Here is a 576716-nt window from a genome sequence, read left to right as displayed (position 1 = left end):
TGCAGAGAGGAACACAGAGTCCACAAGCCCGGCTGACTTGAGCAGAGCATTCAGAAGAGCCTGGCTCCGTCTAGTCAACGAGAGAATCTTTGTCATGAGCATTACGATCAGGAAGATTAGTGGTGGAAAAGATAAAGCACAGAATCAGACAAGGCAGTGAAAGTGCTGAGAGAACTCCTGGACCAAAGAGGATCGACGTGTGGATGCAGGCGGGAGGTCAGCAGAGGCTGCTTGGAGCGAGCAGAGGATGCAGGTAGCTGGGTGACAGCAGGACAGCATTGGACGCGGTCTGGTGGGGACAGTGTGAGGATGGGGCAGAGCCTGGGTACCCACCACATGGAAAAACGGTGAGGGGCAGGGGTGGTCACCACATTTGTCCAAAGGTAGTAGGCAGGTCACGTTGGGAGTGTCACGCACATCCCTGATCACTCTTGGCCTTGGCCTCTCACTCCTCCCAGTGAGGCGAAGCCATTGGGTTTCCTTGCTCGCTGGATGGAGCTCGGTGAAGATCCCAGGATCTGGACGGAGGGGTGGGGGATGGAGGAAAGGGAATCCCAGCCAGCTCCCCAGCCCATCGGATGAGAGCCGTCCGTCCAGCGTCAACCCTACTGGTGATGAGGATTAGATGTTGGTCTTTATTTGTGGAACTCCTGCGTTCATGCTTCAATTGGTTTTGAACCGAAGCTTCAATTTCCTTCTGTGTAGAGGAAGAGCCTGGTATCTTGAGGAATGGACCAGGAGTGAATTTGGAAGCCAGAATAACCACACACTCACGACCGATCAGCTGCATCTGTAGGGGACGAGCTCTGGGGAGAAGCCAGTGGTGGTTTTGTGCAGTCAGGGTTGCAGGCACGACTGTCACAAACAGTCATGGTCAGGAGCATAAGTAAACAGCCACTCAGCTGAGCAATGCCAGGACAGAGCCTTGTCTCTAAAGAGCTCGGTATTCACAGTGCAGCAGTTTTTGCAACTGCTCCTGTGTCTCCTACCCAGGAAACACAGCGCTTACACCTCAAAGGAAGTGTATTTGCATCCGCTCCACGTCTGACCTTAAGTAGAAAGCAGCCAGGGGAAAATGACACATTGCACAGCGGAAGGGTGACTCAAAAGGCTGTGGAATTTCTCCCTAGAAACTCCCCTAAGACAGTGCAGCTGTAAAGCATTAAAAGAGAAAAACTGCCAACCAAGAATTTCATATCCAGCAAAAATACCCATCGGGGAAAAACACAAAGCAATCATACTTCCAGATGAAGGAAAACAGAGAATTTGTCACCAGCAAACATGGCACACCAGAAGCATTCCTGGAAGTTGTTCAGAGTGGAAAGGGTGCCAGGAGGAGACCCAGATCTTCAGGAACAAAGAAAGAGAAGCAGAATTGGTAAATATCAGGGCAAATACGAGAGACATTTTTTTCTTTAGTTATGTACAGTTCGTGTGAGTGTGTAAAGCAGGATGCATAACGCGCCTGTGGTTTTCAGTGTGTGCAGGTGTAAGGCGCACGTCTAGGCACGGAGTCTGCTGGGAGGACAGCAGCGCTGCAAGTGTCCGCTCGCTGCATGAAGCGGTTACTGTTAATTCTAAGCAAACTAAAAGATGGCATATGTACCTTGTAACCATTAGAGCAGATGCTAGAAAATGACGCAAAGAGGTTTAGCAAATGCCAAAACAGATTAATATGAAATACTAATATGTAAATCCAAAAGAAAACAGAAAAAAGAAAACAAAAACTGAACAGACACACATGAAAAAAAAAAAAAAAACAGATTGATAATTTGTAAACCCAACCATATCAGAGATGACCTTATATTTTAATGGCTTAAATACTCCAATTAAAAAGAGGTTGAGTGAAAAAGAAAAAGAGACAGAAAGGAAAGGTCCTCCTACTACACACTGTTTCTAAGAGGCACACGTTAAATTTAAAGACATGCCACACAGACACTGAACACTGAAGGACGGCGTGGCGATTTTAATACCAGACCAAACAGATTCAATACAAATAGTATCACCAGGGATAAAGAGGAACAATTATTATTACGTAACGCAAGTATCTGTGGAATTAAGGGGAGTAGACTTCAGAAAGCAGAGTTTAATTCCTCTCTCTGATTTGATTCAATTTTCTGTCCTCTCAGCATATTAGTTATGCTTGTTTTTAATTTCTTAAGTTTTTATCCTAGCATTTGCAATATAAATTTACATCTAATCTAAATGTAACGTCTCTCAGCACTGTGCTGCTTCATGGATAGTGCAGGTATCGTCTCTCAGCAATTGATAGAATACCTAGATTTAAAATAAAAAGACATAGATGCTCTTTAGATACTACTAATTTCCATGCTTTCATTGGCATTTATGGAGCTCTGCCCCAGCAAGTGCACAACACACACCCTTCTCAAGAGAAGGCCCTTGAGGTTCCATGCTGTGGGGGAGAGGAGGGGACAGGAGTGTGGCTGGGGTGAGGCGGCCATGCCTGTGAGTGGTGTCCAGCGAGGCAGGGTTGGAATGAGAGAAGCTTCCTTCCCTGGAATGGGGACCTCAGCCGTGGAGCAGAGTCAGCAGCCCTTGCGCCTGAGAAGCGGTTGGAGGTGGGGCTGCTCTTACATAGTGTTATGAACCTTCCCCTCTCCCTTACTGGACATGAACTAGGGAGGGGTGAGACCCCCTCAACTAGTCCACCTCTCGACTCCCCTTCCTGCAGCTGAAAGCGCCGCCATGCGAAGGCAGCGTCTCCAAGGACAGAGGCAGGGAGACAGGGAGGCCCCGCGTGATTCCCAGGAAGGTATCCCCATGCACACCTGCTCGGCTTTCACTTGCAGGATCACGGCATGCCCGGGGGCCGAGAGCTTCCTTGTGCTGGGAAAGACCTGATGTGGGTGTCTGGGTTATACCTGCCAATGATCGTCCTAAATCAAACCCTAACTGTCGTGTTTCAACCAGACTGGGGTGGGGTATTTTAGATCAGTGTTTCTCAAACTTTATCATGCTTAGAAATATCTGCAGATCTTAAAAAAGGGCAGGTTCGGATGCAAGGAGTCTGCGGTGGAGCCTGAGATTCTGCTCCACCAAGTGCCGGGCATTCCCCTGCGCTGGCTCTGATCACAGAGTGAGGAAGGGTAGATGATAACAATCGTTAATATTTACATGCTAAGTAGGGGCTAGAACCCATGCTAAGAGCTTCTCACATGAGGTCGCCCCCCCTTATCCTTGGGGGACACGTTCCAAGACCCCCACGGGATGCCTGCAGGCGTGGCCAGCACTGAGCCCTGTGTATACCACACTTTTTCTAAACAGTAACGGGTGAGTAGTGTGCACAGTGTGGGTACGCTGGGCAGGAGGTGACTCACGTCCCAGGTGTGATGGACCAAGACAGCACCACATGCCATCAGTCACTCAGAAGGAAGGCAACTTAAAGCTTATGAACTGTTTACTTCTGGATTTTCCATTTAATGCTTCTGACCCCCGTTGATTGCAGTCAGCTAAAGCCAAGGAAATGGAAACCTCACATAAGCGGGACTACACTGCTGTCTCATCCAGGATTTTCTACAGCCTTTGGGATACAGCCTTTCTTGCACAGTTTCCAAATGAGGAATCTAGCTGAGAGATCTGAACACTTGCCCAAGTCCACAGCGCTTGGGGGACACAGGTGTCCCCTCCATCTGCCCTGATGGTTGACAAGGAGCTTTGCACACCCCCCACCCCCATGTCATGCTCGTAGTGATGCTTCCCCACCTGCCCATGAGCTGCAGGCAATGCAGATGGGTTTTCAGTCTGCGTCTCAGGCAGGCGGTATGCACAGGCCCCTCACCCTGCTCTGGGGCCCATCGTGTGCATGTACCCCCAGGACACTGTCCAGTGATGACATGTAGGGAGCAGAGCCATGCTGTCTAGGATAACGTAGCATGAATGGGGAAGCATCTGGGTTGCAGGGGACAGATGGGAACCCAAGAAACCTAACTCAAAAGGGAAAGGAGCTCCCTGGGTCATGTCATGCACAGCTCCCGGGACGGTGTAAACTACAGCTGGGGGCAGGTGTGCAAGGTTTGTCTGTAGGCTCAAGTGCTCTCTCCCACCCCACCCCAACGTTTGCCGACATCTTTTCGGTCTCTCCCAGTCTCCCCCCACCCGCCCCACCTCCCCTGCATCTCTCTGTCTCCTCCTCTTTCCTTCCAGCTGTCTTCCTGTTGGTTTCACCTCCTGCATGAGGTCCTGTCCATGAGTCCTCTCCCGGGAGACCCACTTCTGCATTAATCTTAGAGCCAGCAGTCCCAGGAGGTCTTCTCTGCCCTTAAACCCCCTCTCGACCCCTAAAGTCCTGGTAAAGACCTGATGGAGTACTCTTTTCCAGAGGTGCAGGGTGGGGTGGACATCCCCACCACAGCTAGTTGGATGAGAACAGAGGAGGTGGCCCCAAAGGAGGCAGAGGAGCAGGCACCAGGAAGGGCGGGGCTGGAGCCAGGCAGGTGGGACCCCGGGAGTGTCAGACACTCCTGCTGTGCTGCACACCAGACCTGGGGTCACTTTGGCCCAGTGTGGGTCAGTGTTTGCCCTTCACAGCCAGTGTTAGCCTAGCCCTCTGCCACCTCCTCACTACTTATGTGTCTTGTGCTTGCCCATGATGGCACCTTCCAGCGGCTGCCAGGCACCGACCTCCCACATATGTGTCCTGGAATGGCTGTACTCTTGAACCTGAGCACAGTTCCCGCACGTGGGAGGTGCCAAACTTGTGTCTGTGGAGTAAATGAAGTAACGGGATCATTCCTCACCCCGCCGCTGACCAGCTGTCATTCTTCCTGCCAAGGGAGCGTCAGACACATGCCCACCAGCCGGTCCTTGGTCTTGATTGTTGCTTCTCAGCTGAAGTGTGTGAAAATGTGAGCAACTTCATTCCATCCCCTGGAATAGAGCTTCCTAATGAGGCCCAAGGGAGTGAACGAGCCAATGGGATTTAGAAATGTGTGTCTGTGTCTTTGCGTGGGTGTAAGCATGTGTGTGTGTGTGTGTGTATGTGTATATGTGCATCTGTGCATGTCTGTGTCTGTATGTGTGTCTGCATGTATGTCCATACCTGTGTGTGTGTATCTGTGTGTATCTGTCTGTGTGTCTACATGTGTGTCTGTACCTGTGTGTCTGTGTATGTCTGTGTGTCTGCACAGACAGACAGATCTAGATTCCTGAGTGAGGTCTAACAAGATGAAGGTGTTGGACAAAAGACCTTGGATCAATTCACTCATCCAAATGTTCCTGAGCACCTTTCTTTTTACTGCCAACACCTGTGGCCTGGCTAAAGCCCACGAGGGGCCCACGGAGGAATTCCCTGTCTTTGGGATCATAATGAGCAAGAGCTCTGCAGGGGAAGCTCTTCCGGGTGCCTTGTGCATTCAGGACCTGCGGTGTCCTGTCAGACACTCTGTCCCGGCACGGGTTCTCGTTTTGCTGACTGAGACCTCGGACAAAATGAGAGTTGCTGTAACCACCATCTGTGGACATTTTGAGCATGTCAGATTACCCTGTTGTTCAGCCTGGCTATAATTTACTTTCCTGACAGTGAAAATACCGAGAGCAAGTGCGCCTTCTTCCTGAGGACGTAGCTTATTTGGACCACTGAAGCAGAGCTTTGCGTTTACACAGGTCATGAGTCCTCTTAAACGACACCCGAGTGAACGGTCAGGGCCTGCACTGCATCCGGCACATGGAAGGTGATAGATTGATGGAAGCTGCTGTCCTGGATGTCCCCAACCATGCTTTGACCATTAGCTTTGGAGAAATATCCAGGAAACACTAGACTCATATGACCAGGCGTGTTTCCCTGACATGCCGGTGCTTCCTGTTTGCTCTTGTAAGTTGTGAGGTGTCGTCACATTGAGTCTAGAGAGGAACTCGGCACCGCTGCTATTTGAAAGGACCATGGTTGTTGCTCAGCTCTCTTTGTTGGGGACCCACCACGTGGAGTAATGTTTCATGCTCTGGCACGAGAACTTAGCAGACAATGTCTCACCATCAATACGCAGATCAGTCACACTGGGGTTTGGTGTGTGCAACTTACTTTCTTCCTTAAGACTGGGTTCTAACTTTTTAAAAATGCCTTATGTTCACATTTCCCTGCTGGTATCAACAGTGGTGTTACCCTCAGGAAGGAGGTGGACATGGAGATCTTGCCATCATGAGAAAACTTGGAGACACCAACACAGCAGAGCCCCGGGGCAGGGAGAGGCAAGGGCTCTCGAGGCTGGGGCCATGCAGCCCCGCAGCTCCCGATGGGCTGATTTCCCAGAATAGTCTGGAAGGATCAGCACAAAGGTCGGGAACACAATTCACTTGCTGCAGCTGACAGGCCTGACTGTGGGCTCCACTCCAGCCTCCTGCTCGCTGCGCAACACCCAGTACATTACTTGACCTCTCTGAACTTTGGTTACATCCTCTGCAGAACTAGGATAACAATCTCTATGTCTAGGATTATTTTCAGAATTCAGTGAAGTTTTCGTGGAATAGCATGATTTCCAGTGAGTCAAGCTGTTGTTCTGGCCGTCACCACCACCCCCACTGTTTTGGATGCTCGCACGTTTCCCTGCCCTGCTTTCACCTGTGCATGCAGGTGCCTGCTGGGCCTCCTCACCACAGGGGAGAAAACCACAGGGTGAAAGCAGAAGAATACTGCTCTTCTCATTTTTATTTGTGTGCCTTTGATTTTCCAAAAGCCCAAATCCTTATGAGAATTTAGAATTTTAGGTGGAGGTAAAAGACAGAAGAGGAAGGGGGCTGGGTGAGAAGCAGACGTGTTTGAAGAAATATGAGCATCTGGTAAAGGAGGGGAGGGCTCTGTGGTCCAGGGGGCGGAGGGAGCTGTGCAGTTCCTGAGCACCCGGAGCCCATCGGCGTGAGCTTCCGAAATCTCCGGCAGGGCCCAGGGCAGCTGGAGCTGGGGTCGCAGGGGCAGGTGGAGATCTGTCACTGACTCACGCCGTTCCTCTCCCCTACTCCTCGCACTGGATGAAATCCTGGGCATCCGGTGTGACCTGAGGGAGGAGGATCTGCGATGACCAGGAAGGGGTTTCCTGCTCATGCAGAGGGCACTGTTGATTTATGGTAAATAAGGATAAATGTTAGTTCTAGCACACTGACCCTTGCGGATTGAAATCCAGGCCTTGTACATTTTTAATTACATTCTATTCTTAATATTATCCTCCTAACCCAATGTCATTCCAATGACTCCCACTTCTCCCGTCCCTGTGGTATGTGACCACTGCTTGGTCGTTTTGAGTGCTCATCTCTCATTCCACACCCTCCGGCCTCCTCTCCTGACACCTCTCTAGACTTCGTGCTCCAGACCCCTCTCTGCTCTGCTGCCCTAATTTTCACCTTACAAAGCCAAACAAATTATGCAGTTTTTCTGCTTTGAGTCTGCTGAGCTCAGAACTTGAGTCCGGGGAGAATGGCAGCGTGACTCAGACCCCGCTCCAGCCCAGTCATTCGCCTCCATGCTATTTCCTGAGGCCTCCAGGACCTTCCCCACGTGGCCATCTTTGCCTGGTATGTCCCCTATCATGCCCCCATATTCAGGGGACAAAACCTTGTCCATCATGCAAGACCCCACTCCAGGATCAAGTGTTCTGCAGAGCCTTGCCTGGCTCCCCAAACTGGAGAGGCCGCAGCATTCCTGGGTGAACACAAAACTTTCCCCTTTCTCTAAAGACACCTGGCGGAGTCCCCATGTTTCCAGGGTGGTGTCCAGGAAGAAGGAAGGACACACACATGCACTGGGGGATCTCGCCTGCCATACTGTGCGCTGGACAGTTATATGCACATCCATAGTTATTTTAAGTACATATTTGCATATACACATGTTTATTCAAGTGTATGTAAGATACATTAGTAGATATATGTTCACATGTAGTAGACACATCTGTCTGTGCACACTTACGTGTACCATCCAAACCTCAAGACACACTACAGCGGGTATGCAGCACCTCTGCAACAACAAGGGTCCCTGAGCGCATTGGGGTGGAGCACTCTGAAGGGAGACCATGCTGGGGCAGAGTCGCGGGTCCTCGGGGAGCATCTGGATGGAAGTCGGGCAAGAAGGGTGCGGGAGGACAGCTCGTGTGTATTTGTGGTCTGTTCCCCACCCTGGTAAACAAATGACTACGCCTGCCTCTCAGGTCTCCTGTGGGGCCACAGCTCCGCCCTATGACAGCTGAGGAAGGTCATGGCAAATCCACCACAGTTTGAGCTTTGGACTCAGCACGCCTGATGGCATCCAGCTCAGGAACACAAGCCCAGTGACATCACCACAGATGTGAGCTGTGTGGGTCCCCGCACGGCTGTGGTCTGCAGGCTGATGAACTGCGTTTTCTCTGGGGAGTGATCTTCCCCATCTGGGGAGAATATTTGCCACTCAGGAGCCTTCTCCCTGATTGGTCCTTCAACAGATGTTGCTGATTCTCTGAATGAGGTGACAGGGTACAGCCTTAGTCACACCAGCAGCTCTTAAAGGGTAGTTCCCAAGAACTTGTGAGAAATGCAGGTGGTCAGGCCACCCTAACCTACTGAACAGGAACTCTGGATGGGAGGCTGCAGTGGATTGAATTATGTCCCCCCATAACTCACGGGAGCTTGAATTCAGTCCCCCTAGTTTTATGTATTGGAAACTGAGCCCTCACTGTGACTGTTAAAAGCGTGGGAAATCCTGTTATGGTAATTGAAAGGTGGAGCGTTGAAGAGGTGATTGGATTGTAGGACTGTGCAGTAGTGAATGGATTAAAAGTGGTGGTCAGGGGCGTGGTTCTGAGGGCTTTAAAAGAAGAGCAGAGTCTGTCTTTCTGTCTTTCTGCTCTCTCTGCTTCTACCATCATGCAATGTGAGACCCCTGGGTCGCTGTTGCCACCACCAGATGGACTTTGGACTTCCCAGTCTCAGAAACTGTAAGGAATAAATTTCATTTTCTTTATAAATCACCCAGTTCAGTGTACTTTGTTATAAGCAACAAAAATGGACTAATACAGAAAATTGGGACTGAGGAGTGGGGTGTTGCTTAAAACAGATACTTGAAAATGTGGAATCGGCTTTGGAACTGGGTATTGAAGAGAGGTTGAAGGAGTTTGGAGGATTCAGAAGAAGACAAAAAGACAAGGGAAAGTTTGGAATGTCTTAGAGACTGGTTACATGGTGGCGAGCAGCATGCTGATAGAAATATGGACTGTAAAGACCATTCTAAGAAGGTCTCGGCTAGAAATAAGAAGGAATTTACTGGAAACTGGAGCAAAGATTCAACCTTGGTAGGAACTGGCAAGGAACTTGGCTGTGTTGTGTTCATGCCCTACGACTTTGTGGAAGTTGGAACTTAGGAGCTGTGAACCAGAGCATCTGGTGGAAGAAGTTTCTAAGCAGCAAAGCATTAAGGAAGCTGCATGGCTACTTGTAACAGCCTATATTGAGTTATGGTGGCACATGCATGACGGAAAGCCAGAATCTAAAAGGGAAGCAGAGCATAAAGATTTAGAAAATTTGCAGCCTGGCCATGTGGGAGAGAAGCAGAGAGCATGCAATGGTGCAGCCCAGCGACCATTAGCTAAGAAGATTAGTACAAAGGAAAGTGATTATCAAGAGAAGGAGAAAAAGGCCCTGATGGCATTGCAGAGGCCTATGGGGCAACCCTTCCATTTCAGGCCCAAAGGCTGAGGGAGACAGAATGGTCTTGGGGAACAGGTCTGAGGCACCTTCCACGGGCTCACTGCCCAGGACCACCACTGGAAGCTGCTTCCAGCACCAGCACCCCAGCTGCTCTGGCTGCTCCAGCTGTGGCTAAATTGGCCCCGAGTGTGGCTGGACACACAGCAAGCTGGAAGCGTTGGCGGTTTCCATGTGGTGTTAGGTCTGCAGGCTCACAGAATGCCAGAGCTGGGAAGGCTTAGGAGCCTCCACCCAGATTTTAAAGGATATATGGAAAAGTCTGGTAGCCCAGGAAGAGATCTGTCACAGAGATGGAGGCACTGCAGACAGACCTCGCTAGAGCTATGCCAAGTGGAAACGTGGGGTCGGAGTTGCTGCAGAGAAACCCCATCAGCACAATGCCTAGTGGAGCCATGAGAGTGGGACCGCCATGGAGACCCCAGACCTGGGTAGCTACCAGCGTGCAGCACCAGCCCGAGAGAGCTGAAGCATCACCTGAGACCAGGAAAGCCACAGGAGTGGAGCTGCCCAAGGACTTGGGGATCCACCCCCCACATCAGTGTGCAGAGTAGGTGGAACACAGAGTCGAGGTACATGATTCACCAGCTCTGAGATTTAATGCCTGCCCTGCTGGGTTTTGGACTGTTTGGGACATGAGATACCTTTCTTTTGGCCTTTCTCTCCCTTTTGGAATGGGAATATGTACCCTGTGCTTGTCCCATCATTGTTATCTTATAAGTAGACAACTTGTATTGATTTCACAGATGGGACTTTGAACTTTGGACTTTTGAACTGAAACAAGTTAAGACTTTGGCGATGAAATGAATGTATCTGCATGTGAAAAGGACGCGAGTTCTGGGGGACAAGGGGTGGAATGTAGTGGATTGAATTATGTCCCCCCAAAACTCCCAGGAGCTTGAATTGTGTCCCCCTAGTTTTATGTATTAGAAACTTAGCCCTCGCTGTGACTGTTAAGAGGGTGGGAAATCTTACTATGGTAATTGGAAGGTGGAGCCTTGAAGAGGTGACTGGATTGTGAGAGTGTGCAGTAGTGAATGGATTAAAAGTGGTGGTCGGGGCATGGTTCTGAGGGCTTTAAAAGAAGAGCAGAGTCTTTCTCTCTCTCTGCTTCCACCATCATGCAACGTGAGACTCCTGGGTCACTGTCGCCACCACCAGATGGACTTTGGACTTCCCAGCCTCAGAAACTGTAAGCAATCAATTTCATTTTTTTTATAATCACCCAATTCAGTGTACTTTGTTATAAGCAACAAAAGCGGACTAATACAGAGGCCCTTCGACATGTGACGGACAAGCAAGATTCTGATGTACTTTGAATTTGCACAAATTGATGTTTACTTTTATTGACTCGATGTAGACAAGAATACTTAAGAAGGGAAACTTGCATTTAGAGATATTATATCATTTTGCATAGATTGTGATCTCTTCAAATACCTTGACTTATTGAATTACGAATCATCCATAAGCATTGTAGCCACAGGTGCCAATTTTAGGGAAAACGCTCTACTGGACAATGCTTTAGGCCAGAAGTTGCAAACTGCTGGATTTGACTAGCACAGACTGTCATAAAAACCAGAAAACTCCATGTAAAAATTCAGATCTCCGGTTTCTCTTAGAAGATCTTGCAGCACAGGACACCCTCAGCCGGTGGCCAGTGGGGCATATAACCAGGACACTGAGGGGTAAGGCAGGATCGCCCTTCCCTGAGCCCCCTGCATGTCCTGCCACCCCGGACCTGGACCGGGCAGCATCACAGACCTCCACCGTGCATTCTCATGTGCTGGGCCCCCTTCCTCTCCTTCCCATCATCCCTCAGTGACTTTGTTTTCTCCTTATAAGATTTTCTCCTTTCCCTCGGGTCACATCAGCAATAACAAGGACACAACTCACAGGACCTGCTCTGGAGGGACATCCCCTGCCAGCCTCCGGGTAAGGTGGAGGAGGCAGGTGCTTCTCTTCTGGATAAAACAGAACCTGGGCCTGATTCCCCAGGAAATCCTTGGCTCATTGTTGTCAAATTCTGGGAACAGGCTGGGAATGGGTCATCAAGTTTTGCTTCCAAGAGGGGTTGGTGGAGGGCCCGTCTGCAGGAGAGAGGAGAGGACTGAGTTTACAGCTCCGCCGAGGACACTGGTCACCATGAGCATCGCGAGTCCACACCTCGCAGTGAGAGCAGGGCCAGTCCATCCACACACCGGTGCTTTGAGAGTTGGCTTCCATCCCCGGTGCCCAGTGCAGTCCTGACACAGGAGTGAGTCAATCGACACGTGCCAGACCGTGTGTTCATCAGACACACGCGCATTTGCCAGGCACCATTCTCGGTGCTGGCGATACCTCACCCCAGTGAGCACAACCAAGGCCCTTGCCCCATGCAGCTTCCCTTGCAGTTAGGGTGGGGCTTGGAGGTGGAAGGACAATATAAATCAGCACATTGTATGAATGTGAGAAAAGGATGCTTGCTATGGAACAGACTAGACAAGGTACAGGGTCAGGATCAGGGGCGTGAAGGTGGGCAGGTGTCTGTGCAGCACATTCTTACCAGGCCCAGGGTCAGGCTTGCATAGACCTGGGAAGGAGCATGCCTGGCAGGGGAGGAAGAGCCAGTGCAAAGGCCCTGGGGTAATGAGGTCCAGGAGCCCAGAGCTGGGTGGGCAGGGGAGGAATGGGCTGAGGGAGGATCAGGGCATGGCACAGTCAGGCTTCTCAGGGCTTGCAGGCCCTCGTAGAGACACTGGACTTTCCTCTGGGCTATTTTGATCCTGGGGTGAAACACTCTGGCTCACGTTTGTTGAGCTGTGTGTATAACGAAGCACAGACACCAGGGCCATGGTACGGAGCAGAACTGTCAGGAGAGCCATGAGCCCTCACTTGGTGTGCCCGAAAATAGTCTCATCCCGGGAAGGGCTACAGTTAAGCTTGCTTGTGATGTGAGGATTCACTGTTATTCCTGGTTCTCACAATGACCAATGGTCCCACATCTTTGCCAGGTGACTTGGAAGTATCCCCCCCCCAAAGAGCAGACAGTGTGGACCCCTCTGGCTGTGAGATGCTGCCCATGACCATGTGGGATGACAGGGAGGCCAGGGTTGCCTCTGTTCCCTAAATGACCCTTGTCAGGTTCTTCTTTTATAGGAATCCTGTTGCTTAGCCCACACCCTAAAATGCTGTGGGACTTGGCTCTGAACAGCATCCCCAGCAGGAGGCGACCTGGGGGAGGCCCCCCTGCACCTGCGTGACAGGTTACAGTTGCTGCAGAAGCCCCAGGGAGAAAGAGGCTCTGGGCCAGGTGGTGGCAGTGAGATGGTGAGAGTGAAACTCTATGTATCTGCAGTAGAGTCAGCACAACTCCGAATGGGTGAGGTGTTTCAGAGAAAGAGAGGGATCAGGGATGACACCAAGGCATTTGGCCTGAGCAACTGGAGTGATGGACTCACCCACAATCGAGACAGAGAAGGCTATGAGCGGGGGATGGCGCAGACACCCTGTGAGATGAAGCATCAGGAGTTGAGTCCTGTGAATATGGCGTGTCATATCTTGTGCACTGTTGAATGTGGGGTTTGTGTGTTGGGCTATACAATGTGAGGTGTTGTGTGTTGGGTGCTGTTGAATGTGGGATGTCACTATACATCTCAGTGAGGCCTCCAGGTGGGATTTGAACCTAGGAGTATGGTTCTGGGGAAGGAGGTCTTAGCTTGAGATCTACATTTGGGTGAAATAAGCACTCAACAGAAATTTAGTCATGAGATGAGATGAATTCAATAAGGAGGAGGGGTTTAAGGACTAAACTCTGTGCATTCTAACATTGAAAGCTCCTGGAGAAGATGAAGGATCACCAGAAGATTGAGAACATACAACTAATGAGGTGGGAGAACCAGCAGTAGGTGGTGCCAGGAAACCAAGTGAAGGGGAAAGTGTATGGTCAGCTTTGCTAGTGCAGGTGTACAACCCTACAACCAAGACAGCCTACACCCCCACAACCAAGACAGCCTACATCCCTATACCAAGACAGCCTACACCCACACAACCAAGACAGCATACACCCCTATAACCAAGACAGCCTACACCCACACAACCAAGACAGCCTACATCCCTATAGCCTACACCCACACAACCAAGACAGCCTACAAACCCACAACCACGACAGCCTACACCCCTATAACCAAGACAGCCTACACCCAAACAACCAAGACAGCCTACATCCCTATACCAAGACAGCCTACACCCCCACAACCAAGACAGCCTACAAACCCACAACCAAGACAGCCTACATCCCTATACCAAGACAGCCTACACCCCCACAACCAAGACAGCCTACAGCCCTGAAACTAAGACAGCCTACACCCCCACAATCAAGACAGCCTACATCCCTATACCAAGACAGCCTACACCCACACAACCAAGACAGCCTACACCCCTATAACCAAGACAGCCTACACCCAAAAAACCAAGACAGCCTACATCCCTACACCTAACAGAGCCTACATCCTACAACCAAGACAGCCTACACTCCCACAACCAAGACAACCTACAGCCCTGAAACCAAGACCATCTACACCCCCACCACCAAGACAGCCTACACCCCCTCAACCAAGACAGCCTACACCCCTATAACAAAGACAGATTACACCCAAACAACCAAGATAGCCTATGTCCCTACACCTAACAGAGCCTACATCCTGCAACCAAGACAGCCTATACCCCACAACCAAGACAGCCTACAACCAATACAGCCCATACCCTTACACCCAATACAGCCCACACCCCTACAACCAACACAGCCTACACGTCCCTACAACCAACTCAGTCTACTACTCTCCTGCAATCACCACAGCCTACACTGCCCACAATCAACAAGCCTATACCCCCCCCCCCAACCAACACAGGCTACGCCTCTCTACAACCAACATAGCCTACATCCCCCTACAACCAACACAACCTATACCCTCCCTAAAACCAACATAGTCTATACCACCACACCCAACACAGCCTACTTCCCCCTCCCTACAATCAACCCAGCCTAAAGCTGCACCTAAGAGGAGAGAAAGACTTTGGGGTAAAAATTGTATCTGGAATTTTCTTTATCCTTATCCTGCTCCAGAGAAATTGATGGCTATTTTCTTAGATAAAATTATTCTTAATTTTGGAAAATGCTAAAAATTCTTTTAAATTATGTCTCCAGTTGCTCCAGATACAACAATTCCGATGATATAAGTCTGGTCTCACGCTGAATCTGATTTTAAATAATAAGTAGATTCAGAAGTCCATAAGCAAGATGATTTGACAGCAGAGCCAGGACTGATTCTTTTATATGATGTCCTTACTATCTTTGTGGCCTTGAATTCTCAGCCATAGGTTGCGACATCTGTAGAATGGGTATACTAGTAGCTGATCATTTGTCTTTGAATTTTGAGGATCAAATAAATAGACAAAGCTCTGAAAAATTCCAATTATTTTACAGACATGTTATTTTAAAATAACATATAAAATTTTAAATATCATAATAAACGTTGATATATTTAAATAATGGTAATAAAAGCTGGCATCTGGGTTGTGACAGACGGGACAGAAAACATATCCAATGTACTGAAGTCAGGCCTGGAACTGTGTTCAGAATAGCAAGGCACAGCACACCATCTCTGGCTTAGGATGTGGGGGTTAGGGGTTTGGAACACAAATGTTTTGTCAGGTTTGTAGAGAGATTTTTTTTCTTACCTTTCTTGATAATTTTAAACACCATAGAGTTGTATAAATGAAAGAGATCTAAATGTTGACCTTGCCCCTTTCCAGTGAAGAGGCTGACATTTGGACAAGTCTGTGGGCCTCTGCCAAGGTTTCTGCCCCCTAACCAGCACAACACAACCCACAGAAGCATTGTATGAGCAAGAGCACTGTCTCCTTCTGTGAAATAATGGGGTCCCAGGAGCCATTTGCTGGGGTTCCAAAGCCTCCTCGCCACATCCAGAGGGACCCTGATGCACTCTGGTTAGATCGTGGCCTCATACAGTTAGGAAAGAGAGCCTGAGGCAGGTGCAGTCCCAATCTTGGATCTTAGCCCTGTCACAGCCAGCCTGGCAGATGCTTTGACCCCCACAAGACCTTCCCCTAACTCTGAGCAAGTCGCATTGAGTTGATGGGCTCTATGAACTCAGAAATATGAGGATATCTGATTGTAGTCAACACATTTGAGAATGATCCTCACTATCAAGAGATTCTGAGATTCATTCTGCCTAAAATAATTTCCTGAGGTCACAGAGCAAGGCTGGTTCTTAATAAGCTCACAGCCCAGCCCTGCCGTGTCACAAACAGGTCAATGCAGCCATGGGTACTGGATGTGGCTTCCTGGGATGTGCCTGGGCCAGACTGGGGGCATCCAGGAGGTTTGGGGGCCCAGGCACAGCTTCCACACCAGAAGCTTCTCACGGCCTGGGCAGCTCAGGCGTCCACGGGCCAGGGTGGCCAGTGCCTGCTGCAGCACTGGAGATACTGTGTCACCCAATTCCTGCCTGCCTACCTCTGCTTGTCACCCTGGCTGTGTTGCCAATGTTGGGAGTTCCCAGGGTGTTCTGCACTGTCACAGCTGCCCACGCCTCCCTCCCTGGGCTGTGAATTAGCAATCTTACGTTTTCTCCAGCACATATTTTCCACTTTCCTGCAGGGGCAGCCCCTCCTTGCAGCCGCCTCCTAGGGCTGGGAACCCAGCCTATTTCCCAGCTGCAGAGCACATGCTCTGGACCCCTGCGTGGAAGCCCTTTAAGCTGGGGCTGCTATCCTGTGCAAGCTGTGCATTCTGTCCCCCTGAAGAAACTCACAAATAGTTGGAATTTAAACACACTCCTAAATAACTAATAAGTGAAGAAAAAAAGATAAGAGAAGTGAGAAAATATTTTTAGATAAATGTAAATGGAAACACAACATTCAAAACTATGGGATAAAGCCAAAGCAGTGCCTAGAGGGAAATTTATCGATATAAACAGCTATATTAAAAAAGATTATCTTAAAAGAGAACTTAAATCAATAACCGAAACTTCCACCGTAAGAAACTAGAAAAAGAACAAACTAAGCCCAAAGCAAGCTGAAGGAAGGAAATAATAAAGATCACAGTAGAAAATAAATGAGTATAGAAAAATAGAGAAAATCAATGACAGTACCCAAATTACTAAAGTCCCATGCAAGAATCCACAACAAAATATGAGCAAATCAAATCTAAGAACAATACAAAATATATACATCATGATCAAATGGGATTTACCCCAGCAGTACCTGGTGGAAAGTGTCAGGGTCTCTCCGGGGTCCCTTTTATCAGGGCACTGATCCCACTCGTGAGGGCTCCACCCCATGACCTCATCACTCCCAAGACCGCACCTCCTAACACCGTCACCCCCGGTGAGTCAGGCCTCAACACATGAATTTGGGGGGACACATTCGACCATAGCATCTCCTTGGTATTTTAAGGTTTATTACATTTATAAATCACACATGCATTTTTAACCATCTTTACAGCAAAGTTGTAACAGTATGTGACATTCATCTGTTATTGAAATAACTAACCAGTCATTTAGATTTCATTCATTTACTAAGTTCGTTTACCCTCCATCCTTTTTATTTTTAAATCTTCTACTGCATTAAACATGACGTGTATTTCTTAGGCAATACTTAGTGAATCTTGTGAAACTCAAAAGTGTTTCCTCCAGATTCACCGAAAGACCACTCCATAGAAATCTAATTTCATGGAATTATTACTGGTACGTTTGATGGACAAACACTAATGATGTGAATTGTCTGTAAACTCGAGTGATGTCTTTGGTGCTGTCGAGTTTTTCTGGAATCTTCCAGCCGTGCCAGTTGGGACTGGGGATCCGGCTGTCCGGAGGCCAGTGTGTCTCAGCACCTGAGTCCCTGGAAGTGCTTCTTGTGTCTGGGGACAGCTGGGGCAGTTCACGCGTGAGTTAATCCTGGGTCCACCATGCCTGCTGCTCGGGCCAACTCCTTCTAGGTGCTTTTACACCTTATCAGAGAGTTTCCTTCCTGCTGATAAGTTTCTGGTCGATCGTGCTTTCCCAGCCTTGGGTCCATTCATGTGTCACAAGACAGCAGGGATTTCTGCCACCAGCTGGGACCCAGAGCCACTGGGAACCAACCCAGAGCCGCTTCCCAGCCTGGGGTGAGCAGTGCTGTGAGCTCAGCGGTCGGGTTTGCACAGACCGTCCGCTGACGCCGAGTCTCAGCCGCCCTGTGCAGCTGTCGGGACGTCCTGCAGTTCCAGAGGCCACGAGGCCCTGACGGCGCCGTGGGAAAACCAGCGATGCAGACGGGAGCTCTGGCCCCGGGGGTTGTCCAGGACGCGCTTTCCTCATTAGAGCAAGGGTACGCGGGTGCATAGGTGCCTGCGTCCCGGCAGCGCAGCCAGGCTGGCCGTGCCCCAGGGCGAACGTCGCTGGGCTTCCCCTGACGTCTCCACTTGGAGGCCCGACGCTGTGTCTGAGCCCCCAGGCCTCCCACAGGGTCCCCTCCGCAGTCCCCGTGTCAGACGCTGCAGCTGGTGACGGCCTCCCCGTGGAGTCATTAGTGAGGCCGCTGCGTGGCGGGGTGAAGCTTTGCCGGCTGCCGCGGCGCGTGAACCACAGCCTCCCGTGCAGAGATGTCACCCCAGTGCCATCGAGCCGGGCGCTCCACGGGAGGCGCTCCTCCGCGTCGTTCCTGGGGACCCAGGCAGCCCGGGTGGGGCTGGCCTCCCGAGCGCGGGCATCTCCTGCACGGGCTCAGCGCCGGCTGGCACAGGAGCTGCTGCTCGGCCCACGTGCGACCTGCCCAGGACGAGCGCAGGGCGGGCCGCGCGGGAGGGACGTGCACCCGGGGACCGCGACACTGACCGAGCCTCCACGGGAGGGACGTGCACCCGGGGACCGCGACACGGGCGGAGCCTCCACGGGAGGGACGTGCACCCGGGGACCGCGACACGGGCCGAGCCTCCGTGGGAGGGACGTGCACCCGGGGACCGCGACACGGGCCGAGCCTCCGTGGGAGGGACGTGCACCCGGGGCCCGCGACACCGACCGAGCCTCCGCGGGAGTGATGTGCACCCGGGGACCGCGACACTGACCGAGCCTCCGTGGGAGTGATGTGCACCCGGGGCCCGCGACACCGACCGAGCCTCCGCGGGAGTGACGTGCACCCGGGGACCGCGACACGGGCCGAGCCTCCGTGGGAGGGACGTGCACCCCGGGCCCGCGACACTGACCGAGTCTCCGTGGGAGGGACGTGCACCCCGGGCCCGCGACACTGACCGAGTCTCCGTGGGAGGGACGTGCACCCGGGGCCCGCGACACTGACCGAGTCTCCGTGGGAGGGACGTGCACCCGGGGCCCGCGACACTGACCGAGCCTCCGTGGGAGGGACGTGCACCCGGGGCCCGCGACACTGACCGAGCCTCCGTGGGAGGGACGTGCACCCGGGGCCCGCGACACTGACCGAGCCTCCGCGGGAGTGATGTGCACCCGGGGACCGCGACACGGGCCGAGCCTCCGTGGGAGGGACGTGCACCCCGGGCCCGCGACACTGACCGAGTCTCCGTGGGAGGGACGTGCACCCCGGGCCCGCGACACTGACCGAGTCTCCGTGGGAGGGACGTGCACCCGGGGCCCGCGACACGGGCCGAGCCTCCGTGGGAGGGACGTGCACCCGGGGACCGCGACACCGACCGAGCCTCCGCGGGAGGGACGTGCGCCCGGGGCCCGCGACACCGACCGAGCCTCCGTGGCCCTCGCAGCTTTTCCGCTCATGTACCGCCCTCCGCATTCGATATGCGTCAAGTTCGGCCAGGCTTTCCTCCAAACGCCTCTCGAATCTATCCGCGTCTGCCTCTATTCCCTGTCCCCACCTGGGCCACCAACGCCTCCACCTCTTTCCTGGTTCCCTCTGGCCTCTGCTCATTCATGGGACCGCCGGCGCAGACTGACCCTGGCCCTTGTGTGGTCGTGTCTCGGTGGAGAACCCCTGGATTGTCTTAGTTTCCCTTAAAGCCCTCCAATGGCTTCCCATTATTTAAATGATAAAATCCAAGATATTTTCCATGATCCACCAGCCCCTCTGGAACCTTATCTGAGACCCCTCCCCTCCCGCAGGAAGCCCCACAGGGCATCTTCCTCAGCAGGACGAGCTGCTAGAGGTTTGCTGCTGCGCCTGCATGGACAGGTTACTGTGGCTGAATCTTTACCAGCCTGCACGTCTCAGCTCCACAGCCTCCTCCTTAGGTGGCCCTTTTCTTGACCTTCTCATCCAGATGCCTTCCTCCTGCTGCTGTGTCTTGTCTCCCACTAATTTCCTTTATAGCATTTACGCCAGGCTGAAATCATCACCCTGATCTATTTGTTTACTTGGTGCACTTGTGATTGAGCTCAGCTGCTGAATTCCCAAATAAAGGTGGGTTATTAAAGCCCGAGTGAGAGTAACTTTCAGAAGACAGGAGTGTTTTTCTCTCATACTCCAGACATCTGGCAGGAGGCACAGAAGCTCTGCCTTTCTGCTCCACTGTCCCTATGGTGGGGCCGTGTAGTCCTGTGCTAATGGTGGCTGCTGGGGCTCCTGCCATTGATTATTTGTTCCGAGCAGCAGTAAGAGACAAGAGCCAAGAGCAAATGGGTACCTGCCAGTTTGTTTGGATTGTCCCCCTTTTAAGAGATTCTATAGAAATCCCACCCCAAAACTTCCACTTGTTTCTTGCCAGAAATGTAGAACATGGCCACTCCTGTCTGCAAGAGGGGCTAAGAAATACAAGTTTTCAGATGGGAAAATTGCTGCCTGGTAAATTGCAAATGCAGATCCTATTAGTAAGAAAAAAAGAAAATCTTTTTTTCTTTTTTACAGATTGCTTTTTGTCTGTATTTTTGTCTAAGAAATGAGAGTCTGTATTTTAATTCCTAAACCTCTGGCACTTAGCACAGTGTCTGGAACACAGCAAATTCTCAATAAGCCTTTGTTAGAGTGGAAAGTAGATTTCTCAACAACCCCTGTGTTTTTTTCACTCAAGACTCAGGCATGACCTTAAACTTCTCTGCGCACAGGGCAGTCAGACTTGGCATTAGGGATTGAGACTTATTTCACCATATACATGCTTTTGGTAGTTGTTTAAAAAGCAAACCTGGGGCAGTGAAGAGGCACTAAGAAGACTCCCAGTCACTATGAGCTGCTAAGGCCTTGCGAGTGCAGGTTGGAGACCTGCCCTGCATATTCACACCAGTAGGAGGTGTGATAAGGTTGGCTGGTACTGGAGTGCCCCACTGGACAGCATTCAGCACCATCTCATGGCAAGTGTGTGTCCTCCATGTGACTGGGGCTCAGGTGCCCTGGTCCTACTGTTCTGCATGTGGTTGCAGGTTGGTTCAGTTTAATGCTCTGCTTTGGGCAGAGGCCTTGCCTAGCTGTCCCTCAAAAGGGCTCTCGGCACTCATGTGGACTGAGCTTCAGCCCGCCCCTCTGAACAGGGGCCAAGGCCAGGCCTTAGGACACCCATGGCCTGAGCCCTCCTGCAGGACACATCTGAGTCTTGCCACTTTACATCATGTCACCCCAGCAGTTGCCGTCCACACAGGGTGTCAGAATGGGACCCTGAGCACCTGCTCCTGGCCAGCTTGGCCTGTCTGCTCCCTGGGGTATGTGGGGTCCACCCTGCCCTCGGGCAGTCCTTCTGGTAGAATTTGTCCTGTGTCACTTGGGGTCCAGTTTCTAGCTGAGGACGTGGGAAGCAAAATGTGAGGAATGTTGGGAATCACCATGGTGACACCAGCCCATGGAACCTGCTTCATTCCATTCAACAGTGATATGGAATAATTTTCCTGAGGAATGTGGGATTTCAGTCCTGTTACAAATGACTTTGTCCCCTGGGTTTTTTCCTCCACATGGGCCTAGACTTCACGGAGTGTCGTGAAGAGACAGAGAGACAAGCTGTGGCTGTGACCTTCGCAGCAGCAGTTGCAGCCTGGAGTGACCTCTCCAGGCAGTGGCGCTGGAGCAGAGGCTTTGCAGTGTGACCCAGCTCTGCTGCCCACCTCCAGCTCCTCAGGCTCCTGCGCACGGCTGGTCCAGCCCAGGCCACGCAGCCTTGAAGTCAATATTTAAAATGACAGGTTTATTTGTCTGCTGGAGCTGCCATAACAAAGTACCACAGACTGGGCGGCTCCAACAACAGGAATTTATTCCCTCACAGCTGGAAGTCAGAGACAGAGAGACCAGCAAGGTCGTTTCTCCTGAGGCCTCTCTCCTGGGCTCCTCCACGCTGACTTTGTGCTGTGACCTAGTATGGTGTCCTTGTGTCTGTGTGTGTCCATGTCCCAGTCACCTCTTCTGAGGACACCAGTCAGATTGAATCAGGGCCCACCGCAATGATTTCATTTAACCTTAATCACTCTTTAAGGACTGTGTCTCCAAATGCAGTCGCACTCTGAGGTCCTGGGGTCTTGAGACTGAACACAGTTCAGTTCATAGACATGTGCAAAGCTGGAGCAGAAGACACTTGAGACAAAGGCCGAGTTTACCTTCTGTGCTTGACAGGGGAAGAGGAACTCTTCGCCTGGAGCGAGCCCTGCACCCCAGATCCGGCCACCCCTTCACGCTGCCTGCGGCTATCAGGTGAGATTTTCAGCCTCTCCTCAGCCCCTGTTGTGTAGGAGGTGCTGGAGGGGTCGGGGTGGAATCAAGGAAAACTGGGGCTTGACTTTCTTTTCTTGACCGTGGTTTCCCACCTGTCAGCCGGGTGAGCAAGGCATCCTCAAGGGCCTCCTGGGGGGGTGGGGGGCCCTGCCACACTCTTGTGTTCATGGGAGCTCAGCTGAGCCCAGAGTGGCTTTGGCAACTTTTAGGCACCGGCCAGTGTGGGGTGGAAGGTGGCACTTCCCAGGACCAGGGTTGCGTGGCTTTGGAGGGCAGGCTGCAGGAGGAATGCTGGTCCAGGGTTCTGAGGCTGGGGGAGAACTGAGCTCCCTTTTGGGAAGTGGGGTCCTGCCCTGACCCAGAGCTGGGCTCACCCCAAGTTCCTGTGAGAAAACCCATGTGTGCAGTGACACAGCCTTGTGGGCAGAGGACTAAGGGACAGGCATTGTCCATGACTGGCCTCCTGAGCTCGGGGAGGGGTGTGCCTCAGTGTGTGCAGGAGCCGAGCCCCGAGTGATAAGAGCTGCTCTTACAGAACAGCTCTGTGCCTCCTGGGGGTGACATCTGCAGGCCGCGACTCCCTCTCCCACCCCCGTTCTCCACCGTGCTGCTTCCCGCGAGGCCCTGAGCTTGCGGGGGGGGGGGGGGGGGGGCGTGCTGGGCCTGGCCCAAACCCTAGGCCGCGTGGGAACCGTGAGGCCGGGCAGCCCCGTTGCCTGCTGGGTGGTGATGACCACAGCACGGGCGCGGCCTCACTGTCTGCCAAGCTCCTCTTCCACAAAAGGCCCTTGTTTTCCACTCTGAGCCCCTGGGAGCTGTTTCAGGGTTGGCTGGCCAAGACCTCAGCTGTGTTGGCTTTCCAGGGAGAAGGGGCAGCCAGAAGAGGCGGACGCCCCTGGGGTGGCAGATGTCACACAAAAGTGAGGTGTCTGAGGAATAAGGGGTGGGTGTGGGGAGGAACTGGGTGTTAGCTCGGGGGACCCGGTATGCCTTGTCTAAAACTTGCCAGTGAAGCTAATCAAATGTGCCACTTCGTGGACCCCCTGCGCTGCAGGCCAGGAGGCAGAAATAGATCCACGACAGGCGTGGGCCTGTGTGCCGGCCTTCACGTTCGTGGGGATAAGGGCTCCTCTTCCTCCCGGGCAGCCAGGCTCATCGTAGCACTCGGGACCACCTCCCCATTGCACAGGGCCTGGACCAGAGAGGGACGCCCTTAGCCCCGTCTCTGTGCAGCTGCTGAGGTCTGGACAGTTCCTCCTAAGACATGGTCTCGGCCACCTGATGAAGCCAGAGAGGCACAGGCATCAGGCAAGGCTCGCTCATGAGGAGCAGCCCATGGGTGAATGTAGCTCACGGAGGCCCCACACAGAGAGCCCCAGGTGACAGCCTCTCCCCCCACCTGAAAGGCGGGGAAGCACAGTCTGTACCTCAGTATTGTTCTGGCAGCTTCAGGTGTCCAGGGCTCTCTGCATGACCCATCCATGGGCAGAGCATCCCTGTGAAGCTGTGGCCCAGGAAAACTTGGGAGGATAAAGCAGCGGTGGGCCCTGACGTCCTCCCGAGAGGGCATCTGGCCTCAGCTTCAACGCTCTGGTGACAGGAAGCTCACTCCCTTATTCCTCTGTGGTCAGCTGTAACCACTTGAATGTTCATTCTATATTGGTCCAAACATAAAATTTCATTCATTCTTTGATGGCCTCAGCTGTTTTCCATAGGATGCACACAAGCACTTCAGGGTCTGGAATGTGGCTGTCGTTTGCGGGTCCCCAGCCTGCATGTGAGATGCTTGCACACATTTTTCTGAGAAGGGCTCCCACGACCACACGTGGGCTCTCAGCGACCCTTGACCTCAGACCCGGCCGTGGAGAGGAGCAGCTGTGAGGAGCCTCACCGCGTCCCTCAAGCGGCTCACCCCGCCTGGGCTAACGCTCTCAGGCCTCCTCACTGACTTCTCTTCAGGCCCCAGTCTCACTCGGTTTCCCCACCACGGACCCTCCTCCTGACCTGGGCTTTCTGTCTGGGAGGTGGTCACGTCAGGGAATGTGAAGCCCCCAGGGTCAGGAAGCACCGTCGGGCTCTGTGAGGCAGGAGTCCCCATCAGGAAAGATGTTTCCCAAGGTTTGCCCAAAAAGAGCACAGGAGGTGACGCTGGGAACCAGGGCATGGCTTTCAAGGCATCTGCAGAACCGGCTTTGAAAAGGAAATATTCACTGGGGTGTGAGATTGACAGCCTGGGGCAAAAATAACTTAGGGTTCAGCCTAGCAAAATTGGGATCCACCTGAGGCCAAAAATCACTTGGGAGCATCCTGCAGTCCAGCCACACCCTCAGAGGAGGTGAAGCCCAGGCTGACCAGCCAGGCCAGAAGCTTCTGGAAGCATGGGGGCAGCTTGGAAGTCTCTTCTTAGAGTGATGTCTCTTTAGCACGAAGCTTGTTGTTGGAAGGCGAGCATTCGGCTGCACCTGCCCACTAACTTCACCATTGCACGCTTTGTGCCAGGTGCTGGCAGACCCAGGGACACAGACACGATGGAGTGCGTGTCCTGCACGAGAGAGTCAGGGGAGAAAGCAGAGCGCGAATGGGAGCTACGTGGAGGGGGTGAAGGCCCAGCCACCGTCACGAAGGCTCCCTGCTGGGGCAAAGTGGGCACAGGCTTCACCCAGGAGGGGTGTGTGGAAGGTCTTCACAAGGCAGGCTGGTGAGGAGGGGGCTGCAGCACAGGACACACTTAGGGGCCCACGGGTGTGCAGGAGGGCGGCCCTGAGGCCGGTGGAGAAGGCCCACGGCTCAGAGGCTCCGGCCTCCTCCTGCCCTGTGCCACAGCCTCCCAGGGCCCCTCAGAGGTCCCTGCCCTCCCCAGGGGTCCCTGTGGATCTCCGCACCGCAGAGCCTTTCCTCAGCCACCACCTGCAAAGGGAGCGGTAGGGAGTCGTGGTGAAGGTGAGAGGGGAGGACGATGGAAGAGAGAGATTTGGGGCTGGTTGGTTATTTTCCCTGTTTTCAGGGCAATGTCTGGGGGCACACCAACCATGTCTGTTCCTGGCCTTTCCCCGACCCCGTGCAAGTGGGCCTTGCACCCGTGGTCTGCGGGAGCCACCTCTCCATCCTGCTCCTCTCTTCCACCTCTGCTCAGCAAGGCCTGCTGGTGGCGGGCACTGGCAGTGGGGGGGGACCCACACCCACAACGTGGAAGCTGCAGGCGCTGCAGACCAAGGCTGCTGCTGTCACCTGCACACTGTGCCGAACTCTACAGGACATGGGAACCTGGGGAGGTCACCGGCCCTTCCTGGGAGGGGTGGCAGTGGTGGGCTTTGCATTGTTTATGAGGAAAGAAAGCAGCTCCTGAGAGAGTTCCACTGGTGGCTGCAGGGGAAAGCAAGGGAACGGAAGGTGGCTCTGGGCAGATCCTGTCCTGGTAGGGAGGGGGCATCACGCCCTGGCAGCCAGTCCCCACTCCTGAGCAGCTTCCACCTGAGCTCCTCACCTGGCACCTCCAGGGAGGGGAGAGAGGGGGGAGCAGAGTTCCAGCTGAGGAGGAAAAAGGAAAGGTCTTTGAGGGAGACAGGACATAAGTCGATGGTTTCCATACGTTTGTTCTGTGGGGATGATGCAGCGGTGGGCTGCACGTGGGTGGGCGGCAGGCGGGGGACCCGGGGGTGGGGGCCTGCCTGCTGGCCTGCCAGGCCTCCCACACACTCAGGGCTCCTCCGTGGAGATTAGAGATGGAGTAAATGAAGTACCCCTAGTTCAGGGCCCAATCAGTACTCGGCAGGCCCCGAAGAAACCGTGGTTGTTACGGAAGGACAGACGGAAGGGAAGGAGGCCGGGGGAGTTTGCGTCCCTGAACAGGTGCAGGGTGTGCAGAGATCCCGACCTCTCCCTCTACTCTGGGAGGCTCCGGTTTCAGACCCTGCCACTCCAGAGGCGTGGTGGGCTCTGACAAGTGACATGTTCTGCTTTTACCTCAGTTTTCACACCTACAGCACTGGGTAAACTGTCTTCCCCTCCAACCTGCAGAAGCAAGAGAACCTACCTGTGGAGGCATGTCCAGAATGGGAGACACCTGTGGGGGCGTGTCCAGAACAGGAGACAACTGTGGAGGCATGTCCAGAATGGGGACACCTGTGGAGGTGTGTCCAGAACAGGAACTCACCTGTGGAGCTATGTCCAGAACTGGACAGACTTTACACTCTCTCAGGTCAGATCCTAGTGGAGTCTTGTTGACTTTCCAGGTGCAGTGCACCTCGAGAGGCGCTGAGAACCCCTGGGAAACTGCCTGAATGCTCAGATTCTTGACCTTGTCATGTGAAAAATGACAGCCGAGACAAAATACCCGGCAATGGGAGAAAAGAAAACAGAAAACAGTCAGTGGGTATTTGAGTGGCCTTCCACCCCATCGCCGTTGGCCCTGCTTCCAGCCAGGCATGGCCCGAGGTGCTGGTGACACAGAGCTGAGTGGAACGGGCACGGTGCTTGCAGTCGGGGCAGGCAGAAGGACACATCGTGGTAGGCACATGCCCAGAGGCTTTCACAGCAGTTTTCCTTAGAACAACAAGGTGACCTGCTTCCAAAGCGTCCCTGGCTTTATGCTGAGACTCGAAGGATGAGTGGCTGATTCCTGCACAGCCCATCCCCGAGGAGGATTCAGAATCTGGAAATCCAGAAGGGACGTGGGAGCTTCTTATTAAAATAGCTCCTTTAGCCTTTGCTTGTAGACCCATCCTTGACATGGAAGCTCGATGGCTTTTGGTGGTGTTGACACACTGAAGCCACCACCCCTCACTCAGGAGGCGGAATATTGGCACACCGCACCTTCCCCCGTAAGGTGACCCTGCTTGCGTGTCGGTTGCCACAGATTAGTTCTGCCTAGTTTTGAACTTTATACAAATAAAACCACACAGTATGCGTTCTTTTGTGTCTTTCACTGACTATCACGTCTGCTATTCCTTCAGGTGATTTTGCGTATCTGTGCCTTGTTTTCTGTCATTGCTGAATAATATTTCATGTTGATGCATCATGGCTTATTTAACCACTCCAGTAATGGTGGATTTCATTTGTTTGTTTTTGGCTATTATGAATAATATGGATATGAAAAAAAAAAAGTCTTTTGGTGCACATGCACCTGCATTTCAGTTTGGTTTCTACTTAGAAGTGGAATTGCCAGGTGTCATAAAGAACATGTAGGCTCACCTTTGTAAGAAATTGCCAAAATGTTTTCCAAACCGGTTTTACCAATTTACATTCCCACCAGCAATGGATGAGTTTCAGGGGCTCCTCATTGTTTCCGGTGTTGAATTTCCAGCTTTAAAATGTAGCCATTCCAGGAGTAAGTGGTGGGATTTCACTGTGACTTTAATCTGCATTCACTGAGGTCGAGTGCCTTTGGGTATGCATATTGGTCATTTAAATGTCTTCTTTTGTAAAGTGCTTGCTTGAGTCTTTCTCACTTAAAATAGTAGGTTTCTGTCACTTTGTTATTGATTTGTAGTGGTTTTTTATGTATTCTCATTGAGTCCTTTTCCAGACGTATCTGTCACAAATACCTTCTCTCACCTTGTGCTTTTCATTCTCTTAGTGTTATCTTTTGTTGAACAGAAGCTCTTAATTTTAATCGAGTTCTGCTTATCTTTTCCTTTATGGACTTTTTGTGTTCTGTTTGAGAAATATTAATAAACACTAAAATGTTCTCCTGTGTAATCCTCTAGACATTCGGTAATTTCATCTTTCACATTTAGTTCTATGCTGTACTTGGAAAGGATTTTTAAATACAGTGTGTTGTAGGGATGAAGGCTCATGCTTCCCCCGTACATATTCAGCTGACCTGGCAGGACATATTTCAAACACCCTCTTTTCACCACCGCCCTGCAGGGTCACCTCTGTCATAACTGAGTTGTTGTACTTGTGTGGGTCTGTTTCTGGACTTTCTACTCTGTGTAGTTTATCCCGCACCAACATCACTCTGTTTTAATTGCTATTGGCTTATAAAATTTTCTTAATGTCTGGTAATGTGAATGCTTCAACTTTGTTCCTCTTCAAGACTGTCTTTGCTGTCCTTGTCCCTGTGCCTTACGATATGCATTTTAGGATCTGCTCGTCAATTTACACCAGAAAAAGAAAAAAAGCCTGATGGAATTTTGATTGTTCTTGTATTCAATCTATAAATCAATTTGGGTTCAATTGGCAATTTTAACAACACTTAATCCCCTAAATCATGAGCATGATATATTCCTACATTTATGGATGACTTCTTTAATAGGGTTCAGTAATGCTTTGTAGTCTTTTATAAAGACTACACATTTTGTTAGATTTATTTCTTGGTATTGATATTTTCATGTTACTGTAAATGTTATTTTTTAAAATCATACTTTCTACATGTGTGGTGCTAGTATATAGAAATGCAGTTGAATTCTTGATATCGACCTTATGTCCAGCAATCTTAGTAAATTCACTTATTCTAATAGTTTTTATAATTTTTAAAAACTTTCTACATACACATTTTGTTCGTAAATAATGAAAGTTTCACTTTTTTATCTCCACCCCTATGTTTTTCATTTTTTTCTTACCTCATCACCGCAGTTAGCACTTCTTGTAGAGTGTTGAAGGAGGTGGGGGTGGTGGGGAATGTTGCCCCATTCCCAGTTTCATTGGTGGTGCCATCGTGTTCTACCACTGAGTAGACGTAGGTATTTTTGTAGATACCAATTATTATATTTGGGAAATATCCTTCTGTTTATGGTCAAGTGAGTTTTTTTTAAATTGTTGTCCTTGTATGTTTAAATCATGAATGGAGGTTGAATTTAATTGCATGATATTTCTGCAGTTATTGATATTATCATATGTTTTTATCCTTTATTCCATTAATAAATTGCATTACTGTCATTGATTTTAAATATTAAGCCAACTTCCATTAGTCAAATGAACTGCACTTGGTATATTATTCTTTTTACGTAGTATTGTATTTATTTTTTTCTACTTCGGTAAGAATTTTTTGTCTGTATTCATGAGAGCTTGACTTGTAAGTTTTGTTCTGTTTTTCTTTTTCTTTTCTTGTGATAAAGTTGTGTTGGCTCCATAAGATGAGTTGGGCGTGTTCTTCACCTGTTCTCTGGAAGAGCTTGTGTGAGATTGGCATTATTTCCTCATTAAATGTTTAGAAGAACTTGCCCATTAAGTTATCCAGTTCTTTGTGGGAAAGTTTGAACTTATAGATCCAATGTCTTTAATGGATGTAAGTCTATTAAGAATTTCCATCTCTTACGACTTCAGTTCTAAGTAGAATTTTTAAGGATGTTGTCTTTTTCACCATTTTTAAATAAATGTTTTTCCCGTAAAATTGTTTATAATACTCTCTTATGATCTTTTTTTGTAACTGTAGAATAGGTAGTAATGTTCCCCTTTTTTATTCCACATATTGGTAATTTGTGTCTTTTCTCTTTCTCTCTCCTTTGTTTCCCTCACTCAATCAGTCTGGCTAGACGTTTACCGATTTTATTAATTTTTTTCAAATAGCATTTCCTTAGTTGAATTTCTCTCATTTTTTCATATCACTGGTTTATGCTCTTATGTTTATGGCTTCCTTCATTTTTTTCTGAGATTAGGCTGCTTTTCTCAGCTCTGGAGATGAATACATAATATTGACTTTCATTCTTATGTTTTTAAAACTTTGTATGAAGGTTCATCAAAAATTTCATATTACTTTCTAATTCTTTTTTTTTAACAAAGTTTTTGTAATACCCTCATATTTATGGTTATATATTTCTCTCCAAATACTTCTCTAGGATATTCCACTAGTTTTATATTTCATGATTTTATTATCATTTAGTGAAAAATGTTTCTAATTGACATCTTAATTTGTTCTTTGGCCTTTGGGACATTCAGAAACATGTTTCTTAATTTTCAAATATTTGGAGATTATTCTAGTGATCTTTTATTATGAGTCTTAAGCTTAATTCTACTTTTGATAAAGAACATACTCTGTATTTGTTCAGAACCTTGAAATTTGTTGGTATTGACTTTATGGCCAAGCATGATGTCTATTTTAATAAATTTTCCACATGAACTTACAAGGAATCATCTCTGCAGTTGTTGATACATGTTCTATTTACACTAATTAGATTAAATTTGTTAATTACATTGTTCAAATCTTCTAAATTTTTCTCTCTTTTATTTATCAACTACTGAGAGATATATTTTAGAATTTCTAACAATAGTTGTGAATTTGTCTCTTTCTCTTTGCAGATCCATTAGTCTTTCTACGTTTGAGCCTATTTTACTGTATTCAAACATGTTTAGCATTGCTATAGCTTTCTCTCAAGTTGAACCCCTTATTTTTATGAAATATTTCCCTTTATCTTCAGTAATACTTAAGGCTTTAAAGTCTATCTCTTCTATTCATTAGTTACATCAGTTTTTAGAATTTTGTTTGTTCTGTGTAGAACTTTGTGGTACATCTTGTCCAATTCTTTCACTTTTATTCTTACTTGTGCTGATATCGAAAGTAGCTGTCCTATAAGCAGGATATAGAGAGATCACTTACTCTATCCAGAGAGATAATCTATGTTTTTTCAGTTTGTATATTTAGTTCATTTGTATTTAATTTTGTTACTAAGGTATTTGACTTTAAATCCACCGCCTCATCATTTCTTTCTATTTGCACGTGAGCTTTTCGTTTTCTCTTTCTCCTTAACTTATGTTTTCTAAGAATTAATCAAAGTTTTTATTATTCTATTTCTCCCTTATTGCTTATTATTATACATTTATACTATTCTTTTCTTTTTTTTTTTTTTTTTTTTTAATTTTATTTTGTCGATATACATTGTAGCTGATTAATGCTCCCCATCACCAAAACCTCCCTCCCTTCTCCCTCCCCCCCTCCCCCCCAACCATGTCCTTTCTGTTTGTTTGTTGTATCAACTTCAAATAATTATGGTTGTTATATCTTCTTCCCCCCCCCCCCCCCGGTTTGTGTGTGTATGTGTGTATGTGTGTGTGTGAATTTATATATTAATTTTTAGCTCCCACCAATAAGTGAGAACATGTGGTATTTCTCTTTCTGTGCCTGACTTGTTTCACTTAATATAATTCTCTCGAGGTCCATCCATGTTGTTGCAAATGGCAGTATTTCATTCGTTTTTATAGCTGAGTAGTATTCCATTGTGTAGATGTACCACATTTTCCGTATCCACTCATCTGATGATGGGCATTTGGGCTGGTTCCAACTCTTGGCTATTGTAAAGAGTGCTGCGATGAACATTGGGGAACAGGTATACCTTCGACTTGATGATTTCCATTCCTCTGGGTATATTCCCAACAGTGGGATGGCTGGGTCGTATGGTAGATCTATTTGCAATTGTTGAAGGAACCTCCATACCATTTTCCATAGAGGCTGCACCATTTTGCAGTCCCACCAACAATGTATGAGAGTTCCTTTTTCTCCGCAGCCTCGCCAGCATTTATCGTTCATAGTCTTTTGGATTTTAGCCATCCTAACTGGGGTTAGATGGTATCTCAATGTGGTTTTGATTTGCATTTCCCGGATGCTGAGTGATGTTGAGCATTTTTTCATATGTCTGTTGGCCATTTGGATATCTTCCTTAGAGAAATGCCTACTTAGCTCTTTTGCCCATTTTTTAATTGGGTTGCTTGTTTTCTTCTTGTAAAGTTGTTTGAGTTCCTTATATATTCTGGATATTAATCCTTTGTCAGATGTATATTTTGCAAATATTTTCTCCCACTCTGTTGGTTGTCTTTTAACTCTTTTAATTGTTTCTTTTGCTGTGCAGAAGCTTTTTAGTTTGATATAATCCCATTTGTTTATTTTTCCTTTGGTTGCCCGTGCTTTTGGGGTCGTATTCATGAAGTCTGTGCCCAGTCCTATTTCCTGAAGTGTTTCCCCTATATTTTCTTTAAGAAGTTTTATTGTCTCAGGGTGTATATTTAAGTCCTTAATCCATTTTGAGTTGATTTTAGTATACGGTGAGAGGTATGGATCTAGTTTCATTCTCCTGCATATCGATATCCAGTTATCCCAGCACCACTTGCTGAAGAGGCAGTCCCTTCCCCAGTGAATAGGCTTGGTGCCTTTGTCAAAGATCAGATGGCAGTAAGTGTGAGGGTTGATTTCTGGATTCTCTATTCTATTCCATTGGTCAGTGTGTCTGTTTTTATGCCAGTACCATACTGTTTTGGTTATTATAGCTTTGTAGTATAGCTTAAAGTCAGGTAGTGTTATGCCTCCAGCTTTATTTTTTTTGCTGAGCATTGCTTTGGCTATTCGTGGTCTTTTATTGTTCCATATAAATGTCTGAATAGTTTTTTCCATTTCTGAGAAAAATGTCTTTGGAATTTTGATGGGGATTGCATTGAATTTGTATATCACTTTGGGTAGTATGGACATTTTCACTATGTTGATTCTTCCAATCCAAGAGCATGGAATATCTTTCCATCTTCTTGTATCCTCTCTAATTTCTCTCAGCAGTGGTTTGTAGTTCTCATTATAGAGATTTTTCACCTCCTTGGTTAACTCAATTCCTAAGTATTTTATTTTTTTGGTGGCTATTGTAAATGGGCAGGCTTTCTTGATTTCTCCTTCTGCATGTTCACTATTGGAGAAAAGAAATGCTACTGATTTTTGTGTGTTGATTTTGTATCCTGCTACTGTGCTGAAATCATTAATCAATTCCAACAGTTTTTTTGTAGAGGTTTTAGGCTGTTCGATGTATAGGATCATGTCATCTGCAAACAGGGACAGTTTGACTTCATCTTTTCCAATCTGGATGCCCTTTATTTCCTTCTCTTCTCTGATTGCTCTGGCTAGTACTTCCAACACTATGTTGAATAGGAGTGGTGAGAGTGGGCATCCTTGTCTAGTGCCTGTTCTTAAAGGAAAAGCTTTCAGCTTTTCCCCATTCAGGATGATATTGGCAGTGGGTTTGGCATATATGGCTTTAATTATGTTGAGATACTTTCCCTCTATACCTAACTTATAGAGGGTCTTTGTCATGAATGAGTGCTGAACTTTATCAAATGCTTTTTCAGCATCTATAGAGATGATCATATGGTCCTTGTGTTTGAGTTTATTAATATGGTGTATCACATTTATTGATTTGCGTATGTTGAACCAACCTTGCATCCCTGGGATGAATCCCACTTGATCGTGATGAATAATTTTTCGTATGTGTTGCTGTATTCTGTTTGCTAGTATTTTAGTGAGGATTTTTGCATCTATATTCATCAAGGATATAGGCCTGTAGTTTTCTTTTTTGGTTATATCTTTACCTGGTTTTGGTATCAGGATGATGTTTGCTTCATAGAATGAGTTTGGGAGATTTGCGTCCGTTTCAATCTTTTGGAATAGTTTGTAAAGAATCGGTGTCAATTCCTCTTTGAATGTTTGGTAAAATTCTGCTGTGAATCCATCTGGTCCTGGGCTTTTCTTTGTTGGGAGCCTTCTGATAACAGCTTCAATCTCCTTTATTGTTATTGGTCTGTTCAAATTTTCTACGTCTTCACGGTTCAGTTTTGGGAGCTTGTGTGTGTCCAGAAATTTATCCATTTCCTCCAGATTTTCAAATTTGTTGGCGTATAGTTGTTTATAGTAGTCTCGAATGATTCCTTGTATTTCAGATGAATCAGTTGTAATATCGCCTTTTTCATTTCTAATTTTTGTTATTTGAGTCTTCTCTCTTCTTTTTTTTGTTAGCCATGCTAATGGTTTGTCAATTTTATTTATCTTTTCAAAAAACCAACTTTTTGATTCGTTGATCTTTTGAATTGTTTTTTGGTTTTCAATTTCATTCAGTTCTGCTCTGATCTTAATGATTTCTTTCCGTCTGCTAACTTTAGGATTGGATTGTTCTTGTTTTTCTAGTTCTTTAAGGTGAAGTGTTAGGTTGTTCACTTGCCAGCTTTCCATTCTTCTGAAGTGAGCGTTTAATGCAATAAATTTTCCCCTCAATACTGCTTTTGCAGTATCCCACAGGTTTTGGTATGATGTATCATTGTTTTCATTAGTTTCAATAAACTTTTTGATTTCCTGCTTGATTTCTTCTTGGACCCATATGTCATTAAGTAGAATGCTGTTTAATTTCCATGTGTTTGTATAGTTTCCAGAGTTTTGTTTGTTATTAATTTCTAGTTTTAATCCATTGTGGTCTGAGAAGATACATGGGATAATTCCAATTTTTTTGAATTTATTGAGACTTGATTTGTGACCTAATATGTGATCTATCTTGGAGAATGATCCATGTGCTGATGAGAAGAATGAATATTCTGAGGTTGTTGGGTGGAATGTTCTGTAGATATCTGCCAATTCCAATTGGTCTAGAGTCTTGTTTAGATCTTGTGTTTCTCTACTGATTCTTTGCCTAGATGATCTGTCTAATATTGACAGTGGAGTGTTCAGGTCCCCTGCTATTATGGTATTAGTGTCTATTTCCTTCTTTAGGTCTAATAGAGTTTGTTTTATAAATCTGGCTGCTCCAACATTGGGTGCGTACATATTTATGATTGTTATGTCTTCTTGTTGGATCAGTCCTTTTATCATTAAGTAGTGTCCCTCATTGTCTCTTTTTATGGTTTTTAGTTTAAAGTCTATTTTGTCAGATATAAGAATAGCCACTCCAGCTCGTTTTTCTTTTCTGTTTGCATGGTAAATCTTTTTCCATCCTTTCACTCTTAGTCTGTGTGAATCTTTATGGGTGAGGTGGGTCTCTTGTAGGCAGCATATAGTTGGGTCCTGCTTTTTGATCCAGTCAGCCAGTCTGTGTCTTTTAATTGGGGAATTTAAGCCTTTAACATTAAGAGTTGTTATTGAAAGGTGTTGATTTATTCTTAGCATTTTATTGGTTGTTTGGTTGTCTTAGGTGTCTTTTGTTCCTTGCTTTCTGATTTACTGTTTGGTTTCTTTGTTTGTTGGTTCCTTAGGTTGTAGATAGTGTTTTTGTTAGCTTGTTTTCTCTTCATGAATGTCATTTTTATTGTACTAGCGGGTTTAGATTTTTCTTAGGTTTTTATGGCAGTGGTAGTTATTTTTCAGGAACCAAACCCAGTACTCCCTTGAGGATTTCTTGTAAGGGTGGTCTTGTGGTAGTGAACTCCCGCAGTTTTTGTTTATCTGAGAAATATACTATTTGCCCCTCATTTCGGAAGGATAGCCTTGCAGGGTAGAGTATTCTTGGCTGGCAATCTTTGTCTTTTAGTATTTTGAAAATATCATCCCATTCCTTTCTAGCTTTTAGGGTTTGTGATGAAAAGTCTGATGTTAACCTGATTGGGGCTCCCTTATAGGTGATTTGATGCTTCTCTCTTGCAGCTTTTAAGATTCTCTCTTTGTCTCTGAGTTTTGCCAATTTGACTATGACATGTCTTGGAGAAGGCCTTTTTGGGTTGAATACGTTTGGAGTTCGTTGAGCTTCCTGGATCTGAAGATCTGTGATTTTTCCTATACCTGGGAAGTTTTCTGCCACTATTTTGTTGAATATGTTTTCAATGGAATCTCCATTTTCCTCCCCTTCTGGAATACCCATGACTCGGATATTTGAGCGCTTGAGGTTGTCTGATATCTCTCTCAGATTTTCTTCCATGTCCTTGATTCTTTTTTCTTTCTTTTTGTCTGCTTGTGTTATTTCAAACAGCCCATCTTCAAGTTCAGAGGTTCTCTCTTCAACTTCGACAAGCCTGCTGGTTAAACTCTCCGTTGTGTTTTTTATTTCGCTGAATAACTTCTTCAGTTCAGCAAGTTCTGCTACATTTTTTTTCAGGACATTGATTTCCTTGTATATTTCCTCTTTCAGATCCTGTATACTTTTCCTCATTTCATCATGATGTCTAGCTGAGTTTTCTTGTATCTCATTCAGTTTCCTTAGAATTATCACTCGAAATTCCTTGTCAGTTATTTCAAGGGCTTCTTGTTCTATAGGATCTAGAGTATGAGATTTATTAACTTTTGGTGGTGTACTTTCTTGATTTTTTGTATTTCTGGTGTCTTTTTTTTGGTGTTTATTCATTGTGGCAGGGGGTTTCACAGTCCACCGGTTTAAGACTAATGACTAACTAGGATGTTGCTGTGGTTGCCAATTTGGTATGGCTCCCGCCGTGACTGCTCAGTTGGCCTCTAGTGTCTTGTGTGTGTGGTTGCCTCGGGTCTTGGGCTTCTCCGGGGATCCACCTTTCTGGTCAGCTTGTACTCTGCTGGGCTGGTGGGTCACGTACCACAGGGTGTGTGATCTCTGTTGAGCTTTCACTTTCTGTACAGGACTTCTCCCCGTTCCGTGTGCTCTGGCCCAGGCTGTTAGATCGTGCAGTGGCCTATACTATTCTTTTCTTGAAGCATGATTTATTACACATATTTGTGAGGTACAAAGTTGACTATCACTAGTTGTGTTCAATGTGTGATGGTCAAATCAAGATAATTAGCTTATTCATTGTTACAATATGTAATCATTCTTTGTGTCCATTAACCAATTTCTCACTAACCCCTCTCCCGGTTTCCCACCTCTTGTAACTGCAATTCTGTTCTCACCTTCTAAAGGCTCAACGTATCATTGTGATTGTTGTCTGTCTCCCTCTCTCTCTCTCTCTCTCTCTCTCTCCCTCTCTCTCTCTCTCTCTCTCCCTCTCTCTCTCTCTTTCTCTCTCTCTCTCTTTCTCTCTTTCTCTCTCTTTCTCTCTCTCTCACTCTCTCTCTCTCTCTCTTTCGTTTATATGTTTATTTATTAATTCAGCTCCCACTTATGAGTGAGAACATGTGGTATTTTTCTTTTTGTGCCTGGATTTTTTAACTTCTAATATTCTCCAGGCTCATCCATGTTGCTGCAAGTGACAGAATTTCATTCTTTTTTATGGCTGAGTACTTTTCCATTGTGTATATAACCACAGTTTTCTTGTCTATTCATCCGTTGATGGACATTTAGGTTGGTTCCATAGTTTGGCTATTGTAAATAGAGCTACAATGAATATGGGAGTGCAGGTATCCCTTTGAAATGATGATTTCCATTTATTTGGATATATACCCAATAATGGGATTGCTGGATCATATGGTAGTTCTATCTGTAGTTGTTTGAGGAAACTCCACACTGTTTCCCATAATGGCTGTGCTGGTTTACAGTCCCACCAACAGTGCAGAAGAGTCGCCCCTTCTCCACATCCTCACCGGCATTTGTTATTCTCAGTCTTTTTAATAATGGCCAGTCTAACTGGGGTGAGATAATATCTCATTGTGGTTTTGATTTGCATTTCCCTGATGCTTAGTGATGCTGAGCATTTTTTTCATTCACCTGTTGGCCACTTGTACATCCTTCTCAGAGAGATGTCTGTTCAGGTCCTTTGCCCATTTTTACATTTATTAGTTGTAGTAAATATATGTGTGTATATACATACATTTTACTATAACGTTCTTTGAGTTCCTTGAATATTCTGGATATTAATCCCTTGTCAGATTTATAGTTTGCAAATATCTTCTCCCATTCTGTAGGTTGCCTTTTCACTCTGTTGATTGTTTCCTTTGCTGTGCAGAAGCTTTTTAGTTTGATGTAATCCCATTTATTTTTTCTATTGGTGTCTTTGCTTTTGGGGTCTTATTCATAAAGTCTTTGCCCAGCTCTGCATCCTGGAATGCTTCCCCTATGTTTTCTTCAAGGAGTTTTAAAGTTTCAGGTCTTACATTTAAGTCTGTAATCCATTTTGGGTTGATTTTGGTATACAGTGAGAAGTCTGGATCTAGTTCCATTCGTCTTCATATGGATGTCCAGTTTCCCCAGCACCATTTATTGAAGAGGCTGTCCTTTCCCCACTGTATGTTTTTGGTGCTCTTTTTGCAGATCAGTTGTCTGTAAACATGTGGGTTGATTTCTGGGTTCTTTATTCTATTCCTTTGGTCTGAGTGTCTCTTTTTATGTCAGTGTCATGCTATTTTGGTTACTATAGCTTTATAATATAATTTGAAATTGGATAGTGTTCTGCCTCTGGCTTTACCTTTTTGGCTCAGGATTGCTTTGGCAATTCATGGTCTTTTGTTCCATATGAATGTTAGGATTGTTTTTCCTATTTCTGTGAAGAATGTCATTGGTATTTTGATGGGGATTGTGTTGAAACTGTAGGTGGCTTTGGGTAGTATGGACATCTTCATTATGTTGATTCTTCTAGTCTATGAACAAGGAATGTCTTTCCATCTTCCCCCCCCCCCCTTTAATTTCTTTCAGCAGTGATTTGTAGTTCTCATTGTAGTGATCTTTCATCTCTTTGGTTAAATTTATTGCTAGGTATTTCATTTTTTGGTGACTACTGTCAATGGCTTGCTTTCTTGTTTTCTTTTTCTACTAGTTCATTGGTGGAGTATAAAAATGCTACTGATTTTTGTATATTGATTTTACATCCTGCAACATTATGAATTCAACTCTTACAGATTTTTGGTAGAGTCTCTTAGGTTTTCTATATATAGGATCATGTCATTTACAAACAAGGACAATTTGACTTTGTCTTTTCCAATTTGGATGCTCTTTATTTCTTCCTTTTGTTTAATTGCTCTTACTAGTACTTCCAGTACTATGTTAAACAGGAGTGGAGAGAGTGGGAAACCTTGTCCTATTCTTATTCTTAAAGGAAAAGCTTTCAGCTCTTCCCTATTCAGGATGATATTGGCTGTTGATTTGTCATATATGGTTGTTATCGTGTTGAGATACTTCCCTTCTATGCTCAATTTGTTGAGTCTTTATCATGAAGAGATGTTGAATTTTGTCAAATGCTTTTTCTGTGTTTATTGAGATGACCATGTAGCTTTTGTTCCTGATTTTGTTGATGTGGTGTATCACATTTATTGATTTGCATATGTTGAACCATCCGTGCATCCCTGGGATGAATCCCACTTGATTATGATCTACAATCTTTTTGATGTGCTGTTGTACTCTGTTTGCTAATATTTCATTGAGGATGTCTGTGTGCATCAAGGATATTGGTCTGTAGTTTTTTGTGTGTGTTGTTGTTGTATCTTTGATTTTGATGCCAGTGTGATGCTGGAGTCACAGAATGAGTTTGTGAGAATAGCTTCCATTTCAATTTTTCGGAATAGTTTGAAAATAATTGGAATTTTCCTTTTTAAAGTTTTCGTAGAATTTGGCAGTGAAGCCCTTCTATCCTGGGCTTTTCTTCATTGGTAGACTGCTGTTACTGCTTCAATATGGTTGCTCATTACTGGTCTGTTTTGTTGTTTTATTTCTTCTCATTTCAGTCTCTGGAGTCTGTACGTGTCCAGAAATTTATCCATTTCCTCCATGTTTTCAAATTTGTTGGTGAACATTTCTTCATCATAGTCTCTAATGATTCTTTATATTTCTATGGCATCAGTTGTGATGTCTCCATTTGCATTTCTGATTTTTGTTATTTGGGAATTCTTTCCTTTTTTAGTTAGTCTTGATAATGCTTTGTTTATTTTTTATCTTCTTAAAAAATGAACTTTTTGTTTCATTGATTTTTTGGCGTCACATATTTGGTCTCTATTCATTTAGTTCTGCTCTAATTTTAGTTATTTCTTTCCATCTACTAATCTTGGGATTGGATTGTTCTTGTTTTTCTATTTCTTTGAGGTATAGCATTAGGTTGTTTAGTTGAAGTCTTTCTATTTTTTCAATGTAAGAATTTATTGCAATAAACATTCCTCTTAGTACTGCTTTTGCAGTATCCAATATGTTTTGGTATGATGTGTTGTTATTTTCACGAGTTTCAAGAAATTATTTGATTTCCTGTTTAATTTTTTCTTTGACCCATAGGTCATTCAGGAGCATGCTTTGTAATTTCCGTGTATGTGTATGGTTTCCAAAGTTTCACTTGTTCTTGATTTCTAGTTTTAATCCATTGTGATCTGAAAAGATGTTTGAAATGATTTCAATTTTTAAAAATTAGTTGAAACTTGATTTGTGACCTGATATTTGGTCTGTCTTGGAGAACATTCTAAGTGCTGATGAGAATAATGTAAATCTCTAGTTGTTGGGTAAATTGTTCTGCATGTGTCCACCAAGTCCAATTGGTCTAAAGTGTAGTTTAAATCCTGTGTTTCTCTGTTGATTTGGTGCCTATATGATTTGCCCAATGCTGAGAGAGTGGTGTTCTGGTCCCCAACTATTACTGTATTTGAGTCTGTCACTCTCTTTAGGTGTAATAATGTTTGTTTTATATATTAGGGTGCACCAATGTTTGGAATATGTGTGTGTGTGTGTGTGTGTGTGTGTGTATATATATATATATATATATATGTATATATATGTATATGTATGTCTGTTATGTCTTCTGATGGATAGATCCCTTTATAATTATATAATGACCTTCTTTGTCTTTTTTTGTAATTTTTGGTTTAAAGTCTATTTTATCTGATATGCGAATAGCTACCCCTGCTGGTTTTGGGTTTCCATTTGCATGGTATATCTTTCTCCATTCTTTCAATATTAGTCTGTGTGATTGTTTACAGGTGAGGTGCTTTCCTGTAGTCCACATATACTTGGGTCTAGTTTTTTAATCCATCAGCCACTCTATGTCTTTTGAGTGGGGAATTCAATACATTTACATTTTGAGATGTTATTGAAAGGTATTGTATAACACCTGTCTGTCATTTAATTGTCTTTGGTTGGTTGTTTTAAATATCTTTTGTTCCTTTCTTTCCCTGTTGTTTGTCTCTGGAGTTCATTTATCTTTTCAGATGGTATTTTATAGCTTTGTTTTTGTATTTTTTGTTTTTGCCTATGTGCTCTGCTGGTGGGATTTGTTCTTTCTTGTGTATTCATAGTGGTGATTATTGTTTTTAGGAATCTAGTCACAGGACTCCTTTGAGAATTTCTTGTAGGGCTGGTTGTGTGGTGCTGAATTCCCACAGCTTTTGTTTGTCTGGGAAATACATTATTTCTCCTTCATATCTGAAGGATAGTAGCCTTTCTGAGTATCATATTCATGGCAGACAGTTTTTTTGTTTGTTTGTTTGTTTTCCTTTTAGAAGCTTAAGTATATTGTTGCATTCTCCTCTGGCCTGCTATTAGTCTGATAGGGACTCCCTTGCAGGTGACTTGACATTTTTTCTCTCTCTGTTTTAGGATTTTCTCTTTGTCTTTGACTTTTGCCAGTTTGACTACAATGTGTATTGGAGAGGACCTTTTTGGATTGAATCTGTTTGGAGATCTTTGAGCCTCATGAATCTGGAAGTCCATCTCTCTACCAATACCTGGGATCTTTTCTTCTATTATTTCATTGGGTAGGTTTTCAATGCCTTTTGCTTTTTCCTGCTCTTCCGGGATACCCAGGATTTGGATGTTTGTGCACTTGAGGTTGTCTAACAGCTCTTAAAAATTTTCTTCATTTTTAAAATTCTTTTTGGTCTGCTTGGGTTATTTTGAAAACACTGTCTTCAGGATCAGAAATTCTTTATTCTGTTTGCTCTAGTCTGCTGCTTATGTTCTCAAATGTAGTTTTTATTTCATTTAATGAGTATATCAGTTCCAAGAGTTCTGCTATACTTTTTTTTTATAGCATTTATCTCTTTGTTGATTTCTTCCTTCATGTCTTGGATTGTTGATTTTCTCATTTTGTTTTGTTGGCTCTCATTTTGTATATGATTGCTCTTGTATTTTGCTGAATTTCCTTAAGATTGTTGCTTGGAATTCTTTTTCAAACATTTCAAGGGATTCTTGTAGTTTGGTGTTCAGTATTTAAGAATTATTGTATTCCTTTAGGGGTGTCATATTTTCTTGCTTTTTCATATTTCTAGTATCCCTACATTGATTTCTGGCCATCTGGTGGAATAGTTGCTTCTTCAGTTACTCAAGTGTCTTTTGAGGAGCAAAACTCCCCCTGCAGATTTGTTTTATGTTGCCTGTTGTGTGGGATGTTTTTGTTTTGGTTTCAGGTAGACTCTATACTCTCAGTAGTTTCAGGTAGACTCAGCAGCAGTCCAGGGGCACTGATGGATGTAGCTGCAGCTGAGGGCAACTGGGGCCATGCAGCATGGGGCTCTGGGTCTGTGGCCAGGTGGTGCTAGGCTCTGGTAGTGGAAGCCATGAGGGGCAGAAGTTCTGGAGGCTATGGCCTGGTGGTACAGGGTTCTTGTTGTGTAGCTACATGGGACAGGTCTACATAAGGTGTGACTGTGTGGAAGCCATGTGGGATCAGGTTACAGAGGCTGTTGCCTGGCAGCTCAAGTCTCCTGCATTGGAAGACACGCAGAGCAAGGCTCTGGGAGCCACTGCCAGTCAGATCAAGGGTCCCATGGTGGAAGTCACAAGGGGCAGGACTCCAGGGGCTGCAGCTGGGTGGTGCAGTACTCTGGTGTTTGGGGCCAGAGGTAGTGGCTGGGGCCAGGTTTGCCTGGTGTGTGGCTCCTGAGGCTGGGGCTGTGGCTGTTGTCAGCATGGGCTGCAGGGTGTATGGGTCGCCACTGTGGGGAAACAGGAAGAATTCCTGTGGGGTGTGATGGACCCCGGCCCTGGGGCCAGGCAATGGCACTGGTGACCTCAGCAGTGGTGAGGGCAGGCTGGGACAGGAGCAAGAGGGGGTTACCTATGGGAAGGGCTCATGGCCAAGTAGACTCTTCTCATCACAAGGGAGCTCCTTCTACTTTCCCAGATGTCCATTCCTTGCTCTGGACCCCTTCTGAAAGAGGACTGCGCATTGGGCACTTCTAGTCTGCCATCTTAACTGGAACCTCTATACTATTCCTTTAATGGGTACTCCAGACTAAATATTCACCACTGACTTAGAGGCTATCCTAAATGATTGCATTCTCATTTTACTTACTAAAATCATTTTGCTTTTTTATGCTATCTTTGTCCTACATTTTGTCTTATGTTTTAAATGCATAAAGTATTGCTTAAATGTTTGACATTTGTTTGGGCTTACTTTAAACATCTACACTCTCCCGTGTTCTTCATGGCTCTCAGCATTTCTGCTCTTCCAAGCATGTCCTGCCTCCTCCTCTTGATGCTGGATTGTTTTGGGTCATCTTTACTCCCACCTTCACTTTAGAATTCCACCTTTGCTGGGTACAGAATTCTAGATTGGTAGATATGTGCTATAAATGCTTTAAGGCTGTCATTACACATCTTATGGTTTCTATACGTTGAAAAGTTGGCTGGCACTTTAAGTGTGGCTCTTTGAAGGTATCCTGTTATTTCACGCTTTTAAGATTGATCTCTCTGTCTTTGGTTTTCAGCATTTTTACTATGCTGTGTCTAGCATCAAAAACTGAAACTGAAAAGTCTGGGATTTTCCTCTACTTGTTCCCCAAGTCCTACGTGAGTGTTACATGAGTTTGTGTCTTGCTAAGGAACTTGTACTTGGGTGCCTGGGAGATCTCATGGTCAGGAAGCCTGGCTGACCTCTACCCAGAGGGAGACATCATCTGTATTACACTGGACGGTGCACAAACCTACCCTTTCCTCTCGGGAGGGAAACACTTTGTCTGTCTTCCAAGGCAACTCACGAATCTAACACGCTTGAAAAGAGTGTGGAGCCAGGAGGCTTCAGGCCTCTGCTCACAGGACCTACAGAAACATCAGGATCCTGAGCACAACTGTCTCCACAACACACAGCCTTGTTTCTATGCTGTGTTCACTTCTGGCAAATTTTCCCATGAGTGCATCCACTGCTGTGACTAACCTGACAGAGGCTGAAGACACATCTGGTCACTCTGTCTCACACTGTGGTGAATGAGGCCACTGTCCACAGCAAGCCCAGTCTGGGGCAGCTGGGATGGTGCTGAGGGAGCCCAGGAGGTTTGTTGTTCCCATTATCATGTTCATAATTGTCCTTTATCTCTATGTCCACTGCCAGCTCTCGGTCAGCATTTGTGACTATTTGTTTAGCACTTTCTTTCTTTCACTTTAACTCAAATGCTCTCTCTTCCAATTCATTCGTAGGCCGTCATGACCTAATTAACTGGAAAACTCCTTTCTAGAGAAATAAATACTGAAATTTTCTAGGGAAACGTGTGTGTGAAAACACTGATGTCCTTTTGCTCCAGACTCGCAGTTTCTTCACCTGATTCCTGTGACGTTAGTCCCTTCCAGGTGCACAGCACCCACCTTACGAAAGGTTACATCGCTGTGGTCTGAGGATTTGTGTCCTCTCAGAAAGTGTATGTTGAAACCTAATCCCAAATGTGATGGTGCTGAAGCTGGGCCTTTGGGAGGTGATTCGTGATTAGGAGGTTTGGGGTTAACATCCTTACCTCAGTGGACTGAATCACGTCCCCCACAAACTTCCTGAAGCTTGAATTGTGTCCTCCTAGTTTTATGTATTGGAAACTGAGCCCCCACTGTGACTGTTAAGAGGGTGGGAAACCCTGTTATGGTGATTGAAAGGTGGAGCCTTGAAGAGGTGATTGGATTATAGGACCATGCAGTAGTGAATGGATTAAAAACGGTGATGGTCAGGGGTGTGGTGATGAGGGCTTTAAAAGAAGAGCAGAGTCTGTCTTTCTCTCTCTCTGCACTCTCTGCTTCCACCATCTTGCAATGTGAGACCCCTGGGTCACTGTCGCCACCACCAGATGGACTTTGGCCTCCCCAGCCTCAGAAACTGCAAGCAATAAATTTCGTTTTCTTTATAAATCACCCAGTTTCAAGTATTTTGCTATAAGCAATGGAAAATTACTAATATACTTACAAAAGAGGCTCTGGGGAGCTTCCTCACCCCTTTACCTCGTGAGGACACCACGAGAGGCATTTTCTACAGACCAGGAATCAACCCCTTGCCAGACACTGGAACTTCCAGCACTTTGATCTTGAACTTCCAGCCTCCAGAACCGTGAGAGACAGAATCGTCTTGCTCACAAGCCACCTGGTGCATGGCATTTTGTTGCAGCCACTGGAACAGACTAAGACATTTGTATTTGTCCATTGTCCACTCCCTTGCTTTCCTCTTTCTGTTGATGACACTGCTGTCACCCCACAGGTGACCCTCCTGACTCAGTCCTTGTGCCCACCTTGTTTCCACCTGCTGCAGGTCCTTCCTCCACAGAGGGCCGTCTGGACTTTCTCCTCTGCCGCCCCTCCCTGGCTCAGCTCTCTCCTTTGCATGTGGGGTTCATGTCCCCACCCCGTCTCCCCTCTGAGCCTGCCCAGCAGGCGGCTCTGTACTTCTGTCCTCTCCGTCCTGTTCAGCCTTCCCATGACCTCTGCTGGATGAAGGACGGCCTCCCCATGCCTGGCAGGTGCTTCCAGGCCTGGTTCCGCTCGGCTGTTCCTTAGCGTGCCTGTTGCTCTTCCTACTAAACTGCCGAGTAACGCACAGCCTTGTTCCCTTTCCTGGCAACGTGTGGGGCTGCCTTGCCTGCAGTTCTCCTTGCTTGGTGATCTTGGCCCTTCAGATACCGGCTGCCTGGTCGTCGTGAACTTTGTTTTTGTCACCTTCATGCCTTATGCTGCCTCACACCTAGGTATGCAGACCTGTCCTCCTCCTCCCAGGAGCTCCTTTCTGGTTTCTGTCTATTCACATTCTGTTCATCTTTTCAGAGTCAGTTTGAATGTCCTCGTTTCCTTCAAAACTTCTCCGTCCCCACGGAGATGATTTCTCCATTCTCTATGCTCCCTTCCCAATCATGCACTACCTTTTATTTATCTGAAAGGTTCTGCTTTTGGTAATTTCAGAAAACGTTTTTTGTATTGGCATCTTACTTCCCAACTGTCCTTAGGGCCAGGGAATCTCTTGTGTGTTTGTCATGCGTCAGGCTCATAGTTTGCCCCTTACTTGATTATGGTTGGTGCTCAATAATATTTTGCGCTTGTATTGAATATTTTTAATCTAAATACTAAACCTGGGATTATTTTCCTGCCTTCTTATTACCTTTTACACATATTTTCTTTGCAATGTATAATTGCACAAAATTTCATGGTTCTGAGTATCTTAAGTTCACAAATATCCTTTCATCACGTCAAGTGCTGACCATGGAAGTCTGGAGCATATGCATGATTTCCACTGCATTGACAATGACTGTCTTTGTAATACCAGTGTTTAGTGTGAGCATGCTTGTTAATTTCACTTATGTGACAGAGTGTCCTACGCTTTTTAACCACACTTTTTTTGCAAATATGCCATAATCTCCTTTAATCCACGCCTTTCAAAGCATTCCCAGCTCAGGAAGGGGTGGGAGGTTGAGAGCACGAGGCTGGGACTGTCTGAGCATGTGCTCGGGCCTGGCACCATGCTGAGAGGCTTGCTGCTCTATCTCATTTATTCCTATCTGGCAGTTCACACTATTTTGAATCTGTCTTGACATATTCGGTATTTCGCTTTGATGATCTCAGAAGGCAGATTGTGAAGGGATCTTCCTCGGACAGAGGGGCAGTTTCATAGTGTGGTTTTTCCTGCTGGGGGCCAGGACAGGGACCCTCATCAGACTTGTTTTGTTCTGTCTTGTTTCTACATTCAGCCCTGCTCTTCTGGAGATAGAGGGTGTCTGAGTCACTGGGCAGTCTCAAATCTAAACACGTGCAGAGTGTTTACCATCCTCAGCAGACCTCAAGGGTTGAAGGAATGACTTGCAAAGTGGTCTATTTTCCCAGCAAGGAAATCCACTGGGGCCAGGCGTGGGCTGGAGTGGGTGGAGGAATGACTCCTCTCCCCAGGAACGAGATTCTTTAAGTCTGAATTGCTTGAATTGTTCCGTTCAGCTTTTTGTCCCTGAAAACGCAATTATGAAATAATTCCATCCATGTTGCTGCAAATGGCAGAATTTCATACTTTTTTGTTGCAGCAACATGGATGAACCTGGAGAAAATTATCTTAAGTGAAATAAGCCAGACAAAGAAAGAGAAATACCACATGTCCTCACTCATAACTGATGCTAAGAAAGAAGGAAGGAAAAGAAAGGAAAGAAAAGACCACAACACTACATAGAACTTTCAGAAGCAGAGAGCAAACCTATGGATACTAGAGGTGGGGGCAGGGGGGTTGGGGAGTGATATAGTGGGCATGGGGAAAGACTACAATTTGTAATGATGAATATATTAATAATTAAAAAAATAATAAAAACACGCGAAAGCAAGAGCAACACACTGTGGTGACTCCAGGCAGGGCCTTCCGGCTTTGACCGTCTGTAGGGCCGAGTCTACACTGGAGATGGAGAGTGAATCAGGGCTCAGAGTCAAAGTGCTCTGAGCCGCCAAGAGGAGCTCACAGTTGCGACACTGGCTGGAATCCACCAGGCTCTGTCAGGGCAGAATGAGCCGAACTATTTGTAAATTTAGGCTAAATGTTAGAGAAACACTGATACCCGCGCCTCAAAATAATTAACATAATACTTATTTATTATTTACTGTAACTTATCATGATGGGTGACTGTAGGACAGCTCTGTGGCTTTCACTCACTGTCGTTTGTTTTAGTTTTTTCAATCTTTCTCTGATGTCCTCCACTGAAGTGGGTGTCTACTGTCTGTGAGGTGCTGTCCACAGCTGTCACGTTGTGTGCACATACATGGCTGCACACACACACATGTGTGATGTAGGTGTACCCATGCCAGGGCTGCCTCCAGAACTGCCTGTCACTGAAACTGTGAGCTGACTTAGTTTATGTGGGAAACAATATTCATTGGTGAAATGAGTGGTGATTAAGCAGATGGATTGCTGTAGAAATGCCATGCACATCCCCCGGCATGAACAGGGGTCTAAGAATCTCGTAGCTAATGCCCCTAAACCCCGGGTGGAGGCCCAGCCCTGCTTCATCCTGGAGTCCCCATTCCCAAACCCGCTAGCTGAACTCGCAGGTGGCAAGCTGCTGCTGCTGCTGCTGCTAAACGTGCCCGCACCTGTCTCGGGGGTGCCTTTCTTGTGAGATCAGCTCATAGCACACTCTCCGACATGCTGCAGACTTAAGGTTTAAGAGAGGAGCCTAGGAGGAGGGCCACGTGAGGGAGGGGGGACGCACGTGCAGCAGGTGGGATGGCCCAGCAGGCAGCCCACCTTGCAGAGACAGTGTCCCTAGGGAGAGTCCCCTGGAGATGAGCTCTGTGCACTTGAGAGTGTATGCTGAGGCCTCACCTCTGCAGGCCACTTCTCCTGGGAGTGGGAAGTCCATGCAGAGGTCTCTTTTGTTGGACATTTGTTATGGACTGAAATGTCCACCAGAATTCCCTAATGTGACTGTACTTGGAGATAGGGCTCTAAAGAGGTAATTAAGTTTCAATGAAGTTGTAGGGGTGGGATCCTGGTCTAATAGGGCTGGTGTCCTTATAAGGAGAGGAGGGAACACCAGAGCATGCTCGTGCTCTCTCTCCCTCTCCACCACATGAGGACACAGCCAGAAGGTGGCCTTCTGCCAGCCAAGAAGAGAGCCCTCAGCAGACACAGAGCCTGCCAGCACCGGGGCGGCAGGGATCCTAGCATCCAGAACTCCGAGAGCTAGACTTCTGTGGTTTAAGCTGCCAGTCTGTGGTATTTGCACGGCAGTCTGAGCTGAGTCATCATAGAAGGAAGACGATGAAGGAAACACCACTTAGGGAGATGACCATTGTAAACTCACAGAGCTCCTGGGACATCAAACTGCACTCATGTTAGGATCTTTCTGGCCGCCACACTCCACAGATCAGTCCGTTCTTTTGGTTGAGAGCATTTGCTGACGCCTGCTGGGGCCGGCCTGGGCCAGGTGGTGCAGAGCGCTCATGCCGCTCCCGACCCCACTGGCTCAGCTGCAGCCCAGGTGAGGATGCTTCTCCAGGTTTGCACAGGGACCTGTGCTTCCCATCGGGCTGGGACTCCAGCACATTCTCAGGACCCATCACGTGCAACACCTTGGCCATGAGGTTTCCTCAAATCTGCTCATGTTTAGGGTTTTTCTTCTTGCCAGCCTCATTCTGTTTTTGTTTGATTGTTTTTATTTCTCATTCTGTTGCAATGATGAAACTTCCAAGGTTACCAAACTACTCTCAATAACAGCTGACGGTCTGTCCCCATGAAATCCTCTCCCTCCTCAAAACCCTCAATGACTCCCTGTCACTATAGCAGGAGGGAAAATTGGTTTCCTCTCCTCTGCCAAGCTGTGGGATTAGAAGCAACCGCCAGAGGCCATGCCAGGAAGGATTCTGAAAGGGGCTCCAGGAGCAGCAGGAGCAGCCCCCTGCTGACTCGGATTCTGTTGTGGTGGTCGGTTTGCTGATGTACTGGTCAGTTTGGAGCAGTGGTTATTTTGCGGGTGTAGAGGTTGGTGTACTGGTGTAGTGCTTGGTTTGGTGTAGTGGTTGTTTTTCTGGTGTGGTTGTTTTGCTGGTATACTGGGTGGTTCGCTGGTATAGTGGGTGGTTCGCTGGCGTAGTGGGTGGTTCGCTGGCGTTGTGGGTGGTTCGCTGGTGTCGTGGTTGTTTTGCTGGTGTCGTGGTTGTTTTGCTGGTGAGTGGGTGGTTTGGTGTAGTGAGAAACACCCTTTCTGGCTACGTCACCCACTGATGTGCATTCCAATGGCATTTGTTGTCTGCATGCTTTGCTTCAACAGACTGACCAATACTTGGAGACGCCTGTGCATAAGGTTTGATGGCACAGTCTTCCCCTTGCTTTCCTTACCTCCTGTCTCAGAATAGAAAAACACGTATCAAGCATCTCTAGGGTGTCAGTCATTGCTCCGTTAAATCCCAGGTGTTTATATCAGTTATCACAATGTAATCCAGGCTCGTTCCTTACTTTTATTGGGAAGGTAAAAGTATAATCCCAGTACTCAGAGATAACCTTGGAATGGCTTAGTGTCTCCTTTTAGGTGGAGTCCTAGAAATGTCTGTAGTTACTGCGTTTCCATGAATGACTTCCTAATTTCCATTGAGCAGTGATGTTGCCTTCAGACGGGTGCCCGAGCCATTCAGACAGGTGTTCAAGCCCTTCAGACAGGTGTCCGAGCTGTTCCTCTAGGTGCAAACATCAGGTAGGAAGTAACATGGAAGGGAGGTCGCTCCTCTGGTTGGAGCAGGGCCTCCTTGCCTTCTTATCCTAGTTGAGTTAGGATTTCTTGGAGTTTTAAAATTCTTAGGCATTATGTATCTTTTATTTTGAAGATCATTTATAACATTTGCACTATCTTTACCATATTTTAATCATATTTATCAGAAAATTGAGTCTGGATTTTGGGCATAAAGGATAGTGCTAATTGTCAGCTCTTTCATGTTATAGCTTCTCTAATGCTGGGTTAGTTAATTGGTTCACATAAAATGCATCTTTCAGTATTTTGTTTCCCTGGAAGTATATGTTTGTTATGCACATTTGAGAATATCATTGAAATTTTGTTCACACCAAACAATGGTAAGTCTCGTGTAGATTTCCTGTGTCGTGGCATTTTTCCTTTAAGATTCTATAGATGTGACGACATTGCTGCTGGAGTTTGGGGGTGTGTGAGATAGCAGAGACTGGATTGCTTTGTTTCTTTTATTTTTAAATTTTTTATTTATCTATTATTTGCCGGTTTTTTGAACTTTATGTAAACAGACTCATATGTGGTCTTTTGTGCCTGGCATCTTCCACTCAGCACTGTTAATGAGATTAGTTTATCTGGCTGCATGTAGGGACAGCTTTCTTGTTTTCATTGCTGTATAGTGTTCCACTGAATGACTGTGCCGTTGTGGACTTTCCCATTTTACTCTAGGTGGATGCTTGGATATTTCCAGTTTTGGGCTATTATGCGTACAATGGTAATAAACAATTTTGACTGTGCTTTTTCGTGTTAATCAAATCTGAACCTAGAGTGAAGTGGCGAGGTCCAAGGGTGGGCATTTCTTTGTCTTTAGTAGGGGATGTCTGTTTTTTTTCTGTTTGGGAGCCTGTTTGGTGTTGTTCACCCATCCATGGGACTTTTGATGATTCTGCAAACTTGCAATTAAAAATTGTCACCTAGGATATGTCTACTTTTTGTTTCATTAATTTGGCTGCAGCGAACACTGACCTTGATGTGGAGATTCCCGCCTCCCGTTAGTACATCTTACTTGATTGAATTTCAATTTGGAATTCGATCTGTCCATTTGTCTTGGCCCTTACTCGAGACCAGCTGCACTGAGCTGGGCTGTCGCTCTGTGCCCCGTGGCCCCTGCATCTTCCCACTGTCCTGCTTTCATTCCTTCTTCCCACTGCCTGCTACATTCAGGGAGCTTTTCAAGTCTCTCTTCCTCAGTACTGGCTCGTGTTTCCGTGATGCCAATCATGCTTTTCCTGATCTTCCTTCCATTTCGGTTTTATTTTATTTTTTCCTTCCATTTTTAAATGTCCTGTGCCATTCTGTTCCTCTGTCACCTCCACTCCCTCCTGAGCCAGCAAACCTCCACTTCAGCCTCTGCTGGTGATCGCAACTGGAATCTCACATTTCACAGCCTTACAGTCCCCCCAATTTTATAGTAAATGTCGTTTAAATTTAACCTGTGTTCCTCAAAGCAAGTCAAAAGTGAATGCCTTTTAAACCTCTGTAGAGCCATGCTTCTCTTCCCACGGGGCAAACTTTCTTCATACACTGTGTTTTCCTTTAATTATGAATCTGCGGATAAAACAAGGAAAGAAGCAGTTCCCGGCGGCCCAGACTTGGGAAGGTTCCTCCTGGATCTCCTCAGTACCTTCCTTATCCCCTCTGAGACTGAAGTGGGAACAAGTCGATTTCCAGTGTAGGGACCTAGCAGTGGCCAGGCCAGCGTGGGGAGGGGAGGGGTGGAGGCAGAGGCCCCCTGGGAAGGGGACGGGACCCTCTGCATGGGGAGGCCCTCTCTCTGAGGCAGTGGCTGAGCTGGAGTGGGGCTCTTGGTGGGCCAGCCTGTGTGCGGTGCTGCTTCCTGCCACGTCAGGTGAGCCCTGCTGCAGCTGTGACAGGTGAGAGTGATGCTGTCCTCTGCCCCCTGAGTGTGCTGCTTCCCAACAGCGTGGGCTCCTGTGAGTGTAGCCCACCCCACGGTGACACAGAGAGCCCTCGTCTCCCACATGTGCGGGTGTCGGGAATGCCAGACGCTACTCTGCCTTTCGTAGGAGGGCAAGCTCTTCCACATGGCAGGTGTGTGGAATGCACGCCACACCCAGGCTTTCCCCTAGTTTGTCTTGCTTTGCTTCTTTGTAGAGAACTTAAAGAACCTCCATCCAACTGCCGTTGTACATCACATCCTTGTAATGCAACAATACTAGACAGTTCATTTCCCCCAAAGTCTAAGCTTTTCCCTGGCACGGTCCACGCCATGGCAGGATGGTAAAGGCGTCAGCTTGGGCTGCCCTCTCCGAGTTGGCAGGACTGCCGGAGGGAGAGCTGTTGGCAAGGCCACAGCTACAAGCACTTGCTACAAACATAAGGGCTCCTGCCTCAGCTTCGTGGTACTGCTTTTGCTTTCTCTTTTGATATTTTGGTTAGCGTGGCAGTTCTCTGAATTCCCAAAAGATTATAAAAATAACACAAATGATTATGTAGTCATTGAACTAAACATTCGCACAGAGGCTCCGAGTAAATTGGACAATTTAAAATTATCCCCTTATGATAAATTGACCACACCAACATATGTTCCAAAAGCACCGCTCATGACTAAATATGAGCTGCAGCCTAATGTAAGTTGGCAAACATCATTTACTGGAGATTATATTAATGGCAAGAAAATGGTTGGTATTAATGGGAAATTATATGATTGGGATAAATTAAGTACATGGGAATGAAACCATAGAATTCCCTTTACTTGATGATGTCCAGTTTTAAATAAATCATTAAGAATCAGGTGTTGGGATAAAAATATATGCTGTAAAATCATTAAACCTGCAAAATTAGATCTTAGAAGAATAAGAGAGTACACCTAGTTTTGTGAGGGATGGTGTTGTGCACAATGACACTTTGACATTTAGATCAAGATTACAGGGCCACAGCCAATGCATAACCTTAAAATATGCATGATAATGCTGCTCAAATATCCACTGTTCTTTTTCCATATGAACAGTAGGTTCATTCCATTAGAACATAAAATCATTAGTCCTCCCATTAGAATTTAAATGTTAACATTTTTCCTTTTAGCAAAGTTGTATTTAACCAAAATAGCTGCTACCCTGTTAATAGGGTGGATATTAACCACAGCTTGCTAACAGACAAAGGTCACAAGATAACTTCAAGACAATGAAGGGATGGCCGATCTGATAACCTGATTCCAGGGAAAAGAAACACGAGTTGATCACCTGAGACATGCTGACAAAAAGGACTGGCTGACCTCTAAAAAATTTTCCTCCCTGCTTTTTGGACTATTGATTTAAGCTTGCTGATACAATAAAAATAGTACCCAAACCCCCCCGCAGAGAAAAATCTAAATAAAAGGCATCGTCTCATGCTCTACTGTGCTCCAGCTGCAACATGCTGACAGCCCGCAGAGAGAGAACGTGCATATTGATGCATCGAGGTCTCCGTCTGTGTTTGTTATTTTCGCCGACTCTCTCTCCCTTTTCAGGTACCCACCCCTCGCAGAAGCTGGACTGCGGCATTTCCCACCCTTAGTATTAGAATCATTGAGTTTTGGCAGGTGGTTGGCCACCTGGAGTAAAGGCTGTGGGTTTTACACCCCCTGGAACCTTTTGTGACCACATGACTATCCAATGTGCCTAAAAGTGAAGTGTCATGTGCTACTTATGTGATGAATCCTTAAAGTAAGGAAGCATTCCCTTCTTTGGACTCTTCTTGTTGTGACTGGGAAGCAGAAGTGATAACTGGAGCTTAAGCAGCTGCTTTGGACCACGAGGAAGGAGCCACATGAGAAGGAAAAAGCCTCAGCTCCTGCTGACTGTGGGGATGCCACACCAGCCCTGGAATTCTCACATCTAAGCTGTCTAGGAGGAAAAGAGATGTAAAGGTGTTTCCTAAAATGTTACAGCCCTGTCCTTCCTCCCATGAGTCTTTATGTACCAGAACTACTCCAATACCTGAGGAAGCACCTTCATTTTATCATTTAAAACACCCATTAGTGTAATGGGTAAAGGAGGGAAAAAAACAGACAAGAGGTCCCTGTGAGCATGTCATCAGCAGCCAACATCTCTCTGGGTGTGGGCAGCCCGGGCTCCCTCCACCTGGCTGTGTGATGGGGCGAGGGGAGGAGGCATCTACTGGGCACCCACTCATGCACCATATTCGGCCCCTTCAGTTAGCACAGAAGTTGGTCATTATTGTGCCCATTTTACAGCTGAGAAAACTGAGGGTCAGAGCGATGAATTGAGCTCACACTTTCAGAGCTTCTGGGTGGTGGAGCCAGTCTTCCAAGGCCTGGCATGGCCTCACGGTCCCTGCCCCAATGTGGGGTTGGGGCAACTGTGTGCTGAGTGTGGCTTAGTCGTGGAAGACCAGACCTTTTCCTTCTCTGTAAAGATATTTCCCCTCTTCGACAGAACAAGTGGAAACTAGAGCTTTAGATTATTTCTTTATTTTTCAGTCCTGAGAAATAACATCTCATTTGAAGACAGCAGTGGCCTCTTTCTCAGTAAGCCTCTCTCTGCAAGTAGGAATTACGGCAGACGTCAGGCTGGGGTGCACCTGGTTTTCCATCCACTTGCAGAGTCACCTGGGCCCAGTCTCCCCTTGGGGCATGATGAGAATGCCTCACTGCGAGGGCTTGGGTCAACACGTCTCTGGCCGGTGCTCAGCCCATGTGGACATTCCAATCTGAGCTCCACGGGGCGGGGAGTCAGCAGAGCCAAGGCAGAGAGCTGCCAGCCAGGGCTGAGTACCGGGAGCAAGGCCTGGGGTCCTGGGAAGGCAGAGCAGGCAAGAGAACAGTGTGGCCGGCTTGTCCCAGGAGGAAGACTCTCAGGGTCAGGAGTCAAGGCCTGGGGTGAGAAATGCACACAATGGGGAGGGGGGGGGGGCAGGGCAGGCTGGGAAGCCAAGTTCCAGAAAGGTTTTTCTTTGCAATGCTTGGGGGACTGGCCAAGGGGGATCTTTCGTCTACACCTCCAGAGCCTCCCATCCAGGATCCCTCATCAGGGTGAATGAAGCCCGGTTGGAATCTCCACGGCTCTCTCTCGACCCCTCTGGTGCAAAGAACCTTCCTGCTGCCCTCATGCTGGCGTTTAGCACAGGAGATCTTCTCCAAGACTGAGGAGTGAACTGGGAGTTGTCTAAAGAAAAACCCAAGCAAATAAACAAAAATAGCCCACACTGGCTTTAGTGCTTTTACTAACCTGAAATCATGCAGAGAAATGATGTTACTTAAATATGAGATAATCAATTATGAATTAAAGAAATTTTTTCTATTTAAAATACTTAAAATATAAAAGAGTGAGAAAACAGTTTAACATATAAAGTAAATTAAAATATTATAACATAAGGTGTTAGAAAAATTGTTTAAATAGTTTATATTTTTAACTGTAGCATGTAATTTTTTAATGAAAGAGTCAAAAAAATCCATCATAACAGAACAGAGAAAAAATAGAAAAGAAAAATCAGAATACCTCGCATACAGTCAAAACTGTAATTCAATTAAATCCCTTTGCAGCTTTACGTGTGTGTGGGTGGGTGTGTGCATGTATGTGTGAGTGTGTGTGCCTGTGCACGCATGTCAGTGTGCATGTGAGTGTCCACATGTGTATGAATGAGTGCGCATGTGCACACACGTGAGTATGTGCATGTGTCTGTGCATACATGTGCACATGTGTCTGCGTGTACTGGGCCATGATATAAAATGGTCTCTTACTGTAGAAGGCACTTGAAGAAGTTAAAGCTAGCATCTTAGAAAACCCTTAATTTATGTAAATATACATGAACATCCTCTGAAGAATTACTTTAATTTTAACTTTTTTTTGGTGGGCCCTTGTAGCCACTTGCTAGCAGCTAGCCTGTTTATAAGAACATTTATTTTCTGTAGGCGACGAGGCTGGTAAAGTTAACTGATCAATGATGACCATTTTTTATAGAAAAGGTTTAGCCAACATATATCAGCAATTTGAAAACTACCTTGCAGGCAAAATCTGCTCTGGCAGGGAGTTGCACAGGGAGCTAGGCTGGGTCACCCTCGGGGGAGAGCACGGGTGGCTGCCTGGCCCAGGGTAGGAGCTGTGGGCTGCAGCCTGAATCACAGGGGTGGACCCACTGCCACCACGCATGGTCTACGGCCTCAGCATGTTGTCTCACACTTTCAGGGTGGTTCTTCATCTGCAAAACGACCGGCAACCTCCTTTAGGCTGTCGTGCAGAACGCGCCCAGCGCGCATCTGGGCCCTGGTGGGGCTTGCCGTGTGCTGGCGAGGAGCGAGGCTCTCTCGGGGTGAGTGGCGGGGGTTGGGCGGGACCAGCGTGCCCCCGGCAGACCCTTGCAGGGTCCCTGCTCACTCGGGCCCAGCCCTGCTCAGGTCGCCAAGAACGTCAGTGTCCACCTCCTCGGGACTCCCCTTCGCAGGACACCACAGATTTTGGAGAAGCCATTGTGTGTCCTCTCCCCTCTGGACATGTTGGTTTCTTCAATGCCCCCATGAAGTGAGGCTGCAGGACTGCCATCCTCCCAGCGTTCAGCATGTTCTGTGTGGTGGTCCCCACTGCCACCAGGCCCTGGACGGACACACCTCTTGTGCCATTCCACGTGAGCCTGTTGTCACCTCCGTTCCTAGATCCTTAGTCACAGCACAGAAGTGCCGTCCGTCCATGTGCTTGGTCTGTCCGTGCGCTTGGTCTGTCCGTCCGCTCTCCACGAGTCTGACCCACAAAACTGGATGCTGCTCCAGGCTCTGTGCGTCCCTGGGGGGCGGTGCCTGGCTGTGGCCTGGGTGGTCGTGCAGAGCCCACGTGTCAACCCCACCACAGCCCCGCGCTCGGGACAGCCAGGCCTGCAGGTCCTCCCACCGCCGAGGGCCCACCTGGGGACCCTTTCCCCTCAGGCCCCAGGAGCCTGCTCTGCCCTCTGCACCCCTACGGGCCAGTCTCCTTTCCTCTGACCAGCTCTCTCCACCTCCTGTACGTCTGCAACGCTTCTCTGAGGGAACCTGTGTCTTGTCACCATGCCAGTCCTGTGGCCTGTGGTTCCTCCCCCTCCTGACCCTTCTCCCCACCTGGCCTGGACCCTACCAGGGTCATCACTTCAAGGAGTTTCTCAACAAGACCCTCGATTTTTGACCCCTTGTCTTTCATATGCACCAACCTGAGATTCTCCAAATTTACATCAACCCTTCTCCCTTCTGGGGATGTCAGTTGGCATTTCCTTCCTTTTTAAGGCTGAATAAGGTTCCATTGCACGCATACATCATGTTTGTTTATTCGTTAACTCATTGGTGGACGTGGGGCTGCTCCATTTCTTGGCTGCTGTGAATAACGCTGCTGGGAACAGGGCACACAGCATCTGCTCGAGCCCCTGCTCCCAAGTCTTCCATGTTCATACCCAGAAGTGGAGTTGCTGGATCATGTGGTACTTCTAGGTTTAACCTTTGGAGAAACCTCCACACTGTTCTCCACAGCGGCTGCACCATTTTACATGACAACCGTGCATGAGGGTTCCAGTTTCTCCATGTTCTTGCCAACACCTGCTATTGTCCAGGTTTTTGGATAATAGCCGTCCCAATGGGTGTGAAGTGGTGTTTCATTGTGGTTTTATTTGTTTTTATTTTGTTTCCTGAAGTACTAATTTATCTATTTTTATTTTAACATTTCTTTGTACGTATTTGTGGGGCACAGTGTGTTGCTTCAATTGGTGCATGTGCTGCACAATGGTTCCCTAAGGGTACACAGCATGGTTTTGTACCCATTAGTCCACCCCTTCCCCTCTCTGCCCAGCCTCTGGTGACCTTTATTCTACTCTCAATTTCAGTGAGAGCCACTTTTTTGTTTGTTTGTTTGTTTTCACATATGAGTGAGATCATGCAGTATTTGTCTTTCTGTGTCATTATGGTTTTCATGTGCAAAAATCTCTAATAATTTCTACACAAGAGTCCCTGTGTTTTTGCTTTACTCTTGCTTACATAGCCAATCTTGCGGGACCGAGTTGGACACCACCACTGGGCTCTCCATGGGTCCACACTGGCTGCTGTGTAGCCTTCCTGGGCCTGTGACACTTGTGTGGGTCTTCTCTGTCTGCAGCCCTCCTGTCCCCCAACACCCCGGGTCTGTTCTCCTGCTCCCCTGCTCTGCAGTCCAAGCCCCACTCCCCAATCCTTGCTGATGGGAGGTGAAGCTTCTCCTTGTCCCAGTTTTGCTGGGCCACGGAAGACCCAAGGGGGTTTAGCACAACCCTGCTGACCTCGAAGAAGATGAGGCCGACCATGAAAAGCATAAGATTTATTGAGCCAATGTGACAACTGCAACTGGAACAATAGGTCAGGTCACCCTGAGAGATGTGCTCTGAAGAGCTCAGCATTTCACAGTCCCGAGAAGGGGGAAAGGTCAAAGCAGAGATAGAAGACAGCCCTCCCGTCACTCCATCAGGCTTTCTCTAGGCTGTACATGACATGTGGATTTGGGATGGGTTCCAGGTTACATCTTGCATTCAGGGATCTAGGGTAAGAGTCACAGGAAGTAGTCTAGATTATTTTATGGCTTTCTGGTGCCATTATGTCTGCTTATAAGTAAAAATGGCCATATGATAACATGACTAATGACTTATCCCAGATCTCCCAAGGCACCATAATTAGCTGACCTGGTCAGAGCAGGTTTTTTTTGGTTATCAACTTATTGGAGGAGAAAGTACTATTTACACCCTGATAATTAATACTAGTCTCCTGTCAACTTAAAAAAGCATAAATATACACAGCTTGGAGCACAGAGGGGTCCCAGGGAAGGCCCAGGCCTTCTAGGGGGAAGGGATGAGCTGGAAGGAAGGCTCCCTGGGCTGGATTTGAGCTTCAGTAAAGGCTGTGAGTTGAGGGAGGGGTGGGTGAGAAGGTGGGAGAGAAGCACACAGGCTGGGAGTGGGCTCAGGACAATTGGACCAGGGAAAATTGGAAGTCATAGGCCTGTCATTGTTGATTGAATGTGTCAGAATTTTAGGATGGAAGGATTTTAGGAGGCCTGTGCTATATTCTGGAAGAGGATGGCTTGGTCCCTCTTGGAAAACCAGGCATGGTCTGTGAGGCTGGGCCCCGCGCACGTCGTGGCCACACTGCTCAGAGGTACCACTGGGGCTTTAACACAGTGGGCCTCTAGGAAGGCAGGATGGTGCAGTGGGTGCTATTCAGAAGGGGTCTGGGTCTGAGACACACCAAGGATGGTTGCATCACTGTGGGGTGGGGTCCAGGCCTCCTCCCCTCCTGGAGCCAGGCTGTGCGGTAAGAACAGGGAGTCAGAGGCAGACGGTGCGAGAGACCCCTGCCTCCCGACTCGGCACACACAGGAACAGGCCAATGCATGCTGCATCCAATGGCGACCTGTGCTCTGCAGAGAGGCAGGCATGTGAGTGTGTGCAGTCAGAGGAGGCGATGTCTGAGAAGGAGCAGGCACGTGGATTGATGTGAGGTGGGCTGGGGTGGAGGCGTTTGGTTAAGTCTGGGAAGCTCACTCCACAGCCATGGAGATGGTAGAGTGGCCACAGCATGGACCGAGGACAGAGCTGACCACTGCTCTGGTGGAGAGGATGTTAAGCCATGAGGTGGGATGGGGTTGCCTGCCAGTGTAGACCACAGGACAAAGGTGTGGACAGAGCTACATCTTGCTGAAATGCTGCAGGGAGCTCTCCCAACAACCAAGTCCTTTGATCTTGAAAGTGGGGGGCATTGGGCAGCTGTCCCATGGAGGACTGGGCTCTGCATCCAGGACAGCAGTGGGACTCGCCTCCTGTGGAGAAGCATCACTAACCTTCATCAACACCTGCCCAGGTGGCTTCCTGGGGAAGAGCAGGCTGAGGGAGTGAGTTGTGCAGATCTGGAGGGACAGTCCTGGAGGTCACATGTGGCTAGAGAGGACGGAAAGTAGGGGCTGTCGCTGCAAGTGTTGCCTGGAAGTCACCTCATGGATGTGTCCCCTCCCCGCACCCTGACACCCCCGGTCGGGCACATACCGTCATTCTCAATTTACAGAGGGGACAGCGAAGGTCCGAGAGGTCAGGGACCCACACGGCAAAGCCAGAGGGAGGTGGAATGGCCACCGTGCACACTCTTGTTAGCTCTGCCATTGGGTGTCCCCAAGGTTCCAACTGGGCAGGCCGGGGTGGAGCTCAGCATCTGTGTTTCTGGCTCTTTCCCGGTGACCCGATGCTGCTGGGAGCCCTGCCTGGTGGTGGGTGACTTTCCTGCAGTTTGTTTTAAATTTATGTGGAGGGCTGAAGGCTGGCTGGGAAGATAACAGGAGCATCCAACATCAAACACAACCCACATTTCTGCTTCAGAACTCGAGAATCAGACTCTCAGGGACTGTATTTTTAATCTTTTTCAAAATTTTCAAAAACGTGTGCCAATTTTTCTTCTCAGCCTTAATTCCGTCAAATCAAAGTTCATAGAATTAAATCAGTTTGGGGATTGTATAAGTCAAGCTCTTAGGAGCAGGCCGTGAGGACTTGGAGAACTTGTGGTCATGCTGCACCTCTAACGGGGAGGGCTCAGTTCGAGAGAGAACGCTGTCACAGCCCCGCATCGCACGTCAGGGACGCCGGTTCATCTGCCCAGAATCTGAGTGTGGAAAGTGGACATTTCTTTTTCTTTTTGATGCGTGACGTCTCTGTGTCCTGTCTCTCTGACCCTCCCAATCTACCACTCGCACCTTTTCTGAGCTCCCATCTGGAGTGTCTGCTTATGCGGCTGCACTGCAGGTCTGGGTGTCATCAAGCCAGGACAGCCTTGCTCACTGAGGGCTGGGTGCCCCTGGCTTGCCACAGTGCCCACGGGCTTGGTGTGACCTGCTTCCCAGCCCATGGGAGCGTCCCCACACCTTTGTGGTTGGCAGCACACCACACTTCACCTCACAGCAGGGACACCGTGTTCATTCATGGTCCTTGTCTTCTACAAAGTCTAAAGTCCCTGTGAACTCTGAACCCTTGCCCCAGGGGAAATGCAGGGATAGGTTCCTGCGAGCCTCTGGTCACAACATTTCTGACAACCAATCAACACACAACTTTGTTTAATTAGTGTTTCTATTTCAAGACTACATATTTAATGTATGGTGTTGAGGTGTGAACATTGAATGCATGGCCAACAGAGCTGTCGCTCAGCCTGTGCAAAGCTCACCGAGCCCGCGTATTTTCTGCATAAGGCACACCTCAGCCTCCTGCACTTAGGAACACTCAACAGCACTTTGGTAGTACACTTGGGAGCCACCTTAAAGTTACCAACAAAAAGTAAGAAAATGTAAAAAACCCGGCAGCACGTAGACTGGAGAAGAACACTTGCTGACAGCCTGAGCTGATCCTGTCCACCTCAGCTGGGGACGGGCACGTGGGAAACTCAAGTTTTCCGCTGCTGGCACACGCCTGTGGATGGCCGTGAAGGCACGGAGCATTTATTTTGGGACTGCAAACAGATTTAGCAAGTGGGCAGATTCACACATGCTGAACATGCCAATGGCATCCGCTGTGCTGTCCAGCAGCATCCCTCCTCCTAAACGCCCTACGGCTCAACTGGACACGTGCATTCCCAGAGAGAGGCTCCCTTGTCCAGCCTACCTGGGGCACCTCGTGACCCTGAGACTAGCTCTGGACAATGAGATGTTTTTATGCCATTCCATGACATGCCCTTAAAGATGACCACGCTTGCAGCCCCCACCCTTCCCAGGGGTGAGTGGCCCTTGCTCTCTGAGGATTCCTATTCTGGGGACGGCAGCACATCCTCCCGGGCCGTGGCCCCTGTAGTGGGCAGGCGAGTGAGGCAGATCAGGCCAGCAGGGGCCTGCTACCCCACGGATGGGCGGAAGCTCTGCTGCCAGGAAGCTGAGGTCATCACCACCACTGCCACGGTTTACCAAGCACCCACAGGCCAGGCGTGCGCTGTGGGGCTGTCTGAGGTATCTCCTCCTTCATAACCATCTTGCACAATGGCCAGCTGGTGTCACCCCCATTTCCCTGTTTTGCTGATAAGAGAGAGGCTCAGAGCATCAAATTACTTGCTCAGGATGATCAGCTACTTAGTTTGGAAATGGCAGGAGAGTCCTGGTTACTCTCCCCTCCCCTCCTCTCTTCTTTTTCTCTTCACAACGTGTGCCAGTTACGGGCCCCAGGGAACCGCTAAGTGTCACCTTATTTGGAAAAGGAGTCTTTGCAGGTGTGACTAACTGAAGGATTTTGAGATGGGGAGATGTTTTTGTACCATCAGGCGGTCCCTAAATGAAACCACCAGAGTCCTTATCAGAGGGGGCAGAGGGAGGTTCCAGGAGAAGAGAAGAAGGTGACGTGAGCACAAGGCAGATCTTGGAGTGACACAGCCACAAGCCACGGAATGCCAGCAGCACCAGGAGCTGGGCAGGTGGGCAGGATTTTCCCCTAGAGCCTCTGGAGGAAGAAACCTGCAGACGCCTTGATTTGGGGGCAGTGATACTGACTTCGGACTCCTGGCCTGCAGCACTGTGAGGAGTTGTTTAGGCCACTGACTTTGTGGTGATTTGTTATTGCAGCCACAGGAAGGTCCTACAACCAGCTGTTGATCTGCTGCATCTCAGCAACAAGTCCACCCTTGGTTCCCGCTTCATGAAAGCAGATCCGGGCCCTATGTAGCTCTTTCCCTTGCAGAGGTGTGACATTAAGGCCTGTCAGTAGGTGGCATTGGAGAGACACTACGGGAGCTAGGGGGTCTTCCTTTCTGGTTCTGGAAGCTTCTCTAGATTCCTGGAGAATACACTATTTTCTTCCACTGCTCAGCCAGGCTTTTCCAGAGGTAGGTGCGTGCAGGTTCAGCCTCTTCCAGCCACTGCCTATGTGCTCTTTCTGGCTCTTGACTCAGGCAATGCTGGCATAGCTGGGAGCCAGGAGAATGTAGCCTGTGCCAGGATCAGGTCCCTAGCCTCTGCAGCCCCTTCAGCTCCTGCAGCCCCTCAGCCCCATAAAGAACAGTCAGGGCTTTAATTTTCAGCACAGCCTATGAAGGAGAAAGGATGCTAGGAGCCGTGGAGGATTCCTGTTCTACATAGTTTCCTTTGTGTAGTTGAGAAAACGGAGGCCCAGACATTAAGTAAGGGGATTGGGTCACACAGCTACTGAGTGGCAGAGCCCAATGCCCAGTTAAGGGCCGTGAGTGTCACCCCATATCCTACAGCCAATCCACATGAGCACAAGCAAGGCAGGAAGACTTGGCTGTGAGCTGCAGAGCAGAGCTGGGTGGGGACCTGTCCCCGCTGGCACAGTTGTGGCAAGCCTGGAGCAGGTGCAGGCCAGGGCAGCACTGGGGGAGGAGCCTGCATCAGGACAGCCACACCCAGCCTTGCCCAGGCCGCATCTAGGCCATGCTCAGGCCACTCCGGTCCTGGGCAGGTTGCAACAGGGACCTCTCCCATGAGACCCCTGTGTGCTCAGCCTGGTCCTCTATTCTCTTTTAACCAAACTTATATTCTATATTTTTCAATGCAAAAGTGTCTTTCTGTCTCCAGCGTAAAACACTTGGTCTAAAAATACAAACCACAGAAAAGTATTCACAAACACAACAGACGGCACCAATCCCACCAGCCCATCACCAACATGGAGGTTTTGGTGTGAGAAGGACACCTCTCGGTGGTGCCCCACTGTGCTGGGTGAGGAAGCTCAGTGGTCATGTGGGGATGGGGTCACAAGGAGGAAGGTGAGGCTGGCCCCCGCATGCCTGTGGCTTGGTGGGCCTTGGCCAAGCACTAGGTCAGTGCTGGAGGACTCCCTGTTTCTCTGGTGGGCTGCAGGAGGCGAGGTAGACTCCCCTCTCAGCCTCGTAAGCCACGGTCTTCCTTCAGCACATGTAGTTACCCAAGATCCCTGCTTCATTTTTGTGGGAGCTGCAGTTCTTGGGCCTCCTGAGTTTCTGATCACGGCTCACCGACCCATGCCCAGCCTGGGCGGGCGGTGGCCGTGTCTTCAGCACACAAGACATTGACTCGGGCGTGGCATGGCCCTGTGCTCAGTAGTGACTGTGGTGGGGACGGTGCATCCTCGGGAGATGGGAGCTGCCAGCACGTGGCTGAAGCTTTGACCCACAGGAAATCCCGAGCCTGGCCCTCCTGGACACCTGGGGATGAACATCCTCTCCCGACCACCCAGCTCACCACGTCTGAGCAGGAAACACTGTCCTGGCTGCAGAGGACCAAGGCCAGGTCCAGCCCAGGCACACCCGGAAGGACCCCCTCCAAGAAACCCCAGCCTCTGGGGGTGTGTTCTCCCTGACCATGGCAGCCAAAGCATTTTCAGATGAAAACTGTTCTTCCTGTCTGGGGGTCGGGGAGGGTGGATTTAAATGCTGCCAGGCAGAAACACATGGCAGGTTGGTGCAGCTGTTTTCTTTGCAGCACAGAGCCTATTCTTGGAGTGGGTTTGAATGAGCTTGTGTGCGACATCTGCGCTTTTGTGGTGCTAAGAAGTGAGACATCATTACAAGTCCACCAGGGCACTGGGTCCACCTACAGTGAGAACATCGTGCTAGGACGTCTGTTGTTCTAGTGCTGATGTTACTAGTATCGTTACCTCATTTCCACATTAAATCAGGAGGAATGGCAGGTGGTTGGAGGGCTGCAGTGTTTGAAGCCACTTGGAGGACCTCCCTAATCCCAATCAGAGAAGGCCGGTGACTGGATCGGAACTCTGAGCCATCCCTTCAAAGGGAGGCCCAGGCAAGTGACCATCCGCTCCACTCCTCCACCTTCCAACTATGTTCTGGAAACGCCCTTGCTTGCTCTTCCACCCCACCGTCCGGATGCAGACTCCACACAGCCTCCCTTCTAGCAGCCAAGGCGTCCTTCCAAGGCATCAGCCGGATTCCCTGCTTTTCTTCTCAGGACCTCCCAGAGGTCTCTGAATCATGTGGGATGAAATGCCGAGTTCTCCCCAAACTTCACAAGGTGAGGCTAGCTCCCCAGCCCCAGCAGCCAGGACGCCTCTGCGAGGAATGTGTGTCCTCAGGAGCCAGCTATGTGAACCCAGCGTTCTTACAGACCCCGTGCAAATGGCCCTCTCACTGCACACATGGCCCACGGTTTCTGTACCCCCTGCCTTCACGTGCGTCTGCACTCTGCCAGTGCCCAGCGCCCTGGGCTACACCTGACGCTGGCATGTTAGCAAAAGACACTCAAATATTTGTTGAACGAGTAACTTACAGGAAGCTATCTGCTTGATTAAAGGCAGTTCTTTCTAGAATGTTATCTCTGCAGGCATGCACTGTATGTGCCACGTGGAAGCACATTGTTAAGCATGCACTCGTGTTCTAAAGTGAATCGGGGTCTGGGAAATGTAAAAATGTAATGGGATGTTTCCTTTGCTCTCAAGAAGTTGTAAAAGAAAAGAAAAAAGAAAAATTAAAAAAAAAAAAAACAAAAAACCAGGATCTCTTGAAAACTGCCATCTGTCCTTTGACTTGAGCACTTGAGGTTTCTGGAACACCCACAGCTACCCTGGCACTGCAGGTGAGGGGCCCTTGGAGAGGTGCAGTCCCTTCTACCCAGGCACAGTGATGGGGGACTGAGGGTGAGGGACTTTTCCTGTGATGTTGGGGGACAGGGCCCCTCTGACGATGCTGTGATAGTTGTAAACCCTCTTTCCAGAAAAACAAATGCACATGCGTGATTTTCATTCAATCCTAGGCTGTGAAGGCCTCTCGGAGCCCACGTGTGGACCAAAGACAGCCTAGCACGTGAGTGTGGAGGCCGCCCCACATGAGCCGGTGCCTCTCCCCAGCCACTGAGGCTGCAGGACTCTCTGCACGTGGACTTCAGCTGACGGTGATGCCTGTTTCCTGGCTTTCTTGGGAGCAGCGTGTGAGCAAGTACTGAGATGCTGAGCGTGATGCTGGCGCATCCTGGCTGCATCTACCACTGCACTGTGGACCAGCCCGCTGCTCCTGCTTAGCACCGGGGGCCGCACATGGGGACAAGAGGCCGGAGCCCTGTGTTCCTTCCCATCGGGCCTTTTGGTCTCTGAGGCCTGTGCTGGGAAGCTGGTGTAATTTTGAGAATGTGGCTGCTGTTTCTCAAATACTTGGTGAACGCCACTTGTATGCTGGGCGCCTGGGATACAGGGAGGGATAAAGTAGGTGGCTCCTGCCAAGGGACACTGGGCAAGTGAGGAATCTGCGAGGCTCTGCCAGACAAGGACGGAACAGGAGAGGGCCTTGCAGTGAAGGACAGAGGCAGCCCCTCTCTCTATGCCTGAGTTGCTGCTGGAGCCCAGGCCAGGCTCCCTGGGTTCTGCCCACGCCTCCAAGTGCACGGGCATGTGCTGAACCTGCAGCTGACCTCCGTTGTTGACGCTCCTTTTGTGCTGACACAGCGAGGAGTGGCATCTGCAGAGGGGAGCTGTGTGCGGGGAGGGCTGGAACGTGGTTGTGTTGAATCGCGCTCACTCGGGCTGGCTCACACGCAGGAGGAGGCTCTCTGGTGGCCCTGTGTGGGGGAGTCAGGGAGATGTGGTCTCATGGAGAGGAAGGGCAGGCCCCGCTGCACCAGGAGGACACTCAAGGCAGCTTGAGCAAAGGCGCCCTGAGGGCTTGAGCATCCTTGTTCCAAGACAAGCCCCTTCCTCCAAATGAGCAGAACCCTGGGCTGGGTGCAGAGGGCAGCAGCCGCTCAGACCCACGTCGTTAAGAAGCTCAGCCTCCAAATCCGCGGTCAGCATTGAAGAGATACGCTCTGCTTGAACTTCAGGACAACCACCGCGTGTGCACTAACCAGTAAGAGCAGGAGCAAAAGAGGAATGAAAACGAAGTGTCCTGGGGAGATGGCTGGTCACGCCTAGCGCCGCAGCTAGTGTTTCTGAGCGCGCATGGGCTCGCGGGTTTAATTCATGATGCTGAGTGCTTATGTCTTTTTTTTTTTTTAGTTCTGTTTGTCTGATGGAATTAAACACGGGAACGCCATGAGATGTTCAGAAAGGAGCAGCGTGACTTCTGGCTGCCCCGGGCACAGGGTGGGAGCGTGGGGTGAGGACCCTCTGGTGGTTCAGCTGGAGAAACGTAGCCAGAAGGGAGAGGTGATGTCTTCTTGCTCTCACGGTTCTGCCTCTGAAGTCCCTGTCTCTTCTTTTTGGGCGATATTATGCTGCTGAGACTGAGAAGGACAGCAGGTTTCTTCAGTGTGTTCAGAACTGATTCCTCATGGAAATACGCTTTCCCTGGCATTGAGCTTGGGTGGAGGGAGAGAAGGAAATTGGTGAGAACTGGCTGGGAGGTGGGCTGGCACAGCCGGCGCTGGGTGGAGAAGTCAGGGCCATGCATGCATGTAGAGAGCTCCATAGCATATGAAACTCATTCTCTCCAGTACAGCAGGAGGGGCGTGCAGAAAACTGAGACTCATCACGTGTTAGCACGCCCCCACCGAGGATCACCTGATACCCACGAGCTGCACAGAGCCACGCGCAGCCCCGGGTGTGCTCAGAGGTCTCTGGGTTCCTCCAGGGCTCCCACCAGCCAGCCATGGCCCAGGACTCTGTGTGCGCTCAGTGCTGCTGTGCCCGGGAGCTCCACCCTGCAGAATCAGAAGGCAGGTGGGCCACGTACTGACCATGAGTGATGTGGGCAGGGACACACGTGGGCTGAGGTGGATCACAGGACACTCAACTACGGATCCTCTTGAGGGGAACATTCTGGGACTTCCACCAACTGCTGAGTGTTCAGATTCCAACATAGCATATAATTTTCCTCATAAAATCCAATAACATATAACTGAAAAATGTTAAGTGACCCATTCAGACCCTTAATGGTCCTGTAAAACAAGACTAAAGTCATTTATAAAGCTATAAAAATAAATTCTGCCCAGAGCGCCCGATGAAACCTTTTCACAGTCACTCTTTCTTTCTGTCACAGAGATGAGCCGTCGCCAGACTCAGCATTCTACCCTCATTATCACCCAAAACATTTGTTTTCTGGCTACAAATCATTACTGTCTTAACCCACTTCACATTCTTTAATTTCTATGGGCAGCACTAGCAGTAGGCTTTTTTTAAGGAACATTTTTTTCACAAATAATCATTTTTCCCTATTGATTAGCTACCCAAATGCACATTGATTTAAATTCACGCTTCTGCAAGATTGCGAGCAGGACTTGCTGTCCAGTACGGGACGTGGCTGAGGTTAAACCGGCGAGTGCTGCTGTGGTCAGAGAGAGCCCAGCCAAGGCCGCAGGGCATGACCGAGGCCACAGACAGAGGCTGGTGTGGGTGGAGTGTGAGGCCCTGTCACGGCACGAGCAGGAGAGGCCGATGCCGCTAGTGTCTGTGTGCTGGCCAGGAGTGCCCAGGAGGGTCTGCGTGGCACGCGGCTAGAGGAGAAGCAGCCTGCATGCCAGGAGCCTCCTCATCCATGGCAGAGAAGATGCGATCGCCTGTATCAGGTGGAATTTGGAACATCCCTCCTGTCCCCGTGTTTCTCTGTGACCATGTCAAGAGGCAGCTGGGAGTGTGTGTGGGGACAAGCTGTGGCCTCTGACCGTGTCCCCAGCTGCTCAGCACGGGCTGGGCCTGGGTGAGGAGGCTTCAGCTGGACGCGACCCGTTCCCGTTTGTAGAGCGTCCCGTCCGCGGCCTGCAGGGACCCACCCTCCCCTCTGTGAAGCTGTCTGCACAGAGAGGGTGTCCAGGCCGCACTCCAGCAACGAGCTCGGGAACAAACCACACCAGCTTTCTGGCCTGCCTCAAAACGAGTTCCAGAAACGGGAAGGAACTGATTTCCTTAGGACGATGGAAAAATCTCGTGGTGCTTTCCCCACCCTCTAAGAAAAATAGGTTTCCCGACTTAGGTTTCTGTGTGTTCAGCAGAGCCAATTTTTTAAAGGTTTCAAGTTACCCACCAGACGAGTCTGTGGTGCGTCTAAGGTAATAATGGCAGTACTAGTTAAGGCTCATTGGACACACTATCATGCCTGTGTTAAATGCTTACATACATTACTCTGCACCTCGCAGACAACGCTGTAACCGGGGAGCAAACCACTCTCAGGAAAGCTCAGCATCCTGCCCAAAGTCTCTGGGTGGTGGCCCTCCCCACGGAAGTGGTGTGCTGGCTCCCAGCGTGGGTGGTCCCGACGTGTCACACCTGCTGATTGCTGTGGTGTTGATACTCCCCGTGGCTGATTTTGGGCTATAAACCAGACATCAACCAGCTCACAAATTTCCTGAGAATTTTGTGGTCGGTGACATTGACGGAAGCAGCTCTAGCACCCCACTGCCTAGGCTGTCTCAGAGCCTTCAGCCCTTCCTTTTAGGGCCTGTGTTATCCTGGCTCAGATGGAAAGAGAAATAGCCACCAGACTGTGGAAACTGGGTTAAGTAGGCAGCACACTCGTGTCGATGTGATCGTGGTTTTTCTTCGTGCCGCTGTCCCCTCTCTTTGCAGAGTTCCCACGTCACCTTTCCACCTCTCCCCTCTGCATTGCTGCACGTTCATGTTCTTCCCAGCCCACATCGGCTCTGTGTCCTCCGTGGTTGCAGGTGCCTGGGCATTAGGAGATGACATAACAACTGTTTCCTCACTGAGTGCACATGCTGTCCTTACTGCTGAGCATGCCCTCAGTCCTGAAGCCTCCATCATAAAGCATTGCTGTGAACATCTGGAGAGAACTCAGTAACTCATCCTAAGTCTGCACGGCCAAGGCTATGCGTCCCCAAGCCTGCTGCACCCTCTTCCATCCATGCTGAGAGAGGCACTGGAGGGAAGTGGGTGAGAGGCATCCTCTGGGCCTTACACCGGGAAAGCGGGTCTATGCCACCTCTTGTGTGTTTCCTCCTGCTCTGGGTGCATGGCAGGCTTTTTCCCAAAAGTGGCTGCAGTGCTCCCAGGATGGTGCCACTCTCTGGGAGGAGGTGGGTCCCTCACCCTCCCCTTGAGCCTGATCTCTGCTGCTGGGCCAGGCCCTGGGACAGGACGGCTTCTGCCTGGCACCCATGTGCTGGGGCTGGTCACCCTGTGGATCAGCTGCAGTTCTGGGAGAAGCCCAAGCCCTCCACGAGGGCAGGATCCACCATGGGGAGGAACAGGAGTCCTCAGGGACAATGAGCCTCATGCCTCCACACGATCCCATCCCCAGTCCTCAGGGGTCCCAGCAGGGCCAGGCCCCCCACACCACCCATGTGGGTTCTAACCTAGAGAACTCGTGGACACAGTGAATGGCTATTTTGTGCCATGCTAGTGGCCTGAGCCACTAGTGTGGAGTGAATGTTGTCTCACCCAGAAGCAGGGGCTGGACGCTGTGAGCCTATTCCCTCCCGAGGGTTGCAGCTGCTGGAGGTCAGAGGGTCTGGTGGTTAGGAAAGCGGGGAGTGCGTGGGGGGTGTGGTCAGGAGGGAGTTGGCCCCCGGCCAGAACGCCACGCTTCAGCTCATCCCGAAAGCCCCACAGATGGGTGTGCAAGAGGAGCAGCCAGCACACAGTGGCGGGGAACCTGCTCAGGGCCCACGTCACTTATGCTTCACCCAAGTAGCCAAGAATCATGTGCAGGACCCTGGGGACCCAGGTCAGGCGGCCGTCCACGTCCTGGAGGGGCTCACAAGCTAGAGAAGAAGGGAGGCATGTGAATCACTGCGTGCTTTGTGGAGGACACAGACTTAGCATTTCTAGAAAACAGAGACGGAGCTATGGGAGATCCAGAGACGAGATGGTGGGATGTGATCGGACTGTCCCCTCCAGGTAGAGGGGACAGTATGGAAAACGATCTCACAGTGAACAGCCAGGGAAGCTGCTCTAGCCCGGGGAGGGCGCCTCGGTGCACCTGTGTCCACCCTTGATGTAATGGGTGTTGTCTTTCTCCTGCAACAGGAACATTCCCATTGCTGAGCCTGGGTACGGTACAGCCCCCAGGGCGGCCGGTGAACAGGCTCAGGATCTGTGGGCCGTGCAGTGAGGAGAGGCTGCGCAGCAGCAATGCGTGTTTGTGTGCAGTGTGGTGAAAAAGCAGGTCAGCTGATAAACGGCACCTCTAATGAACTTAGAGCGATGGAAAACTGTGCCTGGGGGTTTTCTTTTGGTGAGAAAGCAGTCTCCTCAGCAGAGGCCAGCTTGGGACGAGGACATCCTGGTGCACGGAGGAAAACCTGCCCAGCCGCAATCCGCACAGCCATCGTGCTCAGGCAAAGGGAGTCCACCAGCTCCAGGGTTGCCCACTCTTGGCCGAGGATGACCTGGACGCAGCCGTCGACGTCAGGTGTGGGCAAGCATTTTCTGTAATGGATTTCACCGGCTGGACTACAGCTGCGTAGAGCTCTCACTGCCTGCTGTGCACTGTGTTATCCTCGGTTCATTCTTCCCTCCTCATTAAATCTGGATTAAATCTTAATCTCAGTGCATTTACATTGGTCCATATATCCATCCACAAGGGGTGGGCCTCAGTTTGCTGCAGAACCTTCCGGAGCAGAGGTAAAGTGTACAGAGCTTCTCTGCAGCTCATGAGCTTTTGTTCTGTCTTCTCCACTTTTCACCTCTAAGATTTTGGGAAAGTTACTTAATCGCCTGTGCCTCAGTTTCCTCAACTGCAAAACCGCCTATTTTTATACTTAACTTATTGTCCTAAGAATGAAATGACTTAAACTTCCTGAAGTCCCCTTGTATTATGGAAATATTTGTACTGACTTTTAATTCTGTTTTTCCATGGATTTTTGGAAGTGCTCTCCTATGCATAAAGCCCACAGGGAGAGAGCACATCCCCCTCAGCCCCCGCCGCCATCATCACCGTTACTGCAGTTGACATCACGGGGATGGCAGGAGCTCTCTGCGGCTGCAGACTAGGGTGCGTGAGGGGTAAGAAAGTCTGGAGAGGCAGCTTGGAGCCCTGGAGGAGGGCTGTGATGAGAGCCGACCCCTCCTCCCACTTGTCTGGTCCCTGACTCACTGTCTGCGCATCCTCCAGCCCTAAGGAGAAAGGGCTTCCCCAACTGCATTCCAGAAGGAGCCTGGTGTTTGTACCAACGCCCCAGGGCGCTTGCTGTCTGAAGACCTGCCAGGATCGAAGGCTCCAGTGTGAGAGATTTGGCATCACAGCCCCAAATACCAAGTCATTCAAAATGCAGAAAGGACTTTAAGCCAGCACTTCCTCTGTGCTGGTGAATGCAAAACACACGCTCAGTAGGTCATCGGCCTCTCCGGTCCAGTCTCTCGTGCTCTTCCTCTCCTTCTGCAGCTGATGAGCAGCGAGGCGCTCCCTTTCCGAGAACAGAACTCCCAGGCTTTGGCGAGTGGGTGCTGTAGGGAAAGTGAAGGAAAATGGTCAGGGCCCCTCAGATGTTCAGAATCTTGCAGAGCATTCGATGTAAATATGCACGTGCGCCCAGGTGTTCTGGGTTATAGACTTAAGTATAAAGGATGAGTGGCTCTGATCCACAGTGCTCCCAGGATGCCCTGAGAGGCCACAGTCACTGCTGCTTCTGCTGCTGCTACTGAGGACTGAGCTTGTGTTGTCTGCCAGTGGCTCCCAGGATCTTTCCCAATTACCTAGTGGGACCTGTGTGTGAGGGGTTTATGACCCAGCCTGGCATGAGAGGGGTCTGGTGATCCGGCCTGGCATATGAGGGGCCTGGTGACCTAGCCAGGTATGTACGGGCTTTGTGACCCAGTCTGTACAGTGGGCTTAAAGGGTCTGTGAACCCTAAGTCCTAGCCTGACAAGTGGGAATAGTATTCTTAAGCACTTTGCAAGGTCTGCAGTCCGTAGTCAGTGAAAGCACGCTGCTCTGGCGCTGCACCCGGGGCTGGGCTGCAGCCACGCAAAGCTCCTCGTGTGGCCTTTTCTTTATCACTCCCTGGTAAAGGCGTCAGCCCTCATCGGCGCTGCTTTTGAGGAGGGGGTCCGGCAGGTGCGGCTCATGGCAGGGTACGGCCCAGCCTTCCCACCCACCCACCGTCAGGAAGAGACTACTGAGCTGCAGGGACTTGCGGCAGCAGAAGACGTGGCCTCAACGGTCTCCACCTGGAGCCTTGGGGGTGGACAGGGGAGGGGCGCCAGGGCTTTCCCAGGAAAGCTGATGCGTGCGTGCCCCAGGATTTTGGAGGAACCGCAGAATCCTCCATCATCTGAGAAACTTCAGCGCGTAGAAGAAAACCGAAGAGGCCCAAGAGGCCAGAGCGTTTCCTTACTTTTCTTCCTGTGTTTTTATTATACAAGTATTAGAAATCCGCAGCTGGAAGGACCCTAGAGGCAACCCAGTCCAGCCTTCCTGGCTGAGAGAGAAGTGGCGGGCTGCAGGGGAGCTGTGCCAGTCTCCCTGAGAGCTCCTCCCTGGGCGTCCGCTGAGAGACCCAGGTCCCATCTGCATGGGGCGTGCACGGCTCAGTGGGAGGAAGTGTTTGGGGCACATGGAGGGAGACTGCCAGGACCTGGTGCAGGCAGGGAAGGGGAGCTGCCGGCCTCATGGGCCAGCGTGTGGCCACTGAGGTCCAGACAGAGAGAAGCCTCTGTCTGATCCTCAGATGTCGGGAGGGTTTTGAGGTTTGTCATCTTGAGCCTGACTTGGTCTCATGTGATATAGCAGAGACTAAACCAAAGCCCTCACCTCCTCCCCAGCCCCTGTGCACGGCCCTGGGAGGCCACAATGGCCACCGTCAGCAGACGCTTGGAGACCTCAGTCCAGACCTGGGGAGGCGAGGCTGTGCTCCCACCTGACACGTGCAGTGACAACAGTGTGGGCCTCACCTGGGCTGGAGTCCCATGAGGCTCTACCATAGAGGGCTTCGGGCACTGTGCACTCGGGGCCCATCACAATTCCTCAGGCCCACACGGTGGCTCTGCGGTCACCATCAACACAGAAGCAATGTCCACCGAGGGCTCCCGCAGCCGGGCCGGGCGCTGATGGTCACTCCTCATCCTCGCATGGAGTCGGGTGTTCCCATTAGACAGATGTGGACAGCCTGGGGCTTGTGCAGCACTGTCCAGCTCACAAGTGATCTGAGTCGCCAGAACTCATCAAGGGGGACTATGAGCAGGGTCTGAATTATTTGGGGGCCACCTCAATTAGCTGGCAAGACTTGGGAATGTGGCTTGTTCTGTGGAAACTGCCGCCTCGCAGGCCATTTGCACCAGTGGAGGTCAGGAAGGGCTGCCCCGGGCCCACCTCTCTCCACCTCTCATCCCCATGACGCACACAGAGCAGAAGACAGAGCAGGGCGTGAAAGGTGCTGTGACATTCTCATGCTTTTCTTGTCATAGTGAGAAACTCCGCGAGATTTGTGCTTGTTGCATTTCTTCTAGAAGTCAGAGGCAGCCTGCCTGGCAGTGTCTCACATAGGAGACAGTCGTCACCCATGTTGTTGGTGCCTCTCCTGCAGTGAGGGTCCATGGCTGTTCTGACACCTTGTGGGTCGAGAGCTCTACATAGCTAGAACTTCTGAAGTAAAAGGAAGAAACTTTGCCAGTGGAGGCTGAGAAACATGTAATTAATATAGTTATTAACAGAATTATTTAGCATATAAGAGGACTTTACTGAGTAACACTTTCTGCTGACGACAGCTCTCTCTGGGAAAGCTGCTTCCTTCCCTTGTTGCTAAGAGAAAAGAGACGCTTAGTGGAGAGAAGAGTCCCCTTTTCCAGCTGGTGTATTCTGTTCAGTTTCATGCTCTCACGGTTAAGTAGAAATACTCTTGGGTTTGAAACCTTCCGGTAAAATATTTGTAAGATGTGGCTGTTGTTCTAACTTTATACTTTTGCCTGCAGTGACTTATGAATTAGTTACATGAGTTATTACTATCAACGACTCAAACTTAGTAAAGCCCAGCGCAAATATCACCTGCCAGCTGAAATTGCCCTTCATCTCCCCAGCTGACATCAATTTAGCAAATATTTACTGAGCACCTAGTCGACGCCAGCCTTGCCCAGGCTCTGGTGCTCAGTTGAGCATGCCACGGCTGAAGCTTGCAGCTGGGGCTTCCATAGGACAGCGCAGGTCCACTTGCCACAGAATCACCCCGCCAGGACGTAGACCCGAGCTACTTGTGCACACGCGTGTCTTTGCCCTGGAGTGTACCTTCCTAAGTCTCTTAGAGGGCCTGACACATGTGTCACATATCCCGGTCATCTGGGCCTCGGAGGGCTCGGTGGCTTTGTGACCTCCGTCCTTTCCTGCCATTGGGTTGGGGCCCTGGACCAACCTGCCATGTCAGCCTCCACCCAAACCTGAAGTGGCTTTGTTTTGCTGACCTGATGGAGACCCAGTCCTCTGCAGGCTCCCCAGACCCTCACGGACCCCATTTCCCATACGCCTTCTCTGCACCCCCATCCACCAGAGCCTCCTGCGCTGAGCACATTGGGTGGGAGTGGTGTAGTGCAAAGTGTTTCTTACAGGTGCTTGCTTTAACTGCTGTTTCCTGCACTGCACCTGGCTCTGGGCTCATGGCTAGCCGTCAGCATAGAGGTGCCTCCCGTCGTTCAGATACGTCTCATGCAGCTCCCACAGCAATCCACCTGGTACACAGAAGACTTTAAAAAGTGTACTGGATAGCACACACCTTCTAATTTTGAAGACAATAAACATTGTGATGCCAACAAAATGCTGAATTTTAAAAGGGAATTAGAAGTCACTGTGGAGGCTCCTGGTCTCATTTTTCTTGCATACGGAATGGACCTGTGGGCCACGCAGGTGTCGAAATCTCCTGCGCTGAAGCAAATGGTGCAGAGGCCCCGTGTCGGGCTCTTCGGGGAGGTTCATTGGGATTACAAACTTCCATCCACCTCTATTTGTGAAGGGGATTTTAAGGAGGCAGTTGCAGGGAGGAGGAGGGGGAAGAGGGATAGGTCTACAAGGCTTCAGAGAAAGTGATGCTCATGATATTTCACGATTTCATTTTCTTTCCAAATCTTAAAGAAAAATGGGTTCTGAAATTTATTACTGATTGTAAAAATACAGAAAGTGTTTAACAGTAAAATAAATTATCCGAGAATTCCCTGGGAATGTTCCACGAGAATACGTTCATTCCATTCTAAACAGTGTGATTTTTCTGATGTTTGGGGCAGTCACTTCCCAGCTGGACGTGTGTGGCTGATGGAGCCACTGCACACGCCAGCGCCCCCTCGTGGCGGAAACAGCCCCGCCGCGCTGCTGCGGGTTCTGGACGGGGAGGCGGTGAGGACAGGGACTCAGCATCCAGGCAGGATTTCTGGAGTCCGCCTGTGGGGGTGGAGAGGAACAGAGGACAGAGGCGCTCGGAGAACCGAGAACTGGCTCTAGCAGCTGAGGACGCAGCTGGAAGGGGCGTGGGGTCTGCTCTGAGACTGCAGGAGAAGCTGTGGAGTTTGGAGGGCAGGTCCCTCTGTCCCTCCCCAGAGCAGCCTGAAGGGGACAGCCTCGCCTCGCTGTGGGGTATGCTTCAGGCTCTGCAGGAGAACGCTCTGCCTAGCACCACTGCCAGGAAGCCCACCTGGGCCTGCTGCCGGCCTCTCTGCCCTCTCCCACCCTCGGCTGCCAGAGCAGGTCCTGATACACAGACCCTCAGGACGGGTGCAGCCTGTGGCCGTGAGGGCTCTGCGACACCCTGCACAAGCAGTAGGGCTGCAGTTGGAAGACCAGGACCCCTTCCCTCATAGCAGGGGTGAAAGAAGCACCACTGGAGAGACATGGGGGCTGGAGCCCTGGGACCAGTCGGGTGCTGACAGGCACCACAAAGCCCATTGTCTGCACCAGGGTGCAGAGCCAGTCTTTTGCTGGTCCCGCTGCGGACATTTAAGGGAACCCTTCTAGGAATGGACTGCCTCAGCCTCCACCAGAATTCAGTGTACATTCTCTCTGGGGAGGGATGGTGGGTCGGTTTTGCAAAAGCAGCGGCCCCTTCTCCATGCTCACTGGAGAGACGGCTGCCCACGTGGAATAACAGCAGGACATTGGGAGGCCTGGGATGCACCTGCTCCTGGGGATGGCCCAGGCTGGTCCCCTTCAAGACCCTGCACTGCTCATGGCAGCTGGAAGGCAGCCTTCAAAGCCCCCCATGCCGGGTGAGGCCTGCATCCCCCTTCTGTCCCCAAACACCCCTGTTTCACTGCAGTGGCCTGAGGCCCAGTCCCCATGAGGAGGCTGCCCATGGACTGGCTGTCCTCCCTAGGAAAGTACCAGGACTGACCCCAGCCCTGGGCCCACGCCCCATAGACATCCTGCTGTGGGCTCCACGCCCTGGGTTGCCTGGACCCTGGCCTTGCCAGGGCCCTCTTTCCCGTAGCTCCGTCAGCTCCTCTGGGGAGCCCCTGTGTCGCTGGAAGCCCTGCTCTCCAGGAAGCTGCAGTCATTTCAGACCCAGGTGCTGCCTGAGCACAGCTCCGCAGATGCCCCCCGAGCACTTGGGTCCAGAGTGTGCTGGCATGTTCTCTGCTCCCTGCTCTTTCTTCCAAGTTCATTCCTCCACTTTACTGAAAAACCAAAACTAGGATGAAGTGACAGCACTTTTGCAGGCCCGCTGTCATCCTCTCATGCAGGCTGCGGCCCATCCTCCCTGCCACACCCCTCCAGACACCCCCGACAGGGGCGCCTCACAGAGACCCTCCAGCCCAAGCCTCCCACTTTTGCAGGAACCCACCCTGGGGCAGATCAAGATCGTCATCCCCAGGAGCCGAAAGGAAACCTCAGCTCTGAGCCTGTCAATTTCGGATGCATCTTGTGCCTCCAGCCCCTTCCTTGGATGTCAAACCTGCGCCACCAGGGCTGCTCCCTCAGGATCCCAGCTTCTGCCCTGACCACCTCAGTGGAGAGTCAGCTGCCCATCCCTGTGCTCCCAGCAGCCCACAGCCACCTGCCCTTGGTGAAGCTGCTCTTGCTCCCAGGCTGTCCCAGCTGAGACTAAGGACAGCCCCGCGGTGGCCTTGCTCTCAGTGCAGGGATGGTGACCCATGGGGGGCTCGTGCTGTGGGGCTGCCGACTATAGCCCACCCCAATGAACAAGATCCTGCTGTCTGCAGTCCTTCCCCGTCCTCTCAAGTGTGCATGTGAGTGTGAGGGTGTGTGTGTGTTGTGGTCGTGTCTGAGAATGTGTGGTGTATGGTGTGTGTCAGGAGCACGTGGTGTGTGGTATGATTATGCGTGATGTATAGTTTGTAGTGTGTAGTGTATGTGTGTAGTGCATGTGTTGTGTGGTGTAGTGTGTGTGTTGTGGTGTGCGGCTCCAGCAGGAAGGTGGCCTGGTGGACTTCCTGAGAGAGTGCTGGGGTGGGTGACACGAGATGGGAGGGGGTGTCCAGGAGCACCTGTGGATTCCCGGCTGGAGCGATGGGTGGAGAGGGGTCACTTAGGGGATGGTGACCATGGGCTGTTTTTGTGGGTGGGATGAAATGCTGCTTGGTCACTTCTGTGAGACAGCAGGCGGAGGACTCAAGGGGCACGAAGATGAGGGAAGGAAGTCTGAGCAGGGATTCTTAATTTGAGATCAACTGGTGTTTAAGCTACAGACGTGGTAAGACTGCCCAAGGAAATGGGAGGGTCGGGAAGAGGAGGGTGCAGGAGGCGGGGAGTCAGGACGTGGAGTTGGGACGTGGAGTCGGGACGTGGAGTCGGGACGTGGAGTCAGGCAGATGAGAGGGAGGGACCAGGGCAGCACGGCTTGTCCCGAGCTTGGGGCTGAGCAGGCTGCACGTGGTCTCCACCTCCTGAATATTCTCTTCCTCCCCCTTTGCTTGAATTTCCCTCATCCCTCAGGTCTCGGCTCAACCTCAGTCCTCTGTGAAAATAGAGTCCCGTCCTCTCAGGGTCACAGTGGGGTCTCCCGCAGGCTCGGGGGGCTATGGGTCCTGTGCATTCCTCTCCTGCCCGGCTGAGTGCGTGTCTGCACCTGGGCCTCGTGCAACTGCTGAGTTCTTGTGAGCGTCTGTGCGGTCAGGGCCTCCCCCTCAGTCTTCCATGTGTACTGAATCCCTGGCTATGTGGGTCTGTTGGGAGGGGACTGCTGGAGGGAGCAAGGCGTTGGTAGTAGGGGACAGCCCCGCAGGTGTCGGGAAGAATGGGGACAGGAGAAGGATCCTGCCTGGCTGTGCTGGCCGAGTTGAGCGATTCTGAAGCTTGTGGTGGGAAAAGCCTCCGATCATCCAGCCGAGAGCCATGCGGTGGGAGCTGGCTCCTGGAGGGAAAGTCCTCCCAGGAAAGGGCTCTTAGAAATCCCGGAGAGGAGGGGGAGAGAGGAGCTTGATGTCATGGCCACAAAACAAAGAGAGTCTCGTCTTCCAGACACAGTACTTGGTCCCCCCTAGTGAGAGCCCAGGAAATGGGGGTGGCTCCTTTTCAGGAATTGGACAAATGCTTCTCAGCATGTCCTGGAAAGCTTCCTGGGGGAAGGGCAGGAGGTCCCTCACCCAAGGGTCTGTAGTTCTGAGGGAAACCGTGCACACAGGGGACCTCCCTGCAAACTACCAAAGGGCCCCTCTGAGGGCTGAGCCACCAGAGGCCCCTCCTTGGGCTGGAGTATGCCCAGCCCAGTCCAGGCTGAGACTGCACCCTCACTCCCCAACTGCACATGCTCCAGAGGGGACGGGCCTGGGCCCAGGCAGGTGTTTTTCTGCTGAGCTGGCTCATTCCAGGGCTGAGAAAACACGGTACTTTTAAGGACTCTGCTGGAGAAGTTGCAGAGCAGAGTTTTGGGGATCCCAGGATCAGCAGCCTCTGCCTCATGGTGAAATGCCATCACCTCCCATCTCCTGCATCCTCTGGGTCCCCAGGGGCCCTAGGTGGCAGCACTGGCCAGGCCGGCTGGGGTTCCTGCTGGGTGTCGGGCTGGCTCTGGCATGGCCTCGGTCTCTGGCTCCTATTACTTCTGTCCTTTCACTTCGTACAGGACAGCTGTGGAGCAGGGTCCTCATGGACAGACCCCACCTCAGCATCTCATGTTGGGACGCAGTCGGCAGAGTGCATGTGGGTTTGGAACCGTCTCACTCAGCTGTGTGGCCTTGGGAGGTGTGCTGTGCTGTCTCTGCGACTCGGTTTCTTCACCCGTAAAGTGAGGAGGATATGGGCGCTTGTGAGGATTAGGTGGGATGCTCACTGAGACCCCACAGAGTTCTTTCTGTGGTCAGGAAACAGGCTTTTCCTCTCATGGCTTGTGTCCCACTGGGCCCACATGTGACAGCAGAAGTTCTCTTTCAAAGGACAAGCTGACTCGGATCACCAACAAGAGCCCTGGGGAACACGAGTCTCCAAGTACTGTCCTTCATTCCCCCTTTCCACGACTGTTTCTGAGACAGGAGGTGCTTAGTTTCCATGGGTTTGGGTTTCAGGACACACCTGTAGGTTTCAGGCCATTCCGCCAGGTCTCAGGCCCCTCCGCTGGACCCTCCCGTAGAGAAGACTTACTTTTGCTTGTTAGACCTATTTTCAGCACCAACATGGGGAGATTGAGACCACAGGGGCTGCTTATGCAAATCCAGTGGCTGGACATGCTCAGTAGAGAGGGGCTACATAATCTTGGTAGCTGAATGACCTTCCACTAGGGTGCTCGAGAGCACAGAATATTCCTGAATACGTCTAGTGCCTGTGATAGTATTTGAGCAACAAACATTCCCTGAAAGGAGACAAACTGAGCACATGCAAGACTATGTTACCTGACAGGGAGCCGCCCCCTCAGTTGAATATTCATTAGACAGCATGAATATGTATCAGACAGTGGAACTATAGAAGCCGAGTTCCGGCAGAAGGCGGCTTGTTGCTCAGTCTCCCAGGGCCGCCCTGCAGTTTGCCAGCTGGGCTGTGTGTGCTCTTCTTTTATGTTAAATTTACTTTCACTTACACTCTCTTGAGCCAGCCTGCACTCTGTGCTAAACTTTAAGTGTGTGTTTCTTACCGTTTTACTAAACCTGATGTGGGCGCTGTTTAGTCTCTGGAGCGAGGCCACACGCTCTCCGTGGAACCTGCATTTCTTATCTGTTACATTAAACTTGTTCTCACTGTCTACTGTGACTCTGCTCTTGAATTCTTTCCTGTGGTGTAGTCAAAAAACTGGTAAGACGATGGGTTGGGTTGAAGATGACTATCGGGTCCTCGGACCCTTCCTCCGGCATCATTTCTGGGAATCTTGACGTCCCCTGGCATTCAGCGCAGGAACTGAAGCTTGACTCCCAGTGGCTCCTCCTTCCTGAGCCACAGCTCTGTGGTCCAGTCCTCAGGAGCTCTCTGTCCCGGAGACTGGCTCTGCAGGATGCACACGGGTTTCAGTGAGGCTTTGCTGCTAATCCCCATTGGGTCATACAGAAACAACCCTGAGTCTCTGAAGTCCAGCTTCTGGTGGTGCTTGGGAACCAAAGTCCCTGCACTACAGCTTCTGACCCTCTCATGGGCAGCTTGGAGACACCCCATGTCCCTGGCAGGATCACTGGGGTGGGTCAAGTTGCCCTTCTGTGGGTTTAGGGCCTGCCTGCCTCTTCTCCTTTGAAGGCCTTTACATAGCAGGACAGTCGTTTCAGCAGCAAACACATCCAGATCCCACCAGTGATAAACGTAAAACTCAAACCATTGCTTGCCTCCGGGACACCATAGAGAAAGGGCTGGAAGACTACGTCCTTCAGGCCAAATCCAGCTGCACCTGTTCTTGTGAATAAAGTTTTATTGGCATGTGCTCATTTGTCCATGGCTGCTTTCAACAGCAGAATTGAGAGGTTGAGACAAGAGACAAACATGTATGATCTGGCCCTTTACAGAGAAATGATATTAGTGATTAAAACATGTCCCAACAAGGCTAGACAAACACAGGAGTCCTGAAAATCCATTTCTGTGACAGGAGCTCTTGTCAGATGGTTGGGGTGTGGGGAACACACAGACTCCATAAAGTGAGAATGTCCTTAGAATTCAATTCTGATCACAGCAAGTTCTCATTTTCGGCCTTATTCGTATATCTTAAAATTTGTTTGAACTCTTTTTCGTAACTGACTGTAAAATTTTCATGAGAAAATTAGGGGTGTCTTGTCAAGGTTGTTTTTATATTCTATGTGAAGGAAATTGGTTTTTAATATAATGCAATACAATGGATTCAAAAGTTTGTTTTTTATTTATATGTTGTTTCAGGGAGGATGATCAGAGCTTTTATAAAATAGTCAAAAAGGTTTATGACTCCTAAAATGATGGTTTTTAAAGAAATCACTGGGTTCAATGGAATTTCAAGGCTTCCTGTTAACGTTATCCGCTCATACCGCCTGACACAGAGGCTTGCTGCGGGTCCTTTCCCCGGTGGAGTTCAGAGGTGGTCGCTGCCGGGTGAGGAGAAGGGGGCATGAGTCCTCTGGCTCCTTTGAGAAGACTGCACAAGCCTACTGTTCTGCCACCTCAGACCAAGGTCACCCTGTAGTCTGTCGTCCTTGGAAGAGACGAGCTTAAGCCTGTCGACAACCCACTGTTAATTATCACCCACATGGCGTTCAAGGTGAGATTCGAGAAATGGCTCCAAATACTCCTTGGTTCAAAAAGATAAGAACTTGAAACCAAACCTCGTTAATTTTCATCTCACAATTCATTCTGCTTTTTTACAGTGTGTCCCCCTGGAACGTGCTGTTTCCCTGGCTATTGAATGAAACCTACAGTACAGGAGTCAGAATATGGTCTTCTTACCATGTCCTGCTCCCTTGGAAACTCCCACGAGTCTCAGTGGCCTTTTGGGTAAATATTTTCCTACATGGTCAAGGCCAAGAAGTCTCCCAAGGCTTTGAGAGGGACAAGTAATGTTGTCCAGGAAGCCCCGTGGTTCTCTCCTGATGTGGCCCTCGTGCCCCCCAAGAGAGGTGAATCCTCAGCAAGCCTGCTTCTGTGACCCCCAAACTCATCCCCCCGTCGTCCTGTTTCTCCCATCATAACTTATTCCAAGGCAAAGAAACACTGTCAGTAGTTTACTCTTCAGTGAGAATTTAGCACTGAAATTTTGAGCCAGGTGTTTCCTCTGACCCCATTACAGCGAGTCCTTTGTGGTGCCACTTCAGTACACTGAGATGAATTTTACAGCTAATATGACTTTCCTGCCCATATGATTTTTTAAAAATCAATACAATGCCTTAAGTGTAAGGTAAAAAGAAATATACTGACAGCCATTTACAGCACAAAACGTGCTTTAGTATGTGAATGATCGTCCACAAGTGCCTCGCAGCCTTACAAACTGCATCAAGCCCCAACTGAGGTAATTAAACTGAGAAGTGACACAGTGTCCCCCGGACACGCTCAGTGCTTGCCATTTCCAGCTCAGTGTGAGTGAGTCACTAAGGCACCACGAGCTGGTTTCGGAAGGTGAAATGAGCTTCTGGAAATGGTGGAGGACTGTCGGTAGCGTTCTGAAGACACACGATGGCGCTTCACGTGGTGACGGCATCCCTTGAAAATCCGGCACAATTAAAATTATGCAAAAAACATTTTGAGTTTCAGTGTGCATTAAAACCACGGGAAAAAAAACAGTTATGGGTATAAATTATTTCTTTCCCCTGATTTTCAGTGTCCAGTGGGATGGTCACAGTTACTGCAGGAGGGGCCAGGCCTCCATGCATCGGTCCACCCTGTGCCAGTCAGGACTCTGCCCATTAAACCATCTATGTTTTTGATGTTTTCCCAGTTATGGCAAGTCAATCCCCACAAACATTCCAAATGCCACAGGGTGGTGGCAGTATCCTCATAAGGGACACAGGGCTAGTGCTTCTTTCTAAGTGGAATCTGACGTCCTGTCACCGCACAGACATTCTGGTCCTGAGGACGCAGGTGGGCACAGGATGGTAGGAGTCTCCTCAGACACAACCCCCTGCCGTCCAGTTGTCCAGTTCACACCCATGGGCTGTCACCGACAGATTTTGGATCCCTGGGGGTGGGAACTTTGTAGTTGTATGGGATCATTGCACTGAAAACCGAGATGGCTGTTCCATGTTGAAAGCTGCATAATCACAAGTCGCTCTTAGGAGCTGGAAGGTCCTTAAAGACTCTGGACCCTCCAACCTCATTGTTACACAGATGGGGAGCCTCTGGCCCCAGAGTGATATGAATGAACCAAATATTCACAGAGATTAAAGAATAATCAAGGATCCCTGGCTGGTACCCCCCCCCTCGCTTAGGGGTCCTACAGCGCGTGGGCAGTTCACTGCTCTGGGGCGGCACCAGAGATGACCACCAACCTCAGGCAGCAGCAGAGAGTCTCCAGGGTTACGAGGCTCGGCTGAGCCACAGCAGCCCAGGTGCCACGAGCCCTCTGCAGCCCTTGCTGGGAGCCGCATCACCACTGTCACCAAATGTCCCACAGCTGCAGCTGCTGCAGCATCAGATGCTCAGAGCTGCTCTGCCAGACAGATCCTCTTATCCCTCAGCAGAGATGATGAAACTCAGAGAGGTCAGGGACAGGATAAACCTAACACTCAGTGGCATGCAAAAGTCAGGTGGGCAGAGTTACAGAGCCCCTGCTGTCAGCAGCCTGCGGCTGCATTCCAGGTGTTCACTTACTTTTGAAGTCTGTGCCATGGTGGAAGCGAGCCTCGAAGACTCTCCTCTTGGGTCTTCAGCATAATCTAGATTAAGTAATTGGGGCTAACACATCCCTCCTGAGGAGTCATTCCTTGGATTCTGAAAGGGAGACAGGGAACAGGATGGCAGGACTTGATCCAGTTTTTGGGAACTTGGTCTGCCTGGCATGAGCTGCGTGGACTTGTTAGGTCTGTGCCAGGTGGGGCTGCAGTCCAATCCTAACAGTCACCAAACTCAAGTTCTTTGCCTCCTTCACATGCATCTGAGCCCACCTTGGCTCCTGGGCACTGGCCAGATGAGAGGCTGGAAGTGGTGGCCACTGCAGCAGAGGGGCCACGCCCCATCACTTGTGTGCCCACCTGGGGAATGCCAGTGCATGGGTACAGTGCAGTAGGAGATTACAGACATGATGCTGGGAGGTCTGTCACTCAACAGGTATCATATCCCAAACTCAAGTGCACTGAGGCCTAGTGTGGGGGTGGGCAATAAGGTGGCCCCTCAACCCTCTTCTGAGTTTGTGCCTTCATCTGCACCCCTCCTAAATGTGGGCTGGGAATATGAAGTGGCAAAGGTGAGGGGGTCACTCTCAGGATCACGTCACGCTGTGTGTAAGACCCTGTCTTCTAGCGGATTCACTGTTCCATTCCCACTGGGTTGGAGAAGCCTCTTGTGTGAGCCGCCTTGGAGAGGCCTGTGGCAGGACCACCTTCAGCCTGTAGGAGCAGTGGGCATCCTTGGCTGGCAACCAAAAAACAAAGCCAAAATTGATAAACAGAAAACAAAAACACAGACAGTCAACCCAAAGCTCTTTAGTTCTACAGCTGCAAGCAGCAAATTCTCTGACAGCCTTGATGAGCTGGGGAGTGGATTCTCTGCGGCTGCGTCTCCAGACGAGCGCTCAGCTCGGCCAAGTCCTTGGTGTGACCTTGCGGTGCCTGGAAGCAGAGACCCGTCACACCATGCATGGTCTCTTGACCCACAGAAACTGCGAGGTAACCAATGTGTGGTCTTTTAAGTCTCTAGTAATTCATTACACTTCATAAAGGAACTAATATGCATTAATTATAAGAGTGGGGTTTGAACGCACGTGAGCACAGATGAAGGTGAAGATTTTCCACCTCTCAATTTGCACGAAGACTAAGTGAGGCCCTCTGTGGCCATCAAAGTCTAGGCATGAGGTTTGTGTCAGCAGATGGCTGTGCCTGTTTTGTTTGCCCCGGAGGGGCCTCATGTGTCCCCACAGTGCCTGGCATCCTGAGCAGAGGCAGCTGTCTTGAGACAAAGTCAGACTCACCAGCTCAGACCCGGGACCTGACTGAAGTTTCAGGACAAAGGCTGAGTCTGCCCCGAGGACCAAGGCCTGTGCTAACGTGGAGGCTTCCACCCCTCTGGGAAGCCTCGCTCTGGACGGCCCAAACCCACTCTGACTCTGAAGCAGATTCCGTCTCCTGGCTGCTGTTTATGGACACGTGTCACATCCATTGGGGCTGGAAACAATGAAACAGAGCAAAACAGCATCGCTCGAGCCTTAGTGTCTCATTGGTCACAAGAGCAGTTGCAAGGGACAACCCTGGGGGCATGCAGCAGTCTGGTGGGAATCACAGTATGGTGCGTCCTCACGTGATCAGCAGAAGCACAGACCATGCATCACAGGCTGTACTTACAAAGAGGCATCCTGCTCAGAGACAGCACAGAGACCAGCAAGCCTAGGGCCACAGGACTGTGGCCCGGCTCCACCCAGAGGCACATTAGTGACTGTGTGGCACCTCTTTCCCCCCTCCTGCTGAGTCCTTCATGGGGTGGCCCTTGAAATCCCCCAGAGTCCATGGACAGAGCCTCTTTGGATGCGGCACATAGGCTGATGGCCGGGAAAAAGCGAGGCCCGGAATGTTCCTGGGTGTGTCCACTGACTCCTTATTCAGAAGTAGGCTGGGGGCAAGGTGGCACCAGATCGGTGGTTGTCCCTCTCCTCTCATGACAGATGTACAACCCACACGGGGGGCCGGTGCAAAAGAAGGAGGCAGGAAAGGAGAACGCCAGCTCCAAGATCTGCTGAAGATTCCAAAATGTGGAAAAGGGTGAAGGTGTCCCAGGTTTTCCAAGTGCAGGAGAAAGCTGACAGAGCACTGCCCCCCTTGCGCAGGGCTGGGTGGGTGGACCCCACTGCTGCAAGTGACGAGACGTGGCTGTTTTATGACATCAGCAGCTCAGCAGGAGGAGAGGCGGCTGTTCCTCCTAATGGCTTGTGCACTGAAGATGACCGCGAGGCTTGTCAACTGTCCCTCACTGCAGAGTGACCGATACAGGCAACTGTTCGAACCCTATTAACTTCCTGAACCAGCCAGTGTCTTCAGACACTCTAGGAAATCAAGGAGGGAAATTTCCATGAATATCCTTTTTGTCTTCTGAGAACTCTGTCCCGAAAGCATCATTCACTGTTTCAAACCACATTCAGAGTAACATGCTCTGGACCAGGCCCTGCTCAGTGCTGGGGTCACAGACACCCATCGGCAGGTCTCTGCCCTGCATGGAAGACGAGCCCCTTGGCAGTGTTGGGAGGAGCCGACTCCTTCTCAGGCTGCACTTGGAGAGAGGTGTGGGGACCACCAGGTGGCACTGCGTGGCTGTTCAGATTCACGAGCTGTGAGTGCTCCTGCATTTGGGATCTGCCCACAGGGAACCAGGCTTCCTGAGTCCTGTCCCAGCAGTGTCACTTTGCACAAAACGCAGGAATCCTGCATCCCAAGTGCACAGACCCAGGGCCCCGATTGCACCAACAGTTAAAGAGCATCATTTGAATAATTGAGCCCATCTCGCCCTATTTAAAAATCAAGCCAAAATCTTATGAGAAATGACAATCTTGTGAAAGTAGAAAAGGAGTCGATCTGGTTGAACTGAGAGTAAAGCACATGACCCTTTGTCCATTGACCTAAATCTGACCCCCCTTCTGCCCTTCCACTTCTCAGGCACATTTTTGGGGATCGTGAAGTTTGAAGAAAGGACAAAGAAACAGTGTGTAGGTCACGTGCTCCATGATCTCTAAGATCCCAACCTGAAGCACGAAACCCCCTCGGCCTAGAGCAGCTCTCTCTTCCTCTATCCTGCTCTTCCTGTGCCATTTTCCTTCTTTTCTTCCTTTCCAGCACAGGTCATTTGTTAGCCGTGCAATGCTGGCACAGGCCTCTATCCCCATACTGTGCATGATAATCCTACAGCAATGTTGTGGAGCGGGTCAGCTGAGAAAACAGAACCTACTCAAAGTCACCAGCCAATGGGTCTCTGCCCAGAGCTCAAGTGCCCAGCAACAGGAGCTCAGCTCTGAGCAGGACCAACAGTGCCATGTGGGACAGGATGAGGCCAGTGACCCAGGACAGGGGCTGATGGAGGCCCCAGAGAGCACGCAGGAAGTCACCAGTCACTCAGAGGTTAGCTTTGGTCTGGAAGGGACAGGATGATGGGGAGGGCGAGGGGTGCAGGGCAGGCAAGTGCTCTTTCCACAAACCTCTACTCTTTGCAGCTTAGGGTCAGGATACAAAACGAAACTGATGGCCTGAAGAGTTAGATCCAGTCTGGAGAATCAGAACCCACCCTGCATACCTGGTTCTGTCTTCTGCCTCTCTCAGGACCCAGACCCACCTGCCTTTCCCAGACTAGACTCCAAATTCCCTACATTATCAGCCTCATGAATGTCAGTTGAAATGATTATGTAAAATACATCCACCTATTGCTTTGCCTCCCACGGATGTGTTACCCCCTTTCCCTTGGGTGATGGAGCCGACAAAGATTACTCAAAGCCCATCTCTTCTGAGCAGTGAGAAGCCTCAAAAAGGGGTTAACGTCCCAGAATCCTCAAGAGCAGGCATCCTTCCATTTGGGAAATTAACCACGAATTGGGGTTTTCTTCCTGCATTTGTTCTCTAGACCAAGAAGTTACAGGAAGAGACATAGGTGGGGTTTTGTTAAGTACAGTTTAACAAGTTTAACAATAGAAGCTGGTAACGTTCAGTAAGTCAAGCAAGGTGACCTTCTGTAATGCAATTTGCAACAAAGGCTTGATTTCAGCAAACATTCTCTTCTTACCACAATTTCCCAGGATCTTTACATATCAATCAGTAACTTGTCTGTCTTTAAACCAGCAACCTTGCTGTGTTACCATTCTTATCTTGCAACAGAGACTTTATAGCCTGAGGAAAATTTCCTGTCCTTTGCAAGGTCAATATTTGAAACTCCAAGGCTTTGGAAAACCAGTCCCTGTGAGGTACATTTGCTTTATGAATCCTCTACATCCACCCTCCACAACTGGCTCTTTCTTTTACCCATCTCAGGGCCCAGGCCCACCAGCCTTGCCCTGCCCAATTTCCAAATTTCCTTCATTCTCAACCTACTGAATATCTATTAGATCCAACGTTAATAATGTGAACCCACCCCCATTCCTACCTCTACCTTCTTGCATCGTTCAGGTCTTAGGCCCACCTAACCTTCCTTGCCCACATTCCAAATTTCCTAAATTCTCGGCCTAGTGAATGTCAATTAGATGCAGCCTAGAGAATTAGCACCCACCTTCCAGCCTTGATTCTGCCGTCTGCCTCTCTAAATGCCCAGGCTCCAAACTGACTATTCTTAGTCTCGTAATTTACGGACAGATCCGGTATGGAGAATGTTCATCCACCCTCCATCCCTGGCTCTGCCTACTGCCTCTCTCAGGGCCCAGGCGCCCCTGCCCTCCCCTGCCCTCGCCTGCCAGCCTCCAAATTTTGTCTGTTCTCAGCCTTCTGACTGTCAAGTATATCCAGTCTAGTGAATGTGCACCCTCTCTCCATCCCTGTCTATGCCTTCTGCCTCTCTCAGGGCCCAGGCCCACCTGCCTTTCCCTGCCTATTCTCCAAATTTCCTCCATCTTCAACCTAGTGAATGTCAATTAGATCCAGTACTGAAAATGTGCGCCCAGCCTGCATCCCAGTCTCTGCCTTCTGCTTCTCTCAGGGCCCAGGCCCACATGCCCTTCCTTGCACAGCCTCCAGATTTCCTCCATTCTCAGCCTTGTGAGTGTCAATTAGAACCTTCTGGAAATCTGCACCCACCCTGGCTCCCTGGCCCTGGCTTCTGCCTTCTCAGGGCCCAGGCCCACCTGCCTTTCCCTGTCCAGCCTCCCAATGTCCTCCATTCTCAGCCTCGTGATTGTCAACCTGGCTCCAATGAGGGGGAACTAGAATTTGTTGATATGCTGGCATCATGGTGACTTATTTGCTTTCATGTGATCATTGTGCTCCTCTATTTAAAGCCACTTGTGAAATCTTGAGCTGTCGCCATCATCTTGAATTTTTAGGATGGAAATATTTGCCTCTTGGTGTTGCAGGGGAGGCATTTTTCACTGTTAAAGCAATGGGAGTCTGCAGGTGAACAGAGGAGAGACTGTAACGGGTGGAGGGAGTGGACAGGGTGCATAGAGAGGGGGACAAGCCTGGGGCTGAAAGAGAAGGAGAAAGGAGGAAGGGAAGGAGGAAGGGAATAAAGAATGGATCGAGGAAGGGGCACAGGGAGGGAGTCAAGAGGGAGTGAGAGGAAGACTGAGGAAGAAAAGAAGAAACAGGTTAACCAGGGTAAGGTGGAGAGCATCAGCCTGGAAGGTGTTTTCTTGAACAGTAAGATCAAGTACATATTCACTTCATTACAGCACTGAGGATGTCTCTAAGTCCCAGCTAACACTGAAGGTTTGGGGAAAAAACAACTTATGAGTAAATTTTTTTCCTTACTACCCAAGGTCAGATCAGAGCATTTCTAGCAAAACCTGATCCTTTGCTTTTCTCTTGGCACTGGTTACTTTTGAACCCTCTCTAGAGCTCCTGTTGAGCATGGATGATTGTTCTCAGGTAACCTCCTAGCCACACTTCATCCAGAAGAGCAGACGAGCATGTCTCTGGACTCTGCTGCTTCAGGATTCAGTTCATTACTGGGATTGGCAGCTGGAGGCTGTCCACCTGACAACTGCTTGCTTGAGTACTGAAGGCTGCAAGTATGTGTGTGCTTGGCGTCCTAGAAGATGTGCCTTCCTGGTTTCCATGAAGCCAGGTGAGAGCAGGTGGGGCTGGCAGAGCAGAGCCCTCTCTCTTTAACGCTGCCATTTCTCAGGATGCTGTAACCTTGAAGGTGTTGCCTGGAGGGGAGCTGCTCTGTTAGAACAAAGATCTGAAATGAGTGTTTTAACACCCCAGGCTTAGCTACTGAATCACAGAAACCTAACTGCATAGGAAAAAAACCTGAGAGTGGTCTTTAGCTCATACACAGAGAGGCCACCAGGATCAGGTAGGCTAATTACCTGCCACATCTGTGGGCACAGTGGTTCTCAGAGAGAGGAAAGGTCCGCAGTGCTGGACGATTTGGTACCTGGTGCACATGGTCATTCAGGACATAGATTCCCCCATCCAGCCCCGATCGCACTGTGACTGCTGCGTGAATTACACACCCACCCCACCCATGCATCAGAAACAACAATGAAAATCCAGCAAGTCACTTCATTTTGGCTAGACTTTCAGAAATAGGTCCACAATATTATGACATGATATTTTCCTATTTTTTTGGAAAATATACATTAATAAAATTATCTATACATTTCAAAAATTAAAACCTACATAAAAACAATCATTAGAAAGATGAAGCACAATTTTTCCACAATCATATTTTGTAAAAACAATCCATGTTACATTGGTCTATTTTTACCTTTTAATCTTTTTCAGTGTTGCATTTTATACAGTTATACCAATTGCACAAGTAAAAATCATATCCTAATTTTCACTTAATGTTACACAATTTATATTTTTCTATTTGTTAGTTTTGAGCTTTATTAGAATTATTTTTGCTCATTTATGCTCCTTTATTCTGCTTAGATAACCAGCTTTACGTAACCGAATGCCAACTTATTTACAAAGACATCTCTTCCTCCTTACAAACAGGAACAGACAATGTATGCTTCTGTACAACATGTTTTATTCTCTTGACAATATATTCTTTGGCTTTTCTCCTAGGTAATAGGTAAAAGTCCAACCCATTCTTTTTTTTTTTTTTCACTTTTAAAAATTTCAAAGTATAATATACATATTAAAAATGCTAAAAGCACTTATGCGTAGTGTATTGAATAGTTTTTTAAAAAAATAGATGTGTAGTTACCTGCGTTCCAGGCAGGAGGGCATGGGTGTTAGTGTAGGAGGAACTTCATTAAACTGGTGTACGTCTTCGGTGTTCTCCAGTGGTTACTGAGGAACAAACCATCTTTTGTGTTTTTTTCTTCAAATCCCTGAGTAACTGGTTGTAGGAAAACTTCCCCAGTACGGTCGTCCTTCCATATCCATGGGGGATTAGTTCCAGGACTCCCATGGGTACCAAAACCCACAGATCCTAAAGTCCCTTACGTAAGATGCCCTAGTGTTTGTGCATGACCTATGCGCACTCTTCTGTATACTTTAAATCATCACTAGATACCTAATGCATGCAAATGCTATGAAAATAGTTGTCATACTGTAATTTTTATTTCTATTATTTTTATTGTTGTATTGTTGTTTTTTATTGTTTTTTTCTAAATATTTTTGATCTACAGTTGGTTGAGCTCATGCATGCAAAATCCATGGATGATCGTGCTGATAAACACATCAATATGAGCAGGTCCCCTCTGCCACAGAAGGTCACTGTGTGTCATTTATATTGTTTCACCAAAGGTCCACTTAGGAATGACTGGGTCAGTTTAAGATGTTTAATTAGATCTTAAATATCTCTACCCTATGGAACCAGATTTTTTCTGAAAGTTCTTGAAGTTTGCTGAATTTTTAGCCCCCAAAACACAAAAGTCTCTGTGGGCATCAGCTGTGACAAGGAAATCCTTCAGACGCTCAGTTCTTTGTCAAATGCCTGTGCCTGTAAAAGTAGGTTGAACTTAAAATAATAATACTTTCAATATTGAAGTTGCCTTTGTTGAAATCTCACTGAGGACTCATGATATTTTGCATTTCTTCAGCTCTGCTGAGAGGCTAAGCCCCGACTCTGACACATTGCAGTTATCTGAGGCGACGGGAGGGTTGTGCAGTTCACTGTTTTTTTCCACCTTGCTATTGCATGGGACCTACCCAAGCAGACACAAGACGCAAGGGCAAATGCTCTTGCTGAATTTTCACACTCCTCCAACACTATTAACTGAAATCAATACAAAGTCAGTTGTGGAAAATATAGAACATGCAAAAGCATTTCCGTTGGTCTCTCAGAACTATGGTTTAAGTGCATTTTCTTCTACCAAAAGTCATTACAAAGTGAAATTAACAGAAATTAAAACTGTCAAAATGTACTTAGTTATTGTGAAAAAAAAACAACCCCTAAATTATACAATTTTTTTTATAGGGCCTTTATTTTTATTCCTGACAATGTTTGTCATGGCATTGACAGATGCAGAATGTTCTTTCTCCAAACTAAAAACAAATTAAAAACTATTTAAGGAATACTCCATTACAAGAACATCCATCAGTTCCTAAAAGTTGACTGTAAAAAAGTAGAAGATGTGAAATCTATCTACAACTTTGCTAAAGCTAAGTTACAGCAGAGACCTTTCTATTTTCCCGTATTTTAAATGTTTTGTGGATTGATGGTAGCCTTGCTTTAGACTTAACATTTTAACTCTGCCTGTATACAACAGTATTCTTTCACCCAAAAGCAGGCCATTTGGCTATTAACATCCCGTGATGACACAGTCAGCTCCTTTCCTCTTTTGCAGGTGCAGGAAAGCGGCTCCACTGCTTGCTCCTCTGGGCTGTTTCCCAATGGCAGTGCGGCTGTCTCTGCATCTCAGTCATTCACCTAAGAGGTGCAGTTATCATACATACATGAGTGTGTACATGTCCACATATGTACACGTATATACACATATGCGTCTATCCATCAGCATCGGTTATCTACCTGTGATCTATCATCTGTCCATCTATCTATATCATCTATTTGTTATCTGTCTATAATCTGTCCATCCATATATCTATCACCTATATATCTATCATCTAGTCATCCTTCTATCTCTAATCTATCTATAATCTGTTATCAGCTATAGTCTATCTATCATCTGTACATCCATCTATCTGTCCTTCTGTCTTTTGCTGTCTCTCCGTGGGGGCTGCTGACTGGCAGCTCGGCTAATCTCACTGGCCCTGGGGCCTGAGCTTTCCCTCAGCCCTGCCAGGATGTGGTTCTCCCCTCAGTGCTGCTGCCACTGACAGCCCATGCCAGCCCCACCTCCATGTTGTCCAAGGTCTGCAGGGGGTGGACGAGAGAGCCATGTGCCCTCCTGGGCCCCCGCCAGCTCCCACCCCGCCCCAATGGACACTCTTTTCCTGAAGGGAACCACTGCCTAGGAAAACAAAGGCTCAGGCAATTCATTCATGCCCTGTCCTGCCCTGCCCTGCCCTGCCCTGCCCTGTCCTGCCCTGCACTGCCCTAGGGAGCACACAGCCCAGCAGCCCTTTGGTGGTCCCCAGTCTGCTGGGTTTGTCCACCCGGCCCTTCCACAGGGGGTGACGGTGCCAGGGCTTCTCTCAAACTCCTGCGAGGGACAGGCTCGTTCTCCCGAGTGAAGGTTCACGCTGGCTTCGCATCTTCTGAGTGTCTCCAGTGGTGACAGTTCTGGGCTCTCATTCTAGATCACCCAAATCCCAACCAACCATCCAAAACAACCAAGCAGGGAAAAAGCCCTGGCCAGCTCTGAGCATTGTTCCCTGTGCCCCAGGAAGGAAGGGCACCAGTCTCGGTTCGAATGCCTCTGCTTCCCCCTTGCCCACTAGAGACGTGTGGGGGAGGGGTAGGAGAGGGGGAGGGGAGGGGAGCGGGTGTCCAACGCAGCTCTGGAGAGAGAAACGTTTCCACCTCTGGTGTCAGAGCGGGCACGTGGGGGGAAGAAGTGATGCCTCTGCTCACCCACCATGAGGTCCCCGTGACACCCTCATAAAACAGACAGATTAGCAGGAGAAGAGCATGACCATTATTGAGCCAAAGTTTCACATGATGTGGGAGCCTTCAGAAGTGCAGACCCAAAGGCCCAGGGAGACTGTATTTTGATGCTAAGTCGGATGAAGAATGTCGATACTTGTGGGAGAAACATGAGAGGACAAAAAGGTGTGATCTGAGGGTCGTAAACTGGGGGCTTCAGCAAGGCCTGTCTGCTCAGAGTCTCTCCTGAGTCTCTGTGACGTCCTCCCCTGGGAGTGGGCAGGACACCTGTAGTGTGAGGACTGCGGGGTTCAGGCAGAGGTTAGAGGGAGGCCTGCCCAGGTTTTATGGCTTGCTGTAAGGGAGAGGAGTTCTAGCTTCTATGACTCCCTTCGGGGGAGAAAGGAAGGCAGGAGACCCTCAGATGGCCGTCTTGCGTCTGTCGCTGGTCAGTCTCCACCCACTGAGTACAGTCGGGACACCCAGGTGCCGTGTTGTGGGGTGTCATGCTGTGCGTGCTGACAGGTGGACTGGACAATGCACGTGGAATTGCCTCCAAGAATGTCGGCATCGTAAAAAGTGCACTCAAGTTTTTTAATGGTCAAAGAAAAAGACGCGGGTGTCCTGACCCCCGTTCCTTTTACCCCTGTACCTTCCTTTCCTTTAAGGGTCCCAAGGGGGCTAGGCTGCCTCATTCATATTCTAAATGAACCATCTAATGCTACCTTCTGATGTCACGTTTGGGTCTGTGACTCTTGAGTCAGCAACTGCAGAGCTGCTGCTGACAGTGGAGGTTGTGAATTCTCTGAGCTTAGTCCAGAGCTCAGAAAGCCCACAGGAAACAATGTTCTTAAATCTCACAGCTGAGGGAGAGACGAAAAACCAACAGGTGAAACAAGAAGTCTCCTGGTGTGGGCACACCTCAGGCAAGCTGGGTCAAACAGACATGAGTTATTAGCAGAGCAAAGACTCTGCATCAGAAAGCAGTGATTTTGTTGTTTCCCTCTTTACCCAGAAGGTGGTGCCCTCTGCTAACAGAAACGCGTGGCATTTGCTAAGATAAAGTTTCCCTTTTTCTTTTTCACTAAGGAAACGCCAGTTCACTAAGAAATTACATCCCTAGTGAGATTGTTATGACTTGTAGGAGTCAGTAAATTCAGAATCCCAGCTCCCAGGTGACTGCTCGATTGATGAGTTCGTGTGTGTGTAATACCTACAAGAGATGGGCAGCATAAGGCCAAGACATGGGGTGGTTCTGATGAATCTGGACAGAACTGTGAATGAACAGCAGCAGGGTTAATGAGAAAGAAGCGGCAACTCTGATAGCTCATGCAATTTTGGAACATCTGGATTTGGACGTGATGGGGTGTGGTAGTTCCACTAAGCATTGACTGCGACTGTGTCTTCATCCTTCTTGAACTTTAGTTTGCTGTGTGACTGTAAGCAATTTACTTCTCATGCCTGGGACTCAGCTGTGTGCCCTGTAAAACACAGAGCTGCACAAAGTGATCTTTGGGGTGCCTGCCAGTGCTGACATCAAGTGATGCAGATTATCCCGATGACAGGACAAACCCACTGCCAGTTTTCATGGCGATCTCCCATGCACAGCCCGACAGAAATAACAAAAGTGAACTGATGGTGTGACAGACACAGGGCAGCCTGGAATGGCAGTTAATGAACCGCCTTGGTACCTAGCCAGGCACAAACAGTCTTCTAATTCAGATTTTCAAATAGATCAAGACTTGGCAAAATTACTACAAATCCTGGCAGCAGATCAGGCAGGATAATTATACCGGGAAATTAACTAATACCTGAAAATAACCTGATTCCAGGGAGTGCGAGGACTGTAGTGCTGACAAGACAGCGTGCACGTGCTAAGGCCGGTCATGTTGGCAGATAGAGATTGCCCTGGCTGTGAGCCATCAATACTTAATTATTCTGAGACTTTTATACTACGTGTACTAGTAAGGGTTCTCCATAAATACAGAACCAGTTGGATACATACACAGCTTATAGATATATAAGAGAGAATTCCTTACAGCAATTGGCTCCCATAATTATGGAGACTGAGAAGTCCCAGGACAGGCCAGCTGCAAGCTGGTGAACCAGGGAGGCCAATGGCATGGCTTAGTCCAAGTCCACAGGCATCAGAATCGGGGAAGCCAGTGGTTAATTCTCAGCCAAGGCCAAAGGCCTGAGAACCTGAGGGCTGCTGGTGCAAATCCTGATTCCAAAGGCCAGAGATCCTGGAGTTCCAATGTTCAAAGGCAGGAGAAAAAGGCTGTCCCAGTTCCAGGAAGGAGAGAGAGTTGGCCTTTCCTCTGCCTTTCTGTTCTCTCTGGACTCCAGCCCACTGGGTGGTGACCGCTCACACCTAGGACAAATCTTCCCCACTCAGACCACCGACCCACATGCCAGGCTGCTCAGAAACAGCATCACAGACACACCCAGAAATAATGCTTTACCAGCTAGCTAGGTGCCCCTTAATCCAGTCAACCTGACACCTAAAATGAACCACCAGAGGATGGCGCCATTGATTCCAGCTGATCAACTGTTCATGAGCACTGCTGGTGCGGCACTGAGCAGGCGCTCAGGAGTCCAAGACCTGCAAGAACAAACTCCTGGAGGGCAAAGGTGGTGCAGGGAGTAGAGTCACGGCAGGGGACCATTTCCTGGTTGTTGACATCTGCTAGGGGCTCAGAGGGAAGGAAGGTGGAACAACTCTCCAGACAATGCTGTTCCATCCCTCCGCCTCCTCAGCAGGAATTATTCAGAGATGCCAAGGCTGTCACACTGCCTTTGCTGGAGCCGGGCAGCAAGGAGTCGTGGAATGTTTGTTAATTCTCTCTCTCTCTCCCCTAGTCTTCTGATGGGACATCTTGGCAGCTTCTGTCCAGAAGGGCATGATGGCAAGTGTAATCAGTGAGCTTTGCCAGGACATCTTTAATATCAACTTAATTATTAGACCATTAATGGGTCTATATTAATAATAACAAGAGTTCAGGAACACAGAATAAGATGGCTCAACACCTGTGAGAAACAATCCAGTGTTTTTAGACTGCAAAATGCAAAACATGACTTCTCTACATAATACTACAGTTACATAGAACACCTCCTGCAGCAAAATACAGGTTTCTGGTGCCGTGGTTCTTCATCGGTGCAGATCATTGCATTGCTTTGATGTCATATTTTTGTCCAGGAATTAGTAACCACTGTACGCTCTTAGTGCGAGATAGAATCTGGGGCATCCACGTCTGCCTGGGTTTGCCTGTAATGCAGAAGGAAGATTTAGCATTTCCTTGGGGGAGGAGGTGGGGCAGCAAGTGCCCCACATGGCAGGGTGAGCGCTGGGGGCGGAAGGCCTCAGTCCTGAGTCTGATGTTGTCATTAAGCCCTTGGATGACAAGACAAGTCTCTTCAGTGCTTGCTCCTTGAGGTTCTGGCCTTCCCCTCAGAATCACAACCCTCCTCCTCCCAGCCATGCAGGAAACTGTGGGTTTTATTTCAGGAAGAGGAGAAAAAAGAGGAGACACGGGGCACACGTGGAGCTGGTGCCAGCCGTGAGGGTCAGGAGAAGTGGCCGGTGGGTGACAGTCCTTGGGGGAAAAGGGAGTGCAGGAGAAGGGGCAAAATTAGAGAACAGTTCCAGTGTTATCAAGGACAAAATCCCTACATATGATTATGGTAAGAATACTGTTTCTAAGGTTTGTAAATATGTATAACAGGTGAATACATTTTTATGGCAACGCCCCCAGGAGAAACAAACCAGGTGATGTTTACAAGAAAGGGTGAGACAAAGGTAAGTTTGTAACAGTTACTTGTCTGTGCTTTATAGTAACTACGACGTGATGCTCGATTTGTCTTCATTAGGAAAACAGTCTTGCTGGAGATTTATGAAGCACAAAACTGTCTTGAAGCATTTAGTGTCCGTGGCAGTTTGTCCTAATCAGGCCAGGAGACAGCTTGAACATCCCAGAACGTTCCCTGTGTCCACCCTCCTGGGAAGACAGGAACAAACGTGGACAGCGTGTGACTGCTGCAGGAGCAGCACACACTTCGCGGGAGAGGAAGCGCATGCAGTGGGTGCTATTGTCACAGAGGACTGCTGGTGAGATCTGCCACCCGTCTTTCTTGCTGTGCAGGCAGGGACGTGTCTGACTCCAAGATGTGCCATCTGAAGCAGCTGAGGACCCGCCCTTGAGAATGCCGGTGTCCGGGCGGAGCAGCGGCTCCTACTCGCAGGGAAGGGCTTGGGTCCACTGGAGATCCTATGGGGAGAAGTCGTGTTGAACACACGCGTTCCTACTGCTCCCGGGTGAACAGAATACCCTCCATGCTCTTGGGCGTCAGTCAGGCTAATTAGGCGCCGAGTGGAAACACTGCCCTTAGTGTGTCTGGAAAGGTGTAGTTTGTACATTTAAATTGGCAAAGGGCCTCACTTCCAGGTTGGGGTGTCTTCTGTTCTGTGCTTGGGAGGCAGGTGCAGGACTAATTCTGCTTGCGACACATGCCCACGGGGCTGCTCCTCTCCAGGACAGGGTCACTTGGCTCTGCCTTAGCACCGAAGGTTGGAGGGAACTGATCTTTTCGGATAGGCCTCTCTGCATACAAGTGATTTTTAAGATTTAAATCTCTATTTTTTTATTGACAAATAATTTTATATACAAGGGCACTTCAAAAAGTTCATGGAAAAATAGAATTAAAAGATATTAGGAATCCTTCCATTCACTTTTTGAAGTACCCTTATATTTATGTTGTAAAACCTGACATTTTGATATATGTTTACATTGTAGAATGATTATATCAAGCTAATTAATGTATCCATCACTTCACATACTTATCACTTTTTTACAGTGAGAACATTTAAAATCTATCCTTTTAGCAATTTTGAAATGTACAGCCCATCATCATTAACTGTGGTCACCAGCTGGGTAACCGATCTCAAAACTTGCTCCTCCTGTCCCACCGAAACTTTGCGTCCTTTGACTCACATCTCTCCAGCCCCTGGAAACCACCCTTCTACTCTCTGCTTCTGTAAGTTCAAAAGTCTAACTGAGGCAAGTGACTTTTTATTGTGACATCACTCAGGGTCCTGCGTACAGGGTAAAAATGGTAAAAACTAAATTTAAACTGATATTTTTCCACACTGATTATAATTATTCTACTAAAAAAGGGAATCTTAAGAGTCAACGTTTTCTTTCAGCTTCTCGTTAATTTCCTGTCAATCTTCCAGCCAGTAATCAGATAATGTTGAAGCAAATGCCTTAAAAGCCCTTAGGTTTAAAGTTGGTTTGCACAAATGAAAGATATTTTCATTCCTCTCACTCTGGTTTACTAATTCTAATTTACCTATACCTTTTTAAAAGTAGGTTACGATTTCGACTAAGTATCAATCTGTTATAAATGCAATTTGTATGAGAAAAAACATCCAGGAGGAAGACTCAGGACAGAACGGGGGTCACGTAGTAAAGGCAGCTAAACTAGAATATTTCTTATTGACTTCCTGGATCTTTACTGGAAATATTTGGCATGTTGTAAGCCTAAGTAAGATCAGAAGGGAACCCACCTGTTCTGTGTCCTGAGCTGCAGAGTTACTCTGGGAAATCCATTTCCTGATGTTTCCCACATGCCAGCTGGGAAGTTACTTTTCCATCTGTCCCTGTGATCAGCAGGATGGATTTAGTACCAGAGTGTGTCGTGTGGATAGACACACACTGAGTCACTACTATCAATAGTAGCTCAGAAGAACCCGCAAGTGCCTGTCAAATGCTCTCCTGTTACCCCTGTAATTGGAAGAGAATTGGGGAGCAGCAGGGGGCCCTCTGCGATTTGTATCAGGAAAGTCACTCAGGTGACTGGGGAGTCTCAGCCTCAAGGGTCTTCACTCTGATCGTTCTCTGGAAAGGTTATGATTTTAGCTGGTCGACTTTTAGTAGGGCGTCTAATTTTCATCAGTGTCAGATGAAAATAGTGGCAGAGGCCACGTGAGCGGGATTTAGTGATCGGAAACACCCACGACAGCATCTATAAGCCTGCACCGACCAACCCGTGCAACCCTAACCTTGCCTCACTTATCCAATTTAATCATACTTTCAGTTATGAAAGAAATATGTCCATCAAATCACAACGGCTCTGAGGCAGTTAAATAATGAAACACAAGCACACAACTCAAATTCACTGTAGCGTGGTTCTCATGTTCACTGCAGATGCAGCCTCACTGAACTTAGTCATCACAGATGGCCCTTCTGGGCCCTTCCATCACTGGATCCATCTTACTGGTGCCCTCTGCCTGCAGGTGCGTTCCAGCAGCTGCCTTATTCTCCACCGAGTAGGTCATAGCAGTCAGTCCTTCCTCCTCGCAGGACCCTGCACTGCTACCGTCTACGTGCTGGTGGATCATGACCCTCTCTTTGTGCACATGATACTTTTTTCTCTGGTTGTACGTTCCTGGCACCGAGAAGTCAAACAAAACACACGACACACACGAGAGCTTTCCTAGCTTCCCAGAAGAGCTCCTCTCACTCAGGGCGCCGCCAGTTATGAACATGCTTCTCAACTACCTCCTCAGCACTGTTTCTATCACGGAAACATCACTGTTTTTAATGTTGTTATTGTGCTTTTTAACTCAACAAGTTTCAATGTTATCTTAGGATTGGTTCAATGTGCTTTTCCTTGATTACTAACAAGGATAAAGTCTTGAAGACCTCACTTTAGACCATCGGGTTTTAGAACTAATACTCTATGTGTCTCTGGTATTCAAAATTTTTGAGTTTTATAGCAGCCACGGGCAGTTTCCTTGTATTTAACAGCAAAGTGGGGTACCTACAAACTCTGGGTGGCACATTTTTTTACATCTTCTGGTTTACCAAGATATAAGGAAATTTTTGCATTTGTTCAAATTTAAAATTTGTATTTCCCCAAATTGATGTATAGACTTGTTTCTTTAAACATTTGAAAGCTAAAAATATATATCCAGAGCATCCCAGAGCTTCAAATTATATCTCATTACCACTGTCATTAACTTTGGCTGATAGCATCAACGCTTTATATTTCTCTCTTGTTTTTCATTAATTAGGATTAAATAGAATAAAATGATCAAACCCCATACAAGCCCTATGTTTCAGACAAACACAGAGGTGCCACCAAACTGAATAGTTGACTGAAAGAACTGTCACAAGCAATGATTTGCTATATACTTTTTAAGTAGCAAGGGGATCAAAGTGTTTATTTTGAATATTTTCATACACAAAAATATCATACCCATAGGGTATGCTACAGAAACTTAGATAGATTAAATCATATACAAAACCCAACCCAATTCTGGCAAAGCAATTATTATTCAGAAGTGCATTTTAGGAAAGATAACACATATCCTATTTGTTAAGAAATGTCCCCCAAATCGGACATCTCCATATGATCTTTTGCACAGATATTTGCACACTTTACTGCTTATGCACACTTTTATTTTTCCAATCTTCTATTTCCTGAAAGTAGATGAGTTTGCTTTTTCAGCCAGTGGTCACCAACACTACACTATCATGACCTTAGGGGACGAGGATGTGGTATTAACGTGAGCGCAGGCTGCCAACGTGGCTGCTTTGGTGGGAACTCCAGCTCACATTCATTTCATACTTTAGTCAATCAGCTGTAATTTAATATATTTCAGCAAAAGTAGCATTACTCTCTCATAGATGAAAATGCTTTTAGCAGTTTACAACAGAGAGGACACCTGTCTTCACATGGCCAAGCTGCAGTTTTCTTACACACAACTGCACTTAGACAGGGGCTGCAATGATGCACGCAGACACAGGCTGCAACGAGGGTTTTTCTGCCTTGTTTGACATTAAGTTGTTCCTGGGTCAATATGTCATCCCTGTGCAGGCAAGAGATCCCACCCTATCTTCAACCTAACCCTTAAATCCCCAGCTCAGACCTGGAGGCAAGGGGGAGGCGTGGAGGGATGGGGATGGCCTGGGAAAGACGCTTGTATGGAAGCCTTTGTTATGGAAGGGAAGAGCATGTTATGCAAAATTTCATCAGAAGAAATGATGGGATGTAACTTATAAGTACGGAAAAGCTTTTCCATCAGCACTTAATGACTACTGTATTTTCCAGCTGTTTGCCTTGACTCTAGATTTCTACCTGGCCCATTTCTAATCCTCCAGATACTGAGCCACCAGACAGCCTCCCATCCTGGAGCAGTTATTCACCCCTCACCCCTGCCTGGCATCACTGGTCACGGGGTCCTGCCTGCTCACAGGTGTGATGCCCCATGTACTACCTACCTGAAGAGGACTCACAGTCCTCTAGGTGGCTTCCCGTGACAATGCACCAGGGTGGAAGTGACAGAAAATACTTTAAATGCATAGAAACAATCACCAAACTCCTACCAGGGAGCGTGGTCACATTGCCCTAGCAAATCCTGTGGCACTGCCCATTCCAATAGCAACAGTGAAAATATCAAATGTAAAAGGCACTTGCACCCTGGAAAAGGAAGAGGTGGGCTTTGTTATGCAAATGACCAGGTTTGCAAACCCTGGCATCAGGTGTGGGTGGAGGACGACCCTCCCCTCAGATTGCTGCATCTCCACTAGCTGGTGGGGAGAGTCTGATCCGCCCTTACACAGTGCAGGCCACCAGCTGTCCTTGGTGTTTTGACACTTGTCATGATGTCATTAGAAACAAGTGACTTTTAGTTGTAGCCTGCAGCCTGAGCATTACAAAGGCTCCAGAGGGCCTGTGGGTCAGTGGACACCTTTGGGTGAGCACAGAGCCTGCTGGCCAACCCCTTAGGTGGTGGCACCCTCCCCTCTAGACAGGCCCCTGCTGGCTCACCAGGGGCATTCCTGGGCCGGGCAGCTGCGTCTTTGTGGTCAGCGGCCTCCCTTCAGCGTGCCGTGGGAGACCCTGCAGTCGTGCTCTGTGTGTGCTCTGGCTCATCTTCTAGCTTGCCCGGTCCTCTCCCAGGTTGTCATCGTCTTTTCCTTGTCTTCCCTGGTGACCTCTACTCCTGCCTCTCCCCTGTCTGTTCTTCCTCCCAAGCACAGTTTTCAAGGTCAGATCTGGGATTCCCTGTCTTGTTGCTCATTGTCTCTCCGACGTCTTCCAAGGTGGGAGATTCATATCCACGTGAGCTTCCTGCACGCCATAGTTCATGCCACATCCTGTGGAAGAGCTCCTTGGGATTCATGCAGCTGTGTTTTCTCCTGGTGATCCCAGACAAGGGTGCGCTGGGCTGGTCTGTCTGTTCACCAGCTTTCTTCAAAGCCAGCAGTGTTTTATCCTCTTCATCTTTGTCAATACATTATTTGCCGTCAAAATCTGTGGAACAATCTCTTGGCAAATAGCGTTTTTCCATTTCATCATGGTAATCAGTGCCGCCCTCCCTGGTCCACCAGCTCAGCCACATTTACCACCTACTGGAGCTCAGGTGAAGCGAGCCTCACAGTGCCACTGTAGGGCTGGGAGCCTGTGGCAGTCTGTGGACATTACCCTCTGCACACTGAGCCTGCCTTCCACACCCCGAGAAGCTGTCTGTCCCCATCACGCCTTTAGCCAGATCAGACCAAATGCAAATCAGTGGATGTACAGCATGCTCACCGGCTTTCAGACCCCAAAACTGGCACCTCTGGGTTCTGGGTAATCTTAACCGCACTTAAAAAGGAAAACAAACACAAATACTTGACGTGTTAAAATATAAGAAAGCAGGTATTAACTTCAGTTTTTGAATGAACTTCTTACCATTTACAAATCCATGCATTTGTAGAAAATAGGTTCCTTACATTTTTAATGTAAAGATTGAAATAGGATTACACGTAGAATATTTTGTTGTTATTCCCTTAAGTGGCACTTAATGTGCGCCAGCAACGGAGGTGTTTTCCCAAGAGTCACAGCTTCTGCGTTGACACGGTATTCGAAATATGCCTTTACAACTTCCATCTTTTAAAATAGTCTTCGGGAACAACGAGGTTAACCTGGTAAAATTGCTCAGGTGATTAAATACATTGTAAAATCAGGATTTTATGATGTTCTTTGGCTTTTCCCTTTTGCAGTGTGTTTTCTTGACAATGGGGAGACCTGCAAGCACAAAAAGCACCCGAGAAAGGCGGCCGTCTGGCCGTTGTGTGTCCCCTGATGATTCAAGGGCAAAACTGTGTCTGAGATCCCACGTGAGGGCCGGCAAACGCCGATGGGTTCTACCATGTTTGTCCTGGTAAGTTTATGGAAATGGTCCACATGCAAACTATCAGGAACTGAAGCCCAGTAGGAAGATCTTATAGGCGGGAAGTTACCTGAGGAATGCAGGGAATACGTGCGTCGGCGCTGAACAAAAGAGGTGCAGGGAGAGACCGCGGGTCTGACTCACCTGGGCTCCTCTTGGGAGGGAGGCTCAGGAGCACCTGCCACCCTCCTCACCTGAGTGGGTGCCATCGACGTCCCTTGTCATGCAGGCATGATTTCCCACTCCGCTCCAGTGCTCCAGGGAAGCTCTGGCTATGCTATGAAGGGGCTGGGATGATTCAGTCCACGGTGACTCCTTGCTTACACGTCCCTTGTCCAGTGGAACCTCCAGGGGGTCTCCATCAGGTTGGCGTGTTTATATGCAGATATACATGCCGACACATACATACAAGCACACATGCATACACGTGTGCACACACACACATGCGTGCAGCACAAACATGCATACCAGCACACACACATACATGCACACAAGCATGCATACATATGTGTATAAAACACCGAGCAACACTGGCAGGATCCCACAGGCTGCTTATAAGAATGACTGTGGGTCACTGGCCTTTCTTGGCTATGTTTTTTTTTTCTTCCATTGAGCCTAGAGGTCTTTGGTATTTTTATAAGCAAAATTCTATCATTATTAAGTCTAAAATAACATGAGAAATAACGTGCATTTTGAGATTCCTTGGTTAATATATTTCTTTTCCAGTAATGGAGAATGAAAAACAGCATTTAGATGTAAGGAATATCTTAACATAAGTAAAATAATATAATTTATTTTTGAAAAGTTGTTACTGAAATAGCAATTTGATCCTTAGAAAGGGTCCCTGGACAAATACAAAGGGTACAAAGGAGAGGCAGGGAGTTAGCGGGTAGCAGGTGAGTAGAGAACAACTTCCAGGAACAGAGAGAGACGTGGTGTCTCCCACCTTAGCCTCCGCAGTGACTGCGGTCATGTGCCTAGTGGGCATGGGTCGGCCTGACCCCTTTGTTGTCCCCTCACCCACAGGTAGCCTGGGCCTTAGAGGGAGGCCAATCTTGGTTCAAATTCTAGGGGTGTGACTTGGAGCTGGTTGTCATCTTTGAGCCCATGTCCCCATCTGTCAATTGGTATAACAGACTTTACCGGGGGGCTATGCTGGAGACTAAATGGGGTCTGGAATCCACCTGGCAGAGACCAGGCAGGGAGAGTTTCTCTCTTTCTTATCACTTTTATACTGATGACTCTCAAGCTGATATCCTGTCTCTGACCTCGCCCTGAAACTCTATGTCTAGGATTGCGACTGCTGACCCTGTGCCAGCTGCACCTGCACAGCCCCCGGTCCCCTTCCCAATGCGCACGTCCACCGTGGAGCACGAAGCAGCCCCGTGCTCTCCGTGACGCAGCTTTCTGTCTGAACATCACGGACGCTCTGTTCCTTGGGGTCCTCAACTTGGGGCACCGTGTAGCTAGTGGGGGAGACGGTCAGACGGACACTTGTGGGACCAGGCAGGCTCCGTGGGGGGCCAGGCGTGGGTGCCCAATGCAGGACCACACGTGCATGGAGAAGTGGACATTCAACAAAAGAGAATCCCCAGGGCCCCAGAATAAGTGACTGGACGGCGGCTACCTGAGCCAGGGTCTTGGTCCTCATGTTCACTGTTGCCTCAAGGGGCTGCTATGAGGGTCCCCCAGAAGGGACCTTGCCAGGCCGTGTCAACTGGCATTCTTCTCTACAGAAAAACAAGGAAAGGACAGGCAGGTGCTCACTAAATACAAAGCGGGGAAGAGAGTCTGGCCCCATCGTGGGCCTGTGTGGTCTGGTGGCTTCCGCGTCCCTGAGGGAAGTGAGGGAGGTGGCCTCTCATGGAGCCTGGGTGTGAGGCTGCTGTGACTCCTGGGAGGGGACCTGGACCTTGCACACTGCTTCCCCTTGTCGGAGGGAGGGGATGTGTCCTCAGAGTTGTGGGTGGGTCGTCGGCATCTGCACGCTAAGTTTCAATCTCTCCAGGAGCCAGTAATCCTCACTGCCCACCATGTGGCTCTGGGAAGCCCCTGCCTCACTCTTTTCTTACTTCTGTAGTGTTTATGCCTTTACAAACCCATCATACGTGACAATTAACCCCCAACAGGTGACAGCTGTGACTATAATCTCATTAGGAAAAGGTCCTGGAGAGCTGCCCAGGCCAGCCCCCTCCACCACAAGGCCCCTCGAGAGTCCTGCTGTCCCTGAGTACTTCCAGTGACATGGAACTGACTTCTACATTTCAGTGGTGCCTTCCCTCACACAGAGCTGGAATCACCATCCTGTGGCTTTGCTTTTGGTCTCAGTTAACCACAGAGGCCACCAGGAGACGTTGAACTTCACGTCCGCACACACCTGGAGACAGCTGCCCGCGTATTTCACAACTGCTTTGCCCCCAGTTTTCTCTTAACCATTTGAGAAGTGCCCAATTCTTTCTGTTGTCCGTCCTCATCTGGCACAGTTCTGGGGTCTTCATGGTCATGGAGGCCCTCTCAGGTAGACGCTGGTCATCAGTTCTGAGTGGACGCGGGGCTCCGAGCGTGGTGAGGCAACCCCTCCCAGGCTGAGGTACCCTACTTCATTAACTCAGCCAGGACCCTACGGCCTCTTTTTTTCTTTTCAGTAATTGCCAACTTAGTGACAATTGGTTAAAAACCTCTGAGTCTTTTTCACAGATGTCTCCTCTAGCCAACAGAACTCACATTTTATATTTGGAAGGAGGAAGGTGTTGGCAAAAATAGATATGGTGCTGTAAGTGCCACTTCATAGAGGCTGCTCCTTGCGTGCCCTGGGCATCTAGTTTTGCAATAATTTTTCCTCCTTCCTAGTGTCTAATCCTCCTATTCTGTGCAGTAATACAGCACACAGACAACTTGCAGAGTGTCTTGAACAGCTCTTGAGTGCAATTATGTTTACCAGGACTGTCAATGTTTGCTAAATCTGGCTTTCCAACTCTCATGGCAATGAATTTATTTGAGAGCCCTTAAAATGGCCGAAAATCTCACCTGGTTGCCAGTTGTTTTCCCTCCTCCTGATGAAGCATCTCTAGGTTCTGTGATTGTCTCTCAAAATATCTCATGACGTTGAGGGTGCTCCTGGGCTCAGATGGCCTCTGGGTGATAAAGCTCCTCTGAGGAGCCAGAGTTCAGGAAAATCTGATTAATACAGGAGACACAGGACACAAAACCACAGCCTGGCCTCAGCACACACCCTCCTGCTGTTTGAAATGCAGACCCTAGAGCTGGAACATCCCGAAGGAGCCTCGGCCTTTGCAACCTGGACCTGTTGCTTTATAATGTCCAAGGCATTCTTACTGCATCTCCCTTGCTCAATTCATGCCTGCTGGACTATCATCCCTTCCAAGAGGCTTCTTCTGCAAGGTGCATGTCATGTCAGCATCTCCGTATTCTCTGTGGATGAGCTGGAAGGACCATCAGGAGCAAAGATGAGCTGCAGAGGTGCCCGGATCTGTGTGCACGAGAGCTCGGCGGGTAGCTGGGCTTCTCTGTCGCGAGTAGCATCTGGAATAACTCATTTTCCCACACTTCCCGACATAATCGCTAGTAAAGCAAAAAGGTTCTGAACTAAGTAACAGCAGCTGATTTAAGACGGCTTCCCAAAACATCATGAAAAATAATCCCAGGTGGCTGGGGCATTTCCTGGTCTCCTGGGAGGAAGGAAGCGGGAGGCCTGCGAGTGAGGGCATGGGGCTTGGCCCACAGGCCACAGGGCTGCGCGTCTGGAGCCCGGGACCACCCGCCTGTCCGGCTGTCTGTCCTGGCCCCTTGCTGAAGTCTGACCCCAGCAAGGGGAGCTGGTGGGTTCCACTGTGCCAGTGTCAGCCCCTTCCACCCACCAGCGCAGCCTGGCAGGATCTCGGGCACCACCGGCCCAGGCTGCCTGCCCATGGCAGCTCCTCTGCAGGGGCTTGTTTCTCATGAACCCACAGCCTGGGCACAGAAGCCGCTGATATTCTCCTCATAGTCCTGGAGGCTGGTCCAGGACCAGGTGCCCAGAGACTCCTCCTCCCAGTTCACAGATGGCACCTTCTCACCTGCGTGGCAGGAAAAGTCATCTCTATCCAGCCTCTTCTCTTCAGGGCACCAACCCATGCATGGGGCTCCACCTCACAACCTCATCCCCTCCCAAAGGCCCCACCACCTAACACCATCTCCCGGGGGGTGTGTAGAGCTGGGGCTGGGTCTGAGCTCACAGACCCCTCGAGCCCATTCACAAACCCTTCACACGCAGGTCTGTGAGCCAGGTAACCAGCAAAAAGGTCCTTGGAGCCTTGGTTGAAGAAAGAATAGTCTTTATTCAGCATACTCATGTCTAAGAGCTAAACAGTCCAAAGAGAAACTCAGAAACTCAACTGCTACCTGCAAAGTCCAAGGAAAAACTGAGCAGCTGCCAACAGAGTAAACATGCTCTATTTTTCGACTGGAGCTCTGCTGGCCAGCCTGCTTCACAAACTGCAGAGCACACAATAGCAGCAAAACTAAAAAGATACATTGGTGCACATGTGCACTAACTCCACCCACACACAACTTGTTTACAAGAATTAAGATTGTGCTGCTCGACCCCTCAACTGGACCTGAGCCAAGGGATCCTGATCAAATTATCTTATTTTCCCCATGGGGTGAGGACTTGGCATTGGAGTCTGGGGTCACAATTCAGACCATGACAGTGCAGGGGCTTCTGTGTGAGGTCTGTGATGGCTGTGCCACTTTCTCTATGTCTCCAAACTGAGACAGAAAGCAGGTGGCATGCTTCCCTTCCCACCTGGAATGCTCCGAGAGAAACACCTGCAGCCACTGCTTTCTGATAAGCCATTGAAGATGCCAACCTTGTAACTTCAGGCGACTGGAGAATAAGACGTGGTTGGACGTGGAGGGCTTAAGGGAAAGAGAAGCCACTTCTTCAGGGACTGTGCCCCGAGGGCCCCGCTGTTGGGGCTTCAGAATGTCTTCCCGCTGGTTAAGGGACTACGTGACTTTGCTAAGGCATTATTCAACACCTTGCACAATTACTGGATTTATCTTTTCACCCCATATTATAAAATTGTAAGGGAAAAAATATTTTAATAACATTTATATAACTTGGTAATTTTTATCTTCCTTGCAATGGAATTTAAAATCTAAAATATTAGAACATGGAGTTCAAGGAGGTGCTTGTCCCAGGTGTTCACCAGCAGATCCTGTGACACTCTGAGGACAGCCCGACAGGCAGACTCATAACTCTGCGGATATCATCATCTTAGTCATTTCCCTAGTGATGCGTCACATGCGTAACCCTCAGATTGTGGTTGTCATATATATTGGTGTTTCATCTCAGATTCCCTTCTTCAACGTCTGAACACCAGTAACAGTTTTGAGTTCATCCTTTAAAACCCAATCACATTTTTTAAACACTATAATCATTTTAGCTAATTGAATAATTTACTGTTGCCCAAATCCCATTATATCACATATACTAACTTTGCGCAGAAGTCTTATATGCAAGGGGAAAAAAAACGCACATTTCTGCCACTTGTTGGATCTATGAATAAAGATATTCAGATGATTTATAGATTAAACTGAACATGGAGTGAATCTGCCCGACATCACAATTTGCAGTGTCGACATTTCATATCCGGAGTCATTTGCTGTGAGGTCCCCCCTTTCTGTGTGTCTGGACACAAGGACGGGTGTCCTCTCTCGTTTCCCCACCGGACGTGGAGGGCAGGTGCCTCACAGCAGGAAGAGAGTCCCCAGAGTCAGGTCACTTGCTCTGCTGAGAACAGCTTACTAGTTTAAAGGTGAGTAACATCACAGCTTCAAATTTATCAATCAAAAGTCCAAGATCAGGCAAGTCTGGGAAGTGCTTGGGAGATTTCCACGCACACGGCTTTTAATGGTTTCTCAGCCTTCACCTCATGAAGGGGAGAGTCGTGGGGAGGGGCAGAGGGAAATTAGCACAAAGAGGATGTGGTCTAAAAATGGAAAAAAACTGGGGCAGCTGAGTTCCAGGACCTTTGAAGGACAAGACATAGGGATAAAGTGTGTGTCTCACCCTTCTGGAGCCTGGAGGCCAGCAGGTCCTGCCTGTGGTCACACACGGCCCCAGTGTGGCCACACAGGACATGCACGCTGTCTGCCGAGGCCTGCAGGAACCAGGTCCTCCACGTGCCACACCTGACCCTTCCAGCACCCCTCAGACGGTGCCGTCCCATCTCCCTTTGGTTTGCTTACAATGCCAGGGGCAGTCCAGGGACTGGTCCCCTCCCACCCTCAGCCAGTTCCCAGCGCCACGACACGGAGGCTGGGCCGGGCTCCTGGCAGAGGATGGGGCTCGCCGTGTTCCGAGGGAAGCTGACGTGCTTTTGACCAAGGAATGTCCCAGACATCCCACCCCAGGCCTTGATGGGTCCTGGAAGCTTAGGTTTCCTCCCTCGACAAACGTGGCTCCTTTTCTTTCACTGGCTTCATGAGCCAGACAGTATCAGTGAGGTGTTTCATTCCTCATAGAACCATTCCCATCGCTCTCTACTGGGTCTGACTCAGCTTACCTCCATGAACCACCACCACTCGTTCCTTTACACATACGTCCCAGCACTGCGCAGGCCCGACGTGACTGCACACAGTGGCTCTGCACACCTCGGCCTTCTCGCTCACGCAGCGGGACAGAGCAGCTTCCCAGAGGGTGGGGGGACCGCGTGTCATCTCAGCACAAGCCTGGGGTGTGTAAGCGTTCGGTGAGCGTCAGGGTGTCTGCACCGTGTGGACGTGCGCGAAGTCCTTATTCACGCTCTGCTCAGTGCTCACGTGGATCTCCTTGATAATTACTCCAGGTGCCTGGCCTGATTTCAGTGCTTCCCACTTTGCAAGTGAGAAAAGCGAGGTGCAGAGAGGTGTCCACATCAAACTCAAGTTACGCCATGCACTGTTCTGTCCAATATGGATAAATAAATGAAGGACGCTTGTTTACTGGGTTAAATTGAGTCAGACCAAATGTAGAGAGAAATATTAATGGTTTTATGCAGAATAAAATATGGTGTTTGAGATTTTTTCCCTCTATTATTTCAGACAATTACATTGCTGCCTAATAAAACGTTGTGATTGTTCCACAATGTAGAGACCCTCTGGATGTGATTCTCTATCTAGGGAGTCAAAGTTTATCTGCAAGAAACAAATAAAAAAATTCTAAGAGGTATCACAGAGAACTGCATTAAACATGGCAAACTACTAAAATGTAACAGCGCTGTTCACAATAGCCAGACGGTGGAAGCAACCCAAGTGCCCATGGTGGATGGATGGATGGATGGATGGATGGATGGATGGATGGATGGGTGGATGGATGGGTAAGCAAAATGTGGTGTATGATAACATGTTGAACTTTCAGGAGGAGAGAACAGAACTGAGGCCACCAGAGGCAGGAAAGGGGGAGGGTGGGGCTAGCAAGAAATTGCTAAGGGGCCGCAAAAATTGATTACATTGTGTAAAGTTGGATAATAATCCTGATTTGAGCATCACATGTGTCACACAGGTATTGATATTCAACGCTGCATGCCACAACATATGCACAATCAACTATGTTTCAATAAAAAGTGTGGTATCTACGTACAACAGGATATTACTCAGTCTGGGAAAGTAAGGAAATTCTGACACCCTCTACAGTGGGAATAGAGGGGTGGTGACTGGTGTTGGCCGCCTTCTTTTTAGCACACCCTGAAATCCTCCCATTCTGCCAGCTCTAGGGTCAGCCACGACTGGTGTAAGCTTGTCATGATAATAAGAGCTTGCATTTATTGAGCATTTACTGTGTACTGTGGAGACACTAAATGCTTTCTATGTATTATCTGTGATCTTTAAAGCAACCGTGCAAGGTAGATGTGATTGTCCTTATTTATTAATGGAACCGTGGTGCTCAGAAAGCTTGCAGAGCATGGCCAAAGCTGTGTGCACCAGCAGGTAGGAGAGCAGAGAAGGACCCACGTCCTGACTTCACAGGCCATCTACACCAGCTCTGTCCCTCTGCAAAGCTGAAGAAGTTCTCAGAGATTCAAATAAACAGCTTGGTTTAGAAAACAAATCTGAAAACTCTGTACGGTGCAGTTGGGAAGCAGAAGTTTGCCTCCTGTTGGGTATTTAATGAGATTTGATATCATATCACTCAGTGCCTAATTTTTATCACCTCTCTGTACATGAACGGTGGAGTCAGCAACTGAGGGCATTCAGTTAAGTGGGTTTGATTCTAGTATTTCTAAGACACCATCTAATACTGAGATATTGGATACTTTTCAAAACATGTCTAAAGATGTAAGGACGCCTACACTTAAAATACACCATATTGACCTTGACTTTTATAAGGCTACATGTTCTCTGAAAATGCAATTTAACAAAAGTGGAAATATTTTCAGAAAAAGCACAGAGGATTTTGCCTCTCAGCATCTTACAGTGGTGAGCTTTTCCTTTTTCATGCAATTTTTAAAATCATATAATTATGATACAAATACTCTCCATAAAGAGTAAACAATAGTATTTTTAGTGGTCTTGTGAAGTTTTAAAATACAGCACTCCTTTCCCTCTAAGTCTCCTTATTTTCCAAAGTGAGAGGCACCTGGCAATGAGATTTGGGGTTGTGGTGATTTGCACACTCAGAGAAAGTAACGAACAGAATTGTTTGGTCCTGAGACGTGACTGTAGAGGGAGTTACAGGAGGGATTCTAGGCAGGCGAGGAGAAGGGATGAACAGGGCTTGGTGACAGTGGGTTATGCAGAAGGAAGGAAAGATCAGATGATAAAGCCTGGAATGTTTTATGTTCAACTTCCTCAACCCATTTGACTATGGGTTAGCCTAGGCTGGTGGGTACAGGGAGTTTAACTTCAGTGTGGTCAGATAAGCGTCCTGTTGAAGGGAAGCATACTGGGACAGAAGAGGGACACAAACTGGGACTGAGCAGGACGGGAGCTTCTCTCCAGAATGGAGCTGTGTGGTCACCGGGCAGCATTTCATTCCCAGCGGCTGTGGACCCCGCACTGACAGGAGGAAGGAAAGGCTACCGGTTCCACACCACTACCTTAGCCAGGGTGGCCAATGTTTTTATTTTGTTTTATTTTTTATGTATCCATCAAGGATCTGAATATTGTACAAACATTTAAAACAATGCTTGACAAATAATTCTGAGTTTTCTGAACAACTGTATGTATGGTTATCTCACCAATTGAGTTCACTTTTCCCCATAAACACTTCAAAACAGGAATAGGGTACGCTCATGCCTCTGAATTCAACTCTCTCTACTTTGTATAACGTAGGAACAATTTGTTGATATGACAAATATTTATTGCATGCTTACTAATTACAAGATGCTTCAATGCACAGGAAACAGTAGAGATTCACCAGGAGAGGATCTATTTCCTGCCGTCGGGATTCTGGAAGGCTGCATGCAGGTGGTAGCGCTTGAGTAGGGCCATGAAGATGGGTCAGCTTTGAGCACATGAGGGTTGGGTTCAGATGATGAAGGAAGACTGGGAAAGATTAGGGCATGAACAACAGACAAGAACTGGGAAGGCCTTACACATGAACAGGGGCACATTGTAGAGACCACGAAGGGCATGGTGGCTGCATGGACCACATGTTCCCACCGGGGATGCTGCTGGGAGAGGTATGTTCCCACCGGGGATGCTGCTGGGTGGGGGATGCAGGTGAGACCAGCAGTGTGAGAGACTGGTCCTGTGTTCTGGATGGAGAAACTGGGTGATGTTTCCACAGGGGGCTTTAGGAGGCGGGAGGCTGTAATGACCCGAGCTGAACTGTGGCTAGTGTGAGAGCATCTCCCGCCACTTGCAGGGCAGAACTGAGCTTCTCTAACGACCGTAAGTAATTCCCAGGCCCACAGGCCCTGTGTGGGTCACAGACATCATCTCAACACCTAGGGGCATCGGCTGCCTGAATCCTGCACCGCCATCACAGCAGGCTAGACATCCCCTCATGCTGAGTAGCCCGTGCTAACGAGTTCTGTTCTGTGCTAACGAGGTCACCCAGCAGGGGCAGTTCGCTCAGGAACAGGCCATGAGTAGGATACAGGTCATTTGGACTAGAGTCCTCTGTCACTTAACTGAGAGTCCACTTCTTTCAAAGTTTTTATTGTTCTCATATCATTGACCTAAAAAATATGCAGTTACGAGCTTCCAACCAAAGTAGTTACAGGTAAAAGATGACAAGGTCTTTCTTTTGTAAATGGATCCTGGTTAGTTAAGATAACATTTCACAGCTTTCTCATATAGGCAGTGGTGGAACCGAAATCCCCCCAGTCACAGTGACCGACCCCGAATTCCCATGTTACCTCCTTCTCTTGTATCTCATCTCCCTCTTCCTCTTGCCACATCAGAAACCCAAGGAGCAGCTGTGGAAATGATCAGAGGCCGGGCCAGGAGGAATCAATAGCAGAGATTTTAAGCTGATTGAACAAAGGGTGGAGTGCGGGCTGGGGGTGGGGGGTCCCTGCCTTTAGCTCCGGTTCTTCAGGCACTTCCTTCCTTCAATGCATAAGCGTGACTCTAAGTTTTACTTAAGCAGAAATCGATAAATAGTGAAACTGAGGAACAACAGTAACACGGATGTTCAGATTTCGCTGTGTGGTCTACACCACTGAACAGTGCCAGGAAAAAACACTGTAATATTCACAGTGGCAGCCCCAGGCCCTCAGGCCCCCATGCAGTGGAGCAGGGAAGGGGAAGCTACCCAGCAGGCCTCTCTGCTACTCTGCAGGGTGTAGGTGGAATCAGACTGACACCCCGTTTCCTGCTCCACCCAGAGGTCCCAAGCCCTCTCAGTGGCACAGGTGCCTGCAGGTGGGACGGCCGCCGCAGCTGCTCCTGAGCACGGCTGCTGCCAAGCTGTATGAGGTCTTCTGCACCACGTGTCCCCTGTGACCACCAGCCCTGGGCTAGGGTGAGGAGCCCACCTCTGGGCGGGCAGGTATCTTCAGGGAGGCTGCACACCCGCTGCTCAGCTTGCCTGACTGGGCAAAAGCAACTTCTTAGTAGTAAAAATAGAATTGGCTTTGTCAATTTCAACAAAAGAAAGGACAGAATTTGGTGTTTGTAAATGAGAAGACAAAGACAGGGCGCACCACACCGCAGGGCCTATCAGAGGGCATTTGGGAGAGTCCATCAGAAGCAGCCCAGCGTGGAGGGCAGGACCAGCACTGCTGCAGGAGGCTGAAGATGCCACCCCCCCATCCTACCTCTGCCTCGATTTACACCGTCGTCATCTGGAGTTACCTCAATTAGAAGTGATGAGAATGACAGTGACCCAGTTTCTGGCCAAGAACTGCTGGAGGCAGACAGATGAGTCCTCATTATGAAGCTGCCTGGACCCTGGCCTTGCACTGGTGGAGCTGACCTTGGAAAAGGATGACTTTGGGAAGCGTAAGGAGAAGGCTGCACTCCTTGGGGGAGCTCTTGCATGGAGATGTCAGCAGGGCTTCCTGCAGAATTTATTATGCTTCCAAGTATTGGACTTTTCCATAAAACTTTGAGAAGAATGAGGATGGCTTAAGTGGCCTGTAGAGAGAGCCATGAAACCACCGCTCACAGGCATTGGGAGTCCCTCCTGCAGCCAGACCTGCCCTGCACAGAAGCACAAGCCATCAGAACAGCAGCCTGTCCCAGCTCCAGGCAGGACTGGGGGGCAGGGGGAGCACAGTGGCTCTGCAAGGGGGCAGTGGCAGATGGAGGGAGCCAAGAAAGGCCAAGGGGCTCAGAGTCCTCAACAGTGTGGCTGGAGGAGAGCTCAGGGCCCTGTTGGCCAGGGTACAGGTGACATGGGGATGGGGAGGGAGCAGGGCCTGAGCAAGGGACAGATCTGGCCAGCTCAGGTCTGTGTGTGGTCCTGGCCGGGTGGCAGGCCAAGGTGGCCCCTCTGCAGAGATGGCCTGGAAGGACCTTGGAGGGTGCATGGGGCCTAACCATGCAAAATGGCTAAAAGGCCATTGTGACCCGAACAAGCAGTGGTGAGACCCCAAAACAGCATGGATCAGGGTAGAAGGGTGGTCACTTACCTCATTGTTTAAGATAAAACAATCAGGAGGCTCTGTAATCTATTTTCAATTCCTCTGTTGAGTATTTCCTTTCTGCTTTCATACGTGTGTGCACATGTGTATGTAGACAGTTGTGTACATATAAGCACATGAACATACATTCTAAGCATGTGTACACACGCATGTGCATAAGTGTATAAACAAACATGAATACACATTCTAAGCATGAGCACACGCACATATATGTGCGTGTACATGCATACTATGCATGTGTGCATGCACATGTGCATACATGTATAGAGACACACATGCACGTGCATGTACATAATTCTAAGTATGTGTGTATGCACAAATATGTGCATGTGTGTATACCTAGAGAGACACACATGTATGTACCTGAAATACATTCTAAGCATTGCTTTCTCACATAGAAGTCTGTTCTTATTTTATGGGTGCTTGTCTTTTCAGGAGGTTACTAATCATCAGTTTTTAAAACATTTTTTATTACTTGTGATTTGTTTCTGGAGAATATGCTTCACCAAAACAAGGGAGTAAACTAATGAAGAGAAATTTTTGGCATCAAAAGATCAGGAGAGCCCACATGGGGGAGAGGAGGGTGCTCAGGCTGGCAGGATGGCAGCGGGGAGGCCTGGGACCGGCTTCTCGGGTCTGATTGTGACTGAGTCCTGGAGACGTCTGAGTATCTCCAGGGCGATGGAGATCACTGGGTGGACACAGGAGTTTCCCCATGGCTTAGCTGGAGAATCTTTACACGATCGGACTGGTGGAGCACCAAGCGCAGATCTAACCAAAGCTGTGGTGTGCCTGTCCTGTGAGGCTGGGGAGAGGCAGTGACATGCAGATGGTTTAAGGCCACAGAGGAGCATCCCCCAAACCAGCCATGAGGCACAAATCAGCTGAAGGACGGGCTTGGGGACAGCTGCTTCTTATAGTAATCAGATAAAATCACCTGCTCCCTATGCTGTGTGCTTGTGGGGGTAACCCTGGCACAAGTGAGTGCCTAATCAACACCGGCCTGAAATAACACGGCGTCCCCAGCCCCACGTAGCTCCCTGGCCCTGGCACGGCTTGGGGTCCCACCTGGAAACAGCCCCAGCCCCAAAGGACATGGGTGGGGTTGAGACACTGGAGGCTGCATCCGCAGCTCAGAGCACACAGAGGCCACCTCCTTCGGGGAGATGTCAAACTGCCAGGTGACCCCACACCTGTCCCTGCACTGACAGCACCCAGGCTGGGCAGGGAGTGATCCTCACACGCAAGCACGTGCACACACTCACACACTCGCAGGCTCCACCCAACTTCCTTTCCCCAATTCTCCTCCATCTCCCCACATGCTCACACTTGCGTCCCAACACCCGGCACAGCCCTGACACCTGTGGGCACCTAGAAAGTCTTTGAGGAACAAGTAAAGACCGAAGGGTCTGTGTCTCCTCCTGCCACCACGGCCACGGGGTGTTGGGACATCCAGGCTGGAGGATGGACGTTGGGGGCAGAGCCAAGGGAAATGACCCCCAAGTGGCCTCCTTCAACACCAGACACAGGCCTCTGTCTGGCCTGGCTCCAAAGAAGACAGCACTTAGATCTTCTCAGTACAATCAATGACTATTCACCAACCTTGCTGATAGTAACTCTGCACTTTCCCTTTGGGTGGTGCTGGTGCAACCACGGGCCCCAGGATCCAGTGGCCCTGGGGAATCTGGAGTTGGCGCTGGTGGCACCTGCACGGTATGCAGGACACTAGTCTCTAGCCAGCCGGAGCACAAGACTCCCTGGACAGAGGAGCAAGGCGGAAGGATGTTCCTCCTGCGGCTGGTTTGCATGCTCCGGGGCAGAGTGATACTTATTTTAAGAAAAAACACAGTGGCCAAAAACACAACTTGCTGAGAACTCTCAGAATTTTTTCAAGCCAAGAAAAGCCCAAGAGGGGCCTCATGCAGGGGCTCTCACTTCTGACTGCCCCATCCCTGCCAGGGGCTCTTAGCACGTGAAAGAAAACACTGGACCTAGTACTTAGAATGCGTTGACTCCAGCACTAGGTGATCCTGCAAATCACTTAACCTCTCTCCAGAAAACATGGGCCGTAACAAAAATATTTTAATCCACTAAATCAGCTGACAAGTGTTCCCGCGTCCCCACTATGCTCCAGGACCTCCACTAAGGCGACCGCAGGCAAGGGGAGCAGAAGCCGATGACTGCGTGATCTGATTACTGAGTAGTCTTAACCAGGGGGTGGGTGTCTACAGGGATCCCTTTCTCCGATCACTGCCTTCAAGGCAATGTGACAAATGTTCCATAATGAAGTCCCTGCAGACCCACTGGCTGGATTCAACCCCTGTCATTAACACGATTTAGACAGTGAGAAGCCTGGTCTCTGGCTGGACCCGGGCGGCCTCCAGTCCTGGGGCAGGTGAGGGCTGCGGGGCGGAGGGGCTGTCCCGCTGCCCACCGTCGTGTGGTTGTGGCTGTCCCTTGGGCCACCTCGGGCTGGCCTCAGTCCATGAAGTATGTCAATCCAATAATAAAGAAAGGAGGAGAGAGAGAAGCCTCCCAGGCTGCGGCTGGAGTTGGGGCATCTGATCAATCTCCTAGACAGAGGAGAACCTGGCTGGCTGAGGGACGCCGCCACTCAGTCTTCTGGAGTTGCTGGAAATAAGTGCAAATCATCCATCCTTTTTCTAATTCATAATGCACACTACAAATAGGAATAATCAATACAAAATTCAACTGGGAACAGCAAAAAGTCACAGGGTATAGTTTATTACAAAGAAAAACTGAAAAATTACATTACAGAAACTCCCAAACTGAAAATGATGGTGAAAAATTAGGGTTGGTACAAATAATAAAGGGCAGATGGACAAGAGTGTACCTGCACCTGCTAACATGTTCTGCTGGCTAATAATAATCAATAGGTAAATAAAATTGTGATGAAATTGAGATTGTAAATGCTGACCTACAAAATGCAGATTTGAAGAAATAACGGCACAGAGGAGAACTCACCATGGCAGAAGGTCTGATTGGCAAAACTGATACAGACCAAAGAACTAATCAGTGAATCACTTTTTTGGACCAAAAGTTGCATTGAAAGAATTCAACTTGGTCAAAAGAAATTTCAATTTAAAAAATGTAAAAAAAATTGGGTGTATTTTAATAGTATAAGGAAGTTGGTTTAACAGAGTTAATTCTGGATCATAGTTTCTATATGAAAATACATTAATGCTGATATATTTGTGATGGAAGTGTTTATGTTAATAATCATTGACCCAAAACTGCAGTCTTAGACCCAAACTATCAGGGTAGGTAGAAATAAGCAGAGAGGCGGGTGGAGAGAAGCAAAACACCTTTGTCTGACAGAGGATGAAAATTACTGTTTATTGAGCATCTACTATGTGCCAGGTACAGCGTTAGGTTCTCTCCTCTCTCTCTCCCTCTCTCTCTCTCTCTTTCCTCTCTCTCTCTCTCTTTCTCTCTCTGTCTCTCTCTCTCTCCCCCTCTCTCTTTCTCCCTCTCTCTCTGCACCCCCTCTCCCTCTCTCTCTTTCTCCCTCTCTCTCTCTCCCCCCCCTCTTTCTCCCTCTCTCTCTCTCCCCCTCTCTCTTTCTCTCTCTCTCTCTCCCCCTCTCTCCCTTTCTCTCTCTCTCTCTCTCCCCCTCTCTCTTTCTCTCTCTCTCCCTCTCTCTCTCCCCCTCTCTCTCCCCCTCTCTCTCCCCCTCTCTCTCCCCCTCTCTCTCTTTCTCTCTCTCTCCCTCTCTCTCTTTCCTCTCTCTCTCTCTCTGTCTCTGTCTCTCTCTCTTTCTCTCTCTCTTTCTCCCTCTCTCTCTCTCTCCCCCTACCTCTTTCTCCCTCTCTCTCTCTCTCCCCCCCCTCTCTCTCTCTCTCTCTCTCTCCCTCCTCCCCGTCCCCACCCCAATCCAATCCTCACCACACAATTCCCTAAGTTGGAAATAATATCATATATTTAGAGCTAAAGAATGAGACACAGAGAGATGCAGGCTGCTTGTTGGTTAAAGTCACTGGAACAGCAGGAGGGAGCATCGTGTGGCAGGTGCTAAGATGACATTTGTTGAACAAGTGACCTTTACTTTCCAGGCTCATTTAGTCATGGGTCTGGGGACCCTGTGCTTTGTGGTGCGATGCTGTTCCCTTTGAGTCTGAGCGTGTTCCCCCCACCCCCCATGGTCTCTTAGGAAAGAGCCCCTCCCCACCTCCTTCCCTGCCTCCCTTCCCCAGGATGATTCACAGGTTGACATCGGCCTTTCTATGTCACTCAGGTAAGTAGTATTTTGCAGACTAAATTGGTACTTGTTACATTTTTAGGCTCCAGAGTCTGAAGTCAGGTATAGAAGAACATTTCCCTCCCAAGTGTCCTCAGAAAGGTATTCATTTATTCTATGGCTGTCCATCTGAAAGAAAACAGCTATTTTTCTGGTGACTGAGGGCAAGAGACAGTAACATTTTTATAATGGTAAGGTGATAGATGTTTGTAGAGAGGTTTGCAAATATAAAATTGTATATGAATACTAGATTATAGTTATATCAGTTTTTCACTATATAAACACTTGGTAGATATAATTGCAAAACCCAGCTAACTTGAGGTTGTTTTTCTATAGCCTACTTAGTTTTTATTGTTTAGACTATTTTATGCTTAGCAAAGGATTTTAATTATTAGTAATGTCTAAGATGATAAGATCGATTCTTAAAACATAGGAAATATTTCCTGCCACCACCCCATCTAAAACTAAAAATACTGTTTAAAGGTTAGTTTAACTAATCTCTCCCCAAAACAGATAAACAATAGCATCGTGAGGAGAAAGCAGTATAAAATAGTCAATGATTATTCCAAATAATAGCCCCCGACTGTCGGATGTGATCACGCTCGCCTGATGGGGTCAGGTTTGCAGAGGCAGCGTGGCCGACGGCGTGACTGTCAGAGCAGACAGACCTGGGGGAAGAATCCACTCTTTGCTTCTTTCTCAGCAGTGGGCACATAACAGAATCTCCCTTGGCCTTAGTATGATGAACTGAAAGTGGACATAACAGTAGTGCTTTATTAGTTTCCAAGGGCAGCTACAGCAGTGTTCCATAGACCAGGTGGCCTAAACAGCAGAAACGTACTGTCTCATGGCTCTGAGGCCAGAAGTCCGAGGTCAGGTGTCGGCAGGGTGGGCTCCTTCTGAGGTGGTGAGGAAGGACCAGCCCAGGCCCCCAGCTTCTGGTGGACGCAGGCCAGCACGGGTGTCCCTCGGCTTATGGAAGCTTTGCCCATCTCTGTTTTGTCTTCACATGGCACTCTTCTGCTGTGCATGCCTGTGTTGAAATTTCTTCTTTTTATAAGGACACCAGTCTTATTGGATTCGGGGCTACCTTACTCCAGGCTGATTACATCTTAACTGATTACATCTGCAAAAACCTTATTTCCAAAGAAGTCACGTCCTGAGGTTCTGGGGGTCAGGACATCAACACACGAATGGCAGAGGGGCACAATTATAACCACAACCAGGACCTGCCTCACATGACTGATTGGAAGATCAAATGAGATAGTGACTAGAAATTAGTTAGCATTGGATCTGACACGTACCTTCTAGCTATGACTTAGCCCTCCTCCTTGAAGGAATTCCTCACAGTTATTACCTGAATTACAGCACATGTTATTTCTGTTAGAATCTATGAATCTTCTAGAAAATGCATCACTTAAATATCACATACCAGATAGTTCATAAACTCATGTGTCAAATGACAAAGTCTGGCTCAATGACACAGTTGGCAGAGGTGGTCTTGCAGGACAACAGAAACGGGGAACTGGCCATACTACACCATATCTCAGCAACCGGAGACACAAGACAAAGAGCAGATCCTGATAAGCCCTTCAGGAAGCAATAATGACTTTGGGAGACCTTTGATTGCTAAGATTCTGAATTTTGTTATTTAAAAACCAGTTCCTGTAAGATGTACAAAGACATATAAAGAAATTCCTTCCTACGTCGAGCATTAGGCATTCTCTACTGTGCCAAGAAGTCAATAGAAATATGATGGTTGCTAACATGTTGTTATCCTGTTGTTGGGAAGATGAGATGCACACTAGGGAAGCCCAGAGCGATGGGCGTAGTCTGTAATCAACTGATAGGATGTGTGCTGTGAAAAAGACAGGACAGCAGGTGGACAGACTTGTGGCAAGTCTGTCCTGAGAGAGCTGGCTCCAGAGACAAGGAGCATGTGCTGCATCAGGCTGGGGCTAGCAGCGGGAGAGGACCAGGCAGACGTGAGCGCAGCATGTGTCTGCAGGGGTGGGGTTGTGGGCAGGGTCCTGGGGCCAGACTCAGGCAGCAGTGACCTCTCATGACTCATGATGCTGTTTGTCCTAATGCTTTCTACTTAAAATAAACAACTGTGCATTAAAGAATTGAGCAATGGTCAAAGGAACCTGAGCCTCCCCTGCTGGGATGGGGCACAGAGTGGCCACACACCCGAGAAACCCTCCCATCTCTGCAGAGACGCTCTCAAGGGCTGAAACTCTTAGATGTGGTGTCTGAACATTTCAAGAGCAGTGCAGTTTTCAACATAAAAGTTCAACTTTCAGAGTCTGCCTTTGAGGGAGGAGATATAACTAAACAGTAAAACTTGCATCCACAGATGACCTTTTTTCTCTGAGAAACCTTTGTAAGAATCTTTTCTCCTAACAAGATAGTATTTCAATGCAAGCACTTAATGTACCAAAGTATTCATTATTGCCAAGTCTCCATCTGCGGACGCCTGACACCACCTAAGGTGTAGGAATGAATGATCATTCCACTTTCATTATTTAAAATACATCAAAGAGCCAGAAAGTCTAATACGTCGTACAAAGTAGCTCTGAGGTCAATGCCTTCAGGATTCCCAAAATCCACACCAGTTTCAGCAAAATAAAGCAGATTCAGGGCCGAGCCCGTGGCGCACTCGGGAGAGTGCGGCGCTGGGAGCGCAGCGACGCTCCTGCCGCGGGTTCGGATCCTATATGGGAATGGCTGGTGCACTCACTGGCTGAGTGCCAGTCACGAAAAAGACAAAAAAAAAAAGAAAACAAAAAAGCAGATTCATTACTTCAGCTGTGCCCAAAGAAGGGGGAATTGCCTTGTGCTAAGCAGCAGCTGAAGAACGTGGACTTACCACCTGCAGATCACTGTCCAGGTGAGGCCCGCCAAGCCACCGAGCAGCAGGGCACCCAGTGCGATGGAGACCCACGACGCCCGCGGGAGCCTCCCGGAGTCTGGGGAGCAGAGGGAGACGGGTTAGCGGAGATCACCAGGCTGGGCGGGCAGACGCATCCCACCTGACCCTAGGCCCATGCCCTGTACTGCAGGGAGGGTCATTTATCTGCCTGGAAAAAAATTGTTTAAATGGTATGTCCAGACCCAAATGTGGGGTGTGTGCAGAGGGCAAGCCAGGGACACAGGTGTTTATCTCTGAGAGACACGGGCTGCCGCACTGGTCATTGGCATCAAAACCATCCCACAGGGACAGGAAACATCGATTTATGTGCAAAGCAGGGAGGGCACCTCGTACCCCCTGAGTGAGCCCTGCTGCAGAGATCCTGGGGACCCTGAAAGGACTCGGCAGGGCAGGAAGTGGGTACAAAGGGGCTTGAGTGAGAGTAGCATGCTGCCCGGAGCTCCGCCCTTGGTCGCACTTTGTTTTGGTTTTCATAAGAACAACATGAAGCTTCAACCCTGGCCGAGGGATGGCAGTCCGAGTCCCGCAGACAGATGGCAGCAGACTTCCCAGCGCAGGCTCAGCTGTGGCTGCTCATTCCATAAGGAAACTAAGTAGGTTTGACGGTACCAGACAGGAGATCCAGAGCGGTGGGTGGGGCAGAGAGAGGCTGTCCAGAAGTCCGCAGCCTGTGCTGCTCTCCCGTCCTCATCCTGAAATGATGCGGCTGCAGAGGTGGTTTCCAGGCTCCTGCCAGCCCCTTGTTCCTGTGGTTTCTGGAGGAGATGTCATCTGGGACAGGAGTGGCTTTGAGCTCAAGGTCCGTCTGGTCATAGTTTTGCCACTGACTTTTTTGTTGATTATTTTTTATTCTGCCACCTCTGTTTTGCAGCATCATGCACAGATGGAACTTTCCATGCCCAACCCCAGCTGGCTCCTTTCCTCATGTTCTTTCTCACATGGCACACGCTGCACCTGAATCACTCTGGGCATAGAAGCCCAACCCATGGGCACACACCCCTCCCCATGCCCGGGCTTTGAGGTCACGCACTGCCCAGAGGTGCATACTGAGAAGCTCTGTTTCCACACTACAGCAACCCAGCTCACTCCACCTCTGTCTGAAGAGGGACCATCACCATGTCTCTGCCCAGACTCACTCTGCTAGACCAGTGCAGGTCTCCTGCTCTTTGAGGCTGGGCTTGGGTCCCCAGCAGGTGTCTGTGGCACCACCACCCCCTTTCCACGCTGGGCCCATTGACAGATTTGTCCCATCCCCAGCCCAGACCATTAGTCCCACACCTCAGGGTCTCATCCATGCCATCTGCCTAGCACAGCTCCTGGACATGCAGCAAATACTGGTTGGATACACAGATGTATGAATACGTCCTTCCTGTATATCCTGACTGTTCCTCTGGAACTACTCTGCCCTTTTACCCTGTGCACCTCGTGACTTTTCCTCCTGGGCTCCTGTATCCATCTCCACACCTCCAGAGTTTCCTTCATTCCACTCTCTCACAGCCACTGGGGAGTCCACAGTGCAATGAGACCATGCCAGTCTTTGCTGAAAGAGCCCCTTGCTTGCCACCTGGCCCTCATTCATCCTGCTTCCGCGAGACGCCAGGTTTATGCTTTCAATGAACAAATGCTTGATCTCAGTCCCTGTGGCCATGGTGGGGCTCACTTGGGCAGCCCAGGTGGCAGGTGGCCCGGCTGAGCCAATCAGAATGGGGATATGATTGGCCCAGGTGGGCACAGACCCAGGTCCAAGCAGTGAGGGCTGCGCAGCCCATGGAAATTCATTCTGGAACGTTAGACATTCCAGGGAGGTGGACCCTTCCTTTCCTGCCAGGTTTGATTCTGAGAAAACTGATGAAGCTGGAGGATTTTAGGGTCACCTGTGGAGCCAAACATGTGACAGCAGGGACATTGGGGAAGAGGGAACCCAAATCCTGGACAGTGGTGAGCCTCTGACTTAAGCCCACTTTAAACTAGTGAAAGACAGACCATCACCAGAGAAGCAGGCGACTCCACACTTCACCAGACACGTGCAAACGGCCCGGCAGGCAGGACAGGGAGCGCTCAGCAGCAGACTCATGCAATGTGTGCTCCGCTCCTGTTTTCTCTTTCCTGAGACTTTCAGCTGCAAGAGCCAATACAGTCGTCTGGCGCCAGGCTCAAGGCCACTTGCCACTGGGTATTCCCTGACAGAGACCAGACCTTCAAGCCCCTCCGCGTCCTGCGGTACCACCCCGAAGCTCAGCAGCGGCTGCTGGGTGCCGGCTCCTCCAGCCTCTCCACCTTGACGCCAGGCAGCCCTGAGTTCTCTAGGGTGGGGTGCACATGGGGGTGCTCACTTGGAGTGGATGGGCGGGGCAGGACCTCCTGGGGCTGAGGGAAGGGTCAGTGAGGGCACTGGGAATGGAGGGACACTGGCCCGCCTGCCTCGACTGTCAGCGTTCATCGTTCAGGGCACGGGGAAGGTGCTCATGGCTGCCAAGGTAGGAGGGCGGGCGTTTCAGCAGGATGCGAGGTCTCAGTGACACCGCAGTTACGCCTGGGCATCAGGGACACCTAAAGGCAGAACTGTGCCCGACATCCTCACTGTCCACGGAAGTTCCTGCGGGGCGGCTGTGTGTGGTAGGAGCCTCAGTGTTGGGGGCGGGCGGGTCTGAGTTGCAGCCAGTGTCCCAAGCCTGCTGACCTCTCCACTCACCAGGTGTCCAGCGAGGATCTTCCCCTCCACCGTCCCTTCCTCAGGGAGAAAACGTCAGTGCCCAGCATCAAGCCTAGTCCAGTGGCCAGGTCCAGCGCCAACAGAGGGCCTGGGGCCAACAGGAGAGGCCGAGAAGGGAGCAGCCAGTGGCCAGAAATTGTCCTAGGGCCATGAGCCCTGACTCCTCCTGAAGCTGCCTGTGATGCCGGGGCGGGGACACGCAGGGTGTGAGCTGTGCTTCCTCGTGAGGATGGGAGGACGCTGCTGGCTCTACACAAGCTTGTCCCTGCCCAGCTCACAGGGGACCTGACCAGCGAACATCCTTGAGGGGCCAGGGCTTGGAGAGGTGAGGGGATAGTCCTCCAGGCAAGGAGAGTTCCCGAGCAAGGGTGTAGCACTGGGAGAGTAGATTTCTATCCAAGAGACAAGAGCAGATTTAGGGTGTATAGAAAAAAATCTTTGAGATGTAAGAAATGAAGGAATTTATGTTATAATTGTTCTCAAGAAAAACATTTAAATGAGGTTTGAAGCAAAATATTGGAAATCAGTTTATGCAGTTTGTACTCCTGTATATGGGCTTCTCGTGGAGTTTTATTTTGAAGATTAAAACATGGCGTCATGGACCCCAGTACATGTTATGGGCTGGATTTCGTCCCTGTAAATTCACACGGTGAAGCCCTGATCCCCAGTGCATCAGAATGTGAGGGTATTTGGAGATGGGGACTTTAAAGAGGTGACTCAAGTAAAATGGGGTCATTAGGGTGGGCCCTGATCCAGTCTGACTGGTGTTCTCATAAGAAGAGGTGATCAGGACACAAAGGGATGACCCTGTGAGGTCACAGGGAGGAGGTGGCATCTGCAAGCCCAGGAGGGGGGTCTCGGGACAAAGTGGCCCTGATCCTGGACTCCAGCCCCCCAGGACAGTGAGGAAGTAAATGTCTGCTGTGTGAGCCGCCCAGTCCACAGTCCTTCTTTATGGCAGCCCCAGGAAAGTAATGCAGTTGCTTTCAAAACGGTGTTAAAAAGAAAACAAAATGGAACGGAAAGCAGAGCTCACTTACTAAGCACTGACCCCTGTCCGGCCGCTGCTCCAGGAGCTTGTCCTGGCTGCCACCTGGTCTCCCCCACTGCACTTGAGAAGGACAGAAGCAAAACCCGTCTCGGATGGGATGTCATTAAATTAGTAGTCGTGCAGAGAAACACACGGCTGTCCTTGTCCCGCAACATGGGTTTGTCAGAAGGGGAGCACAATTATTGCTCTGATTACAAAGCAGCCCACCTCTCCCATTATTATCTGAGTCTCAGGAAATTAAGCCCATTAGTTTAAGTCGTAGACTCAACAGCTTGTCGTGATGGTGGGACTGAGCAGACAGAGGTGCGATGTCCCTGGGGAAGGAACATTCACCCTCCGCTCTCCTCAAAAGCCCCGTGTTTCCCGACCGGCCCGCCCAGCCTGGAGAAAGAAGTTGGGATTTTCAAACAGCTCAAATAAGAGTCCGTTCACTTCAAAAAATAATTTTTCGACCTCTACTGAAAACATATGTGCCATTTTTTTGGAATGCATTTTGTATGATACACTATTATTTTTCTGGGGTCTCTATTTAGCATTTGGAGAGGCCTTACCTCTGGACGAGCAGAGGGGTGATGCTTTTTAGTTTGATAAGAGCAGAAGTTTTCTTCTGGGGCTTCTTAGAGCCATTGAATGGGATGAAATCATGTCAGGAAAAATACAGCAAGTATTTCTGGGGCTACAGTGACAGCAAAATTAGAATGTTGACTTAAGTGCCCTAATCAGTCCACCTCCTTAGGCTTCCAAAGCAGCTTCCTGGGGTTTATGACAATCCATGCAGAATGCAGCCCTGATCTCCTCTCTGTGGATGTGTAAGCATTGTCACATTTGGCCAATTTGCATCTGAATGGCTGTTTCAGACATTTTATTTAAAACCTGAATGTAAGAGCTTCTGTTTTCTACAGTTCTCCATGATCAGGAATGCTCTGGTTTCCAATCAAGTGAGGATACATTTCCAAACAGAGAAACAATGTGAATAAACCAAGGCTGATTAAAACAGTGGGTTTGAGAGAGAGGACAGGCCGTGCAGGGAGAGAAAGTGCTCGCCACAGGAGAGGGCACAACAGACCCGGGAACAAGTCACAGGGAACAAGTCATTAAAACAGAAGAAGTAGCTGGAGGAAACTAGAAAGGGCACCCCCGGCCACGGGCAGAGCAGGACGCACACAGGATGACACGGACAGGGTCGCCCCTGCAGGGCTCTGGTGCCAGGGAGCCTGGGGGGCTGCAAGGGGCTGGCTGGTTGCTTTGGGCAACCTGCTCATCCTGAAGCCCACCCTGGGAGCCAGGTGGAGGGGCTCACGCTGGGTCCAGACATGAAGAGGGAGGAGGATGTGAGGATGTGAGGACGGGGCTCCTCCCCCTTGTCCTCCTACTAGTTACCTGATCTTGGGCCAGGACAAGTGAGCGTCGGAAAATGTTCTTTTCAGGTTGTCGAGTGAACGTGCCCTACCTGTGCCTAGGCTGCGGAGGGACTGATCAGGAGCAGACAGAAGCTGCTTGTGCCGAGCTGCTGGTCTCTTTCTTCCTGTCATCCAGCTGCTCTTTCCAGACTTGGAAAGTCAGTGAAACGGCACGTCCAGGTCGACTGTCCTCACAGGGACACCTGAACTGACACGTCCGGGTCGACCGTCCTCATGGGGATGCTTGACCTGACACATCCAGGTCGACTGTCCTTACAGAGATGCCTGACCTGACACGTCCAGGTCCTGTCCTCACAGAGATGACTGCAGTGACACGTTCAGGTCGACCATCCTCAAAAAGATGCCTGACCTGGCACATCCAGTTTGACTGTCCTCACAGAGACACCTCACCTGACATGTCCAGGTCAACTCCATCACAGAGATGCCTTCACCACTGCATTTAGGTCAACTCTCTTTGAACTGTCTTTTTAACTAGACCTTGACTGTGGTCTTCTGTCTCCTTGACCTTAGCATTCCAGTTTTATCAAGAATCCTTTAGTTTAGTTTATCAAGAATTCCCGTAATTAAGTTGAGGTCTAATCAGTTCCTCCAAGTTTGTCCCATTCATGGACCATTCACTCTGTCCTTGGCCATAAGTCCTTGGCCATAAGTCCCCGGCTGTCTTTGCTGTAATTGGAACTGAGCTCAGCCCTATAGGAGTCTATTTTTCAAACTACATCACCTCAAATAAAATATTTCTTTCATTCCCATCTGGTTCACAATTATTCTTTTCCAAGATCAAGAAGCCAAGTTACAAATCCCAGACATGTAGCTGAGTGGCCGTGTGATCTGGAGCAAGTCCCTCCCCCTCTGTCCCTCCATGTCTTCTTCTGTAAGGTGGGGATTCAAAATAGTACTTACCTCCTAGACATCACTCACTGGGGGATTCAGTTAGTTGGATGTTTGAAACGGTGCCTAGTGCCTGTCAGGCCCTTGCCCAGCTGTGGTGGGCACGAGGAACACTCCTGATCCAGAGCACAGAGCCTGTCCAGCACTGTGGGGGACAAGGGTTAGCAGAGGGACAGGCAGAGGAGCCACCTAGGCCACCGCAGGATGTACAGGGGAGTGTGTTTGAAGGGGCCCGGGAGTAAGAGAGGTAACTGGTGAATCTCTTCAGTGTTGGGCTTTCAGGACAGTTTCGTGTCCTTGGGTGTAATCTGGGCTACGATTGTACCTTGTGAACATCCTCTGAAAGTCACTGTCAGGTTCCCACCCAGCAGCAGGGCCAGGCAGGGTGTCCATGCAGATAGACTGGCATAAGCCCAGCATCCGGCAGTGGCACAGCTCCACTGCCCCGCGACCCGACCTCTGCCCTCCCCACCAGGACGGAGACTGGTGTCGACCACCCCGAGCCCATTCTTCCTCCGAACGCCAGCACAAGGACACGGGGCAGAGAGGGGAGCAGGCTCACCAACGCAGGTCCTCGCGTCCTCTCCCAGCTCGTATGGGTCGGTGCAGATGCAGCGAAAGCCCCCCAGGGTGTTCCTGCACCGCGCAGAGGGGTGGCAGGGTGTGTGCACGGGGTCTCCGCACTCGTTGACATCTGCAAGCAACACCAGGGAGCCGCGTGTGAGGCCAGTGCAGCTCTCCCCACCCCGCAGACAGCTGCTCCTGGGCCGAAGTCCCCATGCCCAGGCAGAGCAAGGGTGCCACCTCCATGTGCCACCTCCATGTTGCGGCTGCTGCTGTTCCCCGCAGCCCCCACAGGTGGCGGTGGCCAGTGTCCTCTCAGGAGGCGGCTCCAGTGAGGCCCCTGCTACCACAAGGCCCCACGTCCTCCCCACCCATCTCCTGAATCTGAGGCCCCCGCAGCTAATGCTGGACTCGCCCGGCCCGCACGCAGGGCCTGCCAGACTGGAGGAAAGCAGGCACTGCCCGGGGAGGCACCTGGCAGGTGCAGGGTATGGAGGGGGTGGCAAGGAGGATGGGGTAGAAGTGGGGACAAGGTCAGCACGTCCAAGCAGATGATTTCTCAGCTGGCCAGCAAAATCCCTGAGAGCAAGAGCTTGGGGCTGGGACCCTCCACACCTCCTCAAGGAATGTTTTCATTGCTCCTGTGGTGCAGAGGCTCCTGTAATGCCTGGATGCACAGGTAGACGTCAAGCAGGGGTCGGTGACTTGATTTTTAATCTTGGCAGCATTGGTGCCATGCATGTCACTGTCACTGTTGGGGGTCTCCATGCCCTCCACTGCAAATGAGGGACATGCATCTGAAATCTATAACCTATTACTTGATTTCCTGGGCTCATGTTTCCGAACAACTTGCTCTATAACTTTTTCTCCAAATAATGTTTCTTTTCTGGCCAATTCCAGGAAACAAGCAGTAGGATGTCAAAAATGTACTATCTGTTACTAAGCACATGTTCTACAAGTAAAACATATTAGTAGACTCTATGTGTGCGTGTCCTTAGAGGGGTCCTCTGGCAGGATGGAATGAAAATGGCCTTGGCCTCAGCCTCCACCAAGGGCCAGGCCTGGTGGCTGCAAACCCTCCCTCCAGTCCAGGTACTCTGCGCCGACAATGGGCAAGACAAAGGTGCAAACTTGGAGGAGGGTGGAGGGGCATGCTCAGGGTGACCACACGTAAGCCACCTGTGGAGCCCCACAGGCCAGCGGGCTGGGTTCCTCAGGCTAGGTGCATGGGCTCGGTCGGAGGGGGTTGGGGTTTGATCAGGCCACTGACGCCAAATGCAGGTCCAGGGTGACAGCCTGACCCCAGCAGCTGACTTTTATCTCTTGTAAAGTGAGTGTAAATATGCAGACTGTGAAGGATGCCAGGGGATTAATGACGACGCACAAGGGATGAACCTAGCAGCGTGTCTGGGATGAGACAGGCCCTCAGGATGCTGTGACTGTTAGCAATAAAATTCATGATACTGGCAATAGTGACGTGACAGTAGGATAAGGGAGTAGGTGATCTAAAAGACTTGGAGCTGTGTGACTATGAGTTATTGTTAATTGCCTTTTTATTGTTGATGTTATTAAAAATGCTTTACTTACCTTTGGCCATGCCATGGACTTTTAACATGTAACACCTTTCTTGGATGAAACTGACCTGGAACCAGCCCTGTCTGCATCCCGCAGTGCCGTGCTATGAAGTGCTGGTGTCCTGTGAAGATACCTGTGGCCTCACCTGGGGCTCAGGCTTACCCCCTATGGCCAAGTTTCCTGCAGCTGCCATGACAAATCACCACAAACTGGGGGCTTAAAACAACACAAATTTGTTCTGTCACATCCCAGGTCTGGAGGCCAGAAGTCGGAAGCAATCGTCAGTGGGGCTGTGCTCCCTTCAGACTCTGTGGGAGGCTCCGTCCTTGTCTCTTCCATCTTCTGGTGGTCTCTGGCAATCCTCAGCCTTCCTTGGCCTGTGGCTGTGTCTCTACAATTAGCCTTCACACCACCGTCGTCCCTGTGTCTCTTCTCATAAGATTACCAGGCATGGGATTATGGCCCACCCTAATGACCTCATTTTAACTTGATGAAATCTACAAAGACCTTGTTTCCAAACAAGGTCACATACTGAGGTACTGGGGGTGAGGACGTGAACATATCTTTTTTGGGACATGGTTCAGCCCATAACACTCAACATATGACCAGTTTATCCTAATCTAGGTCTCCTCGTCCGAGGATTACACTGAGGAATGCGTCACATATCTACCCCGCTTGGACAATGGTGCTCCTTACACCAGGGAAGGAGCAATGGCGTCAGGCCTGCAGGGTTCCCCGATTTCTGCACCAATCTGCACAAAAGCCCAGGCTTCGCAGATCTGCCCACTTTACCTTCTTTTTTCAAGAGGAGCACCAGGCGGCATCCGCAAATCTCCACATGCAGCTAGCGCTCAAACATCTGGACAGATGTTTCCGTTTCTTGTAAGCAAATTTGTGCTGATGGCAAATCTTACTTCCCATAATAGACACAAAACACTTACTTGGATTCATTTATTGCATAACCTTTTGACAATAACTACTGCAAAAAGCCACATAGCTCTTTATCTATTTGGAATTCACAACTTTAAAGCATTCGAACAAGGCTTATTGCAATTTACTTGCTAGGATTTTTTTTCTATCACATTTCTGTGTGGACGGATTTTAGTGGGTAAGTAGGATTTGAATAGAGAAAAGAGCAGCAAATCTCATTCGGTTCTCTATATCAAATATTCAATTAACCTGTAGCTTTTTTATCTGCAGCCATAGATATGTTGATAAGTGGATTGCATTGAGGATCAGACTGAAAATTTATGTTCATATCGACTTACCATAAAAGTGAAGAGTTCCCTCTCTGGCATGTCTAGGAGTCTATTGTTATCTTGTAATTCTTGATTTAGAATCTTCTAGTTTAGGGAATAGATGTGGTGAAAATATTTGCATATATAAATGAGTGTGTTTATGCCACGTGTTTTTTTCTTATTGAGCTGTTTGTAATTTGCTTATTTTTTTAAGATATTATACTTTAATTATAAATGCAGTAGGACAAAAACATAGAGTAATGTAACTAAGAAGTGCATAACCTCTCCTCCGTCTTCACAGCTCACTCTGCTGGGTAGCCAATACCAGCGAGCTCTTGTGGACGGCCACCGCTTCGCATTCACAGGTGTGACACACACACATATGCTTCACTGCTTTCTAAAAATCTAAATGATTCTCAATAAACACATTTCACTGTAACTTGCATTTTTACTTAGCGATAAGTGTCCCAAGTCAATAGTCATACTGCTAATTTATTCAGTGTGATAGTTGATGGTGTGGATGTAACATAAGTTAGACCACAGCTTTCAGCACTTACTAGGTTGATAACGATAGGTCTGTGCCTGGTTCTTTGTATGGTGCGTTTATTAACTAATTGAAGTTGACAGCCAATGAGGTAGACCTTTTACCATCCTCATTTCAAATTTGACAACATAAAAGCACACAGAGGCCAAGCTATTTCAGGGAGACATTAGATAACTGCTGGAATGGCCCAGGCCAGAAGGCCTAGTCGGCACACTACAGAACAAGGTCAATGGTGAGGGCTGGGCAATGGGCATCTCAGACGTTCATAGACTCAGTCTAATAGGGTCTCTTGAGGATGTGGATTCCGACTCAGGAGCTGGGGACAGGGTGGCCCGAGATGCTGCAGATCTAATGAGCTCTGGGTGACACTGCCTCTGCTGGCACAGAGCCCACCTGGGCACCCACTCTGCAGTGCATGGGCCATGCTGGGAAACCCTCCTGCACCCCCAGAGCACCCAGACTGGACCAGAGACAGAGCGACATTCAGTGTTAATCCTGAGTCCCTGCTAGCCATGGTGCAGTACAAACAACTGGTCCTAACTGTAGGGAGACACGCCTTGATGCAGTGAAAAATCAAGGGAGAAAAAGGATGGCAGGGGATAGTGGAGTGAGATGATTTTAGTAAGAGAAGCGAGATTTTGATGGCATTCGTAAATTTGCCAAGAGGAGGCAGGGAGGACATGTCACACTGAGGAGATAAGATGAACAAAGTCATGAGACTGGAAAGTCAGAGAATGCTTCCAACATGGCAGGCAGGATGCACGTAACGTCCCTTTACTTGTCCGTTTCTAGGCTTTAGCTCTTCCTCTATTTGTATGCCACAGATCCTTGTAAATAGAGCTTTGGGATCACAAATACCTAAAACAAATAGCCAAAATGGGTGTACAAAATATCCATATGCTTAAGCAACAAGAGACGGAGGGCACGCAGGTGAGGTGTGCACCAGGCAGGTTGGTCGGGCACAGTGTGCCTGCTGTGCTAACCCTGAAGCCCGCACCATGGTCTCCTGGACCGTGTCACTGACGTGGAGAGCCAAGAACCTGGGGCAAAGTGGGAATTGCAGTTTTGCTCAGGTACTAGGCCAAAACAACACGGGAGACTCCCAGATTGTTATACTGTTGCCGCTGGAGGGTGAGCCACAGAGCACAATGGTCAGGAGTGATGGACGTGGTAGGTGGCAGCTATGACAAATGCACGCTGCAGTCACCATGCCGCACATCCCCAACGTGTTCTCTGGAGAGTTGTTCTGGTCCACTGTCTTGCATCTGCCTTGGGTCTCGAATGACCACTTCCTCCTGGGGCAACTCCAGGAGTGTGAAATTGTTTTAACAGTTCAGACAAAGGTTCTCCAGTCCAGGCCAGCGATTTTGGCAATAACGTCTCTCATCTACCTCGCAGGCTTCTGAGCTATTTCTTCCGTATCAGCTCCATGTTGCATTCACACTTCTCAAGGTTGTTTCTTAGACATCATTCCCAGCCAGCTTTGTCTCTTTGCTCCCTCATCCGCCTCTCTCAACTTTAAGCTCCTACCTGAGGGTGCCTGCGACAACAGACGTGGTGGGCAGCCTGCACTCTTCATCTGACAGATGCTGTGGGCCTGGGTCTTGGAGAGTCTTGGGTGCTCACCGACTCAGTCGTGTCTTTTCTCTTTAGGGTCTAAAGCAGTTGGCTATAGCAACCCTTCAAGGACAAAACACCTTGGACTTCCAAATTTGAAATGGAAATGTTTGTTATTGTGGTAAATCATACATAACACAAATTTACCATCCTAGCCATTTTCATGTGTACGGTTCAGTGGCTTTAGCACTGTCACACTGTCACGCAGCCATGACTACCATCCACCTCCAGAACGTTTTCATCCTCCCAAACCGAAACTCTGAAAAAACTAAAAAATTTGGATTTTGTTTTTATGTGTGCTTGCAAAGCAGCCACACTCCTTCACGAGTCACCCCCTCCTTCTGATACCCTGCTAACTGCAGCTCTGACAAGGAGCCCACCGAGGCTGACTCCAATGCCAGCCTCACCCCAAAACAGCCTCGGTAGGTGACCTGCTTCCTTCCAGACTCCTGCAGTCCTTCATCCATCAAATGCAGGCTACTCACGTGTCTGCCCACATTGCCACCACCTGTTCACCGGCCAGAGCCAGCACTTTGACTCTTGTTTTGGGGCACTTTGGAATTAGTGGACACTGGTTGTTCTGACAATGAATCCCTGTAGGGGACATGCACAAGGCTCGTTGTCCTACAGGTTCTGCAGGCTTTGCTGTCTGATCTGAGGACTCAGGCTCTCTTGCTCGAGGCTCTGCCACCTAACGCACCTGCTACCCAGGTACTCGAATCCCATGGTGGTGGGTCAAGGGTTTCTTAAGTGTGGCCTGAAGTGTGGCCTCCCACTTAGGTGCCCCTGTAGTGGCTGGAAGGCTGTGCCTGTCACGTCTTGATGTGAGGACGGTCAGGAGCGGAGCCAATGTGCATTAGGAGGAGGACATGGGCTGGAAGTCACCGATGTGGGTGTGGTGCAGGGTCCAATTCTGTGGCTTCCCAGAGTGGAAACTTTTCCGATGTGTTTCTTTTGAGAATCGGCTATGTGAGCTCTTTACCACAAATCGCCTGTGATGTACTGATGCCTTTTTTCTCTGTCCTTGTCTGGGTCATGATGTGATGTGATCGTGCTGATGCTTCACTATCCTGAAAGGTGTCGACTGGGAACATGGTCACCTTACGGGGACCTTTATTTCCACACCAGAATAGTTTCTGGGAATATAATTATGCCTGACCATCTTTTGGTAAAGGACTAGCATTTATTCTTAATGTACATTTGAAATATACAGACCTTTGTGTAATTATTGTTAAAAACCACCTGCCCTGTTCGATGACTGACCTTTGCAAGTTGGGGGTGGGACGTCCCATCCTTGCTGGGTGCAGGTGGCTTGTTCTTGCCCCTGCAGCTCGTATCCGTGGTGACAGGAGAACACCAGCACGTGCTTCCCAGATTCCTCGCAGTGCACAAAGTCCCCATTCTCCACTCTGTCTGGGAGGCCACACATGTCATCTGCACAATGTTGAAGGGTCGAAATACAGTCAAACTATGAGGAAATAAAGCTACAGAACAATGTACCTGTTATGGGCTGAATTGTGTCCCCCCAGATTCATGTGTTTACATACCAACCCCCAGTAGCTCAGAATGTGACAATATTTGGAGATAAGGCCTTAAAGAGGGGATTTCCTTACTGTCTTCTGTTTCTGCAGTGTAAGTTCTGTGAAGGAATGTGTGTGTGTGGTATACATGTGTGTGTCTTTGTCTACATGTGTCTGTGTGGGGTGTGTGTGTGCTGTGTCTGTATATGTATGTGTGTATTTATTTCTACAAATGGGTCCTGAGCTCCTGGAGAAGTGCCTGTCCTACTGGAGGCACCAATAGCTAATTCTCAAGCTCCTGCTTGGAGCCCAGTCCTGCACAACACGAGCTGGTGTACACCATAACAGAATGAGTGTTTCATGCTGATTGAGGTTTGTGAGATATAATTGATCTGGCCATACCCATGTACAGAACAAAATCTAAAGTCAGAACATCTACTTGCTAAGCTAAATCCCAGGAACCTCCACGTTCCTGATAAGACTACATCTCTATATAGCCAACATGGTCACTATTTGCTCTTAGAAATGTGCCATCTCATCTGCTGCATTTCCAGGGGCGGGTGTGCCCACAGGACACGTGACAGTCCTGCACTCGTCTACTGTAACTGTAGATCCGTGACTTCCTGGGCTCCAGCAGGTGGAGGCTGGGGTGGGGACGCTGCTGGACACTGCACCGAGTGCAGCCTACACCCTGCAGACCCCACCGCAGAGATCAGCCCCGGAGGTGCTGATGCGGACGCTGAGGACCCTGGCTCCACTCCCTCGCTGAGCATTACAGGACAGCACGCACACAGCATGTTTTCCCAGGGAGGGCCTGTGCTGGTCAACTCTGTCCAGACCTTCCTCACCTGAGGAGGACACAACCACACGGCATGAGCCACCGTGAAGTGGGGGGCAGGTGTCATTGCTGTCACCTAACGTGCAGACTTGAGATCAGCTTCTTGGAGAAGCTGTGCTTTCTTTGATGAAACCCACACACTGTAACAATGTGAAAAGGGGTGAAGAGCCACCTTGAGGAAAGGTCTCCTTCCACACTGCCAGGTTCATGCCGGGAATGTTCTCACACGCCTCCAAGTCCTGGGGGTATCTCGCGACATGGAAGGTGTCGATGGGCACGTGGGTGAGGCCGGTATTGTCACAGATGACCCGAGATAAGGAATGCTTCTGCAGTTCATGCCGCTGAGCCTCAGTGAAGACAAGGCTGTCCTCCCACCAGAACCTGCCCGGAAGGAGAGCACGTGTGAGAGCCACTGGGTGGACAGCTCGCTGGGGTGGCTGACATTTATGGCACACACTAAATGTCATCCCATCACTGCTTGTGCCCAGCAAAAGGGTGACCGCGGTGGACCCAGGGCTGGGGACACCGGGGAGGGAATGAGGAGGGGGCTCCCCAGCGCTGATGTGGGGTGACTATCTGAAGAAACAGCGTCAGACAGAAAGGTCTTTAAAGCCACTCTTCCTGTTTCTTACGTCGCCCGCTTTGCTGCACTGATTTCTCCTGGGCTGGAGCGCTGTTTTAAAAACAAGAACGACAGCAGCGCATTCAGCTTTTAGCAACTGCTGCCGTCCAGGCGAAAGCCAGAGTGCTGCGTGATGCCCTCCACCTGCAGTCTCCGCCTGCAAGCCCTGACTAGTCAGGGAGAGCGACACAGCAGGAAAGGAAGTCTCGCTTTCCTCTCCAAACACTAAAGTAGTTGACAAACCCCTGCAGTGCCTGACCATAATGCCACAAAGCATTTATTTCTCTTTGTCATGTAAAGCTTTTCTCCCTTTCTTTACAGGAAAGAATTCCTCCTAAAACATGAGGAAGAGGCCTCATTCTACAGAAATTGGTTGGTCAGTTTCTGAAGGTGGGAGAGGCTCCACTCTGAGTGCCAGGATGAGAAAGGCATGCTGCCACTCGGGGACCCAGAGGTCCTGGGACCCACACGTGGGGCACATCGAGGACCTGCCCTCCTCTCTGAATCAGCGGCTCCCACGTACCAGAGTGTTCCAAACCACACAGTTTTGAGGGAGACAAATTCCCCTAATTGTTTCCGCCCCCATCTTATGTACTCGAAATGCTCTATCTCATAAATTAATGGTAAAAGTTATGCTGGGGAGGAAAGGAGGCCTAGCGTTCGGCTGACGTACTCTTGTGAAAGAGTCTGACTTAGGCACAGTAGCTTCTGGGACAGCGAGGGAGAGAGGGAGAGAACTGGATGTTCAGGGATTATTTAAAAAGGAAAAGGAAACACTTCCCCACTGTTCTGTCTGCATTTTCCCAAATTCTAATTCATCGTGTGTGTCAGCGTCTCCTGCTGCACATGGCGATCAGAGCATTAGACAGGCAGGAGGAGCCTCTCCTCTGACTCTCTCCTGCTATGCAACATTCAGAGTTCCAGGCTCAAATCAAGGAGGAAACAGGAATGTGTAAGGCAGGGAATGGGCCCGCTGCCTGCCCCTGTGAGCACAGCTCCGCTTGGGCTGGAGGGGACGGCAGCACGTGGGCAGAACTCGCAGGCCTTCAGACCTTGGCACCTGCCAGCCTCCACCTCTGCAGTTTCAAAAGATGTTGTCCCAGGATGTCTGAAGACGGTGCACTTGCAGGGTTGTCGTGAAACACAATTGCTTTTCACTAGATGCCTGCTTAGCCGTGCGATTAGATACGTGGAAAATGAACAGAAGTTCACGTGTGTAAGTGTTGAGATATGCTGTGTGCTCTGCCCTTATTTTGTCTCTATAATGACCCTGTTTCTCAGTTGCGGACGTCGCCTGCCCAGCTCACCTGAGCACTGAACGGCAGAGCCAGTGTTTGCACCAGACCTGCCTAGCTTCAAATGTCACCAACACGGACATGTGTGTAGAATACAGAAGAGGCGCAGCGTAGGCCCCTACCTGTCACCATCCCTCAGGGCTTTCATCTGTTTCCCAATGATACAGGCGAACAGGGGACCGGTTCGGGCCCCGGGGAAGAAGTTTTCAGCTAAGCCACCCAGCCAGACGTCGATGTTGTCAGGGTGCTTGTACAGGTCCATTATCCCGTCGACCACACTGCTGCTGCCTATGGCCGTGCTCAAGTCGGCAGGCGTCTCCAGTCGGCGCAGGCCACAGAACTCCCTCCATGCATTGTAACCTGCACGGGAAGAGGGGCTGAGGCTTCTCAACAGAGATCTGATGGCTGCCTCAGTCTACCTCACCAGGCTGGGGTCCCTAGAAGCTGTAATTGCAGCCAGCGAGAGTCCTGTCATAATCCCCAGCTACAGAGTAGCCACCTCCTCACCCTCTACTCTTCAGAGTTCGACGTGCTAGAATATTCCGGCACAGACCTCAGGGCTCTTACTGAAGCGTTTGTTCACAGGTGAGCTGGATAGACAGCGTGACAGTGCTGAGTTTACGTGGACCGTGCTACTCAGCCTGTGCTCCTCATCTGTGCAGAGCAACCAAGGCAGCCTCACCCTCTGAGCTTTACATTCCATAAGGACACCAGGGGTGTGCAGACAATGCCAGCTCACCCTCGCTGTCTCCCTACCTCTGTCTCTCCCACACACAGGGAAAATGATGCACACGGACATCTTATTTGCCTGACCCACTATCTCATGTACTGGGCATCTTCTGTGTCTCCCCCACTGCCTTAGGGCTGTCTTCTCAGCATGCAGGAGCCAACTGCCAGGGGGACTGTCACACTCACACCAGGGACCAGACTGGAGCAGCTGGTTAGTGACAGTCCTGAAGGCAGCAGGATCATCCCTGTTGGCCCCAGGACAGTGTGATGGGGCTGGGAGGGAGTGAGGGAAGCTCCTCCCCTCTTCCAGGACTTGCTGCCTCTCAAGGCCTCATCTCATGAGCAAAGGAGGCTCAGGATCCTCTGTGTGCGTTTCTACTGTCTAAAAAAATCTGCAAGCAGCCTCTTCAGTTGAATGAGCTAGAGCACCTCAAAAGCCCATTGCTTACAAGTTGCCAGTAGATTTGCAGATACATCTTACTTTAAATAGGTCTCTCAAAAAACAGGCTACTAATGCGGCAAATCATACAGCATGTGTGTGAGGTAAGCAGACCTGGCAGGCCGTGGTCCCGACCCCTCTGCAGGTTCAGTGATGCCAGATCCATGGTTCCCGAATTTGATATCACGAAGAGCCTTTCTGTCAGCTCCGTGTTCATCAGCTGATCTTGCACCTGCAGTTTGGCTGGTCTTGCAAGAAGGCCTCTTAAGAGTGGGTCCACACCACCTGGGGAATATCATGCCAAAAGGCAACAAGAGTTCTCTGCTAAGTTCTGATGAAACAGAATATTATCTCAACCATAAAATGCATCTATTCTTAGCAAATACCTCTGAGCAAATTCATGAGTTCACCTTAAGAGAGCCAAATTTTCCTCAGGATACTGCCCCTGTTGATGGATTAAACTGGGCTGGCCCTGACCATGTGCTATGCAGAGGACAGAACTGAAGGGCTCCTCAAGATGGGACCCATCCGCTACTGAACTTTTTCATGTTTCTTTTCAGCAGAAGGAACATTGCAATCAAAGGAAGCATCTGCTGAATTCCACTGTCTAGAACAGTGAAAGGAAGACTTGGCTTGACTAAGGGAGCAGTCTGGGGACCTGGCAGCCCTGCTCCCATCACCTCCAAAAGTGCAGGGTAGCCCCCTATGGAAAACAGATCCAATTGCCCCAGGCTTCCTCCATCCCAGTGGCATGTGAATCTACCATTACGTGCAAAAGCATCTTTTAACAGGTAAGTTTGGCCTCCTACAGCCCCCAAAAGTACAATAAGAATCACAATGTGCTCTGGCCTGTGTGGGATGACCTGGTCACCATCAGATCTCGGGCCACTGGTGAAGGCCACGCTGACCCCGTGACCTCTCCACTGCTTTGCTGAAAGCAGCTTGTTTGGACAGGGATAAAGGGGCACACCGGCAGGGACTCCGTCTCCCCCACTCTCCATGCCACCTCATCCACTTGGAGTCCACCAATTTTGATATAGTTCAGAAGCTTCCAGACAAAAGCAAAGAACACCAGAAAAAGAAACAGAAAGAAAGGATGAGGAGAAATGTAAAAATGGCCCATCTGAAAAACTAATGAGGCAACAAAAATGTTTTCTTCTGAGGGATCCACTTGCAAGACAACTCAACTACTAACATGCTAAAGCCACGTGGTGTTGATCATGACCAAAGAACAAATAAAACGTTTGACAATAAAGGAATAATGACATTACGTGTAACGTGCAGTTGTAGACATTTCTACTTCAGCATTTTTGAAATAACGGGTGGAGGGCTCACCTGCACCTGGAATAGTTTATCCTGACAATTCTGAACAGCAGAGAGAGTTGAGCCTTTAAAAAATCTCTGCACAAATTTATCTCTCCTGTAACATTGATAACTTGGACAGCATCAGCCAAACGTGCCGCAGGGAAGTGAACGCTGGCACTGCGGTCAGTTACGAGAGAGACGGGAGACATCCTGACGACCTGCGCAAGGACAGCCACGCACCTCCCTGGATGAGCCTCCAGGGGCTGAAGAAGACGTCATGCAGGGGCAGGCCGGGGAGGCCGGGGTGCTCCTGGAAGCGGGCGTCCAGCCGCCTCTCCAGCGGGTGGACCGTGGCGTGGCCGAAGCGGAAGGCAGCCGTGGAGAACACATTCGACACCGTGGGGTTCACAGTGGAGTCATAGCCTTCGTAGGGACCCACATACTGCTCAAAGGCCTCGGGGCCCAGGATCTTGGGGACGTAATCCCGCAAGGTGATGATCTGCACAGAAAGGAAAACGGGAGCGTCTGAGCGGGGACAGATTTGCAGCTAAGCCCAGGGAACCAGATGAGGGTTAGCATCAGAGCAACAGGGAAAAAGGACATCTTCCTGGTCATCCTGGGCATCACGGGGGACACCTGGTGAAGAGAACAGGGCAGCGGGTGCAGGAGCTCCAGCCATTCCAGAGAAGTCCTGACATCTCTCCACCATTGTGGGATCCGGCAGGCCTGTCAGAGTCGTCCTCCAAACATGCCCCAGGACAGCCCGCGTAGAGCTTGGCCGACCTGCAGGCGTGTGGACCAGTAAAGAGGGCGACCAGCTGCGCCCTTCAGAAATGTGAAGTATTCCCACTGCAAACCTCTGCTCCCCTTCACCTCCCACTTCCCCCACGAGCAGTCCCTGAACCCACACATGAGACGTAAATCAGAACTCCGATCACTTCATGGAATCGCAGCCCCAGAGGCTCAGGATTTAGACAAACAGGAATTATAATCTTATCCCCACACTTCTTTGCTGTGTGACTCGGATAAGTTTGCTAAACCTTTCTGAGCCTGTTTCCTTAAGTGGAAGAGCCCTCTTCATAGAGTTGTTTGTGAGAATTTAAAAAGTGGCTTTGTATATAGAGAACATCGTACAGGATCACATGTAGATGTAAGACACAGTGTGTTTACATATATACACAAGGTAGATCAATACATGTTAGTTAATTCCCCTCCCCCAAAGTTTAAAGGAAATGATACACAATTTAAATATTATATGTGATGGGTGGCTCTCATAAATTAAAGTTTAAGCAGGGACTAGTTACTTTTTGGGTTAGTTAGCTGTGAGTTTGTTTTCTTTTTCCCCTTCTGAATTGTCACTAGCAGCTGTTTGCTGGTTCTTTGTAAGAGTCACAGAACCGCACTGGCAGGGGTTTCATAGAAACTGAATGTGTACTCTAGGTTTTGTGCCCGAGTCCAAATTCCGACTTTTTGCTTCACCTTGTGACGACGCATTGCATTGTCTGAAGTGAGAGGATGAACGCAGGTACATGGAGAGCCCGGAGGTTCCTGTCGTGACCAGGCCACAGCACGGAAAGGCAGGGCTCTGTTTGCTGACTTCATTAGGTCTGTGTGAACGAAGTTCCCCTGCCCAGTGATGAAGATTCAAACTGAACTGCCCAGAAAAGTTCTGTTGTCTTTTTCATGGATATTTAGGAAGTGCGCTTACAAGACCGGCTACAGAGTGTCCTTCCCAGGATGGGATGGAGCTGCTGGTGCTTGAGTACCACCTCAGAGGGAACGTGGGGTCAGCCTGGTGCCCACAATGGGCAGAGGCCCTGGCGGGGGCAGATCTGCTCCTAGTGGGGTGATTTGCAGCTGAAAGCAGTTTCCTGTTCTGTAAAACAGCAAAAGTAATTCCTAATTCCCAGAGCTCTGCAAGGATTTGATCAAAGCACACTGCATGCATGTCACAGTGCTTGTCAATGGCAAATTATGGTGCTGTCACAGTGTCCTGAAATACTGTTGACACTTGGTCTCAGGAATGTATAAGGATACTACTTTTAGGTTTCACAATATATTTTTCAGTTATAAAAATGAGTGTCGGGCCGGCCCTGTGGCGCACTCGGGAGAGTGTGGCACTTGAGAGCGCAGCAGTGCTCCCGCCGCAGTTTGGATCCTATATAGGAATGGCCGATGCACTCACTGGCTGAACGCGGTGCGGGCGACACCAAGCCAAGGGTTGCGATCCCCTTACTGGTCACCAAAAAAGACAAAAAAAAAAAAAAAAATGAGTGTCAAATTGTTCTGGTATTTAAGGAGGATACTTTGGTCAATAACTTGCATCTGAATGGAGTATAAACCTATAGGAAAGATTCTATTCTAGAATATATTTTAGCTTATCTGTTTAGGAAGGAAGGCAGATTGTTTGAACAATAACAAATATTGTTTTCGTTCTTGTAACACCTGCCTTCCAAATGACAATATGTGTTTCCTAAACACACAACATGGTGCTTTACCGGAGACCACAGTGAGCTGTGAGTTTTGTGGTGAGGCCTTCTGCCTTTAGCTGAGGGACCAGGTCCTGCTCCAGAGCGACTGCGTGTTCACCCCTACACCTGACACAGGAAGGAGCGGCTCGGTCCCAGGGCTTCCAAACTGTGATTCATCCCTGGGCTGGCTCATCAATCAGGTCTAAGTAAGTCAGCACTGCAGAGAGTGCCTACGATTTTACGGTGCCAGTCAGCCTCTCCACCGCAGGTGCAATTTATGCCAGCAAAGTGTTTGGACAGTTGTATTAGTCCGTTTTGTGTTGCTATAATAGAAATACCTGAGACTGGGTAATTTATAAGGAAAAGAAGTTTATTTGGCTTACAATTTTGGGACAGCTGCATCTCGCCCGGGCCTCAGGCTGCCTCTACTCATGGCGGAAAGTGGCAGGCAGCCAGCAAGAGGCTCTCACATGGCGAGAGGAAGCAAGAGAGAGAGAGAGAGGATGTGCCAGGGTCTTTTTAAGCAACAAGCTCTCGTGGGAACTAATAGAGCGAGAACTCATTCATTAATTCCCCGTCCCCCAGGGAGAGCATTAATCCATTCATGAGGGATCCGTCCCCATGATTCAATCAGTTTCCAACACTGCCACATTAAGGATCAAATTTCCACATGAGTTTTGGGAGGGACAACACATCCAAACTCCATCAAAAGCGTATATGTCCCAGGGCCTTTCCGGATGCCCCAGTAAGGTGACGTGCTTTTCTCGCTCGAAACACGTGCAGAAATCCTGTCCCCAGCAACATCCCTCCCTGTTTCTCCCCACTTCAGTAGAAACGGCCTCTCTCTTCTCAGCCCAGGGAAGTGAGCAGACTAGAAATTCAAATGCAAACCATCTTGGTGACACCTGTTTTCTTTCTCCCTGACCTAAGTTTGCCTTGTGACTCCCAAGGATCGCAGCAGGCCCATTATGTGGAAGAAATCCCCAAAACCTTGTCCCCACCCAGCCACTTACAAACAGCACGACTTTCAGCCGACTGCTTGGAGGGACCCTGCATCTTCAGTGCCTGACCTTGTCAGAGGCCTGCAGCATGTTCCTCCTCCTCGCTGCCACCTTCTGGTCTCACGAACTGTCCACTGCAGGTGAATGTGCTCAGACACCCGGAACTCGCCCCAGGCAGCTGCTGCAGCTGGGCAGAAGCACCATCTGTTCTTACCAAGGGGGCCTTAAACTCTGAGTCCTGCAGGCCGCTCTGAGGGGTTTTCATGGTGTTTCTTCTGAAAAGCCTTCTGGTAGTTCCTTACCTGGGCCGTGTGGGGGAAGGGGTGAGTTTGAGCTGCTGGGGCTGGGACAGGGTCCCCCGGTCAGGCCTGGGCCACTCGGCCTCTCTCCCCACCTCTGTGGGAGGGTTTCATGGAGCCTCTTCCTCCCTGAGCAGCAGGAAGGATGGGCAAGCACTGTGCCTAGGAAACCGACCATAGCCAGGTGGGTAGGAAGCCAGGGCCATGGCCAAGGAGACACTAGGACAGAGAGGCCTGCAGACACATCACTGTAAGCAATGCAGCCAAGAACAGCCCCGCAGCTGAATGCTCTGGCCCGTCAATGACAACCCTGCTGCACAGGAAAGTGCTGGGCACATGCTTAACAATGCCCTGCTAGCCTGAGGAGGGGCTGCTCCTCTGCCCACCTCCAGAGACGGGACACCCACAGGCTCACTGAGGATGAGCTCCTCAGGACTTTGCTTTTGTTCCATCCCTAGGGCAACTCTGGAGCATGGGCCACACCTGGATTTGGTCCACCTGGAGGCAGAGGGCCTGGCCAGTCCCTGCAGAGGTCACCTGGGAGGGCTGTAACTTCCACAGCTATCTCTGGAGAGGAGCAGCCATGAGATGTTGTCTGTCAACATTCCAGGCTGCCAGGGGAGGGTCTGGGTGGGGCAGTGACAGCACCCCCCACAGGGACTGGCCTTTCTTGGATCTCTCCAGCCTGAGGAAAGGAGCATGTCTCTATCCGTCACATTCTGTCTCTTCAGGAAGACTAGATGAGCTGTAAAATGACTCCTCAGCTGCAGCTAAGACCAATGTCAATCCTCCCTGAGGACGCAGACCCTCTGTGAGGAATTCCACCTCCTTCAGACAGGAATGCCCAGGGAAGGTCTCTGTCATCTAAAGGAAGTTTTGTTGGTCCCTGGAGATCTGGAGAGAGTAAGGCTGTTCTCTAGAACCTGGTCTGCTGTTTGATGGATGAGGAATATAAAACACCCACACTACATGTCCAGATGGCTTCACCCTTCACCTGCAGCCCACACCCCACGCTGCCAGACACAGAGGGTCTTGCGAAAACGAGCACCCATTTCCGCGTTCTTGTTTTACGACACCCCGTGGAGTGATACAGGGGCTTCTGCAAAGGTGAGGGTTCCGATCCCACGTGGCAGGAGCCAGGCTTGTGCAACCGGGGCTCTGCAGGATCTCAAGCCCGCATGGGCGTGTTTTACAGGTCCTTTCAATGTACGGGTCTCCTGAGACAATGCCACTCCAAGGACTAGCACAGAAGGAGGCCCGAGGAGACTCCTACAAAGGTCAGCAGCAGAAGGCCTGTCTGGGACTGAGGGAGGGTACGTCCCCCCATCAGCTCTCTGCAGAAGAATCCAGAAGAGCCAAAGTCATCCTGGAGGGTTGAGTGGGTTGGACCCCAAAAGCTTAGAGTGGGATGGGGTGGACAGACGCAGAGAAGGGAAGTGAGTTTCTTGCCCTGAGTCCAGCTTCTTGCTGACGTCTGTGTAGCCGCCCTGGCTGGCTCATGTGCGTGTCTGTGGGCGTGGGAGAGGGGGACACTATTTCTCCTTTTTAAACTTGCCCTGATATTTCTTTTCATCTTCTAATGTTTTTCAGGAGGAGAGAAATTCAGATCATAAAGTGACCAGTCTATGGGTCACTAAGACCAGGGAGGGAGGAACGGGTCTTCCAGGCCCCTGGGATCCTTCAAGTTCAACTCCAAGTCTCAGCTGTGGCTCTGTCCACACACTGCTTATCACCTTACGGCTTCAAAGGTATTTGAAAAAAGCACTAAAGAGGAACTATTGACACACACACACACACACACACACACACACACACACACACACACACAAGGAAGCTCAAAAGTAACATGTAAAGCCAAGAAGAGAATGCTCACGTTTTAAGGAAAAGAAGTGCACAGAGGTTTGGTTGCGGAGGGCAGACACACACAGGGACTGCTTGTTGCCGGTGTCGTTATTTCACTTACTGACAAGAATAGGCAACCAGATGTCAGTATTTCCAGGTCAGCTGGGATTCTCAGAAATCCAGAATTAAACTCTAATCCACAACTACAGAGCCCAGTATAGTGGCATAGTGTGTAGTTCGCTCCCCTAAATAATCCCAGGACTCTGCTGAGAAGAGATGAGGGGACCCCAGCCCGGCTCTTCTCCTTTGGTGTGAGCAGTTGCTGCAACTCTGCCATGTGGCTGCCCTTCCAGGGGCTCCCTGAGCTGAGTCAGGTTTGCATCCAGTTAAAGGAGGTTTAAACACATCCCCGCTTGAAGAGATGCAGAGGGCCGGACTCCTGGGATTTCCTGGATTTCTACTTCATTCATAAATTCAACACGTATTTATGAAGCACCCACTTGGTGCCAGGCATATTGTAGGTGCTGGGAGAGCAGAATTAAACAAGCAGACAAGAATCTCTGCCGTCCTTGAGCAGCTGACATTCAGGAAAGCAGACACAGATGAAACATCAGAAAGAAAAGGGCGTGGTGGGTCAGGGGTGATGATCAGGGGAAGAGAACAATCACCCGGGATCCACCTTGCCAAGACAGGTGCCCAGCAGCAATGCCTCATAAAGCAGGCGAGTGTCTACTTCCCAGAGGGTCACGGGGAGGACTGGAGACATGATGTCAGCTGCGTCACACCGGCCTGGCACAAGATGCACAGCAGCTCCTGATGACACTGAACAACTGGCTCCTACCTCCTGACGACCCAGAGAACAGTCACGTCGGTAACTGTGTTCAAAAGGCGCAAGTAACTTTCTCCAATGTTACACAGTTAATAAATGGCCACATTGACTCTCTGATTCAGTCTTGAAAATAGTCACAAAACAAAGAAAGAATTAAAATAAACTCTTAGTTTAACTTGATAATTCAGAAATCTCCCACAGAATCATTAAGTTGTTCTTTTTCTCCGTTGTTTTCCAAAGTACAAAGATATCAGAAATCATGGGTCTCCACCCACCTCAAAGGGTTGTCAAGAGGGTTGCTGAATGGGTTAAAATCTGTAAAGCACCAGGAAAGCACTGGATGAACGGGGCCTGTTACTGTTGCATACCTGTGGTTGCTGCTGGGATCTTGGTGGATAATCCTGCTTAGCCCTAAAGGGAATCAGGAAAGCTGGGATGAAGGAGCCCTGGGAGTTCTTCAGCACCCGGGGTTAACTCCCACCTCCTGGGGCAAGGTGCTCACTAGGACTTTGCCAGCACCCACACAGGGCACCCCCAGAGACTCTCTGCATCCATACAGGGCACCCTCAGAAACTGCATGTACACAAGGCACCCACGAAGGCTCTCTGCACCCTCACAAGGCACCCCCGGTGACTCTCTGCACCCACACGGGGTGCCCACCACCTTGTGCACACCCATTTGGGGTGCCCATGATGACTTTGCAGGCACCTGGTGTAGGGCAACCATGATTTTGTGCCCACACGTAACAGGACACCTGGGATGACTCTGTGCACCTGTTTAGGGTGCCCACAGTGACCTTGCCCACAGCCACACAGGGATGTCTTGGCACGCACCTGGTGCAGGGCACCCACAACCTTGCGTGCCTCCTGGTAAGCAGCGTCTGCACTCCAGTGTGGGTTGAGGGCTTTGAGTGCAGTGGCCAAGCGGTTGTGCTCACGCAGCCACAGTGTGTGCATGGCAGCCAGGGAGGGGACCTCACTGGCACGGCCATCCCCGGCCAGGAAGCAGGGGGCATGGGCAGCGTGGGTGCCGGGCTTGGGTGTGCAGGCCGAGGGTGCATGCGGTGGCACAAAGGGCAGGTAGGCACGGCCAGCATCCCAGTGGCGAGTGTTAACCCGGAGAAGCCCCTCGGCGCTGGTCCAGTTCCGCAGCTGTTTCTCCAAGGCTGGGGAGCTTCCATACACGGTGGATGCGTCCAGGAAAGAGGTCAACCCGTTCATCTGTTGTCGTGGGTTTGCCTGGGAGAGGTTGCCAAAGAACGCACCTTGGTCACCGGTGCCGCAGGTGGCAGACGAGCGGTAAAAGGGCAAACACGTGGTGCCTGCCATCTGCGAGGAGTTCCTGGGGAGCTGCAAGCAGAGTGAGATCAAGGTCACCCAGGGTTCCTGGGCATGTTTCTGAAGACATCAGAAGCCCTCGGCCCGGGTTGTTTTGCGGTCCAGTCTGTCCCCTCTCTCTCCAGCCAGCCCAGCCCCTCCTTGCCTCCTCACTTGCCTGGGAGAGGCCGAACCCCGTGGCTGGAGTCCCCATCCGAGGAGCCAGTCTATCCTCATAGTTCAGGTCCCCTTGGCCTAACCAAGTCTCTTACTTCCTGGGGCCTGCCCTGGCAGCTCATGGGATCCCCACATCTGTGGTCTACTTTCTGCCTTTTGGAGGAGCTGACATCTTCTCTTTCCGAAGGATATGGGCTTCCTTCAGGATTACGATGGGCAAAGAGTTACAGAGTTTTGTGGGCATCACCATTTGGTGGAAAGACCATTGTAAGGGTGGTGGGAGGCCCCTGGTTCTGGCTCTAGCTCTGCCATAATTTACACTTTCAGTTTTTTCATCTGCAACCTGGAGATCTGAAACATGCTTTGCTACATTTACAGGTGTCTTGGGAAGAGCCAGGCCGAGTGCTGGATGTGACAATCTTGGTGAACTGCTGAGAGTCTATGCCTGTCCAAGGGCGGCTCTTCCTTCTGTGAACGAGCTGTAGCACTGGGGTTGCCTCTGGACTCCATGTCCACATAGGGACATGGACATTGCCATTAGTGTGTCTGAGGCCTAGAGAGGGTAACAGCTCGCCCAAAGTTACAGGTCACAGTGGCTGGACAGACTCTGCAAGAAGGGCTTTGACTTACTAAAAATCACTGTCTTCCCATAAGGATTCATTATTATTAAAAGTGAAAATAGGTAAAAAGCCCCTCTACAGGCGAAGCCCTGGGCCAGGCACTGTGAGGAGCAGTGAAGAGCAGAGGACCTCGGGCCAAGTAGGTGGACACAGGCACTGCTGGGCAGAGGTGGCTCGCCCCTGTTAGACTCCACAGCTGCAGAGCTGATGATGGACTCAATCAAACCTGATGCAATGGAAAGGACGAGGGTCAAGGAGGGAGTCTGCCCTGCAATAAAGAAGCAGGGCAGATGCCCTCAGCACCCCACAGGCTGGGTTAGCACCGCTGTGGCCATGCAAGTTGAGGCTGATGGGAAGGCCCTGGTCCTCGCCCAGCCCTGCCTTGGGAGTGGGCAGCATGTCCACTGTTGTGCATTGAAATAAGTGTTTCCCCTGAAAGCCCCCAGGGAGCACTGCTGAGGCTGGGGGCTGGGGTCAGAGCAGGAGGGGTGTGGAACATGAGGGGCCCCAGGAAACTGCAGCCAGGAGCCTAGAATCAAGTCAGCTAAAATAGAGAAAAATGACTAGAAAAGCCAAGAGAGCCTGGACGGAGGAGACTTCAGTAGAGTCCTTCAGAGTAAACCAACCCAGTAGCCCCAAGATGAGAAAAGAAACAGAGGAATTACATTGAAACATGCAGATAATAAAACTACACACAAATAATAAAATGGCCATAAAAATTATCCTAGATAATCACTGGTTCAAAGACAAATTTAAAAAGAAATTAGATCTCTCTAGAAATCAATGAAAGATTCAATTGCCTGTTAAGAAAATCCAAGTGCAATAGCAAAGATTTCCTCGGAAGAAAATCTAGTCCTTAAATTGCCTTTATTAAAACAACAGCAGCAACAACAACAACAATGGAGCTAAGTGGTCACCTTAGTGGTCTAGTCAAAAAACAAAGAGATAAACCAAAAGTAAGTAAGAAAGGTAAATTAACAAATATAAGAGTTAAAATTAATTAATTATGAAAAAAGAAGAAATAATAGAAATGAAACATAACACAGACTGCAAAGCACAATGAAAGGAACAGAAGCAAGGGCACACAATGAGCCATGATTTGGAATGAGGAAGCGTCAGGAGTACAGAGACTGAAGGATTCTATGTGATTATTGTATGCAATTCCTTGATGACATAATTGAAATAGAAGAGCAAATGGATGGCTCTGTGGCAAAATATAAATAACCAAAATTGCTCCAAGAAGAAATGGAAAACTCAGTGGACAATTACCACAGAAGACATTGGCAAGGTGACCAGAATTACAACACTGATGGGAGCTCAGGCTCAGATGGCATTTATAGCTGACAGTTACCGAATCCCTAAAGGACAGGTAATCCCTGTGTTGCTTAAACTCTTTCAGCCTTAGAAAAGATGGAAAGTGCCCCACCTCATTTTAATGAGTCAGTGAAACTTTAATATTAGCCTCTGACAAAAACAGCACAAGGACAGAACATACAAATCAACAGCCTTCAAATAAAGTAACAGGAACTGAAAAAGAATGAAATTCTCCCATTCGCAACAATATGGATGAGCTTAGAGAAACTCAGGTTGAGTGAACTAAGCCAGGCCCAGAGGGACAAATACCTCATGTCCTCACTCATAAGTGGGAGCTGAGAGAGAAAAAAGGAAGGAAAGAAAGACCACAGTGGTGCGTTGGACTTGCAGAGAGAGAGAACATACCTGGGCATGCAAAGCAGAGTGGAGGAAAGGGAGAGGGGGAGGGAGGTCAGGAATGATTGGATATGGGACACAGTATAATCACAATTCATGGTAATGAGCATGCTGCCAGTATGGATCTGGCCACCACATCTTGAGCACGAGTGGTGACAATCAGCTTTGTACCCCAGGAATATTCATGACTAATAAAAATAAAAATAATAAAAATAATAAAGTAACAGGACCTGAATAGGGCAGTGAGTCAAAAGAGCAACAGGGTTTATTCCCCGAATGGTTCAGTGCTAGAGGATAGATTCATATTACCCACAGCATCAACAAATTAAAGGACAAAGATTAAGATCAGTAGGTACTTAAAATGCAATGATAACATTCACTACTATTTACCATTCCTGATTAAATAGAAGTAAAGTAAAATAGAGTGAAATTACTTAAATATGATGTAGAAGCAATAGCAAATATTATCACAAACTGTGAAATAAAACTTTTTCATTTAAAATTAAGAACTAGGACAGATAGCAGGAGAGCATCTGGAGACATCAAGAGCCAAGGGCAGCTCCCACTGCTGCCATAGACACTGCTGCCACGCAGGTAGTCCACCACAGCCACCACTACAGCCACTGCCACTGAGAGGGCAGCTAGACATCACTGCAGGAGCCACTGCCACTGTGCAGGTGTTCCCCTGACCATGTGACTGCAATGACACAAGAAGAGTCACCAACGAGCCAAGAGAAAGAGGTGAGCAGGTGGAGACCCATGACCTAGTGCCCAAACTACGGGGGGTATTACACTGCCACAGGAGTAGTGCAGCTGGGGGTGGGGGTTATGTGCACAACTAATGCTACTACCTAGAACTGGGTAGAGGCACTTGTGGAACCCTCTGAGAGTGCAGAAACCAGGATACATAAATAGAATAAGGAAGAAAATTCCCAATCACCACCAACCTATCCTCCAACTGGGGAAGCAGAAACTCAGGAAGAGTCTCTGTCTGTAGGAAAGACAAAAGAGAAACTTCACCCAAGATAACTGATTCAAACTGAGGTGATCCATTATACTCCAGTACACCCATCAAGGTCATGAGATGTCAGGTGGGGTGCCAAAAAGTCAGCCAAGGGTCACTCAACCCAGCCAAAGGGCAACAGGACCTCCAGGGGCTTCTCCCAAGGGCTTGAAAGCTTGACCCTGTCCTTGATGAACCAGCACAGTGTCATTAACCTCAGCAAGGAATCACTAACACCCCCGGTGTCAAGGCCACAGAGGAATTCATATGCAATTCCAACACTGACTATGGCCAAAGTAGTCACACAAAGACTACATAACTGCATCTACCCAGAACCAATACTAAAATACCCTACTCGATGTTCAATATAAAACACATCTAGAGAGGAAAGTCACTCTCCTCAAAGTTCACTCGAGAGTAATAGAAGAATCAACTGCCCTACCAGATGGCCAGACATTGATGAAGAGATACTAGGAATATGACAAAAACAAGAAAATATGACACAACCAAAAGAATACAATAATTCTCAAGTATCAGACCCCACAGAGCATGAAACCCTTGAAATAACTGACAAAGAGTTCCAAGCAACAATCTTAGGGAAACTCAATGAGATAAAAGAAGATTAGTTAGACAACACAATGAAATAAGAAAAACTATCCTGGATATGAAGGAAAAAACTTATTAAGAGATTAATGCCATAAAAAAGAAGGTAGCAAAAGAACTCCCAGAACTGAAGGATTTAATCACAGAAAAACAAAACAAAGCAAACAAACAAAGAATGAAACAAGAGCTTAAGCAGCAGCTAAGGCAAGCAGAAGAAAGAATTTTTGTTCTTAAAAATGGTCTTTTCAAAATAACATAGGCCATGTGGAGGGCATGGGGAATGATTACAATGTGTAATGCTGACTAGCTAATAATAATAATGATGATGATGATGATAAAAGAAGCACAAGGGGGATTCTTCAGATACAAAAATAAATAAATAAACAAATAACACAGGCAAACAAAAACATTTTTAAAAAGGAAAAACTAATTTTAAAAATGAATAAAATGGTACAGGGAGCCAGCAAGAACCTTAAGTGCACAGACATTGCATCATGGGTGTTCTGGAAGGGGAGGAGAAAGGTAAAGCCATTGAAAACTTCTTCAATGAAATAATAGAAGAAAGATTATTACCTCACAAATACAGGGAGAGATGCAGACCTTTGGATCCAGGAGGCTCAAAGATCCCCAATTGATTCAAAATGATGATGATGATGATAAAAGAAGCACAAGGGGGATTCTTCAGATACAAAAATAAATAAATAAACAAATAACACAGGCAAACAAAAACATTTTTAAAAACGAAAAACTAATTTTAAAAATGAATAAAATGGTACAGGGAGCCAGCAAGAACCTTAAGTGCACAGACATTGCATCATGGGTGTTCTGGAAGGGGAGGAGAAAGGTAAAGCCATTGAAAACTTCTTCAATGAAATAATAGAAGAAAGATTATTACCTCACAAATACAGGGAGAGATGCAGACCTTTGAATCCAGGAGGCTCAAAGATCCCCAACTGATTCATTCCATAAAAATCTTCTCCAACATATATTATAGTCAAACTGGGAAAGCTCAAAGACAAAGAGAAAATCTTAAAAACAGCAAGAGAAAGGTGTCAAGTCACCTACAAGGGAGTCCCCATCAGACAAACAGAAGAAACTACAGAGTTTCTCAACAGAAACTCTATAGGCCAGAAGAGAATGGGGTGATGTATTCAAAATACTAAAAGAAAAAAGCTTCCAGCCAAGAATACTATACTCAACAAGGCTATCTGTCAGAAATGAGGGAGAAATAGTTTCTTTCCCAGATAAACAAAAACTGCAGGAGTTCACTACCATATGCCAAGCCCTAAAGGAAATCTTCAAGGGAGTCCTGCATCTGGAATCCAAAAAATGATAATCACTACCATGAATACACAAGTAAGAACAAAACTAACTAGTAGAACAAATATTCAAATGAAAGAGAGAAAGAAACTATATCTTACCTCCTCAGAAAAACCAACAAACACCAAAGACAAACAATAAAAGGGAAAGAAACAAACAAAAGATATTTAACACTTCCAATTGAAATGTCAGCAAAATTCTCGGAGTAAAACAATACCTTTTGATAACAACCCTAAATGTGAATGGATTAAATTCCCCACTTAAAAGACATAGAATGATTGATTGCATTAACAAGCTAGACCCGACTATACATGCTGTCTACAAGAGACTTGTTTCACCTGTAAAGACACACACAGACTAATACTGAAAGAATGGAAAAAGATATACCACAGAAATGGAAAAACAAAAGGGAGCAGGAATAGATATTCTCATATTGAATAAAACAGACTTTAAACCAAAAACCATAAAAAGAGATAAAGAAGGACATTACATAATGATGAAGGGATCTATCCTTCAAGAAGACATAACCATCATAAATATGATTATGATTACCCAACACTAGACCACTCCAATATGTAAAGCAAACACTATTAAGCCCTAAAGAAAGAGATAGACCCTAATATGATAACAGTAGGGATAATCCCTCTCTCAGGATTGGACAGATTATGCAGGCAGCAATAAAGAAACACAGGATTTACACTTCATTTTTAACCAATTGGCATGGCAGATGCCTACAGAACACTTTATTCAACAACTATACAAAATATATTCTTCTCATCAGCACATGGAATGTTCTCCAGCATAGACCACATATTAGATAACAAATCAAGTCTCACCAAATTATAAAAAAATTGAAATCATTTCAAATATCTTTTCAGACCATAGTGGATTAAAACTAGAAATTGATTACATGTGAAACTCTGGAAACTATAAAAATACATGGAAATTAAACAACATGCTCTTTATCAACCTAAGGTTCCAAAAAGAAATTAAGCAGGAAATCAAAAAACTTCATGGAACTAATGAAAATAAAGATGTATCATACAAAACCAATGGGACACTGCAATAGTAATACTAAGAGGGAAGTTTATTGCAATAATCACCTGCATCTAAGGAATAGAAAGATTGCAAATAAACAACCTAGTGTTACAAATCAAAGAACTAGAAAAACAAGAAAAATCCAATCCAAAATTTGTATATGAAGAGAAATTATTAAGATCAGATTAAAACTAAATGAAATGGAACCCAAAAAACAATACAAAAGATCAATGAAACCAAAAAAGTTGTTTTTTGGAGAAGATGAACAAAATAGACAAACTATTAGCAAGGCGATCTAAAAAGAGAAGAGGGAAGACACAAATAATAAAAATCAGAAGTGAAAAAGAAGCCATTACAACTGATACCAACGAAATACAAAGAATCATTAGACACTATTATAAACAAGTCTATGAAAATAAATTTGAAAACCTGTAGAAAATGTGTAAAGTCTGCACACATACAAACCACCCAGACTGAATCAAGAAGAATTAGAAAACCTGAGCAGACCAATAACAAGCTACAAAATTCAAGCAGAAATCAACATTTTCCCAACAAAGAAAAGCCCAGGACAAGATGCCTTTACTACTGAATTCTTCCAGACATTTTAAGAGGAACTAATTTCAGTTCCCTTCACACTGTTCCAAAAAATTGATACAGAGGCCATTCTCCCAGACTCATTCTATGAGGGCAGCATCACCCTGATACTAAAACCAGACAACGATATAGCAAAAAATTAAAACTACAGGCCAATATCTCTGATGAATATAGACACAAAAATTCTCAATAAAATATTAGCAAATAGCATACAGCAACACATCAAAAAAATTATACACCATGATGAAGTGGAATTCATCCTAAATATTCAAGGATGGTTCAATATATGTGAGTCAATAAATGTGATACACCACATCGACAACATGAAGAGCAAAACCATATGGTTATCTCAATAGATGTAGAAAAAGCTTTGGACAAAATTCAACATCCTTCATGATAAAGACTGTCAGCATATGAGGTACAGAGGGAAAATATCTGAACACAACAAACAAGACCAAAAACAAGGATGCCCACTCTTCCCACTCCTATTTTACATATTATTAGAAGTACTAGCAGAGCAATCAAGCAAGAGAAAGAAATGAAGGGCGTATAAATTGGAAAAAACAAAGTCAAATTGTCCCTGTTTGCAGATGGCATCATCTTATTTACAGAAAAACCTAACAACTGCACAAAAAAACTCTTACAGCTGATAAGCAAGTTCAGTAAAATTTCAGGATACAAAATCAGTAAACAAAGATCGGTAGCATTATTATACTCCAATAATGAACTAGCAGAAAAAGATAGAAAGAAAGAAAGCCCATTTATGATAGTCACCCCAAAATAAAATACCTAGGAATAAATATGAGCAAGGGGGTGAAAGATCTCTACAATGAGTACTACAAATCAGTGCTGAAAGAAATTAAAGACAACACACAATAAATAGGAAGACATTTCATGTTCTTGGATTGGAAGAATTAACATTGTGAAATGACCAAAGTGATCCAAAGATTCAATTCTATGCCCACCAAAATACAAATGACACTCTTCACAGAAATAGAAAAAGGAATCTTAACACTCATGTGGAACAACAAAAGACCCTGAATAGCCAAAGATTTCTGAACAAAGCATAAATAAATAAAGCTAGAAACATTACACTATCTGATGTCAAATTATACTACAAAACCATAGTAACCAAAGCTGCTTGGTACTGGCATAAAAAAAAACACACAGACCAATGGAACATGACAGAGAACCTGGATATCAACGCACATACTTACAGGTAACTTGTCTTTGACAAGGACAACAAGAACAAATTGGGAATAAGACTGTCTCCTCAAGAAATTGTGCTGGAAAAATTCAACAACCATAGGTAGAAGAATGAAACTAGATGGGCACCTCTTGCCATATGCCAAAAATTAACTCAAAATGGATTAAAGACTTAAATATAAGTCCTGAAATTATAAAACTCCAAAAAGAAAACACAGGGGAAACACTTCAGGTAGTAGGACTGGGCAAAGACTTTATGAATAAGACTCCAAAAGCACAGGCAATAAAAGAAAAAAAAAAATAGACAAATAGGATTATATCAAACTAGAAAGCTCTGGCACAGCAAAAGAAACAATTAACAAAGTGAAATGACAACCTACAGAATGGGAGAAAATATTTGCAAACTATACATCCTATAAGGGATTAATATCCAGAATATACAAGGAACTCCAACAACTTAATGATAGAAAGAAAAACCAAAACAAGTAACCCAATTTGAAAAATGCTCAAAGAACTAAATATATATTTCTGAAAGGAAGATAAGTGAAATAAGCCAGGCATGGAAGGAAGAATACTGCATGTCCTCTCTCAAAAGTGTTAACTAAAAAAACCCAAATAAATAGAAATAGGAAGAAAGATACAACAATCACAATAATTCATTGACTTTTCAAAAGGAAGGTAACAGAAATGAGGCCACCAGAGGTGGGGAAGTGAGAGGAAGACGGGACTTTAGAGAGAAATTGTTAGAGAACCATGAAAAAATGATTATACTGTGTAATGCTGAATATGCTAATTATCCTGATTTGAGCATCACGGATTGTGCACAGGTATTGATATGCAAGACTGTGCCCCACACAGATATATATACAATAAATTATGTTTCAATAAAAAATAATAAATTAAATACAATTATATTAAGAAATTTACAGATACCCACAATTACTATTGCTACTCAATATAATTTCAGAAAATTTAATAATTCATTTAGAGCAAAGTCCAGGAAATAAAGAACTGGTAAAAGTACTAGAAGAAAAAATAAAATTAAAAATTAATAAAATTATCTCTTTTACTTGATGATATGTTAGATGCCTAGAACATCTAAAATACTAGAAAATTAATAAAAATTCTGAAAATAACTTAATTTCATGGAAAAATAAGAATTTATTTTACTTTTCTTTTTTTTCTTTTTTCTTTTATGTTCTTTAGCAAAGTACTCAAAATGGTAACAGAGAAAAAATTCCTTTCATGACAACAAAAAATTATCAAAGTTACATGTGTAAATTTAACAAAAAAGTTAAATAATCTTCAAGAAGAAAATTATAAAACATTATTAAAAATACAAAGAAAATCCAATGAGAAGTAATTTATTTTCAAATGAATGTACAAATTAATTGCAATTCTAGTTAGCATCATATTAGCACTTTTTTCTGTTTGAAACATATAAATAAGTCTTCAAGTTCATGTAAACAAATACATTTCTTAACTCATTTATTTCTTAATAAACTATGGAAGAGTGTTGAAGCTATTGACTTAACAGGTAGTAGAATATACAACAATGGCCTTGTGATCACATCAGCACAGTATTCTTGAAGGAATGAATACAACTATCACTGAAATAATACAGAGAAGCCAGAACCCGATCCCAGTTATTCTGTGACAAAGTGTTATTTAGACGCATGGCGAGAAGGAAGGCAGAACCAGCTGGCTCTCCATCTGGATGGGAGGAAAAACACACTCTCGTTTTATACCGTATGAGATGAATGAAAATCTATTCTGCAGTGTTACTGAGGAGACGACATTTACAACTTGGGAGCAAAAGACATTTCTGAACCAAGACTGCGTCCAAAAGTCATCACACACAGATAGACCTGGCCTCATAAATATTAAAAATGCTTCATGGTGAAAGTTGCTACATTGATGGAACTATAGTAAAATATTTGTAAAGAAAGTGACAGGCAAAGAATTCAAATCTACAGCATACTAAGAGCAGTTAAAATCGAGCTCAGTCAAATAAAGGAGAAAGAACTGAGTGGATAATACAGAGAAGGACAGATGCAAGTAGCCAAAAATGAAGAAACAGTTTTAAATTCACCAACATCGAGGGAAAACAAATAAAGTAACAATGAGATATCACTGTATGCCACACTGGCAGAAAAAGTAAGAAAAAAACAATCACGTCTACTGCTAGTGTGGATGTGCAGAAAGGGTATTCTCAGTCGTGGCTGTGACATGTCACCGCAGTTTTAGCAAGCAATGCGGCAGCCCTGAAAACTGCCTTCCATCTGGAAATTCCGAAGCTGGGGAGCTAAGCTGGGATTAAAGCGGTGGCACCCAGGGCATGTCAGGCTCCCTCTGCAAGGGTGAGGCAGAGCCACCGTAATTACCCAGAGCGAGAACCGTCACCAGCAGTGACCAGGAAGGGCCGGAGCTCCATCAGACGGGGAGAACCTCCAGGAGGCTTTATCCCCAGGTGAATTAAAGATGCAGAGAACATGCATCACATAATCCTGCTTTTGTTAACAACATTCCAAAGAAAATACCCGTGCTTAAGCTCCTCTATACGTAGCTGTATGAGAATTCAGATTCTATGAAGGATACATGCTAATTCAGAAAAGAAAAATTAAAGTCATCGTAGGACGAACCCCTGGAACCCCTTATTCTGCTCCTGCCAACTTCCTGCTGTCATCTAGGTGACCATATTCCCCTCTGCCCTCTCCATACACACAATTTAAAATCAAAGTTTTTGAGTCGGGTCACCTGGTTTGGTGTTTGGGGGGGCAGCGGCACTGAGTGTCTAATATGGGGATAAGGAGGGGACAGGGGCATGCACAGTTGCACAACGAGGAAGATGTGGGGAGGGGAGGGAGAGTGTGTGACAGAAGTCGCCCACAGTCCTAAATTTATCCACTGCCCTGTGATCGCATTTGTGTGTGGGTCTACAAGTGGGACATTAGAAACTCATATTGGAATCAAAACCAGTTTAGAACCTGCATCAACGTGAGGACCATGTATGTGGACAGAGAGGGGGTTATGGGGTAGCAAGAGATGTGAAACTAACTCAACTAGCTTTCACCATAAGAACATGAGTGACCTAAAGTGAAGGGAGAGGAATAATGTGACACGAACGGAAAACAAGGGACACGAAGGACGGATGGACTGGACAGAACAGCTACCACCAGAACTGTACACACATCCAGAGATTAACCGTTCTAAGGTCACCAGGCTCAGTGCCACAGATAAGCTCTACCGACACTTGCAGAGCAGGTGACTTGATTCTCAACTAGTCCTAAGCGTGTGCAAGAGTGGAAAGCCCTGATCATTGTGCGATGCAGGCGTGTCTCTAACACCCGAGACAGAGAGGTGTAGCACAGGGAGGAAAGCAAAACTGTAGCCCATTTCACCTGCAACATTTAAAATTACCTAATAAAATATCAGCAAATGGATTTTAAGAATAAATAGAAATCCACACAGTTGTCAAGCAGGCCTGTTGCAAGAACACCAAGACAGCTCAGGCCTGGAAAATCTGCCAACGAAATTCACAATGCATTAAAGTAGAAACTCTGTTTTCTCCTCAACTAATGCCGGGGAAGCATTGGGCAAAACTGCTGCCCACATGTTTCACTCAAGCTCTCGGAAAATTACAAATAAAGGATAGATTTCTTGATGCAGTTGAAGCTGTCTAGCAGAAATCCATAGTAGACACAATACTTAATGAAAAAACCATTGTAATTATGACCATTATAATAAGAAACAGAACCAGAATGCTTCTATTTCCACTGCTTTTTAAAGTTTTTCCAGTTAAAGCAGTATTTCATGTAGGTATATAAATGTGTGTGGTGTGTGTGCACGTAACAAGAAGTTTAAATATTGAAAATGAGGGGGGAAATTTAATTACTTTCAATAAAAACTCACACTATATGCATTACGTATAAAACGCAACAGTATCGAGATTACCTCTTACACTAATGAGACCTTGGAAAGTTGGCCAGACACAAGACGAATATTCAAAAGAATCAATACGTTTCCCTACACATGGGGGATAACCAGTTAAAAAATATAATTGAGCAGGGTTTTATTCACTACAACAGTAAAATCCACTAAAATCTATTAAAATTTATGCAAGCCATTAGCAAACCAACCTGTAAATCTTAAGGAAGGATGTAAAAGACCTGATCAATTGAATAAATGCTCTTATTTTTGAACAGGAAGCCTCTATTTTGTAAAACAGAAATGTACATTCAAATTCATGCATAAACAAAAGATATCCCATTCAAAATCCCAAGATTTTTCATAGAGATTGACAAGCTAATCCTAAAATTTATAAGGAAGAACAATTTGAGAAAGAGCCAAGAAGACAAGTAAAAGCAGAAAAGAGGATCCTTGCTCTATTGATCATGCACACATAATCTAAAACTACAGTGATTGAACATATATCAGTGGGAGCTAGAGTTTAAAGACTAATGCTTATTGCAGTTTAGCAGATGATAAAGGAAGCTTTTGAAATAGGTGTTGAAAAGTGGAATATTTTTAAAATGACCAGCCATTTAGAAAAATAAAGTTAGATTTCTTTCTCACACTGTTCACAAAAATAAATTGCTAATGAAAAAAAGTTTTATATCAACCCTGATCTTTAACATCTTTGAAAGAAAATATAGGAAAATATATTTATGACCTTCAGAGAGGGAAGACCTGCTCAGTAAGACAAGAATTTACATGTCCTTGAGGAAAAAACATTGCTTAATTAAAATATACCAAAATTTAAATCTCATTTTAGGAATAATGACATCACTGACAAAATTAAAAGGGACGCAACCATGAATAAGTAACAAGGCCTAGAGTGTACAAAATGGAACAGGGTAATAGAATTAAAGGTGAAAGCTATACAGACAGAGGCTTTAATTTACTATGAATATGAAACACAAGGTACTTTATTTTCATCCATCAGATTGGAAAATTATAGGAGATAAATAATATTAATGTTTGCTGATAAATAATCGTTAGAAAATGCAATTTATGATCCCATTTCTGTAGGGCAATTTAGGAATGGCTATTAAAATTAAAACGTGCACATAACCCACGATCCGCTAAGTCCACTTATTATACACCTGGAGATAAACATATCCAGGCACACAAGGAGGCTTGTGTAGCTTTTTTTGTTTTATTTTGGAGCTATGTTAATAATACCAAGCAAACACACTGATAGCAGCAGTTAATTATGGAAAGGGTAATAGAACTGAGTATTAAAGGCAGCGGGGACTTTACAGTAATATTTGAAATTTTACAATGATCAAGTATTCATGAGCTATGCATATAATTAATAACGTATAAAATTTTTAAAGAGAAAAATGCAAAGAAAGAAAGAAAGATCATCGGGCTGCAAAGTGTCTAATGTGTTGGAGGGAGATGACATCGGTGGTGTGGAGAGGCCCACTGGTGATCAGGAGAGGGTCACGCTTAGATGGAGTAGAGCGGTATTAAAGAGAAGGGTTGAGCAAAACAAGGTAAAAACAAACAGTTGTCACGGGTTTATATCGTGCATGTAATGCTGCTGTTGATGACTGTAGCGTAAGTGCAAGGTGAAAGAAGAGGAAAGAGCCCAGAGGAAGAACCACACAGCCAGAGCACAAGGGTGCAGGGAGGAAGAGGTTAACAAGGGAGTGGGGTGGAACATGGGGATTAATAGCAAAGACATCAAAGCCCTGAAAGTAATAACATTGATGCTGCTTCACACTCTCGAGGTCTGTAAGCCCCCAAGCAACAGGTACAGAGAGCCAGGGGAGAGATAAGAGAGTGAGAGATGGAGACAGGAATAGAGAGAGATAAAGAGATAGAGGAGAAAGGTGGGGAGAAGGCTGCCCCCCAACCACCAACACTGGCTGAGGCCCACGACTAGTTTACCTGTTTGCGGGTCAGCAGAATCAGTGACCAAATTAGACTCAGCCCTAACAGCATATCTATAAAGAGGTGAAATAGCTGAGATTATTAATTTATGAGCAGAGGAAGTTTGTTTTTATTTGATTAAGTTTTCCCAAGCAGATCTCTTCGTTGCTAGTCCAGGTTATACATTTGTATTCCAGTATTTCCTGCAGTCGATGGGTCTCACTGCCCGGAGGTGGCTGATCGGGCCAGCTGCACCCCACTAGCTGAGACCAGGAGGAGCAGGGCACAAATGAGAGCAGCTTCCTAAGATGCGGGATGCTACGAAGCTCTCGCTGCCTTAGCAGCATCAGCCAGAACTTGGATATTTAAAACATTTATTTCAATTTATAGTCTCATGTAGCTGCTGGAAACAAGTTTGCTTTAGGAATATTGAGCAAACATAGATATGAGTCATCATTTGAATTATCTTCTCTTTGTCTTTGGGATTCAAAAGTCCCAACTTGTTCCAAGCTCACTGAGAACCCCCCAACCTCACCCTCAGCCATAAATACTGAGTATAAACCTGATCCTTTCTGAGCAAAAAATGTCAAACATTAAAAAAGGCTGACTTATGATGTATTCTCTATTGGGTTTATGGAGCTACTTCTTGGATATATTGCATATTTTTCATCTTACTTTAGTGACCATTAGCTAAATCACTTAACAACTAAATCTGACCCTGGAGATAAACAGGATTTGAATAAATAACCACAGCACTTAACTACAAGCCAGAGGGTAAATTTCCATAACGCCCAGACCCACTGAAGAATTTCCAGAAGGAAAGACCTTGCTGGTCTTTCCTGCTGCTCTTGTCAACAGGCACACAGGTGTTCTCTCTTCAAGATATGTTCTTGTCTTTTATTTTTTAAACGATTGTAAAAAATGATTTTATTGTTATTTTTCCTTAAGTTCAAAACTAATATACACTCAGTAACGAACATTTAGAAAACAGAAAAACAACAAGGAAAATATCATCTAAAAGTTCACGAATCCAGGGAACATGTTACCATTTTCAGAATATTGTTTTATAACGTGATTATTTAAAGTTGCATTGAATCCCATAAGCACCATAATTTAGTTAGTTCATCTTCTTTGATTAATGTCTAAATTACTTTCAATATTTTGATGATATAAGCAATTGTGATGGACAAATTTGTGCACTCATTTTATGGACATCCTTGGTGTTGTTCCTAGGAAAGATCTGTAGTGGTGGTATTACTGGATTTTATTTCATTTTGTGTTTTTTGTCATATTGGCTCCTGAATGTTTCCACCAATTCATACTTGCGCAAGCAATGTATGAAGGCAAATTATTTCTCTATGTCCTCAAGAACACTGCGATTATAATTTCGAAATTCCTTTCCAGTGTGTATATTAAAAACAATACCTCATTGTTAAGTTAGTTTATCTTTCATTTATATGTATGTGTGTAGGTTTGTGTATGAATACATGCACACACACGTTTATTCACTTGTAGTTTTCCTGGTTGTACCAGGTGTCTAATTTATGGGGTATTTAATTTTTCTCATTGCTTTGTAAGAGCTCCTTATGCCATAGAGACAACAGTTTCTGGTTGATCCCATATTTTGCAGTTTGTTCCCTGGTTTGTTGGTCTCTCGCCTCTGGCCTTGCTTCATGGCCCTGAGCCTCATTATAGGACCGTCAGATCAAAAGTCACTCCTCAGCTTTCCAGGACGAGCCCTCCAGGCCCATCCTTAGCTGGTCCAGCGCCTTTCCTCCCTGCTGCCTGCAGTTTGCTTCCCCAGCCTCTCTGCCCTCCCAGCCTCCACATCTGGTGGTCCAGGTGTCAATAAAGTGCTATGAACACTGGTTCTGGAATGAGGAAGCCAGGTTGGGCCAGAAGAGCAAGTCGAAATAGATGGAAAGAGGGTGCCTGGCATGGCTTGACTTCAAGACAACTGAGCCTTCCCAAAAGAGAAGGAGATAGGAAGAGAGATGCCTACTCAGAGTGCATGCGTTTCATTGGATATGGAGTGGGTAGCCACAAAGGAGCCAACACATGACCACCAAGACCCTCTGTGAGGGTCAGCACCTAACATCACAGCCGTCTGCTCCTGGTCATGGCCCCCTGTCTGTCCAACACACAGCTGAGTTACATAGATTTGCTCTTAGCACCCCATGTCAGCAGAAGGAGCCTGGAGCAGGTGTGTGCATGAATGTGCATGTGTGTGCACACAAGTGGGTATGAGTGTATTATGTGTGTGCACATGTGTGTATGAATATTTGTGCCTGTGTGCATGTGTGTGCATGTGTGTATGAGGGTGTGTGCATGAGGGTGTATACAGGTGGGTACAGGTGTTTGCATGTGTCAATGAGAGTGTATAGGTGTATGTGTATATGTGCACATGTGCGTATGGATGTGGGTGCCTTGTGCACATGAGTCTGTATGCATACATGTGTGTGCATGTGGGTGTAGGTACATGTGCGTGCATGTGTGTGGGTATGTTTGTGGGGGAATGTCTAGGGCCCAACACACTTTGCTCTTTTTTCCCACTCTGGTTCTTCCAAGGAGTCTTTTCTTACAGTAATACAGCTAATTTCTCCTCTATGGCTCCCCATCCCTCAGGCTTTAGACCACCCACCTCCTCTGTGGACCTGCCTTCTGGGACGGTGGTTGGAAACTTGGGGGAAGTCTGGTTTTTCCAGGATTGACTTATCCTCTAAGCACCATGGGCACAAGGCCTGGGGTGACATGAGTTAGTGTACTCACAAAGTGTTCTAATTTACTTTAAAATCAGAAGAAAAAAAAACTTTCAGGCCATTGAAAACTTTAAACATACACAATACATTTATTTTCATACTAATGATGCCACAAAATATAACTTTCAATATTATTTGTGGAGGAAGAAGCCCCTAAAGGCAAGACAGTACGAAGCTCACACCAATGTACATCCCTGTGTTTCCTTCTGAAAAGATGCTCTTCCTGACCAGAAGGCCTCTGACCTCCTCAGAGGTGTGCATGTCTCTGAAGGGCTGGAATTTTCCACAGGGACACTTGTCTGGTCTCAGCCCCCATTTGGTGGTGCCCACACAGTTTCACCTTCCAACTGTCCTTCCCTGCCCATCCTGCTAAACACAACTTTTCCACACCGAATATGGTCCAAGTACCCACACAGACGATGCTACTGCATCCATCCAGAACCAGTACTAAAACACCCTACTCAATGGTCAATATAAAACACATCCATAGGAGGAAGTCTCTCTCCTCAAAGCCAACTACAGAGTAATAGCACAAACAGGTGCTCTACCTGGTGACCAGACACCAATGTAGAGACAGCAGAAATATGAAAAAAGCAAGAAAATATGACAAAACCAAAGGAATACAATAATTCACAAGTACCAGACTTCACAGAGCAGAAATGACTGAAAAGGAATTCTGAGCAACAATCTTAAGGAAATTCAATGAGATACAAGAAGACTCAGTTATGTAATAGAAGGAAAAGAGAATGTCTATCCAGGACATGAAGGAGAAAATTTATAAAGAGATTAATACTTTTAAAAAGAATGTAGCAGAACTCCTAGTACTGAAGGACTCATTCAATGAGATTTTAAAAACCCAACTGAGAGCTTAAGTTGCAGGTTAGAGCGAAGAATTTTTTGTCTTGAAGATGGTCTTTTTGAAATAAGCTAGACGGACAGAATAAAGAAATAAAATTTAAAAATTGAGAGAAATCTAAGAGCTAGAAGACAATCTTAAGTGCACAAACATCTGAATCATGGGTGTTCCATAAGGGGAGAAGAAAGGAAAAGGCATTGGGAACACATTCAATGAAATAATAGCAGAAAATATCCCACGTATAGGGAGAAACATGGATGTTTAGACCCAGGAGGCTCAAAGATCTCCACACAGATTAAATCCAAAAAGGTCCTCTCCAAGACACATAATAGTCAAACTGGCAACAGTCAAAGACAAAGCGAAAATGTAAAAAATAGCAAGATAAAAGTGTCAAGTAATCTATAAGGGAGCCCCTATCAGAATAACAGCAGACTTCTCAACAGAAACTCTACAGGCCAGAAGAGAATGGCATGATGGATTCAAAATACTAAAAGAAAAAAGCTTCTAGGCAAGAATATTACACTCAGCAAGGTATCCTTCAGAAATGAGGGAGAAATGGTGTATTTCCCAGACAAACAAAAACTACATAAGTCCACCACCACAGTACCAGACATACAAAAAATCCTCAAGGGAGTCCTGCACCTGGAATCTCAAAATGATAATCACTACCATGAATATGTGAGAAAGGACAAAACCCAATGATAGAACAAAAATGCAAAGGACAGGGATGTCATTGCCTAAGACAGCACAGGTGGGAAGCTGGTTGTGTGCCTTCTTGATTCCTCATCTTGGACATGTTACACACACACCTCAAGCTCATGATCATCCTCTGCTTTCCCCAGATGTGTTCCTCTTACAGGGTCCATGAGCACAAGCTGGAAACTTTGGAGTCATTCTTGTCCCCTTCCTTTCCCTTGCTTGCCATATTGACTATATCACCAAGTCCAGTTGGTTTTATCTCCCCAATTCACCTCCACCACCATCTCTTGCCCCATCAAGGCTGCTCTTATATCTCCCGTGTGCTGCTGCCATTTCTTCCTGAGTAATCTCCCACATACATCCTGCTCCACTCCTCCACATATTTTCCCCATGCACAATGATTTTTGCAAACTTCCAATCTAGTCACATCATCCCAATCTGTCTACAAATACAGAATTCTGTAATAACCCATAGGCTCTGCAAAGTGCAGTCATTCCCTCTGATGCCCTTGCTCTACCCTCACTAACCACACAGACCCTTTCAATCTATACTCTTCCCATGACTCTTTTGTGAACATAGCTGTTCTCCATTCCCAAGACACTATTCCCACCCTTCTTTGCCTGATTAATGTCTGTGTACCGCTCACATTTCAGCTCAGGTCTCAATTCTTCAAAGAAATTTTCCTGTACCTCTGTGACTAGGTTAAAATTCCCCTATTACAGGCTGTAGAATGATATAACACCTTTGTAGAGCTTTTTAAAGTTGCAGTTCACACTTTTTTTGTGGATTTTCTTTTCTTCCATCTCTCTACTCCACCGTTTTCAAGGTTCATGAGCACAGAGAACTTTTCTGTGTTCACCATTATATCCCTCAAACAACAGTCTTCAATAAACAGAATGAATGAATGAAAAGATATGTGTCATATATGGAAAACATGGTGTTTGATATCCATGTGTGGTGGCATAGAAATGAGGGTGTCCCATATGTGACCCACAGACAATTGGCTAGACAGTGGTAAGGGGGATAATGTCCATGTATCTCTTGAAGTGGAAAACATTTAGTTTCATGACTTAAATGTTTCCTGATACACACACACACACACACACACACACACACACACACACACACATGCACACACAACCTGAAAGAAAAAAAAAAGCAAATGAAAAAGAGAAAGGAAATACATCTTATCACCTCAAAAAAATCAATAAATGCTGAAGACAAACAAGAAAGGGGGGAGAAAGGGACAAAAGATATTTAAAAAATCCAAAGAAAAATTGATAAAAAGCCAAGAGTAAGACAATACCTTTCAATAGTTACTCTAAATATAAATGTATTAAATTCCCCACTTAAAAGACACAGACTTACTGATTGGATCAAAAAGCTAGGCCCAAATATATATGCTGTCTGCAAAGGACTCATCTCACCTGTAAAGACGCACATAGACTAATATGAAAGAATGGAAAAAGATCAAATGAAAACCAAAAAAGAGCAGGAGAGGCTATTCTGTGATAAAATAGACTTTAAACCAAAAACCATAAGAAAAGATAAAGAAGAACATTATATAATGATAAAAAGATCTTCTATATAGCAAGAAGACAAAACAATCATAAATATATACACACCTAGATAAATAAAGCAAATTCTATTAGACCTAAAGAAAGAGATAGACCCCAGTATGATAATAGTTAGGGATCTGAGCAATCCTCTCTCAGCATTGGACAGATTATCTAGGCAAAAAATCAATAGAGAAACACGGGATTTGAGCTATATGTTAAACGAATTGTACCTGGCAGATATCTACAGAACATTTCACACAACAACTACACAATGTACATGCTCATGAGCACATAGAGTATTCTATGGGATAGTCCACATGTTAGACCACAAATAAACTCTCAACAAATTTTTGTAAATTGAAATCATTGTAAGTGTCTTTTCAGACCACAATGGATTAAAACTAGAAATCAAAAACAAGTAAAACTATGGATACTATATAAATACATGGAAATTATAAAACACGTTCCTGAATGACAAATGGGTCCAAGAAGAAATTAAACAGGAAATCAAAAAATATCTTGAAATTAATGAAAATAAAGACACATTATACAAAAACTTGTGGGATAATACAAAAGCAGTATGAAGATGGATGTTTATTGTAATAAATGCTTACTTCAAAAGAACAGAAAGATTTCAAATAGACAACCTAATACTATACCTCAAAGAACTAGAAAATAAGAACAATCTAATCCAAAAATTAGTCAACAGAAATAAATAATTAAGATCAGAGCAGAACTAAATGAAACAGAGACACAAAAATGATACAAAAGATCAATGAAACAAAAAGTTGTTTTTTTGAGAAGATAAACAAAATAGACAAACCATTAGCCAAGCTAAATAAAAAAAGAAAAGAGAAGATTGAAATTACAAAAATCAGAAATGAAAAAGGACACATTACAACCAATACCACAGAAATGCAAAGAAGCATTAGACACTACTATATACAATCAATATATATAATCTACTATATACAAACAAATTTGAAAACTTGGAAGAAATGGACAAATTTCTGGACACATACAAACTGATGAGACCGAACCTAGAAAAGAAAGAAAACCTGAACAGACCATTAACAAGCAACAAGATTGAAGCAGCAATCAAAAATATCCCAATAAAGAAAAGCCCAGGACAGGATGGCTTTACTGCTGAATTCTACCAAACCTTTAAAGAGGAATTAATACCAATTCTCTTCAAAGTATTCCAGAAAATTGAAATAGAAGCCCTTCTCCAAAACTCATTCTATGAGGCCAGCATCACCCCAATACCAAAACCAAAGACACAACAATAAAGGAAACTACAGGCCAATATCCTTGATGAACATAGACACAAAAATATTCAACAAAATATTAGCAAATAGTATACAGCAACACATCAAAAAATTATACACTATGTTCAAGTGGGATTAATCCCAGTTATGCAAGAATGGTTCAGCATATACAAATCACTAAATGTGATACACCACATCAACAAAATCAAGGATAAAATCCATATGATTATTTCAATAGATGCAGAAAAAGCAGTTGACAAAATTCAACATCACTTCATGATAAAGACTCCCAGAAAATTAGATATTGAAGGAAATTATCTCAAAACAATAAAAGCCATATATGACAAACCCAGTGCCAATATCATCCTGAAAGGAACAAGACAGATGCCCACTCTTACCACTACTATTTAACATGGTATTGGAAATACTAGCCTGAGCAATCAGGCAAGAGAAAGAAAAATGGGTATCCAGATTAATAAAGACAATGTAAAACTGTCCCTGTTTGTGGATGACATGGTCTCATATATAGAAAAACCTGAAGACTCCACAAAAATACTCTTAGAGCTGATAAATGATTTTAGTAAAATTTGAGTATACAAGATGAATGCATAAAAGTTAGTAGCATTTGTATACTCCAGTAGTGAAATAGCAGAAAAATAAATCAAGAAAGAAAGCCCATTTACAATAGTCATCATAAATAAATAAATATGTAAATACACAAATAAATAAAATGCCTATCAAAGAGGAGAAAGATCTCTACAATGAGAACTACAAATCAGTGTCGAAAGAAATTAAAGAGGTTACAAAAATATGGAAAGATATCCCAGGCTCTTGAATTGGAAGAATTAATGTGAAAATGTCCATACTACCCCAAAGTGATCTAAAAATTCAATACAATCCCTAAAAAATACCAATGACATTCTTCACTGAAATAGAAAAATTAATCCTAACATTCATATGGAAGAACAAAAGACCCCAGATAGCCAGAACAATTCTGAGCAAAAAAAAAAAAAAAAAGTATAAAGCCTAACACTACCTGACTGCAAATTATATTACAAGGCTATAGTAACCAAAACGGCATGCTACTGGCATAAAAACAGACACTCAAATCAATGGAACAGAATAGAGAACCCAGAAATATACACACATACTTACAGCCAACTCATCTTTGACAAAGGCAACAAGAACATACATTGGGGAAAAGACTGCTTCTTCAACAAATGGTGCTGAAAAAACTAGACATCCATAGGTAGAAGAATGAAACTAGACCCTCTTTCCATATACCAAAATCTACACAAAATCAAATAAAGACTTAAATATAAGACCTGAAACTATAAATCTCTTAAAAGAGAACATAGGGGAAACTGTTCATGAAGTAGAACTGGATAAAGACTTTATGAATGAGATTAATAGCACAGGCTACAAAAGAAAAAACAAACAAATGGGATTGCATCAAACTACAAAGCTTCTGCACAGCAAAAGAAACAATTAACAGAGAGAATAGACAACCTACAGAATGAGAGAAAATATCTGGAAACTGTGCATCTGACAAGGGATTAATATTCAGAATATTCAAAGAACTCAAACAAGTTTACAGTCAAAAAAATAAGTAACCCAATTAAAAATGGGCAAAGGAGCTGAATAGGCATTTTTTAAAGGAAGACATACAAATCTCCAACCAACACATGAAAAAATGCTCAACATCACTCTGCATCAGGAAAATGCAAATCAAAACTGCTTTGAGGTATCACCTCACTCTACTTAGAGTGGCCATTATCAAAAAGACAGAAATTAACAAATGCTGGTGAGGATGTGGAGAAAGGAGAACACTCCTACACTGTTTGCGAGACTGTAAAGTAGTGCAACCACTATGGGGTGTATATGTGGATATTCCTGAAACAACTACAGATTGAACTACTATATGATCCAGCAATGCCACTGCTGGGTATACACTCAAAGGAGTGGAAATCATCATGTCAAAGGGACACCTGCACTCCCATGTCTATCACAGCTCTATTTATGATAGCCAAGAGTTGGAACCAACCTAAAAGTCCATCAATGGATGACTGGATAAGTACAATGGAATACTACTCAGCCACGAAAAGAATGAAATCCTTCCATTCACAGCATTATGGATGAACTTAGAGAAAATTATGTTAAGTGAAATAAGTCAGGCACTGAAAGAGAAATACCACATGTCCTCACTCATAAGTGGGTGTTAAAAAAACAAACAAATAAATAAATAAAAGAAAGAAAGATACACCAAGCAAAATAATTTGTTGAACTTTCAAAAGGAGAGAACAGAACTGAGGTTACCAGAGGTGGGAAAGGGGGAAAGGAGGTTAGCAAGAAATTGGGAAAGGACCACAAAAAATTATTACATTGTATATTCTTGTATATACTAATTATCCTAATTTGAGCATCACATAATGCACACAGGTATTGATATTCAACTGTGTACCCCACAGATATGTATAGTCAATTATGTTTCAATAAAAAGAAAAATAGTTTCATGTTACCTTCTCTACAGCCTAGCAATTGTACCCCATTGTGACCTGTCTGTTAGGTTTGAGCATGTAGACAAAAATTTAGGTCTGAGTATGTTCTTTGCCTCATTATTTGTGATAGCATAACAACCACAACAAAGCTGAAAACAACTTAAGTGCTCATGAATAAGGAAATTGGTTAAATAAATTACAATGCATAGACATAATGCAATATTAAGAAGTCATAAACTATCAAATTTCTCTCCATTTAATGATATGGTGAGCTGTATAAGAATTACTGCTGAGTGACCTTTGCCAGAGCATGTATATAGTTTGCAAATGACATATATGTAAAAACAAACATACACACAGCTATACCATTGCATTATACATGCACACATAGGTCACTTCTGGTGGAGTACATTAGAAATCCATAACAGCTCTTACCTCCTCCTGAGAACTGGAGAAAAGAAGACGACTTCAACATTTCAATTTATATCTTTCTGTTTGACTTTTTTAAATGGCACTTATTAGTCTCATAATAAAAATGAAAAAGTTTTTTAAAAAAACTACCTGTATGGGAAAACATGGGTTTTGGTTCTCACAAGTGAGCTGGCAGTCAGTTCCTCCCCAAAATGCAGCTTTGCTGGTGCTCTGTGGGGTGAATGCGATGTCGTGACTGATATACTGTCCCCACACCGTCAGGAGATCAGAGTACTGGTCATCTTCTGTGACAGCCTCATTGGAAGCCTGAATTATTTTTCTTGTCACCTCCCGTACCTGGGCGAGAAGAGACCGTCATGTCCTGACATACGAAGTCCATATCACAGCAGGAAGACTACCCCCTCATGGTGCGGGTCTTCTGCTCCCAGGAGACCTGGCCCCGCAGCTAGGGTGGGAGAGAGTGAGCTTTGCAGACAGACATGCCTGGCCTTGAATCCCTGTCACTGACTTGGGTGATCTGGGGGCCTTTAACTTCTCTGACCTACGGTCCTCATCTGTTGGTGGATATCAATGTGTCGAGCTTTCAGGGCTGTTGCGGGGATTCAGAGTAAATTACAAAGCATCCAGCTATGAGTGTGTATAGTCCACCACTCAGAGGACGGAGCCTCTGTCCACAGAGGATCGTCCCAAGGCCTCAACACCTAGTGGAGTTTGTCTGGGTGGATTTCCAAATTGTTCAGGATCAATGACTCTTTTCTTCCCATTTCTTCCTTTCCGAACAGGGATGTGTATAACGGTCATCTTACGCTGTCCTGCCATCGTGTTCTGGAAATAAACAACTGACTTTCTTGTTTCACAGATGCAGAAGGGGAGGAATTTTACCCAGAGGCTCTACACACCTGATTTAGATGGTGAGATTGGATGGGATTTTTGGCATTGACTTGATGCTTAGTGGGAAGGAATTTGGGAGGACCTGAGGATGAGGTGAATGTATTTGCATGTGGAATGGATATGAATCTTTGGGGGTCAAAAGGTGGACTTTGGGAGGCAGAATAATGACCCCCCAAAGCTGTCTATTACCTAATCCTGGGAACCTGCACCTGTGATTACATTAAGGACCTTGAGGTGGGGAGATACCTCTAGATTTCCAAACGGGTCCAATCTAATTCACAAGTGTCCTTAAAATCTAAGACTCTTTCCCAACTGTGGTTAGAGGAGGTGCGACTTTGGAAGAAAGTCACAGAGAGATGTGATGCTTTTGACTTTGGAGGAACAGCAACGTGGTGCCCCCCAGAAGCTGGGAACAGCAAGAAAATGGGTTTCCCTGAGAGCTTCCAGAGTGAACGTAGTCCTGCTGACACTGTGACCTCAGCCCAGTGAAACCCATGTCAGACTTTTGACCTACTGAACTAGAAGATGGTAAATTTGTGTGGTTTTAAGCCACTAAAATTGTAGTAATTTGTTACAGCCAGAGCAGGAAACCAATGCAGTTCACATTTAGAGATACTTGAGATCTGATTTTTCTAATTAGTTATATAATTCTGAAAAAATATGGGTTTATAAAATCATAGTCTCACGATTCTTACAGTTCAAATAAACCTCAGGCGCTGAACTGGACTGTGTCTAGCACAAGATAGAAGAGATTATAGTACCCTATGCCACAGACAGTCTAACTGAGATTGAGAAGGTAAATGACTTGAGTCTGATGTGCTTGGCCCTCGTGGCCAGGCGCACTGAGCCTTCCTCAGTCACTCTCAGCATCCAGCTGTACCTGCTGGTCCTCACCACCTTCTGGGCACACTTAGTCCTCTCAATAAACACCCTTCTGGAAAAATTGCAGAAGTAAGGTGTTTCGTTTGCATAGCGGGACCCTGCGATGGTGTCTCAGCACACACCAGACCCTGACTGATGACACTGGAGCTCTGTGGGCTGAGCAGAGGACTCGCCGCTGGATTTCAGAAGAATTCCATTATTGAACATACAGTAAGAGCAAACACGCTGGTTTGTTCATTGGAGTAGTCAAATTGCGGGCAAATTTTTTTTTTTTTTTTTTTACAAACTGATCAGTAGATTGGGTCTGAGTTTGTTCAGAAAATGTTTAATTTGCCTCTGGGAGTGAAGTGGTAATCATCGTCTTTGCATAAATGAGTGAGTTAATTAATTAATCAGTGACTTTGTATGTACCTGGTTTTCTACCTCATGAATGAAGGAATTTATTGAAAACACTGAAGTGATTGTCAAGAGCAGAGATGTTGGAGTTAGATGAAACTTAATTTACATCTGCATTGTTCCTCTCACTAGCTGGGTGATCTTAACCTTCCAGAGCCTTGCCTTCTAGCCTGCAGAGACAGTGGTCCCCACCTTGTAGGGAGGTTAGCAGGATCAAAGGGAAATTATCGTGCATCAGGCACAGTGCAGGCAAATTGAGCAAGGGCTCAGTAAACAGTTAGTTTCCTCCACAATTATGGGAAGCGTGTTAGAATTATGGGAAACTAATCCTGACCCAGGTTAAGCAGCCTTCTGAGGTACCAACCGGGGGCAGTGGGAACCCATTGTATAAGAAGCCGGGGTTCCAGCCTCTGGGCTGACTGAAGCCGTCCTCATAGGCGGGAGGAAGCCATCTCGCCAGGGCAGTGTTGGAAGCTCCCCATCGAGGATGGTCTCTGTGGAAACAATGTGCGGACAAGCTTGAGATGGGGCAGAAGAAAGAAAGAAGCGGCATGTTCAAATACAATGCACCATCTCAAGGAACATAAGTGGGCAGCTTCCCCAAGACCCTTGGCTTGCAGAAGTCTTCCAACGGGGCGCACATTCCTGGTGGTCCCGAAAGGCCTTCCCAGGGGTCTTTGGACATGGCTGGTCTCTAGGGAACGGGTTGGCAAAGCCTCAGGCTCCACACTTTGCTGAGCCCGAGAAGCACCTGCCTGCAGGTGTCCGGCCCGCTGGACCCTTTTCACTCTCCCTTTCCGGTGGCCTTCCTCCTACTTTCGTTTTTCCAAAGGCGAGTCTTTCACCCTTTTATAATGTACCCTGGGGCACTTCGCTGCAGGACGGAAACTTCTGGTGCTCCACACAGAGACAATTTCAAATACTGCGGCATTAAAACATGCTTTAATCAAGGCCCCAGGAAATCGTCCATGGTGGGCACCTTTTCCTATCAAGTGTGTTTATCAGAAAGACAAAGTTTCTGTTAGAAACAGGGTAGTCTGAAACTTGCCGAAATGTTCTAAATTCAGAAGTGAGATGGTTCTCAAAGAATGTGTTAAATACATTTATTTGAATTAAAAATAAAGCCAGGCCTTTTCTCAGAGAAAGTTGTATTTCATTGATTGATTTGACAGTGAGAATGGACTGGGCTAATTGGGTTAAACAACGGTGTTTTCTGTAGGTAGAAAGATCTGCAGTTTCATTCCATTGGTCCAAATATATGATGGGTCTTCAGAAAGTTCATGGAAGAATTCATGTTTTATTTTTCCCCAAACATTTCAAAGTACCCTCGTATTTTGACAAAAATGTATTTAAAGTGCATAAGGCAAAGGTGTGTTTAATAATATTTTGATTTCACAAACTACTTCTGAGTATATTAAGTAAGGTGTCTCTATGGAGAAGGGGACAGGTATAATTAAGAGTCATTTGCTATGACTTGGAACATTTTTCAGAAATTGAGAAAATGAAAGACTAATGATTGGTGACATCCTCACAAAAGTCAGATGCTTTCCAATTTTTGTTAAAAATAAAAGTCAAAGGTCAACCTGATTGAGTTGTTTGCTGACCGAGCAGTGAAAGTAAGTTTATTGATAGCTCAGGATATGTCCATTTTCCTATGCATCTCGGAAGGGATTGTGAGGACCAGGTTTCATTATTATAACAAAACTTCTGTTCTCAATGGCATGCTCACATGAGAAAGGTGTCTAAGCTCCTTCACCTGCAAAGGCAAAAGCAAGCATGGGGTAGCTCTGGTTCTTTGTCCCATACTCAAATAGGGAGGGCAGCCGTATCGTTCATAATCCAAAGTGGGGCACTCCTGAGAACAAAGGGAGCACTATTCGTTATTAATATTTATGTTGCCTCAACAGATGCCTGGTCACTCAGCAATAGGTGACATTCACCCACCTGATGCATGAACTGACTGACAGTCCATACATCTCAGCAGCAAGTGAATTCCAGTACACTCACCTCTGTGCTTAATAACTTTTTGTTAACACTTATAATATATTTGAGCTGATTTAATCAAGTGACCTAATAAAAGTTGTAAAAAATAACTCAAATTTGAAGAAAGCAATCAGCATTCAGACCCTGTGCTACTATGTATAGAATATGTAGTATATATATATACTATATATACTATATATAGACCCCTGTGCTAAAATATATAGAATAAAACATATGCAAAAACAACTACATGACAAATTATTTAAATATATAAAATGAATGAATACATAATACATAATACAAACATAAATATTTGCAGAGCACATATAAAAGTAAAGGATTATGTAAAAGGAGAGAATAAAGGACTTTCAAGCATAAAATATGTTACATTTGGAAAAAAGTTATTGAAGGATTAGAATGGAAATATTAGTTCAGGGAGCAAAAAAAGAAAGGGAATTTTCTATTAGAGAAAACTTTGTTTTTTTAAACAGACTGTTCTGTGTGTAACATTGTCACAGTGTCCACGTTGCATTGGCATTTATCAGACAAGCCCATATGGTGACATCCAGCAACTGGGGCCTTTGTTTGGTGGGCGCAGTCATTGCAAAACACATCCAAGCTTGAAGGTGAGCAGCCGACAACTTCTGTCCAGGGCTTTGAGGCCACATGGCATAAGGATTTGAATTGGAAAAGATCGGGTCTAGACTTAAAAATTCTCTCATGTGTCTGATGTCTAGACACTTAGAAGATACAGGGAACGAAGTGCACGAGAATCATAACGAGATACATGACTTTTTAAAACTTTTAGAATGCTTGGAAATATAAGTATTTAAAATTTTAAATTACCACCTTTATGGATGTAACATGCATTAACCATCCTTATACAAATGTGACTGAGGTAGACGTTCGGCGTTGGAATGGGAACAGCGTGCTTGAGAGCTGTCTGTAATGCAGGCAACCGTGAGTCGGTCTACGCACGGGTGGCATCGGCCTCGGGCTCGGCCTCGGCGGTGGACACTTGCGAGTCTCCTAGGGACATGCCTGGCTCCTGACAGTACAGAGAAGAGGCTTCACTGCTGCTGTCGTTCACACGGCTGCTACTGCTCTCCAGAAGCATTCGAGAGCGACTAGTTAGCAACAGGCAGTGATGCCCTCGGGAGACGTGGTTACTTTGGCACGTCTTCGGGGACAGTGAGTGGAGAATAATTCTATTATTCATACCTCATTGATCTCCAGCACACCAAAGTGGCTCAGTTTGAAAAACTACACAGATACTAGTGCATTTAATTAGCTGCGATAAGTCAGCATTTGAAGATGAGCGTTTTAATAAACTGTTCAGATCGTTACAGTTGGTTTGTCTTTATTGAAATTCCATAAAGTGGGATGCATAAGGAGGTGCTATATCACTCAATTAAAAATAATGAAATGTTAATTTAACTGCTTAAGCAGTGATTTTGTCTTTCTCTCTTTCTTTCTTTTTTTTTCTTTTTTTTTTTTCTACTGATTGACTATTTTAGCAGCTTACTAGGATGTCACAACAGCCCGAGAGACTTACTGAAGTTTTCAGGAACATTCAGCAAATGTGTCACTTAACCTTCACAGTTAGGGGGTGAGCCTAGCCAGTGGGACGCCAGCATGGAGTGCACTGATGACTGGCTGCCTCTGGTCCTCTGGAGGCTTCTGCCCCCACTTAGCTCTCCACAGGGATGTGAGAAATTGCACCCAGATGATCAGCTTGTGTGGAAAGAATCTCTGTCCCCAGTGGGGTCAACATGCTGCACTACATCATGCCTTTATCAGATTTGTGTTAATGGCAGCACTGGAATTATGGTCATAAAGCTGACAGCTATAAACAAATAGAAACTTTTCTGGAGGAGAGTTTCATAAGGGAGGCAGGTGCCTGTGCTTCCTCAGTAGCTCCAGGCTCCTATGATTTCCTTGAGACACTGGAATCTTTCCAGGCACTGGTCACACTAGACTTTGTCATATTCTGAAGTCTAAAAAGAAAGGAAATTCTAAACTTCCAGCTTGTAGAGAGCTTGAGTGTAAAGCTCCAGGCTGGAGCTGGGAGATTCAAGTCAATGTGTTTGCCAGGTGTGTCTGCCCAGTAACTGGTATACAGGTACACATATGTGCCAAAGATGTGTGCCCGTGCTCAGAAAAAAGCACAGAGTCACATTTGTTAATCATATGCTGGGAGAAAATTGTTAAAGTTAACTTTCAACTTCTATAACTGCAGAACTTTCTCAGCAGAGAAGTGGTGGGCACAGACAAAGTTGCTGCTTGGTGTGCGACCTGCACACCCAAGGGTAGCATGACACACTGCAGCAGCCGTGTTGTCCCCAAGTGGCCTGAGGACTCATTTTGTTCCAAGGGACACCTAATGCCCTGTCAGATGGCTTGGAAGTGTAAGAAAGCTCACCCGGCTATTTGTTGGGTCTCTGGCTAGGGCCACCTGGCTAGAAGCAATCAAGACCAGGCAGTTTGGGAGGTGAGTTGTCATTGGCACGATCAACAAGAGACGTTTGGAACCTGCCAGGAGATGGAAGTGCTTCCCTGTAGGGGGTATGACTCAACATTTCCCCAAAACTTTGAAAATCTCATTTATTGTAGCATCATTTTTACCTATATTACGTTCTGTAATATTTCTTAAAATATAAACATCAACTCCACCTCGTTTTCCTGAAAGACTAATGAGTGTGTTTGTTATTTTACATTTCCCACACCAATCGGGGTGCTCTCTGTTACTGTTTTTTTACTTTGTGTCTATGTTGTCACCAAGTGACATCTTAGTGTCTTCTCTGAATTTAAAGTGCAGCTTAAACTCTTAACAGGAGCATATTTGTTTGTTAACAGCTATTTTTCAAGCATTTTAACTTTAAATACATAGATATCTCCCAAAATGGAGAAGATTGTATTAAGAAATTTCATTCCAGTAAAACTCTACCCGGTCTGCCCTCTGCTAAACAATTTTGTGAATCAGGACAAAGCCCAAAGAAAAGAGAAAGAGAGGAAAGAAGGTGACGATGAGTGTGGCAATAAGCAAATATCTAGGAAAAAGCAGTGGCCAGTCATCAGAGGCGAGGTGAGCTCATGCAGTATGTTTGGATGGCAGATCCAATGTTCAACTTAGATTTTTGTCTATTTTTAGGGAAATAAATATAGATAATTATGTACCCAATTATCTAAAGCAAATTATGTACTAAGCCCGGGTAGATATTGGTGGTTCTTCCTAAAATTTTAATGCACGTATCAAATTTTCCTTTCAAAATTTATCATTTTCTTTAAGAATTATTTATGGGTTTTAAGGCTGAATTGGACAGAAAACTTCTCCCAATAAGGAGGTTAAGTGTAGAAGGATCAGTGTATAGAAGGCGGCGTTTTGGCCTTTGGTAGGACACACCCCCCCACCACCACCGATTCAGATTTCTCTTTGCGTCCATGTAGGAAGTGTGTTTGGCTGGCCTGAGTGTTAGACAGATGGATGCAGTTATAAATGGACTGAGTCTGTTGGTGTCTGGATGGAAGTTTGATCTGTCACCTTCCCTCATCCATCCAACGAGGACATGAGAAGTCGGCCAGGGCCAGGTTCAGTAGAGATCGTCACTTACTCAATGTTTTTTCCTGAGCTATGAATAATTCTGCTCTGATCCTGAGATGCAATCATATCCAAAAGCCAATCAAGTCACAGCCATTTAATTGGAGGATCCCTCCACAACTGCTTTCGTGGAAAAAACACGTTGAATTCTGCAGCCGATGCCCTGGGCCGAGAACCAGCAGGTGTGGACACTGAAGAGTCATTCCACGATCATCATTGTCGTGACTTGTCCTGCACTGAGGTTGTGGACTCCATGCAGAGAGCTGGATACATGCTGCCTTTCAAAGCAGAAACAGCCCTGCAGGGTAAGTGTTATTGTTTTTGTAGATGTGAAAGTAGAAGCCTCAGATGACAAGGTGAGTTACCAAGGCCGCCACCTACTACATCAGCAGCCAGAACCAGACAGCGAGCACTTGACTCCCAGCTCATGCTCCCAGGACACAGAGCAGTCTTTGCCCACCAGGCATGCTGTTGGCATGGCAGGGGAAGCACTTAAAAGCAGGGTGCATTGCAGAGTCAGAGTGTGGGGTGTGATCTTTGCAGGAGTTAGGATGCTTGCTCTACAGTGCTCCTTGCAGAGAGGAGTTCCCATTCCCTGAGTCGGGAAGTGCTCCTGCAGCTCCACCTCTGCCCATCTTCTGTCCACTACAGGGGACACTGCTGTGCACACACCTTCACTCCACGGAAGCTGCTGAGCATGGTCTCAACATTCGCACATGGACAAAGCAGCTGTCACCAACACTTGCATTTCACAGAGGAGAAAACGAGACTCACAACGTTGGAAGCCTGCCCAGGGCACATTCCTAGCAAGGGCAGAGCTGAATTCAGCACAGCACCTGTCTTCTGTCCCACATAAAGTAGCACTGTTGCTTTCATGGACTCCACCTCTTCTATGGGGAACCCAAATACTAACCACGGTGATTCTGATTCTCTGCACATGAGGGGACAGGAAGAGCCCCAAGTATGTTCTGCCTCTGACTGTGCATGTTCTGTGGTGCCTTACCATGCTGTCATTTGCAGGATTCCATATGCCCATTAAGCCAAAAACTCCACAGAGGCAAATACTGTCTTGGGATCAACACTGTGTCCTTCCAGAAGCAACTGCAAGAATAGCTTTGTCTAGATTAGTAGGGAGGTGAGGTGAAGGAAGGACACTTGTCCAGAGTCTTTCTCTTCCATTAGCTGGTTCCATCAGCACAGCCACCCTGGAGGGCAAGTGGTATGACTCCCACCTCATAGCTGAGGAACTGGAGACGTGTCCCAGGTGGCAGCTTGCTGGCCCAGATGTGAGCCCTTGCCTGTCTGGCTCCCGTCCAGTCTCAGGGAATTGGTTCCCTGTCATTCAGAGGCAGAGTCAGGTGGCCAGGCCTCGGCCCTCCTGCACCTTCCTGTGCAGGCTCAATGGAATGTGGAGCAGCGCAGGAGCAGAATGATGGCTGAGCTGAGCTGTCTGCAGACCCCTTCTCGTGGCTTTGTCACAGCAGCCACCACCCTGCGGCTTTGTGGCCACAGAGCTGGGCCAGGGTGGGAGGGATCCCACGGAAAACCCCTTCCATGGCAAAGCACAGTCACGTGTTTCTTGTTTGGGGTACTAATAAAAAACTTAAAACACTCAGTTTCCTTGTGTTCGGTATTTAGAATAAAGGTTCGTAAATTTAAAATACAATTTAAAAATGAATATGTCAGTTTTATGTTTTGATCCATTGTTGGAGGGGAAAAAGTAAGAAACAAAAGAGGAAAGAGGGGAAATGTGGGACTTTGAGAGAAGTGGACAAACAAAGGTGCACGCAGCACAGGGGCCATCCCTGCGTGACCAGAAGCAGACCTGCCGCAGAGCACGCGTCTGACTAAAGACGTATTCAGAAAAAAGAACATCTCTAGATCAGTGAGATAAAGATGGACCCATTTGTTTTAAAACGGGTAAAACATTTAAACTGGTATATCACAAAAGAGGGACTCCAAATGCCAATAGACAAGCTCAAAAAGTCCTCAAGATAGTCAACAGCAGGTAAGATAGAAAACGCCAGGTAAGATCACGGGAGATCCCCCCCACACAAGTGTGGCGGAAACTAAGAGGCCTGTGGTGACAAAGCTGGCGTGGGCGCTCACGCCACTCCTGGAATGCACACTGGAGCAGCCGCTGCAGAAGCTGCCCGGCAGAGTCTGCCCGAGCTCCACACAAAGGTGCCCGGCGGCCCTGCAGCTTCGATCCTGGATGTGCCCTGGATGAGTGTTTATGTCAGCAAAAGGCAGGAGCAATAAAAGATCCAGCGTGACCAAGTGTCAAAAGCATCCTGTTGACATAAAGAAGCCAGACTCAGAGCAGTGACTGCCTGACTTCTCTCACATAAGAGGCAAACCCAGCAATGGCGATGAGGATCAAAACCATGATCAGCTTTGGGGGGACCCCAAAGGCTGGCGTGGGACAGAAAGCAGCTCTCTGGAGTGTAGGTGAGTCCCAGATCCTCACCTGGGACCCCACAGGTGTTTGCCTGAGCCCGAAGTCACCCTCCTGTGCCCCATGTATGTCTCACTCCAATGTAACAACAGGAATCGACACACAAAAGAGATCTCATTAGGGTGGCATCTCCTGTTAGTTTTGGGGTCACAGTGGTTTATTGCAGTGGGCTTTCAGACCATGATTCAAGTAATAATGTAAGTATTTCAAAGACAAGCTACAACTCCTCAAGATTCAAGAATCACAGACTCTTTGAACAAGGGGCTTAAAAGGTGGGAGTTGTTTACAGATAACCATGGCTAACGTTTGTAGCACTCACCACTCACAGAATACTCTCCATTATCACCCCAACCTCACGGCAACCCTATAAATGAACACGAATACCTTTGCCAGTTTTCAGATAAACTATAAGCAGCTTGTAACTGATGGAATTGTGGCCAAGCTCTTGTTTTCTATTTCAAAACATGATGGTTTTTTCATTGCTTAGTGCATGAAAATGTGGGGAACTTTCTCAAGGCACAAATAGTAATTCCTACTGTATATATAAATATAAAAGTGTACATAAAGTCTCTAAAAAGTATCTGCATCCATTAATATCTCCTATATAATTAACAGTATACTGCAGTTGAGTATTAATCATAATACAGTATACTAAATACAATATTGTATGAGTACATTGTATGTAAGCATTTCATATATTTACATTTATGGATAATCGTATGTAGTATATTATGTAACATCATATATATGGTGTGTGTGTGTGTGTATGTGTATATATACCATATATATATATATGTATATGTCATATATAACATAATCTACTGATATAGACTATAGAGCAAAAGGAGGCTTGTGGCTCCTTTGCTTTCAAGATATTCTGGAGCAGAGGGGTCTCTGTGACGACTTGCTCCTGCCTGTGGCAGCCTAGAGACCTGTGTCCTTTAGAGCCATTTCCCCACCCATCCCACTGACAAGCACCCGATTTTCTAAAATATAATTCGTCTTATCTCTGGACAGATTCCCAGGCTAAACACTAAAATCCAAATTTCTGGCAGATATTCTCAGGCCATGGGAATTCTGTTCCCAGCTGACTCTGGCTGCTTCTAGAGGATGACACACAAGGAGCACCCTCTCATCCCCTGCTGACTCCAATCCCAACACCTATGAAAACGCAGGCTGGGGAGCTGCCTCCGCTGCTGGGAACCCCGGATGGCTGAGACCCCTGATCTCAGGCCAGCACGTCAAAGAGGCTTTCACATGTTGGTTACAGGAAAACAAGGAACCCAGAGATCTTTTAAGTGATGCTACTAAAACGTCTTCCCACACAGGCACTTTGTAAATAGCTTTTCTAACATCTTAAACTTTACATCTAGAGATCCAAGCATGTTTTAGAAGGACAAACTTGCCGTGCATGCACACACGCTTAGATGTAAAAATAGGGGCTTCTACGGGAATTTGAGGACCAACTTCAGGACCAAGTTAGAAAAACAGCAGAGACGAAATTAAAACCAGGCTGTTCCGTTCTCTTCCAACACGGCGCCTCCTGCAGCGCCGATTACATCATAAAAATGAGAAGTCCCAGTGAGATGATAAAATATCATTCTTTTTCGCTATTTGTTAAATACTTTTATGTGATATGTCCTAGAGGATTAAGCAAATCTCAAAAAAGGAAAACAAACTTTAGAAGCCGCATCACACATACGTAACAGACATATGTCACACCAGATTGCAATAAAACTAGTAGAAATGAACAGGCTCTTTAAATCCACCACTTTGAAATTCAGAATTTTAAAAGTTAATTCCAAGGAACATTTGGCTTAAAAATGTAATTGTATCCAGCACCGAAATATTACTTAGAAATTTAACATAATTATAGTACCAAAGCAATAGTTACAAGATAACAATGGCTTTTAGGAAAGAAAAGGAAAGTAGAAACAAAACAAAATAAAACAAAGCACTGTGTATCCAAGTTAGATTCTAGAAGAAAGTCAATTACGGTAAAATAAATCGAAAAGAAAAAAGAAAGAAACGTTGGTGAAATTTTAGAAAAAAAAATAGAAAAAATAAAGCAGTGACTGTAATAAATCAATTCAAGATTTAATTCTTTGAAATATTTTTAAATTTTTGACATTAGAGAGTCTCAAACAGATAACAATCCTAGCTTTCTTCAGGTGATCAATGTGCCCTTCACAATCACAACAAAAATATACAACCTAACCTAGCAATGTGTACAAGCAAGCTAACAGCCGGAACCACTCAAATAGAAAACACATTTTCTAAGTCCGAAAAAAGATGTATCAGAAAGAAATAGCTGCCTTACTTCTCAAAGCCCATCTATGAAAATAAAAATAAAATAAAATAAAATAAAATAAGAAGAATGCTAAACACGCTGACTGGAAATTGAAACAAAACTTGTGAAAGGAGCCTGAGTCCTGAGAGGAGGTGGCTGTGGCTCGTCACCACACCAGGGCTGCGAGGTCTGAGCGGGAAGCGTGCCAGGCAGTGCCCAGGCCCTGGGAGACCTCGCAGCCCCAGCGGAGGATCTGAGTCCATTCCAGGAGCAGTGCGCACCAGGGAGGGCATTAAGAAGGAGCGTGCTATGGCAAAATGTCACATGGGTCTGCTACTGCCAGCGTCTGAAGGTTGGAAAGTAAGAATTAAACTTGGAGAACCACTGAGGAGACTGTTGTTTTATGGTAGCTGGTGATTATTCTGACTTCAGCTAAGGCTGGTGCTGGGGACCAGAGAGGACTCAGTTTGGAGGTGGAAATAACGCCTTTCTAATGTGCTGGAAACAAGCGGATGGGACACTCGGAGAAATCAGGGGTGACGTCTAAGTACATGGCTGGAGGTTTTAGGTGAACAGTGGTGCCGTTTTGTGAGTTTAGAGAGACAAGGGTGATGTCTAAGCACTTACTTGTGTATGGGGCATTGTTTCTAGAGATGCAGTCTCTGCTCTGTCCATGCTGTGTCTGAGATGCTACCAGGCATGCAGGTGGCAATGTCAGATTGTTGAAAGGTGGAGGAATCGGTAGCTCAGAGAGGGGATAAAGACCCAAGTGACTATATAGTCTCCTTCATGACGGTATGTAATTATGTCCAAATCCAACTTCCAGGAGGAGATTAAGGAAATCTACAGACAATACCTGTTGTTGCAAGCTCCTGTGATGAGTCTGTATTTGTTTGCCAGGCAAGTGTTTGGACACTTTGGTGGTAGCATGTAAGGTAGGCATCCAGACATATTTGCAATCGTGTTCAGTACATCTTCGGTTAAAACATCTGAGAAAAAAACAACAGACCATAAACTCTCTATTTATAATAACAAATCTGCTTAAGAAGGTAAATTTTCTATTGTAGACTCAAAAGTGGCTCCAGAATGTGAATTTGGGATTCACAGATAACCCAAGTCATTCTTTTGAGAAAATCTAACTTCTCTCTTTAAATCAACTGTTCTCTCATTAAAATCCCTTGAGCTTCTCAATTGCTTAGGAATGTGGGGATTTTTTAAAAAAAACATTTTTGCTTTGTGATCTTTCAGAAAAGTAGTCTAAGAACTCTGAGTCCGCAGGGAGCTGCACCATGAATAAGCCCCTTCTCAGAGCCATCACCAGCTCCCTCTCGGCCCTTCCCCAGTGCGCACTCATTACAACTGCACAGTGAGGCATTTCAGTGTTCGCTGAGGCATTTGCTTCTGGCAATGGCCCCAATTATTCAGAAGATGGTGAATACATAGTATTTACACCACTCTAATAAGAAAAAACAAAACAAAACAAAACAAAAACCTGCCCTGGTCGAGTTGCTAATGGTATTCACCTGTCCATCTATTAAACCCTTCGTATTTCCTTCTTATTGATTTCTGGTTCCCGTCTTGTAAATCTTTCTAGAGCAGGGCCCCAGCAAACAGTCCCTTTCACATTTTTGTCAATCGTAGCACTATTTTTATGTTATTTAACATCAAAGCAAGAGCTGCTTTGCTGTCTATTATGGTTTATATAAATCTTTGAATATAATGTCATAAAACTTTGATCAACTAGTTAGATACCAATGAAACTGAGACATTCAACAGAAAAAAAACAAGAAAGAATGCATTCCTCTTTCAAATCAGAAAGATATGAGTCTCTTCATAAAGAATGTTCACTAGACAATCTCAAAGGGAGTGACTATGGGAAAAGTTAAATAAACCTTGGACTGCAATTTACATCAGTTAATGGAAGACTGTGCATTTGCTTAAAAGATGAGCACAAATACAGTGCAGGAGAATGCTCAAGCCTGCCGTGAAATGCAACAAATAGTGTGCAATAGGAAAGAACCAAATGACCCCAGCTATGCTGATGAACAAAGCCAATGTTGACAAACTGCCTGGAAGGAGGATACCTGCATTTCATGTAGCTACTGCTTGTTGATGAAGTGATAGGGAATCTACCGGAATCCTTTTATTTTTCTTACATTTTAAATTGTCCAGATTGGGAAAAATTTAGAGTCATCCTGCATTACGGGATTTTTCAATTCTACATCATGCCTGGACTGAGCACACCAGCCTGTTCTCCCTAAATGTCTACACCCTCAGACCTGGGCAGCGAGGGCCGTGTTTCTGAAGCAGGAACCAGAAAGACCACAGCTGACACCAGAAGACGTCACTTCTGTTGGAGTCCTCACTTACACCACAACAGGACAGTGGGCCAACAGCACTTAGAAGCATTTTCCAGTCACATCATTTGAAAACAAGACAAAACAAAACAAAACAAACAAACAAAAAAAGCATTTCAAGTGAATCTTTGGTTGCTATGAATTCAACTAAACTTGAATGTTAAGTTTAAGACCTGAGAATTCTAGTTAATCCTGGTGGGTGGAGTCTGTCTTATTCTAAAAAAATGAGCACTAAATTGACCTACCGCTAGTTAGAAGGAAGAAATCAGAGACCAAGTAGCTCCTGGCACTGCACTGAAAAAATCTTGGCAAGTTCATTAAAAAGAGGTTTTTCTTTCTGGTTCTCCATCATAGTAATGATGGCCATGCCTGTGACCACAGTGGTTCCCATCTCAATATCTCATGGCCATAGGGTGCTTCAGATTGAGACATCTCGCTCCTCATTTATGTTTTGTCTGCCAGCAGCCGTGAGTGACCAGCCCATGGAGTCCTCATTGCAGAGACGAGCAGCCTGGCCCTCAAAGGCCTTCAGTAACAGCACTAAGGCAAGGACCAGGGGGAAGGCGGGGCTTGCGTTTTAAAGAATTGCTGCTTTCATCCTGTGACCAAGCAGGAACCCCATTTAACTTGGTGGCGATGAGAAGCACCCTCAACAAGCCACCCCCTGAACAAAGTCAGGACATTCTCCCCACCTGGGAGCTGCCATGGCTGGGTGGGACTGAGGCACGCGAGGGCTTACCAGTGAGATGCTGTGACTGTCCACGTTTCAGGAAAACATCCCCTTTCATCGCTTGTACGGAAGTTTCCATGATCTCTGCGGCACGTGAAATAGCGCCACTAGTCGGCTCGGGGAGTTTGGAAAAAGATAGAAGCTGAGTTGGGGAAATGATTTCCCTTTTTCTGAGGTTTCTATGGCACAAAGAAGAGATAAAATATAAATTATTTGATGGTTTTTGGTTGTTTTGGTACTTAATTAGTAATTAATTGAGCAACTGTTACATACCAGGCACTGTGCTGGGCACCGGGGCATACCCAAAGATGACAGTTGTACAGTTTCTGTCCACAGGATCATAGAGTTTAGGGACAGGGATAGGACAGGATTATATGTAACGTATCAGTACTGAATGATGAAGAAACAGCCCATACGAGTATTGGCCCTTTACAGAACATCCATGTCTGAACTCACTTGATTTCTAAACAGCTGTCAGGAGAGGTCTTCTCATCAAAATGCAGGTAGACATCATTTATGCCCTAGCTCTTGAAGTTGGGATGAAAGAGTGCACAGGCCTGCAGGCCTCAGGAGCTAGCACCTGCTGGGGCTGCAGGTGGCCAAGCCTGATGTCCTGCCCTGCCCACTCCAGGGCAGAGAATTAACCCCTACAGCATCAGAACCTACAGCAAAGCTGTTTGCAGTGAGGGCAGAAGCACCCTAACAGAACAGAAACCTGTGAGGCCAGTCTCACCTGCCGGCGTCCCCTCACCTGCCGGCCTCTCCTCTCCTGCTAGCCTCTTTCACTGTTTATATGTACATCATACAAATAGTATAACATGACATCATGCTGCACACCTGAAATGCACATATATGATATATAACTTGCCTTTGTCCAGAAGTCTCATGTGTTCTGCCAGCAACCCTGCAACTGCATTAGGTTATTAGTAGGTGAAGTCTGTCTCCCCAAAGTTCAGAACTTTACATGTTGGCAGTTCTAAAATATAAGTATTTTGCATTTTAAGTTATACATCATATACATGTATATGTACAAGGTCTCCATCACTCACCGGGGATGACTTTATTCTACAGGTGTGTGTTTCTCTGTGTACATACAAATGTGTGCACATTACTATTTTATAGTGTATATACACATGTGCATACGTACATGTTATTATACTGTAACATGTCTCTGTTTATATACGTGTACACATATCCTATATACGTGTTTGTCAGTGTATATATAGACATGTGTACACATATCTTCTTATTTTATAGATAATATGTACACATGCACACATAAAATGATGGGAAACCCAGTACTAATCAACAGAATTAAAACAAATCCACCTGGAGACATTTTAATAAATGGATTGATTAGACATGCCGTAGCACTGGGCTGGCCCAGCATCTGCAAGACTTCAGCAGGGACTAGACGAATCTCGCCCCCTCCTCCTCACCCAGGGCCCTGATCGCTGGACCCTGTCAGTTTCCTCACCACAGTTCAGATCTGCTCGGGGGCCTGAGCCGTCCTGGCTGAGCCTGGAGGTGAAAGTCCTTTCCTTCTTCCTAGGGAAAGTCACCCCCTGACCTGACACCCAGAGACTTTGCTAAGGCTGCCACCGCCCTCTATAACCACTGGCCAGAGCCAGGCCCATCCCCGGGCTGCACCTCCATTCCTGCTGTCGGATTTGCTTCCTCGCCTGGTGGCCAGGGATGGCCGTGGGTACCCCTCAGCCTCAAGGCGAGACTACTCATCCCAATCCATAAGGGGCTCAGCCCACATGGTCAGGATCCTGTCCTGCACCCTGCCTGCTGCCCCACCTCCTGGATCCCTGTGCCTTGTGATGCAGATTCTTCTTGAGCCCCATCAGATGTCTCCACTTGGAACTGGAGTCTCCTCTTGATGCCTGCTGTGCATGGCTGCATCTCAGAGCTCCCGGCCTCCCAGCGCGGGCTGGTCTGTGCTGCTGCAGGTGCCTATCTCTGCCCGGGCCTATCCTTGTATCCATCATGTGGCCCCTGCAGAGGGACTCGCCCTTCCTGGTTGTCACCTCCCTCCATACCTACATGTTGAGGGGCACACCCGCCATGTGCTCAGTGCAGGAGAGTCTGGCCGGGTGTTTTGTACCAACCAGCAGGGAACCGGAGTATGCACTGTTCATCTGGTACTGTTTCCCAGGTGCAGTCACAGGTAACTGCAAATGCCTATCAGCCTTACAACAGTTGTGTCCCCAGCCTGGAGCTGTGGCTATTTCAGGACCTTGGCTTCAGAACGTGAGAAGAGTATTTAAGAAATGACAGATGTGTGCTCTTATTGCAGCAAAATAGGTGATTTTGAACTCAAAGTCGGGAAATGTTGACTCTAGCTGGCTGGGCACGAGCCAAGTGAGTAGTCAATGGAAAGAGCCATGTGTCCAGTTCCTGCTCCCACTCATGCTCCGGGCTCCCGGCAGTGACGTGACCCATCCAGCAATGTCATTTTTGTACAGTAGTAAAGCTCCCTGGCGCTTCAACCTGAAGCCTGGGCAGTGCCCAGGAAGCTTCAGTGTTAGCAGTACATGGCTCAAGTGATATCCCTGATCTAAGTGCAGATATTCCAGGCCGAAGACATTCTGGAACTCACAGCAAATTGTGAATGTTGGAAACTGTTACCAAATGCCAAACACTAAAAATTCCAGCACTATGCTGTGTAGACCAACACAGACCTTTGCTGTGCTGTTCCTCGAGCTTCCCTACATCCACAGCCCCTCAGCCTGAGTGTTCTCTTCTGTGCTGAAACCAAGAGAGAAGGAAGGAGGGACAGCTCAGCCACACTCTGGGTACACAGACTGTGTGCGCACTTATCCTGACAGCAAGAAAAGAGTCACGAGAGTCGTCAGGGTCTAGACTTTGCTCTCAAGGCAGGTAAGTGAAAGCTGTGACTCCCTTGGGCCAGTCTCCTCCATCAAGGGTGTCTTGGTGAGGACCCCTTGGGAGGTGGCCTGAGGTCGGGAGGCCTCTTCCTCTTGGTGGGTGGAAGAGGTGTGTCTGCCATGAATGGCCCAGGTTTCCCACCATGACTGACAGGCAGATCCTGCCCACACTGGGCCCTCTTCCTGCTAGAGAAATGCTGTCTGGCTGTCACGGTGAGCCCTGGCACCCAAAGACCTGCGTCCTCCACCCCCGCTGACTGGCCTTGGAGACCCCTGCCATCAGCAGTGCTGCCGCTGGACTCACACCCTTAAACCCTATAAACTTTGTGTTGGGGCCAGAGAGAATCTTGTCTGCTGTTATCTCCCCCAACACACACACACACACACACACACACACACACACACACACACACACACACACAATTAACTCTGGCCTGGCCTCGAGACTTCCTGGCACATCCCCAGCCCACAGGCCCTGCCCACGCCTTTGCCACAGCCCACAGCACATGGTGTCCCCAGTCAATGTGTGAGACTCTCTTTCTCTCCCTTTACTTTCTCTTCACCCTTCTTTCCTTTCGTCTTGTCATTCCCATCACCAGGCCCTGTCACACATGTGCAGGACAGAGTCATGAGCAGCCGTTTGATAAAGGCTTCTAAAACCAGAAGATGGTTCCATCATGCAGGGTCCATGGTGACCGTCAGAAACATCCAGTGGCCCCTCGTTTCTCCATTCTGCAGGCAGGTGTCATGGGACCCTGGCTGCCCCTTCCTCTTCCACGTAGTTTGACAGTAACATCTACCTCAGGGCTCCCTGGTCAGAACCGTGATGGAGGATAGAATCTCCCAGTTGTCCCTGGGGGCCAGGGAGAGTCTGGAGACTTTTGAATCCCTCCTGCTGCACAACAGCAATGCTGTGGGCAGTGCCAAGGCCAACGCGGAGATGTAAGGAGGAGGTCGCTTGGCTTCCTAATGCAGACCTGATGGATGTCGAGATTTCAGCTGGTTGCATCTGGGATTCAGCAAAGTTCACGTGGTGAGGCAGATGCCATCAGCAGACCCCATTCTGCTGCCTGGAGGCAGGTAGGCAGGAGCCCTAATTCTGTACTTTGTGGGGGAAGCAAATTTGGTCTCCTCTTCTGCGAGTCAGATGCGTCAGAGTGGTCAACAGAGGCACATCACCACAGAGAAGCTTGCAAGAGGTGCAGACTGTGTCCACACGAGGAGTGGACAGTGTTGGGGGACAATCTCCACAGTCTGGCTGATCCTCCACGTCATGTAAAGAGAAAGGCACTGACTGTCTTTGTTCTAGACTGTCTCCTCAAGGATCTTGGGATCATGGGCAGCTTTGGAAGACGGAGGTCGTGTCTTCCTCCAGAACACACTATTACACTCTCCAGTAAAACCAAGGCATTCTCCCCTCTGGAGCAGGGGCCAGCATGCACACTCCCCACTATGAAAGATCCAGCTTCCCTCAGCTCAGGGATCCTTTCGTGGATGCAAGCCACCACATGATGGGTGTCACCTGGTCCTCTTTGTGCTGCTCTGTGGGAACGGGCACAGAAGCTGCACCACAGGCTGCCATGGGGGCTGGGGATAAGTGCTGCATCCCTGATGCACGAGTCCGGGTCTGCCCCATGGAACTGTGGAGAGCGGAGTCACCAGCATGGGAGGAGGGCAAAATCTCAGACCCTCCACTTCTAAAAAGATGGCAGGTGCCACACCTCCATCAAGAGTCAACGAAAGAAATAATTTAGCCACAGTGCTAATTTTGGATATTATTACGTAGAAAAGTTTTTTCCCCCTTCTTTTTTCTGCTGTAAAGTAACAATATGTTTTGAGGTATCAAAACATATATATTTTTTATTATTAAAACTTTTACTCAAAGCTGGTTCTCTGTCAACTAATCAACCATAATATTTTCTGAATATCTGTTGTGCACCCTTCCCTAAATTTGTGCATTATTTGTGTGTCTCTCCTTGTGGAAGGAATAGGAACTTGTGAATATACGTAATGTTTTTCATTCATCTTTGTATCCCAGAATCTAGCACAGTGCCTTCTACATAGTAGAAACAGTATTTCTTAAGGAAATAAATATAATTTTAGTAGCTATACAAGCTATTATTTGAGAACTATCAAAAGCAAATGTTTTACAGCCCCACCAACAGTGTCGGAGGGTCCCCCTTTCTCTGCATCCTCACCAGCATTTGTTACTCTGTCTTTTCATGACAGCCAGCCTAACTGGGTGAGATGATGTCTCAGTGTGGTTTTGTTTTGCATTTCCCTGATGATTAGAGATGTTGAGTATTTTTTCATGTACCTGCTGACCAGTTGTATGTCTTCTTTTGAAAAATGTCTATTCAGCTCCTTTTTCCATTTAAAAAAAATTGTGTTTTTTTGTTTGCTTGTTTTGTTGTTTCATGTTTTTTACTGTGAAATTGTTTGAGTTCCTTAGTGAAGCCATTATGCAAAACAGTATGGTTTCTCAAACAAGTACAGATAGAAATGCCATATGATCCAGCAATCCCACTGCTGAGTAGATACCAAAAGGAATGAAAATAATCATGTCAAAGGGACACCTGTACTCCCATATTCATTGCAGCTCTATTTATAACAGCCAAGATATGGAACCAGCCTAAATGTGCATAGATGGATGACTGGAAAAGGAAAATATCATATATCTACACAATGGAATACTACTCATCCACAAAAAACAATGAAATTATGTCATTCTCAGCAACATGGATGAGCTTGGAGAAGATTATAATTAAAATAAGCCAGACAAAGAAAGAGAAATATGGCATGTTCTAACCCATAAGTGGGAGCTAAGAAAGAAAGAAAGAAAGAAAGAAAGAAAGAAAGAAAGAAAGAAAGAAAGAAAGAAAGAAAGAAAGAAAGAAAGAAAGAAAGAAAGAAAGAAAGAAAGAAAGAAAGAAAGAAAGAAAGAAAGAAATAGAAAGAAAGAAAAAAGAGAAAGAAAGAAAGAAAGAGAGAGAGAAAGAAAGAAAGAAAGAGAAAAAGACTGTAATAGAACATTGAACTTTCAGAAGGAGAGAACAGTCCTATAGTTACTAGAGGTGGGAAGGGGGGGGCATAGGACGTAACTGGGTTAGGGAAACAAAAAGTCATTAGGATTTGTGATAATGATATTGATTCTATCACCACATTCTGATTGTCAACTCTGTACCCCATAAATATGTGTAAATAAAAATAATAAAACTTAAGTTAATTAAAAATTAAAAAAATAAAAATAAACAAATCTTTGCAATCAAGTATCTCCAGCTGACCCTGCCACCCTCCCTCCCTACAGCTATACCTAGCATCTAGGCATTGATTTCATAACCTTGCTACTAGGCACCTGCTATTCCTTTTCCATTCCCACTCCATTCTGGGTCATTCATCTCACAGTTTTAGAAATACTTATATGCCTGAGTTCATGAGAAAAACTTTTTTCCTTGAATCAAATTTGTAAGTAAAATTTGCTTGCAGCCAATATGGACAATAAGGTATTTTTTCTGGCAGGAATAATAGAAATTTGGAATAAGTCAACTATTTTCTTGTGATACTTTGTATCTTGAGAGCTTATATAATTACCAGTCAACTTCCAACAAAGTAATAAACTTCCGAGGACAGAGCTGCTTAGCTGTTTTTTGTTTGTTGTTTGTATTTTTTTGCTTTCCAAACATCTAAAATGAGATCATAATATCCTTAATGGTGTCTGTTATATATTTAAAATTAAAGTGTTTGTTAATTATTTCAAATAAGACTGGTGGGTAGGTTTAGTTCTTCATCCTGTGCCCCAGGTGATACTACAGTTATATCACAGCGACCACACTGAACACCTGGGATCTAGATCTCTCCTTTTGCCCTTAATCTGTCCAAATCCTTGTCCCATTTTTCTATCAGGTTTAAAAGACTTCAGTCTCCACCACCCTTTAAACCAGGATAAATTGGGTTACTGACTGGATCATGGTGATTTTCCTCTGTGTCTTGCTAAAGAGAGAATTTAAGGTTAGATTCCGTTCTTCATCAGCTTGCACCTGATACGGATAAGTGAATTAAGTCCTGTGGGGTCAGTTCCTAACTTGTAAAGTGGGGCTGTTGGACTAATTTTTGAGGAGATTGTGAAAATCAAGGTGGGCAATGCGTTAGAGGAGCCTCACCAGGACTTGGGACATGCTGGGGGCATCAGTGCCATCCCCTCCTGCCCACCTGCCCGCTTGGTGGCTCACCTCTGCATCGTGCTATAGATGGCACTGTCCACCATGAGCCTGCTCTCTTCCAAAATGCTGGTGACATGAGATTTCTCAGTCTTTCCTATGGAACAAAATGTCACCCAGTCAAAACACAATTAAAGTTCAGAAATTCAGTGTTATCTTTAGCCTTGGCCATTGAGTCCAGCTTGATGTGGAGATAACCACCCAGCTTCCGGGGCCTGTCGTCTGCGAGGCCCGGCGTGGTGACTTTGCCTCTACAGTCAGCCCCTTCCTCGCAGAACTAGATGAGAGATTTATCCACAATGAATTTGTCACTTGCCCAAACCACTTCTAAAGATTCTGGATATCCTTAGAATCTAACTTTTTTTCTGAATATTATAGTTACCTGAAACAGTGATAAAGTTCAGAGTAATATTTTCCTATTTTAATCTGTGCATTTACTAAAAGATAAATTGTTCAAATATACCAACAGTTTCCAATGGAAACACTCCCAATTTATTTTATTTTATTTTGTACTTGGAGTGTTTAATAGGCTAAAATTCCATTTCTGGGTTAAAATGCAAAGTTCAAAGTGGGTGATGTAAAGGTGGCAAGGACTTCTGATAATGCACACAAGTCAGTTCTGTTATTAAATTAAATTTTTGTAATCAATACTTTATCAAAGAGAATACATTTGCTTCTAAAAATAAATAGGATGTCAGAATGTCTTTGAGCATTTCACAGCTATATATGGAAATAACGCTAGTTTTGAAAAGGAAAATTTCAATATCTTCAGAGTTAAGTAGCATGGCATTTTCAGAAAATATATTAAATTAATGAGTAGCCTAGCAGGATTGAGTTACCTGGTGGCCTCTGTCCTAAATTTCTGTGCTAGTGATTTTGATGACAGAAGTCAGGAAGTGACTTGAAGCCATTAGAAAAGCTGAGCCCTCTCGGCTGCTGTCCTGCAGGCTGAGCTCTCACTGGGCACCCAGTGCGAAGTGCTGAGGGTGTTCAGGGCTTTAGCCTCACGCCCCTTCAGTGTCCTTCCCTGCCCCGGTGGCAAATCTGCTTCCCATTCCTTCTCTGATCCTCTTTATTTCTGCCCTGCTCAGTCTGACCTTCATGCCACCAGACTTCTTAAGGTGTGATACAGTAAAGTTAGGAAAAATCCCACCACGGATTGTCTCCTGGGGTCATGGGAGAGATGATTAGTCACTGAGTGCTTGGGGCAAGGGTGCGCCTCCTCAGGGTCTGGCAGGGAGCAGTGACCGTGTGTCTTGCCATGTGGGACAGCACCCTGTGCAAGGTGGGGACGGGGGCCAGGAGGGCAGGGGTGTGGCTGTGCATAGGGCTGCAGGGCTGCCAGGGTCCAGGATGGTCTTGAGGCCATGGGCTCTCGGTGTGGAATCTGAACAAGGGACCGTTTCCTGTGAGTGTGCATGTGCACAGGACAGTGGCCATGTGGGACAAATCTGGCCCCAGGGTGAGTAGGAGACCAGAGCAGCAAGGAGACTGGCATCTGCAGAGACCTGCAGGAGAGACTTGGGTCTCCAAGGACCAGTGTGCAGCAGCTTTTGGAGAATTTCTCGCAGATCTCAAGGGGCAAAAGCCCCCCACAACAGCTTGGGATATAATGCACTTAGGATTTTGTTTTATCTTCTTATTTCCCTCTAAACCCACAGAAGCTCAACCCACAACTCAACTCACATTGTATTTCTGGGGTCAGCCAGGCCCCTTACTTGCCAAAAGCCATGGTCACCCACCCTTTGGACGTCGCTGGCATTCTTATGCAGCGTGGTGACTGTAGGCTGGACTCTGGAGGTGGCCCTCAGACACATGCCCACTTTCCACCCTGTTCACACAGCTACTTCTCGGGGCTGTCCTGAGGATTAAAGAGACTGCGTGCGACTCTTGGAAGAGGACCTGGGCCGCCTGGGTCCTGCCTGCCCCATCGTGAGCGCTGCCCCATGTCCCCAGCTCGGCTGGTCGCCGTCCTGTCTAGTCCCGTCCTCTCGTCCTCTCCAGATATCTGTGTCTTTGACTTGACATTTCTCCTACACTCTTCTGTTCCTATCAGTGTGGACGCTCAGACATCCACGCCCACAGGTCGAGTTCCCAAGCAGCAGCCAGCAGAGGTCCCTCCTTTCCCTCCCTTCCCACTAGTTCCCTCCTTGCACCTCCTGGAGATGGCCTGACCACCAGCAGCAAGAGCCGTGGAAATATGAAATATGAGAACAGCTCCACGGCTCTGACGTGTGCCCAGTTTCTCCTTCACCTTATGAAATATTCAGCCTCAAGTTTCCAGCTCTCATCTCCTCCTTCATAGAAATCTGGATCCTCATCTTTAGATTGCAGAAAAAAAATTAGTCCTTCCAGTCACATTACCTGTGGCTGTGCATGTATCGCTCCAACTTTCTTTAGGGCTAGGTATTATTTTCTTCATATTTCTACCTTTTTCTGCACTCAGATCAAAGGCTGGTTTTTAATAGGCACTTCACGATTATTTGAGAACCACTGGATGAAATGTTAAGAAAAACGTTTGTCTGTCTCGACTACCCTTGGGAGTAACAGTTGCTACACAGATTATTTATTGTTACTGACAAATTGACCACACATTTCTTAGTCTCTAGCTTTTCTCTTATTACAAGATATTTTACTGAATTTTTAAAGATAGTTTCATGTGCTTACAGATTATTATTTTCAAATTTTGTTGAGAAATATATTTTTGTGTTCAAAAATTTCACCCAGAAAAATATCATTGTCATCTGTGATAGTCTCAAATTTCTGCTGGAACTGGATAGATTTTAGAGGTTTAAGCTAATTACTTCTTGGCTGAGTATTGATGATTGACATCCACCTGTAGAGGAAGAAAAAATCTTTTCCCTCTATCCATCTTAGGTTAATTTTCTGGGTTCTTATAAATTAGACTGACAAAGGACAGATTAACAAAAGAAAAACAAACAGGTTTGTTAACATGTGGGGGCATCCAGGGCACCCAGAGATGCATCACTCAAAGGGATTGTTGGAACTTGGGCTTACACAGCATCTCAGGAAAAGAACAGAAAATCTGAGAGACATGACAAGCCAAAGGAAAAGGACTTGAACATCTAGGAGATGAATCATGGGAAGCCAGATATGTGGGATAATAATGGAAGATCGGTGCTGGTCAGGAAGGTGTGGCATGTGGACTCCCCTGGTACTGTTTCGGGGCTTCCACGGGTCTCAAGTTCTCTCTGGTGATCAACTCTGTCCCTCCCAGGAGAGAGAAGGGAGAGCCCTTTGTAAGTTTACGCTCTGCTTTTACGAAAATGCTGCAGGCAGAGGGCTTCTCCTGTATCTGCTTGTTCTCAACAGTCATCAGCTCAGAATATTCCTATGCCAACTTGGTACGTTTGGAGTGGGCTCTGAGCCCCTTGTCACTGGCAGTCCCAGCATCATTCTCTCCATCCAGAGGGTCTCTCTGCTGTATTCAGGGCAGCTGGAGGGTGAGGGGTGGGTCCAAAGCAGAGGCATCTAGTCGGAGGATCACAGAACTTGAGGCTTAGAACCTGGCCTCTTTTTATTTTTTTCCAAAACTGAAAACTAAATTCTGGAGAGCGACATGACTGCATTCCTTGATTTGGAGACACCACCTCGTCTCCTGGCTCTTAGTGCGTGTGCCTTCTGAAGTTTGTCACTGCTCTGATAGAGGGCCTTCCTCCCCAAAAGTACTCCTTTGCACATATTCATATTATATATAAAAGTTGGAACCCAGGGAGCCATTATGCAAGAAAATGCTGTATTTCAGAGTGAAGGAAGTTATCTAGTTCCGAAGAGTGTTTATTTTAAAAAAAAGAAAGAAAGCCAAAATTTTCCTTCTCCAAAGCCAGAAACTGCACCAGGCCCCTGATCCCTGAGCTTTTCCCTCAGCTAACTCTGGGCACTTGGTTTTTGCTCAGAGTTGTGTTTTGATTCTTGCTTTAATAATACATTTTCTGAAATCCAATGAACTGGAATAAAGTTCGCCAACTTTTCTTTCTAAGTAAATTCACTCAGTAGGCTGGCTTCCCAAATTTTCCCAGTCTGCAGGCAATGCTCTGCTTCCGTTGTTCATCTGCATCTAATTTTCTTCTAACAACTATAACTTGTTGGGACATTTGCCATAGAGATAATTGCACAGAAATCTTAATTTTGCACAAACACTAGAAATGCATCTCCATCTGCAGAGTGGTAAGTATACAGGGCTTCCACGACAGACGCTCTATTCAGAGTTTTCAGGAAGGGATTTACATTAAATTTTTCATAGACCTACACTGGTTGGGTATATATTTTTGAGGGAAAATAGAATCTTTTTTCATCTTCAAATATTTTTATTACAGCATTTTCAGGTGTTCAACCATCCTGGGATTCTACACTGGAACTTTCACTAAACGAGAATCTCTCGTGCTACTCACACTGCACACATGTGCCAAGGTCTCTCTTTTGATGCTCAGACACTCCTGCAATTGATAGACTGGCAGGTGGAATCTAAACTCTCCACCCAGGACTGATATTTTCCTTTACACACCTGTCATCTAGATTTAAGTATGAGGGGGTGTGTTGTTTCTCTCTAAAGTCCTGAGGGTGAGTTTGACCCTCGCTCTGCCACCTCTGAGATCTGATCTGTACAACAGGTGCCTGGACTACAGTGGAGACAAACAGCCCACGCGGTAGGACCGCTGGGGAGCACCGTCGCTTACAGACGGCCACATGGGCCAGCGGAGGCCCTGGTCCTAGAGGCCCGTGCGTTGACTGCTCTTCCGACTGATTTGAGCACAGGGAGGGAGCAATCCATGGATTTGCTTCATAAAGCCCATGAGTACAAGAACCATGAGGCCAAACACACACAAGATCACGTGCTACCATCATTTTCCAAACGGATTTAAATTTTGGCAAAATGTAAGTAATAAAAATTATTTTTCAAAGGAAGTTTACCAATGAGTATTTATTTTGTTTCAAAGCTACTGTTGTTTTGTTGTTAACCGATCAAAAGAAAAAAATAATCTCTTACATTAAACAATGTAAAATTGAAACACTGTGAGACAATTATATTCTAAACAAGTAATTTATAAAGTAAATGAATAAGAAGCCAGCTTCAAATTATTGTGATGAATAGTATAGTATGTTCCAGAGGGCAGCATTATTATCAAATGCTGTGTTGTGCATTATTTACATATTTACTGAGATTGAAGCAAAAAAGATCAAATCTCTAGAAGTAGAGAAATAATAAAAAAAATTGACCTAGCAAAGCTATTGATACTGCATTTCCTGATTTTTTTAAACAAATATGATTTAGAAAATTAAAAACGTGGTGCACAGGTTTTTTGTGTGTTGTTGAGTAGCTCGCATGCACAACCATTTGCTGATAGCTAACCACTTGACTGCTGACTTCTGCTGTTACGGTTTTAGAGAACTAGGTCCTTAATAGATATACAATAGAAGTACAAAGTAATGAATTCACATATCATTTGCTGGACATCTGTCGTGTTCCAGGCACTGGAATGATTGACTTATTGTGGGAGGTTATGGAATCACTTTTTCTTCAGATAATTTAAAATGTGGGTTGCTTTTATTTTTTCTGGTACTGGCCAAGGGCAATGTACTCTCTGCTTTAAACACAGTGTCTTACTGATGCTCACATTCAATGACTGTGACAGGTAATTGTCCGCTTTTCTTTATCTGCAGGTGAGGAACAGGTCATGCACTCATAGTAACTGGTCAGGAGATGGCAGCCACAGGCCCTGCCAGTCATCAGGTGGGTTAGTAACCAGCTCACCTCAGTGTCCCGTCAGAGCATGGGGGTCTGGGAAGGACTTCAGTGCAGGCTTGAACACGGTCATGAGGTGCCAGTATTCAGAAAAACTGGGACAAACATGGTTCCCAGCAGGAGACACTGCCGGTGTGGACAGAGTGGCAGGGACTCAGAGTTTGGTGGTCCCTGGAGGACAGAGGCCAGCAGGGGCTGTGCAGTGGCACCTGCTGCGGGATTTGTCAGCTGTTCAGAGGCAGATTGTCCCTGGGGTTGAAATTTCTAGGTAAAAGTCCCTGAAAAGTTCACTTCAATAAAACTTGTTCTCAGTGTCTGGAACTTTTTTTTTTCCCCCAGTAAAATAAAAGCAGAGTTTAACCTGTGATTAGTTTAACAGCCTTACCTCTGTAGCTTTCTTATCCTAATTTCACATTATAGTACACAGATTCCAGAAAATATCATAGAAGTTATTTAATAAAAAATGATTTGGAAGCAAAGGAACACAAATGCTCCCAAAGAATTTTTATTTTTCCCAAATATATGAACAGGTAAAAATAGAAATTTTCTACTGTGTAATCATAGGAAAATCAGTTCTTTTTCAGAAAGAATTATATGTTAATCCTTCTAAACTCAAGAATTACTTACTTTTCTGTGAGAAGTGTAACAAAACATTCACTATCTTAACTAACTCTCAAGAACTACATTATGCTTTCTGTTTTGGTTTTAGTAATCATGAAAAGTAACTTTATAAGTTCAAAAGACCATATTTTGTTGTTACTTACCCTGGAGGAGATCTTTGCCTCTGGAAACGAATGTGAAGAAAACTTTGGTGCAAGACATGACCAGTGTGAGTGCCAGGATCACGCGCAGTCTCATTCTGAAATTAAAATAAAGAACGAAAACGTGCACAGTCAGCAGTGAGGTCAATAAGGACTGTGTTCTGGCACCTGCCTGGGTAGAATCTCTACCGCCTGACTCCTTCCAGCCTCTACAACAGTCACGGACTCCCGTGTGCTCAGCGAGATTCTGAATTGCCTTCCAAAGCAGGAGGATGTGCAACCTAGCTGAAGTGTTGAGCAGGCCTGAAATGTCCTAACTATTTGAAAATAGATCTTTCGTATTTGGCAGTTCTAGTCACCAAAATATCTCAGAAATTACCTATTTTAATGCATGATTATATCAAATAGTGTGAAATGACTGGGAATAATTACTGAAATAAAAGAAATCTATTTCCTCTGATATATCTATGTGAAAAAAAGTAGTATGAGGAACATAGCTCTCATAAAAGTGGTAAATAAAATCCCCAAATGCCTATTGAATTTCTTACAGTATTCTTATGCTCCTAAAATGATTTCAGAATTAAGAGTTGAGACAAAACAGAAAATTCAAAATCAATCATCTCTACTTTCAACATCTTTGTTTTCCTAATCTTGGACTTTCTGTAGCTATTTCTAAGCCACAAATTGTGTTAAGCAGGACAGGAATATGTCTCTGAGTGATGGTCCAGGAATGTGCCCAACAGGGTCTGGCACATCTGAGCCGAGGTCTTTGAAAACATAACGATCACAAATCACTCAGCTTTGCCAAGACAAGCTGCTGTATTTGCCATGTGGCCCAAGTAGTGGCCTCTTTACAAATGACCCCTTTACAGGTTTCAATGATAGATTTCTCTTAGAAAATGGAAAAATCAAAAGTTTTACAGCCTGACCTTTTCCCGCCTCTCAGCTGAGGAGGTGAGAGCTGTGGGCACTTTACTGGAGGCCGTAACTCTTCTGAAATGTGGATCAGGCGCTGTCCGGGGACTTGGTTACCTGAAATATAAACCAGCGCTCTGCTCTGGTGCCCCTCAAGATGTGAGGGGTGGGCACTTCTGATCTCTGTGGTGACAGAAAAGATCACTTGTGTGGCACCGTTGTGCTTGCACCAGACTTCCCTGCGTCCTGGCTGCTCATTTAGGTCCACATGCACTTCAGCCTCTGGCCACGTGAGGTGGAAAGAAAAGGAAAGGAAATGTGTGTACAGAGAGAGAGGGACCCAACCCAAACCAACCCCTCGTCACGCCTGCATGCCCTCTTCCTTTTCTGAGTTATATACCATCTGGGTCAGCTGGAAAGGGGGCTGCTCCTGGGCCCCCTGAAGACCTCCTGCAGTTCTGGGCCTGTTGTTGAGAGCCCCACGTCCTCAGTCTCCTCATCACTGAGAGGAGAACAAAGGCCACCTCTCCAGTTTGTTGGGCAATTAATGAATCTGCCCGGCTATGCTCACCGGCATGCCACCCCAAGACTGGGAGACGTCGGAGAAGGCGGCCATGGGCACGCCGTTCTAAAGGCTGGGACGTTCATCTACTGTCAGGCTGTGTGTCTCATCATGACAATGGTCAAAGGAACATGTGTTGTCAGCGATCCAGGCTAATGATAACGTCGTTATAAAGATTTTCATTCCAGGTGTTTATTAATCTTCAAATCTCTGTATTTCCCAGATAAGTCTTTTGGGTTCTGCTTTATGAAAATGATCCTCTTCTTCGTCCTTCCCTTCTCCTCTCTTCTTTAGCACTTATTGACATGTGACGGATGCTGCCTCTAGGAAACGTGAAGCTGTTTTCTAAAACATTATGCAAAGGTACCTGAGTCTTGGCCTCTCTGTTCGGAGATATCTTGAAGCATAGGGATATGATAGTTAACACTGGAAAGGTCCCTCCGAAGGAAACACAGTAAATGAGTTAGAAGAAGTCTGACAGGAGGCAGGAAGTCAGTCAAGAGCTCCGATGATCCCGCCACGACATGCTGAGAACGGTTGCAGGTCAGGGGGTTTGCAGTGGAGGAGGACACGCTTTGGTGGCGCTTTAAGGGAGAACCACAGACTCCATCATGAGCACATCGTGAACAAAGAGATCGGCCTTGGGGGACGCAGCCATGCTCTGGGATTGACGTGTGATGAGCCCACTGATGGGTGCCAGGGACGCCAGAGAAGGAGCCAAACTGGGAAGAAACAGCAAAGAGGTGGTGAGTGCGGGTCTGGATCTTGATGGAGGGGGTCGGGGTCCACACAGACAGCGAGCTAGCAGGCGTTTGGAAATACACTTTCAGAGCTTCAGGTGGAGTCTGGCTTGAAGAGAGACATTGGGGAGTCATGAACGTAGACGAGGCAGCTGAACGTGAGTGAATGCGACCACTCAGTGACAGAGCTTGGACTGGAAATACACGATTCTCAAGAGCAGAATCCTCCAACTCCCATATCCAAGGGGAGGTCATCCCAGAATTTGCGACTCTGTCACCTAACGTGGCAAAAAGGGCTTTGCAGATATGACTATGTCAGGGGTTTTGAAATGAGGAGATTCACCTGGATTATCCAGTAGACTCAATGTTAGCCCAGGGGTCCTTACAAGATGGAAACAAGAATGTCTGTGGGGAAAGCGGTGGTGATCTGGTGACGAAATCAGAGATTAGAGTGATGTGGCCAAGAGCCAGGACATGCTGGCAGCCCCCAGGAACTGGAAGAGGCCAGGAATGGACTGTCCTCCTGAGCCTCCAGAAGGGACCAGGCCAGCCGGCAACTCGACTTTATCTTCTAAAGGCTCATTTTGGATTTACGACCTAGATAACTGTTAGAGATGCTATGTGTGGTGTTTAAAGCCGCTGAGTGCGTGGTCATTTGTTACAGCAGCCCCGGGGGCCTCATGCAATTGGAAAGGCAGATGGTCAGATCATAGCTAGCTTTGTTCAAATGTTCAAGTGAGATGATGAAGACGATAGCACTAGAAATGTAAGTTAAAATAACGACTAGGCACTGCTGATCAGAACGACAGCTGAGAATATCAGGTGTTGATGCAGACCTGGGGGAAGGGGTTTCCATGCATGATGGGAGGGTGGCTGCCTGGGCACGGCAGGTCCGGAGGGCACCCTGCAGCGTCTTTTCTGAGACGAGAGCTCATAGCATTGCCTCAGTGTTCACTTCCTGGCCGTGATAACAGCACCGTGGCTGTGTTCAATGTTAACACTGGGAAGTGGATGAAAGAGATGCAGGAACTCTGTGTTATCCTCCAACTCTGACACAAATCTAAAATCATTTCAAAATCAATTAAATTTTTAAAATAAAATAATATTTAAACTTAATTAACTTTCCCTATAAAATTTGAAGAATTATTCAGGTTTGTTCAAACCCAAGCTTAGGTCAATTGGTAATTTGCCAATTTGTATGTCAGACAAGACCAGATAGATAGAGAAGGATTTTAGTGAATAGAAGTTTAATAAATAAACTCGGTGCTATCCCCCGCCCCCCAAACCTCCCTGGTTAGCAGCAAGCGTCCCGGCAGTTCCCGTGGCCTCTGGTGGCCGGTCTGTCTCAGTCCTCCTGCCGCTCTCTCATGTGAGTGTCGGGCTGTCATTAGTGGGGTCTCATATTTAAGGACACACAGTTTTTATGCAGCGTGTCCCCTGAACACAACCCAAGAACTTCGGTGGGTGTCCAGTCACTGAGACACGTGTCCCTATGCTGCGGGAGTGGCTGGATGTGCCGGGCCTGCGGGGCTATGTGCTTCAGCATGGGCACAAAAATGGCACTAACTTCACTCCAAGTGATAGCGAGCCCTTCACCAGGTGGACTCTGGAACGTCAGCCAGCAGCACAATGCAGCTCCGTGGAGCTTTTCATGTCTGTAAGCTAATGATGCAAGCCCGCCTCTTGACTTGGGGTTCATCATCGCCCGGGGGATTTTTCATGCCCACCAAAGAGCCAGCTTCTCTACACAGTTAACTCTTCTGCCCTGTAGACATTCCAGCCACATTGTTCTGAAAGTGGTGATGCAGGACTAGTGTCGATATTACAAAGTCTTCACAAGAAAGGAAAGTAGACTAAACAAGAAATCGAATGGCAAACGTATGTAACACGAAGAGTTTCTTTTTCCTAGACATTTTCTTATGTCTCTCCTACTTATATATTGCAGGAATCTATGAATATAATGATCTACGTGCAGAGGCTTTTATGTTATGAAATGAATGTTCTGCTCTTGAATCACTAAGCACCCACCAACCCACTGGATTCTTTATTGGAGCGTAAGAGATGGAGAAGGGGTGGGTCTCTGTGCCTTTAGCCACCGCTGTTGAAGGCAGAGTGAAGTATATACACTCCCACCAACTTCCAGGATTGTATGGCTTTAACTACACATATGTTTTGAGTTTTAATTTCTTCATGAAATATCTGATACATTCTTGTTTGTGACTCTGTACCACTAATCCTTAACTCACCTAACCAGCTAAATGAGCTCACCAAGATTTAGTCAAAAGTAATATAACTCCTGGGATATCAGTTCTGGCATCCCATTTGCAGCATCCTAAGGTAAACGAAGGTGTCCTCCCCAGATGTCCACCCCAGGTGGAGTCATGCCAAGACAGTGTGCAGCCCACGTCCCTCAACAACCGGCTACTTCACAGAAAGTGAAACTATTCCCAGCAGTGACTTGACTCTTCTCATTTAAGCCATTAGTCTAGTAGAAATGCTCAAGCAGGCAAGTGCACACACACAGCCTTAGAGGTCAGTCCAGCTGACGTGAACTGTAGCTTTACAAAAGTGTCAAATACTAGGGATCTCTGCACACAGCTCCAGGGGCTCTTGCCTGTCTCTGTGGCCGAGTGACCCTCCACGATCTAGCTGAAGAAAATTCTGTGACTCTGACGTCAGAAGACTTGAGTTGTGCGTGAACCTCTTTCATCTGCTCCATGAAGTGTGAAGAATTCTTGGTTCCACTTAAGAACTTTCTAGTAGCCTCAAGGTCAGGAGCCACTTCACAGCATATTCTCAAGAGGAGCATTCAGAATGTCAACAGGCCAAGCAAATACTAGAGCAGCATGGGATCCCAGAGCTTAACTCTGCATTAGTGCTCTTTAAAAGTTTTAGTACAGTTCATCTTTGCATGCAGTCCTGGAGACAGGAGTTTTAAACAAATAAAATTATTCTCAATATAAGATACATGAGAAGGTTGCATAACTATTCTTTTTTTTAGTGAATTTAAATTGCTACAAGAGATGATAGAGATCTTAATGAACATTAAGAGGATTTTATGCTCATCAGGTCTATTAAATGTTCTGATAACCTCAGTTTTATATTGTGCATTAAGAACACTGACATTTGGTGAGTTATAAACAAATTACTGTAAGAGTCTCCTGGTATGCCAACATCATCTAACAGCTTGCTAAAAACAATCTAGAAAAGAGAAGAGCTGGAGAAATTTGTTAAAAAATAAACATACCATTCTTAAAGAGAAATAAAATAAAAGTATTAGCTTTTGTTAAAATGACAAATACACAAAGGAGCCTATCTGCTTGGTCAGTTTGTAACAACAATTCGAGCTGCAATTTTCAAAATTATTCTGTTAATTTTCTGTTCTCTTTGAAAGCCCCAGAGTGCACATCTTTTCTCAATGGTCAGGTAGACTATTCTATAACTGCTAGTTACAAGCCTGATTTTTGGCACTTCCCCCAGGCACAGATCTCAATCAGTTTTAGGATTAAGTGTAGGACTATTAGTATTTGGACAGCCACTACGCTGACATAAACATCTTTCTAAAGGTATTTGGACAGTAATGGTACACATATGATTTGTCAATATTAACAGAAACAGACATTAAAGCCCCAGAATGGTGTGTCCAGCAGAAACCTTTGTCCTATAGTTTCTGAAGGCTGTGCATCTATGTGGCTTTGTTTTGTCCACAGATTCCTGTAGCATTAACACCCACCTCGTTCACCTCCCATCACTCCTCTTTCTGTCTCCCCTCAGTGCATGCCTCTCAGTCTCTGCCTGTAGCAGAGTGAAGTTCTCATTGTCTTACACATGATGCATTTATAAAATGATGTGGTGATGATTAAATACACACGTATGGTCCTTCTGGGTCTGTGATATTCTCAACGCTGATCTGGTCAACATGATTCACTTTCTTTGAAAAACGTCCTATGCATAGGCACAATGCAGGCTCACCTCACTTCAGAACTCCAGGCCGCTCCCTTGGTCTTCATCCTCCGCTTGCTAACAACAGAGGTAACTCATGTTTCTGCCCCTGAGAGGAAAATGACTCTGGTCCTGGCCAGAGGTTGCTGAGGGATGATGTGCAGAATGACACCTGGCCCTTGTTCACAGCGGCGTTGCTACTCCATAGTGAGAGAACAGACGCAAAGCCCTTCTCAGGTCGACGAGCTGCATAGAACACAAAGAGTGGGTCAGAGGTTCAAGCCATCATCATCCTCAGAGGCATGAGGACCTCAATCTGGGCATGGTTCAAGGCGGGTCATGTATGAAAGCAGAGAAGGACCTGATCAGTAGACGTTGTCAGGATGATATCATTGCTGCTGAGCTATCTGTCTCACGTCTCTTAAAATAGGCAGTCTTTGGAAAAATAAAAGAAACGCACTGGGATTTATTTTTTTTTATCCAAACTTTTGTTTATTTTATAGCAATTGTCATGGTTAGAGAAGAAAATAACACATTTGAAAACCTTCTCAGGCCAAAGAATGCCAGAGTATTTACAAACACGTGGGATGAAAAAAAGAAATGTTATCCTATTAAGTCCAGCACTTCAGGCGGGTTCAGAAGCACCAGCTCACATAAAAGTCTATGCACTTTGTACCCATTAGAAGGTAGAACATCCCTCACCCAGTGTGCTTCTGTAGTCTGAGCAGTGAAGGTCAATAAACACACTTGAATGATTTCTAGAGAGGATGCAAGTGGCAGCAAATAGTTTTTGATTTGTGAACACATGGAGTCCCCAAGAAAAGGGATAGAGTGTTCCTTTTGATTAGAGGCATAGCACACATGAGGACAAAATAGACAGGTCAATCAATTCAGGGAAACAACAAAACAAATATGGGATATTCCATGTTGTTTTGACCAAACCACAGTTTGACAGGATACATGCTCTTTTTCTAGCTAGATTTGGGGCTGTATTGGGGTGATGGTAAACAAATACAGAGGTATAAAGAAGATAGACTCATTCAGAATGCAATCCAGCTAAAATTGCCTATGTTGTTCACTAAAATAAGTGACATGCATTTCTTCTTAGATTCAACTAATAGTTATTGACTACATCTCTAGGGCCAAGTTCTGTGCTTGACAGATATGAACCTGAGTAAGTTATACTCCCTGCCTTAATGAAAGTTATAGTCTAGTTAGGAAGACAAGTAAGCAAACCATTTCCGTGGGTTGTGATACGTTCTTATTAGAATCGTGGAGGTGAATCTATGGAAACACAAAAGACAGTGCCTGACCACATGACATGATCATGAAAACTTTCTGGGGGAGATTAAGGGTGAGTAGGAAGAAAAAATATGGGAGAGGGAAAGAGTTCTGGTTATGGATGAATGGATGGATGGGTGGATAGATGGATGGATGGATAAATGGGATAAATGAATGAATGGATGGATGGGTGGATGGATGGATGTATGAAAGGATGGATGGACACATGGATAGATGAATGGATAGATGGAGGATAAATGGATGGATGGATGAATGGATAAATGGATGGATGGAAGATGGATGGATGGGTGAATGGAATGCATGAATGACTGAATGACACATTAAAGAATTAACTGGATTATTGTGAGGATGAATTGTAGGGAATGAGCAAAAGATTAATTTTAAAAGGTTAAAAGAAAGACCATATATAAAAGACTATTTTTTATGACAAGTTTGATAAACTGATTCAATAGAACACCCATTCTGCAGCCTCCTAGAAAGAAAGGTCTGTGTATTATTTTCCTGAGATGATCATAGCTAAGTACCACGGACTGGGCAGCTTGGATCTCAGACATTTATTTCCTCATGGTTCTGGAGGCCAGAGGTCCAATATCAAGGTGTCAGCAGGGTTGTTTTCATTCTGAGGCTTCTCTCATTGGCTTCTAGGTGGCTGCCTTCTCCCTGTGTCCTCACATGGTCATCCCTCTGTGTGTGTCTGTGCCCTGATCTCTTACTCTTATAAAAACCGCAGTCATACTGGATCAGGGTCCACACTAATGACCTCATTTTACCTTAATTCCTCTCTGAAAACCTCATCTCCAAATGCCTTCTGAGATCTTGGGATTGGGACTTCAATATATGAATTTGGGGGCCATAACTGAGCCCATAGCAGGCTGTGATAGGAGATAGCAAGTGTTCCACTTCTCTCTGTATAACAGAGACACAAAAAGATTACTCAAAGCAACATGAATACAATGAGAAGCCTGAAGGGACTGCACCTCAGCAACTTCTCTGTTCGAAGGAGAAACTGGGTACAGCCCTGATTCAACGTTAGCTTCTGTATTTATTGAAAAGACAAGGAAGTTTCACAAGAAAAATCAGTTGACTCAACCACTTCAAAAGAACACAAAGACATGAGTAATGCGGCAAAAGGTATCTATGGCTAAGTATAGCTTAAACAATAGGAAATACTAACATCATTTAAATTAACAATGTGACATTCCAAAGTACAATTTCTGAAAAGCTAAGTTGACCAAACTGTGATAATTGTCTAATCTAAAATAAAATCTCTCCTTAATGATTTAATTAAAAGTTACATTCTTATGATTAAATATCAGCATAATTGTCTCTAAAGTTTTCATCAACAAACAGCTTGCCCTTAGCAAATATTTTTTCCCATTTTTCCCTACAGCAATTCTTTCAACATCTTTTAACAACAATCAGTATGTTAAGTAATCAAAGAGCATAATCCCATCCCTAAACAGTGCTTAAAATTGATTAGATAGGGTTTTGCTCCACTAGATGTAGACTGTTGTCTCCTAACCAAGGACTTTTGTCCACACATGCATTACCTAAAAACCATATCTAAAAATCAACTGAGAATCAACATATACTTGATTAGAATTGATCAGATGGGCTTTTTGCCTGCTAGCTAAGAACTTTTGTAGCATCAGTTTTTTGCTAAAGAGCCCTGTCTAAAAATCAAACAAGTATAGCTTAAAGCTATAATAACCAAAACAGTATGGTACTGGCATAAAAACAGGCACACTGATCAATGGAATAGAATAGAGAATCCAGAAATCAAACCACACACTTACTGCCATCTGATCTTTGACAAAGGCACCAAGCCTATTCACTGGGGAAGGGACTGCCTCTTCAGCAAATGGTGCTGGGATAACTGGATATCCATATGCAGGAGAATGAAACTAGACCCATACCTCTCATCATATACTAAAATCAACTCAAAATGGATTAAGGATTTAAATATACACCCTGAAACAATAAAACTTCTTAAAGAAAACATAGGAGAAACAATTCAGGAAATAGGACTGGACACAGACTTCATGAATACGACCCCAAAAGCACAGGCAACCAAAGGAAAAATAAACAAATGGGATTATATCAAACTAAAAATCTTCTGCACAGCAAAAGAAACAATTAACAGAGTTAAAAGACAACCAACAGAGTGGGAGAAAATACTTACAAAATATACATCTGACAAAGGATTAATATCCAGAATATATAAGGAACTCAAATAACTTTACAAGAAAAAAACAAGCAACACAATTAAAAAATGGGCAAAAGAGCTAAGTAGGCATTTCTCTAAGGAAGATATACAAATGGCCAACAGACATATGAAAAAATGCTCATCATCACTCAGCATCTGGGAAATGCAAATCAAAACCACACTGAGATACCATCTAACCCCAGTTAGGATGGAGAAAATCCAAAAGACGCTGAACAATAAATGCTGGCGAGGTTGCGGAGAAAACGGAACTCTCATACATTGTTGGTGGGACTGCAAAATGGTGCAGCCTCTATGGAAAATGGTATGGAGGTTCCTCAGACAATTGCAGATAGATCTACCATATGACCCAGCTATCCCACTGCTGGGAATATACCCAGAGGAATGAAAATCATCAAGTCGAAGGTATACCTGTTCCCCAATGTTCATTGCAGCAGTCTTTACAATAGCCAAGAGTTGGAACCAGCCCAAATGTCCATCATTGGATGAGTGGATACGGAAAATGTGGTACATCTACACAATGGAATACTACTCAGCTATAAAAATGAATGAAATACTGCCATTTGCAACAACATGGATGGACCTTAAGTGAAACGAGTCAGGCACAGAAAGAGAAATACCACATGTTCTCACTTATTGGTGGGAGCTAAAAATTAATATATAAATTCACACACACACACACACACACACACAAAAAAGAAAAAAACCGGCAGGGTAGCTGGAGAAGATATAACAACCACAATTACTTGAAGTTGACACGACAAGCAAACAGAAAGGACATTTTTGTGGGGGAGGGAGGAGAGGGAGGAGGGAGGGAGGTTTTGGTAAGGGGCAACAATAATCAACCACAATGTATATCGACAAAATAAAAGTTAAAAAAATAATAATAATAAAATTAAATTAAATTTAAATTAAAATAAATAAATAAATAAATAAATAAATAAATAAAATTACAACTGAGAATGCCCCCGCCCTGGGGAGGATATAAAAATAAATAAATAAATAAATAAATAAATAAATAAATAAATAAATAAATAAATAAATAAATAAAAATCAAACAAGAATCAAGATTTCAAACCCTCTATAAGCAAGAATCTTGCTCTCAAGGGGTCCATACAAAGAAGTACTATTTCTACTCTTCTGTCTTGGTATCGAAAGAGCTGGCCTTTTCATTATCATAATTGGCCAAGGAAAGAATGTTCATCTCCTTGATAAAGAGTGCAAGATAGGCAATAGGGATTTAAGAAAATGAAATGGCAGTATCTGTACGTTTGGATTCCTTGGTAAAATAATGCCTGGCTGGTGTCTCCTGGTCCCTCCACTTCCAGTTTCAGAATCACACACAACACACATTCACCTTTGCCCATGGTTTGTGCTTGGGAAATCTATAGCCTCAAATGATGTGTGGGTAAATGAGATTCTCCTCCCCATGCGTGCATCTGAGCAAGAATTGCATATATCAAAAACATGAAGTTGGAAAGAATCTGAATTAGGCTCGGCTAATTTATACTGCAGTAACAACCCACATTTCAAGGTCTGTTAGGGGCTCCATGCATCATGGTTGCATGGACACTCAGGCTGAAGGTGTAGCCACCGTCTGGACATTGCTGGTTGCTATGGAGAGGGGAAAAGGTCATGGTCAGGCATGCTCTAATTCCATACTCCCCCCTCACCCCACTCCAGGTGAATAGAAAATGTGAACCAATAATACACTCGGAAGGAGTGAGACCCAGATATATGGGAGCAGCTCTAAGGGTCCCATAGGATCTTGTCCCTCTGCCAGTCTCGTTTAAACACAGAAGGACAATGTCCAGAGGTGAGGTGACTGTGGTAGCTGTATGTGGTTACCGAGAACTGTGATGGTCATGAGTCAATTGCTCCCAAACCTCCCCCACCCCAGCGTGTGGCATTTCCAAGGCCGCACCCTGGCTGCCCCTTCCAGCTACAGCTGAAAGGCAGCAGGCTCGAGGCCCCCATGAGGAGGACTGGGCTGCGCCTCCCTAAGTCCTCACGGCAGGCCACACCAAGAGTATTCAGCTTAATTCCCTTCTTATGACGGGATGAGAGGGCACAGTCCTTGCCAGAGTCGCCAGATTGCCCCGCCTGACCACGTCTGTCCTAGCAGAGACCCTGCCTGCCCTGCTTTTGCTCTGCCCCACCCTCAGGCACCTTAGACGCCCTTCCCACACACCTGGTGGGAGAATAAAGATGCACAGTCCATCTGTGGTTTAGGGAGGAAGAAAAAGTACAGACAGACACACAGAAATAAATACAGCACTTTAAAAGAAAAAGAGCAAAAGTCACGAGCGGGCAATTCACAAGGGAAGCAGTAAAATCCACAAAAATACTTTCTGAAGAAAGTATCAATCAGGAGTGAGCAGGACTGCAGCTATGCTGGCACCTAAAAATCTCCTGGGCCCTAAAAGATTTTAAAAGGACACAGTTTTGTTTTTTGTTTTCCTTTGCTGCTGTTTTTTGGCATGCATTTCTCTGAGATCCTGCTTTTCCCATGGTTATTTGATATTTTGAACTATGGTTATAAGGCAGCATGTCATTATTTACATGACTGTAAAACTGATTTCCAGCCAGCCTGAAATGACAGACGTGCAGACCCTGGGATACCAAGGAAAACAGCAATAAATCAATGCTGATTCCACCATCCAGCAGGACCCTGAGATAACAGCAAGGACGGGAGCAGAGGCCAGATGGAGTCTTGGCGAGACCTTGCACCTGAGACCTTGTATGACGCCCTCACTGCTCAGTCTCCTCCCTCCTGCTTTTCTTTTTTCATTACTTTTTTTCATATATATATTGTATTTTTATTGGTGTTTTTAAGAATTTCTTAAAATTGCTGTTAGTAAAGGCGGGATAGTGAGACTAAGAGCCTTTATCTTTTCATGTTACTCAAAAGCAACACAATCTTTTAAATAGGCTAAGTCTTAAGAAGTATGGTCAGTAGCCACTGCATTATGTTCCTATCAGCCTTCCATTATAAAGCAGAAAATGTTTACAGCAGTATTTGATGTATGTTTTCTTTTCCCCCCATATTATTAATATTTATTTTATTTTATTTTATTTATTTATTTATGACAAATACTCATGAGGTACAAAGCTGATTGTCTCCCCTCCTACCCATGATGTGGGGGCCAGATTCATACTGGGGACATACCCATTACCAGAAATTTCTTTTGTACCCTTTGTCCCCTCCCAATTATCCCCCAACCTCCCTCCCCTTCCCCATCTCCCCTCAACTTCAATATGTAGCCTTCCCTCTGTTGGATCATGGGACTACTGTGGTCTTTCTTTCCTTCCTCCTTTATCTCTTAGCTCCCACATATGAGTGAGCACATGAGGTATTTATCCTTCTGTGCTTTGCTTGTTTCACTCAATGTAAGTTTCTCCAAGTTCATCCATGTTGTTGCAAATGGGAGTATTTCATTAATTTTTATGGCAGAGTAGTATTCCATAGTAGTATTCCACAGTAGTATTCCAATTGTGTATATACCACAGTTTCCTTATCCAATCATCTATTGATGGTCATTTAGGTTGGTTCCATATCTTGGCTATTGTAAACAGAGCTGCAATAAACATGGGAGTGCAGGTATCTCTTTGATATGATGATTTCCATTCCTCTGGATATATACCCAGAAGAGGGAGAGCTGGATCATATGGAAGATCTATCTGCAGTTGTTTGAGAAACTTCCACATTGTTTTCCAAAGTGATTGTACTAATTCACAGTCCCACCAACAGTGCAGAAGTGTTCCCTTCTCTCCACACCCTCACCAGCACTTGTTCTTCACCATCTTTTTGATCATAGCCAGTCTAGCTGGAGTGAGTTGGTATCTCAATGTGGTTTTAATTTGCATTTCCCTGATGACTAGTGATGTGGAGCATTTTTTCATGTATCTGTTGGTCATTTGTATGTCTTCCTCTGAAAAATGTCTATTCAGCTCCTTTGCCCATTTGTTAATTGGGTCATTTATTTTTTTTTCCCTGTATAATTGCTTGAGTTCTACATATATTATGGATATCCCTTGTCAGATGCATAGTTGGCAAAAATTTTCTCCCACCCTGTAGGTTGTCTTTTCACTCTACTGATTGATTCTTTTGCTGTGCAGAAACTTTTTAGTTTGATATAGTCCCATTTGTTTATTTTTTCTTCTTCTGCTTGTGCTTTAGGGCTCATGTTCATAAAGTCTGTGACCTGAACTAACTACTGAAGTGTTCCACCTATATTTTCCCTTAGTGATTTTTACAGTTGGGAGTCTTATGCCTAGGTCTTTAATCCATTTTGAGTTGATTATAGTGTATGGTGAGAGATGCAAATCTAGTTTCATTTTTCTGCATATGGATATTCAGTTTTCCCAACACCACTTGTTGAAGAGGCAATCTTTTCCCCAATGTAGATTTTTGTTGCCTTTGTCTAATATCAGATGGCTATAAGCCTGAGGAGTGATTTCTGGATTCTCTATTCTACTCCACTGGTCTGAATGTCTATTTTTATACCAGTACCATGCAGTTTTGGTTACAACAGCTTTGTAGTATAATTTGAAGTCGGGCAGAGTTATGCCTCTGAATTTTTTTTTCTTTTTCCTTTTATTTTTTTTTTTTTGCTCAGGATTGCTTTGGCTATTCAGGGTCTTTCATCTTTCCATATGAAAGGTAAGATTGTATTTTCCATTTCTGTGAAGAATGTCATTGGTATTTTGATGGGGATTACATTGAATCTGTAGATTGCTTTGGGTAGTGTAGATATTTTCACAATGTTAATTCTTCTAATCCAAGAGCATGGAATATCTTTCCATCTTTTTGTGTCTTCTGTAATATTTTTCAGAAGTGGTTTGTAATTCTCATTGTAGAGAACTTTCACCTCCTTGGTTAAATTGATCCCTAAGTATTGTAGTTTTTTGGTGACAATTGTTAATGGGCTTTCTTTCTTTATTTCTCTTTCTGTTAATTCATTATTCGAGTATATAAATGCTACTGATTTCTGTGAATTTATTTTGTATCCTGCAAAATTACCAAAGTTATTAACCAGTTCTAGGAGTTTTTTAATAGAGTCTTTAGGTTTTTCTATATATAGTATCATGTCATCTGCAAGTAGGAAAATTTTGACTTCATCTTTTCCAATCTGGATTCCCTTTATTTTTTTCTCTTGCCTGATTGCTCTAGCTAGTACCTCCAGTACTTTGTTGAATAGAAGTGGTGAGAGTGGACATCCTTTTCTTGTTCCTGTGCTGAAGGGGAAGGCCTTCAATTTTTCCCCATTCAGAATAATACTGGTGGTGGGCTTGCCATAAATGGCTTTTATTGTGTTAAGATAGTTTCCTTCTATACCTAATTTGTTGAGAGTCTTTATCATAAAGGAATGTTGAATTTTGTCAAATGCTTTTTCTGCAACTATTGAGATAATCATATGGTCTTTGTCCTTGAGTTTGTTGATGTCATATATTACATTTATTGACTTTCATATGTTGAACCATCCTTGCATCCCTGGGATGAATCATACTTGATCATAGTGTATAATTTTTAAAAATATGTTGCTGTATTCTAATTGCTAATTTTTTGTTGAGGATTTTAGCCTCTAGGTTCATCAAGGATATTGGCCTGTAATTTTTTGTTGTTGTTGTTGTGTCCTTATCTTGGTTTGGTATCAGAGTTATGTTGGCCTCATAGAATGAGTTTGGGAGAGTAACATCTGTTTCAATTGTTTGGAACAGTTTCATGAAAATTGGTATTAACTCCTCTTTAAAAGTTTGATAGAATTCAGCTGTAAAGCCATCTGGACCCAGACATTTTTTGTTGGGAGACTGCTAATTACTGCTTCGATCTCCTTGTTATTATTGGTCTGTTCAGGTTTTCTATCTCTTCGTGGTTCACTCTTGGTAATTTATATGTGTCTAGAAACTTATCTATATCTTCCAGATTCTCAAATCTGTTGTCATACAGTTGTTTATAATAGTTAATAATGATTCTTTGTATTTCTGTGGTGTCAGTTGTAATGTCTCCCTTTTCATTTATGATTTTTGTTATTTGGGTCTTTTCTCTCCTTTTTTAAAAAAAATCTACCTAATGATGTGTCTATTTTGTTTATCTTCTTGAAAAAACAACTTTTAGTTTAGATCTTTTCTCTTGTTTTGGGGTCTCTATTTCATTTAGTTTTGCTCTGATCTTAATTATTTCTTTCTGTCTACTGCCTTTAGGTTTGGATTGTTGCAGTTTTTTAAGTTCTTTGAGGCATAGTGTTAGTTTGTTTATTTGGTCTTTTCATTTTTTTAATATAAAAATTTACTGAAATAAATTTCCCTCTTAGTACCGCTTTTGCAGTATCCCACAAGTTTTGGTATGATGAATCTTTATTTTCATTAGTTTCTAGAATTTTTTTGATTTCCTGTTTAATTTCTTCTTGGATGCATAGGTCATTCAGGAGCCTATTATTTATTTTCCATGTATTTGTATAGCTTTCAGTGATTTGCTTATTATCTCCAGTTTTAGTCCATTGTCATTTAAAAAGATTGTTGGAATGATTTAAATTTTTTTAAACTTGCTGGGACTATATTTGTAACCTAATGTGTGGTATATCCTGGAGAATGTACCATGAGCTGATGAGAAGAAAGTGTATTCTTTAGCTGTTGGGTGAAATGTTCTCTATATATCTGCCAAGTCCAGTTGGTCTAGGGTGTAGATTAAGATTAAATTCTGTGTCTCTTTGTTGACTTGTTGCCTGGAAGTCCTGTCCCATACTGAGAGAGGGGTATTCAGATCATCCAGTATTAATGTATTAGGTCCTATCTCCTTCTTTAGGTCTAAGAGTGTTTGCTTGATATATCTGGGTGCTCCGGTATTGGGTGCATACATGTTTATGATTGTTATGTCTTCTAGCTGGATAGTTCCCCTTATCATTATATAATGGCCTTCTTTGTCTTTTTAAAATGTTTTTTAGTTTAAAGTCTATTTTGTCTGATATCAGAATAGCTACTCCTGCTCATTTTTGGTTTCCATTTGCATGGTATATCTTTTTCCACCCCTTCACTTTTAGTCTGTGAGTGTCTTGACAGGTGAGGTGGGTCTCTTGAAGACAGCATATACTTGGGTCTAGCTTTTTAATCCAGTCAGTTAGTCTGTGTCTTTTGAATGGTGAGTTTAGTCCATTCACATTTAGAGCGGTTATTGAGAAGTGTTGTTTAATTCCTGTTATTGAATTGCTACTTGTTTAGGTGGTTTAAATATCTTTTGATCATTATTTCCCCTTTTATTTCTCTTCTTCAATGTGAGTTGGAAATTTTAGGCACAATGATTTAGCTTCTTTTTCTTTCTTGCTGGCATTTTTGTCCTAAATGTGGGTTTTGCTCTTGCTTATGTATTTGTGATAGTGGTCACCATTATTCAGAATCCAGATCAGTGACTCCCTTGAGAATTTCTTGCAGGGGTAGTCGTGTGGTAGTGAACTCCCACAACTTTTGTTTGTCTGGGAAATACACTATTTCTCTCTCATTTTGTAGGAGAGCCTTGCTGTGTAAAGAATTCTTGGCTGGAAGTTTTTGTTTTTGTTTTTGTTTTTGTTTTGTTTTGTTTTGTTTCTTTTAGTATTTTGAATATATCATTCCACTTTTTTCTGGTCTGTAGGTTTTTGGTTGAGCAGTCTGCTGTTAGTTTGATGAGGGTTCCCCTATAAGTGACCTGATGCTTTTCTCTTGTAGAATTCTGATTCTAGAATTCTCTCTTTGTCTTTGAGTTTTGTGAATTTAACTATAATATGTCTTGGGCAGGATCTGTTTGGGTTGAATCTGTTTGGGAATCTTTGAGCTTCCTGGATCTGAAGGTCTGTATCTCGCCCTATACCTGACAAGTTTTCTGTTACTATTTCCTTGAGTAGGTTTTTGATACCTTTTCCTTTCTCCTGCCCTTCAAGAATACCCACAATTTGGATATTAGAGCACTTAAGGTTGTCTGCTGTCTCTCTTAGGTTTTCCTCATTATTTTAAATTCTTTTTTTTGTCTGCCTGACTTATTTCAAAAAGACCCTCTTCAGGCTCTGAAATTCTTTCTTCTGCTTGCTCTACCCTGCTGCTCAAGCTCTCAGTGGAGTTTTTCACTTCATTGAGTGAGTGTTTCTGTTCTAGAAGTTATACTACACTCTTTTTTGTGGTATTAATCTCCTTGTAGATTTCCTCCTTCATATTCTGGATGTTTTTTTCCTGTTTCACTGTGCTCTCTAATTGAGTCTTCCTTTATTTCTTCAAGTTTTCTTAAGATCATTGCTTGAAATTCTTTTTCAGACATTTCAAGAATTCCCTGTTCCATGGAGTCTGACTTTGGGGCATTGCTGTATTCTTTCAGTGGTGTCATTTCTTGATTGTTTATACTTCTAGTGTTTTTTTGCTGACCCTTGGTTATTTGGTAGGGGGTTTGCTTCTTCTATTACACTGAGTTTGGCTGTAGGGTGGCCTTGGTTGCTAGTGTGGGGGCTGAATTGACAGTAGGTGTGGTAGTGGTGATGTTAAACCACCTTGGTTCCCATTTGAGACTCATTCATAGAATGAGCCCCTAGTGCATGGAGTTCTGCTGGCCCAAACTCAGTGGGTTGGATATATAGGCTGCTGCTCCCCCCTGGGTCTGAGGCAGGATGAGGGTCCATGTGGAGCCACATGGTTCCATTGGCTGGTGTTGCTGCTGGCTGCTGCTGGTGGGCTCACCTGCATGGTGGCAGTTCAGGGCATGGGGACGTGGTCTGGAATTCCCCCACTGCCTGGGTCAAGGCCTCAGGGTGAGGGAGATGCATGTAGCTGCCTGGTTCCACTGTCTGGTGTTGCTGACAGCCACTTCCAGCGGGCTCCCCAACCTCCTGCTTTTCATTTCCCATGTTCCATTCCCACAGCCCCCTCTTAAAAAGCCCTCAGTCAATCTGAGTTTTTGAGGTTTTAGTCTGACCATTTTTCTTCAGGTTTTCCAGACAGATAGTCTGGCCCAACATTTCTCCTTAAGTCACTGGTATTCCTGAATTAAAGCTGACTTCTGTTTTCACCAACGTTTGACTTTTGAATGGACTATTTTTGAAGGGACAGGCAGCTGGACCTTTGCCCAGTAGCAGGCCTACGAATGATATAGGAGATGCACATCATGCTAACAGCAAGATGCTATTTTTGCGTGTGGTGGCAATAGCTCAAACACCCAGTTACGTGGTGCTGGTGAAGATGCAGGAAGAGGACCAATCATAACCACAGCTGGGGGTGCAGGTCAACACTCTGCTCTAACAGTCTGGCAACAAAAAGATTTCACTCCAAAATTCAAGATGCACAAATGCTGGAAAGGAGGTGTCCCTCCAGCCCTCCTCCTGCTCCTGCCTCCATGCAGGGAGACCGGCCCCAGTGCACCCTGCTGTCTTCTCCTCTGGAGCTGCCCTGCAGGATCTGGAAAGTGCCCTGGTCAGGCATGACCAGCAGCCTTGTTTCTTGTGCCTTGCATGTGGAACTTGGGGTCAGCCTTGCACTATCTACCTCAAATGGCAGCCCTGGCTCACCTGGGCAGGGCCAGCCTTCACAGATGGCCACATATTAGGGGCTGGTTAGGTGAAAAAGCTTGATGCCCATGAAGCTAAATGTAGGAATTCACAAGATGCAGATCTGCTGGAGGCAGTGGCCGGCCCCTACACCCTATGTGGTGTTCTTTGACTCATCAGGGAATCTGGCATTCCCATCCTGCACACTCACTCAGCCTGGGCCTGGTTCACATGTGTGGATTTCACCTTGTGGGTCTCAGTTGCTCAGCAGGGTCTCTGGATAAATGGACCACCTTGCCCACTCAGTGCCCTCCAGCTCCTACCCCACACCCTTGGGCCCTCAGTTCCAAATCTAGAATTTAACCAAATATAGTCATGTAAGTTCTCAGAGGTGCATGCTCAATACAAAAGCTGCAGAGCGGTTTTGTGGATGCAGAAACTACTTACCTAAGTGGTCGTCCATGGGGTATTGGTTAAGGACACTCACTCAGCCACACTCTCTGGCAGCAGACACTGAGGCAGGATTTGGGGTATGGATTGTCTATTAGGAATCAACACCAGCACTAGGAGCAGGAGAAAGCAGGACTGGGCAGAGAGAAGCCCTGCTGGAGTGTGGGGATGCGGGGTGGAGCTGCCTTGCTGGGTCACTGGATGTGGGCTGCCTGGTGGTGGTGTCAAAAATATTTTAACTGGGAGGCCATTAGCCTAGGATGGCTCCAGAGCTTTCAGCTCCTGTGTAAGCAAACTGAAACCCAATGTAAACAGTAGAACAAAACTAGAGACTTTACCAATCAAAAAGCACCTGGAGTCTGTCCACTGTTACCTGTCAAGTACATTTTGTTTGCCTTATTTCTGCATCAGAATACCAGAACTCCTGCCCACACTGCCACATGGAGCTCCCTGAACTGCTTCTGGGTCTGACTGCTGCCCAGCTCATGAATCCTTCAGGTCTCAAGTAAACTCTGCTGAATCGGTTTTGTCTAAAGTTTGTCTTTTCACAGGGTAACTGCAGAGGACACTCTGCCTGCCTCTGAGGCCAACCCAGCACACACAGACACCTCAGCCCCTGGCAGGGGACTGCAGGTGAATATCTTAGAGTTTCAGAGGAGTATGAGGAGGGTCTACGCAGACCCACAAGGAAAGGTGTCAGCTAGGGAAGCCAGTGCAGAGGATGACGATGTGCCACGGGCATTTCGGGACATGAGGAGGGCAGGAAAAGGAAGGCTTTCTAAGAGAGATTTTCTTTTTACTTTTTTTTTTTTTTTTTTTTTGTCTTTTTCATGACCGGCATTCAGCCAGTGAGTGCAGTGGCCATTCCTATATAGGATCCGAACCCGCGGTGGGAGCGTCGCTGCGCTCCCAGCACCGCACTCTCACGAGTGCGCCACGGGCTCGGCCCATTCTTTTTACTTTTATTGCTGAGGTAGATGCCACAGGGCGCATGACTAGAAGGTTATCTATCTCTTTGCACTTTTGTAAAAGAGAAGAGGAATTTTTTAATAAGATCTCCTTGAGGTTTAGTCATTAATGATTGACTTGCCTAGACAGGAAGGAGACTCCTTTCTTCTTAAAGTTAAGATGTGATTCCTGCTGATAAAAGTCCTACGTGAACTCACACCTACAGTGAAAGCAGGCACGGGGTACCCGAGGCGGGAGGAAATTCACATTTTCACTTTCGCTGCTCGGGCAGCTTCACACTTCATAATGGGCAGGTTCTTTTTCTAGGACACATGTGAAGACAAGTAACAAATATTTGGGGTTTTTAAGTAATAGCTGGTGGCAACTTCGTGTATTTTCTATAACCCAGGAGCTCCCACTCCCATGTTCAATCATAGCATTTCAGAAATACTTTTTCTGAATGCAGGAAGCTACTGCACAAAGTAGAGAGGAAAATGTGCCCTAGGAAGGATGAACACGGAGGTCAAGAATGCCTCGGCTGGTGTGAGGGTTAATTCTGGGTGTCAACTTGGTTAGATGAAGCAATGCTGAGAAACCTGGTAAAGCTGTCTTTTCAGGTGTGTCCATGAGGGTGTTTCCAGCAGAGATTAGTATGAGAGTCTGTGTGGACTGGGGGGGAAAGACCCACCCTCAGTGTGGGTGGGAACCATCCAGTCGGCTGAGGGTGCAGAGAGAACAAAAGACAGGAAAGAGGTGATGCTCTCTCTCTCTCTCTCTCTCTCTCTTTCTCTCTCTCTCTCTATCTATCCGCTGGAGCTGGGTTACACTCTTCTCTCTTGTCCGTGGACATCAGAGCTCGAGACTCTTCAGCTTTTGGGTTCCAGAACTTACATCAAGAACACCATCAGCTTCTCTGGTTCTGAGGCCTTTGGACTTGGACCGAGTCATGCTAGCGGCATCCAGTTTATAGATGGCCTATCGTGGGACTTTTCTTCACAGTCACGTGAGCTAATTCCTCTAACAAATCCCTCTCATATAATTGTAACATATCCCATTGATTCAGTTTCTCTGGAGAACCCTAATACAGCTGGAGAAAAGAAAACGGCGAAGACCTCGCGGGAGGGGCCCATCCAGCACCATCAGGCAGGGCAGCCGGTAAAACGCAGGATGCTCTGTTAAATTTGAGCTGCATTCAACAGTGACAAGTTCAGTGTGCATGCTGTCCTGTGCACGGCTGGGTGCGCTGTAGTTGTGTCTGGGGAGCCCGGCACTTCTGGCTTGGAGGGGTTGGTGGAACGTGGGTGAATGAAGACACAGTCCATTTGGACAGAGTCTGCAAAAGGAAAGCAGAGCCTAGCCAAGGAGGTGAGGAGTCAGGAACCACTCCCACGCTCCAAGGTCAGTGGAACAGAAGAGGCTTAAAAGAGCATCAGCAATCTGCCAACACTGAAAGGGTGTGTTGGATAGACCTGAGTCAGAAGATGGTCGTCAGAGCTGCTGAGCAGCTGAGGTGGAGAGGCTGCGCTTAGAAATGCGAGCTGGTGACGAGGTGCACAAGAGCTCGGAGGAAAGGCCCCCTTGGGGAACCACCAAACGTTTTCCCTACACGTGGGAGGGATGGGCCAGGAAGGGTAGTTGGAGCAGAGGCAGGCTGTGGACAAGCCAGATCCTGGAGACGTCTACACGGGAATTGTCTCTGAAGGAAAACCTGGGAGGGTGTGGTGGCTTTGGAAAAGTAGAGGAGAGGAAGGAATATGTCTTAGATCTGGTTCCCAAACCATAGAATGTGAGACTTGTATGCACGAGGAGGTGAAGGAGGGGACTGCCTAAGGACCTGTGGCAGGTAAAGACCAGCTGCAGGGACCTGGAGTCACCTAAAGGTTCTGGCAGAGGCAGCTCAAGGGACTTTGGTACCAAGGACCTCCAGCTGCTGGTGGAGGCAGCAGGGCAGACAAGGGACTAGAGGGTCATAGACTGTTGTATGTTTCTAGGGAGGGCTGGTCTGGGTTCTCAGTGTTCACAGAGGACCCTCATGTAGGGCTGTGGATCTGAGGGCATGCAGAGCAGTCTTTGCTCTGAGCTGCAGCTTGGGGAGGTGGCCCGCCTTATTTGCGGTGGGAAGTCCCACCTCTATGGCTTGTTAGTGCCAGCACAGATGTGGTATGTGCTGTGTCTGGGGAGAGGGTCTGATTCAAACCCACAAGTTTCCAGCAGCTCCAGAGCCCAACGCAGAAGTGTCCCAAAGAGAAAAACTGGACACATGGACCCCAGGGGCCAGGATGCGGGGGCTGCTGAACACCTGCTTGGACCTGATGCCTGAAGGATGCAGGGACAACACCACATGACCCCGGGTGCCAGCAGACATGAACGGCACTCCCAGAACCGATGGGGAGAGGCCAGCAGAAAAGGGAGGAAGACATGAGCCCAGCCACAGCCCTGTCCACTGCCAGAGTCACCACCGAGTGACCCCTCTCCGGGAGAAAAAGAAAGCTGATGCCAGGCTTTTCTTGAAGTTGAGGGTTTATTTTCCTTCCCTGCAAAAATGGGAAATTTTATTAGGAAGCCATAACAGGCTTTGAATTAAGAGAATTTATAGAGTTGATATGTTGCAGCAAATATGGACAGCCCTCGATTTTTTTTTCCCAGATAAGAACCCTGTATGTTCACAGTAATTATCTATAGATATTAGAAACATTTCACATGTCTTGAGTCTTCATAGCATCTTTATGGGGCACCTACTACTATTTCTGTATTTCAAATGAGAAAACTGAGGCTTGGCAATAGTTAAACACCAGTAAGTGCTGGGTCTGGAAAAGACAGCAAATATTATTTGGAAAATACCCGTTTTTTGAATATATTGCAAGCAAGTGTGAGGATGTTTTACATACTGGGGAATAGTAGTTCAAGTTCTGTGGTTTACTCCTGGATAATGCTTGGGTTATTTAACTTATCTATTAAGCGTGTTTATTTATTTGTAAAGTGCATGTTTTAATTCAGTCACAATCGAGAAGTTCTGGGTTTGTTTGCTCCCACGTAGCTCCTAGAAGCTGTCCTGCATCCTCAGTGAGTCAGCCGGGTAGGACCGTCAACCAGCACAGGTAGCCTCTAGCACAGCGTTCATGCTCCCATTTGCCTGCAAAGACAGTATTTCAGATGAACTTCAAATCCTTGTTGGCAAGCTGCCTAACCCTGTTCCCCTGCAGGAGAGGACAATGGGTCTGTCACTGCACTCCAAACTCCTGGAATTCTTGGGATATGTGTGAGGCCACCAGAACACTAACTGTTAACTCCTCATTCCTGCTGAATCCCTGCTAGAGACCAGGGCATGAGGTCTTAGAGGATTCCATCCCTCGGGATCCCGGCTTCCTTCCTCGTCCTTCAGGCCTGGTGTCCACTCTCTTTCCAACTGGAGGTCTACTCTGAAGAGGATTAGCCATGCAGACTCCTGGTATGCTAGCTTCTTATCACAATGGGAGACTCCACTATTTTTATAATTAATTAAAATGCTTTCTATCAGAGAAGAGTTTGGAAGCAATTAACATAAAGTGTTTGGATTATTTATAAATTCAATCTCTTCATTCTTCCTAATGATATATGGTTGATACTGCGTACAATTGTTCTACATGGGGATATGTCTCTAGTACAGTTTTTGCTTCATTACACATGAAAATTATCAAATTTATTTCTTAAGTCTATCAAAACACAAGTAGCATTATTTATTTAGAATGCTTTCACGCTAGACACAAAAGAAACGGCTTTCCCAATGCCTTGATTTTGGTCTGTTAAGTTTTTCCCATAATCTTTCAATGCAAAACTTTCATAATCCCCCCAAAACTTCATTATTTTAAGAAAGAAAGAACATTAGCATGGACAACGTTCTAAATCACCATGTAGAAAATGTTAATGTCAGAGAGTTCTTAAAGCATTGTGCCAAAAATTAAAATTCTTTTGGGTATTTGTGGAAATTAGTATATCATTTACAGTCACACCAGAGCTTCTGTGGAGCGACCTGGGGGTCCCTTTCAAGGACATGGGGGCTGGAACAGCTCAGACCTGGTTGGCCAGGCAGGCAGTGCAGGTTTCTGGGAGATTTAAAGGGAGAGAAGAGACCTGCATTTTCTCTTATTCTGTTTGTTTCTGTGTTCATTCTGCAATAGCAGGCAATGAAGGGAAAGCAACTAGAATTTGAGTTCTCAAAAAAAAAAAAAATGCAAATTTTTTTTTCTGTCCTAGAAAAATGTTGTTCCCCTGAAGATGTAAATTGTGAAGTAGGAGAAAAAACTACTACACACAGGACAGTCCTGTCTTGCCTCCCTAGGTGCGTGGCCGGCTGTGAAGCTTCCCAGCCCTGTCCCCATGTGGGTCACCACGTCTAACCATGTCTTAACTAGTCATGGCCCTGAGAGGCTGCAGAATTTGCAGAGCCCAGTGCAATATGCAAACACATGGCTCCTCTCCCAGAAAGACAGACAGTTCTACAGTTCTCTGTGACAGCAGAGCAGTGAGCAGCGAGGGCCTCTGGGCTCAGCCCCGGGTTGGGGACCATACAGCCAGGAGTGTGCGAGTCAGCACTCCACTTGCTTGCTTTGCTCACTTGGTCTTCTCCAATCCCTGTGCCCGTTAGCTCAGGAGATGAAATTTTCTCCCTTCTAGACGAGCAAGCAAAGCTCGAGTGTGTGAGTACTGTCCTTCTAGACACGCGCTTAGCAAGCCTCTGCATCAGGGCATGTGTTACTTCTTGATGTGTTGGCTCCGTCTGACCAGATTCAAAGAGAACCCAGCCCTACCCATCCTAACGGAGGGTGACAGTCATGTCAGCACCTGTTCTGATGTCTTGCAAGGCCCAGTGTGGGCAATATTAGAGCCACATGATTTATGCTCCACATGTATCAGAAATGAAACCCTCTGAGTGTTGATTTCCCCAAATCATACTTTCTATTACAAGGTGTATAAGATATATATCAGTGACTAATGTTTCAGCATGAAAGGTGAGGTTCTTGGATATGGTAAGGTATTTTGGGTCTGATAGGCACATTTTGTCAATGTTTTCTAGGTGAAACTTCTACTTTGGAAGTTTTGAAAATTGATGTATACAGAGATAAGCAAGCCTAAATTGAAAGTGATATTTGGAAACTTTCTAAAACAAAAAAGAAATGAAGGGCATCCAAATTGGAAAAGACAAATTCAAACTGTCCTCCTCCTGCAGACCTGTGTCTTCTGCCTCTGCTAAGGCTTCGCTACATTAGCATCCAGGTCTGTTTAATAATCCCTTGAGCCTGTTTGGGGGGCACAGGTCCCTTCTATTCCTATCTACTAAGTCAAACAATTGTTTCTGCATTTTTCTATCATTTTTCTATTGATAGAAAATCAATTGATTACCTGCCTGTACTGAATTATTTAAAAACATTTCCTTACTGCATAGCCCTTTCCAGATCTACCCATTTTCTCTGATCTTTTTTGCAATCAAACTGTGTAGAAAATAATCAAAAATTGTTGTGGAGAAACTGGAACACTTACACACAGTTGGTGGGAATGTAAATTGGTACAAACACTATGGAAAACAGTATGGAAGTTCCTCAAAAATTAAAAATAGATCTACTGTGTGATCCAGCAATCTCACTTCTTAGTGTATATCCCCCCCAAAAAAATGAAGCAGGGACTCAGATTTTCTACAAAAGGTATTTGTACACCCATGTTCACAGCAGCATTATTCATCATAGCTAAAAGGTGGAAGCAAGTCAAGTGTCCATCTATGGATGGATGGATACCCCAAACATACGCATATACACTTCAAAAAATTCATGGGAAAATAGAATTAAAAATAATGCAAATCATTCCAGGAACTTTTTGAAGCTCTCTCATACAGTAACCTTTAAAAGGAAGAAAATTCTGGCAAATGATGCAACATGGAGGAACCTTGAACACATCACGCTAAGTGAAATAAGCCAATCACAAGAGGACAGACACTGTATGATTACACTTAGATGAGGTTCCTAGAGTAGTAAAATTCACAGAGACATAAAGTAGAATGGTGGTTTCCAGGGGCTGAGGGAAAAGGAGAAATGGGGAGATACTTCTTAATGGATACAGAGTTTCAGTTTGAGACGATGCAAAAAGTTCTGGAAGTCGACGGTGGTGACGGCCACACAACGAAGCGACTGGACTCAGCCCTACTGACTGCGCACTGGAAATGTTCAAGATGGAAATTTTTATGTTATGTATATTTTATCACAATTACCTTTCTAAAAAATTAATAATCATGGTCTCCATTTCTTCTCATTCTCACAGGTCCTGCTCCAATCAGGCTTCCTTGTGTAGTCAATGTCGTATCAGTTCTTGGTCAAGGCCATTCTCAAGTTTTTGCTCCATCGGCAGCTTTGATGCAGTTGACGACGTCCTCTTTGCTAGAACGCTTTTTCCAACTGACATTCTTGTTCCCACATTCTCTTGATTTCCTCCTACTCACTGGTCTGCTTTATCATATCCTTTGCTGTTTTTCTATCTTCTAAACATCAGAGAGCCCAGGGCATGGGTTTTGCATCATTCCTGTCCACTGTCCCTCTCCAGGACCCAGTCTCATAGATTTACATACCATCTGTAGGCTGATAGCCCCAGTGTTAGGTCTCAGCCTGGACTTCTCCCTTGACCTTCAGACTTGGTCACCAGCTATGTTCTTGAAGTCTCCACCTGAATGTTTGATGGGTCACTCAGACTCCCTCTGTCCTGATCTGCTTTCTGGATCCTACTTCTCCCGTAGACTTTCCCATCTCTGCAAATAGCAACTCCGTGCATCCTCCTAGACCATGCATCCTCAGACCACATCTCTGCAGCCCCCAGAGCCTCTTGACTCTCTCATGTCCCACATCAAACCTATCAATAGATCCTTTCCCAACACTGTCCTGTAGTCATGTTGGTCCAGGACACATCCTCTCACCTGCTTTTCTGAAATAGCCTCCCAGGGGTCTCCCTTCTGTCCTCACCCTCATCTGCTGTTCTCATCACAGCAGCCAAACTAAATGTTTCATCCCTCCTGACTCAAAACCCTCCACTGGCCTCCATTTCAGTCTCTCCCGTCTGGCTCTGATCCTGAGTTCCCAGTTCAGCCTCCCCAGAGCCCTCGCCTCTCCGGTGGTGACTTTTTCCTGGTGTCCCTATGGTTCTTTCCTCAGTTCACTCCAGCCTCTGCCCAAGTACCACAGTCCTGTGGTCTCTCCTGACCATATGCTATACAGTGACAGCTGCCACCTCACCAAGGCACACTCTGTGTTATTGTTTCTCATAGTAATTGTCATCATATACTGTATTTGGTGTTTCTTTTATTCTTTTCTGATTGCCTAGTGTGGTGGATTAAAAATGGTCACAAATTCCTTGCAGTTCCTCTCATCAAGGGTTTAGAGGTGGGGTAGGGTACTCACCTCTCGCACTGTGTAATCCATTATAATGTACATGTATTATTTAATAAAAAATAACAAGTCAAAATGTACAATCTCATTTATTCAGTTTCATGAAAATGTACTGAGCAGTTACTGTATGCTAAAATACTTACATATAAAATAAGTTCTTGATTTCAATGTACGAGGTAAAAGTGTACTTTACTAGCACTGGTAGACAGGAAATTTTGTTTCTCACGCTGTGAATGCAGTTGACATGATGCATCTGGTAGAGATTACTGCACTGAACTAGATAAACAAATGGTTTTTTTGGTTATATTTATAAATAGATTTGAACTGGCACTATTTCAGTCTTGTTTGATGGGGGTCCTGGCCCCCCATGTGTGAAATGCAATGCGCCCAGCTGGAAAATATGGATTCTGTTTCCTGACAGCGGAGTGGAGTTTTCACTCCACAACCCTGGTATTCAAAGCCAGACAACGCAAAGCACGGGCAGAACTTCTTGAAAGTATCACTTTCCATATCTGGGTTTAAAGTACATTTTTCTAGAATATCACATGAGTGGATGTGGGACATCAAGCCTCCCCAGGACAGGTGTAGTTTTTGGCCAACGTGACAATGCAGCCATGGACGGTGACTTCCAGGAGCACGGCTGAGGGCCACACAGAGACAGTCCCTAAATCAGCACAGTACCGTAGACACACAGGCGGTGCCAGCGGCAGGAGCCACTCAGAGGCTCAGTGAAGCCAAGCGCTCACCGTCTCCTTGCATGGGGTGAGTCTACTTCCAAAACGACCAGAAAAAAAAAATCTGTTTTATTTTCAGGCCATCACCATGTTCTAGAACATTCTGTTCCTTCTAAGAAAACTTCTCAAACAGAGGTCATTGACCTTGCTTTCCCCTGGCACGTTGCTTGGGTGTGGGAGAGGAAAATGACAGCACTTGAGGATTTATAAGACGTCCCCCTAGGAGTTCTTCCGGTTGCTGCTTGCAATCCTTCAAGAAAGGCATTTTTAGTTCATTTTCCAGGTGGCTCTGGAGGCCTGGGACGAGTCACTCTGTACCTGCAAACTTCTTCAGGAGCTGTGACATAGACACAGATCTCTCCACAGTTGAGACACTTCCATGAACACCATTCACGTTGTTCAGTTGACAGGTCGTGACAGAAGGCCTAGTGTACTCCGAGTGTGCACATCCCTCTCCTAGATGTGTGGCAAGTAAGGCTCATTCACCTGACCTTCACAATCTGCTTGAGGACAGAGACCGCCCCACATCGAGGTCCCAAGCACACATAGTTCATGGCCAATAAATTCTTCTTTGAATTTAATACCTTTTATACTTTCCTTCAAGGCTTGACAAGCATTTAAGAAAATGACATCCCTTTTTTGACTCTCATAGGAAAACAATTTTAATATTTTAATCTGACTCATTACAGAAGCATTTGTGACATTGTAATGAGCAAAGGCTCTGGTTCCAGACAGTTCTGAGTTTAAATCTTTGCCCTGCCTCTCAAACAAACTTGGCCAAATGACTCAGCTACGTTGGACTTTGGTGATTTTCCTTCAGCAGAATTCAAATGTTAACAGTTCCTGCTTCACATGAGCATTGCAGGCGGGGAGGGAACTCTGAGGTAAGGGTACACCAAGACCGTCTCCCGGCCCGCTTCTCATGAGACCACTGTGGGCTAATTTTCTGTTTTCACACCACCTCCTCTGCCCCGTTATGCTGCCCAAGGCAATTTGTGAGTAGCATGCAGAGGGCAGAGGGGAGGAAAGTTTTCTTTCTACTACTACCCTACTAAGTTCTCCCATTGGGACCAAAGACAGATTAACAAGAGGAAATCTAACAGAAGCATGTTAACTCCTGAGTGGGGCTTACACACAGCAGCACCCGGAGATGGGTGACTCCAAGGTTGGTTAGAACTGGCTTTAAACGCCAACACAGGAGAGGGACTCTGGGCTTCTGGGTGGGGGAGGCGAGTTGCAGGAAGGTGACCAGGAGAAGTGAGTAACAAGTCTGATCTGTAGGGATGTCATGAAGATTCAAGTCCTGCCTTCTCCATTGATAAGGGTCACTGAGAGTCCTCTTGCTCCTGGTACGGGGCAGGGACACATCTTGAACAAATGTACATCTTCTTTACAAAAGGAGAACTTGTGCCTCGTTTTTAGAGCATTTTCTGCATCTGCTGGTTCTCAATGTCCTTGAGCTCAAAATAATCCATATGCCAAACATGTATTCGGGGTAATACATTCTGGTCCCCTCAGTGGGTCCCACCTGAAACATTTTAAGAACTGTTTAGATTCGAACAACACAGATAAGTAAGGCCCAGAGCATCTACAACTACATGGCTCTCTGAACATGACTTTACTATCCCAGGACACCAGGAAGATGAAGTTGCTGACACATGTGTTTGTTTCATCAATGAAAACCCCAATACCTGAACAATAAACTATGTTAGCTCTTCTCAGGACCAAAACTGCCAAACGGGATCATAACACACTCTTTACACTCCAGGGCTCCCTCAATCCACACTCAAAGACCTGCCTGACACTGGACACAGACAACTCACAGGTACCTGCCACTGCCTGTCCCTCCACGGTGTCCCAGAGATGGCATTCCGCTCTGTCAAGCTCCGCCCTCCCTTCTGAATGAGCCACCAACTCCGCTTAGCTTTACAACAGGACATTTTTAGTTGTCTCCCCACCCCCACCCCCAAGGGAGTTGGCTGTCAGCAGAAAGAAAATAAAAATAAAATAAACATCTGATTTGTTCACTTATTTTGGACAAGAATATATCCTAAAATTGATTTTGTTCACTTACTTGGGGCAAGAATTTATCCTCAAATTTTATTTAGAGAATTTGATGACCTACCAGTGAAGGCACAAGTTGAAACGTTTCATTTAGACTACAAGAAAAGTCACTGGCCTAGACTGGCAGATGCGCATGAGAGATGCCAGTCTTTGCCTAGGTGAGGTCTGCAGGCCCAGCTGGTGTGTTCCCTGAGAGGTGGCTACGGGATAAAACCCCAGCGCTCCACAGAGTAAACCTCAGCCACCGCATCACCCCATTTACATCAGCCAACGCTCAGTTACAGGTAAAAATGAATATGGAGCAGATGCATAAAGAACATTAGTTAATGAGAAAGATGCTAAAATGTTTCCATGTCTGAGAACCTTGCATTACACTCCACAGAAGACAGGACGAAAAATAAATCAGGTGGAACATGGATGTCAACTTCTATCTTATGTCAATATTTTGGTTAACGATCGAGGGGAGGGAGTTTGTCTGGCGTGTGCTGCAGCCGCTGGCTTGCACCGCTCTAAGCTCAGGGACCACACTCCACGTGCTCTGACCCCAGACTGCGCCACGGCCCAGGGCAGGAGGCGGCTCTCTTCTGTCCTCCATCTCCTAATGCTCAGTCGCTCTCCCGCCCAAGGCTGTGCCCGTGGTTCCATTGCTGCTGGTATGCTGGTGTGATCACAAGACAACATAGGTCTGAGAAGCTGTTATTTTATTCATTTATTTTTTTAGATATGCACTTGTTTTTTTCTTTTACTTTTATTTTTTACTTTTTATTTAGTATTAGCATCTTCATTTTTACAGATGAGAAGCTGTTATTAAACAGACATTAAGCCAGGACGTGGGGCACATCACAGGCAGGAGGGGTCACATCCCGCAGTAGGCCGGGCACATGCAGTCCCCTGTCCATACTGGTCTCAGGATAAACAGTCACCAGCCCCCAGGTTTGAGGACTTGAAATGCCATTTGTCCCACACAGCACCTCCTGGGTCCTCCTGGCAATTGGGTGACCGTCAGTGTTGACTGGTGGTATACAAAGGAAAAACAAACATATTTTATGAAAAGTTGTTTTGCAGCTTGGAGCCAGGCATCCCGTGAGCTCAGGTTCCTGTCCTCCCACAGAGGCTGGGAGATGGACACCCTCTTCATGATGAGCATATTTCAGAGGGGCGTCTCCTAGGTCCTTGAGAAATAGTCCTGGGTTGTAAAGCTGACAGAAAGGCTTACTTAGCTTTTAGAAAAATGTATATACACATTTTAAAGAGGAGAAAGAACTTACAAGTGACAAGTCATTTAAAGTCAATGATATAAGAAAAAGGAAGGTGGAGGTCTCTTCCCTTATTTTCAGTGGGAGAAGTAAGCCTCTTATTTTAATTTGTATTTGCTCATTTTAAGGAGTACACCAGGTAGAGGGAAAAGACTGAGAATGACTTTGCTCTGTGACGCACACAGCTCAGGGTCCTGGCTTTGTCTCCCCCACCTCCCAGGAAGCCCCGCCCTTCCTCTAGACCTTGGGAGCCACTTTCTACCCCACAGGGAGGCCAGTGCAGAATCAGCCACCTGCAGCCCCTCCCGGACCTCTGAGCAGTTCTGCCTAGAACGTTCTGGGGGTCCAGACAGGGTGTCTGGGATTTGTGTCTCTGAGGCCTGCCTGCAGACCTCTTTCCCACGTGACGCCTGCTTTACTTCCCTTTTGGACGTCTTTTGGGCAAGCCCTCCCCCCTACCCTGCACACATTCTGCATGCCCTCCTGGTTGACCCCCACCCTCCCGTAGTGTCAAGTCCCAGATACTGAGCCTCTGACACTGTGTCCTCCAAATGTAGGTTACTGGAGGGGAGCATGTGTTGAAGGTCACAGCATCCTTTCTGCTCCTGTGCACTGCAGGGCACCACGGTGGCTTCCTGAGGCCCACGACAGCCTCAGTTCCCTCCTGGTGTCACACGGGCATGGGGCTTCCCAGATTCCCTTCAAGGCATGGCCAGCTAGCTCATCATCAGGTAGAGACGAGGCACAGACGTTGAAATGAAAGCCTGTCTAGCGTGTCCTTGTGGGCTAGTAATCCTTAGAGTCCTGTCCAGGCTGCTGCTGTTAGTGAGGTGAGCACGATGGGACTGGAGGAGAGAGGTCTGTCCTCACATTACCATTGTGGGAAAGTGACGATTTATTTATTTTTAATTATTTTGTCTAGCCTCTTTTTTTTATTGGTTATGAATATTCGTGGGGTACAATGCTGATTGTCCCCCTCATGCCCATGATGTGGTGGCCAGATTCATACTGGCTGTATACCCATTGCCACAAATTGCGTTTAACAGAAACTACTTCCTTTTTTGGAAGCCGTTTCTCATGGTCCTGCTGGTATAGGCATCTCTTCTACCCCTGCAGTCCCTGTGATAAGCATGTGGCTTGGCCCTAGACATCCAGAATGTTCCATCCTCCCAGACTCCAGCAGCGGTCAGAGAAGCTGTGCGACCCAAGCTGGTTCAGAGTCCCCCTGGAGGTGGCAGCTGTCAGTGGAGAGAGGAATGTTTGTCTGAATGGAAGAGGATGAGCAAGGGTTAGCCGAGGTGAGAGATGGGGGTGTGGGGACTTCATCACAAGTGACCTTTGTCCTCTGTCAGTGCAGGCCACGACCTGCTGACCCAGGAGAGGCCTGGGGTGTGGACAGAGTCGTCTGAGACAACTGAGAGGAATGGTGAGCTCACGGCTCAGACAGGGTGAAGTGTCCATTCACCTGGCTCCAGAGAGAACTTTAGGCCTGAAAGGGCCTGGGGAGCATCGAATCCCCCCACCACGTTTAGTGAAGCAGAAGCTCAGAGAGGAGAGGGCTCTGGGGACACTACCAGTTGGCAGTGGGGGTGGGATGGAGCTCCGGACCCCACCCGCATCCTCCCCACTCACCTGCAGCCTGCCCAGGTGTTGGCACGGTGACTGCACCTGTGGGTCTTGTGCCTCAGTCATCTGTCACGAAGTGGCTTTGTGACTGTAAAATTTCCATGTATCTGAGCTGTTCTGTATCATTTGAGCTGAGGCTGAACAAGAAACCCCAAGCAAAAGATTCCTTTGCTTCAGTTTTTCAGTTTAGAAGGGTTCTGTCAAATGGGGAGAAAGTCTGCTCAGTGGGGGCCGTGGGATCTGCTGTCTTTCCTGTACAGCATCACTCTCTCTGAGTTTGGGAAACAAAATTCACACTTCTTCCCGAAATTTCCTTCCTCCTCCTCCACACCTGCACATGCGGGCACACTCATATGCAGACACACGCACACCTATGTGTGCACACACATGCACACGCACAGACCTCCCCAGGTTTCTCCTGGGCACAGCCTTGGGCTTCTCCCTGCGCAACCTGCACTGCACAGCCCAGGCTCTGTGAACAGTCAGTAAACATTTCCAAAGTGGCACGAGCCACCCAGCTGGGTGTGCAGAGTCATTCCTGCAAAGGACAGCATTCCCCTGGGGCCTCCAGTGGCTTGTGGTGCAGAATAGTTTGCATTGTGGTAACAGCATCAGCCCCTTTTCATAAATGTGAAGGAGCCACCACCATCATAATTGTCCTCATTAGTCCTCTGTTAAAGTCAGAAAGAGCAAAGCAGCACTGGAAAGGCTCGGGGAGGGAGAAACTGTTCAGGTGCAGGCCCGTCCCTGGTCTGAGTCCCCGGGAGGGCCGAGTTCCCTCCTGTCTGTCATCCACACCACGTCCTCTATTCTCTGATCTATGTGGACACCTTACCCACCTCCTCTCTATTATTTTTTGTTCTATCCAGACTCTATCTGCTGCCCCCACACCTGGAGCCAGAGGACTGAACTCTCCACCCAAGGAGGCCATAGCTCCTGGTCTGATTCCTCAGACCTGGGCCTTCCGAAGTGAGCAGCTTGGTCAGGAAACAAAGCCAGGCAGGGAAAGAGGAAGCTTCCCAGAGAGCAGCCGGGAACCCTGGGCATAACCTTGCTCTCACTGCCCTGGAGTCCACAGAGCATCTAGCCCCAGGCTGGGTGTGCCGTAAAGTCACAATAGAGATTTACCCAGCCGTGTTAAAATAATTAAAGGAGACCATCAGACTGAGGTGGATCCAGTGCCCTGGGTTCCCATGTAAGCAAACCAAAGCCTAGCTCAGTGAAAACAGTCATAGTCCAGAAAAATGAAAGTTGAACTTAACCAACAGAAACTACCATCTAACCTCTAGCGGGGACTTCACTGAAGTGACCCACTTTATCCACCCAAGCTTCCCCTGCCTTGTGTCCACGGGCACCCTGTGAAAGCCGTCCCTTCGCCAGCACCAGAGCAGCCCAGACCACTGACCTGTGCAGCTGCCTGATTCTCTGGTCACGGCCCACTCAAATAAACTCATCAACATTTTGAAGTGCCTGAGTTAATCTTTAACAGTATGCAGGAAATTCTGTTTTCTCCTCTCTCTCAAGCAGAGCCCTGACAGAGCCCAGCAAACACTTTCTGACCACGCGCCTGGAGACACTGTCAAAAACCAGGTAGGCAGAGTTGTGGAAATAGAGACATGGCTAGTGACCAGCAGGTCTCTCTCTGACTGTCCAGCTAATGGTGTATTTGATTTGGAGGTGTCTCGTCAGTGGTCTCTTCTGTGTGTCCTTTCCATCCTGCACATTTATCATTTGCTGTTATTGAGATTCCATCCCAAATTCTGCTCTGGCCCGACCTGCCCCTTGCCTTAGTCCAGCTAAACGCTTCTCTGTGTGGCTGTCTCCAGTGCCCTGACTCGTCGCCAGTGCCCTGACTCACCACCACTGGGACTGGCTTTTGTTCTTCTTGCCGAGAAGTTTTGCTCTGCACCCACGACCGAGGCTTGTTTCCCCACTCTGTCCTCAGTCCTGCTGGGTGCTGAGTTAATGCATCCCCTGCTTTCTTAAATGACCCCTTTCTTCATCTTTTCTGGATTCCTTTCGCCTCCTCCTGACTGTGAGTGGACCCATGCTATCTTTTGGGTTTCATGAACTTGCTTTCTCAGTGGGCCTCACTGCTCCTAATTGTTCTGCTCGCACATTCTGCAAATGCTGCCCAGGTTTACCCTCTGGTCTGACCATTCAGCTGTGCGTCAATGTGTTTTTCAATTCGATAGCTTTATGGCCAAAGACTTAACAGTATGTTGTGAACCAAATGAATTGCATTCTCCTCTCAAGCAGATTTCTCTTCCCAACTATTTCATTGCTATTCAAGAATCCATTATTTTTCCAATCTCTCAGGCCAAAAAATTAAAAGTGATTTAATTTTTCATATGGTTCTTGGAACATGGGTATTAGAATCTCACGGGATGCTTCTTAACATGAAGCTTTCAGAGCTTTTCCTGCAGTCAGCACCTCTGAGGGTGGGGCCCAGGAATCTACAATTTAGCACACCCCCAACATTCTGCTGCACAATCAAGTTTAAGAACCTCTCTTTTAGGATCACTGTTGACTGACTGTACCCTCTAATCTGTCATGAAGGCCTTCCTTCCTTTAAACACCTCTCTCATCACAGGCATCCAAGATGAAAGGTGACGTGCAGCACAGGGAGGGTCTACAGACATCACGGCCCAAAGCAAGATGCACAGCAGAGAGTGAAGAAAGTGCTTCTATCCCCTTACTGACGTGAGCATGTCTGCAGCACATTAAAGGTCAGTCTTAGATAATCTGTCAGTTACAGGACCACAGTCAGCTTAGAGGTGGTTCAGAAGGTCAATAGTAAAATTTCTACTGGGAAGAGAACTAGCATTGTCAGTGTGCCACCTGTGGCAGGCACTGAGCGTGGCATCCAGCGGACCAACCCCGGGGGTCGGATGGACCAGCCTGGGATCTGGAGCTCGAAGGACAGCTGTGCACAGTGGCTCCAGCTGGTGGTAGGCATGACTTTGTGAAGGTTGCTTACTTCTTAGGGACTGCTTACTTATCTGTACAGGGGGGACACCATGCCTGCCTCCTGGGCCGTGGAAATTATGATGAGAGAAATGAACTAGTCAACGTGCAAATCCTGCAAATGCTGTGACACTCTCAGACACGGGAGAAGTTGTCGCTGACACTCATGTGAGAATGGTTTGTTCGGCACAGACCTTGCCTAGGAACACACTGATCTGCACAGCAGTCTTGCTGGTAAACGTGCTCTTTCCTCATGTGCTAAGAATCTGGGTGCCCGTGTTTCTCAGGTGCTTCGAGTTCCCTGGAGAAAACATTTACAAATGCGAGGTATTACGAGTTGAGAGGATTTTACTCTCCACTTATTGAACAGCTTCCCATTAAAGGGAGAACTGTATTGAATCTGCAAATACACTGTTATCTGTAGGAACAGATGTGGTGAGGTACTTAGTCTTCAGAAAGGTCATTCAAGTCCAGCGTGGGTGAGGACCCATTTCCTCGAGTTGACAGGCAGAACGGGGGCTGGTGGGGCATAACGACCTGGTGTCACTGCACACTTCAGAGTCAGACTGCCTTCCCTCCGCCTGGCCTTGGCTTCTGGATCTGGGAGTGAGCGGAATGTTTGCACATGGTGCAAACCTATGGTCATCGTCCAAGCAGAAGAGCATCGCGAATGTGGCTCAAATTGGGGTCTGAGTTCAAGGGGTCTCTGAGTTCAAGGAGGCTGCAGCTACAGGGGCTGTTTGTCATCTTCCGTCTCCCACAGGTAACATCACAGATTTTCCTGGGTCTCCTCTGGGTGATGGGAATAATCTAGCCATCACTATTTGTTTCCATGCTTTTAAAACCAGGCAGCCGCCTGCCGCGGGTTCTCACAGCTGCTCCGTGATTGCTGATGCAGTTCTGAATGCTCTTCCCACCTAGTCAGGGTAGGAGCTGGCAAACTGCTGGAGTGAGGTCTTCACACAGGCAGAGGACAGCCTTCTCTCTTTTAGAATTGCTGCGATTTGGGGCTGAATGATGCTCAAGTCAAGAACTCCAGATAAGACCCATTCTTGTAGAACCATCTAGTTTATTGAATATGTGTTGATAGACTATTCTAATGCAGCTGGGGCTGGTGGTTGTGTTACTTGAGTTCTCAGGTAAGTTGCTGAAAAGTGAGTGGTGTAGACCTGGAACAATCAGTGTGCTATGTTGCTCTAATGATGAGCTCTGCCACCTGAGGGGGCGTTCTGATAGCAGCAAAGGCTACAGATGCAGGATCTTGGTCAGAGTGTGATGACGACATACTAACTTGTTTCATTCTAATATTAGACGGCTCTCATAAGGAAATCATGAGATAAATTAGGTCTTCATTGGAAAAATGACTTGTCAGTGTTATCAAATAAAATAAGGAGCAAACGGATTTTCTACTAAACCTTTTGTGAAGTCACACTCGACATCTCTTTGGAGTCAATGTAGCAATGACACATTTTGCTGCCATTTGACCTCAGACTGTGAACGGTGCTCTAACACAGCTCCTGACTGGTTATTCCATTCTTGGAAAATGTGGCATCTTAAAGTTTACTGAATGTGTGTCAGCCCCTAAGTGCCCTTTACAAGTCTTTTTTTATGACTGGTATTTCCAGTTTTAAAGTTATTCCTTTAGGTTGAGTTAAGAGAGTCCAAAGACACGTCATCAAATGAAAAATTCCTGACAGGTAAATTGTAATATTAAGGCATCATCAGGAGTCCATACATAGAGAAGAATCTTGGGGGCATGTGGCCTGCCCTGCCAGGAGGATGAAGCCTGAAAATCACTGTGCTTCAGGCACTGCACAAGGAGAGTTCCAGGGGAGGACGGAGCAGGGAACGAGGGCTCTACCGTCGCCTCTAGCTAACGACGATGCCTTGGAGCGTGTTAGCATAACACGACATCATCCCACAGTATCCGGGGAAGTGGTCTGTTCCAGACATGAGTGACTTACAGTAACCCCTCCACATTCCCCAGATCCCTTTTCTGGCTGAGACATGCCTCACAGTCAGTCTGATTTCACTGAGTGCCTGTTCACGGGTAGCTCCAGCACTGCCAGGCCCTTGGTTGAACTTCATATGTACAAAAAAGCTGGGCGCATGCCTGCTAAGATCAGTGCTCATTGACTCTGTGTTTAATCTCCTTACCTTCACTCTTTGAATGAAATAAAACAAATCTAAATTTATTTGGCTTATCCCAGACATTTCGGATTTCCAAAGTCAGTGCCAAGGGGTGTTCATCTTGTTGAGTTTTGGTGTTCCACCCTCGGTGACAGGAGGACAAGTCCCACTGCATCTCCCCAGAACAGGTGGAGGCAGAATTGATCAAATTGGTGCATCACCTCTCAGATCTTCCAGAAACTCCAGCCAACATAGCAGAATTCTTCACCCCATCAGCAAGTGTAGGTTTACTGTCTACCCATGTGTGCCCAGGCTTCTAGTTAATCTTGTTACTCTCACATTGTCACAGGAGTTACACGTCACATTGCTATACGGGCGGTTGGTGAACCTCACAGGGCCTTTTGCACATTCCACCCACTTGTCATCTGTCTTTAAGTCACATCTAGGAAGAGAAGTTATTTTATTCCTTGGATTTGGGACAGTCAGCATGACTACAAAGTCTTGGATGGATCTGCCCTATGCTTCTGTTTCCAGGCCCCCTTAGAAGGATTGCAGGCCCCTCCTCTGGTTCTTTAGGGCTTTTCAGGTAGGTTCTATACCTTTCTGGAATATAGTCCATTGTTTTAACTGACCATCCTTGTGGCTGTGTTGTGAGCTCCCAGAAAGCAAGGACTCGGTGAGAGTGATTTTGTAGACTCGGTAGCTTGTAACTAGACTGTGGTCAACATATGAATTGAATGAACAGCTGGGCACAGGAGGGCAGCTTGTGACAGTCTGATACCAGGCACAGGGTGTGGGAGACCTTGGCTCCTCAGCTTTCGATGACCCTCCCTCTCACTGCTTCCTCTGGTGTCTGGGTTCTGCCCAGGACCCACACCCTGCGCTGTCTGGTCTCAAGACCTGTGTCCTCCTTGCCTGCACTGCCTGGAGCACCCCTCCTCACCCGCCCACCTGCAGACTTGCAGACCTCCTCCCCCTCCGTGCTCTGGGCCTGTTGATGCTACCCACAGAGGTGCATCCCGGGAACTATAGATTCTATTCTAATAGCCTGGGTGCTCTCCACGAACACGTGTGTGCCCAGGGACTGGGATTGCATTTTCATCACCCCTGTATCCCCGGCCCCGACACAGGATCTGCATGGAGCAAGTGCCCAGGAAATGTTTGCTGAAGGAGATGTGGGCCCTGCACCTGAGAGACAAGATGTGAGAATGTTGAAGAACCCGCCTCTGGTGCCGGGTTGCCAAGGTTGAAACGTGTGTCTCGACTACATGGTAGCTGATGACGTTGTCTGAAACATGATGTCTTTCTAAGCTCAGTTCGCTTATCTCTGCAAAGTGTAGAAGGAAATATAAATATCCATCTCAGAGACTTGCAGCAAGGGTTGTGTGTGTGATCCACAAGCAGGTGCAGCGCAGCCCTCAGGAAACAAAGCAAGTGAAATTCTGTACCCAGATTAATTGAAACAAAAGTTAAGATTTGCATCAAGGCACATATGTATTTGTAAAAATTAACTTTGGGTGGTAGGAGGGCTGCCTCCCTGTGGTGTGGTCCTGCCTGCTGCATGCACACTGAATCAAGTTTGCTCTGCAGGATCGAACGGATATAATACACAGGAGTGCAGGCCTGTGACTTCCCAGCACAGGTGCCACAGGCATCTCAGACTCTGCTACTTGTGTGGATTGCTCGCTCACGGCATGAAGAGGAAGTGAGGCCTCTATCAAGAGCCAGCTCAGCTTTCCTACCACCTGGTATGTGGGTCCTTCAGCCCGATGGAGCCTACAGGTGATGTGGACGAGTCAACTCCTGAGTTGCCCAAGTTCAGAAGTTCACACATACCTGACTCACAACAACTGAGAGACAACAAAGCACTGCTGTGCTGTAAGTCACTGAGCCTGGGGTGCAGTGTTTTGTAGCAAGTGATAACCACACAGAGGAGAAGAGAGGCCGGCAAGTTTTTCAGGTCATGCAGCCTCTGCCACATGACTTAACTCTGCTGTCACCACGCAAAAGCCACCGTAGACAAGACACGGACAATTGAAGGCACCTGTGTTCCAGTAAAGCTGTGTCTACAAAAACAGGCAGTGGACTGGATTTGTCCCACGGGCTGTAGTTGGCCGACCCCACTCTCAAATAACTTAAGGGCACTTCCCAATACAAAAGAAATACAGACAACGACCCAGCTTCTCCATATCCTGAGTTTGAAGTTAGAAGGGCCTAAGTCAAAAATGGTTTCACTATTTCCTGAGTAAAAGTGCACTTTAGCAGACACGAGCACTCCCCTGAAATGCTGGCATGCGCTCAGTCTTCCGGGCTGAGTGTTTTCACTTCCATAGTTGTACTAACTTTCTGAACTTGACTTTTCTAGGGCAGGGAGGAGCCTTTGGTGGTGAAGGTGACATCAGTTTTTCTGAGGACACAGGATTTAGAACCAACAAGCCACGACAGAGCCTCGCCTGGTTTCTGGGCCTCACCCGTCCTTTTCTAAGTCTGTCTGGGTTCATTTTGAGCTCTTGTGAAGGCCTGGAAAATCCCCATCCATAGCAGAGGAAGGCCGTGTGACATGCCTGTAAGCCGCCAGGCTGACCTCTCATTTCTGCTTCTGAGTCGGGGCCAGGGGAGGATTTTGCTTAGAAACATGGAAATCCTCACAATCACCTTGAAGCCGACTTTTGAAAATGCCTTTCATAAAACCATGACAGGTAATCCCAAAGAGAGATGTGGCTCCCACACATCATTCTTGTGGGGCTCATGAAATCCACCCCAACAGAACCAAATCTATGAGAACAAGGCCATATTCCAGTGCACGGAGCGTTTCCCCTTTGTGTGTAAGTCAGGCTGGAAAATCAGCAGAGATGCTTATCAAAAAGAAAACAGGAATACTGCTTCACCCAGTACAAATGTGGGAGTATTACTTTTGCTTTGCATGTATTTCAATTCCAGTTTTAAAGAACGGTTTATTTTAGGAGAAAAATTGTTCTCATGATAAATACATACTATTTAAATTTCTTAGCTCTTACTCTGGTGTAAATCTACTATTAGGTAACAATAAAATATATATCCCTTTTCCCAACCAAATTCTGTGTTATCTATTCTGCCATCACCAAACATAACATAATTTTTTTAGTAAAGCACTCATTAAAACTTGTCACTATTTTTTTGTGCTGCTGTCATGCTGCCAAGTCCTTGAAAACAATATTATTTTATTTTAGAATAATGAATTTGGTTTTCCTTTCACTCACAGAATCATTAAAATTTGTTCAGCTTTTAAAACAATACCTTTCCATTGATCTACGAATGGTATTTTTTGCTGATTTTCTTTGTCTTTATTTCATGGGAGAAAAGGCACCATAAAAGGATTGCCCACAGCAGGTTTGACAGTCAGATGACAAAGCTTAACACTCATGTGTCACCAGCGTGGCCTCAGCCACACAGTTCAGGCTGAGCTCCATGGAGACTGCAAGGGCCTAGGTCAGAGGCTCTCTGTGGACCTGTGGTGCTACCACCCTTGCCATAGGCGACAACTTTGGCCCCAGCAGGTGAGCCTTTCCTCTGCAGCTGTGTGAATCCCAGTGAGCAGGGTGGGCAGAACTGAGACCACGTCTAGGCTTGGAAAGATTGCCAAGCTACGCTGAGTAAAAAGGTAGCTTGGACCAATTTCTAAGCAGAAACTGAATCTCTCGGATACAACCAAATGGCTCTTTAAAAACACATTTGTTCAAATCAAACTTTTAAGAACCTCGCTAATGCATTGTTTAAAAGAGCAAAATGACTGGCAGTCAAATTCACATCGATTTGTGTGGTCTCTTTCATTTAAAAGGAATAAAAAAGGAGAAGACTTTCTTTATAAAAGCACCTGATATGTCACCACCAGTGTAAAAATTAACGTCTTTCAGACAGGAGAAGTGCACACGGCAGGCTGGGCGGTGACAGCAGAGGGTATGTTCTTTACCTCTCCAGTGGAACACTTGGTTTATGATGGAATTAACTAGATTGCTAACCCCTAGAAGGAAGAGATGGTGCTTTGCTCATCTTTATGCCAGGGATCAGGAGGACGTGCGTGGGGAGGCGAGTCCCACACCCAGTAAGTGTAGAACACAGCCCGTCAGGCTGTGTGTGGCAGAGACATGCTGAACAGACACCGCTGTGCTGTGTGAAAGGCTGTCCCCACCTCTCCTGTAGTATGAGAGAAATGCTCATTATGCAGGACTGGAAAACCCTCCTGTCTTCTCATCCTAGGTATCTCAAAATGGGTATTTTTCCTCATCTTCTACAGGAAGAAAAAAGAACAAAAATTGGCTACATCTTTTATGTAATTTTATGTAATTTTAACTCAGATGCATTTTAGAACTCTGAGGCATGTTCATTTAAAACATTTAAAATAAGGGAAAAGGACAGAGACTGTGGTTGGCACGTGTCTTCAAGAGGCCTGAGCAAGCTGTACAGGGCTGGAAGCACTGGGTAGTTCTTGAACCTGGATGCATTTTCCTGTGAATGATGCAGGCACTGTAAAACAGAGTAGAGCCTCTCTTCATCCAGGCAAGTGTCGTAATCCACTAATTTATTGTGCTAGTGTAGCTCTGAGCTGAGTCTGTATCTCTACTTTTTAGCCCACATGTTTTATCAGCCTTGAGCAATGCATGGTCAAATTATATATATATATATATTTTTTTTTTTTGGCAATTTTCCACTGTATAAATCTATTCACATTATTTTTTTAAAACTCCATATTCCCCTTTATGTAGTTATATGTCAAAAAATAGTAAATAGTTTTATGGCTTACTTAAAATAAAAGTGAGGAAAACAGACACTTGCTATACCAATAGCTGGTTTGGTTGGGTTTTTTTTAAAGGAAATGTTATTAATTTAAAAAGACAGTTGCCAGAAATTTAATAGAATTACCAGCAATGATTATTTCTGAAATGTATGAAATTTGGAACATAATTATAAAAGGCTAAAAACCAAAAGGATTCATTCTTGCAATTTCTTTAAAAAAAAAAAAAACAGATGATTTGTTATACTGTAGCAGAGAATTCTGAACAATACCAACATCATCTTATATCTTGGGTAGGCACAGGCTAAAACCCCTCCACATGAGAAATCTTTGACCTTCTCATAGAAATGGGAACTGAAACAGACTAGACTCCCAACCCCCTGCGTGAGAAACCATTGAAAACAGAAACCGTTATATAGAAATAGAAATCATACACAATGAAAGTTTTCATGCTTGATTGCTTTAATTGTTCATTTTGGCTTCTGCGACCTAGCTTGCTTTCTGCAGCTGTAACATAGCAACCTAGCTTGTTTTTTGTACCTGTATGAACCCATGTGCCAATGGGATGTAGTTTTTGCATTTATAAACACCACAAGACCAAGGCTCAGGGCTATTCTCCCAAAATACCTAGGGGAGGCAGTGGCCAGCCAGCTAATAAAGACTCTGTTAAAATTATTAATTAAGTATTTGGTTCCTTTCTTGGGTGACAACCTCACAACAATATCAAAAAGTTCAGCAAGTTACAGTGGCTGCAGCCTTGGTCACCCTCAGAATCTCTGTCCTTCCTTGTGGGGCAGAGCACCACACAGAGGACAGTGGAACATGTTGAATCTGTTTCCTGGGGTTTTCCTCCTGGTCCGTCTTGATTGTTCCAGACTCAGACACTTTCTGCTCCAACTCTTGTCTTGTCAGGTGTATGCCACCAACCCCAGAGGACCAATAAACTGAGCCTTGATATCACTTTCCAGGTAAACGAGTATTGTGGGCAGATTCCTATCTGGATGATTGGGGATGCAGGTTGTTAAAATGGTTTTGATAAATTTGACATCAGGAAGATCACTGGCAAGTCCACTCAGCTGTTGATTTATCAGGGCACAGAGGCGATTCCTGTCTTTGTAAAGCTGTGCCATTGATCGAATGTCCCCTCTGCAGACTTGATGAGGCTTGAATTGTGTCATCCAAGTTTTATGTTTTAGAAGCTTGGCCCTCACTGTGTCTGTTGAGAGGGTGGGAAATCATATTATGGTAATTGGAAGGTGGGGCCTTGAAGAGGTGATTGGATAGTAGGACCGTATGGTAGTGAACGGATTAGTAATGGTGGTCAGGGGTGTAGTTCTGAGGGCTTTAGAAGGACAGTGCAAGAGGGGCTCTTTCTCTCTGCTCTGCTATTTTCTGCCATGTGAGACCCCAGGGTCACTGTCATCACCACCAAGGCCCTCACCAGCTGTGTTCCCTGGACTTTGGACATTCCAGCCCCTGAAACTGTAAGCAACAAGCTTTGTTTTCTTATAAATCACCCAGTTCCAGGTACTTTGTTATAAGCAACAGAAATGGAGTAATACAAGGTGCAAGGCCACTCACAAGCCCTCACTGGCTGCTTAAAACTTCTCAATCATAATCCTTCCTGGGATCTCTGAAACTTCCCCAAATTTATTCCTCAGTTTAGCTGCTTCCCACTCAGCCAGTCTCTGCTGCCCGAACATTTCAACAGCACATTCGTCCTCCTCCTTAAGTTCGTTGTCATTATCCTCCAGCTCTTCCAAACCTATCTCTTCATAGGTTTCCTCCACTGACTGCTGCAGGACTCGCTGCTCCTCCTTTTCTGCCCATTTTTCCAATTCTTTTAGACTTTCTTTCGCTGACAAGATGCCCTGTTTGCATAAGACGCCATCCCCTAAGTGTCTTCACTGGGGTCCTGCATCTTGCTTCCAAGCACTCCAGTCAAAGTCATTTAATGCAATTTTCTTCATGATCATTCTTCTCTTTTTAAAATTTAAAAATTGGAAAAAAATTTAAAACTCACTAATTCACGTTTTTGTTTGAATTACTTTAATCTTATATATCTTTTAAAAAGGAAAATCTACAAATTAAAGGGCTGATGTTTTTAGATATGATGTTCTTTTTCAAGAATTCTATTTGTCAATGTTTTTGCATAACTGTTTCCAAATTTTCTCAGTTAAAACTTAGAACCCCGAAAGGTGAAACATATGGTTTTCCTAGATAGAAGAAACTAAACACACCGAGCATTGTTTCCTTGATATATCAAGTTTGTAACACAGTTGGAAAACTCACTATGGTTGTCACTGTGAAAACAAGAGATTAACTCAGTCGAAAATTCAGCCAGTTAAGTACAAGCAAAAAGAAATACGAAAACTCCATCAGACTGGCTGTGGGCATCCCAGGGAGGTTGATGGGGCTTCTGACTGCCGTGCTGGGTGCCTAACTGCGGTGTAGCAGCTGAAGACATGGTTTCTGCATGGCTTAATGTACGACTTAAGGTGACGAACCTTCTCAGTCCATCACCTTAAATCCTTGGAATAAGTATCATGGCATTTCCGATAGGCCGCGTGTAAAGAAAGTCTCAGTCCAATTTATCTTTCCTTATGGCCTTAAGGAGAGGAAACCGTGGCTGACGTCTTTATGCTGAGAAGTTAGCCAAGGAAGCCATCGCAAGGTTTCCATTCCCTTGTTTCTGAGTGTCAGGATACTAACTTCTCCAGGATTTCCTCTTGGACGTGTTGCTCCGAGTCAGGAAAGACAAGCGCAAGTTTTGTCTGTTTTGTTCGCTGCTGCATTTATGGTACGTGTTGAAAGGGGGAAATGTTTCTCTCCCAACCCAGATAGAAATCAGTTTAAAAGTAGTTCCCTCACCTTCTCCCATGTCAGGGAATGAAACACGGGGATGTTCTGATGGGCCAGGAAGACAGAAAACCCCTATTCCTCTCTGTTTTCCTCCAAGTCAAAGTCATCCTACCCCAAGCATCCTGGGTATAAACAGTTTGCAGAGGTGAGAGAAAGGGGGAGAAAAAGTGGACAAGGAGACGACAGAGGGAAGTGATTTTTCCATCAGGCTTATTTAAGATGGTTTTCAAATACTATTTTCTTCCCAATGGGAGAAAAGTGTTCTACAACTGACGGCGGCATGTTTGTGTCTACCATTGTGTAGACACTGCTCATTTACAACACTCACAGCAGGTCTGAAGCTGAAGTAGACCATGCAGACATATTGTAGACAACAGCTCATTTTATCCTCTAGAATTCCATCTGAAGCTACATGTGTCCATCTTTAGTTGTTTTGGATTTTTTCACCATCAGAAATTGGATGTCAGTGCACGTATTGTATTGCATGTGGATCTGTGAGCTTAAACTGTCCACTGTCCTTTGAAATCAATGACTCAGGAAAAGACGCTGAGGCTGCATACCAGATAGGGGATTGTTCCTACAACTGTGCAGACGCCACCTCAAGTTTCCTGCAGTAGCTCATTATTAAATACCTTGCACGTAGCAGGTATTCATCCATGGGTGCTTTTCAGATGAAGAAATGAGTGTCCTCTGGGACAAAATTGTGGGTAACCTGAGTTTTAAAAAGTCACCTACCCCAGTTCCCATTGTAAACCTAGAAAACTTCCCACACTCATGTACTCAGTGAAGAACTAACTTTGTTTTCCCTTTAAAGCTAGACCATAGGATTAACTAAGACTGTATTGGAAGCACCTGTCCATCACACTGAAAGACCCTACATCCTGTCTCCCTGAGACATCTACCTATGTAAACCCCAGCCTCCAGCTGATTGGGGAGGTAGCAGGACTTTACCCTCTGTCTCCCAGTCAGCACCTTTCAAAATAACATGACTTTTGTTTAAGATCTGCATGGTAGGTGTTACTGGGGACCCTATAGCAGTGAGCACCCAGAGCCACGCAGGTCAGAGATTGCCTGACTAAGTCGGCCTCTCACACCTCGGCTGTCAGTGACGGGGAATCCACGGGATGTGATCGTTACCAGCACTAAGTGGTATCGCTCAAACTCACGATACTTTGACAAAGTAGTAATAATAATGATGATGATGATGATGATGATGATGATGATGGTGATGATGATAATAACAATAGTATGGTAGAAATAGTGTGTACAAACATATACAAAGTCAGTTACATTTATTCTGTTCGTTACTTATACCCAAGCTCCTGTATATTCCTGCCGTTTTCATCAAGACAGAGGAAATTAAGTAATGTGAGTACTGCCTTTTAGTTTTAAAATGAAAACACACAAAAAGAACATTATAGTGTAAGCCAGTTTATGAAAATTCTGCTAAAATGGTGAAATTATTACGCATGTTTTACAAATGATGCCGGGCTATAAAATAGACCAGCTTCCCAGTTATGACACGGAAAGCTCTCTTAATTCCTAAAATGTGCTGGAGAGTTGTACTTCACAGTAAGTATGTGAAAATGATAACCATTGGGACTGGTATGTTGTTGTTTTTCTTAAAATATGACACCCAGAACAGAATGCCATATTTCATATGTGAGCTGGCCGTGAGGGTGTTTTGTGGCTGTAACGTCTTCTGTTTTCCCGTCGTCTTTAACTTCTGGCATCTCGTGTCACACCAGCTTTTGCAGCAGGTGCACGCTGCCACTCACCGTAGCACGCTAGCTGCTGCAGGCAGGATGCTCGGTCTGTCCACCGCTGCTTGGCATTGTACGTGCTGCTTGGTGTGCCACACTGCGGTGCCCAGTGCAGTGCCTGGAGCTTAGCTGATGTTCCACAAATATCAAACATGCTTCTCCCACAACCACCCCATCTTTCTCACTAGAGCTACTGTTGATGTTTGATGTGGGTCTGGTAAACTTACAAAGTGGATTTTTTTGTTTTTGATTGTGTAGTACTTTCTTCTAAACACATATTGTGTTAGTTTTATCCCAGGTTTTGACCTGTTAGGAGCTCTGCACAGCGTTTGCTCTGTATTTCCACGTGCCACTTCTCTTGCTGTGACCTAGCTATGCTGTTGATGGTGTGCTGTGCACACTTGCAGCCTCCAGCTGTGAATCTGCATCAGCCAATGCACGTGCCCCACCTTGGTCTCAGGGTGTGCTGGAGACCACCTCACTGGAGTAAACATGCACGTGACTCCTCCCCACATCCATTAGGGACATTTTCACACACAGAAAAAAGCTTTTCCTTGGTGGGATACGGACAGTCAATGACTACTGCCACATTTTCCTCGTGTGTGTGTGTGTGTGTGTGTGTGTGTGTGTGTGTGTGTGTGTGTGTGTGTGTGTATTTCATTCATAAATTCAGGAGGTGCGTATTTCAGGGATGAGGGATTCGGTCAATGCCCGCTTTTCCTAGTGCACTGAGGACTTCCTGCTGCATTTCTCACGTGATGCCTATGGTCAGGCCGTGAAAGAGTAGAGACAAGAATTATTGCCTTTCTTATTCATACATGAGCAGAAGAGACAAAGATGGTGAATTCTCCACTGAGTTTAAGCTTGTTTGTCATCCGGTCAGACCAGGGAAGAGTCCTCCTGTCTCCTAAACTGACAGTCTTTCGACCCGTGACCCCTCTGCTTTTCACACCTTACGTGCTGTATGCAATTGAAAAGGAGGTGCAGACCAGGAGGGTGGATCATGTACTGTTCACGTGTCCATTTTCTTGTCCCAAACACTAAGAAAAGCTGAACAAAACAGAACAAAAACTATCCCAGACTTATGTCTGTTCTGAAAGTCCTGCCTTTCATTTTACATGTCTGAATGGACGAAAGTCAAATGGTCACTCCATCCCTGAGTGGCAGGGAAGGATCTATGGCTGTGTGTTCATTAGAGACTGTTAGAGACTGTCACCAACTCAGAGGAGTTTAAAATTCAGTCCCCGTAAATTATCTATAGGGACGTAACAATAAACCCAGCCCTCCTGCTGGCTACTCGGATTCCATAGGCGCTGGCGTGATATGCTGAGCGTCCCAAAGGAGGAAAATAGTCACAGAATATGTAAAAACAGGCTGAGAATCAAATATTCGTCCATGGGCAATACTGTAATTTGATGACCATTAGAAGGCGTCAGTTGGTCACTATCACACGTGCAAACACAGAGTGTTAATCTAAAGTACTGAAAGCAAGAGATCCTGAGAGGCTTGATCACATTCTTAGGCTGCTTTTTGTTTTTATTTTTTAAACTTCAAGAACCACATGCAGACAATTTAAGCTTCAGTGAGTTTTGGGAGGACATAATTCAGTCCACTACAGGCATGGAACTGGGGACTACACCCCACTCCCACAACCGGCTACACCGCCAGCACTAAGGAACGTGCCAAAAACATCACCTCCCTGTGGGTGGCCCGCCACAGCCATCACAATAACCACAGCTGCTGCAAAAGCAGCTAGACACCACAACCACCACGCAGAGGGTCCACCAGCCACTGGAGTGCACTGACACAAGGAGCGTCACCAGCAGAGATAAAGAAAAGAAGAGGAGGTCTCTCTCCACAAAGCCCATTCCAGAGTGACGGAAGAAGCATCTGCTCTATGACAATATTGGGGGACTTGATCACATCTCTCAACATTGGACAGATCATCTAGACAACAGATCAGCAGAGTAACCATTATTCTTTCAGAAGGAGAGAAGAAATCTAAGGTAATTAGAGGGGGTGGGGGGAGGCAGAGGGCAATGGGGAGAGATTGGACAAGGGGCATAAAGAATAATTATGATTTGTAACAATGTGTATGCTAGTAATATTGATTTGATCAACATATCTCAACGTTGAACCCCAAAGATGTGTACGGTCAATTATGATTCATAAAAAAAAAAAAAAAAAAAAAAAAAAAAGCAGTTAGATTTTTTCCTTTGATAACTGAAATGTATGTTGAGGCCAATAAAATTCATAGTATAAGAAGAGGAAAATAAAGTTTGTGTGAATCATTTGTAAATCATTCCTCACATTCAAAACTACTTGCTATACATCTCATTCTCATTAAAAGTGGATCTCACTATGTGTAGTGGATTGAAATATATCCCCCCAAACTCCCTGAAGTTTGAATTGTGTCCCCCAAGTTTTATGTATTAGAAACTTGGCCCCACTGTGACTGTTAAGAGGGTGGGAAATCCTATTATGGTAATCGAGAGGTGGAGCCTTAAAGAGGTGATTGGACTGTAGGACCGTGCAGGAGTGAATGGATAAAAAATAGTGCTCAGGGGTGTGGTTCTGAGGGCTTTAAAAGAAGAAGAGCGTCTGTCTTTCTGTCTCTCTTGCTCTCTCTCTGCTCTCTCTGCTTCCACCTTCTTGCAATGTGAGACCCCGGGGTCACTGTCACCACCACCACATGGACTTTGGACTTCCCAGTCTCAGAAACTGTAAGCAATAAATTACACTTGCTTTATTAATCACCCAGTTCCATGTACTTTGTTATAAGCAACATAAACACTACACTAAGTTCCTTCGTTACAGTCTTGCTAAACTAACTTCTTTCTCTCTTTTTGAATCCAGTTCTGCTCCTTCAAATTTATTTGCACTCCTTGACTTCAGACCCCAGTTCTGAGCTGTGTCTCTCCTGGTCTTTTCGGGGAGGTCTTTGCTTTTCCTCTTTGTCAGAGTTTAATCATTTCTGCCAGCTCAGGGCTGTGGAAATCCAATGTGCAGTGCACGAGCAGAGTCTGTGTGCGAGAATCACAGCCACATAAAAACAGATCTGCTGTACAGCTTCCGTAATAAAAATGGAGAGATATTTTAATTTCATTTCCTTGTTTTCTAGGATTATGGGCATTTCCCTGTCCTCCTGCTAAAAGATGCAAATAAAACTTCAAGGTGAAGAATCCTCGACCAACACCACTGAAGAGAATTACCTACTCAGAATAATAGTCTACCGAATGCCCACACATAAATTGTAAATTAAGTCAGCCTGAATAACATGGATTAACATAATTTGCAAAATAACACACGAGTATTTTTTTTTTTTACTTTTGCTAATACTTTGTCAGTGAGAAACTTTCTGTTCTTACTGCTTCCATGAGATACAAAGTGCATAAAACTGGTTGGGAGGGAAAACAAGCTCACATGGGTAAGATAATGGTCACTATATCCCAGGGAGGGAAGAAGACAAAACTTGCCCACAGCACGATGAGGTCCCACAGGCCCCCCGGCAGCATTGCAAGTTCCAAGGGTCATCTATCCGGTGGTGAACCAGGCACCCTGTGATGAAATGACCAGGACTCCCGGCATCGCAGCCTTGGCTTGTTGCCAGTCCCCCCGCCCCCCGCAGCAAACGTATGGCCTTGAAGGCTGGGCTGCAGCCTGACAGCCTCTTTCTCAAAGGATGCACCTGCAGCCCAGGCGGTGGTGTGAGCTGGAGGGTCCATGTAGAAGACCCTGAACATGGCCTGTGGATCTGATGAGTTCTCAACAGATGTCAGTGCCAGAGATATGCAGGTGATTCTTGATATTTGACAATCAAAACACACAACTGAAAAGACTTAATGATTGACCACCTGTCCCAAATAAGAATAAATTAATTTCTGCCCCAACCACACTCCCGAAAGAGCTTGGTAGAACAGGTGCTGTGGCCCTGGAGGAGTCCTGTTAAAATGTTGCAGTGACTGAGTGGTCTCCCACCTGGTGGTCCATCTTGGACTAGCAGGGCTGAGCCAGTTGGAATGTAGCCCCACTGTGTGCGGCTGTGGCATCTTTATGCTGTTGCATGTGGGACCGACTCCATGTGAAGAGGAAAGCAGGTGGGCATTTGGTCACCTGTTTCTTTTCTCATAAAAAAGACTTTTGTTTTTTAATTTTAAAAAGTGTATCCGTTGGAAAGAATTGTATATCTATACAAATATAAAAGTAAACTTTAGTATCAAAATTTCCTGGGAATTTTTTTTTTTTTCAGTATCTAGGAAAAGTAAATTTTTTAAACTCTTGAGCTTTTTCATTAAAAAAAAAAAAAAAAAACACTTCAGTTTCTTTACTCTTTAGTACAGAAGAAACACCTTCTACAGTTGAGTGGGCTTAGGCTTTGTGGCATCAGGAAAGAAAATGAAAATCTCTTCAATTTGGAGATCAAAGTATCTCACCGGAAGAGAAACTGGAGAAAGGGAAATTTCTAACTTTTTCAGTTGGTGAATGTTTCATAAAATTCTAACTAGCTCCTATTACTATTAATACGAATAGAAAGTTTGAGTTAAAACAAGAGAATTAACACCTGCACAGAACATTGTTGTCTGATGCTCCCTGAATACCAATCACATAGCAGAGTATTTTTTAAAAATTAATTCAAGTACTCTTCCATGGAAGCTATTAAAATGTTAATAGAAAACTTATTGATAGAGATATATATCTCCTAAAAAGGAAGATGTATTTTTAAGCACATAAAAACATTGGTTATAAATATTGGATATATTAAAATATTTTCTTTCTCCTAAATATCAGAGAAACAAAAGGTGGGTGGGATGTAGGGAGCTGCGAATAATTGCTGAGAGCTGAATCACCTCATGGGACATCAAATCTTTAGTATCTGCACTTTTCTTTCCTAATAGAAGCTGTAGGAGCTAGACCATCTATTTATGTTCTTATGTTCTTATACTTCACAGTCTGATGGTTTTATGTTCATCCTTTATTTAAAACCTTGACGAATGAGTACGTAATCTTGACTTTTCCTAACTCCAGTCTGTATGCTGAAAAGAAAATTCAAGGAACTCCAGTAAATTGCTTTTAATAACAAAAACAGAAAGTGTCCCTTCTTCGAAGTCATAACCAATCTGAGAAACAAGGAAACTAAAATATGTGCTAAATTTGACTGAATTAGGAAATAATTTAAATTCACATTTAAACGATACATTATTTGGTTGTATAATTAATTTATAAATATTTTGCATTAAAATTAAGTAATTAAAATTACTTTTCTCATGTATTTCTTCCATCACTCATGTCTCAAATCCCTTACTGTGATCACCATTCATGAAAAAGGGAGAGACGACAAACACATCCAGGGAAATCCTTCCCTCGGAGGAAAACAGCGGTGGTCGCCTCTCAGTATTTTCCATTCTATATTTTATGAAAATAAAGTCTGGATTTGACCAGTGTGGGAGTGGAGTGTGTGGTGCTACGTGGCTTTCTCGTTGTCTGGAGAAATGCAGGGGGTGAAGGTCTCACGTGGAATTCGGTTTTCCTCTCCACGTGTTGCTTGAACAGGCGCTGGGCTCACGTGTCAGACCTAACAAGTAGGACCCATCTTTGGAAACTAGTGACATATTTTATTGGTATTACAACTATAGGCTCATATAAAATCACACAAAGGTGCAATAGTGTGCAGGAAAGATTCATTTCTTAAGAAAATAATTTAATTTTTCAGCACTCGACATAAGCAATTTTCAGTGGCTATGCATACACTTTCTTGTGATACTGTGATTGTCTATAAACACGGGGTCCACCGCGGCCACCTTGGCTGCTATGAAGGCGTGTACGCAGTGCAGAACAGCGGTCAGATCCTGGAATTCGAGCTCCTGGAAGAAAAAATGTGTTAAATGTGTTGATCGTAATTACAGGAAAAACACATTACACATACGTTTAAATTTCTGTACTTTGTGAACTCCAAGAAAGTAAAAATACACATGAAATAAGTTAGGTTTAAAATAAAAGGTAGAGTAATATGATCAAAAGTGGTAAAAAAATGAATATACTGGGTTTTCTTAGTGCTAATACTGTGACGATTTAGCTTAAATCCTTTATTTCCTTATAATGTGGGTTAATACTCATTTTCTTTATTTTGCAACCAAAGTTGATCAGTGCTGGGTCCTAATTAGACCTGATCATCGGGGACATGAGTGCATCCTCTGGAATTCCTTTGTTCCACTTCAATGTTGGCATAACAAATTCCCAAATTTCAAAATAGTGAACAACAAAATTTCTTTTAAGATGACAGCTGATTGATAGACATCCTATTTACTAAAGTTCTTCAAATTCTAGCATATTCCAAACTGCTGAGATGACATCAGAAAGGAAACCACTTCACTTTCAAGGAAAACAGCTCCACCACCCCCTGGTGTGCCAATCCCATAGCTGTGCTCCTCTCAGCATTGCTAAACGCAGGATCTCTGATATTTTCATCCTATGGCAGGATGAAGGGTGATGGAGTTTGGATGTGTCATCTTCCCATAACTCATGTGGAAATCTGATCTCCAATGTGACAGTGTTGGGAGCTGTTTGAGTCATGGTGGCGGATCCCTCATGAATAGATTAAAGCTCTCCCTAGGGGATGGGGGATTAATGAGTGAGATCTTGCTCTATTAGTTCCCGTGAGAGCTGGTTGTTAAAAAGACCCTGGCACCTTCTCTCTCTCTCTTGCTTCCTCTCACCATGTGATCTGCTTGTACCCACTGCTTCCTGCCACTTTCCACCATGAGTAGAAGCAGCCTGAGGCCCATGCCAGATGCAGCTGTCCCAGAATTGTAAGCCAAATAAACCTCTGTTCTTTATAAATTACCCAGTTTCATATATTCCATTATAGCAACACAAAATGGACTGATGTGGAAGGGATGGAAAAGGTGGATACGCAGGCAGAGGAGGACAGCCGCACACCTGCAGAGAAAGCTGTCCTTCCCCGACCTCCATCTCAGCTTCTCTGAGCTGCTTCTTTTCATAGCCCAAGGATTTGACATCTCAGAAATTCTTAAAACTTGCTTTACAGTGTAAGATCACCTTGGTCTCTTTCTTGGTCTTCTCTGCATGCCTGCCTTTTAGAAACTGCCCCTTACTTGGGATGGGTAAGGACCTGGGGTGCCAAGCATAGACGTGGGGGAGGTTGACATGGATGATGAGGAGAGGGAGGCCAGGGTTTGCACTTTGGTGTGACCAGGTGCGAGAAGTGAAAACCTGAAGCTTGCTGTGGATACACTGCTGCCAAGTGCAGGAAGAGACCCTTTCGGAAAATGAGTTCAACACAGAGAAACACACCGCTGAGAAACAAACAGGAACACCGAGTGACCTGGGGTCCCCTTGTGCCTGGAGCTGCCCTTGACCTCCTGGTCACTGGAATCCTGGGAATCCCTTTTCCTATATTCCAAGGTGAACTAAGTTCCTCCTTGCATGCAACCCTAACCTTGACAGCTACACAATTACTTAATTATTTTGACTTTCTGAGTGAAGATGAGCAAAACGCTCAAGATGTCGAGGTGTGTTCTCCCACAGGAGCTGTGTAACATTTCAGGAGTTGCATAGCGAATCACTGCACTTGCTAAGCAGGACCCTCACTTGGGTTGTTTGTAGACCCACGAGCTGCCCAACCCCTGTGCTAAACTTTTATTCAAGCTGGATCCACTAGTTGTACCCACACCGTCAGATGGTACTCAAAATCTTTTATTTGCTGTGATTTATCCCTGGAAGAAAGAAAAACCCAGTAACTTCCTAGAAGAAACACAATGTTCTTGGAGACTTAACACATACTCTAATTCAATTTATGTGTTTCTAAATGGTAACTACTGAGCTTTTCGAAAGGACATTATGAAAAAAGAGCCATAATGTCCACATAATCTATGCTTTGGGGTCTTGGTTTTAGACATGCAAATTGGAAATTGCTTTACAAGTTCCCAAGACTTATCAAATAACAGCGCAATGTGCCAAAACAAGAAGCCAAATGGCTACCAGCATTAGTGAACAAATTTAAATGCAACATCAGTAGTTTTTGATGTTATAAGTTGAAGCCACATTGCAAAATTTTTTAAAGCACTTGAAGGACAGAGTGAGCTCGCACCACTAAATTCCATGCAAAATCTCAGGCAAAAGTGCTGAAATCCAAGAATCCCATTAAAGCTTCTGAAACAGTTAATTCCATCTTGACCAAACCACTGAGTTCACCACGTGAGCAGAGGTCAAGACATAATATCTCTGGTCTGGTTAATCTAACCAAATATTGCTGGCAAGGCTATCCTGAATTATAACTTTGCAGCTAGAGCCAATCAAAACCATATTTTGACATTCTGCTTGAATAGCATACACATGTTGAAGTCTAAGTCTATGACTTCATGTATCCATCCCTCCCTGCTGTACTCCCAAACATGTGTGTACATGTTGGCCACCGGCTGTCATACTTGGCCCTGCAGAAGAAAGTGGACCCTGAAGCCTCTTTGGGTTGCTACAGCACAAGAAACAGATTGGTACAGAGAACTGAGTCAGGAAGTGTCAGCCTAATACAACAAGAGAGAGGCTCTCTAAAAACAATACGTTTATTGGAAAATATGCAGGAAATTGCAATTTGGGATACGTGTGCTATGACATGTTATAGGCATATCCGGAAAGGTTGGGGAAGGAGAAAATTTAAGGTCTAAGTGAGAAAGGGTACATAGGTTGTTCTGAAACAAATGTCCTTGGTTGGCATTATCCCAATGTTGAATAGGTGGTTGCTGGGTAGGGCTCCTTGTAGAAATGTTTTTTTTGTGTGCAAGATTGTGTTGGCCTTTGAGCAAGGTCGTGGTTTTGGCAGAGTCTTTTGTGACAGTTCTTATTATCAGACAAATATGCATGAAGACCCCCCTTCGTGGCCTCCCAACACCATCTTGTTAGGATTTGACGTAGGGATCTATTGTGGCATAAGTGACTTTCCCATCTCCCCCTTTCGGTCAAGATTTTTCTCTGAAAGCACTGCTGACCACCAGCCTGTGCTCGGGTTTTCATCGTCTCTCGGTGCTGAGATGAACCTCTTCCGCTCAGTCTGGTCCCACATCGGGGCAATGACCAGCAGTTCTGAGGCCACGTCGGAAGACTTTTAGCCACATTTGAGCTGCAAGGGGTTTGGAGGGAGCAGCTCTCAGGCTGAGTCTGCTGGATCTTATTGCTATGTTTAATTTTGTCTGTTTTTTCAGCATTGGTGATCATCTCAAAGTACTGGGACAGTATTCTCTTCTTAGGAGTGCTGTTTCTGCAGAGGTTCGACTGGCAATAGGTACAAAGCTTAAAATGGAAAATACAAAACAAAACCAACAGGAGGATAACACATTCAGTTTGTACAATGGTTCTGAACCAAGAGCCAAGCCTAGGGTCACTAACTAAACAAACTAAAAGACCACCAGGGATGGAGTGAGACCTGTTGTCATTACTGAGTTTGTTTTCTTATTTTCTGTAGTCGAGTTTCAATTTCCCCAGAGGAATTGATCCAGGCACGGCATGTATTATTATGGCACAGATATCTCCTGATTTAGCTATCCAGTAGCAATTCTACTACCTAGTATCCTGTGACAGTCAAATTAAAGCAGAGAGTGCTAACTATAAATAGGGACCATTAGTACAATCTGAACAAAAAGTTGTGTTAATGATGTTGTTAGAGTTACCCATCAGGTGGACTAAAGGATCTCTTAGGGCCTATAAAGATTTGATTTTGGCATGAGATTCAACATTTCATCAAGTTACATGCAGAAACTACTGACAGTGAAATTTTAATTACAGCATTATCAGGCCAAGCATAAAATGGTAGGCACAAGGAAGAAAAAAATGAGAGGTAAGAGTCTCATTATGATGGGGAGTCTTGTTCTATTGTCTTGGGAAAAGCTGTCCACAGCTTGAAACCATCAACTTCTCACCCTGGTTTGTAGTTTAAGTGTCTCTGATTATGGCATTAGATGGTTTGGTGAGCTTTTTGTGTGGCTCGTACATTGGACACAAGTCTTCTTCCTCGAAATTTACATCAAGTGGTTTGGCTTCAACTTATAGGGCTTCAAAAACAGACCAGTTCATATTCTTAATTAGAGAGTTGTAGCTGGATATTGGCAGAAACTAGAAGAATTTAGAATTTAGTCCAGTCTACAGGTAGATAATAAAAAGTCAAAGTAATGAACAGGACTATGATCTAATAATAGGTATACTAGAGATTTCTTTAGAAACACAATTTATTTTTCTCTACAGTTACCCCCATATTTTACCAAAAATAATCAGAGTAAGACAGGTAGATAATAAAAAGTCAAAGTAATGAACAGGACTATGATCTAATAATAGGTATACTAGAGATTTCTTTAGAAACACAATTTATTTTTCTCTACAGTTACCCTCATATTTTACCAAAAATAATCAGAGTAAGACCGATCTGTTTGCAAAATAGGTCTAGTCTCATTAACCTTGGCCTGATTATTCACATAAGTACAGCAGGAATAGTGACTAACCATGGAGGAATTTCAGATTTATAAACCTCTCAAGTTTAGGAAGTCAAACCAAGACAGATTTCAGATTTTGTCTGCAGTACCTATGAGCGAATTTTAAATATGACGTCCTAGTCAAAACCCTGGTAATACAACCAATGTTTCCAATTGTATCGTGTTATGAAGAGAGCAGATTCTTACTGAACTTATGCAAATAACTATTTACACAAAAATGTGGATACTTAACAAGTAGTTTTTGAATTCTGGAGGGATCAGATAGAAAAAGTAAGTGTATCCATTTTGTTCACAAAAGTGTACTTTACCAAATTACTGTAAGCTATAGAAAGTTTAAAGGAAAAAAAATATAAGGTTCCTTAAACCTGCAAAACAAAACATTAAAGAACCAGCAATGTTTTAAATAAAGAGTCATAAAACATTGTCCTCATTATTTATTTAGTTTCATGTAATTAATCCTTCTTCTTGATCCTGGTTAGCAAGTTTGTGAACCCATCAACTTCTTCATTAAGAGTTTTGAAAATTCTTACCCAGTCCCAATGGTAGGTTCTTAAAAGCAATCCAATGCCTACATTCCAGAGTACTTGTCAGAGCCTTTTCCTTGAATTTCTTTGAGGAAGATACAATTTTGGATTGCAGCTGATTATAAATGCTTTTAGAGAAGAATCGAAACAGTAACTGTCTATAAATGACAAAAATTGAAAATGGCCACGGTTAAATATCTGATGATAGTTCATCAGAACCAGAAATTGACAGGGAAATTTGGTTATTTCTGTGCCATACAACAATTTAGCTTAATAATAAAAACAACATATCAAGATTTTCAGAAATTCTCATACAATTTTTTGGAACACTTGTATTAATAACATACTCATAAATGTAACTTAAAGAAGGTCTAGCACCACTGTCTATTTGATAAGGTTTCTCTAGTAATTTAATACGGTTGTCTCTTGGTTTCCATGGGGATTACTTCCAGCACCCCCTCTGGATACCAAAATTCAGGAATGTGCAAGTCCCTTATATAAAATGATAGAGTATTTGCATATTGCCTATGCAATGTTTCATCCACTTCAAATTATCTCTAGCTTACTTATAATACCTAATTCAATTGTAAATCATACATAAATAGTTGTTATACTCTATTGTTTTTATTTGTATTATTTTTTATCATTGTGTTGCTATTTTTTTGTTTCTTTTTCTAAATACTTTTGATCTGAAGTTGGTTGAATTTGCAGATGCAGAACCTGCAGGTATGGAGGGTTGACCGTATATCAAGGACGTCTGATTAGTTTAATAACTTTCTTTTTAAAAGGACTCAATTTAGAGTTCGATTTAGAGAAGATTATCCAAAATATCAAAGGCCTAAAACATTTAATTAAATAGTATCACAAGTCATTCATTTAGCCAGAGTGATAATTAAAATAATGTAAAAGTAAATACAAAAAGTTACAGAGTTATAGGAAAAACCTTAGCTCTTTTAACAGAGAGAACTCACATTTCTTAAAAAATTAAAGACCTAATAAAAGGTAGCAAAAAGCACAAGAATTTATTTTGATAAAACACAAAATCTTTGTTTCCTAGGCCAATTCCCTAAAAGGTTAAACAACAACAACAAATATATATTTTACATATATATATATATATACACACACACATATATATATATATATATATATAACTCTCACAATCTTTTATTAAGAACAGATCAATAATTCAAGAAAACATCGTTGTTTGAACACGGAGAACCAAACTACCAAGATGCACAAGTGTCAGGCGTTTCATGTGCTCCTAGGCTTATGATGAAAGACGCGGTTAGGTCCAGATAAACCTATCGTAAGTTGAGGATATCACTGTTGAAAAACACACTTCTGACTTACAGTATTTTCATCTTACGGTGGGCTTACTGGGATGTATCCCACTGTAAGTTGAGGACCATCTGTATATAGTAACATTTTAGCATAGGATAGAAAGTCAAACAGACGAACAGAAAGTTCTTATCACACTTACGATATACAAATAACTTACACTGTTTGCAAAATGATTGTCCTCTGACCTACTGGAATTTACTGTGATAAGGAATTTGTTATGGGTTTAAAGGATTTTATACCATATATACATGTATAAACATACAAACACAGTCAAAGATCTAATAGCTTTCATTTAAAAATTTTCGGCCACAAGGCAGTAACATAGTAATAAAAATTCATTGGTTCATTTTTACCTAAAATTTTAATCTAAATTGTGTCTCTGACAAAAAAGGGACAAGTTAAGGTTACCTGTTTACATGGCTAAAGCTTTTCAACAATGCTCATACAAAAAGGCTTTTAAGAATTTTTATTTGCCCAACTTTCAAATAGTTCTTTTTCCTTTTTTTCCTTTTAGACTACGAATTTTTCAATCACCTATTCTATCACCCTAAATGATTGTTAGCTAGGAAAACCTAAAATTACATTTCTAAAAGGGAAGTTTGTTAGCTGTCTAGGTTATTGATTTCCATGGAGATTCTACAATTGTCCGGCCATTAATTTGAAAGCTTTTACTTTACCTATCTTGGCTGGAATACCAAAAGATAAAAAAAAAAAAAAAAAATACTCCAAGAAATCTTGAAATCAGTAACAGACTTATCTTTCTTTCTTTTTTTGTTTTGTTTTGTTTTGTTTTTGTGGTTCTAGTTGCTTGATCAGTCAGTGTGAAAAGAGAAACACTATAGGATGGAAACTTTTTATTACAGTTCTGAGATCAAGATTTTGATCAAGGCACAAGGTGGTTAAAATACAGACCCCTGTGATCTGAGGACCTAAATTTTATAAACACTTATCTAGTTCTTTCCTTTTAATTTCCTTTGGGGCAAGCAGGTAACCAAGCAAAGAATGCAGGTGATTCAAAGTAAGCAAATAAAACTGGAGAGGTTAAAATTCTCTACCTGCCAACCAAAAATATCTCATTATTTGGGAGGCATTTGAGACTTTTGATATTAAATACAATTCTGAAAGTGCGGCGTTGTTCATCGAGAAGTTGCACATATGGCCACTGTAATCCTGAATTACCCTGTGCATGAGGACGGTCCAGAATGTTTGAACATACAGCCAGCTGGGGTTCCTGAAAGAGAGTTGTCCTGACCTGCCTTACAACTCGGAGATCCCATTCCATTTCCTACTGATATCTCAAGAGATAAAAGAACATCCTGTTAGCCTTACAGGGAAATTAAGGATTTGGAGCAAAGTGTCTGGTTTTGACAAGTGTGCCTGGCATGGGATACTTGTTTTACTTGGTGGACGGCCTCTGCCCTAGGTGTCCAATCTGTGACTAAGGTTTTACTGTTGCACAAAATCGTTCTTGAGTGTGGCAGACACCTTAGTGGTAATTTTGCCTGTCTGTGGCAAAATTGTGGCAAAATTTGCCTTACTTTGTTCTTCGGAGAATGAATTCCCTCATAAAATAGTGTGGACTGTCCTAAAGGCTTTTAACTCTTCATCTAGTGTCCACCATTTAGAAAGTAATTTTCTCTTGGAAGATATTCAGAAACAAGAAAACATAATTCACCAAAATTTTATACCAGGCATGCATACCAAACCAAAAATGAGACCAAAAGAGTACTCACCAGAAGGACAGTGTCCTTTATATCAGAAAAAACTTGCCAGAAAAGACAAAATATCTTTTATAATCCCAGGAGGGATGCAATTTGTTCTTTATTACACTAATCAGATCCTGAATGAAGTCTGGGAGCTCAAACAAAAGCGAAAGCTCAGATCCCAAGAGGAGACACACCAGGTAGAACAAGCGAGTCACGGAAACTGAGAGTGCAAAGGACTCAGGTGTGTACCACACCCAGTTCCAGGAGTCTCCAGTTCCTTTAGAAGGTGATATCTCTTTACATCCTACTTCTCTAACACCAGATTCTGTCAACCTAAAATAAATGACAGAGAGAGAGGCTCTCCAAAAACAATGAGTTTATTTGAGTATACGTAGGGGACTGCAATCCAAAGTTTGTGTGCTATGATGGCTCATAGGCCCTTCTGGAAAGATTCAGGCAAGGGGAAACTTTTAAAGGCAGAGAGAGGAAGTTTACATAAGTTGTTTTGAAACAGTTATATTTGGCTTCAAGGATTAACAGCAAGGTGGCATTAGTTCAAGTTTGAGAAGGGAGATGCTGGGTAGGTGTCCTCATAGAAGTGTTTTTGTGCAAGGTTGTGGTGGCCTTTGTGCAAGGCATGGTTTTGGCAGAGTCTTTTGTGATAGTTCTTGTTATTAAAGTGTGTGTGTGTGTGTGTGTGTCTGTGTGTGGACTCCCTTCACGTCCACCCAGCTCCAACTCATTAGGGTTTGATATAAGTGACTCCACCCTGGCATTGGTGAGTTTCACAGAAGTTATATTGAAACGTGATGGTATTAACAGAGCAGCATTTCCCTGAGCTTGTCTGACAGCATTAAGTGTTATATTTTTAAAAAAGGAGTTCTCCATTCAAACTGGTTTGGACAAAAGTGGATTGGAGAAGTCTAGAGAGCTTTTGCTACTGTGGAACTGCCCAGGCCTCTTACTGTGCTAATAGTATTGTCTGTGTCCAAGAGTGACTTAGCATGCTTTGTTTCTCAAACTTATTTGACTTTTCAAAAATGGGGCAACTTGGATAACCATTTAGTAAATGCTGTAATGGGGTTATGAGAACCTTGTGCACACTTAGTAGGACAAACTCTTGTAACAAAATATTCTCGTTATTAGTAGAAGGTAAAGTATCTTGTTGATTCAGTCATAAAGTCGTAAGCCATAAAAAATGAAAAGAATTACACCACATCTACTCAGAATATCCCATTTGTTCCCCAAGATAGGACAGAGAGATCCAAGTCCAGTGCCCGAGGCAAAGTTGTTAAATCTAGAAAAAAAGCCCAGGCCCTTGACAACGTTCCCAAGGACTGGGTTCACCTGCACTGCGCTGTTGAGATGACGGAGTTGATAGGTGCTGCTGGAGTGGTGGGGACAGCTGCTGGGAATAGGATCACCAAAGGGACTCTCTTAAGCAAGACGAGGCTGCTGGGACATGTGCAGCAGAAAACAGGGTTGACTGGAATTGCTCTGAAAAGCAGGCTCCAGTGAAATGCCAAACTCTTATTTTAGGGGCTCTTTCTTCACAGATGTTAAATCTCATTCCTGAGTGAAAAGTTCCCTCATCTGCATGTGATGCTGTGTCTGGCGAGGTGCAACCAGACAGTGTGTGCTTGCCTCTTCTGTCTGCAGTGAGGAAGAAAGAAAATCTCCTATAGACAGATTTTATTTAAGAAAAGGAGAGAAAAAAACACTAGCTTTGCCTCCCGGAGTTATGCAAACATCAGACAAAGAGACAAGGCAGGGAGCTTCCCCTCCCAGTGTCGTAGCAGGCCGGTGCATAAACAGCCCAATGGCCTGGAAATAAAAGCACGTAAACACCCACCTCCCTATGTAAGTTGGGCTGGTGGTAAGGATCCACCACAGAGGGAATTCTCCAGAACAGGCTGGGCTGGTGATCCAGAGTCCAGGCTCCTGAAGATTGAGAGGGAGGGATGTTTCCAGAGGATCCCTTGGCTGGAGCTGGAAACCCCTAGGACCCAGGCTCCTCCACAGATGCACAGAGTATGTGGCAAAGCCTCTTGAAACTGGAAAGCCAAGAAAAAAGATTCTCCCCTAGAGCCTCCAGAAGGAATTAGTCCTGCCGCACCTTGATTTCAGCCCCATGAGAAAAGTTCTCAGAGAAGTGTGAGATGATAAACATGTGTTTGTAAGCTACCAAGTTTGTGGTAATTTGTTACAGCACTAATAGAAAACTAACACAGATAACTTCTGTACATTTTTTTCTATGGGGACAGGTGGGATAGAATTTTTTTCTGTGTCCACAAATACGATGCGAATGAGTGAAGATAAATGACCATCTTTGGTTGAAGACGTTGAGTATTTCCATTCATTCCTTTGTTTTTGGTAATACTGCTAAATTGAAGAAAGATATGAAAAAACTAAAGTGCTTCTCCATGTTTCCAGAGAAAGGTAGCATCCTAATAGAGAAAGAAAACCACAAAGAAATAAAACAATGACCCAAAATGACAATGGGTTTGTTAATGGACTAGGAGATAAATAGGAGTAATTTAAGAATGAATGAATGAATGAATAAATAAATAAATAATGTAAGAATACTGCTTAAAGATAGTCATTGTTTTAATATGTAATGAAGGTGTAATATGTGCTTACAGATAATATTCTGTCTTTGAATCTCTGAGATCACAGGCTAGATGATGCCCCGGTTTTGGCTGGCTCTACATTTGGTGATTTCATGCCATGTGAAACTGCTTATCTTAGAGCTCATGCCAAGCTGGTCCGTGGGCTCTGCGGCTCTGGGAAGGATGTGCAGACACTTTCAAGCTGGGGCAGTTAGGTATGATCTCTGAGTGCACAGGCTGCTAGAAACGCCTACTTACTATGAAACTGTGCAGGTTACACCACCTCCCAGTGCCTCTCCTACCTTATGTCTAGAGAGGGGAGATTTACACTGCTGGCTCGAGAACATAGAATTAGATCACTTGGGAATGGGATGTGTCCTGTGTGGCGTGAAGTGAGTGCTGAATAACTTCTGATGACAGCAACAAAAACTAGAACAAGAGTCCATTCAACGGCTTCTCATAACTTAGAAAATATTTATTTACTTTTAATTTTTCCTAAGATGCCCACATTCTGTTAAAATTTCAGGTGTAATGTGCAATAGGGTTTCTTGTATCAGGGATTAAAAACAGCATGGTGTGAAAAGGTTTATCTGGCATGGTGTTTTGGTCTTCCTGCTTTCTGTCTTTGTAATCTGTGTTTCACACTGTGTCCAGAGAGCAGGTGTCTTCCAGCTCTCCCTGGTCAGGCCACTCAGCAAGCTTCAATGGCTCTCTACTGTCCTTGGGAGCAGGGTCCTCCTGGGAGTCAGGCATTCAAGACCACGGGGCCCCCACCGCCTTTCCCAGCCCCATCCCAGCTTCACCTGCAGCTTCTTTGAATTTCGGGGAGAGGAATCCCCCAAGGTCTGTGCTTTCCTACCCCACACCTGTGAACACAGGTTTCCTCTCTCCCTCTGCTGGGAACATCCCCAGTGCCACTCTGTATATGACTGTCGCATCCTTCCCATCCCTCCAGGAGCACCACTTCCTACACAAACCACCCTTTCTCCAAAGCGGCAAGCTTCATATCCACCTGTGAGCTACCACAGCAATTCATGAACACAGCTTCTGTGGAAAGAGCCTGTTCTGCTTGTTTTATACTTATTGGGATTGCATCTTTTCCACTAGATTGGACTTTTTTGAGAACAAGATTTTTTTTCTGCCTTCACCTGAACAGTGTGTGTACTTGAGGGAAAAGGAGGAGGAGGGAGAGGAAAGCAGGGGGAGAGGGAGAAGAAATCGCAAACACTGGCAGAAGTCAGTGCTGTCTGGAGAACTTGAGGTCTCAACAATCAACAGAGCTCAACTTTAGTGACTGAACAGAGAACACCAAAGATCATTGAGTTTGGAAGAAAAAAAATAACATGTATTCCTGTATACATGCATCGTTTAAAGACACTTTTATATTCTTGCAGAAAAAATGAAAATTTAAGTTTATGGAGATTTCAGCAGTATAACTTTCTTCCTTTCTTTACCATTACCCTGCTTTTAATGATAAAAATTTGAAGAGTTAAGGAACTAAACATCAAAAATAAATTTATAAGAACTTAGTGTCCTTATGAGTAGACGAAGTGATACCAGAGCTCGCTCTCTATGCCATATGTGGACATGGCAAAGAGGTTTTATAAAACAGGAACAAAGGACTCCCAGGGACTGAATCTGCCAGCCTGGGTCTTGGATTCCCCAGCCTCCAGAATTGTGAGAAATAAATGTTTGTTGTTTAAGCCACCCAGGGCGTGGTATTTTTTTTTATACAGCTCAAGCTCATTAATACAAACAACTAAGAATAAAAAGAGAGAAAACTCATATATATATAATAAGAAATGACAGAGGAGATATTACAACTGATGCTCCAGAAGAAAAAATAATTATAAGAGACTATCTTGAAAAACTATGTGTCCCAAAATGGGATAACCTAGATGAAATGGATAACTTCCTAGAGGCATAAAAACTACTGAGACTGAATCAGGAAGAAACAAAATCTGTGTAAACCAATAAACAGAAAGGACAATGAATCATCAAATACCTTCCAACAAAGGAAAGCCAAGAACCAGATGACTTCACTGGAGAATTCTGCCAAACATTTAAAGAAAAAATAATGATAATCTTTCTAAAATTCTTTCAAAAAATTGAAAAGGAAGGAACACTTCTAAACTCATTATATGAGGCCAGCATTACCCATATATCAAGACCAGTCAAGGACACTACCTGCCAACTGAATTCAACAGCGCATTGAAAGAATCATAGACCATGACTGAGGGGGATTTGTCTCTGAGATACAAAAATAAAAATTTCAAAAATAAAAATCATTTTGAAAGATGTAAGAAAGCATTTATCAAAACTCAACAGCCTTTTCTCACAAAAACAATAAAAAAGTAGAATAGAAGAAAATTGCCTTCAAATAATATAAGTCCACACATAAAAAGTTCACAGCTAATGTCATCTTCAATGGGGAAAAGCTGAAAGCTCTTCCTCTAAGATCAGGAACAAGACAAGGATGCCCACTCTTGCCGCTCCTTTTCAACATAGTACTGGAAGTTCTAGCCCAGAGCAATTAGGTGAGAAAAAGAAATCCAAGGCATCCAAATTGGAACAGGAAGAAGTAAAAGTACCTCTGATTACAGAAACATGACCTTATTTGTAGAAAACCATAAAAATTTCACATTATACACACAAAAACTGTTAGAACCTAAAAAACGAATTCAGCAAAGATGCAGAAGACAAAGTTAACATACAAATTCAGTTGCATTTCTATGCAATAATGATGAAAACTCAGAAAAGAAATTAAGAAAACAATCCCATTGACAATAGCATCAAAAAAAATAAAATACTTAGGAATAAACTTAACCAAAGAAGCAAAAAGACTTGCACACTGAAAACTATAAAACATTGCTGAAAGAAATTAAAGACACAAATAAATGGAAAGACCCCACATTCATGGATTGGAATTCTTGATATTGTTAAAATGTTTATACTACCCAAAGCTATCTACAGAGTCAATGTAATCCCTATCAAAATCTTAATGGCATTTAAAAAGTCTATAATTCATATAGAACCTCAAATGTCCCAGAATAGGCATAGCAATCATGAGAAAAAACAAAGCTGGAGGCCCCTCTATTCCTGACCCCAAATCATATTACAAAGTCACAGTAATCAGTATGGTATTCTACTGTCACAAAGACAGACATATGGACCAATGGGACAGAATAGAGAGCCCAGAAATATGTGCACACCTGTATAGTCAAATGATGTTTAACAACAGGGCCAAGACTATACAATGGGCAAAGAATAGTGTCTTCAGCAAATGGTCTTGGAAAAACTGGATATCCAGATGCAAAAGAATGAAATCAGACCCTTATTTTACACCATACATAAAAATCAACTCAAAGTGGATTAAAGACTTATACATAAGACCAGAAACTGTACAACTGCTGGAAGAAAACAGGGGAAAAGCTTCATGACACTGGTCTCGGCAATGATTTCATTGATATGACTCCAAAAGCAAAGGCAAGAGAAACAAAAATAGATGTGGGACTACATGAACTAAAAAGTGTCTGTGCAGCAATGGAAGCAATCAAAGGAGTGAAAAGGCAACCTATTGAATTGAAGAAAATATTTATGAATCATATGCCTGATAAGGGGTTAATATTGAAAATACATTAAAAAGCTCCTACAACTCAATAACAAAAGAACAAACAACTTGACTAGAAAATGGGAAAAGAGAGACTTCCAGGAATATGGCAGACAAGACGTGTCCATGTTTCATTCTTCCCTCAGAAGAAGATTGAAATGGGCCCACTGCCACCACTGCCATAGTTGCCAGAGACATTGTCTGGTCCCAGAACCATTGCTCAAAGCCACTGAATCTGCAGACACAAGAGAGGTGGCTGCAACCCCCGATGCCATTGCTGACACATAGTTAATCTTGCCGGTGCTAAGGACACTACATATGTGAGGGAGACAGGTACAGCTACTGGAGCTGCTGCAATCCTCACAGATAACCCACTGCTGCCAAGGACACTGACAAAGCAAGGGAGGCAGTTGTTGCCACTACCACTGCTGCTGCCACCATGAGGTAAACCCGCTGTTGCCAAGGATACCACAGATGCAAGGGAAGCAGTTGCAGCCAGTTGTGTCTGCTACCCCCACAAGGTAACTCTGCTGCCAGACACTGCAGATGTGAGGGAAGCAGTTGCAGTGGCTGGTATCACTGTTGACCCCACAAGATAAGTCCACTGCCACCAAGGACACCACAGACACAAGGAAGGAAGTTGCAACCACCAGTCCTACTGCCACCATGGCAAGGTAAAGTTGCTGCCACTTCAAAGACCACAGCTGTGCAGGCTGATACCATAGGCACCACAGCCAAGTGGGTGGTTTTTGCAGCTGCCACCACTGCTGTAGCTGCCACCACCAGTGCCACCAGGAAGCCACTATCATTGTGTGAACAGCCCACCACTGCTGGACCTGGCACTGTGAAGTGGGCAGCCTGACAAAGCCACCCACATAACGACAGCTACTGCAAAGGCAGCCTCCTACTCTAGCAGACCACTGACCATTCACCTGTATTGACACATGGAGGGTCACCAGCAGAGTCAGGGAAAGAGAGTAATAGAAGAAGCAACTGCTCTACCAGATGACCAGACATCAATGTAGAGTTACTAGAAATATGAAAAAAAAGAAAATATGAATCCCTCAAAGAAATGCAATAACTCTCAAGTAAAAAACTCCATAGAGCAGGAAATTCTTGCAATGATGGAAAAGGAATTCTGAGTAAAAATCTTAATGAAACTCAATGAGATACAAGAAGACACAGACATTACAATGAACTGGGCAAAACTATCCAGGACAAGAAGGAGGAAACTTACAGACAGATCAATACTTAAAAAGAAGAACATAGCAGAACTCATAGAACTGAAAGAGTCATTCAATGAAATAAAAACACAACCAAAAGCTTAAGCAGTAGGCTAGAACAAGCAGAAGAAAGAATTTTTGACCTTGAAGATAGTCTCTTTGAAATAACTCAAGTGGACAAAATAGAAAAAATAATAATTTTAAGAAATGAAGAACATCTTGAGAGATAGCAGAGAAACTTAAGCACACAAACATCCAAATCATGGGTATTATATTTATAAAGAGGAGGAGAAAGGAAAAGGCATTGAGAACATATTCCACGAAATAATACTGGAAATCTTCCCAGGGATAGGGACAGACACAGACATTCAGACTCAAGAGGCCCAGGATCCCCAAACAGATTAAATCCAAAAATGTCCTCTCTGAGGCACATTATAGTCAAACTGACAAAAGACAGAGAGAATCCTAAAAATAGCAAGAGAAAAGTGTCAAGTCACCTTTAAAGGCATCCCCATTAGACTAATAGCAAACTTCTCAACAGGAACTCTACAGGCCAGAAGAGAATGGGATGGTATATTTAAAATAATAAAAGAAAAAACTGCCAGCCTATAATACTACACCCAGCTATCATTCAGAGATAAGAGAGAAATAGTATATTTCCCAGACAAACAAAAACTAAGAGAGTTCACTACCACACAAGCAGCTGTACAAGAAATCTTCAAGGGAGTCTTGCAACTGGAATCCAAAAAACAATATTCACTACCATGAATATACAAGAAAGATCAAAACCCACTGGTAGAATGAAAATGCAAATGAGAAAGAGAAATAAACTATATCTTAACACCTCCAAAAACCAACAAACACTGAAGACAAACAATAAAAGGGAAAGAAACAAAAGATATTTAGCATATCTAAATAAAAATTGATAAAATCCCAGACGTGAGACACTACTTTTCAGTCACAACACTGAACATAAATGGATTAAATTCTCTGCTCAAAAGACACAGACTAATTGATTGGATTAAAAGGCTAGACTGAACTATATGCTGTCTTTAAGAGAGTCACTTCACTTGCAAAGACACACAGACTAATAACGAAGGGATGGAAAAAGATATACCACACTAATGGAAACAAAAACAAAGAGGAGTAGCTATTCTTATATTCGATAAAAAGACTTTAAGTCAAAAGCCATAAAAAAAAAAAAACACAAAGAAGGCCACCATACAATGATAAAGGGATCTATCCATCAGGAAGACATAATGATCATAAATATATATGCACCCAACACCAGAGCACCCAGATATATGAAGCAAACGCTGTTAGATCTAAGAAAAGACATATACACAAATATAATAATAGTTGGGGACCTGAACATATCTTCTTCAACACTGGACAGATCATCAATGCAACAAATAAACAGAGAAACACAGGATTTAAACCATACTTCAGACCAACTGGGCTTGGATGATATCTACATAACATTTCATCTAACAACCACAGAATATACATTCTTCTCATCAGCACATGGAATATTCTCCATGATAGACCATCTGATAGGTCACAAGTAAAGCCTCAACACATTTTAAAATATTGAGATAATTTCAAGTATTCTCTCAGACCCCAACAGATTAAAACTAGAAATCAATAATAAGTGAAATTCTGGAAACTATACAAACACATGAAAATTAAACAACATAATCCTGAATAACATATGGGTCCAACAAGAAATTAAACAGGAAATCAAAACATTTCTCAAAACTTATGAAAATAAAGATACATCATAACATTATACAAAAACCTGTGGAATGCTGCAAAAGCAGTACTAAGAGGGAAATTTATTGCAACAAATGCTTACACCAAAAAAATACAAGCTCTTGAAATAAACAACCTAACAGCACACCTCAAAGAACTAGAAAAGCAAGAATATTCCAATCCCAAAATTAGTAGATGGAAAGAAATAATTAAGATCAGAGCAGAACCAAATGAAATGGAAATCCTAAAAATGATACAAAAGATCAATGAAAAAAAAAGTTTGTTTTTCAAGAAGTATAAAAAAGACAAACCATTAGCTAGGCTAACTATAAAAAGAATAGAGAAGATCAAATAACAGAAATAAAAAATAAAAAAGGGAGACATTACAGCCAATTTCACAGAAATACAAAGAATCATTAGAGACTATTATAAGCAACTATATGCCAAAAAATTTGAAAACCTGGAGGAAATGGATAAATTTCTGGACACACACAAACTACCAACAAAGAACCAAGAAGAAATAGAAAAATCTGAACAGCCAATAACAAGTGACATTGAAGCAGTAATCAGCAGTCTCCCAACAAAGAAAAGCCCAGGATTGGATGGCTTTACTGCTGAATTCTACGAAACCTTGAAAGGGAAGTTGATACCAATTCTGATCAAACTAGTCCAGAAAATTGAAACAAAGTCAATCTCCAAAACTCATTCTATGAGGCCAGCATCAACTGATAACAGAACTAGACACAGATACAACAACAACAAAAAGAAAAGTATAGGCCACTATCTTTGATGAACATAGGCACAAAAATACTCAATAAAGCATTAGCCAATTTAATACAGCAACACCAAAAATTATACACCATGATCAGGTGGGATTCGTCCTAGAGATGCAAGGATGGTTCAACATATACAAGTCAATACATGAGATATACTACATCAACAAAATCAGGGACAAAAGCCATATGATTATTTCAATAGATGCAGAAAAAGCATTTGAGAAAATTCAACATACCTTCATGATAAAGACTCAGCTAATTAGGTATAGAAGGAAAGTATCTCAATATAATAAATGCCATATATGACAAACACACTGCCAATATCATTTTGAATAGAAAAAAGGCTTTTCCTTTAATTATGGGAACAAGACAAAGATGCACACTCTCACTACTACTATTTAACATAGTATTGGAAGTACTAATCATAGAAATCAGTCAAGAAAAAGAAGTAAAGCACATCCAGATTGAAAAAGATGAAATCAAATTGTCCCTGTTTGCAGATGGCATCATCCTGTATTTAGAAAAGTCTAAAGACTCTAAAAAATTACTCTTGGAGTTGATAAATGATTTCAGTAGTGCAGCAGGATACAAAATCAACACACCAAAATCAGTAGTGCTATTATACTCCAACAATGAACTAGCACAAAGAGAAATCGAGAAAGCAAGCCCATTCACAACAGTCACAAATAACATAAAATACCTAGGAATAAAGTTAACCAAGGAGGGGAAAGGTCGCTACCACAAGAACTATAAGTCACTGTTGACAGAAATTAAAGAAGATTCTACAAGATAGACTTTCCATGCTCTGAGATTTGAAGAAATAGTGTTGTGAAAATGTCCATACTTCCCAAAGTGATCTACAGATTCAATGCAATCCCCTTCAAAATACCAGTGACATTCTTTACAGAAATAGAAAAATCAATCATAACATTCATATGGAACAACAGAAGATCCTGAATAACCAAAGCAATCCTGAACAACAACAAAAAATAAACAAATAAAATAAAGCCAGAAGCATAATACTACCTGACTTCAAATTATATTACAAAGCTATAGTAACCAAAACAGCATGATGCTGGCATAAAAACAGACACTCAGACCAATGGAACTAATCAGAGAAGCCAAAAATCAACCTACAAACTTACAGCCAACTGATCTTTGACAAATGCAACAAAAACATACATCGTGGAAAGGATGGCCTCTTCAACAAATGGTGCTGGGAAAGTGGACATTATATGTTGAAGAATGAAACTAGACCCGTATGTCTCACCATATACCAAAATCAACTCAAACTGGATTAAAGACTTAAATATAAGACCTGAAACTATAAAACTCCTGAAAGAAAACATAGGGAAACACTTCAGGAAATAGATTTGGGCAAACATTTTAAGAGTATGACCCCCAAAGCGTAGGCAACAAAAGGAAAAATAAACAAATGTAATTGTATCAAACTCAAAAGCTTCTGCACAGCAAAAGAAACAATTAGCAGAGCAAAAAGACAGCCTACAGAGTGAGAGAAAATATTTTCAGTCCACGCATCCAAGAAAGGATTAATATCCAAAATACACAAGGAACTCAAACTACTTAACAGTAAAAAAAACCCCAAATAATCCAATTAAAAATAGGCAAAGGATCTGAATAACCATTTCTGAAATAACAATATACAAATGGCCAACAGACACATGAAAAAGTGCTCAACATTACTCAGCATCAGGCAAATGCAAATCAAAACCACACTGAGATATTATCTCACCCCAGTTAGGCTAGCTGTTATCAAAAAGACAGAGAATAACAAATGCTGATGAGGAAGCAGAGAAAGGGAAACCTTCCTGCACTGTTGATGGGACTGTAAATTGGTGCAGCCATTATGGAAAACAGTATGGAGGTTCCTCAAAAAACTAAAGATAGAACTTTCATATGTTCTAGCATTTCTACTCCTGGGTATATACCCAAAGGAATGGAAATAATCACGATGAAGTGACACCTGCACTCCCATGTTCATTGCAGATCGATTTACAATAGCCACAATATGGAACCAACCTAAATGCCCATTGTCAGACAACTGCATAAGGAAAGTGTGATATATTTGCACAATGGCATACTACTCAGCCATATAAAAGAACAAAATACTGCCATTCACAGCAACATGGATGAACACAGAGAAAATCATGTTAAGTAACATAAACCTGGCACAGAAAGAGAAATACTGCATGTCCTTATTCATAAGTGGGAGCTAAAAAAATAAACAAATAAGTAAAGTAAGAAAAAGAAGGCAAGATACAACAATCAGATTAATACATGGAACTTTCAAAAAGAGAGAACAGAACTGAGGGTATCAGACGTGGGAAAGGTGTAGGGGAATGGGGTAAGGGAGGAATTTTAAAGGGCCGCAAAAGATGATTACATCGTGTGGTGTTGAATATAGTAATTATCCTGATTCGAGCATCACATATTGCACACACGTAATGACACTCAGCTCTGTACCCCACAGAAACGTGAATTAACTGTTATAATAAAAAAATGAAAAATAAAAAATAAATATGCAAATTTGAAATTTAAAAAATAATGGGCAAAGGACTTGAACAGACATTCTCCAAAAACAACATCCAAATGGCCAAAGACCATATGAAAGGTGCTCAACATCACTAATTATCAGGGAAGTGCAAATAAAAACCATAATGAGGTATTACTTCACCTTCATTAGGAGGTCTACTATCAAAAAAAGGCGAAATACACAACACCACAGAAAATAACACATGTGGAGAAGGATGTGGAGAAAAGGGAGCCCTGTACACCGTTGGTAGAAATGTGAATTGGTACAGCCACCATGGAAGAGTATGAAGATCCTCCCCCAAAATGAAAATGAAATTAACAATGATAGAGCAAGCCCACTACTGCGTATATATCCAAGGGAAATGAAATCAGTCCATTGAAGAGATATCTGCTGTCCGTGTTCATTGCAGAACTATTCACAACAGACAAGATAGAGAGTCAACCTCAGTGAACGCCAATGGGAAGGAAGGATAAAGAAAATGTGGTATAAATACACACACACACACACACACACACACACACACACACACACACACACACACAGTAATCAGCCTTAAAAATGAAGGGAATCCTGTCATTTGATTCAGCATGCATGAACCTGGATGACGTTTTGCTAAGTGAAATAAGCCAGTCACAGAAGGACAAATACTGCAAGATCTCACTTACATGTGGAGTCCAAAAGCGTTGAGCTCTTAGAAGCAGAGAGTAGAACTGTGGGTGCCAGGGGCTGGGGGGGAGGGGCCATGGGGTCGCTGTTCCATGGGTACAGAGTCTCAGTCACGAAAGATGAAGTGGCAGAGATTAGCTGCAGAACAACCTGAATGTAGTTAACACTTCTGAACTGTTCACCTAAATATTTAAGAAGGTCAATCTCATGTCACGTGTTTGTGGTACCACACACACAAATTTCAGAAATGGAAAAGATTAAGTGATTCCCAGGTCACGTAGTGAACGGTGCAGACAACACTAAGATCAGGAAAGAAAACCAACCAGAGTGACAGGTCCTGTCAGACTCAGCAGTGCTGAGCTCCTGCATGTGCTGTTTCACTTCATCTCATAAGAACACTTCAAGGTGGACACAGCCTTCCCTAGTTTACAGATGAGGAACCTGAGGCTGGAGAAGCCTGAAGTCACACCAGTGTCCTGTGGCAAAGGAAGAATTCTTATCCAGGGAATTTCTACCCAGCAGTGTTTGCTGACCCTCAAGAAGTATGGTATCAAACTGCTCTGCAGTTCCAAAGTCTTCTCATCTGCAGTCAATCACATTTACAGTTTTCAAGACCTTTTAGGTGGAAATTACATCCACTTCACAGTTGAGAAAGGGAGGGCCAGATTGCTGACGCAGCGGCGTGCTAGGGGTGGCCGGCACAGCCGCGGCTGACCGCGCGGTCCCTGGACGCTGGCCCATGTGCAGCTCCTATCACCCCATCACCTTCCTCTGCAGCGTATCTGCCTTAATGACCTAGATTTTTAAAAAATCTTTTCATATTGGATGGTGGCTGCAATAATTATTTTAATTATGATCCACAGCTTGGAATCATTTTCAACGTTCTGGTGTTTTAATACCTTGCACTTCCCTTAATTAGGTAAAACTTTCAGGAAGCCACAGGGATCTATGAGTATACTGTGTATATCAAAAAATGAATAATGAGGTCACCCATAACTTGAGAAAACATTTCTTCTTCCCCACTCTTTACACTCAGGCATGTTCTATCTATTACGAGATTGACACTTTCAATCAACATATAAATGTTAGTACTACCCACGGGTCCTGCATAAATCTCCTGCAATGGAAATCAGCTCTCTACATTGCACTATCCATATTTCCACCTCAGCGCACAAACTGCTAGGCATTTGTCTAAAAATGTCTGTGAGATGACTGACACCCTCTGATGAACAGTAGTCTTCCTTCTGTTTTCCTTAATTGTCGTCTCTGCCTCTGTGTAGCAGGGAAAATGGTAATCTGGCCCACCAGCTTTGGAGGGGACAGCTTCTGCTGGCCACAGCAATTCAGATGAGACTGTATTTCAGTGGGAGTGTTCCACGGCCACTGCACACTCCCAAGGAATTGAAAGCAGATGCTATGGAGACCTGCCCATCAAAGCAAGACTTGAAAGAGATGGTTGTTAAACAAATGCACGAATATCTAGAATAAATTAATATGCTTTGTAACATGCCTTAGAAAATGCCCAAGAAATAAAGAACAGAATATGATAGTTGGGGAATAACTTTGTCTCTGGACTCAGTTTGCCACTTACTGTTCCATAGATAACTCGGATCGGGGCCCAACCTCTTTCTTATTCTTGTAATGTAATACCTCCACTGTGGGACAGACAAAGGGAATTCAGACCTCGGTTCTTCAGCTTCGAGATCCTGTAGCCAGGCTGCAGTGAGCTGGTGAACTGCGTATCCGGGCTGAGAGGGAGCTCCGAGCCACAGCGTTTACTACCTGCTGTGGTGTGAAAGCTTCCACCACAGTCAGCTTCAAGCTATCGACGGCTTTGCATATGGCTGGCAAATGTCCTGTGCATTTACCGTCTGGTTCTCCTGGGTGGGTGTGACCCCCATCCTGCACAGGACTGAGCCAGGCAAGCCAGAGACCAAGAGCATCTCTGAGGTGATATCTTTGTGCAGCAGGGACTGGGAGGACCCCTCCGCACTGCCGTGGTGAGTGGATGAGGTGGCTGAAGACAAGGTACAGCTTCTGGTATGACATTAGTGCCCAGCGGATGTTGGTCCTCTTCACCAAACTGCCTTTGTCAAATTAACAAGGTATCCTCAGCCCCAGAGCTAAAAAGTAAAATAAAATAAAAGGCAAGTGCTACGATCCCCATTTTTCAGACGAGGAAATGAACTTCTAAGTAACTTTTACAGGGTGGCCAGGCTGATTAGTTACAGAACTGGCTCTTGGAGTTGGATCTGAGGCTTAGCCCAGTGATTGTCAGTCTCACTTACTGAAGGTTTCAGAACTTTGACACTATAAGGTCATCATATCTCAAACATCCAAGAATAAACTTGTAAGTTTTACTCAGAGTGGTCCTGCAGAGACGGCATTCCTGGGGACTTTTTGGAAATGCAGATTCTTGGTCTCTACCTTTACCTATATTTGTCCTGGTGAACTGTGCACACCTTAAACACCGAGCAGAGCTGCTGGAGGAGATACCCAGGGAAGCCCAGTATCACTGCATGCAGGGAGATCAAGGGACAGAGGGACTGGAGGAGAGGCCAGTGCTCACCAAAGGAAAAGGTACCAAGAGGACTGAGGAGAAGATGATGTGATGTTAACCAGGCATTTGCACCAATCCTCAGATGATGAAAAGATCTTTACAGTGTGGCAGGGGTGGGGTGGAGGGCGTTCTAGAAAAGGCAGGAACTAAGCCACAGAAAGGAGGGTGCAAATGAGTTCAGAAAGTGGGTGGGAGCGTGGTGCTGCCCACCAGACGGCCAGGGAGGGTCTGTGCTGGGTGTTGTTAGGAGGCTGTTTTAGAGAGGTCTGTGGTGGACGCTATTAGGGTACTGTTCTGGAGGGGTCTATGCTGGGTGCCCTTATGGGACTGATCTGGAGGGGTCTGTCCTGGGTGCATTTAGGGGATTGATTTTGGGGGGGTTCTGTGCTGGACAGCATGCAAGATCAACAGGGTGCTATGCAGAGACACGGACACCCCGAGGACCTGCCCTCCTAGTGGCAGGAGCTGCGGTGCAAGGTGAGCAGGGGACATGCAATCATGCCTGTGGGTCGAGGACCCCTTGCATCAGGAGACAAGGGAGAGATGGAGGGCAGGGGTCCCTCAGGATGGGCGAGTCCAGAGCAAGGGCGAGGTGGGCCCAAGAGGAGAGGGCAACTGAGCTGGGGGACACCTGTGGGTGGCAGGTGGTGGCTTCAGGACTAAGAGCTCAGGTGAGTCGCTCGTCCAGCGAATGAAAGGGACGACCCCAGGGGTCAGCAGCCGCGGCCCAGGTTCAATGCCGGGGACTGCCGCTCCCCGCACTGGCTCTTTCCCACCTCGCTCAGAGCCGCTCTACCCACCAGACTCACCTGGCTGGATGCAGATCCACTTTCCTTTAATGTTTCTCAGTAACCTTTAAAGCTTATTCTGTGATTTACCTCTCCTGAAACTGTCTGCTTTGGGCTGTAAAATCTCCTTGGTCGTTTCTTTGACTCACGTTTTAAATCACCTTTTCCCCTTCAGCAAATAATGGAATTATAACTTCATAAATTTTATTTATACTAAAGCTCAGCATTATTACCTTGCCAGCATGCTGAAAAGAAATCTAGCTTCTCCAAGCAGCGCTGAATCTATCACTTTCGCCTGCTTCCTGTTCCTCCAGAGACATATATTTTAAAGATGAATGCCTGCTCTGAAAAGTTGTTTTCACAAAATATAGTCCTTGCAATTTGCAGTAGCTCCAGAGTAACTTGGACATAGACTAAGGGGAGAGAAAGCAAGGAAATAAAGAGAATTGTGGGCTTGCTTTTTTCTGCTTATGTAAATATTTTATCTGAAAATTTCCTAGTTCTGACAAAGATAAATATCTTTTACACTTATTGTCTAAACAAGGCCAATTCTTGGAAGAGATAGTATAGAATTTCACTCATTCTAAAGAGTAACAATAGTAATAAATATGTTAGGGTACAAAGAAAGATATTTTCTAATTATTTTGGCCTACAAATAACTCACAAAAACATGAAAGCCGGGTCCCAATTTACATCAATTATCTTCCTAGCCACTTGATATAGCATTTGCCTTTGAAAGCTACTCACCACAGCCCACTGGCTTTTCTTTCTTTTTTTTTCTTTGTTTTTTTCCAATGATGACAGCTGGAAAGATAACCCCATACATCTTTTTTGGAAGCATTTTGGCATTTGTACTTCTATTTTCTCATTTAAGAAAACACAACACTTAGAATCATTTTTCTCTTACATCAACATTAATCATGTTTCTTTGAACCAAAATCTTCAGCCTTCACTCAAGTGATGAGAGCCAGGAATGATAATGCACTTATGTTTGGAAGCACACACTGGAAACAGCATCCAGCTGTCCTTGCTGGCAACATCTGTTATTTATAAATTGCTAAACTCCTGCGAGAAGGGCCATAGAGATTAATAAAGTGGATAATAATAAATAGAATAGGCAATCTAGGTACCTTTTTTAAGATGCAGGGAAATGCTTGCACATGGAGCTGGGCCAGCCGTGCCTCAGGGACTGCTCCCTTCAAACTGAGTCCACGCAGCAACCCTTTCATTCCTCCTTTCAAATGTTTTGAAATTAACTCTGCCAAAGCTCCTCGGGGTCTAATGTGGTTACATGCAAGTTCCTCTTTCCGGGCATAGCCTCCATCTCTCTCTGCAAAGTCTCTTCCTGGGTGCGTTCCCAATGGAATCTCAGCTGTTACAAAACTATGGTGACATCCAGGGAGGACAATGTGGTGCTGGAACACAGCAGGACTCAAGACGTGATGAGTCTGGGAGATCTCCGGACGCATGATGTCCAAGTGGACCCCGCTCCTTTTATTGTTCATAAAATCTTAATTGAAAATCATTAAATTCTTAGACACTATAATTTAGTATCCTCTCCAAAAAACTTATAATTCGTTATTCTAGAAATGATCATTTCCAGTGTTGCGGAGACCTGATCCTGAGCATGTGGCTTCCCCCACCATGACCGTGAAGGACTAAAGAAAACGGGGGTCTGTGGTCTGATGCTGCGTCCCCCTAAAATTCACAGTGGAAATCCTCACCCCCGCCCCCAGTGATGGTTAGGAGGCGGGGCCTTTGGGAGGTGATGGGGTAATGAGGTGGAGCCTCGTGAATGGATTAGTGCCCTTAGTAAAGGGACCCCAGAGAGCTCCGTCACCCCTTCCGCCATGTGAGGACGCAGCGAGTAGGTGCTGTTCCTGAGCCAGAAAGCAGCTCTCAGCAGACACTGAATCTACCTTAATGTGGACTTCTGGCCTCAAGAACTGAGAGATCAGTTAAAGACCACAGGCCACACAGTTTAAATTTTGTTAGAGCAGCACAGTCTAAGACACATGGGTCACTCCTTCATAACTGAGAAAACAGCCGCTGGTGACAGTGCTTACCAGTCCTAAATCAGAAGCACCTGGTTTACCAGGTGGTGGTGCTATTTTCTTTAAATTAGACTTTGATAGGCCATGTGATTCACAGACTTCCTCAAACATAGGATATGGAACGGCCCTTTTTCCTAACATTTCATTTGACCAAATTTTTCATACAATAAAAACGTGGAGAAATGGTACCGTGTGCGTAAGAGTTGAGCCTCTGAAGTGGGACTGCCTGAGCTCACACTGTGATTCCATATTTCATAATCCTGTGACCTTAAGCAAGTTACTTACCCTTAATCTCAATTCCATGATGAACAAACTTAGGATAATTATAGTGTCTGTCTTCTAGGATTGTGGTGATGATTGATGGAGTCTTGCACACAAAGTCCCTAGCACCGTCCCCGACATATAGTAGGCAGCTGGCATATAACAGTGATCATTTTTAAATAATGGTTCACTAGAAATACAACTACTAAGGAAGGTTGATGCACAGTGCTAGTTTAAGCTGATTTCTGCCCAACTATACAATTACTCACTCAAACATTCAAAATAAAGCATTTAAAGTGTACACGGTGCTCCAGGCAGGGCCCATTAGACATGGTCATGGGGATGAGCTAGCTCTAGTCATTCAGACCCCACAGAGCTGACCTCACAAATTCACATGGTCTTAGCCAAGGAGACCGGTGAGTACAGTAGGAGCTCACATGCATGGCGATGAAGTCAGATGGGGACTTCAGAGGGACAGAGAGAGACAGGGGGACAGAGTGACAGAGGAGTTGGGGAGGACAGAAGGATGAGGTCCTCAGAGGTCAGGGTGGGATGGGTCAGCTTCCTCAGTGTGGTGGCATGCGATGACATTGCTGTGGTTGCTTATTTTAAGAAGACCGGATGGCTGTAAGTCAGTGCTTTACACACCAATTTTGTCCCAGTTCAGTCATATTCCTAATCTCTGGCGGACGCTGCTGAGGGTCAGCTAAGTGCATTTTTGCCTGGTCCATGGACTTTCTTGTTTTCACAGGTGGAGTCTTCACCCTAGGAAGCCACACAGGCCACGTGGCAGCTTGCAGACTCTCATCTGCTAGGAGCTTTTGCCTCGGAGCCATGGCCCCTGTCTGTCACAGTAGAATCTGGGCAGGGTTAGTGCTGGCAACCACGATGGGGACTTTCCCTATTCTGTTTCTCTCTTGATCTTTCTCCCGCTGTGAAGCTGCAGCTTGCCTTGGAGATGTTTCTTTTTCTTTCATCCATATGTCCTCCAGTTGGTGTCCTTGTCACGCCTGGAACCCATCGCAGAAGACATTGGGGTGGGTGTGAGGACCAAACAGGACCTCCTGATCTGGGCAGGCAGGACGCTGGAGCTGGTGATGTGGGACCAAGGCTGCTGATGCTTCCTGCCTGTTCAAGAGGTGCTGGGACTGTGGGTCTCTCGGGAGGCCCCGCGCTAGGGATGGTCTCACCTGCTGGGCTCCTGGGCCGCCCACCCAGAGCAGGAAGAGAACCAAGTGAGAGTCCACCTATTCTTGTCCACTTGCTGCCGTCCCAAATTAAGAATCCAGGTAAGAGAGGAAGCTGCTCTGGTCCTGGACGGTGAGGGCTATTTCAGATATAAGACACTAAGAGGCAGATGTGATTCACAGCTGGAAAGAAGACACTGGCCCTGTGTCTCACAAGTGTGACTGCTACTACAAAGCTCTTAAGAAAGACTACTATGAATGATTTGATTTGCATTGATCTGATTCTTAAGAAGGTTTTTAATCTTAAAAAGCCTTAATTAGCTAAATCCAAGGTAATGGTATATTGTTTGATTAAAAGAAAAAAAAAACAGAAAAAGCATAAATGAATGTAATTGTCACCTGTCTCCTCAGGTGCCCACTGGCTATAGTCCCTCATCACCTAATGCAACCCCTCACTGTGCAGAGGTGGATGCCTGAGACTCCTGGCACTCACAGGACACACAAGCCATCCAGAGGTGAGCAACAGATCAGAGGTGAATCCAGACGCCTTTCTTTAAACTCCCTTTGAGCCATTTCAAACAGCAGTGACCACATGTGTCCGTCACCAACAGGCAGACCCGAGCCCAGCTACCGTCCTGAGTCATAACCGAGGGTCCTGGTGAGGCATTCTCTAAAAGTTGGTTTCCTCACCTCACCTAGAGTGGGGGTAACAGCAGCCTGTATCGGTTGGGAGAATTAAATGAGACAGTGCATGTATAACCTGGTACAATATAAATGTTAAATACGGCAACTATTATTTAAGCAAATCATTTAGCTCTCTGTGCCAGGTCCCCACCTGTAAAATGGGGATATTCTGTTACAGAAATATTGAGAAAAAAATTAACCAAAATTGGTTCAGTACAAAAAGTCCAACATTAATTCAATATATTACTAATAACAATAGACAGACAAATTGTTTTCCCACTTAGGAAAGAATGTGAAATTATAGCAAAACTTGTGTGTTCTTATAATTAATGCAAGCAATATTTAAATGTTGCTCTATTGTCCAGAGAGACAGAATCAATAGGCTATGTGTATAAATATACAGAGGGTATTTATCAGGGGAACTGGCGATTGTGAAGAGGTGTACCATGACAGGCCATCTGCAAACTGGATGCTGGCAGCATGGCTCAGTCCAAATCCCAAAGCCTCAGAGCCAGGACAACTGGAGATGTGATTCTCAGTCTGAGGCCGAGGTCTGACAGCCAGGGGTGTCACTGGTGTAAGTCCTGGAATCCCAAAGCTAAAGAGTCTCAAGTTCTCCATGGACAGGAGAGCAGAGTGTATCCCAGCCCCAGGGATTAGAACAAGAGTTTTGGCTTTTCCTCTGTTTTTTGTTCTCTCTGGGTCCCCAGTGGATTGGATGGTTTCTGCCCATACTAAGAATGGATCTTTCCCACCTGGTCCACTCAGGCTTGCATGCTAATCTCCTCAGTAAAAACACCTTCATGAACACACCCAAATGTGATGCTTTACCAGTTTTCTAGGTATTCTTTCATCTAGTCAAATGGATACGTAAAATTAACCATCACAGTTGTCATGTTCAATTTTAAGTAGACAAATAACTTTTGTGTCAAGCGTTTTGCTTTTTACAAACTGGATTGGGTTTTGTGAACACATCAGAGTCATTAGTGATATCTCACATCAGACTCCTTTCAGCTGGAGGCATGAAGGCGATCACGTCTCTCTCATGTGCAGTGGCATTTTGTTACTTAATTATTAAGGCCCAGCAGGAAACTGACTCCACCGAATATGGAGAAGATACATGATCACTTAGAAGAATCTCTCCTTCCTGATTAGCAAGAAATGTTTGCTCTGCGTATCCTGGAAAAGACTGATAACGGCATGTAACAGACAGGCTGCCGGGTAATGACCTCACCTACTCTCAGCCAGGTCAGTCACCGTGTGCATCAGCTGCACTTTCCAGTCCCTCGTCTGGGCAACAGCAAATGGCATCCAGGTCCTCTGAATCACCTCTCCAAATGAACGATCTCTGAGCTTAGCAGTTTTGTTACCTAAATCAGTACATTCAGGCAGACATGAAGTTCTACCTTTAACTGTTAACTGCACTTTTTCTCTGGCGGGGGGAGACCAGCTCAGGAACACCAAGCAAGTTTCCAGGGGCTCCTGTGAGGGATGCCTGCTCTCTGTGCCCTCCCTGGGCCCTGTAGACCCCTGGAAGCAGCCGGCGCTTTATCCCAGCACAAACCAGGTTGTGTGTAGCAATGAAGAGGCTGGTGTGTGTCCTTAGTAGTGTCTAGTCTGCATATTAGGGACTAGTGCAGTGAGTTCTCTGATTTATCAGAGAGCACGGTGCACCTCCCCTGGCCCACCTCCTGATCCTAATTTCCAGACTGTGGGCAGGTGTCTGTGCATGGCCTTTGGACTGCTGTGGAATGTTTTCCTCACCATGAATCAAGCCATAACTGCTTACTCTACTGAGAGGCAGCAGTGTCCACATTTTTCTCTTGATGCTCATCTGCTTAAAATTCACAAATATATAATCTACCTCTCACAATGTGCAAATCTTTTAACTTGTGAGATGTGGCAAGTCATCCCTCTCAATTTGAAGGCAAATTGGCAAGAAGCCCTTATGCTGCAGTCTGGAAAAATACAAAAGCAGCTATAAGCCATTGCTGACGTGAATGTGAGTACTTAAGTGGCATTTAGGGTGTCTCTAGCTGAGATGACCACAAGTGAACTACCCATGGTGTTTGCTTTGTATCATGAATTAGGGAGTGTAATACATGTTTGACAAGCAACAAAATAAAAAAATAGATAAACTAGACTTGATCGAAATTAAAAACTTTGTTCAGCAAAGGACATTTTTAAGAGAATGACAAAGGACAATCTATAGAATGGGAGAAAATATTTGCAAATAATATACTTAATAAGGGTTTAATAATATGCATATAAAAAGATCTCATACAACTCAACAACAAAAAATACAAACAGCCTACTGAAAAAAAAAAGGGTAGAGAACTTGAACTGACATTTCTCAAAAAACATACTCAGACAGCAATAAATACATGATAAGATGTTCAATGTCATTAGTTATTAGGAAAATGCAAATAAAAACCACAATGAGGAACCAATTCACACCTACTACAATGGCCACAATAATTTTTTAAAAAGGAAGGCACACGTTGGTGAAGATGTAGACAAACTGGAGCCCCTGTACATTGCTAGTTGGAATGTACAACAGTGTAGCTGGTGTGGAAACACTTAGGTAGTTTCTCAAAAAAGTTACAAATGGAGTTACAATATGATGTAGTAATTCCACTCCTCGATGTGCACCCACCAAAATTGAAAATGAGGACTCTAATGCTTGTTTGCTAACATGCATTGCAACTTTATTCACAAAAGCCCAAAACTGAAACAACCCAAATTGTTCATCAACAAATCAATGACTAAATAAAATGTGGTATATCAGTAAAGTGGAATATTATTCATTATAAAAAAGAATGAAGTTTTGACACAGGCTGAAACATGGAATGAACCTTGAAAACATTATAAAAGAAGCCGGACACAAATGACCACATGTTGTATGGTTCCATGTATATGAGTTACCCGGGAAAAGTAAATTTACAGAGATTAAAAGTAGAATAGAGGTCCCAGGAGCTGGGGTGGGGAGGAGGAAAACATCTCTTGTCTTACTATCTACTTACAGTGAACAATCTGAATTTTTTAAAAATTCCATTTACAATAGCATCAAAAAGAATAAAATACTTAGAAATGAACTTAATCAAGGAGGCAAAAAGCTTGTAGATGAAAAACTAAAGAACATTGCTGAAAGAACGTAATGAAGACTCCAGTAAATGAAAAGACATTCCATGCTTATGGACTGGAAGGCTTAACATTGTCAAGATGTTATTATTGCCAAAAATGACCTACAGATTCAATACAATCGCCACTAAAATCCCAAAGACAATTGTTTGCAGAAATAGAAAAATGCATATGGAATCTCAAGGGACCCTGACTAGCCAAAACACTCTCCATAAAAAGCAAAGTTGAAGGTGTCACAAATCCCAATCTCAAACCTTACTGCAAAACTACAGTAATCAAAACAGTGTGTTAGTGACGTAAAGACAGACATACAGATCAACTGGGGAGAAAGGACAGCCCAGGAATAAACCCTCACATATATGGTGCCATTTAAGAGTGCCATTCAATTGAGAATGTCCATTTGATGTGGATTCAACAGTCTTTTCATCAAATGATGTTGGGAAAACAAGATATCCACAAGCAAAATAACAGCATTAGGCCCTTACCTTGTACCATATCTAAAAATTAACTCAAAATGCATCAAAGACCTAAATGTAAGATCTAAAACATAAAAATTCTTAGAAAAAAATACATAGAAAGCACAGGGGAAGCTCTTTATGACTTCGGGATTGGCAATGGCTTCTTGAAGATAACAACAAAAGCACAGGCAACAAAAGAAAACATATAAATTAGGTTGTATCAACATTAATAACTTCTGTGCATCAAAGGACACTATAAACAAAGTGAAAAAGGAAACCCCCCAAATGGAAGAAAACATTCAGAAATCACATATCTGATAAGAAATTCATATCTAGAATAAATAATAACTCCAACGACTCAAAAACAAAAAACAAATAACTCGATTAGAAATGGGAAAATGATTTGAATAGATATTTCTCCATAGATGATATACAAATGGCCAATAAGCACATGAAAAGATTCTCAACATCACTAATCACTAGGAAATGCAAATAAAACCACGGTGAGATAATACTTCACAACCAATAGGATGGCTATTATATAAAAAATCAAATGAACAAACCCCAGAAAACAGGAAATGTTTGTAAGGATGTGGAAAAATTAGAGCCTTGTGCACTGCTGGGGGGAATAAGAAAAGGTGTAGCATCTGTGGAAAACAGTGTGGTGGCTTCTCAACAAAATAAAAATGGAATTATCACATGATCCAGCAATTCCACTTCTGGGTAAATACTCCAAATAATTAAAAGCAGGGATTCAAACAGATATTGGTACACACATATTCATAGCACTGTTATTCACAAGAGCCAAAAGGTGGAAGCCACCCACGTGACCACCAATGAATGAATGTATAAACGAAATTGGCTACAACATATAATGGAGTATTATTCAGCCTTAAAGAAGAAAGAAAATTCTACCCAAAGCAGTCAACAGATTAAATGCTACACTATCAAAATTCCAATGACATTTTTCACAGAAAAAGAAAAAAAAAATCTAAAAGTCATATGGAAGAACAAAAGACCCTGAATATCCAAAGCAATACTGAGCAAAAGAAGAAAGCTAGGAACATCACAATACCTAACTTCAAAATATATTTCAAAGCTATAGTAATCAAAACAGCATGTTACTGGTATAAAAACAGACAGACAAATAGAACAGAATAGAGAGTCAAGAAATAAATCTACACATTTATGGCTAACTAGTCTTCAACAAGGGTGCCAAGAATAGGCAATGGGGAAAGAACAGTCTCTTCAATAAGTGCCATTGGAAAAAGTGGGTATCAATATGCAAAAGAATGAAATTACACCTCATCACACAACACATACAAAAATCAAGTCAAAATGGATTAAAGACTTAAACATAAGACCTGAAGCTATAAAAACACTAGAAGGAAACATAGGATAAAATCTTCTTAGCATTGGTCTGGGCAGTAACTCTTTGTAAGTGACTCCAAAAGCAAAGACAGCAAAAGTAAACATAGACAAAAAAACTAAGAAGCTTCTTCACAGCAAGGCAAGAAACCGACAGAGCAAAGAGACTACCTATAGCATGGGAAAGAATATTTACGAATCATACATCTCACAAGGGGCTGATATCCAAAATATATAAGGAACTCAAATAACTCAATAGCAAGAAAATAAATGGCCTGATTTAAAAATGGGCAAAGGATCTGCATAGACACTTCTCAAAAGAACACATCCATATTTCCAGCAGGTAAAAAAATGAAGTTAAAAAAATGCCCAACATCTGTAATCATCAGGCAAATGCAAATCGAAACCATGAGATAGCACCTCACACCTGTTAGGATGGCTGTTACCAAAAAGACAAGTAATAATGAATGCTGTCAAGGGTGAGGTTGGCAGGAAGGTGCATTGACACAGCTACTGTTCCTCGAAAAACTAAAAATAAAACTACCATATGACCCAGCAATTCCACCTCTGAGTACATATCCAAAGGAAATGAAATCAGCACGTTGAAGAGGTGTCAGCCCTCCCATGTCCACGGTAGGATGGTTCACAGTAGCCACAATACAGAAGCAACCTAAGTGTTTGCCAGCGAGGGAATGTATACAGAACACGGGTATACGTACATAACAGAATAGGACCGAGCTTTAACAAAGGAGGTTCTGTCATTCGTGACATCAGGGGTGAAATAGAGGACGTTATGCTAATTGTAGTAAGGCAGTCACAGAAGGACAAATACTACATGATCCCACACATACGTGGAATCTAAAAATGCTGAACTCACAGAAACAGAAAGTAGAATGTTGGCTGCCAGGGGCTGGGGGAGGGAGGCCACGGACATGCTGCTCAAAGGGTACAAAGATTCATTTAGACAGGAGGAACACGTTCAGGAGATGACAGCATGGTGACGGCAATTAATTAGAATGTAGGTAAACTTGAAAACTGCTAAGGGAATAGACCCTAAATGTTCTCACCACACACACAAAGAATAAGCATGTGAGGTGACGGATGTGTTCATTTGCCTGATTTAATCATTTCACGATGTGTGCGTGGATATGAAAACATCACGTTGTACACCATAGATCCATACAAGCTTATTTGTCAATTACACTTTAATAAAGGTAGAAAAGAAAAAGAGAGAGAGAAAGGAAGGAAGGAAGGAAGGAAGGAAGGAAGGAAGGAAGGAAATTCTGACATGTGCTACGATGTGGATGAATCTGGAAGACATCGTGTGAGTGAAATAAGCCAGTCACAGAAGGACAGACACTGTTTGAGCCCACGCATATGAGGTCCCTAGAGAGCCAGAAGGTAGGATGGTGGCTGCAGGGCTGGGGGAGGGGCATGGGGAGACACTGCTTAGCAGGTGCAGAGTTCCAGTTTAGGATGGAGGAAAAGTTCTGGAGACGCACGGTGGTGGCAGATGCACAACAGCATGAACGTACCTAATACCGCTGAATGTACACTTTAAATAGTTAAAATGGAAATTTTGTTATATATACTTTACCACAATTTTTAGAAACAAAACCAACATGGTTGTCATTTTCGAGGTAAGCCCGGCCTTTTATGCCCCTATCCCAACACATAGAAGCTGAGTGAGGGAGGCATTGAATTAAGCTCCCCAGGCCTCAGTTTCCCTACTGCAAAGCTGTGACGAGATATTTCTTCCACAGAGTAAGAGAGAATTTAAAACTCTCTCATACCTCGAAACTGGTAGGTATCACTGCGACTAGTATTTTCCTCTTTTAAAATCTACATCAAAAGAGGCATATTTAGTGGCATCTATTTCTTTACCAGTATCTTTGAGTTGAAATATTATATTTTAATTACAAGTCCAACTTTATTCTGAATAAACGACCCTTCTCTCAGGTCTCCCAGCTCATCAGCCTCAGCCTCACTTCTGTTTAAAGGATGGGACGTTTATGGAGGGGCCCCTCTCCCAGTGTGTCTTTACCCTTAGACCATTGGGCAAAGTTCAGTCACAAGTGACACAGATTCCTGTAGGTCGGTGACTTATTTAAACTGGTCTGACGGAAACTGAGTATGTGTGATGTGGTCTCTAAGCATGTCTTACACGTGCATCTGGACTTACTGTGACTATACTGGGAAAAACGAAACTCGCCTGTAGGGTTCCAGGCTGATTTTCAGTTTATCTTAAAGGCTCTGGAGGCTGCACATGAGGTGACTACAGCTTCTCTTTGGTTCTCCCTGGGCACCGTCTGGCCTTCGTTCACCTACCAGCATTAATTTTCTTGCCCACCTGTGAATACCCAATATGAGGTCAGAGGAGGATGAGCCCGTCTTTCTACACAGAGGGAGAGACCCCGTTGGTGGCGCTTCCTGAGCCCTGTGGGCTCCTGAGGCTTCTGGCTTCCATCAGCACTAGGAGGGTACAGGTGTGTTAAGGGGCCTATTCTACCATGTCTCCTTGAAAAGAACATACACGTTGTCACAGCTTCTCAAAGCACAGTAAATGCAGGGAGCATTTATTGAGCTTCTGCCATATGGAAAGCCACAGGCTGACGCTGGAGAACACACATGGGAAATTCAGGATCCTGCACACCAGGAGCTCGGCTCAGTGCTGCAAAGTGCTGCAGGTGGCTGGGGTTGAATGGGACATACACAGTGAATACCACTAAGCAGGTGACTGTCATGACAGAATTACGATGGAACAGAGAGGAATCTAACTCCTTACACAGCGACCCCATTCACTGTTCTGCGGTCTCCAGCGCTCTGTCCAGACACTTGCACCCCACGCATCACCCAGCGTAACAGTGAGCTCTGCACACGCTGATCTTTTTCTCTAACTCCCGAATTCCAGTTCACCTCCACGTCCCCACATTAACAGAGAGAACTCTGCACCAGCACAGAGACCCTTGGATGCAGCAAACATCTGACAAATGAAAGTGAAAGGAAGGACGCACTTCACAGGAGGATGAGCTGAGACACGGAGGCAGACAGGGCCCGGGGAGGAGACGTCGTGGGCGCCAGGGGCATGGGAAGGGACAGGGGCAGGGACAGGGGCAAGGCAGAGGCCGCCGTCCCGCGCCGGGCTTGGGCACAGTGCGTCTCGCTGAACGCACAATGGAGACGTGACAAGCGCCAGCCTCCTGCACGTTTAGACTCCTCGAAGCCAGGCAGCGATGACCCCCCGCCAGGCAGGCACGGCGCAGGTGGCACCAGGTGTGCCAGGTGCCCAGGTGCAGATGTATCCTGCTGCCGGCTTCCACCAAGCATGTGGGGAGCTGCGGGTGGGACCCTCAGACCCATGGCCTCACGAGGCTCGTCCAGTTCTCAAGACCACGTGGGCTGGACTCAGCAGGGACACGAGGACTCTCCGCTGGGCTCTGATGGCCTTAACTCCGGTCAGGCTGCGCCGAGGACGTGAGGTTGCTTTGAACCCGGGGTGCGCTGGCCTGGCTCCCAGGAGCTGAGGGTCCAGCTTTTAGCAATTTCGTCACTTGATGGCACATGGGTTGCTTGAAGGCCATGGTGGGAACACTTTTACCAAGTTAATCAGCGAATGCTACAAATCAGGCCCCACGCCGTCCCTGCTCCCCCTGGCTGTTAACCATTTACGAGCCCGAGTGGTTAAACTGGTTTCGGAGGTGTGTCCACAAGAGAAAGAAGCTTCACTTCTGTGACCCCCTGAATCACTTTTGCGACCAAACCCACTGAACCTCCAGCAGAGCAGGTGCGTCCTGGCAGTGCGAGTCATTCTACACTGGACAGACTCCGACCAGAGCGGGAACCTCTCCATTTCCTCTTCGCATCCACCCTGGGGACGGGAGGCAGACACCCAGGCCTAACCAGGCTCTGCCTCTGACTAACTATGCCATGTTTCTTTGAGCCCAGGTCCCCCAATTTTTAAAACGTGTGGATATGCAGTAGACCGGATCTAATTTACAGGGTTATTGAGAAAATTAATGAGCTTGCTCATGGGTTTTATAAACTGCACATACTTTACAAATGAGACTGATGTGAGTGGGGTGTTACCTGTTTGGACCTGTGCCTTCCCCAGAGCCCTCTCCCAACAAGGACCACCCCTGCTCAGGTGACGCTCAGCAGGTTGGCCCAGGGTGGGCTCTCCCCAGGTGCAAGGTGCCCTAATCCCTGGACACGGCTGGATCCTTTGTGTCAACCCCAAGTGGGGTGGAGGCTCAAAGACCACAGACCACCCAGGTACGCGAGGAGGAAAGGTTCCTTTGAGGACCCTGAAGGGGAAAGGTGGAGGAGTGCTGTGTGTGTGAGAGACAGATACAGAGAGAGATGGTCAGAGCCTCAGGGCGCTGAGTCTGGTATCAAATCCACATGTCTTCAACACCAGCTATGGAGACATGATGAATTTTTATTATTTCTCCTGGGGCCAATTCAAGTTTAAACAGTGAAAGTGTGAGGAGAGCTGCTTTGGAGTTCCAGCTCCATCCCTGGTCAGCCTCAGCTTCTCTCCCAGTCCTGGACCCGCCTAGCCCTGTTTCTGAGGATTTTCCCTCTTTGGTTCCTGAATCCTCCCACTTCTCTGGCCTTAGGGGAGTTAGCTGCTGAGCATTCTAGGACTACTTCTTGGGAGCAATCCCTGTACTTCTCTGACCCCCGCTGCCGGGAGAGCTTGTTCACAAAAGCAGGGACATGTTGGGGAGGAAAACTCTGGATCACAGGTACTGGAGAGAGCTGGTTCCATCTGAGACCGGCCACTTCCCAGCCCCCGGACAGCGGTCAGTGATTGAAGGTCTCTACCCTCAATCCACCATCTCTCAAATCTTAGTCACTGAATGATAATCCTCGGCTGCCGCTGCTTACAGAAGAGATTTAACTCAACTACATTTCTCTTAGTTTGAATATTGTGGTTCTAGAGACACAGCCACGACAGACTCAAAACCCAAACAAAGATATCATGGCCAAACAGCCTAAAAGTAGCCCTCAGTTATCTAAGTGGATAGTTTACCAATCTGCTGTAAAAACACATTAAGAAAAAAATAGAAAGAAAAAAGAAAGAAGAGAAAAAAATAAAAGCTTTGTTTTTGTTCTAGCTTCCTTGAGAATAGATTTAAAAACATAATCTTATAGATATATTTGGGAACGAGGCACTTCATGTGAATCTCATTAATTCTTGTTCCGGCATGTAAGAACATTAATTAGTCCCTGGATTGTGTACAGGGAGATGTGAAATTATGCATTTGATGACATTTTGCCTGGGTTGTCCCTCCCTCTTTGCACCATCTGGCTTCCTGAAATAGTTTTTCAGCACCACCAATTCAGTGGCATGAATAATAAATGCTGTGGGTATCGATGCTCTTTGCTGAGGAAGCTCCGCAGCCACACTTCAGCCTCAGAAACACCCCAAACTCCTCTCCTGTCTCCAGCCCTCAGAGGTTTTAGATACACACACGCCCAGGTTCATCTTCCTCCTCCCGCCCGACACACCCAGCTGAGCCACTGGTTACAGAGAGGTCATTTTCAGTGGAGTTTGTCCTCGGATCACTACAGAGTGAAAAACATGAGTACATGTGATTGTTTCTCCTAAAGACATGATTATTCCTCACTAAATTGCATCTTGCTTTCAATGACCAATCTCTGTTTCATGGATACACATATGGAAATATCAGAAAGTTATGTATGCAATTGTATGTAGTAACTAAAGTATTTCATTTTAATAATAATAGGAACAATTTTCTACTTAGAAACTGATAAACCTTCTGTGAGGGTGTATGGCAGTTCTTTCAATATTAATTTTTCTTAATTTACTCATTTAAAACACATTAATTAAGTGCACATATATACTGAACCTTGTGCTAAAGATAAACAAACTAAAAGCTACTCTTTAGAGATTCAGTCTGGAGGCAGAAATGAAATCATAATAAAACATGTAAAATACAAGCAATATACACCGAAACAGGGTGGGGGGCCTCATTAGGAAACTGTTGTGGGATCTGGGGAAGTCCACCAGCTCCCTGGGCAGGGCCCTCCCAACTACCCCTTATAATCTAACCACCGTTCATATAAGTAGCTCAGTCAATAAAGCAGTACAGTACAAAAGTAAATTCTTAATTTAATAAAGTTCATTTCCTCTACACTCCTTTTAAAGGAAAAACTGGCAAAAAAGGAAGAAAAAAAAGTTTTAAAAATACTCCAACCTTAAATTTCTAGCCACTGGAGTCATGAAATCAAACCAAATTCTTGAACTATATATAATTTTTGCAAATAAATGAAGCTAAAAATAAATGTTCCACTCTGTGCTCTCCAAGCCTCAGGACCCTCACCCCTCAAATTTGAAGAGAAACTCAAGTATTTCAGGTATGTGCTAATTACTAAGGCAGTGCTCTGGTTAAATGTCCCAGAAATATGTTCTCTTCATATTTCAATAAATATGAAGAGAAAAATTGTTTCACGGTTCCACTCATTTAGCTAGAAAATTCTATTAATAGGAATATTATTTTCTCTGAAAATCCTGGTTAACTGACCTATTATGGTAACAAAATGTTCCTAACTGTTTATAAAAACAGCATGTTGCTCATACCCAATATGTGCAATAACTTGAGTCCCTCCCATAAATTCCTTCCCATGGCCTCTTCTTTAAGCTGTGCACTAACTTCAAGAATTCTGATGGATCTGGATTCCCCAATCATCACATCCTTACTTTTTCTATATCTCATAAGCTGTGATAAATGCAGAACCTCAGCTTGTAAAGGAAATTTCTTAAAATGACCACTGCAACCCTGCACTGTGTTTGTGGTTATCCACATGCATGTTTTCTACTCTGGGATGATGCAGGAAATTATTTTATTCTTGTGGGTGCTACCTTATTTCACCTACAGTCGGTTGGGATCTCTGCTTCTCTCTGCCCAGTTTCTTCATCCTTTGACCTGGGGCGGGGTGGGGGGGAGCACAGAGGGCCCTGGGCAGTTTTGAGATCTGGTGAAGGGAGACTTGAGGAGAAGATCCACATAGTTAGAGCTTGTTGAAACATGTTTATGTGTCCTGAACCCGTTTCTATTCACAGTTAGGTTGTCAAATTTGCAATTTTGCATTTTTTTAAAATCTCCATAAATCGTTTAAATTTCAAGTCCTACAAATTCTGTATCCATCCCTGTGGCCTCCATAGCTAACTTTCTAGGGCTTTCTGTTTTCCACCAACTGACAATGGAAACTGATGTGATCCAAACAAAGCACTACAGAGAATTCAAGTCTGTTGCAAAGCTTCTGCCCCCGGATTAATGTGCTTCGAAACTGTCTGCTCCAGATGATCTAGTATCTCTCCTTTTACTAGTAACTCCTTTTACTAACACACATAACCAAAAGTTGGCTGATCATCAGAAAATAGAAAATAAATCCTTTAAACCTAATGAAACAGGGGTCACCTGACAAAAGGATATTTCAGATGCCACATAAGCAGTTGGCTGTTCCTCAAAGCATGTGCCTTGGGGACAAGCAGTGCTCTGGAGGAAATCACTGGGATGCCCTTAAGCATAAAACCCTCAAGACCGCTGCTGAACTCCCAAGATCTCACACAGAGTGGGATTAAGAAGTTTACAGGACTTAACACAAGAAAAGGCTATGCCGCTCCTCCCCTACCTCTGGCCAGCACCCCCCACCAAAGCCAGCACTCCACGGGCAGTGCCAGGACCAGCGTCTCATCCCACCCCACTGTGGCCCTCACGTGCCCACAGCCTCGACAGTGCTTACACTCAGATTTTGCTTCTGTCAGTTCCCAGAACATCAGAATGTCAGGCAGCCTGTACAGTTTCTATTGTACTCAACAAGTAGATATGAATCATTCATTCATCCATCTCAATAAAGTATGAAAATTGATTCTAAACATTCACAGATAACAATGCCACGTGCGATGTGTGCCCGGACAAATTTCATCATGCAAAGTGTTGATTTCTGTTTCCAAACAATATGAGTTCATGGTTCTCACATTCCTCTTTTTATTTATTTCTCAATGTACTAAATTTAGGCTTTCAGACTAAAGTTTATCTTTAGTTTATATTAAAAGTGGTCTGCTAACAACACATGTATACATAAAATATGAGAAAATTTAATAACTGTTGCTAGTAAAATGCAACAAATTTGAAAGCCATATCTAAGATCCTTTTAATTAACAGAGCAGTAAGTTCAAACTATTACTAACAATTCATCAGATACTTAATTCAGTTTGTAAAACTCTTTCTTTAAATTTTGACTTCTGTTGTACTTTCAAATATTAATTTTCTCCTAATATCTACTAAAAATGTGCGATTTTTAGTAGAATCAAATAATTTGTTTCAATAATCACAGTCTCAGGGCATAAAATTCTCTCATATGAAACATAACATGTGCTCTTTCGACATATCTGTTGCCCGTTTTTTTAAGGAGAAATCATATCTCAGGACTTACGTATGCACGGGAGGAACGGGAGTTTTTCCCAGCTCGGCATTTGAGTTTTACTGCACATGGGGTTGGCTTGCAGAACAAACTGTTCCCTACCTTCATCTCAATTTGTTTGGTGTCCAGATTCTGAAACAGCAGCTTGACTCGAGTTTTTCCATCATCTGAAGATCCCTTAAGCTGAGAGAATTTAAATCTCCATAGCACATTCTGTAAAGGAATGAAATTAATTAGTGATTTATAAACAAGAGCTGACTTATTTAATTAACATCTATTAATATGTTAAACAGCCTATTAGCATAAACACAGACATTTGCTTAATTATCCTATCTACACTCAGCTTGTGATAACTCGCCAGAGTGTGCACCCTCTCCGCCTTCAGTCTGTGCAGCTGACCTCCTCAGACACACCCCTCAGCCTGCTGCACGTCCCGAGGATGTATCAGCATCCAGGGTCCTCAATCCCACCTCTACCCTTTCTGATCCACTCTGTCTTCTCTTGGGTTTTCCTTTAAATATACTAAAAGCATCTTAAGATCATTGCTCTTTTTTCTGCTTGAGGAACTTTAGAAAATCCACTACAAGGCTCAGTTCTTCCTCTAGGATGTGAAAAATAGTCTACAGTGAAGATAAAATGACCAACATCATCCCATCCGTGGCTATGTGGAAACCAGTTAACCTTAAGTTTCTCAGGAACCATCTTAGAAAATGTGGATAAAGCTATCTTTTAACACTATTGCAAAAATTACTTAATGTTTGCTAAGGCACTTTAAAGATAAAATGTACTCTATAAATTCTTACTCTAATAAAAAAAAGCCTGCAGCAAATAAAACTTAATGGCTGTCTTTTATAAAAGCTAGTCCTTAATTATAGACATTTCATTACAATAAATCTTTATCTTCCTGGAAAAATCCCACTAGAGAACAGAAATTATTGTTTTTAGCAAGCTATAGGCTCAATTTCTGTTAAAAGCAATTATTTTGAAATAATGAATGTATTTTTCTCTAAGGGTCACAAAAGGGAGAGAAGCTGGGGAAAACAGAGGGCAGTTTCAGAAGCACTTTTATCCCTCTGACCCCAACCTGTTTAGTCACTGCTCACACACAAACCTCCAGAATCCCAGCCACGTCTTTCTTTTGTATCGAATGTAGGAGCTGAATAGAGTATTTTAAGTGCATAGAAAAGTATCAAAGAACATGTTTTTTCTAGATTTTGGGAAATCCAGAACTCTGTAGGGACTTGGAGACAACTCCTCCAGCTCTCCCACCTTCGCAAGGAGGAAGTGGCTTCTATGCCCACTCAGACAGGGTTGGGGGCCCAGACCCCTGGCATCAGGGTTTTTTTCAGAATTAGAATTATTGGAATCTCTCCAGAGTGAGAACATTCAGAACTCACACTTCAGTCACTTCTTCCTATGGTGGTACGTTCAGGAGGTGGCGCTCATATGCAATTCTTGTTATTAGCAGAAGAGGGATTTAAGTGAGCCACTGGGACAATGAAACAAACCACAGCAACCAGCTTGGGGGACCTGCCCCCTGTGATGACGACTGACCTGGAGAAGGCTCCCCACCTTCCCTCCACCCCTACACCTACCTCCCTTTCCCAAGAGCATCCTCGACAACCCACACACAACTCCACTGTCCTCGGGCATCCTCAGGACATCCAAGCCGGCCCTCTGAAGGCTGCAAGGGAGGCTGTGATTTCAGTCTCTTACACGTAGTTAATCTCATCTGCCTTTAAAATGATTATTACCTAGCTCTGCTATGACGAACCTGTGATCACACGTGTGTGTCATCGGAAGAAGCTGGAGAAATCTTGGATATGAAGGTTTTGCCTTATTTTTCACAAAATAACCCAAACCACTCTGTAAACAGTAATGCGTATTTGGTTCAAATTTTATTACGAAGAAAAAGCTCAAGAGTGGTCTACGCTCAATAGCCTAAAATCCCAGGAATAAGCTAAATTAATGTTTTCCATAGTATCACAGACAGCTGCTAAAATATTACAGACAAAACAGGGCAGAAGCACCTACGCGAAAGTCCAGTTTACTGTTTAAAGAATCCAAAGTGGTCCCCACAGCCAGTGCTTTCGGTGTATCGTTATTATCTATTGGGCCCATTGTTTTTACACTGCAACTCTCCTTAATGTTTACTGGTTTGGGAAAAATGCTGCCTTACTAGGCATACATATGCACAGTTCATCTGCTTAAAATCGTGTACAAATTTTACAATGTTGTCCTTGCTTAAGGTGGACACGAGTGCTTTCCCCAGCTTCTCGTGGTTTTGGATATGCCAGAAAACTGTCCAGGCACAGCTGGTGGGTTGCTCGGGCAACGGGCATTATTCCCTTTCTTCTCTCTCCGAGTGCAGTAAACATGGTGAAGCCAGAAAACAGCTCTGCAGAGCTGCGCTCCCTCCCACAGTGAGTCACTTTCCAACGCCAGTGCTGCGAACTCTAAAAACACGAATGTTTCTGAAAAAGAAACTGTTCTTTCCATTATGGATGATATTTCCACACATTCTCTTAGAAAGTGGGTCTAGCGGACAGTTAATTCCTGCAAGAAGGTCCTGGTGACTCTGGACCTCCTGGGTCAGAATGTGGCTTTCTCTCCACCTGCGCAGCTCTGGGGACGCCGCTGTGACCAGGAGTCACAGGCAAGCGCTGGCTTTCCTTCGACAGCCTCAGGAGTGCGTGCGACGGGCCGGGGGCTCCAGTCAGGTGGAAGCAGGCTGATGGGAGTCTCCGTTTTTAGTTCTCAGTCTCAGAGGACAGAAAACTCTTTTCTTGGTGTTAGTAATTAAAGAACATTTTCACAGTTAAGTGTGCATTACGTCAAACGTCAACGTGTATGTTTTATTTTTATGTGACGGGTTGTTAATAGTGATGATCACTGCTCATTTCCTTTTTAACAAATTTAAATTTTTAAAATACTGATGATAGAAAGTGATACTTGAATTCTTCATTGTTAACCACTGAGCGGTTCCAGAAGAGTCTGTGACATCGAGGATCAGAGCAGGTTGATTTTTTGGCATTTTCCTGGGAGCTGTAACTTTCCTTCTCCTCCTTCCTACTCAGGCCAAAGACCCGTCTTCGCTTTTTCTCCTACAAGGAACTCAATTCTTCTGTTTTCTTTCTTTTTTTTTTTTTTTCATTTTAAGCTGATCTTCTGCTCCTCCGCATCTGCCTCAATGCAACCTCATAAGGTTATCCAGTTCCAGTGTAAGGAACAGGCTCCCTGGGGATCAGGCCCAGCACCGGGACACTGTCGTGAGGTGACAGAACGATATCCTGAAGCGAGGGACACTGCTGCGAGGTGAGGGACACTGTTGTGAGGTGAGGGGACACTGTTGTAAGGTGAGCAGACACTGTCATGAGGTGACAGAACAATAACCTGAAGTGAGGGACAGTCGTGAGGTGATGGACACTGTTGTGAGGTGAGAGGACACTGTCATTAGGTGAGGGACATTGTTGTGAGGTGAGGGGACACTGTCTCTAGGTGAGGGACACTGTCGTGAGGTGAGGGGACACTGTCTCTAGGTGAGGGACACATTGAGAGGTGATGTTTCCTCCATCTGAGCAGCTGTGGCCGTTGTCACTTCTAGCAAGTAGAACGTTTCTAGTTTATTCTTGTTTAATTATTTTAAAAACTTCAAATCTAGAAATTTATAATGTATATTACATACGGTCTTCCCCCTTTTTTTTAAGTACAGAAAATATTTCCATGGCCAAACACATTTTTTTTCCTGCTTGACTCCTCTTTGTCAACGGTGAACGTGCTGAAGTTGGAAATAGCCGCCTGCCTTCCTCTGGCAGGGGCAGAAGTGGGGAACGAAGACATCTGGCCACAGGTGCGCTTCTGAGGTGGATGCCCACATGGATTCTTCGTTAAGATCTGGGCACTCATCAAGACCCAGAGTGTTTTTCCTAGCATGCGTTTGCTTAATAATCATTGCTGCCACATTGCAAGTCTAGCTTTGACCCAGAATTAACATACGAAAGGTCTAATTCAACAGCATGATGCATCATGGAAGTGCTAATTACCCTGTGAACACAAGCGTGGCAAATCCCAATCTGAGCATTTCCAGCCAAGAAATCTACTTGATTGTTTTCAGAATGACTTATCTAGCAGGAGCACGGAGAAAATATTTTTATAATTATTTCCTATTAAATAATGATTTAAGTATTTAATATCAATGTAGAAATAATTAAAAACCTAACAAATGTCATCCTATGTTGAAAACAATGAAGAGATCTAAACAAAGCAAAATTACAGATATCTTATAGATTTACAGTCCATTGGTTGACCCTTCACAGTTAAGGTGGGAAAGTTTTCTTTTAAAAATAAATTAGAATTTTGTAAACTCTTAAAAAAAAAGAAAAAATAAATAAAACTAATAGGAATACAAGCAGCAAGCCTCTGGAACAATTTTCTTTTTATGCTGTCATATGCTGTTTTTATTTTCAGTTACTCTATAATTACAGACTAAATATATCAGTATTAAGCCAGAACTTCTTGAAACAAGAAGTAATCATAAGAAAAATGTGAGGTCAAGTGTCCACCTTCAAAGGAGAGTATGCCAGTAGGTCACAGCCTCTGTACTTAAGGTTCCGATGAGCAAGATGTCTTAATTGAATTTTTACGGAAACTTGACTTAAAGAAAGACACTGAACAGGTGCAACTAAGAAGGTGAGAAGCCTTCCTGGAAGGCAGATCCCCATGAGCGGGGCTGAACTGGGGACAGAACCTGCTGCTGGTGCAGGCGCAGCTGCGAGAGCCATGTCATGCCAGAGCGGCCAGGCAGGGCTGCCCTCCACACCACGCAGGTTCCAAGGGTCCCCATGGTTAATGCCACAGGTTTATTTTAGCACCATTGAGCTGATCCACTTTGTCTGTCAGATGGAGGTGGCTACATGCTGCAGATCAATCCGTTTTGATGACAAGAGCTCAGTTTAGTTGTACAATGCCATCACCAGGAAATCTAAAACATTGTGGTTCTACCCTAAAGGGTTCACACCCCAGTTTTGAATAGCACTAAAAGAAAAATTAGAACTATTTAAAATTTGTATTGGGCCAATTTTAGCGCTAACCAGGGGAAAAGTGCTGGACTCAATGACAGGAAGTGCCCCTCGGGGTCCCTGAGCCCAGGTCTGCAGGCCTGTGCCCAGCACAGAGCAGACAACCAAAGACAAAGGAATATCCTAGTGAGAGAAAGACACAGTGCAGTGGCCAGGCAAGAAAGGAAATTCACGGGCAAAGGAAAGCAGAAGACGCGCCATGGCCAAGAGCACGCGGGCAAAGCAAATCACAAATGACCACTCCTATCTCAGCTCCCTAGGGACCCCGCTGGCCACTCTGGCAGGAAAACGTGCCTGCTCAGCAACTGAGCGTGTGAGAGGCTAAGGGGCTTGTCTAGGGTTGTGCTGATGTTCCAGTGGCCATTTCTTTTTATTCACGTGGGCCATTGAGAACTCCATCTTCCAACAGTGTCCTCAGAGGGACGTGAAGGGAGTAGGGAGAATGCTGGACCCCCTCTTCCAGGACCCCAGGACTACCGTGTCCTGGCCTTGTGTAAGACGGAGGGTGGTTATAGGCAAATCCTCTGGCAGTCACAACAGGAGGAAGTGGTGGCATCTGTGGATGCTGTGCTGAGCCCTGAAAGTGGCACGAGACTCACTGGCTGGGAAGAGCCTTGTCTGTGAGTGAACCGCCACGCCAGCACCCCGCAGAGGAGTCCCAGTGAGTGCCTGCAGCAGCCACCGGGTGGTGGGTGCGTGCTTTGCTCCTTGGAAGGAAAGGCTCATGGGGCTCTTTTCAGGTGAGGGAACTGTCCCAGGGCCTCCATGCCCGCACTGCTAAGTTTAGCCAGAAAGGGGCACGCAGGGTCCCACAGGCTGCAGCTAGTGGACTACGCAAACCTGCTCTCAACGTGGAATAGGGAAAGTCTCAGTTTAGATTTTCTGAACAGAGCGAGCGACAGTTGCAGATCAGGTCTTGTATTTGCCACACGCACAGAGGCTTTTCCGTACTCTAGGACAGTTGCTCTAGCATTCTGCTTATCTCAGAAGGACACACATAGCAAGGCTGTGAACAGTGAGTCCCGCAGCTTGCGACCGGCGGGTCCTTATGGCAGACCGGGTACGGAAGGAAGCACCCCTGAGCGGGATCAGGGAGTCGTCCACCCACAGTGTGACCTCAGGACTGGAAAGACAGACCATGATGGAGAGCAGACGTGAAATCCCTTCTTCATGTTAAGCCTGTATGCAGATGCATGTTGTTATCATTATAAACACTCTGTGCACCCCTGTTGTAAACACAGTCTAGCTGTTTCCCCGGGAGGAAGTACAGTAACAAAGACCACATGAACTTCAGTTCTGTAATTCTGGAAAGGAAGCCCCCTCCTGCTCCAGCACAAGCTTCTCACCGTCTGCACTGTTGACATGTTAGAGCCGCCTACCCTGTGTGATGGGGGTGTCCTGCGCACTGTAGGATGCCAGCAGGAACTCCCCTCCAACTGGTGACAATAAAAAGTGTCTCCAGACATTTCCAGTGTCCTGCTCCAGAAGAATGGAAAACCAGCCAGGGCAAACTTCTCAAGGAGATGGGCACCGTGTCACAAGTTCTCATTAACAGTTGCAGGGACTAATTCACTGGAGAAAGTATCCCAGGTTGTTAAACATGGAAGCTTGGAAATAATTCTGAGAAATGAATCACAGCTTCTAGGAGCTTTGAGGTGAGGCTTTACTCACTCAGGGTTGACTCTGCACACTGAAAAGCAGGTGAAGTTTGACAGTGCGTGGGAGTAGTGTTCAAAGAGTAACTGCAGGCATTTGAAATTTCGATGCACATCATAATGGACTTAATAAAGACGATGTTAAATAAAATTTATGGAGGTCATTTTTTGGACTGAGCTCTTGCACTGGGCCCAGCAGGCTCGACCAAAATGGAGCCACTCATGCTAAATGACACCCAATCAAACAAAATTTAAGAAAGCAGGAAGGTCCTCTAACAGACCAGCTGTTCCTAAAAACAGTCGATTTCCAGCAACCAGTCAGAAGTGGCCCAGCAATCTGAGCCAGTTCTTCACACTGAGGAAGCCCCCTTGGCTTTAACCCTTAGGAGAAAAGTAACTGGAAGCAGCCTGATGTTAACCAATCCACTTCCTGTATCATTATATGTCTTCCTTCCTGCTCAAGTTACCTTACAAAAATCACCACTACACCAATACCTTCCCATCTAACTCATCTTTAATTAGCATATGGAGTAGATTTTTTAAATAATCATATGACAAAATATTGCCTTTGTCTTTGGAAAACATTTCTTAACACTTATGTAGTTCAGTGAGCACTCAGATGCTAATGGGAATGGGTCTATGTCCTAACTGCTCACATTTGAAGTTTCATGCAGAATAAACTGAAATCAGTGAAGCTTTATATCTGTGGAAACAGCACTCAATGAACTCTGCCAGCTACGGGTGCTATTTTTCTGTGACCAGAAATGCTCAGGTTTTAAGCTGGCAATAGTTAGCATTTCTTTTCCAAGTGTCTACCTGCGTTGTGTGGGCCTTCCTTTGAGCAGAATCAAGAACACTCACCCTGTGCTTCCCTCTCTCACTTTACCCCAACCTGATGCGGATCATGTTCCCAAACCCCATTCAGTCTCCATTACCTGGGCTGTAGGGTTTGTGAAATCCTGGGACCCTGAGCTACCAGAAAGAAGATAGTCTACAGGGCCGGCCCATGGTGCACTCAGGAGAGTGCAGTGCTTGGGAGCGCAGCGGCGCTCCCGCCGTGGGTTCGGATCCTATATAGGAATGGCCGGTGCGCTCACTGGCTGAGCGTGGTGTGGACGACACCAAGCCAAGGGTTGTGATCCCCTTACCGGTCAAATAAAGACAAAAAAAAAAAAAAAAGAAGATAGTCTACAAAGGCAATACTTAGATGCACAATCCATCAGAGTCGGTGGCAGCTGTCAGACATTTATATGTGTCAACATCCCTGACGTGCAATTAAAATGCATTGCGATGGCCCTGTGGATTGACTGTCGGCCTCTTACCTTTGTCTTATTGTCGAAACAGGTGAAACCCAAAGCGAAATCCACTGTGAAACACAGCGTCTCTCCTTGCCAGCTGCACATATATGTTTTGGACTAGAAAAGAGGATTAATTTTGAGAAAACATTCTTTAATGATGCTGTTTAACTTTAATTATTAGTTGCAATATTAAATCCCGCTTAGTAAAAAAGCATTTGCTTTAAAAAGGCCTAACCATGAAAACCACGTGGAACAAAACTAGAGGACCCACCGTCACACAAAACCTGCATAAACATTTACAGACACTCAGTTCTTTCTTGCTTTTTGTCTATAGGCGAATGTTTCCAACTTCGTAAAAGTTGGAAGTCTTTATAGGCATTGCCCTAACTAAAAATAAATGAACAAAACGGAACCTAACAAACCTCTATTCAAAAAGTCTTTTTGAAAACACACACTACATTATTAAATTTCTTGTTTGCTAACTCATTTTACATATTCTGTAATATGTTCATTTTTCTTTTGCTTATACAGGAAAAGAGTTGGGCTGGGAAAAATTCCCAGGGCTCACTGACATGTTCCAGTGAAATGTAGATGTGGCTCTTTCTTGGGAAACATTCCTAAGAGCAGTACCAGCAAACAGCAGAAAAACAGCAGCATTGATACCACCAAGAAAAGAAGAAGAAAAAAAAAAAAAAAAACACAAACACAAACAAAAAATAAAACAGAAAAAGAGCACAGCTCTCAAACTGAGAGAATTCCTACAGTGAGGGGAGCGCGGGTGGACGGCCACCTTGACTGACATGTGACCTCTCATGAGAAGACGTCACAGCTCGCTGGGGACACAGCAGAGATTTGTGCTTTAAATCTTTTCATACTACTCTAGACAAAAGGTACAAATAAGGAAACATGACTCCTATTATGTTGGCAAAAGTTGTTGTTAACAACCTTTCTAATCAATCTGCAGGTAAAATTTCCCCATTCAGAGGAGAATCTGAGGCCACCCATGTGAGCTGGGAACATACAACTGTGATTTCCGGGCATGTCCTACGTGCCAGTGCTGAACGCTGGCAGCTCCCGGATCTGTGCACAGTTCTTGTACAAGAACGAGGATAGGGTGCATGTGCCCTCTCCGTCTCTGCCTCTGCCTCTGTCTCTCTCTCTCGTCTCTCTCTCTCTCTCTCACACACACACACACACACACACACACACACGGGCTGGCTCGCACATTCGACTGAAGCAAAGGTAAGCAGGGAGCCAGCTGCACTCTCACAGTCACTGGCTCTTCACGCGTAGTGCCCCGACACACACTCTTGTGCCAGCCAGGAGGCGTCTCGATGGCGTTTGCCACATGGCTCAGAGTCTCTGATGTTTCATCACTTGTCTCTTTTTCTTCCCTGGTCCTCTTCCTAAATAACCGAGTAAATGCCTTGAATATCTTTCAAGTCTGTCGACAGTCCCCGTGGAGGCTGTCACCCACACACTGGCTGGGATTCTGTGCCACTCAGCTCACAGGAGGGCGGTGAGCAGACCCGAGAGGGGAGGAGCCACTCTCCTTGGTCTTGAGACAAGGCCTCCTGAGCCTCCCAGGGGACCCAGCCAATGCCGTGCACATAGTAGATGCTCACTGTATACTCCATATGACATTGGTGCTTGGGATGAGGGTGGGAAGATGGATCTTAACTGACAGCTGGCCTGACACGGTACCTGCTGGCTCCCTTGCTTGCCTTTTCTGAACCTGACTCAGAATGTGGAGCATCGAGATTCTACTTGGAAGTCCTCAGGAGTCAGTGTTCTCCCAACTTACGTTGGAAGCTGCTCTATTTCTAGAATTTATATCTAGTTTTCGTAAGATATGAAGTAAAAGTATTCCGTGGTAACTGCTGTATTTCGTGTAGATAAGTCACTAGCACCATAAGACCGACAGAAATTGTAAGCAACAGCTGATACAGCTGGATGACAATTCACACAGATTATTTTTCAGTGATTATAGACCATCTTTGGCTTGACCTTTGGGGAACAGGAGAAAGTTATTCTGGAAGGTTGTTTATTGCATACATCTGCATAATCTCTAAAGGGGCTTACAGTAGAGGAAAAGAAAAGGCTTCAGACTAAGGGACTCAGGCTACACAAAATCTCATGTACAGAATTAATCAACAAATAACCTTCCAGACACAGAGCATCTCATCATTTGCATTTTTAGAACTTGAGCAAAAAAATACAGTCTTAAGAAATCTGTTCCCCCATTACTGCAGGATTCATTGCCACAAAGTAGTCACTTTATAGAGCTTTACAAACACAATCCTTTCACTTTAATGAATGTGTGAAATGGACTAATTGTTTTCGTGCCCCTTTCACACCCACTTTTTCCCCCCTGATGCACTGGGTGAAAATCTGATTGGTACGTCAACCGAGTCCTCGGGGGAAGGCTTGCCTCATAGATTGCTCAACAGATGTCTATAAAATTAGGAATTTAAATATTTTTTATGATACTTATGGGGAGAATTTCCATGTAACTTATTTGGTATAATCATTTGGAGTTTTCCAAGATATTGAAGCTACAGGAGTAACTTATTGGGATAACATCTGATCTACTGATAAAACTACAGATGAAAGTTATACGCAGAGCGTCCAGTGATTTGACTAGAGAAAAGGAAGGTGTCTTGTCTTACTTAATTCTATCTGCAGCACGATCACAGTAACCACAGAAGAATACTCCACTGTTAACCATGGCTTTTTGTATGCAACAAAGCTTTTTCAACAAATTAATCATATTAGGGAAAACGTCCTAAGTACCTCCTTTCAAAACTGAACAAAATTGAAAATAAATTGTAAGATAGTATCAAAACTTTTTATATACAAATATCAAAGAGGTCTTATTAGTAGAAGCTGAAAGTAAATGGCTTTGAAGTTGGGCTTTTGGAACAAAATAAAGAAAGAGCATTAGCAAAGACCAATTTATTTTTAATGAAACTCAAAAACCTAAAGCATAGAATTACCCAGGGAATTAAAAAACAAAAACAAAACAAAACAACAACAACAACAAAATAAATAACTAAGGATACCAGCAATAAAAACGGCTTTCTCATCTGTGTTCCTTAATAACAACAACAGGCTGGGCAGCTGCTATTTAAGCAAGATGTTTTAATGATAGGAAAAGACACAGAAACTTACCCCCATTTGATTTGATCATTTTGCAGTACAGAAAACGTTCTTAAAATAGTTAACAGTAAAGCAAACAGTATACAAAAGAAACTGGAGTCCAACATAACAAGTATGCACCTCGCTGGTTTAGGTAACCTAATATTTTATTAAAGACTTTTTGTCTATATTCATGGATAATACTGGTCTGTAGTTTTCTTTTCTGTCTGGTTTTCCTATAAGGGTAATGCTAGCTTCAAAAAATAGATGGGTATTTCCTACCTTTTTAGTCTGTTTATTTTCAATAGGCTGTGGAGAATTGGTGTTAATTCTCTTGTCAACATTCAGTGGAATTCTCCAGTGAAAGCATCTGGGCTAAAGATTTCTTTTCTTAGGAGTTTTTAAATTACAGTCAGTTTTCTTATAGTTACAGGGCTATTCAGGTGGTCTGTTTCATATGTAAGGAGTGTGGCCGTCTGTGGTTTGGGGGGAAGTGGTCCTTTAGCTTAAGTTTTCGAGCTTATGAGTTTAGAGTTATCCATCGTCTGCCGTCTGCTTCATCTCCGATACTGGACATTTGTGTCTTCTCTTTTTCTCTCTCTTCGTTTCTTTGCCAGTCTTTCTAAAAAAAAAAAAAAAAAAAAAAAAAAAAAAAAAAAAAAGACTGCCAAAGAACCAGATTCGTGACTCGCCGATGTTCACTATCGCTTTCTTGTTTTCAGTTTCACTGACTTCTGCTCTTGCTTTGGATTTGCTTTTCCTTTTCTAGTTTTTTGAGATGGAAACTTAGAGTTTTGATTTGAGACTTTTCCTCCTCTCAAACGTGTGCTCTTAATGCTATAAATCTCCCACTCGGCACTGAGTTTGCTGTGTCTCCCAAGTTTTGATCTGTTGTATTTTTATTTTCATGTCATTCATTAGCTTTGTATTTGCCTTGAGACTTCATCTCTGACACACTGATTATTTAGAAGTGTGTTGTTTCCAAGTGTTAGGAGATTTTCCTGTTAACTTTCTGTTATTGATTTCTAATTTGTTTCCCTTGTGGTTGGAGAACGTACTTTGTATGGTTTCAATTCTTATAAACGCGCTGAGGTTTGTTTTATGGGCTGGGATGTGGTTTTACTTGGTATACACTGCACGGGCACTTGAAGGTGATGTTTATTCTGCTGTTGGCAGGTGGGTAGTCCTGTAAATGCCTATTGTATTTGTTGGTCCATGGTGCTGTTGAGTTCTTCTATGTCTTTGCTGCTTTTCTGTCTAGTTGTGTGTTAGTTTCTCTACTTCTCCCACCAGGTACAACAGGAACCCTGAAAACCTGAAACTGGGTAATTTATAAGAAAACAGAATTTACTTCTTACAGTTTGGAGTCTGGGAAGTCCATGGTGCAGGGGTGCACCTAGTGAGGGCTTCTTCTGGGTGGTAACTCTCTACAGAGTCCCATGGTGATGCATGAATCACATGGCAAGAATAGCAACAATGCTCCCATGTGCTCCTTATAAAGCCCCCAGTCCATGCCCATAACAACCCATGAAACCATCAACCCATCACTCCAAGAATGGATCAATACACTCACAAGCACACAGTCCTCACGATCAATCTCCTCTCAAAGGCCCCACAATTCAACACTGACAGATTGGGAATCGAGCTCCCATGAGAGCTATGGAGGGACATACAGACCCCGCAAGTGGTCTGTCAGTTGTAGAGGGGGTGTTGATTATTCAAGTATAATTGCAGATTTGTCTACTCCAAGTCTATCAGTTTTTGCTTCATGTATTTTATAGCTCTGTTGTTTGGTGAATGAATGCACATTTCGGATTGCTAAGTCTTCCTGATGGATTGAACTTTTATTATTCTATAATGCCTTTCACTATATCTAGTAATTTTCTTTGCTCTAAAGTCTACTTTATCTGATAATATAGCTATTCCTTCTTTCCTTTGATTGATGTTATAGGATATATCTCTTTTGTCCTTTTACTTTCAAACTGTCTATATTGTTATATTTGAAATAAGTTTCTTTTAAACCGCATATAATTGAGTCATGTTTGTTAATCCCCTCTGCCAGTTTCCGTCTATTAATTGGTATATTTATACCATTTCCATTTAATGCAGTTATTGACACCTTAAGACTTAAGTTTGCCATTTTATTTTTTGTTTCCTGTCTTTTTTCTCTGCTATTTTTTTTGCTTTGCTTTTTTCCTGCCTAACCGTAAGTTACTTGAAATTTTTTTAGCATGCTGTTTTGATCTTTCTGTAGGTTTTTGAGTGTGTCTCTCTGTATGGCTTTTTTAGAAGCTGCTCTAAAGTGTATGCACACAGCTGTCATCACATTGTAACTGACGTAGGAAAACCTCACCTCTCTTTTTTTTTTTTTTTTTTTTGTCGTTTTTTCGTGACCGGCACTCAGCCAGTGAGTGCACCGGTCAGTCCTATATAGGATCCGAACCCGCGGCGGGAGCGTCGCCGCGCTGCCAGCGCAGCACTCTACCAAGTGCGCCACAGGCTCGGCCCAACCTCACCTCTCTTCACATTCCTTTTCTCCTCCGTATTTACTTAGAACCACATTAGACAGCGATATAAGTTTTGCTTCAATGAACCATAAAACAAAACTTAGAAAACTCAATAGGACAAGAACAGTCTATCTGTTGTGTTTATTCTGTCCTTCCTTCCTCACGGTCCAAGGTTCCTTCTCTTATCTTTTCCTCTCTGTTTAGAGATTTCTCTAATTCTTGTTGAGGACGTCTGCAGATGACACATTGTCTTAATTTTTCTTTATCAGAAAATGTCTTGAAAGATATTTTCTTTCTCGAAAGGCATTTCAAATGCATATAAGATTCTGTGTGACAATCCTTTTCTTACAGCACTTAAAAAATTCTTGGGAACTTCCTTCTGGCCTCTGTAGTTTCTGGTGAGAAATCTACTGTCATTTGAATTGTTTTTTAATAGAAACACTATTATTTCTCTCTGGCTACTTTCAAGATTTTTCCTTTTTATTAAGTTTTCAGAAATTTAATTATAGGGAGTCCTAATATGCACTTATTTGGGTTTATTCTGTTTGGAGTTTGCTGACCTTTTTGAATAGGTTTGTGCCTCTTGCCAAATTTGGGAGGTTTTCAGCTGTAATATCTTTGAGTGCTTTTCAGTTCTGCCTGCCTTTCCTCTGCTGGTTCTCTAATGACACAAGCATTAGCTCTTATGTGATGTCCTGAGGGCCCCTGACACTGTGTTAGGAACCTCTTCCAGTCTGTTTTCTCTGTTGTTCAGATCAGGTAACTTTTGCTGGTGGGTCCTCCCTGCGTCCTTCCACGCTGCTGCTGCACTCGGCTACTGAGCTCTCAATTGCAGGGGCTGCAGCTTTCATGTCTAAAATTTCCCTTTGGTTCTTCTGTGTCTTTGCTGTGACTTTAGATTTCTCTGCTGAGGCTTTCTATTACTTTTTCCACTTATTTCAGTATATTCACACTTGTTTTCTAAACCACTTTTATCATGGCTGCTTTGGAATATTCCTTGGATATTTCTAACCTCTCTGTCATCTGCATCTGGTGCTTGTCTTTGGATATTCAGTCTGAGGTCTTCCTTGCTCTTGAAATGACAAGTAATCTTTCCATTGAAATCTGGGTATTTTTGTATGGTAAGACTCTTAATCATATTTAAGTTTTCCGTGTTTACTTACTGTCTCTGGTACCACTTAGCAGGGCAGGGGGCAGCCCGTGGTGATAGAAGCCCAGGTTTCCCTCTCGGTGTCTGCTCATACCCCAGGAGGCCTCTCTGGGCTTCCACTCCCCACCCGCTCTCCACCGGCACCACCGTGAAGGAGGCTTTGTGACCACATGTCAGTAGTGAGAATCCTGACCCCATATGGCCTCTGCAACACCAGCTGGCAGGGGTGTTGGACCTCCTCATGGCCGAGGGAGGACAGAGCCAAGGCTCAGCCTTCACTGTCGTGGGTGAGAGTGGGCACTGTTTCCTGTGGTGCTTACCCAGAGAGGAATGGTTACTGTCTAGCAGTTTTCCTGCCTACTCGGCTGCCCCTTTCCAAGAGAGCAGCTTGCATGGGGCTTTTCTGGGTCTGCACCTGTTGGTGTTTCCTGGTTGCTGGATTCTTCAGCTCTAGGTCTGGGACAAAGGAGGCAGAGGCAGAGCCCAGAGATGTCCCGCCCTGTCATCCTCAGGTTCCACGGCCCAGCCGCTCTGCCATCTCCTCCCACCTTTTAACATCGTCTCATGTGCTCCATTATAACGTTCAGGGTTACTGTTGTATGTAGCGGCAGGGACAGAGGAAAGTGTCTGCTCCACCTTCCCAGCAGCAGACACTCCCGATTAATTAGTCAAAGACATTATTTGTTGAGTTAGTGACCACCACATGATACATTCATCTAATAAAGTTAGCAATTAAAAAAAATAAACTTACTGCTATTGAAATTTCAGTTTTAACTTCCTGTGGCATCCCCCAGGGCTCCAAAGCACTCCTGCACTGTTTAGTTCTTTATGTAGAACAAAAGTAACAGAGAGACAATGCCAGGCTCTGTCACTGCCCTGATGACCACTAAGGCCACTGCAGTATGGGCTGCACAGGTGGTCATAGCAGCTGGCCCTCAGCAGGCACAGGGCCACAGGGCCACAGGGCCACCATTCGTGTGGACTCTGCACTCTGTTCAGGATTGTGCAAGATGCATGAACCTCGGCCCTTCCCCACTGTCTGCTAAGGACTGAGCATTCATGCTTCTCTGTTTCCTGAGTGTGTGTGAGGCTCCTGTCACCAGAAGAAACAATGGGTGGGTCTGGAAGGGTCCCTGCCCTCAGGAAGCCCTTTGTGCAGGAGGAGGAGGAGCACAGACAGTGCTGGAGCTTCCACGGGTCCCCGGGTGCCTTCTTCACAGCGAGCATCACATACTGGCCTGGGGTCCATGTGGAGGAACCCACGGCGGCTGCTGGTGGTTGAGTATGGAGAGAACTACCATGGGTCTAAAACTGTCCTGTCCTGGAGAAGCCCAGCTGTCCCCTCTTCTGTGTGCAGTGAGCTTAACTAATCACTCATTGGGGTTTCTAGGGCTGCAGGATGCCATGACCAGAATTCCTGAAGTACCTCTCACTTAATCCCTGAACTCCACTGCAGAAAATTAAATGTGCTGCCATGCCAGGAAAATCAAGATAATAAAGACTTAGATAGCTTTTCATAGGGCAGTAGTTTGTGAACTAAATCAGGCTGTGACTAAAAAATGGTATCGAATAGCACATCCAAGTTCATTTTCAAATATGTTAAAAATTTGCACTCTGGTGCTATTAAATAAAGACATAAAGAATAGCCTTTTATGTATTATGGAGAACATGAAAATGTGTTTAACTGACGAGCTAGAATTAACATAGGAGCTAGAGAAGTGAGTCTACTCATTAACAAATGTAAGAACCATAGAACTGTTTGAAAAAATTCAGGAGAGGATATGAAAATGTAAAGGGATCACCTTGGAGTCAGCAGCTCTAATTGTGAGCAGGCAAAACAGTCACCTCACAATCGTGGGAGAGCATTCCCCAGGTGGGTTTCTGGGGCTACACATTCCCAGGGGTACACTGCTTATGCCCAGGTGGGGACGACAGGCCCCCGGAGGCCAGTGTCTTCCTCAATCTAAAGCAGACTTGACTGTGAATGAAACCTACAGAAACTACCTTACCTGACAACAAGTGTCACAACGATGCGAGTGGACCCTGAAAGGATTTTCTACAGTATTTACAGAGTAGTTGTAGTAGTAGCACTGTATTTAAGGCACAATTCCAGGATGTCAAGAACCATGCCAAGTGCTTTACATTAAATTCTCATGGAGTCCTCGCGAGACAGGGGCTCTAATCCTCACTTTGCAGATGAGGGACGGTTGGGCAGGTGCACAGCTTGCTGGAATGCACAGGCGACACGCCCATCTCCTTGTCCCCAGGCTTCTAACTTTACTGCAGGCATAACAGAGCATGAGTCTGGAAGTGCTGTCTGTGCTTCCACACTTCTTCTGGTATGTATGGGAAGAATTGTGTCCCCAGAAAGACAGGTTGAAGTCCTAGTCTCCAGTGTCTGTGTATGTGACCTTATCTGGAAATAGCATCTTTGCAGAAGCAGACAAGATGAGGTCATGCTGGAGTCGGTTAGGCCCTAACCTAATGACTGCCGTCCTCACGAGAAGAGGAGACAGAGACACAGGGAGGAGGGAACACGTGGGGACTGAGGTGGAGACTGAAGGGAGGAGCTGTAACTCAAGGCGCCCTGAGATCCCATCACCAGAGCCGGGCCAGCCAGGAGGAACCTGCTGCCCCTGGAGACTCCAGCGATCTGGGCCCTACCAACCCTTGATCTCAGACTCAAAGCCTCCAGAAAGGAGGGGACACGTTTCTGTTGTTGTAGGCTGTGTAGCTTGTGGCCGTCTATTAGGGCTGCCCTAGGAAACTGACGTGGTGCTCGTCTGGCAAGGCCAGGAGAAGTAACGTGCACAGGTGTTTTCAAGGCATCGGGAGGACAACGGTGCCTGGCGGTCTCCTCCTCTGAATCCTTGGGTGCTGGCATCACACCTTATTGGGCCAGAGGATCTGGGGTGGGGCAGAAAGATGAAAAGGAATCGTGAGGGGAGGGGGCAGAGGCAGAGAACCAGAGTGTGGTGGGGGGAGAGACAACGTGGTGGTAACCGGGCACCACCGAGGCGGGGAAGACGTGCTCGCCTGTGACTCTTGGTGGTTTCGATTCTGCTTCTCCACTTTGGAATGGGCGCTGCTTTGGCCTTTCTTATTTCCACTTTTTAGAAGTTGTAATTAAAAATGTATTATTATAAATTAAAATGAATTAAAATTATTATACACGTAAAAATGTATCATACTTACATTCTCACACCTTAAAATCCCCTGCATCCCTCCCCCGGGACAAGCGCCATCTCAAATTTCCCCTCTCTCATTCTCCTGCTGCTCTTTGCAGCCTGCGACTTTCAGAGCCCTGGACAAAGATGCGACAGCTTTACAAGTGTCTGAAACTCATAGAGATGCAATCAAAATTATTCCAACCCGTGCCCAAAAGCCATGCTTACGAGTTTTTTCAAAAGGAGAGAACCGAACTGAGGTTAGCAGAGGCAGGAAAGTGGGAAGGCAAGGGGGTACGGGAGGACTTGGTAAAGGGCCACAAAAACGATTACATTGCATAATGTCGAATACACTAACTATCCTGATGGGAGCATCACATATTGCACACAGGTACCCGTATTCAATGTGGTGCCCCACAGATACGTACAACCAATTAGGTATCTATTATAAAAAGTTTTTGCTACTTTGTTTCTTGTCAACTCTCAGTATTTCTAATTATCTGATTTCTGTCTGTCCAGTAAGTGTCCAGCATTGTCTCACTGTGACACCAGCTCACACTTCCTGATCGTGAGCGAGGCCACCCTCCGTTCCTTCTGACCTTCTCTGCCATCCTTTCCTTCTCTGCTCTTATCCCGAGAGTTCCTGGCCCTGTCCCATGGCTGTGTGTTCCAGGTGGAGGCTGGATCACCATCTGCCCAACCAGGAAGGGGAGCCTGAGAGGAGTCGGGCCTTGGAGGCCCAGTTCTGAGGTTTTAGCAGTCACATGTGGGTGATGTCTGGAACACAGTCCATGCAAACAGCTGTAGGGCAGCTATTTTCATTTAACAGGGATGTGCAAAATGGCAAACACCATAAGGCAAAGTAATTGTGCGCATGTTCCCTTGAAGGTGAATGTCCACATGATGTTATTTCACGTGCTGCTGTTCAGCCTGGACAAGCCCCGTTCAGGTGGTGAGGCTGATTCTCCACAGAACAGAGCATGCGGCTCTGCAGGTGGAGGGTAGTGCTGGCCAGGGTGGGTGAGCACGTGTGGACCTACAGTGGGTGGAATGCAGCCTTCTGACCACCGAGGTAGCACACAACAAGCCAGATCTCCTCCCACAACCACCTCGGGAAACACGAAGGGCAGGAGAAGAAATACCCCTTCATGCCCACAGAGCTGCTGCTCCCTAAGGCTCGACAACTCCTGGCCATGTGTGGGAGGTTACTCTCCGGGAGTCCCATAAGGCCACATGCTCTGTCCCACTCACCTGAGAGAAAGTCAGGTGACTTTCTGTGTCCTGTATCTAGGACTGAAGCAGAAAGGGAGAATGGGCCCCTCTTCTGTACTCCATAAACACAGTCCCATGAGCACAGCGAGCGAAGCTCTGCTGTTAATGAGACTCCCCGAAGACCATGACGTTCTCAGCACGTGTGATCTGTGTCCCACCATGAGTCGGGAAGCTGCGCTGCACGGCGTCCTTCCTTAAAAGGGGTCCCACACCACAGGCTCAGGAGACAGCTGCACAGGAGTGTGCAGTGACAGTGGAAAACATGTGGAAATGCAGAGCACAGAGGTGCATGAGCCGCTCAAGCCCTGGGCCCCGTGTCATGCTGTGGTGGTACTAAGAGCCTGTGTCTTCCGTGCTTCTGACACAGAGGTGGACGCGCTTTCCTTGGCTTGTGAAATGTGTGATGAGAGGCATTTGGTGGTGTGGTCATTGACACAGGACCTGCCGCCTGGATCCAGCCTGAGCAGAGGAGCCATGGGCATGTTATTTAATCCCCTGCCCCTAACGTTTTCAGCCCACAAAAATGAGGATAGCAACAGTCCAACTGCATGGATTCTGTGAGAACAGACGAATGATAAACGTAGATTCTTCAGCCGTGCCTGCTAGGTCGTGAGCACAGAGCGGCCAGTGGCTGCTTCTGCAGATGTTCTGTCCAGTCCTGTGATGGGCCTTTGGTACAGACAACATACGGAGGATGGAGCAGAGCCACAGGCATGCAGCCAGCAGGGGAGGCTCTGCCTCCTGTAACTCTCCCTCCACTTTGTCTAGATCTCCTCAAGTCACTGCATTCTGGGGGCCACAGTTTTTTTTTTTTTCCATATCATTGCAATACACGCCTTTGGGGAGAAGGGTTAAATGTAAGCAATACTTATGTTACTAAGATGGTAACTTACTGAAAAGGATATTTTTTCTTAAAAGAGTCACTTTCCCTGTATCCGTCTCTATGTCCTCTGGGGAAATTGCTCTGGGGGGACAATCCTGTCAGATTTGGGGGGAGAGGAAAGGCCTGGTTTCTGTGGTTGCCCCCCCCACTCTGACTCACAAAAACAGCATCCATCCGGCACACGGGCCACTGCAACCTTCACCTGAGAGTTGAAAAGACCAGGACTCAGAGCTGTGAAGCGCTCACAAGCCCACATGAGGTGACAGGAGCCAGCGCTGGCAGGAGGGAGTGGAGACCACCCCACAGGACCCTCCCTGTTAGGCACGTCAGGCACCCGTGTCTCCCCAGCACACCGAGGATTGGACCCTGAAGCTCACATGGGACAGCGAGTGCACACAAGGGCCTGGGTCTTTTTTTCTGCAGGCTCGAATTCTACCTCCAGACATTGTGACGAATCTCTGAGGAATAATATCTGAAGGACGATGAGGATCTCTGAAGGACGGTAATGCCCGGCAGAAAGTGCAAATTCTCCAGGTGACGCTGACACGAGGGCTGAGGGCTCTGGAACCAAGTGATTGCAAAAGGACAGCAGCAAGAGAGAGAGAAAAGGACCAAGATGGTCAGGAAAAGAGCTTCAAGAAGAGCAGCAGCCAACAATGCCAAGCCTGAGGCTGGAAGGAATAAGGAGTAAGGCAGACCACTGGTGTGAAGGCAGACTCGTGGGGCCAGAGGAGACCTGCAAATGCGGAGGCTGAGGCAGAGACGGAGGCGCTGGCAGAGGGAGGTTGTACATGTGCACGTGCATGCATACATGTCTATATTTACATGAGTGTGAATGTACATGCACATATGTCGGCTGGGTGTGTGTGAGCATGCATGCATGTGTGCTGTGTATACACGTGTGCATGTGTGCGTGCACATGTGTGTAGCTTGTTGGTGATCTTGGGGAGTTGATCATATGGAAGACAGCTTAGCAGCATGACTTCAGGTGAATTCATGTTTCTGATGACACGAATTTCTCCCTGCTTCCTTTAGGAGATTTACATTGTCTTATGACAAATCTCAGAACTTGTGCCTGCCAGAAAGGAGGAGAAACAGGACAATGACACACAGCACGGCACATCAGTCCCGTTCTGCATGGCCTACAATGAAGTAAGAGCCATGGACAGGGTCTGGTCATTTTGCTCTCAGCAGGCTTTCCAAGGCCATGAACACAGGCACTGCCCAACAAACACTGTCCAGCAGGGAAAAATAACCAATGCTTATGTAGCATTTACCACTCTCCAGGCACCGTCCTAAGCTTATGAATACCAACCATTTACAAATATCACAACAGCTCTAGGGGACTAATTTCTCTCCCCATTTTATAGATAAGAAAACTGAAGCAAAGACAGGGTTGAAAATCTCCCTGAGGTTCTCTTGCTGGCAGGCAGAGAAGCTGGGACTCAACCCCAGGTCTGCTTCTCATCACACACCCCACTGCATCCGTGAGGGGAGGTCTCAGAATCAGCAACAGTAAAGAACCTGTGAGGCAGGACAGAACAGGGACATGCTCCAGGGAGGACGCTCGTGAATATTCAGGCTGGGTCAGCACTGTCCACCTCCTTGTTTTGCAGTTAATGAACCCATGATGAGCTGGCAACAGTGTGACCACCCTGCCAATCAGCATGCTACCCCTGGAACTTTGTAGTTTTTGAACAGAATTTTAAAAGCATAAGAAAACACAATGCCTGTGCACAAGGAGGAACACAGCACTGCACATGTCCAAAAAAGTTCAGAAACTCAGGAACGTGTGACAGGAAGCTGATGAAACCTTGTATCAGCCTGTTAGACCTTAATCACTCTAGATACTCCTAACAGCTGAATATCCCTTCCCTTAGTTAAGATAGAAGGCCACCTCCGTCCCAGAACAGCATGTAAATCCCCCCCTTAGGAATGCACGGGGCATTCCTCACTTGTGAGCACACCCGCACACTCTCCTGTGTGTACTTTCACTTTGCAATAAAGCCCTGTTGTATGCAAGAGTGTTTCAGCCTCCGTCCCTCTTCCTTTCCTTTAGCTGTGTGAGTGCTCACCACCACGCGGATCCCTCTCAGTCCCATGAAAGATTTTTCTTCATGGTTTGACCAATAACCTAGAACTGCCATCTGTTAACACTTCCATGACCCTGTCCCATGCCTCCCTGGCCTGGCTGGTAAGACTCTTGTGTCCATTGGGAGGAGTTCCTGGGGCTCACAAAGCTGACTTCTTCTCACAAGCCCCTCATTCTCAAAGAGAGACGTGCACAGAACACGTATGGGAAGGCACAAGCTTCTGTGTGGAGTGAGTGACATGAGTAAGTTGTTGACAGATTTTCTTCAGAGTAAATGTAGTTTCTAGAACCTAACACATCACCGGAGTGTAGTAAGAGTTTTAGTTGTACAACAAATAAAACTGAACATGTTAGCCATGAACACAAATGTCGAATTACAAGATATAACACGGATACAGTGTTTGCAATGTGTGCTGTAGTTCACAGTAGCTTTGATTTTCTGCTTCTTCTGTGAAAATCTATTTTTAAGTGAAATTTTAAAAGATAAACCAATTTAGTCTTGCCCTACTCAGAAAATGCTTGGCATTGTTTTTAGGGCTCCATATATAAACTTTATAAATCAATCCGTTTGGAGTCTATGCCGAGATGAAATGTGCTCTAGTTTCCAGTTCTCTTGTGAGCTTTTGGAGAGTCCCTGATCTGTGAGATGGCATGTTATGGAATTGGTGTTACGTTGGAAAATGATGCAGGATCCCTGCCATCACTGAGCTTGTATTCTAGAAAATGTTTGGGCTTGTGCATCTCAAACACATTTTCAGGTCAAATTGGTTGTTCCCGTCCTAACATCGTTCATCAGAGCCAGAACAGTTAAACGTTGGAGAGAGAGAGAATTTAAAAATGAGAACAATTAATAAAAGCTAATTTGGCTGTGCTCTTCCCATGATAAGAATGTTAATTGAAGTATTGGATTAAGCTCTGAAATAAATTAAGGAGCAGAAATAGAAACATTACAACCAGTGTGCTTAGTTCCAATGTAATTAAATTAAGCTATAATGATTTTTAGAGAAATAAATTGCCACTGTACCAATCTATGCTCCAATATCTTTCTGAGAAATATTCAGAAGCACTAATTTGTACCAAGAACACCACTAAGTAGCATTCTTCACAATTACACTGTAGACTTTCAGTTATCTACCACTGAGATGATTCGATTTAGACTTTTAAAACAAAATTTCCACTGAGAGCATAGCTCCAATGATCTGGCCCTATTTCTCACCAATAGTTATGTTTCCGTATTCAAATAGCTAATGAAAAGACTAGCTATGAAATGATTCAGTCCCCAAATAGTCATCTGTGTCTGAGACCCAGTTCAATCCACTCAGCATTTACTTGGCAGGTGCTTCTGCACTGGTAGAATAAAGAACGACCCACTGATTCTGCTGTCAGGTGGCGCACGGTGAGAAGAGCATATGAAGAGGTGCATTGCAAACCCACAAAGACAAGAGAGAGAGAGAGAGAGAGAGAAGGCCACACCAGGATGCAATGGCGGCAGCAAAGGGGTTGGAGCACAGAGCACAGGGTGAAAAGTCCAGTGGCAGACAGGCCCACAGTATACCCAGTGCACCAGGGACCCTCCATTCCAGACAGGCTTGGCAAGCCTGGTGGGAATACAGGACTGGAGCCTCAGGCACCATCTTGGCTTCTGCAGATTCTCTGCAGGAAAATGGCACCTCCTGACACCTGGTCTGTGCCACTGACAAATTAATTTATAACCAGGTATGGACAAGAGTCCTACATGCAACCAAGGAAGTGGCTCCATGATGCTTCATGTCGGTGCTGAGGAGCACAAAGAGACTGTGGGTCTCAGGAGGCCTCCATGTTGGCCAAATGGAGATAAAGGAGTGGAACCCAGATAGGAGTGGACATAGCCACCCGAGTCAGCAGGACTCTGGGTGTGTGCTGGCAATGGTGAGTTCAGGCCAGAGATGGAGCCAGGACCTCAGCCTGATCCAGGAGCATGGTGGCAGGTTTGGGACTTGGGTGGGGGCAGTGGGAGGAGAGTACAAACATGCTGCCTTCCTCCAGCACGTAGTGGCCTGGGTGAAGCACCCAGATCCCTGCAAGGCTGCTGGTATTTGAGAGGCATGGAGAGGTGAATTTTCCTTCCCAGAGTGGACAGCACTCAGAGGAAGTAAAATCCAGATGCTCTAGGTAGCTTAGTTACAGCCTTCTGTGGCCACATCCGACTTGGCATCTGTATTTCCTGCATCTTGTTTATATTTTAAACTTAATTTAGAAAATAGACGTGCCAGTCCTTTGTAGTAAAGGGCATCTGTATGGGCAAAGAGAGCTCAACTTGCTTTAATAACAGAGGGGTTGGTAACACCAGGAAATGCTGGTATTCTCTTTTGACTTAACTGTATCAGCAGTGAAAAAAAGAAAAACCACTTACGAAGCAAGGACTAAAGAATGGGATCAAAGAGAAGTGTGTTTATCTGATATCTGGGATGGAAAAGGTGTTCCTGTGAGTGATCATGAGTGATGCTTGACAGGGTTTGCAGATATGGGCTCCAGATTCTCTTGTTTGGTAGAATTTGGGAGGATTATAATTAAGAAGCATTCAACACAGTTGCCAATCAGCCAGCTCGTAGACTGTCATTCTAAATATATTGGGTATTTCTAACTTCAAAAGCACACAGTAGCATTTTCATAGACCAACACTGTTCTGAACAACACATACTCCTGAATGAAGGAGTTTAGGTAGGTTTATGAATAATAGGTGAAAAATGAATTCTGAAAGGAAGATGCTAACTTCATATGAAAGGACTACAAGGCCATGACACCTACAGTAATGCATATTGCTATGCTAGTGTCAAATTAAGATGGGGTGTCTTTGTTTGGATATAACTCGAAGGTAAGGTATAGGTCTATATCACTGAGAAGTACACACTCACTTCTGGTGTCTGGAGAAAGGACTATGACTTGGACATATTTGTTGTCATATCAAATCCAATCAAGATGCCAGGTATGCATTTAAAATGCATCTATATTACATTACTATTTGTTATATTTTTGTTAATCTGGGAACAGACAGTCCCAAACAGGCTATAAATCCAGAAGTTAATATGAAAGCCAGATTTTCAGAGTTTGGACATGTTTTTCCTATAGAAATAATTTTAGAAATGGTGGCAAAGTGCAGAAGCCCACCCACTATTTGAATGCTTGAGGTAGACCAGGTGAGAGTGCGGCACCCATACACCTGCTGAACAATGTCCCTCACTTCTCTCTGGGGCGTGTTCACTCACGGAGGCAGACCACTCTCGGCTGGACGTCAGCAAAGGCTCAGGTAGGAGCAGGGCCTTGGTCTTAGAACTAAACCTCCATTTTCAATGCTCTTTTCTAATTTGCGATTTGCTTTTTAGTAAATGCAAAGTGATGTGATGTTACTTGGAATTTCTTCATCTTCATAGCAGGCATAGGGAGTGGCTTGTCCTCTTTCAAAACAGGCACTAGGTCCATGGAATCCTGGGGACGTGGTCCGCTGTTGTAGGAAAGCTTCCTGCAGTGCACACTGCTATAATGCAGTCACGCACACACACACACTGCACACACACTGTACAGACACACATACACCGAACACACTGCACACACAGACAGAAATATACTACACACATGCACACCACATACACACATGATACACATACACCACATCACACACACTTCATACACACAAGCCCACACTCACACCACATACACACAGTACACATGTACACACATCACACACTGTACATTCACACACACCACACAGACACACACACCACACACACATACTGCACATATACTGCACTGTATACACACATTGCATACACACATACTGTACATATACACACCACACACATATATACACACGCCACATACATACACATACACAGCACATACACACACTGCTTGCATGACACACACACACACATCCCCACACACTGTACACATACCAAACACACATATACTCACACTGCACACATACCACACACACACGATACGTATACATAAACCCACCACACACACACACTGTGCACATACTGCACACATACACACACAGGCGTGCATGCACACACATGCAAATGGAATGGAGTCACCTGCAGGGAATTCCTAACATATCCTTGCTTTTATAATATGACCACCTGTGACACATTTACGTGAGAATACTTGAATGTCTGAATTGTTGAATACCTGAAAAGATAATTGGATTTTATGTTCCGTGTGAGAGTGTTAGGGCCCAGTGATGTCATACACGTTTCCCAAGCTCATGGCGAGGACTGGGATTAGAACGCTGCCTTTCCCATGTTAACCTCAGGTGCCTGCAGCTGTGACTGTGGAACAGACTCTGGGCACAGATCAGGCTAATCACCGCTGTCATCAGTACTCAAAAGCAGGAATTCTGATTCGACAGAAAATGCGTTCCACTAAAAGATGCGTTTTCATAACCTTTTATGAATTTGGTAATATTTGTAAAATTTGGAAAAAGAGTTGAAAGGCAGTTAAGAGAAAATTAATTTATTTTCAAACAAACCAAAGAGGAGTGGACATCAGACCTGGTCCTTCCTGACGAGCGTCTGAGACACCCGAGCTGCTGTCTGATTGGGAACACCTCCTGGTCCTCCAGGTGCCAGCGGCAGAGGATGACAGCAGTGCACCAGCTTTTCTCGAGTGATCCGTGTCCAGGCAGGGCAGTAGAGCCCAGTAAGCACGTGTCTGCTTCAGAGCAGACACCAATGCTCTGCTGGGAGGTGACCCCCTTCAGGAGACACCATCCTGCTCAGAGGGACAGACACGGCAGCTCTAATGGTGACTCAGGAGCCTCCACTGACAAGCCACTAGGAGCAAAAAAGCAAACTCAGTTCTCCACGGGCCACAGTGAGCTGTCCTGATGAAGAGCTGTTTGTCTTCTCCCCGTCTCCTCTATTTCCTCTCGTGTGTTTTTGTCCGATTGCACCGCCAGCCGACTAACTCAGACGCCCGCCCTCTCTCCCAGACTGCGGAGGCGCCCTGCGGGCAGGCGACCCGCGCTCCATTCCAACGTCTCCAGGTCCTTCTCTCCCTCTGGGCTGATGAACCATCTCACTGGGATTTCTGTCCTCAGACTTCAGCTTCCTACGTGCTGACGTCGCAGTTGCCTTTCGGAACAGGTGATAAAATGACTGCCTTGTTTGACACTTGACTCTTCACTGACAGCTCCTAATGGCATTCGTGAAGTAAGAATATTTATTTGCTTTCTTTTTTCTCCCTTCATTTTCTCCCCCTTTTAATTTATTAATTCACTCGATGGACCCTCACTCTGTGCCACATCCTATGACAGGTAGTGGTGACTTCTATACATGGGTAAAATCCTAGGGGCGTTGGGAAGGTAACAAGGGATCCACAGGAGAGGGACCATGGGGCAGGTGCCACAGAGCAGCTGGACATCCAGCCCAGATGGGTGGACGGGGATGGGTCTGACTGGGATGGAGGAAAAAAAAAACACACAAACTGCTATGGTGAAGTAGAGACGAGCAGAAAAGGGTTCAGAGCAGCCAACACAGCCCGTGCACTACACGTTAATTCTTACATATCACACTTACATAGACACTCTTAAATCTCTACTTAGGTTTGTTTGTTTGTTTGTTTGTTTTTGCTCTTGCTTTTGACAAAATTCTAAGAAGTACTGGTATTTGGAAATGGCCATCTAATTGGGAGGAAGAGGTAGAGGCAGTAGCAGGAGAAAAGAACTGACGCCTGTAGAAAATCTAAGTAACACAGGGGTCCAGCGGACAGAGCCATTCTGTGCTGGGTGACAGCTGACCTCACCAGCCCTCCTGGTGTCCACGCATGGCAACATGGTGTGGCGACTCCCACGCCTGGTCACTTGGTTGAGTGACCAAACAATAAGATTGTGTGTGTTCTCTGGTTAGCAGGTGAAGTGCGCACTACATCCTGAATCTTAGTCACAGAAAAGCAGACCCACATCTGTCTGCACATGAGATAAATGTTCCCTTTTATCTGAAACATGTGATGACCAGAGGAGACATTTGCTAAGTGAAGTATACTAAATTTGTAAACTTAATACAAGTCCCTGGGAGACACAGAGAATGCTACTAACTGGCAAAGCATGACAGCATTATCTTCACCCCCTTTCTAACAAGGACACCCTAATGGGTCAGGGCTGACCTCTCTGGCCAGATTTGCTGAGCCCGTCTGCACTCCTGCCTTCTCTCCCAGGAGCAGTCCCGGTGGCTTCTCCCTCCTCCACCGCGGAGCCCGTCAGGCCTGCGCAACAATCTCCTGCAGGCGCCCAGCGTGAGTGTCATCAGCCACCTCCTCTCCTGCATCCAGGAAAAGCTCGACTCCCACTCCGAGCCCAGCGTGCAGGGCCTACCAGGCAGCGGACCCGCCTTCCATCCTCCTGAGAACACGCTCCTACACAGGTGACAGTGTACGTGAGAAAAGATCGACTTTCGGAAGAAAACACAGAGCAAACTCATCCAGATCTAGGGTGGAAAGTTCTTAGACCTGACAGCAGAACGGAAGCCATGAAAGGAATCCGTGAAGTGGACCTCTCCACAGCTGGAACATCTGCCCACAGAGTGTTCTCGATTCTTTTCATCGCGTGTCTTCCTACATTGTTCCGTGTCCCAATAGTTCATTCTTTTTATCCATGGATTTCATTCCATCTCATAAACATGCCGCAGCCTTAATGGACTCACATGCTGATGGCCATTGGGGTTGTTTTCAGTTTTTTTTTTTACTGCAAATTACAGCTGTGGTGAGCGTTCTTGTGCACATCTAGGAAAGGAGTAGAAGGTCTTACGGTGAGTGTGTGTTTAAATTTAAGGCACCGTCCATCTGGGTGCACTGCTTCTCACTAGAGACGCGCGAGAATTTCTACATTATTATCAACAATTGGTGCAGTTTGGTATTTTAATATTTAATAAGTGTGTTGTGATACTTCATTGTCTTAATTTGCATTTCCCTACTGTCTAGTGGTTTTCGGCTTATAGTAACATGCTTAATTTCCCATCTATTTATCAGCTTTTGAAATGTGTTGAAGTCTTTTGCCCGATTTTTAATGTTTTTTATTATTATTGAACTTTGAGATGTTTTTTATGATGAGTATAGATAGAAGTCCTATATCAGCTATATGCCTTGCAAATATTTTTTCTCACTCCTTGGCATTTTTTCTTTCATTTTCCTAGTATATTATCTTTCAAATAATAGCAGTTCTTTCTTTCTTTTTTGGGGGGGAGGGGGAGGTGGCTGGCCACTATGGGGATCCACACCCTTGACCTTGGTGATACAAGGCTGCACTCTAACCAACTGAGCTAACCAGCCAGCCCAACAATAGCTTTTAATTTTGATAAAGTAAAAATTATTAACTCTGATTTTGGTTTTGAATCTGAGAAATCTGTGTGTAACCAAAGGTCACAAAAACTTTACCCTATTTTTCCTTTTACAAATTTCATGTTTTGCATTTATGTTTAGGTCCATATCCATTTTGAGTTAGTGTTTACATGTGCTGTGAGTTATGAATTGAGGTTCATTTTTTTACATGTGGATATCCAGTTATCCCAGCGTGGTTTATTCAAAAGACTGTCCATTCTCCATTGAATTGCCTTTGCCAGTTTGTGAAACACCAGTTGTGTGTATACATGTAGGTCTATTTCAGTTTCTTATTTTTTAATATTTTAACATTCATTTGTACGTATTTGTGGGGTACAGTGTATTGTTTCAATACAAGCATGTACTGCACAATGATTCATTTAGGGTTGAGAGCATAGTTTTGTACCCAGTCCCTTGGTCTATGTATCTGTCTTTAAGCCAACCGCACAATGTCGTGATTACACTGGCTTTAGAATTCATTTTGAAATCAAACAGTGCCAGCCATTATATTTTTTTTTGTTGTTGTTCCCAGAGTTATTTAGGCTATGCTAGGGTCCTTTGTATTTCCACATGAATCTTGGAATCAGCTTGTCAATTTCCACATATAAATAAGCTTTCTGGGGTTTGACTGGAATTGTGTTGAATCTATACATCAATTTGAGGATTAGTGACATTTTAACATTAAGGTGTTAGTGACCCATGAACAAGATCTATCTTTCCATCTATTTAAGTTTTCATTAATTTCTCTCAGCAATGATTTGTCATTTTATACTACGTCTTTCACATTATTTCAGATTTATCCACACTATTTCATATTTTTGATGCTGTAAAAAGTATTATTTTTTAAATTTCAATTTCTAATTGTTGCTTGTATCAAGAAATAACATTTATTTTTATATCCTATCTTTTCATGTGTTGCTCTTGAAACGTCGATGAATTCACTTTCGTTGTGGGTTCCATCTGGTTTTTTGTTAGACCATCCTGCAATCTCTGAGTAAAGGAGGTTTCACTTTTCCTTTCTAATCTGGATATCATTTGCCAGTTTCTGGACTGGTGGCACTTGCTAGAACCTTCCACACAATATTACAGAGAAGCCAGGAGAGAAGAGCCCCGCCTGCTCTCAGAGTAGGGAAGCGCTCAGTCTTCACCACTCAGTGTGGAGTTAGCTGTAAAGGTTCCCTGTGAACGGCTTCTCATCAGGTTAAGGGAGTTTTCTTTGTCCGTACTTTGTGTGAGCTTTTTTTGCTTGTTTGTTTTAATCAAATATAATGTTGGATTTTGTCAAATATTTTTTGGGGTCTATTAAAATCATCATTATCTCTTCTCTTTTGTTAGCCCAATATATTAAATTGGTTTTAAGTGTTCTTGGAGAACTTTGTCATGATATATTATTTTTCTTATCTATTGCTGCATTTTATTTGGTAGAATTTTATTTAGTGCATTTATCTATGTTCATAAAGGATAGTGGTCTGTACTTATCTTTTCCTGTGTATCTCTGTCCAATTTTCGTCTCAGGGTTGTGCTGGCCTGACAGGAGGAATTTGGAAGCACCGCTCCTACTTCCAGTTTTCTGGATTAGTTTGTGTAGAATTAGCTATTTTTTTTTCTTTAAACATATCCACAAACAATTCTATCTGTAAGGTCTTCAAGCATAAATTCGATTTTTAAAATATGCTGCTACCCAGGCTATTTATTTCTTCTCATTTGAGGTCTGATAGTTTGTGTCCTTTCAAGTGGAATTTGTCCACCTCAACTATGTTGTCAAAATACCTTTAAAAAAGTTGTGTATAATGTTCCTTCATTGTCCATCTTCACAACGGAGGAACTGGTAGCAATATCACCTCTCTTATTCCTACTCTTCCAGATTTGTATATTCTCTCTGTGTTTCTTGATCATTCTGGCAACAGTTTTTAATGCTTTTGATCCTAGAGAATAAGTTATGGTTTTCCCTCTCTCTCCTTTTTTATTTTTTGCCTTTTAGTTCACTGATTCCCGTCCGACTTATCGTATCACATTTCTTCTGCTTAGTCTGGGCTGCACCTGCTCTCTTTCTGTTTGTCACAGAGGCTGATGTTCTGGCACTAGCAGTTGCTCAGCCTTGTACGCACGGACTTGAGAGCCAACGTGAGGTGGCTGAGTCTCCAGTGAGCTCGGCCACTCCTGTTTACCGCAGCACAGCAAACACACAACAGGGCTGTGTGTGTGTGTGTGTGTGTGTGTGTGTGTGTGTGCGCGCGCGCATGCGGGCACACATCTGTGTGCGAACAAGAGTGATTTTTGGAGAATCTTTATTAGCAAAAAGGAGAAACTATCGAACGAATTTTCTGAAACTGGGAAACAGGCAGAGAGACCACCGGCGTCCTGCAGGAGCGGCCCCGATCCTGGTTTTCTATTGACTGTGTAATGTTCAATGTGACAGAGGCAAACGTTGACTGGTAGGTTTTTGTAATTCTGTCTGGTGGAACAGATAACCTAAAAGTCTGCAGTTTATGAGCCTGTTGGACTTTGAGTGAGTTTTCTATCTAACTCAGCAATCCTATCCTAACATATCTTTGCATATACACAGTGAGTTTCTCACATGCTCGTTGGGCTGTTTAAGCAACCCAATGCTTCCCTCAGTAACAGATACAATAAAAACTTTGACAAAAACCTGAGTGTCCATTTTACTTATTGATTTATTTTCACTACAGCTGCAGCTCTCCCGGGTGAAGAAACAAGCAACAGAGGGCTCATTCTTCCATCCACTGTACGGGTGCGAAGGCAGAGGAGCAAGCCGCCTGGCACTGCCCTGCCCTGGTCTAACCGAGTACAGTTATCTGGTTCTGGTCCTGGCCAGACAACTAGATCTGTTATCCCAGCTCTTACTTGTTACATTCCTGAGCCTCAGCTTATCTAGCAAATGAGGGTTACAACATCATAATTCACTGCAGTGCAGTGATTGATGCACAGTTGCACGTATTGATGAGGACATAAACAAGAAAACCAAAATACCTTATTCATGGTACTTGAAACGTGGAGTCTTGAAGAGGTGATTGGATTGTAGGACCATGCAGTAGTTAATTGATTAAAAATGGTGGTCAGGGGTGTGGTTCTGAGGGCTTTAAAGAAGAGACAGGAGAGTCTGTCTCTCTGCTCTCTCTGTTCCATCATTTTTCACAATGTGACACCCTGCCGTCCCTGAAGTCACCACCAAAGAAAGCCTTCACCAGATGTGTTCCCTGGACTTGGACTTCCAGCCTCTGAAACTGTAGGCAATACATTTTGTTTTCTTACAAGTTACCCAGTTCTGTGTATTTTGTTATGAACAATAGAAACGGACTAATACATTCTCGGGGATCGCGGGGCCCTTGGTCACAGCATCTGAGCCCGGGAGTCTCCTGCGGGTGAAGGAGACTCTGGCAGCCGTCACGCTCCCACCCAAATGGGCTGTTAGGAGAAGCAGAAAAGCGAGTATGTGCAGAATTGTAATGAAGCACATGCTCATGAGTTATTAGAATGTGAATAAAGAGATGTAGTCAAGTTAAAATCGCCTAAAATTTTTAGATGGCTGCAGGCTTAGGTGTGACCTATGGTGTCAAAGAAATATGTTCCCTTGTGATTTTCCTCATCCTATTCCAGATATCTGCCTCAGAAAGACAGATTTATAAATCCTTTTCTCCCCTTTTTGTTCTTTCTTCATTGCAGTTTATAAGGCCTTCTAGAAAGTACCTGAAATAATTAATTTGTATCTTCGAAAAATGAAAATGCTTCTTATTACTCAAGTGATTTTCATCCATTCGGGGCAGGCAGTGAGGCAGAAGTGGATTCGAGTCCGGGAGAGGAAAACACGAACGTTAAAAACGGTCTGCAGTGTGAGTCCAGGCGCGAACGCTCACAAACCCCCACGCACGCCCTCCCTCCTGGACCCTGTCAAAGTGTGGATAGGGAAGGGGCAATTGCCACGTTTAAGGAGAGTATGACTGAAATCTCATTAGCTGGGTTTATCTGGAGTGCTCAGGCAAGGACGTGGCCCCTGGGGACCAAGGAGGCCTCACACGTGTGCGTGACGTTTTATGACAAATGCAGAGAGAAGCCGAGAGAACACACTTCCTAATATTTTGTTTCTTGTCAGGAAACCATTACACATAACGTCACAGACGTCAGCTCACTCCATTTAAGCACTGGCTGGCTGCACGGATGTGTTTCATTTCTACTTTATTTGAGAGGAGTGAAAATAGTCAAGTCAATTTAAAATAAAGGACCCCGTATCTGATTGCCACAGGTGTGGTGACACCTGTGAGCATACACCATGAACCAACCATGACGCAAAGTAACAACTGGAAAGATGCTGCTTTCTTTTCCAGTTGGTTCCCTGCAGTCCTGGCTATGTCATGAGATCGGGTTTTCCAGCACATGTGCCTCTCTCACCAGGCACGAGGATGATGACACCAGCACATCTGAAAAGGACACGGGTCATTTTGCTGGGCCTCAGCTCCCCTCTGAGCCTCAGTTCTCCCTGTGGAGGGCTAAAGTCCCGGTAGTGCACGAGGTGCACATTTCTCTCTGTGCAATCAATAGTCAGCAGTGAATATTAATGAGGCCTGAGTTCTTCTTGAGATTAATTACCTTCTCCTCAGAGAACAGGGCGTGGAGGAAATTATATCCAGTCACGAGAAGGTTCCAATTTTGCTCTTTCATTCTCTGCAGTTGAGCTGGGACTCCCAGGAATGTGCTACGTGCTGCTTTATACCAGCGGCTCCCAACCCTCGACACGCTGGAGTCCACTGGGGCTTTAAAAAGACACGCTGATGTGTGGGCCCCATCCAGAATTCCTGGGCATGGGTTCTGGAAACCATTACCTTTAAAAATATCGGTTCAAACATGCAGTCTGGCGTGAGAACCACGGTCCAGACAAAACTCCCTCGTCCGAGTCTGTGCACCGTGTGGGCCCACTTCCCACCAGGGCCACCAAGCTGCTTATCTCCCCACTTTCTTAAAGACACATGGACGTTCACTGGAGGGTGAAACAGGACTCTCCTCCAACCATTTGTTCCTCTAGCAGCCGTTTGTGCAAATGTCCTGCCAAGATTTTGAGAAGAACACCGTGTGAGTAATTCACAGTGCTGGAGGGAACAAGAGAAGGGCCTGTGGCCACTCTAGGAAGTGCACACATGGAAACTCTGTCTCTGCCATCGGCCCACGATCGCACATGTTTTAGTAGTTGATGGGGACACGACAAACCTCTGTATTCAGGTCTTCCCTTGTTTCCATCAGAAAGTCCCACCGATGCTGTCGTTCAGGCGCGTGGTGCACACCGCTCTCTGCCTCTTCTACCCGACCCGCACGCTTTCCTTTCGCACAAATTCGTTTTTGTTTTGAATGCATCCATCCCTCTTTCACAGAGCTTTAGGGGAAGCCAACTTCAATCTCAATCCCAAGAGTGGATGCTGGCTAGCAGAAGCCGGTCAGCAGATGGCATTCCTTTGGCAGGTGCTTTGGTCTTCATGGATTCATGCCCTAAGCTGGCAAAGTCAGGTGAAGGGGTGGCCGGCGTTCCCCTGGGCAGGAGATGCCCCTCATCCCTGAACATTGACAGGAAAGTGTCCCACTTCTCTCGCCTCTGCCAGGCATGCTGCACCCAGGAGCGGAGCCACCCTAAGCAAGATCCTAAGTCTCAGAGCCCAGCAGGTGGAGATATGAAAACCTTGTTATATGAAACAACAACAACAACAACATTCCTTATTTTTACAGTCCTATGAATAAGAGATTTCTATTACTTGTAGCCAGAGGCAACCTATCAGATACAGATATGTTATATGTGTGTTTTTGTGTTACTGTTATGAAAGAGATCTCTTTTTTTCCATTTTCTTTTTCTCCTTTCTTTTTTTACTGAAACATAATTCATTGTATATATCTGTGGGGTACAGCATTGAATACCAATACCTGTGTGCAATATGCAATGCTCAAATCAGGGTAATTATCCATTTTAAATTCTAACAGGATATTGCTGATATAAACAAAAATTTAGATGAATTGAGATGGAAAAAAACATACAAATATCTGGCACATTAAAAAACAATATGTATATGTGAATATATTTTTAAGAAAAAAGAAAAAAATACGCTGGAAGGTGTGAAAGAACAGTTTGAAGGATGCACAACATCATGTTGACGTTTCTACCCAAGAGAAGGCAGAGCCATGGAGAGCTTTTTATTCTGTCACGCTCACTTATGTTGACTTTGGGTTCAGATAACTTTGGATAGTATTTGTAATACAGGTGCTATTTATCACAGCATTACTGAACATAACATTGAGACAGAGAAGGTCCAATGGCAAGCACCGAGCTACTCATGGCTGATTTAGGGTTTTTCTGTGAAATGTATTGTCCCCACCGTAGGACACATTGAGAAAGTAGTGTGAAGGCATATCACGAGTTTAAATCCAGAGATTGCGAAAGGTGCTAGGTTATCATTCAGAAATCCTTCCAGAGAAGTGATAGGTAAGCTAACGAACACAGAAAATAATCAAACCACAGCGCACTGCACTCAGTAAGGAAAAAGCAATGTCACTAACATTACACACATGTAAATATTCCAGAGACTTAAAATTGTGATTCTTGGGTTGGAATAAAATCGAACTTTTCCACTTTTCCCATAGTGCAAAAAATCTAGTGAAACAAGCAAAAACAGAGATGAAAGATGGAAAAAAGAAACATAGTGGTGCTAATCAATCAAGAGTAATCAATCTAGGGCATTATTTATTGAGCGTCTGAAGTATGTCAGGAACTGCTCTAGTAAATTTCAAATTATTTCATTCTCTGGCACATGGGAGGCAGCATGTTTCAGGAGAAAAACATGACTTTTAAGAAATTCTAAAGTGCGGTACACTGTTATATTTCCCTGCACAAGAGGGGAAATATAGCACAGAGAAGTCTCCCCAGTTCTCTGATTCCTGTGTTGAAACAATGATTACGGCTGTCGTCAGAACACATGTTATTCAGAAATTTCACCTCGTCCGGGGAGTGTTCTTTCATTTTGCCATCTAATGCCTCCGACTTTCAGTATTGATGAATTCTAAGTGGCCGAAGGTCATTGCACATTTGAATAAGTCCTTCAGATGGGGGATTCTGTTTAGTATTTTCCCTTTCAACATATGATGTTCTGTGATGGTTCAATGAATTGGATGCCTCAGATATAAATGTTCTGATATGACCGTGAGACAACCAGAATTCCAGAAAATGATGCCCAACTCAAGGAGAAGGTCACTGTGGCCTGGGGAAAAGGGGGAGGGGTGTGGACCTTCACTTTCTATGAACATCCAGGTGTGACCCCGTCACGCAGACTCACAGATTTGAGTGTGCATTTGTCACAGGGGTACTTCCTGCTCTGCACATGGCAGCACATCAAGGAGTCTTTATACATTTGACAGCCTCAAAGGGAAGTAAATAAGCACCCAGAAACTCTTCACGTTCAGCTTATATGTATATATATATATATATATATATATATATATATATATATATATATATATATATATATATATATATAATATATATATATATATATATTATATATATATATATATATATAATATATATATATATATATAATTTTTTTTTTTTAATGAAGTAGCTGTCTTTAGTTACTAAATTCACATTCTTGGAGTTATTGACACTAGACCAGGAATGAACCCACACCTTCTGTGTGGAGTTAAATCCCTTCTGTGATATGTTGCTTCATTTATTTTCTGTCACTCTTTTTTCTAGCACCACCTATGCCCCATGAAAGGATCCTACTGTTTACGATAACAGGGATCACAATACATTCTTCCTTATCCGGGCAGGTGACAAACATTCAAATCAGAGAGTGATTTATTTGCTGTCATTGAGAAGGGAAAGCAATTCAGACACACAAAGTATTTTATGTTCCTCATTGGACCATTAAGTTTGGGAGGAGGGGCCATTAATTGCCTTAAAATATTACAGACTTCCAGGTAACTTCACGACACATTACGTTCATCCGTAACCTATATGTCTGTCTCCTGTGAAACCTCCTATGAGAAGTCTCATCACTTATCAGGAATTTGGCTGTAACATCTGTTGAGTCCCCAGATGGAAAGTGTTTTAGTCCTTTCATCACATTAAATATAAGCACAGATACAAATATGGATGCAAAAAGCTCTGTCCCACTCTCCTCCGCAAGAATGGCTAATGCTGCCTACTGAGCTCATGCTCGGTGCGAAAGCTCATCTGACATGGACACTCAAGACAAGTGCTCACCTTTTGAAGACTCCCATCTTCTGACATAAGTTGTTACACACATACTTAAATTTCCTGGGTTTCAGGTGTCCTGTGTCAGTGTGTGGTGAGAAGCGGGTGAGGTGCTGACTTACCCCCATTCTCTGAACTTCCAAGAACGTGGCTCTTTGGAAGGACTTCTCCCACGCGGCCAGCTCGCTGCCCAGCTCCACGCTGAAGCAGTGGCTCCTCCCGTGGCCCACCATGACACTGAAGCAGCACGGCCTCTGGTCCTCCGCGTCAAAGTCGTGAAGGCCCAGATACAGGTTTGCTCGCAACCAGCAGTTGTCCGCGAGCCAGACCTGAAAGACAGCATGGGTTGAAAGCACGCAGAGCTGGGACGCAGAGCTGGAAACCACCCGCTGTCTACCGGAGATAGGGAGGGAGAGGTGCTGGCTTTGCCCGGTCAACGTGACCTCGAGTCACACGTGTGCAGGCAAATCCAGGAGCATGGTGTCCCGCTCCAACATAGCTGGTGTGGAAATGAGCCGCACATAAATATTTGCAATTAAATTATGTCTAACTCCCAGGTATCTGTAAGTGCTTTTCCCTTAAAATACTGACAATGACGACTTTTTTTCTATTTAACTTTAAAAACAAATGTCTTAGGACTTTTGTGCTCATGTTTAGCGTGAGACCAGCAAATGTTGGAAACAACAGCGTCACCTGCACCTGGGAGTCCCTGCAACATCATCAGGCTCTTCCTCGCTCTATGTTCATTGTCCTGGAATAACATACTATCCCACACTGCCTCTGAAGCACGCAGGAGACTTAGTCCTCCAAGATGTCATTATGTTAACCCAAAGGCCTTGACTGAATACAGTAAATATTGCAGAAATATGTTCAGAAGCAAAGGTCAAAGCAAGCTAACAGGCAAACAAAGAAGAACTGTCATTCAGCTCTGGTTCATAATTCATCCAGAAGACACAAACTACAGCTCCTCGCAGACCAACCTGTAACCACTTTGCAACTCTGGCCTCGGGAGCGTGGTGCGCGGTGCAGCCTGGGGCCCGCCAACGTCTTTTCCCTGAGCCTGTACCTGCTCATCTAGTGGCAGCCCAAAATCAGGATTCGCTCATCTCAAGGTCAGGTGTAGGACGACTGTGTTCCCAGTGGTCACCTTTGTCAGGCCAACCGTGTGGAACAGGTGGAAATATGCAGAATCAGGACCTGCCTGATGTCTCTCTCTCTGTCGCTGTTTATCTCTCTCTCTCTCTCTATCTTTCTCTCTTATCTCTCTGTCTATATTTATCTCTTTCTCTGTCTCTCACTTTCTCTGTCTTTGTCTCTGTTTCTCTCTCATCTCTTTATCTTTCCATCTGTCTCTCTATCTCTCTGTCTGTTTCTCTTTTCTCTCTCTGCCTATGTGTATCTCTCTCGTTCCCTCTCTGTGTCTCTCTCTGTGTTTCTATCTTTATCTGTCTTTCTCTCTCTCTCTGTCTTTCTGTCTCTCTCTCTTGGCCTCTGTCTCTGTTTCCCATCTCTCTGTCTATGTGTATCTCTCTCGTTCCCTCTGTGTCTCTCTCTTCGTCTTTCTGTCTCTGTCTATCTCTCTTATCCCTCTGTCCCTCTGTCTATCTTTCTCTCTCTTTCTCGGTCTCCGTTTCTCTCTCTTCTCTCTCTCTCTCTGTGTCTCTGTTTTTCTGCCTGTCTCTCCACCACTTTCGCCTTCAGTTCACCCATCCACTCAGTCACCCCATGCACAGCTCTGCACTGGGACATAGATAGCACTTCGAAGTGGACTTTGCCTGCTCCAGTCTCCCCACAGTGAAGGAAAATGAGAGAAGACACCGTGGTCCAGGTTTCTCAATGTCTGAGCAGTGTGGGAGGTTTTCCTGCAGCTCGGCACACAGCGGCAGGCAGGAGAAGGAGCCCGCCCACGTGCGGAGTCTTCACGTCGTGATTTTGAGATAATTTAACTGACTTGTGCATCCAGCCAAGCAGGACACACCTGTTCACACTTACATTCAAAGTTTGCTCCCCAAATCCTCATGAACTCAGCAGTCAGACAGATGGTTTTATTTGAAATGTGTGCTTTCTAGGCACAGGTTTGAGGGAAAAATGACACTGACTTGTCCAGGGTGGACAAGTGGATTCTCCTGGCACCTCCACTCACTCTGCTGCCTCTGAGCCGACTCTGCAGGGTTCCACCTCCTGTGCCTCCTGCTCTGTCACCCAGAGACTTGCACATTTACTTTCTGCATCATCTGGACACTCGCCACCTATGGTGTGTGTGCATGAGTGTGAGTGGTGTGTACATGTCCCTAGCCCTAAATGAACTTCAAGCACAGAAACTGCACCTTAATTTTGGAGTCCCTCCGATCCTCCATCTCAGATTGAGACACACAGGAGTTATTCAATAAATAGAATTACATGTCATACACCAAGAATAGCATATCAGTCATTGACCTTACTTTGCAGAATTATTTCTACACCTCCTGAACTTCAATATCAAAGATTGTTAACTAAAGAAGAAGGTGTTGACACGGCAGCACACGATGATGGAGAGGCGAATGTCCTCCTACTGGCTGTAGCTGGAGAGTCGTGCATTGTAAGAAATGGAAAGCAGCTCCTGGAGTTAGAGAGACAAGACCCGAGGCCTTTCTTGACCTATTATGAGCTGTTTGACCTGGAGCAGCTAACTTCTGGGCCTCGACTTTTGGACTATAAAGTGGAGCCATAACAAAAAAGGTTGTCATGGTCCTTCAACGACACACAGATAGAGCACATGGCACGTGCATCCTCAATTTACAGATGTTCATTACCTGTTTCCACACAAACACACTTCTTCAAGGCAAGGTTGAGCCACGCTGTACATTTAGGTTTGATGTCTAATCTTCTGCTAACTGTCTTCCTGACAAAATCAGCAACTGTATTATCTAGAACAACATTTCCAGCTAACCCAATGCTGAGGAATCCCTCTACACACAGAATATAGAAACCATCTTGCCATTATTCACACTGTATTGAGTTTATTGCCTTTGATGCGTCAATCTCCCGGTTAATTCTATGATTTCATAACCACATCATAGCATGTTTATTGATTAAAAATATTTTTTATAATCTTTCTGGGAAAATGAGTTGTATAAAAAAAGAGAAGGCTCTATACTTTATTAAAGAACCACACATATTGAATAGGATTATCCTTTAAAGACACCTCTACATCGAAAGAACATCTCAGACGTAAGCAAGGTGGAAACAAAGCCATGATGCGGTCATGAGGACCGTACGTAAAACACAGAAAAAACACAAAAAATTCTACAAAATTCTTTTGTGGAAACTTGATGAATGAAATTCTATACATATAAGCTACCAAGAGAGTCATTTTATCATAATGCCTTCCTTTTTTATGATTTTGAAAATAATGTACTCATTTTACAGATAATTTAGAAAACAGAAAAATTTAAAAAGGAAAGCAACGGAAGCCAGTTGAGCCGCCTCCGCGACAGCCGCAGTTGGCGTTCCCTCCTGCTCCCTCCCTGGGGTTCTGAGGGACATGCCCAGCGCACGAGCTGACTTTAATTTTTACTATTGCTCATTATAAACTGTGATGAAGAGCCTCGATTACATTCACCAGGCCTTTTACTTCCCCTTATTGTCAATGTGCTCAACAAAAATAGAAACATACAGAAACATGCAGCCAAATGATTTTTTCAGAAATTGGAAATACGTTTATTTACCATTTTGATAATTTTATTATGGGAATTTCCCTTGCATGTATTTCCATTAAAGGCAGTCTAAAATTCTAGATCTAAATTTAAAATAAAGCAACTACAAACAGAGTGAAAGAATTATTTTTGAGGATATTATCAATTCAAGGAAATGAGCCAAACATCAAAACATAAGCCTTCATTCAAAACTTCTAACTTTTGATTGACAACTCTTTAGGGTAAAATTCTCAGAAAATTAAAAATGCATATTTTTTAACTTTCATTTTACATGCATTATTTTCCTACTTTGATTTGTATACTCCAGCATGAAAAAGACAAAAGAAAAAAGGTTTCTTTATGCAGTACACTGATCTCCTATGCCAGAAAATAGGGACATCTAATAACAGTCTTCACTTTGCACTGTAGTTAGACTTCTGAGACTGGGCAGGCTGGGAGCAGACGTGTCGTGTCCTGCTGGACCTGTGGGCTTCGGGCAGGTGTCAGAGTGGGTGACATGCTCTGGACAAGGCTACATCAACCACTGCCCTAAGAACGACAAACAGCAAACTGACCAGACCCTATGGGGGGCGGTGGATAGAAGATTTCATTCATCCTGGGGAATACCCAGGAGCCAGCTGGGCTGATGCAGGGGGAAGATTTAATAACATATACATGTGAGGTTATGGTATTCAACATTTTCATTATTTTTTTTTTTTGATAAATTTAATTTCAGTTTGATGCCTTCTGTAATCCAATTGTTGGTTAAGAGCTTTTGAAATTTTCTAAGAAGTAAAGCTTATTTTTCTACAATAACGTTTTTATCTGATTATTAAAATAAAATATCTTAAATGTTTCATATCCATACCAATGAAAATTGTAATGAGCATAATTAATTGAGGTTCACAAATGTTAATTTGAAAAAATAAGTGTACTTTTTAGGTTTGCAGGCTAATAACGGAGTATTACATAACAAAAGCTGGTATTTGTAATGTGAATAGAATATAGTTTTATGTTGAATACAGTTGGAAAGACAGCGCATTAGAAAATCACCTTTGGCCACCTGAGAACTGTCTCTGTGCTTTGGATTTGGAGTGTATTTAGTTTAGAAGGGCACCTGGCAAGACAAGCTCCTCCTGCACTTCCTCATGCCTCGGGGCAAGGGCGGCATCTTTCACACTGAATCCTGACCATACCTGGCACAAGGCAGGGACCAGATCCATGTTGGATTGATAAGAAATGTCAAATGAGCGGTATCTCCATTTCATCAGAACTTGCTGATCAGCTTGTGTCGGAGTCACTGGGACTGAGCCATGAAGCAGAATGCTGGGACAGGCAGGTGTCTCCACCTGAGACACCTCGGTGGTCTCACCTCCTCTGTCCACCTGTGCCACTCCCCTCCCCTCCTCTGTGGGCTTGGCCAGTGACCTGCTTCTAACCAACACTCTATGAATGGTTAACCCCTGGCTTCCTTTTACACCAAGAATCCTTGTTAAAATAATGCGCGCATCACAGGGTGATGTGTCGTCCTATTAGAAACAGTAAACATTGATTCTGTGGCAATGGATTAACTACTTGGAATTGTCCAACTAAAATGGACTATTCTGAAAGCTTGATGAAATTGTTATGAATAAAACTTTGCCTTTTTTAGGCAAACACTGTCTGACACCAAATACAGTCCCTCTAATAGAAGTAGAATTATTATATTAGTTATTCTGGTCAGCCTAGGCCAGGTTTAAATAAAAAAAAGCTCTCAAGACACAAATTTGCATTTGATTTGTTAAAAACAACCTTAACAAACTTAAGAACAACCTTAGCAGCAACAGCAACAACAACAAAAAAAGTTCCTGGAGTATATTATTGTACCTGGAAGTAACTAAGACACACCCTTCCCCTGGAACACACACCCTACACACAAACACACATACGTACACACACACACACACACACCCCATCTTTTCATCTGCCCTAATGAGTAACAGGATGATAACTTCATTGACCAGGACAGTGGGAGTATCTGGATTTTATGTCACTTCACCATTTTAATGCAGTGCAGTGATCAAATAACTTTCATTCTTTAATCCCAAAGGGACATCTTAGTTACAGGGAAGCATCTAAAGTGCAAAGGATACCTACCTTGTGAACTTTAAATAACACCTCACAGAGGTTATAGATTCTTTCTGCTCGTACCCAGTCTAATGTGCTCACCTGCAAGAAATATGAAGCATATACGTGAAAAGGAAAATGCTACTTTAGGTGGAGAATTTAGACATTTACGATGATGGAGTCCTCAGCCACCATTAGCACAATTGGTAACACTACATTTTACGTGCTACTGTGAATTTTGATGCATAATCATTTATTCACCTCTGCTTATATGCAGTATGAAAAGAATAGAATGTTACCCAGCCGTAAAAAATAACAAAATTCTGCCATTCGCAGAAACACGGATGACCTCAGAGAAAATTATAAGAGAAGTAAGCCAGGCACAGAGAGAAATACCACATGTCCTCACACATAAGTGGGAGCTAAAAAATAAATAAATATAAATAAAGATACAGCCATCACAATCACTGGTTGAACTTTCAAAAGGAGAAACTAGAACTGAGGCCCCAGGGGTGGGAAAGGGGGAAGGAAAGGGGGATTGGTGAGAAGTTGCTAAGGGCCACATAAAATGATGACAACGTGTAAAGCTGAATATGCTAATTAGCCTGACCTGAACATCACGTACTGCACACAGGTAATGATAATCAACGCTGTACCCCACAGATATGTACAATCAACTATGTTTCAATAAATAGAAAAATAAAAGAATAGAAACATTATTGATACAAGAATGTGGTAATATAGGAATTTATCTATTAAACACAGTTGGGCATAATTTTAGGAATTCATTTTAGATTCCTTTTAGAGTAAATTAAGGACCAATTTCAGGTTAAATTTAGAGAATCTAAGAGAGTGGCGAGTTTGCCTGTGAGAGTGAATGAGTTTATGTACTTGCTGGAGTGCGTCAACAAAGAGAAAATACTATGTACGGTCTTTTGCTCTTTATGTCTAATCTTACTAGTCAATTTATTTCAGAAATGAATGAAAAACGTATTAACTAATCAATTTAATTGAGCATGTTGTTTTAATCGGACTGACATTGTAGCTCACAATTATTTTAACAATAATAATTATCGATATAATCTACTTTCCAAGGACTGTGTGTTTACACTTCATGTTCACATATGTGATCCCTAAGTTAAAGTATTTCATGTAGAAAAGTCTGAAATATTCAACAGTGTAACAAATTTGGATTTTTGTTGGCCCTGCACTTATTGTTTCAACCAGTAAAAATAATGAAAAGTTCATGGTATTGTGTTTTAGAAACATTGAAGTTACTATGTATTTAATCAATGGTGACCTTGTCTAGTAGTCATCCCACCAAACAAAAAGCTCAAGACACTGTGCACAAATACTGATAGTCAACTCTCTACTCCACAAATATGTATAAATAAAAATAATTTTAAAAAATTAAAATGCTTGAGACATATCATTTTAAAGCCATCAAAATCAGAATCTTTCTCCAATTGTAAATTAATGATGTGAAAAATCACACTAATATGTTGCCATTTAGCATTTAATTTCTCCACAGTCAACCCCTTGCTATTTGAACAATGAAAAAATAAGAAAAAATGTTCAATTTAAAAGGGTTCAGGTCAATTGGAGTGATAACTTGAAGGTTGCTTTTGGACCTGGTACAGCAGTGAGACCAGAAGAGTAACATCTAGAATTAGCTAGAGACAGTGTCAGGTGCACATTTCACAGTTAACAAGCCACAGGCTCCAGCGCCCCTCCTGCTGAGAGCCGAGGCAGCAATGCTGAAGGACGCCTCAAACAAAACATCACTCTAAACTCAACATCGCTGCCCACCAGTCTCTCCAAACATCTCCCCTTTCCCCTCCTCAGCTTTTCCAGCTCCCACTGTGGCTGGCGGTTTGCAGTACCTCCTAATGCCAGAGCCCAGGGGCTGTTTGTACCATTGGAAAATAAACATGTATACACCATTTTTAACTTTCCCAGTTATGACAATGTTGCTTATTTTTGGAGCATCTAGAAAATACGGAAAAAAAAATCACTAAACATTATTCAGAAGCATCCTCCCTTAATAGTTTAGTCTTTGCTGAAAATATACATAACACATTCATAATTTTATGTTTTCAAAATATAGTTCACACCGTCAGCCTTTTTCCATGTCATTAAATGTTTTTCAGAAATACAGTTTTAATGACTGTTTGGAATTTCAGTATGTGGGCTTATCATTTTCCTAAGATTTACCTTTGTGATGGACGTTTTAGGCTGCTTTTAGGTTTTTGACATTGTAACATTGCTGTGATTAATCTGTTCAGTGTGCATTGCAGTTGATATTACGTTACACCAAATGCATTTCCCTTATGGTAGAACAACAGGCCTTTAGAGTAACGTTCTAAGGTGAGGCTTGACAAGAGCCACGCTGTTCACCATTTGTGAAATCCAGACCTCTTTCATGGCTATTCTACTTTCTGTGCAGTACGTTCTGCACTTCTGTAGTAGCCATCGGTATTTTTTTGCTGTCCACCTTCAATTTTATTTTCCTGTCAATTGTCACTCTGTTACCCTGGGAGATGACCCCTCTCCACTCCCTGCTCCTGAGCTCCTGAGGTCTGTGCTCCCAACCCAGGGACAGGAGGTGCAGAAAGCACATAAATCAGGCTGCGCATCTCATCGTCTTGGCTACCGTGGTTCATTCAGGACAGAGAATGCGCCTCACGCAGAGACAGACAGGTAGGAATTGGAAGATGCTCAGACTTCTGGGGTGGAACCACTTCCTTTGTGGACTTGAAGAAAATCCTGAGAGCTGCTGGAAGCCATGTTGAGACCCTGAGGACTTCAGCTACTGCTAATGTATCAATATTGTCTCCACCGTAACAATGTATCACACAAAAGCACAATGTTACTAGTCGGGAATAATGGGGGGTGAGGGGGATACAATTACTCTTTCTGCTTATTTTTTTGAAAACTGAAAGCTCTCTAAAAAAGTCTATTAATCTAAAAAAAAAAAAAAGAAGAAGAAGAAGTAGGCTTTTCTCTTCATTGCCCTTTTCCTTGTTTACTTGATCTCAACCTCTTCTTAAAGGCTCAGCTCAGAGGTGACCCCCGATGCCTTTTCTGACAGCCCTGGCAGGTGTCCCTTCCCTCTCACAAGTCAAGGCCGCTCTCAGGTTAGTCTTCACTTACACAGCCCACCCTCAGGCTCCTGCACGGAAGATGCCAGGAGAGACAGCACGAGCTGGCCCACTCCGAGGAAAGCACGTCTGTTAATGCAACCAGGAACCCAGATGCGGCCTGGGCAAAGCTAGGTTGGTAGAGCATGGTCCTGGCCCTTCACAAACATGGTAAGCATACCTCTCTACTTCGGCCTTCTAAGTTTCTGCCTGAAGAAAATTATCACCAAACTATTCTTTCTGTCCCTTAGGCTCTTGTAAGTTGTTATTTTATTAGTTATAGCTCTAGAAACTGTCTAGGCTATAACAATTCAATACTGGACATAACAATGACACAGATAGGGACTACATAAGATAAAACCATTTCCAAGATACCCAAGATAAGCATCTAATAAATTGGAAATAAATTGGATAGGTACTAGTTCAAAGGGTAGACCAGTTGTTAGAATAAAATTGTGACAAAATTAGGCTAAATTGAGCTTTATGTTCATAAAATTAAAGTCTCTCTCTCTCTCTCTCTCTCTCTCTCTCTCTCTCTCTCTCTCTCTCTCTCTCTCTCGATATACACAGAATACATAGAGATAATGAGAAAATAAGTGTAAGGTTCAAAACTGGAGATTTTCACAGTCTGTGGCATAGTGACAAAAATAGAATTCTAGAGTGTTTTTCCAAAGCAGGGCATTTATTGTGTCTTTTCTGACCCGAAGCATAGCCAGGTGTCACCTGCCAAGCCCATCACAATGCTGATTCCTGGGCGCCATTGAAGTAGTGCAGGTTTAGGAAGTCTGGAGTGGGGCTCAGAGGTCTTGATTTTTCATTTTTTAGGTAAATTGGTTATTGATGTTGTAAAAAGGACTCTCAAGGTGTGGTATGCACAGCAGCAGCCTCTGTGTCACCTGGGAACTCATCAGAGATGCCAATCTCAGGTCCACCCCAGACCTACCAGATCAGAACCTGTGCTTTTAAAAAGATTCCCAGATGATCTATATGAGCATTGGTGGGTGTGATGTTTTATAAAGTGACTCTGGTGCAGTGATCTTGTGAAAAAACAATCTGAGGGTAAAAAGACTGACGGCTTCTACCAGGAAAGGAAGGAAGACAGCAGTTGGGAGAGAAAGAGCAGTGGTGAACTAAGAAAACTATATTTACAAAGAAGATGCAAATTTAACCATTATTCTTCTCACAGAACAATTCCTCATTCTGCAAACTAAGTTCTCTGTGACATAATTTCCTCAAATAAAAGGATCCCCAATGCAGCACACTAGAGCGAATTCACACTCCATTTCTCAGGACTACACCTGTTCTGTACAAAGGGGCAAAAACTTCTAGTGGTAAGAGGGACAGACACAGATGATGTGCCTGAGCCATTTCAGTCACTTATCTCCTCTGACAGAAGGTTTGTGTGTGAGGAGAGAAATGTAACAGCTGCCATGTGGCTTCCTGGTGATCCAGAAGGATGAGGAAACAGTGCATGCTGGTGCCTCGATTTTTTCAAACCAGCCCATTACAGACAAGGAAATAACCAGACTTCATGCTGTGAAAGAAAAGACCAATGGTTGTGTAACCACGTAGAATCACTACATTTTCCCCAAAATAACAGTTGATATTTTTTTAATTTATCTAACCACATTTGGCTTGAAATAGAGCAAAAATTTCAGACTATAAGATGAATATCCTAATATCTTTTAAATGATTGTGAAACAATGAAAATATAGCTCCAGAAAAATATAGAGTAATTCTACATTAGATACAAAATTGTCTAATATTCCTTCATTCTACAAATACTAATTTAAATTATTTATTTTCAGATAAATTTTTAAATAGTAGAATATGCCTGCCTAATTAAAATTACTGCCAATATTTCTTACATATACATTGGGAATTGCTACATAACCTATATGTTAGTATTACATGATGCTGTAAAATTGACTTTATAACTTATTTCAACACATTCTAATAATGCTTAAAAACATAAATAACTGAAGCATCATCTTTCAGATTCCAATTTGCAAATCAGTAATAAATATTCTGGCTAATGATGGAGAGTGCAGTGTATGAGATGAGGATGATAGTCTAGGATTAAATCCCAACTTATTCAGCGTTTCTTAGTGTGCTGGGAAGACAGAGGACTTGGCACCCTCCCTGCTAGGCCTGGCTCCTTCTCCAAAGAATCACTGAATTGTAAAATACACATTTGCTGCTTCTGCCCCTATTCCTCCTCGTCCTCCCCATCTCATTTCCCGTCTTCTCTTTCAATATCGTCCCTCCACCTCATTTTGAAGGGGGTCAGAAACCATCTTTGAATGAAGAACTTTATCTTTTAATTTTTCCTAAATTATTTGTCATAAGAATCTTTGGGTCCTTCTACAATTCATTTAAGTATTCTGGCACAGAGTGCTGAGAAACAAGTCCTCATGAGTGTCCTTACGGGGGCTGTAGGAGGAAAAGTCAAGGCCTCCAGCTGATCATGCAGCACCGGGCCATGGAAGTCAGAGTGGATCATTTGGAGACATTTGCAAACGTACCCCAAAGCCATTTGTTTACATTCCAGAGTGTAGTGGACCAGAAGCCTCCACTTCCTCCTCCAAGAGAGGACTTGTTGAGATTAGTAAGATAAAGCCTCTCTCCTCCTGCGGACAGGAGGTGGGCAGGTGCCAAGCACCTGCATGAGCTCTGGGAGTCATAGCTCTGGACTTCCTCTCTGTGGCTCAAACTTCTGCATATGCGGGAACACGTGCTCTCTCTGAGCATTCTGTGGGGCTGGGGCACGGGAAATGGTATAGAGATGTGCTGCACATAATCAATTGTCTCTGATCCGAAACCTCATGTTTAATGTCAGGATAAAATAAATAAAAGCATACATACATACATATATATATATATATATACACACACACACATATATATGTATATGTGTGTGTGTATATATATTTATTTACTTATTTATATATGTACAAACTAACCATATTGTGTGTATTGCTTATACAATGAGAAGTTGCTGAATAGTAATAGTAAAACTTTGCCTGTTAGATTCAAATGCTTTAGGGTTTTCAATCACATTTATAAATATGTAAATTAAGTTTTTCAGGGTTCACCATGACCCTGTGGGGCATTCTAGCTAGGATGTATTTTCTCTGTCAGATGATTAAGGAAACTCTTGAATGAAGTGCGTAAGTAACTTGTCAAAACTCCTTGGTCAGTAAGTGGAAAGATGCAGTTTAGAATTTGTAGCTTCTAATTATTAATCTACAACTTTTTCTACTAGGCCACTATTTCCTGATGATTTTGCATAATACTTTTTTTTCATTGTTTTATAAAATCTTTCCCACACTCTTTTACAATATACTTTTGTTATTTCGGATAATACGTAAATAATTATTTTACGCGATTCATTTTAAACCAAAATTATACTGTTACGTATGGCAAATTTTGATTTTTTTTCCTACTTAATGAGTTACCCAGGCTACATAATGCCCTTTATATTTTTGTTCAACACAAAGCCTGCCCATCTAAAACACATTACAAATGAATTATTCAAGTGTGTTTGTCTTTTAAAATAGATATGTGCTAAACTATATACATAGCATCAAAATAATGCAAAAAAAATACATGGAAATTCTGCTTTTGCATTCTTTTGGAATTTCTGTGTTTTGTACTTTTCTAATCTCCACCTTCCTCTTGCACATGTTAACACAACAGGTACTCTGAGGTCTTCAAATTATTCCATTTTAATAGGAAATTACTAACATTGTTTTTTTTCTTTATTGAATTAAAATAGAAATGAAAACAGCTATCATTTCTACCTTTAATGACATGAACTACTGAGAATCTTTCCAAGAATCTGGGAAATGATGATTCAACCACACATTGCCTCTGGGTGGTGAGACCTCCCCGTCCTGGGACATCGAGGAACACAGTGGGACGTGGTCCAGGTGGACCAGATGGACTAGGCAGTGCACCTGGATGGAGATTTCCTCGTCTCCTACCTTTTCCCACAAACTGTAAAGGTCTGAAAAACTCGTAAGTAGTCTATCTTTTGCTTTCTCCTGGTAATTTCTCAAAGTTGTTTGGGGGTTTAAATCAGAAGATACTTTTGAAACTTCCTGGCCTATTTTCACCACCACCACCCCCCACAAAAAAATGCTGAAGGGTTAATTTTTCCTGCATATTCTCTTTAGAGATGATTTGATGACATTTCTGAAGCACTGAGCACAAACAAAAAGTTTTAATATCCTCCAATACTTATAGATTATTCTATTAATAATCAAGGAGCATCGTACATTAGGTATGATCCTAGATACGGTGGAAGCAGTATGAGTGCAACGTTGAGGAGCTCCCAGGTCAGGAACAGGAACACCCGTAGACAGACCCCCTCATCAGTCATTGTCCCTTATCTCACGACAACCCTCTCAAGAAGGCATCTACTTTGCTATCATTTTTCAGGTGACATTTAGTAAAGACAATTTAGGTGACAGAATTTAAAAATTTCACGAAGACGTTAAGATGTGTGCAAATAAAACAAGTCAATTCAATCCAACTTTTGGATTAAATGTTTACAAACCCTACCATATTCACCTTTTTATTTCTTCCTGTGCATTGCTGGTATTGATTACCACTGGAAAAACTGGAAGTTTTCCAGATCCAGAAGAAGCCAGTGGCTTCTTTATCTTGTAATCAAGAACCCAGTTAGATAAACGACAAAGCACCCATGGTCTCATGGCATTAGGACTTATCCAGGTATGGACAACTCCGAAATTTATATTGCTTTCCAGATCTTTACCCTGAACTCAAAACAGGTGAATCTAACTCTACTCAGAAATCTCATTTTGGATATCTTTAGACATTTCAAATGTATAAAGATCCAGGATTCACCAGCACACTCCTCCCGTCATGCCCCATCCTGGTGAGCAGCAGCATCATTAACCAGCGGGAATCACTCTCGACTTTTCCCTCTCACGTCCACATGCAACCCAACGCAACAAGTGGTGTGTGTGTGTGTGTGTGTGTGTGTGTGTGTGTGTGTGTGTGTGTGTCTACGTGCACTTCATAAGTGCTGCTATACTCAAGGGCTTCAGAGACTGAGAGGTCCATGTTGACATATGAACAAACTTATATTTCTACTCAAAAATTTACATTATAAAATCACGGGCTTACTTGAGCATAAGAAAATAGTCATATTTCAGAGACAGAGGCTAACTTGCCAGCAGTCAGGTCCAGATAGATGCTAGCAACTCGCTTCTTTAAGTCTGACGTTGATGGGAGCATGCGGGGCTAACTCAGTTTTACTGGAGCTTGACATGACTGGCTAGATTCACCTGGTCCTGGCCAAACTCCATCAAAACAGCCTCTTTATATCATTAGAACCACAATTACCAAAAGAAGTCCCTGCTGATGATTCTGAAAAGAGACCGGATGTGGTGGTGAGTCATCTTCTGCAGAAATGATTAGAAGTAAGAAGTTAATGAAAAAAATCCCATGCTAGGAAATTTCAGGAGTGCTTTTATTTGGAAGAAAAATGAGACACTAGATAACTTCCCTAGGATAGGAAAAGACCGGGGAAGGTCGTTATCACAAGGTAAGGTGCCATTCCTGCCCTACGCCAGAGATGAAACTCTGCATCACCGGAATTAGAAAGGCGCTTGAAGAAGAGACTCTGGGAGGAGAGAAGAACAGGGGTGGGGGTGGGTGGGGAGAGAGACAGAGGGAAAAAGAGAGAGAGAGGTGGAAAGACAAAGAGAGAGAGAGAGAGACCGAGAGAAGGGGCAGAGGCTGTTTGCAATGCCCTGGGAGAACCAATTCCCAGGGCTTGTTTCCTTTTATATTGTTTTCAAATTGTTTAAGTGACCAAGAAAGGAACCAGGCCACAGCATGGCAAAAAGACTGAGTGCCTGGACTAGAGGAGGAATTTGCAGAGCAGCTGAAGCCAGCACGAAACTGGTGAGCTGGGCTTGGTGTCGCCTAGGGAGTAGTTCCCAGCCCTCTACTTTGGTCATGTGGTCTCTAGCTCTGCCTTCAACCCACACACATGTGACTTGTGTTTTGCAGCACAGGCACTCCAGTCCTCTGTGCCTCCCAAACCCCACCTCCTCCCCAAAACCAAGTTCTGTCCTCAGATCCTTGGTGACAGGATGCCGTCTCCTTGTGGACGAGGCACTCATCCCAGGGATGTGAGTCACAGCGACTGCTCTGTGCCGCGGTAGTGTCTGCCTAAGCTTCAGCAAGATGACAGTACGGTCAATTAAGAACCAAGCCCTGCAGCCACAACAGAGCATTGTAGTCACAGGCATGAGAAAAAACAAGCACAACTTATATTCAGGTTCAGATACACTAGGAGTTCTTTAAATAAACAATTTCAAAATCAAACACAGACAGAGAGTCATTGATTACAACTAAGCAAAATATGAATGAATACCGAAGGAAAGTTGTTTAGCTGTATTTATTACTTTTTTGGGTGTAAGTAAACAAATTTACAACAAATTATAGTAGTGAGGACCAGGAGGAATAACTAGAGGCAAAAGGTTTCAATGCATTTCCTTTACACTGGATTCCCTAAGACGTGATACGGGCTGGATCGAGGTGGGGCAGTTATGTTGATCTGGATCTGCACATTGTGCATGTTCCTGTTCTCTCATCTGGAAGGGAACGTGCACCTCCAGCAAACATCAGTGACCCTCGAGCCAGCCACAGCACTGACAGGGCCCTGCTGGAATGGAAATCTAGGAAACAGCTTCAGTTCAGGTCAGCCCTGGGAACTAGGAGATCCCCCAAGAGGTTTCTCAGTGCCTTTCCGACTGCTTTCCCACCAGAATGAAGGCTCGTTATGCACACTTGGGAAGAACACCAGTCTAGATTTTAAACGAGTTTTAAGAATATTCTCATAGTAAATACAGTTAATGCTATCCATGAGCTCCTAGCAGAGGATTTTGACTAAAATTATCAAAAATAACCGTTCATTGAGTAAATTTACTTACTATTTCATTTACACATGACCTTCATTTGTAAAAGCAAGATTCAGATGAGGAAAAAGATATTTGTGAATGTGGCAGTTTAACATGTCGCTAAAAGTGAAAATACCTATTTTTATTTCTTCTCATTTGCATACAATAAGTATCTGCAATTAAACCGTCACAATGGCAATCAGGTGAGGCTCTGAGATTGCCTGCATCTGACACTCATCAATAAATGAGGGATCCTCTTTCATATGTCGCCTGATGGTCTCAGTAATCGAGTGACATAATGTACAGATGTGTCCACTGGAAGCGGCAAAGGAATCACGTGTGCCGGCAATGCCGTGCACACCCTGCCTCTGTCAGGCTGAGATCAGTGCAGCAGCCGGGCTGACTGAGGAGAGTGAGGCACACGCAGCAGGCTGCACCCGCCCTGAGCATCCTGCAGCACAGTGTCCCCTGTCATGACACCACAGTGAAGAAGCCTGTTTCATGCCCTTGTTGTTCAGCAATTATTGACTTGTGAAGTGCCTATTTGGGTTTCTGGAACCCCTGAGTTCCACGAAAGTCTATGATAAGCACCAATCCAGGTCATTCTGACCAAACCTGGTGGGACCTACAGCACTTTCCTTGCCCCCGACATTGGTGGAAGCTGGCCTGGGTTGGGCACATGAGGCCTGGGCTACCTATTTTGAGTCTTCCAATACTCCTGAGATCACCCAGTATGAATATATTAGATTTGAGAATCAATCAACTGATTGAGTCATGGGGGCAGATCCCTCATGAATGGATTAATGCCGTCCCTGGGGGAGGGGGGATTGATGAGTGAGTTCTTGCTCTATTAGTTGCCGCGAGAGCTCGTTGCTTAAAAAGACCCCGGCACCTCCCCTCTCTCTATCTCTTGCTTCCTCTTGCCATGTGATCTGCTTGTACCCACCAGCTGCCTGCTGCTTTTCTGCCATGAATAGAAGCAGACTGAGGCCCATGCCAGATGCAGCTGTCCCAGAATCATGAGCCAAATAAACCTCTTTCCTTTATAAATTACCCAGTCTCAGGTATTTCTGTTATATCAACACAAAACGGACTAAAACATGATGACAATGTAGAATATGCCACATATTCTTAAAATACCTGTAATTCAGAAGATGTTAGAGCTAAAACTTTAAAGAAAAAAAAATGAAGGAAAGAAAGAGAATACAAGAGCTGGAATATCAGTACTGTTGAAGCCAGGTGGGGAGGCAGTTAAAGGTCTATGTGTCTCAGAGGCCCCGGAACTGCTGCAGGTGCCAAAGGAGCAGGACGCTGCATCCTGTGGATTTCAGCCTGCCAGTTAGTCTTTGTCCTTAGAGCAGACATTGGAACAGATTTAAAATTTCTAAACAAGATATTTATGGAAATAAGAGATTGTGCTGCTTGCTTCCGGCAAATCTGAACAGTGGAGGTCAGGCCCTGCCTGTGTCATGTGGCATTTGTGACGTGCATCAATGTGAAGAAAATGGGCCATTGCACCACTGCTAGTTTTTGCAATAGTGCCATAGCTGTGCAAGACGTGCACATCAGGAAGCTGAGTGAAGCGTGAGCTGCCAGTGCAACATCTCTGAAAATATAAAATTACTCCAAAATAAAAAGCTTATTTTATAAGCCGTACTTATGAATGAATAGGAAACCTGCAGTATACAATGTCTTCATGTCAAAGATGGAACTTGATTGTGTCCTTTTCATTAATTTTAATTGGCAAAAAGTCCCATCAACACTGTATATAATTTGAATCCAAAATTTTTAGATACCCAAAGCCATCAGGTTTTCTTGTTTGTTAGCCATTCTGTCTGTCAGAGTCATAAAAAGAAAAGTTGCTTTAATTGATAAACTTCTAGGCAGGTACCCCCATAACATTTGGTCTGTTTGGGGAGAATGGTGTAGGTGCAAATTGGACAAGAAAATTGCAGAACTATAGCTTTCAGCATTAAATTTATATTACGTACCCCACTGGAGCAGGCTATTTATTTCAATAAGACGTGAAAGAAGGAAAGTGAGGGTTTTTAGATTTCATTATTCAGGCATTAAGCTAAAAATGTGTAAAGAGACGGGCTGTGCTGTTTGTTTTTTTGATTCTTCAATCATGTTATTGATGTGCTAAGACCTGGATCCTTCGGAATCCCCACCTCCAAGCCAGCTGGTATTTTAGCAGAAAAACTCTAATGTTTTTATGGCTATTTGAACTGAAAGAAAGAAATGGATTGATTTATGAATTAGAGCAAGAAATAGACAGTTAATGCACAAGCAGAATTGTGCAGGGGTGGAGCAGGGTGCGACTGGGCGCTCTGTCTTTGCGTGTTTCCATAACTGTTGCTTCTCTCATGTGAACAACCTTAACGACAACCCCTTCCCCATGGAGTTTCAAAGGTGTCCTTACCGGAGGCATGCTGAAAACGTAGAAGGACGAGCCCTTCAGCGCTAGGAACTTGGATCGGAAGGTCTGAGAGGAGCCGGCACCTTGGAGTCTCTCGCTCACCCACCCCATGTGCACAATCTGTAGAGGGAAACCTCTGAAAATTAAAAACCAGGCTTTAAAAAGAGAAGCTCTCATAGGGACGGACACTAACTGCAGTGACACGTTGCACTCCCACTGCTTCAGCACACTTGAAATCAGCAGACCGGGCAGACCTGGACACGTCCAGATCAATTTTCAAGTTTCCAAATAGGAATTGTGTGGCTGGACTTCTCAGATACGTTTGAGTTGTTGGTTGGGTGTGTTTCTAAAAACACAATACTGAGTGGCAGTCTGTTAGGGATTTATAGTATTCCAGATTTTTCTATGAGGTTGTGAAAACAGCTAATTATGTTTTCCATTTCTGTAGTAAACGTTTAAGTTGGCATATGGGTAAAAAGGATTAGGGTTCCCTTCACAGTTCAACTTCCTCACCATTGGAAAAAAACAAAAATAATTCTTACAATAATTCTTATAATTGAATATTTTTATTCTGTGACATAAAATGCAAATTATAAAAATCAGAATATGATTCAAAATCATAATGGAAGTAATAATATAATTAAGAATTCAGTGCATGAATTCAAACTAATGTATAAAAATAAATCCCTGTTTTACCTAAAATCTTAATGTGACAACATATTTTGTAGTAAGCGGTATGAGTAATTTCATTTTAATTTTCTGATTTCCTCATTTTGCCATTTTAAGATAAATCAATTAACATATTCCCATGCAATAAAAATGTAAAACTAAAATGTTAAAAAAAATTAAAAACAAATTATCATAGCCATCCCACCATTTTATCAAGTGATCCTGTCCTATGAGCTATTTCAACATGGGGACCAGCCATGCCCGGGCACCCTTCACTGCTAGGAACTCTGTGCACCTGTACAGGCCCTCGGCAGGAGCTGAGTGGGCTCATTAACAGCTAGCAGGAGCTGCAGGTAGGGCATCTCCTGTTTCAATTATTTACTCGATAAACCACTGACAACTTTCACTCTTATACCTGATGAAAGACTTCCTAGGTCATCAAGATGCCAGATGAAAGTTAAAAAAAAAAAAAAATCAGATTTCCACACACAGTATTTCTAGTGATGGAAAAGATAAAATTAAATAGTATCGTTCTGCTGAGAGTGGTAGCCAAGGCCGACCTATGTTCATGGTTAAAGTTATTGTGGTTTTGAGTGTTGAATACAAATAATCCAGTGCATTTAAAGTTTTTATTTTGTCTTGGGCTGCCTAGATACACAGAGCTTTTCAGAGTAACGTACATATTTCACTGGCTCGTGAATATGTAAGTTCCTTATGAGTTTACCTTGTGTCCAATGAACACTTGGGAGCCACATCCATGAGATAGGTGTGAATGTCATAATAACACAAGACGGTTTTATTCCACATGTGGCATGGACACATCTAAATATAGCTGACCCCCCGTTCCTCATCACAGAATGGGACTGGACTTGCCCGTCTCTCGTGGTAACAACTGTGCCATAGGAAACCTTGTCACAAAGTGCCAGCAGGTGGAGAGCGAGTGAGATGCTTTTCAGATGCCAGCAATAATCTGTGAAACCACTAAGAAATAGTTCACTCCTGGAACATCTCTGGATTTCAAGGGGTGAATACACAGACGATTTAAAAATATGAAATCAATTAACTTTTTCCCTTTTTGTCTGTTTGGGGTGTAGAGATACATGTTTGTTGGTTATAGAATTACCATTAATACTGCTACAAAACATATGATGTGCTCGACTTCCACTGATAAAAAAACATTGCATTTTTCAGCTAACTTAGCAGATGTTCGATGTTTCTAAAATTGACATAAATTTACTGTGTGATTACTTAATTCCCAACTCACTGCTGCATGAGTGTAATGATTTGTATATTTTATTTAGGATAGGAACGATTTCAAGCACAGTTACTAAAACAGTGAACTGAAAACACAGTGACTTGCACAAATGAGAAAAAGAATATTATGCCAGTGGTTTCTTCAGAAATAAATAAGATTCCATTGCATGAAGACTAGGCATATGTCGTTAACTAAGTTGTACTAGTTATCTAAAATTTGTAAATGTCTGTATGGCTAAAGCTCATAAGAAGGCACTGAATATCTGGTGAGGCTTTACAAACCAATCTTGATTATAAAGGGCTAAGTCTGTAGCTTCTTGAGAAGTTATCAGTCATTTGGTTGCAGCAGGGTGGACGTGTTTATTGTACTTACTAGGACGGTTGAATGGATGATCTTTCTTTTATTGATTACCATCAAAATGCAAAACCAGAATTTCTAGAAAATGTAGGAAATTGTGTGAACTCTAAGTTGTTGCAAAATTTTAAGAGTTAGCAGCAAGCACAAAAAAATCTGTTCTCATACTATATTTATTACTGGGAGTCATACCACGATTCACGCCATACTACCAACCAGTTAGAAAGAAGCAGGAAATAGAAATTCATCATAATCCAGAAAAAAACAAACAAACAAAATCACTAAATAATGGAGTCCAATCCTCCTTGCTTCTGCAGGTCTCTGGCACATGCATTAAGGTTCCTTAAAATCTGTAAAACACATATTTCCTCTGGTGAGAAATATTAATGGTCAAAGCCTTTGAATTTGTGTATGATTAGTTTCCTGCAGGGTTAAGTGGAGATTAAACAAACCCTTCTGCCTGACAGGGAGGACACACTGTTCTGTTCTGTTCTGTTTCTTTTATTTTTAAATCATATATTCAAATGCTGTGAAGCTTTCCCCATTTTCTCTTCATGAAATACTTAAACATATACTGCAGTTTGATTTCACAAGGGATGAACTGTGAATAGAAGTCTAGTGTCTAAAAACTTAAAACAGGGCTGTAACATTTCACATATACATGTATGTATGAGGTCACTTCAAAAAGTATGTGTAAAAATAGAATTAAAAGATAAATCTTCCCAGGAACTTTTTGAAGTGCATTGTATACGTAAATGAGGATAGATGAAAGAGGAAGGAGAGATTTATATTACAGACAGGTCAAGGGTGAGCAGAGGCTTGAAAGTGTGTATTCTTGATTCTCCCCTGAAATGGGGAACTTGGGATTCTTTGCATAGCATAGCAGCACAAGAATTGTGTAGTGATGAGAACCGGCCAAGGGACAGAATGGCCATCCAGTCCCCACTCAGTATGAGAGTTGCTCTGGTTCTCTAGAGCCGCAGGTGCTGGGTGGGGAATCCAAGAACCAACACACTCAGATGCTGTACCCACCTATCCCGTGTAATTCCGCTCTTTTTCCTCCAGGGCTGGACAGTTTTTTAGTTGCTGTTTTTCATTTTCATTTTTGATTAACACAGTGTTTGGTACATAGTTTAACAAGAATTATATACTGAGGAGTGAATGAAGAGCTTCTTTCTGGCCAAGATGGCAATAATACAGGTTGTTAATAATGCAAAATAACTATTAGGTGGGTGAGAACTTAATTAAATACCATATGTAATTTAATTTTGCCTAGGTCAGTTAGCAAAGAAATAAGTTATACCTTTGCTATTATTGGAAACATTGGCTACATTATCAATCTTTTTTAGGTATATGTAGTTCATAGATAATTTTAAGGGAAGCTAATTTTATCTTTTACATTATGAATTTTCAAATGGCTTCTTACATGTTCCAAGAGGGTATATTACACTTTTATGAACATGTAGCTGATTGTATCACCATAATTAAAGGAAAAGGACAGAACCATTATGATAAAGAAGCATACATTCATTTATCTTTTCTCATGCCATTTCTATAGGGAAGTACTATTTTTCACTTGAATCAGTTAAGATAATTAACTAAGCATCCATCAGATGGTAACTATATAACCGTCTTTTTGTCTACACAGAAAAAGCTGGAATTACCTGTGTTATTTAGGTTTCTTTTACATTTGGTAATTAAGGCATCAATATCTCCCTTAATTAAAATTTGAGTTCTTTGAAAACACACAGAGCTGCATGCTGTTTTTGAAGGGTGAACATATGTTTTGGCTTGCCTGGGACAATCCTAAATTCATGCCTGTTATCTAAAACCACGGTTAGGTTGATCTTTGACCCAGACAAAAGCACCTGTTTGGATGACAAATTATACGGTTATTTTATTTACCAGATAGAAGAGTCTAAAAATCTATACTGCATGTCTTTTGTGCTGTCCTTCTAATTTTGTTCTCCATTTTCCCCCACCAATTTCAGTGATTGTCCAACACCTTTAATTTTTTCACATTTACTCAAACATGATTTCTTTGTTATGTACCAAAATCAGCAAGAAATTATTGAGTGAGAAAAAAATTACATCTTGTTTTTAAAGGCCCAATGTCATAAATCTAAACTTTATAAATGTATACAAAGTATGCAGTTTTTGGAGAAAGTATAATATAATCCTCTATCAAAAGCACCTCAAGATATGGTGATGTCACTTCTTTAACCATCCTACATAGTGAAGCTCAATTCTACTATTTGTTTACAAATAAACCAATTTAAGCCCCTGAGTAAATTAAACACTGTACAGAAATTTTAAGGTAAAAAATACCCAAAACCCTTAGATTGTCCAGTACAACTTCCGTATTTTACAGATGAAGAAACTAAGTCTCAGTTATTAATTGGTTCAAACTTCACAACCAGGTAACAGTTTAGTTGGGATTAGAATCAGTTCTAGTCACATAAGCCACCAAGACTGATACCACATGGACCAGATTCAATATGTGATAGAATTATTTCACCAAGCTAAAGCGAAAGCAAGGTTCACCCAGTGCCTCTGAGGTCTTTGAAGGACAGTTATGTAATGTTCTCTGCATGGGAGCAGTGCTTCTCAGATAGTCAGTGTTTCCCTGAACCATTATTTCACTATTCTCTCTTGTCATTCAATGATAAAGAGAGTTAAATTTCAAAGTAAAAGAAAACATGTCTTCATCTCCGGTCTAGAGCTCCTTCCAACTCACATGTGATCTGAGTATGCCAGGAATGTCCTAAATGTCCGTCGAACACCTCAGCTCGGGTCCTATACAACCTGCTGTCCCAATGGCATCTTCTCCACACAATGACCTCTCACATTTGTATTACACTTAACTATTTCCAAACCACTTTCCACAAACGTTCAGTTCGTGAAGTCACAGTGGCCCTTAGGGTGGGCAGGAGAGGACACACTATGAACGGAGACGCTGAAACTAATGAACACCACGAGAAGCACTGTGCTCCTCCTGAGGTCTCAGAAGAGCCTCTGATTTATCGTAAAATGAATCTCATGAGACATTTCGCTACGTTTGATTATGCTAATATAAATCCAAATTCAAAATGTAAATTATTCATGGAGACAACAGTACAAATTTGGTCTACTATGCCACCAACCTGGATCAATAATCAAGAGGAAATATGTTTTATTTGTGAACCATAGAAAGGTACTTAGTCCTTATGGACTTAATAGAAAAGTAGTTGATGATAAATTTAGAAAAATATTAAAAGAAATAAAAGTGACATTTAGAAGGACTTTTCCTAGTGTTTCTTTTCTAATTAAAAAATGTTGACTAGAGGGGTTTGATTTTAAACACCGCCCACATATTTTGTTTCTTCAGTAAATATTTGAATGGCAGGGTCTTACTCTCTTGAATGTCTTCCATTTGGAATTCAACTGTTATTATTAAGCTCTATTTAAAGAGTATTTATAAGCACTATTTAAAGCAAACCGAACATATTTCTCTGTTTTCTTAAGTTTAGTCTGCAAGGCATACTTCCTTAAACCTTTGAAAGAAATAATCAGAAAACTAATGATTTATAAACAAAATGTCTGTACTGACATTACAACTTAAACTATGACTTCATTAAAAGGAAATAAAGAATAACATAGCAGATTAAAGGTTTACTTGCCTGATCCTCAAACAAGTTGATTACAAAGGATTATTCCTAAGTGCTCACAGACCTAGTAAGTGAGCAGTCCTTGAATTAACAGATCAGCATCTGCACAGATGATGGACCCTGAAGAGGTGGCCACCCTCGTGGAGCCAGGACAAGGTAAGAGCACTGGACCCACGGTGAGTACGCTGTGTGGATCTGGGGGGACAGGATCTTACCCACCTGCCATAACACCTGCTGGGCCAAAGGCCACCTGAGTGAAGCCTTCCGACTAAGGATGTTATCTAAGAAAATGATGTGATACTTAAGATTCCAAATTACACTTCATAAAACCCCTCTCAGCTTATACGTGATTGTTTAAATCATGTCTCCTAACAAATGTAACCACCAATAGATAAATCATGTATACATGGCAAACATAGGAGGTAATTATACATACATATAAATGAATAGTTTTATAGAATTAACACGGAGGGCAGAAAACACCAAATTTAACACTTCTGGAGATTTCCTATGTTATGAAGCTGAAAATCAGAGCCCCTACCTGGTCACAGGGAGAGCTGTGTTTATTTGCCGTCTTCATCTGTAGACAGAGGACAGCGAGAAGTCAGTACAGCGACTGCATTAATGCTATAATTTTTCAACCTGTCGAATCGGCAGCTTAAATTAACCACAGAAGGTGTCCTTGGAAACAAGTTTCTTTTATGATGCATTTCTTATCTGAAAACCAAACTGGAATAAATAGAAACTTACAGCAGTAATTATCATAATAGAAAAGTATCATATCGGTGTATTTCAACTGCTCTTTCTCGTACATCAGCATTTTATGTAAGTGAAGCTATGAGACAACAGATGCTTACATTTCAATATTTGAAAAAACTGAGAAAAGTGATTCCTGCTCTGCATCATCTTATAATAGTGTATAATCACTATAAAAGTAATTACAGTTATCACAGTTAATATTCCTCCACTGTCATTTAGTTCTCCCAACCACCCTGCAAGGTAGATGTTACTTTCCGAAATTTTCCCTGTGAGGACATGGAAGTCTAGAATAGTAACGCGCCCACGACTATGCAGTTGGGGGGTGGCTCCAGGTCCACATTTCTGCTCTGGGGTGTTGAGAGTTTTCTACCTCTCCGCTCTGCCCGCTGGGTGCAGTGTTTGAAAGTCACATGGCTCTGAAGGACCACGAGACGTTTCTGAAAATATCAATCTAGCACCATCTGCTTTTTGTTTCTTTGTTTTTTAACCTATCTATCCAGATACCTTTGGGATTCAAAATGTTATATTTGAAAACTAAGATCTTAAGAAGGTCCTGGTGCTTCCTTACAAAATTACAGAAAGAAAGCCTCTGAAATCTTTAGAAATGTCAAACATTGCTGCCTCCCCAGATATTTTAATTTGCTCAGTTCTCTTCCATTTAGCAGCTGCCAGCAGCAAGGGAGGAATATGAGGAAGAAGTGACGTCCCCGGCAGGGAGCGGGTGGCAGGCGCGGCTGCAGGTTGGGTCTGTGCTGGTCCCAGAATCTTCAGCCGCCAGGCTGCCCCGGACAGAAGCAGAGATTGGGGTGAAAAGGCAGAGGAAGCCAACCAGGAGGGAATTGAGCAGGAAAACCAGTCAAAGGCCACCTTGGGCCAAGGGTTAGTCCTGCCATGGTCCCCACGGCCGTGGTCCCTCAACTCATCACCAGTGACTGCATTGCTGCTTTAGGGAACTTAACACTTAAATTAATTTTTACTCTCATCCCATTTATTTTTATTCCTTTTAAAAAAAAAATTTTCTATTGACTTTAAACTCAAACACATCACAGAACATTTCTTTCCTGGATGCCTGCGTTGAAAATTTGAGAAGTAATGTTCATGTTTAGATATGCCTTTTCATATATTTTCATAATGTTTGGGGGAATTATATTTTTTTACCCAGTTAGGTTTCCCCAAATAAAAATGCCACATTACATCAATGCATTTGAATCAAATATATGTAAAATTATGTACACATAAATATTTCTGTGTGGGGGGAAGGGAAGAGGGGAGAGAGAGAGAAAGAAAGGAGAAAGAACTATCTGGAAGCACTCAAATGTGTGATTTAGCCTGTAATCTTGTGACACCTGGAAACATTTAGATGACTTCACCTTTTTTAGTCACAGACTTGATATGTTGAAACAAGTACATGTTCTTCTGGTTACTGTTATAACCAATGATTGAGGGTTAACCATAAATAACAAAATATCTTATTATTTTTCATGCATACAGAGCAGCCAGCAAGCTGTTGGAACACAGGGCTCACGTTTTGAAGTGTCAGGTCACGGATGTTTGCCGAGACTGCTCTCAGCCAGTCGGCGCTGTCCTGGGCCGTGTAAAACTGAAGGATCCCTGTGCTGACTCCGTCCAGCGCCAGCACCTCGAATGCAGTCGACCTGCGGGGAGAAGGAGGTGGGACACTATCTGAGGAGGTCCCCACAGGGAGGACGGCGGGGAACATCATGTTCATTAGACTTGGTGGCAGGAGGTGCTTCCACTACAGGGTTGCTCAGTGTTGGACTATTACCCACTGTCAGAAACATAGCAAGCAATTGGTATCACATAATGCATGTGTTTCTGTATATTAGGTAGGTTTCCTGAAATAAAGATCAAAACTTTGAATTCTCTCACTAACATGAGCTATTTCTAGTTCCATAAAAATATAAAAAGCAATTTGCATGGGAATGAATACTTGCTGTTGTAGAAATTTTGGTTTTGCTTTGTTTTGTTTTGGGTGGGGCAGGGCTGTCCTCTAGACAGGCAACAGCGGGCCCAGGGGCCCAGAACCAGGCAAGGGTGCCCTGGGAGGGCAGCGTGCAAGGGAAGGCCAGCCTCTGACTATGCTGCCCTCTCTCCCACTTCCAGCACCATCTCTCACATTTTGTTCCCTATGCTGGAACGTACTGTGCAGATTTCCATCAGCACCTGCACTTCCCATCATTAAAAGTTAAGATCACCTATAACTGGCTGCTAGGAAGGAAAGGAGGAAGAGAGAAGAAGGAAGAAATGAAGGAAAGAAAGGAAAGACCACAACAATGTATCGACCTTTCAGAAGGAGAGAACCATCCTAAGGAGACTAGAGATGGGCGGAGGGGGGGGGGTGTGTGGGAAGTGATAGGTTGGGCAAAAGGCATCAAGAAATACCATGATTTATAAGAATGAATATGCTAATAATAAAATAAATAAAATGAAAAAGAGATCTCACTGCATTAAAGAAAGTTCTAGTCCTAAAACACCACTCTGGTAAGGATTTATCATTTCACAGACTCCTTAGTAATAACTGCTTGAGGTGTTTAGAGCTCATGGCAGTGACACTGCTCTAGGAGCACATGTGCGTGTCTAGCTGACCGTGGAGCTCTGAAGAAGCAGCTCTCCATCCCTTTTCCATGAATCTCAACTTACCACAAACCCAACTGTGAAGGTTAATTCTAGGTGTTGACTTGGTTAGATGAAGCAATGCTGAGAAACCTGGTAAAGCAATCTTTTCAGGTGTGTCCATGAGGGTGTTTCCAGCAGAGATTTGTATGAGAGTCTGAGTGGCCTGGGTGGGAAAGACCCACCCTCAGTGTGGGTGGGAACCATCCAGTCTGCTGAGGGCCCAGAGAGAACAAAAGACAGAGGAAAGAGGTAAAGCTCTCTCTTGATCCGCTGGAGCTGGGATACACTCTTCTCTCCTGTCCTTGGACATCAAAGCTCGAGACTCTTCAGCTTTTGGATTCCAGAACTTACACCAAGGACACCAGCAGCTTCCCTGGTTCTGAGGCCTTTGGACTTGGACTGAGCCACGCTACCAGCATCCAGTTTATAGACGGCCTATCGTGGGATTTTTCTTCATAGCCACGTGAGCTAATTCCCCTAAGAAATCCCTCTCATATAATTATAACATATCCCATTGATTCTGTCTCTCTAGAGAACCCTGACTAATACGCCAACCATGGTAAATTATTATCAACAGCAAACTGATTGTCTCAAATGCAGTACTTATTATTCCCTAGCATACAAATTCTTTTAAAAAGATATTCTACATATAACTATTTATAAAAGAGAAATGTCATTAATATTTCTATGCATTTTTTTAAAGAAAATAATGTATTTATGTAACCTACACTTCCATAGTATTAAGCAGATAATTAAAAGGTAGAAAACATAACAAAATGCAAGAAACATTTTTTTAAAAAAACAAGATCCACACTAAATTATGTTTTAATAATCTCTCACACATGAGTTTCATTACTGCTTTGTTAAGCAAGGAAGAGGATATAAGAAAAGTAGGAAAGGGAGATATTATAAAACAGTCCTGCATGATTTTCAGGCCAAATCTATCAGAGTAGAGTTTGTTACGATTTAATAATTTTTCTTTTAGAAAGCAAATATCCTTTCTAGAGGTCATTCTCACCTTAATTAGCATTTTTTTCCATCAGAATGTAAGATTTATTTACTTTTCACTGATTTTGCCACCTGCTGGAATAGAAAAGGTGATGAATGAGATGGTTTCTGCACACTCGATAATTTGCAGGAGGATAAAGCTGAAGGTGGAGGTGATTGTGTGAAGCCAAAGGTGACAGAGGAAGCCAGGAAAGAAGACCCCTCAACATGCAGAAAGGACAAGACGGCTCCTGTCTGTCCCTTTACACACACAGCTCCATCTAATTACCTCTTTCTGCTTCATCTTTGTGGTGAACACCTATTTATCTCTAGATTCTTGAACCTCAAGATTCATCATTTGCCATGAGGACTCCTCTGACCCTGGTGTATCTCTACTGTAATGAACCAATTCCTTCTCTGTGATGCAGGACACCTGAGGAAACATGCTCTTCTTCTCTGGCTCTTATTTAAGGCATAATAAGGACATGGATTTTACTCTTATTGTAACGTGACATCATTGAAGGGCTTTGAGCAGATCTGAAACGATCTGCAATGTTTTATCATAAACCCACCGGATGATGTGTTAAAAATAGACTGAAAGGGGTAATGGAAAATGGAAAGCTGATTAGAATAATCCAGGCAAGGTATGATGCTGGCTGGAAATAGACTCAGGTGGTGGCTTTGGGATCGGGAGAGGGTGGTTGGATTTGTAAGGCCAACAAGATTTTCCAATGAACTGATTTCAGGGCACAAGAGAAAGAGAGAAAACAGAAATGAATCCGTGGTGTTTGGCTGAGCAAATGGAAGCGTAGAGATGCTGCTTACCACGAGGGAATGACTGTCAGGGGCAGGCGGGAGGGGGCATAGGTCAGGAGCACAGCTTTGGGCACATTTACTTGTGATGCTTCTTAAGAGAGTGGGTGAGCCAGCAGTAAAGTAAGCAAGTGTGGGGACTAGGGCGATGTCTTGGCTAGAGATACAAAAATTTTAGTCATAGACACGTAAAGGGTAAAGTTATGATGACATGGAGTGAGAACACTAAGAAAGTAAATGAGATAAAAGAGTGGCTATTTGGTGACTGATCTCTGGAATTTGGAGAGACAGGAGAAACCAGCAAAAGGAGCCAAAATAGGTAAAGCAGGAGAACAGTAAGTCACTGCATTTTTCTGCAAGTCAAGTGAAAAAAAAAAAGTGCTGCATTAAAAAGGAGCAATCAGCTGGGTGAGGCTGCTGGTGCTTTCTTAGGATGAGGAAAACTGGCCATTGGAATTATCAAAGTGAAAGTCATTGGGGAATTTGATGATAGAAATTCCAAGAGGGTGAAATCTGGATGAGTTCATTTACCAGAGAACGGAAGTGAGGCCAACTTCTGATGTGGGGAGCTCCATGGTCCTGCTCCCAGAGAAATTGTGAACAGCATAAAAATGCATGTAAAGCCTCGGAAAAATGGTTCTAAAGGAAAACAGATGAAGAAACATCTACTCAAGTAAATCTATGAAAATTGAGTAAGAAGGGCCAGTCTGTTGTATCTGAGCCGAGACCATGCCTGCCATCTCCCTGCTCTGTGAGATGGAAACTTCACCATACATTGTGCAGAAAACAACAGAGGGCGGCTCCCTTCCAGCTCCGTTCTCCCCAGCAGGAGCAGGACATTTTGCTTCTTTTCTTCCCCTTAGCTGCCTGTTCTTGAAGCTACATCCTGGGTGAGTGTGGCAGAGACGTGGGGACTCCCTTATTCCACCCAGCCCCTGCTCATGGAGGTGGGGCTCCTCCTGGGACATACCTGAGAGTACTGGCACCCTGATCACCCTTGGCCCAGCCTGTGAGGTGATGGTTCCTTAAAAATAGTAGAAAACCACAACCTCAGGCTATCCCTGTCACCCTCCACAGACTGCTCAGACCTAAAGTGTGGGGTCACTAAGAGACAGGTATGCCATGGTACATGCCTTCTGCTCCTGAGCCCCGAGATTTTGCCTGGGGAGAGAAATAGGCCATAAAACAAATAGCTCCTTATCTCTTTTCAAAGGAACTGACTTTGTTTGCAACAGAGCATGGAGAAGTTCAAAGCTAAGGATACTCAAAAATAGTGGAAGTTGTGGTAAATGATAACTGTAAGGAGAGTCATTGATTTAACAGATACAGGCTACACTGTTAGCTGGTTGTCCTGGAGAATGCCTGGGAATGAGATAGCGAGGACATGACCTCCCGGGGTCAGAACAAGTCTAAAACACTGACTGCAGGCACTATTCCCTTCAAAAGAGTACAAATTTGATTGGACTGTTCTGTAGAGCTACTTATGCCACAAAGCATCTTTTTAAAAAGTGAAGTGAAAAGCTGAAAATTAGTGGTGCTTAACAACTGGTAAGGGAGAGAGACAATGGGACCCTACTAAAACCCACTGTCATCAAGTAAACTAATAACAATGGCCAACCCCAAGTGGAGGTGGGACCAACCTCCACAGTTGTTAAATATATTATCTAAGACATTCAGTTTCTAAAACAACAAAAAATAAAACACAAATGCAAATAAACAGGATAGTATGAACTATACACTGTTATACACTGGGGCGGGGGGCGGGCAGGGGCAGAAATTGCCTGTGAGAGTAACCAGATGCCAGGTTAAACAGAAAGATATCAATGTAATCATTCTAAACGGGAACAAAGCTGCAATGATGGCAGATGGTAAGGTAATAATTACAATTATATAGCGTTAGGCTTATAATATTGATAGATATAATATGTATAACAACAATACAGCAAAAAGGGAATAAAGAAAATAGAGCTATATATGAGTACCAATTTTACACATTACTGGAATCAAGCTAGTGTAAATTTAAAACTGATTCTGATAAGTTAAGATTCATAGGATAAGCTCTAGAGCAAAAACATATATCTATATTTAAATATATGTACGTAAATATATATATTTAAACTTAAATGTTTCATTAGTAAATATTCACGTAATACAAAAGAAAGAAGGAAAAAGAGAACAGAGGAACGGAAAAAGACATAAGACCCATAAAAAACAGATAGCAAAATGGCAGCATTAACCCAGCTACAGCTATAAAAGTATTATATTTGAATGACTAAAAAATCCAATCAAATGACAGAGATTCAAGACTGGATAGAAAAAACAAGATCCAACTATATTATGCCTTCAAGAGACACACTTTGGATTTGGAGATACATATAGATTGAAAGTAAAGAATAAAAACATATCCTATAAATAGGAAACACAAGAAAGCTGAAGTGTTTATACTAACAGCAGAGAAAATAGAATTTAAAACAAAACAACTTACTAAAAAGAAAGGACATTTTTAAAAAGTCCCTCTTTCTTAAAATTGACAATCCATCATGAAGATATAATAATTGTAAACATACATGAATCTAATAACACAGCAGCAAAATACATGAAAAAAAAAACAGTTGGCAATGAAGGGAGAAATAGACAACTGAAAAATAACAGCTAAAGACTTCAGTTGCCCACTTTTAGTATTGTAGATAAAAATGAAATAGGAAACCTACAAGAAAATTAAAGATGTAAACAACACTAAAACCAATTAGATTTAACAGACATTTGCAGAATACTACACCCAGTCACATCAGAATATATATTCTTTCCAAGGACACACAGAACATTCTCCAGTACAGACCATATGCTAGTGCACATAAAAATCTCAATAAACTTAAAAGCATACAAATAATGCAAACTATATTTTCTTAGTACAATAAAATGGAATTTGAAATAAATAATAAAAAATTGGGAAAATCATAAATATGTTTAAATTAAACAACACACTTGTAAATAATTAGTGTATTAAATTAGAATTATAAGGGGAAATAAAAAGTAATTTGAGATGAAGAAAAATGAAGGCAAAACATACCAAAACTTATGGAATGCAGCTTAGCAGGACATTTGTATCTGCAAATGCCTATATTGAGAAAGAAAAGAAAATATCAAATCAGTCACCCTGCTTTTCATCCTAAGACACTAGACAAAGAAAATAAAACACACAAAAAATAAACAGAATAAAGGAAATAATATTAGAGTTGGAATCAATGAGATAGAGAATAGAAAAACAATAGAGAAAATGAATGTAATAAAAATCTGGTTTTATGAAAAGATCAACAAAATTTACTAAATTTTAGCTAGGTTGGCCAAGGAAAAAAGAAAGAAGACTTAAGATACTAAAATAATAAATAAATTAAAGAGGAGCTACTACTACGAATCTTAAAAAGGACTACAAAGCAACACTATGCACAGATGTATGCCAAGAAATGAGACAGATGAAAAGGTCAAATCCTAGAAAGATACAAACTACCAAAACTGGCTCAAGAAGAAGTAGACCATCTGAATAGACAATATAATAACTGAAGAGATTGAATTATATCAACCAAAACTTACCACACACACACAAAAGCCAAGACCCAGAGGGCTTCACTGCTGATTTCTGCCAAGCATTTAAAGAAGAATTAATACAGATTCTTCCAAACTCTTCCCAAAAATAAAAGAGAATATTTCTCCACTCATTTTATGATTCCAGTATTACACTGATGCCCAAAACAGGCATCATAAGAAAAGAGCAATATCTCTTATGAATATGATTTCAAGAGAACTCACTGAAATACTAGGATTACAAATCCAGTGACATATGCTAAGAAGTATGCATCATAATCAATGGGATTTATCCCAGGAATGAAAGGTTGGCTTAACATCGGAAAATCAACTAATGTAGTACATACCTAGAAAATAAAACAAAAATCAGATAATCATGTCAATAGACACAGAAAATGCACTTGACAAAGTCCAACACTGTTTCCAGATAGAAAACAATTAACAAACTAAGAATAGAAAAGGATCTACTCAACCTGATAAAAAGTGTCTACAAAAATTCACAGCTAACTCATACTCAGCTGTCAATGACTGAATGTTTACCCCCTAAGACCAGGTACAAAACAAGGCTGTCCTCTCTCATTACTTCTATTCAACACTGTGATAGAAGTTTTAACCAGTGCCATTGGACTGGGGAGAAACCATCCAAATTGGAAATAAAACTATCATCTCTCTTTGCAGATGAAATGGTTTTATATAGAGAAAATCTTAAGGAACCCACTAAAAATCTATCAGAAATAATACTGAAACATGAGTTGAAGAAAGTTGCAGAATATAAGATCAATATAGAACAGTCAATTACATTTTTACATACTTTCCATGAACAGTTCAGAAACGAAATTAAGAAAACAATTTCATTTACTGATAGCATCTGATAAAAAAAAAATGCTTAGAAATAAATTTAACAAAAGAATTACATAAATTATACTGTGAAAATTACAAAACATTTTTGAAAGAAATTATAGATTTAATAAGTGGGAAAACATCTAATGTCCATGGGTAGAAAGACTTAATATTGCTGAGATGGCAATATTCCCTAAATTGATTCACAGAAGTAATGTAATCCCTATCAGAATCCCAGCTGACTTATTTGTAGAAATTGACCAGCTCATCCTAAAATTCATTTGTAATTGCAATGGACCCAAAATAACTAAAACAACCCTGAAAAAGAAGAACAAAATAGGACTTCCTAGTTTCAAAAGTTACTACAAGGCAACAATTATCAAGACAGTGTGGAACTGGTACAAGAAATAGACCTATAGATAAACAGAATAGACTTGGGAGTCCAGGATAAACCCTCACATCTGTAGTCAACTGCTCTTTTAAAAGGATGCCAAGGCCACTGAATGGGGAAAAAATAGTCTTTTCAACAAATGTTGCTGGGGTGACATGAGTAGCCACATGAGAAAGAATAAATTTAAACCTTTACATAAAACCGTATACAAAAATTAACTCAAAATGGATCAAAGACATAAATTTAAGTGCTAAAATCATGCAAAAAAAACCTAAATATTCATGACCTCAGATTTGGCACACAATTCCTAGATATAACACCAAGAATAGATGATTTGAACTTCATCAATTACAAACTTTTGTGCTTCAAAGCACACAATTGAGAATGAAAAGACAACCCACAGAATGGGAGAATATGTTTGCAAATCATACATCCGATAAGAGACTTGTATCCATGATACATAAAGAATTCATACAATTCAAAAATTTAAAGAAAGTTAACTAGATAGAAATGGAAAAAGGATCAGAATAGACATTTCTCCAAATAAGATGTAAGAGTGGCTAGTACGTACATGGAAAGACACATTAGATCATCAGTCATGAAGGACCCGCAAATGAAAACCGGGATGAGATAGCATTCACACCCGCTCTAAGATGGTTACAACAAAAAATCAGAGAATGCCAGGCATTGGTGAGGACGTGGAGACTGGAACCCTCATATACTGCTGGTGGGAACGTGAAATGGTGTGGAAAACAGTCTGGTAGTTCCTCAAATGACTAAATATAGAGTTACCGGAGGATATGACATTCTACTCCTAGGTATATACTCAGAAAAAATGAAAATACATGTCCACACAAACATTTGTACATAAATGTTTACAGAAATATTATTCACAAGAATCAAAAGATGAAAGCAACCCAAGTGTCTATTGATGGATAAATGGATAAACAAAACCTGGTATCTCCATCAAAAGGAATATTATTCAGCCACAAAAGAAATGATGTACTGACACGTGTTACAACATGGATGAACCATGACAACATTATGCTGAGTGAAAGAAGACAGACACAAAAGGCCACATTTTATGTGATTCCATCTATACAAGGTGCCCAGAACAGGGAAACCTATATGGTCAGAAAGTGGGTTAGAGGTTGTCCACAGCCAGGAGAGAGGGAGAGAGTCAAGGGGCGTGGGGTTTCTTCTTGAGGGGATGGAGATTTCCTAATACTGATCCTGGTCACAGTTGTAAAACACTGTGAATATGGTTCAGAAGCCAATGAATGGTATACTTTAAATAGGTGACTTTTATGTTACGTGAGTTATATGTCAGTAAAGCTGTTAAAAAGAGAGCATGAGAGGACAGACACTGACAACAGTGAGTACAGATGAATTTTCCAGGATTTCTGCTGCAAAAGGAAGGTTGATGGGTCAATAGCTGAAAGGGGACTTGTCTACAGAGGTGGTTTTTAATACAATGTGTGTAATGATGTGTGACAGTATTTTTGCAGTTTTCTATTTTCCCTAATAGGGTCTGTGTCACTCGTCTTTGTCCCCTCACCACCTTGGCCAACCACAAGATATCGCTCAAGTAGCTTTGGCTGAGTTGAGTTGAGCTGAATCACGACTAAAATCGTTAGTAATTTAGTAGAACTAAATAACTAACAAAACAACACCACAGATCAACATGTTTTCAGACCTCAGCAGCTCATCACCAATACGCTAGGTTCAGAAGCCCTAGTGAGTCTGGCCCCACGTTCCCGAATCTGACCCTGTCTACCTGGGAGAGGAACTACCTTCCCCGAATCCCCGAGATACAGCTCAAGGGTGGGGCACCTGCCTGGCTCCTGCGTGCACGAAGCTCTCCCCACCTGGGCATTGTCTGATGGTCACTATACTTGTCCCCCGAAGCATGTTTAATGGATGCGGGGACGCCGTTTCACGTTTCCTTACTGTTGGGCTGATCCCAAGGCACCTTTTACACTTTAAGAATGCTGGGGGACTTTTTTAGGCACATTGTGTGATTTCCTATACAAAGTAGGTGTTTACTAATATTGAGAGAGAGATCTATAGCTGTGGTTTTGTCTAAGCATCCGTTAATTCTCATTAAGTACTAACTAATAATCGGATCATTGTTATCATTTCTCTCTTAACATTAATTTGTATAAAATTTGTGTAAGTTTCTTAACATTAATTTGTGTAAAATATACAAAGCAAGGTCTGCCTTCACTTAATGTTAAAAGAAATAGTTGGATCAAGTAGACTATTACTGGAAAGGACAAGCCCCACGGCTCCCAGAATATAGAGATCAGAGATAGTTATTGTTAGGTACATTCTCTATGGGCTACAGCACTGCACAAAAGCACCCAACTCACAAGTGTACACCTTGGTGAACACCGTGAGGCAACCAACATTCGGATGAAGAAACAGACTTTATAAGAGTCACAGAAGTTTCCTCCCACCTCCCGCCCTCCCGTGCACGCGGCCTCAGACCTCTACGTTTGCTTTCAGAACAGGTTGTTCTTCTCGGCCCCTCATCCTCAGCTTCCTCGCCTGACCTGACTCCTGTCCTTAGTGTCCAGGCAGCGGGAAGAAGCAGGTTTGGAGGGTATCCATCTGGGCTTGCGGAGTGGAGTTGGGGAAGGGTCCTCTGTCTTTCAGTGACTTGGCGATGCTCAGCTGTGTGGGCACAGGTGAGGGAGCTTGCGTGAGGCTTATCACGTGTCAGGGTGTCTGCTCAGGGTATTTCTTGATGTGTCCTGGTTCCCAGAACTAGCAACATATGTACCAAATGCATTGCTAACTAAACACTGGTCACACTAAATACAACCAACACTGTAATTATTATTATGAAGTTAGTGGAGAAAAGGGATGAAGAATACAAGGTCCACGTGGCACAGGCAGGAATCTCAGTCTCCCTGAGCGTCCCAGGGAGACAGCAGGCCAACCCCCAGGAACACACTCAGTGGGGCGATCAAGAATGAGCACTGTCAAAACTTTCTGGGTTTCCTCAAGGCCTGAGAGGGTTTTTCAATTCCAAAGGGAAAACTGGGAACATGATTTTTTACTGCAGGAAGTGAATCAGTTCATAGTGTTTGGCTAAGGAAAATAAATTTATTCCAGTTAAGTTCCAGGTATACATCTTAATTTAATAGTAGACTAAGAAACTGGAAGTGATGTGCTCAGGCCTGCACGTTGCGTGCAGGAGAACAAACTCCTTTTAGACGTTCTCGCTGCCGGCCATGTCCCCTGCCTGCCTGGCTCCCATGGGTGCACAGTCCCACAGCTCTGCTCTCAGGCCCTGCCTGCCATGGTGGTCCCTTGCTCTGGAGTTCCTTTACGCTTCCTGACAGTCCTCTTCCTCTCTGCTAATAGCCTCTTCGTGAAACACACTTGGGTAGTCAGTCACCCTTCAGTCATCTGCCTCAGGCTGAAACTGATTGCACAGCCCGCATCAGTTACTTTTAAAACCCCAGACCTAGACACCTGTCAGCGTCCTACAGCACTGACCAGTCATCCAACCTCTACTGCACTTGTGCCACGGAGTTCCAGTAACTACACGAAATTTGACCCTGAGAACTGAGAATTCTTTACTGCCCTTCAAAGCTTCAATGTCAGAGTAAGGAAACTCAAAATGTATCAATGATCTCTTTAACAAGTTGTACAGTTTTTAAAGAACTACATCATTCAACCTTACTAAATTTTACCAAAGAACCTTTTATGTATGAATATGGTTAAAGCCTGCTCATTACTGCCACGGCCTCATACCCTGCACACTCTTCCCGCCTCCTCCGTGTACAGGAAGCGGGGAGAGAAGGGGTGCTCTGTGCACCTGCCCCATGTGTTCTTTGCCTGACTTCAGGCCTCTGTGCTCTAGAAGCTGAAGGGCAGTGTGCATGTGGTTATTTTAGCCCACGACTGAGAATTACGAGCAATCACAGGACATGCATTTTTCTCAGAATTTGAAAACCTTGAAATTTTGTTCACATATGAATTAATTCACATAGGAATTAATTTTGTTCACATAGGAATTAATTCACATAGAAAATCATTCTATTTTCCATGAATTTTTTGAAGTACCCTCGTATTTCATTTCAAAACTATCTCTGTAGTGCAGTTTGTTGTTGTTGTTGTTGTTGTTGTTTTTAGTATAAGCCAGAGAAGTATTCTCCTTCTGCTTTCCCTGCCATGCAGTGGCATTCCTAAGCCTTTCATATTAAATACTAATAAAGAGGGTCAATTCAAGTTCAGGAGCCATGTTCCATGTGACTGTTTGTTAAACAGGTGTCATTGTTACTGGAAAATTCAGGGCACAGATAAAGTGTTCACTTGGGACAAACAGAAGTTCTGCACGTCTTTCTGGGAAGGAAAGAGAATCTCTCCTCTGCAAGGCCTTGGAAAACAGCTCTGCGTCCTCTGCCACCTGCTGTGTGTCTCCCGAGTGCCGCTCCTCACCTGGGAAGGCTTCAGAGCAGGAGGCAGAGGCCCAGGCATCTGCCTGGGATGTCCGGGGACTCACGGGGGGGAGAAAGGAAATGAAGCAGCACCTCGGGGTCCTGGGCACATTCATGGCATGCTTCCTGCGTGGTGGTCATTCGCCTGTCTGTTGTCCAGCCGCAAATCCCACCAGACTGAACATCTTATCAGAGCATAGGTTCCTGTGTTTTGTTCCTGTCCCCATGCCCAGCATGTGTGGCAGCCCCAGTACGTAGTAGGCATGTAAGAACAGCTGTGCGTGGAAAGAGGCCTGAGGTCATCCAGCACGATTTGCAGAGCCTGTGTCCATCCTCTGGAGGGACATAGTCTCTGCTTCCAGTGCCTGCCCCACGGAGCAAGTCACTCGTCCCCCAGTCTCAGCCACCCCGCGTGGTCAGTCCCTCATCCGAACCCAGGTATTCTGAGGGCTGCCGCACGGGGCAGTGCGTGTGCGACTCACCGATCCTAGTTTCCTCTTTCCATATCAAAGGATAAAATCTCAAAATTACGATAGAACACCTGGATCACAATAGCTCGGCATGAACCAGGCAGTGAAAAATATTTAAAATATCAAGTAGAACACGGATAAAATTGCCTGTACTGACATTAAACAGAGGAGCAGTGGGCAGTGGCTGGCATGCTCAGGTCCGGTACTGATCCCCTGCCATTTCTCTCATGACCCGTGAGGCCCCAGTCTTTTCCTAAAACAAGCTGCTGCATGGACCAGAACACCATAGGAAGTTGGAGGGAATGTGTGACAAACTTTGAGGTTTGTTGCTGAAAAACGATCACCTGGCCAGCTCCCCCGCCTGGCTCATGCCCCCAGGAGCTGACCAGCCTTCCATGGCAGGGAGGCCCGGGCAGAAGAGCCATCCCCATGGGGGAGGCGCCACCAAGAATCAGCCGAAACAGCAGCGGGGCCAGGGCCACTGTCCTCACTCTGGGCCTCGGAAGGGCCTCATCTGGAAACATCAGCGTCAGTGTCTGAGCAGGTGGGGGCTGCATGAGGGAAGAGACCTCCTACCCTGAGTCATGGCAGTGACGTCCACGAGGGTCCCCAGCCCTGGCCAAGACATGGGTGGAGGCCTGTCCCCAGTGGGGGTCAAAAGACTGACAGTACAGGAGCAAGGCTCCGTTTCACTAAGTGCTGTCCCCAGAACAGGGACCCAGAGGGAGGTGCTCAGGCCACAGCTTAAGACTCAGAAAGGCCTCAATTCCACAGGTCCCGATGCCCTTCAGGATCTCAGGAACTCTCAGGCCTCTCAGGGCTTTTCCTCATTTTTTGGATGGGGATACTATCATCCAGCACAGGGGCTGCCCGAGCATTCACAAGCAGAGCCAAGCGTCCACCCCTGCCGGGCGCACAGAGGGGCCTTCCTGGTGGTTACGGTACTAGCAATAGAAGTGCGACAGGATTTGCTTGTATTTCATATTTATGTCTCAGAGAAAACGATTAATTCAACCAGATTAAAGATAACAAAGATAGCTGGAAACATGCGGTAATATACATTTAGGATCTCACCTAAAATGGAAACCCAAGCCTCCTTCCCCCGAGCAGCGCTGCTCAGGCTCACATTCAAGGGCCTGATGAGCTCATGTGATAGTCACAGGACTCGGAGGTGGACACTGATTGGCAGGAGGGTGAAGTCCCGCCTGAGCAGTGAGAGCTCAGACTGTCTCCCACGACTCTCCCTCATGTGTCAGTAAGGCTGTTGACTCGAGCTGCACGTGTGGACTCGCCGCTCCAGGAGAGGGGCCCCAGCGACAGGAACAGAGATGATGCTGGAGGCTGACGAGGGGTTTACTATCGCCCACCCACCTCGAGATCTGGTGGGGCGAACATCAGCAGGGTGAGCTCATGCGCCTCCATGAATCTTCCTCCTTCAGCAATGCCTGGGCGTGGAAGACGCTCAGTTCCTGCTCGACAAATAAATGCAGTGTTTTGCTTTTGTTAAAGAGCTATTTTGTCATCATTAGAAGAGATTTTGTGTGTTTTGTTTTGTTTTTAAGGGCAAATGCAGAGTTAAGTGTAGTAATTTAAAAAATATATATAAGACTGCTTTTAATGATGATGAAATATCTCTTTATAAGAAAAAAATTCCTATATTTATTCAGAATGCTCAGTTAAGGGTAATATTAAATGCTTAAGGACATCTAGACATCCCACCTCTTGTGTTTTGGGCAAACAGCAGCCCTGGATGCCTTCTCTTCTGTCCAGGGAACCAAGGCGGCTGTGCTTGTTAAATATGTTGCAAAGAGTGTCTAATGACCTTAACTATGTTCTCAAATTCTTCATGTTTGAATAAGCAAACACATCTTAATGGTTCACTTTATATAATGACTTAAGTTACTTTTAACAAATTCAAAGTCCTGTAAATCTACGACAGAGAAACGCATTTATTGTCTATAAAGAGAAAAGAAAACACGTTCTAAATAATTCTTACATGGCTAAATACACTAGGACTTCTAAATACTAAACTGGGATCACTAAGTCTCACAGTTTAGTTTGTAGTAACTATTTTGAATAGTGGAACTTGTAGTTTTATCCTTTAGCCAAGGAAAATAAATGTAACAAACACTGCCTCTATCTCTACCTTTTACTTCTGGTAGTACTTTCATCAAAATGCTGGTGTATACGTTAGTGTATAATAAACTTCCATGTCAAGGATAATAGTTTCACGGCCCCAGAACCCTTCGCTGCTATTAAGCAAAGCTTTGAGATCCCCAGGTACCACTTTCCACGTGAACGGTGGCCATTCCCAGTGGAAGCATTGCTGAGCCAGCATGTGCCTCCAGCTGGCACAGGGGAGGTCAGCGTGGCACGCAGCTCCCCTGCTGTACCTTCTTCTGATTTCACTACTAGCAAAAGCTGGGTCCCTCCTGGATGTGTGAATTTCCTGATCGGTGCCACCTACACAGGGGAGTGTCCTCGGGAACAACTCCTTCCTTGAGAGACGCACATTTTGCTCACACAGCCCTCCAGGCTCCCAATGCTGATCAACACTCATTTTCAAATCCAGGTCCATATCACTCTCAACATAATCCACATGGGTTTCGTCTCAATGAATAACCTATCAGACTGTCTCAAAGCCAACCGAACCAAATGAATGGTAATAAAGCAGTGGAATTTGGGTGAACACATGTATTGGTCAGTAGAATTCCTAACTTTTCAACTTTCAGTCTTAGAAAAATAATTTTTTAGGCATACTTCATCACTTATTCCATAGCAAGTTCTTTTCCCAATTATAGCAGAAGTCATTAAATGGTGGTCAAGAAATGTTTCCTCAACAAAATTCCATCACCAAGTACTTGTATGAACAGGCTTCAGTGACTCCATGAATTGTGCACGTCCAGGTGCATAGACCCCTGGGGCAGAACAGGGACTGCATTTACTGAGCTTCAGTGCAAAAGACTCCCAGGAACAAAGTGTTGCTCATGGTCAGGAAAAAGTCAACCTCTGACCATTGGTACTTTTCCACTTCATTTGGGCATTGGGCACTGAGCAGTCTTTGCAGTAATTTCTTAGTCCATATGATGCTTACATTTTACCCCAGAGACCCTTTTGTCAATGTTTTCTAGCTAATAGTACACTTTTGACTTCACAGAAGCACAGACATGAGTAAATAAGGAATCTTGGGAGAGTATAAAACATGAGAAAACAAACCTCCATACCTGTCTCCTCTTACTTCTGCTTTTTTGATTGCTTATTTTAAAACAGGTCAACAGTGAAAAAAGAATTCTTATACCTTTTGAACGAAAGTAAACTGATTCTTTATATACTCCTATGTAAATCCTTAAAGTTAAATATTTCATAAATTTCAGAGAGACAAAAAAAGTCAATATATTACTAACAATGACATTTATAATAATGATAGAAAGAGCTAGCTGGTGATTATTGATATTGTATAATCAATACTGTGTAAAATACTTTGTATATTGTAGTGGTTTTAATCTTCATAATAATTCTAGGAAGTGAGTCCTGCTGTTATAACTTTAGAGATGAGGAACTTGAGGCTTATGTAGATTGGTCAGTTTCACCCAAGGTCAGTCATAAGGCCGGAAACTGTAGAAGCAGGAACACACACACGCACACACACACACACACACACACACACACACACACTCACATGAGCGTAAAGGAAGTGTTCCGTCTCTGGTTCCCCAACCTCCGTACTTAGCTATAGCAGCATCCTGCCTCATGAAAACTGTAGGAGCTCTTTTGCTGTTAAAACCACACGGGCTGCTGCTTTTATGACCATGCAGCTCATTCTCTCCATACATGACAATATATTTTTAACTTTTTTTTTTTTTTTTTTTTTTGTAGTTAAGACAATTAAGTCTGCTGGAGAAGTTCAGTGTCCCCAGTGACATAACCATCCTTTTGCATTTTGAGTTATCATTTCTTATATTCTTTCTCCAGGGATGGAAATGTTGTATATGAAAAGAGAGCTATAAAAAAAGGCAAGCTGCTTACTTGGAATATGCAACAAAAGCTTTGAAACCAGTTTGAGTCAAGGTAAATGTATAATTCCCTATAGCAATAAATTACTTAGCCAGGAAAATATTTCACCCTCTTAGATATAAATGAGGATGTGAGAGGTGGAATATCGGGCTTCAGAAGGCACAGCCAGGTCAAAGTCAAGGGTCATCGTGGCAGACCCAGGACTGCATGCAGGCAAAGGATGAAATAGAAATGCAAATAAAACTAAATCCAGCTTTTGAAGAGTTTGACTAAAAGAAATTAGAAAGTTGGTCTGATTCATAAAAAGTAGGGTTCACAAGCCATTCCTAGACCCAAGCCTAGGATCAAATTTGCAATAGATTTAATGCTTGAGTTCCCTAAAAAGTCTCATGTCGAAATCCTCTCACACACCGTGATGGTATTGGGAGGTGGGGCTCTGGGACATGACAAGGTCATGAGGGTGGAGCCTCATGATGAAGTTAGTGTCCTTGTAAAGGGGACCTGAGACACACCTTCCCTCCTTCCACCACATTAGGATGCAGCAAGCAGCCGCCTCTGCAACCCAGAAGAGAGGCCTCACAGACCCCAACCACGTGGGCACCTGGATCTCAGACTTCCAGCCTCCAGAACTGGGAGAAGAGAATGCCTGTTGTTGATCAGCCACTGAGCTTATCACAGCCCAAATGGACTAGGAGAGTATCTGACCACTGGTTAGCACGCCGAGGTCACTGCACACCTGCAGGTTTGTTGCCTCTAGAACCTTCTCCATCTGCTCTCTCAGCCAAGACACTCGTGTCTGGCTCTCTCTGTCCTGGGGTGAACTTGAATGATGTCACTGAGATGTCTCTCCTTCCAGCAGTGTGAAAACTCGTTTCCTTGAGTTGATTTGTTCTGCTGTAGTGATGGGGATGCTGGTAAGTTGAAGACAGAGGCCACAGTGCAGTGGCTTTTAAGCACCGCTGAGAGCTGTGGCCTGCAAGCACAGCGGGCCAGCGCTGAGGAACTGGATGTGGAAGGTGGAGGTAAATGATCAGCAGCAGGACAGCAGACTGCAGGAGGGGCTCCCGGGAAGTGGGCAGGCACGGCGATATGTTTCTTTCATCTATAATGACTTAGTTCCTCCCACTTAAAACCCTTCCTATTTATATTCATTTCAAACTTTGAGAGCCTATTAAATCTCCACACACAAAAGAAAGATCAACTCAGCATTCAAAAAGGAAGACTTGTGATGAATTTATCTTGCTTGGATAAGAAGAAAAGATCCAAAAGCTGAGACTGTGCGCTATGTATCCGTAGGCAGGGCACTAATCCCTTATAGTCAAAATAGATAGAAATAAAAGATAGCAGAGTGTCATTTGATACGGGGGGTGGGGGAGGGAGACACAGAAAGACAGAGAGAGGAGAGAATGACTGATACAGAGGGAGAGAGGGAGACAGAGAGAGATGCAGAGGAATAATCCAGTCCTGCAGGTGCAGTGTTCCATGGAGGGGACGAGAGCACTTCCCCAGGAAAGTATTCTGGTTTGTGGAAAGGGAGCCAGGAGTAGTGGACGGTCGCACTGGGCGTGTTGATCTCAGTCACTGCTCAAGAGCACCTTGAATTCCCAGAAGAAAAAGAGCAGATGCTATTTCAGCCTGAGAGCAGCTATTCAGAGTTGCTCTGAATGTTTGTTGAACGGGGACGATGAACATTTATTCATAAGTGACCGACACATGTTCTACAGTAACAGAAACTTAGGAAAGTTGTGTAACAGCAGTCAAGCAAGTTAGCAGTGGATTAAGAAACCCGTCAAGGCCATTCACTGGGTTTTCACACGGCCGGTGAGCACCAGAAAGACTTAAACACCCTGATTCACCTACGGGCACCACGGAAGACCCTGTGCTCCGAGGAGCGCTCAGCGGGGATGTTAGATTGTCACTGCCTCCACCCAGCAGTGGCACATCAGCAGCCGGGGCTCAGCTTAGAGGCACCACCAACTTCCTGGAGGGGCCCTGCTTCCCCAAGCCCCGGCTCACACAGCCAGCAATCCTCAGCATTTAGGAAGCGTGATTTCCACGGGAGGACTCGGAGACCTCCACGTTCTCAAACACACACGACACGCCCTCATCAGGCTAGCATGCGGACCGAGCACAGCTGCACTGCTGGAATAGAACGGCATGATTCTCTTGCAATGAGTAAGACACCCTAACTGTGTCTGCTCCAAGTGACATTTCCAGAAACTTTAGAGACATAGTGCCTTGAGGAAGAAAACAGCAGCCTTCCCATTAGCCACCACCAGCGAGGCTGTGGGTTTCTCTGATAAACATCGTCACAGATTGTCACCGGCAGACAAGGCTCTCCATGGACTGGATGGAACAAGACAGAACAAAGCAGGAGAAATGTGGGAACACTGTCCAACCACAAAGGCACCCAACATACCCACCCAGCTGCCTGACAGAAGAGGCCACTGTCCCTACAACAAATCCATTGTCACCCTCCTAGATGAAAATTAAGCTAGATCATGACCACACGGCTCCTGTCTCTGACAGCACCCAATGCAGGTCAAACCCCTGATTTCCTGACCTTCCCGAATATCTCCCAACACAACCCCAACCCCCCACACAAGCCCCTCCTCTGACTGTAGATGCCGCTGGCCGCCCAGGACGCAGGTGACGGCCGCCCAGGACGCAGGTGAGGAGCCTCCTCTGCGCAGCTGTGCACACGCACGAAGGGTCTGTTCTCTCAGGATGTGCCAACTACAGAAAAGTCACTACAGAGGAATTGTTTTGCATGAATATTTGAACATGACACCATCGTTTGCAAGACAAATTGGAGTGTTCAGCAGGGTAATTCTGATTGGAAGTATCACCTTTCAAAATGTGCTCATCTGAAGTGTGTCTCTTCCTACGATGACTACTACGAAGCCTACCTGGCCTTTTATGGACTCTTTTTCCTCCAAAATAAGGAGAGATCCCAGAAAGCAAAGTGAAATTTTATTGTAAGTGATAAAACATAATTTTGTCATTATTTTCAAAAACCAAAACCGCAAAGCTGTAGTTTTGTTCCCTCTCTCCTTCCGTCCCTTTCTTTCACCATTCCTTCACTCTGTCTTTCCGTGTTTTAGAAAGAGAAACACAGTAAATGACTCAATCTTCTGAGGCCAGCATAAAACAAGAAGCATGGAAAGGGCCTTCTGAGTGGGAGAGTGAAAAGTGATGCCTCCTGTGAAGGATTAAGTACTTGTACGGCTGGGGCAATTGTTGGCATCCTGCCAATGTAGCCAATCCAATCATATTCTAGAGCTAGGGCCCACAGACCCTTCAAACCCATTGTACAGACTGGGTCACAGACCCCTCATACACCAGGCTGGGTCACCAGACCCCTCAAGTATGGTCCACAAGCTAGGTAATTGGGAAAGATCCTGGGAGCTATTGGCAGATGACATGGGATCAGTCCTCAGCTTCCTCAACAGCAGCAGCAGCTCACAGCAGTCTCTGGCAGCAGCAGCAGTGGTGGCCTCCTGGAGGGTCCTGGGGGCTCTGACAGCAACAGCTTTCAGCAACAGCCTCCAGCAGCAACAGAAGCCTCCCTGTGGCTCCCCCAGGGGCATCTGCTGGGGGGGGGGCATTGTGGATCAGAGCCACTCATCCTTTATACTTAAGTCCGATAACCCAGTACACCTGCGTGCGAGTCAGACAACCCAGGAACACCTAGGTGCCCACTCACATCTACAGACAATAGCCAAAGAACACCTGGGTACACATGCATATTTACATTGAATGCTTGGCAAGATTCTGGACATCTGAGGGGCCCTGACCATTTTCATATATTTTCCCTACAGTACTGCACAGAGACCATGTGAAACATAGACTCTTGAACTATTTAATTACTCTTCTTTGGGGATTATCACTCAAAGTGAATTTCCTTCCTTTGGCTTAGTCATTCCTTATTCCACAAAAAATTAAAAATTACTGAAATCCTGCAACTGTTCAATACACTTCAAAGCTCCTTTAAACCTACAGTTTTACTTTATGTTGTCTTCATAAAACTAACTTAGAAAACAGGTAAATATTAATATCACCTCCCACTCTACCTGGATAAACAGGTGAGGAAGTTATCTAAAAAAGCCTCCACGAGGTATTCAAGTCACAGACCCTAGGAAGGCAAGTGGGATTAGAAATCCTCTACCTCCAAACCCAGTATTTTTCTATCATACAGTATGCCTCCCCAGTAAGTCGAGTAAGTGCCATTCCTTATAATCTTTTCTAAGGCTGTTCCATAAAGCTTCCTCGTTACTCAAATGATTATGGATATTTTCCAAGCATGCAAGTTTCTCTTGTTCTTAAGGATGATTGCTCTTCCTTTATTTTTTAACATACACACATACATCCGGCAGGAGGCTCAGCTCAAGTCCAGGTCCTAGAGTCTTCACCAAGCCCCCATTCAATGGTGCCACATGAAAGCACAACCAGCCATAGTCCAAAGCTAGTCACACTTTGAAGGACAAAATCTTAAAATATTTAAACATGATATGGGCTTGTGGGAGTGATTGATTGAGTAACTATAGGGGCAGAATTCTAGGATGTCCCCCAATTTCCCCAGGTGTGGGTATATAGACACCTTCTCCTGGTTATTCAATTGACACAATGAAGTATCAAAACGAGGTGTCAAAATCCTGAGAAGGGATTTTGCAAATGTAATTAAGATCTCCAATCAGCTGACCCTGAGTTAAGGGGATTACCCAGGTAGCACAGCCTGATAACATGAGCCCTTTTTATCTGGGTCTAAAGGTCAGGTGAAGAAAGTCAGATGTGAAGTACAAACAGTTACCTATTGTTAGCTGAAAGATGGAGGTGGACTCTGGTCATGAGGACTGGCCCTTGGCCAACAGCCGGTGATTGGGACTGAGTCCTATAACAGGCAGAGAACTGAATTCCACCAGCAATCCTGAGGGAGCCCTGGAGTCCTTGCTGACACCTCAAATTCATCCTGGTGAGACTCTGAGCAGAGGATCAGTAAGGCCACACCAACACCCACCCCATGGAAGCTGGGATAATAAACTTGTCTTGTGTGAGATGCTAAATTTTCACTAGTTTGTTACACAGCAATAGAAAACTGATATGGTAACATTAAGCAAACACTTAGCCTTCTTCACAACCACCTCATCAATAATCCAGCTTTTCTTTACCTAATGCCAGAGGCACGACTTGATGAGAAACCCAGTAGTCAAAATCACAAGATTATTCTAAGAAATCTGCGGTGCTTCACGTCAACTTCTCAGGAGCCAGCACGAGAGGCAGTTTATTTTCCCATCAAGCACTTGAGATGAAGTCCTGCTCTTGCAGAGGCTGATGAAATCCATAGGAAACACATTTTGTTTGATATGCATTTCCTCTTCACAAAGTCTTTCAAGAATGAACTTTCAAAAAACTAAGGAACCTCAATTGGTCCAATTACCAAAAACAAACAAACAAAAAAATAGGAGGTGAGGTCAGCAAGAAGGCAGGACAGGAGGTCCCTGCTCACACCCTACAACAACAATCTCACTGCCATCCACAGACAAGAGTGGCCCTTTTTGGGAGACATGGGTTCAGGTAGGAGGTTGTAAAACCTTGTGGAGCCCAAGACAAAGGAGAGTCATTTTGAGAGAACAGACCTTCACTGAGGTGGTAGAATCCCTAGTCATGGTCCTCGCTTCAAATCTGAAAATAGCCCCATTTCCCAAGAGGCTCAACTATAGCCTCATTTTGCCTTGATCTTGCTACCAAAACCATTCAGCAAGGTGTCCAGGAGGAACTGCACATGAGTGCCTGGGCAGAAATACCTGGCAACACTGATCCTGAAGTAAACCCGAAAATTACCTTCTAACTTGGCTCCAGCTCCCCAAGTGTGGTCCCAGCTAAGTATTGCTCATATGGGACCCAGAAGGGACTCAGGAGTCTGTGTCACCATCAGGTTTTCCAGCCTTCCTCCCACAGTGGATGATGAGGGTCCCTGTCTTGGCTCTAGCACCTCTCTGCTACAGTCCAGGGGCAATCCCAACATTACAGGGAGCTGCCAGGAAATTTGCCTCTGTTTGCTACTGGGATAGGCTTGCTAGCCTCCATTCCACAGCAAGCCTGAATGACAGCTCCAGCCTCTCCTAGCTGGGACCTGGGAGCAAGCCTGTCTACATAGAAATTGCTCAGAGTCTCACTGCTGATGCCACTCACTCGGCCAGGCTGACCTTGGTCCTACGGAAAATCCTGAAACAGGCCTGAAGCTTGGATCCAGTCCCTCCCATCATGGTCTGCGACCAGTTCTGCACAACCAGGGTCCCACAGGGAGACACAACTCTATAAGTCCCCAGGGAAGACTTGCCAACCTCTATACCACAGCAGATCCTCCAACAGTCCTGGATCTCAGTCTCAAATCTCTGCTGTTGGCTTAGAGCAGTTCTGCCTGTCCGGAGATTACAGGGAGACATGTCCAATAGTGCACCTGCTGACAACAAGCCCAAGAACCTTTGTCATGGCTGTGGACCATGAGACTTGGTTCTAGCCCCATTCAGTCAAAGACCAGGGCAGAATGGCCTACCCAGGGACCCACCCAGTGATGCAGTAAGAGCCCACTCAGAGACCTAGAGGAAGCCACACCAGTTTCTGCACCTGGCAATAGGTCTACCATCTGCAAACCCTAAAAGAAACCCTCATCCTGGCACCAGTCCCATAGACCAAGGTCCTATAGGCAGTCCACTCTACTGAGAGGCAAGATGGTATACATGCTCACTGGATCTATTGGTAACAGTCCTTCTAACTGCAATCTCCACTACAAACCCAGCAGCAGCCATGTGACCAAAATCCAACTCGACTCATTCATGATCCAGGAGGCAATCACATTAGCCTGGAGAACTAAGAGAAAAAGACTTTAACTTACCAAAACCCATCTGTAAAAACTGAAAATTTTTCTCATTACTTCAAATGCCCCGACTTAATACAAGAATACACATATAACAAAGAATTAAGCATGACACCACCAAAGGGAAATAATAAAGTTCCAGTAAGCAACCCCCTCCCCCGAATGAAGATATATAAATTGTCTGAAAAGTAATTCAAACTAATCATCTCAAGGAAGCTCAGTGAGACGTAAGAAAATACATATAGACAACAGAAATCCTGGAACTGAAAAATACAATGATAGTACTGCAAAAACTCAACAGATAGCTTCAATACCCCATTCCATCATGCAAAAGAAAGAATTGGTAAAAATCAAAGACAGATCATTTGCAGTAAGCCAATAAGAACAAAAAGAAAAAAAAAAGGTTGAAAAAGAGTGAAGAAAGCATAAAGGACATATGGGCCATCATCAAATATAAAAATATACAGATTATGGGATCCCAAGAAGGACAACAGAGAGAGAAAGGGGATAACAGTTTATTTAAAAAAAAAAAATACTGTCTGAAAACTTCCCAAGTCTTAGGAGGAATATGAACATACAGATTCAGGAAGCTGAAAGGACTCCAAGAAATATAAATTCAAAAGAGAATACCACAGGACATATTATAAATGAATTGTGAAAGTTCAAAGATGAGGAGATAATCTTTAAAGAAGCAAGAAAGAAGAATATAAGGGAATATCTATAAGGCTATCTGCTGACTTTTTAATAGTTCTTAATAGGAACCTTGAAAGCCAGGAAGGAGTGGGAAGACATATTTTAAGTGCTAAAATAGCAAAAATGTGCCAACCAACAATACTACACATGGCAAAGCTATCATTCAGAAATGAAGGATAGAAAAAGATATTCCAAGACAAACAAAAGCTTTATTTCCATGAGTCCAGTTTACAAGAAATGGTTAAGAGAGATCTTCAAGTTGAAATGAAAGGAATCTAAGTAACAACATGGAAACAAATGAACTAATAAAATTCTCTGGTAACAATAAATATATATTCAAATTAATAATATTCCAATACTGTAAAGGTGATGTGTATATTAATTTTAACTCTAGTGTAAAAGTTAAAATACAGATGTATTTTAAAAATTTTAGCTATAATAATTTGTTAATTCATACACAAAATAAATAGATGTAAAGTATGACACCAATTGCATAAAATATGTATGAGGGAATGTAAAAATATAGTCTTTATATGTGATTAAAGTTAAATTTTATCAGCTTAAGTTGGATTGGATCCATAAGCTATTTCATGTAAACTTTATGAGAAACACAGAGAAAAAACCTCTAGTAGTACACAAAAAGAAAAGGAATGAATCAAATCATACCACTATTAAAATATATCAAATCACAAAGAAAGACGAGAATGGAAAAAGGAACAAGGGAACCAAAAAACATTCAGTAAACAATTAAGAAAATGGCAATAGTAAGTCCTTACCCATCAATAATTACTTTAAATGTAAATGGATTAAATTCTCCAGTAAAAAGATACAGAGTGGCTGAATGAATTTAACAAGAGAAAAGGATACAACAATACACTGCCTACAAGAGATTCACATTAGCATTATGAATATACATATACATTGGACTTATGAATATACATAAACTGAAATTAAATAAATGGAAAAATATATTGTCCTAAAAAAATAGCAAAAAGAGCAGGGGTGGCTATACTTATACAAAATAAAATAGACTTTAGGTCAAAAATTGTAAAAAGAGACAAAAGGTCATTATATAATGGTGAAGCGGTCAATCATGAACATCTTATTTATACATCCACACAAAATTGGAGCACCTAAAAATATAAAGCTAATATGAATAGATCTGAAGGGAGAGCTCGACTCACAGTAGACTGCAAAGCCATAACAGTAGGGGACTTCAGTATCCCACTTTTAACCATGAACAGATCATCCAGACAATCAATAAGAAAATATTGAACTTGAACTACACTGTATTTTTTTATTTTAATTTATCAACATACAATGTAGATGATTTTCATGTCCCTTTACCAATTCCTCCTTTTCCTCACTCTCTCCCCCCTCCACCCATCAACATCATATCTGTTCCCTTGTCTTAACAATGAACTACACTATAAACCAAGTGGACCTAACAGACATACACAGAACATTCCATCCAAAAGCAATAGACTGCACATTCTTCTCAGGTGCACACAGGAACATTCTCCAGGACAGATCACATGTTGGGTGACAAGACAAGTATCAAATTTAAGAAGATTGATAGCATATCAAGTATCTTTTCTGAACATTATGAAGTGAAGCTGGAATTAAATAATATGAGCAACTTCTGAAAAATTACACCTATTTGGAAATTAAGCAACATACTCTTAAACAACCAATGGGTCAAAGAATAAATTAAAAGAAAGCACATGTGAAAATATGTTGAGACAAACAAAATAGGGGACACACCATATAAAAACATGGAATGCAGCAAAAGCAATTCTAACAGGGAAGTTCATAGCAATAAACACCTACATTAAAAAAAAAAAGAAGAAAAGAAAGAAAGATCTAAAATAAACAGCCTAGTATTATATCGCAAGGAACTAGAAAAAGAAAAACAAACTAAGCTCCAAATCAGTAGAAAGAAGGGAATGATAAAGAACAGACTATAAATAAATAAAGACTACAAAGACTTTAGAAAAGAAATAGAAAAAAAATCACCAAAACTGAGAGTTGGGTTTTTGAAATGAAACAAAATCAACAAACCTTTAGCCAAACTAAAAGAAAGAAAGAGGTGACTCAGACAAAATAAAATCAGGTAAAAGAAGAGGTAAATAAAATAAAATCAGAAAAAAGAGGAAACATTACAACTGATAGCACAGAAATCCAAAGGATCATAACAGACTACTGTGAACAATTATATAATGACAAATTGGATAGAGTAAAAGAAATGAATAAATTTCCAGAAACATACAACCTACCATGATAGAATAAAAAATAAATTGATAGTCTGAATAGAGTAATATCAACTAAGGAGACAGAATCAGTAATAAAAAAAAAAATCCTTCTATCAAAGAAAAGCCCAGGACCAGGTGGTTTCACTGCTGAATTGTACCAAATATTTATAAAAGAACTTATATCATCAAAATCTTCCAAAAAATTGAGGAGGAGGGGACACTTTGAAACCTACTCTGTGAGGCCAGCATTACTGATACCAAAGCCAGACAAAAATACTATAAGAAAAGAAAACTACAGGTAAATGTTCCTAATAAATATAGATGCACAAATCCTCAACAAAATACTAGCAGACTAAATTCTACATCACATTAAATGCATTACTGTCCATGATCAAGAGGGATTTATCCTTAGGATGCAAGGAGGGTTTGACATACCCAAATCAATAAATATGATCCACCATATTAACAGAATAAAGGATAAAATCCATAAGATCATCTCAATAGATGCAGAAAAAGTATTAACAAAGTCCAATATTCTTTCATAGTAAAAATTCTCAACAAATTATATATAGAAGGAATGCAATTCAACATAGTAAAAGCCATTTATAACAAACCCACAGCTAACATTATATTCAATGATGAAAAGCTGAAATCTATTCCTCTAAGAACACATCTAAGACAAAGATGCCAACTTCACCACTCCTATTCAGTATAATTCTGGAAGTCCTATTCAGAACAATCAAGCAAGAAAAATAAGCAAAAGGTATCCAAATAGGAAAGGAAGGAAGAAGTGAAATTGTCTGTTTGGTCATGACATGATCTTATATATAGAAAACCTTAAAGTCTACACACACACACACACACACACACATACACACACACACAAAATAAAATAAAAATTAAAATCAAAGTTAGAACTGATAAACAAATTCTGTAAATTTACAGGATACCAAATTAAACAAAAATCAGTGATATTTCTGTATACTAACAATAAACTATCCAAAATAAAAAATACAAAAACAATACCATTTACAATAGTATAAAAAGTAAAATATTTAGGAGTAAATTTAAGCAAGGAAGTGAAACATCTGTTTACAGAAAATTATGAAACATTGATGAATGAAAATGTATATGACACAAATAAATGATAGAATACCCTGTGTTCATTGATTGAAGAATTAATATTGTTAAAATGTCCATAATACTCCAAAATACATACAGATTCCATGCAATCTTTATCAAAATTCCAATGTCATTTTTAACATATATAGAAAAAAATCCTATCATTCACATGGAACCATGACAGACTCTGAACAGCCAAAGCAATCTTGAGCATAAAGAACAAAGCTGAGCTGTCACATTACCTGATTTCAAAATATATTACAAAGCTGTAGTACTCAAAACAGCACAGAACTGGCATGAAAACAGACACATCAGCCAATGGGACAGATAGAGAACCTGGAAATGAATGCATGAATCTATGCTCAATTGATTTCAAAAAAGGTGCCAAAAGCACACAATGAGGAAAGGACAGTCTCTCCAATAAATGGTATTTGAAAAACTTGATATACACATGGAAAAGAATGAAATTGGACCCTTATCTTACAACATATAAAAAAAGGATTAAAGGTTTAAATGTAAGAACTGAAACTGTAAAACAACTAGGAGGAAACATAGAGAAAAACCTCAATGACATTGGTCTAGGCAATGATTTCTTGGATAGGACTCAAAAGGCACAGACAACAAAAGCAAAAATAGACAAATAGGACTACTTCAAACTAAAAGCCTTCTGCACAAGAAACAAAACAATTAACAGAGTGAAGAGATAATCTACAAATTTGAAAAAAATATATTTATAAACTATACCTCTGTTGAGGGGTGAATATCCAGAACAAGTAGGAAATTCAAACAACTCAATAGCAAGTATAAAAATAACTCAACTTAAAAATGGGCAAATGAACTTAATAGTCATTTCTCAAAAAAAAAAGACATGTAAATTCCCAACAGGTACATGAAAAAATGCTCAACATCACTAATTATCAGAGAAATACAAATTAGAACCACAAAGATATATCATCTCACACCGACTAGGATGACTATTATCAAAAAGACAAGAGATAACAACCGTAGGTGAGGATTAGAGCAAAGGGAATCCTTGTGCACTGTTGGTGGGAATGTAAAGTGGTACAGTCATTACAGAAAACAGTATGGAGGTTTCACCAAAAATTAAAAATAGAACTGCCATATGATCTATCAATCACTCTTATGGATATATATCCAAAAGAATGGAAATGCGTATGTTGAAGAGACACCTGCACTCCCATGTTCACAGCAGCACCATTCACAACAGCCAAAATATGGAACCAACCTAAGTGTCCATCAACAGATGCGTGGATAAAGAAAATGTGGTATACATTGTATATGCGTGTGTGCACACGCACACACAGGAATGCTTTTAAGCCTTAGATAAAAGGAAATTCTGTCACTTGCAATACTATGGATGGAGCTGGAGGACAATGTGCTAAGTGTATTAAGGCAGGCACAGGAGGACAAATCCTGTACGATCTCACTTACGTGTGGAATCTAAAAGAGTCAAACTCATGAAGGAGGAGTAGATGTTGATTATCAGGGGCTGGAGTGAGGTAAATGATGAGATATCGATCAAAGGACAAACAGTTTCAGTTGGACAGGAGGAATACACCTTAGGGTTTTATTGCACATTATAATGACTAAGTTAACAATAATGCACTGGGTATATCAAAATTGCTTCAGAGTAGATTTTAAATGTTCTCACCACAAAAAAAGATCAGTAGGTGGGGTGATTAATGTGTTAATTAGATTGCTTTAAGCCTTCCACAATGTAAACATACATCCAAACATCACATTGTACCTCACAATCATGTACAATTATTATTTGTCAATTTTAAAAAAAGGACCCAGAAGGTGGTGTTTATAAATTCGAGGTTCTGCACCAGACCATTACAGAGTCAGACTGGACCCACAGCATGTTGAATTCTTTTTTTTTTTTTTGTCTTTTTGTGACCGGGCATACCATGCTCAGCCAGTGAGTGCACCGGCCATCCTTATATAGGATCCGAACCCGCAGCGGGAGCACTGCTGCGCTCCCAGCGCTGCACTCTCCCGAGTGCGCCACGGGGTCGGCCCAGCATGTTGAATTCTAACCTATTCATCTTGTTTATTTTTTAATCCATTATTTGACATCTAAAAATTCTTCACAGGCTATGGCTTATGGCTTTTCTTTTAAGATTTTAAACACTGTTTGATTTAGAATTGGCAATTTCTAAATGTGTTCCTTACACTCCCCCAACTGAGGTTCCCTTGGGAGGAAATAACAGGAGCTTTAGAATTCCATCTGTTTGGGTCAAAATGCTTAAGTATCATCTCTTTTTCTTCTCTTTCAAAATGCAACCTCAGGGGATACAGGTAAGATGGAGCTAATAACATCATCTCATACATTAAACAGGACTTCAACACAGAAATATTATAGAAAAAACACATCTTAAAACATTCAGTGCTTGGGTCCTCATGCATTTTGCACTTTGCACCTTCCGGCCTGTACTAAAACCTTGCTTAAAATCACAGAAAACCCTAGCAAAGATAATAATATATCTTTGCCTCCATAAACAACATATCCTTGTCTTTAAATAATTAGAAAGCTTTCAATTTGCTGTTAGGGTGGGATAGCCTTTCTAACAAGAAAAAATGAGAGGGCATGGGGGACTCATGCATTGCTGTTTTCTTCGGTTCTGTTCCATTCTCATAGACATGGGACATTTACCCCATGACAGTGGTATGGATGGCTTGCGGGGTGGGAAACTTCTGCTGACAAGAATAAGAAATGTGTCTCTATCGTTCTCAAACAGCCAAAATGACTGGTGAAATCTGCACTTAGTTAATAGTTACTAAAGTCCTCAGAGTGAGAGACATTCCATCTTGTGTCCTGCATTCCCCATTCACCCAGAGGCTGGGATGGTGCGTCTTCCATTCATTGCATTCTATGGTGGATGGGCTAGTGTCTACGGAAGTTCAGTGGTTCTGTTTTTATAAGAAACCACCAAATTCAAATATACTAAAAGACAAGTGTCAGACATCACAATATTTCCTTCTTTGTCAAGGCAGCTACCAGCTCAAGTCCCTACTGGTTCCTAAATAAATCAACCACAAAAAAAAAGAAACACTCACACCACACCTCCCTCACACAACACCACACCACATCACTCACCACACTCACACCACACACACCACACACACAGTCCACAGACACACTCACAGCACACAACACACCACACACAATGCACCACACACAACACACCACACTCACACCACAGAGAGCACAACACAGACCACAGACACACTCCTCACACATACCACAGCACACTCACAGCACACAACACACCACACACAATGCACCACACACAACACACCACACACCACACTCACAACACACCACACACAACATACCACATAAAACACACCACACACAACACACATTACTCACCACACTCACACACATAGCACGCACACACACACACACACAGACCACAGACATACTCCTCACACATACTACAGCACACTCACAACACACCACACACAACACACCACACATCACACACACAGCATGCACATTTGTGAAGGGCAATGCTCATTTTAAAAACAAAGTACTTTTCCTCTGCTGGCAGTGAAGCTGACAGATGTTCACTGTTTCTGCACATCTGTCTTGAGACTGAAGAAAGGACATTCAGCCACTCATTGCTCCTTGGCCTTTCTAGGATGGTTAAATAGCACAACAACCAAGTATAACTCGTCCTACCGAAACGGCTGTGGGGACACACACCTTCATAGATCTCTGAGATTATTTAATCAACCAAGTTCAAAAACCAGTGAACATTTATTTACCACAGGTTCTGGTCTAAACCTCTCATTTCATTAATAAAGAAAATGACGTCGACAGAGTTTAAATGACTTACTTTTCTATGATCATATGCAGTTCAGACAAGAATGCAGTCTTTTCATTTCCAACCTAGTCATGTTCATATTTACAACTGAGAACAGAATTTCCTCTTCTTGTGCCTGTCTCATGAGCACTAGCAATGGTCATCTTGCAGCTACACAGAACTGTTCCTAGTAACAAACCAGCCGTGGTTCTGATGGCTGTTTTCTCGTCTCCACTTGATTCTCCGCTTTTCTTCTAGATGCTAACTCTACAGAAGATAGTACCTACACTTGCTAATGGCACAGACAGACACACTGAAGCAGATGAGGGACTATTAAGGATGCACACAAGGGCATGGGGTCATCACATTTCCCGTGCAGACAAAGGCACACACCTTGACTTTTCTGTTCCAGCTTTGTACCTTGAGATGCGAGCCATGGACAGAGGAACTGACAGGGCATCCAGCCAGCGCTTCTCGTATTTTGGTTCGTTAGCTGTGGGTGAGGAAGGTGATGATGGGGCCTGTGAAAATAAAGGAGAGTCAGCAGTCACAGTCTTCAGAGGCACCATGCACAGGAAAGGGATCTGCAGGCACCTGCAACATCGTGCCCTGTAAGATCTGCATTATACACACGGAACTGACTTAAAAAAAAAGCATGTGAGATCATTTCTCCTAGAGTGAGGAAGAACAAAGTACTCTTCTGCTTGAATTTAAGTCATTTCCCTCTGTCATTTTAACAATATGTTGCAGAAAAGACAAACACTAAAGGGAAGGAGAAAGGGAGGAGAAGTCTGATGGGAAAGTTACAGCCACGACAGGCGCCCAGTCCGTGAAGACCGTGAGAGGAGACATACCGAACAGCTCGAAACATCAATTTACAGTGAGTTTAGCATTGTAACACCAGGTGGGAACACCACTGACAACGTTCCACCACTGTCCATGTCCCAGACGGGGCTGGGCGTGGGGAGCAGGTCCCTCCTCTCTGGGACTGAGGCCAGAGAAAGATGGTCTGAGACAGGGAATGAGCGCACGCGAACAGTCATGTTCCCAGTCAAGACTTCCCAACTTCCCACATGCATCCACCTGACAACTGGGGCAGAAACTAGGTTCCAGGGCAGAGGACACACCGATGTTCCCATCCTAGGTTCTGATGCAGGGGCCACGAGCTGCCAAGCCAAGCTCACTTCAGAGCCTGGCTCCCCATGAAGGAAACAGGTGCCACCCTCACCTGCAGGTGCCTCCCGCGCCTCGTTGTGGATGCCTCGCTTATGCTCACATGGAGGCATCGTGAACTACAGGTTCACCTCTGAATGCTGATGAAGGTTTTCACAGCATCGTCCAGTTTCAGTTTATTAACATAAGCATCAAAACTACCTGACTGCGCATGCTGGCAATTTAGAGATGGAACACTGGTCATCCTCAGCGTGAAGACGTGCAGACTGGAGAAATGAAGTACAAATGAAATGATCATTATCAGAGGCTCAGGTCTGTGGGTTAAACACAAAATTGCCTTTCATGCCCAGCTTCTGCAGAAAGCAAATAACTCTCAATTAGGAAACGGCTTCCAGGCAAATGTCAAATCATTGTGGAACTCCTAGTTTCTTTATAAAATATTCCCAAAGATGTGAGGTGGCACCTCGTGTCACCTTGAGAGGAACAGGGAACAGGCCCCTCAAGGGTCTTAAGGATGCGACTGCAGCTCCCTTCACGTAACCACTGGGCTCCCAAGACTCTCCAGGTCATCGTCTTCCACAGAGTGTCTCAGTGGAAGGGAGTGCGGGGACTTTCACATAACAGAGTGGGTGGAAGTTGACAAGTAAAAGGTCCTTATCATAAAAGTTTTTAAAAGAATTATGGCAGCTTGGCATGAAAGGAGTGGAAACTTAACAAGATATTCATAAGCTAAACTGTGGCAGCAGGAAGCAGGGTACATGTACTCAGATGCAAACACAGCTGCTTCTTATAAAAGAGGAGGGCGTCCAGGCGCCAGAGCCGAGACCCTCAGAGCACGGCTCTCCTGGCCGACTTCAGAATTACTGTGTAGTGGGGACCACTGTGGCCTTTCCATTGTCCACCTTTTTGGATGGAGTGTCCAATGTGGTTGTCCCTGACTGCTGCTGGGTGCTGTGTGGGGAGGCGTGGGACTCAGTTCACCTGTCTCAGATCAAGTGTGTCTGGAGGGTCCACACCCAACACACAACATAAAGGAGCCTCCTCTGCACAGAGCCTGCTTTTCAGGATGAAGCTCTGGGCCTCCTGCCTGAGGCTGCAGGTGCAGAACATAAGCCTTCTGGGGATTTCAGGAGCTGGGGCATATGTTTTGCATGTTGGATGAATGAAATAATGTCTGAGAGGACAGATGGTACTGATTTTATGGCAAGTTATCCAGAGTCTCATCCCTGTGAACTGTGTAGACCTCTGTGGTGGACTCGCCAGCAGAGCCCAGATTAAGCTGTGCGAGTCCTTATCATAGACCTTACAAATGGAAGTACTTTCCCTTTGCTTTTTGGAAGATTCACTCTTGGACCCAGCTACCACGTGGTGAGGACATCCACACAGACCCTGGAGAGACTGAGGCCCCAGCCCACAGCCTGGCTGGGTCCTTCCTGGCTATCCACCTGGCATGAGGATGAGCCGCCATGAAGGAGGATGCCCCCAGCCCCGACTTGGGGAGTAGAAAGAAGTATCCCACCAGGCCCTCCCCTACTCACTGATTCGTGAACAAAATAAAGCTCTGTGTTAAGGAATAGATGACCAGAATAAGGTGGAAATCAGGAAAGTACAGGTACTGAGTAGACTGCAAACATACTGATTACAACTGCAAAGTTGGGTTGTCACCTGGCATTATATCAGAAAGGGTCACACACCAAAGGTGGCCACAATGATTTTCTGTACCACATTCAGAATAACTACTCAGAATATAGGAAATGGGTTTTATTGGTGAAAACAGGGAGGCTGAAGAGCATGATAAATGTTAGAAATATGCTTTTCTTAGGAAAATTATTCAGAAGGTGTGGATTGACTAAATTATTTCAGAGTCACTTCCTCCCCTAGGAATCCAGCAAGGACTATAACCTGTACTAGAGGTGATGATTCCTCAGGCTAAGTTCCAAAAAGTCTGTGTACAACTGTAAGAGGTTGCATAATAGCTACCAAAGGAGTAAGAGATATCAGGTCTTAACCACTGGAACCTAAATATGTTACTTTATTTGGAAAATGGGTTTTTGCTGATGTGATTAGGGATGCTGAGGTAGGGAGTCAGCAAGGATTACCTGGGTGCACCCTAAATGCTATCATACCTGTCCATCTAAGAGCAAGACAGAGGGATTACCAAGAGAAGGGGTGACAGCCATAGGAAGATAGGGACAGAGATCAGAGTGGTGTGGCCACGGGTCAAGGAACACTGGAACTACCAGAAGCCAGAAGAGTTAGGGAGATCCTCTCCTAGAGCCTTCAGGGGGAGCAAGGCCCTGAGACACCTTGATTTTGGATTTCTGGTATCCAAAATTAGGAGAGAATACATTTCTGTTGTTTGGAGATATGAAGTTTGTGGTAATTTGTAATAGAAGCCACAGGAAACTAAAACACCAACCATGCGTTCTGTGGACTGTGAGGTCTAGAGAGGGCTGCATCGAGAATCTTGGCATTGCTTCGACAAGTCGTTTTTGCAAGTGGGAGAACCTTGAGCAAAAAGCCCCAAGGCTTGTCTCAGACTTCCTAGAGTTGCATGAATTGTGTCTTTCATACTTGCTTGTTCACAAATATTAAGCATTAAAGTCCCATATGTAATAGAATGTTATTTGAGACTTCTCTTACAGACACTGGTTGTCAGACAGTGACTCAGCAGCCAACCCTGACCACCTCAAGTCTCCTCAGCAGGCGGCATCACCTACCAAAGATAACACACCTACAAATTCTGGGCAGCTGACGTGGCTTTGGTTGATTTGTGACGATGGGAGAAGAGGGGCCTTCCCCACATGCTTCACTGGAGGGTCCCTGGAATTCTCCAGGTTAAGGTCTCGTGTGGGTGTGGTTTTCATACAACCCTCTACACCACTAGCACTTCACCAAAAGTGTGCTGATTTATTTATCAGCTTTGCTATTATCTTTTTATTCTTCTCTATACCACATTATCTGTATTCATGCCCCAGGATGGTATACGCAAGGCCTTCATGGATGTGGATGGGGCTGGGGGTTGGATGTTGAGGTGGGACTGGGGCATCACAAGAAGGGAGCAGCACACCTTCCACAGGTGGCTTAACCACGAAAAGAACGAAGACGGACAACCAGAGTCTGGTGTGTGTTGTCCTCCTAACATCCACTATCTAAATACACTAATCCATGGCCAGTAGCTCACTAGTGAAAGTGGCAACATCGTGACGTTTGACATTCATTCACTGTCATACTTCTCTATGTTCTTTTTAAATTTTAACAGTTACATGTACAAATCTGTGGGGCACAGTGTGCTGTTTCAACACATGCACATGCTGCACAGTGATTCACTTAGGAATAGCGTAGTTTTGTACCCATTAGGACAACAATTGTCCTTTCCCACAGCCCCTCCCTTCCTGGCTTCTGGGAACCAGTGTTCTACTCTCTATTTCTATGAGAACCACTTTTTTTTTTTTTTTTTTTTACATTCCACACATGCGTGAGATCATGTGATATTTGTCTTTCTGCGCCTGGCTTACTTCACTTAACATTATAGTTTCCAGTTCTATTAATGTTGCTGCAAATAATAGGACATATTTTATTTTTTTAGTTGAATAGTATTCTACTGTGTACATACACCACAGTTTTTATATCCATTCATCCATTGTTGAGCATTTAGGTTGATTCTGTCTCTTGGCTACTGTGAATAGTGTTGCAATGAACATGGCAGTGCAGGTATCTTTTTGATATATTTGTTTCATTTCCTTTGAGAATATTCCCAGTAGTGGGATAGCTGGGTTGTAAGGCAGATCTATTTTTAGTTCTCTGAGGAACCTCCATACTGTGTTCCACAGTGGCTGTACAATTTACACTCCCACCAGCAATGAAGGAGGGTTCCGATCTCTCCACATCCTTGCCAGAATTTCTTATTTTCTGTCTTGTTGATAATAGCTATTCTAGCTAGAGTAAGATGGTATCTCATTGTGGTTTTCATTTGCATTTGCATGATGACTAGTGATTTTGAGCATATTCTCATGTGCTTGTTGGCCATTTATATATCTTCTTCTGAGAAATGTGTATTCAGGTCCTTTTGCCCATTTTTAAATTGGGTTATTTGCTGTTTTTGTTTTGTTTTGTTTTTGCTGTTAAATTGCTAATAAGTTACTTGTGTTCCTCATATATCCTGGATTTTAGCCCCTTGCCTGATGTTCAGTTTGCAAATATTTTTTTACCATTCTGTAGGTTGTCTCTTTTATTTGTTCATAGTGCCCCTAGTGATGCAGAAACATTTTAGTTTGACGTAGTTCCGTTTGTTTATTTTTGTTTTAGTTGCCTGTGTTTTTGTAGTCTTGTTCAAAAAAGCACAGTCCACTTCCATTTTGTGTAGCATTTTCCCTATTTTTTCTTCCAGTAGTTTCACAGTTGAGGGTCTTAAATTTAGGTCTTTAATTCATTTTAAGTTGATTTTTGAGATAGGAGTCTATTTTCAATCTTCTGCATGTGGATATCCAGTTTTCACAGCATTATTTGCTGAAGAGGCTATCCTTTCCCTGGTGTATATTTTTGGCACTTTTCATGAGTACCAGTTGGTCATAAGTGTGTGGGTTTATTTCTGGGCTTTCTATTTTGTTCTATTGGACTATTTGTCAATTTTTATGCCATTACCATGCTGTTTTGGTTACTACAGCTTCGTAGTATATTTTAGTCAGGAAGTGTGATGCCTCAAACTTTTTTTTTTTCCCTGATGGTGAGCAAAGTAACTGAACATTGTATTTCTTTGCAGTGCTGATATTTCCTTTGCACGATTCATTTATTTATATATTTTTAAATTTAATGTTTTTATTCTGAAATTGTACATTTTTTTATTGGACGAAAAAAGCCATTCTACTATAAATTATGGTGATTTTAAGAGTGTCAATTTGTTTTTTTAAATATTAATTAATTACTTACTTTTGAATATTCATGAGATGCAAAGCTGATTGTCTCCCCTCCTACCCACGATACAGGGTCCAGATACATATTGGGGACATACCCATTACCAGAAATTGCTTTTGTACTCTTTGCCCCCTTCCAATTATCCCTCAACCTCCCTCACCCACCACCTCTTCCCTCAACTTAAATTTGTAGCCCTATGAATGTTCCCTCCCTCTGTTAGATCGTGGGACTACTGTGGTCTTTCTTTCCTGCCTTCCTTTCTCTCTTAGCTCCCACCTATGAGTGAGAACATGTGGTATTTATCCCTCTGTGCTTTGCTTGTTTCACTCAACATAAGTTTCTCCAGGTTCATCCATGTTGTTGCAAATGGGATTATTTCATTCTTTTTTATGGCAGAGTGGTATTCCATACTGTACATATACCACAGTTTCATTATCCACTCATCTATTAATGGACATTTAGGTTGGTCTCATAGCTTGGCTATTATAAACAGAGCTGTAATGAAGATGGGAGTGCAGGTATCTCTTCGACATGATGATTTCCATTTCTCTGAATATATACACAGAAGAGGGATTGCTGGATCATATGGAAGATATATCTGTAGTTGTTTCAGAAACCTCCTAATTGTTTTCCAAAGTGGTTGTACTAAACTACATTCCTATCAACAGTGCAGTAGTGTTCCCTTCTCTCCACACCCTCACCAGCATTTGTTATTCACCATCTTTTTGATTACAGTCATTCTAACAGGAGTGATGTGGTATCTCAATGTAGTTTTAATTTGCATTTCCCTGATGACGAGTGATGTTGAGCATTTTTTCATGTATCTGTTGGCCATTTGTATGTCTTCCTTTGAAAAATGTCTATTCAGCTACTTTGCCCATTTTTTAAATTGGTTATTTATTTTCTTACTGTATAATTGCTTGAGTTCTATGTATGTTCTGGATATTAGTCCCTTGTTGGATACATAGTTGGCAAAAATTTTCACCCACTCTGTAGTTTGTCTTCTCACTCTGTTGATTGTTTCTTTTGCTGTGTAGAAACTTTTTAGTTTGACATAATCTCATTTGTTTATTTTTTCTTCTGCTGCTTGTGCTTTACGGCTCATGTTCCTAAAGCCTGTGCCCTGATATAACTGCTGAAGTGTTTCACCTATATTTTCCCTTAGTAATTTTACTGTTTCAGGTCTTATACCTATGTCTTTAATCCATTTTGAGTTGACTTTAGTGTATGGTGAGAGATGAATATCTACTTTCATTCTTCTATATATGGATATCCAGTTTTCCCAGCACTGTTTGTTGAAGAGGCAGTCTTTTCCCCAATGTAGATTTTTGTCTAATATCAGATGGCTATAAGACTGAGGAGTGATTTCTGGGTTCTCTATTCTACTCCACTGGTCTGAATGTCTATTTTTTTACCAATACCATGCTGTTTTGGTTACAACAGCTTTGTAGTATAATTTGACGTCAGGCAGAGTTATGCCTCCAGCTTTGCTTTTTTAGCACAGAATTGTTTTGGCTATTCAGGGTCTTTTGTTTTTCCATATAAAAGGTAAGATTGTTTATTTTTCCATTTCTGTGTAGGATTTCATTGGTATTTTGATGGGGATTGCATTGAATCTGTAGATTGCTTTGGGTAGATTAGACATTTTCACAATGTTAATTCTTCCAAACCAAGAGCATGGGATATCTTTTCATCTTTTTGTATCTTCTTTAATTTCTTTCAGAAGTGGTTTGTAATTATCATTGTACAGGTCTTTAACCTCCTTGGTTAAATTGATAACCAGGTATTGTATTTTTTTTGGTGACAATTGTTAATGGGCTTACTTTCTTTATTTATCTTTCTGTTAATTCATTATGTGAGTATATAAATGCTACTGATTTCTGGGAATTTATTTTGTATCCTGCAATGTTACCAAAGTTATTAACCAGCTCTAGGAGATTTTTAATAGAGTCTTTAGGTATTTCTATTTATAGTATCATGTCATCTGAAAATAAGAAAAGTTTGACTTCATCTTTTCCAATCTGGATTCGCTTTATTTTTTTCTCTTGCCTGATTGCTCTAGCTAGTACCTCCAGTACTTTGTTGAATAGAAGTGGTGAGAGTGGACATCCTTGTCTTGTTCCTGCCCTTAAGGGGAAGGCCTTCAATTTTTCCCCTTTCAGAATAATACTGGTGGTGGGCTTGTCATAAATGGCTTTTATTGTGTTAAGATAGTTTCCTTCTATACCTAATTTGTTGAGAATCTTTAACATGAAGCCATGTTGAATTTTGTCAAATGCTTTTTCTGCATCTATTGAGATAATCATATGGTCTTTGTCCTTGAGCTTCTTGATGTGATGAATCACATTTATTGACTTTTGTATGTGGAACCATCCTTGCATCACTGGGGTGAATCCCACTTGATCATAGTGTATAATTTTCTAAATAGGTTGCTCTATTCTAATTGCTAATATTTTGTTGAGGATTTTAGCATCAGGTTCATCAAGGATATTGGCCTGTAATTTTCTTTTTTTGTTGGATCTTTATCTGGTTTTCGTTTCATAGTTATATTGGCCTCATAGAATGAAGTTGGGAGACTAGAGTCTGTTTCAATTTCTTGGAACAGTTTCATGAGAATTGGTTTTAACTCCTCCTTAAAAGTTTGATATAATTCAGCTGTAAAGCCATCCGGACCTGGTCTTTTTTTTTCGTTGGAAGATTGCTATTTACCACTTCAATATACTTGCTTGTTATAGGCCTGTTCATGTTTTCGATCTCTTCTTGATTCAGTCCTTGTAATTTATATGTGTTTTATCCATATCTTCCAGATTTTCAAATTTGTTGTCATACAGTCATTTATAATAGTCTTAATGATTCTTTTTATTTCTGTGGTGTCAGTAGTAAGGTCTCCCTTTTCATTTATGATTTTTGTTATTTGAGTCTTCTATCTTCTTTTTTTTTGTTACACTAGCTTATGATGTGTCTTATTTATGTTCTCGAAAAATCAACTTTTAGTTTGTTAATCTTTTCTATTGTTTCTTGGTTCTCTATTTCATTTCGTTTTGCTCTGATCTTAATTATTTCTTTATATCTACTCCCTTTAGGTTTGGATTGTTGTTTTTCAAGTTATTTGAGGTGTAGGATTAGGTCATTTATTTGGAGACTTTCCATTTTTTTAATATAAGCATTTACTGCAATAAATTTCCCTCTTAGTACTGCTTTTGCAGTATCCCACAAGTATGGTATGATATATCTTTATTTTCATTAGTTTCTAGAATTTTTTTTGATTTCCTGTTTAATTTCTTCTTGGACCCCTAGGTCATTCAGGAATCTATTATTTATTTTCCATGTATTTGTATAGCTTCCAGCAATTTGCTTATTGTTTATTTCGAGTTTTAGTCCATTGTTGTCTGAAAAGATTGTTGGAATGATTTCAATTTTTAAAAATTTGCTGAGACTAGATTTGTGGTCTAATATGTGGTCTATCCTGGAGAATGTACCATGAGCTGATTAGAAGAAAATGTATTCTTTAGCTGTTGGGTGAGATGTTCTGTATATATCTGCCAAGTCCAGTTGGTCTAGGGTGTAGATTAAATTCTGTGTCTCTTTGTTGACTTGTTGCCTGGAAGTCCTGTCCCATACTGAGAGAGGGGTGTTCAGATCACCCACTATTAATGTATTAGGACCTATCTCTTTCTTTAGGTATAAGAGTGTTTGCTTGATATATCTGGGTGCTCCAGTATTGGGTGCATACATGTTTATGATTGTTATGTCTTCTAGCTGGATAGTTCCGTTTATCATTATATAATGGCCTTCTTTGTCTTTTTTAATGTTTTTTGGTTTAAAGTCTATTTTGTCTCATATAAGAATAGCTACTCCTGCTCATTTTTGGTTTCCATTTGCATGTTACATCTTTTTCCATTGCTTCACATTTAGTTTTTGAGTGTTTTTACAGGTGAGGTGGGTCTCTTGAAGACAGCATATACTCGGGTCTAGCTTTTTAATCCGGTCAGTTAGTCTGTGTCTTTTGAATGGGGAGTTTAATACATTCACATTTAGAGTATTTATTGAGAAGTGCTGTTTAATTCCTGTCATTTAATTGCTATTTAGGTGCTTTAAATAACTTTTGATCATTTTTTCCACTTTTATTTCTCTTCTTCATTGTGAGTTGGGGATTTAACATGGAATGGTTTAGCTTCTGTCTCTTGCTGGCATTTTTGTTTTAACTGTGGGTTTTGCTTTTTCTTGTGTATTTGTGATGATGGTCACCATTATTCAGATTCCAGATGAATGACTCCCTTGAGAATTTCTTGTAGGGGTGGTCACGTGTTGGTGAACTCTAACTTTTGTTTGTCTGGGAAATACACTGTTTCTACCTCATTTCTGTAGGAGAGTCTGGCTGGCAGTTTTTTTCTTTTAGTATTTTGAATATATTGTTCCACTTTCTTCTGGCCTGTAGGTTTCTGGTTGAGAAGTCTGCTGTTAGTTTGATGGGGATTCCCCTATAAGTGCCCTGATACTTTTCTCTTGCTGCTTGTAGAATTCTCTCTTTGTCTTTGAGCTTTAGCAATTTAACTATAATATGTCTTGGGGAGGATCTTTTTGGGTTGAATCTGTTTGGGGACCTTTGAGCTTCCTGGATCTGAAGATCTGTATCTTGCCCTACACCTGGGAAGTTTTCTGTTACCATTTCCTTGAGTAGGTTTTTGATATCTTTTCCATTCTCCTGCCCTTCAGGAATACCCACAATTTGGATGTTGGAGCACTTCAGATTGTCTGCTATCTCTCTTAGATTTTCCTCACTATTTTTAATTCTTTTTTCCGTTTTTTTTTTTTGGTCTGCCTGAGTTTTTCAAAAAGACCATCTTCAAGCTCTGAAATTCTTTCTTCTGCTTGCTCTACCCTGCTGCTCAAGCTCTCTGTCATGTTTTATATTTCACTGAGTGATTCTTTCATTTCTAGAAGTTCTGCTACACTCTTTTATGATATTAATCTCTTTGTAGATTTCCTCCTTCGTATTCTGGATGTTTTTTTCTTGTTTCTTTGTGTTCTCTAATTGAGTCTTCCTTTATTTCTTCACATTTTCTTAAGATCATTACTCAAAATTCTTTTTCAGACATTTCAAGGATTCCCTATTCCATGGACGCTGACTTTGGAGCATTACTGTATCCTTTCAGTGGTGTCATTTCTTCTTTATTGTCTGTACTTCTAGTGTTTTTTTCACTGATGCTTGGTCATTTGGTAGGGTTTTGCTTCTTCTGTTACACTATGGTTGGCTGTGGAGTGGCCTTGGTTACTACTGCAGGGGGTGAAATGTCTTACTTGACAGTAGGTATGGTGGTGGTTATGTTAAACCAACTTGGTTCCCATTCTAGACTCTGTGCTCATAGAATGAGGTCCTAATGGAGTTCTGCTGGGCCAAACTTGGTGGGTCAGATCCACTGGCTGTTACTCTTCCTGGGTCTGAGGTCAGATGAGGTGTCATGTGGAGCCACGTGGTTCCATTGGCTGGCTGGTGCCAGCAGACTCACCTGCTCAGTGCTGGTTTGGGGCAGTGTGGCAGGGACTGGAGCTCTCCCCCTGCCTGGGTCCAAGGCAGTGGAGTGGGGGGAGGGCACGTGGAGCCATACAGTTCCACTGGCTGGCTGGCACCAGCAGGCTCATTGCACGGTGCGAGTTTGGGGCAGTGGGGCCCAAATTTGTTCTTTTTGTTCAAGATTGCTTTAGCTACATGTGGTCTTTTGTGGTTCCATACAAATTGTGAGATCACTTTTTAAATTTCTGTGAAGACTCCCATTGGTGTTTTGATAAGGATTGAATTGAATCTTTAGATTGTTTTGGGTATTATGGATATTTTGATGATGTTAACTCTTCCAAGCCCCAAACATAGAATATCTTTCCATTTGTTTGTGTCCTCTTCCATTTTTTACACCAGCGTTTCATTGCAGAGGTCTTTCACCTCCCTGTTTAAATTTCCTTGTAGGTATTTCTTTCTTTCTTTCTTTCTTTCTTTTTTTTGGTAGCTATTGTGCATATACCTTCTTGATTTCTTCTTTACCTATTTCATTATTGGCATACAGGAAAACTATTGATTATTTGTATAGGTTTTTTATCCTGCCACTGTACTGAATTAGTTTATTAGTTCTAGTAATTTTTTGGTGGAGTCTTCAGGGTTTTCTTTGTGTATGATCATGCCATCTACAAATAGGAATAGTTTGACTTCCTCCTTTCCTGTTTGAAGGCCATTTATTGCTTTCTCTTGCCTTATTGCACAGGCTAGAATGTGCTATGTTGAATAAGAGTGGGGAAAGTAGGCATCCTTGTCTTGTTCCTGATCTTAGAGGAAAAACCTCCAATTTTTGTCTATTCAGTATGATATTAACTGTGGGTTTGTCATGTATGCCCTTTTTTGTATTGAGATATATTCCTTCTATACCTAGTTTGTTGAGTGTTTTATCATGAAGTGGTGTTGCATTTTGTGAAATGCTTTTTCTTCATCTATTAAAATGATCAAAAGTATCACATTTATTGCATATGTCAAACCATCTTTGTATCCCTGGGATGAATCCCACTTGATCAAGACTATTTTTTTTTAATATGTTGTTGAATTCTGTTCACTATTATTTTCTTGAGGATCTTCCCATCTATATTAATTAGTGATATTGGTCTGTAGTTTTTTTTTTTTCTTTCTTTCTTGATGTATCCTTTTCTAGGTTTGATATGAGTTAATGTTGGTCTTGTAGAATGAGTTTGGAAGTATTCCCTCTTCTTCAAATTTTTGGAAGAGTATGAGAAGAATTGGTATTAGTTCTTCTTTGAATGTCGGGTAGAATTCAGCAGTAAAGCCTTCTGGTCCTGGAGGTTTTTTTTGTTGGGAAATGGTTTTACTACTGCTTCAATCTCATTGCTTGTTATTGGTGTACTTAGGTCTTCTAATTCTTAATGATTCAACATTGGTACATTGTATGTGTCCAGGAATTTATCCATTTATTTTAGTTTGTCCACTTTGTTTGCATATAGTTGTTGTAGTAGTTTCTTTTGACGCTTTGTATTTCTGAGTTATCAGTTGTAATATCTCCTTCTTCACGTCTGATTTTATTTATTTCAGTCTTCTCTCTATTTTCTTTATTAGTCTAGCTAAAGTTTATTGATTTTGTTTACATTTTCAAAAAAGCATCTCTTTGTTTCAACCATCTTTTGTATTTTTCAAAAAATCTCTAATTCATTTATGTCTGCTCTGATCTTTGTTATTTCTCTCCTATACTTATTTTGGATTTGGTTTGTTGTTGTTTTTCTAGCTCCTTGAGGTATAATATTAGGTTGTTTATTTGAAGTCTTTCTTCTTTTTTGATGTAGTCATTTATTACTACAAACTTCCCTCTTAGACCTGTGTTTTCTGTATCTTGTAGGTCCTGGTATGTTGTCTTTCATTTTTATTTGTCTCCAGGAATTTTTTAATGTTCTTTTTGACTTCTTATTTGACCCTTTCATTATTCAGGAGCATATTGTTTAATTTCCATGTATTTATATGGTTTATAGTGTCCCTTTTGCTGTGGGTTTTTAATTTTATTCCATTGGGGGCAGAAAAGGTAGTGACATGATTTCAATTTTTTAAAATTTGTAAGACTTGTTTTGTAACCCAACATATGGTCTATTCTAGAAAATATTCACTGTGCTGCTGAGAAGAATGTGTGTTGTGCACTTTTTGGATGAAAGGTTCTATACATGTCTGTTAGGTCCAATAGATTAATTTTGATGTTTCCTGGTGAGTTTTCTTTCTGGATGATGTGTCCTTTGATGAAAGGGAGGTATTGAAGTTCCCAACTATTATTGTGTTGGAGTCTATTTCTCCTGTTAGGTCTAATAGTAAGAGCTTTACATAACTTGGTGCTCTAGAGTTGGGTGCATATATATTTAGAAGTGTTATTTGTTCTTGTTGAATTGATCCCTTTATTACATAATGACTTTCCTTATCTTTTTTCACATTTCCCATCTCGAAGTCTGTTTCATCTGACATAACCCTAGCTACTCCTACTCGTTTTTGGATTTGATTTGCAAGAAACGTCTTTTCCTATTACTTTACTTTCAGACAGTGTGTGTCTTTATCAGTGAAGTAGTTTCTTGTAGGCAGTGTATTGTTGGTTCTTGTTTTATAATCCATTGAGCCATTCTGTCTTTTATTTGGTATATTTAATGTTTACATTTAGAGTTATTATTGGTATATGGGGACACGTTACTGCCATTTTGTTACTTTTTTCTGGTTTTCTAGATCCTTTTTTTTCCCTTTTATCTTGTCTTACTGTCTTCCTTTGAGGTTGAGTGGTTTTCTCTGGGATCATCTTTTGATTTCTCACTATTTATTTATAGTATGTTTCTTATAAGTTTTTGTGTTATGCTTAACATGAGACTTACAAAAAATGACATATATGTAACAGATTATTTTAGGCTAATAACAACTTAACTTTGATATCTAAGAAAAATGAAAAATCCAAAGTCAACTCTATGCTTTGATGTCATTTCCCCCACTTTTTGACATTTTGTTGTTTCAAGTTATATCTTTTAAATTGCCTGTCTCTTATCTGGTTGTTGTATTTGTTATTGTCCTGTTAAGTTTGTCCTTTAGTCTTCAGACTAAAGATATAAGTGGTTTGTTCACCACCCTTACAACATTGGAATCTTTCGAGTTTGTTCGTATACTTATTTCACTACTGAGTTATGTACCATCGAATGCTTTGCTACTCTTCAGTGTCATTTTCTTTCAGATCGAAGAGCTCCCTTTAGCAGTTCTTGTAAGGCGGGTCTAGCAATGATGAGTTCCCTTAGCTTTTGTTTGTCTTAGAAAGATATTACTTCTCCTTCATATTGTAAGGTTAGTTTTGCTGGATATGGTATTCTTGGCTGACAGTCTTTTTCCTTCAGTTCTCTGAAAATATCAACCCATTCTCCTCTGGCTTATAGGGCTTCTACTGAAAAATCCAACTAGAAATGTATTGGGGCTCCATTAAAAGTTATGTATTTCTTTCCTCTTGCTACTTTCAGTATTCTTTCTTTGTCTCTCTGGTTTTTAATAATTTGATTATAATGGTCTTTGGGGTCTTCCTCTTTGGGTTGAATTGATTGGTGACATCTGTGCTTCCCGCAACTGTATGCTGTCATTTTTTTCCATACTTGGGAGATATTCAGCCATTATTTCCTTGAATATGCTTTCTAGGTTTTGCCCTTTTTCATTTCCTTTGGACCAATTATACAAAGGTTACTTTGCTGCAAGGAGACCCATAATTGCTGCATTTCTGTTTCATTTTTTTAATTCTTTTTCTTTTTGCTCCTTAGATTGAATAATTTTGTATTTTCTGTCTTTAAGCTCACTTATTTTTCCCCCTTTTGATCAGTTCTACTATTGGAACTTTCCATCAAATTTTTCAGTTCAGATAATGTAATCTTTATTTATAGAATTTCTATTGAATTTTTAAAACTTGATTCTATTACTTTGTGAATTTTTTTGTTTTGCTCCTAAATTGTTCTGCAGACATCATTTAACTTTCTATCTATATTTTCTTATGACTCCCTCAATGTCCTTAAGAGGGTTATTCTGAATTCTCTGCCAGACATTTCATACACCTATTATTCCTCTGGGTTCATTGCCAGTGCTTTGTTTGTTTCCTTTGATGCTGTCCTATTCCTCTGTTTTTTTTTTTTTTTCACTCGATTTTTATGCCTTTGTGATGATTCCTGGGCATTTGAGGAGATCATTGTCTCTTCTAGGTTTTGTAGGTATTCTTTGGTGGTGTTAGACCTTTACTGGTTAATATCAGACCTTTGTATCTGGTCTTTTATATATATATATTCTGTGGTGGATTAATGGTAGCTACCATCACTTAAACTGTACAGTGCAACTAATTTGTTGGCCTGTTGTTAATTCCTGAATTGGGAGAAGCTTCCTGTGGGGACTGGAACTTAAGCTCTCTGCCTAAGCTAAATTGCTGCTTTGCTGCTGTTTCTCAATCTGGGGAAGGACTTTTGTGTGAATCAGATTTTAATTGTTGGCCTTTTAGTCACTTCTGAGTCTTATTGGGTCACCACAGACATAACTAGTCCATGTGGAAATTATGGCCTGGAACTGAGTCTTTCTAGCAAACTGCATAACTATCACCTTAACTAGTCTGCACTGAGTGGCACTTGTGCTGATTGGAAGGCAGGTTGGCTGCCTATTCAGAGTCCCAGTGTTCCCCTGGTGGGTCCAAATGTTTTCTGTGGTACAGGCTGTGCACAAGTCCCCAGCAAAGAATCACTGACTTCTGGGTGGGTCCTTCCTCCCACTGGCTGTAGTCCCTCACTCCTATGTGGGTCCAGGAAAAGCTTGCTACTGGCTTTGGCAGTTTGGGAGATAGAATGGTGCACTCTGAAGAACTCTTCTCCTCTGAAGACTACAAGTGGCTTCACACAGAGGCTGCTGCTGAGGCTTTGCCATCTCCTTACAGCTGCTATGTGAGCTGTGGATGCTCCTTGCCTTGTACCATGCTGGCCCTGGAAGCAAGTGGTACTTGGGACAGTTTGAGTGGTCCCCCATCCCTATTGCAATGTCCTTTCATGCATTCATCAATAATCTCCTCCTCTTCTCCCAAGTTCCAGCAATCTCAGGATAGCAGTTTCTGCATTTTAATAGTTGAAGTTTGATCGGTTATGGGGAGAACACAGGGGATCATCTATTCTGCTATCTTGTTGATGTCACCTTTTTGGTCATGTTCAAATTTTTGGTATAATATTTCCTTTTGGTCCATACATGAGAACAGTATTGGAATAATTAATATTTACTATGTATTTTACATGTCTACATAGACTGTGTGACTTATATAGGAATTCATCACAATTTATTGTATATTTTGGAATGATTTTACTTAGACTATTCACAGAATATCAACCCCAGTAATTATATTCAAAATACTATATTAATGGTATAAGAGTTCATCAACAATAATGTTTTTGTGTGCTTTGTTGAGTACAGTATAACAATTATCACTAATTGAAACATGTTTGCTATAACATGTTGTCATTTTCAGAGTTGTTAGAATAATACTGTAAAACCATCACTTAAAACTGAATAGTGGATTCCAATATACGATAAACAATATTTAGATGGACAAAGTAGTATGAGCTCTTTTATAAAATCATTTTAGATTACCTTTAAAAAAACATAGGATAGGAAACAGCTCCCCACAAGGAAAAAACACTTTTTCTTCAAACTTCAGGTTGCATTTCAGTACCAATTGGCAAATTCTGCCACTCAGACTGTGACCTTTTAAAGAAGGCTTTGCCTGGGAACACTTCTCCCTCAGAGGCTGCTTAGAAGCCCTGGCTTTCATGTCAGATTGAATATACATTCCCTCTGGAAATATATTTTGTACAATATGAAAATAATATTTCCTATAAATATGCAGCTAGGGGAGGACACCAGGTCCCTGTAGTGCTTGCTTTGTAGGTCAGTGGAGTTTTCTGTGATGTCCAAATTCACCTTCTCTCCTGGGGGTCCAGGAATAGGAGCAGGCTAGGATCATCCTCCCTGCACCTCACTCCTCATCAACAACTCCAGGACACACAGTGTTTCGCTGTCTACAGTTCCAAGCCTATACCTAGGAAAGGCCTGCAGGGGCCTCTCCTCAGGAGAAGACATGCAAGCGTGAGGACAGGCCTTCCTGGACCTATCATCGTGTCCCACACTGATGGGCATCTTTGAAGCCACTCACCTGCTCAGTATAGGTGACATGCATTTGAGGAAACCCTGGTGTAAAGGAGTTCACGTCCTACAGAAATCCTAACTTTGTGATCCCAACATCAGCTCCAGTTTTACTCGGCTGCATCTCTTGCAGAAGTTATGAGGCATGTTCCTAATAGCTGGACCCAAACGCTGTGTGTTGTACCTGTCAGCTCATGCCAGGAGGACAGAGCTCAGGTGCCTCAAGGGTCAGGATGAGCACCTGCTGCCATCCAGCACAGAAATCAATTATAGATGAGAAAAAAATAACCTGTTCTTCTCTGTTTAATTTGTGGTGCAGTCAAAGATTGCCAACGGACTAAGAAAAGGAGACATTCTGTAACATTTGTGTGTGACTGACCATCTCACAGGACATTTACTGCGAGATGCCTCAGTTATGACGAGAGAGACATTCTGAATTGAGATGGATCTGGAGAAGTTGCTACACTTGGCCCAGGATGCAGAGACTGAGGGGCAGAGAAGGCTGTGCAGGCCAGGACAGAAGGGAGGTGCTGTCTCTCCTCTCACAAGTGGGTCCCCCACCAGGGAGGTTCCAGCAGGTTTACAGGAGAGCAATCGCTTCCCTCTGTTCCCCTCAAAATGCCACATGATGGATATTTAGTTTTCTGAAACTCAAGTAAATTGTAGTATGATCTTTCTGAAGTTATTGGAAATAAATGAAAGTAGATGAGAGAATATATCTCCAAATTTTTCCACCACTCCCAAGGTGCCCAGATTAACATAAAATGTGTATCATTCCAGTGTTCTTGCTTCCTTAAGGCATGTAGGTGTGCACACCCAGGAACGTTTGCGGTACAATCAAAAGTGTATTTTCTCTGATTATCATAGAAATATGACCACATTCTAGAAAATTTAGGAAATGTAAAAATGTAAAAAAAAATGATCCAAACTTCACCACCCATTTTGCATATTTCTTATGATTTGCTTCAATTCACATTTTAAAGCTTAGTTGAGATTACACTACATGTAATCATTTTTAAAGATACATAAGAAAATAATATTTATAGGTTATAGATGATGAAAAATGGAATTTGAAATCAGATACCTGCTCTAGGAGACTTTTCAGCCTTTCTGCTTTAATAATAAAATTGTCTCTTGAATAGGAAAGTCATTATAATTTTGTTCTATTAGCTATTATTTGCATGGGGAGAACTTTTTTTTTTCTTGCTTAGAAATTCTTGGAGTAATGCCTAAATTTATATATTGCTTAGCAGTTATTAACAATTGAAAGAGAACAGTGCTATTCGTTTGTATTATGGGATTATCTAAAACAATTGCAAGCTTCATCTGAAAAGTAGGATAAATGGTCCTCCAAGAAACATACTGCCTACTGAGAACTATGCAAACACAGTCAAGATAATAAGAAAAAATCTGCAGGAATGAGTGCCAGTAAAGGCTGTTAAGGAAAAGCAACTACCTAGAATCTGTTTGAATTCACGCATTACACATCAGTGAAGGTGCACTCCTTTTTTCTGTCATCTTCTAACTGCAGTCCTTTAGGTTTTAATCTATGTTCATATCTTGTATGCTGATATACATCTTTAAGCCATTTTTTCCTCTAGAAATTTATTTGATGTTTTAATACTTTGTGCCTAAATAAGAGGTTTGAGGGGAACTTTTTAAGTATTGCTATTTTTTTCTACTTTGAATGACTGTAGCTTTTCACTTTATTCTTTTACTTTTAACTTAACTATATTGAGACATAAATGGCATGCAATAACATGTACATATTTTAAATGCACAGCTTGATGAGTTTTGACAGATTTATACACCCCATGCAGCCAAAAACTAAATTATAATACAGAATAATTGTACCCAATCAACCTAACCCTGACCCTCAGAAAAAGTTCTCCTGTGCCTGTTTGTAGACAAATGCTCCAGCCAAGGTAGTCACTGATCTGATTTCTGTCAGTACAGATTATTTTTGACTGTTTTAGTATTCATATGAATAGAATCATACAGTATGCACCCCTGTGTAAGTCTTCCTTCTCTCAGGATAAAGTCTGTGAAATGTCTCCAAGTTAATGCACGTATCAGCAAATTTTCCATTTTTATCAACGAGCAGTATTCTGTTGTTTGCACATACAAAGATATATTTATCCATTCACCTGTTGAAGATCGTTATGATTTATATGATAATGAAGTTTCCTTTCTATCTTGTCATTTAAACTTGTTTTGTTTTGTTTTGTTTTGTTTTTGACTGCTGGCTGGTGCAGAGATCTAAATTTGGCTTTTAAATGTTGTAACAAATTTGTGTTCTGGGATAAACCTCACTTGCTCATAATGCATAATCTCTCCTTTGATCTATTAATGCATTGTCAAAGACTCTGCAACTGCATCCATGAGGGCTACTGTTCTGTAATGTTCTTTACTTGTAGTATCACTGACAGGTTTTTGTATCAGCATCACCCTGGCCTCACAGAATTACCTGGGATGCACTTAATCCTCTTCTATTTCTAAAAGAGTTTGTGAAATTTACATATTAGTTCCTTGATAGAATTAACCAATTTCAGAAAACTCGAATTTTCTTTAAACCCTTATAGTCCTAAATAGGAGTGTAATTTTCACATTTTATTGTAATCACAACCCATCATGTGAGCTATGTTGGTGAATCTTCCATGATCGCTTGAAAAGAAGGTCTACTCTGCAATCTCCGGGTGCAGTACACCATAAGTGGAAATGAGGTTCCAGTTGATTCGTAAAGTTGGTAGGATTTTCTACATCTTTGCTGAAGTTTTTTCCTCTTTTCCTATCTGAGCAAAGAGTATTAAAATCTCCAACTTTGATTGTGGGCTTGTCTATTTTCACCTATTTCTTCCAGTTTTTGGTTCACATATTTGGAAGCACAGTTATTAAGTGCATAGCATATTTAAGATTACTGGGTTTTCCTGATGAAATGATCCTTTAATCATAATAAAATGTTCCTGTTTATTTTTTGTATACTCCATGTCATGAAGACTACTTTATTAGATATTAATATACACATCTTTTTATGGTTACTATTTTAAAAAAATATTTGTTCTCCACTCTTCTAATTCCCACCAGTACATATCTTTATATTTAAATTATATTTTATGTAGACAGCATGGAGTTGAATCTTGCTTTTCAAAAATCCAGTCTGACAGCTTCAACCTTTTAATTGAAATGTTTAGTCCATTTATATTTAATGTGAATTTCATACTGCTGAGTTTAATTAGTTACTGCTACTTGGCTTTTATTTGTTCCTCTATTTATTTATTTTTTTATCTTCTCTGTTGAATATATTCTTCTTATCAGAGGGCTAATGGAATTCTTTTTTATTATTCTCTTTTATCTCCTTAGATAGAAGGGACTATGCATCCCATATGGTAGGGACCATAGTATGAATTCTTAATTTATCAATGCTCATTTATAATTAATATGTTGCATTACTCCAAAATTCATATCTGACACCTCACTCTTCCTATTCCTGACTTCACAAATATAAGAACCTGAAAAAAAAAAATTGAACTTACATGAGCCTGTCCTTTGTGCAATTATTGCTGTATCTTTTACTGCTACATGCCTTATCAACTACACTTTACTGTATTATCATTTTGTCTTTTAAGCTAGCATTTATCTTAAAGAAAATTCAGAGAAGGAATAGTAGATATTTTATACACATATCCACATATTTGCCATTCATGGTACTCTTCATTCCTTATATATCAAAGTTTTCATCCCAGTGCATGTCCTTCCAGTTTGAAGAGTATTTTTTATAGTGCATGTTTGCTGATGACATTTTCTCTCAAACTTAAATTTATTTTAAAGTGTCTGTAACCCTGCATTTTTGAAGGACATTTTCCATGGACATAGAATACTAAATAAACATTGATTCATATTATTGTTCTTATATAAACAATATGCTATTTAAAATCTGGTTGCTTCCTAAACTTTCTCTCCTTCTTTGATTTCAACAGTTAGACTGTATGCCTACGTACAGTTTATTCACGATCATCCTTTGTATCCCTTCCTGTTCTCCTCTGAATTCCCGTTCTCCTTCTGGGACTCCATAAACACATTCTTTCATCCACTTGATGTGTCCCACACATCTCTGATGCTCAGTTCATACACTTTTCAATGTTCTCTCTGTTCTTTAGATTGACAGATTTCTATTGGTGTGTCTCCAAGTTTACTGACCAGTTCTTTTGCCATCTTTAATCTGCTATGAAGACCATCTAGTGATTTTTATTGTTTTTATTGCAATTTTCAGTTATACAACTATCATTTGGTTCTTTTACAAAGTCTCAAGTTCTTTACTGAGAGTCCCTATCTGTTCAATTATTAAGACCATACTTTTTTCTGAGTTCTTGAATGCATCTGTAATAGTTAAAGTCTTGGTCTGCTAAATCCATGTGGAGTCTATTTCTACTGACTGAATTTTTTTTTAAGCTATATATCACTTTGTCTTGTTTCTTTGAATCTCTAGTAATTTTTTATTGCATATTGGACATTGTGGGTAACAGCAGGTAGGGACTATGGACTATAATATCTTCTCAAGAGGTGATTTTTGCTCAACAGGCAGTTTATTTACTATAATCACCTTTAATTTAGAGAGTTTTAAACTCTGTTATTGTGGATTGGATATCCCCCCAAACTCATTGAGACTTAATCCCCACTGATAATGTTAAGGGGGTGGAAAATCCTATTATGGTAACTGAAAGGAGAGGCCTTGAAGCAGTAATTAGATTGTGAGAATCATGCCCAAAAAACCGGACGAATCAACTGATGGTTTGATGGTAGTTATGGGTGTGGTTCTCATGGCTTTAAAAGGGGAGCATGTGAGGAGCTCTCTCTCTGCTTCTGCCATCTTCCATGTGACACTCTGCTTTGCTGTGAAGAGTCACTACCCACCAACAAGTCTGTCGCCAGATGTGTTCCCTTGACTTTGGCCTTTCTAGCCTCTAAAATTGTAAGCAATAAATTTTGTTTCTTTGAAGATTACCCTGTTTCAGGTATTTCTGTAATAAGCACCAGAAACAGACTAATACATTTGTTGAGGTGGGTCTGTGGAAAACCTAAGGTATTCATTCAGTGCCTGTAACTTAGAAAGATTCAGCTTTCAAACTCTGTCTCCTCTGCAAATGTTTTCAAACTTCGTTTTAGACTTTGTTAGGGTAAGTTTAGGGTTGTCTAGTGCCTAAGGTGTAGCCTTTCTGGATTTTCAGCTGGAAATCTGAAGAGTTAGCTGTTTCTCCATTCCAAGTGTGATGGATTTCAATGTCACCCAGCATGTATGGACCTCTAGCATCTTCACTTTTTCCTCACCCCTTAGCAGCCTTTCCTGGGTAGGCACTGAGCAGTCTTTCTCTGTGCATTTGGATCCCATCTCTCAGCTGAGGATGGTGAGATCCCTCTGCCACCACATGTAGGCTACTACTCTCTGGTGGTTTGTACCAAAGCATGCAGCTGATTCAGAAGCCTGAATCCATAGCTTTGCCTTCCCAGTGCAGCAGGACCACAGATTCTGCTTGAGTCCCACTCCCCAGGCACAGACCTGGTGTGTTGGTGCCCTTGTGATGTTCCTTTCTGTTAATGCTCACAGTCTGGAGCAACCAGTTGTCCAGTGACTGAGAACAAGTGCCTTGTTTTATTGAGTTTAATAGTTTGGGTTACTATAGTTTGATTTTTCTTGGTGCCATTTATAATGTGGGTGCTTACTTACCATCTCAGAAGCCCTGCTGAACAACAGGTCTGTGAGTATAGCTGTTTAGTCATATTTCCCCTGTCCAGCAATGTGTAGTTTAATGGCTGGAAAATTTTACCGTGCATACACATCATGTGAGGAATTTGTAAATGACAAATCCTCAGGCCCCATTCTCTGAGATTCGTGGTTTATAGATATTTGAGTACGATCTTTGAATCTACATTATTCAGTATTCCAGGTAATCTTGATCTTGCATATTTTGGAAGAGGCTTACCGAACACTGCTTTTGTGCAGCTCTGTTATTCTAAGTGAGATCTTCTATTACTTAGACTTGCTGTGTTACAAGTGTGTCTCCAACTTTCCATTTCTGTGGACTGTTTAAGCACCATTCAGTGCTTAATCAAAATACAATTTTATAAACAAAAATATTAACTCCAATTTTAAATAATTAGAATAAAAATGTGATGCTTACAATGATTATCAATAATAGCTTCATATCATAGGGAAGTTCTATGTAGTCTGTGATTTTTGACACCTTATCTGGATCTAGGTGTTGATAATTCACACTTGGTGCTTATAATTTAAGTTCCATAGCTAGTCAGTTTATTTTCAAAATGTTTATTTCCATAAAATTAAATAATTAGCAAGCATTTGGTGGTACCATAAAAGCTCTGGATATCTAATATTCTGATCTAACATGAAATGAAAAATTATAAAACAATTATTCACTGGAGGTTACTAAGAAGGTGATATGCAGTGTCAATTATGCAGATTGTAGACAAAAGAGTCTAAATCACACTTTTATTATATGTAGCTCTGTAGAATAAACTTCTTCATGGTGTGCTGTAATATCTTGATTTTGTTTTTAGATAAGCCCAATAACGTGCCTTCATTTTTTTCCTGATAAGCAAATGTAATCACCAAACCTAGGAACAGAGTCAATCACTAACAGTGTAATATTCAACACCCATGTTCAATTTTAAATAATTGTGCCCGCTCAGCAGACAAAACGTGCCTGTGGTTCACAAGTTTGTAATTCTCACCTTTATAAATTCTGCTGAAAGTATGTGTCCATTTTTAATATAATTTCAGAGTCCTATACAACACAACTTAATGGGAAAAAAAAAATGTTTCACTATTGCAAACAGTAATACAAAAATACCAAAAAAGCCTTAGTTGAAAGTGGTTAAACAGTAAAACATCAGTCAAGATTACTCAACCAATGTGGATTCCAAAGGAACTTCAGTCCTTAGAGGGAATTTACATCTTTAAGTGCCCGAGAAGTCTTAAGAAAGGTAGATTTCTGTGAGAAGTCCCAATATTCCTATACTTTAAATTTGTGAAATATATGTGACTTTCTTGGCTGTATGTGATCACAAGGTGAAACCACCGGAGGCCATGGCTGGGGTCTGAGCCACATCTGGAAACCCTCCAGCAGGCAGCACACACAGAGACAACACCCCAGACTGCACCTGTGGCTTTTCCCCCCGAGTCTTGCCTGCACTTCATGTTTGCACTGCCCAGCCCTGCTTTCCCCACTTTCAATTTTCTCCTAGTTATAGCTTGTTTTAAGGGGAGGAAAAAGGGTGATGTAAAATGAAAAGTGAAAATAACGCTCATTTGCTATTTCAAAGAAGAATCAATGTCATGGTAGAGAGATGGGCCAGGACTCCTGCCTTGGGTACACCTGGTCATGGGGACAGGAGGCAGATGGGCAAGAGGGACATCCAGGGGCCTGACATACCTCAGGTCCCTGCACCTGCAGCCTGTGGCCAAAGCTCCTTCCAGGAGAGCAGAAGAGACTGATGAGAAATTCAAGGTCTTAATGATGCGAAGTTGTTACTTTGTTTTTATTTCAACTCTTTTCAGTTATTTCAGTAGCGTTTAGGATATGTTTGGTCAGGAATTTAAACTGTAAATCATGTTTAACTGGAAACATGCAGTGAATAGTGTATTCTTCACTGTCTTTATTTAAATAAATTCACTACTAGCCTGGCCTGTCGAGCAGAGGTCTCACAAGGCATAGGAATGCCCATGACTTTCTTTCTTACAGCTGAAAGGACCCTGGAAAACCATTTACAAAACATAATATATAAAAACCAGTTTCTTCTTGTTTTCTTTCTTTTTTTTTTTCCTTTCTTTCTTTCTGTTTGTTTGTTTTTACTCAGGAGAGGACTGCTCCATAATTCTGAGGCAAATATACAGCAGCTCTTGCTGGCAATTAGAACTGAATGCTTCAAACAAATTACTTTTCAGTGTGAGGACCTTATTTCTAAAGTGTGTCTTGCTCATTTAGTCTCCCAGAAAAATAAGCAAACAGCAGAAGCAGGTAGGTGCTGAGGTGTTAAGTGGTGACGCTGGGCTGTCACTTTCTAATTCTTGCACCAGATGGGGATGGGCTATCTGCCTGAGCTTCCTGGAAGTTTTCCTGAGAGATTTCCCCAATTGCCCTGGAACTTCTTGAGAAAACTTGGGAGACTCTGGGATTCTACAATGGCTTGCTCGCGAATCAGCTGTTCCTGTTTCAGAGCCAGACAGGAAAACAGGAAGTTCTGAATTCACCTGGGACAGGGTGGCTAAGCCTGCAGACATCCGTGTTGGCCAAAGCATCCCTGAAATGTTTAGGGGATAGCCGTTGTGTTGGTTCCCTACCTCCTCCACTGTCCTGGGTCCCCAAACTTAAAGCCTGTCCCCCCTTCCCACAACACACTCCCTTCCCTGGCAGGCCCCGCACACCACTCCTGGGATGTGTCCCCTCAAGTGTGGGACCTCTGCTTCGAAACAATGGTCCACGTAGGAAACACTGCGGTGGCACCTGACCAGCACCCGTGCCCTGCTGACAGGCGTCCCACAGTCCTGGGCAGCCTATCCCCCCACACCCTCGTTGGGGAGTCTCCCTCGTTGCTCCTGTGCACTCTTCACACCAGCTGCTGAGCACAGAGGTGGCTCTGCCAGCACGCGCTGCTCACACTTTACATGCTCCTGGAGAGCACGCCCACCTCTCTAGTAACAGGACAAACAGCACCGAAAGACTCCACTGTCTGCTGAAAATCAGACAGCGAATGCATACATTATTTTTAGCACAAAACCTGAAGAATAGGATGCCCAAATTCTGCTCTGTGAAATGCAATTTTTGCTTGTCTATTCCAGCAGGACAGGGTTAGGGAGAATGGGTGTGGCTGGGTTATTCTGAGAATTCTCCCTGGTACTTTTCCCCCAGGGGTGACACAACTGACCTCAGCATAGGCCCCTGAGATTTCCTACATTAAAGAATCCAGTTTCACTTTATTTCACAGAATTATTTCATCAGGCTGTAACTCCCACCACCCCCCTTCATATCCTTTAGTATCTGGGAGAAAATGATCCAGGAGAATAGAAAGAAATGACACTGAGATAGTATTGATAAAGGTGGTTTTAACAACCGAAAGAATCGGAAAGCGATCCAAAGATAATTTAGTCCACATAGTCATCAGAAACGAGAATAGGAGCTCTGAGAATTTAGGGAGCTCTCACAGAGAAAGCCTGGCCTCCGAGTGTGAGCATGGGGTCTCCAGTCACGTGCAGGCAGAGCCCATCCCACCTCCCACCGTGTGTGGACAGAACCCGAGCACGGCTGCTGCACATGCAGAGAATCACCCAGAACGTGGCAGCACAGTTACTCCTGCCACGTCACAGATTGTCAGCTTCCGAATTTACCTCCTTCTCTCCCCCAAAGACACAAACTTTGGAAATATTCCCTGCCTCACTACAATATTGACGTTATATCATAAAATGAGTGTTTTAAAAACCAAAATCGATTAAAGCAAAATGACTTATATGACTTTTTAAAGTACTTCTTTTCTTTACGGAAAACAAGATATACCACATCTATACTCTAAAAAAATAAACAAGTAAAAGTAAAGGAATCTAATATAGTCTGAGGAACAAAATGTTTTTTTCCCTAGAAGACCTAATTGAATAAGAAGCAAACAGTCATATTTCACATTGGATCTTGGCCCAAATATAAGATTAGAATTTTAAATCTAAACTGTTAAAAATACAGTATAAAAAAAACCCCTATATTTTCAGGATTCAGAGTTAGGAATGAAAGATGGACCAGCTAGATTGAAAAGTTAACACAGAATTTCCCAGAATGATTCTTATTTTTTTGTAAGAGAAGAATTTTTAAAAAATAATTCCATAATTTATTTTTCTGCCAGTAACTAAGATAAATACATAATGTTTCTGATGATGGATTATTTTGACTGTGATATTACAGTCCCTTTTAAACACTATTCATACTCAATGCTTTTGTATTTCTTATTTTAAAAATCTGTAATCACCTTGACATGCGATGGGCTTCATGCTCACTTTAGGGGAATGACTCATGATTACGCCCAGTCTATACTGTAATTTTCCTCTCAGCTTTCTGTAGGGACTTTGATATGGTAACCTTTGCATCAGACATTACTGCCTCCTGGTTTATTGTCTGGCTGAGGGTGACAGCCACGCCCCATCTCTCTCTGAACCTCCTGCTCCTGCCCCCCGTGACCACGTTCCCACCGTGAGTGTCAGCGCTGCCTGGGGTTTTCCCACAAACACACCAGTGACAGCTCAGTGCTGAGGATGGATGGCCTTCGCCTGACACGTACTCCATCCTCACGGGAACCTCCCAGGCAAGGACAGCAAGAACAGAGAGGCTGACGTGAGAAGGGCACGGGCAGGATCCTGAGGGCACCACAGAACTGCAGGAGCACTGTGCTAGCACTTCTGGCAGAACTCACACTTCCACAACAGCCACAGTGACGGCGACCACCAGAACTGACTTTGCAGCTGTGTCATCAGTCAGCGAGCCCCACATCCAAGGTAACACCCGGGTAACCACCATAAGCGCAGCCAGGAGGAAGCCCATTGGGTCCCACCCTGACAGCGCCTCCACGAGCACGTGTCTGAAGACAGCTGACCACGACAGACCCCCCACCCCAGGCAGAGAGCTACTGATGCCCAACGACACGCAGCATGGGGTCCGTGTTCTAAAGCAGACATCAGCCTGCGCCCACCTCTGAACATTCAGCAGTCATAAAATAGCGACCCTCCCCAAACCCCTGGAAAAGATCTGTTCTCCCTTCCCTCGAAGTAACCGCCTGAGCCCTGTCACTTCGGCTTTCCTAAGGATGAGTTTAGATTTGTGCTTCTGCTCCAGGCATTGAGCGTGGTCACACCCTCTCACTCACACACACAGAAGGTAAACTAAGTAAATATTTATCTAACCTAATATTTTAAAACAGCAGCAAAAGGATTTTAGCCTCTTTTTGCACAAAAAGAAACTCCTGTCAAAAGAGCTTGAAGCTAGTGACCTAGGACCTGCAGAGGTTTGACTTTTAGTTCAGAACCATTAGAATTTTCTAAACAATTAAAATAAGTAATGATCAGTATTTTCACAGTTTTAACAATATGCACATTTCTAAAATCCATGTATTTCATCATTTAAACTTGCATAAATGATTTAATCTTGGAATTCATTTAGGGATTTGTCAATATTCGCTATTTGTATAAATGCATCTGGGGATCTTTTAAGTGAAGCAAATTGAGTTTTGCATTTGGAGGGTTTTCTTCTACCAGAATCCTCTCTGGGTTTGAGCTGAGGTTGTCACTAGAGCTGAAACCAGGCTCCCACCAATGTCACATCACTTAAAACACTGCATGGAACCAATGTTAAAAGAAGCACAAACCACCCGTGTGACAGTCACCTCAGTCCTCACTTCCTCTGACTGACACGCCAGAGTTACCGTCAAGAAGTCTCAGGTCCTATCTTCTTTATACGTTCATGCTCTGCTGAGGCCGTTCTGTGGTTTTGATACGAAAATAAAACTATTGTAAGAGAGAAAAGTAGAGATATTGAGTATGAATATTTACTGTAAGGATAGTCATTTACTGTTTCCACATTTCCTACAAAAGGATTAGACTTTTCTGATGTTGTTCATACAAAAACAAGCATATAATTTAAAGACTATATTATTATGAAAATGTAATTTTAGTAGAAATATAAACAAGAAGATTTTACTAAAATTCGAGATATGGACAAGAATCGAAACTGGTTGAGTATTGATAAAAGACTTAGACAGCAGGTGATAGTGTAAGAAATATTCACATTTTAAGTTTGATTGTCTTCTTCATCTTTCTGCGAACAGAAAGCCGTCCCGTTCTCGCGTCTTCACGAGCGCATTCTGCCTTCTCACCCTCACGTAGGCAGCATTCTTCGTGCTGGTCACCTGCAGCTACCAGAGCAACCGCTTCACAGAGGAGTGGACTCGTGGGCAGAGGAGAGTCTCCTGGGACGGTCCACTCTGCATTTCACAGCTGCCATCCTCGGGGAGCCCCCCTCCTCACACTGGAGACCCCGGGACTGCCCAGCACTCACACAGACCCGAACGCTGCTCTCGTCTCTTGTTGCCCTTCCCTGCAGTTTCCAGATATAAGAGAACTGCAAACAGAGATGCAAATGGGAGGCCACATGTGTACAGTTGCCCCATTTCATCCCCAAAGTGCTCCTGCCGGCCAGTGGGGCAACACATAGGTGATGGCCAGACGTGGAACCCAGGCCTCCAGAGACTGAAGGAGTGCCAGGGCAGTGCCCGCTTCCCACCAGAGTTCAGACTGCAGGTCCCATGACTCTCCAGCCCTGCCGCCCAGCTCTGACCCAGTGTCGGTCATCACATGTGACCAACCCCAGCATGGAGGAAGGACTCGTCAGAATTTACAACTGGATGCTTCCCATTTTCTGAATTTAAATCAGTAAATTAACCAGTGATCCTGTAACATATTACATGCTCAAGAAGCGTTGGTTGAGAAATGAATGTGGTAATTCGCTTCAGAAGAAAATCCAGTGCACCTGTATGTGAGCTGTCTCACATTCCGTGTCTGAATATAACTGCCTGTGCAACCGGCTCACTGCACAGTGAGAAAACTAGACCAGAGGAAAGATATGCAGCCATCCCCAGGAGGTGCGGATCTCCAGCACTCGCGGGCCTGGACTCTGTCCCTGATGGTCATCCCCATGCTGGGTGCCAGATGCCTGGACTGGTCCTGTTCTCTGGATGGACTTGGCCTTTCAATTAAATATTTATATTTCCAATATATTTATATATGTAATATAATATATTTTAAATGAAACATAAGCAAATATTATGAGTATGTATATTTACATATAGGTGCATATATAGACATATACTTACAGGTACATGTATATGTAAATATGCACATACATATATAATAATAATACATATAAATCTTTTGAGAAAGGCTGTTTAACTCAGGCACAAACCTGGGCCCAAACCTTGGCTCTGCTATTTATTCTTTGGGGGCCTGGGATATAACCCCACCCAGCCCAATTTCCTCATCTATGAATGAAGCACATTCTGTCAACTTTTTGAGATCGTGGAAAAAGTTCCAAGTGACAACACAGCACAGAACCCGGAACACAGAAGATCTTCCATTAGTCTTGGACACAACACAAATTTGAAAAGTCCTTTTTGTCACCAGGTCTAACCTTCATTCTAGATTCTGTTCAAACTAAAATTTCTTAGCAAGTCACTTTTCATGGAAGCTAAACTTTAGCTGAGCTTATTTCTAAAGCATTACACATTTCAAATTATGGGGGTGTCTCTATATTAGTATTCCTTTATGTTAACATCTAAGAAGCGTGAGGAGAAGCAGTCAGGACTTTTATTCCTATGTGCGTAGTATTCACGATCATCCTAAAACCCACCTGTTCTGAGATCCTTTCAAAGCTCACGATCTGTATATCCAAGTTTCTACTGATGTTTCCTTCAAAACTGGCAAAACTCTCACAACTACTCTCAGCACCAGAAGCGACTTTTTTAATTGAAAATTATCTGGGGAAAAAGAGCTAATGACTAATGAAGACACTCCTGATAGGTTACCAGACGGCTTCCATCACTTAGAAAGCAAAGCACCCGCCTCACCGAGACCGTGAAAGTGCCAAGAACATGAGCAAGGAATCCACAGAAGCGTGAGCTGGACCCCTCCTGGCCGCCTGTCAGCCTCAGGACCTGAGGATCTCCCACCTCCCGGAGCCACCTCTGCCTCCTCCTTTGTGAAATGGGTCATGTGGCGGCTGCAGGGTTGCACCTGAGATGGCAAATATGAAGTCACTGCGCCCACCCTTGGGAAAAGGGTTTTCTCTGCACCTCTCCACGCTTCTGTCCTCTCTCTTCACTTAGTGGAAAAGAAAGGAGGCTTCCCTTCCACTGTGCCTAAGCCAGCTAGCCCTGGGGCCACTCCTCTTCGGATGGATTTATCACCACGGCGCACAGCCACCGCAGTTCATGCCGTCGCCTGTGGCTGGAAGGGAGAGGCTTAGGAATTGTGCTTCACAAGTGGCCAGACTGGTGATGTATCGACTCACATACTCAAGCCAATGGCTTTGCTTGGAAACTGATGTCTTTTACACGTTAAGACCCAGAAAGTCACAAAAAACTTGCTGGAATTTTACTAAAAATCTACAGGGAATAAGGACTCATAACAGATGGTCCTGCAGGGATGTGGGCCCTTTATTTGCAGGCTGGAAGCATGGGCTTCCCTAAAACTAACGTGGCTAAATGTTGAAGTCACACTTGCGTCTTTGTCCTGGTTGAGGCACCCGAGAGAAGCATGATAGAATGCACACGAGAACAGAGACACAGGGGACGCCTGTGTGGCCGTGGCACATCTTCCACATCCAGAGCATGAAAAGTAATCTGAAGACTGACTGGAGAGTCTGGAGACTGCAGGTCCCCTGGACAGAGCTTAGTCCTTTCTTCCTCCCTCCATGGAGATGTCTCCCCGTCCTCAGGCTGAGTCGGGTGGGTGTTAGACAACCAGAGAATCTTGGTAGTGGTAATTGACTTGACACAAGGAGTCCAGGGCCACAGGCTGCCTGAGCAACCGGCCACCTGCAGAACGGAAGGGGACAGCGCCTGTCCAGGCAGCAGCAGGAGCTGCCCGCACCCACGTCATGGAGCTCAGTAGGAGATGCCCAGGGAGCCACCTCGGAGGAACCATGAAGCTCCTTGCAAAGTGCCAGCGGCTACACTTCAGTCACACGGAGGCCATGAAGCCGAATGACAGCGGGGCTGGCCCCGGTCCTTCACTGCTCACCAGTAAACCCACTGGTGACCACACGCTGCTCTGCGTTTCCTCTCCTGGTCAGTTGGACAATGAGATTTTACCGCAGAGATGGAGAAGCGTTGCCTCAGACACTGGGACAGCTCTCTGAATCACTCTCTTTTTCCTAATTCTTTATTAAATAGACCTAGAATTCAGATGGGTCTTAACACAGCTTCAGCTTTCACTGAACTTCCAGTTCTAATTTTCTTTGAAAATGCCTCATGTCCAGACAAGCGACATTAAACACATCTGCTCCTGAATGTGTACAACAGAGGGAGGAAAGCGTCCTTCCTGTGACCCTGACGTCAGGCCCTCAGCAGCAGCAGATGGAGCAGGACATGGGGCCGTGCAAAACCTCAGCACACGTGGCCGGGCAGGCTGCGCTGCTGCTCTGTAGAGAGGCCTGGTAGACAAGGCTGCCGCGGTTACTCGGGAGCCACTCGAGAGCTGACCTCAAAAAGACAATTTAAGAAAATGCACTGCGCTTCCCACAAGCTGCGTTTACGTGTTTCCATTTCTCCAAATGTGTCTACCTGTAGATTTCTAATCAAGTGTGTTCCTTGTTGTCTAAAGTTATTTTTCACTTGTTTGTTTATTCTCCTAGTAACGGCTGTTAAAGGCCCAATTAGCCATCAAATGTTAAATTATTATTGGGGAAAAAGGTTCACCCTAAAGTATTTTTCTTTTTCTTTTTTGGCAGCTAAATTAAGACATAAATCTTATGAACAAGACAGCAAGTGCTTCTTAGGGAGGTCTTAGCACTTCATTAGAAACGTGTAAATAATTTTTCTATTTGAATTTGACGTATTTTGAGTGGAAATGCTTAGTTCTTATTTTAAAACAAATACTAATTCACTAATTTTGTGAGGACAACTATCTAAATCATTAATCTTGTACAAATGTTTTAATATTTAAGAAATACAATTATTAAAAGAAAAACTTATCTGACAACATATTGTTATATTTTTCAAATTTAATCATTATTGTTATGATAAGATTAAAATATCTCTATAAAATACAAATGATGGAAAAAAATAGGATCTGATCCTTTTTAAGTCCTTCATTGGATGGCTATAAACCAGGACTATTTACAAGCCAATTAAAGTGTTTACAGTTACCAAAATCTATTTAAGGTATAGATCAATAAAATATTGAAGCGTATAATGAAAAGAAAGAGAAAATATGCAAATAATGTTTTTAGAAAAATATAATATTATTAAATAGGATTGCGGCTTCACAGTTTACAGCAAAATGCTCATATAATCTTTTAATCAATATTGCTCACACATCCAAGTAAGCTGAAAGACCTTAGCATGTCTTGCATAGAGATTATTAGGCATACACTTAACTTACATGAAAAAGATGACATAAAAAAATTACATGAGGTAAAATTATTTCTGACCTACAACAACGAAAAACTAACATCCTGGAAATTAATAACAATGGAAAAAACTGAGATCCATCTCAAAAATGGGTATCTGAGCTATTCCATAGGTTCTGGGTCTCTCTGTGATTCCTAATCAATGTGGTTTTCAGTCTCCATTTTCTCTGTCAGTGTCTGATGCGGAGTCCCCGGCTCGAGTCGAGGGGCAGGGCGGGCTCCTCCTGGAGGCTCCAGGGCAGGGTCTGTCCCTCCGTCTCCAGCTCTGAGCAACTGCCGCCTCCCTCCAAACTCGTTCCACCCTCACGTCTCCTTCCTTCTTTGACTGTCATTCCTGTCTCCTTTCTGCTCTATAAGGACCCTGTGATTCCACGTGGTGGTTGTGGGTCACCCAGGGTCATCTTCCCTCTCAAGAGCCTTTACTTAATCACATGCAAGGTCCCTCTTGCCTTGTAAGGTCAAGGGTTCAAGGTTCTGGGAGTTAGGCTGTGGGCAGCTTCAGGGCCATCATGCCACCTACAACAATCTCCAGTGACTAGAAAGCACACTGGCACACAGCAGGCATTCATTCATGGTTGTTGAACGCATACGTAAGTGGCTAGAAAAGTGTTTTGTTGATGCTTAATCATCCTGTGTGTTTTCCCTAAGCCTCTGCAGCTAGCTTGCCTGGGTCCAAATCCTGGATAACTCTGCTAGGAGTTTTAACACCTGGACTAAGTTCCATAATTTCCCAAGACTTAGCTTCCACATCTGCACAATGGCAGCAATAAAAGACTTATTGATAGGGTGATGTATGGATTATAAGTCTGAATTAGTGCATGGGAAGTTCTCAGACATATTTAGCACACAGTAAATGCTACATCAGTGTTAACTATGACAGGCAGGGTTCTAGGACAAGATCGTGTGGTCAAAATCTGACTCAAGCATGTGCCAGCCGTGTTTCCTTGGTACGCACCAGCACGGGCTGGCTGTGTTTCCCCAGTAAGTGAATTAACTTCTTATGTTCCTGGGTTTTTACCCCCTCTGTAAAAAGAGGACAGTAGTAATTGACGAACAACACTTAGAAGCATTCCTGCTGTGTAAGGACTGCTGTGAAATTGTGGCTGCTATGGCTGTCGTGACTATTGTCGCAGATACACAGCTATAAAGAAGAAAGCTAAGATCACCTACAGCCTCACCTTCTAAAACAGTCATCACCGCATTTGGCACTTATGCTTCATTTTTCCACGCCCTTTTGAATGATTCTGCCCCTACAGTATATACGTTTTTGAAAACTAACACCAAGTAACTATTTTCCCATCATTAAAAATTCTTGGTAAAGTCCATTTTAAAACCCTGAGAAACCTGACTACATACGCTTAATTGTTTCCCTGTTCTTGAGAGGTCAGGTGGATCCAACCTGTCTCATTGCACAGGATGTGCTCTGGAGCGCTGCGTGCAGTGAACGCCCGGGCGTGGCACTCTTCATCAAGGACACGAGGAACCACGACAGTCTGCTGCCATAGCTTTCCAGAGATGCCCTGCCCTGCACTAAGCTGGACCTTTTCAAGGTCATCTACATCAAACACAACCATAAAATAAGTCCTTTCCTGGGACCCATGCCCCTGCCTCTGACGCACCGGGCGAGACTGTGCACACAGCTCTGCCCGTCCTACCCCTGGACACCGCCTGGGAGGCTGAGACCGGGTCCCCAGAGCCCGGCTGTAGATTCTAACAAGCTGCTGTCTGCATGTAACTTTTATTTTTATCTAAATTCTCTAGTGTATTAGCAAAGTAGCTATTTATTCTCTTCTTTTAAATAATCCCTTTTAAATTTTAAGATGATTCTAAATTATTTATTTAAAAGTCTTCTTAGCATCTTTTATCCTTCCATCTGCTTCTTTGAGTGTTAACAATACATTTGATATACACACACACAAATAATATACACACACATATCACACATAAAGTCATGAAGCATGGAATTAAAACGAACACCATAAAGCCACCCCGAACTCACAGATGAGAACACGACCAGTCCCCTTGCAGCTCTCTGGGTCCTCCTTTCTTATCTTGTAGCCACAGTTGGCCTTTCTCTCTCCTGTAATCAATATCCTGAATTCTACAGTAGATCCAGTTTTTGTAAAACACAAAGATGATAAAACTTGGGGGACTCTCTTTAAAGAAATACAAAATTAAGACATACACGAGAAATTCAAACATGCTTAAAATTGGTACTAAAACTATCCCCAGCTAGAACCCCAAACCCCTACAGTCACCCCAACACCATCCTATACGACTGGAAGCATGATGACAGGGAAATCACAAATTTTATAAACATGTGAGACCATATGAAGACATCACCAGGGCTCCTCCTGGGGCCCTGAACAGTTAAGGGCACCGAGTCCCCAGTTCCCTGCTTATTCTACCCGTCCATTTTAACCTTGAGGAAACTTAGTTTCCAGACTTTTGCTTCAGTAAATATTATTGTACCTGTCTCCTAAGGAACACGTCATATACCCCGGGTGTTTGTATCTGTAAGTGTGATTTCTGCATCCTCAAGTTTTTAAAGGTTCGGTTTTAAAGATATTACCAAATTGTTTTTCTGGGTGGTTTCGCACATCATCTGTGTGAGCGTTCCCATTAATTCATGTTGTGGCAGCATTGGATATACAATATCTTAGATGGAAAATGGATATTTCATGGCCGTATTTGCATTTCTCTTATAATTGATGAGTTTGAGAATCTTCTGATTCTCAAATAATTATTCATATTTCCTTTTCTGGAAATATCTAATGATACGTTTCATTTATATCTCTATTATATTTTGTGTCTTTTATTTAATTTTTAGTTGTTCTTATACTCTGAATAATAGTTATCATGAACTATTATATATGTGTGTGTGTGTGTGTATATATATATATATATGTATATATATGTATATTCCCTTCAAGTTCTGGTTTGTCTTTTCATGTTATTATAGTGTTTGATGACTAGAAACCTTTTTCTTTTTGGTGGTCAAATTTAACATTTTTTTAAAATGAATAGATTTTCCCTTTCCTAAGATCATAAAAAATACTCTGATGTTCTTTCTAAAAGTTTTAAAGTTTGGCTTCTTATACAAATCATTAATCCATCTGAAAATGACTTTTCATTTTAAGCTTCCATGGCTTTTTCCCCCTGGTTACCTCTAAGGCAACCTCTCATACATCAAGTTTTCTATAAATGACAGAGTCCATTTCTAATTCCTCTGCTGTGTTTCAGTTGGTCACTTTGTGTGTTCCTGAACTTTATGTGTTGCAACTGCCCTTATAAAATCACTGTAATCTTTAGTCCTGAATTATGTCCTTTAGAAATTCTGTTACTGAAAGTCTGTTGATAATGTGTTCTTTCAGATCCTCTTCATAAAAAGAAGAGATTAATTTTAGCTTCTGTAAAAATAGTTTTGATAGATTACAACAATTATTTTTCTTTCCTCCATAATTTTTAAAATAATATTGGACTGTTTTCTGGCTTCTACCATTGCTGTTGAGAAATCTGCTGTCAACTAAACTGTCATTCTTTGAAAGTGATCTGTGCTTTCGTTTGCTAATTTTAAGATTGCCGGTGGGTATTTGGTGACCTGTAGTTTTACTACAATGTGCCTAGATTTAGATTGCCTTTAACTATTGTATTAGTCAGTGTTCTTCAGAGAAATGAAGCCCACAGGATGTGTGTGTGTGTGTGTGTGTGTGTGTGTGTGTGTGTGTGTGTGTGTGTGTGTGTGTGTGTGTGTGTGTAACAGAGAGAGAGAGAGAGAGAGTGATTTTAAGGAATTGGCTCATGAGGTTGTGGAGGCTCTTCAGGTCCAGTATGTGTGGAAGAGCTGCTTCCATAGTTTGGGTCTGAATTTCATGGGCTGCAGGATTCCTTTCTGCTGGGGGAGGTCAGCCTGTGTTCTATTCAGGCCTTCAACAGATTGGACGAGGCCCACCCACATTACAGAGGGTGATCTGTTTCTCTCAAAGTCGACTGACATAAATGTTAACCTCATCTAAAAGACACCTGCATAAGAACACCTGGAAAATGTCTGGTCACGTATCTGGGTATCATGTCTTAGCCAAGTTGACAAGTAAAATTAACCAATGCAGTTATCCTGCCTTGAGCACTCTGTTCATCCTAGGTGTGTAATTCACAAAATTCTACAAAATTATCAGCCACTATCTCTCCAAATGTTCCTCCCCCTCCATTGCGTGTAGTACGTGGTTCTGGGACTGTGACTGGAGGCGCATATGTGAGGCCTCTGCCACCTGCTCCCCACAGCTCTGGACTATCCCTGCACATCCCACCTGCCTTCTCCCAGTGCTGAATTCTTCACCTCCCTGGGTTTGTCCTCCATTCACAAATCCTCTCCAGCTCCAATACCTGCTCAACTAGCAAACTGAAGTTTTATTAAGTGTTTATATTTAAATACAATATAAATCCATTTGGCTTATAATCAAATCTTTCAAGTCATTTTTAGGTCTCTTGCTTGTCCATATCTTTAACATGTGTCAAAATATCATCGTTTACTCTATGTCTGATAATGCAAGTTTTTAGTAGCCCCAGTCTGTTGTCTTTATTTTTTCTGCTCACTGTTATCAAGCATGTTTTCCTTATGTGTTTGATGAAGTTGGTTGACGTGCCCATATTTGGTTGGACTTAATTTATGGATAACCTAGGGGCCTAACTTTAATGTATTTTCATTTACTTGTGCTGTGACCTGGAGTCGACTTACCCGTGTTCCCAAATTTCTGGCTTAACGTGGAATCTCGGCTTCTTCACAGCCTCCCCACCCAACCACGAATTTCTGGCTTAGTGTGGAATCTATGCTTCTGTCCCCCACCACAGTTGACCCAAATATTAGTCTCCTCATGGAAGGATGCCACAGAGGTAGGAGGCCCTGGTGCCCCCACATGCAATGTGTCCTTATAACTCAGCACCGCACATTCAGTTCAGGTCTCAGAGGTTTCCCTGTATTTCTGCAAGCCAAGCACTAAATGAATAGTATATTTTTGTAGGAATTAAGGGTCTTGTCATAGGAAAGACTTGCCTAATAACTGTTCCAAAACTCTACCTAAAGTAGAAATTACCTTTTTAAAAAATTTGTTAGAAGAAAATTAAATATGGATAAAATAATTATCTTTTTTTAGAAGGCTTAATCCTTCTTTTAAAAACTATGTTCTAGGTTGCCTTAATTTTCTCTTTAGCAGTATTAAGTTACTTTTGCTTCTCAATTTCATTTAGAAAAAAAGCTCATGGATTGAGAGTGTACATAGCTTTTGAAAATATTTTGTTTTAAGTTGTAATATATGTATGTGTGTGTGTGTGTGTATGTATATATATATATATATATATATATATATATATATATATATATCATAAAGACAAATACCCAGATTGAATTATAGCATCCCAATCCCCATCAATATTCTGAACTCACACTATTGCACTGCACTGCTACTGCTGAAGAAATGCAGTTCTCCATCCATGCAGCCTGCCAATGGAGGCATGCCGCCCTACGGATCGCAAGGACACGGAACTGGAAGCCTCACACCTGCGGCTGTGGGTGGTCAGCTGCTACCATCACTCTGAGAAACCGTATGCAGAGCAGTATCTGCTAAAGCTACATGCGCACACACTTTTACCCAGCAATTCCGCTCCTGGGTATGTACCCCCCAAATGAATGCTATAACCCCTAAAAAACATGCGCTCAAATGATTACAAAAGACTTTTCTATCAGAGGTCCAAACTTGAAAAGCCCAGTGCCCACCATCCTTGGATTGGATAGAGAAAATGTTATATACGCATACAGTGGAATACTGTATAGTAAGACCGCTGCACACACTATCATAATATTGCAGGATCAACATCAGACACAAGGGTCTGAGTCCCAGTCACCTGAAATTTGAAAATAGGAAAAGCTAATCTGTGGTTATATAGGTCAACAAGTGGCTACTTTACAAGGAGGGTACTTTGAGACTCTGGTGCTATGTTACCTTGACAAAGGTTTCGCAAAGTCAACTGAGCTGTCACTTCAGAGTTACCTACTATACTGTATGTGCCTTATACTGCAATTAAACAGTTAAATATCATCTACTCTCATATTACTTCTGCCTGGAGTTAATCTTTCCTTTCAAACTGAAGACTCAAATTTTTAACTTATGTGTTTGTTTAATATTTTAATTTTTTATTTCTTTAATTATTTTTCTTATTATACCTGGGTTTTCTTTTTTGTAACTATTATTTGCAAGTTTCGTACCCGTTCCCCTACACTTTATGTGAAATTTTTTTTTGTTTTGTGTTTTGAGATTTTCTTTTCTGCACCCTTCTTGCATCATTTAGTTCATTGCAATGACTGTAGTTTATCTGGGTTAATCTTTCTAAACATTTAAGTAAGAAAGTCAGGAATTTGCTATCACAAGTACTTTTGTTCTTCAATTGCAGCTTGTTATTCATTGTTGGTAAAGTTTTCTTAGAAAGAAAAGTTAATCAGACTAACATTAATCTTGCACCTTTCACAAGTGACGCAGAAGACATTGGCAAGCATTTAAAGTCTCTAGAGGACCAGATGGGCAACCAGGAATCCAGAGCACTCAATGAAATTACCGTCTATCCCTAGGTAAAAGGAAAATCATTTCTGGACATACAAGTGGCCAAGGAGTAACTCCTCCATGTAACTATGAAGAAAAGCATGAACACTAACCAGCTAACAAGTGAATCAGAACAGAATTTGCAAGAGACTGAAGAGGCTGGAAGGAGCAATAAATTCTGCAAATATACATTTTCAGCTCTAAATGCAGGATATCAATGTGAATGGGTTTTTTCTGTCATTACAAAGAGTCAGTAAGGATTCTTGAGACAAAAGTGGCATAGTGTAAATAATGAACTTGGAATCTTAAACTATGTGAGACATACTTGGGTGCTGGCAGGTGTGGAAACAGGAAGTAAAAGTGTCTGCAGACTTTGTCTTTTAGGGCATGGGAGAGGAAGGAGTGAGAATATGTAATATCTGGAAATGTGGGCAGCTAGTAATTTCGTTTCCAATAATAACACAGAAAAATGGTCAAAGATACAAGGTAGCTCAGGGAATTATTCCAGTAAACATGGACAGAGAGAGAACTGTCCTGCACACACATCCCTCCTGCATGGGCAGAGGTTGCAAATGCATCAAGGTCAGAGGTCCACACCGTGAAAGATGGAAAACCAGTCCTCTGGGCTTCCTGTGATCATAAAGCTGCTCTGAACATGACAAACCCTGTTTCTCACTCCATCAGATCTGGTCCTGGGAGGATAAAAGAGAGGGTGGATCTGGAAATGTGGGCATTGAACAGCCTAATTATTCTGAGTCTGAGGAAATTCCTAACTCACTTCTTTTGACAAAGCAAATGGCAGAGCAAAGCACGTTCCACCCTCCCGTCTGCAGACAGTTAGCACAGCACCACCACATGCTGTGTGCTACCTAATACCCTGCGAGTGCACAGAATGAACAGTGCTTTGAGTAGTCCTCAGAAGAGAAAGCTTGTGCTTGACTAAGAGTGTGCCGCAATTCAGCTACTCGGTTATGGATGGAACCACCTGGAAATCCAGCGAAAACATCCTTATTTCCTTTTGAGTCGTGACATCCTTTTAAAAATAACACATTGAATCTATGTTTTAAGTCTGTGCATTTCAGATTCTCTGTAATGAGCTTGAACAACTTGGTGACATGCTTATTTTGAGAGTGAACTAACCACCTCATGAGGACAGGGAGATGCTCCAGATGGCGCATGCCGGGTGTTGTGCTAATCCCTTCACCAACACCACCTCCCTAATTCCACAGCTACCTTTCAACGCAAGCGCTGCACCCGCCAAGCCCTGAGAGCCAGCTAGCCTCTCCTCCACGCTGCTGTCAGTCACTTTTCCAGAAGCACGCTATCTTCACACAGACCGTGTATCTTTCCAGAAATGATTACTGAGCAGATGTCCATTGACAATTGATGATAGATAAATATGAACAAAGAAATACCATACAGCAAAAAATCAAAAACATAATAATACATAAAAATGCAAGTCTCAGAAGTCTATAATAAAATGACATCTTCTAAGGCTCAAAATAAAATGAAATGGTATACTTTTAGGGATATATACATACATATTAAACCGTTTCTAATGAAGGGACTGATAAACACAAGATTCAGAATGCTGTCAACCTCGGGGTGGGCAGGCTAGAGAACGGGACAAGGAAAGGAGTGTAGAAAGATAAAAAGCCAGGGACATCCTTTTAGTTATTGATCTAAGTTGTGAGTTCATGAGCTTTTTTTTTTTTTTTTTACTATTTTGCTTTGTAACTCACACAGAGGCCAAATGCAACCTTTAATTATCAAGAACTACATTGAATGGTTTAAAATGAAAAGTAAGGTATCTTAAAAATATGTTGTCCAAGCAGGAGTCTTTTCCCTAGGCTTTCCCTGAAGGTCAAGTAGCTGACCGTGTTCATGGTGTGACTGGATATAATTTACAATAAAACATCTTCTCACACTGCTAATAGGATTCTCAAATTCTTCTATCCATTAACAGCTCTGTGGGTCATCGTTCCATGGACTGGGGGAATGGATGCTTCTTTTGCTCAATTCTGGCTTTCTTAGGAGGGAGGGGGAATTCAAATATCTTTAAAACTAACTGGAAATTCTTAGCATTCACACTTCCTGGGTGTTCTCTCTTAATTTAGGAAGAGAGCCTCAGAGTGTTCTTTTCATGTGAGTCTTATGGAAGTTTCCTAGAAATAACCTGCAGCGATTCCTGTCATCAAGGTTATGTGGTAAATCAGAGGCAGGACTCTGACTCTACGTCAGAATTAAGCATCTCCGCCTGCTTACTGAGTTATTACCAGTCATGAGCTTAAAGTGTCCTAAGATGCCATGAAGAACCATCTCACATGGTAATAAATGTCAACGGAGCAGCGCCTTTAACCTGTGTGTTAAGTCTTTCCTCTGAAATCGTCACCATCGTCTCTGCTGGGCAGTGGGGCATCTTTTCAGTTCTGCCTAGGGGTTATCTGTGGAGTGCTCGCACTGCCATTAACATAAGATGTAAGGGGACTCCGCACACTTACTGTGTTACTGGAGTTCCCGTTCAGATGTAAGCCGCTGTCAAAGAGGGGTGAGGAGGCCCCACTGCTGTGGTCACTGGATGGCCCTGGAGACCCTGGAACAGAAGGAAACATTTGTTCCAACGGCAATTCACCGACCAGCCTCTCTGTGGCCAGCAACGACTAAGCTACTCCATCATCAATCAAGATCATGGCTTGATCTTGACGGCCTCATGTGCTGCTGGTTGGAACACAAGGAGGTGCAGCCACTGTGGAGAACAGTTTGGCAGTCGCTCAAAAAGGTAAACATACGATCACCACGGGACCAGCAATTCCACTCCTAGGCATATGCCTGAGAGAAAGGAAAGGCAACCAATCAGAAGCTTATTAATGAATGTCCACAGCAGCACGACTTGTAATAGCCCTAAAAGCAGAAACAAAAGCAAGGCTCATCCGCTGATGAATGGACAAGCAAGTGTTGTGTATCCATTAATATAAATATTATTTAGCCAAAAAAAGAGTGAATCATGACACATGCAATGACATGGATGGACTTTGAAAATGTTATGCTTGGTGCAAGAAGCCATACACAAAAGGCCACATATTGCCTGACTGCAGTAACAGAAAATGTCCATAACAGGCAAATCCACAGAGGGAAGGCAGATTACTGGGTGCCAGCAGGGAGGATAGGGAGTGGGACTGACTGCTAATAGGGACAGGACTTCTTTTTGGGGTGATGGAAATGTTCTGGAATTAGTGATGACAATTGCACAACATAGTGAAATACTAAAATCTGGTGAAGTATCACTTTAAAGTGGTGAGTTTTATGTTATGTGAATTGTGTCTTTACAGAATGACCAACAGTCTGAATTTACATAAAAAATAAAAGACTACATTGACTCAGTCTGAATGGCTATTCATTCTCTCCTTGACATAACTTTTTAAATGTTGACATTGGACATTTTCCTTCTAAATCTGCTGTGATATTTTCCAACACCACTAACCATTGCTGCTGGCTCATACAAACAACACGGTACATACAGTCTGCTCAGGCCAAAGCAATTTTGCCCTCATGGTGTGAATTCACCAGAGGAGGATTTGCCTGACTTTATGGAGAGATTATGACCACTGTGTTTAAATTTTTATGGAGGCTAATATTTTAACACTTTAAGATGACAAAGAACCAAATAAAAGGACAAGAGGGACTTATGGACTTCCTGGGCTCAGCATCGCTACCAATGACAGTAAGTGTGCGGACACTGGGCTCACACGTTCTGAGCTCCAGGTTTTGGTGGATCCCGTCCTCATTTTGTGCTCTGTGCACCTGCAAGGAAATGCCGACCTAAGTGCTCAGCTGAGCATGTGGAGGCAGACCAGCAAGAGCTAGCAAAGCTCCACACAGGACGTCAGTCATGTCTCAGTGAAGGCCACCAGGTCGCAGGCAGCTGACCACCACACCATGGATGGAAGTCATGGTGCATCTCCTGTGTGGCGGCTCCCAGCCCCAGGGTGGAGACCCCTTCCCCTGCAGCTGCCTTGTCCTCAGATGGAAATGACACTTCAGCACCGTGGGGCTCGCTGGTTAAAACCTTCAGCAGCGGGCACTTCCTCTCTCTGATGCTGGTATGGAAATGTTGCTGTCACTATTGTTTTAATTCTGCTGTTTCAGTAACATCGTGAATGCTGGCCTGGAAATCTTGCCATCTCACTGTCCCCATGGATGTCACCTTGCCCATGAGTGAAGTTAGCAAAGCCACTAAGATGCATGTTCTCAGTGTCCTCATGCCCAGCTCTGGGTCCCCACCAGGCACCTTCATAAAATAACCTTTTTTTCCATCTGGCATGCAGACATGCCCAGGACAGACGTGCAGGGAAGTAGGTGGGAAGAGTGTAGACACAGTATGATGCTGGAGATGGAACACTGAATATGTGTGCCACGCTGAACATGTGCGATGACATGAGAGCCACCCTTCATTCAACACACACTGTCACGGGCCTTTTACTTTGTGCTGAAGGAATCACTGTGAACCCTAGCAAAGCCTGATGTTCACACGGTCTTAAAATACAAGGAAGCATTTTTTTCATGCACCTGTTGCCACTTGTGCATCTTCCTTTGAAAAGTGTTCATTCATCTCCTTTGACCATTTTTTAAATGGATTGTTTGTTTTACTGTATAGTTGTCTGAGTTCTTTGTATATTCTGGATATTAATCCCTTAACATCTCTAGTCATCAGATAAATGCAAATCAAAACCACACTCAGTTAGACTGGCTATTGTTCAAAAGGCTGACAATAACAAATGCTGGTGAGGATGCTGGGAAAGAGGAACCTTCTCCACTGTTAGGGGGGGCTGTAAATTGATGCAGCCATTATGGAAAACAGTACAGAGGTTCCTCAAACAACTATAGATAGAACTACCATATGGTCCAGCAATCTCACTACTGGGTATATGTCCAAAGGAATGGAAATCATCATGTCGAAGAGATACCTGCACTCCTATGTTCATTGCAGCTCCGTTTACAAATAGAAAAAATATGGAACCAACCGAAATGTCCACGACAGATGAATGGATAAGGAAAATGTGGTACATATACATGATAGAATACTACTCAGCCATAAAAAAAAGAATGAAATACGGCTATTTGCAGCAACATGGATGAATCTGGGGAAAATTATGTTAAGTGAAATAAGTCAGACAAAGAAACAGAAATACCACATGTTCTCACTTATAACTGGGTGCTACAGAGGGAGGGAGGGAGGGAGGGAGGGAGGAAGAGAAAGAAAGAAAGAAAGAAAGAAAGAAAGAAAGAAAGAAAGAAAGAAAGAAAGAAAGAAAGAAAGAAGGAAGGAAGGAAGGAAGGAAGGAAGGAAGGAAGGAAGGAAGGAAGGAAGGAAGGAAGGAAGGAAGGAAGGAAGGAAGGAAGGAAGGAAGGAAGGAAGGAAGGAAGGAAAGAAACAAAGAAACAAAGAAACAAAGAAAGAAAAGACCACAGCAATATGTTGAACTTTCAGAAGGAGAGGACAGACCTAAGGATACTAGAGTTGGGGGGGATGAGGTTTGGGGAGTGATAGGTCAGGCAAAGGGCATAAAGAAATATCATGATTTGTAAGGATGAATATGCTAATAATAAATTTTTAAAAATTAAATTAAAAAAATACAAGGGACTGGAAGGAGACACCCAGCCACATCATAGGATAAACTTCTTACCACCACCTTTCTTAAGACAATTTTTCTGAAAATTAAAAGATAATTGAGAGACAACAGCCATTCCTTAGTCCGTCTTCATTGTTAAAGTGTTAAGTCCACAAATAATGGGGTCAAAGTTTCTATTTCCACGTCTTTAGTCTAATCTCTACGTTGCACCCTAACCTCGGGACCCTTCCTTCCCCTCCACCAGTCAAACCTCTCAGACGAGCTCCTGGCTCCACTCACTGGGCTCTGAGAATTTATGGGATTGGTCACGAAGAGGAAACTATCAGGGGAATTGAAATTATACTTGGAAAACCCAAAACAAATGTGCTATTGCTCTCTCCTTACTTAATTTTCTTTTTAATTGTAGCACAGTTGATTGTACACATCTGTGGGCTACAGAGTTGACTGTCAATACCTGTGTGCAATATGTGATGCTCAAATCAGGATAATTAGTATATTCAACAATATACAATGTCATTGTTTTTGTGTCTTCTCTTTTTCAATCTATGTTATTTTTTTTTCTTTTCTTCACAACTCTCTGCGATGTCTCACTTTCATCCTTTTTGGCCCTGCAAGGTCACCCCTGCTACAGAATCCTCCGACACTAGCACTGCCCCTCCCTGAGCCCTCCGGCACCCCTGTGTGAACTCACTGCTCAGGTGTGTGTATCCTGACGTCTAACCCAGGAACGTGGAGTTTCCCCGTTGCTCTGAGAAATTTCCAGTGCCTTTACCACAACTGCTTTCCTTCTAGATTCCCAGCAAAGCTTCTCAAAATCCCATGGGATGTTCCGCAGTGCTGTGTGATACTTCTTTCCCTTGGAACTTGTGGCCTGATTCTGCCATTGTCCATGGTCTGGCACTTTGGGAGTCCTCAGCTTTCTGGACACCCAACCTCGATGTTCCTCATTCTTGACCCCCCAGAAGCCTGCGGTCCTCTCTATCGACTGCCCCTTCATTCCATCGAGCAGAGGGACTGGCCTTTCATTACTGGCAGCGCATGTGGGGAATCAAGCAGATGTATTTTACAGCAAGGGAGGAATATCAATTTTTCAAAAAACAGTAAATATCAGTTATCCTGTTCTGGTCTGATGGGAAAACATGGAATTGATGAAACCAATTTGCTGGGGGTCCTTGAGCAAGATGAAACAGAAGGAGGACAAAGCGTCTAATGACCCTCGTTATCAAGTGAGAAGCCTGAGGTGACATCATCATTCAACAACCGTGCCGGCCCTCAGAACTCTGCCCTGACCACTTGTGGCAGGACAGGAAGGCAGGCGTAGGCCACAGGAGACACTAATAAAGGAGAGACAGAGAAATTCAGGACAGGAAGACTGGTGTAGACCACGGGGGACGCTAATGGAGGAGACACAGGGAAAGTCACGACAGGAAGGCTGGCGTAGAACACGGGGGAGGCTAATGGAGGAGACACAGGGAAAGTCAGGACAGGAAGGCAGGTGTAGACCACGGGGGACGCTAATGGAGGAGACACAGAGAAAGTCAGGACAGGAAGACTGGCGTAGAACACGGGGGAGGCTAATGGAGGAGACACAGAGAAAGTCAGGACAGGAAGGCTGGCATAGACCACGGGGGAGGCTAATGGAGGAGACACAGGGAAAGTCAGGACAGGAAGGCTGGCGTAGAACACGGGGGACGCTAATGGAGGAGACACAGGGAAAGTCAGGACAGGAAGGCTGGCGTAGAACACGGGGGACGCTAATGGAGGAGACACAGGGAAAGTCAGGACAGGAAGGCAGGCGTAGACCATGGGGGAGGCTAATGGAGGAGACACAGAGAAAGTCAGGACAGGAAGACTGGCGTAGAACACGGGGGAGGCTAATGGAGGAGACACAGGGAAATTCAGGACAGGAAGGCAGGTGTAGACCACGGGGGACACTAATGGAGGAGACACAGAGAAAGTCAGGACAGGAAGACTGACGTAGAACACGGGGGACGCTAATGGAGGAGACACAGAGAAAGTCAGGACAGGAAGGCTGGCGTAGACCACGGGGGAGGCTAATGGAGGAGACACAGAGAAAGTCAGGACAGGAAGGCTGGCGTAGACCACGGGGACGCTAATGGAGGAGACACAGGGAAAGTCAGGACAGGAAGGCTGGCGTAGAACACGGGGGACGCTAATGGAGGAGACACAGGGAAAGTCAGGACAGGAAGGCTGGCGTAGACCACGGGGACGCTAATGGAGGAGACACAGAGAAAGTCAGGACAGGAAGGCTGGCTTAGACCACGGGGGAGGCTAATGGAGGAGACACAGGGAAAGTCAGGACAGGAAGGCTGGTGTAGACCACGGGGGAGGCTAATGGAGGAGACACAGAGAAAGTCAGGACAGGAAGGCAGGCGTAGACCACTGGGGACGCTAATGGAGCAGACACAGAGAAAGTCAGGAAAGGAAGGCTGGTGTGACCACTGGGGACGCTAATGGAGCAGACACAGAGAAAGTCAGGAAAGGAAGACTGACGTAGAACACGGGGGACGCTAATGGAGGAGACACAGAGAAAGTCAGGACAGGAAGGCTGGCGTAGACCACTGGGGACGCTAATGGAGGAGACACAGGGAAAGTCAGGACAGGAAGGCTGGCGTAGACCACGGGGGACGCTAATGGAGGAGACACAGGGAAAGTCAGGACAGGAAGGCTGGCGTAGACCACGGGGGACGCTAATGGAGGAGACACAGAGAAAGTCAGGACAGGAAGGCAGGCGTAGACCACGGGGGACGCTAATGGAGGAGACACAGAGAAAGTAAACAAGCAGACAGGGATGCAAGAGGAAGGGAGCCATCCTGTCACGTAAGAGAACGGATGGAAGAAAGGAAGGAAACCTGTCCAGATGAGAACGGGGCACTGACAACCACTAGGCAGACGTTCGCATTTCTGTATTGGACTCGACGGTGTTTGAGTCTCCAGAAGTGCATTAGCTCCTGGGGAGCTGGGACGATGACTTGGAGACCCTTTTGGTTACCAGGGATAGCACCCACAGGGACAGAGCCCAGGATCCACCTGCTAAATCAAAAGAATAACGATAACTTCATAACTTCCATAAAAACATGACAGCTGAAGAGAATAAGTAAAGGTCACAATAACTATTTTTATTAAAACATTTTTCTAGATTTGGGATTTATCACTTCCATACTGGATCGCAATTTATTTTCATTACAGGGTTACAAGCTCTGCATCAAAATATGGAAGCCACTTAGTATAGGATAGATTTACCATCATTTTAATTTTTTGCATTAAAGATTTCCCAGGTCAACATACATATTTTAAATATAAACTTTGTTTGCGTATGTGTTCATGTGTGTGTACAGGTAAATACAACCCCAGTGAGTTCACTTAAAGGAAGAAACATATACTTAATTAATTGACAGTGGCAGTCTGATGACAGTCCCTCTCAGAAAAGTCTGTGTATGTGTTAAAATGCAGATGGCCCTAGGCATAATCAACACTATAGTGCCTACAGTGCCTATCTGTATCTGTCTTCTCTCTGAATGTATGCCCAGGAAGTGATTTACGCTCCTACCCATGTCTAGCATTTAAATAAATGACGTGGCAGGGGAGAGAATTCTCCTGTACCCTTGGATTTCCTCCCTCCCGCTTACCTAATGGGAGCTTCAGGAATGACGGTGCTTCTCTGAGGTACTCGACAGTGATGGTGACTTCATCACCAGCATTTCTCAAAAGGTGCACCTGTCGACGTGACAAAAAACAGCTACATTACCAAAACTACCAGAGACAGAATTAAAAAATAAAATCCCTGCATACTTTTGAAACACTGATAACTTTGTAGGCTTAAACTAGGATAATGAAAACACAGCTATAACCTCCAAAAGTGCATACTCCTGTACTTTATCTGCATACGTGTGTGTATGCACCAGTGGAAGTCTGTCATTCACCACCCACAAGACAGGCTCTCTGCATACTCTGCACGTAATCTACCAGAAAACAAAATCCCGCGAGAAATCAGTTCATTAGCACCAACAGCTATTTTCAGACATCAGCAAAACATGTGCCCACCGGAATTACCACAACACAACAAACCATAAATATTAATTTCAAGGTTCACGTGACGTGTTAATTCTCAGGAAATCAATGGGCATCACTTGGAAAGGATGTGCACACTTCTCTGCTGGAATCTCAGATCCTCCTCTTGGTTTCAGTCACCCCCCTGGATCCCAGTTTCCTCATTTACAGAATCTGAAGTCAGCTTTTCATGCACAGTATGTTTGTTGCCGTAGTTTCAGCAGATGTAACTGGGACACTGAGTCCAGAATTCACTGCAGCTCTGCTCTGTGTGTGGGCACCATGCTTCCACCATCTGCCTCCCGCTCCACATAGGCCTCGTCACAAGACAGTCATGTGGGCTGTCCCTCCCTCCACACCCGCTGCCACGCCCTAGTACACGAATGACCACCCAAACACCCGAGTTGTCCTGAGAGCCCAATGCCCTTTAATTAAAAAATAAATAAATAAATACATAAAAAACAGCATTACCAGGACAGGAACAGTGTGAGACTCATAAACTCCATGATAGTCACATCCCTAAACAGGCTGCTCTCCTCCTCAGACAAGGAAGCCAGGCTTCCCCCATCTCAGTTTGCTTTAAATTCTTCTTGGAATGAGTCACAGTATACATGTGTGTTTGTCCATGTGTGTGTATGTGTGTGCCTGTGTGTGCATGCATTTGTCCACACACGTACATACTAACCTGCCTATACAACCAAAGCAATTAAACCTATCAATGAATTTTTCAAGCCTTTCTGGAGAAAGAATGGAACTTGGGGCATTAAAACCTCCTACCATGTCTTTATGTTACTCTGTACTTATCCCACACATAAGCTCAGGCTGTCTGGGGGTGACAGGAACATCAGTAAAGAGTGAGGCAAAGTGGCTTGAAAAACTAAAACACTTTTAATTAAAGACTGGGCTGAGCTTCAATGTGTTATTTTTTCAACCCCAAATGTCCACCTTGCCTTAATTTTTTGGACTTAAAAATACACAAATGAGATAAGGGCATCTGCTTCATTACCAATCTTCTTTTTTTATCTAGTTCAAAGTATGCGTGTGGTATATGAAAAAGTATCTGAGTCCTGGCCATCAATGCCATACATTCAGTGAATGACCTGAAAGCTATTTCTACTCCTCAGATCCCTGAGAATGACAGGTGCTGGAAGAGAGACACTGACCCACACCTGGCGTACACAGTAGCACCTTCCCGCCACACGGCAACACATAATTGCTTTTTGCAGCCAATTAAAATCAGTAATTGCGGCCCTTTCCTGGAGGCTCCCACACCTCCAGACTGCATCTCTAATCACAGTGCCCACCTGTTCTGTGCTGACCACAGCAACACAGGATGCTGCTTTCCTACCTCCATCCGCCAGCTGTGCCACCAAACGCTGACAGGTAAGCCAAGTGTATCCATTTTTTAGAAAGGATTCAACTCCTAAATTAATTGTTCCCACACTTCTAAAATGTCACTCAAGGCATTCAATCCAACTGGCGTCCAAGTCAGCTTGGGCAGCCACAATAAATAACCACAGGCTGGGTGGATTAGGAACAGCAGAGATTTATTCTCATAGTTCTTGGAGGCTGGAAGCCCAAGATCAAGGTCAGTCCCTGGCGAGGGCTCCTTCCTGGTTCACAGATGGTCGTCTTCTCACTGTATCCTCACATGGTAGAGAGAGGCTGCTCTGGTGTCTCTTCTTATGGGGACACAATTCTCATCACGAGGACTCTGCTCTCAAGACCTCATCTAACCCCAGTCACTTCCCAAAGGCTTTATCTCCGAATACCATCACACAGGGGTTTGAGGCTTCCACAAATGAATCTGCAGGGACACAATCCTGCAGCCCATAACACAGGACTGGTGACTCGCCCAAGGCAAGGCTTTGTGACACCAGTGCAGTCCCTGCATGGAGTCTCACAAGCTAGACCTGCTCAGGGAGGACTCCCAGCAGAGTGCAGGAGGACACTTCATGAGGTTGTGCATGTGGACACAGTGCGGTGTTAAAAGTTTTAATGGAGAATAAAATACACTGAACAGTTTAGCATCTGACATAATTCTAAATATGCAATGAAAAACTCTGTCTCTTCCACCTGTCAGACCCCCCGTGTGACATCTCAGAGACAACCGTTGCTAGGACCCCTCCCTGTCTGTCCAGAAACAGCGTGTGCATTTTTACGAGGATGTCTTCTCTGAAAGAACAATTTGTTTGTAACTGTCAGAATTTACAACTTCTGTGAGTTCTGACTCAGCGGCCATATGTGCAGGTGCTTTGGCACATGGGAACGAAGAGGTCTGCACAGGGATGTTTGATTCGCTGTATGGAATATTCACCCCATTTGTTTACCACATTTTCACTTAAATGGACTATGTCTGATGAATTGCTCTCTTTACCTAAAACATGCATCTTGCAGCTTATCCCATGTCATTCAAGTATTTCTAGCTCGTTTTCACAGATGCATACTGTCCCATTTTATGAAAGTTCCATAAGCCAATTAGTCCTTGAATTTCTTTTTTTTCTTTTTTTTAACAGTTGAATTAATAAAATATGTTTTAATAATTTTATTTTGGTTAAATCAAGCATCATAAACTCCATCAGTTTATGAAGCCATTTTAACAATCTCTCTCTTATGAATATCATATGCTTGTGACATAGACTTACAGAATATCACTCTCAAAAGATACCTTTCCTTGCAGCAATTACAAATGGCCTTGCAATAGTCCTTGAATTTCAAATCTTTGTTATAAGCCCTTCCTTTTCAATCTTAATCTCATTTATATTTTCACTAATATTTCTCATTAGCCTTTTCAGAGGCTTCTGTATGTTGTATTATTACAAAAATAAACTTGGGATAAACTTTTGTTATTATTAATTTCTCTTCAATTACTTTTGCTGTGTGTTTTCTCTTTGATTATTTCGCACTGTTATCTTTGTTATTTCCTTCTTTTTTTTAAATAGGTGACTCTGTTTCTTTTTCTCCAAATTCTTGAGGTGAAAAAATGGTTCTATTTTCCTTTCTTCCTTTCTTGTTTTCTAATAAATGCATTTAAAAACTACTAATCTTCCCCTAGACCCCAATTAGTTGTTTTTCATGTATTTTGTTGTGAAGTCTTTTAATATTTATTACTCAGGGTTCTCCAGAGAGACAGGACCAGTAGGATATTTATATAAATATATGACAGGGAACTTATTAGGGGAATTGGCTGAGAAGTCCCACAACAGCCGTCTGCAAACTGGATGCCTGTAGCGTGGCTCAGTCCAAGTCACGAAGTCTCAGAACCAGGGAAGACGATGGTGTGATTCTCAGTCCAAGGACAAAGGCCTGAGAGCTGGAGCTGCCGCTGGTGTGAGTGCTGGAATCCAACACTGGGGGTCTGGAGCTCTGACGTCCACAGACAGGAGAGAAAACCGTACCCCAGACCAGTGCAAATGGAGAGACTTGCCTTTTCCTCTGTTTTTGTTCTTTCCAGGCCCCCAGGGGACTGGATGGTTCCCACCCATTTAGAGAGTGGGTCTTTCCCACCGGGTCCACCCAGGTCCACATGCTAATCTTGCTGGAAACACCCTCACAAGCACATCCGAAACAAGGCTTTGTCCGATTTCCAGGTAGTCCTTAATTTAGTCAAGTTGACACCTGAAACTATCCATCACAAGTGTTTTTTATGTTAGTATTTTGTATTTTTTTCCTGTAGCTTTTCTTTTTACACATGTAGAGCAATTTTTATACTTTCCAGAGATGTGGAATTTTTTAAGAGCAATTATGCTTTTGTTTAATGGATGTAATCTGTGCCGTGCATCTGCCAGCTTCCTTTGTGGCCTAAACAATTGTTGTGAATGTTCCACACGTTCTTCAAAGAATGTGAGTTTTGTGCTGGACAAATGTGCACAGAAACACACACACATACACTCACAGTCATACACAACTCACACATACACACACACTCACACAACTCTCAGCCATATATACATTCACTCACATGCTCGCACACAAACTCACACATACACACACTCACAGATATACTCACACACATATTCACACATACACTCATGCTCACACACATACACACACTCACACATATACTCACACACATATTCACACATACACTCATGCTCACACACACACACACATATTCACACATACACACTCACACATACAAACACATGTATACATACATACACTCACATGCTCACACACATACATGCCCACACACATATCTACACATACATACACTCACTCACATGTAGATACACACAGATGCACTCACACATATGTACACATTCACACACACACACACATACTGACACATACGTACACTCACACACTCACACATACACACATGCACACACACGTACATACACAAAGATACACTCTCATGTACACTCTCACATGCACACAGACACACATTACCGTGACCTGTCCATTCCTTGACAGTCTTGTTGTCCTTCTGCCTTCATAACACTTCCATGGTCTTACACTGGACATCTGCAATTGTCTGGTTTTTAAATTAAGCATTTAACCACCATTTCTGTCTTCCAGTTTGCTCCTGGCAGTTCCCCTGCATGCACAGGTCTTTGACCCAGTTGGGACTTACCCGCTGACGAGAGCAGCTCTCTCTCACCGTCACCACACGGCAGTCTGACTGCCCTCTGTCCAGGGTGAATTCCAGACGTGTCACTGCAGCCCTCACCACACACACCTTTGTCCTCTCACCCTCTGGCTCTGCTGCCCCTGTCCAGCAAAATCCCAGCTGTGGGTCAGTGTAACCACCTGAAATAACCCACTTCTGCCTGCTTACAGTTGTCTCTAGAAAGGCATAATTTGGAAATAGGCACCGATCTTTTATTAAATTGTCATTTATATTCTTCTTTCTTTCTTGGTGTTTTTCCTTTACAGAAGCTGAGCACAGAAGTGGGGCACTGAGAGATGATGCTAACCACACAAACCCCTTTTCAACCTGCTCCTCCCGTTAGAAACAGAGAGAAAGGCTGGTGTGTACAGTCGTCCTCTCTTTCCCAACTATGTATCAGAGGTACAGTTAGAATTGCTTTAAATTAATTAACCTCTCATTTAAATGAACTTGCTTGAGTAAACGGAAGGTTTAGTTCATGAATAGTCCCTTAAATTTAGTTTTAAAAACCACGACACTTAGAACAAAGAAAATATTTTATTGTAAATGGTTAAAGTATCTTTACTGACTGCCACCATCAGCAGCAAGTTATTTAAGAAAACAAGTCGCAGTTTACACCACGGGGCGCTCTGAGCCTTGCATCAACGTGTTACCTGCCATGAGCTCCTGCTGCACCTGCACTGCTGGGAGGGCCGTGGAACGGGCAGCGCCCACGCATGCTGACCCGCAAACAACCATGAAACTCCAGCTATGTACATACAGCTGTGGGAGTTCCAGAGAAAACTGCTGAAGGCAATTGTCTCTCCTTTTTTAAGTGACACATGAGATATCTGACTCTAACTTTAGCGTCCTTCAAAACCTCTCTGAGTGTCGCAGCACCGAGCTCTCATTGCCCATGGGTTCAGCTTCTGGCATAAGCTTGTGGCATCATTCACGCCATGTGCTACCAGCCTGAGTGTGAACAGAGATGTTCCAAAAGCAGAAAAGTTGTTACCTGAGCAGAGGCAAAACTGCGCTGTAGCTCTCCACAGAACATGACATCTCATCTCATTTCCACTTAAACACACTACATTAATAACAAACAGAACTGTGTCTATTAAACTTATTAACATTTTTCTGTTTTGTTTTGTTCTGTTTTTTTCTTACTGCCAGTATTCCGTCAACACTTATACCCAGTATCTGTATTCACATGGAACCTACTGGTGGCACTGAGATAATACATCAGACCCAGACTTTAATAAATGCATCTCCGTGAAAATCCTCACTCTTGCCTGGCGTATATTTTATAAATATTTTATAAATCGTTAACTTTCCAACATTAATCCACATGCTCAACCTCTTATCTAAATTGACCTCTCAGAAAGCTTCTTCTGAACATTGCAGTCCTATAAGGGACAGCCCTCAGACCCCTCCCTCTATGGACACCCTCTCCGTGCACAGGCACGTCCAATCTCCAGGCTCTCAAAACCACACAGACACTCACAATCCTCCTTTATATCTGCAGCCCACGCTTCCCATCTCAAAACTTGCCACCTCAATGGAATCCTTTTCTCAGTCCTAAATGTGGAGTCATCTGGACGCCTCTCTCATACTCGGTCCAAGAGCAGGTCCTCCTGCTCCAGTGGAGGGAGAGGGTGCAGGCTGGTCACCGGTCTCCACGCGCTCCGCATTGTCAGAGCAACACACCCAACGTAGGCTGGAATTGACACTGGAGTGTGTGCACGTGGACTCCAGACGCTTTGAGCTCAGCCGTCTCATCTGCATGTACCTTGAAATTTCTATCCTTTCATTACTAACATTTGGCCTCACTGTTTTAAGCATTTCTCTGGTGAATGGCATATGCTTGTGTGAGTGTATGTGTTGGCAGGAAGGGCAGTGAGGTTCTGAGTCAATAGAAGAGCCCTATTTTTTAATATGGAGAATTAATCTAATGTACATTATGTTGAGATACCTTAATTTATTCGGTCTGACGCTGCGTTAGACACCCATTGGTGTTTGGCCAGAAATTCAGCAGCCTGCAGAGGAATGCAGTGGCGAGCTGCTGACGTGGTGGCCCTGCAGGTGCTCTTAGCTTGCTCTCTCTGTCTTTACCCTTTTGGTGTTTGTTTCATACAATCTGTGTGATCTGTGCTGCCCTTGCTCTCTCAAACCTGCATGTCACGGCATCTTTCAAAATATGCACATGACTTTATGTTTTATGTCGTTAACCTGCTAACTTTAATCCAAACACTCAATCTCATCAGACCTCTCAGACAGAAACCTGCGTGTTTGGCATCACACTCCATCCATCCCCCCAAAATGAAGAAAAGGCTGCATTTACGGCCACACCGTCTGGCAAGAAGGGGTCCCACGCCTTGTGGCACCTTCTCACCTGCCGGTGGTGACAGGCTGTGGCCGACCCGTCAGGTACGTCCTCAGTGCTAGGCAGTGTGCCCACCCTCACCATCGAGAGCATCCTGTGGGCTCCATGAGATGCTGCATCTGCCTGGATTCTCTGAAACTTGTAAGATTTCCTGTTTTATCGCTCATATAAGTTAGTCTTTTATGTTAGTTATTGTGAGTGATTTCTGCCAGAACTGAGCTAATGCCTTTTTGCATTTCACAGCTGGCTCCTGAAAGTCTGCTTTGTTTGATCTTAAATCCAGGCCTCTACCTAAAGGCGACATCTGTCCCCGCATGCCTCAGTCCCTGTTTTAGTAGCTGCCAACGCCATGTTACTGGTCGCAGGCTCTGCACCCCACTTGCTTTACTGTGACTTTTGTTTGACGTTAAGAAAACATATTCATCTTTGATCATGTCCACTGAGCTGCAGCTACAGTTGTCAGCATCAAGCGTGCCTCACTCCCCAGCGTGCATTCCCCGCTCTGTGTGGTTACTGTCCTCCTGCCCGTGGAGAGATGACGAGTAAAACACGAACAGGCATCGCCAGGGAAAAGCAAAACGCCCACCTCTTCATTCATAATTGCAAGCTCTCAAGCAGCTCTCAACACTTCAGATGTTCCCAGTTTCACATTCTTTACACTTAGACAAGTGAATTTATGTTTTCCTCTCAGTGGCCCCTTGCACTGCCACTGTTCTTCAGTGGGAGATGACCTTGCTAGTGCTTTCTTCACGTTTTCATCTCTATTCCTAGTCTTGTTATATTTTGTTTATAGCTCAAAGAAGCAGATGCTCTTCATATGCCATTCAGACAAAGACAATGCAGTTTTTAAAATGCTTCACAAATTGTAAAATAACCATCCTACAACAGTATGTCATATTTTATTATCAGCTGTAACGGCTAGTTTCTGTGTCCTCTGGCGGGCACTGCCCAGTTATTCCATCAAAGGCTGTCTAGGTGTTTCTGTGAAGGTATTTCATAGTTGTGGCTAACATCTACAATCAGTCACCCCAAAATAAAGCAGATCACCCTAGATAATGAGGGTGGGTTCTAAGTTAATCAGTTAAAGCTTTGAGATAAAAAATACCCCGTGGTTTCCCCGAGGAAGAAGAAATCCCAGATTCCCCCAGGGGTTTTCAGCTGAGGTCCTGGACTGCAGATATTTTACACACACACCCATGCATACTTCATGCATGCATACATACATAGGCGCGCGCATGCACACACACACACACGCACACCTGCACACACGCGCACATCCAGTGTGTCTCCCACCAACTCTGTTTCTCTGGTACAACCATAACCATGCATCAGCTATCGTTAAATAATATTTTCAATAATACAAGAGGATGAGGCATGATGTGAACAAAAGGTTTGTTGCTCCACCCTCCACCTGTACACAGTACATGAGCGGAAGCCGCAAGAGAGTACCCGGCCTGTAACTACCTCAGCCGGACTCAGACAACCATACGATTGGTAGAAGAACACGGAAGATCCCTAATATAAGTCCCTTATAAACCCAGATATGGGATTTGTTCATGTGGGCACTACACATGAAGTGCAAAACATTCCATTACGTGGTTAGCAAATAAGGGCAACTGGTTACATTTGTGTATTTAAGATCTGAACAATTATTCTATAGATATATTTAAGAGTTTAGTATATTGGATATATTAAAGTAGAAATAACCTAGAATTGATAAAAATTTGTTTTCAGTTCTTAGTTCTGATGCGTAATAGCTTTCTTATGCTCCTAAAAACTCAAATGATACCCCATAAACGGGCTAGGCACCTGCTCCCAGATTGTCATGAGATTAGATGAAAGAACGTGTGTGCAAGGGCCTTGCAGGGTGTGCGTGGCTGCACTTGTCTTGTGCACAGTCATCCGGGGAATAAAGCAACAAAGTAGTGCAAAGTACAACACAGACAAGCAAGAGGAGAGTGGGGGTCTGGGAAGGAGTAGGGATTGGAGCAGCCTGAAGAAGAATTTAGGGTTTTGTTTGTTTGTTTGTTTTAACCTAAGTGTTGACAGAAAAGCATGTGCTGGTCCCTAGAATAGATCAGCTCACAGAGGGCGCAATCCAGGAGCAAATCTTGACGGTGCGTCCTCCCTCCTCGGTCCAGTGAGAAGCAGGCAGTTTGGTGTGGCTGCAGAAGAAGGAGGCGGGTTTGGGGACCAGATCAAAGAACAACCATCATGAGCCACAGGGTCTTGGCATCTGTTTTCAGAAGGTGGCATTGGGGAAATGAGACCTGGGAAATGTTCGAGTCAAAGATAAGGCGGCAAAACTCTCTGGTGTTTGTTGGCATTGGAGAGCCCTGGAGGCACCCAGGTGGATGTGGGTCTCCTGCATAGGTGACCCCCGGAGCCGAAGGCTGGTGTGGACGGGACTCCACGCAGAGGTCAACGTTCACGTCTTACCCCTGGCCTGAAGACAGAGCTTGTTTCTATGATGTGAAAACAAGTGGAGGGAAACTACCTCTCCAGTTGAAGGCTGGTTTCTTCCAAAATGAAGCACAATTATTGATATTTTCTATTATATTTCATAGAACATACTCCATAATTTTCTAAAGCAAATTAATTAGAGATTTTGATCAAATTCCTCCCTAATTTGACAAATGAAATGAATCAGGCCCAGGAGGTCTGAGTCACTTATCCAAAATCCCAACCCATCGGGGCCAGCGTGGGAGTGAGCATCAGGTCCCTGCCTGTGACGAGCCGGCTCCAGGGAGGGGTCCCCCACGTGGGAAAGGAGCGGCCTCCACTTGCCCAAGCACAGCCGAACGGTGTCACTTCAACCCCGTGTCCTCAGAGGTCTGCTCCTTCCTCTTCTGTTTCTGATTCACAACTAGAAAACTGCTGAATCGTCTCAGGCGTTTAGACTTCAACCCCTCTAACTTGTCATCCTTATACTTTACCATGATATTTATCCCCGACTAGGTCATACTTAAAATTCATTCTGTCTGTAGAGTTAAATAACCCCACATTACGTTCGTTGACTGTTATCTGCTAAATTCTGTAGTGCACATGTCAGTCTCTCAAGCAACAGAAACGCGTTTCTTCACCAGCTCTCGTCTTAGCACCGTTGCAGCTCTACTCAGTCCTTATGCGGCCTACATGGTCATGCCACACTGCAAAGGAAAAGTCGTCACGGTGGACACGTCACCCACCCAGTTAAAGTGTGTTTCTGGAGAGTAACTGAAATGCTGTCCTCTGAAGTGTGCTCGACCCTCCCCCTGAAGTGGGGCCAGAAAGGCCAGCTGCTGGGTGGCAGCTTCTGAATGGGCTTCTTGTACATGCTGCTCACTCGCAAGTGGCAGGAGATGGAAAGTAAGATGCTCATCAGTGTCCCTGCAGACACTTACAGGCAGGCAGGGGGGACAGACGTGCTTGTTAGGACATCAGAAAAATGAAAATGGACATCGCGCAGATCACTTCCGGCTCCTATCACACTGAATATCATCTCAAAATAGTCCTCGAAACCTCCAGATACCTGCTGTTAAATGTGATTTACTGTTTATTAAGAGGTTCATGATTACGAAATCTTTTTCAAAAGATTCCTACATTGGTGAATGCAATTTTAATAATGGAGAAATGTCAAATAAAAAGTCAAGAGTAAACTTTATCATCTGTGTAGGGTGGGCACGAATAATTCTGCCGTCTGAACCTAGGAAAGGCACGTTGTATAGATTTCCCAAACCACTGGTGCTCAGAATCTCAGGAGCGCAGATTTCTGTGGGTGCAAGGACGTCACAGTGGTTGGACCACTGGCTCGTCCAACCCCCTTACTTTCTAGATTAACAGGTGGAGGTCTTGAGAATTTTGTATTTGCTCATGGACAGGACACGTGGCCAGGCTCTGAACAGAGTTTTAATCTTCCGATACTGTTCTGGGCTTCTTTTCATTTGTGTTCATTCATTTAGAGTAACTGTCCTTATTTCTAATCCTGTTCATATCCCTTCCCCAACTTTATATGTCTTCCCTCACACAATGCAAAACAATTAGCTCAACCACGAGGCCATTCCCAGAACTACCTCCACATGGCCACGTTGCTAAATCCTCCCCCTCCTTGTCCTTAAGCCTCACTGCTCCCCACGTACACACATACAGAACTCCACACATGTACACACAACTGCGCATGCATACACGTCTACACATGCACACACAACTGCACATGCATTCACAACTACACACACATATACAACCATGCACATGCACACACAACTACACATGCATTCACAACTACACACATGCACACACAACTGCACACACATACACATCTACACACACGTACACATCTATGCACATGCACAAACAACTGTGTATGCATACATGTCTACACATGCACACGTACACATCTGCACACACAACTACACACATGCACACACAACTGTGCATGAATACACGTCTACACATGCACACGTACACATCTGCACACAAAACTACACACATACACACACAACTGCACATGCATACATGTCTACGCAGGCACACACAACTGCACATGCATTCACAACTATGCACATGCACACACAACTACACACACATACACAACTATGCACATGCACACGCAACTGCACATGCATTCACAACTACACATGCAGTCACAACTATGCACATGCACATACACCTCTACACATGCACACACAACTGCACATGCATTCACAACTACACACACATATACAACCATGCACATGCACACACAACTACACATGCATTCACAACTACACACATGCACACACAACTGCACACACATACACATCTACACACACGTACACATCTATGCACATGCACAAACAACTGTGCATGCATACATGTCTACACATGCACACGTACACATCTGCACACACAACTACACACATGCACACACAACTGTGCATGAATACACGTCTACACATGCACATGTACACATCTGCACACACAACTACACACATGCACACACAACTGCACATGCATACATGTCTACACTGGCACACACAACTGCACATGCATTCACAACTATGCACATGCACACAGAACTACACACACATACACAACTATGCACATGCATACACAACTGCACATGCATTCACAACTACACATGCAGTCACAACTATGCACATGCACACACAACTGCACATGCATACACAGCTACACACATGCACACACACTATGAACATGCACACACAGCTATGCATGCATACACATCTACATGTGTGACAAGAACGTATGTTTTAATTTCAATTTAATCACTAACAGGCCCAGTGACCCCTAAAGTATAAACCATGGGACTCGTCATTGACTTTCCTTTCAAGACTCATGTGACAAGACCCTTTTTAAATACCTTCCAGATTTCCATGGGGAATGATTTTTGAATATTAGGGAACACTCCTTGGAGCCCGATAACAGTCATCGTCTGGCATTAGTAGGGAAAGGAGCAATGCCCAGAGGCTCCGTGGAGATGGTGCCCCTGCAGCGTGGTGACCACTGGGGAGAGAATGCCCCTGCGGAGGGTGTCGGCAGGGCAGGAATTCCCCTGCTTCCCTCTGAGGCGCTTCCTCCTTCCTTGCCCTCCCCTCCCCTTCTCTCCACACTTGCTTTGCTTTATTTCATTGCTTCACTCTCGACAGCACACCACGCGTGGAACCAGCTATAGAGAATGTCCAGGGGATTTCGACAGAGCTGCTACTGCTCCGCACGTGTGCTCCGGTCCCTGCCCAGCCCACAGTGCACCTTGCCTTAGGTTGCTTTTCCTCAATATCCTTTAACTCACCTGTAGTTAGGACTATAAGAAGGGGACGACACCGTCAGTATGAAGGGCTTGACAGCATGCCTTTCACTGCTTTTGTTTACCCATGTGCTTAGCTCAACATGAAAATCATGCTGGACGCAGCACAGGATCCCAGCTGCATTCTGCAGTCCTAGGTGGGGTTTTTATCATGTGGATAACACAATCACGCAGGCCCAGGCTCCTCCTCCCACTGTCCCCATGAATATAAACATGTCTCCTGGCCCCTCTTCATCCCCAAATCCTCATGTGTGATATGAGGGGTTGGACCGAGAAGAGAATCACTAAGTCCATTCCATGTTTCATGATTTTAAACATTTTCATTCCAGAATAAGGGATGGCACAATTTTCTCTGTGCTCACTAATTTCATTGTCATGGGAGCCCTGCTTGAGCGAGGACTTGCTCCTGGAACTCATCTTCAACTAGCTGACACTATCCCATCCACAGAAAAGAGAGGAAAGAGGGAAGCAAATGCACACAACCAGTTCATTTGTTTTTGCACCCCACACACACACTTAAAATGAGGTTACAATTTTACTTCCTTTGAATGTACATTTAAATTATATGAATTTGTCAACTAATTGAATCTCTCCTTTCAACATCACAATCAGGCCTATATTACCTTCCTTTGCCTCTGAAAATTTCACATTTTAAAAATATGATGAAGAATTATTAGTAGGGATGTTTTTAGGATGACATTTATGAAGATGGTAATTATGTTCACATGGTACCATCATATCTGAGTAAGACAAGATTTCTGTATACATGAGTTCCCCATCCTCAGATTCAACCAACCACAGATCAAAAATATTCTTAAAACAATAAAAAAATCTACTGTTTTTTTTAAAAAATAACAACACAACAATAAAAATAATACAAACACAAAAAACAAAATAGTCACAACTATTTACATACATTTACAGTGTGTTAGGTCTTATGAATATTCTAGAGATGATCTAATTATACGAGAGGACATGGGTAGATTATATGTAAATACTACAGCATTTCATACAAGGAACTTGAGCAAATGAGGATGCTGGTATCTGCAGTGGGTCCTGGAGCCAGTCCCCCCACAGATACTAGGGGACGACTGTATTTATCTTTCGTGTTAACTTCACTACTTTGACCATCTAGAATTTCCTTCCCTGTCTTCTGTCATGGATATCATTCCTTGCAAATTTCTTGGTGACTCTTACACTCTGTGCTTGAAATCCCAGCATTGTGGGAAAAACACTGTGCATCATCATATACAGAAAACTTGTCATAATGCTGTTCAAACACGGTTTTAAAAGTCGCATTCTGACTCAGGCTGGAACAATCCTGACTTGTAGGGATGTTTATCTTCTAGCAAAGAACTTTTTGATTAGGAATCATCTCAGGGGGAATTAAGAATTTACTGAGAGGAAACACAGGAATGGTTCTGGGTCCTTGCAGACAGCTGGGTTTGAGTGTTGATTGTGTCACAAGATAACGTAGCATCAGGAACATCACTTACATTATGTAATTAACTGACCATTGACAAAGGGTCTACAAAGAATGACGTGTATGTCACAGGAAGACAGAATCACAGAAGCGGGTCCACTGGAAGGTCTTACTCAGGCTAATGATGCATGAAAGGTGTTTTTAACCACAAGGAAGTATAGGAGCACAGTTGTGCTTTATCAAGGACACAGCAGAAACCTGGTCCAGGAAGACTGTGCTGATGGACACAGTAGCTCACAAGGCTCCACAAAATGGCTGTTCTGGCCGTAGTGACCACTCTCTGTCTCCTAAAGTTTATTAATACGCTTCTATTTCTTTATGTTATCTGAAGAACTAGGTCTGGGCATCACAGACTGAAGACCCCGCCAGTCCCCTTTGGAACACACACGTACACAGGTACACACACACACACACACACATGCAGATACACACAGGTACAGACACACACACACACATGCAGATACACACGGGTACAGACACACACACACACACACAGATGCCTATGCATACACACAGACGCATACACACACAAAAAAACACATGTATACACATACACTCACCCATGGACACACACACAGATGACAGATGCGCATGCACGCACAGGGACACACACACATAAACATACAACACACATGTACACACACGTTCATATATACACATACATGTGTGCACACTCATAGAAACAATTTAATTAAACATATTAGGTCAGTGACTTTTTCTTGTGCAGAGACAATGTCCAGTTTTCCCGAGTGTCTTACTCGATCGTATTTTTAAGCACTTTTTATTTTTAGAGAAGCTTTAGGCCTGCAGCAAAGTTGAGCAGAAACTATAGAGATCCCCCATATACCTCCTCCTCTCACATGTACACAACCTCCCCCACATCAATGCCCTACACCAAAGTGGTGCACTTGTTACAATTGATGAACCTACATTGACATGTCATTGTCGCAAAAATTCCATAGTTTACATTGGGGTTCACTGCTGGTGTTTTACATTCTATGGGTTTAGACATATGTATGATGACATGTACCCACCATTGTGGTATCATACAGAGCAGTTTCACAACCCGAAAAATCCTGTGTCCAGCTGTTCATACCCCCCCCCAACTCCTGCATCCACTGGTCTTTTCACTGTCTCCCTAGTGCTGCCTGTTCCAGAGTGTCACATACTGGGAATTGTATAGTCTTTTCACATTGGCTTCTTTGTATTGATTTTCTGTTTTTAGTCATTGATTACTTAGATGATTTTTATTATTTCTTTTCTTCTGTTTACTCCAGATTTAATTCACTCTTCTAGTTTCCTAAGGTGGGAACTTACATAATAGTTTTAGATATTTATTTTTTCTGATACATGCATTCAATGCTGTAAACCTCTCTTCAGGTGCTGCTGTCACTGCATCCCACACATTTTGGTAAGTTGTGTTTTTATTTTCTCTTAGCTCACAATATTTTTAAACTTCTCTTGTGATTTATTTTATCTCTGTGTTATTTAGAAGTGTATGGTTTAATCTCCAAATACTTCAGAACATTCCAGCATCTCTGTTACTGATTTCCAGTTTAAGTCCACTGTGGTCTGAGAGAAGAAATTGCATACTCCTTACTATCTTAATTTTCCTAGTTTGGGTTTTATGGCTCAGAATGTGGTCTATCTTGGTGCATCTTCCACAGTAGCTTGCAAAGAGTGTGTGTTCTGCTGTCTCTGGGTGAAGTGGTCTATGGATGTCCGTCAGATCCACGTCATTGATGGTGCTGTTGGACTCAACTATGTCCTTCCTGATTTCCTGACTGCTAGATATGTCTATTTCTTATCAATTCTACTTTTATTTTTGTGCTGGATTGCCTGTTAGCAACTCAAGAACCCTTCATTTTCCTTCTATAAGTGAACAGAGATAGCAGGTACTATGTTTCCCCAAATCCTTTGCCATACATGTCAGGGTTAGTGTTTGCTGAGAGAAAATCATGCAAGATTTGGAAGTTGAAGAGAAGAGTCTGACAGTATCTGAAGTCAGATGAGAGGACTGTTGGGTGGACAGATCCATATAGGGGCTGCCAGCATGCCTGAGGACCATGGCTTCACCACTGCACACTGCGGGTCCCCGTGTTTCCTGAAAGCTGAAGCAAATTTCTGGCTTGTCCTTAAGATCCATTTCTGAATATTGATTTTGATGGCAGATACCTGATCTTTGCATCCAACAATCCCAACGTGCTGAAAACCTCTTACTCCCATTTTAAACTGTCATGCCTGGAAACTCCTGATCAAATCTTAACAGATGGAGTTTAGATGTTGGAACAGAGTAGGTGAGCTGCTTATGATGCACTGGAGAACTTGCAGATAGAAAAGGACAAATCTCAGGATTAATAATTCCACTTAAAGCCATGGGAGGAGAACTAGAGAGCTTCTTATGTCTTGTGAATGCCTAACTCAATGTCTGATATTTCAGGTGGCTGAATAATTGGATCTGTGGCCTCAGGGGGTCTCACATTTTACAGTCTTGGCTTAATTGGCAAAGAGAAGCAGGGAGCAGATTCCAGAGCAGCCATAGACCTTGCATTTTCAAATCCTACTGACTCCCCTTTCCCTTCCTTTCCTGTCTGTGGCTAATTTCCCCTTTCCTGAGTATCCTGAATAATGTCTTCTGGGGCAATAACCTGGCAGGAAATACTGATTGTCCTCAAGATCCACCCCCACCTCATCCCATTATTTCCAGTCTCTCAAGTTGCTTCTAATCTTGGTTTAGAGTCTGACTCCAGAAGAGGTATCCACGCACATGAAAAGTACTGCAGCGCAGTGGCTCTGTGGCAGCAGAAACCTGCGGCTGAGTGTGAGCGTGTGTGTGGTGGCTGTGAAATCTTCTGCTGGACTGGGCCAGATTTACAGATATGGTGCAATGACCAGAGATTCTGAATTCAGTTTGTTAGTTCCAGCAGTTGAGAGGGATTCCAGTGGTTTCCTTGGCTGGTTGATGGAAATCAGGACTCACGGTGGCCACATTACATGGGGTGAGTTGCCTGAATGCCCTTGGTGTGCCGTCCTAGAAGGAGCTCGCAGGGTCGTGGAAGCAGGTGCCTGGCTCCCCCTCTGCCTGGCTGAACCTGCACCTGCTCCTCCAGGTGGTCCAGAGGATGCCTTTGACACCAAGATGGGACAAGCCAGGGTAAGGAGAGCATCAGCACCTGGACAGACTACTGTACAGCTTCCTGTTGGCCAGGGATGGTGCTGGGCTATGCTGCCACTGGACCCGAGCAGACCATTGGACCCTGGAAAGCCCCACCCAGGCAGTGGCCTCATCCACCACACATGGCAGTTTGGTTCCTTTCACGGGCAGCAGGGCCGATGGTCTGACCATGGCTCATTGATCCTGGAGAATTGACATGGATGGGGAATACATCACAGTCATAATCGATCTGTATTAGTGAAAACTCTCCAGGCCAGGTGGACAGAGATGGGACTTGCTATCACAGCATAGAGTCCTTGACTCTCAGGCCATTTCAAGAACAGTCAGTTCACAGACCTGCAGCCCCTTGAATGGATGGGGTCCAAGTCTGATTGAGGTAGAACTGCCAAACCTCTTACTGCAAATTTTCCTGTTAACCTCTGAGAGGACCCAGGACACTTTACCAGTGACTGTGCATCCTGAGAACAATGCCCTCTATGCCCACCAATTGGATCCTGGTCTTGAGGTGGGTCAGGTGGCAGTTGCTCTGCCTGACACCCACCCCATGTTCGCCCAGTGGCCCGAGCACACCCTGTGGTTATTTTTCCCTCTTCTGAATAGAGTAGAATAGAAATATTCGCTAACTGGTGCTGTCTCCTGCAGGTCTACTGATCCATGGGTTCAGGCCTCTCATGGTGAGAAGGGAAAGTGGGCACCCTTGAAATGGCTTCTCCCTCAAAAAATAGAAAGTCAAGGCCACGCTGCATGAAGGACCTGCAGGATGTGGAGGGGTGGCTTTCACCACATTCCCCTCACTTGTCTATGTTGCAAGGTGCAAATCAACAGCAATGGCAGAGCTTTATGGTGGGTTTCAATAGCTGGATTCCAATTACAACTGCGGCCCAGGATGTTCTTTTCCTAGAGCAAATAAACGTTCCTGGTACTCGGCATACAAGTACAGAAACAGCCGATACTTTACCCTTGTGTAGCTTCTGTCTGTTAGCAAACAGCACCCGAAGCAGTTCGCCTTCAAATGGCAACAGCATATCCTTACTGTCCTGCACTGGGTCTAGCCGGTTATCTGTCATTCCCAGTCTACAGGAAAGTGGAGCATCTCACCACCTACAGGGCAGCGGGCTGGTTTTGTACACTGTTGACATCATGTTGATTCAACTTAGGGCAAAACAAAATTAGGCAATACCTTGCAGAATCTGGCAAGACAAAGATGTGCCAGAGAGTGAGAAACAACCCTACGAATATGGATGAGCCTGCAACCTCAGTGAAGGTTTGTGTCTGGTGGTCTGGGGTGTGTTGAGCATTTTCTCCAAGTTGAAGGACCAGTCACTGCACAATGCACCCCCGCAGCTGGAAAGCAATGAAACTCCTGAGGCTCTCTTTGGATCCTGGTGGAAACACACACCACACTCGGTCACGCTGTGTTTCACATTAATCAATAATCCACCATGTTACCAATTTGGAGAAGCCTCTGCAGCACATTTCTGCTGTCCTGTGCAAGCTCTCTAGCACTTCAACCACGTGACACGAGGCCCAGGTGCTCACACAACTCTGGAAGACAGCACAATCACTTGAGGCAGCTTCTGGAGGAGCCTGATAGGATAACCACACTTTTGGGTTTTGGAATAAATACTTGTTACCTTCTGCTGATAAATATTCTCTTGTTGAAAGAGCTCTGAACTGGTTACTGGGCTCTGGTAAGGCCTGGATGCTTGACCATGTGAAAACAAGGCATGACACAACAAAAGTGTCCATCTAGTCTTGAGTGTTATCTGCCCCATGAAAGCACAGAAGCCTGACATTTGCATCATCAGATCGGAGAGGTTCATACAAAATCAGGCTTGCCCTGGCTCTAATGGATGCAGTGAGGGCACGCACAAAACTCCATGGCACCGCTAAGCCTGTCCTGCAGACCACACCTACGGCCTTATTAGAGTTTTGTTTCAGATTCCTACAAACTCAGACCCTGCTAATAGAGGTCTGGGAATTAGTGAATTGGTGAGAAGTGGTACTCAACCAGCGGTATCTACTGAAATCGCTGAGGGAAGGCAGGTGGTCCTAACAAGCATCAGGTATTGAGAATCACCCCCCAACATCTTTCCAACTTGTGAATAAGAAATTATTGTAGTTTGCTCCGTTAATTAGTTTTTCTATCTATGTTCATCTGTCTTATCTGCATATCTATCTGTCTGTCCATCTGCCTATCTACCTACCTTTCTAATCTAGTTACTTTCAGCTGCTTCTCTACCGAGAACTAACCAACCTCCCAAGGTGGAAAGACTGCTGTATCATCTCCTGCCAGTTTATGAGGATGGCACTTCTGGACACTTTCTCCTATGAGCAGTGACTAAGAGAACTTTGACAGTTAACCCGGAGAAGACGTGAGGAAGAGACCCTCCAGCCTCCAGGATGCAGCGGAGGACAGAACCAGCCTGGAGAACGGCTCCTCCTTCAGCCCCCACCGTGATGCACATGGACCTCTTCTAAAGCAGCTTATGTTTCCAATTTTATTATAGCTTTTAAATGCAATTTATTATTCCCTTGTCAACCACACCCTTGAGGGCAGAGGCCTTGTCCATTTATGATGTGATACCCTGTTTTAGCATTGAGCATGATAGAAGTTCCGTGAATATTTGTTAAGTGCACGATCTGGAGTAGCTGGAAAGCATGCTTGAGCTCAGTGTTAGGAAAACCGTCTGACAAAGGTCGCTGTTAACACAAAATAAACTGCCTCGTGAACTACTGAGTGAACTGTCAGAGAGAGTTTCCGTGAACGGGGACTGCAGTCTTGAGCTGCTGCTTGGAAGAGATGATCCAGAAGGTTCCTTTCTGCTCCAAGTGTCCACACCATTTTTTAAAAATATAGTATTATCAACTTTATTTCTAAGAGTTAAGTTCAAAATCACTTGACCTGAAAAGGTAGTATCTGTCACTAGATCTTAATGATAACAAAAACTGCTAGAGATGACTAAAATTTGTTTTAAAAAACAACTAATTTAAATTTAAAAAGGAGGCTCCAAGTAAGAAATTAGTGTGTTTTTTTCAATTACAGCAATTTTTATTAGTGGTTTTCATAGTACCTAAGAACATAGACTGCAGTATTATACTAGAAGTACTTTTCTACTACAATATCCTAATTTGTCATTTGAGATATCTTTTTTTAAACTTCTAGCTATGTTACAGAAAATGAAATTCCGTAAAGTTTCTCCTTCTGAGATCCCCTGGGGTCATTAAAGACAGAATACAGACCGCGTTCTAGCCCTGATTGGACTGTTGTTTTGAGTTTTGCCTGTGGGAGCCCTGGAGGCAGCCGAGCAGTTGCCAGAGCTCTCAGCTCTGATGGGTGGGGACTGGACCCACGTTCACACATCAGGACCATGTATGGGCAGAGCGGGGAGGATGCCCCAGGGGATCCAGCAGCTCTGTGGTCCCCTTGTCCTGAGACCTCCCTGACCTCCGTACATAGATGTCAAACTGAGGGATGACCGTCATCGATTTTCCTTTTCCTCTGAATGGCGACATGTCTCAGAACTTGCCCAGTGAACTTATGGACAGGTTACTGTCTACTACACCTGCTACGACATCACATGCCAACATAGATGAAAATACACAGATGCATCAAAAAGGGAATTACGCATTAATGCATATATGTTTATATATATATATATAAATGTTTTTATCAACTTAAAGTAATAAAGCTTTTCCAAAGCAGTAGAGTGATTATGATTCATTTTCTGAATGTGAGACTATAGTTTTTACATGAAAAAGGATCCTTTGCATTGAGCAGAACTGACATTTTTATTTCAGAATTAATCAAAGGTAGAATTTACTCTGAAAAATGAGGGGGGTAAAACCATGTGATTTATGACAACTTTTACAAATTTAACATTTAAATTTGAACTATATGAACTTTGTGAATCTAAAATATTGAGATTTCATGTTTCATTAGCAGTGTTACAACCATTTATTTCACATCATGTACAAAGATTGACATATATCTTGATAGTTTGGTTCAAAGAGTACATCTGTATCAGTTGGATATTGTAATAGCTCCATGTATAAGGTTTACATGCCCTTTACTCAAAACTGTGTTTCCTAGATGAATGTCTTTACTTTCTCTTGGCTAAGACAAGAGTTATTAATTTTTATGTGTATTCTCACCTTAAGAAAACACACTTTTGCAGAAATCAGAAGCTTACATATGGAGTGGGAGGAAAAGGGGCAGGGGTGGAAGGTTGGGATAATTTGGCGGGAGACACAGGGTACAAAAGCAATTTGTGGTAATGGGTATGCTGCCAGGATGAATCTGGCCATCACATCATGCCACAAGGGGTGACAATTAGCTCTGTATCTCATGAATATTCATAATAAGATAAACAAATAAATAAGAAGGTTACATGAGCGCCATTAATTTTACAAAGCAAGTGGATGAGAGAAGTTCATCTACTTGAACATGAACTCAAGACTGTGAGACTCTTGAGGCAAAAAACCCTCCACAGCTATCCAAATTGTGAATCTTCCCCCATGCGTGGCACATATTAAAGATCAATGGATTTGTCTTCAATAAAGAAACAGATGAACAAAGGAGTGGCATGTATGGAACACTTCTTCATTTAGTTACAGATTACCACACGTCCTACGTTTTGGTTTCATGGAAATTCAACATTATGCAGGTGGGGTGAGCTTTTGGTACTTTTGGTTGTTTGCCTGTACTTGGAAGTTAACGTTGGCGCATTGAGAAAATAGCACTGATGGATGAATGAATGGATGAATGAATAAGTGCCTTTTTTTTTTTTTTTTAATTTTTATTTTTATTTTTATTTTATTTTATTTTTTTTTTAATTTTTTTTTTCTTTTTTTTTTTTTTATTTTTTTTTTTTAATTTTATTTTGTCGATATACATTGTAGCTGATTATTGCTTCCCATCACCAAAACCTCCCTCCCTTCTCCCTCCCCCCCTCCCCCCCGACAATGTCCTTTCTGTTTGCTTGTTGTATCAACTTCAAATAATTGTGGTTGTTATATCTTCTCCCCCCCCCCCCCCCGGTTTGTGTGTGTGTGTGTATGTGTGTGTGTGAATTTATATATTAATTTTTAGCTCCCTCCAATAAGTGAGAACATGTGGTATTTCTCTTTCTGTGCCTGACTCGTTTCACTTAATATAATTCTCTCAAGGTCCATCCATGTTGTTGCAAATGGCAGTATTTCATTCGTTTTTATAGCTGAGTAGTATTCCATTGTGTAGATGTACCACATTTTCCGTATCCACTCATCTGATGATGGGCATTTGGGCTGGTTCCAACTCTTGGCTATTGTAAAGAGTGCTGCGATGAACATTGGGGAACAGGTATACCTTCGACTTGATGATTTCCATTCCTCTGGGTATATTCCCAACAGTGGGATGGCTGGGTCGTATGGTAGATCTATTTGCAATTGTTTAAGGAACCTCCATACCATTTTCCATAGAGGCTGCACCATTTTGCAGTCCCACCAACAATGTATGAGAGTTCCTTTTTCTCCGCAGCCTCGCCAGCATTTATCGTTCGGAGTCTTATGGATTTTAGCCATCCTAACTGGGGTTAGATGGTATCTCAATGTGGTTTTGATTTGCATTTCCCGGATGCTGAGTGATGTTGAGCATTTTTTCATATGTCTGTTGGCCATTTGGATATCTTCCTTAGAGAAATGCCTACTTAGCTCTTTTGCCCATTTTTTAATTGGGTTGCTTGTTTTCTTCTTGTAAAGTTGTTTGAGTTCCTTATATATTCTGGATATTAATCCTTTGTCAGATGTATATTTTGCAAATATTTTCTCCCACTCTGTTGGTTGTCTTTTAACTCTTTTAATTGTTTCTTTTGCTGTGCAGAAGCTTTTTAGTTTGATATAATCCCATTTGTTTATTTTTCCTTTGGTTGCCCGTGCTTTTGGGGTCGTATTCATGAAGTCTGTGCCCAGTCCTATTTCCTGAAGTGTTTCTCCTATGTTTTCTTTAAGAAGTTTTATTGTCTCAGGGTGTATATTTAAATCCTTAATCCATTTTGAGTTGATTTTAGTATACGGTGAGAGGTATGGATCTAGTTTCATTCTCCTGCATATCGATATCCAGTTATCCCAGCACCACTTGCTGAAGAGGCAGTCCCTTCGCCACTGAATAGGCTTGGTGCCTTTGTCAAAGATCAGATGGCAGTAAGTGTGTGGGTTGATTTCTGGATTCTCTATTCTATTCCATTGGTCAGTGTGTCTGTATTTATGCCAGTACCATACTGTTTTGGTTATTATAGCTTTGTAGTATAGCTTAAAGTCAGGTAGTGTTATGCCTCCAGCTTTATTTTTTTTGCTGAGCATTGCTTTGGCTATTCGTGGTCTTTTATTGTTCCATATAAATGTCTGAATAGTTTTTTCCATTTCTGAGAAAAATGTCTTTGGAATTTTGATGGGGATTGCATTGAATTTGTATATCACTTTGGGTAGTATGGACATTTTCACTATGTTGATTCTTCCAATCCAAGAGCATGGAATATCTTTCCATCTTCTTGTATCCTCTCTAATTTCTCTCAGCAGTGGTTTGTAGTTCTCATTATAGAGATTTTTCACATCCTTGGTTAACTCAATTCCTAAGTATTTTATTTTTTTGGTGGCTATTGTAAATGGGCAGGCTTTCTTGATTTCTCCTTCTGCATGTTCACTATTGGAGAAAAGAAATGCTACTGATTTTTGTGTGTTGATTTTGTATCCTGCTACTGTGCTGAAATCATTTATCAATTCCAACAGTTTTTTTGTAGAGGTTTTAGGCTGTCCGATATATAGGATCATGTCATCTGCAAACAGGGACAGTTTGACTTCATCTTTTCCAATCTGGATGCCCTTTATTTCCTTCTCTTCTCTGATTGCTCTGGCTAGTACTTCCAACACTATGTTGAATAGAAGTGGTGAGAGTGGGCATCCTTGTCTAGTGCCTGTTCTTAAAGGAAAAGCTTTCAGCTTTTCCCCATTCAGGATGATATTGGCAGTGGGTTTGGCATATATGGCTTTAATTATGTTGAGATACTTTCCCTCTATACCTAACTTATAGAGGGTCTTTGTCATGAATGAGTGCTGAACTTTATCAAATGCTTTTTCAGCATCTATAGAGATGATCATATGGTCCTTGTGTTTGAGTTTATTAATATGGTGTATCACATTTATTGATTTGCGTATGTTGAACCAACCTTGCATCCCTGGGATGAATCCCACTTGGTCGTGATGAATAATTTTTCGTATGTGTTGCTGTATTCTGTTTGCTAGTATTTTAGTGAGGATTTTTGCATCTATATTCATCAAGGATATCGGCCTGTAGTTTTCTTTTTTGGTTATATCTTTACCTGGTTTTGGTATCAGGATGATGTTTGCTTCATAGAATGAGTTTGGGAGATTTGCGTCCGTTTCAATCTTTTGGAATAGTTTGTAAAGAATTGGTGTCAATTCCTCTTTGAATGTTTGGTAAAATTCTGCTGTGAATCCATCTGGTCCTGGGCTTTTCTTTGTTGGGAGCCTTCTGATAACAGCTTCAATCTCCTTTATTGTTATTGGTCTGTTCAAATTTTCTACGTCTTCACGGTTCAGTTTTGGGAGCTTGTGTGTGTCCAGAAATTTATCCATTTCCTCCAGATTTTCAAATTTGTTGGCGTATAGTTGTTTATAGTAGTCTCGAATGATTCCTTGTATTTCAGATGAATCAGTTGTAATATCGCCTTTTTCATTTCTAATTTTTGTTATTTGAGTCTTCTCTCTTCTTTTTTTTGTTAGCCATGCTAATGGTTTGTCAATTTTATTTATCTTTTCAAAAACCAACTTTTTGATTCGTTGATCTTTTGAATTGTTTTTTGGTTTTCAATTTCATTCAGTTCTGCTCTGATCTTAATGATTTCTTTCCGTCTGCTAACTTTAGGATTGGATTGTTCTTGTTTTTCTAGTTCTTTAAGGTGAAGTGTTAGGTTGTTCACTTGCCATCTTTCCATTCTTCTGAAGTGAGCATTTAATGCAATAAATTTTCCCCTCAATACTGCTTTTGCAGTATCCCACAGGTTTTGGTATGATGTATCATTGTTTTCATTAGTTTCAATAAACTTTTTGATTTCCTGCTTGATTTCTTCTTGGACCCATATGTCATTAAGTAGAATGCTGTTTAATTTCCATGTGTTTGTATAGTTTCCAGAGTTTTGTTTGTTATTAATTTCTAGTTTTAATCCATTGTGGTCTGAGAAGATACATGGGATAATTCCAATTTTTTTGAATTTATTGAGACTTGATTTGTGACCTAATATGTGATCTATCCTGGAGAATGATCCATGTGCTGATGAGAAGAATGAATATTCTGAGGTTGTTGGGTGGAATGTTCTGTAGATATCTGCCAATTCCAATTGGTCTAGAGTCTTGTTTAGATCTTGTGTTTCTCTACTGATTCTTTGCCTAGATGATCTGTCTAGTATTGACAGTGGAGTGTTCAGGTCCCCTGCTATTATGGTATTAGTGTCTATTTCCTTCTTTAGGTCTAATAGAGTTTGTTTTATAAATCTGGCTGCTCCAACATTGGGTGCGTACATATTTATGATTGTTATGTCTTCTTGATGGATCAGTCCTTTTATCATTAAGTAGTGTCCCTCATTGTCTCTTTTTATGGTTTTTAGTTTAAAGTCTATTTTGTCAGATATAAGAATAGCCACTCCAGCTCGTTTTTCTTTTCTGTTTGCATGGTAAATCTTTTTCCATCCTTTCACTCTTAGTCTGTGTGAATCTTTATGGGTGAGGTGGGTCTCTTGTAGGCAGCATATAGTTGGGTCCTGCTTTTTGATCCAGTCAGCCAGTCTGTGTCTTTTAATTGGGGAATTTAAGCCTTTAACATTAAGAGTTGTTATTGAAAGGTGTTGATTTATTCCTAGCATTTTATTCGTTGTTTGGTTGTCTTAGGTGTCTTTTGTTCCTTCCTTTCTGATTTACTGTTTGGTTTCTTTGTTTGTTGGTTCCTTAGGTTGTAGATAGTGTTTTTGTTAGCTTGTTTTCTCTTCATGAATGCCATTTTTATTGTACTAGCGGGTTTAGATTTTTCTTAGGTTTTTATGGCAGTGGTAGTTATTTTTCAGGAACCAAACCCAGTACTCCCTTGAGGATTTCTTGTAAGGGTGGTCTTGTGGTAGTGAACTCCCGCAGTTTTTGTTTGTCTGAGAAATATACTATTTGCCCCTCATTTCGGAAGGATAGCCTTGCAGGGTAGAGTATTCTTGGCTGGCAATCTTTGTCTTTTAGTATTTTGAAAATATCATCCCATTCCTTTCTAGCTTTTAGGGTTTGTGATGAAAAGTCTGATGTTAACCTGATTGGGGCTCCCTTATAGGTGATTTGACGCTTCTCTCTTGCAGCTTTTAAGATTCTCTCTTTGTCTCTGAGTTTTGCCAATTTGACTATGACATGTCTTGGAGAAGGCCTTTTTGGGTTGAATACGTTTGGAGATCGTTGAGCTTCCTGGATCTGAAGATCTGTGATTTTTCCTATACCTGGGAAGTTTTCTGCCACTATTTTGTTGAATATGTTTTCAATGGAATCTCCATTTTCCTCCCCTTCTGGAATACCCATGACTCGGATATTTGAGCGCTTGAGGTTGTCTGATATCTCTCTCAGATTTTCTTCCATGTCCTTGATTCTTTTTTCTTTCTTTTTGTCTGCTTGTGTTATTTCAAACAGCCCATCTTCAAGTTCAGAGGTTCTCTCTTCAACTTCGACAAGCCTGCTGGTTAAACTCTCCGTTGTGTTTTTTATTTCGCTGAATAACTTCTTCAGTTCAGCAAGTTCTGCTACATTTTTTTTCAGGACATTGATTTCCTTGTATATTTCCTCTTTCAGATCCTGTATACTTTTCCTCATTTCATCATGATGTCTAGCTGAGTTTTCTTGTATCTCATTCAGTTTCCTTAGAATTATCACTCGAAATTCCTTGTCAGTTATTTCAAGGGCTTCTTGTTCTATAGGATCTAGAGTGTGAGATTTATTAACTTTTGGTGGTGTACTTTCTTGATTTTTTGTATTTCTGGTGTCTTTTTTTTGGTGTTTATTCATTGTGGCAGGGGGTTTCACAGTCCACCGGTTTGAGACTAATGACTAACTAGGATGTTGCTGTGGTTGCCAATTTGGTATGGCTCCCGCCGTGACTGCTCAGTTGGCCTCTAGCGTCTTGTGTGTGTGGTTGCCTCGGGTCTTGGGCTTCTCCGGGGATCCACCTTTCTCGTCAGCTTGTACTCTGCTGGGCTGGTGGATCACGTACCACAGGGTGTGTGATCTCTGTTGAGCTTTCACTTTCTGTACAGGACTTCTCCCCGTTCCGTGTGCTCTGGCCCAGGCTGTTAGATCATGCAGTGGCGACCCCACCGGGTGTGTGGTTTCTGTCGAGTCTCCGCCTCCCTGGCCGCACGTCTCCCCCCTCTGTGCACACTGTGCTGGGCTGGGGTGTGTCTTCTGCACCCCTCGTCTATCAGCTGGGCCTTCAAGACCCTGCTCAGCACCGCCTCACCCAGGAAGTCTACCAGGTTTCTGCTAGGCACAGACGACCGGTCTCTCTGGGTGCCTTTGTAGCACTGTGTAGATCTTTCTCGGGTCTTGTTCACCTTTGTATCCCCCCGGTATAAACCGAGTCTAGTGCCCGCCTGCAGCCTGCTCTCCGGCAGGTTCTAGCGGATCTGGGAACTCTCCTACCACACTATTCCCAACCAGAAATTCGTTAGGCTTTTTTCCAAACTGGTGGTCGCAGAGATGGTATCTGCCTCCCAGTAACAGGAAGTTTACCGGGCCGGAGTCCAGGGTGTGGTGGAGTGACAGTCGGCCCGCCCGTATTTCCTAGCCCTCCCAACACTGGTCGGGACGCCCCACACCCCCAGCCCCGCCAGAGAACCGCGGAGGGAGTGGGAGAGGAGGCCGGCCCGCAGGGTCCGGAAAGCCCCGCGCCAGGCCAAGCAAATGGGCTCAGTGATGGCCGATCAGGGCGGAGCTGCCCACACCTGGGAAAATGGAGGCAGCACCGGGGCAGTGAGTGGCCTGGTGGTGCAGGCGGGAGCCGGGTGGGCAACCAGCCCCCGAACAGAGCTGTGCCAGGGATCACTCACAGTGCTGTGCCAGGTCGGGCGCTCGCTCTGTCTCTGGTTTGTTGCCTTCCGTGTTCTCGGCGCTGCCGCCTCGGGCTGTTCAGTCGCGGCGCCGCTCGGGCGCTCCCAGGAATCTTCTTTAATGCCGGCCTGAAACCTCGAATCCTGAATAGGGCAGCTGGCCGCCTTCAGTGCGGCCCCAGCCTCCGGGATCCTGGCTGCATCCACAGCAGCCCTGGCGCCGTGTTCCCTGTTTCAAGACTCGCTTTTGCAGCTAAGAATCAGTTCTTTTCCTGCTCCACACTTCAAAGCTGTTGCCGGTAAATGAGGCAGCCTCTCCTGCCGGGGGCAAAGTGGCGTTGAGCCCCCACGACCGGCCAGCAGCAGCAGTTCTCCCTTAAGAGATGGCCAGAGGAAGGTCCACAAGTTTCCCGGCTGCCTGAGGCCCAGTGGCCACCTTTTCCACCTCAGCTACTCCACGCCAGCCGCCGCAGCCGCCGCCATCTTGAAAACCTCTTTTTTTTTAATTTTATTTTGTCGATATACATTGTAGCTGATTAATGCTCCCCATCACCAAAACCTCCCTCCCTTCTCCCTCCCCCCCTCCCCCCCAACCATGTCCTTGTGCCTTTTAATCCTATAGAGAATTTTAACAAATTGAAAACCCACTTGAATTTTGATGCAACACAGGAAAAAACTCCTTGTGAGGGACCAGATGCCCACCCCCTCTTTCCCTGTGCCAGCTCAGGCCTCTGCAGGTGCCCGGCTCTGCCTGGCATCCCACCCCCGCTTCTTTTCTCTCATTTTTCGAGATCAGCTTTAATGTCAGCTCCACCTCTGCCCCCACCCCACCCTGCAGGCACTGTGCGTGGCTCTGGGCTCCCACTGTCCCCCATGCACCTGATCCGTGGCTTCAGCCACACTTCATGGCAGCCACACTTCATGGTGCACTGGCATAATGTAGCCTGTCTCTCTGCCCCACTGCCAGAGTCAGCATTCCAAGGCCGGATGTCTATCTCATCCGCATTTGCACCTGTAGACCTGACATGACACTGCACAGTTCACTTCCAGGGAAGGAATCACCTGATGTCCTCCACATTACACATTTTACACACACACAGGCTGGTGTGAGCCAGCATGTGATGGAGGTGTTAACATCGTTGCAGGAAGAGGGGCTGGATGGTACTGGAGAGACCCTGTGAAAACCCTGGCAGAATCTACTTTTAGCACTGCGATGACCCTCCAGGTTAGTCAGGCATTCCCTGAATGTCAGAGCCCTCATTCTTAAAGTGGGCACAACAGCATGTATCTTACACCACGATTGTGGAGATCCGTGATGCTGATGTCTATAAAGTACACCATACAGCTCATGGCACCACCGGCACTTCATAAAGGTCCTTTTGTGACATGATTAATAAATCTTTTAAGCTTTCCTTTCCAATTCTAAGACTCTGTGTCTATGAATGCACTTAATGAAATGAACTTGTAGACAAAAATATTTAGAGTAAATGAATATCTAATAAACAGAACAAAACTATAAAATGTAATATACTTACCACTTCTTCATGGGTCGCATTTTCTACATTAATGCCATTAACCTGAACAGATGACAAAGTAAGATTTTTGAGGATAATTAATTAATATTACTTTAAAATAAGAATGCAATAAAGTTAGGGATTAAAGGTTAAAATACTGACCTGCAGAACAGCATCTCCTATAAACAACATCCCTGTCTGGTCAGCTGCAAGGTTGCAAAAGTGACAAAAATGTTAAGAGAAATCTCAGCAAAATTATGCTTTGCATGGCAGTCATTTAAGCACAGGATTTGCCACAACTGGAATGGCATGTGTGTACATGCACGTGGGTGTAGGTGTGGAATGTGTGTGTGTGCACATGCATGCAGGTGTGAATGTGTGTTACAGTGTGTGTGTGCACGTGGGTGTAGGTGTGGACTGTGCATGTGTGTGCTCATGTATGCAGGTGTTAGTGCATGTGTGTTGCAATGTATGTGTGTGTGTGTGCATGTGAGTGCAGGTATGGAATGTGCACATGTGCATGTGCACATGCACATGGTGTATATAAGTCTTTGTTGATGTGTGTGCTTGTGTGTGCACATGGATGTGTATGTGTGTGCATCTGCAAATGTGGGTGTGGAAAAATGCCAACATGAAGCAACAGGCAGCCATCCAGTAAAGCCAAATAGATTGCTAATTTTAAGCACATTAAGAGAGTTACTTTAGAGACACAGAAGTCTTATGTAACATGGAGTTTAAATGCCACTCCCTCCTGCTGAAGGATTTCAGTACAGCATGTGTAAGGTCTGATTTAGATTCTTCATTATGTCCACACAGAAAATAAAGGCAGAATTCTAGAAGCCACTTAGCATTTCCCGTTATTCTCCTGAACGAACAAAGACAGGCAGCTTTAATTAAAAAGGGAGTCCCTAGAATATTAAAGGCAGAAAAGGAGATAAACTTTATATCACAACGTATTCATGTAATCTGTATGGCATATTCCTGCTCACGCTCTCCGTGTCACTGAGGCAGAGAGGAAGCTCCTTCGAGTAAGACAGAGCAGATTTGCACAACAAGCAGAGCATTTTCTCTTATTTTTGCCTTCACATAGTTTGTTTCAATTTTATAAGTCTTTGATTAAATATCAAAAAAAAAGTAATAAACTATTCTTTTGACACTAAAATGCTCATTAAAAGTTACATATAGACTTAATGTTGAGTGTACATAATATTCCTAGTCATTAACACGCATTTCCTCATGTTGAAAATAAAACAGAGCCTCCTTATTACCATATGTGATGGTACTGATGCTAAGTAACCCCAGGACAGGTCTCACCTGCTCGGAGACTTTCCACAGAGGAGCTGCCGTGCATCCAGGGGTGTGACCGATCCTCTCTTAGGCTCTCCCCACACCTTCAAAATTCTCTGTCTGTCTGTCTCTCTGTCCCACGTCCACCTCCATCTCCCTCTCTTTGTCTGTCTGTCTCTCTGTCCCACGTCCACCTCCGCCTCCCTCTCTGTGTCTCTCTCTGTCTCTCTCTCCTTTGCATTTTCTTGTCCCTCCCCCTCGACCACACGAGGGTGGAGCCCTCCCAAATCGCTTTTATTGATCTATGGGAACGCCAGGCTCTGAGCTGGCTCCTCAGGAGCATCACAGCCCTACATTTTAAAGGACTGAAAGTGCAATACATGGAATCACACATAACATAGTAGAGGAAGCACTACAAATTATGTAGTGGTCTTATAAAATTATACATAGTAGAAACACATATTGAAGTAGACATAAAATAGAAAAGAAGTATAAACTGTGTTTTGAAAACCTTGGACACAGGACTCTTAATTCTGTTACTGCAGGGTGGAGAGATCAGAAAAAACATCACTCAAAGACAATGGAGTCCTGCGTTGAAGAAGATGGGAGAAGAACATGGAAACCAGATGTGCTGGAGGAGGCGCTACAGGTCAAGGCACAGGGTGAGGTGCAGGGTGAGGTACAGGTGAGGTGTAGGGTGAGGTGTAGGGTGAGGTACAGGTGAGGTACAGGGTGAGTTACAGGTGAGGTGTAGGGTGAGGTACAGGTGAGGTGTAGGGTGAGGTACAGATGAGGTGCAGGGCGAGTTACAGGTGAGGTGTAGGGTGAGTTACAGGTGTGGTGTAGGGTGAGGTACAGGTGTGGTGCAGGGTGAGTTACAGGTGTGATATAGGGTGAGGTACAGGTGAGGTGTAGGGTGAGGTACAGGTGAGGTGCAGGGTGAGTTACAGGTGTGATGTAGGGTGAGGTACAGGTGAGGTACACGGCGAGTTACAGGTGTGATATAGGGTGAGGTACAGGTGAGGTGTAGGGTGAGGTACAGGTGAGGTGTAGGGTGAGTTACAGGTGTGGTGTATGGTGAGGTACAGGTGAGGTACAGGGCGAGTTACAGGTGTGATGTAGGGTGAGGTACAGGTGAGGTGTAGGGTGAGGTACAGGTGAGGTGTAGGGTGCGGTACAGGTGTGGTGCAGGGTGAGTTACAGGTGTGGTATAGAATGAGTTACAGGTGAGGTACAGGGCGAGTTACAGGTGAGGTGTAGGGTGAGTTACAGATGAGATACAGGAGAGCTACAGGTGAGGTGTAGTCGTGTGAGGCACAGGATAAAACACAGAGTGAGGTGCAGGGTGAGGTCTGGGGTGCAGCATTAGGCAACTCAGGGTGAACCTGGAGAGTCTGCCAGAGACAGGCACACAGGACATGGGCCCTGGCATCAGGGCGTCAGGCCTTTGATCTCCATGATCCCATGTGGAAGCTTCATTTCATTGATAAAGTGCATACGTCAGACTTGTTATTCCATCTTTGAATCCTTCTTAGTGGCCTGAAACACTGGCCATGAAAAGTATTTTAGTTGAATTGTACTGTTATCTACTGAGTAATGCTGGAAAAAGGGCCTCTGAACAAAGAGTGAGCTCGGGTAGTGAAGAATTCTACACTGTCTGCATTTGTTTGGTTTAGGACATTCAGATAGAAAGGCATAAGAGTTTAGGTAGTGGGTTTTTATTAAAAAAGATACAAGTCTATTTTAAAAATTATGTGTGTGTGTGCAATTGTGCAATGTTTATATATGAGCTGCCCAGGTAAATAATGTGTCTGCAGGTCTCTTCCTCGGATGTGGCCCTGCCTAGAACCCTCCACCTCCCTGGCCACCCTGGCTTGTCTGAAGCTCCCTGACTTCCCTGCCTTCCTGAGATGGTGGCATGTCACCAGTTGGCTCCCTGGGCCTGTGCTGCTGCTTACTCTGCACTTGTCCCCAGCTCACAGCTCTGAGTGCCTCACCTTGCTGCCTGGTCCTCAGCTCTCCCTGGGACTGTCTTGGTCCCTGTTGCATGTCCAGGACATCAGCACAGTCCCATGCCCAGGAGACACTCGATAAATGCTTGTTGGGTGAAGGAAAGATGGATGGATGAGTGTAAAAGAAACCCACAAAGGGCACACAGCATCATTATTTGACATGTTGTTCTAATATATGACAATGACCAATCTCTTCAAATAACATCGAGATTTCTTACTGTCAATTAAAGTGATCTTCTGTCTAAACACAATTCTTGTGTCTTTAATCTCTAGTATTCCTATATTTTTAAAGACAAATACAAGTATATATTTTTTTGCTCTCACATTTCTTAAACTGTAGTTTTTAGATTACTTTTCTTATAGTTAATTTGTGACAGTAACTTAATGAAAATAAAAGCTCTATAGGGCATGAAGTCCCCAAAGATCAGCAGCATCAGGTCCTATCTGTTAGGGATCCAGGAACATCTCAAAATCATCTCCTCCAATGACAGGATTTTAATTCAGTATCTGGCCAGCCTCAGCCAGGCTGTGGGACCAGCTCTGTCCTAACTGTGGGACCAGCTCTGTCCTAACTGTGGGACCAGCTCTGTCCTAACTGTGGGAACAGCTCTGTCCTAACTGTGGGACCAGCCCTGGCCTGGCTGTGGGACCCGCCCTGGCCTGGCTGTGGGACCCGCCCTGTCCTAACTGTGGGAACAGCCCTGGCCTGACTGTGGGACCAGCCCTGTCCTAACTGTGGGACCAGCCCTGTCCTAACTGTGGGACCCGCCCTGTCCTGGCTGTGGGACCCGCCCCATCCTTTTTGCTGAGTCAGCCTCCTAAGTGTGCTGTCCACTCTGACTCCTGCCCTTGGACCATACTTTCCAGGGTGTGGTCAAAGTGGTTTTTTTAAAATGCAAACCACACTGCCTCACTCCCACACTTAGAGTCCACCAGTGGCTTCCTACTTATCTCAAGATAAAACCTAAACATCAGGATGTGGCTCACAGGACCCTGGATGGCTCCAGCCCATCTCTACCTGCTCACAGGACTCCACGCTGGTCTCGGGGGTCCTCAGAAGCCCCCGCTTGTCCTTGCTCCTCTGTGCTGGTCCCTTCCACCCTTGCTTCCCCCAGAGCTGCCACCTGGGTAGTCTCTGCTCAAAAGTGCTTTCTCTTGACCCCAATGAAAAATTTGACTCCCTTGTTGTCTGTATTTTTCTTCTAAGTTCTCCTCACCATTAGAGGAGACACATATACAGTACACATGTGTGTGTTTTGCTTGTTTATTTTGTTTCATTTTTGTGTTCTTGGGCTCCTCCTACAAAGCCTGCTTATAGAGGGGCTCATTTTATACATATTAATGAATTAGCAAATTACGAATTGAAACAGTCTAGATTAATCTCAACAAAATATTTGTAAACACAACTGGGCCAGAAGGAATTCTACATTCAGACATTCAACCCTTTTTAAACTCTCCTTTGTTCAAGCATAAAGAAAAATTAGTTTGTCACACAACTTAAATGTATATATAAATCAGAAACTTTTTAATATTAGCCCATAGTATTCTTTCTAAATATATGATTCCATACTTTAGCCAGAGTAATTAAGCTCCTGGACCCTGAGAGGTTGTTTAGGGTTTACTCAGAGACTGTGAGATCCCATCCTAGTTTCTGGCCACCCAGTAACTAGCTCAGGATGCCACAGAGTAGCCAATTAATAATGACAATAACAATTATTTATAATAAGTGGCACTGCCATTATTAAATATCTACATAAGTCAAAGACTAAGCTTCAGATTTTTTAATAATGAACTGTATTAGCCCATTTCTGCTGCTTAACAGAAAACCTGAAACTGGATAATGTATAAGAAATGAAATTTATTTCTTGCAGTTTCAGAAGCTGGTAAGTCCAAAGTCCAGGGAACACACCTGGTGAGAGCTTGAGGGCGTGGTGACTCTCCACAGAGTCCCAGGGTGTCACACAGTGAGAATGGGCTGAGCAAGAGAGAGCTCAGCTTCCCACTCGCTTCCTTTTAAAGCCACCAGAACCACGCCCACAACTCCATTCACAAGGACACAGTCCTCACAATCTAATCACCTCTTCCAGGTCCCACATTTCAATAACCATAAAAGGATTTCCCATTCTCTTAACATGTCACAGTGGGGATGAAGTTTCCAACACATGGAACTTTGTGATACATTAAATCTTTGCATGAAGTATAAGAGATAAGGTTTTTCTTATTGTCAAATTATTTCACCTCATGTCTGTATTGGACTACATGAAATAAAAGTCTCTGTGATTTTAGATGCATTAATTCTTGCAAAACAAATTTTAGACAACTACGGGAAATCATCATTGATAAAACCTAGTGAAGGGAATAATGACAGCTTAAAATTACACATATTTTTAATCACTCAGGTTAACTGCCTCAATCACTCTATTTAATAAATCTAAATGAAGATACTCCTGACACTTTCCCACACCTGAAATAGAATGCGGCATTTTATTTTGGCACAAGTAATGTGTGTGTGACCCAACAGAACAGCAGGAAAACAGACTGTCCAGGAACCAAATCCCCTAAAAAGAATTTTTTTGTAGAGTTTTCAGAGGGGAGTGGTTGTTCCTTCAGTCTGGAGCTAACATAGTGAGAAAGTCTATTTTGCTCCAAGATGGCCACAAGCCTCTACCAGATGGCAGGAGAAATACTTACAGGGCAGTTAGAGCCAAGCATTGACACAGACGCCCCGCATCTGTGTGCCCGGCACTCTAGAAACGACGTGTTCTCCACGACCTGAGGTTTCATAAGATGACCGAATTCCAGCTTGAGGCCTGTCAGTGTACACACATTCTCACCCAGCACATCTTGTATGAAATGATGTTTAATTGGAGGGAAGTTTGTTTTTTTCAAACTTTTCACAGACCATGAGAGTCTGGAATGGCTGAATCAATGTGTTTTCCAGTTTGAATTGAGCTGTGAATCCTCCCAGGAAACTTGCTCGGGGAAAAGCAGGGATCCCAGGGCTGGCTGCTCTCCAGGTGCCTCCAGTCCAGAAAGTTCTGTGTTGGGAAGGTCAGGCCAGGTCAGCAAGCCCTGTGCGGACTGAGGCTGTGACTGGAGCTGATGCATAATGTCAGTGTGCATACAAATATAATGTTATAAATTCTCAAGTAATAAAATTAGAATGCCAGCAGCAATCTAGGTAAATTGCAAAGCACCTGCACAAAATGTCCAAAGTTTTTTAGGAAAATTAAAAGATCAAATTAAAATACTTAAAGAAAACCTTAACCTGAATTCAGGAGTTTAAACAGCAGAAAATAATTTTGATTTTAATGTGAGGAGAAACCGCTTGCTGACCTATTCTTCATTTTCTTCCCCCACTTCCTCCCTTCTCCGCTGTGAGGACAGTTACGTCCCTCATTCCCAGAGCTGGTAGTGCTGTCCGGGTCAGGCCCTGAAAGAACTGACAGAGGGAAGTCCAGTCCTTCCTTACCACCCCCGCCCACTCCTTCAGGTAGGAAAAAGACTGGTGTGATTGCTTTTTAAAAAATTCCCTGGTTTCTTTATTTTTGTTTCCTCTTTCTCTCTGTTTGTGGCAATTGACCAGATCACCAGAACTACTGACACTTGAATTTTAAGTAAAACCATCTGTTAATCATTTCTGGAATGATCAAGGTTCTTAAATAAAGAACCTTGTATACTGACTCCTGTATACGGACTTCAACTGGTCTTGAGACAATGTAGCTCATGCGTTGTCCAAAATTTCACAGAAATCTAAATAATTCTTGTGCTGTAGTTCTAGCTGTAGTGTAAGAAATAAAAAGAGATGAGAGAAACAGCCACATTTACATGTAGTTATTTATAGGGTTATTTTAATGACAAAAATTTAAAAAGCAATATAAAAATTTAAAAATAGTGTGAACCCTTGTAAAATTTTGGTTTAAAGCCAGTGCTGTCGCCCAGTGGAAGGGATCAGAAAAGATTTGCACTACCAGTTGTTCAATAAAAGGTAATGAAAACATAGTTTCCAAGTTAAATCTTTAAAATATTTTCCATTTGATAAGTCATTTTAGTCCTGAAAAATAAAAAGTAAAAAGAAGTAAAATAAGTGAAAAAATAAAATCATGAAAGTTTAATTTTAATTTGAAATTTTAAATAATACTCTTGAATAAAATTAACTACTTGGTTAGATTAGCCTAGGTTTGTGGATTTCAGTTGAAAAATGATTCTAGTTCATTACTGTGATAATACTGCCATTAGATTATAATATAAAATAAAATAGAGCATGTGTATTTTAATCTACATAAATATTCAAATTTGTGCAAAAAAGCTATAATAAGGTAATATTTTCTATTTGCTATACTTGTCTTTTCAAGATAAAGTAATTGCTTTTACCTATGGTGTTATTTGAAGTTATGTGAAGGCAATGCAATCGTGGTTCACGACACAATTATGTTATAATAGGCATAACTCATTCCTTCCGGCAAATTAATTAGTATTTGTGAAATTCAGACATTTTTGTTAAATATTCACTCACATATATATCTGGGTAACATTATAAAATGATAATACTTTTTACCCAGTCTTAATATTAAATAAGTTGTATTTTATTATTTATTTGGACTAATAATGACTAAAAATTGTTGAGCATTTCTTGTATGTCATTCACCTTTCATGGTTCTTCATATGCATTGACTCATTTAATCCACAAAATGACCCCACGGTAAGGCATGTTTATCTCCCACACAAAAGAGCAGGTGACCGTGTGAGTACAGCTCCAACTGCCCTCCCTCAATCCCTCCTTCCCTGACCTCTGGAACAGACAACCTGCAAATCCAGCTATGGTTCATCTATGGCCCATGTATGTGGGTAAAAGAGTATCTGACAAAACATAGCAGAAACTTGCCTACGATCTCTCTTTAATTAACCATATATATTTCCATATAAAAATATACCATTTCTGAGGCCGTCGTCAAGAGGAATTTTTTTCTTTCCAGATAGTTTGCATGGTATTAAAACAATAGCAGTTTGAGTCTTCTGAAACTATCCACTCTGCAAACTCAATTCCAAGGTGCTCAGAAAGGAGCATGTGTTTACACAGAACATCCCCACTTGTATTCTTGGGAACTGTCACTTATATCAACCTGGTCTAAATCCCAAGATAAAATGTCAAAATATGTATTACATTAGGAGACTATCCAATTAAATCAACTTTAAGTTCATTATTAAATTAAGGTTTCTGAATCCTTATGTAGTTTTAGAATTAAATGAATTGTTTTGTTAAACACTATGGAACAGACTATTAAAATGAGTAAGAGAATATCTGTATATGACAATTCAGAGGGAAGCTGTAAGTCTAGAAAGTAGATGAAAATGAACAAAATGTTTTCACATCAAGTGAAGAGCTCAAGAGAAAAGGATTTAGTAAATGGTTTAAACTGGACTGTCAGGAATGTGTGAACTTGAAGAGCATGATTGTTGCTGCATTCTCTTTGGAATTTCACATGGAGGCAAATTCATATTGTGTCCCACGTTGACGACCATTTTCGAAACAGCTCACTTTACAGATATGTAGATTCCAATAATGTTACTAAAACAGATGTTCTGATAAAATGGAAGACAAATGGATTTCCCCAAAGAAACTTGAAGCCTGAGCACAAGTCACACCTGGACGTCACGTGGGCAGGCCAGAGAGGCTGGATGGAATTCCTGAACATGCTGTGCAGCTTAAATTGCTGCTTCTTATATGCTACTGGAGGAGGGAGGACCTACCCTCCAGCAACCAGACATCGCTACCAAGAACCACTAGCTCACGACGGTCCCCAAGAGCTGCCAGTCAAAACTCCATCTGCTAATTAAAATTAACTTGAGGAAGTTAACTGGAGAATACATCCAACAGATGCTTATACAGTCTTAACAGACTGAAATGCTTTATAATAATTTTAGTACAATCCACAGCAACCTGCCAGGGAGCCGACTGCTCCTCCCTAGCAGGGCATTGGCCCAAGACCCCACCTTGTCCACGCTGGGCTCCTGTTGTTCATACGATTACAAACACTATTTCAATATACTTTCTTTTACTTGATTAAACAGAAAAGTAGCTAAATTCGTTTTAATTAACATTTTGTAAAACAAATTTAGAAACAATATTATAGTATTGATCGTTTGCAAGATTTACCCATCTGTGGAAAACGAAAGACCTAAATTGGTATGCTCCGTGTGGACTGCTCACTTTTCAGTGGAATTTCTTTAACTCTGCAGAGTACCGGTGGTGACCGACTTGTGAACAGCTGTGTGAAATGCTTCTCGAATGCAGACTTTAATCTCTCACTATGTACCCCCACACAGGACATCGAGCTTCTTAGATAGAAATAATACATGTTTTGTGAGTCAGGCATAAAACTTTCTTGGGTAGCTCCAAAAAAGAGGTCCTGGAACATTTTTCTACACAGAGTAATATGTTTCCATGGGGTAAGGGACAGACAGAGGAAGACAGAGGGGTCATCTTAAATGGAGCTCCCACCAGCCCAGCTGGCAGAATCTGAATATCAAAAAACAAAACAAAACTGTAATTGCCATTTCTTAAAATGCTTTCATTCTGTAAGATACCATTAATCAAAAAGAACGAATTGAAATTTCTCCTTATGAAATTAATTATTACTATATTTGGGTTAGTTTTACTCAACTGAGAAAAATATATTGCTCTTTTTAAATTGTGAGTTTATTTTCAGAATGTGTAGAAACATAATGCAAAAATTATGTTGCCACTCAACAAATGGCTCCCAATGAATTTTATCCATGGATTTGGGATGCCAATGTCCATTATCAGTGACAGCTTGTTTACTGAAGAGAAACAGTAAAGGAACCCATAAGTCCTACAGACTCAGAAATACTTCCATTGTTCACATTGTCTAGTAGCAGTAGTGCCAAAGATAAGACATGCACATACAATTTTTAAATTTCCTGGCCAAGAATTTGATGTATGGGTTCTTTTTCCTGTAACTCTTATTATCAGGAGCTTTTCAACCAATAAGAAATAGACTTTCTTTCTCCTTGTAAATGTAAGTTGATGGCCCCAAGTACTTTCAATTACAACCATGTGGCCACCCACTTTCAAGAAATTTATGCAGTAAATGATATAAAGACGTGTTACAACATATAAAAGAGTTGTGTAAAGGCACTCTATCAATGAAAATGAGAAGCCTCATTAACCAGTCTTAATAAACTTGGCGGTGAGTTTCATCATCTGCAGGGTCGAGTCCACAGATCAGCTGCAAACGTATCACACCAGCTCCACCCACCTCCACGACAACCAGACAGTAAGGGTTTCCACGTGGCTTTCAACCCTTCCAAAAGCATTAGAGGTAAAACACCATAAATAATGCGCACATAATATGATTGCTAAGTTTAAAAATTGGAATATTTAGAACTGATTAGAATGGCAAATAGCACATCTGAAGCTAAAGTAATGAAGATACAACCCTGACCTTTAGGCTCAGCTCGATGTTTTGGCAGATAACTGAAATTGTTCGTTTTCAATGCCCAGTTTACTCAGTTTTATATTTCTATCGACGAGAAGAAACATGTTTCTCTGGGAAGGAATTGTCAGAAAATGTTGTAGATCCTTACGTAAGTGAAACAACATATCACAGTGGACAATCAGTTTGAACGCTTTTCTCTGCAGAATGACCAGACATACACTTCATCTCATGATTTCTCATAAAGACTTGGTAAATTTCCATGACATTACAAAGCAGTTGTCAAACTGTGATATTCTGCAAAGGAGCTAAAAAATTAGAAGCATGTGTACAGTCTTCTTGGAAATTATTTTTTTAGAAAATGTAGAAAAATGAATGGATGAGTAGCAAATCCTTCAGTTGATCACAAGGACAAATAGTCTCATTTCACTTTTGGTACTTTCCAGAAATAGCCTGCAAAGTGTCCATGTGGTTTATTAAAGGCAGACTCCCTACTGCATAAGTCAAACACATAGAAAAGGTAGCTTTCTCTGAAAATGGAAAAGCTGCACACGCATTCTTACTGGGCTTAACCCCCTCCACTGCCGGAAGTAGATTAGTAACTGTTTCCTAACCATAACCTGAATTATTTCATGGCAGTTCCCAGATCAAAATGTAGATTTCATTCTTTAAAAATCAACTAGACTGTCAGAGTGACACCAAGTGGCTGTGAAATGGACACAGACTGGTCATTCCTTGACTACTCTTGTCATGCTGACAGTCACCAGCATCAGAAGAGAAGCAACATCCAGCCCATGCTCATGTCCAGTGCAGAACCTGTCGTCAGTCCAAATCCCAAAGAGAAGTCCTGTTTTCCAACACACCTTTCACCTTTCGTCATACGGTGATATCACAGCAATGGAGATACACACACACACACACACACACACACACACTCACACACACTCACACACACACACGTACACACACGTACACACACACACACACTCACACACACACACACACACACACACACACACACACACACGAGTCTTTTATTTTTTTTTTAATTAAAATTAGAAAATAAGGGTTGGAGAGAAGCAGAGGGAGCCAGACATGTAATCATGCCCCAAACACTCACTACTTCTGTGCTGTGCATATGTAGATGATGGCATCACATAAATGAAACAGAAATAATGAAAAAAAATACAAGTAAATGTGTGAAGCAGGTAATCATTATACTGCGAGGCATGTTGAAAGAAGGCAGCTTCCACAATACAAGGTTACATTCAGATCCACAGTGTGTATGAGAAAGAGAAAATAAATAATAATAGTAAAAGTTGTTTATATTAAAATTAAACAATAAATAACAATATGTTATTATATCCCTGATACCTGCCATGGTCTATACTCTGCAATGATGTCTCTGTAATAATCAGCCTGAGGCTTTGCAAAATCCTGAAGTGGCTTTGGAGTTGTCAGAGAAAGATGCAATTGTCCTTGGTGTGTTTTCATGAAATTTTATGAAAAGGAACCACATGCCAGAGCCTCCCCTGACTCTTGATAGTTCTGTATAAGCTGGAGCTTCCTGACCTCAACATCTGCTAGTTTCACACTGTTCTTCTTGTGCAGCTTTTACACACTTATCTTTCTAATGAGGTCATAGTGATACAATGTTCACGTGCATTTTCAATACTGCAGTGAATGAGAGAGAAAAATTATATGAGCTTACAATTACGTAACATTCACTAGCTCTGCTTCTCAAAAAGAAATCCCTAAGAGCCCACTACCCCTGGCGTCATTTAGTGCACGTCACACACGCACCATAGCTCTGAGATCTTTGTCCACCCATATTCATTTACTCCTACAGTCATCTATGTTGACTGCCCTCTCTTAGTCATGAATTTTCATCATCACCTTAGCTCAATACTGTTTCAAGTGAAAAGGAAAACTAATATTGTTTCCATCAGAGTCATCCAGAACAGGGACCAGCTGTCCCCTCACTCTGCAAAGGTCCCAGTGAAATCAGCACCGGCCAGAGAGCAGGTGCTGAGCGGCCTCACAACTACCCAGAGGGACACGGAAGTTTGAATATTGAACTGAGTTCATTTCCCAAATTCTACCCTTTTAACATTTCTAGACCTCTCCAAACTTCAATGAATGCCCTTGTACAAGAGGGATTTTATCTAGCTCAAAGGATGTAAGGATTAAATGTTAGTACCCAGAAATGTGGACAGGGACTGTCTCCCCTTCTTTCCATGTGGCCCTGGGAGATTATTTGTGACTGGTAAGAGGGACATTTAAATTCTCGAAATAATTTAAAGAATTTCAGACATTTGGAAGAGGATTTGTGAGGAAAGATTCTCAGACATTTTCTGTAGCAATAACAACCAGGTTTCCTTCTTTCTTTCAAAAACCTGCTTTCTTAATTGTACCATCAAGTGAATCCTTTGAAAGTAAACAGCCGCCTGACAGCATGCCAGTTCACCCTCTACTTCTTACCAGTCAGCTCCTGGAGATGAAGGCTCCTGCAACACAGAATTTAAATTAAACCCGCAACGGGTAACATGTGTATTTCAGAGCTTTTGGTACATCTTGTAATTCTCTGTGAATTTTCAACATCTCTCACTCAGCTACGAAGTCAATTTTTATCATCCTTGACAACTTCTATTTACTCTGATAGCTTTAAAAGTTTACTTTCCATAGATTCATTAACGATAAAGAAGTAATATCGAAATGCCCTTCATTCAGTTTGCTGTACCTCTGACTATACAAGGGACTGCACTCCTATGGCAAACTAATGGAGACGAAAAGCAGATTTTGGTTTGTTACAGAGAGCAGAGTAAGGAAAGTTTGACCTAAAAATCCCAGATCTGACTCCACATCCACACATCCCAAGGTGAGAAGAGGTTTCTCACAATCTATCTCTACACAAATTCAGCCAGACCCAGGCTGCACCATCTGAAATAGGTCGCTATCAAACATTTACAGACCTCCAGAAAAAAATAAATAAAAGATAGCGACTGACTTATTTATCAGTGTGCGCACACAGCCTGAAAATTTTTAAAACATTTTAAATTTCAAAAGCCTTTTCCTTTACAGCAGAGAGAGGGACGATCCTGCAACACAGCAGGCATGATTAGCAGCAGAGGTAGAGCCCTAGGTCTGGAAAGCAAGACCCCCGCGGGACAGAACCGTGAAGTACTCAACTCTGTAAAAAGGTCGTCAGATGTTTCAATCTCACAGCTCTGAGGTGGACACTCTGCTCCTGTCATCGATTTTGCTGGGGTGTGTAATAGGGCCGGTCACAAGGATTTCAACATTAAAATAAAGATACATAAGTTAGTATTAAATGGAAGGGATGGAATCAGAGGAGAAATTTAAGTATTATGGGGAAATATTAAATTCAGCAAAATAAATGAAGTACCTTGAGCACAAAAATACCTTAATTATTAATCTGCTATAATGATGACATGCTCATGGCAGTAAGACATTAATAACAGGAGAACATTTTAGAGAAGAATATAAAGTGGGGTGGGGTCTCGGGGACCTGCGTGTAAATCACATCACGCCAGGCTCAAAAGCTCTGTGAGGTTGACATGAGAAGTCTTATGTTTCCCACTGTCACAGGTGTCAGGCTGTAGTGTAAGAAAGTGAAATGATTCGGACAAAATCATACTACAGCTGAGGCTCTGTGGAGACCCAAGTTGGGAGCTTCTGGACAGCGTTTTTTTTTTTTTTTTTCACTTTTTCCCTCCTCAGTGTAATATATAATATAATATATATATGGTTATACTGTGTCAATATGCAAGCATCTTTATAAATAATAGAGCAAGCCCCGATTCCAACCTGACATTCAAGCTGCAATGTAGGCACTTCCTTTATAAGAACTGATCATCTATTGAGAATATTTACTTACACTTAGCAATGAGTGTTCCCCATAGAAAAGACTGAATACTTCTGATTCTTTCTGCCCTTTTTAATGGCACAAATTACCTCCCTCCCCAATCTCCTTTTGGATTCAGTTTCTGGGTATTTTCTTTTTTTATTTCTTTTTTTTTTTTTTTTTTTGTCATTTTCGTGACCAGTACTCAGCCAGTGAGTGCACCAGCCATTCCTATATAGGATCCAAACCCACGGTGGGAGCGTCACTGTGCTCCCAGCGCCACACTCTCCCGAGTGCGCCACGGGCTCGGCCCTTTCTGGGTATTTTCTAATTGTCCCATTTATCTCCTGAATACAGGCATCAAATTAGGTACAGTGTTCAGGCCTATCCAAATTCTTATTGAAACATTATTATTTATTTATTAAATTATTAAGATAAATTATTATTTACTCACATAATTAATTGAATTGAACTGTGTTTGTGCATAAATTTTATTAGTACATAATGATATCGCATGCTGTAGTAGGAAGAACTGAATTTTGAGACAAAAATCTGTTTATAATGAAATTGCCCTTTCTCAGCATTATAAACCTGGGAAGCCATTGTTTCTCTGTTTATTTCCTGACCTATCAAAAGTGCATGAACAATCATACATAGCTTGTCTATTTTACACAGTTTTCATGAAAATCCAGTGAAAATGGAAATTATTTTTATGCTACAAAATACCAATGAAAGGAATTCCTCTCAAGATGATGATTTCTAACTCCTGTCTAACTTCTTGTTGCCTTACACGTTTCTTGTCGCTCATTGTTTTCATATTGTACATAGTTTTTCTTTATTTTTTGTTCTTAAGATTTTACCACATTAGAAAAGGCACATTTAAATTTCATTTAATTATAGAGAAACTCTCCATTCTTCCTCTCATTTATAAAGTACAAGCTATTCAATCACTAATAGAAAGCTACTATGCTAAATAATAAAAAGAGGATTATGGAATTATGCAATACTGCTTCTGCTTTTCAAAAACATAAAATGTCATTGACTGGGAACACCTCATGCTCGATGTGCGTGTGTGTGCGTGTGTGCGATCGAGTATGTGCATCCACTATGTATTTATTGCAGAACAATGTGAGAAGCCTCACAGATGAGGTGCGACCAGGTTTGCATTCTAACTGGGATGTTGATAAATGAGCAGAGCAGGCAGAGCCTCTGTAGGAGAGGGAAGATTTGGGGAGCCTGAATCAGACCAGAGAGGAGACAAGCATGGCTGGGAGAAAGGGCACGATCACAGACTGGCAGGATGGTCCCAACAGCTTTGAGATGGCCTGAGTGACTGCATGCTGGTGCAGTCAAGAGACAGACCTCAGTGGTTTCTGGCCAAGGGGGTAGCAGGGCCATGTAGAAAAATTACGTCCAAAGAGTGTGAATATAAATAAGAAGTCTGCATTCTCAGCATTAAAACTACACTCATACAAAAATAATCTGATTCTAATAATCTGTGTAGTCACCGCTATAGAATGGTATGAAATCCTGTTGCCCACGGTGGTGTGCACGTGTGTCAGTGCGATTCTCAGTGCCTGGCGTGACTGCTGAGCTACACTGGTGGGTATCTTGATGGGTGCGAGTGCTCTGTGCCTGAACAGATGGGCGTGGCAGGTGCACCCAAGATACCACACTGAGCATCCCTGAGAATTGAGGGGAGAAGCACCTCAGGATTTAAGTGTCTCAGGGGCCAAGCTCGACCTCATCAGAACTGAATCCTCGCACTGAGGGCTGACTGGTTCAGAAGTCACAGTGATGCAACAGGACTTCTCCACTATACTGTAAGATGAAAACCAAGTAGTGCGCTTCTCAGTTCTATGTAATTCCTCCTTGTGAAACAACATCTCTGGGGCCACTCATATTCCGAGGAGCCGGCTGGTATGAGAAAGACTCCTTCACTTATTTAAATGAAACACTCCTTGTAGGTAGAATTAACTGCCCTTTCTTCTATTTTTTGGTCTGGTCAGCCCCAGAACTGTATCAAGACAGTTCCAGTAGCAGTTCTGTGCACCCCTGACCTCCCACAGGGCCACATGGACTGACCTTCAGTCTTCACGGGACCAGGCTTCTCATGAAACAGAAGACATAACCATTCAGGACCAGCATTCACCTGCTTTTCAAACAGAATTCCCTGGTAAAATGTGTACAAAGCTCCTGAGAGTCTTGTGATGCCTGGAGGACCCAGGCTTGGCCGGCTACCCTGTCCAGCATCTCAGCATATCTCAAGCGCATCACTGAAAGGGAGCTTTGGGGCAGTCTAATCCAGAACTTCATTCTACAATGAGACAACTGAAGTCAAAATAGGACAAAGACTTTCTTGGAATTACCCTTCACAATTCCAAGGTCACTTTGTGTAGACTTCCCACATCCACCTGCTGATCTTTCCTTACTGACCTGGAAAGTTTACTTACATTCCTGATATAGAGTTTAGCACATTACATTGTGTGTATTTTTTGGCAAAAACAACTTTACTCTGTACCTTAATTTAAGAGATATATAAACTTCATTCAGTTTATGAAGAAAAATATTACATTTGATGACATATGCCCTAGGCCATTTAAGAAAAATATATTTGGGATACACACACACACACACACACACACACACACATGTATATATATAAATGATGAGTTTACGTGTAGATTTACACCTATGCAAGCACACAAAGACACACTAACTCACACAAATTTTGAAAATATGAAATAGATGAAGAGAGAGATGATGGATAGATAGACAGACAGACAAGGACAGATACATGCTCCATTATTTGCCTCTGGTTTTCCTCCCCACATGGCATTTAACAAGTGCAGAAAGAAATAAGAAGAGAGGGGGAAGAAGACCAGAGCCAGAGTTATAGGAAGGTTGTGTGGACTCTGCGTGTCCTGGGTCTACACGCTGCTCCACTTCCACTGACCTCCACCTTTCTTTGTGGTACCATTAGAAAAAAAAAATGTATCGGCATTTCCCATAAAATTGTAGACATTTCTTCCCAAGGTAAATGATCATAATCTCAGGGGCCTGACTGACGCTCACAGGTTTGTCACGTGGGATGTTGCAGTTTTCCAATCTGAATAAGGAGAATCTTATCACATTATTTATAAGATTTTTCCCAGCTAATAACCATTCATGACGGACTAACCATTAGAGTAAAAAACCACAGTTTTAGTTTACACTACATACTTTAGGAGACGTTGGTGTGACAAATAGTACAGGGACTTAGAAGAACACCAGTGTGAATTTGGAAGCCCCAACAGAAGTCATTTTCTAGCTCCGTGTGTCAGCTGCTCTCTCCCTTGCACCGAGTTCACCATGTGTCCCAAGCTCCCAGGTTCGGTCCCTCAAGTCGTTCCCCACCTGAGGAAAGAGACCACAGCAGGTGCTGATACCACACCTCCAGGAGGGGAGGCCGACACTTGTCCCATTCTGCCTCTGTGAGAAGGGCTCATGGTATGCACCAGAATAAGGATTCGTCAAGTGTCTTAGGAGCAGAGCGAGATAAACAGACCAGATCTGCGTCTTCCAGGAAATGTGGCTCTGGCTGGCACAACTGGCAGTGACAAAGCACAAGGAGGACCATCCCGTGCTGCCCGCTACTGCCACACCCCCTATGCTGATGGCAGATCCTGGCCGGGGGCACTGCTGGGGACGGCAGTGTGCTGGTCTCAGTGGAATCGGGGGACAGAACGAGGTGGTCTAAACAACCATGGAGAGCATGTCCTTAACTATTCTGAGGGTGAACTTGGGCACCCACCTGGTTAGCGAGATGCAAAGGAAAAAATAAATACGGCAAAGGCTTCCCTTCCACCACGCGGTGTCCCCCACATTTCCCTTTTTTCCTTTCTGGAACGAAGACACATTATCTTGAAATACAGCCACCATTTTGCAAATACGCCACAGCAATCACGAGGACAAAACCCCACACTGAGGATGGCTCAGCAGAGGATGGAAAGGCATAGGGATCTGCGCGACACCACCAACCACCAGATTTCCTGCCAAGTGAGAAAGAAAACCCCTGTGTCCTCAAGTCACCAGGAACTGAGTGCACATCACAGCCAGACACAGCCTGCCTGGAGCTGAACCCACGGGCTTCCTGAGGCCAGCACGTCAGGCCATACAGGCTGACAAGGTGACAAAGTGACCGTGCTCGGGCAGGGCTGGCAAGTGTGTCCTCCTTTGTCCAGTGCTCTTCCCAGGGGTGCACACACACAGAGACCTAGAGCTCAGGCAGACACGTGCACACGGAACGTCCACTCACTTAACACAGGAAGTCAAGGCACAGAAAGGAAGCTTGATACGAAGGGTTTGTCTTCAAATTAATTTGACCGCATTTCCATTTAGATCCTCAGTAACCCAGGCCTCACACCCCAGCTGGTCTGAGGAGTTTACGTGCTTCTTTTTTTGATTGAATAACTCACTACTACTTTTGCAGGAAGTTATCAAAGTGATAGCACTCAGCCCCCGGCAATAGCACCCTAGGCAGAGCAGTATCCTGAGAAATGAGCAAAACCGGGTAAAGAATACAAATAGATATCTCAGGTGCATCACGCTGATCCTTCACTAACGTTTTGGAAGGGAGCGCAGTAGGACAGACTGCATGCCGGCTGCGTGCTCACCCGGCATTCGCATGTGGGTGTCCTTGGGAGATCTCTTTAATGTCTCCCTGCCTCAGTGTCCTCATCTGTAAAATGGGGATGCTAGTAATGGTCCTCATCTCACAGGGTGGGTTCAAGGTCATGCGACTGATGCCTGGAACACAGAAAGTAGTAGCTAACCTTTTACTATACTTTTCTCCATAGTACTGTCCAGACCTGATGCATTATGATTGCATTTGTATCTTTGTTGACTGTCTTTTTCCACTACAGTGTGAATTCTATGAAGGCAAGAAATTAACCTTTTTTCCCTACTCTGCTCTCAGCATCAAGGACAATGCTTCACATACAGAGCTCTGTGAATACTTGTTATCTGAATGGACGAATGAATGAATGAGCCAATGGCTGTAATCACAGTATTCATGAATGGTTTGTCTGGTGTTTATGAAGTTTGAAGTGATCAGGTGGAACATGATTTGATATAGTTAAGAAACGGAAGACGTTGAAATTCATGTATAAAAAAGTAAATTAATGTTTTTGTTTTCTGCTTTGATCTAACAGTTTACAACCACCCCATTACTAACTATGAGTCAGGTGGAACCTCAGACTAACCAAGTGCACTGGCTTACATAGTAGGAAAATGAGAGCTGGGGAGTCCTTCCCACATACCTAAGCCTTTTATCTGGGGATAGTTATACACCCATGCAAGTCAAGAAGAGTATTTGAGACCATGGAATGCTGAAAACAGTTTCTCTCAGGATCAGCAGGTGCTCCTAGTTCCAATTAATGATCTTAGCTTTTGATCTTCTTGTCTAAATCCTAAACTATTGATTACTCTGTGCTTGTGGGTAATGGGTATATGCTACCTGCTTCCATGCCTGGGTAATGGGTATGTGTTTGCTGCTTTTATACCAAGGTAATGGGTATATGCTTCATTCTTTCATAACTAGGTAATGTGTGCATGCTCTATGCTTTCACATGGGTAATTGGTAAACACTCCACGTTTTCACACCTGGGTAATGGGTGTGTGCTCCATGTTTTCATACCTGGGTATTGGGTGTACACTCCATGCTTTCATACCTGGGTATTGGGTGTACACTCCATGCTTTCATACCTGGGTATTGGGTATACACTCCACGTTTTCATACCTGGGTATTGGGTGTACACTCCATGCTTTCATACCTGGGTATTGGGTGTACACTCCATGCTTTCATGCCAGGGTATTGGATGTACACTCCATGCTTTCATACCTGGGTATTGGGTGTACACTCCATGCTTTCATACCTGGGTCTTGGGTGTACACTCCATGCTTTCACACCTGGGTATTGGGTGTACACTCCATGCTTTCATGCCTAGGTATTGAGGGTACACTCCATGCTTTCATGCCTAGGTATTGAGTGTACACTCAATGTTTTCATACCTGGGTACTAGGTGTATACACAATGCTCTCAAGCTCTGTCTCCTGAACTCTGGGTCTCCATGGGCTCTGGCATGCTGAGTCCCACAATATCTCCTGTCCACTTGATCCTGATGCCAGACTCTTATGTCAGTGTCACACAAGAGACTCAGGACAGCCCAGAGGCTCCCCGTGACTGTAAAGCACTGTCCTGTGACATATGCTGAAGAGACAGACTAGATGAGACCAAGTCCCTGACCTCCAAAAGCTCCCATGCCGTTGAGGCATTTTGTGCAAGACTCTGCAGGGAGTTATTGGTGTAGAACATGCATACAATGAAGAATGAAGAAATGTGTCTCTGAAACACTCTTGCTCTGGCCATGGCACATGCAATGGCTCCCTGTGGGGAGAGAGTTGGAGCAAGGAGAAGTGCGACCGGTTTATCTCGAGGAAACATGTTGAGTGATGGTGGGGGGGGGGGGGGCAAAGTGACAGGGCGCACTGCAGGAGGACTGGTGAGGCGACAGTACTGATGATGAGAGTGGGAGCAGGCTTGGAACAGAGAGTGACTTCGTGCTGCGACTTGTGAGGCTTCCAGGCAGCTGGAGAAAAAAATGTCCAGCTTCGGAAGAGAGCTGTATCAGCATGTTCTGACTCTCCAGAAGGGACGTTTGGAACCTACTGGTCCCAGTTTCTCTGACCACGTCCACCCTGCCGTGGCTGCCCAGGTGTGGGGACAGCGGCCCCCTGCCAGGTCCTCTCACACTGACAGTCACGCTGTGCAGTGCGTGGTTTCCTCGAGCTGCTAACCCATCTACAGACAAAACAGGTTTTCTTTCTGAATTGAGCAAAAACTCCTTTGTTAATTTGTATCTGTTACCTGTTTGTTAATCTTACTCCCCTGTTCTTTTTCTTTTCTGAGACTTGTATTCATATCCAAAAATTAAAAAAAAAAAAAAATACACAACTGAAAAATAACTGGCGATGCTCAGAAAGATTACAGAACCATAAATGCACTGAGTGACTCTTCTTCCAGTTGCTAATCAGTCACTCGGACGGTTCACAGCACTGCACAAGTAATGACACGTGCCTGCCGCAGTTAGGGATGGCTTTATCTCTTCCTGGCAGGATTTTACTTTGAATGTACTGCAGAACGCAGCTTCTGCACAGCCATTCGATTCCACAATCATAACACTTGTTACATACAACAGAAATGCTTTAGTCCAGTTTAATCATAGTGTTTACTTTGAAATACTTGAGAAACCTCAAAAAGAATCGTCATTTGATTCACGGACCTGCCGAGCTCTTCCACCGTTCCTGCTATCTATGGTCACAGCTGAAACCATTTTCTTATAAAACTTCAATTCTTCGGAGCTACCAAGAACACCACCACCAAGGGGTGTCCTGCCCTCGTGTTCTCTCCTAGCTGCTGAGTGATGAGGGCCCCTCTGCTCTGAGGCAGAGGAAGACAGCTGGCGTACGGGATTCTTGGCTCTCAGCCCCTGAACAAATATAATCCTGCCTGTCACAGGCTTTGTTTAAACCGCCCCCACAGCAAAATGTTACGTCCGGAAGCTTCTGCCACAGGCACGGCGGTTCTGAGGGCAGCGTGTCCGCAGACCCTGCCCGGTCACTAACGCCTGCGGGACTCCCCAGCCCAGGAACCACCTGGCTCTCAGTGTGTCCCCTCTGCACTGGGCTTAAGGTTTGGGTGCAATTAGGTGAAAAAGTAAGAACATTTTAAGAGAAAGTGTGAGATTATCCCACACTCTTCACTCAAGCCTGCACTTTGACGGAGCGCTGGGGAACACAGGCTGGTGGCTGCGGTCACACTGTGCGTTTCAGTCTGAGGTTCACGCGCTCATGTCTGGGGCCCAGCCTCACATCCTTTCCCAGTGCTGGCCGCAAGCACGTAAGTTAGTGGCCCTCACACCAGTGTGCACACTCAGGCGTCCCCCTTGCTCAGACAATGTGGGATAAGTCCCCTGAGCTACAAGTCCAGGAGCAGGCTGGGGACCGGCGAGATGGCAGAGCACGCAGAGCAGGTGGAGGAGGCTGGCCATGGGAGGCTGGGGCCTATGCCAGTTAGACGGGGCTATGCCAGTGAACAAAGTCATCTTATTATATCAGAAAACCTCCCTCTCGTGTGAAAAGCAACCTGCCCAGTGCTGGAATATGTGGCCACAAACCCACCCTCACTGTCTGCTGCTGCACATAGTGACCTCTCGATATGTGACAGTCATCTTGTGATTTTTCGTCCTGCAACCAGTGCTCCCTGTGGCAGAGTGAGGTGGCAGTTAATGAATTCATGCCAGTTGCCAGCTACTGAACAGGGGCATTCTCGGCTTCCCTCTGGACCCACTCCTGAGCGTTCTAATGTGATTCGGCAGCAGGTATGCCACCCTCTTTTGCAGAGGCTTTTGTAACAGAGACTTTAGTGAACACTCTGAGTTCTTCATGCATGTTTAATTCTTCTCAATTTTTTAAGATACCGCAAGAAACTCCATGTTCAAACCCCTGAATCATCAGTCTCTTTAGAGGGAAACTTGATGTCAAACACTAAATGAGTATCTCTCTTAAGGGCTTGTAGGATCAGCAGAAATGAAAAAGGGCAGCATCTTATCAGGAGATAAAAAGCGTCCTTTGAAACAAGGCACAGCCACAAAAATAAAAGGGAAGTTCAAATGCTCAGGCAAAATAAATATGTGCTAATTTTTGTCATTTTAAATAATCTGCTATCTCGCAAACAGTTCTGATACATACACAGATCATTTTGGCTATTTTTACCTGCTTGGTCTTTGAATATTTTTGATATGACGACAGGGACGTTGTGCTCGGCACCCCCCTGAAAGACACAGCCACCAGAAGGAAGCACAGTTACCATGATTCACGCTGAAAACGTGCTTTGAAAAGGAAGAGCAGGCAGTGGAAAAAAGCATGCTCATACCTTTATGCTCAGGCCCAAGCCGCCAACAGGCTGTCTGCGAAGTGTCACAGTTCTGTGCTTTAAAAAATTGTAGAAAACAAACCAAGTTTAGATTAAAATACACCATCAGAAAGTGAATGCAAGATGTACAGACAACTTCTGAATTTAAACTTAAATAATTGTTAACATACATTTCCAAAGCAACGTTGCCTACACACTATGGTCACGACACTATCACAAACCTTGGATCTGTGGTGCGACACATACGGAAACAAAGATATCGATTCAATGAGGCCCTATTTCATGCATTGCTTGAAATTCATTTAAAATTCCTGCAAGATCGTCACATCACCCCCGTGTTTGCCTGCAAGGAGCCAAGGCTCCAGCGAGGGGCACGACCAGCCCACGTTCTCCAGGGTAGTTCAGTGAAGCCGTGTGTGTGCCCAGGTTTGTTTCAAAGTTGGTCTCTTATCACTAATCCCAGAGCAGGCCGCCTCTTCACCACGTGTCCCCACCAAGTTCAGTCACATTCAGGCCAGTTGTTAAGTGACCATTATTAATTTATAAGTAATCAATTTTTAATGCCCTTTGACCTCAGATCCCTCATGATACTTAAATGTAGGTGGTGGTGAAAAGCTGACAGTACAGCACTTTCTCAGATGGCTACTGAAATGGCCAAAATCTCCAAGTCTCTCACACACCAAATCACGCATGTGCGTTCTGTTGTGGTCTGAACTGACTGAAGCAATTATCATCTAGCAGCAAGGGGACAAGGGTCGGGCAGCCAGATGCTGAGAGGGCATGAGCAGGGTGGCCTTGGGCTAAAGGAACTGTAACGTATCCACTGAAGTGGGCAGATGTGGTAGGAAAAACAAAATTGACCCTGTTTTTTTTTTTTTTTTTTTTAAAGTAAAAACACAAGCACTTTCAGGCTGAATGGCTCTAAAAAAAAAAAAAAGCCGTTGTCTGCACAGCCAGGACAGGAGATGGCAGAAGGGACAGGGCCTCCGCCATGGAGCGGGGGCACCACAGGGCGCTGGTCCTACTCACAAGGCTCGCTCATGGGCGAACAGGCACAGAAACAGTGGGCTGATGAGAAAACCTGCCTCACACTCATGCGTGTCTTCCACAGCCTGTAAAATGCACTGCAATTTTATTATTAGGAATGAATGTATTGCAAACTCGAATTAAAGAAGCCAAATATTATAACAAATACATTTACTTTAAAGTGCCTACAAATTAAGTAACATTTAATTGACTTTACTATTTTGAGATTTTTTGCACATACACCACTTTTAACTGATTAAATATTTATATAGTCATAATCAGAAAAAGAGCTGCATTTCAGGAACTTTAGGTTCAGAGCCATCATTTTGACCTCTCCTTGTCCTAGGCTGTATTCCAAATGAAAGAGACCGGTGAGCAGCAGAGTCAAACTCACTCCTGTGACATGTGTCCCATGGGCTCCTTCTACAATCATACTCTCAGTATTCATCTGAAATTCCAGGAACAGTTGACATTACACACTATACCAAAGGACGGCCGCAGCAGATGCGACTTTACACCATGTCCATTGCAGAACTATTCACAGTTCCCTAGATACAGAAATAACCTATGTGTCCATCAACAGATGAACAAATAAATGTGGTATGTATCCACAATGGAATATTATTCAGTCTTCAAAAGAAGGGAATCCTGTCATTTGCAACAACAGGGGTGAACCTGGAGGGCATTATGTTATGTGATATAAGCCAGGCACAGAAAAATAGATACTGTGTGAACTCATTTATATGTGGAACGTGAAAGAAGTCGAGCTTGCAGACACAGAGAGTAGATGGTGGTTACCAGGGGCTAGGGAGGCAGGAATGGGAGATGCTGGTCAGACATACAAACTTCCAGTTATGCAGGATGAACAAGTTCTGCAGATCTAATGACAGCAGTGTGACTATAGTTAATCACACTGTACTGTATACTAGAAATCTGCTGAGAAGGTAGATCTTACCTGTCCTCAACACACGCACACACAACAAGGTGACTGTGGGAGGTGAGGGATAATTAATTAGCTGGATTGTGGTAATCATGTCACAACATATACTTCTATCAAGTTGTCACATTGTACACTTTATATACAACTTTTATTTGTCAATTATACCTCAATAAAGATGAAAAAAATAAATCACATTGTGGGGACAGAGGGTTTCCAAGGGCATCTTCTATAGAGGAGGGGAGGGGACACTCCTACGTGTGAGGAGGATACAGTTTCTTTCCTAGAAATGCAGAGAGTTGACTTTCTAAGTCAGTAAGTGCCTCATGAAGAGTGTGAACTGGCAAAAAAGAGAGAGGGCTCATTCATTCACTCACCAATAAACATGAAATTTCTTCTATGTTCAAGGTGTAGTGAGGGAATTGGGAGGAAGGAAACCACCGGTCCACTGATCCTCTCCCTAACACAGTAATGTGACTCATGCCCCTAAGAGAGCTTTTCTGAGCAATGGAAGATGAGAAAATGTACTTATCTCTCACGTTACCCAGGGAACTCTATAATATGGAATTTCTGAAAATACACATATAGGTTTTTCCATTTCGGCTATTAATATAAGCATTTGAGTCTTACTGAGAACAGACAAATATAAATCAGAGAAAATATATTTAGAGAAGAAACAAGTTGGTTTCTGCCTTGATAGACTTTGCCAAATAATGACATTTTAAATCTGTAAGTTCATTCACTTATAAATCTCTTGAAGACATCCTGAGACATCCTGAAACATTATTGATATTTCAAAGAAAATATCAAGAAACTTATCCCTGTGGCAAAATGAGTTAATCCACATCAAAAACCTGGACTAACATTCTTAGTAGGACAGATAAGAAAAAATTATACCATAAACATACTTAATATTTGTTTAATAGAACGTGAAGAGCCTATTATCTGGCTAAGCCAAATGATGTTTACTTAGATATTTGCTCTATGCAATCTCTAAATTTGGCCTAGCCATTTAAATCTCTCTAAAATTTAGTTTCTGCATCTGGAAAATGAGGATTATAATATGTGTGCTATGTAGGAAGATGCAATGGACTGAATTGTGTCCCCTAAAATTCACATGTTGAAGTCCTAACCCCCAACATGATGACATCTGGAGACAAGTCCTTTAGGAGATAACTAAGGTTAGATGAGGTCATAAAGGTGGCCCCTGAGCCAACAGGGTGGTGTCCTCATGAGAAGAGGAACAGACAGAAGAGGAATCTCTCTCTCTCTCTCTCTCTCTCTCTCTCTCTCTCTCCCCCCTCCCTCTCTTTACCTCCCTCCCTCCCCCATCATGTGAAGCTGCCACCTACAAGCGAGGAACAGCCTGCACCTTGATCTTGGACTTCCAGACTCCAGAACTGTTGGAGAGAAATTGCTGTTGTTTAAGCCACACAGTCTGTGGCATTGTTTTCAGGAGCCCTAATGGACTAAGACAGAAGTTGAGGAAGATCATTACAAGAAAGCATGTTGTAAACCATCAAGTTTCATAAGCATATCAAGGTGTTTAGCCTCTTTGATGAAAAGCTGTTCTTTAAAATTACTTCCTTGAATCATCAAGGAATTCTAGTATTTCAAAATTGGGAGAAAAGGTCGAGCCAATCCACACCTTCATGCTTTCACATATGAACATTATAGAATCGCTAAAGCTCTAAAGAGATTTTATCATTAACACATCTAAGAATTTTAATTTTCAAAACAAGATTTGTAGAACTTAGTGGATGATGAAAATATAATATAAATGGGAAACATGACATCAGCTTTCCACTGAAACCATTCAATTGCTGCCCAGCTGAAGTCACTCTGCTTTCTGTATCCTGATTTTTTTATGACTCCCATAGTCAAGCCAAAAAGAATCATTTTAATTTAAAGTTCTCAGTAATAAGGGAGGAATTTGTTGCAATAAATGCTTACATCAAAAGAATAGAAACTCTCCAAATAAACAGCTGAATGTCACACTTCAAAGAACTAGATAAACAAGAATAATCCAACCCCCAAATTAGTAGGTGGAAAGAAATAATAAAGATTAGAGCAGAACTAAATAAAAGAGAGACCAAAAATATGATATGAAAGATTAACAAAACAAGAAGTTTTTTAAAGAAGTTAAACAAAATAGACAAACCATTAGTTAGTCTAACTAAAAAAATCAAGAGAAAAGTCCTGTTTAATAAAAATCAGAAATGAAAATGGAGACATTACAACTGGTATCACAGAAATACAAAGAGTAGTTAGTCAACTAAATATCAACAAACTTGCAAACCTGGAGGAAATAAATAAATTTCTGGACACATGCAAAGTACAAAGACTAAATCGAGAAGAAACAGAAAGCCTGAAGAGAGCAATAACAAGCAAAAAGATTGTAGCAGTAATCAGCAGTTTCTCAAAAATGAAAATCCCAGGACAAAATGGCTTTACAATTAAGTTCTACCAAACCTTTAAAAAGGAATTAATACCAATTATCTTCAAACTATTCCAAAAATGGAAAAAGATGCCATTCTCCCAAACTCATTCTATGAGGCCAGCATTACCCTGATATCAAAGCCAGACAAAGACACAACAAAAAATGAAAACTACAGACCAATATCCTTGATGAACTTAGATGCAAAAATACTTAACAAAATATTAACAAACAGAATACAAGAGCACATCAAATAAATTATTCATCATGATCAAATGGGATTCATCCCAGGGATACATGGGTGGTTCAACATACACAAGTCATTAAATGTGATACACCATATCAACCAAATCAACAGCAAAAACTATATGATTATCTCAATAGACCCAGCAAAAGCATCAGACACAACTCAACATCCCCTCATGATAAAGACTGTCAACAAATTAAATATAGAAGGGAAGTATTTAAAAACAATACATGCCATCTATGACAAACCTACTGCCAATATCATCCTGATGGGGAAAAGCTGAAAGCTTCCCCTTTAAGAACAAGAAAAAGATAAGGATGCTCATTATCACCACTCCTACTTAACACAGTATTGGAGGCACTTGCCAGAGCAAACTGGCAAGACAAAAAAATAAAGGGCTACCAAATCAGAAAAGGCAAAGTCAAACTGTACTTGTTTGCAGATGACATGATCCTATATATAGAAAAACCTAAAGACTGTACCAAAAGACTCCTAGAACTGATAAATGATTTCAGTTAAGTTGCAGGATACAAAATCAATAGGCAAAATCAGTAATGTTTTTATGCACTAACAACAAACTAACATAAAAAGAAATCAAGAAAACAGTGCTGTTTACAATAGTTACCAAAAGTAAAATAACTAGGAATCAATTTAACCAAGGAGGGGAAAGACCTCTACAATGAGAACTGTAAACCATTACTGAAAGAAATTAAAGAGGACACAAAAAGATGGAAAGAGATTCCATGCTCTTGAATTGGAAAAATTAGCATAATGAAAATGTCCATACCACCCAAAGCAATCTACAGATTCAATGCAGTCTCCATCAAAATACCAATGACATTCTTCACATAAATAGAAAAAACAATGCTAACATTCATATGGAACAATAAAAAGACCCTGAATAGAGAAATAAATATCGAGCAAAAACAAACAAACAAACAAACAAACAAACAAACAAATAAATAAATAAATAAATAAAGCTGGAAGCATAATACTACCAGACTTCAAATTATATTACAAAGCTATTCTAACCAAAACAGCAAGGTACTGGCATAAAAACAGACACTTGGATCAATGGAACAGATTATAAACCCAGGAATCAGCCCACATACTTATAGCCAACTGATCTTTGACCAAAGCAAAAATAACATACAATGGGGAAAAGATTGCCTCTTCAATAAATGGTGCCAGGAAAAATTGGACATCCATATGCAGAAGAATGAAACTGGACTTTTACTTCTCATAATATATCAAAATCAACACAAAATGGATTAAAAATTTAAATATAAAACCTGAAACTATAAAACTACTAAAGGAAAACATAGGGGAAATACTTCAGAAAGTAGGACTGAGCAGAGACATTATGAATAAGACCCTAAAAGCACAAACAATGAAAAACAAACAAATGGGTCTATATTAAACTAAAAAGCTTCTGCACCACAAAGGAAACAATCAACAGAGTGGAAAGATAACCTACAGAATAGGATAAAAATATTTGCAAACTATACATCAAATAAGGGATTAATATCCAGAGTATACAAGGAACTCGAATAACTTTGCAGTAAAAAACAAAACAAAACAAACAAAAAGGATCCAATTAAAAATGGATAAAGAAGATGAAGAGACATTTTTCAAAGAAAGACATATAAATGACCAACATGTAAATGAAAAAATGCTCAATATCACTAATAATCAGGGAAATGCAAATCAAAACCACATTGAGATATCTCACTGCAGTTAGACTGGCCATTATTAAAAAGACTGAGAATAACAAATGCTGGTGAGGATGTAGGGATAGGGGAGCTATTCTACACTGTTGGTGGGACTTTAAATTAATACAGCCCTCATGGAAAACATTAGAGAGTTTTCTCAAATAACAGGTAGAACTCCCAAATGATCCAGCAATCCCACTGCAAGGTATATACTTGAAGGAATGGAAATTATCATGTTGAAGGAACAACTGAACTCCCATGTTCATCACCACTCTATTTACAATAGTCAAAATATGGAACAAAACTAAATGTCCATTGATGGACAACTGGATAAGGAAAATGTGGTATGTATACAAAATGGAAAACTACACAGCCATAAAAAGAATGAAATTCTGCCATTTGCAACAGCATGGATGAACCTGGAGAAAATTATCTTAAAGGAAAAAAGCCAGACATAGAAGGATAAATAACACATGTCCTCATTCATAATTGGGTGCTAAGAAATGAGAGCGAGAGAGAGAAAGAGAGAGAGAGAAGAAGGGAAGGAGGGAGGGTGTGAGGGAGGGAGGGAGGGAGATGAAGGAAGGAAGGAAGAAAAGACCACAATAATACATCAAACTTTAGGAAGGAGAGAACAAACCTAAGAATATTAGAGATGGGGGGAGGGAGGGAGGTGGATTGGGTATTGATTGATCGGGTAAGGGGCATAAAGTATAATTATGATTTGTAAGTATTGTAATCAATATGCTAATAAGAAAAAGACATTTAAGAGAACACTAAAATATGGAAAGACATTCCATGCTCAATGATTGGAAGAATTAATGTGAAAATGTCCATACTACTCAGGCCGAGCCCGTGGTGCACTCGGGAGAGTGCGGCGCTGGGAGCGCGGTGACGCTCCCGCTGTGGGTTCGGATCCTATATAGGAATGGCCAGTGCGCTCACTGGCTGAGTGCCGGTCATGAAAAAGACAAAAAAAAAAAAAAAAAAAAAAAAGTCCATACTACTCAAAGTCATCTACAGATTTAATGTGATCCCCATCAAAATACCAAAGATATTTTTCACAGAAATAGAAAAAAAAACAAAAACCTAACATTATATGGAACAATAAGAAACCCCAAATAGCCAAAACAATCCTGAGAAAAACTAAATAAATAAAGCCAAAGGCATTACACTTCCTGATTTCAAATTATACTACAAAGCCACAGTAAACAAAACAGCATGGTACTGGCAAAAAACCAAACACATGGACGAACAGAACAGATTAGAGAACCCAGAAGTAAATTCATGTACTTATAGCCAACTGATCTTTAAAAAGGCACAAAGATCACACATTGGAGAAAGGATAGCCTCTTTAATAAACGGTTCTGGAAAAACTGGACATCCATATGTACAAAAATGAAAGTAGACTCATATCTCTCACCTTATACTAAAGTCTACTTAAAATGAATTAAAGACTTAATGTAAGACTCTAAACTATAAAACGCTTAGAAGAAAACATAGGGGAAACACATCAGGAAGTAGAATTGGGCAAAGACTTTTTGAATAAGACCCCCAAAACCTAAGCAACAAAAGATAAAATAAACAAATGGGGGGTTTATGACAGTAAAAGGCTTCTGTACAGCAAAGAAACAATAAACAGAGCAAAAAAGACCACCGACAGACTGGGAGAAAATATTTGCAAACTATACATCCAACAAGGAAGTAATATCCAGAATATACAGGAAACTCAAGCTACACAGTAAAAAAGCAAGTAATCCAATTTAAAAATGGGTAAAGGAGCTAAACAGATATTTCGCAAAGGAAGATATACGAGTGGGCAACAAGTACATGAAAAAAGGCTCAACATTACCCAACATCAGGGAAATACAAGTCAAAACTACACTGAGAAAACATTTCACCTCAGTTAGACTCGCCATTATCAAAAAGACAGAGAATAACAAATGTTGGCAAGGAGTCAGAGAAAGGGGACCTCTTCTACGCTGTTGGTGGGACTATAAGTTGGTGCAGTCATTGTGGAAAACAGTATGGAGGTTCCTCACACTGCTACAGATAAAACTACCATATGATCAAGCAATCCCACTGCTGCATGTATAGCCAAAGGAATGGAAATCATCATGTTGATGGGATACCTGCACCCCCATGTCCATTGCAGCTCTATTTACAATAGCAAAAACATGAAACCAACCCAAATGTGCATCAATGGATGACGGGCTTAGGAAAATATGACATACACACACACACACACACACACACACACACACACACACCCACACACACAATGGAATGTTACCCAGCCATAGAAAAACGAATAAAATTCTGTCATTTGCAGTAACATGTATGAGCTTGGAGACAATTAAGAGAAATAAGCCAGGCACAGAAAGAAAAACACCACATGTCCTCACTCTTAAGTGGGAGCTAAAAAATAGAAAGAAAGAGAGAAAACAATCACAATAATGCCTTGAAATTTCCGAATGAGAGAACAGAACTGTGGTTACTAGAGGTGAGAAAGGTAGAGGGGGAGGGGCGTAATGGAGAAATTGGTTAATGAACACAAAGAATGATTAAGTTTTGCAATGACTAATATGCTAATTATCATGATTTGAGCATTAATATTGTACACTACTACCAATAGTCTACTCCGTACCCTACAAATATAATCAATTGTTTCAATAAAAAATAAAAATAAAATAAAATAAAATGATTTTAAAAATAAAAAATAAAGCTCTGGATAAAATTTTCCATAGTGCTTTGTAAACAGATATCTAGTCAGAAGCTAATGTTATCAAAAGACATTTCTAATGCAACCCAAACGGTCCTTTATTTCATCAGTTCACCCGAGGTATTCTTGCTAGAGTCCACTACCTATAAAATCAGGTGCCAGGTAATACACTGACAAGAGGATCAGTTAGAAAAATGATCTGTGGCCCGACCTCTTGTTCAGACGTGTTTTCCCTCATCGATACGACTTCATCTCCATATTCCGGGGCCTCACTCACTAATCAAAAGAACAAAGTCAGAGCACCATCGAAACGTGTAACAAAACTCGTGGAGAACTGAGTTTGTAATACGAGGGAAGTGTTCAGTACATTCTTTACAAATTCAATCCAGCTCTTCTTTTTTTCACATAGATATAAGGTCTTTCAAAAAATATTCTTCTGCATTTTATCATTCAATCCAAAGCTATGTCCTGACACTTAATCCATGTTCACATCGTGGCAGCTGGCATCATTATGATAGGATGTAGCTATGTCCTCCTTATCTCTGACTATAAATATTTCGAGATAGAGCTGTTTTCTAAGACGTAGATAATTGCTACCCATGATGTATTTTTCATCAAACAAAAAGGTGACTTTGGGGTTCTTATTCTGGTCCTCTAAAAATATTGTTTTTTAGCTACTGTTGAATTATATGTAGGATTTGGACCTGTTTTTAAATTCAGACATTTAAAATATGGATTTGACATTAAATTTAAATTTGTCACAGCTGCAAACTCATGCTTATATTTCAATACTGCAATTTCCAAAAAGATAGACTTCAGTCATTTCTACAGATGGAACAAACCCTGTGACACTTTATGCCATCAGGTCTAAGTCCTCGTTCACCCTGGGGTTTGTGCAGCTCTAAACACTTCTTGTCAACCACAGTTACCCTGCTGTGCAAGAGAATACCAGAATCTATTCCTCCTATCTAGTTTTGGTTATGTATCCATGGCCATCTTCTTCATTACTATTTGTGGATTAAAATAAATACATTAATTTTAAAAAACAAACAAAAAATGTTTTGCACAACTTAAAGATAAATGAAACTTTTTTTCACATGTACATGTGAAAAGAATTGCTGATCTTTTTTGCAATGACAATGGTTGTTAGTAATATTCTACTAAACTGCTGTAAAATAAAATAAAAATAAACAAATAATTTCTTTGAAATAAAGTTGATGTTTTTTTAAAAAAAGAAAAGAAAAGCGCTTCTTGTGCATGGACAATTTTTAACCCCGTCTCCTCTTCTCTCTGGACTCTCCGGTCCCCTTCTCTTATTGTCTTGTTCACAGGCTGCCTGGGACCTCCTTCCCTGTTAAGAGGGTAGGTGGGTGGAAAGCTCAGTGACAGAGGGATAAGGTATTTGTTTTGTTTTTTGGTTACATAATTAAAGAGGCAGAAATTATTTTTCAAAATTAGACATTTAAAGGAATAATTTTCTGAGGTTTTTTTGTTTCACAACCACACAAAACTAAAAAACTTTAAAAAATACTCTTAGTGTTTAATTTCAGAAAACAATGTGTTAATAGGTTTCATCACTGGGGAGAGGTGGGGAGTGTCAGATCACTAGACATTTCTTCCTTCATAAAGCTGGGTGTTCTTTTTGTGTTAGCAAACACTCCGTAAGGTATCTTTTAGAATGGGGTTTTTGTCTGTTTCTCCACTTTAAAAAAATAACTCACCCAAGTACGATTTCTTAAATATGATGAAGAATCTGGATTTACCCGGTGAAATAAGTAACTTGTTCCTCAAGAGACTGAAGTAATGATTTCAAACTAATAAGTTATTTGAAAACTCTTGTACATATTTGTTCAGTTTGATGTTGAACCAAATGCACATTAGAAGGATTTAAAAATCAATAGAGCTGGCTTAGAATTGCTGAAAGCCTATTACAACTCTTAACATTTAAAAATTTAAATGGTCCTATGGTATTATTTTTCTTGAGGACTTGCAGTCTGGCTCCCAGCCAATACCTCACGTGTGGTTGGTCTCAGGTCTGACCATAGGCAATTAAAAGGCTACACCTGGCGGGTGTCAAGTGCACTGCCTCCCAACCACACACCCTATGCCAGATGGTGCACTGGGGTCCCCCAAGGAGGCTGCAGTCAGGAGCTCAGGCCCGGCTGGCCACGATCTTAGGCATATAGCCTGATTGCATCCCTAGTCTAGAGTCTGAGTGGAGACTCAGACACCTCCCTCAGGAGCCTCCGCCAAGACCACTTTATGGCAGTGGGAGGGACCCTGAAGACCCTCTTCCCAGGCTGGCTCAAAACCCAGTACATTTTCACCCTCAGCCCCTCCTGTCCTTTTCCTGCCCCTGGTCCCACATACAGTAGGAGCCTTTCTCCTTTTGTTCTGGTCTCCCGATCAGCTGACCCTCACCTGAGCTGTCCCCCAGGGTAGTGGAACAGGAGCTCGTGTTATCCCTGGGTCAGCCTCGCTTGTGCTATTAGAGTGTGTGAATTAAGAAAGCGTGGCTCTTACTTTCACTTTTGGTTTCTTGACTTTATCCACCACTCCAGCACCTGGTGGTTCTGCTCTCTCCAACTCAGCTGAGCACCCACAGTTAGCCTGCATGTAGGGCTAAGAGCATCTAAGCTGGTGGGATGTACTCCACTTCATTCTTTAAAACCTTGACAAGAGAACTCACCCCATAGGGATCAAAACTTAATTTTAAAAGAATGCATGCATAATTGGAAAGTAAGTATCACTGAAATAAATAAATAAATTTTCCAGCGGGGGGGGGGAGTTAAATCCAAACAAGAACGTGCAGGAAATGTATTAATCAACTTGGATTATTCATATAACTGTTCACAATAACTAAAAGGAATGGATTAAATAGATCTACATAGAGCAGATTATATTTGCATGCATCGTAGATAAACTTAAAAAGCATAATAATTGCAAAATGAAATTACAATGTTATTCCACACGTATGAATTTGAAAAACACAAAAACATATATGTTGTCTGTGGAAAAATACATATGAAGTCAGAATTTAAAAATGTAAATGGGGTAATACAAGAGTACTTCAAGAAAGGTCATGGAAGGATTTGTCTTATCTTTGGATTCTGTTTTTCAGTACAGTGATAACCTCTGGGAAGAAAACAGGTGAGGAGACAGAAAAGGCTTTAGCTGTATATGAGCATTTTAGTTATGTAAGACAATGGAGAGATCTGCAGAACATGTGCTTAATATGTTGGCATATAACAGGAATGGATAATTACATGGGGTTCTGTTTACTTTTCAAGTTTTTTTATGTTCGAAAAATTATATAATTAAAGGAAAGAATAATAAAAGTTTTATGCAAAATATCTTGGCTGGTATGATTTTTAGTTATTTAAAGCTGTCTTTGAATGCCATATTTTTGTACCTGATTTTTTTACAAAGTGTGCTGGGTGTGCACACCCACATAGACAAACACATATACACCATCATTTTATTTTTAACTAACGCTTGGTGTAAACTTTTATAATGGAATTAGCCAAACCATCCCCTATTTTAATGTTTTCATAATTTTTAAACCAGAACTTTCCTCATTAAATTGAACTGTAATCCGGGTACCATTAAGGGTATTTTAATGAGCTAACTCGATAGTGTTGGCAGCTAAGGCGAAGGAGAATTTTGCAGGAGTCAGCCACTGTGCAGACAAGGAGAGGTCGATTCTAGATATTTTGCTGACAACCGCATTTCATTTCTTGTTTCGGAAGCCTTTTCGTAGAGGCTGTCCACGTTTCTCCTGAAGACATGAACTTCAGAGCACTGGTTAGTCCTGGCAGCTCTCAGCCTTCGAAGCTTGTGATGCTTCACAAATCACTTGCTTCAGGATTGACCCCTACTTTTCAGGGCACCTTGTGTCTTAAGTTCGTTCGTACACTGGTCACCCTCCTCACCGTATGTCCTCTGCTGCGGAAACAATCCTTCTGGAAAGGAGTTCATCCAAGAAAAAGAGCAGGGGCCATTTTAAGCATGAGAGAAATAAACTTCAAGCAAGAATTGATCCTTAGCTCTCACACGATGTTAAAGTGTATTTAGTGATTTTCACGGGCAGGATGTCTTTGAGTTTAAAGCCATCTGGTCAATCAGCAAGAGTACAAAACAGTACTACAGTGAGTGAATAATTCATATTAAAATTTTAATACAGGCCTACCTAGTGATCTTTCTCATATAGTTCTTCAGCTGGGGGGCTAATCATAGAAGAATGAAAGACCTGAGTGCGTTGTTTTGTTTTCTAGGAGTAACAGCTGATCCTTCTCATGTAGTGTCACACTGAGCAAACGTGAGTGTTTGCCCTACACCATGAGCTTCCTGGAGACAGAGCCGAGGCAGCCAGCGAACCTTCATCTGATAGACGTAACCGGGGTTCCCTCCCGGGATGGGAGGAGGTGACCGTGGTGGGAGGCGATCTGCTCAACCAACAGCACAATGAATATGGCAGATGAGGTGATGGGTGAAGATCCCAAAGCACTGTCTGAGCACACCTGAGGAAACTGGCTTCCAGAGCCCGTTGTGAGCAGGAAAATCTGCAATGCTGGAGAAACACGTCAGATGAGTTTAGAGGGGTTGTTCCTTGTAGCTTGGCTGGATGGTAGAATATCTACAGGGAAGCCAATCATTCACCTCAATTTAGGGAAATAAGGTAATAAAGATTAAGGTTAAGAACAAAAAATTAAAAGAAAAAAATCCAGAACAAATGGGATGATAGCTAATCCTGATTGATACGCCTGAAGAATAAGAAAAAAAAATGGGTATAAATCTAGGTAGATAAAGGTGGAAATAAAGCATTTATCCAATCACAAACAAGCAATGATAGAATTTCATGTATCATGTATAGAATTTTTCAGAGACTGCCCCTGGGTTTGCAAGTTTCCTGTTGAATTCACTGATCTTGGGGAGTTTAACTTCTTCAATCCAAATTAAAATAACAGTTCTTTGATATCTTTTACATTACCTCTTATATTAGTAATAAATCTAACTTTAGAAAATGATCTTAACAAGCTCAGTGGACCATTGTAATTTGAAACAATTTATAAACGCCTTTTGCAGGTTCAGAACTATGCGACTGACTCGATTAGTTGTCACTAGATATTATTTAGTGATCTCAATTTGCATGCTCTAAAATGCATCTATTCACACACTCATAATTCATTCGTTCAATCCCTCAAAATCATTCTTCCTCGTTTGCACAACTGTAAAGGTACATATAGAAACAGAGCTGAAAGAAAATAGATCTTTGATGTTAAGGTACAGACAGCCTAGCAGAGCGGCGGAGCCCATGTACAAATACTACAGCATCAGCAGAGCCGGGGAAGGGCCTGAACGTGACACGCCTGAAAGTGGAGCTAGAACATTCTGGACCTAATCCTAATATTTAACACCAGTGTACAAAGTTATGACATTAGCCAGTCAAAGCCTTTCCACAGGGAAAGAAGCGACACACACAAACTCTTTCACAGAAGAGGGAAAAGAGGAAGCCCTTGCAAATGCTCTCTGAGGCCAGCATGACCTTGACAACAAAACCAGATGAGCCCTTCCCAAGAAAAGAGTGCAGACTGGTCTGCTTATCCCTCACAGGGTCTGGTGGCATCCCAAATCCAGGGGTTGTGTCTTCCGTCCTGAAAGTGAGCCGAGATGCCGGGTACCATTCAAGCTTTGTTAAAGGAAAAGAATCTGCTGGGCTGTGCTCAAAGTGGGGAACGGCCTGGGGCTGCCCTGAAAATGGGGGACAGCAGCGAACCCAAGGCAGTGGGAACTTATATTTGTATGTTGGTGCCAAGAGCTGAGTGATGTAATTCCGGAATGGAGACTGAGTTAGGTCATGGGGATGGAGAGTTCTGCACATGCAGAAACGCCGAAAGTTCCATTTTCTCCGAAACCATGAGGGGAGGGGAGGCAGTGGACGGTGCCATTTTGTACTTGGGCTTGTCTAAAGTGGCCCTGGTTATGTTGCAGATCTGTTATGTCCCTTACGTGAAATCACCAGCCCCTGTCTCCTCGCCCCCAACCTGGCTCTTTCTTAGGACTTTCTGCTTGTCCATTGCTCAGCAAGTGCTCTCCACTCTCAAGGTCTCTGAACATCTCTTCTATATTTCCCAACTCCTTGTGTTCCAGTCTGTATAATTTTTTTCAGATTTATTGTACAGTTCACACTTTTCCCTTCTGTCTAATATGTTATTAACTGTGAACTGAGATTTTGATTTTATTTATTGTTTTTACTTTAATTCCTAGATTTTCTCCTTGGTCTGTTTTTACATGTACTGAATCCCATTGTCTAACTCCTCGTTCTCTTTTTACAACCTCGTTCACGTTTTTAAACATAATAAATATATGTGATTGTGAATCAGATCATTTTAAAACATGAAGTCTCTGTGGGTCAATTTCTGCACTTTTGATATAATTTTGGTCAGGATCTCCACAGGGTGCCTCGAGCCTTGCACGCTGCATTGTCCGAGCCTGAATTTAAAGTGCATTCCTCCAGAGGGTGTGCATTTTGCTTCTGCTTGGTGCCTGGGGAGCCTCCAAACTGACACCACATTAACCTTCATTTCAGCTGGAAGTTGTCGGCTGGAGTTACAAAGCGTGGACTCCAGCACCCAGCTCAGATGAGGGCAGATCGGGCTGAGGGGTCCTCAAGGCATGTTCGGTTGCCTCTGTCCCTCCTTCTAGAGCTAATGCTGACACAGGTAAGTATTCTGGCTGTACCCCTTCACAGGGCAGACTTTTTTCAAGTTCACTCACTAAAAATGGAAATATTTTGGTTTCTTCCTTTATGCAGTGGGGTCAGATCTTTTCTTCTCCCTGGCTATCTCCTGACACACACATCAAAAGACCTTGTCCTGTGACTGGTTATCTCTCTAATCTTACACTGTTTCCACAGTCACGCAGCAGGTTTAGTGCCCAGTACTGCCTATGGCTCTCTAAACATCCACGCACCGTAATGCTTTTTGAGCTGTCTTCACTAATTTAGTGGGCAGCAACCCTCAGAATATAGATTAGCAGAGTGGTGGTTAATGTTGTCCTAATTTGGTAATTGACCTGTGATATTAGTTCCTCTTCCTGAATCTGAATTTCCTAAATAGTAAAATGAAGATAAGGAATTCTCTAAAGCACAGTCCAGCTATGAATTTGCCATGACCTGAAGTAGCAAGCACAACATAGAGATTGATGCAGTTTGGATGTGTTGTTCCCTCCAAAACTCATGTGGAAATTTGATCTCCAATGTGGCAGTGTTGGAAACTGATTGAGTCATGGGAATGGATCCTTCATGAACGGATTAATGCTCTTCCTGGGGGAGGGGGGATTAATGAGTGAGTTCTGACTCTAGTAGTTCCCACGAGAGCTTGTTGCTTAAAAAGACCCTGGCACCATCTCTCTCTTTCTTGCTTCCTGTCACCATGTGAGAGACTCTTGCTGGCTGCCTGCCACTTTCTGCCATGAGTAGAAGCAGCCTGAGGCCCGTATCAGATGCAGCTGTCCCAGAATCATAAGCCAAATAAACCTCTTTTTCTTATAAATTACCCAGTCTCAGGTAATTCTGTTATAGCAACACAAAACGGACTAAAAAAGAGATCTACAAAAAATATGCCTTTATGTGTGACTTCCCCACCACATCAATTCAAAACACCAACATAAACTTACAGTTTAAAAAACTACATGCCAAATGTACAGTGATAATTATAAAAGCAAAGCAATCCAAACAAAAGTTCTGAAACATGAGCGAAAGCTAGCTCTCTTCTAATAAAAGCACACACTCTCTTTGGGAGACAGTTTGAGAATCCTGACACTTTAGAGCTTTCGAATTCCATGTCGATCTAGAGGGATAGGAAAATAAATAAAATATGAAATCACAGATTCTAAACTCTGATGTTGAGTTGGAAGAATTTAAAAATTGACTGGTTTTCTTAAAGAGGAAAATTAGTTTTGCTCTTTCCATTTCCAAAGAAAAACACCATCTGACATTAACTGACAATGTAGCCATTTTCTCAGTAGGTTCAAGAAAACAAAACACATGTCTATCCCTCAACTGTGTCTTCTCAAAACAGGCAATCAATAATAAAATTGCAATCAAAAGCACAAACATTGGATCGGGTCTCAGGAAAAAAATTTCCCTGCAAGATCATTTGCTGAGTAGGTGTTGACTCACAACTTGTTGATTTTGAAGTCAGAGTGGGCCTTCCACTACAAGTCAAGCTCAGAATGTAAACATTGGTTATCGGTATTAGTTGCTCTTAAAACAGAAATGATCCTGAAAATCAAAACACTAGTCTGAACTGGACACGTGACTTTAGTGAGGAAATTTGAAGTAACCTACAGACCTAACGTCCCGGGTGTTTCTTCCAGGAAACAGACAGTGGGACTCACAGTGAAGCAAACACAAGAGACTGAATAGGATTAGTTACTTAATCTAGTGTCCCTAAATTCTGTCACCTGCAATGTAGGGACCATAATGGAATCTACTGCAGGAGGATGTTGGAAGTTTTAAGTGAATTACAATATGCACTATGCTCAGAAAAACACTGACACGTGTAACTCGAATAATACACATCAGCAGTTACTTTTAGTAGCAAAGCATTGTCTAGGGCTTGGGACCCCCATGATGAGCGAATATCTGCTTGACTTTAATATCTACATCACGCTCTCAAAGAATATATGCTGCATTGAATCTGGAATCAACTTTTCATCTCATCGGATCTACACAGGGACTTATAAGTTTCCAGAAGACATATAATCTCCACGCATTTTTTCCTGTAAATCAACTGTGGAATTTTTAGGTCTTCCATTCATGGTCTTTGGAATTACTTTAAATGAAAAATAACTCTTCTCAACTAGGTTCCCTGGTATGGGGGAAGCTGGGAAACACTGAATGACATGGAAACCACAAGAATTTCTGTGTTCTGAGAACTCCGCGGGCTTTTCCGACTCTGATTCTAAACACAGCCATGACCTTTCTAAAAAGTAGTCCTTCCCATTCTACAGACCCATGGTAAACTCTCATGGCAGTAATGGCTTCGTTTTTATAACCGTCTGTGAATCCACATCACATGAAACCAGCAGAGCTCATTAAGGCGTAGACGGGGCAGAGAATGGACAGAAATCGATATTAACTACAGAATTCTGTCCCGCCCTCTTATTTCAGGGCAGGAGATCTGAATATTAAGCCTACAGATGTTTTCAGGTATCGGTAACTCACTTGGATGCATAAGTTTATACGCAGGAGCATGTGCCCATTTTTATTAGGAAGGAGTCTTTAATTTTACTTAAACTTGGGTAGATAGTATGACACTAAATATTTAAAAATGTGTAGTTTACTATTCCTGGCCAATATCACATAAAAACTTTTAGTGTTTTTACTTTAGTTTGTCTGAAATGTTATACCATATATGAAGGCATTATTTACATAAAGTTATTTGAGATATGTCTGTATGATAATTTTACTAAGAATCTGGATCAATATTTTTTAACTTTTTGATTATAAGAGTTTAAATTGAAAAATGTTTACTTTGTACAAATCATAATTAATTGAAACATAAAATATGAGCAATCATCTGACAAATTTTTAAATAAGTGAAGAAAATGATGACTAGGTAATTTTCTTTCACTTTTAGAAATAAGCTCTTGGGCTGGCCAGTTGTTTCACTTGGTTAGAGCATGGTGTTAAGTAACACCAAGATCAAGGGTTCGGATCCCCACAACAGCCAGCGCCAAAATAAATAAATAAATAAATAAATAAATAAATAAATAAACAAACAAATAATTAAACAAACAAATCTTCCATAATTTCTCATTTTGCTCAATCACACTCTTGTTTGGTATTTATAACAAGGAGAGTGAAAGTAAGTCAACAATGGTTAGTGATGGGACTACATACAAGTGGACATAAGACTTACCTACACTTTGGGAAGACTTGGGGTTAATGGGACTCTCACAGGAGCTGTGAAAGAGCATTGTGAGCCTCTGGGGAGAAGAGGGAACAGGGCAAGAAGCTGCTGTGGTGTGAATGTCTGTGTCCCAAACTCACGCTGAAACTCAGTCCCCAATGCAGTAGTGTTGGAGGTGTGGCCTGTAGAGGGTACTAACATTAATTAGGCAAATGCATTTCACAGTGCCTAGCCTCTGAGGCCCTGTAGTTCCAGGTATAACCTAACTTTTTAGAATTGCACATAGAAATGTTAAGCTTGCAAAAGACAGAAAACTTTCCTTGGGCTAAAGTCTCTGTTGTAGATAATGAATTGTAACACAGCAAAATTGCTGGCTCCAAGGGCAGATGTCCTTGGTGCAGCTAAACCTAATGATTGTTGCCATGACAATTATCTTACTGTTCTTTTTGTAACCACCTATGTTCCTTTTCTGTAACTTTCTGGCCTGGAGAATAAATATTGAGAGAAGACCCCAGTTCTGTGTTAATTTTCCAAGGAATGCCTCTCTCTTGAGGGTTCGTGGAAATTAACCCCTTCAGGGCTTCTCACTGCTTAGAAGAAATGGGCTTTGAGTAATCCTTTGCATCTCCATCAACCTGGGAGAGGTGACAGTGGCCTTTGAGAGCCTCCAAACTCATGAACAGGACAAGGTGCCTTTATGAAAGTGCTTGGCAGGCAGTTTGTCCTTTTCCCTTCCATCTTCCACCACGTGAAGACATGGGATCCTCCCCTCCAGAGCACACAGTGGTCAAAGCACCATCTTGGAAACAGACCAGGCCCTCACCAGACCCCAAATCTGCCAGCATCTTGATCTTGAACATCCCAGCCTCCAGAAACATGAGAGAAAAATTTCTGTTCTTTATAAAATAACTAACCTCAGGTATTTTGCTACAGCAGTGCAAACAGACTGAGAGGATTTGCATGGGGCCTGGGATGAAGAGGCGTGTGGTATGATGCAGACCCGGACGGGCTGAGGCTCAGGCAGGAACAGCAGCAAGGACAGAATCTCTCCCACCGCCCCATTACTGAGCTGTCGCCATCCTGGACCTACAAGGCACCCCAGACTTGAAAGGTGGACCCCACTGAGTGGGTGTGCAGATATGCACGGGGATCAGGAGGGCAGACTTGGGTTCTAGCCCCAGAAGAAGAAACAATACTGTCACAAGAGCAAGCTTGTGCAGGTGCAAATGAATGTCTGGAATTGCTTATGCTCTTTGTGGGATCACATGGGACTTCTTGATAAAGACATCACACTTGGCTAGCATTGGTACCTACTGAGGAAATACTGATGAGAGGATTGCACGGCAGGGAGAACATACCCTGTTCCTTTCATTTCCAAAGCAAAGAACATAGGGACTCAGAAAACCAAATAAATAAGGGGTCTGCAGAGCCTGTGTCTTCCAAAAAAGTCAGCCCTGAACTAGGAAATGGAAATGTGTTTTGGAATACTTTTAAAATCACACTGAAAAGAGCTTCTTTTCAACAATAAAGAAGTAGTTTTTGTAGCTAATGTGTATACTTAAAGGAGGAAGTAATGAAAAGTCCTGGACTAATGTTAACACCACACACATCCAAAATTATTAAGCCTACTAAAAAAGAATTAAGAAGTTTACAAATTGACTATGGTTTCAATATAGTATATTTTATTTGCAGTAGTTCTGTTTGAGTTTAATTTTGAGATAAAAGTTGTAAAATATTTTCCCTAATGTTTATTCAATATACCACTGCATCTAATAAACAAATTTCCTACCCTTAAGAAAATATCATTTGTGACCCAATTGAAGCCAAGAAGGGCCTCATTTTAGCATAAAAATTCATATTGACATCACAGATGCACAACAACAAAGTTGACACCTAACGCTGAATAACACCTGTTTTATCTTTCACAGCATATCATTATAGATGAAAACCCTGAAGTTATTGTTCTTTTAGTACATAGACTATTCATCACATTACATCTTTTTAGTCTGCAATGAGATTATATCACATTTCATACTGTGATATTTGGTCTTTTTTTTTAATGTAAACCTCCTCAAAGTAAGTATAGTACCAAAGAAATTATGAAAGTCATAATTCAGAGACTAAGTGATACAACCGTAAAATAGTATTTTATTTTGTGATATAATCAAAGCCAGCAGTTGAGGATATTTAAATAGTGGGGTAGCAGCTTTTTGTTAGCAAACATCCTTGCACGTCACTTCGCACAGGCTCTCATCCGGCTCATGATTGGGGGCCCTTCAGGACACCAGAGAGCAGCTGCACTTACATTCCCGCCCTGGCGGCCGGCCCCGACGTGGACCACGTCCTGCTTCTGAACCGTCAGCGCCTCTTTTGTCAGCTTCAGGCGGACATCGTAGGCGTTCCCGTCCTCGCACAGCAATGCCAGGGCGGTTTTGGTCTGTAGAGACACAGTGAGACACAGGAGTCAGCGCAGGGAGCCGCTGCAGGTGTCAGAGCCTGTGACACACCCTCCCCAACAGCTCCCTGGGATACACACACGTACAGTACAGGGCTGTGTCCACCTGAGAGGGATTCTGTGTACTTTATTCACAAAAATAATGGAATTTCGAATAATTTGCTCCTGAGCAGTTTTTACAGAATTTAAATAAGACATGTTTTTAAAAGAAAATTAGCCAGGGTTTTTTATTTAGAAAGCTTGGGAAGTTTTAGGACTATGAGTATTATATTTTGATCAATTTTTCTACTTCTAGAAAGGTTTTATTTTTCGCTTAAAAGCTATTGCAATAAATAATTATGTTAACAAGTTTCAAATAATATTTATATGAGGATTTGTTGGCTTGGAGTAGGAAAGCAACAGCAGAACAAACCTATCAGAACTGTGAAAACAGAACAGAAATGGACTTAGAAACGTCGGCACAGCCTGGTGCACCCGGGATCCTAACGAGGCAGGGAACGGGGAAGGGCCTATGTTGCTCCTTCTTCCCAAGCAATGCAATTTGGAGTAGATAGCAAGTATTGATGAGGAGGGAAATTTAATTAATTAAAGGAGATAAATCTATCAGCTTTACTATTGGATGAAGAACGCATGAGTCAGAAAGACATGTTTGGATAAACTATAAAAGTTGCCTCCTCCTGTGTGAAAATCGTGGACAGCCGCGTGGGGCCACCCGGTTCTGAGCCGTGCCCCTTGCACAGGGCTAGGGTGGAGGGGTGTGTTTCTGTGTCCTCCCCACCCCAGTGCCAAGGGCCTTATTGGGCTGAGCGTCAGACAGAAGCACTGGAGGCCAAGAGTCCGGGAGGAACTGGCTATGAGTCAGGGAGTCCTCAGGCCATGGCCAGGAGGGCCATGGCACAGCTGCAGCCCCAGCCCAGCGGGGAGGGCTGAGGCCTGCTTCCGGAGGCCCTTCCATCCTCCCCACCTGGAGCCCTGCAGTGCTGGTCCACCGTCACATCCAGAGCCTCACATGAGGGAGGGAGGCCATCACATGAGCAGGACAATGCGGTGCTGCCAGCTCCACCCACAGCGAGGCCCGAGAGCGTGGGAAGGATGGAGCTGTGACCACAGGCCATTGTCCAGCTCTGCAAACGTGGCCGTCATGGGACTCAGACAGGGCATCTAAAAACATAAAGGATGCCCGCGTCTTCCCTCAGAGATGTGGGTTTAGTCGTATGGGATGTGCTCTGAGCAACAGGATTTTTAAAACTCATCAGACGCTTCTATTAGGCAGCAAAGTGTGCAGGGGACAGGTCAGCATCGCTGCTGCCACCACAGGAGAAGAGTGGGCCTCAGGAGATGGCCGCTAGTGAAGAGCAGGACCCAAAAGCAGGGCCAGAGGACCCAGAGCAGCACACGTGATGTGTCAGGATAGCCAGCCACCAGCACAGCAAGGCAGCCACCGCTCTCAGAGGAGCTTACTCTGCACCTGTTATTTAGGGTGAGAAGCGTTCCCTTTACATCAAAAGGTACAATGCTGACCCATGTCATATCAATACGTAAAACACACACGCAGGTCAACGCCAGTTTTCAGCTAATTCACCACGCTGACCAGCTAGCCATCTCTACCAGGTGGTTGTCTTGAAGAAACCGCTTGTACCCCAGGGACCCCATGAACAGAAACAACGTAACTAAGTGCTTAAAAGGGGTTTTCAGGATGAAGGTCAAGGAAAGTTGGCTAGAGCTTTAATAAATGGAACCTAATATTTTAAATACACTAAACATTTAAAATGTTAGCTAATGAAAGCAACTAGGATTCTATAAAGATCTAAAATGAATCATCTGTTGATCTATCATGCCATATGAGCCACGTCATGCTATCTGAAATAAACCTGACTTCTGCTATAAACGTTAAAAAAAATTAGTCAAGAGCAAATTGGAGATAGTTAAGCATGCCAACTCAAAACTGTCATTTCATTCTAATCACATTCTTCTATAAAAATACTCATCTTATGTGAAGTTGGCATTAGTTTGCAGAAATAATTATTTGCCCTAATACAAATATCATACACCACCCAAGGGATGTCCTGTGTACCTGTTACAGCTGAAAGGGCCGTGGGAAACAGGGTCAGTAAGGGGCGGACTTCCCGGGATTCCAGGGTGAGACGCTGCAGAAGCACAGACTTCCCAGTGGAAGGTCTCGAGCTGGGTTACCCATTAACCATCTTTTTTATTTTTTATTATTTTAGCATTAGTGAAGGACTTTTTCCCTCCTGTTCCATAATCAATGCTTATAGCATTACACCAGGATTTCAGTGAGAATATAGTTGAGTTTCACACGCAAGTCAGAAGAATTTTAGAGTGTAAATTAGAAGACAAGACAGTGATTTTTCCACTTTTATAAAAAGGTCTCAGGCTATTTAATGCCCCATCACCTACATTCTGGTATGTCTGCCAGTTTTCAGCTTCTGCTAAAGTGAGGCAGTCTTGTCGTAGGGATGAGTCTTCATGGCATTAGTTCCATGCTAAGATACTTAATATTTTATAAAATATCGAGTGCAAGTTCAAAACATAGATGTGTTGTTTGTGATTAGCTATAATAAGCACTTTACTGCTGGAAAGCATTTACTGCACATTCTTCACCGTGATTATGTAACAGATCTAATGGCACTGATAAATGTTTGAAAGATATTCTTACAAACTCTGCTTTAAATTGCTCATTTTTCATTCAGCTTTTTAACTAGAAGCTTTGTTCTCAATATCCCTGAGGTAAACAAACACTGCCATCTTCCAGTGGATGCTTTAGCCTTGCAATGGTAATGACAGTGATAAACAGCTGGCTCTTAAGCTACATGATCTACATAATTAGAAAGTAAGCTGAATGTCTTGTTTAATTACTGTAAACATAGCGTGACACAAGCCAATTAAACATGATTGATTACTGTCATGCATGTGCAGCTCTGAATGTATAAGATAAAATCATCATTGCTTTGTGCTGTTTCGTCAGTACTTCAGCATACGAATTTAAGGTAAATATGGTGTATTTTTAAGCAAGAGTCAAAATAGCTTTTGTTACGAATATCAGGGCTAAAATATGATAGTAGGAGAATGTATAAAAATGACAAAAATGACTATAAAAATTAGAACATTTGTCTAATTAGAATTTTAATGCCTGATTTGTTTTTTCAGAATTTATCAGTAATATTTTTTAGAATAAATATAAACGGGAAAAATCATCCAGCGAAAGACCCTAGGTTAGCAATTACAATAATACACCTTACACCTTAATATCTGGTTACTCAGAAACTCCATTCGACTGTTAAAATATTGAATGTGAAAACCATGTTAATCCGCTTCATGTTTCCACAGCCTGTTGAATGCACGGAATGCAGAAAATACTTAGTGGAATAGATGAATATTTTACTCTATGTTTACATGAAACTCAACTTGCAGGGAAGTTACTTTAAAAATTAAGGCCTATCAGCAAAAGTATGGGCTCACTGCTATGTGATCATATGTAGGAAAGTTCTTTCCTCCTTGGTTTACTTAGTCAGACACTGCTTACACCATAACTGGTGCTGAATACTCTTGACACAGTTACACTTAAAATAACTGTCTGTGCGAATCAAGGCAAGATTACCTCTTAGCAGAAGCAAGGATAAGCTAGAGTTTATAGAGCAGACAACCTGAGGGAACGTCCATCCATTCCTGGGAGACGGATTGACTTAGATGGACACAAAGAGGCTGCTTGCTCACCTTCCAGGGGTCCTGAGGACCACCTCTATGCTGCCACACCACAGTTCCCCACCCGTACTCCAGAGATTTGAATTAAAAGGTCGGTGAGAGCCCTTAAACCCACCCTTCCAAAAGCCCTCATGGGTTCTGATGTACACCGTCCCCAGAATTGACAAAAAAATTGTCATCCCACCACGGAGCAACTTTATGCCAAGGTGATCTGATCTGCTCTATAACCTCACTTCAATTTTCTCAGTCTTGGCTTCTCAATCTGTAAAATAATGGGTGGCCTTACATAGTTGGATAACTTACATCCAGCACCAACATTTTACCTCTTTTAATTCCACACTGTGGTGGGTACCTCTCCGAGAAATGGTGTGTTGATAGAATACATCACATGTCAGACTGCTTCCCTTGAATGCAGCCTTCATAAACTTTCTCCATCTCACTTTAGAAATGTAAGAAGGTTTTTTAAAAAAATAGGTTTAAGAATTTAAAAAAAAAACACATTAAGTCTCCTTAAAATACCATTCACTAATTTAAGAAAAAATGAATTTCATTCTTTCCATGAAAGCATTTGTGTGTTCAGTTCGACAGAAGCATCAGAAGTCTACAAAAATCCACACTCCCCATATAAAAAGTACAAATATGTGTTTTAGAAATCAATGGCATATAGGACAATGTCACAAGTATTGTGATAAATCGGTAATGAGATAAAATTATTTCCACTTGATGTTACAATAAAGTCATTACTGCTACAAATTGTCGAGGTACACTACACAAGGCGCTTTAAGTATGTAACCACATTTAATTATTTTTTTATAACCTATAAGTATCTTCATTTGGCAATTGTAAATAACAAAGCCAAAATAAGTTGAATTTCTCACCGAAAGCAATTAGTGGCCCTGCAGAGAAATCTACCAGGAATTTGATGCCAAGGCTCCCACAATACAGGACTCTTTCCAGAATACTAACCTAAATGTGATTATTTAACTAAACAACATGTACAAATATAAGAAATTTCAAATATACAAAAGCACAAGCAACAAAAGAAAAAATAAACAAATGGGACTACATCAAATTAAAAAGTTTCTTCACAGCAAAGTAATAATCAACAGAGTAGAAAGACAACCTATGGAACAGAAGAAAATATTTGCAAACTATACATCTGACAAGGGATTAATATCCAGAATATATAAAGAACTCAAACGACTATATGGTATAAAAACAAATAATCCAATTAAAAAATGGGCAAAAGAGATGAATAAATACTTTTCAAAGGAAGACATAAAAATGGCCTACTGGTGTATGAAAAAATGCTCAACATCACTAGTCATCAGAGAAATGCAAATCAAAACCACGCTGAGATATCAGCTCACCCCAGTTAGACTGACCATAAAAAAGATTGAGAATAACAAATGCTGGTGAGGATGTGGAGAAAGGGGAACACTCCTGCACTGTTGGTGGGGCTGTAATTAGTGCAGCCATTATGGAAAACAGTATGGAAGTTTCTCAAACAACTACAGATAGAACTGCCATAGGATCCAGCAATCCCTCTTCTGGGCATATGCGCAAAGGAATGGAAATCATCACGTCAAAGGGACACCTGCACTCCCATGTTTATCACAGTTCTATTTACAGTAGCCAAGATATGGAACTGACCTAAATGTCCATCAACAGATGACTGGATAAGGAAACTGTGGTATCTACACAATGCAAAACTCCTCAGTCATAAACGAGAATGAAATTCTGCCATTTGCCACAGAATGGATGAGTCTGGAGAAAATTAAGTTAAGTGAAATAAGCCTTACAAAGAAAGAGTAATACCACATGTTCTCACTTATAACTGGGTGGCAAGAAAGTAAGGAAGGAAGGAAGGAAAGACCTAAACAATTCCTTAAACTTTCAGAATACTAGAAATGGGGGTGAGGCAGCGGGGTGGGGGTGGGGAGAGAGGAGAGATAGGTTGAGTAAAGAGTATAAAGAAAAATCACTAATAATAATAATATGCTTATAATAAATAATATTAAATAAAAACAGAAAATATCAAACAACAACAACAACAAAAGAACGAATATACACAGCTGAGAAGAGTGGCACAAAATAGACATTACTAGGAAGAAAGTTCATTATTTGCCACCTGTTGCCAATTTTCCATCAAAAGAAAAATTCCTCCTTTAAAAATAACGAGTATATATACTGTGAAAATCCATAACAAACAAACATCATCTCATACTGCAGTGCACGCTGTGTGCATAAGCAACAAGCAAATGTCAAGTTCTGGACAGGCTTGAGGACAGCTCTCCTATGCGATGTCACCCACCCGCCTTTGCAGGGCCTATGGGGACACCTCAGGCAACACGGCACCTCAGTGTGCCAAGGGCAATCCTAGTGTGTGCCTCTCTCCTCAGAGTAGGTATAAATGGTGCCCCCTTCAAATGTCAAGGTTTGAATGATTAGCTATGTGGTAGTACAGATGGGACAGGGGTCACTGCTGTGTAAGACGCTTTGTGTACTTGCACCGGCAAGTCAGTGGAGCAGAGACCAGCCAGCTCATTAGGAAGACTCCCCTCTTCTCTGGGCTCTCAGCTGGACTGGTGCCCCCAGGTCCCTGCAGCTAAGTGTTTCCAGGTGACGTGTAACTGACGGACTTGGAGTGGAAGTGAATCTTCTGTTTGCAGACTTTCCTTGTAAATCCACATAAAATCACATGGTGTATTGACCTGGAATATCTTTCTAAAGCCCTGTTGCTCTGTCTTTCCATTAGCTACGTTTCTGTGAACAGCGAGCTGGGGCTTCTTGCTTGTCTCACTTCTTAACTGAACTCATGATTTCTTTCATCTTTGAGTAAGTTTTGATGTGTTTTGACTTAATTCTACCATGTCTGCTATTTGTTTTCTGATTGGTTCACCTGTTCTGGCTCCTCTGTTCGTTCTCTGCCTTCTTTGGATGAATCAAGGATTTCTTCACATTTTAGTACATCCCTGGCATTGATTTTGTAACCACACCTATTCCCTCCAATTAAGAGTTTTGCTTTTGTTCAGTCAAATTGAGCCAAAATTCCATTCATTGTAGCCTTATCTACATTTCCCTAATCCTTACACTCTTGTTTGTTGTTCATAGATGCTACTTCTTTGAAATGCTTATTGTACCTGATTCTGTTTCTTTTTCTTTAATTGAATCATAATTGATTATACATATTTTTGAGGTTCAGTGCTGACATATATTGATCAAATCAATATTACTAGCATATATATTGTTACAAATTGTACTTATTCTTTAGGACCCTTGTCCAGTCTCTCCCCATCCCTCTTTTTATCCCCCCCCACAACCTCTAATTACCCTGGATTTCTTCTCTCCTTCTGAAAGAGTAATGGTTACTCTGTTGATTTGTTGCCTAGATGATCTGTCCAATGCTGAGAAGTGTGATCAGGTCCCCCAATATTATCATAGAGCAGATGCTTCTTCTGTCACTCTGGAATGGGCCTTGTGGAGAGAGACGTCTCTTCTTTTCTTTGGTCACTGCTGGTAACTATCCTTGTGTCAATGCACTCCAGTGGCTGGTGGAACATCTGCGGGGTGGTTGTGACATCTAGCCACTTTTGTGGCAACCATGGTTGCTGTGGTGGGCCACGCACATGGGGGTGATGCTTTTGGCATTCTCTGGATTCATGCCCCAGGCCCCTGGGCAGAGCCCTGAGGGGCTGGTGGTGTGCCTGGGCCAGAACTAATCTTTTGTCCTTTGCTCACTTCTAACGTGGGAGAACTTCCTGTGGGAACCAGCACTTGAGCTCTGTGGTTGAGCTAAATTGCTGCTTTGCTGCTGGTTCCCTGTGTAAGGCTTTTTGTGCAGCTCAGAGTTTAATGGTTGACTTTACAGGTACTTCCTGCTTTCCAGAGACTGGGTTCACCTGGGTTATGTAGAAACTCTGATCTGGGCCTGAGTTTTTTCATGAAACTGCACCCCATGCAATTCTGCATTCCCGACCAGTCTCCTCTGAGTGGTCCTGCACTGATCGGGGGGCGGATCAGCTGTCGTTGCTGTGTCCCAGTGTTCTCCAGGTGGGCCCGTCTCTCCCACTGCTGTGCTCCAAACACTTCCTATGGGACAGGCCCTGCTCTAGTCCCTTGTGATGACTCACCGGCCTCTGAATAGCTCCCCTTTTTCAGCTGTTCTGGCTCCTCACTCTTGTGTGATCTTGCTGTCCTCGGGGTCCACCAAGGCCCTCTTCTCCACTGCTGCCTGCAAGTAACTCCATCTGAAGGGCACAGCTGCAGCTTCTGCTGGCTCCTGCTCCATGCGCTCAGAAGCTCCAGCATTAAAGTGGCTGTGGCCGACATGCTCAGAGCAGATTTTCCTTTCTCTCATTGTTTCTCTGACTTTCATGCACTCCATAGGTCTCTCCACCTCTTCCCCTGAGCTCCAACAGTCCCAACTTGGCTAATGTTACATTTTTATAGTTGTAAATTGGTTGATTTGTGGGAGAGAGTGATGCCAGGGACCGTCTATTCCACCATCTTGACCAAAACTTCTGATTCCATTTTTCTGATGTGTCATTTGTACTTTTATTGTGGCACATATTTTATTATAGCAAATATATTTTTTTATTTGTAGTACTTATTTTTTTCTTCTTTTTAAAATTTTCTTTCCCTTTACTTTTAAAAACTACCCAAGTAATACACAAGAATAGGGAATGTTTTGTATCACCCCATTCCAAGAAAAAATTCATAAAACTGATCACTCACACTTGATGAGAACTGTTGAGATTTTACCTATCAAGCTAGCACACCAGCCTGCCCCAGTGTCCAGGATGGTGGCAGAAGACACGAGATGCCTGGTTCAGAGACAAAGGACATCATAGCTCACAGAACAGCAGTAGACAGAGCATGACCATTTTCTTCCCCAATTCCTTGATCATGATTTCCCACTGAGCAGTGTGAACAGAGCCAGGTGATTGACACCTACACACACAGGGGGCTGCATCTCAGAAGAGAAACCCTGAGCTTAGGAAACCCCAAAACTCTGACAATGTGTAGTAGGCATACCTTCCTTTTCATCAGAAGCAAAACACTGTCTCTAAGATGCTTTGCTATACAAACATCCTTGAAAAGAGAATCTGGAGAAAAGGCATTCGGAGCTCTGCATGCAAGTCGTGCAGAAACGTGAGTAACCCATTGGCAATGATCTCCCATCACTTGATCATTATTCAATTCACCTGTTCATCTTCTCTGGTTGTCCTAATAATGAAGTCCTAACAACATTCATTTCCCCTCCATGGTCACATCATGTCACATCCAGGTGGCATGTCTTCATCTTCTGTGGTCAGAAGTGGTTTTCATCCTTTGTTCACCTTTCTTGGTCTTGACTGGTTTGTGGAAATATGGGTCACTGATGTTCCTCAACTGGAGTTTGTGCCCTATTTACATAGGTTCGTGCTATGCATTTTTAGCAGAAATACAACAAATTTACATTTGTGTCATTATTGTGACCTTCTCATGGTGGTGTTGATTTTGAACACTTGGTTAAGATGTAAATCCACAGGTTTCTCCATTCTAAACTTGTTATTTTTCCCTTTGTAATTTATAATACCTGGGAAAACACTGAGGCTGCGTGAATATCTCACTCCCCATCTGACTTTCAGCCACTAGTATTAGATCCATTGACACCTTTTAACTCCTTCATTTGTTCTCATTAAATCTTTTTCTTCTTTTCCATTTATTTATTCAATTGTTTATATCAGTATGAACTCACTACTTTTTATTTTATTCAAAGAGTTGCAATTCAGTAGTAGCAATTTTAGATTGATATTTGAATTATTCCAGACTTAGTCATCTTTCTTCTAGGCCAACCTTATACTTACTTTAACCCAGTGCTGGAATCAGATGGCCCTCAGGAGCCCTAGTTCCTTTTAGTGACAAGTGGTATCTAGAAATCAAGGTCTGGGCACTAGGGGTGCTCAAGGTTATAGAGTGTCATTGGTCCCTGGACTTTTCAGTGTTTCATGGTAGGACAGATCTCTCTGTGTGTCTATTTACCAACCACGTGTCTGTTTATCCACCTCTCTCTTTCTGTAAACACACACACCCACACACACACATATGTACCTTTTCAGGTGTGCCCCAGCTTGTTTTGGCTCTTTAATCTTTAGTACATTTTACTTATTTATTTTCAAAATTAGTCTCTAACCAAAAGATCAAATTTTAAGACATCTTGTCCACGTTGTTCAAGTTGTACCCGCTGAGTAGCTAAGGTTGAGGGAGATTTCTATTTTCCTTGTCATGCATTTCCTTGTATTTAAAAATTCAACAAAGGAGAAATTTATTTAAAAAATATATTTAAATGAAATCTTGAAGGTTTCAAATTATGTAACAAAAAGATTAAAATTTCAAGAAATGTTCACATTCAGTAGTGACTCCAAAGTTTCCCTTGGAATCTCAGAATACGTTTGTACTTATAAAGCCACGAAAATTAAACTTCAGCTTTTATAAACTTCGAAAGCTTCCAATTGTTTATGTAAATATCATGACAGATTTGTGCCCTTTTGCAGCTGTATATGTTTACTTTGAGAGAAGAAAGAATCATGCGCTATATTTGTCCTTCACAGGAAATGCATACACTCCTTCTCAAGACCTGATTTAAAGAGAAGTTTGTAAAACATCCACTCTAACAGGTGGCAAGAGACACACGTGTCCATTTGCTGGGAATGCCATCTCCTTAATCTTATAAATAAATTTGCACAAACAGGGAAATTAACCAAAGGGTCATCCATGACACAGAGTAAAACAGTTTAAAGACAGAGTGAGAAGATGTATTTGATCTACTGATTTTCTGCTCAGAAACAATTAGGACCAAGAAGGAGCCAAGCAGGATGAGGACAGATGACAGCACACAGTGACAAGCAGTAATCATGGCCTGATTGCTCCACATCCTCTCCCTCTTCTGGAAACCAACGGTCCTCTGGGAGAGGACCACGCACAGCCTCTTAGGATGGTTCTGGAAGCTGGGGAGTTCAGCTCATCTGATTGCATCGTAAAGGCCACAGGCTCGTATGCCATCGACAGTCACCATTCAGTAGGTACAGCCAGATGCTCTACATGGTGCTTGAATAAAGGCGGAAGACTTTTGCTACCAGAAATAAATTGTGAGTTTTTACAAAGACAGGTTGGTCAATTCCAACAAAACCCTCACCACTTCCAAGGATGATGCTGTGTTCAAGAAGGTCCCTATTGATGAGACAGTAAATAGCCAATCAGGTCTTCATCTTCCGCTCAGCCAGACTCCTGTATTTTGACTCCATTAATTGGACAGAGACATAAGTATGTGAAACTTACGTAAGGGTTTTTCAAATCTATGTGGTCAAATGAATTGTAGAATTATATCGAAAGAACTGTATTGATCCAAAAGGCCAGTAAAAAGCAAACTATAATACTCCCAATAAATCCATTAAAACTAATGATATGTAAAACAAAAATTGAGAAAATTTCCTTTAATATTCTATAACAGAAGAAAATTTAAACAGAACTCAAAGATTCAAGTAAAAAGAAATGAAAACATTGATTTACAAGATCAAGATATATATACATACCTATTATATATATATATAATCCTTGTAATGCTTTATTTCTTTACTTTCGAAGGGTCTGAATTATTCCCCCGTCCCCTGAATTCTTATGTTGAAGTCCTAACTCCCCATGCCTTAAAATGTGTCTGTATTTGGAGATAGAGTATTTAAAGAGGTAATTAAGGTAAAATAAAGTCATTAGGGTGAACACTAATCCAATATGACAGGAGTCCTTAGAAGAGGAGATCAGGACACAAACAGGCACAGGGAACCAACCCGTTGTGGACATAGGAAGAAGAGAAGCTGTGTGCAAGCCAAGGAGACAGGCGTGGGGAGGAGCCAACCCAGATGATGCCTTGGTCTGGAACTTCTGTGGTGTTAGCTACAGCAGCCAGAGATGACCAGCATGACCCTAGCTCCACCCATTTTTGGTGTCCACTAGGCAGGGTTGATCTTCACTGACTCAAATCTGGAAATGGGGCCCCTCTCAGCTGCACAGGGGCTCTGAACTTTTGACACCACCCAGAGCATTTTCTGAGTCCCTCTCTCGAGATCTTGGAACCACCCAGGCCCAGCAGCGCCATCTGGGAGGGGACCTCCAGAGCCCTCTTGGACCCTCCACCCGTGTGCAGCATGTCCAGGCCTCCAAGGAAAGCCCAGGCCTGTGTAGGGCATCTGGGCCCATGTCTGGGTCACTGCAGGAGGGCAGTCTTTCAGCTGCATCCCTACTGAAGGGTCACATGGGACTGAGTCATCAGGACCCTACTGACCTGCTGGATGCAGAAATTCTCACTGGCATCGGGCACAGGAGGGATGCTGAACTGTGCCCACTGACGCTCACTGCAGACCCTCGGGCCGAGCTGCGTGGGTGGCCTGGGCCTCAGGTCTTGTCCATCCACTCGGATCATGGGCCATTCCCCAGTCCTACATGCAACTCTGTGTCCCTCATCCTTTGCAAAAGGCATGCCCATCTCTGTCTCCAGCTGTGGGACAATGCTACCAGCCCAAGGGGAACTCTGCCCCCTATCCTCGGCTGTCCCCAGGGAGGCAGTGACCATGTGCACAGGGGCTTGGTCGTGCGCCCAGGCTGGATAAGGACGGACATGCCTGGCACACGTGGGGTGCTGCTCTCGCTCTGCCCACCACCTCTCGCTTCCCCAGGTCACAGGTATGGACAGCAGCACTGTGGTCAACACCAAAAGATGACACGCTAGACATGCAGCCACTGTGGCCTGCAGTGCTCAAGGAATTGATGGTGGGAGCACACGCAGTTCGTCCACCTTTAAGCAGCAGACTCCAGCCAGCGAATGTACATTAACCTGCGAAGGAAGCATGTGTAACACCTCCCTGCACACTTGGTGGTAAAACCCACATCGGTGGTCATCAACAAAGCACAGAGACAGGTGGAGGGTCCCTGGAAGCAGGTGCTCCTGGGGTGCCTGCTGGACATGGCCATCTGAGGATGGAGCGGGTATTGGAGGAGATGCCAGGGAGCTCCCGCAGAGTGGGCAGAGGTGCGCTCCAAGCGCTGGCTCAGAGCTGCGCAGGATGGAACAGCAGGTGCAGGTGCAGGAGCAGGTGAAGCTCAGAGATGCGCGAGGAGAGAACAGAACATGGGACAACCAGGATGCAGCAAGGGCAGGTGCCGGCTCTGCACAGAGCCTTGCCGCGCCCGTCTCATGGATGGCAGAAGTTCGCAAGGATCTGCCCCATACGTTGGTCTAAGTCTTCTTCAATAAACCACCATACCCCATATGGCTCATGGATTTCCTAATTCTTTTTAATCAACGTGTTTATGTATAGAGAGCCTCCACCAAAACCATTCATCTGGCACTGCTGAGCTTACAGCCTGCCCGGGTGCGGCCTCCAGGAGGGCTGTGGCCTAGCTGCCTGCGCAGGTGTCCCGATGCAGATGCACAAGCTCAGGTGCAGTTTTCCAGAGTGAGAGTCTACAGGCTCTGCATGTTCTTAAGGAATGTATCTGAACATATGTGAATTCTGACTGAAGCTCACGTATACACAGCCACATTTAACACAATTAACAATGACCCTAAAACAAATAATGGATATTCTCAAAGGAGAAGACAGTAATATAGGATCGGCAGGAGAGAAGAAATCTAATGTCTGATCTGGAATAAGTGACCAGAGCTCATTATCCTAGAAATATTTTGTGTTCTTAAGATTTTTCTTCATTTAACTAATTTATGCAGGTAATTTTAAAGGCACACTTTAATTTTCCAATTTTTTTTTTAGGCTACTCGAAAATTTAACTTAAAAATGAGTAAAGCACTCTTGGCATGAAAGGAAAGTTGAAGACACTTTCAAGAATGAGTTTACTTTTGCTTAATAAATTATCTGGTCATGTGTGATTTTTGTCACCTAATCCTGTCCCTGGGTCAACCATAGCAGATGACAAGGAAAATCATAGCTGAAAGAATACAGACAAAAATATAAATTATCCCTATAAATTCAAATCTAATTCTGATGGCATCTTTTGACAATTGTAATTTTCAATACCTGTTTTACTTACGGGAATCTCTTGCCTGTCTTGAGGTATTTATACTGTACATCCTCCCCTGTCAGGATGACAGAAGGGAACTGGGAAGAGGAAAACCAGCCAGAAAAAAGACCAAGAAGATGTTGATTAGGAGAAATTACAGAAACTACAGTGCTGATATTAACACTGTACATTATTCATAATGGAAAGTTATTCTTTATAATGAAATAAATTACAGCTGCAATGCTCCACTGCCTTCAGCAGAAATAGCCCGACTGTTGTCAACTGTTGACAGGCCCAGCCAGACCCTGACCTGACCTCTGACACTCAGAAGGGCCTCGCCCAAGCCTCGCACCAGCAGGTCTCGGGAAGAAGGCGCAGCACACACGTTGCTCCTGGGATTGCAGTGGTGTGCTCTCTCTTCCTACCCACTTCACTGAACTTACGTTATCGCTGTCCTTCAGAACTAAGCTCAAGCCGCCTCCTTAGGAAAGCCTTCCCTCTGCTCATGGTGGCGTAGACGGGCCTCGCCTCGGCATGACAGCAAGCACGGCCCTGGACCCGCCGGTCCAACCCGTCCACTCTGACACAGTCTTGTGGATGAAGCTCCAGCACCCACCAACTCCAGGACTGCCTGGCACAGACTGGGCATCCCGTAAACTATGATCCAATGTTTAATATGGAAATACGGAGACTCATGCTGGCATCACATACCAGTACTGTGTGCTTTACCAAATGCCCTACTAAAGGCGCCACGCTTGCTCCGTACAGTCAGGGAAGCAAGCATGATGACTGAATTAAAAATACAACCCAGAGGTGTTTAAACGAGGACACTGTCATCACAGCTGAACAAAAGTGTTGACACATTTCATCAAATCCTTCAATGACAGGTTGAGGAGACTGATTAAGATCAATTATTTAGTTTTCCCCTAAATCTGAATTTCTGCAACATGGTTCAATCTCTGTGAATTTCTAATATTTTCATATTAAAACTGTGAGTAGTCGTAAGTGCTACTTTCTAAAACATGTCTGGCTTTGAAAATCTGAAGAACGTACTGAATTAAAGTTAGTATCTTTATTTCTGTCTCTTCTCATGTGTGTTTGACACACCTATATTGTACGACCCTGCAGAAACTTGACCTAAACCACATCGTTAGTGCAGGTTGCAGGGCCACTGCAATCAGTAACAACGTGTTCTTTCTGTGTGGACTGATCAGAAAATGCTCTCCACTCTGGGCAAAAGAACTGGGAACAGTCGCCCTCACATGAAAAGGAAAATCTGCAAAACAAAGCCCTGACTCGAGCGGCTGTGGCCACACGACGTGCACAGCACTATGTACACAGACACCTGCAGACGGTCGGTGTGGCTCCGTGGCAGTGTTTCTCTCGTTGCTTTGCTACATGAGGTAACATGCTTCTCTCCTTCTGGTCTCCCTCGGGTCATGGGTCACAATCATAATGTGAGTGAACAGTGACAGGATGTTTATGTCATGGTACGCTCAGCACCTAACGCAGCGCTAGACAGACCGGACGTGAGAAGGGAATACTTTCTGAAGGAAATAAAGACGCAGGGGACTGGTAGGACAATCACAGAAGCCACCTCATCTTGTCAATGTTACTTTTTTACCTTTTAAAATGAGTAATTATCTTCTCAAATATTTCAGAAACTTAATGGTGGACCTAACTACCATTAGATGATTCAACTTTTATTTCTTTTCCCAACTGTTTCTTCAGCTGAAAATGTACTTTGAAATCGTAAATACATCAATGTAAACTCAGAGAATATAAAGAGTGTGATGTTATTACCTACTTGTCTAGGTAAAAGACTTATTCATTACTCCGGGGTCAGTTTATGCTGCTTTGTACTTTGAGGATTCTCAGAAATGCATCACTTCTGGGCAGTCACAGATTCTCCAGCCAGACACAGCAGGGCTCACACTCACTCCTCGCTGACACTCTCCTGAGCATCCCTGTCCCATCTAGGATTGCACCTTATATTCTGCTAGAAGGACTGACAAAAGCTGATACTGGAGGTTGAAATTTTCCTTCATGAATGTTTCACACTGAAGTCAAAATATCTGGTCTCAAAATTCCTAGCACCCTTATGTATAAACCTAATTAGAGTTAGATAATTAAAAATTCTGGACTCTGGAAGGATTAAACAGTTTCTTGGCATCAGGAGGGTTGACCTCCAAAGATTTTCAATGAAATTGCTCATGGGCACATATCAGGGTTCCACAGCTAGGTGCACTTGAAGCAGATACCCAAGGTAATGAGTGGGGGATCGGGCATCACATCCACCCGAAGTCACTGGTCTCAGCAGCATCATTTCCACAGTGTAACAGCAGATGCGTGTTCATTACATGCAAAATACTGCTAGTAACAGTGTAGCATTTACCAATGACTTCATATATTTCATATATATATATATATGTATATATATGTATATGTACACACACACACACACACACACACACACACACACACACACACACACACACTTTGATTAAAATAATGAGATTTGGGAGTGGTAGGCCAAACCAATGGAGGTTAAATCCCTGTAGAGGTAAACTTCAGTAGGGCTTTGGAGGTGGAGGAGGAAAAATTGTACGTATTCCCACTAACGTGGAGGCCAGGAAGAAAGGGAGGGAAGGAAGGAGGGAGATTATAAAACAGAATAATCCAAAAGGTGAGTCATCACAGCTCAGAAAAGAAATGGATGGTGTAAGAAAGAAGAAAACCATATGAATATAATTGAAAATTGAAGTAAAATCCACAATAAAATGTAACAAATTCAAATGAAAACACAATCAAGATCCAGTCATGATCTGCAGGTTTAAGTGAACCATGAAAATGAAAAAAAAAGAATGGTAATATGAAGATTAAAAGGCAAAAAAGAGCTAAGTAGCCTATAATTGATGCTTCCAAAGTAGAAAATGAGCAAAGGAGCAGAAATAATATTCATGCAAATAGTAGAAAGTGTTTCCATAATAACTTAAATCTGCCCATCAAGAGAACACAAGCTAGGCTGCAGAAGTTGAGGCAGGAGTGATTGACACTGATCAACAATCAATGGCAAAGCATACTCTGTTGAGGTAACTGAACTTGAATTTTAAGAATAAAGAAATGATAGATGAAATTAGGTAATTTTTCATTTTTAGTAATTTAGTAGAATTGATATACCTGCTTAAAAATTCTTCTCCTTGGGTAAAAATAGAAAATTTTAAATGCATTTCTAGGATCACAACAAGTAATGGAAAACTACAGAATTAAAAATAAATAAATCTATTTACCCACAATTAAAAAACATGAACACATCAGCAGTGCATTGATCTGGCCAACACAATTTCGAAACCCGAGCTCACTGACATCTATAGAATACTTTGTTAGCAACTACAGAATGCCCATGCTGTTCATGTGCATGTGGAATATTTAGTATACTTGAACAAAATGCTGGGTCATATAGAAAACCTCAAAAATTTCAAATAACTGAAATCATTCAGAGTATGGTCTTTTCACATACTAGGCAATGGAAAGTAGGCTAAAAAAAAAAAAAAGGCTGAAAATCTCCTGTCCTTAAAAGTTAAGCAATGTACTTCCAAATTACCATACATAAAAGGGAAAACTAATCACAGTGGAAATCAGAATATATGTTGAACAGATAATGAAGTGACAACTTTCAAGACTTGTGGAATACTGCTAAAACAGTGTTCAAAGGAGATTTACAGCTTTTAATGCATTTGTAATTGAAAAAGCTAGTATTCAAAATAAACGATCTAATCTGTGTATGAAAACCAGCCTGCAGGCCAACTGCTCTTGTGTAAATAAAGTTTTATTGGAACACAGACACAGCCAAGCATTCACTACTGTCCACCACTGCTTTCATGCTACAGGTCAGGATTGAGTAGCTGTAACAGAGAGCATGTGGCCAACAAACCTAAAACACCAGCTGACATAAAACGTCTGCGGACCTCTTATCTAAGTTCCCATACAACAAGCAAGAGAAAAAATATGGAAAAAAAAGGAATACTGACAGTGGCACACGTGAAATGAATGAGCAAACCGAAATGACGGTTCTCCAAAAGGATAAGAAGAAAGGAGAGAACAGAGAAAGTACCAGCATCAGGAAGGAAAACAGAAAATCACCATGAATTCTATAGGTATGGAAAAGAAAACAAGAAAATATCAAGATCTACAATTGATCCTCACATTTTACAATTTGTGTGCACAGGATAAACTCTTTAAAACACATCATTTACTAAAACTACTATAATACGAAAAATATGGACATTCCTTTATCTATTTAGACAGTTGAATTCATTATTAAAATCTTTCCACAAATTACACTCTAGACCCATATATCTTCATTGGTAAATTCTTTCAAACATTTCAAGAAGTAATAACATCAATACTACACAAACCCTTCCAGAATTTTATTTATAAAACCAACCTAAGAAGGAGACCAAAACAAAACAGGGAAATTATAGTAAAGTGAAATTACATATCACTCCCATAAACATAAATACAAAATTCCTAGGGAAAAACATTGCTAAATCTAATCCAGAAAAATATTGGAAAAATACTTTTAGGGCAACTGAAACTAGAAATTTAAGGGCAGTTTGCCATTTACAAATTAGTGTCATTTATGACAAGTAATAGTTCTCTAATGTTGCATAGTAAAATATCCAAAATTTACCAGCTGAAACCAACAAACAGCCTTTGAAAGTCAGGACCCTGGGAGAGGCTTAGCTGAGTGTTCCTGGCCTGGGCCCTCCTGAGGTTGCAGTTCTGCTGTTAGAACATGCTACAGTCTTTGAAGACTGGGCTTCTGCTGAAAGATCTGCTCCAGGTCATTCCCATGGCCGCTGGCAGGAGGTCTCAGTACTTTCCACATGGGCCTCTCCAACAGGCTGTTCACAACATAGTATCCCCCAGAAAGAATGATCAGAAAGAAAACAAGCTTACACCCAGGATAGAAGCTGCATAATTTTTGTAACCTACTATCAGAAATGGCACACTATCTTCATTCCATGTGCCTGAAGACAGAGACCAACCTGGTTTACTACGGGATGAGTACATAGAGGCATGAACACCAGGGCCATCCCAGAGGCTGCAACCACACCACATGAGCAAGGAAGAATTTATGTGATTATTAATAAATCTCAATAAAACTTTGATAAACATCATTACCTATTCATAATAAAACCTTTTAATAGAAGGGACATTCCTTAACCTTCTAGAGACTGTCTACAGAAGGCTTGGAGCATATGTCTTATTTAACGTTGAATTACTGAAAGCTTTCTTCCCAAGACGGGGACTGAGAAAGGGACACTCACTCATAACAGTTCTATACATACAACCTTGTACTGCAGCTCCTAACCAGTGCACTAAAGCACCAACAAACAGACAGACAAACAAACAAAAAATTGAAAGATATGCATAAATGTTGGAAAGAAAAAAAAATAAAGTAAGCATTTTTTCACAGTTGATATTACTGAGTATGGAGATAATCCAAAAACATCTAGTTATACAGTATGAAAATAGATAAGCAATTAACACTTGGAATTAATAAACTTATTAGTTAAGAGTACACTATGTCAATATTTTAACACTATAATTCAATGTATCAGCAGCAAATAATAACTGAAATAAAAAGATACAATTACAGTAGCATTAAAAAACACCAATATCTAGAAATCAATCTAGCGAAAGAAGTGCAAGATCTCTACAATAAAAATTACAAAACATAATTGAGAGGAATTTAAGAATACCCTTAAAAATGATAGAACGGATCATGTTCCTGGATTGGATGAATTAATATTTCCAAGTTTTCACTTCTCTCCAAATTAATTACATATTCAAAAAATAGCAAAGCATAATCCCACAGCTTTTTTAGAAATTGACAAAGTGACTCTAAATTTTAAATAGAAAAGCAAAGGGTAAAGTATGGTCAAGGAAACCTTGAAGAAGAAAAACAAAGCTTGGCCTCTATGCTGCCTGATATCAAAAAGTAGTAACAACTTAGGAGCAGTGAAATCAACAGAGAGATTGCTCAAGGAAAACAGCTGCCCAAGGGGGCACAGAGAACAGATCCAGAAAGAAACCCACACACATGATCACCTGACTTGTGATAAATGTGGCATCACGGTGAAGTGTGGGAAGAATCATCTCTCCATACAGAGGATAACAATGTATCTTGAACTCTACTTTAGAGCATACAAACATTAATCCTACCTGGAATTTAGATCTAAATGTGAAAGGTAAAGCAATAGAATGATTAAAAGAAAAAAACAAAAATAGGTTCATGAATCTGGAGTAGATAAAGATTTCTTGAGCAGATGCAAAAAATTCCAGCTGTAAGTTAAAAATGGATACATTAGTCTATAACAATATTAAGAAATTCTGTTCCATCAAAGACACTACTAGGAAAAATAAATCCCACACATTGAGAGTTGTTTGCATCTCATCTATTTGATAAAGACTCATATGCAGAACACCTAAATAATTCCTAAATAAGTAGGAATAAAACAAACAACCCAAAGGAAAAATTGGTGAAGACCCAAATAGACCCAAAAAGACAATCAAAACTGATTTATAAAAGGGGAAAAGATCTGAATACACACATCAAAGAAGATAGCACATAAGCATTTGAGAAGATTCTCAAGAACATGCCATTAGGGAATCGCAAATTAAAACAAGGAGGTTGCAGTACACCCCTGACAGCACGGCCATGATCCAGAACGCGGACAGCACCAAATGCTGGCGAGGATGTGGGGCAGCAGCAGCTGTCATTCGCTGCTGGTGGGAACGCAGAGCGGTCCAGCCCGTTAGGAAGACAGTTTTGCTTTTTCTTGCAAAACTAACAAACTCTTACCATCCAGGAAAGAAATTGTGTTCCTTGGCATTTACCCAAAGGAACTGAAAGTTTATGTCAACACAAAAACCTGCACAAGGATGTTTAGAGCATCTTTATTCATAATTGTCAAAACTTGGAAGCAACTGAGATGATTTTCAGTCGATGAATGGATTAATAAACCACAGTACATCCAGAAAATGGACTATTATTCAATGCTACAAATAAGGAAGCTATCAATCCATGAAAAGGGCAAAGGAAAGCTCGCATACTAGCTTAAAAAATGGTGAGGCATTGTCCTATGTAATATCAGTATTTGAAGTTCGTCATTAGTTCCAACATGCATATTTTTTTGCATAATTCAGCATCCATGAAATCAAGATGTATATCATATGATAGAAGGTTAAACACTTCATTGGTGGACATATTGTTCTTTGTAGTGTTAGATAAAATAATGGCATAAGTTAATATTAATGGCATTTTAGAATTGAAGAAATATGATATTATTAAATTATATTAATTAGAACTATGAGGAAAAACGTGGTGCAGAGTTAGAGAAATTAATAAAAGAACAGAAGGTAGAGCCCAGAAACAGTCCCATAAGTATATGGAAACTCGATTTTGAAAAGTACTGCTGATGGCAAGGACAATTGATTATTTACATGAGGAAGAAAGTACATCAGATCCTTACTTAATAACAGATGAATTAAAACGTGAAAAAAGAAACAGCTTCCTGATGGTTGAGGCTTAGGAAAGCTTTCTTAACAGACACAAGAAACAGAAAGCATCTGGGTAAAGATTGATAAATACACCTACAGTGAACGTCCTTTCCAACCAGGCAACATCCAGGGGAAGGTATCTGCAGTACACACGGTCAATAAGAATTTATTTCTAGAAGATACAAAAATATGCAACATGTGTGCGTAATCGACACAGGACGGTTACTTTCTCTGTAAGTGGGCACTAGTACATACATCTTTGGGTATGCCTGCAAGCCACTAAATTTAAATTAACATTAGCTTCCACTGAAAATTTACCTGCTCCACTTGACTGAGAGTTGACAGAAAAGGTGAAGAGAACACGAGGCAAACCCAGAAATCAAACAGCTCACTTGACGGCAGGGCCCGGCTCTGCCACAGAGGAGAGCTTCTGAAGCGTAATTAATGTCAAATGTGGAGGGCGGCAGGACGAGGGAGCTTAGTTACTCTGCTACCTACACCGTATTACTCTTTACAGCCTCAAAAATGATGTTTCTCTGTCACATTCTGTGAAATGCTACAAACCATCAGATATGGTAATTTTAAGAAAAAAAATGATCTAAATTAGCTTTTGTTTGAAAGAAAAAAAGGGGAGTTCATTTTTTAGGAAACAAAGTTTTGCTATCATCGATAGATTAATGTGATCAGTAGATGGATGTGGATTTTGGCAATGGCAGACAGAAACTTCACACCCACAGGGATACTCTGAAATCTCTAATTTGTGGGACATGAGGGCCAGAAAAATGCCAAAAGCCTTCAGGGCCAGTTAGTGCAAAGAGCTGCGGGCAGAGGGCAAAGGGCAGAGGGCAAAGGGCTGGGAGCAGTGGGGGAGGGAAAGGGAAAGCTGGAGAAGAAGAGTGAAGTGAGAGAAAAGTTGGAGCCAGAATCTTAGAAAGTCCAGGACACGCAGAGACAAGAAAGCCAGGAACAGAGAAGCAGTTCTCAAACTGGGGTGCCTGCTGGAACCATCCAATAAACCACACCCACAGGGATCCTGGCTCTATAGAGCCGGGATTAGGGATTTTACAAACCCCCAAAGTTATTCTATTGGGCAGAAAAGCTGAAAATGATTAGAAATAGGAGAAGAATATGGAAATGAAGATCTGCTGTGACAAGGGTGGTTGGCAATGGATTGTAGGTGAGGACAGAGGCCAGAATGGTCATACAAGGTGCATAGGGCAAGCACAGCACAGCATAGCAGACTGGGGTGAGAAGAAAGGCTGACCCAAATGACCCCACTCTCTCAACTGTTAATGCCCTCCATCAGATGGCTCAAATCCAGAGTATCCCATCTGATCACAGAGGAAACGCAGAAATCAATAGTCTGCGCCAAGTACAGCCACTAACCAACTGTGTGCAGAAAGACACAGAAGGTCTGAGCATGCACCCAAACCTATAATTATTAGACTGACAACACTGAACAGAGTCATAGACGTAGCCCCCAGGGGGGTCAGTACAAGTAGGGCTTATGTTGTTTCATAATCCAGGAAAAATGCCGTTTATTAGATCTCTTAAACTTCTGCTTTAAAATTTGTAGAGAGCCAAACTTTAGTGACACTGATCGTGAAGCTGCCATTGAGATGTCTGATGTAAAGTGATCGATTCTGTCACCCCAATACATTTATGGCCATCAAAAAATAAATAAATAAAAGCAAGACGTGTTAATAATGACCTACTTATGGAGAAAAGGTGGGACTGCGTGCTGTTGAATGATTTCTACTCTGTAAAAGTAGAACACTGAAATGAGTCACAGAGATCAAAAGACTTTTAACAAAATGGCAGCGTATTTGAATAAATTGGATTTGACACACAAAAAACACTTCACTGTTATTTAAAATATATCGACCTGCTGAAACTGTATTTTAAAATGCCATCTAATACTGAGAAAAATGTTGGGGGATAAAAGGCTCGTACACATATTTAAGAGTACTAAAACATTCAAAAGAAAATAAATGAATTGCCACTTATTGTTACTAGAACGCAACTGCCAGTTAGTTACTCAGACGAACTTTCTTGATTTTCAAAATAATTCTTTACAAATTTTAACTGGGAATTTATCATTGATTTCAAAAAACAAAATTAAAGACGAACCCTCATTACTGTGTAAGATATACTATTAATTTTAGAAATGATTCTGCAGGACCTTTATACACACTCTGCATGAACTTAGAATTTGCAGAGAGGAAGAGATTGTCAAATGTAAATTTCTGAGTTTCAGATATTGTTCTTTAAAAAGGTAGGGACATAAAAATAAGAGTTCATTTGCGAAGAATAATCTGCAGCTCTAAAAAGGATGAAAAATAAACATAACGTCTCTAAGTTTGTAATGTGTCACTTTTACATAGATGTTGCATTTGACTGTGAAATTAAATTAGGCATAAGATTCTAACTTTGTTTTTAATAACAAAAGTTTTTGTTACTGGAGTTAACAGGCTCCTCAGCAACCACTTAAATGCTCAGAAAACGTGTTACAACGTTGAACTTGAACTTGAGTTCCACATGTCAAAAGAATTGTACAGTATGACCATGATCTTCAGAAGATAACTCCTCCTGAATAGTAAATAAGATCTATCTCACCTATACTGAATTTCTTTAGATCTTGTCTTATAGTATTGAAATATGAAGTGGCACAGACGGTGAATTTGGAGGCTGTTGAATATGAACAGGAGAGCAACCTCGGCAGGGCCGTGACACCAGGAAGACTGAACTTCCACAGGTCGAGGGCGCAGCAGTGCACAGACCGCCTCCCCCCGGATCAGATACTCTGCAGTTAGCCAGTCCATGTTTACGACCATTTCAACAATTAGCTGTTTGTTTCATTTTTCCAGTCTCACCACAGAAACTTCCATGTGAAACTTCGTTCTGCGAGAATGTGGTTGCAGAAGAAGCAATTTTGCATAAAAATTATAAGGGAAATAACACACAAATAACTTCCCCAAAGTAGATAACAGTAGTTCAGTTTTTAATGAAAACCTACCAAGCCCCTGTCCCGTCTTTCCTACCCCTCCCACATGACTTCCTCCCCTTACCCTCTCTCCCTCCTCACCAGCTGCTCCATAACAACATCTCAGAGTGTAATAAAGCAATATTAATAAATAAATAACTTACAATAAAAGGGAAATTGAGTTTGTAATTGATCATGAGGCACAAAATTTTTTTGTGACGATGACGAAGAAGTACCAATTCTGACCCAAAGGTAGCAATTCTGACCCAAAATGGGGAATGGTTTTGGCAACTGATATATAATTCCTCAGACAAGGAAAAACACAGTTTTGTATTTCTTCAAATTCCTGGGTGTGTGTTGCATAAACTTCACAGCCTCATTTGACAATATGTGTGAAAGCTTAAAATGTTCACCAATATTGACTTTAGAATTTAACCACCTGAATTGATTTTAGAGGACTAATAATCATTATATTAAAAATACTTATCAAAGAAATTGTTGCTAAAGTGCTTATAATAGTGAGAAGTACAAAACTGCCTAAGTGATGAATCTTATTTAAATAAATAATGATAAAAATATCAGGAAAGAATAATTTGTAGCCAATACATTCATAGTTATTTATTTACTTATTTATTTATTCATTTATTCGTTTATTCATTTCTGGCAGCTGGCCAACATAGGGATCAAACCCCAGAACTCGGTGTCCTCAGCACCAGGCTCTAACCAGTTGAGCCAACCTATGCCACCAGCACCTACAAGTTCACATTTTCGAGGAATATGAAAGGACGTAGTAAATGCTCAACACTTGTCCTGTGGCAAAGCAGAGAACCACCGGAAACAGTGCGCGTGGTCTTTAGAAGAGGAAGTTAGGAACATGTACACCTGTTAACAGAAAAAAGACTGCAGGAGCTCGCCCAAGTGTGACAGTAGTTCTTTGTGCTAGTAGTGGGTAGTTTTTATTTTCTCCTTTTTCATCCAAATTTTATGCCATTTTCAATCATGAAAAGTATTTCTTTAAATATCAGAGCTTCTCAGTATTTTGCACTCACTAGGGTGGCTGTAATAAAAGACAGACAGTAACAAGTGTTGGTGAGGACGTGGGCACCTGGATTCCTCACACCCTGCTGATGGGAACACGAAATGGCCTGGTCTCTTTGGAAAGCAGTCTGGAAACTCCTCAGATGATCACACACAGTGTCACCATGTGACCCAAGAGAACTGAAACACATGTCCACACAAAAACTTGCACACGGATGTTCACAGCCTCATTAGAAGTGAAGACGACCCAGATGTCTGTCCACTGACGAATGGATAAATCAGTGTGGTGTGTCCTGTGTCCGTCAAATGGAGCGTGGACGAGCAATAAAAGGAAATGGAGTAGTGACACGTGCAGAAGAGCGGGACCCCAATGCCACATGCTGAGTCAGAGCTGCCGGTGCCCAGGTTGATTCTGCACTTGATGCCCAGGACAGGTGTGGACGGGCAGCCCGCAGGGACAGGGCAGAGCCTGGTGGCCAGGCCGGGAGAGTGCGGGGGCTGCCGTGGGCACGGGCTGCTTTCTGGGTGGAGACAGTGTCCACTAGTGCGCACGCAGGAGGACGTGCAGCTCTGTGCCTGCTCCGGCTGTGTGACCAGGGCAGGGACGAGGGCGATGCACCGAAGGGCAGCCCGGTGGGTGTGGGCGGTGGCAGCGGAGCCACGTACACCCGTCCAGATGTCCCCTGCAGTTGGGCCTCGCACCGGGCGCAGGGGAAGCAGAGCCACGTGGAGCCGTGGGTGTGGCTGGGGCTGTCCCCACCTCGATGACAGACGCTCAGCCCCGTCCAGAGACGCCGCCTGGCTGGTCCCCATGGCACCAGAGCGGTGCACAGGCCCCAGGCGACGTGGCGCGCGTGGGGACCTCGGGGCTGTGCGCGCCACGCCCGTGCGTCCCCCGCGGCCTCAGCCCCGGGGACCCGCGTCGTTCTCTGTCTCATTTGCCCAGGCGAGGCCACATTCTAGGTCCCATGCAGGGCGCTCGAGGGTGTATGGACACAGCAGGAACGCAGGGACAGCTCGCGGCGACACCAGAACGGCTCCCTCCCACATCCTACCCTCCCGAAGTCGGACGGTGTCATGAGTCTGCAAACGCGCAGATGTGGGCCCTGTCTTACCAGGCTACGACACACAGAGGGGGACACACTGTCTCTCTCCGAAAAAACCGCTTCCGAGCCGCGTAGCACGTGGGTACTGCCTACCTTTGATGAGAGAAAACATCACAGTGGACAGGGGTCAGGTGGTGCATGCCTGAACAACAGACTTGCTGGAATGTGGGGATCAGCTGGGAAATGAGGGAACAGTTACAGCAAGTAAAATTATTATAAGAGCAAGAGGTGATTTATTAAATTCCTCATTCAATGTGTGTAGCGCCACCTAGGAAAGCATGGCCTCTGTACACCAAAGCGGGAGGAACGTGCATTAAATGACTGGATATGGAGGCACAATGTGAAGTTAACAGCCACAGTGAGGACAGTGACTCGCTGTTTACAATTCCACTTCAAGGGTCAGTTTCCTGCGAAACATTAAATTATCAAAACTCAGGTAGGTTTTCAAACAATGAGAAGTCTCAGAAGCGTATTGGTGCTGCCTTTATAGAGGGCTCCATGTGTAGAGTGGTTACAGCTAAATTCTTTTAAACTTTAGAGTTTAAAATAAACAAAAGAAAAAATACTATGTAAAGAGTTTCAGAGAACGGATAAGAGGGAATGATTCCTACCACATTTGAAAGAAAACAATTTTTAAATGACAAACATAGAAAAACAAACAAACAAAAATAAACAGATCTCACTTTTGAATATAAGTGGAATATCTCTGTTTCCCCTCAAAATAAAATTCAGGAGTATAAGGAAAAGATAACACTCAAATATATGCAGAGAGTTGTGTCTGTAGAAGAATATGCAAATAATCCCGGAGTAATAAATTACCAAATAAATTATCCTGATAACACATATCAAAAATATTATAAAATGATTCCACTATCATCACTATAATTCGATACTGTTCTGAAAAATCCTAGCCAAATTAATGTGGCAGGAAATACTATTATGATATTTAATAATTAGAAGAGGAAACATTGATCATTAATGACAGACAATGTAACTGTTCATCTAGGGAAAAAAATAGAATTCCTATGTGGAGAAAAGAAATAGTCATTTTCAGGCTCACGAGCCCTAAAGACAAATGCGAATATACAAAAAGGTTGAACATAGTAAGGTTTAGATGTATAAACTAGGTAAATATGAACCCCCAAATGGGGATCATACCATACCCATTTGAACCAATTTATATTACGCAAATAAGAAAAAATAAATTTTCCAGCAAGCACAACGAGAAATAATGCATTAAAAACAGCCAAACGCTTGTAAAAGAACAGTAAATCAAGATGATATAATAAGACCATACACATACCAACAAATATACAGAATATGAAACTGATAACTGAAATATACAGGTAATCATATTTAAAATTGCAGTTGGATATTTGGGTTCAATCCTTTCTAGCCCACCTGTTGACAGCATAAGTGAAAGAGACTAAGCAGAGGTACAGAAGAGACAAATAAAAAGATTATGGATCTTGAAAGTAATACTCCAAAAAAATTTTAAATACTCAGCTTAGAGCAGCTAGGAAACGCTACCCCAAATCAACCACAGGGAATCACTGGCCATCAGACTATCATAATACAATAGAATTCCAAATCCCTGATAAGAGAAGAGTCACAAATATCCAGCAAAATATAATATTCAATAGTCCTTGACTTATAAAAAAATAGAAAGTTATGAACTGGATGAAAGTAAATAATTTATTTCAACAGACTGGTTAAAAACAAATCAATTTTTGGTGGAGATATAAAGGAATTGGGAACACTCATGTACCACTGCAGGGTACGCAGTTGGGAGCAGTGATTCTGTCAACCAATCCTGAATTATTTATGAGTGCGTCTGACACCCCAGTGACCCCAATCTTGGGTGCATTGCCTGAGAAGCCTGTTCACAGGGAACAGGGAATTTCTACAACGAAGTCAATCCAGACCTTGATAAAAGCATGGAGAATGCTGGCAAAAATTGTCAAGTTCAGCTTTTTCAGAACTCTGAAAATTAACCAAAGGCTTGAAGTAATCAGAAAAGCACTCATTCCAGCAAGTATCTGGATCTTGGTAAAAAGACTGAGCCCTGTGGTACTTTAACTTACCCCATTTCTATCCTGGATAGAAAACCAACAGCCGTGTGTCATTGGCAGCTGTGGAACAACCAACACAGCAGCCACTGAAGAGAGAAGAACAGGTGTGGGCTCCTCCAAAAGCCTCTTTTCCAAAGACTTGCCACTGTGTCATCTGTCCAGCAGCTCCCTGGGAGGTGCCCCTCTTAGGATGGCCCCATTCCCAGGGCATTTGTCAAAAGCAATCAGTGGGCCTCCTTTAACATCACAGTCCTCGGAGGGTACAGTATCATTTGGGATTAAAGGAGACTGATGAGAAACTTAAAGGTAGTACTGGAGAAAGTGATGTGCACAGGGGCTGTGAAAAGCTCTGACACATTCCTGAGAACCTAGGAAGTGACATGCAAGCCCAGGGCTGGGCACATGCCCAAGAAAGACCTGAGAAGGCCCAAAGCTCTCACTGTGATCTGAACTTGAAGGTGGAAGTGAACTCTAAGGAAGAGCTTTAACTCTTTCCTAGGACGGAAGGTGCCTCAATGCACACACAGACCCCAGCAAAGCCTGGGAGCACAGTGAAGACATGTAAGGAAATTTCCATCCAGTCTTTGGCTGACCACAAAAACTAACTTCAGAGCCACATGCAACAACAACACAGACATTACAAATTTATTTCAGAAAATAAAAAACAAACAACAGAAGCAGCAGCAGCCAATAATTACAACACAGATCCTGTGTGGAAAGGGAAATGTAATTCCAGAATCACTACATTGTATTATTTTAACTCTACAGTTTTTCAATAAAAAAATTGTAAGACATGCATAGATAGGAAAGTGTGGCCTATGTGCAGGGAGAAAAAAGCAATCAACTAAAACTGTCTCAGAGGAAGACCAGATGTTGGGCTTATTACACATTGATTTTAATCAGCTTTGGTAAATGTTTATAGAAGTAAAGAAGAATGTGTCTTATGTTTTAAAAGAAAACATGAGAATGATGTCTCAACACATGAAGCATACTAATAAGGATATATATATATATATATATACGAGAGTGCTTCAAAAAGTTCATGGAAAAATAGAACCAAATGATTATAGGAATCTTTCCATGAACTTTTTGGAGTATATATATGTATATACATACAAACAGAAATTCTGTGGTTGTAAAGTACAAAAAATCAAATGAAGCATTCGCTAGTGGGACACAGTAGCAGATTTAAACTGGCAGAAAAAAAGACTCATGAAACTTGACAACCAAGTGAGACCACCCAGTTTGAGCAACAAAAAGAGCAATGAAAGAAAAACTTAAAAAATCACAGAAAACTGGGGCATCACCAAGTGCACCTGCACACACGCGAGGAGAGTATCAGAAGGACAGTAAAGAGAGAAGAGGGCAGAGCGAATACGAAACACTTTGCAGGAGTATGAAACACTGGAAATGACACAGGAACACGAGATGTGGGAGGTAAGATGGTGTCAGGTTGTGAAATAACCTGACCACCTGACATAGAAGGTGATTTTTTTTTTACATTTGTTAGTTACTTGGGCACTCAGTGGTGGTTTAAGATGGAGAGGGTGGCAGGATCTGGCAGTTTGAGAAAGATGACTCTGGCCAGCTCTTGTGTGGTAGCCAAGGAGGAGTTGGTTCCTGGCTCTGCAGAGGACAAGGATGGGAGTGTCAGAGCCATGTGGGGCATCATGAGCACACCTCGCCAGTGTCTGGCTGAAGACAAGGGAGAGCAGTCAGTCTGGAAGGAAATGAGACAGGAAGTGAAGGTGTGAGGTCGACTCGCTCACACACACTCTCAGAGTAAGATGCCAGACTTGTACAAGACGTGTGTCAACTGATCGAGGCACTACTGCCAAGTTAGTGGAAACATCCACAGTCAGGTCTGCATGGTACTACTAAATTCCTTTAAAGAATAAATTATCCATTTCTTCTATAATTTCCAGTTTGTTGGTGTCGAGTTGTTCACAATAGTCTCTTGTGATCCTTTGTATTTCTGTGTTATCAGATGTAAATCAGTTTTTCATTTGATTTTATTTATTTGAGTCTTCTCTCTTTTTTCTTGTTTAGTATGGCTAAAGGTATATCAATTCTGTTTATCTTTTCAAAAAACCAACTGTTTGTTTCATTGACCTTTTGTATTGTTTTTCAAATCTCTAATTCATGTATCTCTGCTCTTATATTTGTTATCTCCTTCCATTAATTTTTGACCTGGTTTGCTCTGGGTTCTTCAGATATAAAGTTAGGTTGTTTATTCGAAGCATTTCTATTTTTTTGATGTAGGCGTCTATTGCTATAAACTTCCCTCTTAGGTTCTGGTATGTTGTGTTTTTCATTTTCATTTGTCTCAAGGATTGTTTCAATTTCCTTTTAAATTTCTTCTTTGACCCCTGTTGTTTAACTTCCATGTATTTGTACAGTTTCCAATATTCCTTCTATTGATTTCCAGCTTTACTCCATTATGGCTGAAAAAGGTAGTTGATAAGATTTCAATCTTTTTGAAATTTTTAAGACTTGTTTTGTGGCCTAACATATGGTCTGTTCTAAAGAACAAGACTTCAATAGCACAGTCAACAAAAGCAGAAATAGATGAATGGGACTACATCAAACTAAGAAGCTTCTGCACGGCAGAGAACACGATCAACAAAGTGAAGAGACAACCTACAGAACTGTTGAAAGTATTTACAAACTCTTCATTTGGCAAGTAGCTGATATCCAGAATACATAAGGGACTCAAACAACTCACAAACAAAAACCTAAATAATCTGATTTAAAAATGGGCAAAGTAACTGAATAGACATTTCTCAAAAGAAGACATGCAAATGGACAACAGGTATATGAAAAAGTACTCAACATCACAAAGAATCAGAGAAATGCAAATTAAAACAAACCACAATGAGATATCATCTCACCCCAGTAACAATGGCTATTACCTACAAGACAGAAAATAACAAATGCTGGTGAGGATGTGGAGAAAAGGGAACTCTCACACACTGTTTGTGGGAATGTAAACTACAACAGCCATTATGGAAAACAGTATAGATGTTCCTCAAAAGATGAAAAATAGAATTAGCTTATGATTCAGCAATCCCAAAGGAAACAAAATCAGTATATCGGACAGATGCCTGCACCCCTGTGTTCACTGTAGCGCTTTTCACAATAGCCAGGAGATGGAATTAACCTAAATGCTCTATGTGTAAACGTATTTTAGAAAGTGATCTATATACACAATGAAATATTATTCATCTATGCAAAAGAATAAAATCCTTTCACTGGCAGCACCGTGGATGGATCTGGAGACCATTTTATTAAGTGAAGTAAGCCAGGCACAAAAAGACAAATACCGCATGATCTCACCCACATGTGGAATGTAAAAAAAAAGAGTTTCTCACAGAAGTATAGCATAGAATGGTGGTCACTGGAGGGGAGGGGAAGAGGTTGGTCAATGGGTACAAAAGTTACAGTTAGACAGGAAGAATAAATCCTGTTGTTCTAAGGTGCCTATAGCTAATCGTAGTGTACTGAATATTTTAATATAGCCAGAAAAAAGGGCCTTGGACGTTATCACCACGAAGACATGATAGATGTTTAGGCGATGGATACGCTAGTTGCATGGAGGGGGGATCATTGCATAATATATGCATGCACTGAAATAACATGCTGTGCCCCATAAACATGCATGCTTAATTTTTTAAAACATAGATAAATGAATAAAAAGGAGTGACTCGAACACAACTGCATGCCAAAAGAGATTTTTATATTATTATTAGACATTATTGGGAGTTTCCATAGTGCCACAAACTGAAATCTTACACCCTGAACTTATTTAGACATGTTATAACTTGCTTAGTCAGATATCAAATATCACATTTCTAACGCCATTATGATGCATTTTTCAGACTTTCTCCTCCCCCCCAAAAAAATCAGTCCTTTCCTGTTGTGATGACCAGCCCCTCTCTCTCGTTTAAAAACTTTTCTGTAGTTCAAATGAGCCTCATTTAGTAGGCTGAGACTTTTGGTCATATACCAATTCTGAATAAATATAAAATAATTTCTATATATGGGGAGTTTTGATATGGGCTTTGGTGAAATAAAAGTAAATAAATAAAGCTGAGGTGACCTGTAAAGCCTTTGAATCTGGTGATGTGCTGTCCGGGGTGTCTGAGCACCTCCTGAGCTCACAGCACGATAAAGCCAGAGTCAGGACTGGAGGGCGGCACCCCTTCCCCTGGAGGGTGGCCCTGGGCATAGCAGCACTCCCTTTATAGTCAGTGACAGATGCGGCTGATGTCTGCACTGAGAGACAAACATGGTTACCACGTCATTCAAAGCTCTAGAAACTGCAATCTTCCAGTTCTACCACCCCCAACCTGTCAAAGGAATCAGAAGGTCTCTGAGCAAAGAGGGAAGAAAGATAGATACAAAGGAGCCTTAGAAAGTATCTAAAATTCTTAGAGAAGAGGAAATTGAGGTGTCTAGATGTTTGCATGATTGATACCAGGCCACCCATGAAGACAGAAATGAAACAGAGCTGAGGGAAGAAGCTTCTCTGCCAGCATTTGAACCAGCTGTGGGAATACTTAAAAATTAAAGTCAGCTTTTCCAGCCTACCTGTCAGGATACTTGGAGTTAGGGCTTAGAGTTCAGAAAGTATTTTTGATATGCAGCCAGAGCTCGGGGTCTGCTGCTTGCTAAGCGGCAGGCACCATTGCCGTCCATGAGCATCACTAGGAAACAAGACAGAGGCCCCTGTTCTGTCAGAAGGTACAAGCAGTCAATGAATGTAATGAAGACTGTGCTCTATAGTAAGCTGCAAGCCAACCAGCACCACGGGAGCTCAGGAGAAGCAGGTGTAACAGGCAAGGGGAGGCGGGGGGGACTGGCTGAGGGTGAGCCACTCTGGCTATGTGTAGAGACTAAACCAGAAAGGTCCAGTGAGGGGGGACAGGGCTCGGTCATTTGACCTGGGGAGATGCAGGTGGAATCTGAATGTTTTAAAAGGCAGAGCCAGTGGGATTTCCTGATAGGTGATTTTGTGAACTCTGTTCCATGCCTAAGCCTACATCACAATGAAGATGCTAGAGATGTCATGTAAGGGTAGGGTTCTCGAAAACTTAATGCCCAGAAAAACAAGTAGAACCATCTATGAATATTTTCTTCAAAAACTGTAGCTCCTATAATGTCATCTCCCTTGCTCATTTTCCTCACGGTTTTATTTGTTTGCGTTTTTGGATGTCGGCAAAGGCCAACTTACAATTTTCTAAACCTCTTGTCCGAGGAGCACGTCCTCTGTACTGGGAACCCTACTGAGTTCTCTGTGCTCTGAACGGCAGAGTTTTGAAGTGATGCCAAAAGCGCACAGCATTTGGAAGAAGAGGAACCAGCCACCTCCCTACACCTTATTCAGTATTCAAGTTAAGTACCTGGAGAGGAACACCACTTGAGAGTCCGAGTAATAATCCTGAATTACCATAGAACAATGCCAGAGTGGTTTTCAATTTAAAGCTGTGTGTCTGCATCTGGTGTTTGAATACTGGACAGAACTTTTCAAAATTAACTGGCCAGTAATGACCCAGGGCTGTTTGCTTTTCCAGACACTGATTAATAAGTCATATTAAAATTATTTCTTACTTTTGGGCTTGTTTTAAGGGATACATTTTAAACTATATAAAAATACAGCAAAAGAAAACAAAATGTCTACTTAGTCTGCAGGGCTTACTTGAAAATCAGAACTTCTGGGTCTGAGACCTAGTTTAGGAAATAATTAGTCTCGCAGGCCCCGGGTTTCAAATTTCTCAAATGTGGTTAATGAGTCCCAGGGTCTCACAAATGAATGTATGAATGAATCAGTCATACTGCGTGTGGTCGGCAGAATGACGCCCCCACAGATATGTCCCCATCCTAATCCCAGAACCTGTGGATGTTACCTGGTGAAAGAGACTTACTTTTTAGATATGGGTAAGGATTGCAAAATAAGGAGAGTATCCTGAATTACCCAGGTGGGCCCATTGTCATCACAAAGGTCTTTACATGTCAAAGAGGCAGGCGGGAGGGTCAGAGTCAGAGGAGACACTGCAGGCTGTTTTTTTTTTTTTTTTTTTTTTTTTAATTTTTTTTTTAATTTTATTTTTTTAAATTTTATTATGTCGATATACATTGTAGCTGATTATTGCTCCCCATCACCAAAACCTCCCTCCCTTCTCCCTTCCCCCCTCCCCCCCAACAATGTCCTTTCTGTTTGCTTGTTGTATCAACTTCAAATAATTGTGGTTGTTATATCTTCTTCCCCCCCCCCCCCGGTTTGTGTGTGTGTGTGTGTATGTGTGTGTGTGAATTTATATATTAATTTTTAGCTCCCTCCAATAAGTGAGAACATGTGGTATTTCTCTTTCTGTGCCTGACTTGTTTCACTTAATATAATTCTCTCAAGGTCCATCCATGTTGTTGCAAATGGCAGTATTTCATTCGTTTTTATAGCTGAGTAGTATTCCATTGTGTAGATGTACCACATTTTCCGTATCCACTCATCTGATGATGGGCATTTGGGCAGGCTGGTTTTGATGATGGAGGAAGAGCCCAGAGACAGGGAATGCAGGTGGCCTCTAAAATTTAGTAATGGTGAGGAAGCGAATTCTCCCCTCGAGTTTCCAGAAAGAACGCAGCCCTGCCCACACCTTGATTTTGGCCTGGTACAACTTTGGGACTTTGCACCTCTGGAGCTGTAACATGGTAAATTTGTGTTCTGTGTTCATTTTCATGCAGTGATGGGAAGGGAACACCTTGTGCTTTCTCCATCACAGGAATTCCGGATGAGCCACACAACTGCACAGCCATTCCCGATGCACCCAGCTCCAGTCTGCACCATCGTGTCTAAGTCCCCACAGAGGCCTCCGCATGGCCCACCTGCCTTAGCTCCGTGCACCCCATCACCTGCCACCCGCACCTGGTGCATCCCACAGCTCACCATGGCTGCATTTACTCACCATGCCCTAGTTCTCCCCCAGGCGTGGTAGCTGCTGCTGGAGGACTCGGATTACTTCTTGCCGCCCCAGAACTGCTCCGTCTCTGCTGCTCAGGAAATGTGAGACAGCACCTTCTCCTTTCTCACCACTCTTTACACTAAGTTCTGCAACATTCCTTATAGCGAACCGATGGAAACATAGTTTGATTTTTGGTGGTGCAGGTGAGGGTGTTTCATATCTCAATCTTTGACACAAGTTCTTTAATCCATTTGTAGTGTATATAGTAGCAGAACTTAATAATTTTTTTAAGTAATAAATTATATCAGTGCCATCTAGTTCATAGTCCCAAAGATTTATCTGGTAAATTTGTCCTACTGTAAGTATTAGTTTCTGATTTGTATTTGTCTTTTTATGTTGCTTTTTTAATTTTTATGGAAGATTACACAACAGTGATCTTTATTGCCTATTTTCTGCCTGTGCCCTGTTGCTTCAATTATTACAGTATTTGACAACGTTTTGACACCTGCTGGCCCAAGTCAGTGCTTTCTTATTACTTTAGTTTTCAAAGATGCTTTGGCTGTTCATTTTTATCTGTTCATTATTCCAGATAAACTTCAGAATTAATATTTGATTTAAAATACTCTTGGCATTTTTATTAGAATTATATTTAAACTACAACTTTATGGAGATAATAAATATTTGATAATATTCTATTATATCACATCATGATATGACTTTCTCTAGTCAAATTTTATATTTATTAATATATTTCTGTTTTCTTACTATTGGTCTCTCTCACTTTTATTACTATGATTTTTCAAATAAATATTTTCTTCTACTTTATTTTCTAAATCAGAGATCAGTGATTTATGGCCCCTGGACTAAACCTGGGTGCCACCTGTTTTATAAATAATGTTTTGATGGCACACCACACACATTCACTTATCTATGGTGGCCACTTTCCCTCTACGAGGGCACAGTGGGATCACTGCCACAGAGACTGCAAAGCCTGAAATATTCACCATCTAGCCCTTTACAGGAAGGTTTGCCAACCCCTGCTCTAAATGAGCTATTAGTAGTATAAATATATACTAGTTCTTCACATCATCAGCTACTCTATACAGTTGTCCTCACACTTGTGAAACTTTCAAGTGTGTACCCTTCTGTCCTGCTCACAGAACAAAGATGCCACTGAGCAAAGCTGCAGCCAAACCTAGCACGTGGACGTGAACAGCAGTTCAAGTGCCCTCCTTGGAAATGCCGAGACTCTGGACTCACTGGTCACCGCAACGTGATTTGCCTAAAGCCGGCTGTATACCAAGGGCTGTAGAGATGGTGGCTGTGCTGTCAAGAGGGACAGTGACTGGTCCAGGGCTGAGCAGTCGGGGAGTCCATCCTGCAAGGGATGATAAGGCCCCTCTGAGTGGGCCCTGGAGTGCAAGGAACTCACACCACCCACAAGTACAAAATTATGTAGCCATAAATACTTTTCAAACAAATAACAATAACTTATTACTCATCTAAGTATGAAACTTACGTTTTATGCTTTAGCAAGATGCTCTCATAAAAAAAAAAAATAATAAGGCCTGTTTATCTCTGTGGTCCCAAACAGAGACTATCATCGACTTGCACATTCTGACTGCAGAAAATTGCTTTAAAAAACATATTAACCACCATCCTGCTTCAAATAGAGCATGCCTGACCCATCCAATCCGATTTCATGGTCACCCACCTTACACTACATCAAGGGAGGGGAAAAAACTCCTGGAGCTAAATTCTTCTACTACTAGCAAGGGACGCCGAAGCCACCAGAGCAAAGAAGCCGTCCAAAGCAGCCCCAAGACGTTTACTTCAAATCCCTTCACTTCAACGAGGATGAACAACATAGATTCAGCCCTATCACCTGAAGAACAGTCCAGGAACCAAAATGAAGTGAACTATTGAAATTGCTACTGGTGGTGGCTTACCTGTAAAGCCAGGAAGGACTCATTCCAAGTGACAGCAGCAGGGGACAGCCTCTCTCCTTGGAGCTCCCACTCCCAGCCTGCCCTCCTGGCTGAGTCCTCTCACTTTTGGCCTCCACGTTTTTCTGTTATTTCTTCTCTTCCTAAAGTAAATCTGAGCCCTTCAGATGCCAACCTTTAGCCCTTGCATCTCAAGGTCCGTAAATTTCTACCCACGGCCGAGACTCTGATGTTAACCCAGATCCTCGGCTGGCAACGCAGATTCTCCTGGAAGGTGGGAAGGAGGAAGGGAGAGGCTGTTTCTCCTCTTGGATTGTGGCTTGGGGATTTATATCCTACTGACCCATTTGGAATATTATCTGTCACACATGCATTCACTCATTTATTAATTTAAAATGTGCTTGAGCATGTACCGCATACCAGGCATCTAAGTGCCAAGAACACGGGTGCATATGACCAAACGCCTACCCCTCTGGCTTCGAGCTCGCTCCTTCGATGATCCAAAGCCAGTGGCACAGACCCTGCTCCTCCTCTCAGTTTATTTAGTGAGTGCAGCCTGAACCTTCAGCCCAGGAGGAATAAATCATAGTAATTAAATTAGATACTTTTTCTATAAGCCCCTTTCCTCCCTGATTGGGGGTTTTGTGACACACGTGTTTTTTCTCTTGAGTCCATGGGCAGCTGAGGTATTACATCTACAGACACCAGAATTACTGGTTAAAAAGCACTTGGACTCAATAGAGTCTAACTGACATTTTTTTCTACTGAAATGACTAGTTGCTTTAGCACTCCGCAAACAAAAACTCAGTCTTTTCACGTGTAAAATCAGAACCAAGGAAGAAAAATAAAATGTGAGATTTTTCTTACTTAAAGAAATGGATATAATTTCCTTAATGAATGTCATTATAATTCCTGACTTGAAGAGATGAAAACTGAGCTCATATAACATCATGTAAAATAAGCTCCTATCTTTTGGAGGCAATGCTATACTTAAGAATTTTTTCTATACTTAGAAGCAAGCACTTGACACTGAATTTCTATACATTTTCTTCAATTTCTTTGGGACAATTTATACGTCAAAACTCAGCAAATTTTAAAGGCTAATTTTATCACAACTTTCACAGCATTAGATTTGAACACTGCATGTTAGACATTTTTTCCCTTAAGTTTCAATAAACTGTTCAAATAATTTAGTATACCCTCTGTGGTTCTAATCACAAGTATTTCACTATTTTTTGTTTAAAAATACTCCAGTGTGTTTACCATGACTTTTACTGTCTTGAAACTTTCCTTTATGTCATGTTTCTTATCAGAGAACTCTCTCTGAACGAAAATTACAAACACAAACTGAATGTAAGATATAAAATGAACACAATTTTTATTCTTCAAATAAATGGTAATTCAATTACAAAGTACAAATATAGAATCAAAACCAAAATTATTTCATTATGCTAGTCAATTTTTATGCTAAAATAATCATTCTATAAATACAGGGAAAAGGGACTTGGATATCCCCAAACTCCTGGTTTTCCAGAGATGATTGTCTAAACCATTCCCAACATCCTGAAAGACTGTTGTGTGTAATTTAAATAAATCTTTTATGCAGAAAATATAAAATGAAAAAAAATCACATGGTCAAAATTCATAGGAATTTACTAATATGTATGAATATGCATCAGCAAAACATATTTTTTAATTAAAAATGGTCTTTGCCTTATTCATATCATTTAGTATTCAAACAAGGATGCAGTAATATAGCAACCTTTGGACACTTTTTAAAGATATGGACAAGTTGTTACCTAATGCTCATTAAAGTTTTAAGGGAAAATTTTGGAATAGCTTTATTTCCCTTGAGAATCTTTAGTGGTTATGATGTTATGATAATAAAGTAATCAAATAGTTGCTCAGCTAATCATCTGGAGATAATACCGTAATGGAATATCTTAATTTCTTAATAGTACAGTGTAACACCAATTCAGAAGTCTGTACTCTGATTTGGTAGTGTGCAGTAGACTTCTGATACGTGAGAATACATTTGGTAGAGAACGTGGGCTGACAGAGAAACAAGGCCCGTGGTGCAGACGCTTGTGCTCACGCTTGTGGAGTCTGCAGAGGCACCTGCCTTCCACCACCCCTGCTCCCACACTCTGGCCTCACAGTGGGGCTGCCCAAGGTCTAGCTAACGGAAGCGAATTAGCCTTCAACCCCCCCAGAACATATTTATTTTTATATGATGTCATTTGCACTCAGGGCAATGCTTGGTTCATATGTATTTAAATGATAGCAACACAGCAGTGAAAATACTTTGCAAAATTAAGTTAAAGAATTAATTCCAGGTTCCCATTGTTAAACTGTAGCTTTTAAAATTTAAATTGCCAGACAGATCTTTCAAAAAACCTTAGAGGGCGACAAGGAGAGCAAATTAAATTACCCATAGCCCCTACCTAAGGCATAACTAGAGGACAGGTCATCTATAAACTTACATTTGCATGAAAATGTGAAAATACCCATTGGCAGCCAGAAGCACAGGCCCAGAACCCTCACCTAAGAAGCCACTTCTGAATTGTTTTACTGGTAAATGTGTAAATATGTGACAGCACGCTGCATCCCTGAGTCTCTGAAGGAAGTGGGAGTCTTACCCCAGGGACAGAAATGTGCATTATCTAACAAATTATTGTCTATTACTGGACCCTGCAATACTTCTTCTGGGAATGAACTTCAAGTTATGTGTTCACACATACAAAACAACATATGCACAGAGATATTAATTGCAGCATTACTTGTATTTGCAAAAGCCTGGGGAGAATGCAAATGCCTTATAATGGGGATAAATTGGACATATATCATGGTACACTCAAGCAGTGGAATATATGCAGGCTTAAACATAGATGACAGAGATAGCAACACATGAATGTGGAGTCAATTTGGGGATATATTCTAAGGTAAATTGTACCCAGTATGATAATCTTGCATAGGAAGAAGAGGATAATATAGAGAGAGAATTATATAGGAAGAGGAAGAAAAATAAAAATTTACTTTATGTTTTTTTCCAAAAAGAAATGTAATAAATATAAAGCAGAAAATAATAAAAATGATCACTAAAAGGTGGCTTGTAGTGTCAGGGTTTGAAGAAGAGAGACTGAACTGAACATTCTCTGAGTATTCCTTTTTATAGTTTTAATTTCATACAATGTAAATATTTACATATTTGAAAATGAAATTAAATCAAAAGAAAAATGTTAAAACACATACATTAGACACTAATTTAAACATTCGACCCAGCTGTATATTAAATTGATGACATAACTACAGAGAGAAAATAACTATTTCAAAAAATTTCGAACACAGTACTGGCCTGTATGTTCACAGCTGATTATATTCTAAAGACAAATGATAAATAATAAATAAATCTGTGGTCAATAATTTATTGCTGATAATATTTTCATATTAAAATTTTCAAAATATTTCAGATACACGTAGGACTAATAAGTAAATAAGCATGATAGGGTTATTTGGATCCAAGATTTTCATGGGAGGAAAAAAAAAAAAAAAACACTGAAAAGCAAAATCAAATAAGTCAAGGCAAAAAAAAAAACTAACATGAAATTTTAGTAAACACTATTAATTTAAAGGTAATTTTGATTTAAAATATATTTTAAATGCATTTTCTTGCTCTGTCCAGCAAATGGCCCTTTCAGAAACTTTTGGTTTCTAAATATGCAATTACAAAATACACTTAAAAAGTGCAACCCCATCCCCTTGAAAAATGAGATGTGCCACTTCTGGACTCAGCAGAGAAGTTACCGGGGTGAGCCTGAGATGTTTTCTTACAGATAAGAACCATTACAACCCACAGACCCAAGGACTAATGTGCTCAGGTCAGTGAGAAAGAGAAACCAGCTTGCAGAAACCTCCGACTAATCACGCTTGGGACAATTTAATCTTCAAAGATAATAGTGACTGTAATTGATTGCAATGCATTCAGTAAATATGCAAATGGGTGAGATGATGACACTCAAAAAATTTAAGAGAAACAGACAGAAGAGGCAGAGACACAAACACCTTGATTGCTGCCATTGGAAAGGGTCAAAACAGCACTCCTTATGTGAAAACTGGTGATTCAAGAGACAGAACTGAGCACTGACCCTTCATTTGTAAGAGGAACCGTAGTGTATCTTCAGTTGATGAAGGAAAGCTATTCATAATGGAAGAAAGGCCATTAATCGATGTAACAGAAAACCACCATTTTGCCAGATTAATTTAAATAATTAATTCAGAAGGATTATCAATAAATTCTAAAGCCATTAGATGAAAAACTGCTGATAAACAGCATATTTTCATAGTTCCAACCAGTTATTATTTGAAAAAAATAATCTATTAAAAATAGAGAAATCTGTGTTACTCCCTTAACCAAGGAAGGAACTCAGCTCATGAACAGTGGTGGGGCCACCTGATGCACTGGGCAGCCAGAGATGTTTGTGGGTAACAGTGAGGACAGTTGCAAATGATCTTTCACAGTTCAGCAAAAAACAAAACGCATGCACATACATGAAGAATACGTATTAAAACAGTAATTAGGGAATACAGATGATGGGTATATGAACATTTACTGGGCTGTTCTTTCAACTTTTCTGCATTTTAAAACATACTCACTACTACAAATTTGGAGACAACAAATCTGCAGGAATCAGGGCAGGGATCCAGTGCTATCAGCCCCCACCTGGATGGTATGGACGATGTATGGATTTTGTGAATCACGCTCCTGTTCTGGGAGCTCTGGACCCTCAGCCATGTCACTCCCAGGCTCTGCTGTGGTTGAGCTGCTAACCTGTTTTAGGTCGGCTCTCTCCCACCATCTGGCCAGTCCAAGGGCCACATGTAGGAGAAAAGTCACTGACTGAAGGCAGGAGAGACAGGTCCACACCCCAGCTTAGAAAATGGCCCATGGGGACGCCGGATGTCACTCTGGACTCCACCTTCTCAACCCCCCATCCCAAAGGCTCCCGAGTGAGTTCATCCATGTTTATGTATAAGAATGTGATTTCATTCACAACCAGCTCATGTATTTGAAATGCATTTGTTAATTCCACTTCTTTCTGCTCTTATAAATCATGTTGCTGGCCACCTAGGGACTGTTACCAGTTTTCAGTTAGGTGTTTGTTAGTGTGATTATTGATTTGCCTGTAGGTTTCATTGCTCCTAGACCCAACTGCCAAGTCTGTGGGAGCAGGAACCACATCAGTCTCTGCTCAGCTCTGGATTTGTACACATGACTCAATCCTTTGCCCATAGAATGAGGTGAACTAATAAAATGTGAACAAAACTTAATGTATTTCAAAATTTTGTTTTATAGATCTAATGAAATATAATTTTGTTAAAATGTACCCCAACAGACAGACAATAAGGGCTCCCTATGACCAAAAGAGGTGCTCTAAAACTATCAAACAGAACCAAAGGGTCACAGCACAATGAGGGATTAGAAATGTGTCCCCCCTTACAAAATGCATGTATGTACTGTTATGAAGCTTTTCTTTCCTGTAACTAAGCAGAAACCAGCTCCTGGAAGACCATGTCAAACAGTTACAGCTGTTTGAAAATTACAGACATTTTCCAACTGACCTTCAGCAGCCCCCCTGGCTCAGCCGACTGACCCCTTACTCCATGGCTCCCTGCAGCTCGCACTGGACAGAGCCTCGGCTTTGCAGGCAATCCTGATAAGCGGCCGCCACCTCCAAGCCAGCTTTGGCCAGTTGAAGAGACAGTGCATAAGGTGTCTTTTGTGCCCTTTTGATGTCAGGAGCCAAATTCCACCTCATTTTAATACTAAATCTCCACCCTAAAGTGAACATGGGACATAAGTTACACGTGCATTCACCCATTTGTGGACATGACTTCTCTCATAAATATTCGTAGATTCTCCCAAGACTGTTAAATATGTGTATGTAAAGCTGACCCTGAGAGACATAAATACCACTTCTCGCCCTCCCACCTATGCTTTCCCCAATCTGCAGGTTGCCTTTTCTCCGTAAATAAGGTTTCTCCTTTCATTACCTCACGTGAAGTACCCAGTACATGGTAGGAGGAATTCCATAAACGGTGGTTTTGTTGCACTTCGTATTCCGACTATTACTATTGTTATTACTTCTGGCATTTCCACCATGAGACATGTTGCTTTTATTGATTTTCAGGGATTAGAGGAAGCAGATATTTATCTTGATAGCAATGAAATTTTCTCATGATTTAGAGATTGCTTGATTTAAGAGAGGATCCAGAAATCTTAATATTTGGTATTCACTGGGGGAAAAAACCTTCTGAGGTTGATATTTGAAATATACCATCTATGTCAATATTCAGTCTCTTAGATGCATGCGTACACACATAATGGACTTCAAAACTATCATGGAGTTTAAATAATAGTTATACCTACAATAATTGGTGCCTATAGATAAATAACTAAAAGGTGATTTGTCTATAGTTGACAATAAGCATGCGTCTCCTCAGTAACTGATTAAAATCAAAAATGAGAACGATGCTTATGCCTGCTACCAGATTTTGGAGCCATATATGAAGTCTTAAGTCATGTCTACAGAAAAAATAGAAGTCAGTGATTATATTAACATACAGAAAATTAAATGTATTTGAAACTTTCCTCAAACTCTGAAGTAGCAATAATAAAATAGCATTCTGCATTTGCTTTATCCAAAGACAGGGCCACCAGAACCAAGAAGAAATAAGAATAGAACTAAAATACAAATATGGTATGATTCAAAAATCTGAGTCATGGCTCAGTCACTAAAGATGATTTCTAACACCTCCATATACATATCTAATAAATTATGTGCGCTTCAATGGTATCAGGTTTCAAATTTAGTGTATTTGTTTTTAAACAGTTAAGGAAGAATGTTACATTGTATTTATTAAAAGGCATGTCTCTAATTGTTTTGCTATTTCACCAAAGCTTATATGTATAACCAGAAATTAGCTCTCAGCTGAGAAAGTCCAGCCAGCTATCTCTCAGATGCAAGTTTGTTGCAGTCTGCCTCAAGCCCTACACCCAGCCTGGTCTGTGAGTCCTTCAGTCCCTGCCCTTGGGGAGTTAGAGACTGTCAGAAGGAGCCTTCCTGAGACGTCAGACACAACACAGAGGGCAGAAACCACACTTTCCGATTATGTTTTTGTAACTAAATGTGTCTTCCATACAATAAACTGAAAGAAAACCTGTCACAGCACTGAAAAGGGCCTTTAATGTAGGACATGTCCACTAACTTGCACTCCCATGTTGCTCGTTGTCAATGCTAACTCAGTTCAACTTCTCCATCTCCTGTCCAGAGTCGAAAGACTCCAGGCACCTGGACACCGATCGCTTCTAACTCTGCTTTCCAGCTTCAAGTGCTTCGGGTCCAGACAGTGAGCCAGCCCCTCCCTCATCCCCTGCCACACACGATCACTGTGTGGACATAACCCATCCTTTCACAACTGTCTGCACTGCAGATAAAGCTGGAGAGGTGTGGGCATGGGCCCTGCTGAGGGCTGTGGACAGGCTTTAAATCAGCTTTCTGCCAATCCTCCCATAAACATGCACCATCTGGAAGAATTGTGACTGTTCGCTCTTCCAGTGAGAGTGGACTCTGTTCCTTGCCATGGATGTTTTGCAAGAATTTGATTACTCCTGTGGCATTCCCTTGGATGTATTCCTAATTCTCCAATCGTGATCTGGCTCTGATGCCTCCAAACAGAATGCTCAGATAACACCTGATGGGTTTTGACCAGAGGGGCAGATTCATTCACCATCCTTCTCACCGTGTTTATAGTCACATGCTCTCGGGGAATCCTGCCTTCCTCTTCCTTTTTTACAAAAGCCACAATTCTCCATTTATGGCTCCAGCTCAGCTAGACGTGGTTCAGTCCTGAATACGTATGGCTGAGTTACGGAACTAATCCTTCAGTACATGCAAATAGGTCGAGTGTTATTTTCTAAGTTCATGCTCTTTCCCCTTGAGTCTTGCAGCCTGAGTTCTGGGTCCCATCTTCAGTGTCTACCTTTAGTACTCACACCACGGGCCAACTGGATCCATGGACATCTTCCTGGACATATCTTGCCTGGAATTACAGAGTGTCCATCTAGTGTGTCCATGCCATTTGGAATCACATCCCATCACTAACTCACTATCAGAGGCAAACAGAGCGTGCTCTGGTAACACGTCTCCTTTTAATACAAACGTAAGCGACACCAGCAAAAGCACCACCCTTTCCACAGAACAGTTCACTTGAAATGCATCGGTCACGTCAGTAGCACATGGAGAGTCTTTAACAGGACGTCTTCCCACGAACCAGAACATCTAATTTGTTTTAAAACTGGAAGTTTGAGTGGTTGGGGAGAGAGAAATGTAGAGAGAAGAGGGGAAAGAGAGGAATGTAGGGAGGGGAGACTCGTGTTCCCGATCATAATCTGAGATGAGGCAAATTTAAATGAAGACAAATTCATGTTTTCATGTGGGTGAAAGATTTAACACGATATGCGAGCCCGCGTGCCTTCCTGGGGGTCGCAGACGTGGCTCCGACTCATGAGTCCCAGGACCCGATGCGAGTGCCGCTAGAGCTGGCTGCCCACACCACGTCAGTCGTTCTGATACCAGCAGTTTCTCTGTAAAAGTAGATTTTTGTAGACACTTTAAGGAAGCAAAACAAAAGAAAACCAGGTCTTTTTCCTTGTCATGAATGATAATTCAAGAGACAATTACGTGTGCGCAGTTTCATTCTGCCGGACAGTTCTCTGCCACACTGACATTGAATAACCTGAAACAGCACTTTCTGTCAAACACAATATATCCCCTGGGGTCTGTCAAGAAGGACTGAAATGAAAACCAAGTTGAGCTCAAAACCTTTGAAGATCAAATTTAATAACTATTTGAAATATGTGTAATTTATAAGCTTCTATTTATTTTTATGTAAAATCAAAAATACTAATTACTATCCAAATCCACTCCAAACCAGGCGTCCTTTTTCATTGCTATATATATATATATATATATTTTTTTTTTTTGACAATGGAAACTATAACTAAAACATCAACTAAAGATGTGTATCATCTATGTTCAGTTCTGTGAAAAACTTTGCAGGTTTCTGTAAAGCTGATAGATATAAATAGATAACCGTTGTCTGATCAAGCAGACATGTAAGAATTTAGTCTGTGACTTATGCACTCTACTCAGTGCACTTTGTGTTGTAAACTGAAAATATCAGCACTACGAAGGCTCCGCACAGGTGAGGTCATTGCTCTGTGTGGTTGTCCGAATACCCTACCTGCACACCTCAAAAAATTGATAAAGCTACTATAGAAATGACTGGGGTTTTGTGTGTGTGTGAATAACTAAAATAATCAAGAATTGAGAGAAACACTTAATAATAGTCTGCCCACATAAAACAAAATAAACATATAAAATTAATGAAATCCACTTATAAGCTGTGACTGTTATAAACACACACTCTAAATTCCAACTAAGTAAACAGAAATAAGTTCAGTGCTTACAAAAACACAGATCAACGTACTATTTCAAGAGTAAGACGTAGAATATAAAACAATTAGGCTTTATTTTCATATGGAAAAAAACAAAATAAGTTATTATCAAGCCATTCAAACTCCAAGATCTGTATGGCCAAGAAGTCCTGAGGCCAAAATAAACACAGAGATACGTGCCCTTATTGAGTTTGTAACCCAGTGCAGGAGATGCACATGTTTTTTGTAGAGCTCACAGATTACCGAGTGCTTCTATGTCTACTACCACATTTTATCCTGACTTTTAGGAAATCATTTAGGAGAAGCAGCGCTGGAGAATAAGACACACTTGTTCTTGGATAATTTACTGGGCACCTATTCTGTTACGTGCCTCCTTGTAAGTGGGTTAGAGAGATCGACTGTAACCCTCACAGCGATGTGCAGCAGATGTCAGTGCCACTTTTAATGTGGAAATAGAGGCTCAATGAAGCTTTGTGATTCACCCAACATCGTTAGCTGGAAAGTGGAAAATTAGGGGTTAAACCAAGTTCATCAAACACCACAACCTTTATTATTTCTCCTGGCAACACCCAGATGTTTCCAGAGAGGAGGCAACAAGTCTGGAGACATGATGTATGAGGGCCCGGGACTATGTGGTCAGGGACTGCACAAAAAATGATGTAGAATCCTGATCTTCTGTCTTCTCGTGTGTGTGTGTGTGTATGTGTGTGTGTGTGTGTGTGTGTGTGTGTGTGTGTGTGTGTGTGTGTGTGTGTGTGTGTGTGTGGTGTTGACATGTATACAGAAAAACATAACCAAAAGCCTGATGGGAAGTCCTCTGAATATATGCAGATACCATAGTTCACTCAAAATAAGAAAAAGTGAGAACTTCTAACCAAAACCCTAGTATAGTTAGTGTAAAAGAGGAGGGATTTAAAACACAAGATCAGACGTCCAAGAACTTAGGTAGGATGCTCTTTCACAGCTTTGAAATACTTTTGCTCACGTGCTCCCTAAAAATACATTGCATAACTAAATCGTCTTGCCTTGGCTCATATATTTTTAGTTGGCATGTAAGATTTTTCTTCTTACATTTAAATGGAGTTTTAGGAGAATTGTCAATTTTAATATTTTTAAGTAGATTTTATTTTTAGAGGAGTTTGAGACTCACAGGAAAATTGAGAGGAAGGCAGAGAAAGCTCCCACGCACCTCTTGCCCCACCTGCCCCCCGCACAGCCTCCCCACCATCAACACTCCCACCAGAGTGGTGCACCTGCTATGACCGATGAACCTGCACTGACACGTCATTGTCACCCAGAGTCCATGATTCATGTTGGGATTCACTCTCAGTGTCCTACATTTTATGGGTCAGACAAATGTGTAATGACATGTATACACACCACTACAGCATCATACAAAGCAGTGTCACTGCCCTAGAAAGCCCTGTGCTCTGCCTGGTCATCGGTCCCTGCCGCCTAACTCCTGCCAGCCAACCATCTTCTTACTCTCTCCGTAGTTTCATCTTTTCTAGAATGTTCATAAAGTTGGAATTATACAGCATGTAACCTTTTCAGACCGTCTCCTTTCACTTACTAATCGGCATTTAAATTTCTTCCATGTCTTTTCATGGCATTTATGGCTCATTTCTTTTTAGTGCTGAATAATGTTCCAATGTCTAGATGAACCACACAGTCAATTTATCCATTCACCTACTGAAGAACATCTTGGTTGCTTCCACTATTTGGCAATTATTCATAATGATAAAATAAATAAATACAATAAATAAATAATGCTTCTGTAAACACCCCTGTGCATGTTTTTGTGTGTACATAAGCTTCCAAGTCATTTGGGTGAAGACTAGGGAGCAAGATTGCTGGACCACATGGTAGCGGTTTGTTTAGTTTTATAAGAAACCAACAAATTATCTTCCAAGGTTGCTGGAACATTTGGATTCCCACCATCAATAAATGAGAGTTCCTGTTTCTCCAGACCCTCGGCAGCATTTGGAGCTGTCAGTGCCTTGGATTTTGTCCATCCTCATAGGTGTGCAGTGTTATCTCTTTGTTGCTTTAATTTGCAATTCCCTGACGTATGATATCAAGCAGCTTTTTATATACTTATTTGCCATTTGTATATTTTCTTTGGTGAGGTCTCTACTCAGGCCTTTTACCCATTTTTTAACGGTTCTTCATATTCCTACAGTCGAGGTGTAAGAGTTCTTTGCATATTTCGTGCATGTGCCCTTTACAGGATACGTCTCCTGAAAACACTTTCCAGCCTGTGGCTTGTCTTTTCAACCTCGTGGCAATGTCTTTTTCAGAGCAGACATTTTCAATTTTAACGAAGTACATTATCAATTATTTCTTTCACAGTCATATCATTGGTGTTATATCTAAAAATTCATCATCCTACCCAAGGTCAACTAGTTTTTTTCCTGTGTTATCTTGAACGAATTTTGTTTGTGTTTACACTTAGGTCTATAATACATATTGAGTTAAATTTTGTGAAGGGCATAATGTCTATGTTTAGATTCATTTCTTGGAATGTAAATGTCTGTTTTTAGAACAATATTTTCCTTTGCCATTGTATGGCCTTTGCTCCTTTGTCAGTGATCAGTTGCCTGTATTTGTGTAGGTCTATTTATTTTCTCTCTACTCTGTCCCATTGATCATTTGTCTGTTCTTTTGCTAATACCACACTCTCTTGATTCCTGTGACTTTACTGTAAGACTCGAAGTCAGGTAGTGCCAGTCTTCTGACTTTTTTCCTCTCCTTCAATATTGTGTTGGCTGTTATGGGTTTTTTGACTCTCTCTATAATTCAGAAAAAGTGTATCAATACCTACAAAATGATTTGTGAGAATTTTGTTTGGGATTGCACTGAATCTATAGATCAAGTTGTAAAGAACTGACACCTTGACAACAGTGAGTCTTATTATCCATGATCACGAAATATTTCTCCATCTATTTAGTTCTTTGATTTCTTTGAGCAGAGCTTTATAGTTTTCCTTATGTAGATTTTTTACATATTTTGTTATATTTATACCTACGTATTTTATTTCTTTAAGTGCTAGAATCAACAGTATTGTGTTTTTTTAAAATTTAAAATTCTACTTGTTCATTGCTAATCTATAAGAAAGTAATTGATTTCCTTAAATGATTGATAGAAATCACTAGTGAGCCCACCTTGCCTGATGCATTCTCGTTTGGAAGGCTATTACTTATTAATTCAATTTCTTTGCTAGCTACAGGCCTATTCGTGTTATCTGTATCTTGCTGTCTGAGTTCAGGCAAATTGTGTCTTTCAAGTAATGGTCCATTTCATCTAGGTTATTAAATTTGTGGGCCTGGAGTTGTTCATAATACTCCTTTATTATCCTTTTAATGTTCATAGGATCTGTAGTGGTATACCCTCTTTTAATTCTAACAGTAATTTGTCTTCTCTTTTTGTCTCAGTTAGCCGGGTTGAAACTTAATGATTTTATTGACCTTTTCAAAGAACTAGCTTTTGGTTTTGTAAATTTTCTTTATTGATTTATCGTTTTCATTTCATTGATATCTGCTCTCATTTCAATTTTTTTCTTATTGTTTATTTGAATTGAATGTATTCTCTTTTTCCATAGTTTCCTAAGGTAGAAACTAAAGATTATTACTTCTGGGCATGTTTACTTATAACTTGTGCATTCCATGCTGTAAATTTCCCCCTCAGGATTGCCTTCACTGCACCCTGCAATTCTGATAACTTGCATTTTTATTTTCATTTACTTCTAAATATTAGTTATTTGTTTTTTAATTCTTCTTTGACCCATGTGTTACTTTAAAATGTGTTGTTTAATACCAAGTATTCTTGGAATTTTCCCGCTATTTTTCTGTTATTGATTTCCATATTAATTCCATTTTGGCTCAAGATTAGACATTGTAGAATTTCTGTATTCTCAGTTTGTTAAGGTGTGTTTTGTGGCTCAGAATACGGTGTCTTGGTGAGTGTTCCCTGTGAGCTGGAGGGATGTGCGCTCTGTGGCTGTCGGATGAAGTGGCCTGTAGGAGTGTGTTACGTCCAGTTGAGTGACAGTGCTGCTCAGCTGAGCTCTGTCCTCAGTGACTGCCTGCTGCACCTGTCCACTCCTGACGGAGGGAGTGGAAGTCTCCAGCTATGACAGTGGACTCATATGTTTCTCCTTGTAGTTCTGTTAGTTTTTGTCACATGTGTTTGATGCTCCATTTTTAGGTGCATACACATTAAGGATTATTATGATTTCTTGGAGAATTAACCCCTATGTCATTATATAATGCCCTTTTTCATTCCATAATAACTTTCCTTGGCCTGAATTTTGCTCTGTCAGAAATTAATATAGTTGCTTCTTCTGTCTTTTGATTAATGTTAGCATGGCATATCTTTCTCCATCCATTTACTTTTAACCCATGTGGGTCTTCTTATTGAAAATGGGTTTCTGATAGACCTCACATAGGTATGTCTTGTTTTTTTTTGATATACTCTTATAATGTATTTATTTTAATTGGTATTTAGACCACTCACATTAAAAGCAATTATTGATATAGTTGGATTAATATCTACTTCATTTGTTACTGTTTTCTATTCATTGCCCTCATGTCTTGTTCATTTTCTGTATTCCAATAGTAATAATCTTAAAATGATAATATTGCATAACTTAAATGTATCTAGTATAATTTATATAACATAAAAATGAATTATTCTTATGATTCATGTAACAACAATATAAAGAATTTATCCATCAACTTTTCTTGGAAATTTTCCATTTTTCTTTCCTTTCTTGAACTTGTATTTTCATTTAACTTTTCCGTGGAATTTTATCCTTAAGTAATATATATAGTTTTTAGGCCTAAAAGACAGTTCTGTTCATGCTTCAAAATTTCTGTGCAAACATTTTAAAACCTATGTTTCTTCCTGAAATAATAGAATCTAAAGACTAAATATATCAACTAAGTTATGTTTAAAATTATTTTCAAATCTAAGTAATAAAATGTAAAATCAAAAAATTGAAGACAACTGAACATAAAAAAGTTAAAGTTAAATTTAATTGAAATCTGTCTCCACTAGATCAATCAAGAACAAACACACGAATAAGAAAGCTATGCAATGTCAAAAGTAACTGGTACGGCAGCAGCTGGCTTGTAATTTTATTTTTGTGGAAGATAGAAAACATTAAATATTTTACATATTGAAATAAAATTATTGTGTAATTAAAAATTAATGATTAATGACATTGCTTGCTGAAATAGGTTTTAACTGATGCATGAATAAAACTCACCAAATTAGAAAAAAATTCATATGAAACTTCTAGTTATATATAAAATTGTATGTTCCTAGATAGGTTCGATAGGCCAGAAAAACATTGCAGTTACCGTGAAAAGATCCTCTTCTGTACTGTCTATTCAGAGGTGCTCTCTCTCTAGTTAATAAAAAGCCCCAGGAATTAGTAAGTAACCAAACACATTTTTAGTATTACTTCCTGATGCTCACTTATTTGCTTTTATAGTATGCACACCACATACCTGAATTCAAAAATCTCTACATGCTCCAAAGTACCATCCCCTTGTAGGAACCTCTAACTGCAGAGGGAGTCGGAAGGCTGGCAGGTGCGTCAGACCCTGGGGATCTGCAAGAAGCTTCTCATGTGCTGATGCTGTGTTGGCACCTTTCATTAGGAAATGCTCTGCAGCAATGTGCCTCATTAAGAATGGTGGACAGAGGGAAAGTCCCCCTTTTCTCCTATAAGGTAGTGACTGCAAACAAGGTACTCTTTTAGGCAGTGAATATTACAAAGACTTTGTAGAGAACTGGGAAATTGTTTTCTTGAAATTATCTGAATCTTGCCCCTTGTTGACGCATCCTCATGTGCCTTTAGCCCCAGACTGAATTTGTTCCTCATGGATGTGTGTGCTCTTTAAGGCTCTGAAGACATGGATCTGGCTCCTGAAATTTAAACCACCCTAGATTCCAATTGTCATTTTCTCATTAAACTAAGGCAAAAATAAAAGTGTCCCTAGACTATTGCCTACTCAGTAGGATCCTGTTGGTGTGACTCTATCCTGGTACCAAGTTCCCCAAGAACTAGAGACCTCTCCTTGCTCCACAGCCAGGGTGCCCCAGGGGCTCCAGTCTTGCCCTGAGCGGCTCCAGGTCCAAGTCTTCCTGGTTAGAGCTTGTGGCAAGGACTTCTCCCAGACCCTCAGCTCCCCAAGTCCTGGCTCTGGTGACATTTTGAACACATCATTCAATTTCCAATGCATAATTTAAGTCACCTAACTCATTACAGTTAGGTGCACACACACACATAAATTTTAGACTGTATTTATATTTAAAAAGAGGTGCTTTCTGTCAGTCATTTTTTTAAGTCTACTTAACTGGAAAGTAGTCACGTGTCTCTGGTTCCCAAGTGAGGTTGTGTGTTGAGATCAGCAATTTAAATCTTGTGATCATTCCTTGTGTTCCTAAGTATATTAAGGGTTAGAAAAATAGTCATAAAGAAAAACAACTTCAACAGTTCCTGAATATCGCCTGCTACGTGTGGGGTCCTATGTTCTTAGTGATATCTGAGTCATAAGCACCATCTGAGTGAGGTGTCATTCACATTTACAGGGGACACCAGTAAATTCAGCAAGGTCATCCAGCTGGTAAACAGTGGAGCTGAGACTCAAACCCACCTCGGTCAAAGCCCACACACAAAAACCCAAAGCAATTCATTACAAAAAAAACTTTTTCAACTCTGGATGACATGCAAAGGCTTTGCAAAGGAAATAGACCACAGAGTGAAGTGAAAACACAAAAAACAAAGACAAAAAGAGGATAATATTGTTAGCAGTACCAGACAGCATAAGCAAAGGGACACAACATTAAATAAAGCTTAAATGTAGGAGTTGTCTAAATGCATAAGAAATATGATTTCCTAAACTCTATGTCTTAGCCCTTTAAACATATCAGAGACAGATACTAAAATACTTAAGTTTCTTATGATAAATATATATAAGTCATTTAGTCAGACAGGTTATAAAATAAACCATAAATAAAGATTATTGGTAAAGGGCCATAAAAAATGTTTGCATTGTGTAATAATAGAATAAAAAATAAAATAAAATAATAATTATTACTGGCATCTCCATTTGGAAATTTAAGAATTATTTGAAACATGCTATAGCTTGAAAGGTTATAGGTAAATTAAATTATATCTATCCTTCTGGAATTTATTACAAATGTTTGTGAGGTATGTCAACTATTTCATTACTTTGTTTCAATTTGATAAGTCTAAGTTACTAGCCTTCAGTTGTTATAAGCAATCATAAATACACAATTACCACTGAAAATCAGATCGGGAAGATTAGAACCTATTTCTTAGCCAGTATTTACTAATATTACTAGTTAAAATAACCAAGATACTACACCTCTGTCATTGTTGACAGTATTAAATATTGATGTATGGCACAATAAATAAATGGATTCAAGGAAAAAAAAAAATCCTGCAAGGAATCTTCTACAAAGGTAATAAATTGATAAATGCATTGCACCAGACACACTTTTTAAAACGTGCAATTTTAAAAAGCTGGAAGGTGAGATATAAGTGGATTCACATTTACTAAACCAAGACATGTGAGGTGGATGTTATTATCCCTACTTGGTACATATAAAGTCTAAATTTGTGAATATTCAAATAACTTGCAAATGTTACACAACTGGTATGCAGTGGGATTTAAATCTGAGTCAGTCTGGTGAAAAAATACTTGCTCTTGAAAAGACTCTTCACAAAATAGTAACGTATAATTGCTACATATATAATGACAAATAATTTTAACCAGAATATGTAAAAAAACGAAAGACCTTTTACATACACATAAGACAAACTCCATAAAGAAAAATGAAAGAAAAAGATAGACATGTCATAGAACAAGAACAAAAATTCAATTTAAATAGTAATAAGAAAATCTGAGAATTAAAACTGCATGGAGATGCCATTTTGCACCCAGTAGAACTGACAAAAATCAAGTCGGATGACAATGAGTAGTTTCAGGATGTACAATGTACGCACTGTCTACAGGCGTGTAGCACCACTCTGGAATCTACTAGAATCATCACATGATACTAAATGCACGCAGTACCAATAGTGCCACAAGTGCAAAGCCGGGTTTCTTGTCTGATTCAAACAACATGGAAAGATATTGTAGAGACTACTTTCTCGGTTCTTGCAAGAATGGAGCATAATTAGTACTGCTCTATATGCACAGGAAGGAAGTTGATTCTTCATCTACAATAAACGCCTTAGAGCAGGGGTTGGCAAACTTTTTTTGGAGAGGGAGATGGAGTGAATACTTTAGGCCTTTTAGGTCATACGATGTTCTGGATTGATTGAAATGTGTCCCCCGAAATCCATGTATTAGAAGCTTAATCCTCACTGTTAACTGCTGATGGTGGGAAATCCTATTATAGTCATTGAAAGGTGGGGCCTTGAAGAGGTGATTAGATTGTGAGGACCATGCCTAGTAGAGGAATTAATAAGTTGGTGGTGG

The 576716-nt window shown here is 43.6% G+C and overlaps 2 protein-coding genes and 1 pseudogene across 2 annotated transcripts; all 3 read right to left on the bottom strand.

Annotated features, from left to right (window-relative positions):
* Window positions 1-124044: 124044 nt before the first annotated feature.
* Window positions 124045-203768, bottom strand: TPO (thyroid peroxidase). Its single transcript, XM_063078685.1, has 14 exons — window positions 203675-203768; window positions 197159-197243; window positions 190045-190214; window positions 187805-187937; window positions 176984-177113; window positions 174580-174786; window positions 149746-150261; window positions 142711-142969; window positions 141280-141450; window positions 140120-140357; window positions 138253-138461; window positions 136986-137156; window positions 130747-130878; window positions 124045-124148 (listed from the first exon to the last, which is right to left on the bottom strand). Exons 1-14 carry the CDS (start codon window positions 203766-203768, stop codon window positions 124045-124047), a joined length of 2619 nt encoding a protein of 872 aa, XP_062934755.1.
* A 44149-nt stretch (window positions 203769-247917) lies between these two features.
* Window positions 247918-251984, bottom strand: LOC134363251 (phosducin-like protein 3; annotated as a pseudogene).
* A 5575-nt stretch (window positions 251985-257559) lies between these two features.
* SNTG2 (syntrophin gamma 2) lies at window positions 257560-522346 on the bottom strand. Its single transcript, XM_063078807.1, has 17 exons — window positions 522107-522346; window positions 521082-521213; window positions 499779-499835; window positions 499619-499676; window positions 476346-476389; window positions 476205-476246; window positions 445709-445796; window positions 438930-439021; window positions 396203-396330; window positions 364373-364502; window positions 362630-362668; window positions 356167-356283; window positions 343697-343768; window positions 338009-338215; window positions 308101-308193; window positions 300148-300258; window positions 257560-257691 (listed from the first exon to the last, which is right to left on the bottom strand). Exons 1-17 carry the CDS (start codon window positions 522344-522346, stop codon window positions 257560-257562), a joined length of 1782 nt encoding a protein of 593 aa, XP_062934877.1.
* Between the last annotated feature and the right edge of the window lie 54370 nt (window positions 522347-576716).

The sequence above is a fragment of the Cynocephalus volans genome, chromosome 14 (assembly GCF_027409185.1).
Source record: "Cynocephalus volans isolate mCynVol1 chromosome 14, mCynVol1.pri, whole genome shotgun sequence".
NCBI classification, from domain to species: domain Eukaryota; kingdom Metazoa; phylum Chordata; class Mammalia; order Dermoptera; family Cynocephalidae; genus Cynocephalus; species Cynocephalus volans.
This window is presented reverse-complemented; position numbering and strand designations above follow the sequence as displayed.

Coding starts and splice junctions, on each gene's coding strand:
- TPO (XM_063078685.1), bottom strand. CDS start 203,768: ATGAGACTGCGCGTGATCCTGGCACTCACACTGGTCATGTCTTGCACC. Junction 140,358..141,279: donor TCGGGACCACGGCCTGCCAG/GTCTGCTTACCT, acceptor CTTCCCGTGCAG/GTTACAATGCATGGAGGGAG. Junction 137,157..138,252: donor GAAGGAGACCTTTCCTCAAG/GTGGCTCTTCAC, acceptor AACATTGTGCAG/ATGACATGTGTGGCCTCCCA.
- SNTG2 (XM_063078807.1), bottom strand. CDS start 522,346: ATGGCCTGTGGTCACAGCTCCATCCTTCCCACGCTCTCGGGCCTCGCT. Junction 499,677..499,778: donor GCTTGGGCCTGAGCATAAAG/GTATGAGCATGC, acceptor TGTGTCTTTCAG/GGGGGTGCCGAGCACAACGT. Junction 356,284..362,629: donor ACAGCTCTCCCTGTGACCAG/GTAGGGGCTCTG, acceptor TTCCCTCTACAG/ATTGTGCACATGGGGTGGGT.